This window comes from Cervus elaphus, chromosome 12 (genome assembly GCF_910594005.1).
Source record: "Cervus elaphus chromosome 12, mCerEla1.1, whole genome shotgun sequence".
NCBI lineage: Eukaryota > Metazoa > Chordata > Mammalia > Artiodactyla > Cervidae > Cervus > Cervus elaphus.
Window position 1 is genome coordinate 85,214,714 of NC_057826.1, and position 576,716 is coordinate 85,791,429.

Genomic DNA, 576,716 nt, shown 5'->3' on the forward strand with positions numbered 1-576,716 from the left:
AATATTGTGTGGGTGTTTGTAAAATTAACAGGCTTGAGTCCATGCCATATAGCTCTGCCAGTGTGCCTCAGTGAGCAGTTCCAACCTGCAAAAATACTCTTCCAGGCTGAAGATACTCAGGAAGTATCTGTAATCTACATGACAAGATCTAGTTTGGTTTTTGTTGTTGTTTTTAAATTTTCCAGGAAGTAGACTAAAGCACTCCCTCCCTCTAAAAGCCACAGAGCTTTGAGATGCAACGTTGAGGGTAGAGGCATTTGCTTATTCTTAAGCAGGTCTCAGGTACTTTTAAATTACAAGGGAAGACATTGGAAATTCTCAGGATCAGATCACAATTGCCTTAGGAGAAATGCATACTGTGAATTCCCGCAGAGAAAATATCATCACTGCCATCAGATTCACAACTCTTTAAATCATAACATTTCTCTCCTTTCCACTGTCACCACCCTAAGACAGGTCTCACCATCTCTTGCATGTATCATTGCTTTATATATATAATACATATATATATATATATAATTTATTTTTTATTTATTTTGGGCTGTGCTGGGTCACTGTTGCTGTGTGGACCTTTTCTCCAGTTGCAGCAACTGAGGGCTACTCTTCACTGCCACGCAGGCTTCTTGATGCGGAAGCTTGTTTGGGAGCACATCTTCTAGGGCACTCCCGCTTCAGCAGCTGAGGCATGTGGGCTCAACAGTTACAGTTCCTGGGCTCTAGAGTACAGGCTCAATAGTTGTGGCACACCAGCTTAGTTGCTCCTCAGGATGTGGGATCTTCCTAGACCAGGGATTGAACCCATGTCTCTTCCATTGGCAGGTGGATTCTTTACCACTGAGTCACTAGGGAAATCCCCAGGCTATTTCAAATCCTAAAGGATGATGCTGTTAAAGGGCTGCATTCAATATGCCAGTAAATATGGAAAACGCAGCAGTGGTCACAGAACTGGAAAAGGTCAGTTTTCATTCCAATCCCAAAGAAAGGCAATGTCAAAGAATGCTCAAACTACCGCACAATTGCACTCATCTCACATGCTAGCAAAGTAATGCTCAAAATTCTCCAAGCTAGGCTTCAACAGTATGTAAATCGAGAACTTCCAGATATTCAAGCTGGATTAAGAAAAGGCAGAGGAACCAGAGATCAAATTGTCGCTATATATTGGAACATAGAAAAAGCAAGAAAATTCCAGAAAAACACCTACTTCTGCTTCATTGACTATGGTAAAGCCTTGACTGTGTGGATCACAACAAATTGGGAAATTCTGAAAGAGATGGAAACACCAGACCACCTTACGTGCCCCCTGAGAAACCTGTCTGCAGGTCAAGAAGCAACAATAGAACTGCACATGGAACAACAGACTGGTTCCAAATTGGGAAAGGAGTACATCAAGGCTGTATATTGTCACCCTGCTTATTTAACTTATATGCAGAGTACATCATGAGAAATGCTGGGCTGGATGAAGCACAGGTTGAAATCAAGATTGCTGGGAGAAATATCAATAACCTCAGATATGCAGATGACACTACACTAATGACAGAAAGTGAAGAAGAACTAAAGAGCCTCTTGATGAAAGTGAAAGAGGAGAGTGAAAAAGTTGGCTTAACATTCAACATTCTGAAAAGTAAGATCATGGCATTGGGTCCCATCACTTCATGTCAAATAGATGGGGAAACAATGTAGACAGTGAGAAACTTTATTTTCTTGGGCTCCAAAATCACTGCCGACGGTAGCTGCAGTCATAAAATTAAAAGACGCTTACTCCTTGGAAGAAAAGCTATAACAAACCTAGACAGCCTATTAAAAAACAGAGACATTACTTTGCTGACAAAGGTCCAACTAGTTAAAGCTATGGTTTTTCCACTTATCATGTATGGATGTGAGAGTTGGACCATAAAGAAGGCTGACCGTTGAAGAATTCATGCTTTTGAACTGTGGTGTTGGGGAAGACTCTTGAGAGTCCCTTGGACTGCAAGGAGATCCAATCAGTCCATCCTAAAGGAAATCAATCATAAATATTCATTGGAAGGACTGATGCTGAAGCTCCAATACTTTGGCTACTTGATGCCAAGGGCTGACTCATTTGAAAAGACCCTGATGCTGGGAAAGACTGAAGGTGTGAGGAGAAGGGGATGAGAGAGGATGAGATGGTTGGATGGCATAACTCACTCAATGAACATGAGTTTGAGCAAGCTCCAGGAGATGGTGAAGGACTGGAAAGCCTGGCGTGCTGCAGTCCACGGGGTCGCAAAGAGTCAGACACAGCTGAGCAACTGGACAACCACCATTGCTGTTTCCCTCTGACAAATGTCTCTGTCTTTAGTTTCTACCCGTTGGATCCAGCTTTTGAGCTGCTGCTAGAGAGGAATTTTGCAAATACATTTGTGTCCTTGGGAAGGGGTGGTGACCAAAAGGAGCTTCTGGGATGCTGATGTGGTTCTGTGTCCTGATATGAGTTCTTGGTTACATGGACGTGTTCACTCATTCATGATTTGCATACGTTTCTGTCTTGGTGCATTACTCTTATTGTGGCAGGTTTATTTAAACCGTTAGACTGTGATCCAAGGATACTTCTTTGATTATTTTTGTATCCTGGTATCCAGCACAAGTGGGTTATTCTACACATTATTGTTGAATGTTACAGGCATAAATAATCAAATGAAGAAATAGGATTGAAGAGTCAGATGGCAAGGGCCAGAGAGTCTTTCCTAGGGTTGGATGATTACCTACACTAAAATGGAATTATGAAAACTGGGGGAGTGGCTGGAGTAAAGAGCAGCTCAGAAAGTTGTTTGCAAGTGTCGTGTTGAGATAGGAGGAAGGTCAGAGTGAAGTGAGGCAGTTATAGGACACCAGCCAACACAAGCCAGACTGGGATCCCCATGTCTTGTTCCACTTCAGGGCACAATTCCTTCTTCCTCTTTTTTTAAAAAATATTTATTTATGTGTTTGGCTGTGCCAGGTCTTAGTCGCAGGTTGCAGCATGGGGGACATAGCTGCCTGAGCAAGGATTGAACCTGGGTCTCCTGCATAATGAACATGGAGTCTTAGCCATTGAACCACGAGGGACGTCCCCAACTCTCCTCCTTGACATCCCTCTTCTGAGACTGCCATCCTTCCCAACACAAAACTCTTCCTATGTTCTCTCTTTTTTGTCCCCTCCACCTTCAGTTTGCTGCCAAGATGCATGTTTCTCAAATCAACCCTTCTTCAGTTTTGATCACTGGCCTCCTTATTAAGATCCTCCTGACTCTAATAGTTCCTACCTGGTCCCCCAATTAGGACTTTTTGTGGCATGGAGCTGATATTGGAAATGGACTGATTTTTTTTAAAATAGAAAATTAAAAAGGCTTGGGGGGAAGATTCATCAAAAGATTACAGGGATGACCTCTGGAACCTCAAAAAAGAAACGCTAGAGTTAGGGACAAGAAAAGCACCAAGGTTTGCTGCCTCTTTCGGCGTATTTCTTGGTAATTTTAGTCTATGCCTCTCTTTCCTTTTCCTCAGGCCTCATCATGGAAATCATGGTCAATGGACCCACAACTGAGGTTTTCCACCTGCCTCCAAGAGACCACTTTGGACAGGAATGAGAATGTCTCGGACTCAATACCAAATCTCCATGCAAGTGACTCTGATTAGTCTCCTGGGGCAGGCCTCTGCCTTGGGATCACTTAGCTGTGTTCTGGGGACCTCGTCCAAGTGCGCCATAGACTGTTCATGATCAAGCACCATTGCCATGAAGGAGGGTCATGGCCAGAGAAGAGGACCTGGACAAGCAATCCAACAATGAATTTATACCTTTGTCCCTGACTCTGCCTGGCCATATTGTCACAGGGCTATCCTTCCCAAAGGAGACCGCTGAATAAGTCACTTTGACTTAGCAACTTGATCTCGGCTGGAAGGTTACCTCACCTGTGGTCACAGCCCAGGGTGGCCTATAGCTGCCCGATAGTGAGGCCAAATGCGTATCGTAACTTGACCAGGGACAGCACTGCTAGGCACTATTCCTGGCAGGATTCCCCACCCGAGTGGCTGAGGCTTTGTCAAGCCGGCATTGCAATTCTACTTCTTCCTCCATCCTTCCTGTGTCCTGTTCCAGCCTTCGGTGGGTGTTGATCTCTAGTGCACTGTCTCAGTGTTTGCTTCCAGAGGAACCAAGCTTCAACAGTTCAAGGGTCTTTCTGTCCATCTAGATTTCCCATTTCCTACCATCTCTTCCTGCCTCAATTTGTCCTACTCTTCAGATGTCATCTCTTCTCAGAAGCCTTGCCTAGGTGCCCCAGTCAGACATACTCCCACCATTCAGGAATCTGTCACCACCTTAGATGGTGTACCTCTTTTATTGAAATTGTCTGCTTCTCCCCAGTATTGTAGCTATTTGTGAGCCTTTCCACCACCACCCACCCCCATCCCCACAATACACACTAATCAGTGAGCTCTTGGAATGAGATTCCTAGTTTTGCCCTTTTTTTCTCTCTTTCTCCAAAGCTCTGCTCAGGACATGGTCAATCCTCAGTGAGGGATTGTTATTATTATTAATTTATTTGGCTGTAGCATGTCTTAGTGGCAGGGCGCAGGATCTTCGGTGTGGCTCAGAGGAGTTGTAGTGCACAGGAACCAGAGATAAGGGGCTCAGTAGTTTTGGCCTGTGGGTTTAGTTGCCCTGTGGCAGGTGGGATCTTAGTTTCCCACCCCCCTGCACTGGCAGATGGATTCTTAACCTCTGGACCACCAGGCAAGTCCTCATCAGTGAGGGGTTAATAATGTTCTGAAACACTCGGGAGAATCAGGCAGTAAATGAATATAAACCACCAAAACTCTTTAAAAAATTCTTTTTCTTGAACAAGATAGGATAAATTTTAACATACCAAATGTTTGCAAAATTGTTTAATCTTCACTGCTAGTCTATAAGCTTCTGCACAACAGAGATGATATTTTACCAATGTAGTCATATCCCTCCCAAGCAAATTTTAGTAAGATAAAGGCTAAACTGACCAGGTCTGTAGCTCATTAGACCTGGGGTTACATCTTGACTCTGTCATTTACTTCCTGCACACCCTTGATCAATTCACTTCATTCATGTAACACTTAATTTTTCACCTGTACAATGGGAAATACCTGTAAAGCATAAGGTTGTCAACGGACTAAATGAGATAACCATATGAAGTATAGGGTCTGGGTTGGGTAAGGGTGTGATAACAGCTAATTTTATTTGTTATTAAAGGGTGTTCTATAATGTTTACTAAATGAATGGGTGAATACAAAGCAAGGAGGAGGAAGAAAATAACTTGGAGAAAATCTTTGTAAACATTTGCTGAAAGTAAATACCACGAGTCAAAGGATGAGATGCCAAGTCTTGTGAATTTTTAAAAAATTAATTAATTAATTTTTGGTAATGCTAGGTCCTCGTTGTTCTGTGTGGGCTTTCTCTAGCTGTGGTGGTGAGTGGCGCGGTGGAGGAGGCGGGCGGTTCTTTGTGGTGATGCACGGGCTTCTCACTGCAGTGGCCTCTCTCGTTGCGGAGTACAGGCTCTAGGCTCGAAGGCTCAGTAGTTGCTGCTCGAGGGCTCTGGAGCGTAGGCTTAGTAGCTGTGGCGCACGAGCTTAGAGGCCCCACAGCACGTGGAATCTTCCTGGACCAGGGATTGAACCTGTGTCCCCTTCACTGGCAGGTGGGTTCTTATACACTGTGCCACTAGGGAAGTCTCAAGTCCCGTGAATTTCGTAACTCTTTCATCCTACTTGTAAATAAGTGTTTGCCCATGCCCATAGTAAGCACTCAATAAATGGAACTCTTCCAGAGACCAAAATGGGCAGGAGATCAACGAAACAGGTCTGTCTGTTTTACACTAGAGCAACTGCTCTCAAATCATTTGGTTTTAGGAGTGCTTTACGCTCTTAAAAATTATCAAGGATTCTAAGAACTTTTATATGGGCTACATCTGTCACTATGTACAGTTTTAAAAATGAAAACCAAGAACATTTTAGATATTGTTTTATTCTTTGAAAAATAACAATAACAAGCATGTTATTGTTACATTGTTACATAACATGTTACATGTTAACATGAATAATATCATTTGTGAAAAATAGATGTATTTTCTACACAAAAAAATGGTGAGAAGGGTGGCATTTGCAAATACCTTTGATGTCTGGCTAACAGAAGACAGCTGGGTTCTCATATCTGCTTCAGCATTCAATATGTGATATGTTGTTTTGGTTGAAGTACATGTAGAAAATCTAGTCTCACACAGCTATGCAGATGGAGAAGGGAGGAATACTTTAAAAGCCTTTTCAGATAATTGTGAATATTCCTTTTTGCTACCACTCTAAAACCCATGAAATTTAACTTTATTAAATCAAATAAGTTTCTTAAAGGTTAGCTGCAATGTGGATTATGAAACCACATCACGAACCTTTCCCACTCTGTTATATTAAAATCCATGTACTTTGGATCACTTTACTCATGTGTGATTTTGTAACATTATGTTTTGCTCATTTGGAAAATATTGGCTCACTGAGTTATACAGAACTTCCATATGTTGACATAGTTCAGTATATAATATAAAAAAATCACATTTGTTAATATTGCTACTAATCCCATCAGAAAAGTCTTTAAGTATTGGTAAGCTGTCAAGTTCTCAATGGCAAATATAGGTTTTCCAAACTTATAGTTTTCAGTTCAAAACCTAAATGTTATCATTGGCAACAAATGCTATCAGTTGTTTTCCTTAAAGTGACTGGCTTATTTTGTTTATATTAATATTTAAGAGACTGTCTACCAAATAATCGTCTTAATAAACATCTTTGTCAGTCTTCTTTCAAGTAAAAACACTGTTTCAGGGGAGAAAAAAAGCAGGGGATTCAGTTTTAATTTCAGAACAATCACACTTCTCAAGATGACCATTGTTTTTCAGTATTTAGTAGAAATGCTTTACTTGTACTTTTCCATTTCATAATATGTGCTTGCATGTTCAGTCATGTCCAACTCTTTGCAACCCCATGGGCCCCATGCTCCAGGCCCTTCTGTTTATGGGATTCCCCAGGCAAGAATACTGGAAGGCATTGCCCCTTCCTATTCCAAGGGATCTTCCTGACCCAGGGATCCAACCCACGTCCCCTGTGTCTCCCTCATTGGCAGGCAGATTCTTTACCACTGAGCCAGGATAGTATTAAAATACAGGTACTCAAAGATCAAGATATAATATAAGAAATACTTTCACAGCTTCGTTAAGGACACTGTTAAGTGAATCTGGCTTCTTTCCAAACTGAGAGTGCAGAGTGATTAAAAACGCCACATCTACAAGTACAGTTGGTGCCACTGTCTCAATCCATGCTAAAGTGCCAGCAATTGTGCCCATCACTGCTTTTGCATCATCACATCATTGCTTTTGCACCATTAGTGCAGATGTTAACCTGCGGTAAAAGCCAATAATATCTTGTTATTACCATGAAAGTAGTCTTGACAGAGCTTCTGGAATGGTCTTGAGGATCAACAAGGGTCCACAAACCACACTCTGTAATGGTTGGACTAGAAATTGAGAAAGCAGTAAGTCATAATTCAAAGGTTTATGGCCTAGCAGAGGGATTTGGGAAGCTGCAAGGAATTCTGAAGACAGTGTCTCTGGATAAGAGCCCCAGGATTGGCAGATTTTATAACTAAAGTTTTGGTTATCTTTGTTCTTATAGTCTCTAGGGAGAGCCCACCATTTTGTTGCTTGTACCTGGGGAGGGCTGCTCCCAACACTAGTTCTTGTTACAGTCCCATTGGGGGCAGGGGTAGATTTTTTTGCCATGCATTGCAGGATCTTAGTTTCCTGAACAGGGATTGAACCTGGCCCCTGCAGTGGAAGCACAGAGTCTTAACCACCGGACCATCAGGGAATCCCTACACCCCTATTTTTACAAAACCCTGAAGGCCTGTAACTTGCAATCCTCTGCCCTTTAGTAAAGTAAGTCAGAGAGAGAAAGACAAACACCATATGATATCAGTTATATGTGGAATCTAAAATATGACCCAAATGAACTTATCAATGGAACAAAAACAGACTCACAGATATGGAACAGATAAGTGGTTGCTAAGGGGTCGGAGGAAGGATGGATTGGGAATTTGGGACTAGTAGATGCAAACTATTATATATAGGATTGATAAACAACAAGGTCATACTATGTGGCCCAGGAAGATATTATTTAATATCCTGTGATAAACCATAATGGAAAACAATGTGAAAAAGACTGTATATATGTATATAACTGAATCACTTTGTATATAGTAGAAATAAACACTGTAAAGTAACTATACTTCAGTAAAACAAAATAAAATTAAAAATTTAAGTGATACGAAAGTACTGTGTTACAGTTTATTTGACAGCGTTTTTTTGGTTCATTCTTAGTGATACACAAAATGATGGGTGTAGCTTATAATGAAGGTATATTAGATTTGATGAATTATGATGGTAGTATTTGCATTTAGGTATATCTGAGGTTTTGAAGCAGAGCCCTTGTGAATGAAGAAAGTCTAATGTATTTGTTCCTTGTTTCTTTCCTCATTGTTTTCTTCCCAATATACATTTGCAGCCGCATCACAAAAGATAAAAACAATTTAGAAATGAGTTACCCATAAACTTGGTCACTAGACATACCACTGTAAACAGAATATATTCTTTCAAGAATAAACTAAAATATACTTTTCAAAGAATGTGTATATGTAAGTTATGAAGGATAAAACTAATAACCATGAATCCATCTCCCCTGTTAAGAATTATAATATTCCAATAACATTGCATTTTCTTGTATACACCTTCCCAAGTCCATCCCCCAAATGCTGTTCCCCCACCCCAGGGAAAATTATTTTGTTGTTATTTCTCTGGTTTTCAGTATGATTTTACTGTATATGTGTGAATTCCTATACAGTGCTTTCCGTCTGTTCTCTTGCCTTTGAATTTTAAGAAAAATAGTATTATTCTGTATATATTCTTCTGCAACATGTTTTCGGCACTCAACATTATATCTATGAGATTCATCCATATTAATGCATATAATTCAGTTTCTCCACCTTGACACTGTTGATAGGTTGAACTGGATAATTTTTTGTTGTAGAGGGCTGTCTAGTGCATATCAGAGCCTGACACATAGTAGCTTCTCGATAAATGTCTTTCTCTTGTGGCAAATACAGAAACGTTTACACCAAGGTGCTCACTAATAATATTTGTTGAATGAATGAACTAAGCCTTTACTTTTCTGGGGGATCTTCTTAGGGCTTCTGCTACCCTAGCTTGTCATTCTTGGCTTGGTTCTTTCCCTTAAGTTTTTTTCTTTTGGTGTGCTGGGTTTTAGTTATGGCACAGGAACTCTTGCTTGTGGCCTGTGGTATCTAGTTCCCTGACCAGGGATCGAACCTGGGCCTCCTGCATTGGGAACACAGAGTCTTAGCCACTGGACTTCCCTGTGGGAAGTCACAAGCAACCATGAGAATACGTGACCCATTCAAAGAAGGTGGCTTCTTGTCAGTTCCATCTGAGTGTCAAAGGCCAGAATCTTCTGATTTTCTAGAGACTCCCCAAATTCCAGATTTTTATGGATATCTTCTGATATTTAAGGGCTTCCCTGGTGGCTCAGAGGATAAAGCGTCTGCCTGCAATGCGGGAGACCTGGGTTCGGTCCCTGGGTTGGGAAGATCCCCTAGAGAAGGAAATGGCAACCCACTCCAGTATTCTTGCCTGGAGAATCCCATGGACAGAGGAGCCTGACAGCTTACAGTCCATGGGGTAGCAGAGTTGGACACGACTGAGCGACTTCACACCTCTGATATTTAAAAATTGGCAACAGATTCAAATTTTTTTTTCCTATCACAGAGGACAAATTAGAAATGCCTAAGGTTTGCTTTGGCCTGCAGGCAGCCAGTTTGCAGCCTTTGCTTCAGGCCAGCCACCATAGTCCTGCTTTCAAGTGACCTCGGAGGTAATGGTTCTTGGCCTTGAGAACAGGACCTTCACACAGGGTCCTGGGACCCTTTCTGCTGTATCTTGCCAGACCAAACACTAAGGGAAGGGGAAGGAAGCCAATATCTATAGATGCACCAGATACCCACTCTTTCCCTCAATTGCTACAGCAGTCCTGTGAGATAGGTGTAATTGTTATCCCCATGTTGACAGAAACAGAAGATCAGAATTATTACATAACTTGCTAACAGTCCACTTTGCTACTAAGTTGTAGGCTTTGAACCTGGGACTATCTGACTAGACTATAAATTCATAAAGAGAAGGGAGAAAAAAGTACCCTATTTCTCTGTGTATCCTTCCTAACAGAGGTCTGGGCATGTAGTCAGTGCTCAGTAGGCATGGCTGATTGGTGATCAATTAATTGGTGGGGAAAGACACACTTATGGCCTCATCCTTTTCACACTTACACAAGAAATTTGAGATTCGGTCCTCCACCAAGAAAGAAAAACATCACACATGTACAAATAAACTGAATTATCTGAACTGAGTTCTTATCTGAATTGGCATCATAGAGATGCAGAAGAAATGCAGAGTAAGTATTTAAAAGAATAGAATTGTGATTATTTACCAGCTTTTCATAAGCTCTTGCCAGTCTCCCTGCTTCTCGTCTCCCTCCACCAAAAGAACGATTTTGTGGTTAAAAAAAAGTCCCCAATTATTCTTTCATGAGCATATTCTGAATGGGATTCCATACACTAAATTAGTGCGAGTGGCTGGTGATGATGACAAGGATACCTCAGCTTGGAACACTGATTAATTCTCTATGTCAGTATTTCATGATATGGAGCTCAAGTTGCAAACTTAATCCAGTGAAAAAACATGACAGGCATTTATAGTCAAAATACTTGTTGAAAGACTCCCCACCTATAGAAACATACAGGATCGCTCCAGGGTGTATATTATCATTTTCCTAAAATTTTGGCAAGAAGCTGTTAGGAGCCCTGATAAGGCTGGCAAAATGGAAGAACATTTCCTTCTCTTAATGGCACCCAGCCAGCTTCTGACAGCCCTTGCCAGCTTCCCAGAACTGCAAATGGCTTGGGGTGATTTTATCTTGATTTTATTATCCTAACTCACAACCTATAGAAGTAATAAAAAAGGAAACACAACGGATGAAATGTGTGAAATGTGAAGCAATAGCAATGAGCCATGACCAATATAGGATGAAGTTCAAAATACATAACCAAGCAACAGACTTAATCTAAATTCAAACAGTAGATAGCAAGGTGGACAAGCCCCAAAGAAAGTAGTGGCATTAGAAAACTACAAGGAAAATAACTAAAATATTCCTTTGCCTCCAAGTGGGGCCAGACAGGTAGAGATTCTGTTTCCTCTCTCTCAGGAGGCTTGAAATGGAAGTCAGGGATGAGAAAAGATTATTTTCAATGTAGTTCATGGTGCTCAGATATCATTTGTAGTATTATAAGAGACTGGGCATAATTTATTCATGTATTCATTTTAAAAATGTCTCAAAAGATGCATGCATCCTAATGTTCATAGAGCAATATTATAATAGCTGAGATATGGAAGCCACCTAAGTGCCCATGAACAGATGAATGGGTAAAGAAGATGTGAGATATATATGTGTGTGTGCGTGTGTGTGTGCACATGTGTGCTGTGCTTAGTCGCTCAGTTGTGTCTGACTCTTTGCAACCCCATGGACTGTAGCCTGCCAGGCATATATGTGTATATATATAATTGAAATTATGCCATTTGCAACAATATGAATGGACTTGGAGGGTATTCTGCTTAGGGAAATAAGTCAAAGAAAGCAAATACTGTATGATATCATGGATATGTGGAATCTGAAAAACAAAACAAAGTAGTAAATATAACAAAAAAGAAACAGACTCTCAGATACAGAGAACCAACTAGTGACTACCAGTGGGGAAAGAGAAGGAGGAGGGGCAAGAGAGAGGTAGGAGATTAAGAGGTACAAACTATATATACAAAACAAATAAGCAACCAGGATATATTGTACAGCACAAGGAATATAGCCAATATTTATAATTACTATAAATGGAGTATAACCTTTAAAATTTGTGAATCACTCTGTTGAAACTTGTATAATGTTGTAAATCAACCATGCCTCATTAAAAAAAAAAAAAACAAACTCTGAAGGGAAAAAAAAATATGTTTTGACATCTACCCTATTGTATTTCTGCCTTCAAATCCCTCATAGTCCAGGGAAGGGCTCAGTCATAGTGAAACGAAATGGTACAAGATGAAATGATAAGTTACAGATCAAAAAAAGTGGCATGCACTGAGGAAGGAGCAGTCTGACTCCTCCCTTGGAATGGAAACAGGAGTAGGAGCTGAGAATCTGAGGCTGGGGCAGGGAATTCCCCATCACGGGTTGTTGAGCCACCAAAACCAGATGGCTGAACCAAGTTCAGAGTCCATGCAGCAAGCCAAAGTCCCAAGTCGAAATAAAAGTCCTGGGGTGGACAAGGCAAAGGGCTCAGTGCTGGAGCACAGAGCTCGTGATCCGGAGAAGCAGAGAGGCCAGACTGACCACAACTGGCAGGTATTGGCACCCCCACCCCCTGCTGCTCCTATATTCCCCATCCCTCCCATGGGACCTCCCCAAGGTCCAGAAACCAGCGGGTTCAGATGACTCACCAGAGGCCCCCATATGGAGCTGCATGCTAGGCCTGTTTCTGTTCTGATAGCTTTTACATGCTTGTTAGGGGAATGATACGCTGGCAGATCAGCCAAGTTTGATGGTTTAGGATGCGTTGAAAGGAGTATCTTGCTTTTTGGAGGTGAAAAGGAGAAGTTTTCTCAGACATGTTGAGAAGGCAGGTGTTGAGCTGATGGAAATGGGACGTGAGTGAGTGTGTGTGCAAAGGCAGAAAGCATGTGAGGAGCTGGGTTCTGGGCTCCAGGGGCCATGGGTACCAAGGAGCATGTGCCGGTGGATGCGAGCCATGTTGGGAAGCCTAGGGCACAGGCTTCGGGGCTTAGACTTTATCCTCCAGCCAAAGAGAAGACCTTCTTTTCAAAGGAAAAGAGGTGACTCTGGACCCAGGAGTTCTCACTGCCTTACTAGATGGGTCTGAACACAGGTTGTCACCATGTCTTCTGTGTCCTAGAGAACAAGCCACAGGGACACAGGCGTAAGCTGTCTGCTGCCCTGTCACTGCCTCTGCTGAGCAGGGCTGTCCCGGCCACAGGGAAGTGTGCTTGAGACAGGACAGAGGAGCGCAGACATCAGCTGTACTGGCTGACCACACCCAGGGGGCCTCAGGGGGTGAGCAGTCCCCCTGTCCCAGCTCCTGGGACATAACCATTTCCCTGAACCTCAATCTTTGGCCTCTCAGACTTCCAGGGGCTGGAGAGTCTGTTTTTACAGGCCCGAGAGGTAAGTTTTCACAGGACTTTGGTGGCAAATAATACATATTCTATAATGAAAGAATGTTACCTCACTTGGGACACAGCTTATCTATCCCTGGTCTGTGCCTTTGGGCAATAGCTGAATTGTACAGAAAGCATAAATGTCATCTGAGAATCCAACAGACATTCTTTCCTTCCCACCTATGTAAAAATTTACCTGTAGCCCCACTTCAGGTTGCTCAAAGTTTCAGGGACTCAGACAGACCGTGTCAACCAACTTCGTGGCAGCTTGCTATGGCTGGGGGTGGGCGTGGGGACTGAGGCTCAGAGAGGGTAAGTTTTACAATTTGTGAAATTGAGATTCAAACCCAGACTTGCCAGAAGCCCCAGTCCACACTCTTCCCACTGGCCCACTCTCTGTTTCCTCCCAGGGAAGAGAGGCAAGGCCAAAGTGAGGGCTGCTGTTTCCAAGGACCTGAGATTTGTCAGTTTGGTTGAGTTTAATACTCTTATAACTCAAATCATTTTGACTGGGCCTGAAAGACAACATCTCATGAAGGTGAAAAGTGTGGGAAGGGAGGGTTCAAAATATTATTTTGTATTTCTAGGACTCTATTTTCCCAAGCATTTTACACTTTCCACTGCACTGAGTTACCCAGCCCTCCTGTAAGGGAGCTGGAGAAGTTATTATGGCTGGCTTCTTCTGAGGGTTGGGGCAGAGATCAGGCAGGCTGCTCCAAATTTCAATGGCTCCCCTTTCCTGGGGCTACAAGTCCTCCAGGGTGTATTGGAAAAGAAGGCATTGAGTGGCAGGGACCCTCCAGTGCCAGGCACTCCTCTCTGCTTGTTGAGGCCTCCTCCTGGGAGCTTTTCATGGTCCCCTTGAGAGCAAGCTGCTTGCTCCAAAAGGGAGGGGCAGGCCACTCTGACCCTCCTGCCCCCTCCCTTTATTCTCCAAGGCTTCATCAAGCTAAACTAGTGGGGAGGGGAGGGTAACTAGGGACAATCTCAATGTAGCAATGGAAAAAATTTTAAGCATGCATGCTAAATATGATTTTTTTTCCTCCCCATAGATTGAGAGCGAGTGCCAAGAAGTGAAACCAAGAAGTTTGGGGCCAAGAAGTCATCCCAGGTATGTCTGTGAGAACCACAAGCCCCAGGGCTGCCACACTACACAACTCAGTCCCACCTGGGGCCTTGCCAGTCCCTAATCCTGGGCCCCAGCCTCATGCTTCTCTGAGAAAGCGTCTTCCGTTTTACTTCTGCCTTGCAGATCTGACGTGCAAACCTCTCTACTCTGCCTCACAAATCTGCTCCCACTTTTTAGGAAACCCCAACTTTAAACCCCAGGACTTGGTCTCACTGTAAAGCATTCCCTACCCCAGCAGTATCGTTGCTTAAGTATGAGTTATTCAATCTGGAATGATAGCTAGAAGGACTGCAGGACAGACCGCAGAGAGTAGTGGCACTCTGTTCCATAAAATAGTCAGAGGTTGGGGAGGGCCTCGCGTTTCCTCTAGAATCTGTCCCCCCATATCCTGACTGTCACCACCCTGTGAGAATCAGGTAGCCTTCTTTATTTTTCTGATTAACCAGTTGGTAACTTTAGATCAGATACACACTCATCTCTAATGGACAGAGTTTTCAGTCTAAATCCCTAAAGCTAAATAAAGTCTGCAAATATCTAGTTGGTGAGTGCTATGTTTTCACAAATGTTGGAAAATTTGAACTCCTCAAAGTAGGGCATGCCTTCTCAATCAGCCACAGTCCCCACTGTTCTCCAGTACCCTACACACAGGCTGACTCATTCATATGTATTATCTGTGTTGGCCCTATAGGTGTCTGTATTTGCTACTATTCTTCCAAACCCACAAGGAAGAGAAACATTTTCCTAATTGTCCCTGAGTTTGCAAACCTGCTTCTCCCTCAGTGGAGCTGGTTCTGCATATTATTACCGCATTATGCTTAATCTTTTCCTTAAACTCCCTTCTACCTTTCAAACAAACTTTCTTGGGTGTTGTGAGAGAGGTTCAAGAGGGAGGGGACATAAGTATACCTATGGCTGATTCATGTTGATGTTTGACAGAAACCAATATAATATTGAGAGCAATTAGCCTTCAAAAAACAAACAAAAACAAACTTTCTTGGCTCTGCTGGCATTTTAAAACTCCATTACTGGGGACTTCCCTGGTGGTCCAGTGGTTAAGGCTCTGCCTTCTGATGCAGGAGGCATGGGTTCCATCCACAGTCAGGGAATTAAGATCCCACACGCTGAGCTGCTTGTGCCTTAAAGGTTGTTCTTCTAATTATGCAAACACATGTTCGAAGTTTTGAAACCATCTCTGGCACTGGGGCAAGATGGTGGGGAAGAGTAGGCAACAGTCTAGCCCTATCACAAGCCAAGCAGGAGAGAGGTCCTGACCTGGCTCTCGGACCGGCCTTCAACTGTGGCGCTCTTTTCAGCATGAGCAAAAGGAGTTGCCCGGAATCAACTGACTAAGACTTGGGAGAGGAAAGGAGCAGCTGAGAGCATCAGATTCAGGTCAGGTTAACAGGAGGTCCCAAATGTTGCCACATGAGCTACTCTCCATCCCACACACTCATTCCCACAGTCTGGCAGACATGATTAAACAATCTCAGCACTGTTTTCCACCAGGCAGGCCAGTCCCTCATGAGTCTACTCCATCCCTCACTCTGGGCAGCTGGCACAGCCTGAGCAAAGCCGACAATCGTGATGAAACCTACTTCCTACCCTTTGATTACGCTGGATGGCTAACCAAGAGACCAGGACTCTGGTGTCAACCCTGCCATTGACTCACTGGGATATCTGGGGCTTGGGCAAGGCTGCTTACCTCTGCAGACCTGTTTCTTCATCTGATAAATGAAGTGGTTGGGCAGTTGATTGATTGACTTGCGACCTCATGTCAAGGTTAAGTGAGTGGGATGATGATTTAGGTGAGGAGGGCTGGAAGAGTGCAGAAAAGAAAAGGAACCCTGTGGGAGAGTGACCCTGAGTGGGTCTCTAACTTAGGAGAATTCATGCAAAGCTGATGGCCACATTTACAGAGACAGGAGGGGCTTTCAAGCAGGCATAATCAGCAAGGGCATGGAGGTAAGAATGTACTGAACAAGGAGAAAGTCCATAATTAACAATGATCTCATAAATCCCTGTGCTAGACATATGCACTCACTCACTCAGTAAACCTTTCCTCCATCAAGAAATGTCCGTCTAGTCAGGGCTACAGTTTTTCCAGTGGTCATGTATGGATGTGAGAGTTGGACTGTGAAGAAAGCTGAGCGCCGAAAAAATGCTTTTGAACTATGGTGTTGGAGGAGACTCTTGAGAGTTCCTTGGACTGCAAGGAAATCCAACCAGTCCATCCTAAAGGAGATAAGTCCTGGGTGTTCATTGGAAGGACTGATGCTGAAGCTGAAACTCCAGTACTTTGGCCACCTCATGCGAAGAGTTGACTCATTGGAAAAGACCCTGATGCTGGGAGGGATTGGGGGCAGGAGGAGAAGGGGACGACAGAGGATGAGGTGGCTGGATGGCATCACCAACTCAATGGACTTGAGTTTGAGTAAACTCCGGGAGTTGGTGATGGACAGGGAGGCCTGGTGTGCTGTGATTTATGGGGTCGCAGAGAGTCGGACACGATTGAGCGACTGAACTGAACTGAACTGAACAGTGTGTTGGGTGCTGTGCTAGGAGCTGAGGTCCTGTGGTGAACAGAAGACATATACAGAGTGACTGGTGCTGTAGGCTGCCTCCTCACCCATAGTTCGTGCGTTCAGTCACTCAGTCACATCTGACTCTTTGCAACCCCATGGACTGTAGCCAGCCTGGCTCCTCTGTCCATGGGATTTTTCAAGAAAGAATACTGGAGTGGGTTGCCATTTCCTTCTCCAACCTTACTCATAGTGAAGCATCAATAGGACTGAATCCAGCTTGCCCTCTGGCCCTTCCACACAGGCAAGGAGATACATTTCAATGGCTGAGTGTGTAAACCCAATCTCCTAACTGCTTTCAGCATTTCTGAAGATAAGTGAGGTGCTTCATGTAAAGGGCACTTTGTAAACTGTAAAGTCCTCCATGGAAGTTGTTCCTAAATCTTAACTGGAATAATAACAATTGAACGAGATGCTGATGATAGATGTTAGATAAGGGCCCTCAAGTGGGAGAAGGCCCCTGGAAACCAACTCATCAAGGTGAAGCTGACACTGACCCTTGCTTCCTGACCGTCCCACCTTCCGTGTTTTGACCCAGTTTAGGCTTCCGTTTAAAAGCTCATAGAAATATTTCTTCACTATAATTACGGGCGAGGCTCAGGATCTCTGTCATAAGAAGAGCTGGTAGAAAAGGGACAATTAACCAAGGCACATAATTGAAGGGTAGATAAATATATCCGGTGGCAGATGAGGCCCCTTCCTATTGGACACTATTCCCAGTATCCAAGGGCAGAGATAGGAATGTGCTTCATTTAGACCAGATGATGCTGAGCACTTTATTATTAAAGGCTTCTGTCAAGAAGTGAGGTGCATGTGGGTGTGGGGGATGGAGACTTTCGGGTGCCTCCTGCGTGGACGGTGTCGACACGCTCCCTTTCCTACCCAGGAGGCTTTCCGTGCTGCTGGCAGTGGCTCCTTTTTAAAAGTTTGCTAATCATGAGATTGGAGGGCATGCTTGGAGGAGACAGTGTGACTCCTGTCACTGAGCAGAACAATGCAAAGTTCAAAAATAGTAGTATCTGCTAGTGGAAAACCAATAAACATATAATTTCCAGGTAATTACTATCATATAATTAGCTCTCTGCTTTTATATGCCCCAGCGGAAATTGGGTTGGGGAGCAACTGTAACACAGCTTAATAATCATGGTACATTCCAACAGCAAAATGAAGATTTTTTTTTTTTTCTCCCAAAGAGCACCAACAGGGACTTCCCTGGTGTCCCAGTGGTTAAGGATTCACCTTCCAATACAGGGGACTCAGGTTCGATCCGTGGTCCGGGAAGATCACACATGCCATGGAGCAACTAAGCCCACATACCACGACTACTGAGACTGTAAGCTGCAACTAGAGAAAGGTGCCCATGCCACAAAGAAGAGACCACAATAAAAGATCTTGTATGCCACAGAGAAGATGCTGTGTGCTGCAGCTAAGATCCAACACAGCAGATGAGTAAATACGTAGTTTTTTTTTTAAAAAAAAGAGCACCAAGACTGGCTGATCCTGGGCCCAGTTCACATGGACTAGTGAGCCAGGTTCTTAGGTGACATAAAATGAGCTCTGGGCTCAGAATTGGAAGAGCAGGTTTTCATTCCAGCTCTGATCACCTTGTATGACAACTCCTCCAGAACTTGGTATCCTTCTAATTGGTAAAATGATGGCGTTGGACTAACTCATGCATTCTTATCACACTCGAAGGGGTGAACATTGGTTCTGGAGGTGAAACAGTCTTAGATATTGCAGTGGCTGGTGGCCCTCCAAAGCTCAAGCCTATCTGGCAAAATCTTATTTCTTAGAGCTTACTTGTTTTCTCTCATCAGGTTTTCTTTTGTATTGACATTAAGGTCACAGAAGATACACAAAATGCATGCAGGATCAGTACTACAGGGGATAGATTGAAGACTTTCTCTTCATCCTCACTCAATCACAAAGCCCTGTCATAAGAGAAGGTTCATGTGTGCCTATTGGCTCCTATTCACTGCCTCCTGGAAGTTGTTTATGTTTATTTCTCAGTGACTTTGTGTGTGACTTGGGCTTTGACAATTAAATTAAAAGTTGTATTTTACTATATTTCATCCTACTAAGTTATTCAATCCATCAATAATTATGTCAAGTGCTGAAAAGGAGAAATGTCAACCATATCTGAAAGAATATCTAGCCAAGCACGCATGCATGCACAGTGCATAAATGGATATATAATATATCTGTGGTATTAAAATTTCATGGGAGCAGTGGATAGAGTTAAAAAAAATCTGAAAACACCCTTCGAAAGGTAATAATAGGCTGAGAACACTGCACTAGATATTTCTAAGAGTCCTTCCAGCTATGAGATTCTGTAAGTCCATGATTAAGAAGTGTCCTCTGAATTGGTCCCCACCCAGCACAGCAAAGTCACTTTTTGTCTGGTTAACTGAGAAGGTTTCTTAACCCCTCTGAACCTCGGGATCACAACCCAGGGATCAAACCCATGTCTCCTGCATTGGCATATGGATTCTTTATCACTGAGCCACCAGGCAAGTCCAGAGTCTTCATTTGTGTTCCCCTAAAAGCCAAGCCTGAGACAAGAACTTAAGTACAGGTAGGTTTGGGGAGATGATCTGAGGATGCAAGAGTGATGGAAATGGGAGTAGTGAGACAGAAAGGGTGAAAAATCAGTAAAGTATGTGAGTTGGTTATTGCTGTAGGCAGGTGGGCCTGAATCCTGCTGGTGAATCTCCTAGGAATAATCTAGAACACATCTCACAATTGTTCCTTTGAAGGGTGGGAGGTTGGGACATTTGAGCATTGATTTTAATCCTCCATAGCAGAGGGTTATCCCTGGGGATGTTGACTTCTCTGCACTTTGAGGTTGCCCTGCACAGAGGCTGAGTGAACTTCTGCAGCTTTGGAAAAAGATTTGAGGCAGGACATGAAAAGATGCTTGTTATTGCTAATTGTTAGAGAAATGCAAATCACAGCTACAATGAGATACCACCTCACACCAGTCACAATGGCCATCATCAAAAAGTCTACAAATAACTGAAGGTGGGAAAAAAGGGAACCCTCCCGAACTATTGGGGGGAATATACATTGGTACAGCCAGTGAGGGGAATAGTACCGAGGTTCCTCAAAAAATTAAAAATAGAGTTGCCATATGATTCAGCAATTCCACTCCTGGGTATATATCTAGACAAAACTATAATTCAAAAAGACACATGCACTCTTATGTTCATAGTATCACTATTCAGAACAGGTATGACATGGAAGCGATCCAAATGTCCACTGACAGATAAATGGATAAAGAAGACGTGTGTATTATACACACGTATACAATGGAATACTACTCAACCAGAAAAAGAGCAAAATAATGCCATTTGCAGCAACATGGATGAATCTAGGGATTATCATACTAAGTGAAGTAAGTCAGAAGAAAGAGAAAAAGAATATATATGGAATCTAAAATATGACACAAATGAACTTATTGACAAAACAGAAACAGACTCACAGACACAGAGAACAGACTTGTAGTTGCCAAGGGGGAGGAGGGGCCAAAGAGGAATGGAGTGGGATTTGGGGGTTAGCAGAGGCAAACTCTTATATACAGGGTGGGTAAACGACAAAGTCCTACTGTACAGCACGGGGAATTTTATATATACATATACCCTGTGATAAACCATAATGGAAAAGGATATTAAAAAGACTGTATATATACACATGTATAACTGAATCACTTTCTTGTACAGCAGAAATTAATACAACATTGTAAATCAACTATACTTCAATTTTTTAAAAAAAGAGCTGAGGCAGAAAAGGGGATAAAATACCTGAGGTGGGACGCTGTCAGTGCACTTGGAAATATCTCTCATGGTCTCAGTGGTGGTCCAAAGCCTCTGCCACAACCACAAAACAGGGTGTGTTAAGCAGTACTCATGGCCATAGCACCATCCATCCATCCATGTAGCATTCACGCATCATCCATTCATTCAAGCATCTATCCATTCATCATACTCCTTCTTAGTATGAAAAAGATTTGAAGTGAGCCACCAACATGTGCTAAGACCCTGGAAAAGTCACTCCCTCTTTGTGGGATTTCTTTCTTCTCTGAAAAAAAAGTGGGGAGGGATTGCGATGCTTGGTCTTACACTCCCCTGCCAGCTTTGGGTTAAGTGTCATAAAAACAAGGATTGAAAAGGCAGGTAGAGTCAGTGGCCCATTGCACCTGGAAAAGTGAAGTACAGGTATGTTCTGGTGAGGTTGGCTGGTTGTCCAGAGAGGCAAGGCCTTGCTGCAGGTCCTCTCTTCAGAATCTGGTCTGCACTCCGGAGCTTTGGACACAGTTATCAAATCTGGATGTGACTGGATTTGGGAAATGGAAGTAAAAGGTGGTTGGGCCCTGATTCTGAATTCCCAAGTTCATCAGATACTCCAGAGGCAAATTTATTAGTTTAGCTTGAGATATAACTGTCAAGAGAAGCAGAACCCTTAGTGGGCTGATAAGGACATACAAAAGAAAACCTATATGGGAAAGCAAATGCTAAACACAGGCTGGGTGGGGAGTCTGGTTCAGAGCCATTGGCGGGAGCAGGTGGTTTCAAGGCAGGTGTCACTAAGCTATGACAGTTTGATACAGCCATCACTCTTTGGAGGCAGGCTCACAGAGGGTGCTGATAGAAAACCCACCTTCTCCCCTCATAAAGTGTTGAGACACGTGGCCAAATTCTATTCTCTGAGTCCTCACCCCAACTGTCCATATTCCTACTGAGAGCCTGTACAACTTCAAGACTGGATACAGTGCAATCAATTTTGAGTCAAGTGACTTGGCTGAAATCCCATAGCAGTTCTGCTTCCCAGCAATGTCCTGGGTGCACTCCACGATTTTGGTCGCCTACTAAGGGTTGCTTTAGAGTGGCTAATGGCATCCAACATGTATACGTTTTCTAGTTTGGCTCTCTGAGAGTGTACCAGCTAACCATCCCCTGCTCATTGGCAACATACACACTTTCCCCAGATCTAGTCTCTGTCTATTCTGTGTCCCAAAGTCTGCCTCTGTAGATGCACACCCGGCTCACTTGCCAGTTGACTTCTGGTTGGCAAGAGACGGGGGACAGGAGCAGATTGGGGGTCAGAGCTTTTTCTTTCCCTCCATCTCCATGCTGTCATGGCTTGTCTCTGACTGCTTCCCTCCATGGCTTGAGCTCCTAATGGGCAGTCCCTTGTCCCAGGTTCAGCAGGCCCCAGTAATACTCCTCCTCTTGGTCCTTCAGACCTAAGGCTGGTCTCTGAGTAGCCTCAACATCCCTTATTTGCTTCCCGAATTCTGCTCATGTCTCTGTATCTCCCCCTATCGAGTATCTTCATTTGAACCATCTGGGGGTAAATCCTACTTCTTGCTCTGACCCTGATTATTACAGAGTGTGCCCTTATTCTCCACACCTTGGTATGGGCCCATAATAGTTTCCCATATCTTCACAAAAAAGGCTTGATGTTTTCATGTGACAACATGTGCTAGTAGTATAAAAGCAAAAGCGATTGATATGGACAGATTTAGAAACCCTGGACAAGAATAAAGTGTTTCAAGGGATTCTTCTGGCAGTCCAGTGGTTTGGACTATGTGCTTCCACTGCAGGGGGCATGGTTTCGATCCCTGGTTGAAGAATTGAAATCCTGTAAGCTGTATGATGCAGCAAAAAAAAAGAATAAAGTGTTTTGAGAAATGTCTCAGCTGGACAATGGCACATTAAGGAGAAGACAGTTATGACCATCAGTGACCTTCTCAATGACACACCAAGGAGGGCGTGCCTGTCCTGAAAGGAATCCCATTTCACTTTATGAGAAAACAGAGATATCAGATTTAGAAATTAAATAGCTTATCAAATTTTAACTCTCAATCATAAGATATTAAAGTTATTAATTATTAAAAATCTAATCATTCATTAAAGTACTTTAAACCTTTAAAAATATACTGAGCTGCTAACAAATTAAATTTTACAAAAAGAACATCTGTTGAAATGAACAGAAGTTAATTTCTCTGGACCTTCCTTTCCTCTCTTGTTTGGCAGAATAATTTTTATTATCTTCCTTACCAGTTTAGAAAGTCTAAGATTCCATGATCCCATGGAGATTCCTTCTTCCCATCAATGTATTCATTCTGGTCACCCTTTTTTCAACTTATTTCATCAACTAACACTGCTGCATAAAAAGTATGTGGAGTCCTCTAAGAGCAGGGCTTTATCCTGCACCCGTGTCTGCTCCAAGCTCCTAAACCCTCCTCTGTCACCCTTGGCCATAAAGAGCTCACCCCTCCTTTCCTCATCAACACTCAGAATTGAAACCACACAGTTTGCCATCTGCATATATTTTGTTCTCTACTTGCTTCATGTGTATTCTTTCTCGTATTTTCAGTGAAATTATGAATCATTCTAGACATAAACAACAAACTTATAGTTATCAAAGGGGAAAGGGTGGGGGTAAAGGAGGAGTTTGGGATTAACCTATACCCACCGCTATATATAAAACAGATAAACAATAGGACCTACTGCAGAGCATGAGGAACTAAATGCAATGTTTTATAATAACTGATAAGGGAAAAGAATCTAAAGAAGAATATATGTATAAAACTGCATCACTTTGCTGTACAGCTGAAACCAACACCACACTGTAAATCAACTACATTTCGATTTTTAAAAAATCACTCTGGGATAGGCACACCATCATACACCATTGTATGCCCTTTGCCACCCAGAATAAGGGCGGGCTCACAGATATTACACATCCACTTAGCCAACACTTTTCTTAAAGAGATGGGAATACCAGAGCACCTGACCTGCCTCCTGGGAAACCTGTTTGCAGGTCAAGAAGCAACAGTTAGAACCAGACATGGAACAACAGACTGTTGTTGTTTGTTGTTGGTTTTGTTGTCCAAATTGGGAAAGGACTACATCAAGGCTGTCATCCTGCTTATTTAACTTATATGCAGAGTACATCATGAGAAATGTTGGGCTGGATGAAGCACAAGCTGGAATCAACACTGCCAGGAGAACTATCAATAACCTCAGATATGCAGATGTCACCACCCTTATGGCAGAAAGCAAAGAAGAACTAGAGTCTCTTGATAAAGGTGAAAGAGGAGCATGGAAAAGCTGACTTTAAACTCAGCATTCCAAAAACTAAGATCATGGAATCCAGTCCCATCACAATCACTGGATGGCAAATAGATGAGGAAACAATGGAAACAGGTAAAGACTTTATTTTCTTGGGCTCCAAAATCATTGCAGATGGTGACTGCAGCTATGAAATTAAGACACTTGTTCCTCAGAAGAAAACCTATGACAAACCTAGATAGCATATTAAAAAGCAGAGATATTACTTTGCTAACAAATGTCCATATAGTCAAAGCTATGGTTTTTCCAGTTATCATGTATGGATGTGAGAATTGGATCATAAAGAAGGCTGAGCATCAAAGAACTGATGCTTTTGAACTGTGGTGTTGGAGAAGGCTCTTGAGAGTCCCTTGGACCGCAAGGAGATCAAACCAGTCAATCCTAAAGGAAATCAATCCTGAATATTCATTTGAAGGACTGATGCTGAAGCTGAAGCTCCAATACTTTGGCCACTTGATGCCAAGAGCTGATTCATTAGGAAAGACCCTGATTGGGAGAGGCTGAAAGCAGGAGGAGAAAGGGACGACTGAGGACGAGATGGTTGGATGGCATTATTGACTCAATGAACAAGAATTTGAGCAAGTTCCTGGAGATGGTGAAGGACAGGGAAGCCTGGTATGCTGCAGTCCATGGGGTCACAAAGAGTCAGACATGACTGAGTGACTGAACCAACAGCAACTATGTGCCAGGCTTGGTGTTAGGCTCTGGGCATAAAGATGATTAAGATAAAGTCCAGATTCTCACGAAACTCAAAATCTGGAGAAGACAATAGATTTGTAAATGTAAAGTTATAGTACATCCCGGTAAGTATTCAAAGGAAATCATGATCTCAAATACCAGGGAGAGCAAAGAATGTGAGGATTGATATAGATGGTGAAGAATAAAGAATTTTCCTACAAGGGCAATGGTGGAAGAGATGCCATTAATGGGGAATTAAGTGAAAAGAACTATGTCTGCAGAAGGCGAGCAGTGGGGTATTTAGACACCTCTCGGAGAGGAAGGGATGGTATGATGCTGGGAGATGAGGTGTTTCAGAGGCCCTTGGTGGCCTCCCGGAGCTAGAGTACTAAGACAGGCGTCTGAATTCTAGTTTTGCCTTTTCTTTCACGTCAACCTTTGTGAACCACCATTTCCTTCTCTCTTAAACAGGAATGGTATTACCTATTGTTTACTGTCTTTGTAAGGATTCAACAAGGCAATGCATGGAAGAACGTCAGTTCAATGTCCTGCCATACCACTTACTGGTTATGGGATATTAGCCAAGTTACTAAATCATTCTGAGCCTCAGTTTCCTCATGACAATAATAATGATACCTAGATTAAATTATGTTTAGAATTTGATAGCAAGTCTTTTCTCTGCCTAACTGATATACATCCTTCTTTTGAATAATTATGGAAAGAATTGCAGTTTCCTTTTTTTTCCCTGGCTGCCAGGAAGCTCAGAAGCAAGTTTGATGCCCAGTCCCAGCAAAAATGTGTCTCCTTTTGTGACTGTCTCTGCCATCTCCTCTTCCTGAACTGCATTCTCTGTGTTTTTGCTCTTACTTTAAATCTGTCCTTTGTTGTAAGGCTTTGTTAGTTCCTTTTTTCCCCTCCCACTTAATCTGCTTCTATTCCATGAAAATTTATACTTTTATGAGATAGTAGTTTTAATGCTTGCAGAATATTCTTGAGAATCCAAGCACCGTTGTATAACCAACCCCTTGTTGCTAGAAATTTAATGAACTTCTATCCTCATATTTAGACAGAAGATAGACAGAGATATGGGGAAATAAAAACAAAGAAATATACTCATATAGATATCAAGGCCCCAAATTACGGCAGTACAGCACTCAGTACTACCTGAACATCTTAATTTATTATGATTTAAAATTTATTTCTTTTTGGCTACCCCGGGTCTTCGTTGCTGGGTACGGGCTTTCTCCAGCTATGGCGAGCAGGGGCTCCTCTCCAGTTGCACTGCTTGGCTTTCTCAGCGGCTTGCTGCAGACCCTGGCTCCAGGTTGTGCAGACTTGTTAGGTGTGGTGCCTGGGCTTAATTGCCCCACAGCACATGGAATCTTCTCAGACCAGGCATCGAACCCAGACCAGGCATGTCCCCTGCAGTGGCAGGCAGATGCTTAACCAGTGGACCAGCAGAGAAGTCCAATTTATTATTATTATTTAAGTTTTTACTATATAAATAATACACAGATACATTTTCTTTGTGAAAAATGAAACATCGCTGATGAGGCTGAAGTCTTCTTGGAGCCCCTGACTCCGTTACCCTTTCTGCCTCCCCAGAGGAAACCATCGCTCAGTTTGATGTAAACTTCTCAGCCTGTTCCTACAGGAATATACACACTCATAGAAAATAGACTCTTCTTTGCATTTGGACAGTTAGTTTTCTGGGCTGTGCCTAGGGTTGCACTTCATATTCATGATTACTTTTTAAGACAGCCCATGTGTATGTAAGTGTACATAAGTGAAATAATTTATGAAACCTAAGAGAGAGAAGGTATCACCTGGGAAATATCTCTGGAAACTCCACAGCTTTTAAGAAAATAGAGAGCTCACATTCCTCCAGCAGCGTCCAGGTACTTTCTCTTTCCTGAGTTAACCTCTGAGCACTGAGGGCTTTCATGAGCGCTAAAGCAGTGGACACACTTTGTGCCAAAAGGATGAATGTTTCAGAATGGAAGATCCTTGAAAAATCACTCCCAATGCCCATTCTAGAGATGGGTATATCAAAACCCAGGGAGGAAGAAATCAACTTCCAAGGTCACGCAATTGGGTAGTGGCAGGGCTGGGGTAAAAACCCAGGCTTCCTGATTCCCAGTGCAGTATCCTTTTCATGCTCACACGCCCAGTTGCTGCTTTGCCTTTGGAAACTTGCCCCCAGACCAGCCTGTGTGCAATCACTCAGAGGTGATAACACTCAGTCTACTTGTACACGTGTTGTGCACATTGTAGAGGATGTGGGAAAACTGTGATATTGAAGGATATTGTATGGATGTGCTCACTTATTCTCTTATCCTGATGTTCATGGAGTGTCTTCTCTATGCCAGGACCTGTGACAGGTGACAGAGAGGTCCAGGGAAACATCAGACCAGGTCCTGCCCTTTAGGAGCTCACGGCTTGACGACATATGACAAGTGCACCAACAGCTGAGTGCCAAGTCTAAGGTGCTGAGTGCCACGCAAGAGGTGGAGAGTGCAGACAGAGCCCAGACACCACGGCATCCAAGTCAGACAGCGTTTTGAAGAGGTAGCATCTGAATGAAACTCTGAAGGATGATTAGGTTAGTTGAGGGGGAGTAAGTGAAAGGAACTCCAGATACAGCAAGGTTCCCAGGAAGAAAAGCAAAGAGGGTTTTAGAGAAAAGGCAGAGCACAGGTTGGTGGACAATGAAGAGGCTTGTAAAGGATGTGGGTGCAGGTTAGCCTCCTTGACTTAAAATCCTGAGGCATGTATCTTGTTGCCTTCAGTACGGTGTGTGCCCCCAAAGAGGAGAGAGCTGACCTCACCTCTCTGAGTCTTCTTGACGCCTAGCAACGTCAGGCACACATTACATTATCATGGATTATATTATTATTTGTTGCTGTTGTTGTTCAGTCGCTCAGTTGTGTCCGACTCTTTGCAACCTCATGGACTATAGCATTCCAGGCCTCCCTGTCCTTCACTATCTCCTGGAGTTTGCTCCCATTTCATCCTCTGCCACCCCCTTCTCCTCCTGCCCTCAATCTTTCCCAGCATCAGGGTCTTTTCCAATGAGTTGGCTCTCCGCATGAGGTGGCCAAAATATTGGATTATATTATATCGATAATGATAGTATGTAGCATTATAATGCATACAATATATTTTATATATATGTGGGGCTTCCCAGGTGGTACAATGGCAAAGAATCTGCCTGCCAAGCAGGAGACATGGGTTCAATCCCTGGATCAGGAAGATCCCCTGGAGAAGGAAGTGGCAACCCACTCCAGTATTCTTGCCTGAGAAATCCCATGGACAGAGGGGCCTGGCAGTCTACCATCCATGGGGTTACAAAAGTCGGACTCGACTTAGCAACTAAACAAAAACGTTTTATACACACACACACACACACACACACACTATAGATTATACATGCATACATATATTTAGAATGAACTGGATTACAATGTTGTGGTCAGCCATCCAGAGCCAGACATTCTGAAGAGCGAAGTCAAGTGGGCCTTAGGAAGCACTGCTGTTAATAAAGCTAGGGATGTGATGGAATTCCAGTGGAACTATTCAAAACCCCAAAGAATGGTGCCATCAAGGAGTTTCATTCAATATGACAGCAAATTTGGAAGACCCAACAGTGACCACAGGACTAGAAAAGGTCAATCCTCATCCCAATTCCCAAAAAGGGTAGTACTAAAGAATGTGCTAATCATCAGGCAGTTGCACTCATCACCCATGCTAGTAAGGTCATGCTTAAAATCTTGCATGCTAGGCTTCAGCATTATGCAAACCAAGAACTTCCAGATGTCCAAGCTGGGTTTTGAAAAAGAAAAGGAACCAGAGATCAAATTGCCAACATTCACTGTATCACAGAGAAAGGAAATTCCAGGAAAACACCTACCTCTGTTTCACTAACTATGCCGAAGTCTTTGACTGTGTAGATCATGATAAAATGTGGAAAGCTTACACTCCTCATACTTAGACGCTGATTATGCATTTTTGTCAGAAACATGACCGAGGTGATGGTATGTCCTTATCAATAAAGAGGCACATGGTGCCTACTTGTCACATTAGTAGTGAGAAGGGGGCAACAGAGGATGAGATAGTTGGATGGCATCACCAAGTCAATGGACATGAGTTTGAGCAAACTCTGGGAGATAGTGAAGGACAGGAAAGCCTGGCATGCTGCAGCTCACGGGGTTGCAAAGAGTCAGACACAACTTAGTGACCCAACGACAACAACAATCAGACAGTTGCTTCCCTATGGCTCAGCGGTAAAGAATCCACCTGCCAATGCAGGAGATGCAGGTTTGATCCCTGGGTCAGGAAGATCCTCAGGAAAAGGAAATGGCAACTCACTCCAGTATTCTTGACTGGGAAATCCCATGAACAGAGGAACCTGGTGGGTGAGAGTCCAAGGGTCGCAAGAGTCGGACACAACTTAGAGACTAAACAACAGTCACTCAGTTAAGGTGTTGGCTGTCCAGTTTCTCCACTTTAAACTTACTACTCTTCCCTTTGTAATTAATAAGCCTCTCATGGAAATATACTCTGAGACTATGCAAATATTCTGTTTCCTGTTAAATTTTTACCCACCAATTTTAGCAACTATTGACGCTAAATGTTTTACTATGAAGTGAAAGCATTAGTCTCTCAGTCATGTCCAACTCTTTGCGACCCCATGGACTGTAGCCTGCCAGGCTCCTCTGTCCATGGAATTCTCCAGGCAAGAATACTGGAGCAGGTAGCCTTTCCCTTCTAGAAGGGATCTTCCCAACCCAGGGATTGAACCTGGGTCTCCTGCATTGCAGGAGATTCTTTACAGTCTGAGCCATGAGGGAAGCCAAATTCTTATCATGGTGGTGGCCAAAAGGAGATTTTCTGATTCCATCAAAGTTTCTTTACTAGTTGGAATTCTACCCTAAGGAAAAACTTTCCCTTCTCCCTCATTTATAGATTTATTCATCTTTTTATCAACATGGATTCTTATTTATCTTTATTTTATGGGTTATTATTTATTATTAATTATTCTGAAGCTCGTTACCCCAGATTTGTCCACTGGGGATCCTTTCAACTGACTCCTATGTTCTTCTGACAGAAACTCATCTTTTTTTCTGACACTTCTAAACTATCTGATGCACCAAGATAATCCGGGTTTGTCTTGTACCGTCCATGTCTCAGTCCTAGAATCTGTCATTTCTCCAAAGAAGCCTTGTTTACTTTTAGTGGATAATAGTATTTAGAAACCAAGATTTGGACAATAAGTGTACTCTTTACAACTAAAGTATCATTGCCTCTGGGCCCTGTCAGCAGACACAGCTAGGAAACACACATACACAAACACATACAAGCACATATTTATACTTGTGTATCCGAAAACATGTTTTTAACAAAATATTAAGTGGAAAAATACAGAATTACATGTATATACAGCAAATTGAACCTTACCCAGCCTTAGAAAATATAGGGGGGACAAGATATACATTCAAAAACAAGTAGAGGTTTTCTTCATTGTCCAGTAGTGTGAAGGATTCCATGAGACTGAAAGCAGGCAAGATTGGATTAGAGAGGAAATCGGTAGCAGCAACAGCTGGTGTGAGCCACTCCAAAGGAAGGAAGAACACCAATGTGTTCCATGTCCAGAAGTGATGGGAGAAAAAAATAGTGCCCCTGGGGTAATTGATGGGGGAATTTTGGGGAACTGTAGTAGGAGCAGACAGGCCCATTGACCTTGCATTTCTCCATGTACCTTGTATGTAAGAGCTTGAAGGTAAGTACTTGGATTAATGAGAAAGGACCACGTACTGAGTGGCTGTCAAAGTCTGGAAGGAATGAAAAACATCCATGCCCAGAAGACCAGCTGCTGAGGTTCCATGGGCAGCAGGTCCTGCCCATCAAAGTATCATGGAGTGCAAGTCCTAGCAAATGTTATGCCCCCTCTATAAGCGAACTGCTCAACAAGAGACAGCTGTCAACCTAATCAGACACTGCAACTGCAAAAATGCATAGACAGTCAACAATTGCCAATTGCTTGAGGTGTGCAATATTACAAAAAAAGACATCAAAGCTCTAACAGATAAAGGCACATTTGAGGAAATAAAATTAACCAGAACTAGACTTTAAAATAAATGTAACGATAAATCCTCAGAGCTATAAGGAAGAGTGTTTCATTTAAGAAGCAGGAAGAGCTGGTTGTAAAAAAGTAACAATTAGAGATTTTGTAATAAAAATATAATTATTGAAATTTAAAAATAAATAGGCTAATAGCTGAACGAACACAATTAAAGAGTGAATCAGGGAACTGAATGATAAGATCTAGGAATTTTTTTGGAATGCAGCACAAATAATAGAGATGGATGGTAAAAAGAACACTTAGGGATATAAATGATAGATTCAGATGTATTACTGCTACTGCTACTGCTAAGTCACTTCAGTCGTGTCCGACTCTGTGCGACCCCACAGACGTCAGCCCACCAGGCTCCCCCGTCCCTGGGATGTATTAATACTTATCTAAAAAGAGTTTCAGAGATATAGGGCAAAGACAATAGAAAGGATGCAATATTTAAAGAAATAATATCCAGAGATATTCTTTTAAAAAGTCTTCAGATTTAAAGGGTCCATCATGTGCCAATAAAAATTTTTAAGCCACCTTTGGATTCATCAAAGTGAAATTTCAGAAGATGAAGGCTAAAGAAGAAATTACAAATTAAAAGTTCATTTAAAAAATCAGATTTATCAAAAAAAAAAAAAATCAGATTTATCAACCACAAAAGAATGAAATCACATTTCTTTTTGGCAGCATCAATTCGATGTCTTCAAAATGCCAACCATAGGGGCACTTGAATTCATTATTTAATAGCCAAATTATTACTTAAATATGAGGATAAAAGAGAGGCATTTTCAGATATAAAAGTACTCAGAAAATTTACTCAGCTCTTCTCTCCAGATCCCTTCTGAAAACAAAACAAAATAAAACAATAGCCAATTAGATGTTGTACTCCAGTTAAGGGGAAAAAAAGTAAATTCAAGAGGAAACTGTCATTCAGAGACCAAAGGTGAACAAAGAGTTTAAGAAATCATAGTAAGAATTTCCTGGAAAGGTTATAAAATAACCACCTGGAACTAAAATTTCAGGTATCAACAAAGTTAGCATGTATAGAAATATTGCACAAAAAGTGAAAGAAAATAAAAAAGTTTATTATCAGAATTTTAACCTTGTTTGAGAATATAGATCGTAATGAATTCTTTAAAAATGTATTTGTATATGTGCATTAAAAAATTAATGTTAATATAGAAATGAGTTGTATTTCTTTACACTAACAATGAAATGTCAGAAAGGGAATGTAAATAAATAATCTCTTTTAAAATCATATCCAAAAAAGTCCTTAGGAATAAACCTCACCAAGAAGGTAAAAGATTTATATGTTGAGAATTAAAAATCATTAATAAAAGAAATTGAAGATGATTCAAAGAAATGGAAAGATAGCCCATGACCTTGGATTGGAAGAATTAATATTTTTTAAATGGCTATACTGCCCAAAGCAATCTACAGATGTAATACAATTTCTATCAAATTACCCATGATATTTTTCACAGAACTAGAACAACTAATAATCCTAAAATTCACATGGAACCATAAAAGATCCAGAATTGACAAAGCAATCCTGAGAAGAAAGAACAAAGCAGGAGGTACAACCCTCCAGACTTCAGACAATACTACAAACCTACAGTAATCAAAACAGTGTGGTCCTAGCACAAAATGATATAAGGATCAATGGAACAGAGTAGAAAGCCCAGAAATAAACCCACAAACTTATGGACAATTAGTCTTCATCAAAGGAGGCAAGAACATACAAGTGGTATACTCAGCAAGTGGGCATTGGGAAAGTTGGACAGCTGTATGTAAATCAATGAAGTTAGAACGCACCTTCACACCATACACAAAAATTAACTCAAAATGGCTTAAAGACTTAAACATAAGACAAGATGCCATAAAACTTCTAGAAGAGCACATAGACAAAATATTCTATTATAGATCATACCAATGTTTTATTAGGTCAGTCTCCCAAGGCAATAGAAATAAAAAATAAACAAATGGGACCTGCTCAAATTTATAAGCTTTTGCACAGCAAAGGAAATCATAAACAAAAGAAAAAGATAACCTATAGACTGGGAGAAAATATTTGCAATTGATATGACCAGCAAGGGCTTGATTTCCAAAATCTATAAACAGCTCATACAACTCAATAACAAAGAAACAGTTCAGTTTAAAAAAATGGGCAGAAGACCTAAACAGACATTTCTCCAGAGAAGACATACAGATGACCAATAGGCACATGAAAAAAATGCTCATTATCACTAATTATTAACATTAAAATCAAAACTACAGTGAGGTACCACCTCATACCAGTCAGAATTGCCATCATTAAAAAGTTTACAAATAATAAATGATGGAGAGGGTATAGAAAAAAGGGAAGCTTCTTACAGTGTTGGTGGGAATGTAAGTTGGTATAGCCACCAAAAACAGTGTAAAGGTTCCTCAAAAGGTTAAAAACAGAGTTTCCATATAATCCAGCAATCCCACTTCTGAGCATATATCCTGACAAAACTATAATTCAAAATGATACACGCAACCTTATGTTCATAGCAGCACTATTCACAATAGCCTAGACATGGAGACAACATAAATATCCATTGACAGAGGAATGGATAAAGAAGATGTGGTATGTATATGCAAAAGAATTCTACTCAGTCACATACACAAAAAATGAAATAACGCCATTTGCAGCAACATGGAGGGTCCTAGAGACTATCATAATAAATGAAGTAAGTCAAACAGAGAAAGACAAATGCCCTATGCTTATCACTTATATGTGGAATCTAAAATATGACACAAATGCACTTATCTATGAAACAGAAACAGACTCACAGACATGGAAAACAGACTTGCAGTTGCGAAGGGGGAGGAAAAATGGGGGATGGGAACTTGGGATTAGCATATGCAAATTATTATACATAGGATGGATAAACAGCAAGGTCCTACTGCACGGCACAGGGAGCTATACTCATTATCCTGTGATAAACATAAAGGAAAAGAATATGAAAAAGAATGTATAAATACATGTATAACTGAGACACTGCTACACAGCAGTAATGAATACAACATTGTAAATCAACAATACTTCAATAAAATTTTTTAAAATATATGTTAACAAGCACAGGAAGACGTACTCAGCATTATTAGTCATTAGGGAATTGCAAATCAAAATCACAACGAGATACCATTTCACACTCATTAGGACGACTATAATAAAAAAGATAATAAGTATCAGAGAGGATGAGGTGAAATTGGAACCTTCATATGTTGCTGATGGGACTCTAAAATGGTACAGCCACTTTGGAAAACAGTTTGGCAGTTCTTCAAAATGTTACATAAAAATTTACTATGTTATCCACCAATTCTAATCCTGGTAAATACCCAAGAGAATTAACAACATATGTCCACACAAAAACCTGTAAACAGATGTGTTTCCAACGAACAACCATGTTTAAAAAATAACTGGATTATATGGTCTTTTACTTTTATCTAGTTTGTATCACTTTTTCTATTTCATATTCAGTGCAGGTTTGATTCCTGGGTTGGGAAAATCCCCTGGAGGAGGGCATGGCCCTCCATCCCATGGACAGAGGAGTGTGGTAGGCTACTGTCCATAGGGTCACAAAGAGTCAGACATGACTGAAGTGACTTAGTACATATGCACTCATGCTCCCATTTCAGTTTATGTTTTCCAGTTTCCCTGTCTCTCTCTTTTGTTGTTCTTTCTCAAGCCTTTATCAAGCATAGTATAAAAGCTTTCATATACATATATATAGTATATATAACATATATATCAGAAAATTTATGAATTTTTGCTTAGCTAAAAAATTATGACATTTTGGTTCCACCTGTTTAACTTAGTATGAATAGAATGCTAGGTTTCTAACCTATATTCACTCAAAATTTTGATATAGTTCCATGTATTTTGGCATCCAGTATTACTGCTAAAAGTCTAGAAAATTTACTATCTTAGTGATTAAAAAATATTTTTTTGAATGAGGCTTGAAATTTCTAATCCATTCTGAGAATATAAAGAAATACAATATTGTAAAAAAAAAAAAAAACAGGAAATTAACAAGTAATACAACTTTAAAGTTCAGATTTTGCTCAATTTTCACAAAATTTTATGCCAGTGCCCATTATTTGCTTTCATACGTTATTCAAGACACCACATTGTATTCAGTTGCATTGAGCAAGTTGCATGCAATAAATTCTGGTAAATTCTCTTTTTGTTTTTATTCTATTAAATATTTTCCAATTTTCTGTTATAGCTTCTTAGATACACCCATCATTTAAAAGTGGACAGTTAATTTCCAAATACATGGGATTTTGTTTAGAGTTTCTTTAATATTAATTTCTCATTTTTTTAATGTATAAGATAGATCATATGTTTAATAAATCATTACATGATTTTATTATTACATATTACACAGTATATTTATTATCTCAAGAGCAACAGTTCAGGAAATTATTATGCTGGTCATTTGTCAAAAATACTTTATTGCTATTTCACCTTTTTTTCAGGCCACAATTTCTGATTTTGATACTAATTTCTTGTTTAAATGCTTTCTTCTCTGCAATCACCATCTTGTTTTTTTCACTCTAACTTTATTGATGCTTTCAATGGCTAAGTTGAAGATCTCCTTGGTAAATGTCACACTGCACTTGCACTTGAAATATATGAGTTATTTTCAAATATCTTTTGATATTGATTTCTAACATAATTCCATAATGATAAGAGAACAGATCTTTAGACCATGAAATTTTTGCACCTTGTTTTATGTCCCTGGATATGTTCCAGTGTCTCCTAGTTTACCGTCATAGGAACTTGAATAGAAATTGGATCCTATTGTTGTGTGAAAATTGTATAAATTTTAACTCTGTTGAATTGGTTTGTAATGCTTTTCAGGTCTACTGTATCCTTCTACTTCTCTGTATATTCATTCTATCAACTTTTGAGAGTTTGATATTGAAACTCCATCTAAAAATCTTAATTTATCTACTTAAAAAATAATTGTAATATATAGTGGAACTATATGTAAACTTGTTCTGTATTTTCTAGTTCAGTTCAGTTCAGTTGCTCAGTCTTGTCCGACTCTTTGTGACCCCACGAATCGCAGCACGCCAGGCCTCCCTGTCCATCACCAACTCCTAGAGTTTACTCAAACTCATGTCCATCGAGTCGGTGATGCCATCCAGCCATCTCATCCTCTGTTGTCCCCTCCTCCTCCTGCCCCTAATCCCTCCCAGCATCAGGGTCTTTTCCAATGAGTCAACTCTTCGCATGAGGTGGCCAAAATATTGGAGTTTCAGCTTCAGCATCAGTCCTTCCAATGAACACCCAGGACTGATCTCCTTTAGGATGGACTAGTTGGATCTCCTTGCAGTCCAAGGGTTTCTAAGTCTCCTATAAATGTCTTATCATACTTTCATAATTTAAAAACTAAAAAAAAATTTAAAACCTATAAATAAATGGTCATAGAAGCATTATTCATAATAGCTAGAGTGGAAACAACTCAAATATCCATCAACTGATGAATGAATAAACAAAATGTGGTATACTCACACAGTGGAATATCATTCAACCAAAAAAAGAAATGAAGTACTGAGGAGAAGGGATAAATTGGGATATTGGCACTGACATATACACACCGCTATATATAAAATAGTTAACTAATAAGAACATACTGTATAGCACAGGGAACTCTACTCAATACTGTGTAATGACATATGGGAATAGAATCTAAAAAAGAGTGAATATATGTATAACTGATTCACTTTGCAGGACAGAAGAAACTAGCACAACACTGTAAATCAATTATACTCTAATGAAAATTAATAAAAAATCAAAATATCATGGTTGATACTATCAATGATTAGATTAAAATTATTTTATTATAGGATGTGTCAGAAAAAAAAAAAAGAAATGAAGTACGAACACATGCTACAACGTGAATAAACCCTGAAATCATTATGGTAAATGAAAAAAATCAGGTACAAAAGGATAACTATTGTATGATTCTACTTATAAGAAATGTCCAGAAAAAACAAAACTGTACAGACAGAAAGTAGATTAAAGATTGCTAGGGGCTAATGGGAAGGGAGAATGGGGAGTGATAATTGTTTGGAATGCTTTTTCAGAAGGATGATAAAAATGTTCTGAAATTAGAGAGTGATGATGGTTGGACAACTCTATAAAACTACACACAAAATACTCCGGTGTACATTTGGCAAAGGTAAATGTTACTGTATGTGAGTGAAGTGAAAGTCGCTCAGTGAAAGTCAACTCTTTGCGACCCCATGAACTATACAGTCCATGAAATTTTCCAGGCCAGAATACTGGGAGTGGGTAGCCTTTCCCTTCTCCAGGGGCTCTTCCCAAGCCAGAGGTCAAACCCAGGTCTCCCCATTGCAGGCAGATTCTTTACTAGCTGAGCCACAAGGGAAGCCCAAGAATACTGGAATAGGTAACCTACCCCTTCTCCAGGGGATCTTCCCGACCCAGGAATCAAACTGTGGCTCCTGCATTGCAGACAATTTCTTTACCAACTGAGCTATGAGGGAAGCCCATTATATCTCACTAAAATTGTTTAAAAAATTAGTGTCAGGGAACTTCCCTAGTGGTCCAGTGGCTGAGAGTCTGCACTACCAATGCTCATGGCCCGGGGTTGAATTCCTGGTCAGGAAACTAGATCCCACCTGTTGCAAGTAGGACCCTGTGCTGTCAAATAAATAAATATATATTAAAAATAGATTTATGTCAGAATGTAACATTATTCAGACTAAAAGAAGGAAGAGCATTCTGAAAGATGTTATGGCATGATTGAACTTTGAAGACATTGAGTGAAATCAACCAAGCCATGAAAGAACCTACACTGTATGATTCCACCTACATGTGATATCTAGAGTAGTCAAATTCCTAGACAGAAAGTAGAGTGGTGGGTAGCAGGGACTGAAGCAGGGGTGAATAGGGAGTCAGAGTTTCAGATGAGAAGATGAAAAAGCTTTGGAGGTGAATGGTAGTGATGGTTGCACAACGATGTGAATGGACTTAATATCCCCAAACTGTACATTTAAAAATGTTTAAAATAGTAAACTTCGCTTCATGCACATTCTACCACAATAAAAAATGATTGTTAACCACTGAGAGTCTCAAATAGAATATGCAAGTTTCAAATCAGTAGATGAAAAAACTGAATAAATAAAATTGGATGATTCTATGGTTTCAAGAAAATCTAGGAGAGTGTGTGTGGGTGGTGGGGGGGTGCAGAAAAAGTTTGCAAAAATCTAGAAATGGAAATACAAATAAGATGATCAAGAATAAGTGCAAGAAATGTGATATCCTGGATTCAGTCCTGGAACAGAAGATAGACACTAGTGGAAAAACTGGTGAAACTGAAAAAAAAAAAAAATCTGAGCTTTAGTTAACAGAAACCTACTAATACTGGGTTTTTTAGTTTTGACAAATGTACCACTATACTGTAAGAGGATAACACCACAGGAAATGAACTGGATGTGCAGTATTTAGAAAATTCTGTACTATTTATATTTATTAGTGTATTAGTACTATCTTTGCAACTTTTCTGTAAATATAAAATTATTTCAAAATAAAAAGTTTATTAAAAAATGAGTATAAGAATATAAATAATTATTAAAATATGGTTAATTTAAAAATCCATTAAAAGAATGTGGTTATATTTTATTATATAGAAAATGTACTTTCAAAAATTACAGAGGAAAGCTGAAAAAGAACATTTGGCAAATAATTAGCAAAATACTTTTCATATTGACAAAAGGGATAATTTGCTAAGAACTTAGAATACTTATGAGATTTTGTGCACCTAACAGCATAACTCGGAGAAGGCAATGGCACCCCACTCCAGTACTCTTGCCTGGAAAATTCCATGGACGAAGGAGCCTGGTGGGCTGCAGTCCATGGGGTCGCACAGAGTCGGACACGACTGAGCGACTTCACTTTCACTTTTCACTTTCATGCACTGGAGAAGGAAATGGCAACCCACTCCAGTGTTCTTGCCTGGAGAATCCCAGGGATGGGGGAGCCTGGTGGGCTGCCATCTATGGGGTCGCACAGAGTCGGACACGACTGAAGTGACTTAGCAGCAGCAGCAACAGCATAGCTATGAAATATACAGCAAGATTTTGTAGAATTCTGGGACTTCCCTGATAGTCCAGTGGCTAAGATTCCCCCATCCCAAGGGGGCCCAGTTTGATTCCTGGTTAGAGAACTAGATCCCACATACTACAACTGAGAGCCTGCATGCTGCAACTAAGACATGGTGCAGCCAATAAATTTTTTTTTAAAGATTTTATAGAATTACTAAGAGAAATTTATAAATCAGCGTTTCTATTGAGAGATTCTAACACACACACTTCAGATCTGACTAATAAGTAAGACAAAAAATGTAAAGGCATTGAGTACCTGAGAGCAAAAATGTTTATCAGTTTAGGTCACATTAACATCTTAAAAAAAACCCTCCCTTAAATATCAGGATTTTAAACATTAAACAATATAAGTTTATTTCTCTTTCATGTAAGATCCAATCTTAGATCACTAGGTACTGAGGAAGGGTCTCTGCTCCAGAGAGTCATTCAGGGATTCAAGCTGATACATATTCTGCAAGCTTCAAAATATGGCTTCCGTGATCACCTAAGTGTTGAGACCTAGCAGATAGTTGTGGTAAAAGAGAGACTGTGGGGGCTTCCCCAATGGCTCAGAGGTAAAGAATCTGCCTACCAACACAGGAGACATGGATTCAATCCCTGATCCAGGAGGATCCCACATGCCAAGGAAAAACCAAGCCTGTGTGCCACAACTACTGAGCCTGTGCTCTAGACCCAGGGAGCTGAAACTACTGAAGCCCACACATCATAGAGCCCACACTGCAAATCAAGAAATGCCTCTGCAATGAGAAGCCCACACACCATAGAGTCCACACTCCAAGTCAAGAAAAGTCCTCTGCAATGAGAAGCCAGCACACGGGAACTAGAGAGTAACCCCTGCTTGCCACAACTAGAGAAAAATTCCACACAGCTATGAAGACCCAGCACAACCAAAAATAAATAAAAGTAAAATTATTGAAAAAAAGAGAAAGTGGAGAATCAACTGTGAACCAGTCCTAGAACTGACACATTATACATTTTACTCAAGTTTCAGTGCCCAAAACTCATATGGCCACATCAAATTGCTAGAGAGGCCATGAAATACAGCCTTGTTGTGTGCCCAGGAGGAAGGTGAAAACAGGTTTGTCTGTCAGCTAGCCAGTCTTTAACATGGTAATTAACAACCTATGAATCTAATGGATATGTGCAGAACTCTGAACCCAACAGAAAATGTACATTCTTTTAAAAGACAAATGGAATATTTACAAAAATTATTAGGCTGCCTGGTAAGTCCCCCAAAATGTTTTGATTGATGTAATAATCTATCGACAACACAAATAAAATTAGATGTCAACAGCAGTATAAAGATGACCAGAAAATTATATACACCTGGAAATTTAAAAACAGAGTTCTCAATAATTAATGGGTTGAAGAAAAATCATAAGAAAATTAGAACTGAATGAAGTACTGCTTTGGGATGCAAAGTAGTTTTCAGGGAAATATACAGACTTATAGACACCTATTATAAGGCACTTATAAAATCAGAGAGACCAGTGATGGATGACTTAGCTTTTGTATTAGAGCTGCCATGACAGATTATCACAAATCAAGTGACTTAAAACAACAGAAGTTTATTGTTTCATAGTTCTAGTAGCTATGCTCTCTCTAAATACTCAAGGGGAGGATACTTCCTTGTTTCTTGTTAGCTTTTGGTGACTGCATGCAATCCTTGGCATGTTTTGGCTTTAGACACATCACTCCACTCTCTCCCTCATCATCACATAGTGTTCTCTCTGTGTGCCTGTCTTAGGGCCCAGAGAAATATTTCTTTTCTTATAGGGACACCAGTCATATTGAATTTAGGACTCATCCTAACAGTTAGGATCTAACTCAGTAAGATCTCATCTTAACTTGGGTACATGTGCTAAGACCCTATTTCCAAATAAAATCACATTTATAAGTTCTGGATGGACATCAATTTTGGGAGACACCATTCAACCTAGTAGGGCTTCCAATAAAAAAAAAAATAATACACTGGGAAAAACCTTATGAAATACAAGGAAAGTGGAATAAAGGAAAATAGTAAAGACTATAGGAGTAAGCAATTAATAAGAAAAAGTTAATTAATAGTGATTTTTAAAAAGGACTTGAAGAACTTGGTTGAGTAAACCAAAAGTAGGGCAAGTTAACATTATATGTGCTGTGCGTGCTTAGTTGCTCAGTCATGTCCAACCTCATGGACTGTAGCCCGCCAGGCTCTTCAGTCCATGGGGATTCTCCAGGCAAGAATACTGGAGGGGGTTGCCATGCCCTCCTCCAGGGGATCTTCCCAACCCAGGAATCAAACCCAGGTCTCCTATATTGCAGGCAGATTCTTTACCATCTGGGTCACCAGGGAAGCCCAAGAATACTGGAGTGGGTAGCCTATCCCTTCTCCAGGGGATCTTCCTGATCCAGGAATTGAACTGGGGTCTCCTGCAATGCAGATGGATTTTTTTTTACCAGTTGAGCTACCTAACATTACATGCATTGACAAAATGGTCAAACTACCAACTACTGACTCAGAAGAGATTTTAAAGTTTTAAAAAACTACTAAATGACATTATGCAAAAATGAAACCCAGATGAAATGAAAACAGGAAAACATAAATTATCATCAGCCACAAAAGAAATTGAAACTATGGTTAAAGATCCATCCACTAAAAGACACCAGTCCATGTGGTTCTATGGGAGATTGTTACCAAACAATTGATTGTGCTCAGGCTTATGCTCAGTCACTCATTTGTGTCTGACTCTTTGCGACGCCCTAGACTGTAGCCCACCAGACTCCTACGTCCCTGGGATTTTCCAGGCAAGAATACCTGAGTGGGTGTACCTCCTCCAGGGGATCTTCCCAACCCAGGGATGGAAACTGCATCTTTTGCATCTCCTGCACTGGCAGGTGAATTCTTTTTTTTTTTTTTTTTTAGGTGGATTCTTTATCACTAGCACCACCTGGGAAGCCCCCTTATCAAACCACAAGGGGACCAATAATTCCTATATTATATAAACTCTTTCAGAGAGGAAAAAAAGAGGAAAAGCTACTCATCTTATTTTCTAGGTGAATATTCCATGTGAGCCTGAGAAAAACGTTTATTCTGTTGTTGGATGAAGTAGTCTACAGATGTCAATAACATTAATATCTGGTTGATTGATGGTGTTGTTGAGTTCAACTATGTCCTCACTGATTTTCTGTCCAATGAATCTGTCCATTACTGACAGAGGAGCATTGCAATCTCTAACTATGATAGTGGAGCCATCTATTTCTCCTTTCAGTTCTATCAGTTTTTGTCTCATACAGTTTCTCACTTTGTTGTTAGGTGCATACATGTCAAAAACTATTGTGTCTTCTTGGAGAATTGACCCCTTTGTTATTATGTATTGCTGTTCTTTATCTCTGATAACACTCTTATTTTGAAGCTAATTGTCTGAAATTAATACAGCTATTCTTGCTTTATTTTGGTTGTCTGCATAGTATATTTTTCTCCATTTACTTTTAATCTATATGTCTTTATATTTAATGTGCGTTTCTTACAGACAACACATAGTTGAATCATGTTTCTTGATCTACTTGGACAATATTTCTCTTTTAATTGGTGCATTTAGAACAATGGCATTCAAAGTGATTATTGAAATAGTTGGATTAATATCTACCATATTTATTACTGGTTTTCTACTTGTTGCCTTTGTCCTTTGTTCATCTTTTTTGTCTTTCACTCTTTCTACCTCTTGTGGTTTTAATTAAGCATTTTATATGATTTCATTTTTTTCTCCTTTCTTAACAAATCAGTTATATTTTTTAGTGGTTTCCCTAAAATTTGCAATTATATGTTTGCAACTACTCTAAGTCCACTTTGAAGTAATACTAACCCAGGTAGTGTGAGTACCTTATCATAACAAAATATCCTAATTCCTTTATCCTGTCCCTTGTATCATTGCTGTTATCATTTTACTTATTTTATATATATATATATATATATACACATTCAAAATAATTGAATACATAGTTGCCATTATTATTTTGGGCAAACTATTATCTCTTAAGTCAATTAAGAATAAGAAAAATGAGTTTCATCTTGCCTTTGCTTATTTCTTCTTCGATGCTCTTTTATTTTTTAATGGAGGTCTGAGGTTTTAGCCTATAGTTGGTCCTCCATATCCATGAATTCCATGTCTGTGGAATCAATCGACCTTAAATTTGGGGGGAAAAAAAACCCAGGAAGTTTCAAAAAGCAAAATTTGAATTTGCCATACCTTGGCAACTATTTACATAGCATTTACATTGTATTAGGTATTATAAGTAATCAAGAGATGATTTAAAGCATATGTGAGGATGTGCATAAGTTATCTGCAAATACATTTTATATAAGGGACTTGAGCATCCACAGATTTTTATATCCATGGGAGGTCCTGGAACCAGTCCCCTGCAGATACCAAGGGACAACTATATATTTTTCTTCTCTTTAAAGAACTTTTAAAATTTCTTGCAATGCAGGTCTACCAGCAATAAATTCCCTCAGTTTTTGTTTATCTGAGAAAAAACATTTTAAGTTCTCCTTCACTTTTGAAGGATAATTTTGCAGGGTACAGAATTCTAGGTGGCTGGGTTTTTTTCCTCTCAACACTAAATATTTCACTTTACTCTCTTCTCACATGCATGGTTTCTGAGGAGAAGCTGGATGTAATTCTTAAATTTCTTTTCCCACTATAGATAAGGTGTCTTTCCCCTCTGGTTTCTTTCACTTGTTTCTTTATCTTTAATATTCTGTAATTTGAAAGTAATATGCCAAGACATTGTTTTTTAAATATTTATTTTGCTTGGTGTTCTCTAAGCTTCCTGAATCTGACATTAATGTCAGATTAAGTGACAGAGAAAATTCTGTCATTATTGTTATATTTCTTCTGTCCTTCTTTCTTTCTTGAGGTATTCCCATTACACATACGTCATACTTTATGTTGTTGCTCCACACACCTCAGATATTCTGTCAAATATTTTTTTCAATCTTGTCCTGCTTGCTTTTTAGGGTTAAAAGGATTCTACTGAGATATTCTCAAGCTCAAAAATTCTTTCCTAAGCTGTGTCCAGTCTACTAATGAGCCCATCAAAGGCATTCGTCCTTTCTGTTACAGTGTTTTCATTTTTTTTTAATCTCTAGAATTTCTTTTTGGTTCTTACTTAGGATTTCCATCTCTCTGCTTATATTGCCCATCTGTTCTTACAAGCTATCTACTTTTATCCATTAGAGCCCTTAGCATATTAATCAGAGTTATTTTAAATTCCCAGTCTGATCATTCCAAAATCCCTGCCATGTCTGGTTCTGATGCTTTCTCTGTCTTTTCGAATTGTTTCTTGTTGTTGCTGTTTTTGTTTTTTGCCTTTGGTGTGTCTTATAATTTTTTCTTTATAGTCAGACCAGGTACTATGATGTATCAGGTAAAAGGAACCACTTTGCTAATCATTAAATAAGATTATTTTTTTAAATTACAACATAATACACTCTATATAAGGAGAAAAAATATAGAAAAAAGACTGAAAGGAAATATACAACAATGTTGAACAATGGCTGTGCTGGGTGATATGTTTATGGGTGATTTTGTTTTCTCCTTTTTTTTTTTTCCTGTACTTTACACATTTTCTGGAATAGCCATGTGTTATTTTATAATTAGCCATGAAAAATGTAAAATAAAAATAAAGAGCCTTTAAAAAAAACCCACCACCAAATTCAGTCTTTAAAGAGTAGTGTGTTTACTCCTCTTTCCCCTAAAGGAGGCCCTGACATTTAGAAACAACATAAACCACTCTGAAGCATCATTTAATCCTATTACACTTCTGGACCTCTTATAAACCAGGGGATGATCCTGTTGGCTCTTTAAAATAAATCTCCCAAGGTCACAGGGCTTGTCTGTAACAGAGGGGGTTGAAACTCCCAGGCCAGTACTCCTCCCCCTGCACCATCTGGCATCTCGGAATTTCATCAAAGACTGCTAGAGCTAGCCAGAGCCAAATGTTCAAATTTTTCTTCTTTCTAAGGAAACATTACTCCCTCTTAGGATCACTCTACTAAGAAGCCATTGCCCTGTTGCTGGGCCTTAGTTTCCTCCTCTGTAAAACAAGGGACTTGTGTTGCCCTAGCAGATGCGGAAATCCCAGGCTCCAGGACAACTGTGCTCTTTGTTTTCTCCCGTGTTACCTAAAGCGTTCTGCTTTTCTCTGCTGGCTCTGTCATAGTCCTAGGGATGCGATGTCCCATTCTGGTTCTGTCACAAGCTCTTTTTTTGGGTATCCTTGATCCGGTCAATGACTACGTGGGGACCTCAGTTTTCTCATCCGTATTATGAGGGTTTGGGCCCAGACCAGAGATTTTCACATTCTGGGTGTTGCCACCTGGATTTCTGGGGAGGGTGGGTGGAATGAGCAGTGCCTACTCTGTTTGGTTTGCATACTGGATTCTGGGCAAAATTTCCTTTGAAATAAGGATCTGTAGCTACTAATACAATACTACTTGAAAACTACTGAGCCAGGAGACTCTGCAGAGCTTTTTCTAGGGCTGACATTCTATTTCTACACCAACCACAGAATGCTGGGTATTGGGGTGAAAAGAACACAGTACACTCCAATTCGCCATAGCACTGAGCTATTGGGAGAAGAAGTGGAGATGGGTGCTACTAGATGGTGCTAAGATCTGAGAAGCTCAGACCAACTCACACTCAGCCACCTCTCCTTCATTCTGCTCCCCTTCCTCAGTCACCTAGGCAACCAAGCAGGGCATTGGTTGGTGGGCCTGCAGTCCCCCCAGTCCCCCCTCCGCACTCACTCAAACTCTAGGCTGCGTTCCCACCCCTCTGTCTGTCCACAACTTGTCTGTGTCTGGAGATGTAAGTCTCACATTTAGGGCTGCCTTTTTGTGAGCATGAAACCCAGATTTCAAGCAGGGTGGGGGGTGGAGGCTCACCCCTAAAATAATTCTGGCTTGCATGCTGAATTTGCCTGATTTCCTGGAAGGTGTGTTACAGGCAAGGGGTCTGACCTCAGCAGGGCGGTGAGTGCCGAGCTCTGGGATGCCTGAGACCCCTGTCACCAGGGACTGGAGTGGGGTTTGGGGGTGGGGGACAGAGACAGTGGATGCCCTCAGATGGCCCTCTGTTGCAGGTGGGAGGTTGTGGGTAAAGAGTTCTAGGGTTTCTTTTTTGAGAATTATCTTGGCAACCAGAAGACTGAGCTGAGGGCCAGGGTCTGGGTGGGAGTCCAGCTGGATGATGGTTAAAAGAAGGTAAACAGGAGGTAGAGATTGGGGACTTGGAAGGGATGGATAGGAATTTTGTTGAGGGAACTCACTGGAATTTGTCCCTGCATATTACACTGAAAAGTTCCAGGTTCAATTCAGGGGGCGGTGCGCTGGAGTGCTAAGCTGGGTAAGTGGAGCTCAGCCATAAGAGGCAGTATAAGGTGGGCAAGTCCCAGCTACTGTTTCTTCAAAATTAAATGGAGATGAAAGGTGTGTGGAGGACTTCCCTGGTGGTCCAGTGGCTAAGACTCCCTGCTCCCAATGCAACGGTTTGCATTCCATGCCTGGTCAGGGAACTAGATCCCACATGCCCCAAGTGAAAGATACCACATGCTGCAACTAAAGATCCTGCATATTATAGCAAAGATCAAAGATCCTGTGTGCTGCAACTGAAACCTGCCACTAAGACCTGCTGCAGCCAAATAGATAAATGTTTTTTTAAAAGGGTCGCATATCAATAGCAATTAGAGCTAATAAGGGGGCTTCCCTGCTGGCTCAGTGGTAAAGAATTAATTTGCAATGCAGATGACTCCAGGGAGACCTGGATTCCATCCCTTAGTCGGGAAGATCCCCTGGAGAAGGAAATGGCAACCTGCTCCAGTATTCTTGCCTGGGAAATCCCATGGAGAGGGGAGCCTGGTGGGCTACAGTCTATGGGGTCCGAAAGACTTGGAGATGACTTAGCAGCTAAACAACAAGAGCTAATAAACAGATGTAGCAAAGTTGCAGAGTACAAGATCAATACAGAAACATTATATTTCCATAAATGAGCAGTTAATAGCCAGAAAAGGCAATGGAGAAAACAATTTCATTTATAATAGCATCAAAAAGAATAAGAGAGTCTATCAGAACTCTCCTTACTTTATGCTCATTTTTTCTGTAAACCTAAATGTCCCCCCAAAGTCCATTAATTTTTTTAAGTAATAAAATATTTAGGAATAAATTTAACCAGGACTTACATTGAAAATATCACTGAAAGAAGATAAGATCTAAATAAATGGAAAAACATTCTGGGCTCATGGACTCAAAGATTTAATATTGTTCAAATGGTAATATTGTGCAAGCAATCTATAGATTCATTGTCATCTTTATCAAAATCTGAAAGGCCTTTTTGCATAAATAGACAAAATGATTCTAAAATTCACATGGAATTACAAAGGGCTGCAAACAGCCTAAACAGTCTAGAAAAAGAACTAAGTTGGAGCACTCATTCTTCTTGATTTCAAAACTTACTATGAAGCTACAATAATCAAAACAGTATGGAACTGGCTTAAGAATAGAAATATAGATCAATGAAATAGGATTGAGAGTCCAAGAATAAACCCAGACATCTATGGGCAATGATTTTTGAAGGGTGTGATGACCACTCAATGGGGAAAGAGTCTCTTCAACAAATTGTGGTAGGAAAACTGAGTATCTAATTGCCAAAAATGAAGTTTGAATCCTCATCCCATATTAAAAATTAACTCAAAATGAATCAAATCTTTAAATATAAGATCTAAAACCATGAAACTCTTAGGAGAACATGGGAGAAAACCATGAACTCAGATTTGGTAGTTTTTTTAAAATGACACTGAAAACATAAGGAATAAAAGGGAAAAATTTGATGAATTGAACTTTATCAACATTAAAAACGTCTATGCATCAAAAGACACTGTCAAGATGAATGGATAAAGAAGCTGTGGAACATATATACAATGGAATACTACTTGGTCATAAAATGGAATGCATTTGAGTCAGTTCTAATGAGGTGGATGAACCTAGAGCCTATTATACAGAGAGAAATAAGTCAGAAAGAGAAAAACAAATGTCATATATTAATGCATACATATGGAATCTAGAAGGATGGTACTGTTTGCAGAGCAGCAATGGAGACACAGACATAGAGAACAGGCTTATGGACAAGGGTAGGGGAGAAGAGGGAGAGGGTGAGATAAATGGAGAGAGTAGCATGGATGCATATACACTAACATAGGTAAATACACTGACATATATAAATAGATAGCCAATGGGAATTTGCTGCATGACTCAGGAAACTCAAACTGGGGCTCTGTAATAGCCTAGAGGGGTGGGAATGGGTGGGGGGGGGGGTTGGTAGCAGGGGGAGGAAGATTCAAGAGGGAAGGGATATATGTACACCTATGGTTAACTCATGTTGAGGTATGCCAGAAATCAAACCAATATTGTAAACCAATCACTAAAAATAAACCAATCAATTAAAAATAAATAAATATTTAAGATAAAATACTGTCAAGAGAGTGTAATGACAGCCAACAGAATGAGAAAATATTTGCAAATCACATGTGACAAGGAACTTATTTTATCAGAATATATTACAGCTCATCACAAAAAGACAAAAAACACAATTACAAAATGGGCAAAGGACTTGAATAGATATTTCCATAAAGAAAATAGTCAACGACCAATGAGAATATGGAAAAAATGCTCAATATCATTAGTCACTAGGGAAATGCAAATCAAAACCACAAGATCCCACTTCACACCCACTAGGATAGCTATAACTTTTTAAAGCAGAAAGTAACAAGTATTGGCAAGGATACAGGAAAATCAGAACACTCATACATTGCTAGTGTGAATGCAAAGTGGTACAGGCACTATAGAAAACACTTAGGCAGTTCCTTAGAAACTTAAGCATATGACCCAACTACTCCTGTCCTGGGTTATATACCCCAAAGAATTAAAATAGGTGTTTAAACAAAAACCTATACAAAACTTATCATAGCAGCATTATTCACAGATAAAATGTGGAAACAATTCAAATGTCCCTCAAATGATAAATGGATTTTTAAAATGTGGCATATACATTGTTTTTGTTATTTCGTGAATCAGTTATATCTGTTGTATCCAACTCTGCTACTCACGGACTTAGCCTGCCAGGCTCCTCTGTCCATGGGATTTCCCAGGCTAGACTACTGGAGTGGGTTGCCTTTCCTTCTCTTAGGGGATCTTCCTGACCCAGATATCAAACCCACATCTCCTGCATTGGCAGGCGGGTGCTTTACCACTGAGTCACCAGGGAAGCCCTGTGGTATAAACATACAATGGAATATTATTCAGTACTGATGCATGCTACATCATGGATGAACCTTAAAAATATTGTACTAAGTGAAAAAAGCCAGGCACAAAAGGCACATTGCATGATTTCATTTATATGAAATACCAGGGATAGGCAAATCCCTAGATGCAGAGAGTAGATTAGTGGTTGCCATGGCTGGAGAGAGGTTAACAGAGAGTGATTGCTTAATGGTATTGAGGTCTCTTAACGGGGTGATGAAAATGTTCCAGGATTAGGTAGTGGTGAATACTGTAGAACACTGTGAAGGTTCTAAATGTTGCTAATAGTAAATTTTCAGTTCAGTTCAGTTCAGTCGCTCAGCCGTGTCCGACTCTTTGCGACCCCATGAATTGCAGCACGCCAGGCCTCCCTGTCCAAACCAACTCCAGAGGTTTACTCAAACTCATGTCCATCAAGTCGGTGATGCCACCCAGCCATCTCATCTTCTGTCGTCCCCTTCTCCTCCTGCCCCCAATCCCTCCCAGCATCAGGGTCTTTTCCAATGAGTCAACTCTTCGCAGGAGGTGGCCAAAATATTGGAGTTTCAGCTTCAGCATCAGTCCTTCCAATGAACACCCATACCATTTCTGTCCTTTATCGAACCCATCTTTGCATGAATGTTCCCTTGGTATCTCTAATTTTCTTGAAGAGATCTCTAGTCTTTCCCGTTCTGTTGCTTTCCTCTATTTCTTTGCATTGATCGCTGAGGAAGGCTTTCTTATCTCTCCTTGCTATTCTTTGGAACTCTGCATTCAAATGGGAATATCTTTCCTTTTCTCCTTTGCTTTTGGCTTCTCTTCTTTTTACAGCTATTTGTAAGGCCTCCTCAGACAGCCATTTTGCTTTTTTGCATTTCTTTCCCATGGGGATGGTCTTGATCCCTGTCTCCTGTACAACGTCACGAACAATTATGTATATTTTACCACAATAATAAAATGTTCAATGAATTAGTTTCCAAAAGAAAGTGAATTCCCTAAGCACCTCTCCATAAGCAAACAGACAAACAAGTGTGTTTTAACAGCAAAACTATTATGTTCAAGCACGAGCTTATGCAGAAACTCCAACAGAGACAAGTGGAGGTCCTGGGACAGGGGGTGACTGTGCCCCTTTCACTTCACATGAAAGCCCCTGAGCAACTGAATAGCTTCTGAGATGCCTTCTAGCCCTGATCTCCTGAGTCTGAGGTGCTTATGTGTTGAAGGACAGCTCAGCAGAGGCCACCAGAACTAAAGGGTCTTGGATTGGTGATCAGGCCAGCTCTAGTCTGTGTCCACTGTGGAATTCCAGCCAGAGCCTGCTGAGCCCAGCACTGGATGGCATTCTCTCTCTTAAAAAAAAAAAAAAAAATTATATATATGCTAGGTCTTAGTTGAGGCACATGGGATCTAGTTTCCTGACTAGGGATCAAATCCTGCCCCCCCCCTCAGGATTTGGGAGTGCAGAGGCTTAGCCTCTGGACTACCAGAGAAATCCCTGGATGGCATTCTCTGAAAGATGACAAAATGAACCAGTAACAAAGGGTCCAAGAATGTCTGGGATAGGGAGGAGGCAGGTGTGGCACTCAGGAGCTGGAGGCTCTGGACCCAGTCTACTGATTTTGATTCTCGTATCCATACTTACTAGCTATTTCCTGGAGTTAAGTTTTCAAACCATCTGTCCTCCAGGGATTAATAGTACTATGTATGGCATGGTGGTATCATGAGGATTAAAAGCATTAATTGCAGTAAAGTGTTTAGAACAATACCTGGCATATAGAAAGCCCTCAATAATTAATCTTATTTTTTATTCTAGAATGACAGGGTTCCCTTTCATCATATGACTCAATACAGTTAATCCTATGGTGACTGAGAATCTCTCACTGAGAAGGATCCAAGAGATGACCTTGGGCCACAGCTTGCCCTTCATCCTGGTTTCTCCTATAGCATGTATGGCTATGGCAAACGGAAGTATTCTCTCCAAAACATCTGTGTAATTGAGTTCATTTCCAAACTACTGGTCTTAGCCCATCAGTATTGAAATTAACTGAGTGGTTGTGAGCAGTTACGTTTCAAAATGTGAAAAAAAGACAGAATGGCAAACAAGAGTGCAACATAGGTAATTAGGGTGAATATTTAGTATTGTTTGTGGAAGCTTCTGTTTCAGTTTGTGTGTGTGTGTGCATGCTAGTGAGCACCTATGTAATGAGTTATGATAGAACATGTATGTCTTGGTAAGGGTTGCAGTAAAAGAAGTTTTAAGGCCATGACCTGCTAACACCTAGGAGTTTTCCAAAGGTCCCTGAGCTGAGCTGAGGAGGTCTGCCTACCCTAAGAAAGCAGATCTGATTTGGTAGGCAGGACTGATCTCAGGTCATCTGCCCAGCCCCCAGCAAAGCTGGGACAGTGGCTTGCAAAGAGGAGGGAAGAGTCTCAGTTGGAAGGTGGGGAAATTCAAAACATAAATCAGGTACCCTGATACTTGGGGCTTCCCTGGTAGTTCAATCGGTAAACAATCCTCCTGCCAATGCAGGAGACATGGGTTCAATCCCTGGGTTGGGACGATCCTCCGGAGAAGGAAGTGGCAACCCACTCCAGTATTCTTGCCTGGGAAATCCCATGGACAGAGGAGCCTGGCAGGCTACAGTCCATGGGGTTGCAAAGAGTCATACACAACTTAGTGACTAAGCACCACCACCACCCTGGTATTTGAATCAAGTCAATAGAACTTGGAAGACTCCACTCCACTCCCCTCCCCTCCCCACATAAATGCACACCTCCAGCACAAATGGAGGGCCTGTATCCGATGTTTGCTGTCTCTTTCTTAGTATCTTGTACTTTTCAGGCTACCTTATTCCCCAGAGTGGTGTTACGGCCCCAGAAGCCCCCACCTTCCCCTGCCTTTTAAATGACCCATGCAGGCTCATTTCAGAACTACTAGCTCTGCTGCTCCCCTTACCCCCTGCCTTCTCAGATGTCACTGGCTTCCCTGGCTCCAATTTCTCCTGGTAGCTTTGGCCCTAAATAGACTCCTCCTCCCTCCACCCCAGCATGGAAGACTAGCACCCTCTCTCCTATATACGAACTTAGACTCAACAGAGGTTGGGAGTCATGGCCAAGGTCTGGGCAAGGGCTGTCAGCTTCATGGAAAGGGGCTTCTGGGTATTTCCCAGGTGGGGACTTAAACTGAGAAAGAGATGGCAAGAGCTGGAAGTATTGTTGAAAGTGTAGACAGTGGATAGTCTGGACTACTGATTGGTATTGCTTAATCCAGAATGAAGTGGGTGGGAAGTAAAGTTGCCTTTGAATGCTTGGGGCTTCAAACCCTTACCTTCCCTCACCTTCATGTGGGTCTCCTGGGAGTATGGCAATGCTATGAAGCTGGGACTATCAAAAGCCAAAGGGAGGGGGACTAGACCTCAGCTGGGGAAGTATACACTGAGACCCAGTTTTTAAGGACTATTAATGTGATTTAAAGGGGATTCATCCCATTGAAGGCTTTAAATCCAGTCCTTATGACAACCTGGGTATCACCCGTGTTGATCACACCTTTGCTTTGAATTGCCTATAAGCCATGACCACAGCCAGAGTCTATGGATCAGTCACTTTGGCTCTTTAAGCTCCATCTTCTTCAACCGCAAAATAGTTCTAATAGTATCTTTCATAGGGGGTTGTGAGAATAAAAGAAACTAACATACTAAAATATCCTAGCACAGTGCCTAAAGCAAAGCAGACATGTCACAGATCAATCAGTTATCACAAGCATCCTTGTAGTATCACATTTTTTCATTGACATCACATTTTATAACTTGATTTAAAATTAGTGAAAACACATAAAGTAAAATCCACCTACAGCTCATCTGTATATAAAAAGAAAGAATTGTACAAAGACTTCACAAAACCCTACTTTCTACTTCCTAGGTTAACAGTTTGCTGTGTCTCCTTATTTTTCTTCAAGTTTAATTGGACATCCTATTGATCACTCTCTCTTTCTTCATGGTTTTTTAAAATACAGAAATTAAATCATGTCATCCAGCTAGTCAATGTTTTAACTTGGTACATCATGAACAATATATGAATGCAGTCATTCCTTAGGTACTATCTGTCTTTTTAGTTTTTCCTAATCTGATGGGCAAAAAAGAACATCGCATTGTTTTGGGTTGTCTTTCTCTGATCAAGCATCATTTTGTGTCTTCTGAAAGTTTGCATTTTCTCCTCTATGAATTGCCAGTTCAAACCTTAACAGGGAACTTCCCTGGTGGTCCAGTGGTTACAACTCCCCATTTCCACTTCAAGGGGCATGGGTTCCATCCCTAGTAGGGGAACTAAGATCCTTCATGCTGCAGTGTAGCCAAAAAAAAAAAACAAAGAAACAAAAAGAACTTAAAACTGTAACCCACTTTTCTATCGGGCCTTTTCTATTTTTCCTATTAAATTGTAGAACACTCTTTGTATAGGAAGGACATTTACCTTTTGTCTGCTACTTGGGTTAAAACTATTTCCCCCCATTTTGCCCTTTGCTTTCTGACTTTATGGTATCTTTTGTCATTTAGAAATTTTAAATATTTTTTGTAGTCAAATGTGTCCTTTGTGGCATCTTGGCTTCTTTGGGTGTTGTTTAGCAAGCCTTTGTTTCCTGGCTTTCCTGGCCCATTGCTATGCTCTCCACCCTCTCATGGGTGACAGTTGGCAACGAATGTCCTCACTGAGCCCTGCTCCGTCCCTCATGCCAGCACCTTGGGCTCCTTATCTGTCAGCGCCGTGTAATAATTGTCTGGGCTGGCAAGTGTTACACTGTGTCAGAGGACACAGAGAAAGGCGAGAATGGAGGAGCCAAGACAGCCTGAGAAGGGAGTGAGAGAAGCCGGGCGGGAGCTGGGGTAGCTGAAAGATTGAAAAGCAGAGAGGAGTGGGGAGAGGAACTTCATGACCTTGAATTGAGTGTCTAAAAGTCACGCTAGCTGATACTCCGAGTCGGGTTTTTAAAACTAATGGCATCTTGGAAAGGAATTTCGTTTAACTTTTTTCCAAACTCATTTCATTCTTTACAAGCACTACATAGTGGCTGGTCTCCACACCTGGGAGGCAATATAAAAACCTCCTGCCAGACTCAAAATGAAAGAAAAAGAAACTGGAAAATAGGACCTCAGCTCAAAAGTATGTCTCTTCTTGAGTAAATTTTAATAGATATTCCAGGCTCCATAGATCAAATGCTTAAATTAAGAAAAAAAAAAAATCAAGAAAGTAATGATACTTTGGTTAGAGTGAGTCTGAGTTCCTTACGTCTCCACAGTTTACCTTGCTAAATAAATAGACAAAAACAGTTCAGGTCACCACATTCACGGGAGCACCCACCCTGTACCAACTCTCTCTCCTGAAAACAGCTCTGGAGATAAACAGGACATGGTGTAGGGGTCACCTGGGATCACTGAAGCTCTGATGGCTGGAGCACGGCCTAACAGTCCCTGGCATCCTCTACACCCCTGACTATGGTGCTCCAGCATGAGGCAACAAAGCTACTCTCTGCCTCTACGGTAAGAGCTCCTAGAGGCTTCTGCTCACTCCCTTTCTCTGCTCCTCTGCAGACTTCTGCCTCTTCCCATGCCTCCTCGGTATGCACTGCCTCTTTTTTAAAAATTTTATTTATTTATCGGCTGTGCTGGGTTTTGTTTCTGTGAGTGGACTTTCTTTAGCTGTGTCAAGAGGAGGCTACTCTCTGGTTGCGGGGCACAGGCTTCTCACTGCAGTGGCTTCTCTTGTTGCAGAGTGTGGGCTCCTGGCATGCGGGCTTCAGGAGTTGCAGCACACAGGCTTAGCTGCTCCACTGCCTGTGGGATCTTCAGACCAGGGACTGAACCATGTCTCCTGCATTGGCAGGTAGACCCTTAACCACTGGACCACTAGGGAAGTCATGGATGCCCTCTTGAGACTCACACTCAAACTTTCCAAAAGACCAGGTCTGATTGGTTCTAGTTACTGCTATCCTTTTGGGGTTGTCTCATTGGCTGCTGGTCAATCTATACGGCCAACTCTTCTTGGGTTTGTTGCCCACCACTGCTTCATGGTGGCAAGGTCTCATGGCCAGCTTTCTTCAAAAGGAGCTCCACATGGGCATGAAGGCCCCAAGAATAAAACAAGCTGCTTTCCAATACTCATTCTTTCCAGCATCATGCCCACTGAAACAAAATTTGACATCTGGCTATTTAGTTTGTAGTAGATTAGAATGTGAAAGAGGGGAAATGGGAGATGAGAAAGATTTACAGTCATAGTCAAACATTATTAGTTGACTAACATTTGTTAACGTTTCAATGTTTATTACTTTCTAAGCAATAAGTTATGGTTTTTTAAGGCCTACAATGAGGAAATAGGCCAAAACCTAGAGTACAAAATAGTGTAACTGACATATGAGAACTCAAGAAGCAGGACTTCTCTGGTGGTCCAGTGGTTAAGAATCAGACTTCAATGCAAGGGACGCACGTTTGATCCTTGGACGGGGAACTAAGATCTCATGTGGTACAACCAGAGCAAGCCCTGCATGCCGCAACAAAGACCCGGCACAACCAAAATAAAAATAAAAAAAATAAAAGGAATTCAAGAAGCTACCAAGTGGAGCCATGTATTGTTGCAACAAGTCTTGGCCCCTTCTGTGACACCTATCTACCCCTATTTTACAGCACTGAATAATACTTGAGATTCAGAAAAATACTTGAGCCATAGAATTGTTAAGGTGGGTTCCAAATATTCTACTCAGTGGTTAAGAACTACTTAAGTTTGTGATTATTGATCTGTCATCACTTTTTCATTTTGTTGACAACAGTCATCTGTTAGGCCAACTTTGTGGAATCTTCTTGCAGACATTGGGCGGAATACACAAATTTGCCAGAGGAGTTGACTCAAGATATTCTGAACAACCATTTCCTGAGATGTTTCTCAACTCCGTCTTCTATCTATTTTGATTATAGCAATCTTTCAGATTATACCATGTGTTTTTGTTACCCAAGATTGTTATTAAAAACAATCATAACTAGCACTACTACACCATTTCTAAGCTGTGTGTGTCACTCAGGATCCTTGTGGGGGATCTATGTGATTGGAGGAGAATATTTTTGGCTTCATCATGCAGCTTGCATGATCTTAGTTCCCTGACCAGGGATTGAAATCAGGCCTACAGCAGTGAAAGCGCCCGGTCCAAGCCACCGGACCGCCAGTGGAAGAGGATTTGAAAAGGGACTATTCACAAAAGTATGAGAGCAAAGTTTAGGGAGACTCCCCCGGGACAGGGCAGCACCCTGAGGCTAGCAACCGTGGGGAGCAGTTACCACTCCTAGGCTTACAGGGGAGAAGGGAGGAAGTGGCGTATATGGGCTGTATATAGAGAAGGTCCCTTGACAGAGCTGTGGCCTTAGCTAGAGACACGAAGCCAAACCACGGTGACACGGCAGAGAGGAAACCAAGGGAAATATCTCTCTCCTCACTTTCCTCTGGCCCTCCTAACCCCATTATTTCCCATTTGCAAAACCTTACTGGAAGCCTGAGTGCAAGAGATATAGTCCAAGGAAGTCAGCCTCCTAGGATGCAGAGTAGAGTAAAAAGAGATGAGGGGTGAATATAAAAGGGTAAATAGGCAATGTCCAGGGCTTCTTCAATGTCATATTCACTAATGACGTTAATGACAACAATATTAACAACATGTTCCATTTGAGTCCCTGCTTTGCACCCTTCACACCTGTTTGCCTTCTATGGGTAAGGAAATGATGGTTCACAGGCTACTGTGCTCTTCAGGGTCCTTGGAGAACAGGGAAATTACCTTCTGAGAAGGAAATTCATAAGAAAAGATGGGGTTGTCCTTGGTGGTCCAGTGGTTAAGAATCTGCCTTGCAATGCCAGGGATACCATTCAATCCTTGCTTGGGGAACTAAGATCCCACATGCCATGGGGCAACTAAGCCCACATGCTGCAACTACTAAGCCCACACACCACAAGAAAAGAAAAGATCCCTTGTGCCCCAACTAAGACCCAAGGCAGCCAAATACATAGATAAAGGATGATCTCAGCCATCTAAGGTATATTAGTTATCTGTCACTGCTAGCAAAACGGAGTAGTATAACACAACATTTATTATTTCATGCCGTCTCTGTGGGTCAGGAGCAGCCTGGGTGGGTGGGACTAGCTAAGGTCCTGTCATGTGATTGTCAAGAGTTTGACCAGGGCTGGAGGCCTCTGAAGGTTTGCAATGGGCTGAAGGATTCATTTTCTATGCAGCTCATTCACTAGCCTTGCAAGTAACTGCTGGCTTTCAGCACAAGGCCTCAGTTGCTCACCATGTGGACCGCTCCACAGGACTGGTATAGTGTCCTTGAGACATGGCAGTTGGCTTCTCTTAGGGTGATCCAAGACAGCAAAGCAGGTAATTCCTTGGTGGTCCAATGGCTGAGACTCTGTGCTTCTAATGCAGGGGGCCCAGGCTTGATCCCTGGTCAGGGAACTAGATCCCACATGCCGCAACTAAGAGTCCACATGCCACAACTAAGGCCTGGGGCAGTCAAATAAATAAATAGATATTTTTTGAAAAAGATAATTAGGATAAATCTACTTTAAAAAGGAAAGAACAAAACAGAGAGGAACCACAGTACCTTTTATGACCTAGTCTCCCAAGTTATAACCCATCACTTCCACCATATGCTATTCATTAGAAGCAAGTCACAAAACCCAAACCACACTTGTGGGAGGGAGCAGATACACGGCAGGGATTAAATGCCATCTCTTAATGAGATTGGTAAAGAATCTGTGAACATATTCTAAAACCACTAGATATCACAATAGCATATACCAAAGATATTGTAGTTATTAATACATGATTGAAGAGCTTAGGGAAAACTTTACATTGAAACTTGACCATCACCAAGCAAGGTGAAATCTCCCAAGCATACTGTGCTCTACACAAAGAAAAAGCAGGTTAATAGAAGAGGGCTAGTTCTCAAGGAATCTATGAGAAGATGGCCCAGAGGGGTAATACTATACAGAGAATGGTGAACCCAGTGGACACAGTTATCTGATAAAAGGAGAGGAATACTTGGTTTGGGGCAGGAATATATCAAGTCTACATGAAATATCTGTCAGAATTATCCATTTCCCCTGAGTGGGAGATGCCTTCTAGGAATGTAGAGTCTTAGGCAGCAGGCATGAGGGTTTCAGTAAATCTAAAGAATCAACTCCACTTAAGATCAACTAATTGCTAACGTCTGGGTACCCAGCAGTGCCTGATGAGTGTTGGTAATATGACTTGGGTCTGAGCATTTCCAGACTTGCAGAGCTAAGGACTAGACAGGCTCATGAACATAGAGGTCCCGCCCTACAGAGAAATCACTGCCTTGACTGATGCCCTTATCTCACCATGCCTTTTGTTATTGCAGAGCCCCTTCTATAAAAATTCATGTGTCTTTTCCATGCTGGCACCACTGAAAGCAAGCTGGGTCACTGGCAGGATCGCTGAAGCCACCTGGGAAAACTCAGCCAGGGTTCTCACTCATTCTGTGTCTGCTCAAACCAGCACAATCTGATCTGGAAATATGGCCTCAATATGGGCCATCAGTGTTTCTGTTGGTACAAAGAGGATACAGTCTTCATCAAGTCAGACTGAGTGATTTTCCTTGAATAGATTGTCCAAGACATTTACCCAGTGAATAAATAATTTGGGTTCTTTGTACATAAAAAATTTTTAAAAACAACTTCAAAAGAATTCATGCAATAATAGGACATAGTTTATGACACCAAAAATACTGCAAACAACCCAAATGTTTAGCAGGATGGGACTGATAGCATTAACTATGTTACAGCCACACAGTTGAATACATTAGCTGCATTGAACTTTCCGCCATGATGGAAATATTCTGCTCTGTCCAGTATGGTAGCCTCTAGTCACATGCAGCTACTGAGCACTTGAAATGGTGCTAGTTCAGCCAAGGAGTTAAATTGTAGTTTTATTAATTTTAGTTTAAATAACCATATATGGCTGGTAGGCTATCTTAATGGACTCTGCTCCTCAATACATTGATATTATATGAACTCCAAGATAGACTGTGGAATAAAAAAACAAAACGTCGAAAGTATAGAGTATGTTACCTTTTGTGAATGAAAGGGAGAGAAGTAAAAATAAATATTAATACTTACATTTGCATGAATTTTCACATAATTAGTGAAAGAATAAATGAAAAAGGACAAAGGGAACACGATGGATGTGGATGGAATGAAAGTGAGATTTCTCAGTGTATATGTTTTAATATTATTTAGATTTTAAAACCATACAAATGTATTACCTACTCAATAAAAAGAATAAACCAAAATAAAATAAAAATTTTAAGATAAAAAATCCATGTGAAGACACACTTAGCATATGAGTGTTAGGAATAGCTCTTTCTCTGAGTTCTCATAGACTTCCCTCTATCAGATAAGGCAAGATAAATAAATCATCATGTTTCTTTTTGCCTTAGTTGCCTGGGAAGCAAAGCAAAATGTAATGTTTAGCTATAGTATCTTCCATTTATCTAGATTTCTACTATAACACCTCCCCACAGTCCTACCTTTTTCCTGATTTTTGTTAATTTATCTTTCTTACTGACTTTTACTGTAAGCTTCTCTTCTGAGGCAAAATAGCAAAAATAAATTAAAAAATAAATAGAAAATACCTAATTTAAGAAGATAAGAAAGGCACACTTTTGATAGAAGTTTAAAATGATACAATCTTTTAAGAGTGTAATTTAGAAATGTCTATTAATTTCCTAAACATACATGGTATTTGATTCAACAGTCCTTCTAGGAATTTGTCTTGTGAAGATACTTGCAGAAATGTGTAAGATATAAGTACAAAGGACAATCATTGTTCATTGTAAATGATAATGAAAATTATAACCAACCCTAATGTGCATCAACAGGGAGTGGTGAAGTAAGTTATGAGAAAACATGCGATAGTGAAAAAGAGTGGGATAGACCTGTGCTTACTGACACTTGATGATGATCAAGTATTAAACAATGCGTAGAACAGCAGTTCTCAGACTTTTTGGTCTTAGGACTCCATTTTACTCGTGTCAATTAATTAGGACTCCAAAGAGCTTCTGTTATGTAGGTTATATCTACTGGTATTTACCACATTAGAAATTTAAACTACAACATTTAAATATATACTTCTTAATTTACTTAAGGTGTTGGCTAACCTTCCCAAGTGGCGCTAGTAGTAAAGAACCTGCCTGCCAAGGCAGGAGACGTAAGAGACACAGGTTTGATTCCTGTGTCCAAGGGTTGGGATGATCTGCTGGAGGAGGGCATGGCGACCCCACTCCAGTATTCTTGCCTGAAGAACCCCATGAGCAGCAGAGCCTGGTGGGCTATGGTCCACAGGGTCGCAAAGTGTCAGACACAACAAGCAACTTAGCACACAGCACATTGGCCAACCCAATAACAATAACAAACACATTACATGTTTATGTAAGTCACATCCTTTTTATCAAAATGAACTATGGCAAGACGTAATTTAGTAAGAAGGTTGGCAATGTCTCACATTTCTGCAAATGTATTTAATATCTGGCTTAATAGAAGACAGCTGGATTCTCACAGCTACTTCTGCAATCAATCTGTTGTGATAGGGTGTTTTGGTTGAAGTACAGGAAGAAAAATCCAACCTCATACTCAGATGTAGTTAGAAAAGGGAGGGTGATTTTCATAGCCTTTTCAGATCATTTTGGATATTCTTCTTGGAGAGCACCAAATTTCCACAAGTGGTGGTTTCTCAAGGATTAGTTGCAATGTGGATTCTGAAACCATAGTGATGAACTTTTCTTACTGTTACTTTAAAATCCATCAATCTATCTTCCACTTGGAATGATTCTTTTACCCATGTATGACTTTGTAACATCATAATTGGTCATTTAAAAAATACCGGTTCACTGAGTTATATAGATGTTTTGTATATTGACACATTTTATTAACAATGTCAAAAATCACATTTGTTAATATCACCACCAATCTCATCATTACAGTCTTTAAGTGTTGGCAAGCTGTCAGCTCATAATGACAAATTTAAGTTATACAGCATACTTTGGGAGCTGTTGTGTAGCTTATAATCCCTTTTTTGTTAAAAAAAAAAAAATCCTAATTTTTGCTTAGAAGTTTGAATTTCATCATTAGTAATACACACTTGTCAGTTTTCCTTGAAGTGACAGGCTCATTAGTTGTTGAGAAAATGTCTGAAAAATGCCCAAATCTGACCCAACATAGTTTGCCTGTTAGTCATTGTTTCAAGTAAAAATATTTCTCCATTAAAACACACACACACACACACACACAAACAATTGAATTCAGTTTGCAAGTCAAACAATTGCACAAGTACTACTCCTCCAGGCCATTATTGTAACTTGGAATGCAGCTGAAGTGTTTGATGTGTACTCTTCATCTCATTACACAGGCTCTTAAATATAAAGGGACTCCAGGGTTGAAATTTAATAAAATTAGTCATCTTTACTATTCTATCAAGGGTGTTCTTAAGGAAAATAGAATTTCTGTTATTCTGAGAGTGCGCTGGTGAAGGATACAATGACTCCCCACCCCCACCCCAGGACAGTCTGGTGCCACCACCCTGATCTATGGCACCAGCAGTTTTACCCACTTTCGTATTTTGTAACATCAGTGCAAATATCAACATTGTGAAGAAAGCAAATAATGCTTTAGCACAATCATAAAAACAGCTTTAGCCTTATGGACCCTCTGAAATGGTCTCAGGGATCTTCTGGAATTCATAAAACCACCCTTTGAGAACAGCTGATATAGCCTATGATCCCTTTTTTGTTTAAAAAAAAGGCAAAGACCAAAAGAAAGAAAGAAAGATACTCACTGAAGTGCTAACAGCAGCTCTAGCAGTAGAAAGTGATAAAGTGACATTTTCTTGGTACTGCACATACTTGTCTCATTTTTGAATCCTTTACAATGAGAATGTATTTCTTAAGTAATTAAAAACACTAAAGAAAGGAAAAGATTAAATAAATGATACACACCAATTACAACACACTCAGAGAGTGTAAAATGCTCCTTGGACCTGTTTTTATATTGAAAATATGAAGAGATTAGATACATAAAGCAGGGAGCTTTAATTATTAAAAAACAAAACAAGACACAAGAGGAACCTCACCCTGAGAAGTACCTCATTTCCCACAGGGCTGCAGGAAGGAAGTGCCGCCCTGCCTGAGATGCTGAGGCATCCTCCAGGCCCAGGTAGCTTAAATGAATGACCCTGCTGATACCTTTACATGCAGTCTGAAAATAAATCTAAAACACATTCTCTGTAGAAGGCAACAGGATTAGACTCGAAGAGTGATTTGACACTTTAGAAAGCTCACAGCTCCCTTCCCAGAGGAAAGACAAAATCAGGCACAGGACCCAGGGCTTACAGAGCAGATATCAAGTTTCTCTTTGGTGCCTTAAGCCTCCGAGCTCTGTGCCTTCCTCTAGACTGAACCCGTCACCTCTTGCCTCTGCCGGATCCAGCACTCTTCTGACCTCCTCTCCTTTGCCCCTACCATCTCAACTGCTACCACGGGATCAGTCATCCACGCCTATCAGTCACCTACACCCTAGCATAAATGAGTTTCCATGACAAGGCTCCCTCCCCTGCTGCATTTGCTTTTTAGATGGATCTCTGATGATGGACTAAAAGCCTGGATGCTTAGAGAAGGCAGCTGAGGCATCATCGGTAATTGCTGGGGAAGTTCCTGAAGCAGAAGTCTCTTTCCCGGGCTTCTAAAATCATGCTCTATGGGTGGCTACCGTCAGCAAATTTTCCTTCTGCTGTGTGACATCAAAGATGTTACTGTCCCTTTCTGGGCTCAGTTAACCCAAGGGGGTTGGACTAGTGACCTCCTGGGTTTCTGTGACTGAGCTCCATTAATGTAAGGGAGTACCGGCTCAGGAGGCCTGGGGAATGGCATCTTGTTTTCAGTTCCTGAATTAAAGGAGGATTCGGAGGAAACTCCCCTCAGCTCCCTGCAGTTTGCCCCCCTCCCCCCTTCTCTTCCTCATGACCTGTGTCTCCAGGGGGAGGATCAAACAAAGAGGTTGCCGAGGGTGGTGGAATGCTGTGTTTGGTTAAGTCCCAGGCTGGATGTGATTACAAAGTTCCTGTGACTGGGGAGACGTGGTGGGGAATGTGGTGGGAGGGATTCTGATGTCCAAGAATGTGTTCAGGCACACCCCCCACCCCCTGCACACACGTACACACACAACTCTTAATACAATTGTGAGTTGTTAAACTTTGTGCTCAGACCCTCACGTTATAGGTACCCACCACCTCCTTAGAGATCTTCTTACAGGCATTTGTTTTTTCCATAAAGGCTTTCAGAAGACCAAACAACTTTCATAAATTAAAGGAATAAATAAATGACTTTCTAGTATTTTTGCTTCTCAATCTCCATCATCCTACATGTAGTGAATTCTCAAGGACAAGAGTCACAACTGACCCCTCTCTTTATCCCTTCCCACTCCTTTCATCATGCCCTGCACTCACTCGATGCCTCTCCCAATTTTGTTCCATGTACAGATATGTGAATGAATGAATGAATGGAGAAATGAATGTTTCCACTAGGTTCAAAAAAGTGTTTTTAAAGGTAATGGGTTACTGGGACTTCCTGGTGGTCTGGTGGTAAAAAATCTGCCTTCCAATGCAGGGGATGCAGTTTCAATCCTGTCAGAGAACTAGGATCTCACTTTCCCTGGGGCAATTAAGCCCACATGCAGCAGCTACTGAGCCCATGTGCCACAAACTAGATAGTTCCGCACACACCAGTGAAAGATCCCAAGTGCCACAACTAAGACTTAATGCAGTCAAATAAATAAAGTATTTAAAAATAAATAAATTAACCTCAGATATGCAGATAGCACCACCCTTACAACAGAAAGCGAAAAAGAACTAAAGATCCTCCTGATGAAAGTGAAAGAGGAGAGTGAAAAAGCTGGCTTAAAACTCAACATTCCAAAAACTAAGATCATGGCATCCAGTCCCATCACTTCATGGCAAATAGATGGGGAAACAATGGAAACAGTGAGAGATGTCATCTTCTTGGGCTCCAAAATCACTGCAGATGGTGACTGTAACCATGAAATTAAAAGATACTTGCTCCTTGGAAAAAAAGCTATGACAAACCTAGACAGCATATTAATAAGCAGAGAGACATTACTTTGCTGACAAAGGTCCATATAGTCCAAGCTATGGTTTTTCCAGTTCCAACCTGGTTTTTCCAAAGCTATGGTTTTTTTCATATATGGATGTGAGAGTTGGACCATAAAGAAAGCTGAGCACCAAAGAATTGATGCTTTTGAACTGTGGTGTTGGAAAAGACTCTTGAGAGTCCCTTGGACTGCAAGGAGATCCAACCAGTCAATCCTAAAGGAAATCAATCCTGAGTATTCATTGGAAGGACTGATGCTGAAGCTGAAGCTCCAAAACTTTGGTCACCTGATGCCAAGAGCTGACTCATTGGAAAAGACCCTGATGCTGGGAAAGAAGGTAGGAGGAGAAGGGGATGACAGAGGATGAGATGGTTGGATGGCATCACCAACTCAATGGACATGAGTTTGAGCAAGCTCTGGGAGTTGGTGATGGACAGGGAAGCCTTGCGTGCTGCAATCCATGGGGTTGCCAAGAATGGGACGTGCCTGAGCAACTGAACTGAGCTGAAATAAAGGTAATGGGCTATTCCTCATGGAGTATCACCATGTCACTCAACTTGTCTTCTTGTCTCCATTTCCTTTACCGTAATTCACAAAAGAGTGGCCCTGGGGGAGTGTTCAAGGTAGATAAGGAAGAGCAAACCGAAAAGGATGCTGTGCTGGCACTTCCAGCTTTATGACCTTAAGAAAGTCACTCGCCTTTTCTAGACCTCAGTTTCAACTCAAAGATAGGGTTGAAAATACCTGCCTCGAGCCTAGAGGACCTATAGGAGCCTATGTGAGACTTCAGTTGAGTGAGCAAGATTTGTCAGGGCCACCCTGTGAGTTAGGGACAGGGAGACTCAGGCTAGCTGACCTCCAGCGCATGCTCCCCACTTGATGCCTGGCTTCCTCATCCCCTTGAAGACTCACAGCAACACAAGAAAAGGGAGCGATTTATCTTCTGCTCCCAGCAGCCCTTCAGAGCCACAGGGACCATCAACTCAACGGGACATTCTGGAACAACTGGTGGGGAGATGGTTGTTTGGTTGGGAGGAGGTCAGGGTCATAGGCTTGGGCTGCGCCCATCAGACAGTTCCGCAGAGCATAAAAGTGTTGCAGTGCAGAATGGAATTTCTTCCCTTAAAAGAAACACATAATGGAAATGAAGTTTAAAATTTTATTTTAACTTGACAATAAAGTAGCCAACTCTTGCTCCTCTGTGGAGAGGGTATCACTATCACGGACTCTCAGCTGCCAGAGTCCCATGCTCGGGTCAGAGCGTTCAAGGCCTGGCCGCAAGAGACGGCTGTGCCAGGGTCTGTGTTATCAGCCCTTGCCGCACAGGATGTCCTGGGAAAGTTGGGGGCAGGAGACAACATTTTCACCCCCAAAGGGACCTCGGCAAGGAGGCGTCACCACCTTGGACTCCAGCCCAGGAGTCCAAGAAGGGTGTCCTGTGGTCCTTCCCCGTGCTGGTCCTGGATCCCTGGGCAGCAGTGTCAGGGGACAGGCAGGAGCACCTGCAGGGTGGGCGGTCCGGGTCAGGATGAGGCCACGAGGGCAGGTTTGGCCAAGGCCAGGCTGTTGGGCATAGGCATGGCCACTTTGCCATCAACTTCTCCAAAATTGGTTTAACATTCTGCAGGATACTTAATCAGATGTTGTGGGAGGCGTAGCAGCTGCTGTTCCTCTTTGTAAAGACACTAGGAACAGAGTTGGGTTTGACCCTAACTGTGGCATGTTGGTGGTGGTGGGTTCCTCTGCCTCTCTAACCCCTGCCTTGTCCCTCTCATCTATGGTCAGCAGGAGAGTGGAGTCTCAGATCCAGCCCTGATTGTTCTCAAAGCCCACCATCTGTCTTCTACAGCAGAGGTCCCCAAACTTCAGGATCTAATGCCTGATGATCTGAGATGGAGCTGATGTAATCATAACAGAAATAAAGTGCACAATAAATGTAACGTGCTTTAATCATCCTGAAAACTTCCCCCTCCCCCTTCCATGAAACTGGTCCCAGGTGCCAAAAAAGATTGAGGACCACTGCTCTACAGGACAGAAGCACTGGGGCAAAATTGTCTTCAGGCCCCCTCCTCCTCTCTGGGCCTTTCTCTAGCACCTCCAGCCTCAGATGGCCAGAGTCCCCTGGGTAAAGAGAGCCCGCCCCCTGCCCTTCCCTCCCTACCCCCTGCCCCTGGTTAGGGAGAAAGTAGCAGACAATAAACCCATTCAGGCTGAGGAGTTTTGTGGATTTAATGAGGACAGTTTTAAAAGGGGGAGATGCGAAAAAAAAGAGAAAAAAATAAAAAATAAAAGGGGGAGATGAACAAGAATGATATTTAAGAAAAAAATGGCCTAATTAGCTGTGTGGCTTTGGGCCTTTTACCCAATCTCACTGAACCCCAGTATCTTCATCTATACCGTGGGGACTAATACTATTCTTGCCTTATGGATATAATGATTAAACGTGGGAAATGCCCAGAACATATAGGAATCTATATATTTAGCATCTCTATCATGAGATCCACCACACTGATTTTAAGCTTTCTACATTTACCCATGGAAGAAAGGGCTGTCTCTCCTCTGAAGAGTTTTTTAACAAGTGTGCCCATTTTTAACAAGATAGCAGTAATTAGGGTCTGGGAAAGACATCAGGGACAGCAAAACTCTTATAGGCTCCCACTTCTAGCTCAACCCGTAAAGGAATCTGAGGGTAGATAGAAGAGGCAACCTGGATTAGAACAGCCTGTGTAGTTTAATCAAAGCTCCTGATAGCAGTGTCTCTCTAAATTTCCAAAGAACCATTTATAGCTGCAGAAAAGAATGCATACTGCCAAGAGGTTTAGACATGCATATGGAATTGGCTCTCTGCCGGTAGGACATTTCTTAGAATACACTTGTGTTCACATAAAAATTGCTGCAGATTCTTCTATTCTATGTTCAAATATACACGTATTTAATTTAAAAAAAAATGTGTGTTAAGTTGCTTCAGTCATGTCTGACTCTTTCTGACCCTATGGACTATTGCCCACCAGGCTCCTCAGGGGACTCTCCAGGCAAGAATACTGGAGTGGGTTGGCATGCCCTTCTCCATGGGATCTTCCTGACCCAGGGATCAAACCCACGTCTCTTGCATTGCAGGCTGATTCTTTACCCACTGAGCCACCAGGAAGGCCCAGATATATATGTATTTAATTTAAAATTGAAAAAAAAACCACCCAAACCAAAAAACAACCACCATGTCTCCCTGCCCCCATACAATCTTCAAGCTGGCACTTTGAGAAGATACAGTGTGTTCAGACTATGGCTTTTTGCTCTGCCTGCATCTGCTACAGACCCCCTTCCAGGTCTGTGCAATTCCAATCTGCTGACAGCATGGTTCAGAACAAGGTTGTGAATCTAGGTGACCCCACCGTCTCCCTTAGTTCCTCATGCCTGACCTGACCTGCTCAGCCAGTGCCCACACCCCATCCACAGTATAAGTAAAACACAGCAGAACCACACATGTGTGTGCAAGCTGAGAAGCCTGAACCACTGGTAGGGGAGGAAACGGGGCTTGAAAGACCTAGCGGGCATGGGCACCATATTAGCCTGGGGTCTTACGTGGTAAGCAGTAGAAACTGACTCTGGGTAACTTGCCCAGAAAGCACTTCATTGGAAGATGAGAGGCAACAGAGAACTCAAAGAAAAACTGAAGCCAGAAGGATGGGTAGGACGGCAGTTTCAGGAATCCAGGAAGCAGACGCCAGGGTATAGTCACTGGAACTGAGATAAACAGACCCCAAACATTTTCTGTTTTGGTATCAACTGCTATCTATCGCTAGGAGAGAGTATTTAATCAGCCTAACTTGGGTGACACGGCTCATCCTCTGGCCAGAGATGATGGGGTCCCTTGATGGCCAATCCCATCAAAATGTATCAGATGAAAGACAGGTCAATCACTAAGGCAAAATTGTGGCGCTAGTACCAGAAGAGTGGGCACTGAATGCAATTCCCAGCTATCTGCAACAATGGACCCTAGAGAATATTGTGCTTAGCAAAGTCAGGCAGAGAAAGACAAATATACTCTCTGACGTCACTCATATGTGGAATCTAATAAATAATACAAATGAATCTGTATTCAAAACAGAAACAGACTCACAGACATAGGAAACACACTTATGGTTTCCACAGGGGAGAGGGAAGGGAGGGATCAATTTGGGGTATGGGATTTACAGCAATAAACTACTATATACGAAAGAGCTAAGCAACAAGGATTTACTGCATAGCACAGGGAATTATACCCATTCTCTTGTAATAACCTATCAATATAATGGAATATAACCTGCAAAAAGACGGAATCACTATGCTGTATGCCTGAAACTAACATGATACTGTAAACCAACTACACTTTAGACAAACAAAATTATCCAGGATGGATCCTACAGCTTGTCTCCAAAGCCAGCCTGGTTGTCCCCAAGTGACTCGCAGGTACTCTCTAAGGAGAGTCTGCTGTCACCCGATCACCTGCATCAGCAGCTACCACTGGGTGTTCCCTTCTCATGCCGGAGCCTTTCACCCCGAGCAAGAAGGCCCAGGATGAAGTACCTGGGCAAAAAGGCTCCAGGGGAGAGGAAGCCCATCTGGAGAGAGCTTAGTCCTCACCAAGATGAACTACAGCCACAATCATTCAAGGGAAGGGGTTACAGGGAAACAGGGTAGGGGATGTACCCACAAAGGGAGAACCCAGACAGAGAGGCCTGGGCTCCTCTAGGCAGCCCGACTACCTTCATAATTTGGCCAAAGGTGGGTGCCAGCCAAGAGGTCGTCACCCTGAGGAGTCTGGAGACAGGCCTGGTTTGTCAGCCAGAGTCTTCTTCCTGAAATACCCAAAAAAGAGGTATAAGCTGGGTGGCCCAGTGGCTAAGACTCCAAGCTCCCAATGCAGGAGGCCCAGGTTCCATCCCCAGTCAGGGAACTAGATCCCACGTGCTGCAACTAAGAGTTCGAATGCTGCAACTGAGACCCGGTGCAGCCAAATAAACAAATTTTTTTTAAAAAAAAGAAAGAGAGAAGCAAAGAAACTCACAACAACACCACTGGACATGCAATATACACAGCATGCTTATAAAACTTTCAAGTAGCACAGAACTATATAGAGTGTAAAAGTCTAGAATGACTCTTTTCCCCAAACATGGGCCCCATTTTATGGAATATCCAAGCCCGTGCTTTCCCGTTCTCAGAGGACACCAAGAGGAGTCCCCAGGGTGAAGGAAGAGAGGACTAGTCAGGGAAACGCCAAGTGCCCTTCCAGCTCAAACAGAGCTGAGGGGAAACCAGGGCAGCCGCCCCACACCCCCACCTGCACGGTGGCTGCACCCTGGGTACCCCAGAAATAAGGAGCTGCTGAAGGAACGGGCAAGCCGGGAGAGAGGCTGGGAGAGAGTGAGGGAATTAAAGTCCCCTTTACTCCCCCATTCCACCCATTCTACTCTTTCCCAAAGGTAGCAACTGTTACCCACATTTCCTTACTCACTTATATATGGCAGATAATCACATGAGAAATTGACTGGGTGTCATTTTCCTGCAGACATCTTATGAAAAGACAGGAGACCTATTTCACTCATCCTCTCAAGTAAGCAAGTCCACTTGGAGCCCTGGAGGACCGGGGCTCACTTCCCCGTTATCCTCCTCCGTAGAAAGGAAGTTCTAAAAGGAAGGAGATCTGTTTACGTTCTTCAGCTTCTCCCAAGCAGAGCTTGGAATATAGTAAGCGCTCGATTTTTTTTGAGTAAATGAAATTTCTTCTCTCTTTTCAGATGAAGATAGCATTCCCTCATAACAACACCTCCTCCTTGTCCTGATTGATCAAGTTTGACTGAGTTACTGGTCTTGCCACTCAACGACCTCCAGTTGGAGCCTATGTTCTTGCTCGTGTACCCTGAGATAGGGGAGTACATGATGGAGCTGGAAAAGCAAGGTTAAGCTCATTAGATTTAGAGACAGAGGACCTCCATGTGTGTTCCCGCTCCTCAGCCACTAGCTCACTAGCTGTGGGTGGGAGAGAAATGGTGGATAGTGTGGGGAATCACCCAGAGCCCTCTCCAGGGCTGAAGCCCACCTTTCCTAGCAGCTGGAAGTGCTAAAGGCTGATGGCTCTCAGCTGAGTCGCCTCAAGGACTTGCCCTTGGCTGAGAAGGCCCACCTTTCTCAAGCGCAAGGACCGCCTCCATGAAGGAGTACAAAGGCTCAGCCCCTACTTGCCAGGAGGGACAGCCCTACAGAGCCAGCCGAGATCCAGAACAGCCTACATGATGCCCTCAGCCTCTCTGCCCAGTCCTGCCTTCTTCACTCCCTAGGGATGCCAGTCCTGCAAAGGCTTCCCCTGCAGGCCTCTCTGCTGCACAGCCTGATTCTCAGGGTACCCAAAACACAACAAGAGGCCAAAACACAACACAACACATATTCCCTCTGTTCCCAGGCTCATTAGGTATTAAAGAAGATGGGTTTTGAAGTCAAACAGATGTAGATTTTAATCCAAATCCACCACTTGCCAACTCTGTGTTAATGAGCAATGTATTTAACCTTGCTGAGACTTTGTTGCCTCATCTGTATAATGGGGTAGAGGGGACACCTCTGGTGCCCTGCGTCATGTACCCTCAACTGACCTGTGATGTCAGCTGTAGCTATGGGGGACAGTTTCATGGGAGCTGAGTCTCCCCTGTGCTGCAGTGTACCACCATTTGTTCTTTACATCCTTCACTTTGGAGGGGATGTCCCCAAGCCACTTGACCTCTATATGCTTCACTGATGTGTTCGGCCCCAAATCTAGATAGCATTTATATCCTCCCCTCTAGAGTAAATGCATCAGACTTGTTACTTCTTCCTCACTTGGTCTCATTAACGTGGGGTCACTGGTATGGTGCACTCTGATGTGATGCTCTGTGGAATGTCCAGATGATCCAGGTCCCTCAGACTCCATGATGGTAGAAGGTGGGGGAGTTAACACAGCCCTGATGCAAGACATTAATGTATCCTCTCCTCTGCTCCACGTGAATGTGCACTGCTTTGACTCTCCTTTCTCACAGGGATGGAAAAGAAAACAAGAAACAGATCAATGAAGAAGAAGAAAATAAAAGCTCGATGGGCAGGCACCATGTATTGGAGGCTGTGTTGATCTGCTCCAGCAAAGATATCCTACTTAGCAAAACCACCAGCTGGGGCTCCTGCTCAGTTATCTTTGTGGTACTTTACTCTCATCAGCCACTTTATCCAGTTTCTGTAGAGGCCTGATGGGTGAGTTAAATGGGAATACGACAGAGACCACCATTACTGCATGTTTTTATCACTGAGGGTGGCACTGATTTCAGCCATTCCCCCTGGGATAGATACAATCTTGTATTTGATTTACCATCTTGGCCAGGGAGAGGGAGCATTTTAGAGGCTTCAGTTAGACTTCTTTACTGTATTAGCTCTTATTCCATAGGCCAAGGAACCCATATTGGGGGTTCTACCAGCTACCAAGTATTGCCTCTTCCAATACGCACCCAGGAACTGTAAGTAACCACACTGGATCCATAAACTCCCAGTGAGCTGGAGCAGGGCCAGGGCTCCACTAGTCCCCCTCACTCTAATGGGGAGGGCAGTGGTGATGGCACTTTGGGTCACCAACCCCTGTCAATTCAAACCCTGTGGCCAAGAATTCTCCCAAGTCCTTGGATAAGGACATTCCCCTGTCACATGCTCAGTTACACAAGTAAATGGCCACAGGTTCTTTTTGGAAAGAACTTGGAGGGAGTACTACTGAATACAAATTTGCCATGATGCTCCATGTCCTTTAGTCAATGGCTCAGGTCCGGAAACCCGTTAAGGGATCACGACATTTTACTGGGGGTGGCTGCCTTCAAACCCCTGATCATCCATCCTTGATTTCTTTTGATTGTCTAAATTGAGTAACACACCCATCTATCTTGCCTCTAGGAACACTGTGTTCTATTAACCATCTCCATAGTCCTCGGCAGGTCAGGCACTCCTGACTGCCAATCGGATTGCCACTCAGATTTTGCTGTTCACGGCAATCGTTACACCCACCTGGGTTCTAAAGGCTAAGCACAGCCGCCTGACCACTATTATGTTGGGATCCTCTAATCCCCATGGGTATCAGACAGCCCAGCTCTGTAATAGCATTTCCTACTGTGACCCTCCCTCCCCAGCTTCTTCCCTACTGCCTGCATAAATGATGCTCTCCAGGGCTTCCCACAGCACAGAGCTGGCCGGTGGGTTTTCTGACCTCCAGTACTGCAAACACTCTGACATGCCCACTCCTTTGGGCCTTTTGATTTCTTCCTCCACCCTCTGCCACAGCAGCTCTGACATTTATACTTCACTCGTGTGGACCTTTGCTTTTCCTACACTTCTAAAATCCATCTTTAAAGTGTATTAGCACTACCTCGTAAGCTTCTGGCCAGGATGTTAAATCCACTATCATGGCAGAGTACTTCTGGATCAACACCTGCTCTTATCCAACTTCACCTTCCTCCCCTCTTGATCTTGCCCCCTTGGGATTCAGTTCTGTGCCTACTTCCTACCTGAATGTTATGAGCCAGATTCAGCAGGTAATCTCCCTCCTCCCTTAGCTAGCCCAGCACACCTGGGATATGACTCATTGTCAGTCAGACAGAGAAGAGATAGCAGTGGGTTCCTAGGGAGACAAACTCTATCTTGTAGGGCACCCACCTCATTTCAAACAGAGTGCTATCTTCCTAAATGGGGGAACCATTATTTGCCAACTAGAACTGTATCACTTCTGGGACTTCCCTGATGGTCCAGTTGTTAAGACTTCACTTTCGAATGCAGGGGGTGGAGGTTCTATCCCTTGTTGGGGAGCAAAGATCCCACATGCCTAATGGCCAAAAAAGAAGAACATAAACAACAGAAGCAATATTGTAACAAGTTCAATAAAGACTTTAAAAATGGCCCACATAAAAAAAAATCTTTAAAAATAAACTCTCAGGGACTTCCCTGGGGCCCCAGTGGGGGAAAAAAGAGAAGTAGGTCACTTCTGCAGGTCCGGTGGGTCCAGAAGAATCTGAGAGGTCAAGGCTCTCAATTGCATTTACTCATATATGCCCAGCCCAGGTCTCAGGCTCCCACCGCTTTCCTAACATTGATCTGACCTTGGCACACAAGGCCCTTCAGAACTAAGAATCCCACTTTCTCAGGAGCTCTTTTATTCTTACCATTATGTCTAAAGCCTGATCCTCCCTCTGCAGGTGGGAGCTCCTCAAATGCTGCCCAGGCAGTCCTCTGGCTTTTGCCTTTGGCCTGAGTGATTTTTCACTCTGAGACTGTCATTATCCCTTGTGAGTAAATCAATGGGCCTGGCAAAGTCCTTCATTTCCATGGTCCTTACATTCACTACTTCCTTCAATTGCCAAAGACATTGCACCAGCCAAGTGCAAATATCTCCCACCATATCCCAGCCCAATTCAGCAACACTGAGTGAGTTTTAACCATCACAGGTTATGGCATGCCAGAGACGAAGCTTACTTCTATCCCAGACTAAGCTTACTTCTATCATGTTCACTGACTGGCAAATGGTCCCTCTCCAAATTCCCTTTTCTGCTTCTTAAGACCACTTCTGGGCCAAACTGTCTTGGTTCGGGTTCCCTGAAAGCAGACTCTGAGATGGAGGAGGTTTAGCAGGCAAAACTCTGAGAGATAAGAGCTATAAGAGGACAGGATTGGAAAGAGGGAGCAAATGATTACAATGTGGCTGCAGGCAAGGCCTGAGATGGTCGCACAGGAAGCTCTGAGCTGGGATGGCCCTTCTAGAGGGTTCCAGGATGTCGCAAGGAGGCCCGGGCATGACTTCTCTGCATCAACCAGTCACTGCCTGAAGATGGCCCAAAGGACAGGGCCTTGCCTTGTTGGAGGCAAAGACTTGTAGCCAGGAAAATTCCCAGGGAGGAAGGAGCAGTGAGACACCAGTAGCCAATATTCCCAGCAGCTGGGTTTGTGGCCCTTGAAGGGGGGCCAGTAGGAACACCGTTCAGTTCAGTTCAGTTGCTCAGTCGTGTCTGACTCTTTGCGACCCCATGAACCGCAGCACGCCAGGCCTCCCTGTCCATCACCAACTCCCAGAGTCCACCCAAACCCATGTCCATTGAGTCAGTGATGCTATCCAACCATCTCATCCTCTGTCATCCCCTTCTCCTCCTGCCCTCAATCTTTCCCAGCATCAGGGTCTTTTCAAATGAGTCGGCTCTTCGCATCAGGTGGCCAAAGTACTGGAGTTTCAGCTTCAGCATCAGTCCTTCCAATGAACACCCAGGACTGATATCCTTTAGGATGGACTGGTTGGATCTCCTTGCAGTCCAAGAGTCTTCTCCAACACCAACAGTTCAAATGCATCAATTCTTCGGTGCTCAGCTTTCTTTGTAGTCCAACTCTCACATCCATACATGACCACTGGAAAAACCATAGCCTTGACTAGACAGATCTTTGTTGACAAAGTAATGTCTCTTTTTTTTTTTGCTTAAGAATTGTTTTATTGTCTATTCACAATTCATTATTTGTTTTATGTCTCTGCTTTTTAATACGTGTCTAGGTTGGTCATAATTTTCCTTCCAAGGAGTAAGTGTCTTTTAATTTCATGGCTGCAATCACCATCTGCAGTGATTTTGGAGACCAGAAAAATTAAGTCAGCCACTGTTTCCACTGTTTCCCCATCTATTTGCCATGAAGTGATGGGACCAGATGCCATGATTTTAGTTTTCTGAATGTTGAGCTTTAAGCCAACTTTTTCACTCTCCTCTTTCACTTTCATCAAGAGGCTCTTTATTTAGTTCTTCAATTTCTGCCATAAGGGTGGTGTCATCTGCATATCTGAGGTTATTGATATTTCTCCCAGCAATCTTGATTCCAGCTTGTGCTTCTTCCAGTCCAGCGTTTCTCATGATGTACTCTGCATAGAAGTTAAATAAGCAGGGTGAACATGGTTACAACTTATCAAACTATTTCAGCAAGTTCCCTGAGAATTAAATGAGAGAAATGTGGTGAGAGCTTAGCAATATGCCAGGTTTTCTTTAAAAAGTTACTGGAACTTCCCTGGCAGTCCAGTGGTTAAAGACTCAGTGTTTCCACTGCAGAGGGTGTGAGTTTGATCCCTGGTTGGGGAACAAAAATCCCTTATGCTGCATGGTGTAGCCAAAAAATAACAAAAATTATGAAAACAAAAAGTGCCAGCAGATCTTGTGTCTGGTGAGGTGCTTTTAAAAAAAAAAAAGGTAACTATTACTGTTTTTATTTCCAATAATAATTATAGTTTCTGTTTATATCATAGTATTCAGCTGAACCATGTTAAGTTGTTGACATTTAACCACATTTGGCCTACAGATCTCATATGGCTCATCTGTTAATTAATAAGAATAATTAAATAATACCTGTTCTGCCTATCTTATAGATGTATTTGAAGATCTACTAGCAAGGGGCATATGTAAAATGGTTTGTAAAGTGTTCTATTAAAATATTGACACACTAGATTATTGGTGTTCTATTTTGCTACCACATCTAAGAGAATGGTGTGTTCAGGCTTCCCCAGCCAAGGGTAATAAAGCTATCTTATTCCCTTTAAATACTTAAATTACAACTAACTTTGAACCCTACAGGCCCTTATGGGAACTCAGCCCCAGCAGAGTGTTCCAGCCATCTTGGAGAGCCCCTCAGTGCTGGGTTACACCAGCCCCAGAACTCCCTCTTTCAGTTCTTCCCCTTCAGCTCCCGCAGTGGCCCCACACCCTCTGTGAATTCCCACCTGGCTGGGCGACCACTCTCTGTGGCTGGTTGCACCAAGCAGCCTTCCTCTGGCCTCCTGATAGCCACTCAGCCCCAGGCATGACCAGGGGCCTTTTCCCATGCATCATACTTAACAGAAACCAGGCACAAGCTGACAAAATTTCGGAGACCATGGTAGAAGAGCAAAACAAAGAGAAATACTCAAGACCTTGATTGATATGGTTTTTCTCAGAGCCTACAGATCCCAGGCCGATCCCCAGGTAATCTCACAAGGTCACTGACCTGGCTAGCCCTGGCTAGTTCCATATGGCAGGGCCCGGCCCAGCACCATCTCCAAGGTTTGCTTGGACCATGGCTTCCATCAAAGGACAGATGCAACTTTCTTTTTTTTTAGTTTATTTATTTATTTGGCTGGGCCAGGTCTTACTTGTGGCATGATGGACCTTGATCTTCATTGTTGTTGTTCAGTCACTAAGTCGTGTCTCTTTGTGACCCCGTGGACTGTAGCCCGCCAGGCCCCTCTGTCCATGGGATTTCCTAGGCAAGGATACTGGAGTGGGTTGCCATTTCCTTCTCCAGGGGATCTTCCTGACCCAGGGATCAGACTTAGGTCTCCTGCATTGCAGGTGGATTTTTTACTGCTGAGCCGCTGGGGAAGCCAATCTTCGCTGTGGTGTGCTAACTCTTAGTTGCAGCGTGTGAGATCTAGTTTACTGACCAGGGATCAAACCTTGGTCCCCTACACTGGGAGCATGGAGGGTTAGCCACTCCACCACCAAGGAAGTCCCCAGATGCAACTTTCTTAAAGCAGGGACAGAGGAGGAGAGAGAGAGAGAAACTTCCCTGTCATCCCCAGGGCCCACATCTTGAGTCCTCAATTTCTGCCCCAGGACATTGTCCTCTTAGGATGACTGGCAGTAGGAATTTTTCTTTAATGGTATTTACCCCCCTCCTAAGGTCATGGCCTTGCTCTTTGCTAATTGCAGAATGATTACAGGAATACAGAAGGGCCAAGATCAGTGCAGTCCAGAATATTGTGTATGTATCATGTACATCCAGTCCAGGCTGGTCCAGACCCTTTTCACAGCTTCTGTTCCAGGTGACAATCAGGTTCAAATGTGCTTTCTGCAGTCCTCTGGAACGGAGTTCCTCAAATCTTCTGAAACATCCATTCAAAGCACCCACAGTTCCATAAAGAACAAGCAAGTTTATGGCCCAGTGCATTCTTGATCAAGACAGACAGACCCAAGAAAACTTTCTCCACCCTACACACACCCCAAAGAGCATAGTAATAGCTGAATGCCAACTACTTGCACCACACACACAAGACCCCTACTCTCAGGAACTTCCCCACCAGTAGGGGTAAAAGACATTAACAGGTCAGCCTATCAGCAGAACCCCAGCTGAAGGAACAAGGGCCCATCCATTTGAGGGAAGGCTGGGACAGACTTCACATAAAATGTGCTTTTTATTATGTGCTTTGAGAGAATTGTGGTCAGCAGCTTCTGAAATAGCTGCTGGTGATCCTGCCTCCCAGGATTTACATCCGTGTATAATCCCCTCCTTGTGTATGTGGATGATTGTGGTGGTTGGGGTGGAGATGGGGAACAGCTGGACCTAATAGCTTCTTCCAACAGCTAGAATACAGCAAAGGTCTTGGAGGTCACTCAGAGATTGGGCTTTAAAAAGCTAGGGACTTCCAACTTGCGCACTCTCTTCACAGGGCACTTACCTTGATGATGTAAGCTGCCATGTTCAAGAGGCAGCCAGGTCCTGCCAGGGACGAAGCCAAGGGTCTGGCAACTCCTGAGGGACTAAATCCTACCAACAGTTGCACAAGTGAACTTGGCATCTGATCCCAGCTGACACCTTGATGCCAGCCTGGGAGAGGCCCCAAGCGGAGGACCCAAGTAAGCAGTTCTAACCTACAGAAACTGAGATGTAAATGTTGTCACAAGCCACTGAGTTCAGAGGTAATTTGTTATGTAGCAAGATAATTACGATGGGAATAATCTTCAAGGTGTGTTCTTAAGTAGAAAAATCAAGGTGCAGAAAAATGTCTGTTGTTTTTATTTGTATAAAAGGGGAGAAATATTTCCATTGTGTGTGTGTGTGATCCATATATAGGTATATCCATATATATATATTTGCTTCTATAAGCATAAAATATTCCTGGAATGATATACATTAAATTCAGAATACAAATTGCTTTCTGGGAGAAGGTCTAATGGCTGGTGGAGGGGGAATTTTCCCTGTACACCTTTTAGATCTTGATTTTGTATCAGGTGAAACTGTTGACAAGTCAAAAAGTAAGCACAATTTTTTTTTTTTAAAAGAATCAGTCAATAAACCAACCAGGAAAAAGAAAATGAAGATAAGGTTTTTTAAAAAGCAATTAAACTTTAAACTGAGGAGTTCTTATTGATTTGTACCTACCTCTTGTTCCCCACATCCAAGTGCTGTCAACTCTCAGAATATTTCAAATCTGTCCCACTTCTCTTTTTAAAATTTATTTTGTAAAGTCACACTCCATTTATAGTTATTACAAAATAATGGACATATTCCTCATGTTATACAATACATCCTTTATAGCCTATCTTATACCCAATAGTTTGCACCCCTTAATTCCTCCCCACCTCCCCACTGGTAACCACTAGTTTGTTCTCTATATGTCTGAGTCTGCTTCTTTTTTGTTATATTCATTAGCTTGTTGTTTTTTTAAAGATTCCACATTTGAGATATAATACAGTATTTATCTTTCTCTGTCTGACTTATTTGACCTCCAAGTCCATCCCTGTTGTTGTAAATGGCAAAATTTCATTCTTTTTATGACTGAGTAGTATTCTATCGTGTATGTGTGTGTTCTCTGCTTGAGAAGGGATCGGCTACCCACTCCAGTATTCTTGGGCTTCCCTTGTGGCTCAATTGGTAAAGAATCCACCTGCAATGCGGGAGGCCTGGGTTCGATTCCTGGGTTGGGAAGATTCCCCTGGAGGAGGGAACGGCTACCCACTCCAGTATTCTGGCCTGGAGAATTCCATGGACTGTATAGTCCATGGGGTCTCAAAGAGTCTGACACGACTGAGAGGCTTCCACTTTCACTTTCATGCAGAAGAGGAATTGCTGGATCATATGGTAGTTCTATTTTGAGCTTCCTGAGAAACCTCCATACTGTTTTCCTCAGTGGCTACACTAATTTACATTCCTACCAACAGTGTACAGAGGTTCACCTTTCTCCACATTCTCCTAATATTTGTTATTTGTGTTCTTTTTGATGACAGACATTCTGACAGGTGTGAAGTGATAGCTCATAGTGATTTTAAAACTGTCCCACTTCTCTCCATCTTCTCTCCTACTACCCTGGACCAAGCCACAAGCATCTTTTTCCTGGCCTATTGTAATAGCCTCGTAACCATTCTCTCTGCTTCCTCCCCTACCTCCTTTCCTGATTACATTGCTCCCCTTCTTCATACTGGAGCTTCCTGGTCAAATTTTCACTTTCTCTTTCAAAGTGAATTTCAGTATAGGAGATAGCTTCCAATTACAGAAATACTCTTGAAGAAACAAAGGGAGGGGACTTCACTGGTGGTCTAGTGGTTAAGACGTTGCTCTTCCAATGCAGGTGGTGCAGGTTTGATCCCTGAGCAGGGAACTAAGATCCCACATGCAGCAAAAAAAAGAAAAAGAAAATGCAAAGGGAGAAGGGAACTGCTATGTATTAGGTGCTTATGTAAAGCAGATTTTACATATAATACTGTTTACTCTTCGTAACAGCCCTATGGTGTGGGCATAATTACTGTCCCCATTTTACAGATGAAGACAGTTGAGGTCAAGGCTACAGTATTGTGTCCATGGGTACTATCTGCTCAGCATCCCCTTCTCCCGGGAACGATCTCTTCTTTGCTCCATCCATCTGCTTATTGTAGGAACGACCATCATCTGCAAATATCCTGCCTCCTGGTCACAGCTGATTCATTCAAGTACAGACAGCTGACCCAGTCTGGGCAGCAGAGCACTTCCTATCCTGCAGAGACCCCTTCCCCAGCTGCCAATGGCTGCAGAGAGACTCAGTAAACTGGATCGGAGAGGAGCCTTTGATGCACAGCACCCTCAGCTGAGAAGATGCTGAACTCTTATGATCAAAATTCCATGGATTTGGACCAGAGAAACTGGCTACTACTCCCCCTTCTGCCCTGAAATTGAGTTTGTCACTTTCTCTGCACTTTGTTATTGTGTTTGTGAAATAACAGGGTGGAGGCCAGCAGGGTAGTTTGGATTGGGAGAGTTAATCTCCAAGGACTCTAACTCTTTAGTGCAACCTTGAGAACTCTGTTTCCCTACTCCGAGCCTCCATTTGCTCAACTGAGAGTTGGAGATGGCAGTGGGGGAGGTGGGGAATGGATGAGACAATCTCCTGCAGGACTTTCCAGTTCAGAAAATTAAGGGCCCTTCACATCAGAAGTAAGTAGCTGCCCTCCTTCTCAACAGGAGAGACGTCTCTCCCCCTAACTTCTGACTGAGCCCCTCCAGGCTCTTTAATAAGAGGATGGCGGACCTTCTAATCTGGGAAGGGGCCGATTTCACTCAGAACAAATGAACCACAGAGACAAAAACCATCTGTGGTGTGGTGGAGACCCTGCCAGAGTCCCCTTAGCAGCCTGCCTCTTGCCAAGACCCCAGCCCCCACCCCCAGCCCTCTCAGCAACCCCTCTCCCCATCCCAGATTTGATTAAATGTTACATTTCCCATCATGCAATCAGGCCTTCTGCTGTGAGGTTACTAGCTGCTCTTAAGAGTTCTTTATACAACTCCACTTGGGCTCCCAGCCACCAAATTCTTCCTGCTCATGCATTACTTAAATTAGCTAAGGATGTTGGCATTTAGAGCCAAATGCCAGCATTTATCTCGGAAAGCAGCCTCATGATGGCCACGGCTGTACTTTCAGGGCGGCACCCCTCTGCAGACAGCTCTTTGTAATGTAAGGTGTTACCCAGGCTCTTGCTGTATCTATAATTCTGCATATTTTTATGATTAGCTGACTAGGAGTACATACATTCCACTGCCGGCCTCCAGTATAACAACTGGTCCAGGAGACAAGAAATCACGTTCCAACAACTTTTGTTCCCTAGCTCCTTTTCAGATGACTCCATCCTGACTCTCGGCTGAAACAGAGCAAGTCTAGTGCCCTCCTCTGCCCAGGACGCTGAGAGGCCCTCACACCTGTGTGGCCTTTGACAGTTTATGAAAGTTTCACTTACGCTCCTCATGCTTCTGTGGCTGCTACCTTACAGATGAGGAAACTATGTCTCACAAAGAAAACCTGTCAGTTTCTAATGCAAAGCACAAATCGGTAGTTATCCTCATGATGCAGCCAGATTTCCTGAGTCTAGGGCTTTCCCTGCTATATCACAATTGTTTATATATTGTTTATAATTGCTATATATTGTTTCGGAAACGAAACCAGCTTTCAGAAATGGACTCCTTCTCAAGACGGTCTATAACAGATGTTAGGGCAAGCCTCAGCTGCTCTAATAAAGAGACCTGATAAAACTATGGTTTAGGGAGCAAAAAAGCCTATTCTTCTCTCCTATAACACTCCATGATAGCTGGCAGCTCAGCTGCACTCCGTTTGTTAACACCCAGGTTCCTTCCAGCTTGTTGCTCTACCATCTCCAGAGCCCATTTATAATCTTATTTGCATGACTGATGCTGGTTTTGCAGCCACATCTGGGTTGCAGCTGGTGGGAAGGGAAAAGAGGGGAAGACGTGTCCATCATTTTAAGGCCTGAGTCCCCCAGTGCTATGTATCATTACCACTCACATTCCACTGGAGAGAATTTGGTCACAGGGCTACCCTTAACCGCAAAAGGGGAAGGGAAATATGATCTAGCTTCATGCCCAGGAAAGAAGGGAGATAGATTTGGCAGGGTGACTGGCAGAATCTCCCACACAAAGCATTGAAAGTCTCCAACTATTTTTCATACTCTCCTTGACTTCCTCCCAAGATAATAACTCTCTCTCCCACTTGCTTCCTTGCACCTAAAAATCAACCATTAAGGGCCACCTTTGGGTTTTGAAGGCCCTTTGGTCTTCTAGGAATCTTTTGTGTGTGTGTGTGTGTGCAGTTTTTAAAATACTTATTTATTTATTTTATGATTATTTTTTGGCTGCATCCAGTCTTAGGTGTAGCATGTGGGCTGCTTGTTGTAGCACACGAGCTCAGTAGCTGTGGCGCATGGGCTCTCTAGTTGAGGTCTGGGCACTCAGAAGTTGCAACATGGGCTTAGTTGCCCCACGGAGTGTGGGATCTTTATTTAGTTCCTCAACCAGGGATCAAACCCATGTCCCCTGCATTGGAAGGCAGATGCTTAACCACTGGACCACCAGGAAAGTCCCTATGCCAATTTTAAATATAGTTTTACTTAAGATGTTGCACTTTCCACTTACAATACAGTCCTTATAAAGTGCAATATTATTTCCTTTCTCTGTGTAAATATTCATATCCAAGTGTCAGGAATGCCCAGCTATGTACTATAGCAGCTCAACTTTAAAAGCATCATGAAATTTACTATCAATTTGGGCCCTTCAGTGTTTTGTGTGGAATGATGCTAAATCCATATGCTAGGTTGGCTTAATCAATCTCTTCAATGGTGTGCCCAGAGGAGGCACCCCCAGGTGGAGGAGCTCCGCCACCAGGGAAGCCCTCCAGGCCTGCCTCCTGCACTCTGGTATACCATGGTAACAATGGGGTTGCAGACTTTTTCCAGCTCCTTCTCCTGATGTTCAAATTCTTCCTTCTTGGCAGTCTGATTCTTATTAAGTCAGTTGATTATTTCATTACATATATCAAGAATCTTCTGTTTGTCCTCATCATTGATCTCGCCTTGAAGTTTTTCATCTTCAGCAGTAGCTGTCATGTTGAAAGAACAGGATTCAAGCGAATTCTTAGAAGACAACTTGTCCCACAGAAGCGCATCTTCATCTTTGTACTTCTGGACCACTAGCTACCATTATTTAAATATTTTTTCATTCTTTCAATAACCATCCATCCTCTGTAATGAGCACCTAATAGTACCACCTTTAATCCTCAAAATACTCCATTAAAAGAGTGTCATTATCCTCCTTTTATAAGGGAAGAAACTGAGACTCTGAAAATGGAGTGGCTGATCCAAGACAGTCGGAAATCAAACCTGGTTCTGTCTGACTCCAAAGCCCTGTTTCTGCCACATCGTAATGATTCCAGACTGATACATTTTCTTAGTCACTATAGCTTTTCTTCTTATCCAGAAACACCTTCTGAAGACTGAGTACTGGTCCAAAAACGAGGTCTGAGGGACCACAGGAGACAGGCTGATGAGAGTTTGATGTTTCTTTATAGACCCCCTGTGTCACCACAAGACAGTGTGGGCCCCAGGACAGTAGTATATTGTTTGCATGCTTAATCACTTAGTCGTGTCCTACTCTTCGTGACCCCATGGACTGTAGCCCACCAGGCTCCTCTGTCCACAGGATTCTCCAGGCAAGAATACTGGAGGGGATTGCCACTTCCTTCTCCAGGGAAGAAGGAACCTAGGGATCGAACACGCGTCTCCTGCATCTCCTGCATTGGCAGGCAGATTCTTTACCACTGAGCTACTGGGGAAGTCCCAGTAGGAGCATGTTAGAAGCATCTTTGTCTCAGGCCTGTGCTGTGATTGCCATCCAGAAACTCTCCAGGGCTGTGACCCAGACTCTTCACGTTAAATATAATTCTTAACAAAACCAAAGCACATGTTTTGGTTCCAGATATTGTCTTACAGAAAAGACTAATCAAATAAGAAAAACTTTTTTCACAATCCTTGGAAAAGCCCACTTCTATAATAATCCATAGACCAACACGACTTTCAGCCCATATCCATTGTGGTTTTGAATAATCTTGTAATTAACTTCCAGGATGTTGATACTGGGCCCAGCAGTGAGGAGGAGGGGTTGTGCATTTAAATTCTTCAAGTAACAAACTTACTGTCTGTCTGCATCAATCAGCACAGGCAGAGAATCCAGACTAAATGGAACTCAAGGGTTGTCTACAATGAGACCCGTGCAGGGCTGTTTTTTCCTTACTGTATACATCCCAGCCTTGGATCCATCCACTTCCAAGCTACCGCTGTACCTTTGGGCTACTCCTAAAACCTCAAAATTTTTCTTTCAATTCAACTGACACCTGTTTCTTGAACACCTTCATCTGTTGGCACTGATATTCCCGCTTGCATCATTGAAAGTAAATCTAAGGTTTCATTGATGGTTCAGTGGTAAAGAATCTGCCTGCCAATGCAGGAGACAAGGGTTTGATCTCTGATCCCACATGCCGCGGAACAACTAAGCCCGAGCACCACAGCTATTGAGCCTGTGCTCTAGGGCCGGGGAACCGCAACTGCTGAGCCACAATCACTGGAGCCCGCGTCCCTAGAGCCTGTGCTCCATGACAAGAGAAGCCACTGTAATAAGAAGTTCGAATACCATAATGAAGTAGCCCCTACTCACTGCAACTAGAGAAAAGCCCATGCAGCAACAAAGACCCAGCACAGCAAAAAATAAAAAACAAAAAAAAATTATTAAAAGATAAATAAATAAAAAATAAAGCAAATCTAATTCCCTTCCCATGTGACAGCTCTTTACATATATAAGGATATGCGTATCCCTGTCTCCCAGAAGCTTCTCTTCCTTAGTGAACATCCCAGCTCCTTTGACTTTTTCCTGAATAACTGCCCTGAGTTTCCTAACTCCACAAGCACCTGATCCTCCCTCCACAGAAGGGATTTCCTTACATGTTGCCCAAGAGGCAACCCACTTGACATTTTGTCCAACTCCCTTGTATTGGTCAGGAATAGAAATCCAATTCAAATTAAAGAAAGACTAATAACAAATAAGTGAGGAGGTGTTAAGAATGTATTGGCTCACAAAGCTGACAGTTCCAGGAACTAGACCTTTGCCTTTAGGCATGGCTGGATCTAGGGAAGCAGTGTTACAAGAACTCAAGTGTCCATCTCTTAATTCTGATTTCTTCAGGGTTGTCTTCATTCTCAAATATAAACTTGGAATTAAGTAAGTCATCATAGCTCAAGGTTAACATTATCTCAGTTCTATAGCCTGAGTTGAATAGCTGCATTTACCCCCATGATTGCAACAAAAATTCCTGGGTGTTATTGGTAAGCCTGGGTTGCTTGTGTTTCCTTGAAGTCAGAGAATAAGATGAATCCCTCAGAACCACATAGACTGAGAATGGGGAAGGGAAACTCCCCAAAGGAAAATCTCATTGCTATTATCAGATAAAGGGGGAATATAGAAGAGAGAATAGGTAAAACATTCTCTGACATAAATCATACCAATGTTTTCTTAGGTTAGTCTCCTAAGACAATAGAAATAAAAACAAAAATAAGCAAATGGGACCTGATCAAACTTACAAACTTATGCACAGCAAAGGAAACCATTAAAAAACATCATAAAGACAACCTACAGACTGGGAGAGAATATTTGCAAATGATGTACCCGACTAAGGCTTAGTCTCCTTAGCCAAGACATGGTAACAACCTAAATGTCCACTGATAGATAAATGGATAAAGAAGATGTGGTTCACATATACAATGGAATACTACTTAACCAAAATAAAGAATGAAACAATGCCATTTGCAGCAACACGGATGGGCCTAGAGATTATCATACTAAGTGAAGTTAAGTCAGAAAAAGAAAGACAAATACCACATGATATCACTTATATGTGGAATCTAAAACATTGCACAAATGAGCCTATCTACAAAAGAGAAACAGACTCACAGACATAGAGATCAGACTTGTGGGTGCCAAGTGGGAGACAGAGAGAGCGACGGACTGGGAGTTTGGGGTTAGTAGATGCAAACAATCATGTTTAGAATGCATAAACAAGGTCCTACTGTATAGCACGAGGAACTATATCCGACCTCCTGGGACAAACCATAAAGGAAAAGAATATAAAAAAGGATGTATATATGTATGTAACTGAGTCTTTGCTGCACAGCAGAAATTAGCACAACATGTAAATCAACTATACTTCAAAAGAAAAAAGGAAAAGGGGAGCAAATGATGTGCAGAAAAACACCACTGAAAATAGACATACATTCCATCACTTTTACCCTCTCAGCCACATGTGTTTTACTCTCTTATCTTTCCATCCCCCAGAGTGTTCAGCACAGTGGGAGCTAAAAATTGCTTGCTGAATGTACAAGTCATGCTCAGTGAAAAAGACCAGCTCTATGCAAAAAAAAAAAAAAGGAAATTGCCTCAACAGGAGGCCAGTTACTCAACAAATATTTTTTGAATGCTTACTCTGTGACCAGGCACTGCTCTCGATGAACCAGCAAAACAGAGTTCTTGCCCTCAGGGACCTCACTTTCCAATGGGGGGTGGGAGGGGAGACAGTAATGATCATAAGTAAATGCACAAATAAATAAACAAAATGAACATGATAGGAAATGCTGGCATAGATGAACCTTGAAGATATTATGCCAAGTGAAATAAGCCAGACACAAAGTAACAAAGCCTGTATGATTCCATTTATATAGGGTATATAATAGTCAAATTCATAGGGACAGAAAGTAGAACGGTGGGTACCAGGGGATGGAGAAGCAGTGAACTAGGAGTTAGTGTCTAATGAGTACAGAGTTTCAGATGGGGAAGATGAAAAAGTTCTGCAGATGGATGGTGGTGATGGTTTGACAACAATATGAATGCACTGACTGTCATTTAAAATTGTACATTTTAAAATGGTTAAATTTCATGAGGTACATTTTTTTTAAAAGGTAGATGATAATAAACAAAAAGCAGGAAAAGGAGGAATTCCCTAATAGCTCGAAGAATCCACATGCAATGCAGGAGACCCAGTTTGATTCCTGAGTCAGGAAGATCCACTGGAGAAGGGATAGGCTGCCCACTCCAGTATTCTTGGGCTTCCCTCATGGCTCAGCTGGTAAAGAATACTCCTGCAGTGTGGGAAACCTGGGTTCGATCCCTGGGTTGGGAAGATCCCCTGGAGAAGGGAAAGGCTACCCACTCCAGTATTCTGGCCTGGAGAATTCTGTGGACTGTATAGTCCGTGGGGTCACAAAGAGTTGGACACGACTGAGTGACTTTCTTCTTCTGGAGAAGAAAATATTATATTAGACAAAGGGTCAGGAAGACTCTTTCTTACAGGCTGGATATTGAAGCAGAGTCCTGAATGAGGAAGCAGGTGGTTCACTGACTCTGGGGCATGGGATGGGGGCTGGGGGAGGGGAGAATGTGCCAGGCAGAGCAACAGTAAATGCAATGGCCCTGAGGCAGCAGTGATGAACTTGGTAAGACCAGTGAGGAGGGTAGCACTGCTGGGACTCTACAAACAGGGAAAAACAGCGGGAGTGGAGATCTAGGGACCAGATCTCACAGGGCCTTAAAGGCCACAGGGAAAGCTTTGGGTTTTACTTTAAGGAGCTGGGAAACCATGGAAAGGCTTAACTAGCTTAACATTGTCACCCTCCCTCCCACCCCTTCTATTTATTTGGCTGCAACGGGTCTTAGTTGTGGCATGAGGGATCTTAAATCTTTGCGGCATGCACTATCTTTAGTTGTGGCATGTGAACTCTTAGAAGCGGAATGCAAACTCTTACTTGTGGCATGTGGGATTTAGTTCCCTGACCAAGGATCGAACCCAGGCCCCCTACATTGGGAGCAAGGAGTCTTGGCCACTGGACCACCAGGAAAGTGCCTCCCCAAGTTTTTTTAAAAAATTTAAAAAAATTGGAAAGTAGGAAAATGCATACTAGTGAAACCACACAGGACCCTGTGGGGCTCCTGGGCATGGAAACCTTTCTGGGTCCCCCATTTCTTGTTTGTAGAGAACAGACTCCAGCCTCCATGACCTTCCCTGAGTCCCAAAGGGCCAATTCAAACAGCTGCTAATCAAGGAAGGGAGGGGATGCAGAGACAAGGAAGGAGCAGCCAAGAAATAATAGTACAGCCTTGGGGCAGGGTCCTATTTCTGCCTCAAGGAATACACATAGCAATATATCTGAGCTCTTTGCAGAACTAAGATCCTCAACAAATGGAAGGTGTTAAGGCTCTTCATTCCAGAAGAGACCACCTGAGGCCGGATTAAAGAAGTGCAGGCCCTGCTTGAATCTTGTCAGCAACCCCACCCTTGAACCCTTGCCATGAAACTCCTCACCAAATCCTCCTGGGTTGGGACACACAGTTTTTGAGACATGAGCCCACTGTGTCCGCCTTTGCTTGGCAAAACAATAAAGCTCTTCTTTTCTGCTTCACCCAAAACTCTGTCTCTGAGGTTTGATTCAGTGCCAGTGCACAGAGGCTGAGTTTTCAGCATCGCTGCCACCTGGATTTAATAATTATTAACATCTTACATGTTTGCTTCACCCTTTTAAACTTTGCTGAGTTTTTGAAAACAAATTTGTAGACATTGTGACATTTCATCATAATTAAATATGCATCTCTTGAAAATGAAGGCATTTCCTACATAACCATGATATCACACTTGTTCCTAACAAAATTAATGATTCTTTCATATCTGTATTCAAATTTCAACAATTGTTCATAATTTGATTTAACTCGGGATCAGACATGGCATTGTTTTCTGTGAGGCTGCCAGGGTTAATACCATGACGGGCGGCCTGGACCTAAGTTTTAGCTTCCCCCGAAATGGTAGGATTCCCTACCCCCATCAGGTAACCTGGAGCCAGCCAATCAATATGCGCCCAGTAAGAACAAAGGGAGAGCTGAAAAGCCCGCGAAAGTCTGTACCAATAGAATTGCTTTGCAAACATGTAACCAATCCGCTTAAGCCAGCTACTAACCGCTTTTGCATATCTTATAAATTTGTGTAACAAGCTTGAGCTCGGCGCTTTCTGACCCTGCACCACTGTGATGTTTGTGGCAGAAGGCCCTGGCTCAAGACAGTAATAAACTTCCCTTTTTGCAAGTTGCATTGTCTTGAAAGCCTTCTCTCTCTTCCCGCTCGGGGATTCGGACATCGGGCATAACATTTTCGTGTTTCCTAAATATTTTAAATCTTGGACAGTCTCTCACTTCACTCCCCTTCTTATCATGCTTTGGCTATCAAAGAGGTTAGGGCAGTATCCTACGGAATGTCTACATTCTGCTGTTGTGACTTACGTGTTTAAAGACCACCCCCCCCCCCCCCCACCACCACCACAGACTGTAAAGGGACAAGGATGGAGGCCAGGAGACCAGTTGGGGGAGGGGAGGATGCTCACTGCAGTAACTACAAATTCTAGGTACACAAGGATAACAGAGCAAGAATGGAAACAATTGGGGGAAAGAGTTGTCAATGTGCTAGGAGGGTGAAAAGTTGATAGAGGGATCCAGTCTGTCTTATCAGCGTAGAAAAGCCAGCTCTTTTTGGCTGTACATTCATGATATCATGAGAAGTAAGCCCATTCACCCTGTAGAAACCTAGAAAGTCTCAGTAACGGGGTACCAGGTAATTCAGAATGCTAAAAATAAGAGGCTTTGTTGACAACGACACTTAAGAGTTCCTCCAAAAAATATACTGCCTACTCTGTTCCCTTGAGTGTGGCCCACCATTGACAATCCTCTCTATGAATATAGAAATTCCATAAAACTTCTCAGTGACTCACTCTTTAATAAGAATAAACAAAGGTTTCTAGTAAAGTTGAAGAAAGCCTCCAACATTAAAGACAGAAAAAATCAGAAAATAAGAGCTTAGAGGAAACAAGGACAGTACAGACAGCAGAAGGAAACAAAAGTCACAGCCATACTTAATATCCTCAGAAGAGAATGAGAATACCCTGTGAATGTATAAAGAGAACATGCTACAGTAAAAACAACAAAGAACAAGACAGAGCTTTGAGAAACCAAAAGTATGGTAGCTAGAATAAAAATAACTTAAATAGAAGGACTGGAAGTTAAAGTCTAGGAGATCTCCCCAAAAGTAAATTAAAAAGAAAAAGGCAGAAAATAAAACTAAGGTTTCAATCCAACGATTAAAACCTAATGAATTTTTTTAGAGCTTCAGAAATCTAGAACAGAGAAAATGAAGGTAGGAAATTATAAAAGAAACATCACAAAGAAATTTCTCAGAACTAAGGGATATGAATGTTCAAATTGAAAGGGTCTGCTGAGTGCCTGGCACAATGACTAGAAATCAGGCCTCACCAAGTTACATTACATTGAAATTGAAGAATATTAGGAATAAAGAGAAGAACATAAAAACCTCTAGAGAAGAAAAAACATATTGTAGACAAAGAACTGAGTATCCAAAGGTTATTAGAATTCCAATAACCTGTATGTTTTAAAATAGTGAGAAAAAAATTATTTCCAATCTAGAATTCTACACCCTGAAAGCTATCACTCAAGACTACTGATGGTAGATTAAAAACATTTTCAGATATATCAAATTTCAAAATTTTACCTCCCATATACATTTTCTAAAGTAGTTACTAGAGGATGTGCTCCAGCAAAAGGAGGAAGTAAGTCAGACAAAAAGACATGGGATCTAGGTAAAAGAAATCCAACACAGAAAAGAGATTAAATGGATTTCTCCTTTCTTCCTAGGACAAGAGCTGAATCCAAGCCCAAAGGGATTGGATCCCAGACCACACTGGAGCAGGAGGCTGGAGGGCTCTGGGAGGGGTTTCAGTAAAACAATGGCACTGGGGGGAAAAATGTTTAACCATGTAGAAAATTATCTGAGAGAAGCTGTTAAAAGTCAAGAAACTATACAAATGAAGAAAAGAATGCAATAGTTATCAATTCCACATAAAAACAAAAGTTGTCTGAGAAAGGAAGTAGGAAATATCACTTGGCTCAGCAGAGAATAGTATTTACTCAGTCACAATATTGCAAACATTAATATTGATTTAGCTTATAATTATGCTATAACTTGGGGCTTTCCTGATAGCTCAGATGGTAAAGAATCTGCCTGCAATGCAGGAGGCCCCAGGTTTCATTCCCTGGTCCAGGAGGATCCCCTAGAGAAGGGAATGGCCATCTACTCCAGCATTCTTACAGAGGAGCCTGGCAGGATATAGTCCATGGGGTCAAAAGCGTCAGACATGACTGAGTGACTAATACTACGCTATAACTCTATTAAGATGACTAGGTAGGAGAAATAACTGCAAGAGAGTAAATAACAGAAGTACAGTCTTATCTGCTCTAATAGAAAATTAATGAGCAATGCTTAAAATTATAAATTAAGAAAATTAAAAATTATAAGGTTTAAGAATTAGAACAGGTGTCAACAAACTACAGTGCACAGGTCAAATGTGTTTTTGTAAATATAGTTGTATTGGGAAATATCGATACTGACTCAATTTACCTACACTACTTTCTAGTTAAAAGAAGAGTAGAACCGTTGCAACAAAGAACCGTTGCATATAAAGAACCGTTTATATGATCCACAAAGCTGAAAACATTTACTATGCAGCCCTTTACAGAAAAATTTTGCCCTTGTACAGAAAAAGTAAACCCCTGATTTCAAATAATGGAGATCAATACATAGTGAAGTAACTAAAGGGTTAAGGGGTTGTTCTGAGATACACTATTTTTGCTATAAATCTTCAAATACTAGCTGACTTTTTAAATTATGTACATTACTACCTTTAATAAAAAATAAGAAATTATTTTTAAAGAGTTGTCCTGATGCCCCTGGAGAGACAGAGAGGGAGACCCTGGGCTGATATCAGGGTTTGTGCCTGAGCCTTGCCCTATTGTCTGCAGCTCTTTGCCAGCTGTCCATCTAAATGGCATTGAGTGAGTCAGAGCTGCCTGGCCAGAGTTTCATAGGAACTGGACATAGAACCATAGATACCAGACTTGGGAAGAACCACACTGGGTCAGCCTCCTGCCCATTAATAACAGCCATTATTAATATTGTCAATACCATCAGTGAATGGCAGTGCAGTAGTGAAGTGGTCTAAGAAGCATGAGCTCTACTGCCAGACTGCCTAGCTTCATAGACTCAGGCTCTCCTCTAATTAGCTATGGTATGGGTAAGTCATCTCATTTCTATGTGCCTCAGTTTTCTCATTGCTAATTGAGGCTAATGATGCCTCCTTATAGTGTGGCAAACTTAATTCAACTAATACATGTAATGCTGAAATCCCAGCCTCTGTGCACCAGGGCCAGATCAAATCTAAGAGACAGAGTTTTGGGTGAAGTAGAAAAGAATAGCTTTATTGCTTTGCCAGGCAAAGGGGGACACAATGGGCTTATGCCTCTCAAAAACCATGTGCTCCAATCTGGAAGGATTCAGTGAGGAGTTTTATAGCAAAGAGTTCAAGGGTGGGGTTACTGATAAGATTAGGGTATGTGCAGGGCCCACACTCCTTTAAATAATTTGATGAGTAATCTTCAGGTAATCTGATGAGTTTCTATGGTTCCTTTCATCTAGAATGAAGAACTCTGACATCTCCCATTTGTTGGTGGTTTTAGTTAATGGAGAAGGAAATGGCAACCCACTCCAGTATTCTTGCCTGGAAAATCCCGTGGATGGAGGAGCCTGGTAGGCTACAGTCCATGGGGTCACAAAGACACAACTGAGCGACTTCACTTTCACTTCGCTTAGTTCTATAAAACCTCAAAAGATATCCCTTAAGGGATATCCCTTAAGGTGGAACCAGGACCCTGCCCCAAGGTTGCATTATTGTTTGTTGGGTGTTCTTTCCTTGTCTCTGCATCCCCCTCCCTTCTCTAATCAGCGACTGTTTGAATCTGTCCTTTGGAACTCAGGGAGGTTCATAGAAACTGGAGGCTGTTCCCTACAAACAAGGAACACGGGACATGGAAAGGCTTTGGCTCAAGAGCCCCACAGGGTTTGCTTGGCTTCACATGTAAGTCATATAAGCCTAATGAACATTGACTACTGGTATTCCCACTATCCAAGTGACATAAATGAGGTCCAGAGAAGGAAAGTGGCATATACTATATCACACAGCAGATCAGAGGCAGAGCTAGGCCTAGTGCCCGGGACTCTTGTCTCAGAGCAACACTCTCTCCTGGCATCACTCCAAGTTGCTTACATAAACGTAAGGCACTTCTGGAAAAATACACAAGAAATGAACAGCAGTGGTTACCTATGGGCAGGTGGAGACTGGAGGATAGGAGTCAGAGTGGGAGATTTTATTTTCACTTAAAAAATTTCAAACCATCTATTAGTAACACGAAACTAGGAAACAAATTAAATAAATGAGCTTAATGCCTTTCTCATGGCAGAGATCAAATGAGATAACAAAAGCAGAAGTCTTTTCTACATGAAAGTGATAGCCAGATATAAAGGGTTATTACTAGTAATTACAGTGCTTTTTAGTAAAGGCAAACTTTGCTGTGGATTTGTGGGATGAATTGTAAGAAAGGGCATACATTTCAGGACATGCATTAGCCAGGGCCTCCTCTATAGAGACAGAATAGGTTTCCTTGGCCACAGGGGAAGCCATCTTGGAGTGCAGTGGAAATTTCCACCTTGCAAGTCAAAGGCTTCTCCCCCCACTGGCTCTCCAACACCCAACACTTAGCATCCAGGCCCCCAGTTGGACAACTCTTCTGGAAAACATGATTAAGGCTGAAGAAACTGGGGGTTTTATTGGGGATGACAGTGAGGGCCACAGTTTGTTTTTCAAGGGAGGGAACTAAGTCCCAGAAATAGCTGAGCCCGAGCTGGCAGGCGGCTGGCAAAGAGCAGGAGGCTCCAGGGCAACGCTCCCAGGCCATGTTGACTTTGGACGGGCTGCCTGAGCATTGTAAACAATTGCAGAAATGATTTCCTACCCTGGCAAAAGTCTTGTTTGGACAAGGGGTCTCCCCCCTCTTTCTTTAAAAGGCAGTTTTATCATTTGTTTGCAAAAATGCTCAAACCCCTCTTTCTTTTCTTGTTCCCTCTGTGGCTCTGGTCTCCCCCAGAGCCAGATGAAAAATCTTTGTGTTTCTTTAATGTTAACCAAACCCCCACTCCTCCTTTTTTAAACTGTTCCAGGTCTGTTGGACAAATACTCCCCAGCAACAGGACTTACAAGGGTCTGTTAAAGATTTTGTTAGGCTGGAGTCTTTAGCCAGAGTGACTTAAAAAAAAATTTTTTTTTTCCTCCTTGTTTATTACATTTTAAACTCTTAGCATAATAAAATCTGCACACAAGGATTGGGAAAGCAATAAAAATGCAACTCATAATGTCTTGGCCTGAACCAGCAAATGCTCCATCTAGACACTGATATAAGAGATGTGGTCTTACCCACCCTCCCGAGATGTCAGACTAGGAAATAAACGGGTTGTCTATAGGAAAAAAGCAGAGGACAGGGTTGTGAGCTCTGGGCTGCTGGCAAGGGTGGGGCTTCTGAGAGGTTTGGGCAATGGGCTGCACACTCTGAAAAGCGGCCAGAATACAAAGTAGTGCAGAAAGGAATACTGTGTTCTTGACCACCCAGGGACGAGGGCAACCACAAACCAGATGAAAAGCCTGATACGGTAACCTACATACTTGCCTGTCACATAGCTCTAAAACCAGGAGAAGAAAGGATGAAGAAAAAGAATAGTGAGGGGCAGGCGTGGGGGACGGCAAAAGGGAAGAAGAGAAGAGAAAGAGGACAGAACACGTGGAAGGAAGAGGGGGCACTGGCTCTCGAGAATGGTGGAAACAGAGCCGTCCTCGAGCTGGATGACGGAGGAGAGTTAGTGAGGGATGACGGGCAAAGTGTGAGCAAGAGTTGAGGGAAGCCAAAGGGAAATGCAATTCACTCGGGAGCCTGGAACAATGGGAAAGCTGTTCCCAGGCCCAGGCTGGACAACTCTCCTCCGAAGACAGCACAGTAACATTCTTATCATTCACTCTATTGTCAGGAAATCTCTAAAAACAACCCAAAAGATGAATTCAAATTAAGAACTTACAAACAGAATCACTTTGCTATTTACCTGAAACTAACGCAACATTGTAAATCAACTATACTTCCAAAAAAAAAAAACCAGTGTTTTTCCATGTAAAGAAAAAAAACTTACATAGAGGGAAATGAGGTATAAAAAGACTGGTGGTGGGCATTAAACCTATTTAAAGATATAATTAAGCATATGTAGCTATAATGATTTTATTTACCAAGAAAATAATGCTATGATTGTAGTTATTGTGAACAGCAACCAAAAAAGCCCTACAAAATGTTGTTGCTAATAAGTTATGGGGGGAAAGAACCTCAAATTGTCATTTAAAAAGAAGATGGGAGGGAATCGAAGGAAAACAGATTGGTGTGTGTTTGTTTGTTTATATGTATTTTGGTAAAATATGCATAAATAAAATTTACCATTTTAGCCATTTAATAACGTATACAATTCTGCGGCATTAGGTACATTCACGTAGTTGTATAACCTATCACCATCATCCATCTCAATAACTTTTTCATCTTCTCAACTGAAATTTTGTACCCAATAAACACTAACTCCCCATCCCTCTTCCTCCAGCCCCTGGCAACTACCACCCTACTTTCTGTCTCTCTGTATTGGCTGCTTTAGGAATCTTGTATGAGGAATCCTACAGTGTTTATCCTTTTGTGACTGGCTTCTTAATTCACTAAGCACATCTCCTAGGTTCACCCATGCTGAAATATGTGTCAGAATTCCCTTCGTTTTTAAATTCAAATCCCACATTTTGTATGTCCATTCATCTGTTGTTGGTCACTCAGGCTGCTTCTGCTTTCGGGTTATTGTGAATAATGCTGCTAAGAACATGGTTGTACAAACATATGTCAGAGTTTCTCCTTTCACTTCTGTACTCAGAAGTGAAATTGCTGGGTCATATGGTAATCCTTTGTTTAATTTTTTGAAGAATTACCATACAACTTTCCAAAGCAGCTGCAAGGAATACTATTTAAATCACCAATGTCCTTATTTTTCTTAGGAGAAAGTAGATGATATTGCTTCTCTTCTGAAGATAAAAATTTGAAAAATATTGATTAAACATATTATTTAAAATTATAGAGGTAACCACCAATGGAACTAAAAATGGTCCAAATACCTTCCAAATTGCCAGAAAGCAATAAACAAAAACAGACCACACAGAAGCATTAAAGCAGAGAACACAAAATATAACAGAAGTAGAATAAACCTATCTGTTACAGGGATGAATAAAACTAATAAAAACTCACTGTTTAAAAGAAAACGAAAGATAGTTATACGATATCAATGAGAGATATGCCTAAAACAAAAAAGCCCAGGCAGGCTGATATCAACGGAGGAGCAAACATATTGCATGTGAATACAAACAAAAAGTAGGCAAGAATTCTGTTAATAATAACAGGCTGAATTCACACTAAGGAATGCTATAATAAATAACAACATTGAAAAACAAAGTAAATATATAACAATTAAAAGGACTAATTTACAGATTATGATACTGAAATAAGTACAGAAATAAAAGTATATTAAGGAGCTTTAACTTAACCACTCTCAGATCTTGACAAATCAGACAGACAAAAATAAGTTGTGATTCAGAGATTTTGAATAATATATTTAATAAAATTGATGAGAGATCACTAACTAACAGGTTAAACAGGAAAATAGACCATATATATAGATATGTATATACCCTGAATATTGAGACCATATCTTATTTTCATGCCCTCATGAAACATTTATATAATCTGATGGTACAATAGGCCATAAACAAAATTATTTACAAAAAGCCAGAAATAGAATCAGTCTTATCTTCTGTCTATAGTACATCAAAAGTGACCAATGAATAATAAAAATAGAAGAAAAATTAGGAAACAGTCTCTAAATACCTTCTGAGTAAAAGAGGAAATCAAAACCAGTGACTACAGAAAATTCTGAAAACAAGAAAACACCACATGTAAAAAAAAATCCATGACCTTGAAAACATGCTAAGTGACAGAAGCCAGACACGAAAGGCCTCAATGTTGTATGATTCCATTCATGTGAAGTGTCCAGAATAGGCAAATCCATAGAGACAGAAAGCAGACGAATGGCTGCCAGGAGCTAGGTGGAGAGCAGATGGAGAGTAATGGACATGGGGGTCCTTTCTGAGGTGATAAAAATGTAACTAGGTGGAATTAGGAAGTGGTGATGCTGAAACTAGGTAACTAGCCTGGAACTAGGTAAGTGGTGATGACTGAACAACACTGAAAATGCACTAAAGGCCACTGAATTGTATACTTCAAAAATGTCTTAAATTATAAACTTCATGTTAATATATATTTTTAACCACAATAAAAAAAAATCTGTGAAAAGAGGGATTTATGTTTCCATTAATGGATAAACTGGCTACACAGGCCAAACTGAGAAATTAGAAAATCTGGACAGAATATGAAAAGCGTCTAATTGGAGGGCTGAAGATCTAAACAAGACAATGAAAACACAGTGGGTCAAAATTCAGAAAAACAAAACCTAGAGTGTTAAGCTGAGAGTTTGGCATTACCTTGCCCCAGTGGGTGTCAGATGAGTCCAGAAAAGGAATTTGAGGGGCTGAGAAGCTGAGTAGAGTCTTTGTCAGCCTTTGGGGAATGGGATAAAAATTGGAATCTGTTCTAACACCAACTGGTACCCAGAGATGCAGTTCTGATGGTGACCACCTGGAGTTAGCAGCAAATGCCACAGGTGTCAGAGCAGGGCCAGTTCCAAAAAAAAAAAAAACTGTCCTCACTTCAGACAGCAGCCACACCTGGGGGAGTCCCCAGGCCACCTGCTCTTCTGACCACCTGGCTAGAAAGCCGAGCGTTCCCGTGATCCCCTCGGTTCAACGTTTCACTAGAATGACTCATAGAACTCGGGAAAGCACGATACTTATGATTGCAGTTTTATTGTAAAGGAGGAGCCAGATGAAGAGAGAGACATAGGGCGGGGTTTGGGAAGTCCCCAAACACAATGCTTTGAGCCCTCTGCCCCCGGAATCAGGGGACACCAACCTCCTGGTACACAAATGTGCTCAGCGGCCAGGAAGCTCCTCAGAGCTCAGGGTCTCAGTTTTCACTGGGGTGTCATTACATTTGTTGCTTTGTTGCTTAGTTGCTAAGTCATGTCCTGACTCTTTTACAAACCCATGGACTGTAGCCCGCCAGGCTCCTCTGTCCATGGCATTTCCCAAGCAAGAATAATGGAGTGGGTTGCCATTTCCTCCTCTGGGGGATCTTCCCAACCCAGGGATTGAACCAGCATCTTCTGTATTGGCAGGTGGATTCTTTACCACTCAGCCACCTGGGAAACTGGTCATTACATAGGCAAGCTTGATTAAATCACTGGCCACAGGACTAAACTCAATCTCCAGGCCCCATCCCCTCCCAGGAGGTTGAGAGGTCAGGCTAATATCACAAGTTCAATCAGTCCCTAACCTGAGGCTATCTAAAGGTTCACCCTGAGTCATCTTATTAGCATAAACTCAGAGGTGATCCAACAGCTCATGAATTACAAAGACACTCTGATCTCTAGGGAAATTCCAAGGGTTTTAGAAGCTCTGTGCCAGGAACTGGGAACAAAGACCAGACAAATTCTTTCTTATAAACACAGGCCACCACCCCCCATCCCCTCACCTCCACTCCCACCCGACTCCATCCTTTCTCTGGTCATAGTTCCCACATAACAAAACAATCAATCCTATCTGAGCAGCTACATTTGGTGTAACATTTATACAACATACACAGCAATATTCCAGCATGAATATGCCTAGCCTTTGGAAAAGCCAGTGGGGGGCGGGAGGCTTTTAACTCAATTTCCCAACACATTTGACCATCAATGTCATTATTAAAATCTCACCAACAATGCCAATTTTACATCATTATCACACTGTAGTAGATGTAACCTGAAAAATAAGAGTAAAAAGATTCTGGCACATTACTAGAGTCTCCTAGCATATGACCAAAATGTGTCCCAGGGCAAGATCACTCAGGCTTGCAGATTTCTATGTGATCTTGTCAAAAGCAGGAATGGTCCCAGAAATACATGGTGTCACCTTTTCAGGTATCTGGTATAATTGTACTAAGAAACAATATCATCTCTTGTTATTGAAACCAAGCAAGACCCTGTAAGCCTCTCAGGTACAAACCCTTTCTGAGTCCTCTATTTCTTGTTTGTAGGAAATAGGCTTCATTTAGCCTCCATGACCTTCCCAGAGTTCCTAAGGGCAGGTTCAAATAGCTGCTAATCAGGGAAGGGAGGGAATGAAGAAACAAGGGAGGAGCAGTCAAGAAACAGTAGTGCAGTCTTGGGGCAGGGTCCTGGTTCCTCTTCAAGGAATATACACTAACAATATCTTTGAGTTCTTCTGCAGAACTAAGGCACCCACCCAGACGGAAGGTAGTAACTTCAGGCTGAGCACAAGATTCCTGGAGCATCACCCTGTTACCTCATCACCAACCAATCAGAAGAAAGTCACACACCCTGCAGCCTTCACACCAAGCTTTGCTTATAAAACATCTCCCCCAAAATCATTGGGGAATTCAGGGTTTTTTGAGCAAGAGTCACCCATTCTCCTTGTTTGGCCCTGGAATAAACCTTTCTCTGCTTCAAACTCTAACATTTTGGTTTGTTTGGTCTCACTGGACATTAACAGGCACGTGAACTTGTATTCAATAACAGCATGTCTGTTTCAGTTCTTTTACAGTACTTTGAATATTTGCAACTACAGCTGGGTAATCAAAGCCCAGTCCAGAATAAGTGTTCTTGTTAGGACCCATTTGTAGCCTTCCAGTGCTACCAGTATCAGTCCCATTTGCCATCGTCCCAAGGAATCTTCCCCATATGAAACCGAGCAGGACCCTGTGGGGTTCCTGGGCACAGAATTCTTTCTGTCTCCTGTTTGTAGGGAACAGACTCCAGCCTCCATGATCTTCCCTGGATTCCAAAGGACAGTTTCCAACAGTTGCCAGTAGGGGAAGGGAGGGGATGCAAAGATAAGGAAGGAGCAGCCAAGAAACCACCTGAGCAAGATTAAAGGAGTCAGAGAAGCTCATCAAGATTAGAAGACCACCTGAGATGAGATTCAAGGAATGCAGGCCCTGCGTGCACACCCTAATCTTGTCAGCAAACCCATCCTTGAACTGTTGCTACAAAACTTCTCACCGAAACCTCCTAGGTTAGGACACATCATTTTGAAAGGCAGGGGATCGTTGCCTGGCAAAGCAATAAAGCACTTCGTTTTACTTCACCCAAAGCTCCTCTGAGATTTGATTTGGCACCAGTGCACAGAGATCGGGTGTTTTGGCATCACAAAGCTATCTGCAATCTCTAGTTATCTTGTTGGTAGATAGAACAGTTCTTACTGGCATTTCATGCCTCAGAGGGTGCAAGAAGTATATATCTAAATTCTGCCCATATCTGCCTTCTTGAAGCTCCCATATCCATTTATTTCATGGACCAAGGTGGCCATCTCAAGTGAGCATGCCAGGATACCTACTTACTAGCTCCAATGATGTTCTGATCATGAAATTATGTGTGCTTAGATTCTATATTTGTCTGTTTGGCATCCATTAATGCAGGGCCAAACTAAGTGAAAGTTGTTTATATTTCCCTTGTGATCCAGAGTCTGTACCCTACATCGTCACCTCTTTATCTCACATTCAAAAGAATATTTCCCCTGAAACATCCCAGAATCAGGTGCCAGACTACTAGAGACAGTCCCAATGCTCCAAAACTTATTGGAACTTTTCAAACTAGCCAATCCTAAGCTATTTATGTTGTCATGCCTTTCATTTCCCAAGGGAATAAAGGTTGTGACCTATATATTCCCTTTGCTCTTTCCTATCTCCTGACCAACACTGGCTTCTCCTAGTGGCCCTGTATGGCATAAGAAGCCCCCTCCCGTTAGGAAATGTAAGTGATAAAATCTCCTTTCAACAGTATTCATCTCTAAGTGTCATCACTCGGTCACCTTTATCGAGCACAAATAAGATGGTCATTAGTTCAGTTCAGTTCAGTTGCTCAGTCATGTCTGACTCTTTGCGACCCTATGGACTGCAGCATACAGGCCTCCCTGTCCATCACCAACTCCCAGAGTTTACTCAAACTCATGTCCATTGAGTTGGTGATGCCATCCAACCATCTCATCCTCTGTCGTCCCCTTCTCCTGCCCTCAATCTTTCCCAGCATCAGGGTCTTTTCCAATGAGTCAGTTCTTCACATCAGGTGGCCAAAGTATTGAAGTTTCAGCTCCAGCTTCAGTCCTTCCAATGAATATTCAGGACTGATTTCCTTTAGGATGGACTGATTGGATCTCCTTGCTCTCCAAGGCACTCTCAAGAATCTTCTCCAACACCACAGTTCAAAAGCATCAATTCTTCGGTGCTCAGCTTTCTTTATAGTCCAACTCTCACATTCACACATGACTACTGGAAAAACCATAGCTTTGTCTAGACGGACCTTTTTTGGCAAAGTAATGTCTCTGCTTTTTAATAAGCTGTCTAGGTTGGTCATTCTTCCGAGGAGCAAGTGTCTTTTAATTTCATGGCTGCAGTCACCATCTGCAGTGATTTTGGAACCCCCCAAAATAAAATCTGTCACTGTTTCTATTGTTTCCCCTTCTATTTCCCATGAAGTGATGGGAAAAGTGAATAACTGCAGATGGTCATCAATATGTCCTATTTTAATTGCACCCTTCAAATTCCCAAGATGACTTCCATAAGGCTGTGCCCCATATGGGCATCTCTTTCTTGGACCCATTTTCCATTGTCCTTCTGCCTAACCATAAGGTCGGGCCATTGACAACTGCCTGTAAGTTAGTAAAAACTCAAACATGGGGCCAAACAACATGCAATATAGACCACTGAGCAGATTTATTTTTGCCCTTTTTAATCAGAGTATCTTGAAACTTCCATTCCATTGAGTAAAAACTCAAACATGGGGCCAAACAACATGCAATACAGACCACTGAGCAGATTTATTTTCGGCCTTTTCAATCAGAGTATCTTGAAACTTCCATTCATAAACCAAGACGCTTTTTGCTGGTCCATAGGACACTGTCCATTTTCCAGTTCCTCAAATGATTTCAAAGCCAGTCTTAGGGCAAGAGTCTACCTGCTTGACAATGTACTGAGTAACTCTTTGTATTCCCTCAAAACTTCATCAAAGAACTAGAAACCATGAAAAAGGACAAAGTAGAAATTCTAGATATGAAAAATACCATAATTGACAAATAAAAACTCCATGTATGGGATTAATGGTAGGATTAGACAAACCTAAGGAGAAAATTAATGTACTTAATAAACAGAACTGAAGAAACATCCAGATTGCATGAAGAGTCAAAAGTAAATAAAATGTGGAAGTGAAAGCAACAATACATTAAGAAGGCCTAATATATGTATAATGGAGTTCCATGTGTAAAAGTGTTAGTCACTCATTTGTTTCTGACTCTTTGTGACCCCATATACTGTAGCCTGCTAGGCTCCTCTGTCCATGAAATTCTCCAGGCAAAAATACTGGAGTGGGTTGCCATTTCCTTCTCAGGATATCTTCCCAACCCAGGGAATGAACTCAGGCTCCTGTATGGCAGGCAGATTTTTTACCATCTGAGCCACCAGGGAGAAATGAGGCAGAAACAATACTGGAAGAGATAATGGCTGAGAATTTTCCAAATTGATTAAAGATATCAAGTCACAGATACAAGAATTCCTACCAACTCCCAAACAGGATTCAGAAAAAGAGAACCACATGTAGACAAATCATAAACTCAAGCACAAAGAAAATCTTAAAAGAGAGAATAGACAGATTCCATTCAAAGAAGCAATAATTATGACATATTAAATCTTAACAAAACAATGAAGTCTAAAATGCAATGTGGTAATACCATCAGAGTACTAAGATACTACACCCAGGAGAAACACTCTTCAAGATTGAAGATGAAATAAAAAAGACTTTCAGACAAATAAAAACCAAGAGAATTCACATAGATTTGACTCAAAGTAAACATAAAAGGGTGTTCATTAGGCAGATGGAAAAGGTATCAGATGGAAGTACAGACACAGGAAGAAATAAAGAACAACAAAATAAGCAGGTATATAGATAAATCTAGTTGACTGTTGATTGTCAAAAACAATAATAATGTCTTATTAGGTTTGAAATACATATGGAACTAAAATGCATTTTAAAAAATCATATATACATTGGGAATGATGATAAATGGAGTTACAGTATTTTAAATTCCTTACGATATAGGAAGAAGGTAAAACTACCTAGTAATATTAGATTTTGATAAACCAGAGGTTCCTTTATAATCACTGAAGTAACCACCAATAGAATAATTTAAAAATATTTAATTTTCAAGCTAATAGAAGATGGAAATAGAATGATAAAATATATCAATCCTAAAAAAGACAAATAAACCAATAAACAGAATTCAATTCAAACTTATTAAGTCACCTAATTTATAACAAAAGTAACACTGCAGTACATAAGAGAAAGAAAACATTTTTAATATATGGTCTTGTGCTAACTGGATGCTCAAATGGAAAAAAGAGTGTTGGTCCCCATCTTACATCACACATGAAAAATAACCACAACAGACTCCAGACCTAAATATGAATTTTTAAAAAAACATAAGAGCTTTTAGATGAAAACATAAGAGAACATCTTCACAACCTTGTAGCATACAAAGACTTTTAAAATGGGACCAAAATACTAGGCTAACTATATAAAGAAAATGATAAATTGGACTGTATTCAGAAAAAAGGTATTTGCTAGTAGAAAGAGAGTAAAATGGCAAGCTATAGTGTGTAAGAATATATTTTTCAATAACAGAATATATTTTTCAATAACATTTGGTCAAAATATATTTAAAATCCCTACAAATCAATAAAAATGACAAAACGAACAAGCACTTCACAATAAATTATATTCCAACAGCCAATAAACTCAGAAAAGGTACTCAACTTCATTAGTAATGACAGAAATACAAACTAAATTCATAAGATATTTCACACTACCTCCAGAAGTGACTAAAAAAAAAAAAAAGAAAAGAAAAAAAATCAGACAATACCAACTGTTGACAAAGCTGTAGGTAAAACAAACAGAACTGCTGGTAAGAGTGTAAGTTAATCTATGGGAAAATTGTTTGGCAGTATCTCTAGTAAAGCTGAAAGTAAGAATACTTAGGAACCTAGCAATTCTTAGGTACATCCAACAGAAATGTTAATGTTTACCCAAAAGACATAGAATGCTCATAGCAACACTACTCATAATAACCTCAAGTTAGAAACTAGCCAGAAGTCCATCAACAGTAGTGGAGGTAGATAAAACATAGCAGTACATTCTCACAAAAAAATTCTATATAGCAATTTAGAAACAATTAACAAACATGCAACAACATTATCATGGGCTAAACTGCGTTCTTCCCAAATTCATACATTGACACCATAACCCTCAGAGAAACTTATGTGGACACTGGGCCTTGAAGGAAGGAATTAAGGTTAAACTAGGTCATAAGGGTAGGACCCTAATCCAGTAGGACTGGTGTCCTTATAAGAAAAAGAGACACCAATGATGCACATGAACAGAGAAAAGGCCCTGTGAGGACACAGGCAGAAAGCACCCACTGGGAAGACAAGAGTGAGAGATGGGAGAAATCAAAACTGCCAAACCTCCATCAGGGCCTTCCAGCTTCCAGAAGTGTGAGACAATACATTTCCGTTGCTTCAGCCACCCAGCCTGGCAGCCCTAGCAGACTATACAGTGTGGATGTGCCACATTTTGTTTTTCCATTTATCAGCAGGTAGCATATGGCTTGTTTCCATTTGGGGGCTATTATGACTAATGCTGCTATGAACATTCATGTACAATTTTTTGTGTGAACATATGTTTCCATTTCTCTTGGGTATATTCAGAAGTGGTCTGTGTCACATGGTAACTGTATGTTTCAACAAATATATATATATATATATATATATATATATTGGTTGCAGTGGGTCTTTGTTGCTCTGTGAGGGCTTTCTCTAGTTGCGGTGACCAGGGGCTACTCTTCCTTATGGTGTACAGGCTTCTCAGTGCTGTGGCTTCTTTTATTGCCGAGCGCAGGCTCTGAGCACACAGGGCTTCAGGACTAGTGGCACATGGGCTCAATAATTGTGGCTCAAGGGCTTTAGAGCACAAGCTCTGCAGCATGAGGGATCTTCCCAAACTAGCAATTCATGTCCCCTGCATTGGCAGGTGCATCCTTAACCACTGAACCACCAGGGAAGTGGTTATATAATCTGTCAACAAATTATATTTTTAAAAGTATAAAGGAATCCATAAAGATAAGAGCAGAAATTAATGCAACAGAAGACAAGTTACAACAAAAGACTGATTAAAGTCAAAAGACCATTCTGTGAAAACATTAATAAAGTATAAAAGCCCCTAGGAAAATTGATAAAGGAAAAAAAAAGAAGGCATGAATTACCAATATTAGTCATTTTAAAAAGGGACATTGCTACAGATTCTATAAACATTATAAAGTTACAACTTGATGCCTTCAAATAAATTAAAAAATTTAAGGCAGTTGAGAAAGTTTCTAGAAAATTAAAACTTACAAAAACTAACAAAAGCAGGAATAGAAAATCTGAATATATTATATATATATTAAAGAAATTTAATTTACAATTTAAATCTTCCAACAAAGAAAACTCCAATCCCAGATGGCTTAACTGCCAAATTTTCTAATAAATATTTAAGAAAGAAAAATACAATTATACAAACTCTTCCGAATATATAAAAGAGGAAACATACCCAAACTCAAATTCTGAGATCAGCATAACCTTGTTACTAAAACAAGGATAATAAATGAAAGGAACAGTTTAAGCCAATCTCACTAATGAACACAGGTGCAAAAATCTCTAAACAAAATAACAGAAAAGTAATTCAACAACATATACAAAAGATTATATATCGTGAAAGTTTGTGTTAGTCCAAGAATGCAAGTTTGGTATAAATTTGAAAATTAATGATTAAAAACTTATCATATGGACAGAATAAAGAAGAATCATATAACCATATGATAGATTTTCAATGGAAAAGGCAATAAAATTCAAAATCCATTGATGGATATCCATCCTTGCTCAGACTCTGATGGAAGCCCCTTAATCTAATCCAACTTCCCACTCTTCCTACTTCTCCCATTCTTCCACTCTGACTCTGGAACTCATGGTTCACCCTTATCAAAATGCCCCAAAATCTTCTACTTCTTCTCCAAACATTCATTTCCACTTCTTGCTTGCACTAAAATCTGGTTCTCTCTGAGGACATTGTTTCTTTCTTGTGTAGCAGATGATTTTTCCCTTACATAGGCCCATAGGGAGGGTGGAGGTCCTCTCTGCTCTTCTTTACCTTTTCTAGACTTATTCCTTTCTTTTCCCTACAAATCCCCGTTCCCTTGAAGTTGTGTCCTTAGACTATACCACCACTATTCCTCTTGAAGTCTTTCCCAGCCTCCTGGCTACTCTGCCTCACTCCTTGAAGACTTAAGGCCTGGCTCTCAGCTCTCTCTCCATCATTGATGGTGGTGGCTTAGTCGGTAAGTCATGACTCTTGCGATCCCATGGACTGTAGCCAGCCAGGCTCCTCTGTCCATGGGATTCTCCAGGCAAGAATACTGGAGGGGGTTGCCATTTCCTTCTCCAGGGGATCTTCCTGACCCAGGAATCAAACCTAGGTCTCCTGCATTGCAGGCAGATGATTTGCCAGCTGAGTTATGAGGGAAGCCCCCTCTCCATCATTAGAACCTATTTTTCAACCAGCATCTGTCAAAGACTCATACAACATCCTAGCTTTCTGGGTTCCACGTCACTTACCTATTGTTGTGTAATCAGTCAGTCAGTTCAGTCACTCAGTCATGTCCAACTCTTTGCAACCCCATGGACTGCAGCATACAGGCCTCCCTGTCCATCGCCAACTCCCAGAGTTTACTCAAACTCATGTCCACTGAGTTGGTGATGCCATCCAACCATATCATCCTCTGTAGTCCCCTTCTCCTCCTGCCTTCAATCTTTCTCAGCATCAGGGTTTTTTTTTTTTTTTTCCAATGAGTCAGTTCTTCGCATCAGGTGGCCAAAGTATTGAAGTTTCAGTTTCGGCATCACTCCTTCCAATGAATATTCAGGACTGATCTCCTTTAGGATGGACTGGTTGGATCTCCTTGCAGTCCAAGGGACTCTCAAGAGTCTTCTCCAACACCACAGTTCAAAAGCATCAATTCTTCGGTGCTCAGCTTTCTTTATAGTCCAGCTCTCACATCCATACATGACTACTGGAAAAACCATAGCTTTGACTAGACGGACCTTTGCTGGCAACGTAATGTCTCGGCTTTGTAATGCGTGTCTAGGTTGGTCATAACTTTTCTTCCAAGGAGCAAGCGTCTTTTAATCTCATGGCTTCAGTCACCATCTGCAGTGATTTTGGAACCCCCCAAAATAAAGTCTCTCACTGTTTCCACTGTTTCCCCATCTATTTCCCATGAAGTGATGGGACCAGATGCCATGATCTTAGTTTTCTGAATGTTGTGTTTTAAGCCAACTTTTTCACTCTCCTCTTTCACTTTCATCAAGAGACTCTTTAGTTCTTCTTTGCTTTCTGCCATAAGTGTGGTGTTATCTGCATATCTGAGGTTATTGATACTTCTCCCAGCAATCTTTATTCCAGCTTGTGCTCCATCCAGTCCAGCATTTCTCATGATGTGCTCTGCATATAAGTTAAATAACCAGGGAGACAATATACAGCCTTGACATACTCCTTTCCCGATTTGAAACCAGTCTGTTGTTTCATGTTTGGTTCTAACTGTTGTTTCCTAACCTGCATACAGATTTCTCAGAAGGCAGCTCAGGTGGTCTGGTATTCCCATCTCTTTAGGAATTTTCCACAGTTCTTTGTGATCCACACAGTCAAAGGCTTGGCATAGTCAATAAAGCAGAAGTAGATGTCTTTCTGGAACTCTCTTGTTTTTTTGATGATCCAATGGATGTCGGCAATTTGATTTCTGGTTCCTCAGCCTTTTCTAAATCCAGCTTGAACATCTGGATGTTCACAGTTCATGTACTGTTGAAGCCTGGCTTGGAGAATTTTGAGCATTACTTTGCTAGCGTGTGATAAATTACCACAAAACTTTAAACAAAAGCATTTATTATCTCGTGCAGTTTCTCTGGGTCAAGAACTCAGAAGTACCTTAGACAGTGATTCTGGTTTAGAGTCTCTGAGGACCTGTGGTCTGTCTACTGGAGCTGCCATCCGAAGGCTTCATCAGGACAGAAGGACTGCCTTCCAAGGTGGCTCAGAAACTTGCCTGGCAAGTGAGCATTGGTTGGTTCTTGCCACATTGAGAAAGTTCTTGCTCCTTGAGTAGCAGCTGGCTTCTCCCAAGAGACAGAAGCTGTCTTTCACAACCTAGCCTTGGAAGTCCTACACAGTCATTAGTTACACACATCAGGTCTATTGAATGTGAGAGGGACTACACAAGAGGTGTGACTATCACCAGGTGAGAATACCTAGGGGCCAGGTGAGAGGCTGGCATCTTAGGTTCCTGATTTCTTCACCTCCAACTATTTCGTCCTCCATGCAACCTCCATTCACTGCCATGGTCATACCCTTGACTGTCATCAATAACACTGTTACTACCTTTAAAATGTCTCCAGCATCTTTGGCCATTCCCTCCAATCTTTCCAGCTGTCTTACTCTTCTACCCTGATTCAAATAATTCTTCAACCCCAGGTAGACTCCTCAACACTTTCTCGGCCCATCACTTTGCTCATCTCCTCATTTTCTTCATTATCCTTTTAGATTCCACAGTCCATCACTTTACTCCCTCCTTGCCCTACTCTTCCTCATCTTATTGCCTGAAAAATGGTAAAAGCTAATTCCCTGCACCTCACACCCACGCCTGAGCAGCCAGAAGTGGCTGGAGGAACATACAATTATGCTCACTAATCTCTCTTCAAATTCATGACCACAAACCTCAAGTGGGCCATCAGCATTAATCCTTATAAATTGACATCTTTGCTCTCAGGGATAACTTTTTCATCTCGTCTTGTAAGAAACCTCCCATACCTGTCCCCACTCTGCTCTCAGCTTCTCAGCTGACAACCTCACTCATTACCATCTGAGCCACCAGGGAAGCCCCTCCTTCAGATAAAAGCAGCAACCTAGGGCACTTCCTCATCTTCCCACCACCTGACATCCTACCCGCATCTGTATGTTATGAAGGATGGACCATCTCGTCACTAGTACACTGGATCCCATGTCCTCTTCCAGAAAACGGGATCTCTGGCAGAGTGATGTCAGCTCATCCTTGTTAGGTACTTGATGTGAGGGGAGAGATACAAAGTCAGGGAAAGAACTTATGGCAGTTTATGTGCCTTTTAATCAACCAAAGTGCTGAGAAGACAAGAGCAGACAGGCAGAGTGAAGGAGAGGAAAGAGAGGTGCCTGAATTCCTGACTTTCTACACTCCTTCCAGGTCTCATGAAGCTCACTGACTGCAATTCTGGGAGATACCCCTGACTCCTCACAGCACAATCCTTGTGACATAAGTTAGCTTGAGTGGATCATTGTGTGTTTTTGTTTTTACAACTGAAAGAGCCCATTTATTTATCCTATCTGGATATAGAAAGATGGCCAGAGGATGTTCCAATAAAAGTTAATAGTAGTTCTCTCTGGGAAGTTGGATTTTAGAGACTTTTAAATGGTTTCTTCTTTATACTTTCTTGAATTATTTACAATGAGCATATACCAGCTCCCTTCCTCTCCTTACCAATCCATCAACACCTCCTTTCAACTTCAAATGGCTCAGATAGGTCCAGCTCACTCTGTGTCATCCACAGGCGTCACTCTGGCCAAACTGTCTCTCTCCCTCCCTTTCTCCTCGTCCCTCCTTTGCTCCCCCTCCCCTTCTCTCTTACCTGCTTGACTGCACAGTCCCTTCCCTTGTCCCTCTGTTCCTCCCTTGCAAACCTGCACACCAAGTCCCACAGAGCAACCAGCCAGGTCTTGTTACCGTATCAACCCAGCCACGCTACTTTGCTTAAAATCATTCAATGGGTTCCTGTTGCACCTGGAATAAAACTCAAGCCTAAGTCTCCTCACCTGTAGAGTAGGTTGTTGGAGTGGTCAAATACAGTACTATGTGAGCAGCCCAGTACGGAGCCTGGTCCCTAACAGACACACACAGAATAGGTCCTCTTGTCCCAGGCTGCCCAGCTACTCTCAGGAGTTCTTTTAAGTTGGAAAGTTCTTAGAAACCGGTCCATTTCTACTCTGCAACTTCATCTTTAGTCATTTTTCCCTTGCTCCCTGAGCTTCTCCCATACTAGCTTCTGACAGAACTCAGAACACACCCAACACCCACTTCTATCTCCACACCTTCACTTCTTCTTGCTGCTGTAATATTCCACACAACTCCTCATGTGGCTGATTCCTCACCCCGCAGTTTTCTGAGTTTCAAGGTCACCTCCTTCCAGGCACCTTCCCAGACCACCTTAAGACAAGCCCCTGCTATCCCCTCCTCTATCCAACATAGCAGCGGTACTTCCTTCGTGACTTGTATCACAATCTGTCATTTGACATTTGCATGTTGACTTTGTTCCCTCTCTCACCAGATTATATGCTCCCCACTGGTTTTATTTGCCTCTTTATTCATCTGGTGCTTGGGGCTGGGCCTGGTGTACACAAGCTTTTCTGGTGTTAAGAGAATGGATTTTAACAAAAGTCTTGCCTGGTGTGCCCAGGTAGAAGCTACCACTGGGTCCCTTGTATCCTCACATTTCTTCATCTCCATTTCTTCAGTTCAGTTCAGTTCAGTTCAGTTGTTCAGTCATGTCCGACTCTCTGCGGCCCCATGAATCGCAGCACGCCAGGCCTCCCTGTCCATCACCAACTCCCAGAGTCCACCCAAACCCACGTCCATTGAGTCGGTGATGCCATCCAACCATTTCATCCTCTGTCGTCCCCTTCTCCTCCTGCCCTCAATCTTTCCCAGCATCAGGGTCTTTTCAAATGAGTCAGCTCTTCACATCAGGTGGCCAAATTATTGGAGTTTCAGCTTCAACACCAGTCCTTCCAATGAACACCCAGGACTGATCTCCTTTAGGATGGACTGGTTGGATCTCCTTGCAGTCCAAGGGACTCTCAAGAGTCTTCTCCAACACCACAGTTCAAAAGCATCAATTCTTTGGCACTCAGTTTTCTTTATAGTCCAAGTCTCACATCCATACATGACCACTGGAAAAACCATAGCCTTGACTAGACAGACCTTTGTTGACAAAGTAATGTCTCTGCTTTTCAATATGCTGTCTAGGTTGATCATAACTTTCCGTCCAAGGAGTAAGTGTCTTCTAATTTCATGGCAGCAATCACCATCTGCAGTGATTTTGGAGCCCCCAAAAATAAAGTCAGCCACTGTTTCCACTGTTTCCCCATCTATTTGCCATGAAGTGATGGGACTGGATGCCATGATCCTCCACTTTCTTAGGACCCATCTTGTTTTGTATTGGAATTATATGTACAGAGAGGCAGGGTAGTGTGGTAGTTAGAACCAGGCATCTGTTCAAATGCCAACCCTGCTTTCTCTAGCTCCACAGCAGTGCCTGGCACAGAGAAAACAACATAAAGAATGAGTATTACTCTGCTTTGCATTATGCCCCCCATCAGGAGCTGAGTCAAAGTTCCTTGAGGGTAAGATCACACATATGACTTAGTCTTTGAAAATTTCCACATTGCCTAGCTCAGGACACATAATAAGTGTGCAATAGATAACAAACTATAAGAGCTGTTTCCATTTCACAGATTTCACCAAGTTGTAGAGAATTAAAAACTTGGCCCAGGATCACTCAGTAAGTACGTGGAGTATCCAGGATTTGAACACAGGACTCAGTCAGCCAAGCCTTAACTACAAGATACAGTCAACTGTAGGCCAACTAATTAGAGAAGATTTATGAGGTTAGAGACAACACTCTATATGATCAACAGAAGAGCTGGTTAAATAAACTGTGATAGAACCATGTGTAGCCTTAAAATGATGATAGACAGCTATATTTATAACACCAAAAGCTAGTCGTAAGGTAACTGAAAAAAAGCAAGTTAGAAAACAGTATAATAAACCTACACATGAATGTTTACAGCAGCCTATTTATAACTGCCTAAAACTGGGAGCAACCAAGATGTTCTTCCAGAGGTAAACGGATAAACAAACAGTGGTGCATTCATACCATGGAATATTATTCAGCCATAAAAAGAAATGAACTATTAATCTATGAAAAGACAAGGCAGCCGAAAAGAATATTTTTTAGTGAAAGAAGCCCTCCTGAAAAGGCTACTTATGTGTGACTCCAACGATAAGGCATTCTAGAAAACGACTAGAGAAACAGTAAAAAGATCAATGGCTGCAAGGGGTCTCAGGGGGATAAATAATAAGTAGAGCATGTGGGATTTTTAGGGTAGTAAAATGATTCTATGTGCTACTGTTATGGTGGATGCATAAGAAGTTACGCCTTTATCAAAACTTGGAACTTTGCAGCACAGAGTGAACCTTAATTAAGCTATGGATTTTAGTTCATAATAGTGTATCAACATTGGCCCATCAATTATAACAAAAAGTACCACATCAACAAAAGACGTTACTCATAATGGAAAAGGGTGTGTGGGGGGGCGGGGGGATGGAGGCGAATAGAGAAACCGCACTCTCTTCAATTTGCTCTAAACCTAAAACTGTTCTAAAACCTAAAGGCTGTTACTTTAAAAACAAACAATAACAGCATGAAATCTTTCATGTCAATATACATCTGTGTGTTTTTGTGTACATAACTCTGCAAGGACATAACCAAAATTAATAGCAATTGTCTCAGAGTGGCAGGATGAATGGAAAGCTTTCTCCTAGTTCTACTTGTCCTATTTTTTTCTTTTTTTAACAAAAGCATGTGTTAATTTCTCATAAATAAGTAAAGTGAGGCGGGGGCCCAGTGCGCCCCGGAGCCGGCTCTGCCCAGCGCTGGCGCCGCGTAGAACCTGGCTCCGGCTCTGCGCCCGCGGGGACCCGCGCCCGCCAGGCATCTGCTCCGCCCTCCGCGTCCCACGCCTTTTCAGCGTCGTGTCCCGACGGCGAGGGAAGAGAAGGCAGAATTCCTCCGATGCAAGTGCGTGTGCATACTCGGCTGGCGCGGAGGCCGGCAGGGCGCCGGGCAGGGGCGGGGGCCGCGGCCGCAGACGCCCTGCGCAGCCCCCGGGGTGGGGGGTGGGGGCGGTGGCTGCCCCGCCTGGCCTTGTGGGGGCTGGAATGTTCTCGCGGCCGAGTGTACTTTGTTCTGGGGATGGGGGAGGGTGCAGCGGGGGCAGGGCTCCAGGACTCTAGGGCCCCTGGGACTTGGCAGGCCGCCAGCTTTCCGTTCCCAGGGTGCCTTCCGGGGTGGGGTGGGGAGGGCAGGCAGCGGAGCGGTCTAGTTCCTGGCCGGGCAGCTGCCAGGCACCTTGCGGAACCCCTGGATTCCAGTGTCCGCCCAGCCACGACCAGCTTGCATGCCGCGGGCGTTCTGTCTCTTGACCTCTCTGGGCCTCAATTTTCTCATCTACAAAATGGGGATAAGAGTAACAAAAATGGTAGAGTTATTGCCAGGCACTGCGGAAAAGCCCTCTGCAAGCGCTCACTCCTCCAAAAAGCCCTTTGAGGTAGGCGCTGTTACTATGTATGATAATGTAATTATCCTAGTAGTATTCTAAGGTACCGGTATTCAGGAGTATTATGTTAGCATAAGAATACTCCCTTGCTGCCAGCCCTCTGGACAGCTCAGATGCTCTGGCTTTAGAAAGCCTGGCCCAGCCTCCTTTCCGGTAGCGAATGTGTACTATTATTACTTTGACTTGAAACAGGAGGAAAGAAGAGCTCAGGGAGGTTAAATCACTTGTCTAAGGGCACACAGCTCCTAAGTGGCCATCCTGGATGCAAACCCAGACAGTGAGGCCAAAACCCTCCACTCTTACCCCATACAGATACTGCCTCCATACTGCTAGTCTCCAGGAGCCCTTTAAAAATCTGTTTATTTGAAAAAAAAAATGTTTATTCGGACATACTGGGATCCATTAACAATTTTGAAGAAGTGTTGCTACTAATAATTATTAACAATAAGTAATGATAGCTATCACCAGTTGAGGACTGTGATTCACGGAACACCCTGTGAGGTAGGTGTTATTATTATTATTCCATTGAATTATTATTATTCCATTATTATTCCCATTGAAGAGATGAAAGAATCGAGGCACTGAGAGGGTGGCTGGGTTCTCGGAGGTGGAACTCATTCATTGTGAAGCCAGACCCCAATAACCGCTTAGCTGCAGCCTCCTTTTGTAGTGTTTGACAGGGAGGCAGACTCCTCCAGAGCCTGATTATAGAGGTTAGCCTGGAAGGACAGTCTTTCTGTCCCTAAACTTGCCTGAGGCAACTCTGCCTGGTGATCTCAGGAGCTTTGGAGAGTGTCATGAGTCTCAAGCGGTATCTGACACCTGCTGGGGAACTGCTCCTGGTGTTCAGCTTCCAGGAGCCCAGCTGCCTAGAACCTGTGGAAGCATCTCCACCCAGAATCTCTGCACAGGGCAGATCAGTGGCCCTAAGTCGTGGACGAAGGAGTGCTTGGTAAGAAAATCTCCATGTCCCATTTTCATTATGTTCCCTTCCTCCTGCAGTTCCTCCATCACACTGACTGGAAAGTCATTATTGGATCTACATCATCCCCAGCTGGGTTCTGCTTCCTTGAAAAATGCAAATATTTGGGGGCTTCCTTGGTCGTCCAATGGTTAAGAATCCGCTTTCCAATGCAGGGGACATGGGTTTGATCCCTTGTGGGGGGCCCAAGATCCCACATGCGGCAGAGCAACTAAGTCCGAGTGTCGTGACTAGGGAGCATGCGTGCTGCCACTACTGAGCCTCTGCGCTCTGGAGTCCTCGCGCCACCAGAGAAGCCCGTGCTGCAACCAAGACCCAGTGCAGCCAAATAAATAACTAAAAACCAAACAATGCAAATGTTGCTGTTGCTTCTATGGAATCTTCCCCTTGTGTTCCTTCAACCTACCACCTCCCAGGAAAGGAACACTCTCATTCTTTGTGGTAGGTGTTAAATGTTTGTTGAAGATGGTTTTGCGAATAGCCACATATTGCAGGCTTGTCATGTGGGCACACAGTAGGCACTGAATAACTGCTCCCTCGGCCTGGAAGGCTCTTCTTCCAGTTACCTGCATGGATTCTTCCCTCACCTCCTTCAGCTTTTACTCATGGCACTTTCCTTGTGGGGTTTTCCCTGACCACTACATTTCACTTACACCCTAACCATAATCCTGATTCCTTTCCCCTGTTTCATTCTTTCTGTAGTACTCGTCACTGTCCCATACACTTGGTTATTTTTATTTTATTTTTTTTGTTTATGGTCTGTCTTGTCCTGCTAGAAGGCAATTTCCTTGAGGGTAGATATTTCTGTTTTTTTCCTCCTTGTGTTCCCAGTGTGTGGAACTGGGAGGAAGGAATGGAAGAAGAGGGAAAAGTAGCTTCCTAAGTCCTTCTACTCATTGTGACTGCCAGCCCTTGGAGAGATACACATTTCTCATTCAACTGATTCACTTAACTATTGGTGTACCATATCCTTTGGTGGGTTTCCCTGGTGGCTCAGTGGTAAAGAATCTGTCTGCCAATGCAGGAGACGAGGGTTGGATCCTTCGGTTAGGAAGATCCCCTGGAGAAGGAAATGGCAACCCACTCCAGTATTCTTGCCTGGGAAATCCCATGGACAGAGGAGCCTGGCAGGCTACAGTCCATGGGGTCACAAAAGAGTCAGACATGACTTAGTGACTAAACAACAGTCCGCTTGGTGACATCACTTGTAGCACTGTCTCATTCTGTTATATGACTTCACAGTTGTGTACCTCATGTACCTGAGCAGACAGTAAATTTCCTGCCTGAGGACCAGGGGAAAAAGGGCTCTGAGTCTTTTAGTCCCCCAATACCAAGATCAGGGCAGAATTTCTACATGTTCCAGAGCCTTTTCGATTTCAGAAAGAGAAATGTCACCCTTCCCTCCCTTCTTTGCCCCCACCTTTCACTCCCCCCAACATCCCCAGTTCAGCTCCATTATTATTAAACTTAACTGTTTGTTTGATTTGTTTGAAGTTTGATATTTAATATTTTAATCAAATAAATTTATAGCATTTTTGACAAATAACATTTAATATTTCTTAATAGGGGTCAATATGTGAACTATCTTATTTCTCAGCTCTGTTTTCTCATTAAATGAAGCAAAAAATTTCATACCTTGACTATATTCTTGCTATAATCTGCCTCCTTGGTTTCATCTTTATTGTTAAAAGGAATTTTTTAAAATGTTTAAATGACCTAAATGAGAAAGAGAGAGAATGAGTTGCATTCCTCGGAGGTGAATGAAGCCTGCTGCCTCCCCCAGTCCTGAAGAGCAGGGAATGTGCAGCTAGTGATAGCCCTTAGTCTGAAAGCACCACAAATGGCCACAGCAAACACCGAATTTTTCCTCCTCTTCCCAGGTGGTGCTAGTGGTAAAGAATCCACCTGCCAATGCAGGAGACTCAAGAGACTGGAGTTTGATCCCTGGGTCAGGAAGATCCCCTGGAGAAGGAAATAGGAACCCACTCCAGTGTTCCTCCCTGGGTAATGAACAGAGGAGCCTGGGGGACTGCAGTCCATGGGGTCGCAAAAGAGTCAGACATGACTTAGAGGCTGAACACACACACACACACTCCCTACATTGCCCCAGGGTTGGTTGTGATCTGAGTTGGTGTCATATCCAGCTCAGGGGAAGTGAGAGGTCAGAGGGAGGTGGGAGGGACTGCTTGAAAAAGACTATCTAGTGAATATGTAATTTCTGTTGTCTACAAAAATCTAAAAATGAGCACAAATAAACATTTATCATGTGATTTGAATATGAAGTTTCATCATTCTATTGCATGGGTATGATAATCTTCGTACTTGGCATGTTAAATTTGTGATAAAAGGTGCCACTCAGATTGAGGTGGATCTAAGAAAAATACATCAGAATGGGTTCTGAATAACTCTACAAAAAATAACTACAGAGTCCTCATGAGCTATATGGGAGGAAGTGTTGATTGAGTGGAGAATGCATCAGTGGATGGTAGATGGATAAATAAGTAGGTAAATGAATAAAGGGGTGAATGGCTAGGGGATGGCACAAATGGATAAATGGGATGAGATAGGTAACTGAATTTCTGGACTCCAAAGATCCTTTTGAGCAAGGTAATGCTCAAAATCCTTCATGCTAGGCTTTAGCAGTACATGAACCAAGAACTTCCAGATGAACAAGCTATATTTAGAAAAGGCACAGGAACCAGAGATCAAATTGCCAACATCTGTTGGTCATACAAAAAGCAAAAGAATTCCAGAAAAACATTTACTTCTGCTTCATTGACTACGCTAAAGCCTTTGGCTGTGTGGATAACAACAAACTGGAAAATTCTTAAAGAAATGGGAATACTAGACCACCTTACCTATCTCCTGAGACACCTATATGCAGGTCAAGAAGCAGCAGTTTGAATCAGACATGGAACAATGGATTGGTTCAAAATTGGGAAAGGAGTACGTCAAGGCTGTATATTGTCACCCTGCTTATTTAACGTATATGCAGAGCACATCACGTGAAAGCTGGGCTGGATGAATCATAAGCTGGAGTCAGACTGCCAGGAGAAATAACAACCTCAGATATGCAGGTGACACGACTCTAATGGCAGAAAGTAAAGCGTCTCTTGATGAGGGTGAAAGAAGAGCGTGAAAAAGCTGGCTTAAAACTCAACATTCAAAAAACTAAGATCATAGTATCTCATCCTATCACTTCATGGCCAATAGATGGGAGAAAGTGGAAACAGTGGCAGATTTTATTTTCTTGGGCTCCAAAATCACTGTGGACAGTGTCTGCTGCCATGAAATTAAAAGACACTTGCTCCTTAGAAGAAAAGCTATGACAAACCTAGATAGTATACTAAAAAGCAGAGATATCACTTTGCCAACAAATGTCCATATAGTGAATGCTATGGTTTTTCCAGTAGTCGTGTACAGATGTGAAAGTTGGACCAGAAAGAAGGCTGAGCGGCAAAGAATTGATACTTTCAAATTGTGGTGCTAGAGAAGACTCTTGCAAGTCCCTTGGACAAGGAGATCAAACCAGTCAATCCTAAAGGAAATCAACACTGAATATTCATGGGAAGGAGTGATGCTAAAGCTCCAGTACTTTGGCCACCTGATGTGAAGAGCCGACTCATTGGAAAAGACCCTGATGCTGGGAAAGATTGAGGGCAGGAGGAGAAGGGGTTGACAGAAGATGAGATGGTTGGATGGCATCATTGACTCAATGGACAAGAATTTGAGCAAACTCGGGGAGATAGTGAAGGACAGGGAGGCCTGGCATGCTGCAGTCCTTGGGGCCACAAAGACTCAGACATGACATAGTGGCTGAACAACAACAAAGGTCCTTGGCCTACCCAGCACTGACTAGTGAGTTCAAAGATTCTGGTTTATTCTCGTCTTCTTCCATGAGATATTGAGGTCCTTAAAGGCATGTTGTTGTTCAGTCGCTAAGTTGTGTCCCCTAAGTCATGTCTGACTATTTTAGACCCAGTGGACTGCAGCTTGCCAGGCTTCTCTGTTCATGGGATTTCCCAGGCAAGGATACTGGAATGGGTAGCCATTTTCTTCTCTATAGGATCTTCCCGACCCATGGATTGAGCAGGTGGGTTCTTTTACCACTGAGCCACCAAAGGCATGCAGTTAATTTTATCATTTTTTGTATCCTGGCCCCTAGGCTTGTTCAAGCCAGTGTCTCGCCCCTTCCCAGATGTGTTAGTTAGAATATAGATTTGACTCCTGTTACACACAGGAACTCATTTGCACGATGGAACATCACAAAAACCACAACATAACTAGCATGAAGGGAGACAAAGGAAGGGGTGGGCACACACTGTCCCCTTAAAAAGCAGGACCTAGACATTGCACACATCATTTGGGCTCTCATTCCAAAGGCCAGAACTTAGTCACATGACTGCACCTCACTGCATGGATGCTGGGCAGGCTCATGTCCATCTAAAAATTAGTGGTTCTAGGGGTACTCTTTCTGCCCCCTTCTGATGTCTCTGTCAGAAGCTTTCTCTCTCTCCTTTATACTTTAATAAAACTTTGTTAAAAAAAATTTAATGGTTCTAAAAATAGCAGAAACAGACATTGGAAGAAGTCTCTTACACATAAGTGGCCAACACACTCTCATTTGTTAAATTAATAACTAAATAAATTAATCTGACATTGAATATCTGTATCCTGAAGAGGTAGGGCATGTTGAATCATATGTGTATGTGTGTGCTAAGTCACTTCAGTCATGTCAGACTCCTTGTGACCCCATGGACTGTAGCCCACCAGGCTCCTCTGTCCATGGGATTCTCCAGGCAAGAGTACTGGGGTGGGTTGCCATGTCCTCCTCCAGGGGACCTTCCCGACCCAGGGATGGAAACTGCATCTCCTGTGGCTCCTGCATTGCAGACAGATATCTTACTGCTGAGCCACTGGGGAAGCCCCACTGAATCATATAGTAAAGTGAAAAAAACAAAGTAGAATTCATGGACATATTAATAGTATATAATTATTTGCTTCCTTTCTTTAGTAAGACACTCTTTTTTGAGAGTGACAATGGGCACAGATAAAATATTCCACCTCCCAGACTCCCTCCAAGTGGCTAGTGACATCACTGTGACCATTGGGATATAAACGGAAAGCAGTTGGAGACTTCAGAAAATCTTTCTGTTTTTAATACACCTTCCCCTCTTTCTTCCTACTTCTTGATTAGTGAAATACAGATGTGAGAGTGAAGGTGGAACAATCAACTTGTGACCGTGAGACAATGAGCAAGAGAGGAAAAACCGCACATTAAGTGTGACCAAGCAGAATGATGGAAAATAGTAGGACACTGATGATATCATGAGGATGCTGCCCACCCTTGAATGCCTGCCTGCAGACTTCTCATTAATAAGAAACAGAAGCTCCTCCGTGGTTCAGCTGGAATAGTGGCCTTTCTGTTCTATCCAGCCTAACTGATATATAGAGGTTGAAAATTCTTTGAGTACATAGAACACTTCTGGAATGATACTCAAGAAACTGTAGCCATAGTTACCTCTCTTGGAGGAGAAATCATGAGTGATTAGAGGACAGGGATGGACAAGAGACTTGCTTTTCATTTTAGTCATATTTTTGAATGTTGAATTGTTGGCATTTACATATTCAACAAAAAAGTGTTGCAATAACATCTTACAGTGAAAAAAGTTAAAAGACGGCTTCATCCATGAATTTGATGGCTCAAGAAATACAATGTCTAGCAGTTGTATTATTGTAACACCATATTATGACATCATCAGAGGCAAAGATGTCCCAAGAAATTAATCAAAAGGGGTGGTTCAAGAGCTGAAATGTGTAGAGGCAGACACAGAGAACAGCCTTGTAGACACATCAGGGGAATGAGAGGGTGAGACAAACTGAGAGAGAGCTCTGAAACACATACCCTACCATGTGTAAAACAGATAGCTAATGAGAAGTTGCTGAGTAACAAAGGGAGCTCAACTGGGTACTCTGTGACAACCGAGAGGGTGAAAGGGAGGTTCAAGAGGGAGGGGACATGTGTGTACTTATGGCTGATTCATGCTGTTGTGTGGCAGAAACCAACACAACGTTGTAACGCAATTATCCTCCAATTAAAAATAAATTTAAAAAAATAAATTTTAAAAAAGAGCTGAATTGTGAAAATTATTTATTCAGGAAAATAAGTTAGTAGATGTATAAGTTAGTAGATGTATATGACACTTCATAAAATAGAGGGGTTTGGTTTTGGGTTTTGTCCTGTTTAAATCAGAAGGAGCTTTCATTGTCTAATGTTTTATTACTTAAGCTACTGCTCTTTGTCTTATCATTCACTATATGTCTTTGATTGCTTAGAATATTTCCTAATTTGAAACTAATTAATTAATTAACTGGAAACTTGGACTGCATTTAAGTATAATGACACACCTTGAATTATGATGCACTTTATCCTGGCTGGTCCAGTGAACGCCCTAAACTACACATGACCCACAAGTTCTCTTATCTCGGCCTCAGCTGGTGGCAGCTACCCCCGACCGTGGCACCACAAATAGTAGTGGGGATTACGAATGATCTTGGTACCTGAGTCATGATCCTTATGCTACTTTCACTTTCTTCTTGATTTTACCCATAGATAAATTCTTAATAAGGAAGGAGGCAGGGGAGATGAATCAAACACAAAGGCTACATCCACCTCTAGAAGGCACAGCAGAGTCTGGCAGGAGGATTGTTTCTATTAGGAACCACACAGCAGTCACCAAATCAAACACAAACTGATGGTGCAAGGGCAATTTGTCATAATCATATTCACGTCGATGCATAGATTTGAATTCTGTTATAAATAGTGAAATAAGATGAGCTCATGTTTATTCTGCAACAGCACATTTGTTCCTTTACGTGTATATATATACACATACATATATAGAGAGACACACACGCACACACACATATGGCTTCCCAGGTGGCGCTAGTGGTAAAGAACCTGCCTGCCAATGCAGGAGACATAAGAGATGTGGGTTCGATCCCTGGGTGGGGAAGATCCCCTGGAGGAAGGCATGGCAACCCCCTCCAATATTCTTCCCTAGAGAATCCCATGGACAGAAGAGCCTGGCAGGCTACAGTCCGTGGGGTTGCAAAGAGTCAGACACAACTGAAGGAACTTAGCATGCACGCAGATATATATATATTTTGGCCACACTATGTGTCATGTGGGATCTCAGCTCTCTGACCAGGGGTTGAATACATGTCCCCTACATTGGAAGCACGGAGTCTCAACCACTGGACAGCCAGGGAAGTCCCTTCCCTTCCTAATATTATCTATGGTGTGAAGATGCAGTGAAAATAATTTATTAAAAGGTACATTTTAATTTAAATAAAGCTGCATATTAAAAAAATTAAGTTGGTTATATTTATGCACTTTTCCTTATAAAATGACAAAGTTTTTAAAAATTCCTTAAAGGGTTGATTTTACTACTCATATGTTTATAAATAGCATGCCAAAAAAAGTTTGAGGGTCTGTTTATTTTACTTGTCTATGAAATGTTGGCTATTCCTCAAAAACAGGTTATGTCTATGAAAATGTGTCTTGTTAGTGAATTCATTATGTGTGTCTTGGGGTTAAAAAAGGCTGAGAAACAAGAAAATCACTGTATTGTCAGTAGATTCTAATAAAACTAATAATAAGATCAGCTATGATTCAAAGGAGAAACTAAGACGATCAAAGCTGGACTTCCGGGCATCGGTGTATATGATAAATTACATAATTAGTTTGTACCAAGTCCAAGACTCTTACATGCTAATCCCTAAACCAAAAATAGAGGGAGATGTATGTGGAATCTGTAACATCTCATTTGGATGTGACTTGCTAAGGTACAAAGAAATATATTTCTTAGAGGAACACTGATATTTTTGTTAGGTTATATATGCTGAAAAGGCTTTATAATAAAGATGTTTGGGCCTTTTGAAATAAAAAAAAATATTAAAAAAACTTAAATCCTTGTGCAATTTAAAAATAGTTTATCTTCCAAATCACAGCAAGATAACAGCAAACAGAGCACAGTCAGTGTAACAAAAGAAGGGGAAAAATAAATAGACTCATAAACAAGCATCCATCATAAGCAAGATTACCGAAAACAAAATGTGTAATCAAAACAATTCATGTAAATGAGTTAAAACTCCGTATTAGAAGACAAAGACTCACGGTTTAGATTAAAAAGAAATCAACCATATGCCTCTTATAAGAGACACACTCAAAACAAAATGAGGCAAAAAAGATTCAAAAGAACACAAAATGCAAAAATTTAACCTTAACTTCATGTGAGTTGTAAATGTAATTATTTCCAACGTTGGAGTGGTGGTAGCATATGAGTTCTAGTAGAATTCTAGAATATAATGATTGAGTATAGACCTATCTGTATTGGCAAAATGTTCATGCTTATTCCTTGCTTATTCCATGCTTATTCCTTCAGACTCTCCTGCTTTCTTTAAAATGTGCCCAGGAGTTCAACGTGTGTGCTGGGTGTTCATGTCCTGGTGGAGGGAGGGAGTGGGCAAGTGCTGCTCACTTTCATCTTTTGCACCACAACCAACTAGAAAGTAAGAGTACAGAGCAAACATCTTTAAAAATATGAAAATGGAAGTTGCACCATCACCTCAATTTAAATTTCATCAGTGAGAGCTTAGTCACATGGTCACAGCAAGTAGCAAAGTAGGGCTGGAAAATGTAGTTTCTAGCTGGGTTGCCCTGGGCCCAGGAAGGAGAGAACAATTTAGTGGCAATAATTCATCCACCAAAACGATCATCAGTGGTCCGTGCAAGACCCCTCGTTTGTTCCATCCAATCATTCACTCACCCTTTTTTATGGCCATCCTACACACACCCCCATATACCTGGGCAATCAATCTATTGTATTTACATACTTCTTGTGACTTCCCTGGTGGTCCAGTGGTTAAGAACTCACCTTCCAATGCAGGGGATGTGGGTTCAATCCCTGGTCAGGGAACTAAGATCCCACATGCCAGGGGCAAGTATGCCACATGCCACATGCCTGCAAGCCACAACTAGAGAGTCTGTGAGTCGCAACTACAGAGGCCACACACGCTAGAGCCCACACACCCCAACTAGAGAGAAGCCTGCACATCACAACTAAGACCTAACATAGCCAAAATAAATAAATATTAAAAAAGAATAAATCTTACAAAAGATATTCAAGACTTAAAAAAATAAAGTACATACTCTGTTTATATTTTGGGAAAAAATTCTTTTTTTGTGGGCATGTGATTCTTTCCTTCTGTGGAGTCAATTTTATTGAGGTGGAATTTACTTTCAATAATAGTCAACAGATCTTTGACGAAGGAGCAAACACAAATCAATGGGGGAAATAGTCTTTTCAACAAAAGCTGTTACAACACTGGATGTCCATATACCAAAAAAAAAAAAAAAATCTAGACATAGACTTTACAGCTCTCATTAAAAACTAACTCCAAATGGATCATAGACCTAATGTAAAATGCAAAACCATAAAACATCTAGAGGAAAACAGGAGAAAATCTAGGTAACTGGGTTTAGCAGTGCATTTTTAGATATAACACCAAAAGCATGATTCATAAAAGAAAAATGAACTTTATCAAAATTCAAACCTTCTATTCTGCAAAAGATGCTGTTAAGAGGATGAAAATGTCACAGGCTGAGAGAAAATATTTACAAAACACATATCTGATAAAGGACTTGTATCCAAAACATATAAAAGAACTCTTAAAACTCAACAGTGAAAAACCAAGCAACCCAACTTAAAAATAGTCAAAACTTCTGAACAGATACCGCACTAAAGAAGATAAATAGGTGGCAAATAAGCATATAAAAGATGCTCAACATCATTTGTCATTAAGGAATTGCAATTCAATGAATGAGACATATATGTAAGTGCATATTTGACTTTATAAGAAGTAGTATTCCAAAGTGAGACACCATTCTGTATTCCACAAGCAATGTGTAAGAATTCCAGGTGTTCTGCATCCTTAGCAGTAGTTGATATTGTGAGATTTTTTGATGTGAGCAATTTTGTGATTTAGTAGTATGTCATTGTGATATTAATTTTCAATTACTTGATGACATGTCATATTGAGGATCTTTTTTATGTTTATTTGCCATCTATAACTCTTGTGTGATAAAGTGTCTGTTTAAATCTTTCCTTCATTTTGTAAAGCAGGTTATGTGTTTTACTTTTATTGTGTTCTGAGTTTTCTTTATATGTTCTGTGTATAAGTCAGTGTCTATCAGGGTCCATGCAGGAGAATTATTAACAGGAGAAGGAGTAACGGAGAATTGCCTTGTACAAGTTGGGGAACTCTTGCGAATGGAGAATAGCATGCACAGGGACAGACACTCCTGCAGGGCTGAGATGGAGCGTCCGAGGAGAAGCGCCACACCTCACTGGACAGAGCGCAGTGTGGCTCCAGGGATGGTGGGGGAGAATGGGAGGCATTGTTCACAGGCAGGCACCATACCTTGGAACTTGCCACAAAGTCCCCTGAGAGATGCTGGAAGAAGTCATTCACAGTCAGTGCCTTATCGGTGGCACAAGACTTTGAGAAGCTTCTGAGGGAAGATGCCCTCTGCAGAAGCCAGGCAACAGAGAAAGACAGCCTGTAGGAGCCCAGGGCAGGAGACCCTGCTCCCTGCAGGACTCTGGGAAACCGGAAGAAAAAATCCCTTCCTCCTTCGGGTCCTTCTAGCCTCCTCTACTGGCATAACATCAAGCCAAGTGTCCCAGGTGAAATATTTCCACAGCCCACCTCCATCATCATAGAGCCTGCAAAGAACCTGAGAAGTTCAAAATATTTGGACCTGAGAACAAAAATGTTGATGACCTGCACAATTCTTTATCACATGTGTGTTTTGCAAATATTTCTCCCAGGCTGTGGCTTGCCTTTTCATTTTCTTATCAGTGTCTTTTGAAAAGCCAGTGTTTTTAATTTGATCAGGCTCAATGGATCAATTTTTTCTTTTGCCATTCATGAATTTTTCTATTCTAAAAAATATCTGCCTAACCCCAAATCAAAGATTTTCTCCTGTGTTTTTTTCCATAAGTTGTAGTTTTCGGTTTATGATCCATTTCAAATTTTTTGTATGTTCATTTTTAAAGATTTTATTTTCCTTTGAGCAATGTTAGGTTCACAGCAAAATGAAGAGGAAGGTACAAGATTCTCCATATTCTCCCCTGCTCCCACACATGCATAGCCTTCCCTATTCACAACACCCCCCAGCAGAGGGTACTCCTGTTACAACTGATAAATCAGCATTAACACATCCTGATCACCTAAAGCCCATAGTTTCCATTAGAGTTCACTCTTGGTGTTTACATTTTATGGGTTTGGACAAATGTATAATGATATGTGTCCATCATTATGGTATAATACAGGATATTTTCAGTGTCCTATAAATCCTCTGTGGTCCACTTATTCATCCTTCCCTCTGCCCCTGCTATGCATTTATTAAATTGCATCAATTTTAAGTGACATATACACAGTAAATTACAAAAATACATGCATTTACTTTCTGCTCAGTCACTCAGTCATGTTTGACTCTTTGCAACGCCTTGGACTATAGCCCGCCAGGCTCCTCTGTCCATGGAATTCTCCAGGCAGGAGTACTGGTGTGGGTAGCCATTTCTTTCTCCAGGGAATCTTCCCAACCCAGGGATCGAACCCAAGTCTCCTGCATTGTAGGCAGATTCTTTACCATCTGAGCCACCTTGACAAGAACACTATTGAGTAATTTATCTCACTCTGCTTTTTACTTTTGTCACTCAGCACTGTTTTTAAGGTCCATTGTGTTGGTAGGTATACATCTAATCCCTTGCTTCTCTGACTGCTGCACAAAACATAGATCGTGTGCATCTTCCACATTTTACTCACCTACTCCTCCACAGATGGACAATGGATGTCTATGATTGCCGACTCTCAGAAATGACACAGCAGTGAACATTCTAATCCATGTTCTCTAATGGACCTATACGATCATTTGTTTGGTATATCCACCCAAGAGTTGATTTGCTGGGTCCCAGACTATGCATGTATCCATTGATAATTTGTCTATGTAGTGCCAGACTGCTCTCCAGAAAGGCTGACTGTTCTGCACTGCCACCAGCAGTACGTGAAAGAGCTTACACCTCCACATGCCTGCAACACTTGGCATTTTCCAGCTTTCCAGTGTTTGCCGTCCAACCGTCTCATCCTCTATCACCCTCTTCTTTTGCCTTCCATCTTTCCCAGCATCAGGGTCTTTTCCAATGAGTTGGCTCTTCACATCAGATGGCCCAAGAATTGGAGCCTCAGCCTCAGTCCTTCCAATGAATACTCAGGGTTGATTTCCTTTCAGATTGATTGGTTTGATCTCCTTGCTGTCCAGGGGACTCTCCAGGGTCTTCTCCAGTCTTCGTTGAATCAATGGACATGAGTTTAGGCAAACTCCAGAAGATAGTGAAGGAGAGGGAAGCCTGGAGTGTTGCAGGCCATGGGGTTGCAGAGTCAGCCACAACTTAGCAACTGAATAACAATGTTTGCCAGTCTAAGTGGAAGGTTATATTTCATTGTTGTCCTAATTTAACTTCTCATCACTGATGGTTCTAATTCTTAATAATTCTATTCATTTGCCTGTTTGGGTGACCACTTTTACAAATTGCCTGTTGATAAACTTCACCCATTTTTTTCTATAGGACTTCCTACATTTCACTTACTTGGAATTTAATTTGCTCTTCCTTTTCTAGTTTCCCAAGATGGAAGCTTATATCATGGATTTTAAATCTTTCTTCTTTTCTAACACATACATCAATGCTATAAGCACTGCTCTAAGCACTGCTTTGCTGTATCACACAACTTTTGATTAGTTGTATTTTCATTTTCATTTAGTTCCAAAGAGTTTGAAATTTCTCTTGAGACTTCTTCTTTGACCCATGTGTTGTATAATGTTCAAGTATCTTGGGATTTTCCAGCTATTTTTTTTTTATTGATTTCTAGTTTAATTCCATTGTGATCTGAGGGCAGACATCATATGATCTCTGTTTTAAGTTTGTTAAGGTGTGTTTTATGGCCCAGAATGTGGCCAGTCTTGGTAAATGTTCCATATGAGCTTGAGACGAATGTGTATTCTGAAGTTGTTGGATAGACATCAATTATACCCACTTGATTGATATATTTTGTGTTCAACTGTATCCTTACAGATATTTTGCCTGGTCAGTCTGTCTATTTCTAATAGGGATGATGAAGTCTCCAACTATGATAGTAGATTCATCTATTACTTCTTGCAGTTCTATCAGTTTTACCTCGGATATATTGATGGTTTACCGTTAGGTGCATATTTGTTAAGGATTGCTAGGTCTTTTTGGAAAATCGATCCTTTTATCATATAATGCCTCTCTTTATCCTTGATAACTTTCCTTGCTCTGTAGCCTTCTCTGTCTGAAATTAATATGAAAGTGAAGTGAAAGTGGTGGTCACTCAGTCATGTCCGACTCTTTGCGACCCCATGGACTGGAGTCCGCCAGGCTCCTCTGTCCATGGGATTCTCCAGGCAAGAATACGAGTGGGTTGCCATGCCCTTCTCTGCTTTCTCCTAATTGATGCTATCATGGTATAGCTTTCTCCATTCCTTTACTTTTAAACTGTTTGTGCCTTTATAGTTAAAGTGTGTTTCTTATAAACAATTGGGTCATGTTTTTTAATCCATTCTGACACTTTTTGTCTTTCAGTTAGTATATATAGATCATTGACATTTGAAATGATTATTGATATAGTTGGATTAGTATGTACTATATTTGCTACTGTTTTCTATATGTTACCCTAGTTTTTTGTTCCTATTTTTGTCTGCCTTTTGTGGTTTTAATTGAATATTTTTACATGATTCTATTTTCTCTCTTTTCTTAACATATTAGTTATGCTTCTTTTTAAACTTTTGTTTAGAGTTTATCTAGAGTTTGCAATATACACTTCGACTAACCTAAGTTCATTTTCAAATGTCCCCATACCACTTCATAGGTACTGCAAGTACTTCATAATAGCCAACTATTCTTAATTCCTTCTTCCCGTGCCTTGAATTATTACTGCCATTCATCTCACTTATACATAAGCTATAATCAATGAATACATAGTTGCTGTTACTATTTTGAGCAAACTCATACATGTTAGAGGGGCTTCCCAGGTGGTGCTAGTGGTAAAAACCCACCTGACAATGCAGGAGACATAAGAGGCACAGGTTTGATCCCTGGGCTGGGAAGATCCCCTGGAGGAGGGCATGGCAACCCACTCCAGTATTCTTGCCTGGAGAATCCCAGGTCAGAAGAGCCTGGCAAGGTACAGTCCATAGGGTCACACAGAGTTGGACATGATGGAAGTGACTTAGCATGCATGCACACACATGTTAGCTCAATCAAGAATAAGAAAATTAAAAGTTTTTAATTTTACCGTCACTTATTCCTTCTCTAACACTCTTCCTTTCTTTATGTAGGTCTAAGTTTCTGACCTTTATCATCTCTTTACAGGCTTCCTTAGTGGCTCAGATGGTAAAGGATCTGCCTCAAGGCAGGAGACTCGGGTTTGCCAGGTGGGTAAGATTCCCCTGGAGAAGGGAATGGCTAACGACTCCAGTAGTCTTGCCTGGAAAATTCCATGAACAGAGGAGCCTGGTGGGCTACAGTCCATGGGGTCACAAAGAGTTGGATACAACTAAGCAACTAACAGGTTCACTTTCTCTCTGAAGAACTTTTAACATTTCTTACAGGACCGGTTTACTGGCAACAAATTCCTTTAATTTTCGTTTGGCTGAGAAAGTCTTTATTTTTCTTTCACTTTGGAAGGATAATTTCTCAGGATACAGAATTCTAAGTTGATGAGGTCTTTTTTCTCTCAGGACTGGAAATATTTCACTGCACTCTCTTCTTACTTGCATAATTTCTAAGGAGAAGTCAGATGTAATTCTGATCTTTGTTCCTCTGTAGAGGTTTCTTTCAATATTGTTTAATTTACCTTTGACTTTCTGCAGTTTGAAGATAATATGCTTAGGTATAGGGGGTTTGTTTGTTGTTGTTATCTTACTTAGTGTTCTCTGAGCTTCCTGGATCTGTGTTTTGGTGTCTGACTTTAATTTGAGGAAATTTTCAGCCATTATTGCTTCAAATATTTCTTCTGTTTCTTCCTCTCATTCTTTAGCATTCCTATTATGTGTTTGTTATGCCTTTTGTGGGATTTCCCTGGTGACTCAGTGGTAAAGAATCTATCTGCCAATGCAGGAGACAAGGGTTTGATTCCTGGGTTAGGAATCTTCTTTCCTGGAGAAAGAAATGGCAACTCACTCCAGTATTCTTGCCTAGGAAATCCCATACAGAGAAGCCTGGCAGGCTACTGTCCATGGGGTTGCAAAAGAGTCAGACACAATTAGTGACTAAACAATAACAACACACATCTTGTAGTTGTTCCACAGCCCTTGGATATGCTGTTCTGTTTTATTCCAGTCATGTTTCTCTTTGCTTTTCAGTTGTATAAGTTTCCATAGACATGTCCTCAAGTTCAGAGATTCTCTCCTCAACCATGTCCCGTCTTGACTGTGCTGGGTCTTTGCTGCAGCACTTGGGGACTTCTCTCGTTGCAGAGCATTGTCTCCAGAGCATGTGGGCTCACTGGTGGGAGTGTGTGGGCTCACTATTGTGGCATGTGGGCTTAATTGCCCACAGCATGTGGGATCTTAATTCCCCAACCAGGGATCGAATCCGAGTACCCTGAATTGCAAGGCAAATTCTTAACCTCTGGACCATGAGGGAAGTCCCCAAAGGCATTCTTCATTTCTGTTATAGTGTTTTTGATCTCTAGTACTTCTTTTGGATTCCTTTTTAGAATTTCCATCTCTCTGCTTATATTGCCCATCTGTTCTTGCACGTTGTTTATTTTATCCAAGTGCCCTTAGTATGATAATCATAGTTATTTTAAAACCTAGTCTGATAATTCCAACAGCTCTGCCAGATCTGAGTCTGGTTCTGTACTTGCTCTGTCTCTTCAAATTTTGTTTTTTGCCTCTGAGCATGCATTATAATTTTTTGGAAAGTCACTCATGATGTACTGGATACAAGAAACTGCAATAAATAAGCCTGTAGTTATTTGGTAAAAGGGGGAGTGGGAAGGAGAGTCCTAGAGTCCCATGATAAGGTCTTAGTATTTTGTCTTTGTTTTTTAACTTTTGGCTGCCCTGGGTCTTCACTGCTGCACGTGGGCTTTCTCTAGTTGCAGTGAGTAGGGGTGACTCTAGCTGTGGTGTGCAGGCTTCTCACTGTGGTGGCTTCTCCTGTTGCAGAGCATGGACTCTACAGCATGCAGGCTTCAGTAGTTGTGGTGCATGTACTTAATTGCTCTGTGACATGAAGGATCGTAGTTCTAGCATCAGGGATCAAACCTGTGTCCCCTGCATTGGCAGGCAGATTCTCAACCACTGAACCACCAGAGAAGTCCAGGTCTCACTTTTTTAGTGAGCCTGTAGAGATAAGAAAGCATTCCTCAGTGATCAGTGTAAAGAAATAGAGGAAAACAACAGAATGGGAAAGACTAGAGATTTCTTCAAGAAAATTAGAGATACCAAAGGAACATTTCATGCAAAGATGGGCTCAATAAAGGACAGAAATGGTATGGACCTAACAGAAGCAGAAGATATTAAGAAGAGGTGGCAAGAATACACAGAAGAACTGGACAAAAAAGATCTTCATGACCCAGATAATCACGATGGTGTGATCACTCACCTAGAGCCAGACATCCTGGAATGTGAAGTCAAGTGGGCCTTAGGAAGCATGACTATGAACAAAGCTACTGGACGTGGTGGAATTCCAGTTGAGCTATTTCAAATCCTGAAAGATGATGCTGTGAAAGTGCTGCACTCAATATGCCAGCAAATTTGGAAAACTCAGCAGTGGCCACAGGACTGGAAAAGGTCAGTTTTCATTCTAATCCCAAAGAAAGGCAATCCCAAGGAATGCTCAAACTACCGCACAATTGCACGCATCTCACACGCTAGTAAAGTAATGCTCAAAATTCTCCAAGCCAGGCTTCAGCAATACGTGAACTGTGATCTTCCAGATGTTCAAGCTGGTTTTAGAAAAGGCAGAGGAACCAGAGATCAAATTGCCAACATCCGCTGGATCATTGAAAAAGCAAGAGAGTTCCAGAAAAACATCAATTTCTGCTTTATTGACTATGCCAAAGCCTTTGACTGTGTGGATCACAATAAACTGTGGAAAATTCTGAAAGATGGGAATACCAGACCACCTGACCTACCTCTTGAGAAACCTATATGCAGGTCAGGAAGCAACAGTTAGAACTGGACATGGAACAACACACTGGTTCCAAATAGGAAAAGGAGTATGTCAAGGCTGTATATTGTCACCCTGCTTATTTAACTTATATGCAGAGGACATCATGAGAAACGCTGGGCTGGAAGAAGCACAAGCTGGAATCAAGATTGCTGGGAGAAGTATCAATAACCTCAGATATGCAGATGACACCACCCTTATGGCAGAAAGTGAAGAGGAACTAAAAAGCCTCTTGATGAAAGTGAAAGAGGAGAGTGAAAAAGTTGGCTTACAGCTCAACATTCAGAAAACTAAGATCATGGCATCTGGTCCCATCACTTCATGGGAAATAGATGGGGAGACAGTGGAAACAGTGTCAGACTTTATTTTTGGGGGCTCCAAAATCACTGCAGATGGTGATTGCAGCCATGAAATTAAAAGACGCTTACTCCTTGGAAGGAAAGTTATGACCAACCTAGATAGCATATTAAAAAGCAGAGACATTACTTTGCCAACAAAGGTCTGTCTGGTCAAGGCTATGGTTTTTCCAGTGGTCATGTATGGATGTGAGAGTTGGACTGTGAAGAAAGCTGAGTGCCGAAAAATTGATGCTTTTGAACTGTGGTGTTAGAGAAGACTCTTTCTTGAGAGTCCCTTGGACTGCAAGGAGATCCAACCAGTCCATCCTAAAGGAGATCAGTCCTGGGTGTTCATTGGAAGGACTGATACTGAAGCTGACTCTCCAGTACTTTGGCTACCTCATGAGAAGAGTTGACTCATTGGAAAAGACCCTGATGCTGGGAGGGATTGGGGGCAGGAGGAGAAGGGGACGACAGAGGATGAGATGGCTGGATGGCATCACTGACTCAATGCACATGGGTTTGAGTAAACTCCGGGAGTTGGTGATGGACAGGGAGGCCTGGCGTGCTGCAATTCATGGGGTCGCAAAGAGTCAGACACAACTGAGCAACTGAACTGAACTGAACTGAATCTTTGGATTGTGAACTTTACACGTGCTTCTCAGTTTTTCCCCCTGTTCAATTACACAGGACGGCTAGAGCTGGCTGGAGTTGGGGTTTTCCTTGCTCCACGTTGGCTAGACTCTGCTAAAACCCCAACAGGTTACACTCAGGTAAAATAGCCTCTTCTGGGGTGTTAAGAAGAATGGAACCTTCTGACATATTTCAAAATGGTTACTTTTTGTCTCCCCCTGCTGGATGGAAGTATGACCCAATTTTCCTCTGACATTTGCTGTGAGAGCCTGGTAGAGCTCCTAGAGGTAAAACTCACAGACGTTTAGATGTCCCTATGAGACTGGGTGCCCTCCTGGAGTTTAAATCTCAGACTTGTCCATATGGAACCTCTAGCAGCTCAGCAGGCACAGTTGAGGTTTGCCTCTCCTACAGCTGGTTCTCAGGGAGATTTCTGTCTATGAAGCAGATTTTTGCTCTGGTAAGTTGTGAGTATTCACACGTCTGTGTCTTCCCTTTTTGAAGCAATGGTTTGCCCTGTGTCCTAAATTCCCTGAAAGGTCCAAAGAGAGTTGCTTATTCTCAGCTTGTTCAGTTTTTCCTGAACAAACAGACTTTCAACCTCCTTACTTGCCCAAATGGAAATTGAAGTCTCTTGCTTTTTGGTTTGCATGACTTACTTGTATATTCTGCATAGTAATTCATCATCATTTTTAGATTTTATAAATATCTCCTCCCATTATATCACCTATTGTCCATAGTATCTCTTTTGAACAGAAATCCTTAATTTTGACATCAACAAACTAATCCATTTTTTTCCTTCTGGTTTGTGCTTTTGAGGTTTTGTATAAGGAGTTCCTCTCTCAACCCAAGTTCCAAGATACTCTTTTGTACTTTCTTCTATTAACTTTAGAGTTTTACTTTTCACATTGAAATCTTTTGTACTTTACAGTGTACATTTTTGTTTGGTGTCAGGCAGGAACCCCATTTTCATTTTTCTCCATCAAGTAAGATGGTTAACCTGCCCCTTCTTCATTCATGTGTAATGTCTCACATTATGGTCTGATTTTGAGTTTTCTATTCTATCCTATGCTCTATTGGTCTGTTTTTATGCAAAATATTCTTTGTTTTGCTTTGTCTGTCCGGGTTTTACATGACTTTGTAGTGTGTTGCTGTTCACTCTTGGAAGGCTGACTTAATCCTGCTCATCTGTATAAATTTTAGAATGAGTTTATCAAGTTCCTGGAAAATGTATCTGAAATTTCATTGGGATTTCATTGCATATATAAATTAATTCATAAAGAACTGACTCCTATATAGTATTGTCATTCCATTCAAGAGCATAAAATTTCCCTCAATTTCTTAAGGTTAATTTCTATATCCTTTATTAGAGTTTTAAGGTCTTCTCCATAGGTTTTCTTGTATATTCTTGGTTAAGTTCATTCCCAGGTATTGTACAGGCTTTTTTTGCTGCCATTGTAACTAGAAATTGGTTACTGCTGGTGAAGAGAAATGTTATAGGTTTATATTCTGGGTTAATATATCTAGCGATTTTACTGAATTCTCTTAATAGTTTTAACAGTCATCTGTTGCTTCTCTTTGCTCCTTGTTTTTCAAGGTAATGTGCCTATCTTCTACCCCTTTTCCCCTCTGGTAGCCATAAGCTTGTTTTCCATGTCTGTGAATCTGTTTCTGTTTTGTAAATAAGTTCATTTGCATTATTTGTATCATATTTTAGGTTCCACGTATAAGTGATATCATATGGTATTTGTCTTTCTCTTTCTGACTTATTTTACTTAGTATGATAATCTCTGGGTCCACCCATGTTTCTGCAAATGGCCTTATTTCATTCAGCCTTTTAAAAATTGCTGAATAGTATTCTATTAAAAAGATGTGACATATATCATATATCCCTCTCATATATATATATGAAACATATATATATATCTCCATCCTTCTTTATAAATTCATTATATTGATAGTTTTTAAAAAATATTTATTTTTAATTGATTGATGATTGCCTTACAATATTAGTTTGATTTCTGTCATACATCAACAATGAATTAACCATAGGCGTACACATGTACCCTCCTTCTTGAGTCTCTGTCCCACCGCTCACCCGTTACCGCCCCTCTAGGTTATTACAGAGCCCCAGTTTGAGTTCCCTGAATACAGCCAATCCTCATTGGCTCTCTATTCACCTATGTTAGTGTATATGTATCCATGCTACTCTCTCCATTCATCTCACCCTCTCCCTCTTCTCCCCACTCCCCCATCCACAACTCTGTTCTCTAAGTCTGCATCTCCATTGCTCTGCAAACAGATTTGTCAGTATCATCCTTCTAGATTCCATATATATGCATTTATATACAATATTTGTTTTTCTCTTTCTGATTTACTTCACTTTGTATAATAGACTCTAGGTTCATCCACCTCATTAGAACTGACTCAAATGTATTCCTTCTAATGGCTGAGTCGTATTCCATTGTGTATATGTACCACAGCTTCTTTATCCATTCATCTGTTGATGGACATCGAAGTTGCTTCCATGTCTTGGCTATTGTAAATAATGCTGCAATGAACAATGAGGTACATGTGTCTTTTTCAGTTTTAGTTTCTTCAGGGTATACAACATGATGATTGTTTGCTAATGCTTCTCTTATTTTTTCTTCCCAATAGCTTTTTCTAGAACTTCCATTATTAGATGCTGAATGTTAGCAGTAGAGTTGGATTCCTTATTTTTTTCCAAATCTTAAAGAGAATGCATTTAAAGTCTCTTTATTAAGTATGATGTTTAATAATGTTTGCTTTAAGTTTTTTGATATATCACCCTTACCAAGTTAAAAAAGTCTCTCCTATATCCAGTTTGCTAAGTTATATTGGATCAAAAATAGGTAATGAGCTTTATCAAATGCTTTTTCTTCACCAATTGAGCTAAATGTATGATTTTTTCCCCTTTATTAATGGGGTGATTTCTGATGCTGAACCAAACTGAAATTCCTGGGATAAACCCTACTTGATCAAAATATATTTAAAAAAATATATGACTGGGTTAGTTAGCTGATATATTTTATATACATATATATACACACACACACACACACATATATATCACCCAGTTGGAACAAGCCTATTCTTTTCATTTATTACTCTGTCTTTACTGTACTGATTTTGGAACCAAGATTACACCGGTTTTATAAAATGATCTGGGCAGCTTTTGCTCTTTCTAATTTTTTTTGGAAAAATTTATATAAAATAGGATTTAACCATCCCTTAAAAGTTTGGCACAACTCCAAAAGTACATAAAATTTTTACTACCATGACTCCTCCAGCCTCATTGTCTTCTACTGTTTACCACACATTTTGGAAGATTTGGTTTAAATTAATAAGTGTACAACTTTTTCTTTCCCCAGGTGGCTGTGTGCTATAAAGTACACACAGCCCTTAAGAATGGTGCCACCAGGGGACAACGGTTTGATCCCTGGTCCAGGAAGGTTCCACATGCTGTGGAGCAACTAAAACCATGTGTCACAACTACTGAAGCCCATGCATCTAGAGCTTGTGCTCTGCAATAAGAGAAGTCACCCCAATGAGAAGCCCACGCACCACAATGAAGGGTAGCTCACACTCACTGCAACTAGAAAAAGCCTGCACCAAGCAAAAAAGACACAATGTGGAAAAAAAATTTTTTTAAAGAATGGTGCCCTCACAAACTCAAGGTCATCCATTTCAACCAGACTGTCAACGTGTTTACTCTCTGAAAGCAAAAGGATCAGTTCAGTTCAGTTCAGTCACTCAGTTGTGTCCTACTCTTTGCGACCCCATGAATTGCAGCAGCCAGGCCTCCCTGTCCATCACCAACTCCTGGAATTTACTCAAACTCATGCCCATTGCGTTGGTGATGCCATCCAGCCATCTCATCCTCTGTCATCCCCTTCTCCTCCTGACCCCAGTCTCTCCCAGCATCAGGGTCTTTTCCAATGAGTCAACTCTTCGCACGAGGTGGACAAAATATTGGAGTTTCAGCTTCAGCATCAGTCCTTCCAATGAACACCCAGGACTGATCTCCTTTAGGATGGACTGGTTGGATCTCCTTGCAGTCCAAGGGACTCTCAAGAGTCTTTGCCAACACCACAGTTCAAAAGCATCAATTTTTCGGCGCTCAGCTTTCTTCACAGTCCAACTCATATCCATACATGACCACTGGAAAAACCATAGCCTTGACTAGATGAAACTTTGTTGGCAGAGTAATGTCTCTGCTTTTTAATATGCTATCTAGGTTGGTCATAACTTTCCTTCCAAGGAGTAAGCGTCTTTTAATTTCATGGCTGCAATCATCATCTGCAGTGATTTTGGAGCCCCCAAAAATAAAGTCTGACACTGTTTCCACTGTCTCCCCATCTATTTCCCATGAAGTGATGGGACCAGATGCCATGATCTTAGTTTTCTGAATGTTGAGCTGTAAGCCAACTTTTTCACTCTCCTCTTTCACTTTCATCAAGAGGCTTTTTAGTTCCTCTTCACTTTCTGCCATAAGGGTGGTGTCATCTGCATATCTGAGGTTATTGATACTTCTCCCAGCAATCTTGATTCCAGCTTGTGCTTCTTCCAGCCCAGCGTTTCTCATGATGTCCTCTGCATATAAGTTAAATAAGCAGGGTGACAATATACAGCCTTGACATACTCCTTTTCCTATTTGGAACCAGTGTGTTGTTCCATGTCCAGTTCTAACTGTTGCTTCCTGACCTGCATACAGATTTCTCAGGAGGCAGCTCAGGTGGTCTGGTATTCCCATCTCTTTCAGAATTTTCCACAGTTTATTGTGATCCACACAGTCAAAGGCTTTGGCATAGTCAACAAAGCAGAAGTAGATGTTTTTCTGGAACTCTCTTGGTTTTTCAGTGATCCAGCGGATGTTGACAATTTGATCTCTGGTTCCTCTGCCTTTTCTAAAACCAGCTTGAACATCTGGAAGTTCACGGTTCACGTATTGCTGAAGCCTGGCTTGAAGAATTCTGAGCACTACTTTACTAGCGTGTGAGATGCGTGCAATTGTGCGGTAGTTTGAGCATTCCTTGGGATTGCCTTTCTTTGGGATTGGAATGAAAACTGACCTTTTCCACTCCTGTGGCCACTGCTGAGTTTTCCAACTTTGCTGACATATTGAGTGCAGCACTTTCACAGCATCATCTTTCAGGATTTGAAATAGCTCAGCTGGAAATCCATCACCTCCACTAGCTTTGTTCGCAGTGATGCCCACTTGACTTCACATTCCAGGATGTCTGGCTCTAGGTTAGTGATCACACTATTGTGATTATCTGGGTCGTGAAGATCTTTTTGGTACAGTTCTTCTGTGTATTCTTGCCACCTCTTCTTAATATCTTCTGCTTCTGTTAGGTCCATACCATTTCTGTCCTTTATTGAGCCCATCTTTGCATGAAATGTTCCCTTGGTATCTCTAATTTTCTTGAAGAGATCTCTAGTCTTTCCCGTTCTGTTGCTTTCCTCTATTTCTTTGCATTGATGGCTGAGGAAGGCTTTCTTATCTCTCCTTGCTATTCTTTGGAACTCTGCATTCAAATGGGAATATCTTTCCTTTTCTCCTTTGCTTTTTTGTTTCTCTTCTTTTCATAGCTATTTGTAAGGCCTCCTCAGACAGCCATTTTGCTTTTTTGCATTTCTTTTCCGTGGGGATGGTCTTGATCCCTGTCTCCTGTACCATGTCACGAACCTCCGTCCATAGTTCATCAGGCACTCTGTCTATCAGATCTAGTCCCTTAAATCTATTTCTCACCTCCACTGTATAATCATAAGGGATTCTATTTAGGTCATACTTGAATGGTCTAGTGGTTTTCCCTACTTTCTTCAATTTAAGTCTGAATTTGGCAATAAGGAGTTCATGATCTGAGCCACAGTCAGCTCCCAGTCTTGTTTTTGTTGACTGTATAGAGCTTCTCCATCTTTGGCTGCAAAGAATATAATCAATCTCATTTCAGTGTTGACCATCTGGTGATGTCCATGTGTAATCTTCTCTTGTGTTGTTAGAAGATGGTGTTTGCTATGACCAGTGCATTCTCTTGGCAAAACTCTATTAGCCTTTGCCCTGTTTCATTCCGTACTCCAAGGCCAAATTTGCCTGTTACTCCAGGTGTTTCTTGACTTCCTACTTTTGCATTCCAGTCCCCTATAATGAAAAGGACATCTTTTTTGGGTGTTAGTTCTAAAAGGTCTTGTAGGTCTTCATAGAACTGTTCAACTTCAGCTTCTTCAGCATTACTGGTTGGAGCATAGGCTTGGATTACTGTGATATTGAATGGTTTGCCTTGGACATGAACAGAGATCATTCTGTCATTTTTGAGATTGCATCCAAGTACTGCATTTTGGACTCTTTTGTTGACCATGATGGCTACTCCATTTCTTCTAAGGGATTCCTGCCCACAGTAGTAGATGTAATGGTCATCTGAGTTAAATTCACCCATTCCAGTCCATCTTAGTTCGCTGATTCCTAGAATGTCAATGTTCACTCTTGTCATCTCCTGTTTGTCCACTTCCAATTTGCCTTGATTCATGGACCTAACATTCCAGGTTCCTATGCAGTATTGCTCTTTACAGCATCAGACCTTGCTTCTATCACCAGTCACAGCCACAACTGGGTGTTGTTTTTGCTTTGGCTCCATCCCTTCATTCTTTCTGGAGTTAGTTCTCCACTGATCTCCAGTAGCATATTGGGCACCTATGTGGCGGCTGTGACAGACCGCGCAAAAGCGTGGCAGAGAGGAGCTACCCTACGCCCGAGGTCAGGGGCGGCCGCCGAGAGGAGCAACCCCACGTCCAAGGAGCGGCGGCTGCGGGGCGCAGGAGGGCCGAGAGGAGCTACTCCACGTTCAAGGTCAGGAGGGCGGACCCTGAGGAGATACCCCTCGTCCAAGGTAAGGAGCAGCGGCTGTGCTTTGCTGGAGCAGCCGTGAAGAGATACGTCACGTCCAAGGTAAGAGAAACCCAAGTAAGACGGTAGGTGTTGTGAGAGGGCATCAGAGGGCAGACACCCTGAAACCATAATCACAGAAAACTAGCCAATCTGATCACAGGACCACAGCCTTGTCTAACTCAGTGAAACTAAGCCATGCCGTGTGGGGCCACCCAAGACGGACGGGTCATGGTGGAGAGGGCTGACAGAATGTGGTCCACTGGAGAAGGGAGTGGCAAACCACTTCAGCATTCTTGCCTTGAGAACCCCATGAACAGTATGAAAAGCAAAAGGATAAGGCATCCCTCAGCCCCACCTCAAGTCTCCTCCTTGGCCTTCACCTTTCACATTTGAATAAATGACTCAGCCTCCTACTTTACTGAGCCAAGGGGACTCCTAGAGACTAGCTCTCCTGTGTCTCACTTTACCTACTTACAGTGACTACATATCCAAAGCCAATCACACCTCTTTCTACTTGTCTCAGAGAACGAGATGTCCCTTCTTAAATCCAAGATAATTCTTGTAAATGTGCTTCAAAACCCCATCCCTCTCTCCCAGTGACCTCACTCCTTTAGACATCCTCTCTCTCCTGAAATTGAAACCCTCCCTCACTACAGGGCTCCTTCTCCTCAGACCAGCAACATAATCAAATCTCACCCATCCCCAAAAAATCCCTCCTTTGTGTGCCGTGGGACAGGCATTCTCACACACTGCAGGTGGGAGTGTAAATTGGCAAGATCTTTCTGGGAAGCAATCTGGTAACCTGAATCAAAAGCCTGAAAAATATTTGCACCCTTTGTCCCAGTAATCCTACCTCCAGAAATCCATCTAAGAAAGTAATCAGAAATGCTGACAAGGAGAGATGTTTAAAGATGTTAATCTCACTGTTATTTTAATAGCAAAAATTGGAAACTATCTAAAGGTTCAACAATCTGGGATAGGTTAAATAAACTGTACTTAAATACAATGAAATTTTGTGCAATCACTAAAAATATAATTTTAAAAGAAAAGTTGACATGAGAAACTGTTCATGAAGCAACATTATAAGTGAAAACAGCAGCATATAAAAAATATATACAGTGGTGCTAATTTTGTTATATATATATGGAACGCTTCTGGAACATTAGCTATTATATACATCCTGTCCCTCAATCTTCAGAACATTTCTCTACAGTTAATACTGTTGTTCACATTTTGTAGAGAAAGAAACCAACTAGAAAGAAAGAAATCAGTGTTTCCCTCTTCTAGGGAAGAAGGGGGGTCACTGATTAATTTCTTCATGCTCTTTGTACTAACTCTTTAATAAAGAGGTATCACTTTTTATCAAACAGAAATACTCGGCCATTCTTCTCCTTACTAGTTTATATATGTGAGTAAGGAATAATTTGAGCAATACAGAGAAAATGAAAACCCTCTTCCCACTATTGCTATTCCAATCACCAGAGACAGAGACAGTCCACTGTGGGTAGTAGGGCTGTTTTATATTTGCTTTTAATTTATATTTGGCTTTGGTATTTATATTTGTTTTTCAATTTTGTCTGTAGACATATACAGTTGAAAAAGCAAACGTGATTGTCTTACCAAGTCAGTACTTAAAATTTGACAATTTGAGCCCTTTCAGCCACAGTCTTTTGGTTTCACAGTCTTTTGGACATCTTAGGGGATGTCCAGGGCCCCTTTCTGCTGGTGTGGCCCAGTTTAATGTTGTCAAGTGACGAACCATTTCTAACCGTGCCTGGCCGCCCCATGAGCTTTGGGTTTAAGGCCTGCAGAACTGAGTTCTTGTCCTACTTCTGCCACCCACTAGCTGTACGACCAGGGGCTAAAGGCTTTTTCTCTGCGGGAGCGTTTCCCCGCCCTTCGGATGGGGTAACAGCTCTCGCCTGCCCACGAGAAGGGGACATTGTGATGCTCCAAGTGGCTGACGGCTGTGGCTGGTTAAGTGCAGCCCGCAAAGCAGTGCTCTTCAGGCTCCTCCCTTCTGCCTGTCCTCCCGATTTCCCTGCAGCCTGAGGGATTCTTCAACTCGTCTGGAGTAGAGAAGAGGGCCAGAGCGCCGCAGAAAGGCAAGGGTCACGGTCCCCAGGCAAACGCTGGACGTCCAGAGGCTCGAGATTGGCTTTTGGGCCCCCTCCAGCTCACTCGAGTCTTCCGACTGAGATCGGCGGCGGAGGACTCTCTGGAGGCAGGAGCGAAAAAAGAAGTGCCTGGAGTGCAGCGGCGTGTAGCAGGGAAAAGCACTTACGGGCTGAAGACGCTGCCTGGCGTCCCCCTTCCAAAGCACATTTTCAAGCCTTTGCAGCAGCGAGCGGGTGCAGCGCCCACGGCCTTCTTCCGCGGAGCCGCCGCCCTCTAGTGGCCGCGTGCAAATATTACAGCTGCTCTGTAGGCCCCGCCTCCCCCTACAGGGGCTGGGCTGCCACTCACATCCTCAAAGTAAGGGGCCCTTAGAGAGCCCCCAAAGAAGACTGGAACCTGGCAGAAGGGGAAGCCAGGCCTGGGTGAACCAGGACTGGAACCTGGGACTCCAGATGCCCCACCCAATAGATGCTTACAACAACTTCTCGACATCTTTTAAGCAAAAGGCACCAGGCAGTGATGGAGATTTTATTTAGGCTGTTGCAGTAGGGAAAAGGATCATTCATGAGAACCCTCTCAAAAAAAAAGGAAGGGGCCTGAGGTTTTAGAGAGGCAGGGAAACCAGGAAGTCATCAGCCTGTCTCGTGGGAACAGCAAGAGGTGTAGATGGGTTGTTTTCTTGGAACATGTGAGAGCAAAGTAGCCCTGTTTCCCCAGAACTTAAAGAGGTGGGGGAATTTCTTAACCACAGTTGCCTTTCAGGAGCACAGTACTCAGATAAAGTCCAACGCTGTCCTAATGGAACAGGCTGCAGGAGGGCCACTTAAGAGGTGAGGGTAGTGAGGCCCAGGTCATGCATCTATGGGTTTTAGTGCCTGAGGCAAAATTCCAACCTGCAGATAATTAAGACAGCAAGGTGACCCCAACCTGAAGTTGAAAGCTCCCTCTAAGAGTAAAATCGTCAAGTCGGAGTGCAAGGGAGGAGCCCAGCCTGCCCCAGAAATGGCCTGTGCTCAGGCACGGCTTTCGGTTTGATGGAGCGTATCAGCAATGTGCTGGGACCACCTAGGAAAAATGTTGGGATTTACTGCAGAAAAGGCAGGATGGTGGCTGTGAAGATACTGTGAAGTCCCCTAGTCAAGCTGGGGCCAGGCCAGCAGGGGGACAATTCTGGGATGCAGCTGCTGTGTCACTCTGCTAGCCAGTCTGGGTCTGTCTGTCTCTGTGGCCCCCACTGTTTCTCTTCCTACCCAGCCTCTTTCCTCACTCACAATCTCTGCTCCCCCATAACTTCAGCTGGCACTTGGCCACTTGCAGTTACCCCAGCCCCTGAGTCTACCCAACCTCCAGCTATGGAGCCCACCAGGAGCTGCAGCTTCCTCTGGGTCTTTTAAGACCCCTCCCCAAAGCTAGCCTCTGTTTTCAAGCCAGGCCCCAAGTCACTGACTACCCTGCCATGCCTCTGGCAGGCAGCCCACCCAGGTCCCTCGGTTGTTCAGGGTGGCGTGGATGAATTAAATGACCTGCTTCTCGTAGGGGCTGGGACAGGACAGACACACTGGGAGCAGCTGCGTCCAGGTTCCCCGGGGCTGCAGTCTGGGAAGCCAGGCTGGAGGCGTCATCATCTCCAGGCACTTGAGCCCACCTATGGGTCCTATGCTTTGCCTACAGGAGGGTGCTGACTGAAGAGGATGGTCTGATGACCGGAGAGAAGAGGACTCCAGTGTAACAAGCTTGGGCTGTGGTCCCAGCAGTACTCCTGGCCTAACCCAACTGCCCAGTCTCCTTGACGGACATCTTCTTAGCATGAGGGCTCATGCCCTAGGAGAGTAGTTTGTGAAACCTGGCTCTTTGCTGCCTGTTTTGGCTTGGTCTGAGAGCTAAGAATGGCACTTACATTCTTAAAGGAAAATCATCAAAAGAAGAATGATACAGCAAGACACAGCGTCATTATATAAAATTCAAATTTCGGTGTCCATAAATAAAACTTTTTTGGAACCTGACTGTGCTCATTCATTTATGTGTTGTCTCTGGCTGTTTGGGCTGCAGAGGTGAATAACTGTGACCAAGCCTAAGATGGTTACTATCTAGCATCAACAGCAACTGTTTGCCGACTCCTGCGCAATCCTAGCCTGATGCCACTAGCTGCAAAAATCACCGCTGGCACTGGGGCCTGCTCATCAGGAGGGTTCCAGAAGTCAATCCAGGTGCTTTTTCTCCAGAAGGAGCCAGCAGCAGTAATGACTTGAAAGGCTGATCCAAGGAGCAGTTGAATTTCTCCCAGTAAATGAATCATTGGCTTCCTGATCTATAGGTCAACCTTGCTGGGTCAACTAGAATAACCCTAGCCTCAGTCTGACTTGGAGACTGTCAGGGAAGGATCTTTCATTACAGGTGACAGAGACCCAATGTGGACCATCTAAAAGAAACGAGACCGGGATTAAGATGACCTGGCATGTGGCAGGGAATCCCGTGCTGGCTGGACGGCTGGACTGTAGGGACGCATAGGCCTCGCTCAGACCCGGTAGAGCCTGGTCCCGCTCTCCAAATGCCCTCTGCACTTCACCACCTCAACCTGTTCCAGGCTGCAGCTTACACCCTTAGCCCTCGAGGAGGGGTGAGCTGACCCAAGTCCAAACATCCTGAAGAAAACCGGGCTCTGATTGGCATGTTCAGATGCCCACCTTTCCACTGGACACAATGGCTTTCTGTAACCAGGGAGGGGTGCTGGAGGTAGGGGACAGCAGTGCTAGAATGTGTATCTTTTTTAATATTTATTTTTTATTTATTCGGTTGCACTGGATCTTAGCTGCAGCACATGGGATCTTCTGTCTTCATTGTGGCATGAGGGATCTTTACCTGTGGCATGCAAACTCTTAGTTGCAGCGTGTGGGATCTAGTTCCCTGACTAGGGATCAAACCCAGGCTCCCTGCATTGGGAATGTGGATCACCAGGGAAGTCCCTAGAATGGGTGTCTTTACTGTGCTTCTCTGGTATGTCTTTGTTACCTCTCTGCCCTGGCCATTCTGTCATGAATGCCCCCTTTACCAGGCAGGCTCTGCCCTCCTTCCAGACTCAAGCTGGCTGTCACCTCCTCCTGGAAGCACCCCTGCCCTTGGGGTGCCCTTCCTTGGCGCTCCCACGGGATGCTCCCTTCCTGCTTCCTTTCCGCCCCGCACCCCCCAGCTACCCGAGCTCAGGAGTTACTGGAACTCTCAGCTATGTCTCATGCTCAGGCCCTCGGGCCCAGAGGAGGTTCAGGAAATGTTTCCCAGATGACTGATTTGGAAAGCTTGGATGCAGTAGTGGGGGTGAGTTTTCAAAAGGGGATCCCAGGATTTCCTTTCCAGCTGTTTCTCACAGGATGCAGGGTAGCAAGTTCAACTCTTGAGTTTTAATTCCTGCTTCACCACATACAGTTAGGCAAGTTACCTAAGCTTCTGTTTCCTAACTCGCTCAGTTCCTCATCTGTAAGATGGAAATACTGAGTACCCATCAGCACAGGTACTGTTGATTAAATTAGACACTGCTGTTGTGAGGTTAGATTACATACTGCTTAGCGCAATTCCTGGAACAGTATACATACTCATTACTGTATTATTGTTTTTATCATATGCCCTTCTCACTCCCCAGTAGAACTCAATGCTGACTCAAATAGCTGTGCAGAGAACAGGATACCCTTTCTTCCAGCCCCTGATGATCCAAAAACAATCATTACTCCATCAATAAAACAGAGGATCAAACCGGAGCCTCATTGGACTTCTGTAACAAAGGTAATCATATGTAACGTTTTGTGGAAAATATGATAAAGAAAAATACCAAGCAATCTAATATACTCTGGCATATCTTTTCCAGTCTTCTATTCTTATGAACATTAAATGCAGTTTTAATCATATTGTATATTTGCATTCTATTGTCCATAGTAGCATCGTATCCAACATCAATAACAGAAAAACAATCTAGTCCAAAAATGGGCAGAGGACCAAAACAGACGTTTCTCCAAAGAAAATACACAGGTCAACAGGCCCATGAAAAGAGGCTCAGCATCGCTAAGTATCAGAGAAATGCAAATCAAAACTACAATGGGGTACCACTTCACACTGGCCAGAATAGCCATCATTAAAAAGTCTACAAACAACAAATGCTGGAGAGGATGTGGGAAAAATGGAACTCTCCTACACTGCTGGTCGGAATGTAAATTGGTGCAGCCCCTATGGAAAATAGCACAGAGGATGCTCAGAAAACTAAAACTAGAGCTGCCATATGACCTAGCAATCCCACTTCTGTTTGTAAACCCAGACAAAACTATAATAGAGAAGATACATTCACCCCTAGCAGCACTATTCACAATAGCCAAGACATGGAAACAATCTAAATGTCTGTTGACAGAGAAATGGATAAAGAAGATGTGGTACACACATACAGTGGAATATGACTCAGCCATAAAAAGAATGAAATAATGCCATTTGCAGCAACATGAATGGACCTAGAAGGTACCATTTGAAGCAAGGTGAGGAAGAGAAAGACATAGTGGCATCATAACAACAGCTAAGTTGTTACAGATAATGCTGAACACACCATTTCCCAGCTTTTCAAGAAAGATGACTATTTTTAAGTTACAATCATGACTCATACAGAAACAAACTGAACGCATATAAAGGTATTCTTTAACCCATTATTAACCAGGGGTCAGGAAGATACTATAACCAGTTCAAAGGTGAAAGTACAGAACAAGCACATTTAGAGAAATACTGAGATGAATGTGTAAATGGAATTAAAACTGGCTTCCTAAAAACAGAAACTGGCTTCCTGCACAGTGGGGAAGGGAAGACAATTGAATTACCACTGAACTGAATCTGTGCAGGTCCCCAAACATGTCCGCTGCTGGCTGGACTCATCCATTGTACTGTGAAAGGTTGTGACCCAAGAAAAGCGCACACAGTTGGATTGCTATTGAAGGATGAAGGTATCGTGCACCCTGAGACAGGAATATACCAGATCCAGCTGGCCAGGCTGCCCATGAGGAGACACTCATGGATCACCCAAAAGTGGGAGTAAAAAGGGAATCCTTGCTACCAAGCAAGTTAAAAACCAATCTGGATGGTACAACTGATTTTACAGTAACACATATACAGTAACATAGGCTGCAATGTAGATAGAAATGCCCACAGGAATATATGCCAGACAAGTGTTTATCTCTGGAAGGTAGCGCTATGAAGGATTTTCATTATTTGGGGGCTTTTTTTTAATGGGGTGGAATGTTGCACTGTTTGAATTATTTCTAATGAACCTGTATTACTTTCATAATTTTTAAAATAAGGAAGATGGCAGTTTCCATGATACACATGAAGAGTTTATGGATGCTTTCAGTTACTCATTCATGCAATCTTCCTGAAAGAATTACTCAAATTACTCAACTACATACAGACTCCAACCCACTGATACATAAATTGAAATCAGGAATTTAAGGAAATGCAGTGTAACTGGTCATATTTTTCAAATACAATCACACAAACATATACAAGTATGTAATATGTGTATATATGCGTATGTTCATGTATGTATGTGTTTATGCGAGCATCCCATTTGTTCATCTTATGTGGTGATGTTGATACACTTCCATTTGATCTGGGTGCATCTTTATAACGGCCCCAACCACTGGGATGCAGCAGAAGTGACACTGAGTGATTTCTGAGGTTAGGTCATCAAACAATATGCATCCACCTGACTCTCTCTCTGGGGGCAAGGTGGCAGGGGGATGCTTGCCCTTGGAACTCAGCCTCTACATTTCAAGGAAGTGCAGGCTACACACAGAGAAGGCAATGGCACCCCAAATCCCATGGACGGAGGAGCCTGGTGGGCTGCAGTCCATGGGATCACTAAGAGTCAGACACGACTGAGCAACTTCACTTTCACTTTCATGCATTAGAGAAGGAAATGGCAACCCACTCCAGTGTTCTTGCCTGGAGAATCCCAGGGACGGGGGAGCCTGGTGGGTTGCCATCTATGGGGTCGCACAGAGTCGGACACGACTGAAGTGACTTAGCAGCAGCAGCAGGCCACACAAGAGCTATGTGTGGCATTTTGGCTAACAGCCCCAGCCAGGCCCCCAGCACCAAAGACGAGTGGACAAACATTCAGATGATTAAGGCCAAGCTAGAGACTCAAGCGTTCAAGTCTTCCAGCTGAGGCCTCCAACATTCGTGGAGAGACCAGGCAGCCCTGTCACACCTTGTCTAGCTTCCTGATGAAGGAAACTCCGCTCAGTGTTACAGGGCAGCTGGAGGGGAGGGAATCTGGGGAAGAATGCACACAAACATGTGTATGGCTGGACGGCTCTAATCACAGGATTGTTTAATTGACTACACTCCAATATCCAATAAAGTTTTAAAAAAACTAGCCAATAAATACCTGATGCACAGAAAACACAAGAGATTATAAATGATTATTGCTCTAAGCCACTAAGGTTTTGGGGGGTAATGCATACAGCCATAGTGACTGAACACACAACATACATGGTAACCACCTGAACATAGAGAATTCAATAAAAATAATTGTCACAGACATGGTTAAAATCCGAATGACAAATTCCAATTTTTGAAAAAAGAAGACTCACATAGTTTTGAAAAAGATAAGATAACTAAGCCTTTAATGGAAAGGTGTGGAAGTAGGGAACTGGAAAACTTCTTGCATTGCAAGAGAGACAAAAACTGTAGATTTTTCTTGAATGTGAGAGTTGGAGAAACATGGGTCCTGTAAAATGTTTAACCATCTTCTTTGCAGCCGATTAAGCCAACCATGGAGGCCTGGTGTGCAATGGTTGCAAACAGCAGCCTCCTCCACAGTGTATGCAGCCTGTTGCCTGTGGCCGTTGCCTTAAGGAACCCTGGAGACAGCACTTTCCAGTGGACATTCATGACTGGCATGCTGTCCCCAGCCTAGGCTCCAGGCTTGTAGCCGAGGTGCCTTTGGAAAGCCCAAGGGCACAGTGGTCAGCATCCACATTGGCCAAGTCATAACGTCCACCCACACCACGCTGCAGAACAAGCAGCCTGTGATTGAGGCCCTCCGCAGGGCCAACTTCAGGCTACCTGGCCGCCAGAAGAGCCACATCTTCAAGGAGTGGGGAGTTACTAAGTTTAATGTGGATGAATCTGAAAACATGAGGGCAGAAAAGCAGCTCACCCAGGATGGCTGTGGGGTCAAATACATCCCTAATCGTGGCCCCCGCACAAATGGTGGGCCCTGCATTCATGAGAGCCTTCTCTTCCTTACTCACGCCCACCAATAAATCCTACCTTCCTGTCCAAAAAAAACCTTGCAGGTGTCAGCAGAATTAAAACCATAAGCAGTATTCTGTCCAAATCAGAGAAGATAAAAATAAATAAATCATACCTATCACAGAAGGCAAGAAAAAAGAGAAAGCTTAGATCAAAACATGAAAATAAACCACCCCCCAAAAAAGAAAGAAAATAAAGCCCAAACATGAAAATGAAAGCAAATGCCAGAATAAATATAAATGCATTATCCTCCTCTACTAAAAGCCAAAGAGCCTGCAATTAATACAATTTCATTACTACTATGCATCCATATTACTGTATATAAGATATAGCTAAATAAAGATATTTTATAATACATATTATATATAATACAGCTAAACAAACATACTGTATATAAGATATAGCTAAATAAAGCCAAAAAATATTCCAACTACCACACAATTGCATTCATCTCACATGCTGGCAAAGCAAAGCTCAAAATTCTCCAAGCCAGGCTTCAACAGTACACGAACCAGAACTTCCAGATGTTCAAGCTGGATTTAGAAAAGGCCAAGGAACCAGAGATCAAACTGCCAACATCCGTTGGACCATTGAAAAAGCAAGAGAGTTCCAGAAAAACATCTACTTCTGCTTTGGCTACACCAAAGCCTTTGACTGTATGGATCACAACAAACTGTGGAAAATTCTTAAAGAGATGGGAATACAAGACCACCTTACCTGCCTCCTGAGAAATCTGTATTCAGGTCAAGAAGCAACAGTTAGAACTAGACATGGAACAACAGACTGGTTCCAAATTGGGAAAGGAGTACGTCAAGGCTGAATATTGTCACTCTGCTTATTTAACTTATATGCAGAGTACATCATGAGAAATGCCAGGGTGGATGAAGCAGAGGCTGGAATCAAGACTGTTGGGAGAAATATCAATAACCTCAGATATGCAGATGACACCACCCTTACAGCAGAAAGCAAAGAAGAACTAAAGAGCCTCTTGATGAAAGTGAAAGAGGAGAGTGAAAAAGTTGGCTTAAAACTCAACATTCAGAAAATGAAGATCATGGCATCAGGTCCCATCACTTCATGGGAAATAGATGGGGAAACAATGGAAACAGTGAGAGACTTTTCTTTTCTTGGGCTCCAAAATCACTGCAGATGGTAACTGCAGCCATGAAATTAAAAGACACTTGCTCCTTGGAAGAAAAGCTATGACCAACCCAGACACACATTAAAAAACAGAGACATTACGCTGCTGGCAAAGGTCCGTCTAGTCAAAGCTAAGGTTTTTCCAGTAGTCATGTATGGACATGAGAATTGGACCATAAAGAAAGATGAGTGCTGAAGAATTGATGGTTTTAAACTGTGCTGTTGGAGAAGACTCTTGAGAGTCCCTTGGACTGCAAGGAGATCCATCCAGTCCATCCTAAAGGAAATCAGTCCTGAATATTCATTGGAAGGACTGATGCGGAAGCTGAAGCTCCAATACTTTGGCCACCTGATACAAAGAACTGACTCAGTGGAAAAGACCCTGATGCTGGGAAAGACTGAAGGCAGGAGGAGAAGGGAACAACAGAGGATGAGATGGTTGGATGGCATCTCCAGCTTGATGCACATGAGTTTGAGCAAGCTCCAGGAGTTGGCGATGTACAGGGAAGCCTGCGTGCTGCAGTCCAGGGGGTCCCAAAGAGTCAGACACGACTGAGTGACTGAACTGAACTGAACTAAAATAAAGACTCACCCTTTCCTCCTGTGGTGTTGCACATTAGGTGAACATGCATTCCAGACAGACCCTTTGCCAGTACCGCTCAACTCCCTGCTCTTAGGTTTCCAGATGGACATGGGCTAACAAGAGGGCCCAGGGTGGACAGACATGACCACTTCAGGAAGCCATAACTTCATGAGAGAAGGAGTTACCCAGTTTTCTGGCTGGAACAACTCCAGAGAGGGAGTGAGGGTCAAACATTCCCCCTGCGTGCTTCCTGCCTGAAGGTTCAAGGCCAGTTTAGAGGGCAAAGCATGTATGGGGACTCCCACGGTAGTCTAGTGAATGAGAATCCACCTTCCAATGCAGGGGATGCAGGTTCGATTCCTGGTCCAGGAAGATTCCACATGTCTCAGAGCAACTAAGCCCCTGCAATGCAACCATTGACCCAGTGTGCCTACAGCCCGAACTCGGCAACAAGAGAAGCCACGGCAATGAGAAGCCCATGCACCACAACCAAGAGGAGCCCCCCTCGCTGCAACTAGAGAAAGCCTACATACAGCAACACAGACCCAGCATAGCCAAAAAATAATAAATAAATAATTTTTTGAAAATCATTCACTGGCCACCAACTGTGCCACTGTGCCCAGCCCCACAAGCACATCATTAGGGAAAATTCCTCCCAGGCTCCTGCCAATCATTTGCCACTTTTTCTGAAAGGTTCTGAGTTTTTGTCTTTTCCTATGCCTTAATTAGCTTTTAAATGGGGAAGTTGGGAGATGGTATATCTAGGAAGGGCTTCCCCGGTGGTTTCAGATGGTTAAGTATCTAAGAAGGTTGTTGAATGTCATCTTAAGCCTAAGATCTTATGACCTCTTATTTCAATAGGAGGCCCTTTTTAAAAACTGTCTGTTGAACCTCAGGTGTTGTGCCCTGCACCTAGAGCACAATAATGAACAAAGCCTGGCCCCACGCCCTGGGGAGGTGCTCATGGCCTGGGGAGGGGGACAGGGAGGCAAGCAAGCATACAACTAACTCTAACACAAGGCAGAAGGAAATAAGTGCTAAATATAGATGCCACGTAGCCAGGACAGGGAGGAGGGAGCAATTAATACTGGTGGAGGAAAGAGAGAAGCCTTTATGGGGAGTCTGCAAGGCCTCTCTCTGAGCCCACAATAGTAACTATAGACGGAGGAAAATACCCACACACCGCAAGTGCGATCAGTATTCAGAGCCTGGTCATCCTGGGACAGCTGAGCCCCTTGGAGGGGAAGGTCAGCCCACCGCCCAGGCCCCGCCTCCAGCTGGGACCCGCAGAAGAGGTGTGGGGAGGGGGCAGATGAAATGGACCGCATCGGGCTCAGGGGAAAGCGGTGACCCAGGATGAGGTATCAACGTACAGGAGACCCCTGCCCTGAGCATTCGAGGTTTCTGACGTTACCTAAGATGAAATGTTGCTAACAGTCAGGAGAGGAGTTTTGGGTCTTTTCTCAGTCACTGGTTGGAGAGGAGGCCGGAATGAGACAGGGAGCTGGTTGAGTCCAGCCCCAGGAAACATGGGTGAGAGTCTCAGCTAAAGGAGGAGAAGCAGAGCCCAGCATTTATTGACAGCGTCATGGGGCAGGCACTAAGAGCATTGTCTTAGCTAGTGTTTGTTATTCTGCAAATACTTACTGAGCACCTATTCTGTGCCACACACTGTTTTAGGCACTGGGGATACGGTGATAAACAAGACAAAGATACTCCTGGTGAACAAAGAAACAAATATTTGACATAATTTCAGTGATATATACCTATCATCAGTATTAAGTACTATGAAGAAAAATAAAGGGGAAAAGAATAAAAGGAAGTGTCACTGTCAAGAAGTGGTCAGGAAAGGCCTCCCGGAAGAGGTGGCATCTGAGCAGAGACCCGACTTAGCAAGAGAAGAGCCTTACAGCATTTTAGTGAGGCTTCCGCAGCCTAAAGATGAAGAAACAAACCTCAGATGCCTTCCCTGGTGGTTCAGTGGTTAAGACTCCATGCTTCCCATGTGGGGTGTGGACCCTGTCCCTGCCTGGGAACTAAGATCCCACATGCCAGTGCTGGGAGGCTGAAAAAGAAACAAACCTCAGAGAAGTGCAGTGGCTTTCCCTAGGTTACAAAGCTCCTAAGACTCCTCTTGGGAAGGGTGTGAGATTCTAGACTCTGGTGATGAATTCAGAAGCAGCCCCTGACCCTCAGACTCTCCATTCACAGACAGCTGTGGTGACAGACCCTTAGGCAAATGCACTTGGTGAGATGTCGGCCCATGGGTTCTTCTTGCCCTCTCTTCCCTCCTCCTCCTTCCTACCTCCTTCTCCTTCCTGCTTTTACAACATTTTATTATAAAAAAAAAAAAAAAAACAACACTGGGAAGTCTATTATAAACAAAGTTTCAATTCAGTGAATAATTTTAGAAAGAACACTTTAACCGGTGCCCAAGAGAACAAGATATTTTAGCCACCATCCCAGAAGACTTCATGTGTTCCTTTCCATGTTCTTATCATTCACAGTAACCCCTTCCTTGTCTTATCATTTCGTACAATCTATATTTGTATTCCTAAACAGTACAGTTTTGCCTAATTTTGAACTCCATTGAAATAGTATTAATATAATTTTGTATATATTCTTGTCTTACTTCTTTCACTCAATATCACGTTCACAAGATTCATCCATGTTGCCAAGTATATTTGTTTATTAGGTCTCCCATAACAAAGAACTACAGGCTGGCTGGCTGGCTTAAACAAAAGAAATTTATTTTCTCCTAGTTGAAGAGGCTAGAAGTCTGAGATCAAGTTGTCAGCAAGGTTACTTCCTTCTGAGGGCTGTGAGGGAAGGCTCTGTTCCAGATCTCTTCTTGGCTTATTGATAGCTGGCTGTCTTCTCCCTCTGTCTTCATTTCATCTTCCCTCTGTATGTGTCTATGTCCAGATAGCCTCATTCTATAAGGACATCAGCTGTATTGGATGCACGCTGGCCCATATGACCTCATTTGAACTTAATTGACTACGTAACTAAATATAGTCACACTGAAGTATGGGGGTTAGGGCTTTAACCTATGAATATAGATGGGGGAGATACCACTGAACCTAACACTGGATGTAACTATGGTTCACTCATTTTCATTATGGTGTGGTCATCTGTTGTATGTAAATCATGATGTATTTATCCATTCTGCTGTTGATGGGCACTCGAGTTGTTTCCAGTTTGGAGGCCATTACAAATGACACTGCTTTGAATTTTCTTTTACCTGTAACTTGGTGCAGGTGTGCATGAATTTCTTTAGGGTTTGTAACTAGAAGTGGATCAACTGACTCACGGGATGAGTTTATCTTCAACTTTATTCTTTTATTTTTTAAATTGATTTGGCTGTGCTAGGTCTTAGATGTGGCTCATGGGATCTTTGGTCTTTGTTACGGTATGTGGGATCTAGTTCCCTGACCAGGGATCAAATCTGGGCCCCCTGCATTGGGAGCATGGAGTCTTAGCCACTGGGCTACCAGGAAAGTCCCTATCTTCAATTTTACAAGGGATGTAGAGAGTTTTCCAAAGTGGCTACACCAATTTCTTCTTACCCCAGCCATAGAGTCTCACATCTCCATGGCTCTACTCCTCACCAGCACTTGGTATTAGCAGACCTGCCAGGGTTAATTGTGAGGTAGTTTATTTTGCATTTCCTTAATGGCTGATGGCATTGAGCACATTTTCACACGAACCATCTAGAGCTGCCATTTTGTAAAGTGCCTGTTCAAGACTTTTGCCCACTTTTCTATTAAGTTCTCTTTTTAACCTTTGAATCACTCCACTCTATACACTCAGAGCAATTTTATTATCATTTAAGGGCATAGTGTTAACCTTCCTGCTACTGGACCTTGGCTGGTACCATCAGATCCATCCTGAAACTTTTTTAATAACTTGAATCTCAGAGAAAAAGTATTGGAGGTTTAATCTCTTTCTTCCCAGAAGCCCCTGGGCTTCTTAGGCAAACATGCCAACACTCCCACTTCAACTTCCCACCTCCACATGTGGGTCGAGTCCCACCCCAAGTCACAGCAGCCCCTCCTGTCTGACCTGCTGTATGCCACCTACACAGGACAAGGTCACTGAAGGGCATCAGGTGCAATGCCCAGCATGATCCCAGGAACCCCATATGCTGTTAGTGAATATTACTTCCTTCCCCTTCTTGATGCTCTGCAGAAAGGAAAGTGAAAGTGTTAGTCAATCAGTCGCGTCCAACTCTGAGACCCCAAGGACTGCAGGATGCCAGGCTCCTCTGTCCATGGAATTCTCCAGACAAGAATACTGGAGTGGGTTGCCATTCCCTTCTCCATGGGATCCTCCTACCCAGGGATCAAACCCGGGTCTCCTGCATTGTAGGCAGATTCTTTACTGTCTGAGCCACCAGGGAAACTACTGCAGAAAGGAAAAGTAACAACTACTGACCAGCCTCTGAGTGCCAGGTCATATGCCAGTGCCTGCTATTTGCCCATTCGTTGTCATTCTCTTTCTCTTTCTTAGTTGCAGATTTTATTCAAGGAAGTAAAATGCACTCTTTGACGCCTTCCTGACACCTGGAATTTGGACCACCTACAGCCATCTTAGACCATGAGTTTTTGCCTTAAAGGATAAAAGAACTTACCTGGCTCTGTGACAGAGAGGAGACATCCGATAAGACCTTGAAAGACAACTTGTTTTATGCAACAGAGAAATTAACCTCTGTCACTTTAAAGCCATTGTTATCTGGTTCCCTCTTAGCTGAGGCACAGCTAAATCTTGATACTTAATGGAAAATACATATTTTCAGTTAATTATAAACATCTGTTGGCTGGAGTTAACTTTTCCTGCTTCCATTAAAATCATTTTTCTGGTCAATAAATTTTAACATATTTAGATATCCACAGTCAACTTTACATTTTTCAAATAGCCGATTAGATCAGTATTTTCATGCTGATATGAGTATTGAGATCCACTATCTTAAGTGGTTATAAAATTAGGTACTCCCTGTGATAGGAAGTATTTCTTCCTCTCTAAGAAGCTGTCTTGTTTATGACAGCTACATGTAAGTAAATGTTAGGATACTCAGGAGGTAATGAATTCATTCTCTATTTATTTTTTTGGCTGTATCTCTGGGCATTCAGGATCTTAGTTCCTCAACCAGGGATCGAACCAGCCCCCACCGAAGTGGAAGTGACGTGTTAACCGCTGGACAGCCAGGAAGTCCTGAATTCATTCTTTTTGAATGCAGCTAATATTCACAGAGAACTTCGTGTGTGAGTTAGCCAGGCTGTGTCCTTCCTGTTCAAAGTGAGGCTCTCAAGTCACGGCCCTGGCCCTCCGTGACTGTAATGGGATAAAGCCATGGGTCACTGTTGGATAGCAGGTTAATGCATTTGGTCAGGGAGCCATTACTGAAATGGGAAGTAGTGTGCATACCCACACATACACCCACAAACACACAATCACGAGGAGGTTGCATGGGATGTAGGAGCAAACACTGTGGATTCTGACTGTGAAGCTTCACATGATTCACTGAATCTTTCTGAGCCTCAGTTTCCTCATCCGAAAATGGTGGCTTATCCCGCGGGTGTACTGTGAGGATGAAATGAGAAAACACATAATTGCCAGCATAAAGGAAGCACTCAATCAATGTTCAGTAAAGTGGATTTGTGGCTTTGTTTTGTTTTTTTTTATTTTTTTACCTCTTTACTGAATTTGTTACAATACTGCTTCTGTTTTATGTTTTGGCCAGGAGGCATCTGGGGTCTTGACTCCCTGACCAGAGATCGGACACACACCCTCTGCCATCGGAAGGGGAAGTCTTAACCACTGGACCACTAGGGAAGTCCTGGTTTGTTTTTATTTTTAACTTAACTGGCTAAGGGTCAAAGACCCATCTGCCACTTCAGCAGAAAGCCTTATTCCAGCCATCTGAGTAACCCCCAAGCCAGGCCCCAGGGCAAGAGGCCTGGCATGGGTCCCAGGGTCTCTCATCTCCCAAAGGCAACAATACTTCTCATCACCAAAGCCTGAAAGAGCTGGGTGTAAGTACAGATTAAGTTTCCATTTTTACTTAAAAATCCTAATTTCTGGATGTTCATTTTGGGGATTACAGCAGTGGATTAGCTACTTTAAGATGTTATAAGTTGAAGTCTTTCCTTTACTTGGCTGCTAAAGTTTAATTCAATCTAATTATTTCATATGGCATCAACTATAATAGTTTCATAATTTCTAGTATATTAAGCACTTAATATGTTGTGTCATTTGAAATCACATATTAAATTCAGCAAAGTACATTTTAATGAGAGTTAAGTGGTGTGAAAATATTAATACAATGTGATGGTTCATCTTGGCGCTCATATTTTGTAGGTCTGTTCCTTATGTACAAATGCCTCGCTCACCAGGTAAGGGAAGCATTTAACTGCCTGGAGCTCAAATGGGTGTCTGACCAGAACACACTCCCACCTTTTCCCAAACAGCACTTTACAATGGGATTTCTCACTGAACCTCATAACCCAGCAAAGCAAGCAGGGAAATCATTCCTTCCATTTTAGAGATGAGGGAGCTGAGATTCATTCCTAGGACATCACAATGACCCTTCTTGGCTCACAGCCATTGCCGTTATCCCCCTGCTCCACAGCTGTTGTCAGAATAACCCAGGGGAGAGTAATGTCAGGACTCCGGTGCAGGGCGGATTTGGAGGAAGTATCATTCCTCCCCCCATCTGTATCCACACATAGAGAATCTGACAGAGACACAGAGAAGCTGGCTGACTTTGTACTTGCACTTGGCGATTCTTTTTGAACCTTCTTTCAGAGCCTACAAAAATCACAGTGAAGCCTTAAGCTTAAGCCTTAAGGCTTAGCAACAGCTTGGGCTTCCCTGGTGGTCCAGTGGCTAAGAATCCACTTGCCAAGGCAGAGGACACAGGTTCAGTCCCTGGTGTGGGAAGATCCCACATGCCACGGAGCAACTAAACCCCATGCAGCACAACTACTGAAGCCCACAGGCCTAGAGCAACAAAGCAAGCACCCGTAACAAGAAGCCCACCACCACAATGAAGAGTAGCTCCTGCTCACCGCCACTACAGAAAACCCACACAGCAATGAAGACCCACCACAGCCAAACCAAAATGTGTGTGTGTGTGTATAAATATAGAGCAACAGCTCAAAATAATGATGTGTCAATGGCAGAATTTAAGGCAGCAAAGAAAGAGATTTGAGAGAGAGCTTCCTAGAACCCTTCAAACTGCATTCCCATATTCCTTCTAGGTGCAGTTAGCCCTTGGAGTAAGAGATCTGAGAGCAAATTCCAGTGTCGTGGACTAGTTGCGTCCCTTTACCTCTCCAGACATAGGTTTTTGCCATCAGCAAAACAGGAATATAAACTCCCTGTGCTTATCTCTCAGAGATATTAAAATAAAATAACACATCAGAGGGTCCTATGGTGACCTGAAAGGGCAAGGACTCATGCCAAGCTGAGTGAACAGGAGTTAATGAGTCTATGCAATGCTGTCCTTTCCAAGTAATGTAACTACACTTGAATCAGGGCCTCTGGTAACTCAAAGCCAAAGGATTGAAAGTGAAGTCTCTCAGTCGTGTCCGACTCTTCGGGATCCCATGGACTGTAACCTCCCAGGCTCCTCCGTCCATGGGATTTTCCAGGCAAGAGTACTGGAGTGGGTTGCCATTTCGAAGACCTTTGGTAAAAACAGTGCCCACAGTAACTCAGTAAAGGAGGAAAAAACAAAAACAAAACAAAAAATTCCACTGGTGGCTCAGATGGTAAAGAATCGGCCTACAATTCAGAAGATGTGGGTTTTATCTCTGGGTAATGAATGAAGATCCCCTGGAGAACCGAATGGCAATCCACTCCAGTATTCTTGCCTGGAATGAACAGAGGTAGGGGTGTGGGTGTGTCAGTGTGGGTGTGAATGTGGATGTGAGTTTGTGTGGGTGTGTCTAAGAAACAGTCTCCACAGTTGCTTAAAGAAAAGAGGGGAAACCTCTCATCCTCCCCCACCCTCCCTCTCTTTCCTTGCTGGGCCTTCCTGGCCAGAGCAGGGGCAACTGGTTTCTGGTTCAGCAGGTCCCAGACCCTAGATCCACATGAGCCCCTGTGGACTGTTTCCAGGATCTTCCATGCCCCTAAAACAGAAATCAAAACTAGTGTTGAATTTTAACATCTTGCCAATTAGTCTTGAAAAATTCTTCAATCGCCTGGTTACAAAAACCACAGCAGGTAAAAGCAGACAGAAATGTTAGTCTCTAGAGCACTTTCCTCACTTGGCAGAAGTTAAAACTGAATCAGAGAGGTAGGTCCAGAAAGTTGGCCAAGATCGCCAAGACAGGTTCAGGGAGGAATGGGAACTAAAATTCAGATCTCTGTCCTCTGTACCACAGCTGCTCAACAAGAAAAAACAAACAGAACAAACAAAAACCCACCTCTGGCTCAAAATAACACAAGCTCATAAAGCCAGAAACAGTGAACAACTTGGTCCATCAGCCTGGTCCATCTCCTGCTGGTTTCCGCAATAAGGCAGTTATGAACCCATGAGAGGTACCTGTCACCGTGACACGTGTGTGCATCGACTGTGTCCAAAAGGCTCTCACTTTAAATAAATGAAGAAAAACGTGGCTGCTAATTGAAGATTAGCATCATCTCCCATCAATGCTAACACGCTTTTTGGTTATTTGCAATTCCCATTTGTAAGTCTGAAGGAAACATCATTGCCCAAATTAGCTCTTTTCGCTCAATAAAGGCCATATTAGCATTCTGAGGTTTCTGTTTGCTTACTGCTTATTTAGAGAGAGGTCAGATGAGAAGTTGGGCTGCCTGCACCTGATTCCCATTTCACCGAACACTTGGTGGGGGGGAGGGGCTCCGAAGTCCCCAGAGGCCAGGCCAGGCGCTCCCCCGCTGGAGCTGAGTCAGGCTCACAGTGAGTTGCCAGAGCTCCACGTGGAGCACCGACTATTGACACCTCCACAGTGGCCTCCTCTGGACGACTGGCCCAGATGGGTAAACCGACTCAGGTGACTCGAGTGTTCCTCTGCCTGGACTCTGCGTCCTGTCCGCTCAGGGCTGCATCCCTATCATCAAGTGACTGCTCGACTTGTCACCTCCCTCCTGCCCACCCACGCACGTGGCCTCCATCCCCAGCCACACTGTATCCCCGCATGTTCTTTCCCATCTCTCTCAGCACGAAAAATGCTCTCCCCAGGCTGAAACGGAAGCATCATGCCCCCTGCAGCCCCGGTGCTCACGTCATGGATACTCAATATTTGGTGGAAATGAAGGCAGGGAGGAAAACCTGAGCTGATAAGGCCTTGGGAGCATCGTTTAAGAGGAAAAGGGCAGACTACACTCCTGGTCCCGAATATTTTCTCTTGAGTTACACAGTGAAGAGGAAAAGATCAGTCTTTGAAACCAGATTTGCATCCAAATCCCCAGTTCTCTCACCACTGGCAGGATAATTTTGGCCTTGATAATGTAACCAACTAGAGAATCAGTTTTCTAACCTACAAACTGGCGGGGGGTGGGGGTGGGACTGATCAATCAGATTCAGTGCCGGGCCCCGGACTGGATCAAAGGGTGGTGATATTTCCCAGACCGCCACCACCCTCGAGCCACTCTATGCAAAGTCTGGGCCCCAAAGAGGACCCCTCCCCCCAATCCCTCTTTCCCTCGGCTTCAAGCGCAGCGCGCTGGTCCTGAGAGCACCCAGGCAAGCAGCGGCGCACTCGGATCCTTCCTGAGCTGGCGCCCAGCCCCAGCCGCGCAGCACACAGCTTCCCGCGCCCAGTCCCTGCCGGTTCCCTGTCGGTGGCTCCAGCACTCGCGGGGTCACTAGTCCCAACGCGACCATCGGTTCGCAAACGGTTCGGAGTCCCGGACCGCACTTCTGGGGGGATCTCTTTGGCACCATGACGTCTCGTCCCAATAAAGCATTCTCGCGAGGCACTCGCCGCCACGAGTAGTTGCGGGGATCACTGCGCTGCAGCGTTCCCCTCCGCCAAGCGCTGCGACCTACCCTTGGGCATTCAGTCGGGCTGGAGCGCAAGAGGCGCGTGAGCAACGCGCACCACGTGACCGAGCTTGTCTGCCGGCGCAGTCCGCTAGGCGCGCCGAGGTCGGGCGGGCCGAGGGCCAATTTCCCATGGTTCCCCTCATTTGCATATACGATGCAATAAGGCTATAGAGACTATTAAACTCGGTCATAATCAAACGATATGATGAAAGTATGTGTGGTACGAAAGGACATAATTTATTATGTACTTTGAAGCCTAAAGAAGGATTAAAATTTAGTCACCATAACCATAAAACTTTTTCTATTCTTAGCTTTATATACTTCCTGAGAGAAGCCCTGTATCGTGCTCGCTTCGGCAGCACATATACTAAAATTGGAACGATACAGAGAAGATTAGCATGGCCCCTGCGCAAGGATGACACGCAAATTCGTGAAGCGTTCCATATTTTTGTCCACGAGTGTACCGTCTGCACATCTCGCACCTTGATGCGAACGCTTCTCGCCTAGAGTTTCTGCTTTTTGTTTGACATAAAAGAAGCTATAGTCCCTGGAGATGAAGTAAAAGTAAGTGTGGGCAATCAGACTGATCACTTGCTGTGCTTTTCACACCTGGGCCTTGGGCCCCAGTCTTCAACCTTGCAAATCTTGCCTCCGCTTCCCTCTGCATTATCCTGAGTTCTACTGTACCTTACCCTTAAGGAAATGGCCTTGCCAAAGTTGGTCCTTTTCAGGACCAAAGCATAACAGGGCCTTAGTGCCACCATAAACTTAAGTTGTACTATACCAGGAACTTGGAACAAGACTGACTCATGCTACCTCTGAATCTTAAAATAATAATAATAACAACACTCACTCCTTATTGAGCATCTCCTATGTGCCAAGGCCTTCACCGATCTCTCATTTTAATATTCCTGACAGCCCTGTCTCGTGGGTGTTACTGCCACTATTTCATAGGAGATGCTGAGGTAAAGCCACCTGGGCATGATCATGTTAAGCAGCTGAAACAAAGCTGCGCAAATCCTGAAAAGCCCTGCCCCCAGGTAATTCAATGGCAAAAGGCACAGTCCTAATAATAAGAATGAGAAGGGGAAAAATGCCAACAAAGTTCAGATATATCAATTTCTTTCCAGGAGAAAAATGTGGGTGCATACGCCTTGCTGGTGCCTGAGCACGCGTGTAGTCCGCCTGGCGGTCTCTGCAGCCGCTGCGAGCCAGGCCGGCTTGCGTCCCGCGGCCCCGGGGCTCCCAGGCTCTGCGCTCGCCTCAGTCAAGGCACAGGGATGGTCGCCGGGCCTCAGAGCCGCCCCAATCGGCGGCGGGTGCTCAGAGCTGCAGAGCAGTGTACTATCCAGGATCCATTTCTGTTCTCTTCAGTGGAGGCAAAATGATCCTTTCCAGGAAACAGCCGAGAATAGGCATCCGTGGGACCTCACGGCCTCCAGTGCATGGAGTTAGAGGACAATCTTTGGTTTTCGTTTCTTCCCCCTAAGATACTTGCTTCCTTTGGAGGCCACTTGGGTCACTGGGTGAGTAGTTTAAAGGCCCCTTTCTGGAATATCTAACAAGAAAATGACTACTATTGGTTTGGCTCTCTCTCTTTCTAGAGAAACTGGTCATTCTTTGTCCTTCTTTGTGGCATAACCCTGTTTCAGAGTAAAAATTAGGAAAGACAGGAGCAATTCCTAGTGCTATAAAAGCCAAAGACCTAGCTGACTTCTGCAGCTCTGCAGTTCTATGAAGTAGGTATTCTTTCCCCCATCGTGTTATAGATGAGGAAGCTGAGGAACAGAGATATTCAACTGCTTGCCCTACAAATGTCACACAACCAGTCAGTGGCAGAGAAGGGACCGAGACCCAGGAAATCTGGCTGTAGAGTTTGTGCTCTTAAGCAAACACTATGTTTCCCTCTGGGAGTGTACAGAGGGAGAAAAGGCTGTTTAGAATTAATGCAAAGAGTGTGCAGGTCCACTTCTGCTTTTTTTGGTGTTCTGAACTCAAGGACAGGAGTCACATTTTTTTGCAAAGGATCAAGGCTCAACTTTAGATCAGGGTAGCTGGGAATGCGTGGACAGGTATGTGCCCAGTAACTTTGCAAAATTAGAGGGAGTGAAGGAGCACCCTCTTTGGGATGCAATTGCAAGAGGAAAAAACTTTCCTGTTCTAGGTTGACCATCCCTTACCTGACCCTTGCCCCCTCCCCCCAAACTAATCCTATGGACAAAAGATCTGAGCAGTAAGCCTGTTTAATTAGCTATGCAAACGAGCTTAGCTGCTTCCCACTAGCTGTGGTCCAGAAGCACCTAAGGATTCCTTCCCTCAGACATTTCCAGCATCCAGATGAACCCCAAAGTTGACCCCATTCATCTGGGCATCTGTTGAGTACCTGTGATGCATTGGTCCCTGTTGTAGATCACAAGAAAAGGCAAGATGTGGCTGTGATGGCCAGGGCATTTACAGTTCTATGGGAAACACAAACACACAAGGATAACTCAGGGAGGCAAGCACCCTATTAGCTTCCTTAACCAAGTGCCACAGGAACACAGAGATTACTCCCGGGAATCCAGAAATCTTCCAGGTGTGTTTTGCTGAGGGGTTACCTCAAATTTCAGAGGATTAAGGTGGGGGGGCTACCTACTGGTTTCTCCCAGGGGAGTGAAAAACCAAGTAGCTTGATGCTGTCTCCACCTGCTCCTCCAGCTTCCCTCAGTTTATCACCCTGGATTTGCTGGGACAGACGAATACAGACACTACTTGTCTGGAGGCGCATCCCTAGAGCCTTCCTCGGCTGAAAAAGGAGTGGGAGCTCCAAGAGGCATGTTTGCCTGGTTCCCCACCCCCAAACCTCAGACTCTAAAGCCCGACCTTCTTGGGTACTGCCGGAGGCCGAGGTGAGGAACAAACAATACGAAAGCTCCCCATTCCCCAAGCCCCACTTTTTCTCCCTAAGACACGGCTCCCTAGTCTGGGGCCTCCGGACGCTGGCTGTAATGCCTAAAGTGTGTCGCAAGGTGGCAACGTTGTGGCGAGAAAAAGACATTAAAAATCGGGATTTTTTTTTTTTTTTAAAGCATATTTTCCCTATTAATGTTTCATTTAACTTAATTAGAATCTGGTAAACTAATTAAAGTAGCTACGAGCCCCGCAATCAGCAATAATTCGTATAATTATTGATAATTACATCCATACCAATCGCTTGGTTATTAACATGTGGGGGGAACAAACCACTTCTGAAGGGAATCGGAGCCCAGGAGGGTTTTTGTGAGCTCTTTCTAGGTCGTATCCGCCTACACCTCCAATCCACAGAGAATCCGGTCCAGATGCTGCGCCCTTTCCGGCTGGCCTCAACTGCCTGCGGCTCTTTCCCCCACTTTGGGAAATTCGAAAAGGAAAGGTGGAATATTTACCAGGTTCCTCTGTGTGGGGCACAGCCAAAGAATAACTTCCTACGTAGGTAGTAAGTGTTGACCCCATTTCACAGAGAAGGAAAGTGCTGTTTCCTAAGAAGCTGTTCCGTCCAGAGGGAAAGGCGCGCGAACTCTTCCAACCCGCGCTCCTCGCCGGGTCCTAGCTCCGCTCGCCCCTAGAACGCGCTAGGGACCCACGTCTCTTCCTCTCTTGGACCTCGGTTTCTGACCCGGTTGGTTCCACGCATAAAAACGTTCCCGCTCCCTGGAGGGTCCCTATGGGGGAGATCGCGCGTCTCGAGGCGAGCTCGTCCCTTAGCGACACCTCATAATTTACCCAGCCATTCTCTCAGTCCCCTCTGGGTCTAGCCCTCGAATGTCCTGGGACGGGAGGGCTCCGAGCCGCAGCACCGGGTGTTCCAGGGCCTGGCCTCCTGCCAAGATCGCGCGGCGGTTCTCCCCTCCTGGGCCCCTTCTCCGAGACCGTCGGCGCGCCCTTGCTCGCCAGCTCCGCCCCGGGCCCTTTGGACGACCAGCCAAGAAACTTCCCCACCAACGCAGCCGAAGGCTCCCGGGTCCCAGCTGCTGGCTTGCTGGGAGCACAGGACGCCCGCCTCCAGGGTCTCCACCCTGGGCGTCCAGGGCCCCCAGGGACGCGCAGTGAGAGTCCTGCGGTGTCTGAGAGCAGGTCGTCGGGGCGCGCGGGTCCCGGCCGCGCAGCGCGGCTCTGCGCTCGCTTCCTCGCAGAATGCGTTCAAGCGCCGCCAGGGGCGGAGGCCTAAATATTATTTTAGAAAGAATGAGGGGCAAGACTCGGCACCACTGCTAGTCAAGTAAGGAGCGGAAATTGGAAGTCAGGTCAGAATGATTCCCAGAACCGTGTATTTTCCCACTCGAACCACACTCTCCTCCCTCTTCAAAAATCGCGCTGCCGTTTCCATCTTTTATCCGAGCCCAAGCAACGAGTGCGCTGTGGAAACTGAGGCCGAAGGGAGGCCGGTGGCTAGGTAAGGCCTCGAAAACCGCGGCCGTCCCCCGGAACTCAAAGGGCCGGCGTATCTCACCTTCCTCCGTGGGCTCCTCGACGTCCGCAAACCCGCTGGGACTAAAATGGCCGGAACGTCCAACACCGCCAGGACTCCCTGCCTCCCGCTAGCGGCGAGGCAGCGGACATCTGTACCCGCCTGCGAGGCCCAGGCCCACCCCACGTGTTTCGCCCCCGCCCCGCCTCAGAGCTCTAGGCCCCGGCCGACGTTGCCCGGGCCTCCTGGCAGTTCTAGTTGAACCAGGGGTTCCCGGCAGGGCGCGAATTCCGTCTCTGAGCGCCCCGGAGGAGGCTTCTGCGGTGCAGCAGGCATTGGACATGGGCAAGAGTCAATTCTAAGCCCCTGCGAACGCTAGAGGGAAGACTCAGAGACCTCACAGGAGTTCTCGTTCCTCGCCGATGCCCAGTGGAGGGTCCTAAACACGGGGCGGGGACGGCCTGTGGCCTATGGGGCAAGCTGGGTGTGCCCGAAGAGCCAGTGGAGAGGTCGCGGTGCTCGCTGCAGCCCACCTGGTCAAACACAGGTCTCAGCGCGGGCGCCTCAGAACCCGCGCTGCGGTCCCCACGCCCCACCTGTTGCGCCCGCCTCCTCCCCGCCCCTCCCCTCGCCACACTCCCACCTCCACAGCCCCAGGAAGTGTCGGGTGTTTTTTTTTTTTTTTCTTTTTTATTAAAAACAAAACAAAACTCAGGGATCCAGGGTGATCTCCCCAATCAGGCTCAAGGTGGTCTCCATCTCGTGAGTCAGTTGTCGCCCTTTTTAAAGTGCTGTTACATCAAGAGGTTACAACAACAACAAAAAATAGACAAAGCAAAAACCCAAGAGGGAATGCAAAATGGGACTGGAAGTAGGTCCAGGAGAAGGAAGCAAAATAACTTACAACATAAATAAATAAAAAATGAACCCATTATTACTGAACCAAGAGACTCACAATACATTTATATCCATTGCACATAGCCACTTTGTCATTAGGAACAAGTTTCAGAAGTGGACGGGGAGGGAAGCGCGGGGCCAGCGAAATTGCTACATTGTATCCACAATTGGGGTTCAGAGACTGTACAGGGCGGAGAAGCCCCCTCTCCCTTTTTTTACCCCCTTTGGTCCGTTAAGCCCATGAGACCCGATGCCCGGAGTTGAACCATGAGGCAAGGTGGTATTTACAATTGGAAACGGAGACTGGGTCCTGGTCTCAGGCTCCCAGGAGGGAGCGGGCAAGGCCGAGGCGCCCGGGAGAAGGGCAGGCGGGCGGGAGGCTGTATTTACATCGGTCCGGTCCGAATGGCTTGTATCTCGCTCTCGGCCGCCGCGGCCGCGGGTATTTACAAGAAGAGAGCAGCATGGCTTGAGGGCGCGTGGGCGCGGCTGGGCCGGCCCTAGGGCAACAGTGGGGGCTTGAAGGAGCAGTTGCCAGTGCAGTGCCGGGGCGTCAGCATCTTGCAGGAGAAATGGTGCAGGGCGTCGTGGGCTTCTGGAGAGACAGTCGATTGGGCCATGTTGGGCTCCTCGCCTGTCTCGCCCACGCGGTCCACGGGCTCCCTCGCTCCCCTGTCCACCCACGTCTAACCCACCCCCTTCAGATTCAGGAGTTCTCAAGCGAGACGATCAAAAGGTGGGAAGGTAGTAGAGACCCCGGTCATTCAGAACCACTGCTCTAGTTCAGTAGCCCCATTTTACAGAAGAGGAAACTGAGGCACAGTAAGAGGGAGATCGCTCAGCTCAAAACCAGATTTGGACCTAGTGACAGATTTCCCAATGCCCAGAGCTCAAGGGGCCCTTTCTCCCTGCCCACCGTTCTAGAATGATTTCTCCATTAAAATGAATTCCCACTTCCCTCCTCTCAGTTACTTATCTCTGCAGACCTGGCCTTCCCCCTCATCATCACTCACGCAGTCATTCATTCATTCATTCGCCCGCACAGCCAGTGCCTGGCACCTCTCCTTTGTTCCCCCGCTTCCGCACCTTTTAATTTCTGCTGGATGGCATAGCGTGCCTTCCGCTCCTGGTCAAGTTCGTTACAAAGAGTATCTGGAAGACACAGGAAGTAGCCGGTGAGGAAATGACACCACCCTAGGGCCCGTTGGGGTCACAGCCCGGGCCTCACCCTCTTTTCAGCGCTCAGCCCCTGGCAGAAACAAGTCCCGGCGACCGAGGGAGGGGGCGTCAAACCTACAAACTGCAGCTTGGCTGAGGGAGGAAATGGCCTGGGATGGCGCTTAAAGGCAGACGGATCTAACCAAAATTAAAGCAAACTTAGGCATTACTTCCCAGGTAATTTTACGCCTCGATTTTTAATTTAGAAACCATGGAAATTGCCGCGATAAGAAGTTCAATCACTCCATGTAATGATGCCTGCAAGCCGTTTGCTGGGCTCGCTTGCCATTCTGAGGCTAATCAGAGTATACAAAGGATATTAAATAAAAAAAATAATTGTTAAATTACCTTCAATTTAAATCCAAATGACTGAGCCAACATTGCGGCTCCTGCCAGACGAGAGGCAGTTACGGCCCGTGCACGCGCTCACCTGACTCCCATCTTACCTCTGACAATTTGCAGCTGTTGCACCATTTCTTCTCGATAAGCCAATTCCCTCTTCATTTGATCCTGAAAATTATCTGTGCAAATTGATTAAGTGAGAGCTGTTATGCACAACCCCCTCCCTCGGCCCCCTTTCCCCACTCCCCAGCCCCAGCCCACCCCCTCTGTCTTTGGCCTAGCAGGAAACCCGGCTAGGAAAAGAAGGGTTCGGTGGCTCTGGCTGAATGCGAAGCAGCAGCAGCTGCCTGCACTGGGCCCCCGGTCCAGGCCAGGCGGGGCATGCGGGAAGAAGGCCCTGGCGATCAGGTGGGGTGGGTCTGAATGGGGGTACCTTTGAGACTCTGAAATTCTCGTTCCAGCTTCTTGCGGAGCTCCATTTGTTCCAGGAGCAGTTTTTGCAATTCGTCTGTGAAGGGGCGATAGTGGGATGTAAAGGAGGAGGGTGGTGGGACGCAGGTGGCCTCTAAGGCACCCAGGTCCCACTCTGGCCAGTAGCCATGAGATAGGAGTAGTGGAGGGTGAGACCAAATGGTAGGCCCTCAACACTCAGTTTTTCCATGTGCATCCAAAGGATCTGGGCAGAAAATGGGGTTAGGGGTTTAGGTTGCCCAGGAGAATGAAATTCAGAATAGCAGAATGCTTGTTGGACTTCTAGGTCCTGGGCCCAGGTACTAACCAGCATGGTATCTGCTTTAAGTTGTTCTTAACTCCATAAGTTTAGAGGTAGGCCTAGGAAGACTCAGTTTACCCCTTCAATCCACGGACCTAACCTCTCCCTTCAATGATACAGACAAGGAAGAATCTGGTCAAAGCCTTGGACCGCCACCCTAGAAAAATACACATATTCATAACAGTTTATTTACAATTTTAAGAGGTCCCAGGACCCCAAATCCAGGACCCCAAATATAAGAACACTCATATAAAGCAGAAGGATTTTGAAGGTAATTACATCACCCGTAAAATCTGTAACTGGGAACAGTGGAAGACAACCAATGCTTCCCCCCTCCCCCAACACACACCAGTTTCCAAGCCCAACCCTGGGCTGGGGTGGGGTAAGGGGGCAATTGGGTGTAGAAAGCCCCATAGGTGCTCTCAAAGGTTGCTTTAGAGGAGTGACAGGGGGCTGCCCATGGAGCTATTGGTATCTGGTCCTCCCCTCGCAGGTGCTCAGAAAACACAAAAATGAGAGACAGAGGAGCAAAGTGGGGTTAGAAGTTCCTTTCTCTGCTTCAAGCCATACTCTGCCCCTGCAGTTGAGCAGGGACCCCATTCCACAAACAAGGTCCATCCTCACCCCATTTAGGGTGAGGTGGAGTCAGTTATGCATTGATTCCAGGAAAAGAAAATAACCTCTGAGACACTCCTGAAGTAAATGCCTCCTCAAAATCTTGCTATTCAGATGAGGCTGAGAGACCTAGATTGTCCTTCTAAGGATCATTACTCATTTTTCTTTCTCACTGGACTATTCAGACAGGCCTGGCCTTGGGACTTCTGGGGATGGCTGGTTCCCTCCGCCTACTCCCTTCACCTTTCCACCCTCCCACCCCCCACCTCTGTGCCCGGGTAATGTGTCCAGGGGATTATCTTTTCTGGTCAGTGAAGACTGGTTCCTCAAGAGCCTTGTCTTCTTACACTCACTCCTGCAGGAATACCACCCCTCTACAAGAAGGGACAATTTCCCCAAGCACAGTGTACCCCTGTTTCATAGATTTAACCTCACCTCTGGCCAGGTTCTCGATATCTTTCTCCACTAGTTGAGTTCCTGTGACATCTAGGGTGAGCCCATCTTCGCCTGGGATACAAGGGCAGGTAAGAGGGGTTTTGTTCTGGGAGAGGCCTTGGGAGGGGAGGGGTGAGCTTCCTGGTAACTGAGCTAAGTTGAGTACCTATTTCAGACCCTCTGCCTTTAGAGGAGACAGTTGCAGGCATCCAGTTCTACCCACCTTCCAAACCATTATTTTAGGTCACTCAGAGAGTGACACACACCACACCCCCCCTCACGGAGGAGAGTGGAACCAGGGATAACAGGCTATCTTAGGGCAGGAAATGCTCTTTGATTGTTTTACGTGGGTGATGGTGTTCCTGATATCCTTCTGGTAAGTCTCCTTCCCTTACCCGGGAGAACCCCAAAACCCACCAAGGAGGTAAGGAATTCAGGAAACCTGGCTTGACCCTTGCCCATTCTGTTTAAATGTTTATCTGCCAGCCGCGAGAGGAGAGCAAATGTTTATCCGGCAGCCCCTTAGGCTTGTCAGAGAGCCTCCCTCGCAAACTAGAGTCGGTGGAAACCTGGGCGACCTGGGGTCCAGCTCCCGCGCTGGGGTGCAGAGCGAGGGTCCCAGGGCTCACCTCGGTCTGTATTTGCCGGACTTGGCTGGGAGATACTCCTTTGGTCTGGATAGCATTTCCTCGTTTCCAAATCGTCGGCGGTCGAGTGATTGTCTTCCTTATCTGGCTCTTAAAGGCAATAAACCGAGTTTCAAGGAGAGGCAAAGAAACCGTGACCCGGATACGGCCAGAGCTACCGCGGTCGGGGCGCCCGAGCCCTAATTAAAAGCGTCGTGGCCGCCGCTGGTTCCCGGCTGTGCGCCTGGGCTCGCACCCTCAGGCTTTGGGCCGGGCACCACCTCCCCCGCGCGCGATCTGCTCATCTCCGGCTCCACGCCCCCTCCCCAGCCCCTTGGAAAAGAGCAAATCGAGCAGCCGAGCCCACCAGGGACAAGCGACCTACATCGCGCGCAGATACTGGGGCACCGCGAGCGCGCGTGGCCGCCGGGTCTACCTGCTCCGAGAACGCGGCCCAGGCGGCGACCCGCGGGGTGGCGACAGCGGGGGAGACATCGTACCGGGCTCAGGCTGCCCGGATTTCCGAGGCCCTCAGTTCATTCTCTGAGAGTCAATGGGTCCCGCGTGCACCTCCGCGTTGGGCTGCTGCTACCGCGCACTTCAGGGGTCCCTAAGCGCGTGGCCAAGCGCCCCCACCCTCCGCCCGGACCCGGCCTGACCACAGACAACCTCTCGGCCCAAACCCTTGCTGAATAAATGAGAGAATTTGAAAGACGTGCCAGGCGTGGTTTTTAAAAGGTTTAACCCAGTGCATGAGGTATAAGTGAGCGGTATCTTTGCGATGGAGAGGGCGGTTTGTTGTTAAGTAACCAAAAGATGCAAGTTGTTGGGAGTCCTCGCTTAGATTCTTCTTTCAGTGTTTTGCTTCCCCTCTCCCTTTTTCTCTGCTTCTGTCTTTCCTGCTCTAGTCTTCCCTCGCAGGCCTCCTCTGGCCGCGGTCCCCCCCACCCCCATTCCATTGGCCAGCGACCTCGGCAGGGGGCGTTACCGTGGGCCTCTGGGGCGCAGAGGTAGGACGCCGCGGGCCCCAGCGCCGCCGCCGCGCTCTTCACGTGCTCGTCCCTCTCGGGCGCGTACACCTGCGGCGGCCGAGAAATGACAGGCGGTTAAGGGGGCGCTTGACCGCGGCTTGGAGCTGCCCAGCCCTCCACCGCAGCCAGGAGAAAACCTGAAGGGGTGGCGGAGGTCCGCTTGCCCGCGAGACCCCAGCGCCCCGAGAGGCCGTGACGCACGCGGCGCAGCCTGGAGCCCTCGGAGGTCGCATCGCCGTTTGTAGTTTCCCGGTAATTGCGAGCGCCCTTGAGAAAATTACCCGAGACACAAAGCGGTTCCCCAGCCAAGGGCCGCTCAAAGCCCACCCCGCCCTCCTCGCCCGCCTCTTTTTCAGCATCTTCTCTCCCGCCCGCGCCCAGTCCCCGACATAAATGACGCCTTTCGCATCCGGCTAGTAATTCGTGTTTTAATGGACCGAATGGAACTGTACAGGTGTGCCCACCCACTGCCAAATGGCGAACGATTCAGGCTTAGCTGCATACCCCCCACCCGGACCCGCGGCCGCGGCAACCTGAGAGCCCCTCTCCCGCCCCGCACACCGTCTCGACAACTTCCTGCCAAAGAACCCTGAGGTTCCCAGGGCAGGAATTCTGAGACTCGGAAAACTACGAGCTGGGGTGTTGAAAGATTCCGAGGACCCCGTACTGCAGCTTGAGGGAGAGGCCTCCGTCTCCTCGGCTTACTGGCCCATCTTCCCCGGGGCTCTGATCCCCATCCCGGAGGGCGTGCTACCCGCCCGGCCTCGTGAGCGCTTTTCTCTGGCTTTTGGTCTCTTTCATCCAGACCCTTTGACTTCTATCTCTGTATGCCTGTCTCTTCCCTACTCCCGTCAACAAAAACACAGCACACGCAGTTTTCAGGCCTGCTCCTCCCACCCCTACCGCCGCCCCCGATCTTCCGAAACCCTCAGCCAGGGGTCCCAGCGAGTCCAGCTCCACAGGCTCCCGAAGCTGGGCCTACCCAGAGCAGCCGGGGCCTACTGCTTGAACGCCCGCTCAGAACAAAATTTCCGTCCCCCACCCGGCCAGGGCCTGCCCCACAACCCAGAGCTGCCGAGGGGTAAACAAGGAGGCGCCACCAGCGGGGCGGGCTTGGGGCTCACCTTGGCCGGCGCGGGGCCCCCCAGCGGTCCGCAAGCCTCTCGCAGCTCATAGCCGCCGCTTGGCGGTCTCTTCTCCGGTCTCCGCACTATGTCGTCGGCCACCAGGTCCCCAAATGCGGCCCGACTGGCTGGGGGTAGCCCCGGGCGGCGCCGGGGACGAGGGCTGCCGCCTTCTGGAGAGTCTGTGGGACCGTCGGCGCCGGACGAGGTGATAGACGGGGGTCCTGCGGTCTGGTCTCCATTCGGGCTGCCTCCGGTGCTGGGCGCGCCGGGCTCGGCCTCATCCGGGGCGCCCTCGTCGTCGGGGAAGCGGTTGGACTCCACGTCCACCTCGGGCTCGTCTGCAGTGTCCACGTCGGGGGAGGCGGAGTGGTAGCTGGAGCTGCCCTCGCTCAGAAAGTCCGGGCTCACGTAGCCGCCGCCGGTCCCTGCGCCCGGCCCCGGCCCACGGGCTGGCCCACCGCCGTAAGCTTCGCGGGTGCTACCGTAGAGCTTGGCGATGCTTTCGGCGTCCTTGACCACAGGCCGGAAGGCCGACACGTAGGAGCCTTTGCGAGCGGGCGGCGGGGGCGGCGGGGCCAGCGGGGCCAGCGGGGGCGGCAGCGCCTCGTCCGCACCGTCCTCGTCCAGTGGCCCGCGGGACAGCGCGCTGGGGCAGCGCTCCTCTGCGACCAGGCCGCCCTCCTTGGTCGGCTCGGTACCGTCCAGGGGCTCGGGGCCGCCACCTCCCGCAGCAGCCGCGGCCGCCGCCGCTGCAGCCGCTACGGCCGCCGCCACGGCTTTGGCTTGGCTCTGGGCGGCCGGATAGGGCGGCACCGGGAGGCTGCCTGCCGCCGGCCAGAACATGGGAAACGTCGGGTACACAGTGGCGGCGGCGGCGGCCGCAGCCACGGCCGCCGCGTCCTTGGCTGCGCCGGAGGGCTGGTGACCCCAGAACATGGCGCCGCCCCCCGGGCCAGTCCCCGCCCCGGGGGGCAAATGGCCGGTTCCTGGGCCGCCCGCTCCTGCCCCAGTGCCCGCGCCCCCGCCACTCCCGGGGCCTGGGCCGCCCTTGGGTTCGCCTGCGCCTAACACAGGGTCATCCTTTTTGGGGCAGAGACCAAAGGCCGTGGGGAAGCCGTAGGGATGAGGGAAAAGCGGTGGGGGCAGCTTCTGCAAGAGGCCAAAGCCCTTGCTGGGCACTGGGATCACAGGGTAGCTGCGGACCCCGGCGCCGCCACCAGGCCCTCCAGGGCCCGCGGGGCCGCCAGCTCCCGCCGCCAGACCAAGTCCCCGCTGCGCGTGAGGAGGCGGCGGCCCGGGAGGCCCGGCGGCCTCTTCCTCGCCACAGCGCAGGCTTTTGTGCGGCGGCGGACCTGGGGCCATGTCTGCGCCGCACCCCGGGCCGCCCCCGCCGCCGCCGCCGCCAGCACCACCCTTCCCCTGTCCACCCGACCCTCCGTTAGCGCCGCCGCCGCCGCCTCCTTGCAGCGAGAAGGTCCGCTTGCGGGTGCCACCATTGAACATGGCCTTGACGTCCTCCCAAGCGTGGCTCAGTTCGTCTGTGGCCGACTTGTCACTGAGTTTGAGGTGTCGGCGCCACGAGTTAAAGTTGGCTGCGTCGGGCTGCGTGTACTTGGCGTCGGGGGTGCGGTGCGAGTGGAAGATGAACTTGTTCGGCGAGAAGTACATGCTGCAGTAGCCGCACTTGATGCACTTGGCACGCGAGCTGTTGTAACGCGCGGGGATGAAGCTGCCACGCGAACCCCAGGCACACTCGTGCACCACATCGAAGGCAAAGTTCTCGGGCAGCTTGGGCGGCTTGTGCTCGCCGAGGAACGACTTGCACAGGCGTTCGGCCTCACGCTTGGTGATCATGCCGCAGCGGCGCGACGAGATGGGCATGGCCCCTGCCCGACGCAGAATTTCCAGCTGCACCGGTGTGCACTGCACGCACGTGATGCCCAGGGCCACGCGGCGGTTGTGGATCTCATTGTAGCTGTAGTTCTTGAGGAGGGTGTTGGAGATTTGCGCCAGGCATAGGCGCTCCTGGCCGTCGATGACCAGGGACACGATAGGCACCCCGTACAACGACGTCTCGCCCACCTGGTTGGGTTTGAGAGCGCTGGAACCCGAATAGGGCTGCAGCTCCTGCTTGGAGTTGGGAGAAGAGTTTCCCTCGCGCCCCGGCCCCAGCTGAGTGGTGAGAGCCTCCATGCCGCCGCTCCTGCGAAACAGAGAAAGCAGAGAGCCGATGAGCCATTTTCAGCGCCAACGCCGCTCGGGCCCGCCCAGCAGGGCGCGCAGAGTCCGGCGCGCGGGGAAACTTGGCAACAGGGAGTCCTAGCTCATTCGCCCCCTGGACGGGCCTTTTGTTATTCAGACGCATGCTGGCGCTGGAACAAAAGCCCCCGGGGTTTGGAGGAGGAGTAGGGGTAATTGAGATCTCAGGAATGCCCGGGTAGCTGGGAACCCGATCCTGTTTTCGGGCTGGGGAGAAAGTGGGGCCCAGAGACGGAGAGTGACTTGCCCAAGGCCACACAGCAAAGCCATTGCCAAACCCAGGCTTCCTGGTGCCCAGATCCGTAAGACTTCGGCCACCCTCGCAGCCTGCCCTATCCGTCCGGGTCCCGAAGCTCGGACTTCGGGGACAGGCCGCCCCTCTGCTCAGCCGCGCATGCACGCGGGCGGGGGCAGCGCGGGGAGGAATAGGGAGGGGGAGGGGCGGTCACTGCCCGTCTCCAGACAGCAGGGGGCGGGGCGGGGGGGTTGGTAAGGAGAAGGAGGAGGGTCTAGAGGCCGTGAGGGAGGCGGAGAGAGACGGAGACGACCGCTGTTCGCGGTGCTGAACCCGACTCTCTCCTAAGCTCGCCGTGAGCGCCCAGCCCTGGAGTTGCTCTCACTGCACCCAGCTTCGTGCAGTTGGCTCCCCGGGATAACAGCACCGCTTTCCCCAAACACAAGCTTTTCCTCTTACACCCGGAACCCCGCGTTCGTTGAGCAGAAAGATTCCGGCTGGAAATATAAACCATTTTCTTTCCAGCCATCGGTGGGATCCGGGTCAAGCAATTCCTAACCACATTTCCTGCATTTTTAAGCTGCGGTCCAGACCCAAGCTGGTTCCCCTCCGGGTCAGCACACGGGACGAAGAGGTTCTCAAGGAAGTTTCTCAGAAGCCACTTCTTTGCTTGTAGCCGCCCGCTGCCTGAGTTTTCCTCCTTCAGATATACCTTGCCCACTAAGGCCAAACGCAGTCTCTAGGTTCTGAGCTTCCTCTTTGGGGGACATCTTTTTTTTTTTTTTTTTGGAGTATCCTTCATGCGGAGTTGTCCTGACCCATACGGCTTGGGAGGAATCCTGACCCGTCTCTGAAGCCACCCTAAGGCTCCAGGTCAAAAGTTACTTCTGGTCCCAAGCTTTACTCTCTGGCCGAGGCAGGGAGGCAATCGCTCTGTGGACAGCGGCAGCAGGAAGGACCCGGGGACTGATGCCTGGGGCCCCCTAGATGGCTCAGCCCAACCACGTGTCCTCAGACACGGAAGGCTCGCACTCGGCCCACGGCTGCAGGCAGTCCTGCGGCCCAGACAGCCCAGTCCTGAGGGTTCCTCCTCTAAACTCAGCAGAAACAGACAAATCCATTTTCAAAGGGCAGCTCCAGCCAGACAGGGCATCCGAGCTCAAAAGCATGGGATCTTCTCTCCCTCTGTCTCTCTCCCTCCTTGATCTGTCGATCTTATCTGTCCCTGAGCTGTCTGTCTCTCCCTGCTCTCTCCTCTTTCTCCCATCTGTCTTTATACCTTCTTCAAGTATCAAGCTATTTATCTGTTATTTATTTCATCTTTATCTCCGTGGATCAAACTGAAACTAGTTGACCCTTCTTTTGCGTCGAAGTCCCTTGCAACATTTTAGGAGGCAAAAGCACTGTCCTAACTCCTCGGCTGAGGGATCAGCAAGAAAAGCCCTGCACCCTCCTCCCAAAGGGTCTTCAGGCTGGCTAGGGAGGTGGAAGAGGGGGTGCCGCGGCTCTGGGAAATGAAGATGTCTTCTCGGTTTCCCGAAATCGGCAAGTGTGCCCTGCCCGCATGCAGTGAAGGGAGAGCCCTGAGCGGAGCGGGTCTTCTCCAAGCGGAGGGTCTGGAGTCCCCTCGGGGTCTTTTCGAGTGGGAGGAGGGGACTCCGGACCCCGGAACCAGGAGAAGGAAGACCCTAGGAACGGAACCGAATTTCAAAAGCCAGGGCAAAGGGCTGTGCGCAGCGCCAAGGAGCAGCGGCCAGGGCGGCTCTGGGAGCCCTCGCTGGCTCCTGGGGCTTGAGGGGTGAGATTGGAGAGGGCGATGAGGCGGGAGTCAGGCAGCGCAGAGTGAGGCGATGGAGTCTTGAGGTATAATAATAAAACAACCACAAGAACCCAAATCGGCACTAAACGAAAAAAGCTGTAGAGACACGGCGCGGGGTCAGCCAGCTCCCGGGCGCGGGTACTCACCGTGCGGCGGCGGCTGGAGCCGGGCGAGCGGTGAACGGAGGTGCGCGGCGGGCGGAGCGGCGGGCGGGAGTCGGGGATCCGCCGGGCTCTCCGGGTGACGGCGCGGCCCCTCCCCGCGCGCGCGCACAGCCGCGCTCCCGGGCTCCCCGCTCTCACACCCGCGGCCCCACTGGCCCCTCCCGCGCGGCGCAGGCTCTCAGCAGGCGCAGGGCTCCAGGGTCCCGGGCAGAGAGATATGTGCCCTGTGAGGTTGCCCCTGAGGCCCAGGACGGGCCCGGCGCGGAGGCCGAAGCCTGGAGAGCATAGCGCGGCGACTGGCAAGGCGCGGGGACAGCCCGAGTGGCGAGGCCAGCGCGGGGCGGGCGCGCCTAACATCTGCGAGCCGGGGCGCCACACCCACCGCCCGTGCAGTCACTCGCGCCCTCCCGGGGTCCGATAGCTAGCCCGCGGGCCACGCGCCTGGCCCCGCCGCCTTCCCGCAGCTCCCGGGTCTGGGCGCCCCAGGTAAGCGGCCACACACCTGTTCCCTGAGCCCCGCACCTGCAGCCCAAGCTCGCTAAGGGGGCCGGGAGGAAGGAAGGGCCCGGGGCCACAAAGTTTGCCCCCTAGAGTAAAGTGGGGGAGGGCCCAGTTCTCCAGGCTAAGGGGCAAGGAGCTAGACCAAAGGCCAAGTCAGACTTAAGGAAAGGGCTCGAGAATGCGTACCGCACTCTCGGGCCAGGAAGGTGACCCTGGGACGCCGGAGCAGAGATGGGGTGTGAGGTGCCAGGGGATAGTAAGCCGGAAAGGGGCAGAACCAACTCGCCCACGCTTCTGACTTGGATGCACTGGTGTCAGGACAGCCTCCTCTCTCCTTCACTGAGCTGTGGACTCGGGAACTGGGTTTAGGGGGGTCCTGGGCCTTTAACCACCACCACGCCCCCCAACTAACACCAACCAGCCCAGGGCAGGAGCCAAGTCATCGCTGGGCGATATCTGGGGTCAACTATTAGTTGAAAGCTAGACCCCTCCCTAGCTCTCCTGTTAACTCAGTTTCCCGGTGGTGGGGGTCTAGCCCCTGATGCTGCAGACCCTCCCTGGCATCGTCTCTCTTGGAAGAGCTCCATTTCTTTCCACCCCCTCACTTTTCTGTCGATGTCTGTCTGCACCGTTCTTTCCCTCCACTAACTCAGGAAGTCCGGTTTTCTCCCTCTCTCTCAATCTCCGTCTTTCCTTATTTGAGTTACCAGTCGTACTCCCTCCCTTTTTGCCCGCACCCGGACACCCCCTTGCCCCCCACCCCTCTGTGGCATTAAGTGTCCTTAATGGACACGTTAATTAAACTGTAATTAATCATACTGTCCAGTCCAAGTTTGAACAATTACCCTAATCAAACAGAAGTTAATAATGGCAGGCATGGCCCGGGGCGCGGCAGGCTGCCCGCGCAGGGGGGCGCAGCGGCCGCGGCAGCTCCTGACGCGGGCAGCAGCGGCGATCGCAGCCAGTCCTTGGAACCCGGGCGGTGCCATAAATCTTCCGCGGCCAGCGGCGCCGGGCCGCCCTCGCCCCCGCCCTCTCGTCTTCCCTCTCGCCCTGGGTTCCAGGCCCTCTCCCCTCCTACACTCTGGCTCCTCTAGGGTTCATCTCCTCTTCTCCTGCACTTCTTCCCAGTGCTTTTCTCTTCTCCGCGGGCTCGCAGGGGTCTTGGGAAATGCCTCTGGGGGTGGGAGCGGATCGCCCAGGCCTACCCTCGGAGAGAGGGGGCCACCAGGCCCTGTGACTGGCTTGCCACCCGCTTCTCGCGTGTTTTCCGGGGCTACGAAACTACCCCACCCCAAGCTTGAGGGCTTAGTCTCTGCTGCGGGGTCTCTTCTAGAGGGGTTCTTGCTCTTTCACCTTTATCAGCTCCCGCCTTTCTCTCTCTCTCTCCGGCATTTCCTTGCCTTTCTCTCTTTCCTCCCGGAGCCTGCTCAGCCCCCTTTCTCTCTCTCAATCTTGTCCCTCCACTAGCGCGTCTTTCCCAGCCTCTACCTCTGTCCCGCTCTAACTCTGCGGATCTCTACCCCCGCCCCCCCACGCCACTTCCCTCCAAGGAAAACAGGAACCTATTTTATGTCCCAGTCCAAGAGCCGCCCCCCAGACTCCACCTCTCATCCCCCTCCCTAGGCCGGCCTCCTCACCCCATAATTACAATCCCGTTCGGTAATTATTCTTAGCCTCCTAATGATTTTTTAAAAGGCATCTCAGTTTTCGGTGTGATGGTGACAACGATCCTGGAGCCCGGACGCCCTCAGGGTGGTGGGGGTTGGAGTGGAAAGAGGATGGGGAGGATCCCCTTGATCTGGGCCTGTCTCTCCTACCTCTATTGTACTGCGATGCCCTGGGGACGGCCTCCAGGGCACTCCTGGCAGCCGGGCCGCGCGGTCCCGGGGGACTTCTTAGACAAAAGTTCCCTTTGCGGATGCAGCACCGTGGGGTGCGGGGGAAGGGGATGCAGGTTGACCCTTGCGTCTCCGTTCAGCACCAACCTGCGGACAGCTCCCTGCGCCCTCTCTGACTTCGAAGACCCACCCTGCCCTTCCACCGGGTCTGAAGCAGAGAAAGACTTAAACGCGTGTGGGCAGAGGTTGGGGAAGCGGCGCCGTTCGCTTGAGAGATGGTAGTCTCCGAGGAGGGGTCTTGGGGTCGGGCCTGGACTCTGCGCTGGACCAGCGTCCAGTTGGTTAGTTAGTATCACCGCAAAGAGCATCTCAGTTGGCAGAGCCCTTTCTCCCAACGACCCTGGGAATAGGTAAAGATCATTTATTCCCATTTTACAGGTAGGATATCGAGGGTCAGGCAGTGGAAGCCAACTCACCCAGGCTCCTCAGTCAATAAGGGATGCAGACTGATCTCCCAGACCCCAAATACCGTGCTTTGCACGCTGCCTGGAGGGCCTCGTTTAATGAACGGAAGACAAGTACTGCGCAGCTCACAAGGAGCTTTTAGGGTCGCCCTCACAACTCTCCGCGAGGAGGAAAACAGGCCTAGCTAAGCCAGATGACTTGCTCAGACGCAGGCAGCCAGCGTGGGGCAGCGCTGGGACTTGAACTCAGGCTCAGACGGGGGAGGGCGGCCTCCCTCTTGCTCAGAGGGGGCTCTGGGTCCTGCAGCTCAGACCAGCGCCTGGGGAATGCGCTGGAGTCAGTGCCCTTGGCGTTTCTGACCCCCACTGGCGCGGATTCTATTTTACCCACTGCTGGGTGCACCGGGGTCGGAAGGCCGGGATCAGGGACGCGCCTGGCGCGCACCCCACCAGCCCCCGCCGGGTCCTTGCTGCCTCTGAGTCCCTGGCGTCGCGTCCACGCAGCCGGGCGTCCCGCGCCCCTTCCAGCTCTATCTTGGGCTGGGCGGCCGCGCCTCCTCCGCAAGCACATATCTTTTACCAGTTGAATTAACGGCAGTTTTCGTCAGTTAATTAGGTTTAATTTACATAATTAGTACAGTATAAAGAGGATTGGGGATAATCATGGGGTACGTAGCGCTTACTGTGTAAACACGTATTCTGAATTAAAAATCAGATGTAATTAAGGCGCGCAGGCCCTGTTTAGGCAGGGTTTTAATTGTAATGAATTTCTAATTAACACTCAATGATTGCCAAATGCAAAGGGCTGTAAAATTTTCTTGTAGTTTTGCTAATTTATTGTTTACTTAATATCTGGATATTAATCCGACGGCCAGATAGACCCTAGCCCCGCCCGGCGGCCAGCTCGAGCCAATGAAGGTGGCTGGGCGGGTGGGGCCTGCTGGCCGCATCAGCGAACAGAGGTGAGGTCGTGGGGGAGGCCAGGGGGCCGCAGAGCCTGCGCCAAGGTGCTCAGACGTGTCCATCTGGCTCCGTGTGAGGACAGGAAGACTGACGCTCCCGAGCTGTGGGGGCGGGACAGGCCGGAAGCCCCACACTCTGGGTTCCTGCGGCCCACACCGGGTTCTTGGGGATCAGAGGCCAGGCCAGCACTCCTCCCAACGAAGGACTCCTGGGGACATCAAAAGGAGGGAGGAAGGTCTCCATCTAGATCCAATTCTACTGACCACTTGAGTAACCATGGACCCTGACTTGGCCTCAATATGTGCATCTGTAGGATGGGCACACTGGCGCTGAAGGTTTGACTCAGAGGCCCAAGAGCACAGAAGAGGAACATCTTTTTTCCTGGAGCCCTGAGGGGATGGGACCCTGCTTGAGTGTAGGTGGTTTAAGCTTGGGGAAGGGGCAGAGCCAGGAGAACTTAAATGGTATGAAGGTTGCAGGGTCCCGCTCTGCCCACTCTGGGGCTCTCTCTACACTTGGGGAGGAAAATTAGGCTGGGAGGGACTGAGGAGGGAGCCCAGGACAGACTTATTTCCCCAACTAGACATAGAGATGCCCAAGGCCTGGACAGAGGTATTCTGAAAGAGGAAGGGTGAGTAGTTCAGCTGGCTGCAGGACTCTCCCTCAGCCCCAGATCTCTAGTTCGGTTCCCAGCTGCCTCCCCTATGTCAGTCCCAGCTTGGCCCCAAGTCTCTTTCCAAAGTTCTTAGCACAGGGGAGACTCTGTAGACACTTCAAAATTTCCTATCAACCCAAGGAATACATAGGAAGAAAATTCAATGGCCCCTGGAGGTTTCTGCCCCATAAAACAGCTTACCTTGTTTTCCCTCCCCTGTGCCTGTCTTTCTGAAGCCTCAGAGACCTCTCCTGGACACTACACTGAGCCTCCTCTAAGCCTGTCTGCTTGCTTGGATCCCTCACTCCTGTCTGTCTGATGCTATTTTGTTTTCACCCTTGGATTATTCACTGGTTAACAGTTCCTGATTTCTTTGTGGGTGTCTTCTGTCTCTCCCACTGGAATGTTTTGTTTGCTGTCGTATTGCCAGGGCTTAGAACAAGGCACATAGTTGGTGCTCACCATGTTTGCTAAATGAATGAGTGAACAGCATTTGAGTGGGAAGGCTGTGAGCTGACTTGTTGGCCACTGTGATGGAAGGGTGCCCTTGGTGTCTAGTGGCCAGTCTGGTTCTTCAGGGAAGAGTTGAAGGTTCTGTGCTCTCTGGTGATGTCTAGGAGGATATTGGGACTCTCACCTCCCACACAGATTCAGGCAAGGCTTTTCGCAGAGCCTGTGAAGGCTGAAGGCTGCTTCTTGTAGAAGGAGGAAATGGGCTCTGGGAGGCAGGTGGGAGCCACTGGCAGGTTTTCTGAGTACTCGCTGATAACAAGGGTTTCCCTCCCAGGGCCTCCTCCACACAGGATCCGGGGAGGGCTGGGAAGAGAACAGACTCTGGATTCAGCAAGGCTCGGGTTCAAATCCTAGGTCTGCTCTGGTTGAGTCTCTGAACTTGCATCTGTGAAACAGCTCCTGGCCTTACCGGGTCAGGGCTATTCAGGGTCTCATGAATATGTCATAAGAATTAAATAAGGTGCTGAGTGTGTGGCACATAGCACAGTCTTGGACCAGACTGAGTGCCTTGGGTGCACCATGTGAGCAGGGATTCACTCTTGGGCTCCTGAAAATCCTTCTCACAGTCCCAGCCCTGCACAAAGCAGATGGCACAGAGTAGGTGCTCAACATCTGTGAGTTCCCTTCCCTGACAGCCTCAGATCAGTTCTGGACAATCGCCTGCACCTTGGTGGAGTTCAGTCTGCTTGCTGGGACAGGTTGAGCTTTATTGAGATGTCATTCACATAGCATACAATTCACTTATTTAAAGTGTACAATTCAGTGCTTTTTCATATCTTCAGAGAGTTGTGCACTACCACCACCATCAAGTTTTAAAAATAGTTATTTAACTTATTTGCCTGTGCCAGGCCTCATTTGCAGCATGTGGGATCTAGTTCCCTGGTCAGGGATCGAACCTGGCCCTCCTGCATTGTTAGCACAGATTCTTAGCCACTGGACCAACAGGGATGTCCCACCACTATGAATTTAAGAATATTTTCATCACCCCAAAGAGTAATCCTGTACCCATTAGCTATCTTCTCACCTTCCCCCAGACCCTGGCAACTACTACTTTCTGTTTGCCTGTTCTGGACTTTTCATGTAATTGGAAATGTACAAAATGTGATCTTTTGTGTCTGACTTCTTCTACTGAGTATATTTTTAAGGTTCATCTATGCAGCAGCATCTATCATTACTTCATTCCTTTTTATTGCCAAATAATATTCCATTGTATGGATATCCTACATTTTGTTTATTCATCCACTGATGAATATTTTCATTGTGTCTACTTTTTGACTATTATGAATGAAGTTGTACTAATGTACAAGTTTTTGTGTGACTATATGTTTTAATATATCTCTTGGGTACATACTAAGCATAGAATTGTCAGGTTATATGGTGAGTGAGTGAGTGAAGTCACTCAGTGGGGTCCGACTCTTTGTGACCCCATAGACTGTAGCCTACCAGACTCCTCTGTCCATGGGATTTTCCAGGCAAGAATACTGGAGTGGGTTGCCATTTCCTTCTCCAGGAGATCTTCCTGACCCAGAGATTGAACCTGGGTCTCCTGCATTGTAGGCAGACGCTTTACCCTCTGAGCCACCAGGGAAGTCCTGGTTATCTGGTAATTTTATGTTAATCTTTTTTAAGGAATCACCAGACTGGTTTTGCAAAGCACTGCACCATTTTCTTTCCTGCCAGTGATATATGAGGGTTCTGGTCCCTCCACATCTTTGACAGTACTTTTTATTATCTATCTTTTTTATTATCCATTCTAGTGGGTGTGAAATGGTATCCCGTTGTGGTTTTGGTTTGTATTTATCTGCTGAGTCATGGTTTTGAACATCCTTTTCATGTGCTTATTAGCTATTTGTACATCTTTTGAGACATGTTTATTCAGATCCTTTGCCCATTTTTCAACTGGATTATTTGTACTTTTATTATTGAGAACATTCTTTATATATTCTAGAAACAAGTCCCTTATCAGATACATGATTTGCAAATAACTTCTTCCACCCTGTGAGCTGTCTTTTCACTTTCTAATGGTTTCTTTTGAAGCACAAAAGTTTTTAATTTTGATGATGTCCAATGTATCTATTTTATTTTTTGCTACTTGTGCTTTTGGTGTGAGAACTGAGGAGGCTTTGCTGAACCCAAGATCATAAGATTTACTTTTATATTTTCTTCTAGGAACCTTATAGTTTTAGCTCCTACATTTTGGTCTCTGATTCACTTACAGTTAATTTTTTGTGTACAGTTAATTTTTTTGTGTATGATATGAGGTAGGAATCCAAATTTATTCTTTTGCATATGGATATTCAGTTTTCAGAGCACCACTTGTTGAAAATATTATCCTCTCCCCATTAACTTGTCTTGGCACCCCACTGGATTTTCTGACCTGGAGAATGCTATCTTCCCTTCCCCAGGAGAGATGGGGCCTCCCCAGAGAGGGGGCCCAGCCAGTCTATTTCTAATCTTCACAATAACAGTAGATATTATCATCCTGCACAGTAGATATTATCATCTGTTTTGCAGTTGAGGAAACTGAGGCCCCAGAGTACCGGGACTAGCATGTCTTGATTCCTACCGTTTCCCCAGCTCCTGGAACACAGGAAGTGCTGAGTAGGATCTGATGAATAAACAGTGTCTCCAGAGTCTGAGCTGGGCAAGCTGGAGCATTCACAGAGGTCCCAGGGGAGTCCCCAGCCCCTGACACTGAGATAACTGAGGCGCTATAAGGGTCACCCTCCAGGGGTCAAGGAGACCAGAGCACTGAGCTCTGTTGGGGGAGGAGAGTGGAGCTGGAGAAGGGAATAAGACTCCTGGAAAATGGGAGTTATTGGCGCTGGATACACGGTGCTGGGGGAGGGGAGAGGGAGGGAGGGAGAGGAGAAGAGCAGGCATAGGCTAGTGAGTGGGGAGGACAGCTGAGGATGGAGGTCTGGAAATATGGGCTTTGTAAAACAATGTATGCACTTCTCAGGTGGCTCAGGGGTAAAGAACCTGCCTGCCCATGTAGGAGTCGTGAGTTCAATCCCTGGTCCTGGAAGATCCCCTCAAGAGGGAAATGGCAACCCACTCCAGTATTCTTGCCTGAAGAACCCCATGGACAGAGGAGCCTGGCGGCCTACAGTCCATAGGGACGCAAAGTGTTGGACATGACTTAGCAACTCAACGTCAACAAAAAGGATGTGCAAATGGAAGGATGTGTTCTAAAGGTATCTGAGACAGCTTGGGCTGGAAAATGAAGAAGAGAAATTTAGTTTCTGATTTCTACCATATCACCACAGTGTTTTAAAACAACACAAATGTATTATTTTATAATACTGGAGGTCAGAAATTGGAAATGGGCTTCTCTGGGTTAAATTCAATGCCTTGGCAAGGTGCTGCATTCCCCCTGGAGGCTCTAGGGAGAATCGGCTTCCTCATCCTTGCCAGCTTCTAGAGGCTGCCTGCATCCCTTGGCTCTTGGCTCCTTCCTGCATCTTCAAAGGCAGCAGTGTAGCGTATTCAGAGCTCTCTCCGCCTCCGCCTGGTCCCTCCTGCCTACCTCTTCCACTTTCTCTAAAGTGGTCCTCTGCCCTTGTGATTACACTGGGCTGACCTGGATAATTCAGGATAATCTTTTATCTTTTCAGGATAATCTTTAAAGCCACGTGAGTATATTCATGGATTCTTGGGGTCAGGATGTGAATGAAGATCTTTGTAGTGGGGGGCTGTCCCCATAGTGTGCCTACTACAGATGTCTCTCAAAAAGAGGCTCTGCAAAGCTGGGGTGTGTGCGGGACCTTGATTACAGCACATGGATGAGAGCAGGGGTGCATTGGGTGAGGGTGCTTCTGCCCCCCTCCTTGGCCTCCTCAGCCTGGAATCCAGAGCCTGGGTGTGGCCAAGGCTGAGCTTGGAGCTACTGCCCCGAGCCGCACAGACCTTCTGGAAAAGCTGAGGCAGGCCTGGGTGTGGGCTGAGGATCACCCTGGTGCGGGGCAGTGTGGTCACCCACAGGCACTGCCATTGAGTCCAGCAAGCCCAGGCCAGGCTCTCACACCAGATGTACATGGCCCTCGCTGGCGGTGATGTATCTTATGTTCCCACCCTTTGTCCTTCTCCAGACTTGGAGGGGGGGCGGGCGGCAGATGAAAAGGTGGGGAGTCATGGGGACTGAGGAGTGGCTGTGTGGGTCTGTGTGAAAGTGTGGCAGGGGTGTCTGGAGGAGATGGGGGAGGAAGCCAGCGCTTTGGGGAAGTGTTCTGTGTGTGTCCCAGTCAGCCTGGAGAATGACTTGATAATGACACCAACAACCCCTTAGAAGGACATTGTCATGACCCCATTTTACCAATGAGGAAACTGAGGTCCTTCCAGAGAGATTAGGCATCCTGCCCAGCGTCACACAGAGAGTCAGTGGAGGAGTGAGGATTCCAACCCAGGTCGTGTGGCTGCAAGCCCAAGCCCATGTTGCTCATTGTTACACTCCACTGCCTCCCTGGCACAGGACTGGCAAAAAGGGATCTAGGAGGCATGGGTGGAGAAGTGCTTGATTTGGGTGTCAGAAAACTCACATTGAATGCTGCCTCTCCCACTGCCTTGCTGATCACGAGATTTAAACTACCTTTAAACAAATTATTTTTATTATACAAATAATACATGATTGTTGCATTATATCAGGAAAAGGCAGAACAGAAGAGAGATTAAAGAGCATCTGCACTCCACTGCTGCCCAGTATTAACCAGGGTCTTGTTTCCACATGGTGGGGTGGTAGAGGCCAGGTCAGTGATTTCTCTGAAGCTCCCTGGCCCCACCAGTCTCCCCTTCACTTAGTTAACCACTATTTCTTGAGCATCTCTTGAATGTCAGGCAGGGCCCCGGCTCCTGCCTTCCTGGGGCTCTTCCTGGAACAAGGTAGACAGGCGGTGCGGGAAAACCGACGAGGACAAGACAGCGAGGCTGGGTGGTGACGGGGAGCTGGGGGAGTGTTGGAAAACGCCTCCCCAGAGCATTTCATCTGAGTCTCGGAAGATGAGTAGGAGTTGGGCAGGAGAAAAGGGGAGGTGGGCAAAGGTGTCCAGGGCTGAGGGAACAGCCTGTGCCAAGGCTCAGAGGAAATGCTCAGCTCATTTAAGACTAGAGGGACTTTCCTGGTGGTCCAGTGGCTAAGACTCTGAGCTCCTGGAAGGGACCTGAGTTTGATCCCTGGTTGGGGAACTAGACCCCACATGATGCAATTAAGACCTGGTGCACCTGAATAAAAGAACGATTTTCTTTTTTTTAGAAAAAGGGCTAGGGCATCACCCCTTGTGATGGGAACATGGAGTGGGGGACAGAGGTGGGGCAATCATGTCCCTACCCTTGCAGGGGTGCTGGGAGGACCAAACAAGGTGAGTGTGAAGGCGGTGTGCCATGCCCAGCTGATACGGCAAGCCAGCACTATTTCTCCTCTTTCTAAGAGCTGAAGTGACCTGGACACTGAAACTCAGGGGTCCTCCACACTCCCCCCTCCTCCACCCTGCCTGCTTTTCTCAGTGCACCCCACTGCTCTCCCTACTCCCCACTTCCTCCAGAGGGGGAAAAGATAAAGGGCAAACTCTTAGGAAGAACCAGCAGTAGAGCCCGACTGGATGTTTTTAACTAAGTCTGCGGGCAGGAGAGACTTTTTATCCCTTGCAAGTTAATGCAAACTGTTAGGGAGATAAATAAATGACAGAGCTGCCGATGGACTGTTGGGCTCAAAGAAGGGAAATTTGTCTCACTTTAGAAGAAGGACCTGGAGGGCTCAGCCCCATCGACTCGTTCATTGTGCTGTTATCTGCCAGAGAGGTGGTGACACCACAGCAATTAAGACAAACTTTAGTCTATAAGTTCGTGCCTGCAATCTCAGGGCTTCAAAACAAGACAAATGATACTGCCAAGGGAGGAAACAGTCTTTTTCTGACTCGGTCCAGAGTCACTGCGAATATTTGTAGTTGTTCAGCAGAAAATTTGTCATTACGAGGCCAGGCTCTACTCGCTCCCCCCGCCCAACTTCATCATCCATCTTGGTGGCTTGTGCCAGCCTGGGCTGTCTCTGGGATTCTCCCTGGCTGCCCTCTGCGGGGCCCCACCCATTGCCAGGCACACCCGCCTGCCTCTTAGGTTTTATGGGCATCTCGGGTGGAGCAGGAGATGGCTTCTGCCACCCGGAAAGGACTCATGACAACGCCAGGAAGTGCATCAAAACCCAGCCCTACCTCGAGGGCTGCGGACCCTGCCCATCCCCGTCTGCTCTGGCCCGGGGAGTGGGGAGTGCGTCCTGCGCCATTTACTGCCTCCACCTGTGCAGGCTCCCACCCCCCACCACCCCGCCTCCCCCGACCCCGTCCCACATCACCGAGCTGTTGGCCTTCTCCACGTGCCCCTCAGAGCTGCTCCCCTTCTCAGCCTCCCACCTGTGGGTGGACTCAGCTGTGTCCGGCTGCTTGAAGGGAAAGCAACCCCTCAATGTGGAAGTTGGAACCTGGTCCCTGGGAGGCAGCCTTGGGAGAGCACCTGGCCTCACGGGTGGAGTCAGGCCCCAGCTGGCTGCCCGGGTCTATGTGGCCGTGGGGCTGGCTCCTCTCTTGTTCTCCAGCTCCCGTTGTTTCCTGCTCTTCCCTCCCCTGTGCCAGGACTCGAGTCGCCCCCTCCCTCCCCTCCCTCTACTCTGACTGTGAACACAGGCTCCCATTCTAATAGGGCCCAGATTTAGCTAAAGGATGAAGCTCCCATGGGGAACGTGGGCAGCGGTCAGTGGGGATGGAAGACATCTTTGACGCAGTATCTGGGCCCTCTCTGGGTTCCCCAGCCCATGTGGAAGCAGCCGTCCATCCCCTTCTAACCCACCTGTGCAGTAGAGGGGTCTGGAGAGCTGCCGGCTTGCCTGCCTGGCACTATTCCAGGGCCTCGCTTTGAGATAATATTCTGGCCTTCAGTCCCAAGTGTGCAGAGATCAGGAAGCATATTCCTGCCCCCAAAGCTTCAGGTCTGTTCAGCTCAAGCACAAGGCCCCTGGTTCTTGGCCTGCAGGCAGGGCACCCACGGCTTTCTCAGCCAGGCTACAGCATCCAGCCCACCTTGCACTGGCCTGACTTGCCCCAACTAGGCTGGGCTCTGGATCACACTGCTTTGGGGCTGCAGGACCTTTGTCTGACCACACCTGGGGAACAAGGGTCCCACCCTTCCTCCCTGTTCCCATTTCCTTCTTGGAAGATCTCCAAAGCCCTGGGGTCCTGTAACCCCGTATTTCCCAGATGGGAAAGCCTGAAGGGCAGGACAAGGGAGGTCCAGGGGGCTGAGTGCTGAGGGGACTTGGCTCCAAGCCCCGGGTGGGACCCACCTCCCAGTGTGACCTGGGGTATCCATGAGGACCAACCTGTCCCAGAAAACACCACCTTCCAGGCTTCCCTGAAAGTCTGAGAGACTCGAGGCGGCGTCCCACAGGGCTCTGGTCTCCAGGAGGCTCTGGTTAGAAGGCAAATGGGTGTCACTGAGCCTGGGGAGGGGTGTGTGGGCCTGACCCTTTCTACCCCAGCCTCCCCCACCTCAGAGCACCCGCCATGTGCCACGTGTCAGGCTGATGAATTGGACCTTCGGCGGGCTCACAGTCTGTACCTGAGAAAGGCAAGGAAGCGTCCAAGAGGAAGGGGGCTTTTAAGAGGGGCTTGGACAGAGGGGTGGGGTTGGCTGCGGGGGCAGGGTGAGGGTGGGTGAGGTGGCAGCTGGGCAGAGTCAGGAGCTCACTCCTGTCCCTCTGTGTCCCCGGCCTCAGTCCTCCATGACCCTCAGGGCAAGGGCAGCTTGGCCTTGGGGCTGCTAAGGGTGACTGGGGGGATGACCAAACCTAAATGGGTTGAAGGTGGCCCTGCCCGCCAGCCAGAGGGGTCTTTGGAGAAGAACCCCTTGGGGTTACCCAGCCCCCATCTTCCCAACACTGAACTGAGAGAAACTTAGACCTGGGGGGCTGTCCCAAAGCTGAGGGTCTAGACCTGAAGCCCTTGAGTGAGTGGGTTCCATGACTCCATGAACTCTAAGGTGTGGACAAACTTTGTGGGTGTGTGCGTGTAGGGGCACATTATTCTGGGGGCAAGGGTCTGTCACTTCGACGATATGCACATGGCAATTCATGACCCCCAAAAGTGAGAAGCCTTGTTCTGGAACATTAGGGCTGGGAGGAACTCCAGGACTTGGTGGGATCAACTCCTGCATTTACTGAAGAGGAAACCGAGGCTCAGAATGAGACGTGCTTTGTCCCAGGCCATCCTGAAAGCCGGTTTCCTGGTCCAGGGCCTCCAAGAGCCCTCTGAAAAAGTGGAAGTGAAAGCGTTAGTCACTCAGTTGTGTCGGACTCTTTGCAATCCCGTCAGGCTCCCCTGTCCATGACTGCTGAGGGGACTTGACTCCAAGCCCTGGGCGGGGCCCACTTCCCAGTGTGACCTGGGGTCTCCACGAGGACCACCCTGTTCCAGAAAACACCACCTTTGCCAGGCTCCACTGTCCATGGGGATTCTCCAGGCAAGAATACTGGAGTAGGTTGCCATGCCCTCTTCCAGGGGATCTTCCCGACCCAGGGATTGAACCTGCATCTCTTACCTCTGCATTGCAGGCAGGTTCTCTACCACTAGCGCCCCCTGGGAAGTCTCTGATGAGCCTCTGGAGGACGTGTTTCTCAGTGCTGCTGGAGGGCGTTGTGTTGGGGTGGAGGGGGGTGATCACCGAGCAGATCCCCGGGCCCCATTCCAAAGGTACCGATACAGTATCCTCGCACACCAGAGTTCGTGTGCAAACTATTGTAGAGGACAGGGTATGTGTGCACCTGCTCACGTTACGTAGGCAGTGCTTGCAGAACTGACTTCTGGAGCCACGGTTAAGTGTGTGGTTGAGAGTATGGCTCTGAATCCAAATGATACCTTGCTACTCACTTGCTGGGTGTCCTTGGGCAAGTCTCTGGACCTCTCTGCTTTGGTTTCTCCATCTGTAAAATGGGGGCATTCACAATAGCTCCTACCTCGTGTGAATGGTACAGCTGATAATGGAAGCCCTCAGTAGAGTGCTGACATGGATTCCCGCTCATCTTCCCTCTCTCCCTGGGCTTGGGATCTGAGGATGACAGGCTGCCTGGGTGCATCGTCTCAAAGTAAGGATGACCTTTGTGTCTGGGTGGCGGCTGGTTCATGTCCTGGGCTGGGCAGGTCCCTCTGGGGAGCATCCTTCCACAGCATGTACTCTGTGCAGCTCTCCCCGCCCTGAGCACTGACCCGGGGAGCAGCAGTCTCGATGGCCCGGGCCTCATCTCATCCTGTGACCTCCCAGCCTCAGGGATGCGGCAGGTGCTCGGTAAGTGGATGAATGCTCTGCCCGAGGCCCAGGGGCAGCTGGAGGCCTGCACCACCTTGAAAAGTGTTACCAAGAACATGACGACTCTGCCCCAGGAAACAAAAGGATGTCACACATAGGCTGAGCCTTCATGGACAAAGAACTGAGCAGCGCTGGAACCACAGCCCCACCACCGTCCACTCAGCCCACATTTACTGGGCACTTGCAAGACCAGGTTCTTGGCACTGGGTGGGGTGGAGTGGATACCATGTGAAGAAAACAGTATCTCTGCCCTTGTGCACCATACATTCTACTGGGGACAGGGTGGTGGGGGGAGGAGGTGGAAGATAAAACAAGTGAGAACAATTAGTGTTTGCAACAATGCGATGGAGGGCGGTGGTGCAGGCAAGGAGAACACTAGTCCCAGGCAGCAGCTGTGGGCAGGCTGCAATTTTAAATAGAGTGGTCAGGCCAGGCCTCACTGAGATGCCATGTGAGCAAAGACCTGAATGGGACAGAAGGGAACCACGTGGATATACTTGAGGGGAAGACATCCTGCACTTGGTACGAAGGCCTGTATGAGGTGGTGTAATACTAGCTGCCAGGAACATAGAGGCAAAACAGTTTAGTCCAAGCTCATTGAAGAGTCATCAATGCAAGGGTTCCTGGGGGTGACACATTCCTCCATGTAGTGATTCAAGGATTCAGGCTCCTTCCGCTTGTATCTCAGCCCTTCCCCGCCTCCCACCACAGTCACTTGTCCATTTAGAAGGGGATGGAAAACCGTGGAGCCCAGAAGGCACACCTGCATCTTAAGCTCCTTGGCCAGGAAGCAACCTGCCATCAGCTTCAACTGCTGAGCACTAGCCCCAGGGCCCCTGATTAACGAAAGGGGGACTGGGAGACGGGGTCCCGGGCTGGGCAGCAGCTTGCCCACAGCCCTGCACTACACAGGGAGCATGAACTTTTGGGGGTCAGCTTGGTGTCTCTGTGGTGGCCCTCAGTGGGGAGTGGGCCTGGATGTTCAAGGGCTAGTAAGGAGTCCAGGTGGCTGGAGTGGAGTGAGTGGGGGGTGATGGGAGCTGAGGTCAGAGATAACGGGCTTGGGGGGTGCGACAGACCGTATAGGGTCACACAGGCCACTGTTGGGTCTTCTGAGCAAACAGGAGCTTCTGGAGGGTCTGGGTGGGGAGGGCCATGATGCCAGTGTTCTAACTAGCTCCCTCTAGCAGCCGTGTGGAGAACAGACTGCCGGGGAGGTGGGAGCAGGGGGCCTGGGAGGGGGCTGTGTGCTGGTCCAGGCGTGGTGCCTTGGATGGAGATGGGAAGCAGTGGAGCCAATATACTCTGAAAGCAAAGACAACAGGACTTCCAGGTGGGCGAGTGGTGGGGTGTGAGAGAGAAAGGCAGCAAGGCCATGGCCTGGTACGCCAGAGGGCGCTGGGAGGATGGAGAGTGACGGAGGGGGCTCTTACAACTCTGAGACCTCCGAGCGGACCCCCAGCCTCTCTGAGCCTCGGTTCCTCACCTGTAAAATGGGAGGAGAGGCCTCCTGTAAAGACACACTTACCTGGCGGGTGGCTGAGAGGATTACTTGACAGGATGGCTCTGAACAGCTGAGGTGAGTGAGGTGTGCTGAGGGTGGGGTCAAGGGCAGTGAGGGCAACTTGCTGTGAGAGGAGCTGGTGGCGGGGGTGGGGTGGGAGGGAAGCGGGGGCCTCTGAGAACCACCCCAGTCCGTTCCCAGCTCTGGGCCTCCTTCACCCACGGCTCCAGCTCAGATCACCGTGTTGGAGCCGGAGTTGGAGCTGGGACTGCCTGGCCCTTGGGTGCAGCCCAGCAATGGCGCAGGACGGGTGCTGGCTTGGCCCCTCCGTGCCAGATGACTTGGTTCAGGGACCGCCACACCTCAGTTTTTACCTGTCAGATGGGTTGGTCTGCGAGCCTCCTCAGAACTGGAGGAGCACGCTGGGGGAGGGGCTGGCACTGCCCCCCTACCCCCCAGCCGTCCCTGCCCCGCTCCCAGCCCTGGGGGGGCAACAGATACTTCACAGCACAGCCCTCACAGGGGGAGGCAGTTACAAAGAAGTAATACTTTTATTCCCATCAGGGATGCTGACGGGGCCCGACCCTTTACAAAGAAGACGGTTAAGAAGAAGGAAGGGGGCCAGGGTGTAGGGGTCACCGTTTTCTGATGCCCCAAGCCCTCCACCCACCCTGCCAGTCAGGCTTCCAGACCCGAGGCGGGCGAGGGCTGGCTCTGCAGGGCGGGCCACCCTTGAGGGCTCCCTAGGCAAGGCCATCTGCCAGCAGTGTCGAAGGTGAGTCCAGCAAAGCTCTTTTGGTGCGGACAGCAAACGGAGAAGGCGCAACAGGTGGGTCTTCCCCTTGGTGACCAGTCCTGAGCTCTCAGCGTCCACCCAGCCTCAGGGGGGGCCCTGCTGGCTCCGCCTCTCCTCCAGCGCCCTGCACACCCACATGGACACCACGGTGGCATTTCCATCGTTGAACTGCACGATGAACGGGTGGCCCTGTGGGGAAGAGGAGGAAGCTGTGACAGGCATTCCCCGGACTTTGCACGTCGCCTGTTTACCGCCTTCCTCAACAGCCCTGTGAGGTGAGGGCAGCTTCAGTCCCATTTCATAGCCTTGATCACTGAGGCCCAAGGCAGAGCAGTCTGGAGCCTGTCTGGAGCACTCGCAACCCTCACATTCTACCTTCTCCTTGAACTCCAACCAGCCTGGGAGGTCCCCCAGGGTCTGAGCCTGTCCCAATTCCACACAGCCTGGCCGTTCCTCGCCCAGCGTCACTCCCAACAGCTGGCAGGCAAGCGTTCCAGTCCAGTTGCTGCCCAGAAACCGGAGAATCATCTCGCCAGGGGCTATGTCAAGCCCAGCTTTCTTTTGTTTCAAGCTCTCCTATGAACAAGCCGCAGTCTCCAAGTGGAGGGAAGGCACAGTGTCGGGGTGCGGGGGCAGGAGGGGTGCGCTGGCTCCTGTTGAGCAGCTGGGGGCTGGGGAGCGGACTCAGCACAGCCGCCTCGGGCTCTAACTACTCAGCCACAGTCAGTCCCTTCCCTGCTGTCCAGGAGACAAGATCCCTCCTCACGATCTTAGGGCCTCCTTGGGAGTCCCAGGAATGGTCAGAAAAAAGCAAGGGCAGCCACGGGTGAAAGGAAGACTGCAAAGCCTTCTCCTCTCCCCCAAGCGCTTGTCTGTTAAGCAGTGCTCACACGGCAGTGTCCTCCCCTACCAAACTCTGCAGCTCGAGACTCAGGGAGCCACTGGGTGAGCAGAGAGAATGGGGGGCTCCCACTCCCCCCAGCTCCTTTCCTCCCTCTGGCTTCAGCTCTCCAGCTCCAGCTGCCCCGCTCCCTCTTGTTCTGCACCCTTCTTAGGCGCCCTCCCCACCCCCCACCAGGCTGGGCTTTCCAGGCAGCTTTCCCTGTGAGCTCATCAGGAGGCACTGGGTCGGGGCTTGCCCGGATCCCTTGTCTGTAGGAGCAGTCAAAGACCAGGCTGGGGGAGGGAAGGCGGCTGCTTGGTCAGCCCTGGGACCAAGGGACAGTAAGAAGAACATGCAGGCTTCCTCACCCTGGGCTGACACCATGTCCCTTACCCAGTTTTCCCAGTTTGGGCAGGAAAACCCATCCGTGGAGCACCCCGTGTGGGGCCAGCTCAGAGGCCCAGGGAACAGTGTCTAAGGTGCAGGCGGGGAGGGAGCTCGGCTTAGAGGGTGCCAAGGGCACCCCACCCAGGGTAGAGGCTCACCAAGACCACAGTGGAGCTGGGCCTGCAGCCCTGCCTGGCACCTCCTGGGAGCTGCCTGTGGCTCCCAACACACCTGCAGGGCCCCCCAAGGGAGCAGATGCCCCTGCAGACTGCAGCTGGGGAAGGGGGTGGAAGGTCAGGCTGGGTGAGCATCCCCCCAGGCTGCACAAACCTGAGCGGGGGCTGAGGCAGGAGAGCTCAGGGGGGACTCCCTCGTCGCTCTCATATGTCCCCTTGCCCATATATATAATCCCACCTCATATGTGCCCTTGCCCATATATATAATCCCCCTTGCCCATATATATAATCCCACGTCATATGTCCCCTTGCCCATATATATAGTCCCACCTCATATGTGCCCCTGCCCATATATATAATCCCCCTTGCCCATATATATAATCCCACCTCATGTGTCCCCTTGCCCATATATATAATCCTACCTCATATGTCCCCTTGCCCATATATATAATCCCACCTCATATGTCCCCCTGCCCATATATATAGTCCCACCTCATATGTCCCCTTGCCCATATATATAATCCCACTTCATATGTCCCCTTGCCCATATATATAATCCCACCTCATATGTGCCCCTGCCCATATATATAATCCCCCTTGCCCATATATATAATCCCACCTCATATGTCCCCCTGCCCATATATATAGTCCCACCTCATATGTCCCCTTGCCCATATATATAATCCCACCTCATATGTGCCCCTGCCCATATATATAATCCCACCTCACGTATGCCTGCCTAAATCAGCGCCCAGATAGAAGGAATTCTTCCTGAGGTCAGCGAGCCTTTTCAGGAGGCTCGGAGGAGGTGACCTTGTGCCCTTCTGAAGAACAAAGGGGGACGCTGTGCTCAAGAGCCCATGGGCCCCTCCCCTGCAGCCCGGGGTGGCACAGTGTCACTTTCCCAGAATGCCGGGTGACTTTGGGGGCCATATGCTGCATCTCTGCGATCATCTGTTCAGGAGCAAGCAGAGCGGAACCGTAGGAGGGGAGAGGGGAGCGTTCTTCCAGTTACAGCAAGGCTGAGGGCTGCGCTGCAGGAAGCATTCCGCCAGGTGTCCCGAGAGGGGGACCTAGGAGAGGGTGGGCACCCACCGCTTTGGTGGAGATTCTGCCCCCTTCCTCCCCTCCCCCACCCCCTGGCTGGGACGGGACTCCTATCTCCTGGGTACCCCTGGGGCTTTACACCACCCTGCACGGGTGACTGGGGCAAGCGGTTTTGTCCCCAGCTACTGCTGATGGGTTTGGGGTATGGATAAGAAGGGGAATCACAGAGGGAGGAAGAAAGGAGAGACACAGAGACGGAGGGGAGACCCAAGCCTCTCCAGGGAGCCTGGGCTGTGGCTTGGGAACTGGAGACTGCCTGGCCCACCACGTGACTGGACGCGCCGAGAAAGCCAGTACGTGGGGAGTGAGAGGATGGAGAGTCGGACAGAAGGAAACCGGAGCTGGGAAGGCACTGGGAACGCTAGAGATCATGACAGTCTGGGGGCCTTTCTGCCTACAGGGTCCGTGGGTACCTCAAGGTCAGGGGTGGAGGCGCTAAATCACACAGGTGGGCATGATAACCTCCACTTTGCAGATGAGGAAACAGGCCACAGGCTCACGGTTGACCTGCCTCGGCTCCCAGAGCTGTGACTGGATCACAAGTCTCTGAAACCCAAACCAACTGTCTGGGGCTCCTCCTGGGCTGACTTGGGGTAGGCAGACGTCGAGAGTCAGCTCCCCCTTGCCTGATTTCTGCCACGGGATTCAGGCCTGTCTGAGCAGAGGGGACTGAGACTGCAGGTCCTGACCCCTGGGAGAGGGGTGTCAGGGTGGTAGGTCACTCTTACTTGACTCCCCCTCCCATCAGCCCTGGGCGGGAAGCAGGGTAAGTATACCATAAGCCATTTTACAGAGGAGGACACAGCCCTGGGGAGGGAACACGACTCGTTAAGTGCTAGGGCTTCTGGTCGCTCCTCTGGTACATTCTCAGGGCTGGAACCCAGCCCCTGTGACCCTCCTCCCTACCATGTAGCAGACGCCCCTCCACTCCCAGACATGCACAAAGCAGGTATTCCTCACGAGTTTAATGAACAAACAAAAGCTGATGGACGATGCTGGGAAAAAGCATGATCACTCTGCCACCCTGAGGGGCCTCAGTTCCTAGGTAGCTCCTGACAGGTTCGAGCAGGTGCCTGCAACCACCAGAAGCCTGGAGACGGGATGGAAACTGCACACTGGTTAATACCGAGTCCAGCACTCTGGACTGAGTGCTGTGTGCCAGGCCTTGCCAAGAGCTTAGTCCCGATTCTCCCACCGGATCCCCATGCTCACTGCGGAGGTGCACATGGCCACCTGGCAGATGAGGAAACAGACACTCAGGGACCGGTGTGAAGTCATGGAAGTGAGGGCTGGGCTGGAAGCACCGCCTGGGTCTCTGAACACCAAATGCCATGCTCAGGACCGCATGCTCTCCGACACCGACAACAGCTGCCCTCACAGGCCCCTCCTGGGGTTTCTGTGTGGCCCCCTGCAGCTGCAGCCACACCCTCTTCAGTACCTGGGTAAATGCACACACCGACCCCCTCTCCCAGGCAGAGTAACGCAGATGTGGACAAGCTCTCCAGCTCCCTCAGGCTACCAGGATCAACAGGAGCATGGCGTGGCCCACCCCCCTGCTGCCAGAACACCCACATGCCGCTTGTCAAGAGCATCTTCCACCCACGGTGACCGCTCCAGACACCCAGGCTTCTGCTGCCCACACGTGTGTGTGTGTGAGCGGTCACTCTGCAGGCTGGAGCCCCGGACAAGCTCACTGGCCTCCGTACCAGGCAGTGGGAGCCACTCTCATTTCCCGGATTCTCTCAGGGCCAACTGCAACCATTAAACCGGTGAGGGCTGAGGTAAAACGGACCACAAACTCCGCCACAGAAGATGGAGGCATAATGAAGGGGAGAGGATGGGACCGCGAGAGGTAGGGTGGATCCCAAGGTGGGGCACAGTGGAGGGTGAACGACGGGTCAACGACAAACAAAGCCAGCGGGTCGCCGGGTGCAGACCTCCCACCACCAGGCAGATGGTGCTCTGGCAGTAACTTGCGAAGAGGAACCAGAGCACAAAGCGTGTCCAGCACACCCTCCTCCACCTGGGCACTAGCGTCCAGGGCTTCGCTAGAGTTTGGGCCTTGACTTTTGTAATGACGTCCTAAATTTTTGCCCACTTGTGTCATTGTGATGAGACGCTTTCCTGACGACTAACAGCATGACCCTCCCCCTATGGACAGCACTCCATGCTTCTGCCAGAGGGGACAGGGAGAGGAGGGGTCTGGGTGCCCACCACATGGGCACAAGGTGGATGTTTCAAACGTGCTGCGGTGAAGGGCGGCCTGAGGCTGACATGTCTGGACTCCCAGGCCAGTGCTCATTCACTGACACTTTGCTCTCTGACATCAGTTGGGCTTCGAATTTCTTCCCAAATAGGAATTTACCCCACTGGGGTCTCCACACTTTCTTCTCTTGCATAACTTCCTAGAGAACTCTGTGCATGTGAATCACGTAATGACTTGCTGGTGCGGCTGCCGCTCTGCCGCAGTGCTGGCAGGCAGCAGGTCCTCCATTAGCCATGGGACTGTGGCAGGTAGAGAATCTGCCTGCAATATGGGAGGCCCGGGTTCCATACCTGGGTCAGGAAGATCCCCTGGAGAAGGGAATGGCAACCCACTCCAGCATTCTTGCCTGGGGAATCCCATGGACAGAGGAGCCTGGCGGGTTACAGTTCATGGGGCCGCAAGAGTCAGCCACGACTGAAGGGACTAACGTCCTGTGGCGGGAAACAGTGACCTGCCTGTCCTCTCTGCCCACATCTCGTCACCGAGCCCCTGCTGGGGGCCAGGCCTCGGTTGCCTAAAATGGCCCTGAAACCACCCAGCACACTGTTTACAAAGGAGACCGAGATGCCAATAGATGTGAGCTGAGCTAAGGTCACAGAGCTAGAAAGTGGCAGAGCTAAAGGCTGAACCCAGGACGGTGTTCCACCACAAGGACACCACACTCCTCTGCTCACTGAGGTTGGGCACAGTGAGTTTTAAATTCCTACCCTTTTAAAGAATATATGGTACAAAATTATTTTTTATCATTATGTATCTTATTAACCCCTTGAATAAGTTATCAAAGGAGGTACTGTGTTCCCTCCACCTCCTATAACAACCCAGGCTTTATGTGTAGGAATGGGATAATAAATTCTGTGCCTGTTCATTTTTATGGTATATTATTTTTAACTGGGGCTTCCCTGATAGCTCAGTTGGTAAAGAATCTGCCTGCAGTGCAGGAGACCTGGGTTTGATCCCTGGGTTGGGAAGATCCCCTGGAGAAGGGAAAGGTACCTACTCCGGTATTCTGGCCTGGAGAATTCCATGGACTTAACTGGTAGTTTTTAACTGACAAACTAAAAAGACGGTGGCAAAAAAGGCAAACAGTGTCCTCCCCAATTGAAGTTGTATCAGGCACTTCTCATCAAGTAATTTCTTTATTACTCAGCAAGTCTACTGAGTATTACATTAAGCCCGTTCTATAGACGGGTAAGCTAAGGCACAGAAAGACTAAGGACTCTGTCCAGGACCAGGGTGCTTGAATGTGGCCCTGTCTCTGGAGCCCGTGTCCTCAGCCATCACACTGTCCTTCCTCATCAGTACCAGGGCTGGGGGATGGTGGCACCCACTCTGCAGGACAGCCAGCCCTCAGAGCAGGCACCGGGGTCTATGTGACAACCCCAGCCTACCCAGTTTTCTGTTTCTTCTCTTTGGGTCTAGATTCTAGGGAAGCAGGAAAATGAAGACCTGGGATCTGGAAGAAATTTTCCAGAGCTACAGAGACCACACGCTAGAGATAAAGTGAAAAGTGAAAGTTAAAGTCACTCAGTCATGTCCGACTCTTTGTGACCTCACAGACTATACAGTCCATGGCATTCTCCAGGCCAGAATACTGGAGTGGGTAGCCTTTCCCTTCTCTAGGGGATCATCCTAACCCAGGGATCAAACCCAGGTCTCCCTCATTGCAGGCAGATTGTTTACCAGCTGAGCCACAAGGGAAGCCCAAGAATACCAGAGTGGGTAGCCTGTCCCTTCTCCAGCGGATCTTCCCAATCTAGGAATTGAACTGGGATCTCCTGCATTGCAGGTGGATTCTTCACCAACTGAGCTATCAGGGAAGTGCCCCCCTAGAGATAAGGGCGGAGATAATAAACAGGATGCCTGGCAGCAGATTGCACCCCACACCTAAGATCTACTCTTTGAGGTCTTTATTCGTCTCCTCTCGAGGGGCGCCATCTCTTCCGGAACAAGTGCACACACTTGTTCTGCTGTGTGTTATCAACATTTGAGCCCACCTTATCCTAGCACGAGACTGGAAGCCTCAAGAACATGCAGTGCTGATCACTGAGGAACCACCAGGAGAAGTTAGCTGGGCTGACGGGTCCATTACACTGCCTCCCAGGACCCTGGTGCTACGTTGGGAAGTGCAGCAGGTTGGGTGGGCAGGCCTGGGGAGAAGGCTCCACAAGCTGAGGCTGCTCTGGACTCCCTGGATCATAGGGCTTTTCTCTCTCTGGAGGAGCCCCAGGCCACCAGGCACCTCCTGGCCCAGTAATGCTGCATGGGGCAGAACGCCAAAAATCCATGAGTCAGTTCAAGCAAGTAAACCACCCCCTCTCCTCCCACCAAAAGCCAGCCCAGCCCAGGTACACTCCAGTTAAGTCCAAAATAAAGAGAGTCCAACATGAGCCACAGGACCAGTCCAGGCATTAGGCAGGCCCTCTAAGAGGTGATCTGAGAGGCCAGAGGGGCGCTATGGTCAATGCACTGCCCATCACTTCACCTTTCTGCACTGAGCTTGCCGGCCTTACGTGAAGGCTCTCTGCATGTTCCTTCAGGATCCAGCCCTCATGGCAGGGGTAACACTTCAGTCCCTTCAAGTATGGAGAAGTGGTGGGAGGGGATGGGACCTCAGGGACCAGCAGGGCCATAGGCGGTGAGCTGTGTTGGGGTTTCCACAGTTTGATTCAAATCATTAAGATATTTTAAGCTATATTTGTTTTTAAAAAACTAATTAAAAATAACATATACACTCAACTATCTTCAACTCTTAAATGCTACCTGGAATACTGGCAGTGTGTTACCCAACACTGTGATGGTAACTGATCTTCTACAGCTCTTCGGACAGGTGGTCTTGTTAGATCTTGTTAGATCGGTGCATATTACTGACTGCTAAGATATGCGCTGATGCCTAGGAAGGCCGGGGTGGTGCACTGGGCACCTAAAAGAACTCAGGGCTGTGATGCTTACTTACTGGAGCCAGGACCTACAGAGCACGTCAGCCCAGGGGCCAGGGGCACGATGCCCAGCCGGGGTGTGGGCCAAGCCTTCCAGTGGTGTCAGCTCCTATAGGCCTGTAGGCTTGCTGCAAGCAATTCATATGAATAGCAGCTAGCTACTGTCAGCAACTAAAGTCTAAAACTTTTCTGCTATTCCTTTTTCAAGCTTCTACATGGGTTTAAAGGATGTCTAAGCTGAGAGGACAGTCGGGGGGAGTCTGGATTTCCTTGATAGGAGGCTCCTGAGACAGTGTCAGAGATAAGTGGGATGCTGATGCAGATACTAGACTGCAACCATCACCTATGACCCAAGCTCTCAGATTTTTGTGTCCTTCAAGAGAGGTCTCATGCCTTTATGAGGTGCCTTTAATGAATACTAACACACTCATGCTAAAAAAAAAAAAAAAAGCTACCTTCCCCCTATATTAATAATGAGATCCTGCATTAATTTTACACAATAAAAGCAGTGCACTGCTAAAGATTCAAAACTAGCAATCTAATCCTTCCTTATCCTGGAGACAACTGCAGATTAGAGAAGTTAAACAATTTTTGGAAAAAGGCAGAGACTGTCCAATGTCTGCTAAACTGCTGACAAGGGCAGGGCAGTGGGCAAGCCTATATAATATTAATTTTTTTTAAAGAATTTTTTTTTATGTGGACCATTTTTAAAGTCATTACTTAATTTGTTACAGTATTACTTCTGTTTCATGTTCTGGTGTTTCAGCCATGAGGCATGCAGGATCTTAGCTCCCTGACCAGGGGCTGAACCTGCACCCCCGCACTGGGAGGTGATGTCTTAACCACTGGACCCCCGGGGAAGTCCCTAATATTAATTACTGTACATGAGATAATAAGTCACGCTCATCCTGAGGGTCCGCTTCCTTCCAGGGTGGGTGTGCCTGGGCTAATCAACAGGGGGTGTCTGGGAGGAAGGTGGCCAGGACTGAGGCTGCAGTAGGGGGTGTGGGGAGGCGCCCCAGGACTGACTCAGCAGGAGAAGCTGAGGCACCACCAGAGCAACTCTTGCATCTGCCCCCATGTTGGGTAAGGCAAGGGGCCCTGGCCTGAGAGTCAGTGGGCCTCCTCTCGCCAGCGCAGGAGTCATGGAGGCTTGGGAAGGGCCACGATGGCCTCACTTATAGAAGAGAAAATACTCCAGGGCACCTCCATCCCCTTCCCTTTATCATCCCACATGGAGGGACTTGTGTTGTCATTACACTTCTCTGCCCTGTCCCCAGGGAGGAGGAGGAAGAGTCAGGCTGGCAGGAAGTATGCAGCAGGCCCAGCCCGGGGGGCTCTCCTGCCCACAGGGGGGCTGGGTTCTGGCCTGCCCTCTTCTGGTGAGCTCCCAGGCAGGCTCTGGACTGCCGTTCACCTCTGACGGGGCTCCGTGGGAAATTCCCAGCAAGGCCCTGCACACCAGCACAGCCTGTGACTCAGACTGCATACAAGGAGAGTATTCCTGAGTCTTATTTCTCAGCTGGGTTTGAACACGGGGAGGCTGCTGGTTGGTCTTGTCACCCTACGGAATATCTCTGCTCCCTCTGCCTCCGGGCTGGGGTAGGAAACTGCCTGTCTGCAGACAGGGCTTCCCAGACACACACAGAGTAGCTTGATGGGAGACTGCCAGGCTTCCATGTAGATACACCTGGGGGAGCGGTAGTGCGATGAAGGTGTGAGCCCTGTGTCAGCTCGTGCGGAATCTGTCTGCCTAGCCTGGCTTACCTGGGCCAACGCCCTGCTGCAGAGCTCCCAGAGGCAAGGCGTTGGTCCTGAGACTGCTTTTCTCAGCCTCTGATTCCTAAAGTTGGGGTGCGGGTTCCCTTCTAGCCTTTAATTTTCTTTGAAACGAAGAAATGGTCCTCAGCTGTGACATGCCATTTCAATCACCCTTCCTAAGTTTATTCTTTACAAATACCACGGAAATAGATGTTTCTTCCCAAATATTCAATTATTAGCAACAAATTGCTTACCTCTAGCCACCCTAGACTGTACATGAGGCACCTAAGGGGGTCAAAGTGAGATCTGCTCTCACCTGAGCAGATCCATGTGTTCCTACACAGAGTAATTGGCCAGGAAATGGCCCATCGAGAGGGCAAGGTGTTTCCAGAGGCTCTGCCAGTCATTCTAGAGGGCCTATGCTGACAGGGGAGCCCCGGGACCAGAGCAGTGTGGTACAGGAGAGGGCACAAGGAAATTGCAGTGGGCCACTGTGAAGGGAGAGGTGGGGGGTGCCAGCACCCAGGAGTTTATGTTGGAGGAAGTGGATCCATGTGGGTGGCAGAAGGGTGCCCCCTGCCCATCTAGAGGGGCTGTGGTGGCTGCCCTGCAGAGAACTCAGACAAGATGGGTGGGCGGGAAGAGTAGAGAGCACGCTGGCTATTCCAGTCAGTCTCGGGCTGAGCAGACACCCAGAGAAGTCAGGACGTGAGGATGCCAGAGGGAGAGTGGGGTTCTTGCTCCAATAATGCTGAGGCCTCCCATCTGAGAGGCTGAGTCTGCAGCAGGTCTAAGCAGTGAACAGGGGGGCCAATTACAGGCATCTGGATGTTCAGGGTTTGTCTTTTGGTGTGATGGGCTGTGTGGTGGTGGAGGTTTACAGACACAACGCTCAGAAGGATGGTTCCCTCCTGTCCTCTTTGTTCTTACCTTTTGAGATTTGATGTTTAAACTCTGAGACCTTGGCTCTCAGTGTGTGTGTGTGCATATGTGGGTGTGTGTGTGTGCATATGCGGGTATGTGAGCATGCAGAGAGGAGGGAAGAGACAGTAAGTTCCATCACAATTTCTGGCACAGACTGGGGCGCTCAGTAAGCTTGTTGAACAAAACAGAATGGGCTGATTCTGACAGTGAGAGAATGAAAGAGATGGGGAGAGACTGAGCCTAAAAGTCCTCCCTCTACAAACTCCCAGGCAAGGAACATTTTACCAAAACTGTAACAGATGAATTTGTAGGAAAGGAAATCTGCAAGTGCCAAAAACGAAGAGGAAACGGAAAACCTCTTCAGTAAGGGTGCGAGTCTCGACTCTTGTGGCCCTAAGGGAAGCTATGGGTTCAAGGAATGCAGTACCTGGAAAGTGTGAAATGCTAAGTGGAAACAGGAGACAAGGTCCAGCTGGGGAGCTGGCCTGGGACCCTGAGTGAAGCTGGGACTGCAGAAAGGGTAAGCCAGAAAGTCTGCCCATCAGCAAAGGGGATGCTATGTAAGGTGACTCTGAGCCTTGTGCACTTTGGGGTCCTATGTACCGCTGCTCTGGTCTGAGAACACAAGGCTGATTAACCTAACATAACATTGATACTGATCCAGCAGTACTCTGGAGTATCTCTCAGGAGCAAATGAAAAAACATTCTGAGGCAGTACTTGTGGAATGCAATCATTTCCACAGCAATAAGCCCCATTCAGTATGAGCTTACAATAAAAATTCCAAAACACGTGAGGAAACAATTACCCATGGACAAGAGTGAGCAGACACAACACACAGGAAGATTAGAACCAAGGTGATAGAAAAATAATTGGAAAGAAAATGCAAAACAATGTACAATTGAAAGGACTAAAGACATAAAAGAAGTTGAAACACTAAGAACAAGATATTATGAAAAAGAGGAGAGATTTGAAAAAGAATCAAATATAACTTATAGAAATAACACATTTCTATGTGAAAAAAAAAAAAGAGAAACTCTCCATAGATGAGCCAGACAGCAGGCTGAATATAGCTGAGGAGAGACTTAGCAAGCTGGAAGAATGGTCTGAGAAAATTATCCAAAGCACTACTCAGTACTGAGAGATAAAAAAAAAAATAATTTTTTAACGTGAAAGAGAAAGACCCTGAGGAAAGAATGAGAAGAGACGAGACACAGTGGCAGATGGGAAATATTCAAAGAGACAACATCTGAAAATTTTGAGAACTGATGAAAGATATGAATTTTCAGATTCAAAAATCAAAATGATCTCCAGGTAGAATAACTATAAAGAAATCCATACCTAGACAAATTGTAGGGAAACTGGAGAATACCAGGAACAGAGATTTTAAAAGCTCCCAGAGAGAAAGACCATGGCAACTGGGCAGCCAGCAGATTCTCACCAGCTAGTGGAGAAACCTGGAGAAGGAAAAGGCAGTGGAGTCTCCACTCCAGCGGAGAATTTTTGGAGAACTGCCTGGAGAATTCTGTGGACAGAGGAGCCTGGTGGGCTGCTGTCCATGGGGTCGCACAAGAGTCAGACATGACTAAAGCGACTTAGCAGTAGCAGCAGCATAAAGAAGCCAGATGACAACAGACTATCTTCAAGGCTCTGGGGAAACTGTCAATCTAAATTCTTAAATCCAATTGAACTAACAATCAAGAGTTAGGGCAGAAGTTCCCTGGAAGTCCAGTGGTTAGAATTTTGAGCTTTCACTGCTGAGGACTGGGTTTAATCCCTGGTTCAGGAACTAAGATCCTACAAGCTGTGAAGTGCAGCCCCCACCCTCCCCCCCATAAAAAAGGGCAAAGTGAAGACAATCCTAGAATAAATGACAGAACTCTTAATATACTTCCAAAAGGAAAAGAAACTTCAGGAGGAGGAAGTAGGGTGCAACAGGAATAGGAACACATAACTGGTAAACACATGGATAAATATCAACAGGTATTGATTATGCAAAATGAGAGCGAGAGTAATGACTAACTGTGAAGACCTAAAAACAAGATGCCAATGAAATCCTGGACATGAAAGAAGAAGGGACTGATTAGAAATTCTTAAGGTCCTTATATTCGGTGGAGTGAAGTTGTGGTTGAGGCTGCTAGCTGCCTGTCAATATCCATTCCCCCTTCTTCCTTAGTGATATGAATCCTGATTTTAATAAGGAACAGAGTTGATGTCTGGCAGAAACCAACAAAATTCTATAAAGCAATTATCCTTCAATTAAAAAATAAATAAATTAAAAAAAAACACAATGGGAAAGCACACACAAATACACACATACACACACACAAAGGAACAGTGTCATCCAGCAAAGCAACTGCATGCCCAGCCTCCCTTGCAGCTAGTTGTTGGCCAATGCCATGTAAGCCTGTAAACTGTGTGCTGATCCACAGATCTGTCCTTAAACAGAGGAGTGTTTTGACCACTCTTCCTCATTCCTGTTGGCTAGAGCTCAAATGCCCCTTGACTAGAAAGGAACTGCCAGCTAATCTGGGATATATCCTGCCTGTCTTTGTATGTGTGGGGAGTGTCCTGCTGTCATATTTAAGCTGTTGCTTATTTTAATCACGTGCAGTTAAAGCCAACTCTACCTAATACAAAGGTTAAGAGACTGAACCTAAAGCTGAGTATTGTCAGGAAGTGGGTATATTTAGTGATTGACCTTAGGCTTTGCGAAATTAAGTTAAAACTTGGGGATAACCATCACAAGCCTAGAAATAGAATACAGTATCTAAACCAATGGGAAGACTAAAAAGAGAAAAAAAATCAATCTAATAGAGTAAAGAAAGGAGAAAAAAGACGTCAGAAAAGCATTGTAGAGAGAAAAGTACAAAACAGAAGAGTAGAAAAAAAATTTAGGTGTATCAATAAGCAATAAATATAAATGATTAAACTAATGAATTAAAAGAGAGTCAGATAAAATTAAAGACATCAAAAGCAAAATGCAGAGATTCATTTAAAACAAGAACACAGAAATAATGAAAACAAAGGGGCAGGAAAACATATGGCAGACAAATACTAACCAAAGAAATATCGCATAGGTATATCAATATCAGACAAAAATAAAATTTAAAACAAAATATATTAGAGGTAAAGAGAGTCACTACATAAAGATAAAAAAGAAACCTTTTAAAATGAAGATATAGCATTTTGACATAAGCACCTAACATCACCACTTTAAATAGTGGCAAAATCACAAGGAGATGCAAAACCACACTAATAGTGGGAGACTTTAACACAGCTCTCTCAGTAACTGATAAAGTTGCTAGAAAATTAGTAAGGACACAAAATATTTAAGTAATGAAATTAACAAATTTGACCTAAAGGATGTAAAAAGGACACTTCATTCAACAATTAGAGAATCACATTCCTTTTAAGCAAAGAGAGTATACTGAAAAAAAACCCACAGAGTAGTAATGGCATTTCAACAAATAACAAAGGTGTTTGTTATTTTGGTTGATATTATATCAACCATGCCCTCTGGCCATGGTGCACAAAAAGAAGACAACAATCACAAGATAACACACCACCACTGAGTATATGCAAACAAAAACACTTCTAAATGATTCATGGGTCAAAAAAGAAATCCCAATTGAAACTGAAGATTACTTAGAAATGAATGACAATGAAAACACTATATATAAATATTTGTGGGATGTGGGTAAAGTAATACTTAAAAGGCAATGTATAGCTTTACATGGATATATTAAGGGAAAAAAGATTGGAAATTTATGAGTTAAGTCAATAAATTATAAATGGAACAAAAAGTAAACCCAAAGAAAACATAAAACAGCAAATAATAAAGAACACAAAAGAATTAGACATTAAAGAGATGATCAAATCAATAAAATACTGGTTCTTTAAAAAGATGAGTAAAATAGACTAACCTCTGACAAAACTGGTAAAGAGGGAACTGAAGCAAAGATCACTGGGGATGAAAAAGTGGTACATGCCCATAAATGTAGGGAAAAATTTAAACTAGTAAGGGTGTACCGTATGAATGATATGAGACCAACATAGCAACATGACTCACCAGGAGGGAGAGGAGAGAGGGGAGAGGGGGAGGAGGTGTGTGTGGGTGGTGTTGGGGCAGTCGGGAGGGTGGTGATGGTAGTGACCTGGAGGTGTCAACGAGTATTGACAAATAATCACCCTGGTAGGGGAGTCACAGGTTTTGAGCCCTGATATCACACTTTAAACTTTTTAAATGACTCTTATCTATTGCTTCATCTGATTTCAAGAAGCATCCAATTAAGTAAAGGTGCTACCAAAATCCATCTCAGTAGCCGCTTTTCTAGTTTCTCAGTAAGGAAAAACAACCATTCACACAAAGACTGAACCTAAAGTGGAGATTTTTTGAAGTTATCAAATCAACAAAAAAACCTTAAGGAAAAACTGCTAACGACACCAGATGTTGAACTTTGGGGTAGATAACTATAACTGAAGGGCCATCTTTTTTTTTTCTTTTTTTTCCTTTTAAGGTTTCCAGCTATGACACCCCAGTTATCTGAGCTTCATTTAATTCAGTAGACAGGGTTGCTGCTGAGGTGAGTGTGGGGGAACCAGGGGGCTGCCTGGGGCAGCCCTTTTGGAAAATCTGAAATAAAAGCTTAACAAAGGGCAAAGTTACCAGGCCTAGCCTATAAAATACAGGATCAAAAATTACTAGTTACTCCAGAGTTTCTGCTATCATCAACCATTTTCTGAAACTGCCCCCTCCTTTTTTTTTTCCTAAAGAAAATCCACGAAAAGGAAACAAGCCATTTGAAAATTCTGATCATTTTGTGTCCTGGCAGCAAATAAAAATCATCAATAGAACTCGCTTTTAGCCTTGAGCAATATTTTTTAAAACAAAAAACAAAGAACCTGTGGTACTTAACTATTCTGTTATTGATTTACTGTGGTTTGCAAGGTAATGTTGAAGAAAATTAAATGTGCGGAAGGCTGAAATGCGTTTTCTGAGGTGGTGAGCAGGGTAGCCTGTGTTTTCTGAGGCGGTGTCGCTGGTCATGCGCAGAATGAACGACTAAGGGAGCGCACTTCATCTGATTACAAATAAGCTGGAGAAGCTCGTTGCTGCAGAGCTTTATGAAACCGAAGTCTGTTTTCACTGTTGAGAAGGACAAAGTTATTTAGTTGCAAGCTTGCTTCTGCTAGTTATGTGCCAGTGTACAGGGAGACTTCAATTAAATCCAATATGGATGTACTGGGTGGCTTCTGTGTGTCTGACGCTAAATCTGGTTTTTAAAGTCTAAGGACTCCCCTTTTGCACATTCATGGCTTATTAGGTCCCTAGGGCTTCCCTTGTGGCTCAGCTGGTAAAGAATCCGCCTACAATGTGGGAGACATGGGTTTGGTCCCTGGGTTGGGAAGATCCCCTAGAGAAGGGAAAGGCTACCCACTCCAGTATTCTGGCCTGAAGAATTCCATGGGCTGTATAGTCCATGGGGTTGCAAAAGAGTCGGACACAACTGAACGACTTTCCCTTTCATTTCACTTTCAAAAAAACAAAAAAAAAAAACTTCTACAAATAATAATTCAAAACAATTTTGTGCTAATTACCGATTCAAGAGCAAAGTGGTCATATTGTTTCAAACTTTAGCATTCACATGCAATCTTACAGAGCAGTGTATTTCCTGTTTAGCGAAATGGCCTGTTTTCAAATCTAGAGGCACTTTACAAACCTACAGGGCATAAATTTGACTCCCTTACTTAAGACTAAGAATCTGAAAGTTGCATTAAAACTTGAACACTTTACTTTCAGTTAGCCCCTCAAGCCTTTATTTAGTCCATTTTCTTGTAGTTTAGACTACTAATGCTAACACACTTAGTATCTTGTTTCTCAATCTAAAGCACAAAATAAACAGACAAATAGAAGAGGAAGAGCGGAGGGCTGTTAGAAAGGGAACAAGGGCAGGAGTACCAAGTGACATCTATTAGCAACGCTACACAACAAAAACCAAGGAACCAACTTGGGACCAGCCAGTGCAAAGACAATGGCCCTCCACGTGTTAGTATCAGGAGACCTGCTGCTGCTGCTGCTAAGTCGCTTCAGTCGTGTCCGACGCTGTGCGACCCCACAGACGGCAGCCCACCAGGCTCCTCCGTCCACGGGGTTTTCCAGGCGAGAGTACTGGAGTGGGGTGCCATTGCCTTCTCCTGTCAGGAGACACTAGGACAGCAGAATATAGCAAATGACTGTTTATGAAGATGGTCTAAGAACATTTTCTAAAAGGCCAAACCCTGATGCACATAATCCGTTTAAGAGGATAGTGAAGTGTATAATACCTTTAAAACCTCTTGCCTGTAATCTTTTTGAAAACCTTTGCTTTTATAAGGAGTAAGTTTCAGTTATCTGAATAATTCCCTTTATTTGGAGGTGCTCGTTTATGGAAAGTGGTGACTAGGGGACTTGCTGCCCTTTGCATTTTGGAAGGTCAGTATTAAACAGGGAAAAGCTCACACTCTGGCTGCCTTTCAGTAGCACCGTGTGATGTCACCAGGCAGACAAGCCTTCAGAACCTCTGAACTCAGTAAAGACATATGGGGCCACTTAGGGCCCAAGTTTATCTTGGCTTCCTTTGGAGCGAGTTTGATTACTTCTAAGATTTATGGTCAAAGCGGAAGGGGAAGAAAAATACCTCACAGAGCAGATTTATAACCTCATCTTGTTTTTATAATAACATTAGGGATGACATCCTATGACAGAATCTTGGAATGACTGCAGGGCAACTTAGAAACTCAGTGGGAAGTTTTATATTTTTGGGGTTTAGAGCATTTTGTACTTCCAGAGGTCAGGGAGGAAAGGACCAAGGAAATGAGCCAGGGAGACGGTCAGAGAGTGAGTGTCAGCTGGTCTAATTTTCTGTGTCAACTCTGAAAATTAGATAAACAATGACAAACCAGGCTTTTTAAATGAACTTGTCACTTCTGGTTTTCTTGATACAAGGTAACATTTTTCAAGTCCTGGTAGTCCTAAAGACAGATTTAACCCCTGAGAGGTTTCTGTAAGTATTCTAAAGCACCCACATCTAAACCAAAGGTTGAGTCCAACCCTATCACCCTTAAAAGAAAAACTAATTATCCTTGAAAGTTAAATACTCTTCTTCTAACAATTAAGGGGATTATGCCTAGAGCCAAAGGTCCAGGCTTCTATAGGACAGCCTTAGCAACTTGATTTGTTTTTCTTCTGGTCATCTTCTGGGCTCTCCAGGCCAGCTCCAACCTTCAACATGGTCCTTTGATCTTTCAACCAGTGTTCTAAGCAGGGACTGGTTCCTCGCACCAACTCAGGGGAGCACAGACTGTTCTGGGTCCCCATCTCCTCTGTCATGAAGACATGGGTCAGGAGAACCGCTCTAGCCTACAATTTGGCTGTGACAAGCTCCCTGGTGGGGAGAGGAAAGATCAGTAAATCTTTAACAGCTGCCCTGAGTGGCTTTTCTCTAAGGATATTTATTCAGTTGGAACATGTTGATTTGGAGAAAAAAATAAGGATAAATATAATTAGCAGCATCTGAGTAGAGTTTTTCATTCCACAAAGTGCTTTCAACCTCATCATCTAATTCAAATGTCACAGTAATGCCATGAAGTCTCAGGATGGCATTAGTGTCATTATCTATTTGTGGATTTGAAAACTAGGTTCATAGAAGTTAAGTGATCTGGCTAAGGTAGGGTTGGGATCTGAACTGGACATCAGCTCCAAAGTCTGTGCTTTTTGTTAGGTTTGTTAGTGTGTTATGTTTTGTTACATTATAATATATGATAACAGCAATATAACAGCCAATAGGCAGATACCTATTCCATGGCAGATACTAGTTAGGTGTTTTCATTTACAGTATTTCCTATGATCCCCAGTCACCTGTCAGAAGAGATGTGGGCCTACTTTACAGCAAAGATACTGATGCTCCCAGGTGGAAAGCCCTGCGCTTCAGGCTGAAGTCTCAACACTGGCTGGCACCCAGGTTCTACGACTTCACATACCACTCCTTCCCCACACTCTACAGCTTGCAGCAACAACCCCCGACCCCCCCGACCCCCGACCTCCTGCATTCCATACAAAGCACATGTGCCATGATCTGCCCTGGATCAAAGTACAGAACAGGTCTTTTAAGGTTCTCTGACCCCAGCCTTTGCCTCATCCCTGAATTCCACTGTCTTTTTCCTTTCTGATGTAGTAGAGTCTCCTTTTCTAAAGTGTCCCAAGCTTCAAAACTACCTCTGCCGCGAGCTTACTGTTGAGAAGAAAACTATCTGATTACACCAACTCACAGGATGGTATGAATAACTAATAAGAGCACTGGGACTATATGCATTTGAAAAGAGGACACCCGCCCCAGTCCAGCTGCATCTCTGATCTCTCAGGTGATAAGAGTTCTGGGGGTGAGGGGCTCTGTCTGTGTGGGCAGGTAATTCCCCTGTGGTTTCCAGGGGCCTGTGAATTTCACTCTCCATCATGCAGCTTTCCCCCCTCGCTCTGGGAACTCTGTGCTCCGGACAACCAGGAGAACATCACCAACTGCACAGGAAGGCCATGGTCTGCCCCGGACATCAGGAAGGCTGTGTGTAGGAAATGCCCAGCACAGAGGCTATGCTGGAAACAGCTCTATAGTCATAATTATCAGTGGCCTGGACTTGTTTTTTCTAAGGACATTTTTGCAATACCTAACACGTACTCAGTGCTAAGTCTGGAAGACCGAGACCGGCTCTCCTGACAGCTGCACACGGTGTGGGTGGACAGGCAGAGGAAAATGAGGGGTCTGGCTCTCCATGTAGGAAGGACTCTCCTCACTCACTGAGCTGCCCCTCTCCTGAGCCTCAGGCCTAAAGATACAACTTGCTCCCTCATTTAAAACGGGGATGAGCTGACTTCCCTGAGTTCAGAATTGCGTGTAACTAAAACACAAAACAGAAAAAAAGGAAACCCAACTGTTGCACTCGTGCACAGCTTATAGACAAGACGGCAGTGCCCTCAGACAGCATTTCAAATACAGTTTATTAGTGTGTGATATGAAAAGGGTATTTTTATTGCATGATATAATGCAATGGGACCTTGGGCGCTCTGTGGAAAGACCTCACACTCAGAAGTGTAATGAACCCGTAGTCCCCAAAACATTATACTGTACATTAACCTATCATTAATGGCACGTTAGGGCTAGGGGCATTGCACGCTTGCTGGTCAGGGCTCCATCAGGACAGTGTGGAGAAAACCACACAGTCTTCCCAGGCTTAAAGCAAATATAGAAAATAAATATTCCCGATGTCTACAGGCAGCTTTAACGGAAGTTCAATCCCAGCTCTGCCTTGCAATTTCCAAGACTGCTTTTTTAAGAGAGGAAGACGCACAACTGAACAAAAGAAGGAAATGAGCCTTCTGCAGTTCACCCGCAGCTATATGCCCCACAACCCCAATGCAGGCTCGACAAGGTCACAGGCAGAGGGCGCCTCTGGTAGCAGTGCAGAAGCTGCCCGCAGGACACTCAGGCTGGGACCTCAGTCTCCAGAGGCAGAACGTATCTTGGAGACTGTGCACCTACCTCCCTCACTCTCTAGATGGGGAAATCAAAGCTCAAAAAGATAAAGGAAGAGACAACCTATCCAAAAGAAAAATGCGCACAGTATGTGAAAAAAATAGTGATGGCCAATAAACATGAAAAAAAAACTTCATGCTTAATAAAAAGAATGCAAATGAAAACAATTGGATACCATTTATCACTGATCAGATAGGTGAAGATTAACGTCTAATACTTTAGTAGCAAAAGAGGTGAGTGCTCAGTTGTGTCCAACTCTTTGGGATCCCATGGACTGTAGCCTGCCAGGTTCCTCTGTCCATGGAAATCTCGAGGCAAGAGTATTGGAGTAGCCATTCCCTTCTCCAGGGGATCTTCCTGACCCAGGACTGGGACCCACATCTCCTGCATCACAGGTGGATTCTTTACTGCTGGGCCACCTGGGAAGCTCCAAAAGCAGTGAGGGGGAACTGCAATTCTCATATCCATTTTGTAAAGGTGTATGTATATATATAGAAAGATGGTCACCAGCTTAATAGCAAAGGTCTGGAAATCACCAAAATGTTTTACAGCAGGGTCCTGGTTAAATATATATGAAACATCTATATAATGGGACACCATGCAGCATTAAATAGAATGAGACAGACTTTCATGTGATATGGAAAGATCTCAGACCTCAAAGATATAAGCAAAAAAGTAAGGTACAGAAAATAAAATTAACAATTTTTGAAGGACACACAAGTTACTATTAACAGTTCTTAATTCTGGAGAGTGGGGCTGAGGGTATATTTTGTGTCCTTCTGTATTCCTTGAATTTTTAAGCATAATTTTAACACTAGTTTTAGAAAGTCAATTTTGAGAGTAGGAGCAAACATTTTGGGGGAACATTTCCTAACTTCTACGCTAAGTGATTTATCTTGTCTGGATTTTCACACACACAAAAGCAGTAATTTGGTCACTATTATCCCTTTCTGTAAGGGCTTCCCTGGTGGCTCAGATAGTTAAGAATCTGCCTGCAATGAAGGAGACCTGGGTTTCCTCCCTTGTTTGGGAAGATCCCCTGGAGAAGGGAATGGCAACCTACTCCAGTATTCTTGCCTAGAGATTTCCATGGACAGAGGAGCCTGGCAGGCTACAACAGTCCTTGGGGTCACAAAGAGTCAGACATGACTGAGCAACTAACACACACACATCCCTTTCTGTAATATGGGAACTGAAGTTTCGAGGGGTAAAATAATTTGTTCAAGGTGACCTTATTGTCCATCTACTTTCAATAATGAAACAGTATTTTGTAAAATAGAGAAAAATCTCTCCAGATTCTGATGCAGCCCATGACCACCTTCCTGGGGAAAGCTGGGAAAGCTTGCCTTATCCTAGCTGTGGTCAGGGAGGAAGGCAAGACAAGACTGCTGACTGAGGTAGAATTGAATTTCTGGAGGTATCTAGTCTCCACATCACAAAAGGAGATGGGCCGAGGGACCCCAGGCTACCCACACTGTTCAAGAAAACAATGCTTGGCAACCAGGGCTTGAACACATGAAGGGAAGCATTTCCCCAATTAAACATGAAACGACTTCAAAGGAAACCCAGCAGGCACTTCATGAATGAAGAGGCAGCTGTCTGAGACCAGCAGAATCACAAGTGAGAGTCGGGGCCAGGAAGGACAGGGCAACCCCACGCCTTAGGACTATCTGTGCGGAATCTTGACACTGCTTCAGGAAGCTTGCTCTGTTTTCTCATTCCTCCATTCTCCCCAATAAAAGAGTCTTGTTATTTTTGGATTACAGACTTTGCAGCAACATTTTAAAATGCTAGATTTTATTTGTCCTAGGGTCTGCCAATACACGCTGTAATTAAAATGTTGATTAGTAAACAGTTTAAATATATGACAGACAATGCAGTTAAAGCCTACAGTTAGGTCAATATGTGATTTAGATTTGCCATTTAAAAAATCTCATTTAAATTTTGCATACATTAATCACTACCATACTTCAAGGTTCTGATATCCACCTGACTACAATATTAAAATAAAACTTGCTGCCCCAGGGAAATCCTACTTATTCTTAATTGTTTCGAGGCTTTGATGGGCTTTTAATCTAAGATTAATTTATGCAATTTTAAATAACTCTTCTTATGATTAATAAGCTTGAAAATTAAAAGGAGTCTAAAGCAATTATAATGAGCATTTGGTCATAACCTCATTAGAAGAAGGAGTGAAGGATACAGCTCTGGAATTCTTACAAGACTACAATTTAAGGTTACTTTTAGAGAAGTCAAACGTAGTTCCTGAAATTGCAAAGGCAGGTTAGCAAAGGTCAGTGTTAAAATGACGGCTAGCTAGATTAGCATACTAATGATTTTCCCTGATAGTGACAGAAAGGACACTGAAAAGAAGATGCAGAAAGAGAGACAAATGACATGCTGCCGAGAAGCTACAGGCTCTCAACTGGGTTTCCTGTTATTCTGGCTGGAGAACTTCATGGAATTTCAGAAAGAGTCAGGGGATTAGAACATCCCTATTTATAAATCAATTTCAGCAAGAGAGTCTGGTCCACATGGAGCAAGCAGAGATCAGTCCTCTGCAGCCTGTTTGCCTGTTGTGATGGGATCACTGCCTTGCTATGGATAGCAAGGAGATCAAACCAGTCAATCCTAAAGGAAACCAACCCTGAATACTCATTGGAAGGACTGATACTGAAGCTCCAATACTCTGACCACTTGATGTGAAGAGTCAACTCACTGGAAAAGACCCTGATGCTGGGAAAGATTGAGGGTAGGAGGAGAAAGGGACAACAGAGGATGAGATGGTTGGATGGCATCACTGATTCAATGGACACGAACTTGGGCAAACCCTGGGAGATAGTGAGGGACAGGGAGTCCTGGTGTGCTGCAGTCCACGGGGTCATAAAGAGTTGGACATGACTTGGCGACTGAACAACACAACACTGCCTTGCCGAAGAACCAACAGTGGCTTCCTGCAGCTGCAACTCCTCACTGGCGTGCAAAGCCCTTCGGAGCTGGCTCTCTGCTGAGCCACCCCTTCCTTTAAAAAAGGAAGTTTTTTTTTATGTGACCCATTTTTAAAGTCTTTATTGAATTTGTTATAATATTGTTTCTGTTTGGGATTATTTTTTGGCTGCAAGGCATATGTGATCTTAGCTCCCCGACTAGGGATCCTGCATGCTCTGCATTGGAAGGTAACATCTTAACCGCTGGACCGCCAGGGAAGTCCAGAATCACCACTTTTTAATTTCTATTTTCAGACAAATCCTACAGGTCTGGCTGGAGCTGGGACGCGTCCCCTGACCGCCCTCACCACGCACCACGCACATCAGCAGCCCACAGCCCACCCTGCATTTTCTGTATGTCTCCTCTGGGTGTGTCCAGTCTGCTCCTTGAAGATCTGGATATTTCTTACATTTCTTTTGAGCCCATCACAGCACCTCACAGACAGCCCATTCTGGTTATTTAATTGTTTCATAATAATCCCTCCAACAAGATGCTCACAATACTGATACTCGAGGACTGACACAAAAGTTAAGGCTTTATAATGACTGGGGCAGAACAACTCACAGAGATCTGTCTATCCCTAAGAAACTACCAGTTCATTAGACACTACTACAAATGTCTAACTTATGTTTATTTGTTCTAGATGGCATTAAGCTCCAATAAACATATTTGTCTTTCAAGAAGCTACTGATCAGACATGTCCAGGAACATTAGATGAGACAAATCATGACCCAAAGAGGCTAAAGGATTCAGTGTCCCTACATATTTAGCACTTAACAGTTTACACACTTTCACAAACTATTTTAACAGGGAAAATACCCACCCTTCAAGATTGGTATTACTACTGTCATTTATAGATGAAGAAGCTGAGGCTCAGTTAAGCTAAGTAACTGTTGATTACCCAGGAGAGGCAGAGGCTGTATCTGAAATTGCGTCTTCTGGTAACCCAGATCAATGCTCTTTCCAATCTGCCAAGCTGCTTCTCATCTCATGTTCACAACAGACTCACTTTCGAGATCGAGAGCCCATCTGTGGCCTCTGCAGACTTCACACACAGAGGACAGAGTAGGTCCTGCTGGTTGTCAGCCACACACCTTTCCACTTCTACAACCATGGTTATAGAAACGAGTGGCGTCATGGGATCATCGACACAACGGACATGAGTTTGAGCAAACTCTGGGAGACAGGGAAGGACAGGAGAGCCTGGTGTGTTGCGGTCCTTGTGGTCACAAAGCGGAACACGACTGAGCGACTGAACGACAAAACCTATGAACAAGTCACAATCGAGAGTGGAGGGAAAGCAAAGTGTCGGGAGGTGGGGGTGATGCGCTGGTTTCTGCTGAGCAGCCGGGGGCTGGGGACGGGACTCTGCAGGGGCGGTGCAGCCACCTCAGGCTTTAACTACTTGCCCACGGTCAGCCCCTCCCCTGCTGTCCAGGAGACAAGATTCTTCCTCATGATCTTAGAAGGATCAGAAAAAAGACTCTAGGGGATGCAGGCTTCAGTCGTTGTGGCTCATGGGCTCAGCAGCTGTGGCTCCTGGGCTCCAAAGCACAGGCTCACCAGTTGAGGCGCATGGGCTTAGCTGTTCTGCGGCATGTAGGATCTTCTGGGACCAGGGATCGAACCCGTGTCTCCTGCACTGGCATGTGGGTTCTTTACCACTGGGCCACCAGGCAAGCCCAATGCTTTTTCCCTTGTGATGAGAACATGTAGGCTTTACTCTCTTAACAGCTTTCAAATATATCATGTTAACTATAGTCATTATTTTGTGCATCACATCCCCAGTACTTACTTATCTTAGAACTAGAAGTTTGTACCTTTTGACCATCTTTATCCAATTTACCCTTCCTCTGCCTCTAATTACCGACAAACTTTTTCCAATGAATTTTTTTTTAAGATTCCACATATGAGATTTTGTCTTCGTCATTATCTAATTTACCTCAAACACTGTAATGCCCTAAAGATGCACCCATATTGTTATTAATGGCAGAATTTCCTTTTTTATGGTTGGATAATATTCCACTGTATATATGTGTGTATCTATCTCACAACTTTTTTACTTATTCATCTGTTGATGGACACCTGGGGTGTTCCCATGTGTTGGCTATTGTAAGTAATGCTGCTATGAACATGAGGGTACAGGTATTTCTTTGACTTAAGTGTTTTTGTTTCCTTCAGATACAGTCCCAGAAATGGAAATGCCGGATCACATGACAGCCCTATTTCCATTGTTTAACGAAGCTCCACATTGTTTTCCAGAGCAGCCTTACCAGTTTGCAATCCTACCAACAGTACACAGGGTTCCCTTTTCTCCACATCCTTGCCAACACTTATATCTTGTCTTTTTGATGACAGCCATTCTAACAGGCATGGGGTGATATGTTCACTGTGGTTGTGATTTATATTTCCTTCCATAATTAGTGATGTACTTAATGGCCATCCGTATAGCTTCTTTGGAAAAGCGTCTATTCAGGTGCTTTGCCTATTTAACTTTTTTATTTTAAATTTTTATTATTTATTTATGGCTGCACGGGGTCTTCACTGTGGTGCACAGCCTGTCTCCAGTTGCAGTGAGCAGGGGCTGACACACGGCTTAGTTGCTCTGCAGCATGTGGAATCTTCCTGGACCAGGGATTGAACCCATTTCCCCTGCATTGGCAGGCAAGTTCTTAACCACCGGACCACCAGGGAAGTCCTCCTTTGCCTAGTTTTAAATTGGTTTGTTTTTCTTGCTTTTGAGTTGTATGAGTTCTTTATATATTTTGGATATTAATCCCTTACCAGATATATTGTTTGCAAATATTTTTTTCTCCTTCTGAAGAGTGTCTTTTATTTAGTTCTTTTGATCTTTGGACAGCTACTGTGTGCCTTGTATGTGCCAGCTGGCTCAGTGGTAAAGAGCTCGTCTGCCAATGCAGGAGGCACGGGTTTGATCCCTGGGTCAGAAAGATCCCCTGGAGAAGGAAATGGCAATCCACTCTGGCATTCTTGCCTGGGAAAGCCCATGGACAGAGGAGCCTGGAGGGCTACAGTCTATGGGGTTGCAGAGAGTCAGACGAGACTGAGTGACTAAACAACTGTGCCGGCTGCAGGGGGTGCAGGGCCTTCCTCACCACGCTGTTAGGCTCCTGGAGGGCAAGACTGGTGTTTCATCAGTCTCTGTGTTCCTCCCACTGTGCAACTGTAGTAACTGGCCCGGGAGCCACTTGCTACTAGTTTGCAAGAAGATAAGAAGCTATGCCAGGAAGTAAATCAGCACACAGCTTCTTCACAGAGGGAATTCTGCTATAAAAAACTGTCAGGTGAACTAAATAGAAAACTTCCATACGTGCTTGATTTATATTCTAGCACAAACTCCTCATCTTGTGTTCAAGAAACTGTTCAGATATTATCATTAGTCCACAGTCTGTATCTGAGTTGCACTAAACTGTAGCACCTAGCAAGCTATTCCGCATATAGAACGTGCTCAGCAAGGTTTGCTGAGTTAAAAGAAATTTCTCCCAAACTCAAAGAGTAACATTGCTTAGAAGCTAATCATTTCTATAGTTGTGATAGTAAACTAAAAAGGTGAGAAGGTTTTGTGGCCAGATACACTGCAGAACATACTCTGCCTTCAGTTTTTACCATAGATTAATGAAGCCAAGAAGCAGGAAGAGCTCACAAATTTTCACAGCTTCCCTTCAGAGAAACAACAGACAGGTGCAAACTGCTGGTGATTACTTCCTCTCTTCCTACTTGGTTTATCTGCACTGAGGTTTAGGCCCCAGTCAGGCCCCAGCCTCTGCGTCCAGACACCAGCTCTCTGCTCCAACCACAGCCCTCCAGATGTAGGACGAGGCCAACGTGGAGGGGAATAGAAGAGGTGAGCTGAGTAAGCATCCTGGAAGGATGAACAAACACAAACTGTTGACATTCTACGTTTCTTTGTGGGGTGTCTGTTTTAGTTTTGTTTCGGATTGGCTTAGCTGCAATTGTCACAACCATAATAACAACCCTCTGCCTACTATGCACCAATACATATTAGCTTTGATGTAGTGCTGAACAGTGCTATATTCTTCCTGGCTGTGTGACTCTAGGCAAGTCAATTATCCTCTCTGAGCCCTAGTTCAGTGTATCAGTAAAACGGGAATAAGAATAATCTTCATAGTGTTTGTGTGAATGTCAAATGAGATAAGATATACAAAAGATCTCTGTAAATACATGTGTACTTAAAAATGTGATCTGTTAAGCTTACTATTCTCTCTAAAGTAAAGCTTTTCTTTCTTTAAAGATTAGAAGACTTTCTGAATTTATCTGCAGCCACAAGTTGCATGCAAGAGTTGCTCCAATTTCAAGTAATTTCAGAGAAAATAGGTATAGTATGGATTTTGACTAGTGTGGATATTAGATATAAGCTGTGTCTCACGTATGTGCAGAGAGTAATACACTCAGAAAAATACTACAATGTCCTGCAAAGCGTGGCTCAGCTGTGACCCCATGCATAAAGCCTCCCCAGGCAACCCTGGCTGGAAGAAATCTTGCCTTTCTCAGAGCTCATGTACCTGTTAAATTCATATCACTTCGGTTCAATAATTATCTATTGAGCATTCACCGTGGGGCTAGGGATTGGGCTAAATGCTGAGGTACAAAGATAAAGATGACCTGATCTTTTCCTCTAGGAGCCCGTGGTCTTGCTCATGGCCTGTTACGTGACTGCCACAAGGTGTGAAAACAACACTGACAGAGGTCCTTGGCCAGAAAGAAGGGTGACACACGGCAGGAAGGCAGCAGCCCTACTGAAGGAGGCCTGGGAAAGCGCTGCAGAGGCTGAGCCAGTCGGGCTCTGCAGGCTGCACAGGAGTTCACCACGTGGGTATAAGGAAAGCGCATTCTCGATGGAAGAAACAGCACATGCAAAGATATGACCATGTGAGGACGCCTCATGCACTAATGGACTGTCAGACTGTTAGGACCTAGGCTGAGTGTACAGGAGCGCAGAGAGGTGGAGGGCCAGGTGAAGGTGGGCGGAGGAGGCGCAGGAGGGCCTCTGGTGAGTCTATCTATCCTGCACTTGGCTGTTCATGTCCTCATATTCCTTGCTAGACTGGAAGCTAGTTGAAGGCAGGACGCAAGATTGACAAACTGTTTCCTCGGCATCAGGCAGGATGCTCTGCCCAGGGTAGACGCTCAACAAAGAAGGCTGGGTGTGTGCTCAGACGCACAGGTGTGACATTCTCTCCCTGTCTCATAAGAGCAGAAAAGGCTGCTGAAATACAAACCTGCACCAGACGTGCAGTGTGTTACAATTCAGCCAGGCCCCGGAAAGCTAGCCTCATGCCTGCCTTTGGTACTTAACCCACTTTCCAGATGACACGCGCTGCTGCCTGCACAGGTGAGCGGGAAAGGGGGCCACGTCCAAAGGCAGGAAGCCGAGCTGTCAGCCAGGGCTCTGCTGACCTCCCTGACAGGGGAAGGAGAAAGAACTTTCCAGTCCTGGAGCTGGCGCCTCAAGCCCTGCCAACGCCAGCATTCCAGGGCTGCTGATTTGCCTTCCCGAGAGCGAGAGTATTCCAGAGGCAAGCCTGTGGCTTAAAAAAAAAAATCATGTTTAATTTAAAAATTAGAAACTGGAGCAGGCTGTGAGCACAGGGGTTGATTGAAACAAAATTTAAATTCCTGTCAAGCCCATTTAAACACGGGGGCCCTTCATAGACAATTAGCTGCTCCCTGTGAATGCTGAATAAACTCAGGCCTGGTCACTGCGAGCAGAGAGGCGCCTACTGTGAGGCGCTGAAAAAAAAATTAACTAAAATCAGGCTGTATGAAATATTCAGCCTTCCAGTATATCACAGGGGTTTGAAAGTGTAAACAAGACAAAAATCGATTCCTTAGTGCCCTCAAATCAAGCCCCCAAAATGGTTAGGGCATCTGTTTCTGCTAAATTTTGTTTACATCGGCAGATTTGCCTTAATTGCAGTTGTTTATTTCTCATTGTCCCTGGGGCCCTAATCTCCCGATTACTAATACTTAACACTCATTTCACATCTAAAGCTACTTCTAATCCTCAACAGGTTTTGGGGGCTCTTAAAATTATTGAAACCGCAGAGGCGGGAGAGACAGCCTCTTTGTGAAAGGAACATTTTCTTATCTACTACCAGCTGGGCCCAATCATCACCAGGGATGGCTACAACAAAGGTGCTAAAAGGCTCTTCCACAATGACTGCTGCTCCACTGGGGATTCAGAGGATAAAAAGGAGCTTTGATGGAAAAATCTGAACAAGAGGCTAAAGCAGTCCAGCCAAATAAAGTTACTGTCATAATCAAATGCTGTCAATCACCATGAAAATCCAATTAAAAATGTCTCAGCAGAGCCCTCTTAAGTGGAAAAATGTACCCTATGTATACAAATTTTTGTCAACTCCACACCAGTCCCACAATGAGAAAGTCCTCCTATTAACTGAACCCCCCTACCCCACCCCCAAAAGATGCTGGTCATTCAGAAGCAGTCTGAGGGAGCTGCGACACACACCGGCTATTGGTATACAATTAAAAGAGTTAATCGGGTTACATTTGAAAATTCCATTTTTATTTGTGTCGAGGGAACCTTTGCACGAATAAACGAATGGTAACTTATTTTCCTACTTCAGAATCAGTGACCATTTATATTAAGAGAGCGGAGAAACAGTAAACCAGGATACTGGAAAGAAAGTAGTCCATGCTCCGGCAAATGTCTCTCGGTAGACCATGGCCTAATGTTTAATTCTAATCTTGAAAATTAAATAGAGGACAGAAGGCCCAAATGTTTCTGCTGCCTTTCTGCAGTCTCTTAAACGGCCAAGTGAACCTCAAGTTATCTGCAGGCAGATCTGACCCCCCAAATAGCTGTCTACAGAAGGCCTCACTGAAACCACACAGCTCCTGGTCCCCCAAGGTCTCTCTCGAAACCGCTACAAACTAAAAAGCAGACAACCCATTAAACAAATCCAGCTGGTTACAACTGTAAATAGGGGGCTTCTAATAATTTTCCAGCCCTTGAAATTCCTGGCTAGACTCATTCACTATTGATAAGTATTGCATCGATTTATTGGAGTGCTGTTGATGTTATTGTTCGGTTGCTAAGTCGTGTCCGACTCTTTGCAACCCCACAGACTATAGTCCACCAGCTTCTCTGTCCGTGGGATTTCCCAGGCAGGAATACTGGAGTGGGTTGCAAATTCCTCCTCCAGGGGATCTCCTCGACCCAGGGATCAAACCTGTGTCTCCTGCATTGGCTGGTGGGTTCTTTACCATTGAGCCCCCAGGGAAGCCCTTATTGGAGTGTACTTACAGGAAAACAAGTTTGCTGCTTTCAATAGCAATTCCCAAATCACAGAGACTGGGCTTCAGGGTTGTTTTATATTCCCTCCCACAAGTGGCTGAATAACTCTGGATTTTTCAGCCTGATCTATTATTCCCAAGGACTGGGGGGCAGGGTGGCCCACATCTGATATGGTGATGGATAGAAGACCTTGGGGTCCCCTGCCGTCAGTCTAACCTGAAAAAACATGGTGCTGGCCAGGTGGTCTCTAAGTCTTGACTTTCTAATGACCTCTTGACTTGGAATGAACTGTCAAAGGTGAATTCTCCAGTGGTTAGAACACACGCCAAAGATCACAGGTGGGCTCTGAACAAGGCTTGCTTCACACTTTTGCTCTTCCTGTCCTTCCAGGGTGGAGAGCAGAGCCCTGGGGCCTGTTCTGATTGGTCTGGCTGCACTGGTCGTTAAAAGCTGTGAATGGTATCCAAGCAAACCATGTGATGTCCCAGAAATTCTATTATTTTGGCACCAAATGATTTTCCCACATGACCTCTCATAGCAGAAAGTCAAACAAGAATCTCTGATCAGACCATGTAGTTCTAGTGTGGCCATCCTAACTCATACTGAATATCAGAGCGCAGGATGGCATGTTCTTGGGTGAGTTTCCCCAACTTTACTCTGAGTTCCGAGAGAACAGGGACACATGATGTCATGTTTGTCTTTATGTCTGATTCAGTGTTTTACTACAATGAATTAGAGTGAGTGGCACGTGCAAAGAATAATTGATAGTGCTTTCTCTTCTTTTACTCAGAACAGAGAACATGCCTGAAAGAAAGCCAAATACGACTAAGCTAGGAACTGAATAAAAGATCAGGCTCTCCTTTCAAGGAACTCAATCTAGTGGTAAGGAGAAAAAACGGTGTCAAACCAGTGAGTTTCACTTGGACAGTTTTTAAAAGCAGCAGCAACAAAAAGAGTCCTCAGTATCTGCTCCCTGGTCAAGTGCCAGAGATTCTCTGACTTGGGGTGGGATCTGGGCAGTTTTCTTTTAAAATCCACTCAGATGATTCTGATGAGTTAGGAACCCCTGGACCACATGGGCCAAGCTGTGAATCTACCATGAACATATATTTTATGTGATAAAGTGCTGTTTCAAGTTAGAGACAATAAATGGTGGAGGGATTCCGAGAAGGGAAACAGAGGAGTGGGGAAAGCTGCAGGGAGGACGAAGGAGAAGTCTGAGGACAGTGGAGAGGAGGGCATTCTAGGCTGAGGCCACCACCCAAATAACAGAAACTCCCTGCGAACTGAGCAACGTCAAAGGAGGAACAAATGCATAATACACTCAGAAGACCCAGCTCCGCCTGGGTGAGTGGACAGGACACTGAAAAGCGGCTCCACTGTTGCACTTCACGGCATCCAAGGGAATCAAACTGTTCCTGTGGCCAAGGCCGTGCAGCCCCCATGCCCTGAAATGATGCTGGGAAGATGGCAGTCAGTTCAGTAAACTGAGAAAGAAGACTTGCAGGTAGGAGTTCAAAAATCGCAATCTTAAACAGGCAAATCATCACCATTTTGAGAGATCGGACTTGACTGATGGAGGAAAAAAGTTATCCTTAACTGGGAAATTAAAACTGTCAGATCACTATGATCAAGGAATGACAGATTTTTATCTGTCTGTATCTCTCTGGTTATGTGCATATATACAAATACATTCACACGTATACACATGCATTTATCTGATAAAGTCTGGTGAAAAGATTAAGCAGTCACATCCTTGAAAAAACAAAGCTTACTTTCTGGGGTTATAATCTCTCTGTTCTCGCTGAAGTGCTAACATGTCATCAAAAATTCAAATTAAAGCTGTCTGATTCAGTGTGATCTCAAGCATCCAGACAGTGATTCTGCCGTTGTAATTATGTGCAATTAAAAACTAAAATCAACTTCTTACTAGTGCCTTCCTATTTATAAGCAGACACAAAACAGATGCTTTTAATGGCCTTTAAAACTTGAAAATAATAATAATAAAAAATTCATTACGTGGTTGTCCACTGGACCCTACGTGGAGCCCCCAGGCTTCTGTGACGTCTTTTGTGCTTGGAGAAAATAGTTAGTTGAAGTTTCAATGTTATCCAGTTTCCCTCTGCAAATCTGGGGTGTCTTGGCCAATGAGCTGATGTGCACTTCCCAATGGTGTCTGCAAGAACTGGTGGCTAGACACACATGTAAGTCTGGCCCTAATGGTCTGTTTTCAATACATGGTCCATGTGATGCAGCAAACTAGCTAAAGGTAGTGAACTACCACCAAGTTCAGAATTGCTTATTAAACCATCACTAGTAGCTTAAAAAGCTTAGATTACAAGCACATGGTCCATGAGTACTGGGCAAGGGGTGTGTGTGTGGAAATGTGCTTTTCCTCTGTGCTTAGGGACTCAGTAAGCATTGGACCAAAATAAAGTGGAACTTCATCTTTGGTCCAGTTAGTAGAATATAGTGATAATGCTGAATTTTATTTGAGTCCTAGGCTCCCAGAAAGCAGTAACACGTGAGGAATCTCCCTACTCCCGTGTTAGCTCCAAAGACCAGTTGCTCTCACAGAGATCAGACCCCCATCCATCCCTCCGTAAGGCTGGCGGCTAACTCCCTGGTTCACCTGACTCCACAACCTTGGCTCCCTCCCTTTGCTTCAAGACATTCCTCACTAAGAAACATTCTCCCTATTGCAACAGCCTGACTACAATCATCTTCTGTGGGTTTGAGTCCCATAATAAAGCCATTTGGTCTGAATCCAGAAGTCACACTGGAATCTGAGTGCTGGAGACAAAAATCCTAACATGATGGTTTTTCCAATTTTTAAAAGGGACCCTGTCCAATTTATCACATACCTGGATTCGATTAGAGAACAACGCACCAGCCTATCTGAAAATGTAATTATAATCGGGTTTTGGATAAGCAGAAAAGCTACCAGTGACAATGTAATTTAGAGGAGTTAAACAAGTTAACATCTCTTTGTAAGTAATTAAATGTTTAAACAGATTTTTCTGGAATAGTTTGGTGTTTATTAGCCCCCAAACAATACCACCTCCAGTACATAAAGCCTTTTCTGAGAAATGAGATGCCTTCAAGTTTGCAGCTGCTAGAATTCAGATGAAGGGGAAAAAAAAAAAAAACCTTTCTAAAAGCACTATTTTGATTATAACTGACACTCCTCCCGCAAGACCCCTATTTGCTTCTCTGGGGTTTCCAGCCCTGCTATTTACTTGCTTTCTAAGCAAAATGTCAAATTTCAATCACAAACTGCACTGTGTGCTTCTTCTCAGGTGCCTGAGTGGAAAACCAAACCTGAGGAAATGCTAAACGAGGATGCCCTGCTCTGGAATGTACCAGGAAATGCACAAAGTAACAGGCATGATTATGAGAACCTGAGGAGAAAACCCATGTTTTTAAACAATTACTAAAGCAGTATAGTGATGGCATAAAGACAATTTCCGCGCCAGCTTGTTTCTCTGAAATTCTCTCTGCCACTGAACAGCTAGAACAGATAATAACTATTAGTAAATCAAACTCCTCTGCAATATCCAGCTGTGCCTCACACATTTACATACAGATAGAATGGGTATATGTTTTTAATATGTATGTGATACGTACTTGTAACACAGCCGAAGAGCATGGTACAAAGGAGGAGGAGAATGGCAATCGGATCAGCATGAGATAATAAAGTGGCCTAGATAAAGTATTAGCCAGCGATTGATCTCAAACCGGGAGGCGGCTTCTTCTGACCTGATTACTTACTATGCATAGATTCCATTAAATAGAGCTTAGACATGGAAAGCTTCTGGAAACACTCTAAATGCATAGAAGGATCTACAGCGCTCTGAACTGCATAGGTGCCCATGGCCCACACCGTCCTGGCTTGAGTTAAAGCCCACATTCAGGATAGGCTGAGAGGTTAAGGGGCTGCCTGACAGCTGGTGGGAAGCTCGCTGGCTGAGTCCCACAGGGAGCGCCCATCCCCTTCCTTCCCTCCCCCATGCCAGCGAGCATTTCACCCCCCAAATGCAGGCCCCCCTCCCGAGCAGCTCGCCTGGTCCTGGCCACAGGGCTCCTGTGATCAAAGTGGGAAGGAAGTGAGGAGCTGAACAATCATTTAGGGTCACGGTCCCCCTTTGAAAAACTGGTGACAGCCATGAGTTTCTCTTAAAAAAAAAAAAAAAAAAAACAACACACATCCCCACAAGCATATGCAATTCGGAGTAATTTCAGGGGCTCTAACAGACTTCCGGAAGTCACTGACCCTAGGTCAAGCACTGCTTATCCAGTCCATCCCTTTCATTCTCAGATGAGGACACAGAAAGGGGAGAGGCAGGGGGAGCTGCAGACCAGGGCAGAGGCTTCTCTGCTAAGTCAGCCTGATCTTTACTATAAAGGAACCGGGAAGGAAGATTAATTCCTCAGAAGGAATTCTCTGTGGTTCATACAAATGGTCTATACAGAAAGGTTGCTCACCAGGTGCCTTTTACTTGAAAATATGTAAACGTATAATCTGAATAGCCAAGCCAGACACACACCTCTCCAGCTCCATGCCTTCATCTCAGGTCGTCTCTCTCCCTGAACGCAGGGGTAGGATCCTTACTGTTTTGCTTTGGGAAACCTCCCCCACCGCCTGCACATCACCATCCTCTCCCCTCGTGTTGCAATGCCATCAATGCTTTCCGCCTGGCAGAGGCTGCCCTTTCCCCACAGAAGCTGGAACAGGCTTGCTTGGTTGCCTGAAGCCTCTGAATACTGTCTGCCACTCCCTCAGAGTTTCTGCAGTGTGGAAACTTAGTTTTCTAAGTTTGCTGGTCTTCAGTCACACAGCCAAGGGCAGCACTGACGTAGGTCTTTTTTGTGCTTTGTATCAGGGTGACTTGAAATTGGGTTAATTATGGAATCATCATCAGAGGAGCAGAAAGAGTATATGTGTGGGGGTTCCTAACTGTCTGAATGTTCCTCGCTGTCTGCATGGCTGGTTTTCCTTTGCTTAAAGTCAGCAATAACTAGCTTTAAACGATAACTTGAAGAGTTACTCATGACATAACTCGAGGAGAGGGAGGATCTTCCCCAAGGATGAAGGACTTCCCTGTAAGTGAGTAGGAGTCCACTCAGGAGAATGACTCAAGAAAAAAGGTACTGATGGGTGGCTGTGCCGCTTCTATGTCAAGTCAGAGTTTTCAGACCTGGATCCTAGGGTTCCTTCTACTGGAAGTGGGATTTCTTAACGGATCACCCAGCATGTGGTGAATACATTGCCTATCTGAACCGAACCCTTGTGGCTTTGTGACTCCAACAGGCCAGTGTCAGTGGGATTTCTGTTCCGGCAGCACTGGAGGTTTCACATTGCTCGGAGAAGGTCTGGGGACTCAACACACTCATGCTTTGCCCATCCTTTCCTTTGCCCGGAATGACTCCATGCAAACTCTCTATTAAAATTCAATCCAACCTCCAAAGGCCCTTTTCAAATGCTACCTTCTCCATATAGCTTTTCCCCATTTCTGAGGATCCCCACAGACCTCTGCAATTCTTTTCTAGTAGTTGGTTTATTCTAGTTACTTGCACAGGTGCCTTACCCTCTGCAACACTGTATGTGGAGGCACACTCTGTTATCTTCCGAGTCTAGCACAGGACTCTGCACATGATAGTCTGTATGCATCTATTGAATTCAGTTGTCTGCCTGCTTCTGAGATCTCTCAATATGATGTGGATGCCAATGATGAGAATTCTGAGTTAATTCTTTATGTAGCTTAAGGGCTATGTGCCAGAAAACAGTACCAGTTCCTGTGGATCCTGGCTGGCCTCCCCCAAATGTGAACATCAGGGGAATTTCTTAGTCCAATTTTAAGACATTTCCACTTAGAAGAGAAAAATTGTAGCCATCTTAGGAATAACCATGCAAAGCAGAGAGAATTAAATAGCTAAATGGCTAAATGAGTTCTAACACTCTAGAGCCTAAACTTGAGTTTTACATTTCATCTTTTAAGAATGACATGGTCAAAAACTGCAAAGATGATGATTTTTAAGACTCAAGTATTCTCGTATGTAAGGCGACTCCACCAAATAAAACAACAAAAACCACTTGAGCACTTGCCACATGCACGGCCCAGGCCCAGAGGTGTGGGTGATTTGGCACACCTCTCCCTATATTCTCATTTACTAAGGCTGAGACTTGTCAGGGACACACTCAAGTTCATGTAAGAGTTTCTTGATGAGTCTGTAACTTTCGATATTTCTATCCAACTTCACCTCTGATGTTCTCCCTCTGATCGAGAAAATGCAGGCCCATTGGGAAATCTCAACAATCCTGCAGTCTTCACAGCCGATGTGGCCCAAGCTGTGCAGACCATGTTGGTATCCTGCTGGCTGGAGTCACCGGGCTTGGGAGATAAACTGCTCTTTCTGTGAAAGGCAGGCCCCCACCCACAGTGACAAATGGCCTCTACAGTTCATGCATTCCAGAGAATGCTCTCAGCTTCCAGATGGGAGCACCGTCAAATAGGTTGTAGACGGAGAGAGAAAAGGAAAAATTAAAGCCATTAATATGCTGGAAGGAAGAGAGAGACTGGTTCCTTTAAGGGGATCCCGAGGATGTGACTCAGGTTCCTCAAGTCAGGGACAGCCCTCTTTCTTTCTTATCCCCTAGGGGGTCCAATATTTGGGCTCAACCCCCTTGACCACAGAAGTGTCACACACACTTCTTTGTTTCCTGTCCCCTCCCTGAGGCTGTACTAAGGCAGGGTGCCTCACTATTGCTATACCTAGGGGAATAAGCTCACTCAAATCAAACTGTGAGCAGTGCTAGAAATAATGTTAAATTAAGTATAGGATGGTGCTTCCTGTGACTAAATTTTTCATTGTATCTTATTGATTTATTGATATTTATTAATTAAAAATGTGGGACAGCACACATCAGGGTGTATAGTTGTAAAGAGATATATCGGAATATGTCTCCCTTGTCTCTCTGCACACACACAGCCAGCCACGTATGCTTGCTTCCAAGGCACTGACAGGACGTGCCCTTCAGCCTTGTCTTTACGACCTGCCACCCTGGAGTGGTGTTCCCCACCAACACAGGCATCCGGATGCATTTATGAGTGTATGTACAATCTGTAGATGTTTTATTTATAAGTGGCCAACTCACTGCAGCACTGAAACGTGCATTTACAAATATATATCTGTTTTGTGAAACCCTATTCCTTTGTTTTAATAGCTGAGCTATCCAGCCATAGCATGATAATGTACAAGGTAAATGGGTCTCCATCTCTAGAACCTGTTCCAAGTTTCCTCAAATGTGACTAACTGCATGAATTTCCCAAACATCAGAGACCTCCCCATCAAAAAAAAAAAAAAAAAAGAAAAAAAAATATGAGTTTATTCTAGACATGCAACCTGCACAGTTATAAATTGCAGGGGTTTTAGGGGTGAACTTTAACTTGAAATTACCCTGAAAACTGAGATTTTGCTCCAGGAGTAACATGAAGAAGAAAACTACCTTCCTGGAAAGCACATATGATGTAAAAGGGAAACACACTGCTATATTATATTTGGGGATGAAAACTGTATTACACAGAAGTTTGAGTGTTTAGAGTATTTACAAGGATGAAACACAAAGGCTAAAAACCTTTGAATTGATATCATAAAATACTTATTATTTAAAGTGGTGAAAGAAAACTGATCAGAATTCGTCCTGATTGCAATAATCTAGAGACAAGGAATGGTATGCAAAACGTCAGAAAGAGTAGACTATAATTATTATTTACCAATGCTAGATGCTAATGTTGTTCTAACAGCTTGTGCATTGTCAAATCAACAATCTGCACTAAATAAATGACCATTTGGGACTTTGTTAGGGAACGACTCTGCTCCTCTCTGCTTGACGAAAAACTGTCATTTGTAATCAAAGAAAGTGGCCTTGGAGCTGAGAACACAGCACTTGCAGCCTTACAGTTGCCTCTTTCTAAGGAAAGACTAAAGATTCACATTAACTTGATCTTTTACAGCCAATCTAATTTCATTCTACATGAATCCAAGAGGACGCCACGGCACACTCAGAATTTCCTCTAGGATTGCACTAAAAACTTAATATGCTGACTATCTTTTCTGTTACCAAGCCTCTGAATTCTGAGAGGCTGTAATAGCAAATAAGGACAAGGAATAACCTAGATTAACTTGTGACCCTTGAGTGTGAGGCAAAGGCAAAGGATTCTGCATGAAGCTTCAAAATGGTGATGGGTTTTTAAGAAGTGGAAACTGCTATCTGAGGATGTGAGCTTCAAGAGCACCCACCCAAAAGAAGTAGATCATACTGGCTTTCTGGAGCCTGTGGATACTTGAAATCTGTAACTAAAAACATCTACTTACCATCAGTTCCTCAGGGGCTGGCCTTTCTTTTGGCTGTTTTCGCATGCTGTAAGAGAAGAACTTGCATTATCTGTGTCGCTCGTAAATCTGTGCAATAATTCCCACCACTGGCTACTTGCTCTGGAATTTGAATGTTTTCAAAATTCATCACGTTCAATTCTTGGCCAAAGCATTAGCATGTGTTCTCTTTCGTTTATTTTGGCCTTCAAATAATCAGGTTTGGGGGGAAGCTCATGAATCAAAAATACAAAGTTTTTTTTGTTTGTTTTGTTTTGTTTTGGAGTTACTTTTGTAATACAGATAAATAATCAATTTAAATTTATCCTAATTCTACTTTTGAATGAATTATGAAAAAAAGCAGCAATGTTCTCTTCCTGACTTGGTTATCAATTCATTTCAAATAAATTTAGGGAATCATATACTTCTTTTTTGGTAACTGGGATAAGACAATAAGAAAAGAAATGTGACAATCAGGTTAAATGAGAAAACATCTCATTCCTTCATTACTACTCGGAATAACAAGTCATACATAAAAGAGGTCAGACATCTAGATAATGCTACAAAATTATAAATGGGTTATTACATTGTCTTGTCTTTCATTTATTTTGGCTGCTCTGCAAGTTGATAATTCATTAAACAGCTGTGGGGAAGTTAAGTTTGCTTAAAGAATCACATTCCTCTTGCAAAATATTTCGTCTGACATACAACAGGTATAATTAGTAGCTGCAGCATGTACTTAGTTAGGTGACGAAGCACCCACGCATGGGACTGAAGTAACCATGGGTAAGCTACCTACTGATGGCCAATTTATACTAAACTCAGAGTATCCGTGGGATGAAGTCATGAAAAGAGATTGCTGCTTCTGCTGCTACCTGGAAAATCATAGATACTCTTTCTTCATATGCGGCAACCTCAAACAAGCAAGAAAAAACAAAAACAAAAACATACAATCTCTGCATTTGCTGACAGCATTTTTTTTTTTTTTAAAGTAGAGATCTAATGATCATTTGGTAAATAAGAACCGTAGTTACAAACTGTTAATGACATCGAGGACATTTGCCTTCCCAATAAATAACCATATGCACCACTCAAATACTGCATCTATTAGCAAGTAATTCAAGCTGTCTCACCAGTGGATTTGGTAACACTCCTAATCTGACATTCCAAAGTAGCTGTATCTCTTGGGAAAACAAGGCTATTACCCACTATCATTTCTGTTTTGGCTTGACATCTGTGGAAATTTCAACACAGGTTATCCCTCCCTCTGTCTCCACAAAACTTTAATATAACAGCTGATCAATTTTCTTTGGACAGAAGGCAGGCAAGGCCCTATCTGCTCAGAATGGGCTCCACCCCCAGGTTGGTCCCAGACCACACAGCGAGATAAGCAGGGTGGTCAGGGCACAAACCCAACATCGGTGAGCAGGTAGGTGATGCCCAAACCCAGTGCTCCAGGCAGCTCAGGAATTGCACAGTTTATTTTCCAAAGTGTACATTTCAAAATGGGACATTCCCATCGTGTGCTTCCGTTACTAGGAATTCCGCATAAAGGATATAAAGAGAGACTAATACGTATTTCTAGATAATAGTTCTAGTATTAATGAGCTTAGGATTCCAGTGTTTAACCAATATGCATGCTTTTTAACAACATGGCACATTTTGGAAATAAAATGTTTGCAGAATGAAAGTAGTTTTTACAAGCTATGGAATATTATATAAGTATTTTAAATAAACAGAAATAGTGCTAATAAAAATTTTAGAAGTTGGGGGTTAAAAATCTCTTCCCCACATATTTTTCCTGTGGAATATAAACTACATAAGACATTTTTATTAAGAGGTAACATATTACACTTAGTCAAAAAGGTGATAAAGCTTGACATTTATATTAAGGAATATTTCTTTTTTCACTTGAGCATCATCATCAGATGGCTCATGGGGTGGGGGGAGGGGAGAGCGTACAGCCTTTCCGGGTTAGCAAGGACTCCTGAGTGCACTGTTTGTGCCCCCACAGGAACCAAGGGCTCATCTTCCACTAGTGGACATGATTCTGAAGGGGTGATGAAATGAGGGCTTTGGGAAGGAGGGAAAGAGGAGCAAAGGCAGTTGGGAAGGAGTTCCAGAATGTGCAGAACAGCTTCTGATCAGTTGTGTCTCCTGCTTTGGGGGCGGTCATTTCTATGCTCCCAATTTCCTTCTCCCTCTCCCTCTCTCCATGTCGGGGTGAGGGAGCAGGCAGGAGGATGGCAGTGAGGGAACTGGGGCTTCCAGGGCCACACGGGTGTGTCCCAGTAGAGGAGAGGTGGATGATGTGAAAGGGGTGATAAAAGAAAACTTCATTCTACGGGGAAGAAAAAGGCAGACGGCTGGAAAAGAACCCTTATACCTGTTTCCTCAGATGTAAAATGACAAGGGGTTGCCTAGAGACTCTGAGAGATTCTGTGGCCCCTTTGATCTAAATCCTGTGGCTTTCAGTTCTTACAAAGGTTAAAGTGGGCCTAATGGAACCACGTTTTCATACCCTCTCTAACATCAAAATTCATTGAAATGGGACACCAGTATTTTGTCTAAAATATAACCAAAGATAAAAGTTATTTACCGGAAATCTCATGAATTAATAAACTATTCTGCTTCCACTAAGTGACAGGCATTTTTATGGGTAGCTTGAGGTCCCATTAATAAAAATAAGCTTCACATGTCTGTGCAACAAGGGCTACAAAATTGTGTATTTCTTAAAAAAAAAACAAAACAACTGGATAGCAACAGTATCTGTGCTCAAAGAAGTAGTCTGATTCTCAGAAGTTTATTAAAACAGGAAAAAGCCTCTAAAGTACATTTATGACCCTGTGTGTAAATAACGTTTACATAATTTAAACAATTCCTTCAGCTTGCTGCCCCATCTGCCCAAGGCCCCGAAGTCCCTCCCGTCTCCGAAAGGAAGCAGGGAGAGCCATAAGGTCTCACGGAGCCGCCGAGTTAATGGCATGTATCATTTACATTGAGGGCATGGCATGTTTGCAAACAGGCTCACCACTGAGTGATGAAGTGTACAAACGGCTCGGAGAACTCTCCAACCGGAAGGACGGGCGAATCCTGGGACGGAGGAAAAACAGGTCATCAAAAGTCACAGCAATTCCTTCTCTTTCTTTATACCCTCCACCCCCCATCCCAAAGAAGCAGATAAAGATGACCACATAACAAGGATTCACCAGCATGTGGGAAGGAAAATAAGGCATCATCCAATTAAAAAAAAAACAACTGTCTATACTCTCTTTCACATTTATGTAAAAATGCCAAATTTAAAGCCACACACATTGTATAATGGTGAGAAACAGGAGAGCAAAGAGGGAAGGGAGGTGAAAAAAGGACAATGATAGCCACGGGGTAGGAAAGAAGGTACGAATGTGTAAATGAGAAATTAATGATTATTTAAGTAACACACAAATGGTCGTGTAATTAACAAAGAGCTGTGAAATTATTCTTCTGTTGACCTTTGTTTCTTTTACTGGATTTGCTATTTATTTACACTTTCCTTTTTACTTACATTTATTAGTATATTCAGTTGCTCTTAACTGCTTGCCTTTAACTGAATCATGTGGGTCAGAGTTGGGGTTTTTTTTCTTTTTTCTTTCATTTTAACAGAAAAGCTTTGAAAGGGGAAGAGCTGTTTACTAAAAAAGAATTTCAGCCTATTTGCCAGTCTAGGCAAACTCATCACAGGAGAAAGCCAGTGAATTAAGGACGCCCACCTTGACCACTGGCAGAACTAGTGTGGGGATGGGAGCCACTCAAAGAAGCAGGAAACTACCACAGCAACAAACCACAATCGCCATGTAACACAGGGAGCAAACCCCATTACCATTCGCAAAGGAAGGCTTTAAGAATTTAGGAGTTTTTCCAAGAATGACAGAGCGCGCCACTGTGTTTATAGTGTAACAGCTCAGGATGTAATGAAATTACACTGCAGAGTACTTTAACAGTCATCTCATTAGACCTACAGTTGGAACAAGAGAGCCACATAAAGTAGGCAGCTGCAAATGACTCCATTCTCATCCATTCTCATTTGCTATTAAAAATACCTTTCGGCGGCTTTTTTCCTCCCTGACATCCCCACACAAAGTGCCCTGCAAAGTATGATACATGCACCTATTTAAATTAACAAAGGAATGACTTATTTTAATCTCACTGTGCTTTGGAGTGCTTTGGCCATTTGGATGAGCAATATATCATTACATACAACCTTCTAGCGCTGCAGGCAAGAAGCTCAAAGCATGCAGCATTTGGTGGGAGCCAAACAATTTCTCTAGCACACAACTGTGTCAAATGCATGCATGTATTCATTATTGAGAACGAGAGGAAATAGCTTTGATGTAGTGGAAAAAAGAAGATGATAAAAGCACCTCTGCAATATGCGTGTCATTATCAATGGTGGCAGATAGATACAATTGCACAGCCTCCTCTGTGATTAGTAAATATACATATAATTGCTGTGGCCAATTATCAGAAAAATGAGATCGGTAATTACAAGACAGAAAATTAACTAGAACTCTTATTAAGGCTTTGTTTCCAATTCAAACAATTGGGAACTGGTGGAAAATACAATTAAATCAAAAGAAACTGAGGGGGTCAAAGCAGCCCAAAAAAAAAAAAAAAAAAAAATCCCAAAGAGGTTTAAAAAAAAAAAAAGGAATGTGAACCAAATGTTTCTTAGTTTTTGCATATCTGTCCTCTTTGAATTGATTCTGTTCATCCAGAGGAGAGGCAGGTCAGTAATCATAAAGTTAAAATTCTCATCAGTAGAGACAGGCTTCCAAGAGGAAAAGAAAAAACAAAGGAAAATGGGAGCGAAATAAAATCTTGCCAAGTTCACGGGATTACATGCAGGCATTACATAGAGAGGACATGAAAAATGGGGGGCTGAAGAAACAGTCTGCTCAAAAGAAACAAGGCACATAGTAACATGACAAGTCCTCGATAAAGGAACTATAAAATGGTCACGGAAGTCCTATCAGTTTGAAGAGCAAAAATAAAACATGATATCAATTTCAGCCCAGTCTGTTTTAGGAAAGCGATATATATCACCAACCTGCGAGATTCTACAAGGCCCAGTTCAAGAAATGACATTTTACTGCCTCAAACACTATTAGTAAAAAGATATTTCAAAGTCTGAGGTACAAAAATTATGGACTCTGACCAGGTAGTTAATTTTTTCTAAGTCATTCCTTTCTGAAATTTTTTGGGACGTGGTAGTACTGGAAGTATCTGAGTAGCAGTTGCTTTAAGATGAATGTTTAGGAAAGTAAAAGCCTAGTGTCTTAACGCGGCTGAATATTTACTGAGATGGTTAAAATTCTAGACTGGTTTTCTACAAAGACCCTGGTGCAAAACGTGATGCTGATGTGGGCCTCATTTCAAAGTACGATACCAAGAGTAAATTGATGAACTATAGGCAACTTGATGAAGATGTCATTTTAACATGGATGAGAAACAAAATGAGGGAACTGTGACATCTGTGCATGGGTAGTTAATTTTATTTAAGACCTGATATTGTAGCCTGTTAAGTTCCTCATAATATAAAACTAAGGAACACTGGGTGGTGCCCATGAATAATTTATTTCACTTGTGAAAATGCCAGCACAAGTCGACTTTGCAGAACCACCGAGTGGATTTTCATGGCAGTGGTGCCTGGAAAGAATCCGTCATCAAAGATGCAGGGGAAATTCTAATCTCACATGCATAATGCCAGATACTTCTTTTCATTTTAAAATCCATGTCTCTTGTGTATCTCAGAGGAGAATTTTCTGAGATACGGAAGACTGACTAGTGCATGGGTGGGTGGGTGTCAAGAATGCTACATGAAAACATGGAGGCAGGGAGTCCTCGGAAAGCCTCCTCCAAATCCACAAAAGCATGCAGGCTGTGAACATCTCAAAGGAACAAACACACTTGATAGCGGTCACCACGCTGAAGAATTTTTCAGGTATATTTTTCTTGTTTAAAAACAAGCTTAAAACAAGTAAAATTAGAAGTTAGTTTACATCAGGATGTAAAAAACAATCTCCAAGAACCTGTCTATTTTGTTATCTAATTCCAATCTGTGCAAAGGGGACGGGGAGGCTCACAAGAAAGCTGCTCTGGCGTCTCCGTGGCCCCCAGGGAGGGAAAGCAGTCATTCACCTTGGAGTCAGAGCAAGAGAGAACCATGCCCAAGGGATCAGAGGAGCTCTGAAGTCCTGCTACTTTTGCTGCTACTTATCAAAAATCTTCTCTGTGAAACATGGGTTCAGGCAAAAGGAAGAAAAAAATACATTTTAAAAATGTAAACACAAATTAGAGAAGCAGTTACACCAACAGCTCAGCACTGGCGGAAAGACTCTAAATTGTTAACAGAAGTCACTGTCTTTAGGAGCTTAGGCGCCACACCTCACCGGGCGGGCTTCTGCGGGACACTTCTCTGTTGAACTTCTAAGCACGGAGGTATGGAACAAGAACAGTGGACACAACCTTAACACAAGTCGTGACCTGAGATTCTGGTCCCCAGCCAACTTTCGTGTTCTGCTTAAAGGGACACAAGCCGGATCTTGTTACAGAACAGGCAACTGTTGTATAAAAACCGCCAGGGCCATTTCACTGAGCAATTCTGGTCATCACAGAGGACAGCCTTCAAGTCTCAGAGGTTTCATGAACTACCTGGTCAGCCCCTCGTGCTGAACAACTGGAGCACAAGCAGGCGGCAAGCTAGGGAACAGTGAAGGACAACGGGAAGAAAGTTTGAGTGATGCCTTTGCCTTGTGAATAATGAACGGTTCAGGAAGGTCAACCCATTACAACAGAAACTGTTTAATTATTAATTATGCACAATCTATGAGCAAAAGGACAAGTTCAGAATGTTTAATGTATGCTAACTTCAGCTGGACTCTCTCTGGGTATTTTGTTATTAGCACTTGTCAGCAAGGTACTCAGGCATAAAGAAAGGTAAGCAGCAGAAAGTCAGAGTGTGTGTGTGTGTATGTGTGTGGACCTGCGATGAGGAGGGGGCGGGGAGGAGGTCCAACTCCAACCACAGCTGCTGCCAGTTCAGCTGCAGAGTAAGTATGCCAAAAAACTACACTTTGTTACCTCAAGAACGGGCAGGTAAGTTGGACACTCCAAACAGAGACAATACAAATGAGAAAAACACTTTTGAAATGACTTACTTAAAAAGGAAATCATTATTTCAAAGGCACAGTTTTTTTTTAAACCATGATGTTTCTTGGCTTTAAAGGATCTGTGTCATTTATGTTTACACACATGCTAGTGCACACACACACACTAGTGCATGTAAAACTGGCAGAATCTGAACAGACTCAGTGGATTATATCAGTGTCAATTTCCTGGTTGTGATACTGTACTGTACTTACAAACTGTTGCCACTGGGGGAAACTGGGTTAAGGATACACAGGGTGTCTTTAAAGTATTTCTTATAACTGCATGTGACTCTAAAATAATGTCAAAATAGAAAGTTTAAAAGTTAAAAGGTAAGGAGTTTTTGTTTTTTTTTAACTCATTGAGGTCCAGGTTTTTAGTAGAGTTCTGTTTTGAATAATGGAGAAGCCTGGTGTAACTATTCAACTGGAAAAAAGGTTGAGGAATCTTTGCTTTAAAAATGTACCTGAGGATTTAATTTTTGCCTTTAATTCATAATAAAAGATGACAATGGAATCTGACAATGATGTGGTGGTAAATTCAGATACTGATAGGCAGAGACACAAAATATTGTGTAAAAATGATACAACCATTCATTATTTATTTATTGCTTCACTCATTCAACAATTTTCTTGACCCTCTACCATATCAAGGTGCTTGGGTGGACAATGCAAGATGACTGATACTTAATCCACATCCTGGAAGAATTCACGTTGTTCAGAGGGATAAGATGTGCACTGCTAAGAATGATGGGGAAGAAACTAGGAGAGTCTGGAGGGCTGGAATATTCCATCTTTGGTCTCCTACTTTCTTCCATCCTCACTGCCAGAGAAGCACCTAGGGGTGAAGGGACCTTGAACATCTTAATCTCTGTTATGTTCCCTTCCTGTGTGCAAAAGAGACATTCCTTCAAGCTAAGATTATACACTTACTGGGAGTAAAGCGTAAAGAAGACAGAAGGACAAATTCTCAAGAATCTCAAGGTGTTGGCCACACTGGTGAATTCTGAGGTCAGCTGTGCTGTGATTAGATTAAACCAGACAAGTTAAGCGAAATATGGCCATCCTTTTTAACAGCCTATTTATAGACTTCTTGGTGTCAAGCCATCAAGCCAACAGGTAATTAACATCAGACAGTCACCTGTGGTCTGACCAGAACTGAGAGCTATGCTCTGACATTTTAAAACTATATTTTTAAACTCAAGCCTCATGTGCCTTTGGCCTGGCTCAACAATCTTTGGCCCTGCACACTAATGTGTGCATTCATACTAATTGGCACAGCTCTCCTAGCTGCTCCATGTCTGTCCACAATGCCGGGGTGGAAGGTTGCCTGTGATTCCAATGGCTTCATGTCAGACTGTGTACAACATTTTGCTTTATCAGATCTCAAGTTGTTTTTTGATCCTCCCCTGTTCACTGCCTTAAAGTGGTATCTTTGTGAGACAACTGGCAGAATCCACAGGGCAAATCTGCTCTTGAATGGGGAGGAAACCTTGTTTGCCTGGGCGGGGGTGGGGTGTGGGGAAGATACACACACAAAAACAAAAGAATCAGATCCTGGCCTTTAAAGATCTCCACAGGGGACTTCCCTGGTAGTCCAGTGGCCAAGATTCTGCATTCCCAATGCAAGGGGTCCAGGTTCCATCCCTGGTCAGGGAACTAGATCCCACATGCTAAGGCTCAGCACAGCCAAATACATAAATATATTTTTAAAAATCTCCACAGAAGTCATCTCCAAACCAAAAATCTACCCATCTGAAGTGTAATCCAATGGTAGATTCTGGGAAATTAGCTCAGTTTTAAATATTTTGAAGGTTCTCAATGTTCACATCTGCAAGTTTCTGCTATAACAGACTGTAGCCACGGGGGAAAAGGCAGTCACATCTCATCAGAGAGAGAGAGGCGGAAAATGGATAGACAAGTGTTCAGTCAGAGAGTAATTCAGCCTGGTTAATATATTAGTAAATCAGAATTCCACACCAGGCTTGTACAAATTCAATCAATGCTTGTTCAGAACACTTAGTTTACTTAAAAATGTGGCCACTTTGTCAGGGAACAATAAGTGTTTTGACCCTAAAGTCTATTTTTGATTTCACAATCAGATAGAACTGATCTCATCTGCAGGATGCGATGAGGGATAGCGCTGGGGTGAGAAAGAGGTTTTGCGTTTAGGAAGGCTTGCAGATGGACGTCCTCAGAAAAGGAAGCCTCTGACCCTCTTCAGCTGGAGACCACGGAGCTCTTGTCTTACTCATCTCACTCCACATCAAGACTTGAGCAGAGAAAGTGAAAGATGATTCAATTTCCACGCCGGGTCACCCCATGCTCTGGGTTGCCAGAAGTGACGAATTATACGTGTGGGCATTTGGGTGTGAAGTTCTATCCACTGGGTCCTGGCTGACAGCATCAGCTCATTTAACTGGTCTCAGGTGGACCTGGAACCAGGGGCAAAAGGCTAGACTCTTCACCACTGAAACATCCACCTTACCCGCAAACTGTTAAATCATAGGAGAACCAGCTACTAGCCAAGAGAACATCACGACCAGACAGCTTATAAAAAACACAAAATATAAATGAACAGTTCTAAAGGAATCTCTGAAATTTGAGATTATGCAGTCCCCACTCTCCTCCCCATTTTCTCCTAAATGTTTTGGCAGTTCTTCAGTACTGGGATAAAACAGAAGATAAACTTTGTCATTTATGTCAAAACTAACCCCCCCCCCCTTTTTTTTGTCATTTAAAAGACTTACATTTACTCAGATATTTTCTAAACATATGGCAAAGATCTTGGTGTTTCATAAAATTCCTTGAAAATAGGTAGGTGGAAAACTTGAAGTGGATTAATCTCTTAAAACCATATTTGCAATTGCTTCATTTCCAAAGTCAATGAACATCTTTTTTTCTCTTTTTATTTTAGGTCTCTTGTTGGTCATAAACTCTAGTTCACAGTATTATTTAGAGGAGCCTATCTGAATGGTAAACACACACATATACACACAGACACACCGACATTCACGTTATGTCTTCCTTTTCAATGGCTTAGGCAGAGCAGAAAAAAAATGCTTGTCTCATACCAAAGGGATTTCATTTACAAAAGTAAAACCCATTATTGTTCCCTACCACTCTCTCTGTAGTCTCCCAATGCATTTCTATTGCTTTTTCATAAAACACTGGTGCAAATAATCAAGCATGACCATTGACATCCACGAGATTGAGTTTTAGGAACCATTAAATGAGCTCACCCTCGTGGGAAGCCTCCTGCTCAGGCTGGTCTAAAGGTAATTATTCAGCAATTCCTACCTGTGGTTTTACCTAGTCCCTATATAGTGTTTGAATTTTATACACTGGTAAGGTTAGTTTTTTTTTCCTCAGGAAAAGTCCAGCTTACACATGTTTGATCCAGGACCTAAATTATAATGTTAATATACACACTACCATTTCACCAGGTTCTCTGTGTAGAAGTGCTGATTAAAAGCAATCTTAAAGGTACATCACAAACTATATTAAACAAAAATGCAAGAGGAAAATCCAGGAGTGAAAAAGAGCCCTTAACATGTTCCTAAATGAAAGGAATTATTCCTTTTTTCATTGGTAAAGGGTTAACATTGAAACAGCTGAACTACATCCACATACTGTTCAAGGGCAAGAACCTGGCAGGTCCGTGTCCTGAAAAATCAACAAGCCATAACGCTATCCAGATAGACTCAGGGAACTGAGTCTGAAAATCCAAAGTCTCCATCGCCACACTGAGTGTCCTCCTGAATGTTCACTCAACTGTTAGTTAAAATAATTACTGCTGTTTGCCACCTACACTGCCAGCTACAGATACAGGAGAGAACAGAACTTCCAGTGGCTTCACGGTGTAGGAGTGTCAGTCGTATTTGCTTACACATTTTTATAAACCAATTCAAAGGTGATGTCAGCTGCGAGTTGCAGGTTGGGAATTATATATCAAATTGTGCCATACCTGGTTCCATACAATAAACACAGACACAAGGGGACTGAAAGCTGGCTAAAGGAGATACTGAATCAGTTTAAAATTAGCCAGTATGAGAGGAACAAAGAGAGGAACAGGGAGGGAGGAAGGGAGAGGAAGTGAAAAAAACAGAACTACATACTGTGAAATGAACAAGTTCAGTTAGAACGTTCATCAGGATTTGGAAAATCATAATGCCATCTGCTACTCTGGACCTCAGAACATCAGGGATCTCATGGGCCCAGACGCTTCCATTTCCAGGAGGAAGGAAGGAGCTTAACACTCCCTGGAATGCTGCCTCCGTTCTGGAATGGAGGCAACACCCCAGCCGACCAGTTTGGACTCTCTTTTGAGAACATTTGTACAGCTCACAGACATGTTTTCTCTGGTTTAGGGAAAATTAACGGCAGGCAAAATGATTACAGCGACCCGGCAGTGAGGCAGCGCAGGGCCCCAGCCCGAGCTGCTGCATAACTGACCCTGGCATCCAACGTGGGCTCAGGGTGTATAGGTCCCATCACGGCGGATTAAACGAGCACTGTCCTACGGCTGGGTAAGACTTCACAATAGAGCAACACATGGTAAATGACAGCAGCCAAAACTGGCCCCACCAGGCAACTGCCCATTCACAGAAGCTATTCACGAGCCTTCACCACCAAGAAATTAATTCATTAATAATACATCAGGCTTCGTGGACAATTCAAAGAAAACAACACAAAGCTACTTGTTCAATGACTGTCTGAAGATGCAGAATTTTCCCTGTTTCAAAAAAACACACTAATCTAACTGACTTATTACCAAGATCAAGATCATAAGGATGTTTATGCTAATATTTTGATTAGTAAAAAAGAAGAAACGGAAAAAATCTATCCACTGAATTCATTCAGTGCCACTAAGAAATAATAAAAATATATATTTTTTTCAGCAGTAGCTAATAAAATCTGATTTTATATAGCTGTATTTAAAAAATTATTTTTTCCCACTTTAAACAACTATATATTCTTCAGACTATCAGGAAAATTTCTGTTTTTAATTTGCTTCTTCTGTTACATTTAAAAAATTTCCTTCCTTCTTTCTCCTTCCTCCCAACAACTCATAAATATGAATTAAATATAATTATAAATGAACAGAACATTAACTTTTGGATTACTGCTGTGTTTTGGTAGAATGTTAATGTCATTTCTAAAGAAACAGTTATTACCAAAAGAAAAAGTAATTACTAAAGGAATCATGGCCTTAATGCTAACCTATTTTCAATCTTCAAACCACTCAAACTACATTAATTTAAACATACTGGACTTTTCAAAAGAAGTATTAGATTTCAAAAGATTGCCTTACATAAAAGAGGAATATCGGTTTTCAGGATCCCAATTATACATTCCCGACATTCTGAGACAGAGATCTAGTTAACAATACTGCAGGACGACACAACTATTATGTATCTACTTGTATCAACTTACCAAGTTTCTAATGCCTCCCAGTCATTAAGTTGTACAAGTTACAAATAACATGAAATCCCACATTATCAATACCCATTTAAGCCAGTGGTTAGAGTGTCAGCCACTGTGGTGGGAAGCTCCAGGCAGGCATGGGTCGTCAGACAGCCCAGGCCATCGAATCTTGTCTCACTTTAAACTACCTGCAATTTACGTGCTATGAAAGCAACAGGCCATCCTAGGATGCTGGAAGCAGGAGGGGTGGGGATATTCCTTTTACTCTTGGCTAACTTCAGAAATCAGAATTATGGTGAAGGCCCTCGGGCAAAAAAATGAATGGATATTATTCCCTCTGGAGCTGGTTAATACCACTTTTTGAACTCCAAGGGGGTATTATTAGACAGCCTTGTTCACACATCCACACCCCTACCTGGACTCCCAGAAAGCACCTGCTACGTGCATACCCCAGCAACTTCTCAGTTAACCAGCCCTCAGTCAACCTGAGGAGAAGGGATTCTCCGTGAAGGAATTTTTAAAAGGCAATAGTGGTTTTAATAGTCAATCCTTTTGTATACATAAATCTTTCTAAAAGGAGTCTATCTCCTCCCTGCCAACTTAAACAGAATATGCAGAAGAGAATTCAATTCTTTTTTACAGGCATGGAGTCATTCTTATAGACAGTGAAACTGAACTGTGTTGTAATATACTTCTGCCCTGGGGGCATGTCTGCAATGCTTTCTAACTTGTCTTCTTTTACAGTTTTGAAAAATAATCTCTCCCTTTGATGCCAGAATGTTCAGCTGTTGCTTTTTGCTTCTATCAAGGGCAGTCACAGTGTAGTAAAGAGAGCTGTGTCCTTTGGCCCTCAGTTTCCTCATCTGTAAAACTGAGTGTAGCTGGAAAGCAATGTGACACTGGGGAACACGGTGGAACGGCTGGTAAATCAAAAAGGTCAAGGCCAGACTTGTGAGTTTTGATAAAGGACTGTATTTATTAGCTAAGTATCTCCTCATCATACACTATTACTTTTTGGATTTGGTTTTCTTAAGTCTTAAAAAACAGTAGTAACTTTTTATAGTTATGCATAAATTTCATTCAACAAATAGTTATGAATAGATACAGTACTAGGAAGACAGGGGAAAAAAAAAAACCCTGGGAACTTAAAACTTTAGCTGATGTATTTATTATAATTGAGTCTGAAACAGGAATTGATATAGTTTTTCAAAACATAATTTTATTTATTTTTGACTGTGTTGGGTCTTCGATGCTGTGTGGGTTTTTCTCCAGTTGCAGAGAGCGGGGACTACTCTCTAAGTGTGGTGCGTGGACCTCTCATTGCAGTGGCCTCTCGCGGTAGAGCATGGGCTCCCGGCCATGTGGGTTTCAGGAGCTGTGGCTCGTGGGCTCTAGGGCACAGGCTCAGTAGCTGTGGCATGTGGGATCTTCCTGGATCAGGACTGAACCCGTGTCTCCTGCATTGGCAGGTGGATTCTCTACTACTGAGCCTCCAGGTAAGCCTGGAATTGAGTCTTGAACGAGGTGCGTGGTGCTGTCCTATGAACAGAATGCTAATTATCTCCTCCTTATGTGTGTGTGTGTGTGTGCCCCATCTCAGTGAGGGCTTGACTGCCCATGCCAAATGCTTCTTCTCTGATTCCATCTTCCCACTCTCCCCTACGTGCAATTACTCACCAAATTCAGTTTATTCTATTTCCTAAACACCCTTCAAACATGCTAAGGCTGTCCCAATGAAAAGTCTGCATATTTTCTGATCAAGACTATAAGCACAGTAAATTCCTGTTGTTCCCAATTCACTTTCCGCAAGCCTGTCAGAGTGACTTTTCTAAAACACAAATCTGGTTCTGTTGATTCTCTGCTTAAAACCCTTTCACCCCCTCCTCTTTCATTTCAGCAAATGCTTTTGGGTACAATGTTTAAAGATTTTTCTAAACCTGGCTGTTGCTTCATCTGTTTTAATACTTTGCCAAGCAGTGCAGCCATATTGAACTCCGTATGGGCCTCAAGCATCTCTGAGGCCAACTCCTACTGGCCCTTGGGCTTCCCTTCTCTGTAGAGCCCTCTGGTATATTATCACCTGCTTCATTACGAGCTCTCTTCTCTGTGTATCCCCTGTGCCTTGTCTACACTTTGGGTATATGTGGAATTTATGAGGGGCTTCCCAGGTGGCTCAGTGATAAAGAATCTGCCTGGCGGTGCAGGAGACGCTGGAGACTTGGGTTCGATCCCTGGTCAGGAGGATCCCCTGGAAGAGGAAATGGCAACCCACTCCAGGATTCTTGCCAGGAAAATCCCATGGACAGAAGAGTCTAGAATTTATAGGCTGCAAACATCATTTAATGCCTTATCATACATGCTCATTTATGTCAGTAGGTAAAACAGCAGTCACTGTGCTCCTCTGAGAGCTCATCAAGTCATACCACTTATACCACCTGCAGTTTAAAGTTGGTGATGGCAGGAAAGCCTGGCGGGCCGCAGCCCATGGGATCGCAAAGAGCCGGACGTGACTGAGAGACTGAACTCAATTGAACTCATATATGATTGTTTACGAGCCTGTCCCCCTAACTAAAGCAGAACCTACTGGCAATTGTATCTTAACTAATTCCCTATCCACTGTACCTAACTCTGGGATTAATACAGGTTTATAGAATGATTGTTTGGGCTATAATTAGTGGTTTTCAAACTGTCATCTAAGGAACTCTAAGGACTTTCATGTGGTTGCCAGAGGTGGGATGGGGACAGTGTGGAGACCTAAGCTTCCTAACCTGTGATCAAACCAGAAAGGCTTCAAAGTTTAAGAAAAAAAAAAAATTTTATATATATATATATATATGTATATATATATTTTAACTTTCATGTGTCAAAGGACACCATCAAGAAAGTGAAAAAACAATCCATAGAATGGGATAAAAAATTTAGAATCTAGTATCCAGAATACAAAAAGAACTCTAACAACTCAAAACTAGTAATTTAAAAATAAAAAACAATTTAAGAAGAGAAAATGCACTTGAATAGAAGTGAAGAGAAGATATTCAAACAACTAATAAGCACATGAAAATATGCTCAATATCATTAATTCATAAGGGAAATGCAAATCAAAACCACAATGAGAGACTACTTCATATCCACCAGAATGACTACAAAAAAAAAACAACAAAAAACTGAAAATAACAAGTGTTGACAAGAACATGGAGAAATCTGAACCCTTATAAACTGCTGATGAGAATGTAATATGGTACAGTTGCTATAAAATGCAGTTTGGAAGTTCATCAAAAAGTTAAATACAATGTTAATACATATATAAGACAAAACAAAGGTATAAAGGATGTACAAAAAGAGTGTAATTGGGCCCATCACTGGATAGGTAACTATGGGTGATGCTGGCATTTTCCTGTACTTTACTTGCCTATGGTTTTCTAAACATGTACTACTTGGATAATATTAAACAATAAGCGTTGTTAAAATGAAAAAAAAAAAAAGCTAAACACAGAATTTTCATGTGACCCAGAAATTCCACTACTGGGTATATATAACCAAGAGATTTAAAAACATACATCCACATATAAACTTGTTCACAAATGTTCACAGCAACATTATTCCTAATAGTCAAAAAGTGGAAACAGTCCAAATGTTAATCAACTGATGAAAGATAGACAAAAATGTGGTACATCCATACAATGGAATATTATCTGACCATAAATACTGATAAATACCTCAACATGGATGTACCTTGGAAATATTATGCTAAATGAAAGAAACCAAACACAAAATGCCAGATATTACATGTCCAATTTATATGAAATGTCCACAGTAGGGAGATCCACAGAGAAGGAAAGTACATTAGTTAGTGGTTGCCAGGAACTGGAGGAGAGAGAGGAACTAGGTTACTATTAACAGGTTCTGGGCTTCTTTATGAAGTGATGAAAATGTTCTGGAACTGAGCTGTATACTTTATAAGAACGGATTTTATGTTATATAAATTATATCTCAATACAAATGTCAAACAAAACAGAAAAACAGAAATAAGTTTCTCTATGATGATCTGTACTTAGCAGTCCTTTTCAGCTGGACAGGATATTCCACACATTGATTCTTATGCCAGAACCACCCTTATCTTGACTACTGTATCTTGTAATATGTTTCAAAGTCAGGAAGTTTGAATTCTCTTTGTTTTTTCTCCCCCTAAGATTGCTTTGGATACTCTGACTCCTCTGCATTTCCATATAAATTCTGGAATACATGTAAATCCATGGCTGATTCATATCAATGTATGACAAACCCACTGGAAAAAAAAAATAATAAAAAAAAAAAATTCTGGGATCAACTCATTCATTTCCACAAGAATCCGCTGGGATTGTACTGAATCTGTAGACCAGCTGGGAGGTACTGCCATCTTAACAGTGCTAAGTCTCCCATTCCATGAATCTGGGATGTTTTTCTGTTTAAGTCTTTTAACTTCTTTCAAAGATGTTTTGTAATTTTCAATGTAGAAGTTTTCTACTTCTGTTAAATTTATTCATAACTATTTGATTATTTTTGATGCTAACTAACTTGAATTGTTTTCTTAATTTCACTTTTGAGTCATTCATTTCCGGTTACTAATATGAAGAATCACAACTGATTTTTCTGGTGGCGGCGAGCGGGGGCTGCCCTCTAGGCTTCTCATTGTGGCAGTCTCTCCTGTTGCAGAGCATGTGCTCTACGTGTCATGAGGCTCTGTAGTTGTGGCTCGTGAGCTTAGATGTCCTGTGGCATGTGGAATCTTACTGGACCAGGGATTGAACCCATGTCCCCTGCACTGGCAGGCGGATTCTTAACCATTGGACCAGCAGAGAAGTCTTACAACTGATTTTTGTGTGTTGCTTTTATAACCTATCATGTAGAAGATACTTCTGATCAGGTATAAAACATGACTTACAGCAATTCACTTTTTCCTTTTTCCTTGTAAAAGGAATAAGTAAACAGAAGTATATATCAGAAATTTGTTAACTGTCCTGCTGAGCACCTACAGATGTTAGAGAGAAATTTATTTTTAGCTATAATATGCTTGAAACATATATATACACTCAGAGTAATAATCCATTTTTTTCTGGCTATCATATTTTAGATACCCTGAACATTCTGAAATACATCTGGGAACTCAAAAATGATTTGCAAGACAGTTTCAAGCCTTTCTGTCTGACATTTAGTTTTCTCCTTTTCTGACCTTGTGAACTTCTATTCATGCTGTAAGACCTAGCTTAAATGCCACATCTCCTCAAGGCCCTCTCCTAACCTACCCCCAGAACACATACTCTTCTGGTAAAACAAACTCTCCTATTTCTGGGTTGTGTAGTATGCACCCTATAATGAAGCATAATTATTCATTTCTGTACCATTATTTTTTCCAACTCCGTGGCTGGGTAGGCTCAAGGGGGAAGTCCCCACTTCAGTCTTTGTAGTTTCCAGCACCTCAATTCATTGATTTCCTGGCTGGCTCCAGCCAGCCCTGGGTTTCAGTGACTCAGCTATCACCTCTCTGTTCCCATCTACCATCACCAGTGTGGCCAGTCCTTTGTTGCCAGTCAAACTGGGAGCCCACGCACTACGGAGAGCTCTGGATAGCCACATAGCCTCCTGGGTCCCAGTACACTGCATTGGCCCAGGATCTGCAACTGTGCCTCTGCCTTTCTACCCTGACTCACCTAATTTGCAGTTGACCTGGGAGCCTTGCCCAGAAGCCCAATTCTCTCTGGTCGTGGAGGCTGTCCTGAGCATGGCTTGGTCAACTTGGGCTAGTATACAATGGGCACTTTTGAGAACTATCTGCTGAAATGAATGAACACAAGTCCACTCATTTTACTTCATCAGTCTTATTTGCTCTTCTCAGATGAGTGTGTTTGACCTTACACATAGCACTTGGGTATTCAATTTCATTTGATATCTTTCAGTTTTGCTATCAGTCACTGTGAGGAGTGTAAAGACTGAAGACAAGATGATCAGATCACTGGGCTAACAAGTAGTCACTGACAAGAATGAAGAGTGACCACAGAAAACAGAGGTGATCACAAGAGAGAACACAAGAAAAGCATGAAGCAGATCAGCACACCCTTGTAGGGCCATTTAGTCTGGGAACAAATGGTTCTATACACCTCAAAAAGCCCAAGTATATTGCTGAGTGCCAAAGCAAAATAACACAGGCAAAATGGCTCAGAAATTCACTAAAAGAGAAAGGCAAGATCCCCATAATTCTGTAACCCTATAGGACATCAATACATCAAAGTTTAGTTCAGTGCTGTGTTCAAAACATGGACTTCAGTCATCAAAAAAAGGTTATGATACAATGAAACCTTTACATCAGTGAAAAATGATATTCACCACACTTTATCAATAGGGTGCCAAAAGCAAATACATTTTAGAAACATTCTTTCTAAAAATGCAAATTTTCTCATTGATGTCAGAGCTCAAAGCAGTTATCAGTTATCTTGACAGTAAGGGCCACCTTATTTCCCAAAGACATCAGATGGCCAAGGCATCATGGCACACATAGACATACATGACTGACAACAAACCGAAGGACTTTACAATTCAGGCATTCAAGGACTTGGAGTGGACCCGGTTACGAGTTTTACAGTAAGAAGTTCTCTTGAGAGAAGCAACTCTGAGGCAAATACGGTGACTCTAAGACAGCACTCACATGCTGAGTCAGCCAGGTCCAAGCTGGATAAACTCCACCCCCACCCCCCTGCCCGGTTCTTTGGCTACGCTTCCAGTTTCTATTCTGTGGTTCAGATTTCATGTTCACGGCTCTTACTCCTCTGGTTTAACTTTTGGTGTCTTCTATCTGGATCTAAAATGGCTAACTCTGGCTTTGTCCCACAATTCCACCTCCTGACTCCCAACTCCTGAGGTTCACCCCTGGCCACTCTAGCACCACCTCCTATCCACATGATGTTGTTTTACTACTTCTTCATTCTTTGCAAGGCCATGCTAGGAGGTCAAGGTATATCCACATAATAATAAATAAAGTATGTTACACTGGGCTTTGCTTATTAGCTATTTTGTATGTGACTCCAAATATATCCATCTTATCTGAATTAGATTCCTTTGAGGGTGGTCCTTTTTGATTGTTAACTTTTTCCTAAGAGAAACAGTATAGGCTCATTGGAGAGCCATTTCATAATGGGGTGTATCCCATGCCCAAGGAGTAAGATGGTTCAAATCCTGGCTGGTTATACTGACTCAGAAATAGAAGCCCTAAATGTCAGATGTAAATGAAGATAGATAGGTAATTGTCCTCTGGGATCTACAAGGGCAGACTTAGCCATTATATCAATAGAAGAGGTTCTCAAACTTGATTGTGCAAAATTACTTGGGAAGCTAGGAAAATGTAGATTCCTGGACTCCATTCCTAGAAAGTACAATTCAGTGATCTAGGTCCAAGAGTCTCCATTTTAAACAACTGTCTTAGATAATCCTGATGTAGTTAGTCCTTGAACTACCCATACCCTTTGAGAGACACTGTTTTACAGCAATGAGAAATCTGACAAACATGGGACAAGCACAGTTATCAAAGGATCCCACCAACCCTTCCTTTCTTAGAAGCTATGATGCACCTGGCCTAAGGAGGTCATCTGGCCAACTCATTCCTAATACTCTTATTACCAACCATCAGCTGGTTCCAAGATCAACTTATGTTTGTTTTAAAGATATATGTGAATTTCCCAAGTCTCCATAAAAAAGATACCGATGTTTTTAGATGAAATGGGAATAGATATCTAAGTTACAGTTTTCTCTCAACTGAGGAAGAAGCGCTATAAAGAAAAACATACTATTTAAGTTATAAGCTATTGTCCTTCATCACATAGACCTTCTCTTCTTAGAAAATCTCCCTATGATGATTTCAAAAGTCTCAAGATTTTACCCAACTCAAACAAGTAAAATATTTTACATTTAATAGCAATCACGGCTACTTTAAATAAGGAATACAAATATCCATTTGATCCAGAAAATCTTCAAGTGAGTTCTCTAGCAATACCCGTATTATTGGAGAAGATATCTGTACCTGAATATACTGCTGCCCAAGAGTCTGGCAGACCAAGAACAGTAGAGCCCAGGAAATGTGGCAGGCTGTGCACTTGACTGGGTAGGCCATTTCCCGGGACACTTTCCTAAGCAATCCTGAAGGGGGAGCTCACGAAAATCAGTTTAATTAGGAGGATTCTGGTGGGGATGGGATGCCTTCAGAATCTAAGATGACAGAAGACATTGATGAGCTATTAGATCCAGGAGGTCTGTCTGATATTTGAGATAATGGGGCCTCCATTTGTTTCAGGATGATGCCTTCATTTTTGCACTAACATGGTTTATGGCTTGCATGGGATATATGGACTGACTGATGCAGTCATTAAGGATGCTGGAGCCCCATTCTTACTATTATTGTGATATGTGTATGTGTTTGTTTTTTTCCTAGGAGGATCTTTATTTTTCCTCCCAAATCTCATAACTGGTTATACAGATGTTTAATTGAGAGGAATAATTATGAATTACGATTTTTTTCTTTCAAACTTTCCTATCTGAAACATTTATCGCCTTCACTACAAGCATTTCAAATATTGTAAAATTAAAGTTTAAAAAATAAACACTGCTAGCAGGCAAGCCCAAGCCCAGAAAAACTGTTTCTACAAAACATTAATGTTTCTTAATTGGAATCTTGTATACCGTAAGACTGCTAATTTACAGAAAAAAAGGAATTTAAAGGCAGAGTTTAAAGTAGAAAAGCTGACTGAGAATGAACTTCAGGTAGCTTAACTCCATGAAGGCAAAAGGGACAGTGAAACTTGATGAATAAGGATGATCAGAGGTAGGGTGACTTAACATGTGAAAATACCAGTTAAAAGCACAAAAAGTCAGGAGTATGTTCGGTGGGGCGGGGTGGGGGGCGGGCGGGGTGGGGGGGGGAATGCCTAATTAGGAATTAAAGCTGAATTGTTAACCTAGAGCTTTTCAACACTTTTGTCACTCTGCTATACTTTGGGTAAGTAAAGCAAGGAGGACAAATTTTATCCAGCTTATTTCTGCTGTTCAACTCTGACCCTTGTCTACTGAACGACTTTAAATATCTGTTACAGAAAAAAATGGTACCACTTTAATTTCCGGCTCCATCCCCATCTGGCCAGAGAAAGGATAAATTAATATTATCGTGTTTTGTCTTTAGGGCTTCTGATACCCCCAAGGACCAGCCTGTAGGATAGTCTGTTTTGGCAGAGATCCTCAGCCGGCATCAGAAGAGCGGGATTCAGGACAAGGCCAGTTCACGTAACACAGCTCAGAGCCACACAACACAACTTGCTCTGAGGATGTCGGGCACTGTGCTTCATTAGGAAACAAAATATAAGCTTTCCACACCATTAGGAATGACTTTAGGAGTGAAAGCACATAAGACGATGCCTCACCTCATCAACAATGCACTGCAGAAGCTGGAGAGGCTGCAATGGGAAAGAAGAGAGGAAAAAGTATTAGCCTCTATGCAATATCTTTACAGTGGAGTGGAAAGAAAAAATCATTAATGCAATAAAATATAGCAAGATTAATCAACAACAGCAAACTCTTATAAAAACATTGATGCTCAGGATGTTCTATTATTTCTAATGGTACCTAATCTAATACAGGCAGTTAAAGGTTTGCATTTTCTTCAAAATGCAATTTGCTAAGTTTAAAACAAGGCATTCAAGCATGCAAAGGAAGCAGCCATCAGGAAAAAGAAAAGTGAATTTTTTTCTGAACTCATAAAGCTTACCATTAAAGATCCCTGGTTTTTCTGAATCTGAAAAAAGGCAATATGTAATTAGCATGTCATAATCAAAATGACTCACTTGGACACATTATGATCACTGAGAGAAAATTATTGCATTGCTGGTGGCAATTTGTGGGCATGTGTTAACACAATTTACATAATGAAAATACACAAATGTTAATAGCTCGCTTCTCATTTATAGGCGAAAGTCAGCAGAATGTTAATTTCACACAACACTTTTTAGTACCCTCCAGGTTGTATTAGAATAGGGAGAAAAACCATAATCCATTTCAAAAGGCTGTTTACGATTCAGATATAAATAATGTTTTATATTGCTAGATTGTGAACACTGGGCTTAATGTTGCAATCATTGCTAATGTTATGAAGCTCACTCTTTTTAAATTAAAAACCGATTTATTTAAAATTGAAATTAAATCATAGTCAGAAATTAGAATTTTGGATTCCTGCCAGTGTCTGCTCACAATCCCCTATTTTGTGAAGAAAACTTTAATTATGTGGTTGAAGTATTTGCCTCTGACTCAAGAGTGGGTGAGGACTCCACCTTTTCCAAAGTTCCTCCAGCCTGTTTGCAGGGCAGCAATGCTTTCTGGGAAAATCAAATGCATGCAAGTTTTAACACTCCTTTTTAGGGGATGAGAGCTGAGTTAAAGAGGAATGCCTGTTCTGGAGGCAGGACGCTCACATAGCTAACATCGACAAACCATGTCTCTTAGAAAGTCACTAAATTAATAAAACATCCACTTAGTAGTTAAAGTATTAAACACTTAAGTGTCCCTCCCTCTCCAACCACCCCCCTAGGAAAAACTGCCTTGCAGTTACTACAAACTCAATGAAAATGGAGTCCCAGGTATTAAATTTCCTGAGGAGGAAAATTTCAGGGCTTATATACAATTACTGAGGGGTCAGTTGCTTGCTGGGATAGACTGCTTCAACAAGCTGGTAAAATATAAACTAGTTAATAGTTTCTTATATGCTTTTAATGGTGCTTTTAGAAGTTCTTTCACATACACATTATCATTAGATTGCACAACCACCCTGAGTCTGGCAAGGATGGACATCCCCAGTCTATGATGGGAAAAACTGGGCCTCCCAGAGGTGGGGGCAGGCCCAAGGCCTCCAGGATCTGGCTGTGGTTCTTCTGGGGCCTCTCCCATGCTCCCCTCTCTCTAGCATCATATCCGTCTACATCACAGCATTCCTTAAAAACAACTGGATTCATATGTGTTTATATTTGGCATGGTAAAGTTGATAAATTACCAGTTTTGGCACGCGGGTTCTTCTGAACTGGACTGTTACGCTTCTCCAGGGCAGAAGCCCTGTTTCTCCATTTCTTTTGCATACCTATGGCTGACCAGCAGACCCTCCCACCCAGTGCCTGAGTGTTTTAAAAAGTGTTTCCCCATGTGTTGTCTTAACTGAACATGGTATCCTCTCTTTCCTGCTCTTAGCTCTGCATCATGCCCTCCCCAGGCACGACTCCCTGAAACTTCCATCCGAGCTGGACTGGGTCTTAGTCTACTTTGGTAGTTCCTACTGAATACTGCCGCTTCTTATTCCCCTAGTCAGCGTGTACTTCTGTATAAGGATCTGCAGGGAAATGTTTACATTAAAAAGGAAGACGGCTCTTAACTACCACCTTGGAGTGGTTAGGATTTTAGTAAAAAGCCACGGCTCCTTTAAAAAATCATGAAAACCCCAGGCAAATTCTCCTATCAGATATCTTTGGTGCTTGCTTTTACAGCTGGTCCTTGAACAACACGCATTTGAAATGTGCAGCCCACTTACACGAGGCTAGTTTTCATTAGTAAATACTAGAGTACTCGATGGTTCGTGGTTGGTTGAATCCATGGATGTGAAGGAACCTCAGATATTCAGACATGGGGGGCCAACTAAATTAAACCCAGATTAACCCCTTTGTTGTTCAAGGGCCAACTGTATTTTTTTTTAAGTATACATAGATTACCCATGCCCCCAACATTCTTAGTGAGATAAATCTACTTCAACAGGAGAGTTATTTGCAATGAACACAGAATTAGAAAACCATTTTTGACATCAAAGAGAATGTTTTTCCACAAATTTCCAGCAGTCAGAGGGATTACAAATTCTCCAAGGAAAACATGTAGCCAACATTTTAAGTGATAGGTTTCAAAATGAATTCAGGGATGGATTGTGAGACATTGTTTCCAGTAACAGCCATTGCCTGAAGTAAATGAAATTTTCCTCACAGACTGAGACCTAGGAAAAAGTCTCCACCTTGCCCCATTCTTTGGGTTAAAAGCACGGTTTAAGACCACTTAAAACTGTACTCTTTACTACAAGAAAAGGAGAAATAGCAACATCAAAGTCTGTTTTCTGATTTTATAACCATACTGTTTTGCCCAGGTTTTTAAAGAGAGACATTGTTACCAGGTTTTATTGTACGGTTTTGATAGCAACATATTACATGAAATCATCTTCATAAATTTTGTATTAAGGTAGCAGTGCCAGTACCTGAAATTGATTCAAAATGCTTAAGATACTCAATTACTTTTTAACACTGTTACACAATGCAGTGACTTATATCTTCTATTTCACAAGAATCTGATGATGCAACATCATTGTAATTGATTCATTTTCTCAATTAAATAAAGCTACTGTGCTTTTCTTTATATGAATGCCACACAGACTATAGAGTTAGATGTATTATCTCCTTTCTCTGTCTCAGATATATGGCCTTAAATGCTATATTCTGTTCCTCTGTTAATTCCACCAGAAAATTTAATGCCATGGTCATATTTTTCAAATTCTGAAGTGCCATGTACTCGACTGTATTTATATTAGGCGTATTTTTCACTGCTAAACTCTTTGTTGTTTACCTTTTTCAAGATCACATTACTGTACAGGCGCATCAACCATAAAACAGACCCGAACAAAGTCAGCCTCCAGTCACTGCCTCTGCGTTTACACACAGTTCATGAAAAAGTGAAGCCCCTGGTTTTATAGCGCATTAAAAGGGGTACTAAGGGTTCTCAATATAAAATGTTAGCTTCGTGAATGCCTCTCTTTATTCTGGGTCTGCCTTCCAAATGCTTAGATCTGAGAGCAGAGTTCAGAGGGACACAATAACATTGTTAGGGCTGATGTACTGCCTGTAGCTCCCAACATATGAGATGCTGTTTATAACTAACTTGTCCAAGTCCACCTTCCTGCCTACACATTTTGCTCATACCGAGTTTTCTATGTCTAACTAATAACTGGGGACAAAGAACAGAACGATAATTGCTCCAGTCATAGACTTGGCTGATCAGTCTCTAGAACCAGCAGCATTTTGAAACACTAGTTAGATAAACCTCTTCTCTCTTCTGGGCATAGCTTTTTTTTTTTTTTCCTGTTCATCAGCTGTTAGATCTAAGATTTTAAGCCACACTAACAGGGGATGCCTCATTCTAACATAAGACAGGCCCGTATGTGTCTAAATGGGGAAGAATGACTTCACAACAGGCAGGCCTAAATCTCAGTTGGGTCTTCTATTTCCTTAAGAGGACCATAGAGCTGGCGATTTAAAAAGCTCCTGTAATGTGGCCTGTGACTCTGGAAGATGAACCTGGAAAGGAAATTACTGATGCAAAAGTTTGCTTATGGGGCCTCAATTATTTAGTCAATGACTCTGGTGATAAAAGGCAACTTTGGAAGGCTCCCATTATGCTTCTATCTCTGGAGAGGTACTTTTTCACACACGATGGTAGACAGACCTTGCTACCAGCCCTTTTATATTCAGAAGCACAATCAGAAAACTAAAATGAATCCACCTATGGAACTTAGAGAAGATATACAAGCTTGAGCTTTCATTTTCTCTTTTACTCTCTGAAATTATGGCTTGCCCTGCAGCTCTTGTCGGAGAGATTTATGTGTGACCTGGGTCAGATCTTCCAATACCAGTTGACAAATTTTCTCTTTACATATTTACTGCTTTTCAAGCTTGTGTTATTTTCTCTTAAATAGAGAGAGAGAGAAAAAAAAAAAAGAAATATAAAATTAAATCATATGACTGGAATTTTAAAAGAATACTGTTTTTATCTGTTGTGCTCCTGGTATCACATTCTAGCTTTTGATGCTGAACTCTATTCTCTTTTTAAATGTCAAATTTTAAGAACTGTAGCTATTTTGCAAGGACTCTCTTTTAAAATCAGATGCATTAAGCTAGAATTCTGGCTAAATATTAACATAAACAAGTATTATAGCAAACTGAGATTTTATATTCTACATGAAGAATGATGACCCAATTTTTTTTTTTTAATAGATGGAAGGGACCTCTGAGATCTAGTTTAATCTACTCATTTTGCTGTTAGGGAAACTGAGGCTCAGAGGGGAAAAGTGCCCAAGGTCACAGAACCTGGCTTAGAATTGACTGCTGACTCATGAGGCAACTAGTAAGGGAGGGGGAATGCATCAGCTTTGGAATCAGAAAGATTCCTGGAATTCCTGTCTGATTCTCATGGCTTCAGAAGCTCCCTCCTTTCACTAGGCTTAGGGCTCTAGTCTAGAAAAGATAAGCTAGAGGGGCCCAAATATCCATCCCACCCCTCGAGTCTCCCACTCAGGCACAGAGTTTCTTTCCTGACACAGACATTCAATCCGACTATATCTGGTATTGGGCTGGGTGCGAAAACTGAGTCGCATCACCTCCAATCCATCAGAACTTGTAAAAAAAAAAAAAGTGCCCAAATCTCAAAAAGCCCTCAGAGGGAGAAAAAAAATCACCTTCACGTGACCACAAACTGAATTGTTATTGTTGTTGCTGAGTTGCTGACTCTTTGTGACCCCATGGACTGTAGCCCATCAGGCTCCTCTGTCCATAGGATTTTCCAGGCAAGCATACTGGAATGGGTTGCCCATTTCCTTTTCCAGAGGATCTTCTTGACCTAGGGATCTGACCCTAGATTCTTTACCTCCGAGCCACCAGGGAAATCCCTTACAAACTGAATACACAATGCTTGGTAACTTAAAATAATAATGCTTAAACAAAGGACTGTTTTTTTGAGAAGGAACAGGACAAAACTTACCCTGGTTAACTATAAATGGGAATTTTGGCAAACTGATATTTTTAGATTAACTGAATGTATTATGAGATAAAATGAATAAAATATATTATTTCTAACAATGTAAAGTGAACAAATATAGTTCACTTGTGCTCTATCTCCCCTATTCATCAATCTCTGTTCTTGTTCAAGTTCTTATCATGCCTGTGAATCTATCAGCATAGCTTGTATAGGACAAAACAAAAACAAAAAATAAGTTATATCACTCATTTAAACACAAATAAATGACCTAAAAATGAGTGATAAGAGGATTTAGTAAGAGGTTACTCAATAAGGTATAAGAGGTCACTGTGATCCCCATGTTCTAAGATCCACTCACTGGCATGTTCTCCCTGCCTCATACCCCAAACTTGGGCCAGGGTGCTGCATTCCAGAGTGACCAGTTTTGAAAAGTTAAAAATAGATATCCCTGAATTTGACAAACAGTTGGGGCAGCCAGAAAGGCTCTAAGGTGCCCAGAGGAGGGCACAGCTCAGATGGGACCAGGCAGAAAATCATCACAGCCATAAATTAGATCACTTGGCTCTTACTGCTTCCCGAGCATCAAGGACAATGCATGCCCACCACACACAACAGCTGCAGCACCAAGGTGCGGAGCAGCTATTACTCATGTGCTGGCTCTGCCGGCCAGAGAGCAGGGGAAAGGGCAGGATGGCCGGCCTCCACTCCTTCATCCCTTGTGTATTTAAAACTGACGCGGCTCGTGTCCTCCCCTACCCAGGGGTACAGGAGCTAGCGTGAATCATTTCCTGGGCAAATAAATGAGAATTTCAATAGTCAGACCTAAATCCTGTGAGAAAAGCAGGAGCTGAGAATCACAATTCAACATGACCAATGTGAGTTACAAAACTAACTTTTTCCCTCACAGTACAAGGTCTGGCCGAGGAGTCCATTAAGTAGTTGTGTTTCAAAGAAGATCTGAGATGTTTGCTGCATCAAACTTTTTTCTTTGCTACAAAAAAAAGGTGTGGTCTTATTTCAGAATCTAGTTTAAGAATATCTGTTCCCTGGGTGTGGGAGAGGGGTAGGGGAAGAAGGAGGTGTTGCTTTTTCTGAGAAAGGCCTGTTGACCATTCTACTTTTTATGGTCAAATAAATCTGCTATAGCAAAAGCTATTTTAGCATGGCAAAATATCTGAAAGGGTTTTTCTAGAGTCGCCATTTAGGTTGCATCTCTATTAGCCTAAATCCTCCACATGCGACAGAATCCAGAACAATGTTAGAGGTCACCTAGTCCAATTCCTTGTTTCTTGTAGAAATTAGCTTTGTAATATTCCTGACAGACAGCCATTCTGTCTTTGCTTGAAGACCTCCCAGTGCCAGGATTCCAATGATTCTATCTTGGGTAGCTTGAATTGTTGGGAAATGTGTTCTTATTTTGAGTCCAAATATGTCTTCCTATAAGATACGATCATGGTCTGGAGCTGCAGTGATTAAGTCTAAAGACAGCTCTTCACATATTTCAAAATGGCTGTCATGTCTTAACAATGTTTTCTTTCCTCAACAAACATCCTATTTTCTTCCTAGGATCATTTGCTATGTTTGGCTGCCCTCTATCCTTCTCCCTTCCATTAGTAATGGCATACTAACAAACATCCCCTTGCCCCTAAGTAACCCATGAGCTTCATGGGAAGATGACGTCAACCCCAGCTTTAGAGGTGGGGCATGTAGCTCAGTCTTAAATTAGTCGCATTGCCTACATGCCCTGGGTGCAGGGAGTTAAACTGGTCCAATCAGACTGAAATCTACTGCCTCTGGCTGCTTGAGGGGAAAAAGAGACCTGCTCTTCCCTTCTAACCTGAGAAGCAGGTCACCCCAGGAGCTCTATAGTCATTCTTGGTCTGTGAAGGGAAAAGCCTACTAAGATCAGAGCCCAAAGTGAACTACTGGATAAGGTTCTACCTAAAACCAGCAATACTTAGCTTTTCGGTCATGTATTTCAATAAATTTCCCCTGTGATGGAGGCAACTTTGAGTTGGGTTTTCTGTGACCTGAACCAGAAACTTCTGGAAGAATCACCCAGGCATGATTTCACATTCTCCTTTGAAGCTACCTTTCTCTGAATGTGGTGCCATTTAGGTACATTCCTCATAAAGTGCAATGCCTATGCCTGAACACATACCTTGCACTCGCTTACATCACCTTATTCTGGACACTGTACTTGGTAGAATCTCAGAGGCCACAAGGGTATTCACATTTTTGATAGCCATATCACATAGTCAGCTCAATGGAGAGAAACAGAGAAGTGCATAAGTTTTGGGCTGGAAAAAAATCACTTCTTTCTTGTACTCTTCTATTTCTTATCTGTTTCATACTGACAGAGTATTTGAGAGTCAAAATGAATGGATGATTAAACCAATTACAGCATCTAGACAAGTCTGATGAAGTTTCTGCCTGGGGTCTTTCCCTTGTAACTGATAGAAAATGCATCAGTCTTTCATTTGGCTGAAGGAGACTCATAGACTTGGTGTCTGAAAGCACCCGAAAGGTTCTTTAATCTGACCCAGCTCCATCCCATCTGACTCTTGAATCCCTCCATCATTACACCCCTGCTGATGTGGTTTCTGTTTGAATACGTACAGTAATGGGGAGCCCGCGCATTTTCTGACTGCCCATCCTACCTCCTGTTCCAGTTCTATCCTCCTAATATTGCAAATCCACATCCTTTCTTACAGAGAATCCTCAAATATCTGAAGACAACTATCAAATCTCCTTGGAAGGCTTTATTCTTCAGGTATTGATGCTGGCAGGATAGAGTGGAAGTACAGACAATGGAAGGGGATGAAATTATTAATTTAAAGCCTAAGTATGTGAATCGATTCTTAGTTTCTTCTGATTCTAAAACATGCTATGCCAACATGCAAAAAAGTAAAATTAGACTAAATTATCAATTCATCAATTCATATATGTTTATGAAGATCTTGCTCTATGCCAGTCACTCTATGAGACTCTAGGACCCAAATGATGGATAAGATATATACTTGCTGGTTCACAAAAACAAAGTGACTTTTTAAGTTCCCTGAAATTTAGTGGCAGAGATGAGACTTAAGCACAGGGCATGCACTCACCTCTATGTCACTGAATATTTGTATGAAATATAGTTCGATGGATTCAGGATGCTGTAAATTTCTAAGACAGCTTCCCCATGAGGCCCACAACAAGTCATGTTTTCAGGCATTGCAAGGAAGGTTTTCTTTGTGAGCTAAGACTCCACATATTGTTCCTTAAACAAATAAACAAAAACCCAAACAAACATGATATATCTGACAACGTGGTCTGGCCTGCTGAGATTCTGAGATAAGCCGCAATTGCAGCCAATATGTGGTTCTTACAGGATCAGGAAAGAACAGAAAATCTTGAAATACAGTCACACGTAACCATGTTAATTAACAAATGTCTTATTGGCTTGACTGTGAATTCAAAATAGATTTGAAGAGAAGAAGTCATAGATTTAGAATGAACTAAAGAAACTTGACTTCTGTTTCAGAGTTTTGGTTCACACCTCTCATATTTTGATATAGGCAAAATAAAGTTTCAATAAATTCTAGGAGAGGATTTAGGAGATGGGGATGAGAAAGGGGGCTGAAGATGTGGAAAAGAGGAGGAAACTGCTCACACAAGATGAAAGCAGGGACCTTCCTGGTGGTCCAGTGGTTAAGGTAAGACTGTGCTTATAATGCAGGGGACATCGGTTCGATCCCTGGCCGGGGAACTAAGGTCCCACATGTCATGTAGTGTGGTAAAAAAAAAATAAAAATAAAAAAATGAAAGGAGACCACAGATGTATCTAGCCCAGCATTTTTCAGTCCTTGTTTGCCAAATAACTCTTAGTTCGTTTCGATGTATTTGTGTGTGCATGCACATGTGTCAGGGAGTAGATGTCCACCCACACTATGTCCTGTCTTCCCATGATTTCCCAAGTCACTGACCTAGGCCACCTCTGTCATTTTTCCAGATGAGGAAACTGAGGTCTGAAAAAAAAAAAAAAGGTCAAACGACTGATAGGAACAGCCAGGACCAGAACTCAGGTTAGCTCTGCATGAGCCACTGGGCAGAAACCATATACTGACAATGCTTTAATCTATTATTTGCTGGGTGTGCTGCTCACTGCACCCCGGTCACCTCTGCTCTGAGTCACTGAACATTTCCAGTTGCCTGGCTACCGAGGAGGTATAGGGCTGTTCAAAGAGCAGGGGCTGTAGGGAGACCTTTAGCTGGGAACATTCTTTTGTTTACTGCATTTTACCAAACTAGTCAAGGTCTCCTCAAGCCCAGAATGATGCTCTCTGAAGCTGGTTTCTAAACAGGAAATAAAACAAGCTCCATGGCCATCTTTGGTCTTTCTCTCCTCCGAGCTTCCTTCCTCCTAAGACTGTCACGTTCCCCAGCCTTCCTTACCTTCTCTCCGTGGTGGTCACCACCTATAGACCCTGACACTGTGTAGCATAACAGAGTCCACACTTGGTTCTAACTGGTTGCCTTAGGTTCCCTCGATACTTTGGCTCCATGCATAAACAGACAACTGCCTCCTTTCTTAGCTTCTAGCAGTCGCTGGGACCCTTCTTTCCACCTGGTGTGTCCTGGGCAATCTCCAGGCTTAAATCGAATCAGCTCTTTGCTCCTTTTAGGCAACTCATTGGTTTTTCAATGAACTTAGCTTATCTGTTTCATTGGCAGTAAAGAGGGTTGGGTTCTGAGCATCATTAACATTTTAGTTGAGGAAGAATTCCCAAGACCCCAGGCATTAATCCAGAACTGTTAAACATCTGAAAAGTAATCTGTACTCAAACAAAGCTTGGCCAGGTCTGCCCCCTTTTTAACTTGGATGCCAATGAGCCCCTAGCCCCAAATATACCTAAGTTTTCTATACTGAATGTTGTTAAATAAAACACTGGAGTACAATAAAAGTTGATGTCTTTGCCTGTTGTTGCTGCTGCTACTACTGCTGCTGAGGACCACTTTCCCTCCAGGGATCCATATCCATCAGCAATTACCTAGCAGGTATGGAGCATCCTAGGACAGTAATTTCCATCTCTGAAGACACGCCGGTTGGAGGCAGTACCTGAGTGGATGGGCGTGTAAAATAAGGGTAGCCATTTGGGCTCAATGCCCCTGAGTGCCTTTTCTCACTTTCTCCCTGCACCCCAGCCCTCCAGAGCAGGAGATAGTCTGGTTCTATTGCCAAATACCTGGTAATCATCAGTGACTCATTTAACAGCTATGGACCCCCATGTCCTCCTCTATAAAGTAAATGAGTTGGACTGGACCATTGTAAGATCGCCTCACATCCTGCAATTCTATGCTGCCATTAAGGAGCACCAATGAAACCAAAGGGGGAAAAATGGCCAGCCTTCCAGACCACAAGTCTCAGAGGGAAAGAAGGCAGTGACGCCACTCGTAAAAGCCAGACTGGGCACCAAATTCTCTACTTCAAGCTTTAATTCTATTTCTGGGCTAAACTGCTTATTTAAAAATTGTAGAAGAATAATGGTCTCCAGTTATTAAATTAAAAATTACTATATCCTGCATATAATTCTATATATTAATGACTGATTGTTAATGATAGATTATAACTGAAAAAAGAAAGACTGTAAAGGAAGGCTCTTATGGGATCAGAAGAGTAATTCATTTTAGTCCTACCTGGAGTGAGACATGGTCATATATTTTCAGAGCTACATGGGTAAATCCCTAAAGTACTTTCTGAAAATATAAATAATACTAATATTACCTTACTCTTGTTTACCAACTTATATTTTTCAAAGGGCTCTCTTAGGTATTAGGTCGTTTGATCATGACAACCCCCCAGTTCCCCAGCAGTCTAGCCAAGTCAAATTCATAAAGGGTGGCAGAGAACCCCTCAGAGGCATGTGCCAACTGACTTTAGGCGAAGTGCTCAGTCATGTCTGACTCTTTGTGACTCCAGGGACTATAGCCCGCCAGGCTTCTCTGTCTATGGGATTTCCCAGGCAAGAATACTGGAGTGGGTTGCCATGCCCTCTTCCAGGGGATCTTCCCAACCCAGGGACTGAACCTGCATCTCTTGTGTCTCCTGCATTGGCAGGCGGACTCTTTACCACTAGCACCATCTGGGAAGTCCAGACCTTAGGGGTAGAAATCTTAAGATGCAATGACTTCCAGATTTCCCTGGAGTCCAGTGGTTAAGAACCCGCCTGCTAATGCAGGGGACATGGGTTCGATTCCTCATTCAGGAAGATTCCACATGCCTCAGAGAAATGAAAGCCCGTGTGCCCTAACTACTGAGCCCACACTCTAGAGCCCTTGAGCCATAACTACTGAACCTGCATGCTGCAACTACTGAAGCCTATGCTCTGTAGTAAGAGAAGCCACTGCAATAAGAAGCCCATGTACCACAGCAAAGAGTAGCCCCTACTCCCTGCAACTAGAGAAAGCCCTCACCCAGCAATGAAGACCCAGCACAACCAAAACATTTAAAATAAATCAATAAAAATTTTAAAAATGTAATGATTTCTGACCTCAGGTTGGTTCTCAGTCATCGAAAAGGGAGTCATGAAATTCTCAAGCCCAATTTCATGATCTGGGCTCTGCTACATGTGCTGGCTCCATCCTGATACAGTACCTTTCTCCTCTATAATTCCTCCCTCCCCTTCTTACTTTCCCTCCTTGTGTTGCATTAAAAGTCATCTAAGGAAACTCCTAAACTATGAGGGAGATAAAAGTTAACAGCAGCAGTAGTTAACTTACTGAGTTGAAGTACTGCAAGGAAACCAAGTTCAACATGATGCTTCAGACCTTTGTCTTAAGGAAAGAGAAAATGACTCTCTTGACTAGAACGCCTGGAGCTCTTTTCCATCCTTCTAGCCTTAGAGCCTCAGCTCAAGCATCATCCACCCTGTGAAACCATAGCTTCCTCAAGTGAGCTGACCTCTGACTCGTTAGGCCAGAGCATACCATCTCCTGTAGGGTTCCTTTTATATCAACTGCTATTTATTCATGTTTTTCTGCCCACTGCATTAGATGCTTTGATAGCAGGGACAACACACTTCATTTCTGTACTCCCAGGGCTTAGCACAGTGCCTGGACTGAGTAGATGCTCAGTGACAAATACGTGTTCAACTAAACTGAAATGTATGTCATAAAATAGTTTAGAAGGTGCTATAGAAACAAACCAACATTGGGTTAGTGCTTTAAAAAGCAAAGACAGGAACCACTAACCTAGCTGAGGTATTAACAAGTAATTTATCTTGAAAGTCTCACATTTCTAAGCTACCCATATTTGGGGGATGATTTCTCTTCCATTTCTGCTCTATCTTAAAGATATACTGGGAACCCATCTCCCATCTTCAGCATAGGCCAAGCAAATAAAATTATGAAACATCTTTATAAGTATGAAATAGGCATTGGGAGAAAAATTTGACAGAGGCAATTTAAAAATTCCTGGGAAGAAGCAAATGTGTATCAGCAAACATCTTCATATCACTTAAATTTCACCTCTGCATTTTATGGAACATAAAATCTGATTTTATGGCTTCAAATGTCAGTATATTTTAAATGTCTATATCCCAAATAGTGAGAGTGAAAATAAACAATGAATTAAAACATGTAAGCTAGAAATCTGTTTGAAAAAATAAAACCGCACACATATCACTCTTTTGGACTCTTGCCAATTAAAGATTATAATTTGAAGTTGGGGTAATTACCCACTGCTACTTTTCTCTTTGACTAGAGATCTCACAGAAAAAACTGGATACTTACAATTTACTAAAATCCTTTATGTTCAAATTCAAAAAGTTCATGTAACAAAGGATAGATTCTGAACACCTCTTTTCAAAAAAGGCAGCTTTTTAGGTTTAATTTTGCAATACTAGGTTGGTCTAGATGTAATCAGTACGTTAATACATATATAAGATAGTGATAGCTATAGTGTGAATATAACAATAAATATAAAACAACATTAAATTATCAAAGTTAGGATCAGTAGCAGTATACTCAAAGAAATTTAAAACATGAATAAAATTAGGAGTAAAAACTCTTGTATTTTGACATCAACTTTTGAAAAACATTTACTATTTTAAAATAGTTTTAAGAACATATACTTTTTACTTTATTATGAGAAAAATACTCTATTCAGAACACTATTACTACAAAATAAACATATGTTTAAAAGACAGTGTGTCAATTGAAAAAAAAACTTACACATATTAAAATAGCAGGTTTCCAAGCCAAGTTAAACAAAATATTTTCCACTTGACAAGCTGCTTACATTTAAATGAAAACAGGGCAACTGTGGTCAATAATATGGATTGCATATAATAAAAAGGACCTTAGATCATGTTAATACAAGGATCAGAAAGCAGTAACTTCCATTAAAACCACCCAATTACTTAGGAAACTTTCAGATACAGCAAATAAATTAATCTGTTTTAAGTGAAAGTGCTCAGATAAGTAGCTTTTTGACCTATGAGTAAGTCTCACTAGCAGCAGTCACAGCAAAACCAGAACCTGCTGAAGCAAGGCAGAGTCCCCCAATCAAACAAATGGTATTAGTAATCAAAAAGCATTTGCAAAACATATTTCCTTGGTTAGCAGCAGGGGGTTCTGAGCACATGCCACCTACAGCTTCCTTCATACTTTGATATACAGTGTACAAGGGGTGAACACACCTTCCTCTAACCCATGAACAAGTGGGGTATTTTTGCTTTTTAAGAACAGGATATTTTCATTTCTGTACTATCTTGTGAAAAAGGCCAGTCATTATACTATTAAGAATATATATATCTTTCACTTAAAATCCTCTTATCCACTTACATTTAACTTGTGTTGGGATTTAAGAATGCCTCTTTATTGAGACAAGTAATATGTCATCATTTTGTTCAGCTAACAGGCCTGACAGACCCCGTCTCCCTGAGTTAAGAACAGCAGATCTCTATTTTGTACATTGGTGGCAAAAGGTGGCAGAATAAATGAGAATCGCCACTTGGTAGTAAAGATTTTTAATCCCAAAGATGCAGACATTCCTTCTACCTTGGCCTTAATTATTCTCTTTGGCCAGAGGATGGTACTTTTTTTTTCAATAAAAGTGATCTCTACATATTGCAATATTTTATTTGAATGCCATTCTTATGTATTTTAACAAATAACATCACCATGTACTATATCTCATGTTTTTGATCCTTTTTTTACTACTTATCATCTTCTTTATTTGAAACAGATTTTTAACAGATAATCTTGATCGTTACAACAATATCTTGCTTGAATTTTATTCAAATAATTCTTAAAAACAGCTTAAAAAGCCGTTTGGAATAACATCAAGCTTGCCATCAATCAAACGAAAAAATTCCGCTGGCGGTTGTATAAACATCAGATCAAGTCTGATGTCTTCAAGGATTTCAGAGTGAACCATAAAAAACTCCATTAACTTCTGACAAAGAATGCAAATTAATCACAACATGGGGTGAAATGAAATTAAAGGCTCTTTTCTAATCAATGACAAGGCAGGATGAAATATTTGTTACTCTCTCTGCACTCAGGCTGCCTATGATGTTTGCACTTCCCTTGAAAAGCCCCAAATGTAAGGTGTGAGTACAGATTCACCCACAGTCGATGTTCAGCCCTCCCCGCCACCCCCAGAGCTATCTGCTTACAAGTCGTAGAGATTCACAAAACACACTAATCATCTGAATCTCAGGTGCATCCAATTTGTTATTCACACTCTCCCATGCCAGTGAAAAGCCTGGCGCAGACAGATGCACCAGGAACCCTAAATGACAGTTTTGGCCTCCGGAAGTACGATCACTACAGCAAAATCTAGTACAGCCTCCAGGTGAAATGTCTGGAGCTCCATATGGAGCAGGGAAAATTAACAACAAGATGAAAATCACTGCAGCAGCGGGGAGTCGGAATTTTTGAAAAAAAAAAAAATGAAATTTAAAGATGAAGAAAGAGAAGTAATAAATTAATGGGGTGTGAAAACATTCAAAGCTTTACAATACCAGGGGCACTATTTGCTCAGATTTTTTTTCCTTTTTTTAACTTCAGGTCATTTTGATGTAATTTATTAACCAAGATCAGGAAATGTAGCCAAAAGAAGAACATTTTTATACATGCAAAAGTACCTTAAATACATGTGTATCCATATTATCTTCACTTTCCTGTAGCATCTTGCTTACCAAATTTTCAAATGTCAGAGCCGACAGAACCCTTGAGAAGTCTCCTTAATGGATTTACTATTGCCCTGATGCAGGGCACTGTTGTAAAGCTTGAACGAAGGACAACAATTTTTAGCAGGCAATCTCTTTCATTTCTCCTAAATTACGGTGTCATTAAACCAACCATTGCCCACCATCATGTTTTTTAAATCAACTGGATTTGGATGTACATGATTAACTACACACAGCTACCACCCGTGTCTGGACATGGACATTGTTTCCAAAGAGTATTACAGCTAAACTGTTCAAGAAATTGAGATACTATCTCTTTACCAAATGTTTAAAAACATGATTTTTCATTATGCTATTGCAGAATATGCTTCACAGGCACCCAGAGTTTAATGGCACTGGGGTCAGTGAGAGCTCCAAGGCCTCCAGATCCCCCATAACTCTGCTAAACACATGGTGAGAAAAGCAAGGGGGCTCCAGGGGAATGGCTTTGTCATCATCTTTCACGGGACAACCCTTCTCATCTACACAGAAGGCCTGCCAAGGGCAGAGAAGGTGAGCGAGGAGAAGGGCTTGGGGCTGAGAGGGAAGAAGGGCAGTGGTTTGAACAGTCAACCAAAATCAGAATTCATAGAGCCAGTCATTTAGTTTAGTCACCAGCAAGTCTCAGCTTTCACTGTACCGATTCATCCCCGAGGCAAGGTGCCTTGGAGCCTTGGAGACTCAATCTGGTCACCTCGAGGCTGGAAATAATAGTTCCTGCAGGTGGGATGTATAGCCTGAGTCACATAACAGCGAGCACTCTGGAGCTCAATGTTGGAAAGGCGCTAGGTGGCTCCGACATCATTGGTCCTCCTACGATGAACTGTGGTAACAAGACTGGGTAATTATAATGACTTCTAGCCTTTTTTGCCATAGAGCCCTAAACTGCATGCCAATGAGGCTACATACACAACTTTAAGGCCTAAAGGAAACTAAAATAGATAGTGCTTTCAAATAACAAATAAAAACCAAGCCCCCCAACAATGAAATTCCTGGAGAATGATTCTTTCAACGACAATCCAGCCCTTTAACCTTTATGTGGTTCCCAGGCCACTGACTCTTCCGGCTATCTTCCCAGCACCCCTCCCGCATCTGCATCCCCAGCGGGTACACTCCGCGTCACCAGCAGGAAGAGACGCTGCTAACGACGCTGTCAGCGGCGCTGACGCTGGACTGGGGGAGGATGAGTCTGGAAGCTGGCCTCTCCCCCCTCCTTCCCTTCTGCTCACTTTACGCTCTGCTCCAGCTGCAGCTGGCAGGTTGCGCACACATCTTCTTGCAACCTTTGGTTGACGATTAGAAGTTCTCTTTTGTGCTACAGTCCCACGTCAGGGCCAGTAGGGTGGCCCTTTGTACTTTCCCAAGTGGTTTCACCATAATCTCATCTGATCTGCATGCTTCTAATCAGACAGGCTCATTTTAGAGATGAGGAAACAGGCCTCAAAGAGTTACAAAGCAAGAATTGAGGCCTGCGGTGACTGGAGCTTATGGTAGAGCTGGGTTCATTTTTTTTTTTTTTTTAAGATTTATTTCTTTTACTTTTATTTTTTGGCTGCTCTGGGTCTTTGTTGCTGTGAGTGGGCTTTCTCTAGTTGTGGAGAGTGGGGGCTACTCTTTGTTGTGGTGAACAGGCTTCTCGCTGCGGTGGCTTCTTTGGTTTCGGAGCACGGGCTCGAGGCACATGGGCTTCAGCAGCCACACACAAGGACTCAGTGGTTGAGGCTCTCAGACGCTGGCTCAGTAGAGGCTAAGGGGCTAAGCTGCTTTGGCGCAGGGGCTAAGTTGCTCTACGGTATGTTCAGTCTTCCCAGGGCAGGGGTTAACCTGTGTCCTCTGCATTGGCAGATGGATTCTTAATGACTATACCACAAGGGAAGCCCCAGAGCTGGGTTCTAACCCTAATCTCTGGCTACTGGTCTAGAGCTCTTTCAAAGAGGCCAGTCTCCTCAGCTTCCCACTAGTGAAGAGAGCTGAGATCTGGTGCCCTGATTTGACTCGGCACCAGCCCTAGGGACAGAAAGGATGCAAAACTTTGAGATCTTAAGGATATATGAAAATCTTTCCTGTGTTCAAGGAGCCGACTAGTGGGTAACAACTGAGATGAGGCAGTCCTTAAGCGTGGTAAATCAAGATTTGACTCTAGGGCTGCTTTGTAAACTAGTGAATCTCCTATTACTAGATGTGTTCAACGGTTTGCTTTTCAGGGATATTACAGAGAGGTTTGATTCGATGTTGTCTGAGATCCCTTTCCAATCTTGAGAGTTTGTGATTCACTCCTGCCCATTATACTCGGGATTCAATGGCCCCAAACTAGCTACAGTACAACAGTGAGCAAATCAGCTATCCTGTCTGCCCAATTTGTTAGGGGAAGCTACCTCACAGGGTGGTTGGGGGTTCAAATGAGATAATACGGGCCAAACAGAAGGTATTATTTCATAATCAAGTTCTTGCGATACTATAAAAATGTTTATTTTTCTTCATGTGTTTTATCTGAAGGCAAAAGGTAAGGGTGGAAAAGGAATTTATAAAGTATCCTTTCTCAATCCTCAGTATATAGTACAAAGCCTGAAATAAATGGCAAGTCCATCAAAAGTCATTACTGATGCCAACAATGAAGTGCACAAACTTCTGCTGAAAGACCTCAGAAACAGACCTGATGGCATCAAAAGCTACTTCTATTATTTCAAAGCCCCAGTTTGGTGACAATACTCTATCATGATCCAAGAATTATAGTTTTCCCCTCACTCTGGTGTAACAGTGATTGCTAACTAGGGAGTGCAGCACATTTGAGTTTTCCATTTCCACTTGACTGATCCAGTAAACATACACTTAACACAATTCCCGAAAACATTCAATACTGGGGAGGTAGACAGCCTCTGCCCAAATTCGACCAGTCTTTCAAAGCTTCATTTGTCAAATGCAAAGGCAATCGTTTCTTAGACTTCTCACTTAACCAAATTTCACTGATTAAATACTCTAAGCATTAGGAATCTCAAGAATACAGCTATATTCTCAAACTTTGGTATTTTTTTCTAGATGGCTTACAAGCTTTCTACCAAGACTTGTTTGAGATGTTAAGTTGTATAGTGCCTCTTCATTTACAAAATGAGGGGATTGCATAAATTGGCCAAACAGTGAATTGTTTAAAAATTACTGACAGAATAAGAGGCTTACCAAGATAAATATTCTAATGAGCTATAAATCCTGAAAATGTGATTTTAATTTGATGGGCTACCTAGAGCTAAGCAGCAAGGCTGTATACACTAAAATGTCACTAAATTCGAGCATGCATGCCAAGTGATTACATTTCAGATCTCTTTAAGGAAAAGATTATGTTTAAACAAACAATCCTACACATTTGAAAGGTGAGACCGACACTCCTGAACCTAACAACTTGGACAGCTTCTCCTCCATTTATCTGATGGCTTTAACTGTAAAAGAAAAAGGATACAGAAAAGACATTTCAGCGTGTGAAGGGGCTTTAAATGTTCACATGGGTATCAGGAGAATTTGTTTAAAACTGCTTATAAAGATGGGAGAGAGAATGAGCCCCATCCTATTATTCAATAACCATGTTTGTGATGCATCTGCATAATCTAACCATGCATAAATTAGTATGTGTAATACAACACTTATTTGCATAATAATAGCAAGTTAATAGATGCTTAAAGAGCAGAGACCAACACCACCTTTAAATCAGACATGCCTCCAGGCACTTTGGCCTGTACAGACCAAGATGCCAGAAAAACAGTGAGCATCAACCAGAGGAAAACAGTCAAACCATTCATTTTTCATCCCTCTAGACATTTCACTTCTTTCTCCCCACACATTGGGGAACCATTTTCAAGCCACAGAATAGCTTAACATTTTAAGTGCTAACACCCTTCTACAATAAAAATCTTAAAGAAATTACCACAGAGATTATCATCAGCAATGGCAACATAACGGACAGTTTATTTTCTTAGAAATGTAAATAGAAAGGAAAAAAAAAAAAAAGCTCAAAATCATATCCATGTAAAAGTGGGGGTCCACCTATTTGCTTAGCAAAAATAATGACCTAGATCAGATACTTTCACCCTTCACCTCCATCCTTTAATTCAAATAACTAATTGAATCCAAAAACTCAAACATTGTATCAAGAAAAGGCTTTGCCTCTCTTCCAACCTCTGTATGAGCACATGGTGCTGGGCTGGGATGAGGAAAACATCACCAATGTCACACAAAGGAAGAGCACGGTGATGGCTTCCCACCTTTAACAAAGAGGAAAAAAAATCTGGAGTTTAAAAAAAATAAAAAATCAATAGAGACTTCTAAATGACTCCTTTAAGATATCACTTTTCAATTTAACAGGACAGATTTATTTGTATGTGGCTCAAATGTTCACAATTGCTCCCTGTACCTTCATACATAGGAATGAATGTCACAGTGGCAAACGGCAGTAATGAACAATCTTACCTGAGGATATGGAAACCTCCCAAGAGCAAGCTGGGAAAGGAAATAATATTTGTCTAGTTATAGATTTGCATGCAGGGCAGATCTCCTTAAGACAGACAAGTACTAAATTTCAGAATTGTATCCAGCAAAAATAAAAATCTCACAACCTCAAACACACAAACTAAATTATTGTTGTAATTACACTGAAGAGTTGTATTTAGAATGAACATTTACATTGGACAACATTGTATTCCCTGATAAAATATTCTAATTTTAACAACTAAACACTATCCTTATGTCATTTCTCTTAGGAATATTCTCAGCTGTACAGGCATTATTCACATTTACAAGTGTACAACAGCTTCTTCTAGACAGAGACACAAAATCATAGGAGACTGTTTCTTTTCTCTTGTAAAAATGGGAACATTTAATTGATCCTAGCCGACTGTTCTGTAGAATTGTCAGTTATAAGAATTATTAAGAAGAGTTGTAGGAAATGGGCCATATGAAACAGGAAATTTTGCCACTATTTTCATTTTTTTCCCCATCCATTCATAGTTAAAAGGAAAGAGCTATTACTAGTGGGAAAATGGCATTTCGAAATGGTGGAGCTGGAACAATAGGTCTGAAATTTGGAAAATGAATCCTTAGAGCTTCCAATTTTGCTTGATTTGTAAACTGCTATGTGTTTCTACACCACTCACTTAACTTTGGTCTTTGAATTCTCACCTGCGGAAACAAAATGACTCAACCAGGAACAGGATTAATACACAGTGATACGATCAAATTTACCAAACATACTATAAGACTATAGTATAAGACTATACTATTTTATTTAAAGAAAATAGTGGCTAAATTTTGCAACTTCATAATGTGGCCCATCTTCAAGCTCGAAATCCTTTATATGTATTTGTAACTATTTAAAAGTAGAATTGCTACAACAGGGAACTTTGAAGCTGGAATGGATCCAAGAAACATCAATCCATTTTCCAGACTAGAACTCCAGAGTCCCACTGAAGACATTTCCACGTGGTTAATAAGTGTGGGGATTGACCCCAAGACTTGCAACCTGATCCAGGATTCTTTCCAATGTAATTATACTACCTTTCTATAACTTGAGAAGTTGTGTATTTATTTCAAAGACACTGACACTGCTCAAACGTTTTTGAACTCCTCTTTAGAAACTATGTTTAGAATCATTTCAAGTAACAGAAGAATGACTTCATTTTATTAGAACTGCATCTTATCCTGAACTTAAAATTATACCCCTCTGCTTTTTGATCATGTAAATTATTTGTTGGCTAAGGTTTGAATGGCCTTAGTCAACAAAACCCAAAGCCAACTTCAAAAAATAAATATTTTGTTCCTTAGTAAGGATAGACGGGAAGGTGCTGAGGTTAATTTTTAAAGTTCTAAAACCAGTGCGTGCTTCAGCAACGTAACAGGAATAAACCTATTGACCTATATGACCAATAAAACCAATAAACCTATATGACCACAAAAGGTGACTACTTGGAAAGGGTCAACACTCATTTGGATGTATCTATATATATATATATATGTTTTGGAATACTTGGTAAGTTTTGTTACCTTGCATTCATTTCTTATATATTCAAAGTTCTCGGATTTTCAAGATATAAAGTTACAAGATCATTGTTTCATCTGGTGGACATTGTTAATCCATTCAAGTATAAAGTGAAGGAAAAAGAGTGTGAATGTTAAACTCCCTTTTCACAGTTTTGCACGATTATGTCTGTCTATATACTGCTAATAGTTAGGAAGGGAAGTGACTCAGCTCTCCACTGCCTCCACTGTACCCTCCACCCAACACTGACCATTGATTTGACTTACATTTTGTAAATACAGTGTGTTTCTGGCCAATGAGAATGTGTACATTGTTTCAGGAGGAGCCACTCTGGTCTTCTGTGGCAGAAATGGGTGGGCTAGGCATTTGCCCCATCTGTTCTGAACTGACACGCAGTGACTGCTCACCAAAGGCTGTCACCTATCACCACACCCATCTGCAGATTATGAGCTTTGCACACTCTTTCATTTGGATTTTAAAAAGTAGCAAGAGGAGGGTCTCTCATCTGAAAAAGCTGACAGCTTAACAACTACTAGAAAACATTTAGAACATTCTATCTGAAGTCCTCCACAGGTGCTGCACCACCCCTGGTATATGCTGAACATGTTAATAGGGCCTACGGAAAACTTCTGTCCACCCGGCTTACAGCAGAAGCAGCTTGCCCACCATACATACAGCTAAGGTCTCGACTAGCTGGCCAGTGTCAACATTGGCCAATGGTTCTTGCAGATAAAAGAACTAAGCAATGATAAATGGAAGGCTTAAAAAAAATGGGATAAGATGAAAAATGTGAACTTTTCCCACTTCCACACAAAACCTCAAATTCTCAAGACATCACTGTCCTATGGAGAGGTGAGACTATAGCTGACTTAGGCACGTGCACGCATCAACTTGGCTCCCTTCTCATGAGTGATAAAAGGTAATGAGGCTGGCTGATGTCATTGATTTACTCTGTCAGAGACCTCCATGCAAGAGAACAGAGAGAAAATTCAGCTGGGAGCCTCTGTACCAGCCTGCTTGGGAACAGGTGGCAGTGCTTGAACAAGCAAACTCATCATCCTTGGGACTGGCTCTACTTGTGTGTACTTTCCTGATATCCTGTGGAAACTCAGTTTTACTTGTCAACTACATTCCTGGAAAGACTGTTTCTAAGGCTTCTTGCAGATCTGACCTCTTCTGAATCAGAGGGCAGAGAATGGTTCCTACTTCTTGACCAGAGATGCACAACAATCATTTCCTCCTTCACAGTGTTGCCACTGGGTTGTTCCAGTGGCAAGCCAAGGATTCCAATTCCACGTCAGTGACAACTGGCCGCGGCACTGTAAGGGTGGCACCAAAAGCAGTCATTCTAAGACTCTGGGAGAAGGAGCTGCCTTCCACATAAGTCTCTGTCCGTTTAGGTTTAATGCAGCTGCAGTGTTTATGTTCTGTACTATTTGTCTTGTGACAAAACAGAAGGAAATATACAGCCAGGCCCTAGAACCTTTTTATCAAGTTCAATTAGGAGAAGGTAAAAAAGGAAAAGGACTCTTAGCAGATAGGTTGAGGCTGTCAAAACTCAAAATAAACACTGAAACGTTATGGGGAAGAGGGAGCACATATGCTATGAGTGACTATTTCAGAGACAGACAGACCTGGGGCCATTCTGTATCTTTTACCCCTACTGGTCTATTAATCTACTTGCATTTCCCCAGTTTTTATTGTCAAGGTATTATTATAAATTAGGAAACTTACAAAAGAGAGGATGTAATCTTCTCTGAAATGGCCTGCAGATATGTCACTGTACTAAATGTGTTTCAGATTTAATGAAGCTTTAATGTCCTTTTTAATTTTGCCTGTTTCTGTATCACCAGGGGTCGGGCAAGGCAATCAGCACTCAAGAGGGTGGTTTGGTTTAAAACTAGGAAAAAACTCATTTGCTTATGAGTTGCACTGTATTTTCTTAATTAAATTTACTGAGTAAAATGGTTTAAGTTCAGCCAACCAATGACCTTTGTATGTAGATTTAGATTTATAAGTAGGTTAACAGTTAAAGAAGAAAAAAAAAAACAGAATCACAACAAAGCAAACAGATTAGGGCTAAGCCAATAGCAGTCACTGCTCTCTTTATCATCTTTACAAAAGAAGCATTTAAATTTAGGCAGCTTAAGTCCAGTTAAAAAAAAGTATATTGAAAAATGTGGATCTACGTACGTGCCAGCAAGGCATCAGATGACTCGAACATCCTTCTCATTCCCAGGAGGGGAACAGCTCATATTATAAAAGATTTGGAAAAGCTTTATTTATTTTGGAGGAGTGGAGGCAGAGATGGGGGAGCGACAGGATTCTATTTAACATTAAATTTAAAAAGTGCATTTTAATTCTAAATACTTAAGATTCAGTAAACTGCTAAACACTCTGAAAACATTTACCAGTTAGGAATACACTTAAATAACAGTAAACTACTAACATTTCACTGTAAAACTAGTACTGTTCCTTAACGTCATCTTACTGACCTTTTAATCTGTCCATAATCTATGAAAATACTACTGAGTTAGCATTATTTGAATAAGTTGGATTTTATGATTTAAATAATCAATATATGTGTGGGTGTGATTATAACAATTGCCAGATACATAACAACTGCATGATAGAAACTTTTGCATTTCAACAAAAAATCAGGGCAGAAGATATTTATTTACAAAGCAACAACAATGGCTTCTGTTAACAGTAAAGATCATTACTGTCATGAAGTCATAAAGGATAAAGAGAAAACATACACTGTAGCCAGAAAGCCAGTGTAGGACATAAACTCAGGATATGTTTTTGGTGACCAACTTTCCAACTTAGAATATCAACAGTGGGGGAGTTGTTTTAAATTTACAGTTATGTTAAAGAGCACTGGAGTTTTACAAATTGCTAATTTAGACATATTCTATGTTTCTCAATAAAACAGCAAATTGAAAATAAGTGTTTTCAACACAGCCAGTGATGTAGCTGAAGGAGGACTTTATAGTCTGAAATATTCTAAAATCTGTGAATTACCTATGCACATCTTACATAGTTAAATTTCCACATAAGGATTTTGCCTTTAGTTGCCTTTAGACCGTACACTGCAGTTAAACCCTCATTTTACAGGATCACAGCAGCCAGTTTGCAACATTCAGACACAGGGAAACTTAAAAAAAATCAGACTTAACTATTGGATTACATAAAATTCCCTAGGTGAGATTTCATCCCAAGACCAATTTACACAGTCCTAGAGAGAGAGCTTAAATCATCTGAAACTATGCTGGCAAAGGACCATAATAAATATTAAATACCTCAAAACCTACCCTAAGATTTTACTTTTCCTCCCATGTATCAATTTCACTGTCCTCCTACTGAATGGTTTAAAAACAATCCGAAGGATATAACAGCAATTTACCAGTGCTAAAGTGCTTGGGAGGTTAAAGTGACAACAAAGAACGCAGAAACACAAAGCATCTTGAAGCAGGGTTTCAATTAAATGTGGAGGATTTACTAATACAGTATACCAAAAAAAAAAAAAAAAAGAGTTACAAATTAATTTAATCTTCTGCCTATAGTTTGCAGCTGCACTCCAAAGTGTCTAGGGCTTAAGAACAAAGCCTTGAAGGGCCTCAGAGTGAGGAAAGCTTCAATTTTTAATGTATAACGCCATTAGCTGATAACTTGTGGAATCTGCAACCCCTGCGGAGGGGCATAAGTGCGAGTAACAGAGACTGATGAAGTGACATATTTGTTCATGTCTAGAACTATGAGGAAGAGGGTTATTACTAACACTATCAGGCCCAACAGAAATATGCCCTAATAACCTTTGGGACCCTCCACGTTATCAGTTCTCACTACATCAAATATATTAAAATCAAAACCTAATTCCCTTTAATTAAAGACAATTAGTTTGTTTTACTATTATTGTTTTAACTTGTATGACATTATAATACATTGCAAATTAAAGATGGAATAACAAATGGAATGAAAGCATCAAACTGTGAACACTTCTCCACCCATGTTTGGTGAAATGGACTTATGACTGGCGTCTATTTCAGGAAATTCAAGAACAATCATCACTAAACATTGAAAAGTGGTGTAGAAACAATTCACCCTAAAAAGAACACAGTGGGACCATGCATATGCTTTCCCTATTCAATTTATACTTTTCACATAATGCTTTCCTATCATTCCAAGGATTTCTTTAACACAAGCAGAATTATGGCTCAATGGAGGCATAAGAAGCTTAATTAATTTGCCCAAGGTCATACTGGAGGTTGGTGGCAAAGCTTGTTAAATTACTGGGAATTCTGGACTCTACAGATGTTTTGGCAATGGCAAAGGTCCCTGGTCGGCAAAGGCCCCATGAGACTCCCAGTGCAGTAGGTGAACCACAGCAAATAGCTCCTGACGCCTGTTCAAAAAGTGCCAAGTGCTCTGGAGGGCTCACAAATAATGTTTCCTTTGTGTAGAAAGAGTCTAACTGTGAGGTTCCCATCAGGAGTGCTTCTTAACATGTCCCAATATTTTAAAAGGAATGACTCATCCTCACCAGAGCCCACTGATAGAAAGTAAATTTGTTTTAACTTAAGGATCCCAAACACAGCAGCACAAAGAAATAAATCAAACGTTTATCCATCATTCAGAAGGTCCTGCATTCTATTCCACTGATTACCAGTAATAATGGAGAAAAGACAGCATTACAAATAAATGTTTCTAATTCAGTAGATTTTTTTTTCTTTTTAAATTAGAAATGGGTTTATAACAGTGGACACTTAAATGGGGCCAGGGCAACAGTAATTCACAAGTACAATATCTTAATGCTGTTCCTTTAATTGCTATATTTGTTTTACTGTAAAAAATGATTGCTTGCTGTAGTCTAACCATGAATGCTGAAAAGCATGATACATTGAGGTCTCAACCTGGGCAAACTGTACCTAAACTTACACTTTATTGCAGCTTAGTTCACAATCTTCACCTAATATAGGGTTATATCCCAGTGCAGCAGGAGGATAAATCATCCTGGAATATTACTCTGGCAAAGTTTAGCTGTGACTGGAGCATATGTGCTTTCGAGCCACTGAAGCAGAGGCCCATAAAATACACTAATTACTGGAAGTTATGGTCACTGAGTGATTGATAGCGCTCTGCAAGGCAACTTCCTCATTTTCAGCTCTTCTGACGGGGCTCATCCGCCACATAGCAATTATTAATTCATGACCCACCCCTCAGGCACTAGTACCTTTACTTCTTATTCTCCTGCTACCAAACTACTGCTGCAGCTGGACACTGTCTTTCTTCATTCTGATGGCTGGGTAAGGATGATAAAAAGTAGATTTCATGCTAAATGCTATTGTTTTGAATCTTTAAATGTTCCTTGGTCTTTCTAACCTTGCTGTCCTAAAACACATAATTCTCCTCCTCCCATAATACTATTTTACTTGTGTCATTTTCTTCCCTTTTCCCTTATAAAAAGTTTGTGTGTGTCTATGCATATATATGTATATATGAATATGTGTGTGTGATATATACACACATATATAAACACACATACAATCCATCTGTCTACACTATACTATAGTAGACCAAAAACTCTGCCTGACTAATTTTTTAGTTGAACACTGTGGTTTAAATGCAATATATAACTTCAACTAGGCCATAGTAAATATGAGCCAGCAAATTGATTTAAAATAAAAGGCACCCCCCCAAACCTTCCATTTAAATAGACCCACTTTGAAGCTCTGAAGACATTCTAATTGTTTCAAGTTGATTTCCATCAGTAGCTTCACTCAGAGCAATGCAAATTAAGATATCTGAGTATATAACTGAATCTCTAAAAGTCTCTTAAAAACAACTGCAAAGGTTTTTTTTGATGATGTTCTGTGCATTGAGAAAAAATTCAGTGAGAGACTCTGAATTAAAGAGAGAGAAAGTTCAGTCATGATGGATGAAAGCAAACATTTTACTTTTCTAATAGTAAAACATGTTCTTCAAAATCTTGAGCAATTAAAAATGCAATAGTGAGGGTGGTTTTCCTGTGTGGAATCTGAGACAGGGTAACAGATGAATAGATGACTCTAAGCTACCTACCCTTTCAGAACTTGTTTCAAATTATTCCTCCTCTTCCACTGGGAGTTAGTCCCAGAAAATAATTTGGAGGACAAAATCCATACCCTCTCTGTCCATAGTATTCACTGGGCAGTGCATCACATCCCATCTGGTAACATCTTCCTATATATCTAGTGCCTGGTAAGTTTCACTTGTTTAAGGGCAAACTCTAAGTCACAAACTTTCATACATCCTCCATGACACTAGAAATAGTATTTTGCATTAGGCTAACCATGAGCATTTCGGAGAAGGCAATGGCAACCCACTCTGGAACTCTTGCCTGGAAAATCCCATGGACGGAGGAGCCTGGTAGGCTGCAGTCCATGAGGTCGCGAAGAGTCGGACACGACTGAGCGACTTCCCTTTCACTTTTCACTTTCATGCACTGGAGAGGAAGAGGCAACCCACTCCAGTATTCTTGCCTGGAGAATCCCAGGGACAGCAGAGCCTGGTGGGCTGCCGTCTGTGGGGTCACACAGAGTCGGACACGACTGAAGCGACTTAGTAGTAGTAGTAGTGACCATGAGCATTTGCTGATTATGATAAGCCCCCTGATGGTGATGTCTCCTAGAGCTTAATCAGCTTGGTGGTACATGGATGTTTCTACCATTAACACTACAATACTTTAATAAACATAGTATACAAACTTCTCAGTATTAGTGGTCGATAGTTTTAACTGGGGCTTCCTCTAATACTGAGAAATTTGTATGCTATGTTTATTAAAGTATTGTAGCATTAATGGTAAAAACAACCATGTTTTAACTAGCAAGACACTCTTACATGTACATCACTGGTTAGAATAATCATTTTCACATATTTTAGCATTATGATGAATTTAGCTGACTTATTTCTTATTAAAGACTAAAGGGTTACAAGAAGGAAAAAAGATTAGAGTTAACTGCCTCCCAAAACATTTCATGTGCTTATGAATTCAACAACCATTCTCATCTTTACAGTAAGAATTAAGAAATGACACTTTTTCAGGCTGTTCATCTAATGTGACCTGTGTCCTCTAACAGTAGCTAGCTTTAATCCTGATAACAGTCCCTAAGACCTCGCTTGGGTTGGGGTGTCCTCCACCTCTAAACTGCTCACTGGAGTCAGGTAGCTATGGGTACCCTGAGAAAACATCAGTGCTGGGGTACAGTCTATGAAACTCAATCTAAGTCACATTTGTATTTCTAGGCATTTCAAAGAGTCAAAATCAGAAGATACACTCACACTTGTGGCCTCTCTCTGTGTTGCTGCTCCTTGAGAAAGGGAGACAGGAGGCATGGAGGGGAGAGAGAAAGATGGAGTGGCCATCCCCACACCAAGAGTCCATGCATGCAAGTGAAGGCATCCTGAATTTTCCATTCTTAAGCACCACTGGACTGCACCCTCGTGAGAGGATGCTACATGGGATGCTGAGCCCTACTAGGATTCCTGACTCACAGAATCCTGAGAAAAAAATTAATGACGGTTATTTTAAGCTACTAATGTCGGGCAGTTTATTAAGAGTAACAGATAACTGAAATGCCATCCTTGACATTGATGTCAGCTCTCCTGCTCGTCTGCGCGGTCATGCGGACTTTGCTTTTTACAAAGACTTTTATTTATCTATCCATCTTCGGCTGTGCTAGCCCTTTGTTGCTACACATGCTTTTCTGCAGTTGAGCCAAGCGGAGGCTACTCTCTAGCTGCAGTGGCTTCTCTTGTTGGAAAGAGCGGGCTCTAGGGTACTCGGCTTTCCAAACTTAAGACTCGCAAGCTCTAGAGCACAGGCTCAATAGTTGCTGCTCACAGGCCTAACTGCTCTGCTGCATATGGGACCCTCCCAGCTCAGGAATCGAACCCATGTCTCCTGCACCAGCAGGCAGACTCTCCACCACTGAGTCACCAGGGAAGCCCCCTATGCATTTTTCCATCGCACTTTTACTGATCTTTTCCCCTCTGAGTCAAGGAGCTCCTAAGGACAAAGTTTTTCTATCCCTACTGCTAACACAGGGCAGCACTACATGAATTTACTGATTAGATGGAACTCTTACCTACCCACTTCTACTTTATTTCAGCAGACATACTGGAGATTAGGTTAATTTTTGTGTTTCTTTAAGAAAAATAAACTAGGCCTTGGTTTCTGAAAAACAACAGCAATCGTATTAATACATTTCAAAATACAATAAAGCTGAACCAACTATAGGGATAGTGTAGGTAGCAATCCTGTGAAAAGCAGTTGAGTCACAGTAAACCAGTCTTTCCCTTTGTCTAATTTCCTGCTCATTTACATTTACCATTTCTCACTCCTTTCTTCAAAACTACTGATCCACTTCTTTTCTACAGCTTAGTGAAGAAGCAGACTTTCATCCAGAGTCAGGATGTTTAACTGCCGCTGCCTTGTCCAGTCACCTAGCCTCTCTGGAAAAGTCCTTTAATTTCTCTAGATCTCAGTTTCCTTATTTGTCAAGTAGGAACTTTGACGCTTACAGATCAAAGTTGGTGGAATGATCTTGGATACCTTAAATTGCTGATTTTTTTGGTCACTTCCCACCACAGTGGGAAGAAGCTTAAATGAGATAATAAATATCAAATGGCTTTGTTAAGTGTTGCATACACATAAAGTGTTGATATCCTTCCAGAAGGACACTGAGCAAGAAGATGGCAACAGAGAGCAGCAGAGGAAAGCGCACTTCCCTTCACCTCAGAGGTCCCAGCCGCAGGGCCTCTTCTGCACAGCCCTAGCTTTCACTACACCTGCAGGCGCAGTCCCTCCCTGGGATCCAGCGAGGAACCAAGCTTCCTCACTGACAGGAGGAGGGATCTGGTTTAACAAGTTCTAATGTCTCTTCTAAATAGTTAAAAGACACTTTGGTCTCTAAATACAAGATAAGGTGTGTAAAAGATTTTTCTAAATAAATGCTAAAAAAAATTATTACTACTCAGGTCAGAGTCAAAGCATGTAAAGCAGACTGGAGGATCTTTGAGAGGATTTTTAAGTCAATTCCAGGTCACTGGATTTGAGTATTGATAGAACTCAATGAGCAGTGATATCTCAAAGGTAACAGCAGCAGTGTCTCAAATTATCACACTCTGAGAATTTCAGACTTGACACGTGTCACTAGAACCCCGCCCGCTTCTTATCTTTTAGATCTCAACTCTAAAGTAACCCCACACTACTCAGTTACCCCTATTGTACGATGTATTTCTGTCTAAAAAGTTACTACTGTCAAGCATAGTATATATTTCTAATGTAGGCTCCGTGAAAGCAGGGATTTGTCCCTTTCACTCTCAGCAATGTCCCCAGTGACCATCACACTGCCTGCCACATAATGGCATTCAACAAAAATTTGCTAAGTGACTAAATGAATAAATGACTGCATCTTGTCTAACTTTATCCTTGGCTCTTTTACAGAATACTTCTTAAAAAAAAAAACAACCCAAACCTCAGACAAGTCTTCAGTCACTACTTAAATGTTTCTAGGGATGGGTCATTTTTCACTTCTAAAGGGATGGCAGCACTGTTGAATAGCAAGGGTGTAGGGATCTATTCATCAGAAATTTTTTTTTGAAGATTTTTTTTTTTGATGTGGACTATTTTTAAAGTCTTTACTGAATGTATTACAATATTGCTCCTGTTTTTTTGCTTGTTTTGGTTTCATTTTCTGACCACAAGGCATGTGGAATCTCAGCTTGTGGGAGTTCAATATGTAGGATTGTAATCATACCCTCTGCACTGGGAGGTGAAGTTAACCCCTGGACCGTCAGGGAAGTCCCAGGGAATTCTTCTTTAGACTGAATAGAAAACCATGGACTTTTTTTTTGTTGTTAGCTTCAGAAAGTTCGGCCTGCCAGTCATAAAGTAGCAGATTGCCTATCCTCTACTGACAATTCTTCAAACACTGGAATATGAGTTGTTAAACAACTGCTTTGTCTTCTCTTTATTTCTTTATTTTTCATATCAAGACTTGATTCAAATGTTTTAAAAGTCCAAATTGTGTGTGCTTGTGTTTATACACGATTTGGACATGTGTGTTGAAAAAACTTTAAAAACAGTCTGAAACCCATCAAAATAACAAAATGCTTAGCTGGGATTGCGAGCACCTGTTCCATCTTGTTCTGTCAATCTCATGGTTGTTCACGACAGCTCTGAGCACAAAGCAAGCTCAACAATGCCTCATTCAGTGGGAAACACTTCACTTTGTCTGCCAGTTTCCCATGCACTGGCATCACTGACAACCCTGGAAAATGCACATTTAGGCATGGTAATCTGAGACAGCTGGATCCCTTCACAGACCCCGCAAAGGACTGAACCAGTCAATCCATCATCTGCCAAAGGTCATTTTAACAGCTTCTTTTTGCAATAAGTTATATAAAATTTCAGACCAAAAAAATGACAATAGAAAAAAATCAAGTTAAGACAGAATTACAGAAAGGGGAGTGCGAGCAGGGGCATGAGTGACAGAAACTGTTACATGCTCTTTTCCTCAATATTCTTCAATGGAAGGGAAAGAGGCCCATGACAAGAATTCCAGAACCACACTTCTACCCACTTTCCTATACAATCTCCACTGAAATTTCCTTTGTCCTAGGACCCTTCAGCTTTAACCCTTCTGCTTTCTGATGGTTTTCAGCAGAAACTTCGATCAACAGGTAAGATACTTCACTTGATGGAGCAGCAGGCAACATATTATAGTAAGAGTCAATGTCCACTCACGTTCTTGACAATGATTATAAAAAGGAAGAGGAGGAAAACCTGGTTATCTGTGGAGCACACCAAAGGCTAAGCTGCCATGGTTGAGAGAAGCTGACAGCAGCTGCTCAGAGGGCGTCCAGAGCCATCCGTCACCCCTCAGACCAGGTTCACAGTCACCGCGGGCTAGGAGAGCAAACGACGCTGCAGCTGCAGGCTGACCAGCAAAGTGACACTTCTGTTTTTGGTTTGTTTGCTTGTTTCAAAAGCTGGGAAGAGGTAGGTTCTTCAGTATATTTAGAGGCAGGAGCTGAGTCTAGAGAATGCTCCGTAATTCTTTTCACCTGGTAAACATTCACTGCCTAGATGTTATTTCAAAAAGAAGCTTACTTCTCAAAGTGACTTCTTAAAATATATATATATGTTTATTATTATTGTTTATCACCTGTCTCCTAATTACACTGTAGGTTCAACAAGGAAAGGGAACATGCCTGTTTTATTTATCAATGTATCCCCAGCACCCAGTAAAGTATTTGGCACATAAGAAGTTTTCAATAAAATTTATTAATGTTATATTAATATATATAAGTGTAAATTAATTAATGTTATATTAACACAACATTAACACATTAATGTTATATTATTAATTTATTAATGAATATTCATTAATGTTTATTAATACTAATGTTATCTTTGGTCCACAGATAAGAAGAGACTGATACTTGGAGTAACAAAATGACTTGGCCAAGATAACACTGATTATAAGCAGTGATGCCAGCATTTCTGGTTAATGCAAAATGAGAACTCTTAACAGTTCAAGAGTGAGGATGACAGCCTTAATATCTGAAAATGTATCAGAGAAAGAAAACGACATACTCTTCACCACACTTTTCCAGAAACTTCTGTCAATGGTACTGGGTGGAGTGATCTGTGTCACTTTTTCAATACTTTTTATTTTCACTTCACATAGCTCAATATGCTTCATGTGTTTGTTCATAAACACAGAAAATCACAGTTCCTTTTCTTGATATCTAATGAGACTTATCTGATATCCATTCAACAGTATGGATAAAGGCAAAATTTAAAAAATTAGATGTGTTAACAGCTTCTCAGAACTCCACAAGACAAGGTAGTTACAATCAACTATTTGTACATTTTATGCTAAATTTCCCTTGGGAAAATTCTATTATAGATGTCTACAGAGAATTCAATAATTTACGATTCTCTGACAAAAATTCACTTTCTCTGGGTGAAAGCACTGATATATGTCATTTTTTAAAAAGTTAGGGCTTTTTTTTCCTCCTGTAGGAATATTAAGAAGAAGTCCATCTCAAATGACATATAAATATTTCTTTCACGTTATAAAATTAAAATCAAAACATTTATTTTGATGATTTTCTCTCCTTTGTTTTCTCTGTTCCTTCTTCCTGAAACTTCTGTTTTTCACGTTAGATTGCCTAACCTGGTTCTCTAATTTTCAATTCTCTCTTATTTGTTGTTGTCATCTGAAAATTCCTTTGTTACTGCAGCCTGTTCTTTTTTCCCGGATGCCATAATTTCTCCTATCCCTCTGAGAGTATTATATAGTTCATTTAAATGTCTCTCCTCTGCAGTTTTTGAGTTCTCCAAATTTTTTTCTTTTTTAGTTATTTTAGGTCTCTGTTCTTACCTTAAAATCCTTCCTCAAATGTTTTGCTAAGAGTAAAATTTTGCTAAGAGTAAATTCTGAGTGAAACTCTGCACTTATGTGTGGAGACTGTAGGCTTAGTTAATGCCATTTAGCTGGACTGTTTCTACAGGAAACTCCCAGTGCCTGGATCTTTAAGACCTCTTGGTCACATTTTCCTTGAGAAGGTCTCTTCCAATATTCTACCTGAAAGGTAATCTTGGCTGCCAGTGTCCCAGAAACAGGGTGTGGTAGGACAGCTGCGAGTCTCCACATTTAGAATCTGAACTTTCATTTAATGCCTCTGTATCAAGAATGAGACTCAGCCTCCTACAGTACGAGGTATCACTTATTTTATTCTCAGGGAAATTCCTCTACTTACTCCTCCCCTAACATACAAACTCCTCTTGTGCATTCAGGTTTAGGAGGGTGACCGAGTTAAGGAAAGAATCGCTGAGTCAGACAGAGTAACTATTTGTCAAACAGCTTAACTGTTTCTCAGATGAAATTCTCTTCTCTGGCCTCACCTCCACTCTTAGTTTCAGACACCTGGTGCCACCGATTTCTGAGGCTTCTGGGGGTTTAAAGTAAATCAGGGGCTTCTTTTTTCTTCACTGCTGGCTTCAGATTCCAGTACTCTCCGTTCTGTTGTTTACTGTTGGCCATCTGCTTTCCCACACCCAAAATTTGGTTGCTGTTGTCTCCTTTCCCTTTCTTCATGGTAATAAAGCTTTAAAAAATCTCTTTATGACCATTTTCAGTGGAGTTTGAGGTGAGAGTGGAAGATAATGCATGTGCCTCAATGCCAGGCTCCTCTGTCTATGGAATTTTCCAGGCAAGAATACTGGAGTGGGTAGCCATTCTCTTCTCCAGGGGATCTTTCCGACCCAGGGATCGAACCTGGGTATCCCACATTGCAGGCAGATTCTTTACCATCTGAACCACCAGGAAAGCCCTTAACTGTAATTTGTAGGCTTTCTGAACCATATGTGAACATTTCAAAAGGTAATTCCTCTTAAAGAGAAGGGATAATGGCTTAATTTTCTCATTGTGACCTTTCCACAAGCTCTGAAATGGAGTGTCCATCTAAAGGCCCCAAGAGATTAAGTGATTTACCCTAGGATCTATAGTTTATACTGGCTGAAGTGGAATTTGAATCCAGGTCTGATTCAAAACTCTTCTTCACACTCCAAACACTTGTGATCCATTCAGCAAATGTTTATGAGTGCTTACGTTAAAGACTTCATCAAACTTTAACTCTGATCTTTATTTTCAGAAACTACTTTAAAACCATTACAAAAGTAAGAAAAAAATTGAGCCCCAAAGATTTCCTGAGTAATCACTAGGGCAGTGAAATTGTGCTAGAGAGGGCAGGAGATTATGAGAGAATCGGATTTAAATTCTGCCATAAGGATCTATGACATAGCAATAAATTAATATAATACAAAGTGAAAAACGCACATGCCACAAGGAAGATGTAGATGAAGGTCAGAAGAAGAAATTACTTTTAGCTGGAGAGATGAGTTGGTGTCATAAAGGATGGGTATTTAAATTGTATCTTGGGGAGAAGAAGAAAATGATACTCCACATAGAGTGAATGGCATAGTGCTCCCTGAATATTTTTAACATGGTTAAAGAGAGTTTGAAGCTCATAAGAAAAATTCTAACTCTGTCAGAACAATACAACCCATCAAATCTTCAGAAGACGGTGCTACTTTGATGACAATGACCTCGTGTGACTCTCTGAATGTGCTCTTCACCTATCTAGAGACATTTTTCATCGGACGGACCTTGCTTTCATCATTTAACACATCATTCAGACCACTTCAGTAAAACAGTGATCATGCTGAAGAGGGGTCTCAGAGGACGGGATGACACTCCAATTAACCAAGCACATTGAGCCAGACTGTTCTGTGCTTTGGACTCAAGAGACTGCTGGAGAGAGGAAGTGAACAAAGGCAGAAAGAGCGAGGAGGACCCAAGTGAAAAGAGCAAGATGCAGGCGCTAAAGATGGGGCTTTCAGTTTGACTCCTACGGAAAAGCCTGCCAGATTATTCACAACTGACCTTAATAAGTTTATAATAGCCCGCCAAAGAGAATCACAAACCAGAACATGCACTTGGATAGCATACTCAGTGAGAGAAAGAACCCTGACGACTGACCTGGTGCCTTTTTAGATGTGTGTGCATCGTCCTGGGCGCTAAAAATGAGAGGATAGAGGAGGGCGTGTGCTGACTCATTTTTTTGACCCAATTAGGACCAGCTGATAAATCCAGCTTTTCCAAATATGACTGCTTACTTCCCTCCTACAGATTTGTGTTGTGATTTGAGTGACACAAGAGTATGAATGGGGGGAGGGGGGTTCAGGGCCGGGAACGCATATACACCCATGGCTGATTCATGTCAATGTACGGCAAAAGCCACTACAATATTGTAAAGTAATCAGCCTCCAGTTAAAATAAATAAAGAAAGAAAAAAGAGTATGAATGGGGTAACTAATTAGTGAGAAACAACCGTGGGACTCTCAAGCCATTCGTTCCGTGGGAGGAGAGAGAAGCACCGCACAGCCTATGAAACTAAGAAACCCTGCCCTAAAACATCTTAGGTGCTCCCTACCCCCAGGAATGAAAACTACCAGTTTTTACTATGTACACACTCTTTTTCATTTTAAAGTGTAGCCCTAAAGTCTTTAAAGAGCAGCAAGAAGGGTAAACAGTCCTAAAAACCACCCAGGCAAGTGAGTCGGTGGGATTTCTCTACGAGAGTCAAACAAGTATTCTAGATAGAGCAGGATTAATCTTCCTAGCTTGTCCTAGTTTAGACATTTTGTATACCTGTTAGTGGTTTCACTTCTTTTTTTTTTTCATTTTCACACTGATTGTTGTCATAAAGGCTCAAGGAAGAAGTGCAATTAATTCCACGTGGGTTCTTTTCCCCATTATAAACCCCTTACATGGCAATGACCTTTATTTTGTTCTATAATTCACATGAAGAGAAATAAAACACATTTCAAGGTCTGAGTTGAAAACCATAAACAAAAAACACGGAAAGGGGCTGAAATCTTCATAGCTTAGTAAAACCACCATGCTTAGTCAAGCTGAATAATCTCAATTTTTCCCTCCTTAAGGATAATTTCCATCCTTTATCTTACTTCAGCCAACTCCAAATACTATATATGACTAACAAAATCCTGGAGAAGACCCATTTTAGCTCACAGAAAGAGGGATACTGAACTGAGACAAGATGGGGGCAGTGTTGCTGCTGGATAAAAGATAGTCTGATATTAAAGATTCTGTGCTTAAGGCACAAATGTACCTGCGACTTTTTAAATGGCACATTTTAGCGGCATGTAGCATCATCTTTTATGGAAGAGTGTGGCAAGAGGCCTTGTTATGACTCCCCATGGGGACTGGGACAGCACATTAACACGGGAAGGGCAGGATGAAGAAGGCAGGCAAGGGTGCACCTGTATTTTAGGAGTTTAAAGCAGTGAAGGCAGCCTTTTGACTCTTGAATCACCAAAAACCTCAGGGATTTTATGGAATTTAAGGGCGGATGCTAGGTAGAAGCAGAAGGGAAAGAAAACTTTAGTCCCCATTTTGTCTCTGATTCTTGTGTAATTTCAGGAAAATTTCTTGGCTCAGTGTCCCACATTTTTACCCCACTGCTTCTTTTAAAATTTTTACTGATTTATTTTTGGCTGTGCTGGGTCTCTGTTGCTTTGCACGGGCTTTCTCTAGCTGTGGTGAGCAGGGGCCACTCTTCGCAGCTTTCTCATTGTCCTGGCTTCTCTCGGGGCGGAGCACAGGCTCCAGGCGCACAGGCTTTAGGAGTCCCAGCCACAAGTCCCAGTGGTTGTGGCATCTGGGCTCTAGGGTGCACGGGCTCAGTAGTTGTGGCACCTGGGCTTAGTTGCTCTGTGGTGTGTGGAATCTTTCCAAACCCAGGGATCCTGCATTGGCAGGTGGATTCTTATCCACTGCGCCACCAGGGGAGTCCTCCCCCATTGTTTCTTTACCACCTGGTACTCTAGGGGAATAAACTGATTGATTCAAAACATTTTGAGGAAGGTATCCACACAAGTAGGTAGACCTTGCATACTTGGACATCTGCTCTCTCCTGAAAGGTTTACAAAGATCCACCCTAGAGTGTGCTGGGGGATGGGGAAGGGCTCCTCCATCTCTTCCTTCTTTCTCCAAGGGGCAACTCGCTTTAAGACAACCAAGCTCAACTGTCAGCTCCTTTGAGAAACCTGTCTTGCTCTCCCCGCCTGAACCTTTGTGGCTCAGAGTACTTCCTTTTTACTAATGACTGTCACACTGCCCTGGGCTTTAAGCGTCTGTCTTCTCTATCACAGGCAGGCCTTCCTCATCTTCGTGTGCTCCACTCTTCAAGGGTCACTACATGGTAAGCACTTAAACAATGATTACTGAATGAATGAAAGTGCCTACTCTCCGCAGTGCATGTCTAGGAAGGGAATCTTATTTTTAAAGGTGAGGATAAACAGAGGAGAAGCAATTAGTCTTTGAAGATGTTAACTATGTTTCAGGACACAATTTTCTACTCAGAATTTAAAAATGCTGCTGAGATGCACACTTCTCTCCATCTGCAGTGATTCTGAACAGGATTTACCACATCTATTCCTAGCACACCATGATGAAAGCAGAGAAATTGGTCCTTACGTGCCTTTTGTGGGCTGACTTCCCAACCCCTTCAGGTAATGTTCTTATCACATCTGCTCCTTAAAAAAAAGAACCTCGGTGTTCTCTGATTGACTCACACACAGTTTCTCATCTATGGACTCAAAGCCTCTGACTCCTATTTCACATTACATATTTTTGTACCCCAAACGAATCTGGTATAAAACACATTGTTGTTTGGTCGCTAAGTCATGGCCCACCTGTTTTGTGACCCCATGGACTGTAGCCTGCCAGGTTCCTCTGTCCATGGGATTTCCCAGGCAAGAATACTGGAGTGGGTGGTCATTTCTGTCTCCAGGGGATCTCCCCAACCCAGGGATTGAACCTGCATCTTCTGCATTGGCAGGCGATTCTTTATCACTGAGCCACCAGGGAAACCCAGAAAACACATGCCAGGGCCTTACTCTTCTCTCTCAAAACTTAATTCACCACCTGTGTTTGGTCATTTGTTCTCACTTGCCTATCTGCTGGGTCATAAGCTCCCAGAATACAGAGACTGTGATCACACAGTTCCTTTCAAAAGCATTTAGTTAAGTATCTCACATAGAGGTGCTCAACAGCTCTTCGTGATGATCATAAGCACACTGCACTTTACACCCTCTAAGGCCATCTCTTCCTCCTCCTAACATCTGGCTCCTCAGCATCTATTTTAAAATGCAGGGAGCGGCAAAACACTCTTTTCAGCCCTCACTCTTGACCAGTGGTCCTTTTCTACTCCCCACTTCATCACATGAGCCAAGGCACTCCTTCAGGCCTCCAGGTGTCTCACACTCATTGTTGACACTTTTTCACACAGTTCCTTACACCTTAATCTTATAAATTCAACGAGTCCGTTTTCTTCAGTCTTCTAGAGACTATTTAATAGTTTACCTCCAGGATAAATGAACATGATCAACAAAATCCCAAATACATCAATGGCAATCTCCCTTCCTATACAACAGAGTCTCTTTTTATTAATCTTTGTATCCTGAGCACTCAGCAAAATGCTGGCAGACATATATTTCAATATGCAACATAAATATGTTCTATTTATTAAGTATCTGTCTATCTACCTACCTATCTTAACTAGTCTCCCTGTTTCCATGACTGTCCCTCTATATTCTGTGCTCCATAGAGCATGCAGCTATCCTGTGAAAACATATTTCAGATAATTTACTCTCAGAGTAACATCTAAAATCCTGACCATGGCTTACAAGGCTGTATATGATGTGGCCCCTGGCTACCACTCTGAATGTGTTTTTTCCCATTTTTCCTTGCTAACTCCACTCAAGTAACTCAGGTCTCTCGTATTATTTGCTGTTGCCTGATGACCCCTTCTTTTCACACCATTCCAGTCTCAGCTCAAAGGCTGTTTTATCGGAAAGGAGGACTCCACTTCATTTTTTCCCACAGGACTTACCACCACCTGACAGATTACATACTCAGTTATCCTTCTGTTTCCTGTCCCAAATACTCCACCCCTCTCACCAAATGCAACTTCACGAGAATCAAGAATGGAGTGTCCTTCATTACTATATCCCCATTGCCTACCTACTGGACATAGCAGGAGCTCAATACATGGAATGAAGAAATGAATATGAAAGGAAGGAATGGTGTGCTCTAAATCTTAAATCTGTTAGTTACCCTGTTTGACAGTATCACTATGCCTCTGCATGTTTTTAAGTCACACAATTCCAGAGTTGTTGCAGAAAGTTAGAGACAAGAGCAGACTGCTTAGAGTCATAAAACGTTAGTTTGGAAAGGGGCTTAGAGATCATTATTTAACAGAAGAAGAAACTGAGGCCCAAAGTTAAGCACAGGGCCGCCTAGAAAACCAGTAGCAGAGCTAGAACTGCAACCTAGGTCTTTCATTCCCACCCTAGGACTCTTAGCTTTATACCATGCAACTTCTCAAATGCTCCACACTATATCTGGTCTTTTATCAAATATACTCAATGACAACTCATTTAAAATACACAAAGGGTAATTATATAACAGCGAGAGCTGAGCTCCACAAATCAAAGGTACTAGTTTCCCCTGAAACAGGCTAACTGGACACGCCCTTTGGGATTCTGTTGGGAGACTCAGTTCTGAGCATCTGTCCACCAGCATTGCCAATCTCTCAGCTGTTGCATATACACTGTATTTCCTCTTAGAGCCCCTTTCATGAAGAAGCAGAAAAATATGGTTCAAGAAGCACTGAATATTTTTGCTTTCTTTCTATAGTGCAGGTGAATTGACTCTGAAGATATCTCCTTAGAAATTCAACTGCATTCATGCATTGCAAAAATCACAGAAAAAGTGTTTGACCAAAAAAAAAAAAAGTGATGGAATTGTGACTGCAACTCTATCCATGATCTTATTTAAGGAGTTCTTTTTATTTTTTTAAAGAGTTCTCTTTTATCTGAATCAATGCGTGTAAGATATATCACTTGAAACACTGGTGGATATCTAGGCTCTATACTGCAGTAATTCATGCTGAGCCAGGTCTCCATCTAATACAAATTCTTTGCATTTCCTTATAGATCAACAATCACTGTACAGAAACCCTAGCACAAAACTCTAGTGGGGGTACATGTAGCATACTAAAATAAAGTCCATTCTAAATACAGCTGTAAAGAGTAAATACATTAAAACTGTGCTACATACATATACCTACCCTCCTTCAAATCATTTCATACCCTGTCCCGCAACATGTGATATGAGTCTAACTGGAATAAGGTGGTTTTCTTCTTTCTAAGCAAACATATAGAAATTATACATCCAAATGAGTAGGGCTGTACTGTTTAATAAGGTAATCACCTCTAGAAGTCATATATGCCTTCCAAGAAGGCTGCTATCACACATACTTTTTCTGGAATTTCTCTTTTCAAAACACAGGTTCTCCACATTTAGTGTGCATATGGATCACACTAGGAACGTGTTAATAAGGCTAATTCTTACAGATTTGAATTTAACTGGTCTTTTGATGGGAGTCCGGGAACCTGTGTTCTTAAGAAGCACTCCAGGTAAGTTTTACACAGGTGATCTGTGAGAAAAAGCACTTTAGAATAGCCATGTAAGGGGATCAAAATAAGGACTACTGAGTTAACCTCTGTTACATATACACATAACACACTGGAAGCTTAATTTTTTTTTCAAATAGAAATGTTTCTCCTAATAGAATATATCGGTACAGATACACATAAGAGCATCTATTTGCAATCAACATACCTCCATGAAAGAGATTCCTAAGCTCCAGACATCAGAATGAATTCCATACTGCTCCCCTGAAATTCTTTCAGGCTGAAAGAAAACAGAAGGGAGCTTGTGAGTTGACGTAAGCTACTCCAGGAAACACATATGCTCAAGTGAGCTCAGCTAAGGCACAGTCACCAATATCTGCATAGCACATTATCAACAGAAAAACAATCTTATATGTATGTGTATTATATAGATAATCCACAGAAACTGTATAGGTAATACAGATATATTAGATATAATTGTATTGAATCCTCACAAAGATCCTGTGAGGGAAACTTTGTTATCTTTATTTTAAGATAAAGAAAATGAAGGCTCACATTTGTGAGATATTAGGCAAAGTCCTAAACTAGTAAATGAGCTGAGACTTGAACTCAAACCAAATCCAGTGGTCTTAGTTGTCAAGTGACAAATTACAGGACATTATATAATAGTATCACTTATTTGCATTTTGAGAGATGGGTCTGAATCACTAGGAATTCTGCTATTTAAAAATTTTTATTGTATAATATTAAACTTGTAGGAAATTTTTAAGATTAAGACTAGTACAAAGAAAACCCGTATTTCCTTTGCCCAGATTCACTTACTGCTCAACATTTTATCCCATTTATTTGGCTTCTTTTTTGATATAAACCAAGGAACAGTTTGAAAGGTCCTTTTGGGACTCTCGGTCCCAAAAGATATGTAGAAAATACTTGTTCTAACAATTACTCTCCAGTTCAACATTTATTCTCTAGTTCTCAACAATTACTCTCTAGTTCAAGAGGACTAATTCCATACTCAAGTGGCCGCTGCCTAGTTTCTCTATCCCTCCAGGATTTGGCATTCAGTAAGGTACTTCACAGAAGTCTTTTGAACGAACACAGGAACAAATGAATAAAAGAAACTGAGGTCTCACTGAGATGGAATGGTTGCTTAAGGTTACAGGGCTAGTAATGGCAGGGCTAGGATCATGACCCATACCTCTTGGCCCCCAGTACCATACTCTATTCTTGGTACCATCCCTGGAATTCTTGGAAGCCACCATAGCCATCATCCTTCAAAAGCTAGCATGAGCCACCCCTAGTAGTAACTGGAGTTAGGGTGAGTCTGGTCCACTGCAGATGGAAGAAACAGGCATTCACCACTCACCAGCAGGGGATGCACCAGGGGTATGGAAGACGTGGGCCAGATACTCTCAGGTGAGTTGGCGCACTTGGGACCCGAACTTTGTAACCTACTTCCCACACCCACCTACCAGGCTATCTCAATATATTTACTGTCTTCTCCTGGGACCATTTTTCATAAAATTACGTAAAGCCCTACCCTGGGGTAGCAGGATGGATTGTCTTACTTCCCTTCCTTTATTTATTTAATTCGTAAAATACCTTTCCTACCAAGAATAATTCTTCCCAAGGGCTAAGAGTCATGTGACCATTTCTCCTAGCCGCAAACAGACATGGTCATTCCAATCCCCTCATACTTTTTCTTTTATGTTCTAATCCCCGCTACCATCACTTTTTAAGTTTCAAGGTCATATCTGAACAAACCCATTATCCAATTCTAGCGAGATCAATCCATAATAGGAAGCATCCACATGGAACCAGCCAGCCAGTTATAGGAGTAATGCCATCATCATCACCATCAACGACAACGTCATTACTCTGTGCATTTATTGAAGAATTTCCATGTGCCAGGCATTGTTCTAAGTGCTTTTCATGCATATTTCAGTTCAGATTCATAAATACCCATACTTGCTAAGTCACTTCAGACATGTGCGACCCTGTGCAACCCCACAGACGGCAGCCCACCAAGCTCCCCCGTCCCTGGGATACTCCAGGCAAGAACACTGGAGTGGGTTGCCATTTCCTTCTCCAATGTGTGAAAGTGAAAAGTGAAAGTGAAGTTGCTCAGTCGTGTCTGACTCTGTAGCGACCAGATGGACTGCAGCCTACCAGGCTCCTCCCTCCATGGGATTCTCCAGGCAACAGTGTTGGAGTGGGGTGCGATTGCCTTCTCTGAAATACCCATACTATACTGGTACTATTCATCATCCCCATTTAATAGATAAGGCAAATGAGGCACAGAGAGGTTTAATTTGTACCCACTGGGAAAGGATGATAATAGCTACCACTGAATGACCACCTAGTTTGTCCCAGACACTGGGCTAGATACTCTGTATCCTCTACATTTCATACAACCTGACAAACATTATTGCCTTCATTTTACAGATGTAAAAACTGAGGTTTAGTAAGATTAAATGACTTGCTAAAGTCTAGAGTTACGGATTAAGTATTAAATGTATTATTTAAGTACACAGCCAGGATTCAAACTAGGTATGTCTGACTGCAAAACCGAGGTTCTTTTCTGTGTGTCAAATGGCCCCTCCGAACTATAAGTCAGAAGAGCCACACACTAGTCTTGATCTGGTCAGTATTTCTCAAAATACAGCCTTGGACTCATCCTCATAGAACTGCCCGAGGTGCCTATTACAAATGAACTTCCAGAATCAGAATCTCTGGAGGTGGCTCTGGGAGACCTTCATTTTAGAAAGTTATTTCTCTGGGTGAATCTTCAGTAAACTCGGCCCCAGTCACCAAACATGTCTTTGTTTCCTACAGAGGGGACGACCTGCCTTTCTCATCTCCGCTTAGTACCCAGAAAGGGCCCTTCTGAGGCCCTCCTGTTCAAGGGCCACGCTTTTCAGGTGAAAACTTCCTCCACTCCTCAGGTCAAATTATGAATTCCTGCCTCTGTACTTCTTTAAAATGCTGTTCATATCTTTCACATTAATTTATTGCACTGAGTTGTAACCATCCAGTTGACAGTCTGCTTCTGAGAGGCAAGGAGAGTTCTTATCTCATATCCAGCACCATGCCTGGCACCTAGCAGGCAGCCGGTTCCACAGGTCTGTCCTCAAGAATTCGTGCTGTAGTAGGGACTGGAAAAATGTGTCCAGGCTGCTGAAACTAACTTGGATACAAGATGAGTCCCAGTACATCCTGAATTTATGGAGCCAGGGCTTGATGGCCTAAGACTGCACAACTCAAATCTGTTCTCACACTTGAAGCCAAGATGGCCCACTCTGTCCTCTTCCCTCCAAAACAAAACAAGACAAAGCCAACAGCCAGGTACCACACTACTGAGAGAAGAGCTGTGATGAGTATTTTTCACTTAAAAACCAAAAGCTGGGTTACTTATGGACATGACATCTGTCACCAGTGTGGAAAGCTTAATAGAATGAAAAATATGACTCTTGTCTGAAGCACTTCTGCACTGAAGTTTAAGTGTGGAGGGAAAACTCTGGTCTGTTCTTAACGAGAACACTAAGGAGTGGTGATGATTTAAAAACCAGAGGGTCTTAGAAGAGCACTGCTCCAAGATGGCATGCACACTCCACCCCTCCACTTACTGCTGTGACTGGGCATGAACCTAGGACCCAGATTTAGTTAACTCAGTCCAGAACTGTCTCACTAATTCTCTCTTGTCTTCAACATCCTACCAAACAGTGAGTTTTCACTTTTATCTAGTAGTTTTGTTTGGGGCTTTCTCAAATCAACTATGTCACTTTTAAAATCTGTGATCTGAAGTCTGTTTGCAACCTTTTTTCCTAGACAGGCTTCCCTGGTGGCTCAGATAGTAAAGAATCTGCCTGTAATGCAGGAGACCCAGATTCAATCCCCGGGTTGGGAAGATCCCCTGGAGAAGGGAATGACTACCCACTCCAGTATTCTTGCCTGGAGAATTCCATGGAGGGAGGAGCCTGGCGTGCTACAGCCCATGGGGTCACAAAGAGTCAGACACCACTGAGTGACTTACATTCTCTCATAACACAAGACCCTAGCGTTTACTTGTCAAAAGCAGGACGATACCTGGTACATCACATCCCTTACTTCTTCCCATGAAGGAATTTCTGCTCAGGGTTAGGCTACTCAGAAAATTAACAAAGTATGCACAAAACTTTAGGTTAGTATGTAATAACTGCAAGGAGATCAAACCAGTCAATCCTAAAGGAAATCAATCCTGAATACTCATTGGAAGGAGTGAGGCTGAAGCTGAAGCTCTAATACTTTGGCCACCTGATGCCAAAAGCTGACTCATTAGAAAAGACCCTGAAGTTGGGAAAGATTGAAGGCAGGAGGAGGAGGAGACAACAGAGGATGGTTGGATGGCATCACGGACTCAATGGACACAAATTTAAGCAAGCTCTAGGAGATGGTGAAGAACAGGGAAGCCTGGTGTCCTGCAGTCCATGGGGTCGCAAAAAGTTGGACATGACTGAGTGACTGAACAACAACAGTATGTTAAAAAATATATATATGTATCAATCATAAACAATGGGGATTCTTTTTTTTTTTTTTTTTTAAAGCTGGCAAGATCACCGTGTGGGTAGTAGAACATTCAGGTCAGACAGGGTTCTGTAGTCACACTACTCTAACTCAATCTATCTTCCAGTTCACTAACTCTCTCTTGTCTTCAACGTGCTACCAAACAGTGAGTTCTCATTTTTATCTAGTAGTTTTGTTTTGGACTTTCTCAAATCAACTATGTCATTTTTAAAATTTGTGATCTGAAGTCTGTTTGCAACCTTTTTTCCTACTGGTTCTTTGGGTTGCTCTGTTTCTTTGTGGGCCTGGTTTTCTTTGCTTTACAGTTTTTGTTCATGAAAAAAAAATTTCGCAGAGGTTTTCTGGGGCCTCACGTTGACGTGTCTACTTCAAACAATATTCTCAACATGAAGATCCTTTTCTAACTCGGGTCACATATACAAACATCCAGGGTACAAATTTATGCCAGTTAGTCTGTGGCCACAACTTTTCCCCTTTTTCTTTTTCTTCCTGTTGTTCTTCTGTTCCCTGGGATGGGGAAGAGTAGCTTTAGATCTAGTTTGTTTGTTTGTTTTGTCCTTGGTAGGGTGGGGGGCTCTTCAAGCTTCCAGCATAGTATGGGGAAGATCTCCTCTGAGATCCTCTGCCTTAAGGAAGCCCCCTTATCATTCACAGCTGCAATACAGGCAAATATCCTCAGGAATAAGTAGCTTTGGCACTCTAACATTCTATTTTCCCCTCTGTTTTAGGTTTCCTTCTGAAAATCATCCTGGGAGTCCCCAGTTGTCTTCTTAGCTCTTCAGTGCATTTGAGATGGTTTTTGAAACTATTTTAATTAGCATTTTTCAGCAGAAGAGTTGGTCCAAATAACCTAATGTGCTACTATCAGAAACTAGAAGCTGGGGTCCTAGTTAAATCTTGACCATCATCCTTGGCCAGCTCTGAGATTCTGGGCTAAAGTTACTTCACCTTTGGTTTCCTTACCTGTAAAATAAAGACATGTTTACCTAATGGAGCTGTCTGAAGACTAAATAAATCCATGTAATGTGCTCAATTCAGTACATGCCACATGGGGATACTTAGTAAATGCTGGCCTCCTTCCAATCATCACCACTATCACTACGATCACTGCATGAACATGGCCAACTGAGCCAGATCATGGAATCTGCACAGGTTATAATCTGGGTAAATATACTTTCCAAGAATAGGAAGAGTGCAGGTGGAAAAAATGTCCAGAAGATAGGAATAGTTATTTAGACTGACTTTCTGATTCCAAAGGACAAGTATTTGCATAAGATTTCTTAATTTCGAAACTTCAGGAATTCATAGTAATAATGTTAAAATTTTATATCTGATTTTAGGAAATTATAATAAATTACAATGACTCAATAGTGGGTTAAAGTTTCAGAGGCTTCTATCTTTAAAACAAGAGTAAAAGTTCTAGTAATTAGAATTTTCAAGAAATGATTTAATATAAATCCCCAAAACCTTTTGGATCCCGTTTGTAATCCTTCTGGAAGAAATCCTGTTAAAATATACCTGAAAATGTTTCTTGCTTTGGATTAAAATGTCCTTTAAACCTAATTACCTGCCTGCCCCTAAAATGTAATGTGTACTTGAACATGCCACTTCATTTTCTGGGTCATCGAGGAGGTGGGACCAGATGACTTTCCAAGTCTCCCACAAGGACCACTGTTTAACACGCTCATAAATTGTTATTGTTTGCTTGCTTGTTTATTCTAATGACTTTATAATCTTAGAAAAGCTTCCCTATCTTTGTCCTAATTACCATTTTCTTATACCTAACATTTCAGATTATAGGAGAATAAAGTGAGACTGTTCATACATGCAAGGCTATTTCTTTGATTTATTTTCAATATTTGAGCAGTCTAGTGGGTTGTATCTGAGTCATCCGAGGGTCTTTATACTTTATCACACAAGCAGATAAAATACAGTACAAAAACTTAAATCGTCTGCTTATAATTAGTGAACAAATCATTTTTGGAATGCAGGTTTCATGAACTGATTCATTCATTTAGCACCATGTGAAGGACTGGATACAGAGAAAAAGCCAGAATAAACCCTGAACATACTAATCCAGATTTGAAGAGACACATAAATAATTTGGATAGAGTGAGAGGCACAGCAGTTAAGAGTTCAGTCCCTGGAAGCTGATTACATAAGTCTGACTCCTAACTCTGCTACTTATTAGCTGTATGAAATTGGTGAAGTCACTCAGGTTTACTATCCCTCGTTGTCTTCATCTGTAAAAAAACAATATTTATCTACCTCATAGGGTGGTTGTGAGGATTTAAAGAGTTCAGTCATCTCACACGCTGGCAAAGTAATGCTCAAAATTCTCCGAGCTTGGCTTCAACAGTACGTGAACCAGGAACTTCCAGATGTTCAAGCTGGATTTAGAAAAGGCCGAGGAACCAGAGATCAACTTGTCAACATCCACTGGATCATAGAAAAAGCAAGGGAATTCCAAAAAAATACCTACTTCTGCTTCATTGACTATGCTAAAGCCTTTGACTGTGTGGACCACAACAAACTGTGGAAAATTCTTCAAGATATGGGATACCAGACCACCTTACCTACCTCCTGAGAAATGTGTATGCAGGTCAAGAAGCAACAATTAGAACTGGACATGGAACAACAGACTGGTTCAAAATTGGGAAAGGAATGCATCAAGGCTGTATATTGTCACCCTGTTTGTTTAACATATGTAGAGTACATCATGCAAAATGCTGGGCTGAATGAAGCACAAGCTGGAATCAAGATTGCTGGGAGAAATATCAATAACCTCAGATATGCAGATGACACCACACTTATGGGAGAAAGCGAAGAGGAACTAAAGAGCCTCTTGATGAAGGTGAAAGAGGAGAATGAAAAAGCTGGCTTAAAACTCAACAATCAAAAAACTAAGATCATGGCATCTGGCCCCATCACTTCATGGCAAATAGATGGGGAAACAATGCAAACAGTGATAGACTTTCTTTTCTTGGGCTCCAAAATTACTGCAGATGGTCACTGCAGCCATGAAAGTGAAAGACCTTTGCTCTTTGGAAGAAAAGCTATGACCAATCTAGACAGCATATTAAAAAGCAGAGACATTACTTTGCTGATAAAGGTCCACAGAGTCAAACCTATGGATTTTCTAGTGGTCATGTGTGGATGTCAGAGTTGGACCATAAAGAAAGCTGTGCGAAGAAGAATTGATACTTTTGAACTGTGGTGTTGGAGAAGACTCTTGAGAGTCCCTTGGACTGCAAGGAGATCCAACCAGTCCATTCTAAAGGAAATCAGTCCTGAATATTCATTGGAAGGACTGATGCTGAAGCTGAAGCTCCAATACTTTGGCCACCAGATGCAAAGAACTGACTCATTGGAAAAGACTCTGATGGCAAAGATTGAAGGCAGGAGGAGAAGGGGATGCCAGAGGATGAGACGGTTGGATGGCATCACCAACTCGAAGGACACGAGCTTGAGCAAGCTCCGGGAGTTGGTGATGGACAGGGAGGCCTGGCGCACTGTGGTCCATGGGGTCGCAGAGAGTCGGACTGAGCGACTAAACTGAACTGGTACGTAAAGCTTTAAAAGGGTGATTAGTGCGTGGTTCTAATTAAGTGTCCACTATTACTATCATTGTTATTATCCTTGTACTGAAACAGCTATGAATATAAAGTGAGAGAAATGGATGTGAAGTGAGTGCATTATATTAGATGACCTCTAATTGTAGGTACTTAAAATTTATTATTTGTCCTCTAGCCTATACCTCCCAGCCCCCACTCATGTCACCCCACACTCTAATTCTGTCTTTGTTCATCTTCCCAAAGTGATCTCTCTCTTTTATAAGTGCCCTTTTCACATACTATTTGAATCATCAGATTCAAATATTATATGCCTTCTTATTCTCTAAAGGTATGCATGGTAAAACTGAAGCCTTTATTATGTCACACATGACATGGCCACATATAACGCCATGTTTCCTATTTTGCCCAACTCTTATGTGGATTACAGAGTGGTGCCACCATACCTGGCTAACTGCATGGAAGGCGCTCAGTAATTACAGGTTGATTAATTAAAGGTACTCAGTTTCAGAAATAGCTTTTACTGGCATAGACCAGAGGTTGGCAAACTTTTCCTGCAAAGGGCCAGACAGTTATTTTTCACTTTGCGGGCCATATGGTCTCTGCTGCAACTGTCAAAACTATCCCACTCTGCCACTGTGGTGCTACAGCAGCCATAGACAACACATAAATAAATGGGAGTGGCCATCTTCCAATGAAACTTCTTAAAATTTTTTACTTTGAAATACTTATTAATAAGAAGTGGAAAAACATATTCTGGGAGGTTTTGTACACTCTTCACTCAGTCCCTCAGTTGCTAGCACTCTAATACAGCATCACAACACCTCAGGCAGGGGTTAACATCTGTATCAGAATAAATGGTACTTCCACCTTCGCCCACTCCTAACCTCTGATCTCACAGCAGTTAGGCAAGTCATGTTCAACAAGAGCGTGTTGATTTGAGCCAAGCTCATGATCTGTGTATCACACTCTTTGCTTTCCAGGTATCTTACCTTTTTACAGCTTAAACTAGAAAGTGGATAACTAGAATTCCCTTGCCCAAGAAGCAAAGCAATTTAACTTTGCCAATATGAGCTAATGTTTCATAATTTTAATCTTTACATTTTCAATTAAGAGATGGATGCATCACATATATCCATACACAAAAAGGAAAAAAAAAAGTCATTTCTTTACTGTGTACCTGGAAAATTACAACTGTAACCTAATTTGTACATTCAAACGTATCACAATTTAATTATTAGAGCTAACACTACTAAGAACATGATGGAGAGTGGAAAAGTTATTTGCTTTAAACCATAGTGTTCCATATTTTTTCAAAGACTGACATGGCATTTGGCATGGCTTTGTTAATTATAAAGGTGGCTCACCAATCTCAGCTAAGCTGGTAGAGCCAAGAGGGTGATTAAGTTTTATAAAAAACAGGTATGGGGAGTTCTCTGGTGGTCCAGTGGTTAAGAATCTGCCTTCTAATGCAGGGGGACGAAGGTTTGATCCCTGGTTGGGGAACTAAGATCCCACATGCCATGGGGAAAACCCATGATTCGCAACTAAGACCTAATGCAGCTAAATAAATAAATATTAAAAACTAGGTATGATGACTTCAGAGATTAATTTTTTGTCACATTACCCAGAGAAATGAGATATAATGAATTTTCTTTAAAAACAATGCAAGGCAAAAATTAACTGTTTTGGTATCTCAATTTAAAAAATGCTTTGCATTGTTCTGAGAATAAGATCCAGGGTTCTATCCTTATTAGCATCCTTTTAACAAAATAATACATGAATAAAGAACACTGAGAATAAGATCCAAGGTTCCATACATAATTCATTTAACTATAAAGACTACTTGGAGTGCAACTGACTACCTGAATAAATCTAGAACCCTCATCAAAAAACTAAACCTAAGTTATTAAAACATTGCTCCAAAATACTAAATAAGTTTCCTGCTTGTCATTTCCTAGCACCCTACTCTTGAAGTGAAAGTGGAAACCAATAAATAAAAGCAATTTTATGAATAAAGATAACTTCCCTTACTTAAAAGGCAGGCAAAAGAAAAATGTCAAACCCACATTGGTATTTGAAATAGTTCTATGCTTCTTATTCCTGGTAAATTTATTTCAGAGGGACTAATAAGTTATCTTTTAATAGACATGAACTCAAATAAACAGAAGACAGACATACAAGTTTGACAGTAAAATGTCTGCTAAATCCTTACATTCAGAGACCCATAAGTAATAATTTAATTTTTAATTAATAATTTCATTTTCATCTGGTGTGGAAGCATGCTTATTCCTGGAAAAAACAGCTGATCTTATTGACTGACATTTTGATATACGTTAAGGTTAATTAAATAAGCAATGAGGCAAAGTAGCCAGCGTGCTGTAAGATGCAATTTTTCTGTAGGATTACACTTCAAAACAATTTTATACTCGAACCAACCAGTTAAGTCAACAAAGTGAGATAAGTTGGTAGCTCCTGTATAAACCCTAACATCTTTTAGGAAGACTTAAAAATCAAATCATGACTGGATTGACTTTGTAATTTATGATCTGTTAGGCTAAAGCTGTGGATTTAATTCAAGAATTGTACTTTACGAAGTACATAAAGATGTTGCTTTTAAATGTTATTTTTGCATAAGTTTACTTACCGCCATATAAGCATTTGTTCCAACATACGTCTTGGCTATAGAATTCACCAGCTATGAGACAAAACAGTCTGTTAGAACAATATAAAGATAATGTGGAAATAAAATGGGCAATTATTCCTCATTTAACCTACAATCATCATTTCTATAAATCAACTAAAAATTATGTAAAAGGGAACAAATTTATCTACAAAGGCATTAAAAATGATTAAATCTCTTTTCTTTTGAATGTGATTTCCAATTTAAACAAGCACGGCTTTACAGTTTATAGCAGATAACCTTCAACAATTCACTTAAGCAGGATGCTTATCGCTTTAGTACCCCAAACCCGCCTGATATAAAAAGTCAATTTGAAGTAGAATTTGAACACTCATTTTTTAGTCAGATGGCTCCAGATGTGAATGAAGCCCCATGCCTTACCAGAATGAAGCGAACACTAAATACGCTGGAGGGATAACAGACTTTGACAACTCATAATACAACCATGACCTTCGCTTTGGTCTTCGTGTTTGGCTGGGAGTAAAGGTGGCTGCAATTCAAATCAACATCACAGCACGCTCATGGGTCACTATCACTGGGGTTCTCAGGGGAGGCCCAAAATGGAAATTAATTAAAATTTGTGCTGCACATTGTAATGGCCCTCCACCATTGTTGCTCCCAATATTAATTTTTATTGTGGGCCAGTTGGGCTCCCCAGGCACAGCTCCCACTCTGCCCTCCCTTTTGTCTGGCCAAAACGCTTTCATATCAAAGCTGCATATCAATGAAGTTTGCTATTCGTAAGTAGTAATTACAATATCAGCAGTTTTTACTGTCATTAAACAATGAACAATCATATTCTGATGAAGGCAACTCGCTCAGAGATTAAAAATGAATAACACAATCCCAGCCGACGAGAAGATGCAGAGTTCTGTTTGTCTGGCAGCTAGGTGATTTTTCAATCCAGAGAGAGAATGAAAATAGGAAGTAGATGTTACAGAGATGAGAACAGATCAGGAGGAAAAAGACCTACCTGAGTGCTAACTCCAAAATCACACAGCTTGACTTGTCCTCTTGTGTTTACTAGCATATTGGAGGGCTTCACATCTAAAAAGGGACCAGAAAAACCCATGTAACTAATTCCATATCTACTGAGCTTGTTCTAAAAAAAGCACACGCACACCAAACCATATTGCAGAAATGACATCATCTGTTCAACCTAGAATTCTAATCACAAATTTAATGCAAAGCATTTTATCTGGAGGCAAAATGTAAGGTCCTAACTCCCTCACTTCCAACCATTTTTGGTTTCTGTAGAAGCAAGAGTTTATTTATCTCATGTGAAAGTCAAATAAAATCTTTGCTTCCAACAACAGTAAACACACCTAACATCCTACTCCAGCTTTCAGAAAAAGTAGATAAGAATATGTAGCCTTCTTGCATAAAATTTGTACAAAAAGGCTTAGGTTTGCTCTTAATGTGAAACTGCTTCTCCCACCAAAAAAGTAAGGCCTAAGGGAAGCCAATAAAGAAAAAATCATTCAAAATGTTTGCTAGTAACAGGTTTATCTGACTGAAACAATGAAAGCGTGTGTGAATGCAGTACTGCTTTTTCCTAGTTTTACATGCAAACCATACTTCAGATAATCCTCAGAAATTGACCTAAAAGATGTATGTATGTGTGTGCATGCGTGCACTTATCAAGTCTTTTATTTATCCCTCTCGTCCCTTATATCATTTTGACTGTTTTTAAAGTTAACAAAAGAACTGACATAGCTTTTGCCAAGGCAGTCTGCTAAATAGACACAAAGGGTTTCTGTGAAGCATCGTCAGTGACAACAATAAGCCTTTTCAGGAATTCAAGGAGCCAACAAAAACCATCCAAGCGGGATGACACCACAGCACTTTTGTTGGTACAGGACAGCACCTGCTTCAGTATTTCATCTTCAGCAGCAAAAGTGGTTTGGAACAGACAGCTTGCTGTATTCAATAGAATATATGACCATAACTACTCCGAGGCTGAGCAAAAGACTCAGAATTTATATGTAACATCTTAAAAAAACTGTGAGTTAATCTCACTCTGCCCCTCCAATCTGCAAAAGGGTACCCCCCAAAAAGTATCTTGCCAAGAGTAGGTACTTAACTCAAACCTTGGGTTCAAACTCAGTAACCAACGATTACTGAACTCTACCTTCCATGTGACAGGCATCTTCTCACACGCGTGCTCGTTTGGTGTTGCCTGACTGACACTAGAATATAAACTCCATGAAGGCAGGGACTTTGACTCTTTTACTGACTTCTAGATACCAGTTCCTGAAGAGGGCCAGTCATACAGGAAATGCTTAATAAATATTTGTTGAATAGATGAAAATAAATTAACGGAAACCATGAACACATAGCATTATTTTGTTAATGATTATGTTTCAGTGATCAGGGGTTAGCTATAGACTATGCCTCTGTAGCATGCCCTTTCAGATAAGACACACTTCTTGTAGAGGGCCTTTCTCTCTGAAAACAGGTCAGTATGCTTAGGCATGTGTAAGCTTTTTTACCAACTTGCCTCTCTGCTTCTAGTTTTCCCCAATTTCAACATAAACCTCATACCACAATCATATTAAATACACTTTCACTGTATAACTTCTCTCCTAAGGAGGAAGTAAAATATTCCCTGACTTCCCCCGCCAACCCCAACGTGAATTCCCTAAGAAGAGGGTTGTGCTTTCAAATGTGCCTCAGTTCAGTTCAGTTCAGTCGCTCAGTCATGTCCAACTCTTTGCGACCCCATGGACCACAGCACGCCAGGCCTCCCTGTCCATCACCAACTGCTGGAGTCTACCCAAACCCATGTCCACTGAGTGAGTGATGCCATCCAACCATCTCATCCTCTGTCGTCCCCTTCTCCTCCTGCCCTCAATCTTTCCCAGCATCAGGGTCTTTTCAAGTGAGTCAGCTCTTCGCGTCATGTGGCTAAATTATTGCAGTTTCAGCTTAAACATCAGTCTAAAGGACTGATCTCCTTTAGGATGGACTGGGTGGATCTCCTTGCAGTCCAAGGGACTCTCAAGAGTCTTCTCCAACACCACACTTCAAAAGCATCAATTCTTCAGCACTCAGCTTTCTTCACAGTCCAACTCTCACATCCATACTTGACCACTGGAAAAACCATAGCCTTGACTAGATGGACCTTTGTTGACAGAGTAATGTCTCTGCTTTTTAATATGCTGTCTAGGTGGGTCATAACTTTCCTTCCAAGGAGTAAGCGTCTTTTAATTTCATGACTGCAGTCACCATCTGCAGCGATTCTGGAGCCCAAAAAATAATCTGCCACTGTTTCTGCTGTTTCTCCATCTATTTGCCATGAAGTGATGGGACCAGATGCCACAATCTTTGTTTTCTGAATGTTGGTTGATCTTTAAGACAACTTTTTCACTCTCCTCTTTCACTTTCATCAAGAGGCTCTTTAGTCCTTCTTCACTTTCTGCTATAAGGGTGGTGTTGTCTGCACATCTGAGGTTATTGATACTTCTCCCGGCAATCTTGATTCCAGCTTGTGCTTCCTCCAGTCCGGCATTTCTCATGATGTACTCTGCATATAAGTAGTCTTATATGTGCAGCTTCAGTAGTCTGCACAAAAAATACACATCATAGACAGCCACAGTAGACATTCAATAAACATTTGCTGAACTGGAAGAAATGTTAGGCTCTACAAAGCCTGGTCTTATTTTCCAAATTTAATTCTCACTACATGCCCTCAACTTCAAATATTTTTCTTTTGGACAATCTGCTCTTTTATATACTGATACCCTTAAACTGGGCTTCTCTGGTAGCTCAGTTGGTAAAGAATTTGCCTGCAATGCAGGAGACCCTGGTTCCTTTCCTGGGTCGGGAAGATCCCCTGGAGAAGGGATAGGTTACCCATTTCAGTATTCTTTGGCTTCCTTGGTGGCTCAGATGGTAAAGAATCTGCCTGCAATGCAGGAGACCTGGGTTCGATCCTTGGGTTGGGAAGATCCCTTGGAGGAGGGCACAGCAACCCACTCCAGTATTCTTGCCCAGAGAATCCCATGGACAGAAGAACCTGGCAGGCTGCAGTCCACGGGGCTGCAAAGAGTCAGACATGACTGAGCAACTACGCACAACACAGCACCCTTAAACCTCTCTTAAGCCACACATCTGATGGAGACAGTTAATGAACAAATATTCTGAGCTCCTGGAAGAAGGGGCTGCCTGAAAATCACAAGGTAATCCTTAGCTTTAATCAGACACACATTTGACTTAAGTGGACCAACAGAGAGAAAAGAATAAAACAGCAAAATTTCTAGATTATGTTCTGAAAAGCAAGGTGTAAGTAAGAACTGGACAGCATTTTCAGCTCTCCAATATCTTTTTTTTTAACTTACATATATACCTACTGCCTGATTTTGCACATTTATTTTTCAGTTCAGTTTTCAGAAATAGTTTGTGTATGAAAGCAGTAGGCATACAGCCATCCTCTAAACAACTTCTGTATTCCAACTAGACTGGTCTAGCCATTGTCTCAAAAGAAACAAATCTCTAAAACACCACTACCATGCCATCATTCATGCCGTGTCCCAGGCCTCAACCTTCTTGGGTTTAGAAATCCTTATTTGATATTTTTTTGACAGAATCCTGTCCATCCTTCAACTCAAGTATCCCATCTCCCTGTTAACGAATCTACTTGGCCACCAAAATCACTGCTTCCTTTGAATTGCTAAGGCATTTACTGTCTGTACCATTTAGAACTGAGCATGTGACACCTTTTTTTTTTAAAACCAGTAATTACTTACCATATTCACTGTTAAAGGTATCAAGAAGTAACAAGTTCACAGGGGAGGAATGTCTTTACACATTTTTGTATTTATCCTGTGTGAGGATACAGGATATATCCAAGATGTATAACACTTTGCTCACTGGTTGATGGCCTCCTAAACAATACACTAAATTTGCTAGTATAAGTGTTCCCCTCCCCAGCAACATTGGACCATAACAGATCCCTTTAAACAAAATCAATGGATTCAGGTGAGGAGATAGAAGCCTGACTCAATGGAGACATAAGACTTGGATTTTAGTCTTCTGGGCCCTGTCAAATGTAACTTTGGACTAGGCATGTGATGTTTTAGTTTTCACCTCTGTAGGGAGATAATAAAAGTTACTGTATCTTAAAAAATTGTGGGGATTAGATGAAATAATGAATGTAAAATAGCTTTTAAACTGTCAAACACTCTATAAAGTATTATTATTATCTACTGGCAATCAACCAAGTCATAAAAAGTGTTATATTTCTTTATGTTCAGGAATAATTTCTGTTGCTACTGCAGTAAATTCAAGCTGTATTTAGGTAAAATACTAGCTGAAAGAAAGCAATTCCAAAGTCCAGTAAGTAGACTGATAAAAACCTATTCAATGTTTATGAAGAGGCATATTTGCCAGACTATATGTACTCATTCCCCAATAAGGCCAGTTGGTCTTCTTACTTTCACACTTGCTCTACAGCCTGTCATGAACAGCGCTGCTAAAGTGACTTTTTAAAACCTAAATCAGGGACTTCCCTGGTGGTCCAGTGGTTAAGATGCTGTGCTTCCACTGCAGGGGGTGCAGGTTCAATCCCTGGTCGGGGAGCTAAGATCCTGCATGCCACATGGCATGGCAGAAATATAGAAAAAATTAAAAAAAAAAAAAACAAACCTGAAATCCAAATAAGACCATGTCAGTCAGTTCAGTCGCTCAGTCGTGTCCGACTCTTTGCGATCCCATGAATTGCAGCACTCCAGGCCTCCCCGTCCATCACCAACTCCTGGAGTTTTCTCAAACTTATGTCCATCGAGTCGGTGATGCCATCCAGCCATCTCATCCTCTGTCGTCCCCTCCTCCTCCTGCCCCCAATCCCTCCCAGCATCAGGGTCTTCTCCAATGAGTCAACTCTTCACATGAGGTGGCCAAAGTATTGGAGTTTCAGCTTCAGCATCAGTCCTTCCAATGAACACCCAGGACTGATCTCCTTTAGGATGGACTGGTTGGATCTCCTTGCAGTCCAAGGGACTCTCAAGAGTCTTCTCCAACACCATAGTTCAAAAGCATCAATTTTTCAGCACTCAGCTTTCTTCACAGTCCAACTCTCACATCCATACATGACCACTGGAAAAACCATAGCCTTGACCAGACGGACCTTTGTTGGCAGAGTAATGTCTCTGCTTTTTAATATGCTGTCTAGGTGGGTCATAACTTTCCTTCCAAGGAGTAAGTGTCTTTTAATTTCATGGCTGCAATCACCATCTGCAGTGATTTTGGAGCCCCCCAAAAATAAAGTCTGACACTGTTTCCACTGTCTCCCCATCTGTTTCCCATGAGGTGATGGGACCAGATGCCATGATCTTAGTTTTCTGAATATTAAGCTTTAAGTCAACTTTTTCACTCTCCTCTTTCACTTTCATCAAGAAGCTTTTTAGTTCCTCTTCACTCTCTGCCATAAGGGTAGTGTCATCTGCATATCTGAGGTTACTGATATTTCTCCCGGCAATCTTGATTCCAGCTTGTGCTTCTTCCAGCCCAGCGTTTCTCATGATGTACTCCGCATAAAAGTTAAATAAGCAGGGTGACAACATACAGCCTTGACATACTCCTTTTCCTATTTGGAACCAGTCTGTTGTTCCATGTCCAGTTCTAACTGTTGCTTCCTGACCTGCATACAGGTTTCTCAAGAGGCAGGTCAGGTGGTCTGGTATTCCCATCTCTTTCAGAATTTTCCACAGTTTACTGTGATCCACATAGTCGAAGGCTTTGGCATAGTCAATAAAGCAGAAGTAGATGTTTTTCTGGAACTCTCTTGTTTTTTCGATGATCCAGCGGATATTGGCAATTTGATCTCTGGTTCCTCTGCCTTTTCTAAAACCAGCTTGAATATCTGGAAGTTCATGTCACTCCTTTGCCTAAAACCTCCAGGGGTCTCCCAACTCAAGGCAAAATGCAGCCCTCATGGTTTCTGAAGCCTTCTCTGAGCTGCCCCCATTACCTCTGTACTCTCATCCTTCCTACTGCTCTCCCTGCCTGCTCTGCTTTATCTCACTGGCCGCCTTTTCAGGCGTGCTCCTGCTTTGTGGTTCCGTACCACTGGAATAGTTTGCTCCCATATATATAAGCAGGCATGGCCTGAGCCTTTGCTTTTTTTCTTCTTCCAGGTTTCTGCTCAAATGTTACCCTTTTAAGAGAAGCCTTCCTCAACCATCCACTATGAAGAGCAATACGTCCAACCTCAGAGATTCATTCTCCCTCTTCCCTATTTCAATGCTCCTCTTAACACTTAGCATCATCTATATCCTATATAAGTACATGTAAATCTGTTCTCAGTCTTCCCTTTTTGAAGGAAAGCTCCATGAATGCAGAGACGTGATCTGTTATGTTCAATTCTATGTTTAGAATGGTGCCTGATACAGATAAGAAATGGTATCTATTGAATAAATTGTGAGTGAATATTCCCACTAAATAAATGGGCAAATATGTGTACCTGGAGAAGCATGAATTTGCACTGAGATGGAGCTCCATGTTTTCCCATCCAATTGCATATATTTCAGAATAAATATATTTCAGTATTAATGAATACATTTGTGAATGATATTGTTCATTCTGAGAGAACCTACAGGCGTTCAAAAATACTCATTCAACAAATATTTACTAATGCCTTAGCATGTGCCAGATATGATAGTAGGCACTGTGGAGAGAAGCCTGAGTAAGACCTGCCTCTACTCTTCAGAAGAGTCATATTAAGGAACTGTTGGTATATATTTTGACCAAAAATAGTGTATATGAGATTTCAGGATAATACCACTGCTTATGTATACTCTAAATGGTATTTGCTTTCTATAGTAAAAACAATGAGAATTATGTAACTAGAGAGTTTCCAAGCGTGGCTGTGCATTCAAAAAAAAAAAAACAAAAACACTTTTGGTTCCACCTCAGATCTATGTATGTATGCTATGTCACTTCAGTTGTGTTTGACTCTCTGTGACCCCACGAACTGTAGCCCACCAGGCTCCTCTGTCCATGGGATTTTCCAGGCAAGGATATTGGAGTGGGTTGCCATTTCCTTCTCCAATCTGTGTGTATATGTATGTGTATATACATATGTGTGTTGTCTGTGTGTATATACATATATGCATACACACATATATGTGTGTTGTCTGTGTGTATATACCTCAGATCTACTGATTCAGAAATCAATTTAAAACAGTCTGGTCTTCATGGCAGCATTCAGAAAAGATCAACAGATCCTGCTATATTTCCTTCTGATTTAACTGCTGGCAAGTTCAGAATATCTGAAAAGAAATCTTATTGTTTAACTTTGCTTTTTAAATCAATTTTATTCATTAAAAATCAATTTTACTGCAGTCATTTTGAATATATAGTTTAATGAGTTTGACAAATGTATACATCCATATAACTATTCCACAATCAAGATATGAAACATTTATATCACCCCCCAAAATTCCCCATGTCCTTTATAGTCAATTCCATCCTGACCTCTGGCAACTGCTGATTTCTTTGTTATTTTTAGGTGATTTTTTTCCTTTTCAACATATATCATAAACCCTGTAATAATTTTGATTTAAAAAGTCGATGATTAGTGTTTGGATAATACCTCTCTGTCACTAATATCTAAGGAAGTTATGTTGCAGACAGTATCAACTGGGTCTTAGTTTTTTGACCAATCTGACATTTTTGCTATAAATTGTAGTATTTAGACCATTCAAATTTAATGTAATTGGTGATATGGTTGAGTTCAACTCTACCAGCTTACTAATTGTCTCATCTGTTCTTTGTTCCTTTCTTCTTCTTTTATTGACTTCCCCTGGATTAGTTTGGCTCTTTTTAGCATTCCACTGATCTCTACTCTTGGCTTCTGAGCGAGAAGTTGGTAAGCTTTTTCTGTAGAGGACTACATTTCAGGTATTGAGGCCAATACTCAGTTTTGCCACTGTAGGGCAGAAGCAATCACAGGCAGTATGTAAATAAGTGAACATGGCTGTGCTCCAATAACCTTTGTTTACCAAAACAGGTAGTGAGTCAAATTTGACCCATGGGCTAAAGTTTGCCAGCCCATTGGAAGGTTTGTTTTTGTTTTAACGGCTGTTCTAGGGATTACAACGTTTCTTTAACATTTCAGAGTCTACTTTCAAATAATATTAGGGTATTTAATTGATAATGTAAGAATATTAGAACAGTATGTTTCCATTTTTTCCCTCCCATCCTTTGTGAAACTATTACCTATCTTTCCTCTACATGACAATATAGTCTTTATTTTTGCCTTAAATAATCATCTTTTTAAAAAATTTAAAAGAAAAGGCCTTTTATATATCCACAGGTATATCATTCCTGGTACTATTTATTTCTTTATGTAGACCTAACTATCAATGTGGTATCATTTTTCTTCGGCCTAAATAACTTCCTCTAACATTTTTTTATAATGATCATCTATTGGCAATGGATTCTCTCTTCTTTGTTTGCCTTAAAAAGTATTTATTTAACTGTTATTTAGGAGAATATATTTACTGGACTTAGAATTCTGGATTTAAAGGATTTTTATTTCTTCAGTATGTTGATGTGTTTCCATTGTCTTCTGGCTTGCATAGCTTCTGAAAAGAAGTCTGCTGTCATTCCCATTTTCTGTTCCACTTTTTAATGTATTACTTTTACTCTGAATATTTTAAAGATTTTAAAAAATTACTGGCTTTAAAGTTTTTATTTGTACTTTGGTATGGTCCTGTATATGTCCTGGTGAAGTTTGTTAGGCTTCTCAGATCTCTGGGTTTATGGGTTTCATCAAATTTGGAAAGTTTGGGAAGCATTATTTCTTCAAATTATTTTTTGCTCCCTTTTCTTTTTCCTTTTCTTCTGAGGCTTTACTCACGCATATATCCTAGACTTGGGTGGTACTGTCTCAAAGGTCACTGAGTTGGTGCTCTTTTTTTTTTTAAGTCTTTTTCTTCTTTGCAGTAATATTAGATAATTTCTATGTTTCTAACATCGAGATTGCAAATTGTTTCTTCTGCAATTTCTATCCTATTGTTAATTACATCAAGTGAAATTTTTTACTTCAGGTGTTTTATTTTTCATATCTGGAAGTTCCCTTCGATTTTGTCTCCCATTTCTCTCCTCATAATGCTCATGTTTTCCTTGAAATCCTTAAGTATATTTATTAATATAATAACTGTTCTAAAGTCCTTGTCTGCTAATGGGAGAGTCCCATTTCCTTTTTAACAGAAAGAATTTAATATAGGAAATTTGCTACATAGGAATTCGAGGGCTAGAAAAATGAAACTAGGGTAATAATTTTAGGAAGCAGCTATTTTGTCCTCAGAGAGATTTCTGCTTCTATGTCAAAGGGATTTCCTAGGCAAGAATACTGGAGTGGGTTGCCATTTTCTTCTCCAGGGGATCTTCCTGACCCAGGGATTGAACCCATGTCTCCTGCATTGTGGGTGGATATTTTACCATTTTGCCACCAGGGAAGTCCCAAGAACTCAGAAGAGAAGCTCCCAAGAGTCAGTGTTCAGACCTCCAAGAAGAGGTCACTGCCCAGTTGCAGGTCATATCTGTGAGGGAGCATTTGGGGCTGGTTCTCCATGTGCTACCAGAAGCTGGGTGTTTGGGTCAGGACCCAGTGCTGAGGTGGTGCTGCAGGAGGCGCAGAAACCAGGAAGACCACTGGCTCTGATTCCCACCTCAGTCTCCCTCTACTGCCCGCTACTGGCAGAACCTAACAAAGAGCCACCAGTCCAAGGGTCCTCTGAAATGTTATTTGCAGAGACCCAGCCTCTGCATCACAGAGGAGTATGTGGAAAGAAAAGTTGATGGGGGTTGAATTACTGCAGATAAACAACTAGCAAGTCTCTTACACAGAAGATCTGGACTCTGCACACAAAGCAGGCTCCAAGCTTTGATATTTGGATGTCTGTCTAGTATCTTCCTTCTAGATTTGATTGGCTTTTTCTTCCTAAGTAATTTGTTGTTTTGCCTATTTTTTAAATTTAAGTTTAAAAAGTTTTTTTTTTTTTTTTACAATGTTGTGTTGATTTCTGCCATACAACATCGCAAATCAGTCATAATTAATTATACATACATTCCTCCCTCCATAGCCTCCCTCCCCTCTCCCTCATTCCACCCCTCCAGGTCATCACAGAGCACCAGACTGGGTTCCCTGTGCTACACAGCAGCTTCGCACCAGCTATCCATCTTACACATGATAAGGTATACACGTTGACACTACTTTCTCCATTTATCCCACTCTCTCCTTCCCCCACTGTGTCCACAAGTCCATTCTCTATATCCACATCTCCATTCCTTCCCTGCAAAAAGGCTCATCAATACCATTTTTCTAGATTCCATATACTGATATATGTATTAATATACTATATTTGTTTTTCTCTTTCTGACTTGTTTCACTCTGTATAACTCTGGCTCTAGGTTCATCCATCTCATGAGAGTCCCATTTCTATTGACTGATTATTTCTCTGGTTATGGTCTTTAATTCACTATCAGAAGAAAAATATTTTTTTTTCATGTGCTGATTTTTATTTAGATGGCAGATATTTGGATTATGTTGTTGAGTGGCTTTATTGTAATCCTTTAAAGAGTGTGAAACTTGATACTGCCAGGTAGTTAACTTACTTGCAGAGAATCAATGTAGGAGACCTGAGTTTGATCTCTGGATCGAGAAGATCCCCTGGAGAAGGAAATGGCAGCCCACTCTAGTATTCTTGCCTAGAGAATTCCATGGACAGAGAAGCTTGGTGGGCTACAGTCCATGGGGTTGCAAAGAGTCAGACATGATTGAGTGACTTTCACTTTTCACTCCAAATTGTTAAACAGAACTGCATCATAACTACTGATAATCTACACAGGCTGACACTGCTGCAACTCCACTGTTTGTCACATCATCATTAAAAAGCCCACCTTACTGTGAAATCTCATTAAAGGAGTAGGAAAATATTGTGACAGGAGACGCATGTGATTGGATCATTGTTGGTTCTTCTGTGAACAGCACTTGTCTTTCTGGAAGAAGCCTGCCTTCAGGTAGAACTCATATAATGAAATTTGAGTCTGATGTAATGTATCAGATGATTTATTCACATCTTGACTTTCTAGGATAAGAGTCATTGTCATTACTGATTCTACAGAGCAGTAGCTTCCAGTATATACAGTGTATGTTTCTCCCATTTATTGTATTTATTCGATGATTCATTGAGCACCATTTCTTTGACAGGCACTGCTATGTGGGCAAATACACGCACTTTCTGTATCACCTCTGCATTTTCTGAGAGGATCTGGCCAGCAGGAATCTACACTGACTCCTATACAGCCTTATCTGTATAAAATGACTAAGATTTTTCTAAAATGAAAGAGGATAGGAAATACCTGATATCACAAATGGATAACTTCACATTGAACCTTCATTTCACTTTATCTGACATAATGTTGACTTCGAGGCCAACACAAAGCAAATCTCAAATTAGGAAACACTAAAACGAATTATTTTATGTATAATGCAAAGGAATTAGGGTTAATTTGGTTTTTCACTAAAGGTTTATGGTTTACATTAAATGCAGCTTGTTTCTTTTTAGCGGTATGAAAAGGACTTGTATATAATTTCAGATTCTACACATCTCATTTGTATTTTCTTTTAGAAAATGTCTCAGTTAAATCAATGCTCTACTATTCATTTTAGCTCCTTTGCCTTCAACAAAACTAATTGATAAACCCTAATAATTAATGGCCTGATTAAACCAAAATGACTTACATCTGTCCTGATGATTGCCATTTATATTCAGTCACTTTAAGGACTCATCTTTTTTGTGCTTTGCTTACAGAAGAAAGACTGTGATGTTTTTAAGTGAGCTGAATGAAAAGCTGTATGCTCTCAGTTGTTTGTTTTCCATAACTTGAAACTGCATTAAAATAAGCATAGTTACAACTGTCTTCTTAAAAGTAATGTTTCTTGCCTAATCTGTTGTGCTCTTGTTTATGGCTTGGAATGAAGTTGAAAACAAGCCAAAACAACAACAAAAATTATTTTAGTATTCCTGGAACTATTCTTGAGAATTATAGAAATTGTATGTTTTAAGTGAAAACATGGAAGAGACAAATTCATTGATTATATACTAGGTTTGTTGATGACTCAGATATAAGGTGGATTATTTTACTCAGATAAAGTGAAACTTAAATCAGAGGATTTAGTTAGCCTAAATCTGAATTCATGTGATGGAATTTGAAGCAAATTCCAACATAAAAAGATTCCATTTGCTTCAAATTCCATCACATGAATTCAGACTTAGGCTAATTAAATAAATTCTTAATTATCATAGCTTATTTATTTCAAAAAAGGACTTGAGGGCACATGTGTATGAGACAGTGAATATGTATGTGTGAGTGTATGATATATAAGATTAAAGGTGATATCTGATCTTCCTACATTGACAAAAGTTGTCATAAAAATTAACTGAGACTGTGTGCTTAGCAGTGCCTGTCAAAGAAATGGTGCTCAATGAATCATCGAATAAACACAATAAATGGGAGAAACATACACTGTATATACTGGAAGCTACTGCTCTGTAGAATCAGTAATGACAATGACTCTTACCCTAGAAAGTCAAGATGTGAATCATCTGATATATTAGATCAGACCCAAATTTCATTATATGAGTTCTACTAGCTTTGTAAGATTTCACCCAAGATTTTGGCTGATACTTGGCCAAAAATTCCAGGCAACTTCCACATAACTTCCTGGGCTCTTTCTCTGCACATTCCTTCCTCTCCAGGACTCTGCTCCATAAATTTTAGCCATTTCAGTCTTCTTGATAACCTCCAAGGCAGGCTCATCTGAAGTGCTTAGAGGATTACTAGGGGCTTCTCAGGTGCCACTAGTGGAAGAGAATCCACTTGCCAATCTAGCAGTCTAGAGACTCAGGTTTGATCTCTGAGTCGGGAAGATTCCCTGGAGGGCATGGCAACCCATTCCAGTATTCTTGCCTGGAGAACCCCATGGACAGAGCAGCCTGGCGGGCTACACCACACAGGGTCGCCAAGAGGCAGACATGACTAAAGCGACTGAGCATACACCCATGGAGAAACTATTAGGAGAAACTATTAGAAAACCATTAGGAAGCTGGACAAATGGCAGAACTTAAAAATAGGACATCAGTGTCACGCCGCAGGTGGTTTTCTAGAGGAGCCTGTAACTAAATAAAAACCAGCCTCAAAGTGTCTTTTAAAATTAAATGTAAACTTACCATATAATCTTTGTGGTTGCATTCCTATTTTAACTTTAATAAAGTATGAAATATCAGTTAATTATTGACACTGATCATACAGTATCAATGGAAAATGGCTATTTTTTTTTCAAAACTGATGTGCATTAGGTGATCTGATTCAATGTGATTACAAATATTTAAAGAAAGATACATACCACCCCAGGTAGCAACTCAAGAGAAATGAAAACACAGAACCAAATAAAGACTTGTGTACAAACAGTATCATTATTCGTAATAGTCCCAAACTGGATACAATCCAAATATCCCTCTACTAGTAAATGGATAAATTCCTAGGAACATACAAACTCCCAAGATTGAATCATGAAGAAATAGAAAATTGAAAGAGACCAATTACTAGTAAGGAGATTGAATCAGTAATGTTAAAACTTCCTACAAACAAAAGACCAGGACCAGATGGCTTCACTAGTGAATTCTATACCAAACATTCAAAGAAAAAACAATACCAATTCTTCTCAAACTCTTCAGAAAAATAGCATAAGAGGGAACACTTCCAAACTCATTTTGCGAGGCCAGCATTACCCTGATGCCAAAACCAGACAAAAATATCTGACTATTCAAAGGAGAAATAAAAGACAGTCTCTTAAATAAATGGCGTTTGAAAGCAATGCACAACCACATTTTAAAAAATGAAACTGGACCACTATCTTACAACATACACAAAATTTCACTCAAAATGGATTAAAGACTTGCATATAGGACCTGAAGGCATAAAAGCCCTTGAAGAAAACAGAAAGGGTTAGTTCCTAGACATCAGTCTTGACAATGATTTTTTTGGATTTGACATCAAAAGCAAAGGCAACAGTGACTTCCCTGGTAGTCTCAAGGTAAACAACATGCCTTGGAATGCAGGGGACATGGTTTCAACCCTTGGTCTGGGATGATTCCACATGCTGTGGGGCAACTAAACCTGTGTCCACAACTGCTGAAGCCTGCATGCCCTAGAGCCTGTGCTCCAGAACAAGAGAAGCCACCACAAGGAGAAGCCTGTGCACCGCAAACAGAGAGTAGTCCTGTCCCACTGCAACCAGAGGAAAAGCCATGTGCTGCAACGAAGACCCGTATCAGCCAACAAAATTAAGTAAAAATAAGAAAGCAAAGGCAACAAAAGCAAAAAACAAACAAACAAAACACACAAGTGGGACTACATCAACTAAAAAGCTTCGCAGAGCAAGGGAAACCATCAGCAAACTGGAAAAGCAACCAAATGAATAAGAGAAAATATTTGCAAATGATGTGTCTGATTAAAGTCTGTCTGTCTGCATGTGTGCTCAGTCATGTCCAACTGTTTGTGATTCTTTGGACCGTGGAGTCTGCCCGACTCCTCTGTCCATGGGATTTTTCAGACAAGAACACCGGAATGGGTTGCCAATTCCTCCTCCAGACGATCTTTCTGATCCAGGGATCGAACTCCCGTCTCCTGTCTCTTGTATTGCAGGTGGATTCTTTACCCTCTGAGCCATTGGGGAAGCCCCATTTGATCAAGGGTTAACATCTAAAATATATAAAAAGTTCAGACAACCTAACAGAAAAAAAAAAAAGTCAACGTGATTGAAAAGCGAACAGAGGGTCTGAACAGACATTTTTCCAAACAAGACATACAGATGACCAACAGGTACATGAAAAGGTGCTCCACACCTCTAATCATCAGAGAAAAGCACATCTAAACCACAGTAAGATACCACCTCACATCTGTTCGGACAGCTACTATAAAAAACACAAGAAATAACAATTGCTGGCAAGGATGTGGAGAAAAGGGAACCCTGGTCACAGCTGATGGAAATGTAAATTGGTACATCCACTAAGGAAAATGGGCTTCCCCGGTGGCTCAGACGGTAGAGTCTGCCTGAAGTGCAGAAGATGTGGGTTGGATCCCTGGGTCAGGAAGATCCCCTGCAGAAAGGAATGGCTACCCGCTCCAGTATTCTTTCTGGGAAATCCTATGGACAGAGGAACCTGGCGGGCTACAGTCCATGGGGTCGCAAAGTGTCGGACAAAACTGAATGACTAACACTTTCACTTTTACTATGGGAAACAGTATGGAGATTCCTCAAAGTATTACAAACAGAACCACCATAAGATCCACCAATTCTACCTCTGGGTATTTATTCAAAGGAAATAAAACACTCACTCCAAAAGGTATCTACAACCCCGTGTTCACTGCACCATTATTTACAATAACTGAACAGGAAAACAACCTAAATGTTCATCAATAAAGAAAATGTGGTACATACAGTGTGGTGTATATATGTACTATATAAATGTATATATAATGAGATACTTTTGGCCATAAAAAAATGATATCTTGTCATTTGAGACATGAATGGACCTCAAGGGCACTATGCTAACTGAAATAATCAAAAAGACAAATACCATGTGGTCTCACTTATAAACAGAATCTAAAAACAACAACAACAAAACAAACTCAAAGATACAGAGAACAGACTGGTATTTGCTGGTGGGGGGGGACTGCAAGGGGGGCAAAATGAGTGAAGGGAGTCTAAAGTACAAACATCTATTTTTCAAATAAGTATGTCACAGGGATGTAATTTAATATACAGTGATTACATTTAATAATACTGTATTACACATTTTAAACTTGCTAAGAGAATAAACCATAAAAGTTCTCATCACAAGAAAAAAATTCCCTATGTATGGTAACAGATGTTAACTAGGATTATTTTGGTGATCATTTCATAATATATACAAATATTAAATCATTATGTTGTACACCTGAAACTAATATAATGTTGTATGTCAATTATATCTCAATTTTAAAAAGACATTTTTAAAAAAGGAATGAACTGCTGACATATCATGCTACTAAATGGATAAACCGTAAAACGATTATGCTAAATCAAAGAAGTGAGATAGAAAAGACTTCATGTTATATAAATCTGTTTATATAAAATGTCTAAAAAAGACAAATCTATAAATTCAGAAAACAGATTAGTGGTTTCTGGAGGCTGGGGCTAGGAATAGGAACTGAACGCAAGTGGGCATGTGGATTCTTCTTTGGGATGATGGGAAATGTTCTCAAATGGGTTACAGTGATGTTAACACAATTCTCTAACTTATTAAAAACCCCTCACACCTAAAATGGGTGAGTTTTATGATATATAAGTTACATAACAGTAAAGTGGTTTTAAAAATCAGCCCCAAACATAACTAACTTCTCCACAGTTTTTCAGGTGCTTTGTGATCCCTGTGGTCACCTTCTTACTCTATTTATAACAAATTATAAAACATGAGTTATTTACGCTAATCATATACTACATATCAATGGTAAAATGGTTGTTCCCTCTCAAAACCGACACGTTCTAGAAGACCTGATTGTCATTATAAACATTTTAAATGTTACTTCTGTGTATTTAAGATTATTTCCCAAAATGACTAAGGCTATGTATACAAAATGTGAAAACAAATGGTCCAAACATGAAAATTTTGATCAACCAACCATAGTTGCCTCAATAACCTCTAGTACTCCTTTGACTGATTTTCAGGCTGGACTGACTCTTTTTTCTTTCCCCTTCACTGAATTGACCAAATTGACTGTGGAAATTGGTATCATGTTGAGACAAACCCATGTTGCCACCCATAACTGCCTCATGCAGGAAACTATATCCTATCCATGCTGCATCAATTAGCCATTAAACAACCCACATAAACAGCATCAAGCTGAAGCTCGATAATAAAGGCCCACAGGAGCATGTGCTTTCTGCAGCTCTTCACAAAAGGCTCCTCCGCCCACTGCCCAGCCCCCACCCCCAGCACAATCAGGGGTCAGAGTGGGAGGCAACCCTCAGTAGGAAACGACTGGGTACCGAGGGGGCTGTTCAAAACAGATAAATAAAATCCCTTTCACAGAACTACGACTGGAGTAATCCAATGCACTTTATATAGGGCTCTATACATCAGTTTTAAGTTTAGTTCCAAAGAAAATCACTTTGTACATGTGACTCTACGCTTTCTCTTTTCAGAAAAGGAAATTCATGCAAACTGAGGATTCTATTTTTGCTGTGATCTATTCATATCAGGTTCTGGCGATGCATCTGACTTCTGCTCCCTCCTGACTTCTGGTCTCCATTTTGTCTTAGAGTGTTTAGGGTGCTCTGTGCTTTCATATGGAAGTCTCACTGGACGCCTTTAGAAACGGGCACCAGGCAATCCTTAAGGAAACACGAACTCAGTTTTGAAATACAGCATGTGGTTCTCTTGTGGGATGATAATGGAAGCAGAAATAAACTTCTCTTTAATTTTTTCCCTCTATAAAGCAATTACAATATTTTGCTTGAACACCACGAAACCACTGTTTACCAGGCGCTGGAGGACACATTACAGGTCTCACTCCTAGTAAGCTCTCAGAACACGATGCCAGTGTGCTTCAGCAACCTTCTTTCATTATGTTATTGCGTTTAATTGTCTTATGAAAAGAAAACTAATATATCTATCTAGTTATTTCTTGGGGACTGCATTCTAATGAATGAGAACAGCAGGTACAATTAAATATAGACTATGATGACACTCTGTGTTACAGATGCATCTGTGCACAACAGGAACACACTTAAGAGAAAACCACAATGCAATATAAAAGATACTCTAATCATTCCATCACACAGTAAAGGGTAGGCCATCCAAATATTCTTGGAAAAGCCTTAAATAAAATTAAGCAGCATAATTAGCCATCCTAAATGGAAGCTATTATCTAGAGTCTCATGATTCACTTCTGAATGGAAGCAACAAACATTGGTTTTCTCTCTTTATATATGATAAAGGCAGGAGACACACGGCATCTATAAGACTAATATCAGAGGCAAAAAGGCTTAGGCCTCTCAATGCTGCCTTCCTTTTAGTAGTAAGTAAAACAGGCTCCCTTCTAACAAGGTGGATCTTAGATCCTACCCAGCAACATTCTCTGGTTGATGCATGGGAAATACCAGGTATGGAGGAACAGGTTCCTGGGAGTCAGAAGGGAACTATATTCTGCCCCTAGCTCTTAACTACCTACTTCCCACGAACCTAAGATACTCCTATGTATCTTATGAGTAAGATTCCTATGATTACAAAATCTTTTCTGCAAAGAAGGAAAGGAAGCAACAGAATACCACATAAATAAATTATAAGATACATTTTGATTATAGACTTGACTTGGAGTAGCATGTCCAGAAGACCAACTGTGGTAAATTACTCTAAAGCATAACAAAAATTAGGGCAGATTATACTTCTCTGGCATTTGCTATACGCCAAGCACTGGGCTAAATGCATTTATCATCGTATGTATTCTGCAGCTTGTTTAATTCTCATCATAACCCTTGAGATAGGTCTATTATTAACCCCATTTTATAGGTGAGTAAATTGAGACTCCAGTTAGTGAAATTACTTGCTCAAAGCCACACAACTAGAGTTTATAATCCTAACTCTTAAACACAAGCAAAGAACATTATGTTTATGAGATAAATATCATCTGAATTTGTGGGCTAGGTTACTATCCCAGTTTTGGCCTTGAATAGCTGTGTTGATCTTTATCATATGCTTATTTTAGATTTTTTCCACTTGTCACATAAAGTAGATATAGGAGAGAAGATTGAGGAAGGTTCTAACTATTCTCTCACTTAACCTCTTGCTGCTTGTCTTGATAAGCAGTAATTTGAACTATAACATAGCTATTATGTGCCAGACAGAGTGCTATGATCTCAAAGAGGTTAAAACTGATCCAAGGTCACATAGTTGAGTTATATTAAGAAGCTAAAGCAGAACTTAAATCTTGATCTGACCCTAAATCTAGAGCTACCAACCAGTTATCACTTTTCTCCTGATTCAGTTATGTATCCTTTTTAAGGTTCAGTTTCTTCATCTGATAATGGGAAGACAATGACCCCTTCCTTGCAAGGTTATAAAGAAGCTTAAATAAAATGATACACACAAAAGATCTAATATAACAGTACAAATAAGGCACTCAAAGAATAATATCACTAACAATAATAATTACTGCATCCAAAGCAGAAGAAATTTAATTCCCCAACAGCAAAAGAATGGATTTAATTTCCATGGTGCTGATCACCTTAAATCATGCCTTTGGAGAAAGGGACAGCCATGGAGGTTTAACTGCTAAACATTCTTGGCAGAATATTCTATCTGAAGATAAATATCTTGCTTTAGTAACACAGAGAGGAACAAACGATGACTTCCAAATAAGCTACACTACAAAAAATTCCAGGAGAAAAAAATTATTCTCAGAAAACTGTGATTCAATTTATTCACCTAACAAATATACACTGGCACACAATCAGTGTTACAAACTAACTGGCCTCCAACCCTCTACCAATAGGAACTACCTAGCATACAGCTGTTCTCCCCCTCTGAAGAAATCCTGAAAGTTCATAGATTAAAAGACAAAGCTGTGATCAGGGCTTGGTCACTCAAACATGCAACAGACCACCGAGGGCCTCATGTTGGCTTGTTGGACAGCAGCTCACCACTACAGTGAGGGGCATATATTTGGATGCCATAAAGAACTATGAGTGAAACACACAATGACAACATAATCTACTTTAAATCCCAATCCCCAGCCAGGCAAAAGGATCTTAGAGTAGGTATTTACAGGGGACTAAATACCCTCTCAGACTATTTGTAATCCCTTCCTGCATTGAACATGACTTCTCTTCCCTAAGGCTTTCACTGATACTCATTTTCAGAATGAAGGCAAAGCGGTTTGCATGGCAATCTCCCTGGGTCCTCACCTTCTTAGAAATGTCCTAAAAGCGATGGCTCTGCCTATGACAAATGCCATCACAGATGCATGGGTGAAAGAAAAACTAAGTCCACAATATCAGTCCTCTCTGATTAACCATACCACCCCAGCACAGACAATCACAGAACAACCACATATTCATTCTTATTATTAAGCTTTTTAATTTGAGATAATTGTAGACTCACACGCAGTTAAAAGAATACAGACGTTCTGTATACCCTTTACCCATTTCCTCCCAATGGTGACATCTTGAAAATCTATAGTACAATATAACAAATAGGATATTGACACTGATACCGTCAGGACAGAGAATGTGCCCATCACCACATCTTTTATAGCCACACCACCTCCCTCTTACCCCTGCATCCTCTCATTAGCCTCTGGAAACCACTAACCTACTCTCCATTTATGAAATTTTTTCATTTCAAGAATTTTATAAAAATGGAGTCATACAGCATCTTTTGTGGACTAGGTTTGTTTTTACTCATCATAATTCTCTGGAGATTCATCCAGGTTGTGTATATCCAAATCTCACTCCTTTTTACTGCTGACTAGTAGTACATGGTGTGAAGGGAGCACAGCTTGTTTAACCATTCATTCATAAATGATGTCAGGGCTGTTTCCAGTTTGTGGCTGTTATGAACAAAGCTACTGTAAATATTTGTGTACAGCTTTTTGTGTGAACGTAAGTCTTCATTTCTCTGGGATAAGTGCCCAGGAGTGCAAGCGCTGGGTCATGTGGTAGTTGCATGTTTAGATTTTTTAAAAATGTTAAATTGTTTTCCAGCAGGGCTGCATCATTATACATTCCTATCAGCAATGTATTAGTGATCTAATTTCTCTGCATCCTTGCCAGCATTTGATGTTATCGTTATTTTTTAAAAATTTAGCCATTCTGGCAGGTGTGTAGTAATACCTTGCTGTGGCTTTAATTTGCTTTGTCTTAACAGCTAATGATGCTGAAATCCTCTCCTGTGCTTTTTTCCATTTGTATATCCTCTTCAGTATAATGTTTCTTCAAATATTTTGTTTATTTTTTATTGGGATTGTTTGGGGGGGTACTGTTGAGTTTTGATAGCTTTTTATATACCCTAGACATACAATCTTTAAAAAAACACTTTTAAGTAATGTTACATGGGGTTTCCTGTCTTGAAAATCATTACCAGAAATACAGAAATTTCTAGTGATTACCCGGGGGAAAGAGAATGAATGACCAAAGTGGGTAAGGAGGCTTAATTTTTAGAGACGCTCATTTGTGTGGCAAGTAAGAGATACTTGCCAGGTTATGTATATCCAATATAAAACCAACAACCCAGAGTCACTGAACTAGTTTGTTTACCTCAGCTAATGGGCTAAACCTTCTTTTCCCCCTCCAAACCCACAAATGCTCATAAGTTACTATCTACTACATCACTGGCATATGATTAATGTATACATTTAAAGGATAATATTTAAAGGATTTGAACAGGAGCCTAGATGCAACTGTGCTCCCACCATGAGCACTTGCTTAACATAAACGCCTCCTTCCAGACACATTTGATTAAGCAGTCACAAAGCCCAAGGAAGGAGCCCGTGCATGCCAGTCCTCTCATCATCACATACTACAACATAAAACAACTGGGGACGGTTTCTTTTAAAATGCCTCGGGTTGCTCAAACCAGTCTTTTTAAAACCTGTGTTTGGTCCTCTAGATAGCAAAAATAAAACTCACCTATGGGTAAGCACCAACTGTGTAAAACTCTGCAAAAAAGGTTATGAAAATCTGTGTATGTTACATTTCTTCATACAATACTTAACCAGGTGAGTTTCCTATTGATAGTAATGTCTTCCAACAATCCTTTCCCTAAAGAATCCAGCAAACGATCATTCCTAACTTTTTCCCATCACAATTCGCAACTTTTATATACACTAAAGTATTCTTTTAAAACTACCACCTTGACATCAAAGTTCATTTTCTAAGGAATTCAGAGGTTTTACTTCTACCAGTTCATTCCTTTTCTTTCATTTAATAAAATAATAAAACAATAAAACATAACTTGAAATATAACAAATGTTCTTATAACACTCTCTAAGTTTTAAAATTTACACTGATCTCACTTAACAGGTATTAGCAAATATACATAACATTCAGCTGCCTAGACTCTTCTGAGTTATCAGCCTCCAATTCTCCTACACATTCCTTCCTTAAAAAGGGTGCCCTTGAGGGCATTCTGGTGGCAACTTCCTGTGGATCTACAATTATTTCAAAATAAAAAGATTTTTAAAAAAGAATTCCTTTGTTTTCCATCTAAGTTGTGACCCTATATATCGTCTCTGTAACTTTTTGTTCATAATATTTTATTTTCCATATACTTTACAGTTTAAAAACTTTTTCCCCGTGAAGTGTTTATCTTTTGATTTGATTTCATCAGTTTGATTTAGAAAGCAACCATATTCTTAGATAAGCCACACTGCTTTAATTCTTAACTATTTTTTTGCATTTAAGCCTCTTTAGTTCTAAAATATTTATTTCCTAGAGTTCCCCATTTTGAAGGAACACAAAATAGTTTGTACACATTAAGTACTTAAAACAGGGCCTGGTACAGAGTAAGTGCCTAATTAATATTCATGATTGTTATTATTACCATTATTACAATTTCATAGAAAAATCTACTCTCAGGGATTTTCATTTGTTTTCTTTCTTCTCCATACCTCACTTGCTTTGTACCTTGTTAAGATATCATATTGCCTTCTGTCACAAAGCAAAGAATCCAGAATCCTGGTGCTTGTCGGAACCTGAATGATCATCCAGACACCCTTTCATCATATGTATGAGGAAACTGACTGACGCCTAGAGAGCAGGAGTCACCTGCTGTTCCAGGGTCACACAATGAGGCAGTCGGTCAGCAGGACTGGATTGGGAATTTACATAAAGCCTATTCCCTCTTAGAAATTGAACTTTTAAAATTGCCCGAGTCAGGCCAATTCAGTGCTGCACATTTGCAGTTCTTAAATAATATCTGAGGGGAAAAATGGGTTAACTAAGGAAAGAAAAATCTGTCCAATTTCCAGATGCTCTAAATTGCTGACCAAGGACAACAGCAACTTTCTTCTCTTTTCCTTCCTTTCCCCCTCTGCTCCCTTTCTTTTGCCACCCCCTTTCTTTCTGACATTGCAAATGTCCTTTAAACCGTGAGGGTTTCTTTCTTTTTTTTTTTCCCCCAAGCTAGTGAGTTGCTAGACCAAACCTAGGTAGGACTTTTCAGGCATCACAAGATATGGTAATAAAGACAGAATCAACCAGACCCCTTGAAAGAATGGTCTGTCTCTTTAGGCAGGGAAACCTCTTTCTAAAGTAGAAATTCCACTGTACTGCCAAGAACTAAGAGAGTGCCTTTTTCCTCTTCCTTTTTTAAAAAAAGTTTGATTTACTGATTTGATTTGATATATTGGGTTGGTCCAATATAATTTACAGTAAAATCCACCCTCTCTAGATGTGTAAGTTTAAGTGTTCTAATAAACGTGTACAGTCATATAACCATCACCAAAATCAAGATACAGAACATTTGCAACATCTCTCCAAACTCCCTCACAGCTCTACAGTCAACTCTTCCTCTGACCTTGGGCCACCACCAATGTGTTTCCATCCTTACAGTTTAGCCTTTTCCAGAATGTTATGTAGTGGAGTGACACAATAGGTAGCCCTTTGAGTCGGGCTTCTTTCACTTAGCATAAGGAAGTCAGGATGCATGTGTCACTGCATGAATCAGCAGTTTCTTCCCTATTATTGTTGAGTAGCATTCCATGTAGGGATGTACTACAGTCTATTATTCACCAGCTGAAAGACACGTAAGTCATTTCCAGTTTGAAGCTATTATACATAAAGCCATGTGGCGTGGGACTGCCAAATCACTTTGGAGGACAGTATCAAACTGCTTTCCAAAGTGGCTGGACCATTTCATATTACCACCAGCAATGTATGAGAGTCCAGTTGCTCTGTATTCTTTGTCAGCACTTGATATTACCAGTTTTTTCCTTAATTTTAAAGAAAGTCTCTCTTTTAGCAGGAAAAAAATGCGGCAGGAAACATTTTTATCACATTGAGCTATTGTTGAAAGTTGAAGCAACTTTAGCTCCTCTCTTCCTCTTAAAATCCCTAAGTAACCCTCCAGGAAATTCTAACTCTACATTTACATATATATTCAGAATCTGACCACTTTTCCACATCTTCACGACGGAGCCTCTACAACTCACCTGGTCACTGTGACACTGCCTAACATCTCATGTCCTCAGTGAGACATGCTGACCTCCTTGCTGTTCCATGCACATATTACGCACATCCTGCTGGTATCTTCTGCTCTGTTCTCCCATACACCTTCCCGGCTAGTAACTCTCCTCCTTTAAACCTTGGCTTCAGCCTCATCTCTGTGAGACCTACCTGATGAACACTGCAACCCGTCCTTTGCTTCTGCTAAGTTTGATCTACTTTTTCTTTTCTTTATATTAATAACTGCCCTCTAACATACTATGTATTTATTATTTTTTATTATGTTCATTATTTATGGATGGCTTCCCAACCTAGATGTAAGTTCCATGAGTGTCAGAATATTTTGTTTTATGTAAATCAATATATTCCAACTACACAGACAAGTGCCTAGAACATAGTTGAGATAAAAAGTTGCTCAATGAACAAACTAAAAACATTGGCTTTGGAGAAACAAGATATAGAGAACAGACTTATGGACATGGGGAAAGGGGAGGAGAGGGTGAGATGTATGGAGAAAGGAACATGGAAACATATATTACCACATGTAAAATAGATAGCCGATGGGAATTTGCTGTGTGTCTCAGAAAACTCAAACGGGTTTTGCATCAACTTAGAGGGGTGGGATGGGGAGGGAGATGGGGGGGTGGTTCAAGAGGGAGGGGATGTATGTACACCTGTGGCTGATTCATGTTGAAGTCTGACAGAAAACAACAAAATTCTATAAAGCAATTATCCTTCAATTAAAAAATAATTTTAAAAAATTGGCTTTGGTGTCTATGACAACACCAATTGGAAGATAAGTATTGAGGCCAGATTTATAAAAAAAAAAAAAATAAGAGGGGTAGAAAATAAAATTTCTAACATGTATATTGAAACCATGAGACTTAGTTTCTCCAAACATAAATCTGTTTGGGCAGCATTCACCTTCAGAGTAATACAACTATATACATACATATATATACATATATATGTGTGTGTATATATATACACATGTATGTATATATATAAAATATGAAAAAGCTCTCCTATTAGATAAAATTAATGAAACTAACCAGGATCGTATATACAAAAAATATCCTGGGACACCAACTATCTAGGCTTTTTTCTTTCTATAAACTCCTCCATCTGTGTAAGACTGCCCCAGCCTGACTGCCAATTTTATTTTCTTAATCCAAGTTCTATTCTCATTACCGTTCCATTTCTATTTTTTATCCTCAGGGAAAGAGAAAGCAGTTACTGCCAGGGCATTCTCACATCTTCCAAAGAAATGGCATAGGTGTTAATCTTGTATTTATGTTTGATGTGGGTAATGATGGCTGTGACTGGAGCTGTAGGTTTATTAATATGCAGGGCTCTCACCTCATTAGTGGCGATGTATGTTTTGAAGTTAAGCTGCAATATTTGCTGTGATGTTGGATCTGGCCTAACAGACTTTCTCACTGTTCATTTTCTTTGTTTTTACTCAGTCAGTACATGCTATGCTTACAGGGCTCACACAAATGCTTTTTAATAAAGACAATTTTTTCCACAGTAGTTAATCTTGGTGGAAGTTTCAAACAGTTTTAATAATTATGTCTTCATGTGATATCACATGCTTTTCTTGGAGAAAAGATTTTCATAATTTTTGACCTAGTAATACAAAGTAGAATAAACTCTCTCCCTGGATTGATTTGGAAATGAGATAAGCTTATTAACAGGATAAAGTGGCTAATTCTAATAATGTTTTTTATATAATTAAAACATACCTGCACTATCTCATAGTTTATAAAAACTTTCATATATATCACATTAACTAGATTGTGAAAAGAACAAAATAAACATCAGTAAAACCTGACTGAATATAATATATGATGATCCCCTATGGGTGGGTGGGATCTTATACACTTCAATTCCTAAAAAAATTTCCAGTTTACACAATACACAAATAACCTGACCTGCCAGACCAACAAGGCTCACAGGACGGATGGGTGGCCTGTCCCTGCTGTTGCTCAGGCTTCATTCTGCTCTACAGTCCTCATGAGGTTTTGCTCTGTAGGAAAGGCTCAATTTTCTTGTCTGGAAGCCATTAGCTATCTTTTATAATATAAATTCCACAATATATTACATACTTATATACGCATAATTTTTTTTTTAACAGTCACAAATCCAGGACCATTATACTTCAAGGAAGCTACTGAAATGTGAGAAACAGTTTGTCCTCTTACTGAATACATATCCATTTCTTAATCTTTCGACATTTGTGTTCCTAAGTATAAGGATCCTGGCTTTTAGGGACAGCGGCTGGTAGGGAAGAAAGCAACTATCAGAGGAGAACACAGGTACTCAGACAAGACAAAGGAAAGGAGGCTTAGCTCACTTCTTAGTGTCTGTCTTTCACTGTCTTCATTTCGCTCTGTCTTCTCACAGCACTTGTCCCGGGCTCCCCCGCAACCCCCGCCAGAGAAGGACCACTGTCTTTGATTTGACAACATGACACACATTCAGCTAGAACTCCCCTCCCCATTCATTTCGAGAAAGCAAAAACAAGGATATGTGCTTTTAAGAAGGTACAGCAATAGCCTATACAGCATAAGTGTATAAAAAAAGTATATTACCTACTTAATTGCCTTAGCCGAACTTAAAAGCTCTGATCTTTAATTGCCTGATTGAACTGATCTAGAAAGCTACAATTTTTTAATCAAGGAGAAAATTAAATAGCTTTTGGTAAATATAAAGGCATCTTTAATCTTATTTTTATGAAATCCAAGTTATTAAATATGGACAAAACCTCTAAAATATTAAGTCAACAACTACTCAATCTAGAGTAAATTTCTCATTACAAAGCTTTACAAAAGTCTCCAGGGACACTTGGCTTCTTCCACTCTCCGATAAAAAACATGTACTTTTAAATCCAGAAGGTAAAAATTTCCACAAATAACAAGGAAACTCAAAAGCTAAACATACATATTTAATAAGGTAAACTACGACAGAACACTGTTTCTATAGCTGAGTACCCACAGTTACTGGGGAATAACTGTCCATCTGCACTGTAATTCATCAGTCTTTGCATCGAGAGAGACACAGAGTCACATTCACTTACTGGTACTTATTTAACACTGAATATATACACATTCGGAGAAGGCAACGGCACCCCACTCCCATACTCTTGCCTGGAAAATCCCATGGATGGAGGAGCCTGGTGGGCTGCAGTCCATGGGGTCGCGAAGAGTCAGACATGACTGAGCAACTTCACTTTCACTTTTCACTTTCATGCACTGGAGAAGGAAATGGCAACCCACTCCGGTGTTCTTGTCTAGAGAATCCCAGGGACGGCAGAGCCTGGTGGGCTGCTGTCTATGGGGTCGCAAAGAGTCGGACACGACTGAAACGACTTAGCAGCAGCAGCAGTAGCAGCATATACACATTACTATATATAAAATAGATAACGAACAAGGAACTACTCTATAGCACAGGGAACTATACTCAATATTTTGTAATAACCTATGTGGGAAAAGAATCTGTATATCTTTGTACAAATCTGTGTATATTTGTGTAAAATCTGTGTATGAATGAATCATCTTGCTGTATCCTATACAACATCGTATACCTGAACATTGAACACAACACACTGGATACCTGAACACAACGTCGTAAATCAACTGTACTTCAGTTAAACAAGTAAATTTTAAAAATGGAAATTCCTTGAGAGGGTTAGTTGGCCCACTACCAAAATCCCCACTCAGCCTCTCACCGATAACCTTAACCCATAACCAGTGGCATCTTATCGGGGTTACTCTCTGTGGGAACTGGACTGGCCAGCACAAACTGAAAAGAGAACCACAGGCGTAGGATTCCTTTTGAAACCTCTATGACCTTAATCAGTCAAACCACTAACGCCCTCATATACCACAGCTCAAAGAGCCCTTCTCAACCCACACTGCATCCAGAGCTGGGGAGAAGGACCTCCCTGCCTGAGAGGCTCCGGTCAACTACACTTGCTCACAGAGACTACAGCGTGGTGGTATAAGACTCTAGCCAACACTTCAGTCATTATTTTCACATCCAGACGTAAATCCATTAGAAATGTCTATCAAGACAACATTGCAAATGAAAAATGCCACTACTCCTCCAGACAAAAAGTGAAGCTAAAACTGAACAGCATTTCCCTACCTACTATAGTTCTTAGTGCTATTAAGAGTCCTCGTAGAAAGTTATTGTTAGTGAGAATTCCCTATAAGGCAGAATTATGCTGTATGCCCAGAGTACAGGATGAGCCTAAGGGTCACTTTAATAATAACATTTGCATTTCCATGGCAAAGGCCTTTAAACAAAGGTTCTGCTGCAGAGCACTGATGACTTCCTTGAGTTCCTTTGTCAAAAGGATAGCAGATGTTAATAAAAATCAATAAAATGACAAGAAGTGACCACTGTGTTAACTCCTATTAAAATGGTTATAACCACTTTATGGGTTGGCAAGTGTGGGCAGTAGGAGTACAGGGGAGGAATATAAGTCATATTACATTAAAGACTGTTCTCTTTTAATCCCAGGGGAGACAATGCTCCACTTTTTCTCACCCACCAGATGTATTTACATGTTTATTTATTCCCAGGAAGAATAATTCTGACACACTTAGTTCACTCTCTCTACATATAACTTTTGTACCAACTATATACTCAGAAATAGAGTGGACTGGCTTTAAAGAAAAACTTGATTTATGACTCCATTTAATCAGCATAAACACCTTCAAGAATTGAACTGAAAGTTTTACATGTCAATATCTACATACCCTCTTCAAAAGAGGAAGGAGAATTTAAACAAAAATTTGGAATCACTAGGATATTAAAACCACCACCACAATCACAACAAAAACCCTTAGTGACAGATGCGATGCTACAACTGAAGGCATCAGTTGTCTTCTCTTTCACAGCTTATACCTTAAAAACAAACAAAACTTCCCCTTAATCACATCTAATGTGCATGTTGTTGCATTCTCCAAATGCGCATAAAGCTAGGCTGAACAGATGTGTAAACTTAAACAGTAGTTACTAACATTAGGCCAACTGAAGTTGCTTTTTTATAGTCTGTTTCTCACTTAATAATTTGCTCCAAATGAATTCAGACATTTTGGGAATATTAAAAAGTGCAAAAGGAGGTTCCTTTTGCAACATTCAACAGTTACCTGGTATTCTTTTCATGTATTCTGTTAATAGACTTAGGAGACTAATTGCTGATGTATTCACCAATTCCTTAGAGTTTCACTTTCAAGGTCTGTGAAGCTGCCTCTTAAGAAACGATGCATGAGGGTATTTGAAATGTTAACAAAAGGAAGGGATGCAACTGCTAGAAAGTGAAGGTTTTTCATTAACTAAAGAAAAATAAGATCTTGTCATTTCCAAATACTGTGAAATAACCTTTTATGTGTTTCATAAACATTATTCACATAAATATAATACCAAGTATATAATCTATATCAGAGCTGTTAAGGAATAAAATTTTTAAAAAATAACATTTATGAATGAGCCATCTTATTGACTATCAAATATATCACCTGGCTTACATACGAGATCATCTAATTCACTTTAAAAATCAAGGTATCCAGAGAGCTCCCCACCCCCACCCCCAAATAAGTCAGAGCTTGTAAGCTCAGTACATACCTCTATGTAAAATCTTTAAACTCCACAAATAAGTAAGGCCTTTAACAACCTAAATTTAAGAAAGAGAAAACATGTCAATGATGGTTTTTATAAGGAATTTTCCACATTTAAACACACAATCATATCAACCATAATTTCTTCCTTCAAAAGTCTGTTAACCAACAAGCATTTATTGAATACCTTCTATGCTGGGCACTGTGGGGATACTGAATGTACAAGCTACAGGTTCCTTCATTTAATAAGCTCACCATGTTCTGAGGATACAGTATGAAAGAAATGAGTATGTGTGCACATAAAGTGACTTCTAAGTCCAGTTACACCAAAGTTCTCAGTGGTAGTGTGCGGCGGGGGGGCAAGGACAGGGACAGGAAAAAGGGACAAAGATTCTCACTTCTTTTCTATACTTCCGCATATGAAAAAACAAATTAAGTCATGACATTTATGACCAAGGAGAGACATTCCTTTTCAAATTTACTTTTAATTGAAGGATAATTGCTTTTACAGTATTGTGTTGGTTTCTGCCAAACATCAACATGAATCAGCCATAGGTATACCTATGTCCCCTCCCTCTTGAATCTCCCTCCCACCAAGAAAAGACATTTTAAAAAACTTAACTAATGAAGGCAATGGATGGAGTAAAGGCTGCTTCCCCTGACAATAGTCAAGAGGGCTTTATTGAAGTGCCAGGCTCTGAGCAACAGATTCCACTAATGTGAGGAAAAGTGGAAAAAGCATTCAGGCCAAGGTAAAAATATATGATCAGAGTGTTGGGGCAGAGTGTTTTTCAAAAACATTGAGGTCATGAACGACAAAGAAACACTGAGACACTCTTCTAGATTAACAGAGACTAAAGAGACATGACAACTATTATAATGTATAATCCTAGAGTGGATGCTGGACCAGAAAACTTTTTCTTTTGGTCTATAAAGGGTATTATTAGACAACTGGCAAAACCTGAATAAGGACTGTTGATTAGATAATAACGATGTACCAGTGCTAATTTTCTGATTTTGATCAGTATATAGAAGTGACATAAGAGAATATACTTGTTCTTAAGGAAAATACACCTGGAGTATTTAGGAGTAAAAGGTCATGATACTTACAACTTATTCTCAAATGTTTCAGGAAAATAATCTATATAGGGACTTCCCTGGTGGTCCAGTGGTTAAAAATTCACCTATCAATGCAGGGGACACAGATTCAATGCCTGGTCTCAGAAGATCCCACGTGCTGCAAGACAACTAAGCCTGTGCGCCAAGCTTCTGAGCCCATGTGTCACAACTACTGAAGCCCATGCACCCTAGAGCCTGCGCTCCACGAAAAGAAAAGCCTCCGCAATGAGAAGCCTGTGCACCACAACTAGAGAGTGGCCCCCACGCGATGAAACCAGAGAAAGTCTGAGCACAGCAACAAAGACCTAGCATAGCCAAAAATAAAAATAAAGAATAAAACAGAAAAAGTTTTCAGTGTCTGTGTGTGCGCACGTGCGTGCATGCATGCGTGTGCACGCGTGCGTGTGTGTGCGTGCGTGCATGCGTGCAGTAATTGTGCACAGGCCTAGTGCGTGCTCAGTCACTTCAGTCGTGTCCGACTCTTTGTGACCGCATGGACTGTAGCCTGCCAGGCTTCTCTGTCAAGGGATTCTCCAGGCGAGAACACTACAGTGGGCTGCCATGCTCCTCTCCAGCGGCTCTTTCCAACCTGGGGATTGAACTTGCGTCCACCTGCATCTCCTGTCTCGTAGGCAGAAACTTTACCCAATGAGCCACCTGGGAAACCCATGCTGTGGCTCAGGCAGTAAAAGGTCCACCTGCAAGGCAGGAGACCTGGGTTCGATCCCTGGGTCGGGAAGATACCCTGGAGGAGGGCATAGCAATCCACTCCAGTATTCTTGCCTGGAGAATCACATGGGCAGAGAAGTCTGGTGGGCTATAGTCCATGGGGGTGCACTGAGTTGGACACGACTGAGCGACAAACACACTCACAAACATACCACATTTGCAAATGTGGTTAATTGTTAACAACTGGGGGGTCTGGGTGAAGCATCTTTGGGAATTCTTAGTATTTCCAAATACTAGTTTTCTGGAAGTTTAAAATTATTCCAAATAAAAACTTTCCCCTAAAACATTTAAAATGACATTAGGGTAGGAAACAACAAACTATATCAAGATGATGATCCTCACAAGCCATTCTGACTGGCTGGTGCAAGTATATGTGTGGAATCACGTAGACAATATTAAAAGGGCATGTAAAAGAAATAAAGAGAGAAAATACAAACATCTGAGTTAGAGTTTGGATTTTTAAAATTTAATAGCCTGAATTAAGAATAATTAGTCGAGTAAGATACTGAAAAGATGTTTCTGAGACCTTAAGTATATGGGTGACAGTGCTACCTTCTGTGTGGGAAATTTGATCAATAAAAGTCTCAAAAGTCTTTATATAGAAATTTCATATTATAAAAGGACATACATATGTTTTTGTTCATACCCACTGATCCTGTATGCACATGAGTGTGAACTTAACAATCTGAAGGCTGACTATTCATAACTAGGTATCAGATACAAAGGACACACCACTATTATTAAAAATTTACTGCAAGAATTTTTATTTTTTTTATTATTTTTTTTCCATTTATTTTTATTAGTTGGAGGCTAATTACTTTACAATATTGTAGTGGGTTTTGCCATACATTGACATGAATCAGCCATGGAGTTACATGTATTCCCCATCCCGATCCCCCCTCCCACCTCCCTCTCTATCCGATCCCTCTGGGTCTTCCCAGTGCACCAGGCACGAGCACCTGTCTCATGCATCCAACCTGGGCTGGTGACCTGTTTCACCCTAGATAATATACATGTTTCGATGCTGTTCTCTCGAAACATCCCACCCTCGCCTTCTTACACAGAGTCCAAAATTCTGTTCTGTACATCTGTGTCTCTTTTTCTGTTTTGCATATAGGGTTATCGTTACCATCTTTCTAAATTCCATATATATGTGTTAGTATGCTGTAATGTTCTTTATCTTTCTGGCTTACTTCACTCTGTATAATGGGCTCCAGTTTCATCCGTCTCATTAGAACTGATTCCAATGAATTCTTTCTAACGGCTGAGTAATATTCCATTGTATATATGTACCATAGCTTCCTTATCCATTCATCTGCTGATGGGCATCTAGGTTGCTTCCATGTCCTGGCTATTATAAACAGTGCTGCGATGAACATTGGGGTGCACGTGTCTCTTTCAGATCTGGCTTCCTCAGTGTGTATGCCCAGAAGTGAGATTGCTGGGTCATATGGCAGTTCTATTTCCAGTTTTTTTAAAAATCTCCACACTGTTTTCCATAGTGGCTGTACTAGTTTGCATTCCCACCAACAGTGTAAGAGGGTTCCCTTTTCTCCACACCCTCTCCAGCATTTATTGCTTGTAGACTTTTGGATAGCAGCCATCCTGACTGGCGTGTAATGGTACCTCATTGTGGTTTTGATTTGCATTTCTTTGATAATGAGTGATGTTGAGCATCTTTTCATGTGTTTGTTAGCCATCTGTATGTCTTCTTTGGAGAAATGTCTGTTTAGTTCTTTGGCCCATTTTTTGACTGGGTCATTTATTTTTCTGGAATTGAGCTGCAGGAGTTGCTTGTATATATTTGAGATTAATCCTTTGTCTGTTTCTTCATTTGCTGTTATTTTCTCCCAATCTGAGGGCTGTCTTTTCACCTTGCTTATAGTTTCCTTTGTTGTGCAAAAGCTTTTAAGTTTCAATAGGTCCCATTTGCTTATTTTTGCTTTTATTTCCAATATTCTGGGAGGTGGGTCATAGAGGATCCACTGCAAGAATTTTTAAATGTCCATCACTATAGACATTTTTAGGTGAGTTAGGAATATAAGAAAAACTACCATTATGAGACGTAACTGGCAATTTACATATCTTGAGAATGATGGAAAGAGGGTTGGCGCTAAATATGCAAGGATTTTAGTTGATCAAAAAAGATTAACAGCAATATTAAAAATTGAAATATAAAGGGAAAAACTCAATTTCTAAATACAAAAAATGTAGAAGATAAAATCTATATCAATTAATGCTGAGCAGAAGTTAACATATTTAATTATTCTCAGAGTGGAATGTACTCCTGAAAAATTTGCTAATGCATTATAATCAATTCTATGATATATTTGTCTATTTTAAGAGAACAGAATACATATTTATAGTAAATGATTTCTTCCAGAATTCAGACTAATTCAGAATTACTATTGTAATTAGGCATTACTATAAAACACATGTACTCTGAACAGCAAGATAATAAAAAAAAGAAAATATTAAAATAGCAATAATTAACACAGAAGGAAGAAACAGGACAAAAATATTTCCTTAAATGCTTATAAAAAATAACATTAACAATAAAAACAATATCTTCCTTGAGCAAAGGACAAGGTCATCTTATTTAGTAATCACCCTCTGAGTTCTGAAAACAAGGTTAAATTTCTCAACCTAAGCTTAGTTGAATATTATAAAGCTTTCCCATTAAAGATAGCTCACCACTAAAAATTAGTCCCACAGAAAATGAACAATCAGGAAACATACAAGGCAAAGTCAATCCACCATATTCAGATTACTGGGCAGAAAAAAAGTAAAAACAAATACTGATTTTATGATACTTGCTAAAATTAAAAGTTTTATTGGAGATTCAAAAAGAAAATACTATTCTTCCAACTTTGTCAAAATAGACTACATTTTCCTTTAGAAGAAAAATAAGTGTACAGGGAGCTAGCAATCTGTTCATTGAAAATCTAGAGGGTATTATTGGTATTCAGTAAGCTAGGTTTCACAACAATGGCTTGACAAAGCCTTGACACTAGAAGTACTTATATCTGCTGTCAATCACTCACTCCTTGACATGTCAAGAGCACATCGTTTCAGGGACAACTTCAATCAACATTAGCACTCACAGTACACAGTGTCACTGCTTCAGGAATAAGAGGAAAAATAAAATGTGTTAGATGGCAGGGAGAGGCAGAAAAGCATTCTTTTTTATAGGAAGGCCAGATTCAAACAAAGTGAAAAAAAATCACTGAGCAAGTTGGAAGGCTGAAATCAACCAGTTTATATGGACTTCTTTGTCTGGGAAAATACTCTCTTGCCATACATCCATCAACAGAAAATGTGAACGACATATTATAAAGGCTGACAGGGGTCTATTCTGTAATGAACCTTGGATCTGTGGACCTGTACAACATGCCAGACTATTAGAATTCAGAAAATAAAGTTACTGTGGGAAGGGAGAGATGCCAAGATGAGGTTCTAAGACATGAGAAGAATCTGAAGCAGTGTGTGTTGTTACTCTCATGTTCTCTCATTTATACTTCTCTCTCTTAATTTTAAATGTTGTTCTTCCTTTCGTTTCCTCCTCTTTTTTTCTCATTCTCTTAGGAAAGCAGAGGGAAAGAATATGGGGCCCAGAGTTAAAATGCCCTGGGTTCTGATTATTACTGATTAATTACAGAACTCTAGGCAAGCTATTTAACTTTGCTGTACCTCATCTCGCACATGTTTAAAATATGTACAATAATCTATAGTTACCGTGAAGGTTAACTGGCATTTATTTTAAATGCTTTTCACTAAAACCACTGTCATATTTTCGATTACCCAATAGGTAAGCCCTGTATTGGAGCTGGATTTTTTTTTTTCTGACTCCATTCACTTCACAGGCTTCCCACTTCAGGAGAATTGAAAATACCAATGGCCTTGTGCGGCTGCCCTACACAAGAGGGAGGCAAGATTTATGAACTCCAGGAAGAACAAGCTTCTCTTCTGAAGAAGGCAGATTCCTATTTTAGCCAAGTTTGATAGATAATTGAGTATAGAGAACTCATATACTTTTTTCTTTTCCAATTGGTATCCCTCTTTTTTTTTTTTTGCCCTTTATTATACGTGTTATTAAACTTTAGAGCCAAGAACTGCCAAAAGCCACAAAGCATTCATTCCCCCTGAGATTAAAAGAGGAAATGAAACATTTTTATTTTCATCTAAAATGGTGATTTAAGTACTCGAATTTCATACTCATCTACCTAAACATGTAGATTAGAAGCTACTTAGCAGAAATAGCATCAGAAAAGAAAGTTCTCATCACCCTGGGCAGTTCACACTAATAATTGGAAAGAAAAAAGGAAAGCTGTGAATTACAATGAACTAAGACTAAATAAGGGTCCATGTTGGATTAAAGGATTTGAGTTGTCAGTTTGATGTATAATGAATGCGAAAATCAGCCATTTAATTAAATGGTACATGGTATAATCACTTTGTTCTGCATTAAACTGCTTAAGTTATCAGAGTGCCTTTAGGTTAGCAACTGTTTACTATTACACCACCCATGACTTCTCTTAGACAGTGTTTAGCCTATGTTATTCCAAATTTGAAATCTGGAGTTTAAATAATAATGTTAATTTAGTTGATATACTTCATCAGTTTATTAGTGAATACAGAAAAATGGAAAACTTCTTTTAATTACAAAAGGAATAAATTCCTAGATACAGATGGTGAAAAAATTAAAAACCAAGTCCATAAAAAGTATACAAAAATCTTTAAGACTAAAGTAGTATTTCCTCGCAGATGGTTTTACTTTAATAATTTAGGCTTTACACGTATTTTCTAACTGTATGCCTGTAACTACAAAATGTCAATGAAACAGCTTTCTTTTTGAAGATGTGGAAATTTTACTGATTAATAAGAGCAGTAAGATCCCTGCAAACACATGAATTAGCACAAATCAGAATATGCAGGAAATTCCCGAGCGGTCCAGTGGTAAGGAGTCAGCCCTTTCACTGATGGGGCCCAGGTTCAATCCCTGGTTCAGAAACTAAAATCTTGCAAGCTGCATGGTGTGGCCAAAAAAAAAAAAAAATCCATAAGCCTGAAAACCGTCATGTTTCTATGTCATTATTACAGGTTGGTCTACAAAAAGAAGAAAGGACAAAAACGATGAGAGAGTTAAGAAGACCCTGACAGTCAGTAGGGATTGAGGAAAAAGAAAAACAAAAAATCCTAAGGCTATAAGGAGAATAATGCCTGACTAACACAAATAAATTATCCAAATGTCATAGAGTGGAAGCCATATACTCACCGCCACTGCAATTCTTCCAAGGACATGCTCTGGAATTTTTCTATATACGTCCAAAGATCCTCCTGTGGAGACAAACATGTTGTATTACAACAAATGAAGCTACCAGAACAGTGCACTGGGCCCCTCCTCTGACATTCACTGTGAGACTTTTTTTCCCTCTATTTACAACATGAATTGGATGTCTAGGGTAAAATTAGCTTTCCAGTCCAATTTTATTTATGATACAATTGTAATTCCAGATGAAGCATAACTAGACACTTTCATTTTATTCCCAAGTGTATAATCATACACATGCAAAAACTGAAGGAAAGTAGTGAAGGACCAGCTAAGTATCTGTACTTTATGTAAACTTAAATACCTACACAAAACTAAAGATCAATAGGACGATCATATCTAGGTATCTCACTTGTTTAACAGTTTTCTCAAAGGCAAACCAGGACCTTATCTGAGAATTTTCATATTAACCAAACAGAAGCTGATGAGTATAATGTTCAAAATACACATAAAAATTAATAAAGTAAAATGGCAATGTTAACATCTATCTGAATGTATGTTAACCTTCAAATTAGGTACCATGACAAGCAATCAACATATTCCAAAGAAGCTATCTTAGAACAAAATAGTTTTTTTGTTTTTTTGAAATTCTCTGATACTATTTTGAAAACTACTTTATGGGGTTAAAAAAAAAATCTCCTTAGTCATAATATTTTTCACTAAAATGGTATTCACTAATATCCTTCACCTTTACCAAACGGAGCTTTTGGTGGTTCCCAAAAAATAAAATCACTATATTATAAACATAATAAAGACAGGAGTCATGTTGTTTTGATTTTTCATCAATCTATAAATTAGCACAACTAGCAGAGAGTACATATTCTGTATCTGTCAGATGCATAAATAAGTGAATTTAAATTACCATGAATTTTACCAGATAGGTTAAGTTGCTCTGCAAACAGTTTCAAAAGAAGGGACCACAAACCATTTGCAGCAACAATAACGTCATTAAAATTACTGCATAACTTTCCCAGGAAACTATTTCAAAGGAACCAATATTCATTTGGAAGTATAAATTTGAATATGCTTATTAAACATTTAATCTTACACAAGTAGTATAAGAATTTCAGGAAGTTATGCAAAGAAACATTACTTTACTCCTGCTAATGATATGATTATATGAGAACTATTTTAACCACATGCAATAACATTTCTTTGAGTCAAGGGTGAGACTTACAGTCTTTCAGCTCCATGAAGGAATTACCCAAGATATCTGAGAAACAATTTTTGTTTCTATTATAGGCTAAAAATTCATATTTAACAATTTACCACTAGATGATTTGTAAGTATGCCTCATAAGATAATAACACGGAGCATATTATCCTTTTCAAATGCAGTTAAGTCTATTTGGCAAATACAAAAATTTTTATGTGACACGTTTTCCTAAAGCTGAATATCAGAGAAAAAGTTATTTTTCCCTGTAAAAATTATTACATATATTCAATATATAAAGAAACCGGCTTTGTATTTATCCTGTTTAAAGAAGGAAAATGATCACTGCTTTCAGCAGCTTTGGCTTGTGTTTTCCAGATTCTGATGTGAAGCTGGAAAGCCACAGCGACTAAACCTTATGCTTTGTCTCTGGGTGTTACCGGGAAGGGAATGAAAGGGACTCCTCCAACGAGGGGAACATACTGATTTACTAAAATGGCATGTTTATTATATATGCAAAGAAGTGAAAACATGGTAGAGAAAACATTTCATGTTCTCACTCATCTTTCAGATGAACTGGCAGTTGCAAGGATAAAAAATCTCAAGAATACCAAGCTTTACATGTTGGTATTTGGAATGCTCAGAAATAAGAGTTTAGCAGGCCAATCCCCTATGAGGTGAACAGCTCAAGTGGCTCAAAACTAGGAGGTGCAAATCTATTCACATATATTACTAAGAAGTCCTAAGAGGAGATTTACTTTTACATAGGCTATAAATCAGGGCCTAATTAGCTAACAGGACAATAGTCAAGAAGCTAAATTAAAAAAAGCAAAAGATTAGGCTATTACTATTATTAGTGGAACAAGCCAAAAAGGAATCTCATTTTGAGGTAATTCACTGGTTTTTGTAAATATCTTTTTAATCTCAATTATATCCCACTCTCTTTAGCCATCCATATGGGGAAATCTTTACATAGCTGGCTTTGTTGTCATCACAGATTCATCTTGTCTTTGACATAATCATTAGATCCACTTAGAATCAAGAGTTCTGGGACTTCTCTTGTGGTCCAGTGGCTAAGACTTCACACTCCCAGTGCAGGGGGCCCCGAGTTTGAGGTCAGGAAATTAGATCCCACATGCTGCAACTAAGAGTTTGAATGCTTCAGCAAACACTGGAGATCTCATATGCCATAACTAAGACCTGGCACAGCCAAATGCATACATACAAATATATATATTTTAAAAAAGACTCAAGAGCTCCTACTAAGCCAGATGAGTTCTCATGATATTAAATAATTCTTATCAGGCTACAAATGGCAGAGGATTTTCAGTTGAATTTTTACTGAGTTTTACTATCATTTCTATTGCATAGGCCTATCCCCAAAAGGCAATCCTTAGACTCACTAAATCATCAAACATTAGTGCTGGAGAGACATTAAAGATCAGTCCAATAACTTTATTTGACAGAGGAGAGAAACTGAGTCCTGGAGAGGGACGTGTTCTAGTCACAGCCACGAGTCAGTTCAGGCCAGAACCCAGGAGAGACTGGAGTCTCTGACTTCTTAGAACTCCAAAGATCTAAATGGTTTCCCCACAACAACACACAGCTTGAGAATCATATGTGAACTTTTTAGTCTCACTGAAATGGGACTATATAACACACACTCAGAGAGACAGTTTAATCTTAGCTGTGACATTGGTATGCGAGGCATGTAGAGACTCACTCATCTGTTGCATGTTTGGTTTGATCCTTTTCCTCACGATTCCAAGATCACTGGTCCAGGTCACTGTGCCTGTCCCTTTCTTGCATTCCCTAGCCTTAGTCAGTCATTTCCTCGCATGCTACTATCCACCATGAGAACTAGGAGGAGGAGTGCTAATAGAATAGAAAAAACTCATCTCAACTGTCAAAAAACTACATAGATCTGTTGACGAAGTGGAGCTATCATCTTCATGAAATTCAGTCAAAAGAACTCATGGGGTAAGGTCTCTGCTTATCCTAATACAGGGCTACAATACAAAGTAGTATCTTGCATGTGGAATAAACACAGATATGTAGCAAATGAACAAAGCAACATTACTGTGATATTCATCCCAACATTTTCCTTAAAATGATCATGATTATTATTAATTATTAATCTGGAAATATTAAAATGGAATTACTGTAGAACTATTCAAAATCCTAAAGGATGACGCCATCAAGGTGTTGTATTCAATATGTCAGCAAATCTGGAAGACCCAGCAGTGGCCACAGGATTGGAAAAGATCAATCCTCATCCCAATTCCCAAGAAGGGTAGTACCAAAGCATGTGCCAGCCATCGAACAATTGCACTCATCTCCCATGCTAGTAAGGTCATGCTTAAAATCTTGCAAGAATTTCCAGATGTCCAAGTTGGGTTTAGAAAAGGAAAAGGAACCAGAGATCAAATTGCCAACATTCACTGGATCATAGAGAAAGCATGGGAATTTCAGAAAAACATCTACCTCTGTTTCATTGACTACACTAAACCCTTTGACTGTGTGGATCATAACAAACTGTGGAAAGTTCTTAAAAAGATGGGAATACCAGACCATCTTACCTGTCTCCTGAGAAACCTGTATGTGGGTCAAGAAGCAACAGTTAGAACAACTGACTGGTTCAAGATTGAGAAAGGAGTATGACAGGGCTGCCTACTGTCACCATGTTTGTTTAACCTATATGCATTTCTCATATCATGAGAAATGCTGGGCTGGATGAGTTATAAGCTGGAATTAAGACAGGTGGGAGAAACAACAACCATCTCAGATGTGCAGATAATACCACTCTAATGGCAGGAAGCAAACAGGAGCTAAAGAGGATCTTGATGAGGGTGAAGGAGGAGAGTGAAAGAGCTGGTTTAAAACTAAATATTAAAAAACTAACATCAAGGCATCCGGCCCCATTACTTCATGGCAAATAGAAGGGGAAAAGGTGGAAGTGGTGACAGATTTCCTCTTCTTGGGCTCTAAGATCACAGTGGATGGTAACCACAGCCATGAAATCAGAAGAGGATTGCTTCTTGGCAGGCAAGCTGTGACAAACCTAGACAGTGTGTTGAAAACATTACTCTGCTGACAAAGGACCTTATAATCAAGGCTATGATCTTCCCAGTGGTCACGTATGGTTGTGAGAGCTGGACCATAAAGAAGGCAGAACACCAAAGAATTGATGCCTTCGAACTGTGGTGCTGGAGAAGAGTCCTAAAGTCCTTTGGACAGTAAGGAGATTAAATCCAGTCAATCTTAAGGGAAATCAATTCTGAAAGCTCATCGGAAGGGCTGATGGTGAAGCTGAAGCTCCAATATTTTGGTCATCTGAACAGTGACTCACTGGAGAAGTCCCTGATGCTGGGAAGATCGAGGGCAGAAGGAGAAGGGGGCATCAGAGGATGAGATGGCTGGATGGCATCACTGATGCAAAGGACATGAACTTGGGCTAACTTCAGGAGATGGTGAGAGACAGTGAGGCCTGACCCGCTGCAGTCCATGGCGCTGCAAAGAGGCGGACATGACAGGGTGACTGAACAACAATTATCAATACTAAAAAAATTGAAATCTGAAGCCACAAGCAAGAATCTCAGAAGCTCTTAGCCTCTTCCTGTTGAAAAAAATTAATAGTCCTTTCTTTCTTTGCAACATGGGTTGTGGGGGAAACAATTTACTCCCATGATGGTAATTCAAATACATGTACATAAAGTCTCACATGCTATATTTGGGTATTTCTGAGTGAATTTAATTTTGACTTAATGAGAAGGCATATCATATCACTTCCCTACTTGAAACCTTTTAATACATCCTAACAAATTCAGGCTAAAACATAAATTCCTCACCAGGACCTATAAGGCCTACACAATTTAGCTTCTGCCTACTTCTCCGTCCTCCTGTCTTGCCCCAGGTTCTCCCAAATCACCAAGACTTTCTTGTGGGGCCCAATTACACCTTGCTTCCCATCTTAGAGCATTTATACTTGCTACTCCCTCTGCCTTGAAGATCCTCCCTAAGCTGGCTCACTGACTAAGTCTCTGTGAAAATGCCACTCCCATAAAGAAGCCATCCCTGACTGTCAAAGGTAGCGCTTCCTCTCCTTATTAGTTATCATCTACCCTGCTTTAGGTTCTAACTACACTTATTCCTCTCTGAGAACACATTGTATGTTTCTTGTCTGTCTCCCCTTCTAGAATTTAAGTCCTGTACCAACAGGGATTAAGTCTTGTTCACTGTTGTACCCCACGTTTAGAATAGTGTCTGAAAGAAAATGCTCAATTAATATCTGGAAATAAGCAATATATGATTAAAATAAACAATGAAACTCTACACTGAAATGAGAGATCTAGCGTTGAGAGAAAGTTGTTGTGAAGTTTTACTGCAATAGGAAGAGAAGGATTGACAGAGGATGGTACACAGTTTTTGGTCCACGTATTTTTCAGGGCTGTTTTGTTGTGCTACAGAGAGAATGAAAGTTCAAAAAAGAGAGGGTGGTTAATGGAGAAACTCTACCAAGGGGATGCACATGTAAAGAGATTTACCTTAAGCAGCTCTTCATGTGAGAGGTGAGTCAGGCGTGTGCGGTTGTGGCAAAGTTACAGGTGGAACAGTGAGGACCTGTAAGAGCTCACTATTGTCTCTGAATGAGAAAGAGGCAGGTAAAATCGGGGGGAGGGGAATCAAGTTTTAGAAGAGTTGATGAGGATATGGGAAAAACTTAAGTGAGAGATTTAATTGTTCAGGGACCAGTTAGTGTGGAGTAAAGGGAGTTGCCAAAAGCAGCAGGAGAAGGGTTTTAGAGCCTAGAGAGTGATGAGTCTCAGAAACAGTATGAAATATAGGCTACAAAGTGAATATTTTACGCTAAGGATTTAAAGCATTAAAATGTATTAAAAGGTGATATCACTGAAAATGGCAGGGTATAATAATGTCCTCTGAAAATTCCCTTCTCTGCAAAAGCAATGAAAGAACAGACAAAATTTGTCAGAATCAACCTTTTCAGAACTCTGGAAATTAGCCAAAGGACTGTGGCAACCCCAAAATTATCTGTTCAGGACTATGCTTGAATCTTGGTAAGAACAGCAAGCTTTGCGGCATTTTAGCTTGCCCTATTCCCACTGCGTGCTCTCCACCTTCAGTGCAGCCTTGAAAATCAGCAGCCTGCCGTGACAGTAAACACCCGCTGCCTGATAGTCACTGCGCAGGCAGAGTTCAGCTGGCGCTCCTTCAAGATGATGTAACAGTTAAAACATATATGCATCTAACAACAGAATGCCAAAATATTTCATGCATAAACTGACAAAAGTGAAGGGAGAAACAGGCAACAAAATACCCCACCTCAATACCCCGCACTTTCAACAACAGGCAGAACAACGGCACTAAAGATTAACAAGGAAATAAAATACTTAACACCATAAAATAACTAGTCCTGACAGACATCTGAAAAACACTCTACCCAACAACAGCAGAATATATTTTTCAGGTGCACACTGAACATTCTCCAGGACAATATTTTAGAGCATAAAACAAATCTCAGTATGTTTCAAAGGACTGAAATCACACAAAGTATGTTCTCTGACCTCAATGGAATATTGGAAATCAACAACAGAAGGACAAATTCAATGTGGAAAATGACACACCCCTAAGAAAGAAATCACAAGGGATTATGTTTGTGGGGAATCAGAAAACACTTTGAGGTAAATGAAAATGAAAAAAACAAAACCAACATATCAAAACTTCTAGAGTGCAGCTAAAGCAGTGCTTAGAGGGAAATGTATAGCTGTAAACACCTACATTAAATAAGAAAGATTTCAAATCAACATCCTAACCTCACAGCTTAAAAATACAGAAAAAGAAGAGCAAACTAAAAACAGTGCTAGCATAAAAAAAATGAGTAAATATTTTAGACCAGAGGTAAATGACAATAGAGAAACAATAGAGAAAATCAAAGAAATCAAAAATCAAGAGTTTGTTCTTTGAAAAAGACAAAGAAACTGACCAACTTTTAGCTACCCTGAAGAAAAAAGGAATATGATTCAAATTACTAAAATCTGGAATGAAAGAGAGAACATTAATATTGACTTTACAGATATAAAAATGATTATAAAGGAATACTGTTTACCAACAAATTGGATAATCTAGATAAAATAAACAAACTTTCAGAAAGCCACAAACTACCAAAACTGCCTCAGGAAGAAATAGAAATGCTGAATAAACCTGTAACTAGTAAAGATATTGGTTGGTAATTTTAAAAACTACATCACAATACTATTCAGTATTACCAGAAGCAAATTTTGACATATGTCCCAACTTGGGTGAATCTTGAGGACATCATGAAAAGTGAAATAAGCCAGTCCCCAAAAGACAAATGCTGTGAGATTCCACTTAGATGAGGTATCCAGAGCAGCCCAATTCATAGAGACAGATGTAGAATGTTTGCTGCCAGGGGCTGGGAACAGGACGCAGAGCGTCGTGCTTTCATGGGTATAGCGCTTCAATTCTGCAAAAGGAAAGGAGCTCTAGAGATGTATAGCGGCAGTGGTTTGCACAGTAATGTGGATATACTTAATGCTGTTGAACTACACACTTTAAAATGGCTAATATGGTAAATTATACTGGAGAAGGCAACCCACTCCAGTATTCCTGCCTGAAGAATCCCGTGGACAGAGGAGCCTGGTGGGCTGCTGTCCATGGGGTCACACAGAGTCAGACACAACTGAAGCGACTTAGCATGCATGCATGCAATGGAGAAGGAAATGGCAACCCACTCCAGTATTCTTGCCTGGAGTCACAGGGACAGAGGAGCCTGGTGGGCTGCCATCTATGGGGTCGCACAGAGTCAGACACGACTAAAGCGACTTAGCAGCAGCAGCAATATGGTAAATTATATACGTATTATACCACAATTAAAAAAAAAAAAAAACACAAACCTTTTGGAAAAGACAGCCTTATGCCCACAGTCTTGCAAACCCTACTTGGCCACAGAACAATGGGCCATGGGGCTAGAACAGTTGCTTACTAAGAGATAAAGAGGCCATACAGCTTGTGCTGGGTTTATCTCCTTGTTTTGGACCCTTTCCCTGTTTTAGGCTCAATATGTACTTCTTTGTCCTGTTTAAGCATGTGCCTCAATGGACCTTAGGCATACCTTCAGTTTTTAGCATTTCTGACTCCAAGGGAGTGAGGTGGAGTGGGGGCTATTTCTGCTGCAACACAGATGGGTATGTGCAGGCCAACTGCCCTCCACAGACTGCCAGGAGGGACCTGCGGCTGGCCATGGGGAACTGACACCCACTATTGAAGCTGATCTTGCTGTCTCTCATTTTATTGTGTGACTGAAGAATTGTTCAGTCCAGTGCTTGCCTGGTTGTGTTTTCCTTGGCAACTCCAGTACCAAGATGCAATGGGCAGAAGTACTGGACTTCTCCTAATAACAGACAACAGATGCCACCTGACCATAAGAACTACTCACAAACAAAACTGCAGGACCAGATGGCTTCACCAGTGGATTACACCAAATGTTTTAAGAAAAATTAACATCAATCTTTCTAGCAAACTCTTCCAAAAAATGGAAGAGGACAGAACACTGTACACTCATTTTTTGAGGACAGAAATATCTGGGTATCAAACTCACACAGTGACATTATAAGAAAAACTACAAATCAATATCACTTAAAAACATGAATGTAAAAATTCTCAGCAAAATACTAGTAAACTAATCCAGCAACATATAAAATGGACTATGCAAGATTGGTTCAATATGCAAAAATCTATTAATACACTACAACTATAGAATAAAGGACAAAAACACATGATCACTTCAATAGAAAAAGCACTTGGCAAAATCTAACACCGATTTATGATTAAAAATATCCAACAAACTTGGAAGAGAAGGGGACTTCCATAACTTGATAAACGACACCTACCAAAATCCCACAGCTAAATCATACTTGATGATGAAAGACTGAAAGCCTCCCCTCTATGGAGCATCAGTGCCCATCATGGATGAAAGAGTAAACAAAATATGGTACATCCACACAATGGACTAGTATGCAGTTGTAAAAAAGGAATGAAGTACTGATAAATGCTAAAACATGGGTGAACCTTGAGAACATTATGCTAAGTGAAAGCAGCCAGACACAAAGGCCACATACTGTATGATTTCACTTATCTGAAATGTCCAAGATAGGGAAGTTCATAGAGATAGAAAGTAGATTAATGGTTGCTAGGGACTAGAGGGAAGAGAATATAGGAAGTGACTACTAATGGGTAAGGAGTTTATCTCTGGGGTGATAAAAACGTTTTGGAATTAATGGTAATGGTTATACAATCCTGTGAATATACTAAAAACCACTGAACTGCACAAATGCATATCCTCCATTTAGAAGGATGAATTTTATGGTATTTAAACATACCATCTTAATAAATAATTTTTTTAATGTAACACAAATTGAAGATTCAAAAAAGGATGACAAAAAGCCATAAAACATGACATGTACTGGCTCTATGAAGGGCTCCCCAGGGGGTTCAGTGGTAAAGAACCCACGTGCCAATGCAAGCAGATGCAGGAGATGCGGGTTTGATCCCTGGGTCAGGAAGAGCCCCTGAAAGAGGAAATGGCAATCTGCTCCAGTGTTCTTGCCTGGAAAATTCCATGGACAGAGGAGCCTGGCAGGCTACATATAGTCCATGGGGTTGCAATGGTCAGAATCAACAGAGTAACTGAGCACGCACACACTCACTGGCTCTGTGAATTCCCTTTTTCTAGTTGGTCTCCTTAAAGAGTAACTGTCATACTAATATGTTTGTAAGACTTTTAATTCTTGACATCTACTGTAACAAATTTAGAACACATTCTTCTAGTATCAAGGTATCAAAGTGGGCTCATTAAAAAGTCTTATATGGAATGAACTAATTGTATTATTAATATACTGAGAATGCCCCAAATGAACTATATATACACACACTTGGCTGCATCCCTTGGCCTGAGGGACCTGAGTTCCCCGACCAGGGACTGAACCCAGGTCACAGCAGTGAAAGCTCTGAGTCCTAATCACCGGACCACCAGGGAACTCCAAGTGTTGAGTTTTAATGAGCTGGACATTAAAAAATTGAATATGTGAAACGTAAAGACTGCTCTGATTTCAAATGGATAAACAATAACAATGGCGACATCATTTCACTGACAGGGAACCAAGAAATCTGCATTTTTGCCATAATATTCAGATCAAAAAGATTTACCAAAGTAGAAATGAATAAAAAATAAAGGAAGGAAGGAAAGGGCTAGAGTCCAAAGAAAACAAAACACATCTTGGCTAAACAGCTGTGCTAGAAAACGATTTCTAATCTTGCAATTAAGAACTGATTTCTTTCTAAAAGACATAGGACATTGGGTTAATAGATTTCTCTAAAAGAAAATCTGTTTTGGCTATTGAAACATTAAAAGAACAGAACATCTGTTTCACAAGTGAAGACAGATTGTATAGAAGAATCAAATATCAAACCACCGATTAGACTAGCATTTAATCTGTTCTATTTAAATTTTCAATAAAAGTAAATGAAATGACATTCTTGAAATTATAGCTCAACTATAAATATTTAACACTAGGAACCCTTAATATTAAGATGTTTTAGAGCATAAAGGAGGTACTTATTAGTATATTTTAATTATTTTTAATTCTACTTGATACCTGTATCAACATCAGGTTTTAAAGTATTCTACTCTCAAAATCACTTTTAAAGTATTATAAAAGGGAAAACTCACCATCCATAAATTCAGTACATATTGAAATCCTGTTCTCCACGAAAAATGCACCATAAAACCCTATGATATATGATGAATCACACTGTAACAAAAATAAGACAAAAGCAGTTAAAAGCCTGCAAGCCAATACCATAGGCATACTTTATAAGGAAAAATAACCAAGAAAAAAATTACCTTATAAAGAATTTCCAATTCAGACATAATTTGCTTCTGAAGTTCCAGTGTAATATCTAGTAGTATGACCTGAACATATAAAGGAATCAACATTTACACATTTATTCACCTTTAAATTAAATCTAGCCATATTCACTATGAAATATAAAAACTAAAAAATATGGTGTTTCCTCTATTCATTCCACCTTTCTCCTCTCCACCACCATAACCTCTGGTAATACAAACTGTGTCCACATCTGTCTAACACTTTGTATTGGGGGAGGTGGTACAGAAGTGATTGATGGGATCAAGGAAAACGCCAGGTCTCAAAGGTCAGTATTAATGGCTTCAAAAGTCAGTTACGTTATAACACCCTTAATTTACACACCCTATTTTGGCCACATTGGTTATTTTGAAACAAGGAAGACCGGAGTGACCCTGAAACCATTAAAAATTAATTGTCTTGTAATTCAGGCACTGGGCAAAGCAGAAGAGAATGATAAGTAAAAATAACATTTAAAGTAGATTTTTAGTTATGAGAGAAATAAAGAGTTTTTAAAATATATCAGGTTTTTATACTCTTCCAATTGGGTAATCTTTCTTTGCCACAACTGTTATTAAATTGAGCTTGAAGTAACCTCAGAAATTATTTCACCTAATTCCTTTCTTTCTAAAGAGGAAGAAACCAAAGCTCTGAGGAGTCACAAGGCCCGGCAACATCAGGGCCTCTCCCTGATTCCAAGAACCACACACTTCCCAGTATGTTCCAAAGCTTTACGGTCTCCCTTAAAATATCAACCACTGAGTCAAATTCATAACACAGAAAGGTACAATAATTTATAAACATACCTAGAACAAATTCTAGTTTATTTTGAACACTTACTTTAAGAAAGAAGCCCATTAACCATTCAAATTTTACTTAGCATTTACTGTGAAGTCAATTCAAAGGGAATTGTTTTTTACTTAAAAAGAACAGTGATGATAATAAAATAACTAGAGAATAGTTTTAAAGATTTGCAGCAGAGTTTTTGATTCCAGACATTTCTAGATAAAACTTATTCAGGATTACCAAGGACAGTAATTATACACCAGCCAACATTGATCTACATTTTGTATTACAATTGCAGAATATATATAAACACACACAGACACATATATGTAATCATACTGGAGGAAAAAACATAAATTTTCAATTGTAAACTGATGACAGAGCAAGGAAAGAAAAGGATAATCTCTAAATACACAAATTTTCTAGTACTGACATTCATTGGGGAGGGTAGAATGAGTACAAGAAGGCACAGCAGTTTCTATCAAGAGTTTGCTCTAGGGTTATTTATAAAAGCTCTCACTAAACTAGATTGTAAATGTAAGGCAAAACTGCCAAGAAAACATTTAAACATTTCTCCCAATCAACAGTCATTTGTTACAACATTCACTTACATTTTTGCTCCCGTATAAAATTTAGCAACAAAATTAATTCATCTAGTATTGTTTCAATTCTATACCATATAATATTAGAGCTAATGTTGACCCTCTATGTCAAGTACAGGGAATCTTCCAGCCTGAAAAATTCTACTAAAAGGAATAAAGCATCATTTACCTTAAAGCAATGGTGCTCAACCCTGGCCTCACATTATAATTACCTTTATATCAAGGTATTTATACAATAAGGACACTTTAAGCAAAGCCTGATGATGCACAGGCTTTACCCAGAATAAGGGAATCAGAATCTCTGGGGTTGGGCCCATATCTTTGCATTTTTAAAAACTTGCCAGCTGATTTGTAGCCCACAGTAAGGTTGAGAATCCCTTATTTAAAGTTTCAAAAAAATGCTGTTTATTCAGTGTGCAGTATCACTACTAAAGATATACTGCATCTCCAGGCCCCCAATCAAGAAACAACATGATTCCACACGGCTAACCAAAATCTTGGAATTAACCTAAAACTACCAGCCAAGAACATATTCTTTTCACAGACAATCTTAATTGGGCTTCCATAGTCTGGAATAAAGTTGACATTCTAGCATGATATTCAAGGAATTTTTCCACAATCTACCTCCAATTTGTTATTCCAGTTCCTTCTCCCACTACTCCGTACCACAAATCCAATCTACATGTAAAACCAGATGACTGCTACAAGCCCACATGTCCTGTGCTTTCCCTCACCTTCAGTCTTTGGTCCAGGTGTTCCCTCCACTTGAGGTATGCTTTCTTGCTCCATTCCATAGTCACTGGCCATGATACCTTTTCTATGCTTTAAGCATAGCTTGAATGCCACCACCATCTCCATCAGGCCAGCCCTAAAGCCTTCCATCAGACCCTCTATCTTTCTCCCATCACATGCTGCCTTTTGCATTAATGCCTTGGCTCCTAAAAACTGAAGCCTAGAGAGCACATTGGTTGTAAGCCTGTGAAGGGCAACAACTAAGCCTTGGGCATTTTTCTCCAGTTCCCTCCCTCCAAACCCAGCACCCAGCACATGGTCTTAAACAAGCGGTGCCCACTGAGTGATGTGGTACTTAATTTTATCACACCTTACAACCGTAATTCTCTAAATAAGACGCTACTTCTAGACAGGAAGAAAATGAATTGTTTGATTTCTATAATTGAACTTAAAATCAAAGACATAAATACCAAAATAAATAAAATTGCCACACTGGCCTAAACTGTAGCAAGTAATAGTATATTTTGGGGACCAATCCATTGCACTCTAAAAGATCTTGATCATTCTTGAAATTCGCTTTAGTCCAGAATAGTGGTGATTCCATATTGGTAAAAAAGTGAATAAAGTAATTTCTGGGAACTTGAGAGGGAAAGTAAAATCTACCATAAAATGGGAAAACTGGGGAGAAAAGCATGACAAATACTAAATCTTTTTTGGAAGAACAAGGAAAGTATGAACTTCCTGAGTCCTCATGATTATTTCCTCTTCTCTTTAGGAAGAGCTCAATTTTTCAAACTGGAGAGAATTTGAACACGAAGCACTTCCTGGAGAAAGGGTTAAGTGAGAAACTGAAATACCTGAGTGCATTTCCGCTGCTCTCCACTACACCTCCAGGACAAATAAGGATGAGTTGTCAAGTTAAATACAAGCAGTCAAGTGACTGAATTATAATTTACTCCGTGCTCAATTTAAATTAGTGTGAGGCTATTAAAATATACAGTATAAATACGGCAATTCATCACAAGCTGTCATGGATGGCTTCATTTACTTGCTGGAGTGGCACACGCTCCACTAAAGGGAAGGGGAGCAGAGTCACAGGTCACATTCAGCCGCTTTCTGTTTCAATTCGCTTATTTAATCTGTGGCGACGTAATTGTCTTTTACAGTATGTACAACTCAGAAAGGAAATTTGGGAGGATTACAGTCAGTATACAAATGATTAATCAAATGGTCCATTTAAATGCTACTTTAAAAGCAGCAGAAACCCAAAGCAGTCAAAGAATGATAATCAGCATGTGCTACATACAAGGCTAAATTTCCTGTACGGTGGGTTTTTCCCAATTAGAAAATATATAGTACAAGGGAGACTTTCAAGCTCCACTCTTTCAAAGATTTTACAGACTACATTAACAGTATAAAAAGGTTCTATTTGCAAAATGGCTAAGAGTATTTTTATTTGTTTTCTGCTCTACTTGTTTGCAATCGTCTTGCTTAACTACATTTCTCCCACCACTGTCAACCCCCAAAAGCTAGTTAGAAACATGTATTTAGATACAGTCATCAAATAGTTATCTTTAAAATAGCACTAGTAACATTTTCAAAGTACTCTCTTTGAGGCATTTTTTTTTTCTAAATTCAGTGATATAAATTAAAAATTCAGGGTACTTGTATTCTCCCCAAAATTCAACTTGCTTTTTATAATATCTGAAGTGGTATTTTCCACCTTTGAAGTCTGAAGTGGTAAACACTAATATGCTTAGACACTGCAATAACTTTTGGGCAAAAAAAGTCTAAAAAATAAGAACATTTACAAGCACAAAAATTAGAAATATTTTGAGTAGGAAGAGGAAAGTAACACATTTTCAAGGACTCTCATCTAATTGATCCCACATGACATTAAAAGTATGGGTGAAAATGATTATTTGACTTGGGAAATTACATTTCCCTCATCGTTCTATGCAGGCATCAGAGCCCTGCAGGTGATTCCATTTAGACAAGGACTGTGATTTGCTGCTCTTCGCAATCCCTCTATGACACTAGACAGCCTGGTTTCACAGCTGAGGTCACTAAGAGGTTCAAGTGACATGCTTGAAGTCACACAAAAGTCAGGAGGGGTTCAGGAAAAGATCAAATGTGCTTCTAACTCTTAACCTTTCATTTCTGCCCTTAATATAAAAAATGCTAAGAAATACTCTGGGTGAGAGCAATGAACACAATGAATACAAAGAACACTATGGGATATTTTGTTTGTGAACCAAGCTTGCTTTCAGGATATTACTTTAAAACATGAATGAATGAACTAAAGAATAAATGAAATACTAAAGTTTATGTATTCAGTTAGTTGTTCAACAAATTACGTGTTGAACACCAAGTCATGACATGTAGTGCTCTATATTACACTCTATATGCAAGGTTCTACATAAATCAATGACTAAGACAAGAAAATAACAAGACCTGTTCCCCACTTTCAAAGACATTTCAGTGTACTAGGGGAAATGTACACGTATACTATTAGAACACTAGAAGTCACCATGTGATGACACCCATAAGCGACACATTCAGAGAATACTAGATAGGTCCGAAGGAGAAGGTGGTAAGTGATAGATCTACCAGATGTAACAGGATCTATTCAAGCCAGCTCAAGGAGGAGCAAGCTTCGGAGCTGACCCATGACGGGTGCTGAGGATTCGGATAGGTTGGAAAATTGGTGAAGGCATTCTAATTAGAAAGAAATACATGAATAAAAGTGTTGAAGTAAGAAAGTACTTGGGTTCAGATAAGGCAACGAGTTCAACTTAAAAGCAGCACAGAATTCAGACACATAAGATAATGCTTTAGAAGTAGGCTGAATACGTATTGTGCAAAATCTTGAGTTCCATCCCATAGAGCTTTTAGTTTACTTGGAAGTAATGCAGAGCCTTTGAAGACTTTTGAGAAGGGAAGAAATGTGACCAGAGCTATGCTTTAAGAAGCCAAATCCCAAAGTACTGAACAGAAATACAGAACAGAAGTTAACAGCATGGACTTGATTGAGGCAAGACTTCCCTGGGTACAAAGCTAGTTCCCATTACTTATTAGGTGTGGGACTAAACTATTTAAATATTCTGTACCTCAGCTTCTGCATCTGTAAAATGAGGATCCATAATAGTAGTAAATGCAAAAGGTCATGGTGAGATTTAAACATGGAAAATGTACATAGAGTGCTTAGCAGAGTTTTTTGTTGTTTAGTTCCTAAGTCTTGTCTGACTCTTTTGTGACTCCATGGACTGTAGTCGACCAGGCTCCTCTGTCCACAGGATTCTCCGGACAAGCACACTAGAGTGGGTGGCCATTTCCTTCCCCGGGGGGGTGTTCCTGACCCAGGGACTGAACCTGGGTCTCCTGCATTGGCAACTGGATTCTTTATCAGTGAGACACCAGCGTAGACACCTGCTTGTGTGTGAGTGTGTGCTCAGATGCTTATTTGTGTCCAACTCTTTGCAACTCCATGGACTGTATCCTGCCGGGTTCCTCTGTCCATGGAATTCTCCAGGCAAGAATACTGGAGCAGGTTTCCATTTCATACTCCATGGGATCTTAACTACCCAATGCATCTCCTGCATCAGCAGGTGGATTATTGACCACTATACCACCTGGGAAGCCCAGACACCTGCTTAGCATAATACACATGATCTATTGGACTTCTGTAGCTTCTATTCTTGAGAGAACAATTTAAAAGCTGGTCAAGAGACATGTCTGCCAAGACACAAAAATAAGTGCATGGATTAGCACAGTGATAAGAACGGAAAAGATACTAAAAAATAAATAAATAAATAATAACAAAACAGAAAAAATCAACAAGCTTCCAGAAATTAGACCTCAACTAAAATAGGACAGTGATCTCTGAGAGATGGAAAACCAATGAGATGAGTCCTATGACAGCTTAGTGACTAGACAAGAGTTTTTAGGACCCAGGCAGGGAGGGGAATCTAGGGGAGCTCAACCACCTCCCCAAGCTGAGAGAACTGGGAGTTCTGAGGAGGCCAAGGCAGCTAGAATTCACTGGCAGAAGAGCAAAAGGAGACAGCTACAGAAAGCTGCAGAGGGCACCTGGAGTCTTTAGCTGAATAATGATTAGCACACGGATGTCAGGAAACTACGTGAGGCAAGGGAAAGAACCTCAAGAAAGAACCAGAAGAAATAATCTCCAGACCTCACACTAGGCAGAGTTTGTGTTCCCACAAGGCAGGATGAAAAACCTATGTTTGCCAAGGCATTGGGATAGAGTATTCAGAAGACTACTGCTTCAGTTGACTGGGGAAAGTTAGCTCTAGACTAACCACTGGAAAATTCTGAAAGAGATGGGAACACCAGACCACCTGACCTGCCTCTTGAGAAACCTGTATGCAGGTCAGGAAGCAACAGTTAGAACTGGACATGGAACAACAGACTGGTTCCAAATAGGGAAAGGATTACATCAAGGCTATATACTGCCACCCTGCTTATTTAACTTCTATGCAGAGTATATCATGAGAAACGCTGGGCTGGATGAAGCACAAGCTGGAATCAAGATTGCTGGGAGAAATACCAATAACCTCAGATACGCAGATGACACCAACCTTATGGCAGAAAATGAAGAACTAAAGGGCCTCCTGATGAAAGTGGAAGAGGACAGTGAAAAAGTTGGCTTAAAGCTCAACATTCAGAAAACTAAGATCATGGCATCCAGTCATAGATGGGGAAACAGTAGAAACAGTGGCTGACTTTATTTTTGGGGGCTCCAAAATCACTGCAGATGATGACTGCAGCCATGAAATTAAAAGATGCTTATTCCTTGGAAGCAAAGTTATGACCAACCTAGACAGTATATTAAAAAGCAGAGACATTACTTTGTCAACAAAGGTTCGTCTAGTCAAGGCTATGGTTTTTCCAGTAGTCATATACGGATGTGAGAGTTGGACTATAAAGAAAGCTGAGTGCCAAAGAATTGATGCTTTTTAACTGTGGTGTTGGAGAAGACTCTTGAGAGTTCCTTGGACTGCAAGGAGATCCAACCAGTCCATCCTAAAGGAGATCAGTCCTGAATGTTCATTAGAAGGACTGATGTTGAAAGCTCAAACTCCAATACTCTGGCGAAGAGCTGACTCATTTGAAAAGACCCTGATGCTGGGAAAGATTGAAGACAGGAGAAGAAGGGGATGACAGAAGATGAGATGTCTGGACGGCATCACTAACTCAATGGACATGAGTTTGGGTAAACTCTAGGAAATGGTGATGGACAGGGAGGCCTGGTTTGTTGCGGTCTATGGTGTCGCGAAGAGTCAGACACGACAGAGTGACTGAACTGAACTGAACTTAACCACTAGGCTACTACTATCTAATAAAGCATAAAAGCAAGTCTTGAAAGGACCAAAGTGTTTCAGATTCACTAGACAGCTCCTCAGAATAAAGCTCAAGGATATTTACAGGAATGTACCTATGCTATATGACTGGTATGCAATAAAAAATTAAAAGGTATTAAAACAAATAAAAAATACAACCCAAAACAGAGAGAAAAAGCAACCAGTCAAAACTGACCCCAGGATGATAGTTATGGTCGAATTAAGAGACAAGACCATTAATTGAATTATCATAACTATATTCCACATAGGCAAGAAGGCAGAAGAAAGACAGAGCATGTTAAGTAGAAACATGGAGGATGTAAAAAAGACCCATATAAACTTCTAGGGATAAAAAGTACATCTGAAATGAAAAAATATACTGAGCAAAATTAATAACAGGTTAGACAATGCATATGAAAGAGTACAAACCTGAACATTTGACAACAGAAACTATCCCAAACTGAAACACCAGAGAGAAAAAAGGCTAGAACAAACAAACAACAGAGCATCATTTTGCTGTGGGAAACCTTCAACTGAGATAACCTCATGTCAGAGCTGGACCATAAAGAAGGCTGAGCACCAAAGAATTGATGCTTTTGAACTGTGGTGCTGAGAAGACTCTTGAGAGTCCCTGGGACTGCAAGGAGATCCAACCAGTCCATCCTGAAGGAGATCAACCCTGAACATTCACTGGAAGGACTAATGCTTCCAATACTCTGGCTACCTGATGCGAAGAGCTGATTGTTTGGAAAAGACCTTGATGCTGGGAAAGATTGAAGGCAGGAGGAGAAGGGGATGACAGAGGATGAGACGGTTGAATGACACCACCAACTCAATGGACACATTTGAGCAGACTCTGGGAGATGGTGAAGGACAAGGAAGCCTGGCTGTAGTCCATGGGGTTGGCAAAGAGTTGGACACAACTGAGTGACTGAACAACAACTTCAAGTGACCTAATATATATGCAATTTAAGTTCCCAAAGGTGAGGGAATACGTGAAGAAAATAATGCCTAAAACTTTTCCAAGTTTAATTAAAGTTAAAAATCTACAAATCCAAAAATCTCAACAAATCCTAAGTACAGGAATCATGAAGAAAATGACACAAAAACTCACCATAACAAAACTACATAAGAGGGACTTCCCTGTGGCACTAGTGGTATGAACCCGCCTGCCAATGCAGGAGATGTAAGAGATATTGGTTAGATCCCTGAGTAGGGATGATCCCCTGGAGGAGGACGAGGCAATCGACTACAGTATTCTTCCCTAGAGAATCCCATGGACAGAGGAGCTTGGAGAGCTACTGTCCATGGGGTTGCAAAGAGTTGGACACGTCTTAAGTGACTGAGTATGCACAGTGATTTAAAAAAACCTTAAAAGCAGTCAGAGAAGATGTCAATTCTAATGTACAGAGGAATAAAGATTTCTAAATGACAGTACAGTAAGCTTTTCACTGGAACCAACATGAGCCAGAAAACAGTAAAGCAAAATCTCTAAAATACTGAAAGTAAAGCACAATTAAACTAGAATTCTCTATCTGGTGAAATTGTTTTCCAAAAATTAAAGTCAAATATACACTTCTCAGACATGCAACAGCTGAAAAAATTCATTGCCAGGAGACTCATGCACTGTAAGAAATGTAAAAAAAGGGAGTCATTCGGACAGAAGCAAAATGATACCAGACGGAAATCTGGATTTGTACAAGGGAATACGGAACACCGGAAATGGTAAAAAGGTGAGTAATTATAAAATAAATCTCTTCTTACATTTAAAATGCCTTTAAAAAATACTATCTAAAGCAAAATCAGTAACAATGTATTTTGGGGTTTATAACATGAGTAAGTAAAACGTACAGTAACATCAACAAAAGCCAGGATGAGGGAAATCAAAGTACACCACTGTAGAGTTCTCACACTATAGGTCAAGTGGCACAATATTACTTGAAGGTGGACCTCGGTAAGTTAATGATGTATCCTATAAACTTTAAAGCAACTGTTTATTTTTTTAAAGGACATAGACACAGAATAAATAGAAAACAAAGAGCAAATTGATATACTCGAATCCAACCATATCGATAATCACATGAAATGTAAATGATCTAAATACCTCAATTAAAAAGCAAAGATAATCCGACTGGATTAAAATACAAGACCCAGCTATATGCTGCCTACAAGAAATCCATCCCAAATATAAAGATACAACAGGTTAAAAGTAAAAGACTGTATCATGTGAACACTAGTCAAAATAAAGCTGATGTAGCTATATTAGTATCAGACAATATACATTTCAGAGTAAAGAATACTACCATGGATAAAGAAGATCACTTTGTAATGATAAAGGGGCCATAAAATCCTAAATAGCCTAACAGATCTACAAAAAAATATGAAGTAAAAAAAAGGATAGAACTGCAAGGAAAAAATAGACAAGTATACAATTATTGTTATAGATTTCAACACCCTATTTTCTTATTGATAGGACAAATAGATAAAAAGTCAGTAAAGATACAGAAATTTGGAAAAACATTATCAGACAACTTAACCTAATTGATATTTATCCCACATCCTATACATCAGACTACACATTGTTTTCATGTGCACAGGGAACCCTTATGAATAAAATTCACATGCTGGGCCAAAAGATAAATATCAATAAACTTAAAATAATTCCAATTATATGAAGTATGTTACCTGACCATATGGATTTAAGTTAGAAATCAGTAACAGAAAGATATCTGGAAAATCCCCAAATATCTGGAAACTAAATAACACTCCTAAGATTTAATGAAAAAACTCAGCCTGTTTTAAAGCAAATAATGACACTTTTTTTTTTCTCTTAGATTATGACTAGTCCTTTAGGATTGTCTGGAGATCAACCCAGTCAGTCCTAAAGGAAATCAACCCTGAATATTCACTGGAAGGACTGACGCTAAAGCTGAAGCTCCAATACTTTGGCCACCTGATGTGAAGAGTCAACGCCCTGGAAAAGACTCTGATGTTAGGAAAGATTGAAGGCAGGAGAAGAAGTGGGAGACAGAGGATGAGATGGTTGGATGGCATCACTGACTCAGTGGACATGAGTTCGAGCAAACTCTGGGAGAAGGTGAAGGACAGGGAAGCCTGGCATGCTGCCATTCATGGGGCTGCAGAGTCAGATATGACTGAGTGACTGAACGACGACTAATATACAGACAAAATGCTTTTTGCCTTCACTGCCAAGAAGCTCAGGGCTAAACAAAAGTTTAAACACAATAATTATACCTACTCAAATCATTCATTCATTCAACTTGAGCTTCTAACATTTGATTTTATAAAATCAAGGGATACAAAGTGAATATGATACAGTCCCTGTCCTGTAGCTCAGTTTTACGGTTAGCTGTAGCAAACAGTATATTTGTAAAGCCCTGTTTTCCTTTATTGAAGGTCTCTATTTTAACAGCCTTTTAAAAATGTGTCTTTTCTTTTAAATTGCTTTTAATCGTTTCCAGAGATAACTGTTGGCCCCTTGCCACATGCAACTAAATAATCATGCAGAAGAATTTTAGTATCAGCCTAGGTTAAACATAATTGAAAATGTATGAAATTATGAAAAATTATAATACAGTTGCAAGGCCAAATAGTGATGCTTTGGGGGTGATTTGTAGCAGTGCTCCACTCTCCTGGAATAAACAAACTGAAGTTGATTATCTTTAAAACATCATTGGCAACAGTCTAGAAGTTTTGACATCAAAAGAATAAACAAATAACTAGACAAAAAGGAAAACAGTGCTGAGTTGGTGGAGGTGACTTTGAGTGAAGATGGAGCCAGAAGGCACAGAAAGGACAACTAACGCTAAGTTGGTACCATAGAGCTGTGCTCAAGTGAACTCACGGAGGCTGAGGTGGAGCCTGAGCTCTAGAGTACTTACCCTGGGAACTGGCTCGACTCAAGGCTCCTCCTTTTTAAAAGGTGGGGCCACGACAGATGATCTCTAAGGTCTCTTTCAGTTCTACAACTCTGTGAACCTAGTTTGGCTGGAATATCAAAGTAAACGTCCCAAGAAGGAGCTCTGTTGGAGCGACCCACCAAAAGCTATTTAAATTATTAAAACTAGACTTGATAATACACATAACACATCCTCAGTGCTGGATTAAGGGTGGCATGGGAGAACAATTCTGGATTGCACAGCAATCAGGAGACTCGAGTCCATTTTGGTCTGACTTTACTAAAAGATACAACACACTGCAGTTTAATCACTCTTATTCTTAGTTTCCTAGGTTAGATAAAAGATGCAGAAATATATCTATATGCTCACTGTGGACAGTTAAGAAGGCATCTTGGAGGAGATGGACCTTGAAAGGATAGATAAAAGTCAAAAGGATGGGCAGTGCTAGTAACATGTATCCAGGCTGCATGGTGTAGGAGAAGACATGTGCTTTGAGTTGATGCATTTTGTTTTAAATCTTGGTCTTGGCTCTTCCATCTGGGTGACCTTGGACAGTTCAGCTTTCTCAGTGTCCTCAAATCTAAAATAACAGGCTTACTTTATAGATTTAAAAATTAAAGATAAGAGGTACATAGAATCAAGCATTATACCGGGCATATAGTAGTCATTCAAAAAATAAAAAGCTCTCATTACTAAGAGACTGAGGATAACGGGCATTCCAGAGAGCAACAGGCAGGTAAAGCAGAGGATGTAGCTGGAAGGTGTGTTAGGGGTCTGTCTGTAGAGTGCCTAACTAATCAGGGGAGTGAGGGATGAAGCTGGCCTCACCAGTCTGTTAGCTAAAAGCCCAGTTTGCAAGTGGAGTTCTATGGACTTGAATTTGAGGTAGTACAGGGTTCAGTCAGAGGTGCAATTCAGAGATTCCACAGGGAAATCTGAGATAAAATGAGGGAAAATCAGGCACCAACAGCCAAGGCCAGAAATTAAACGCAAAGTAGCACGGGCAGAACTGGGATCTTGGAGTACGGCAGGGATGGAGTGTGGATTATGGACACAAGGGCAACAAGGGCAACAAGCGAGGAGCATCTAAGGTAACGGCCTAGAACGTCCCTGAGTTACGTGCGCTTGACTCTATTCGATGGTGTGGTGTTAGGGTCTCTCAGAATGCCGTAAAGAAAGGCCTTATGTTGTACACTACTGGGGCTGAGGGAAGAGGCATGCCAAGATAGTGATGCATCAGGTCTGGGGTTCAACTTCTCAACTCCAGTGGCCAGGTGAAAGGTACAGTGAAGAAGTTCCTATAAACGTCTAAGTACGACGTATGTGAGCCTGATACAAGGCAAAGGTAATGAGGATGAGAACAGAAAGAAAGTGACACACGGACCCATTTCAGGGGAAATTTCTGACAGGACATGGTGACTTACGGGATGTGGCAGATGAAAGAAAGAAAGAAGTGAACAACTACGAAGTTTTTGAACTGTAAGATGAGGAAGACAGTGGTGCAGTGAGCAGAGAACATGGAAAGAACTATGGGCGATGAGGAGTCAAATCACAGTGTGGGGATCCTGAAGGTCACAGCAGGGCCAGAGCTTCCACCAGCCACCACCCAAACCTTAAACCACTTCATTTCCTCTTTGACAATACCTATGATTCAAGCTAACAGGGGTCATGATGGGAGAGAAGGCAGTAAGCATCAAAAAACTCATGAAATTCATAAAACTTATCTAGCACTTACCTTTACAGCTAGTATTTTCCCACTTGGGACATGATATGCTCTGTGGAAAGAAAAAAGAAATCACTTGGGATTACTAAACAACCTCCAAAATGGCTAAGGACATAAAATAAATATGAATACATCCTCAGTAAGAGAAATATGATACTTTTAGAGAACACTAATAACAGTGGTAATTTCCATTTCTATTGAGGACCATGGTTTACACAGTGATTCATTATGTACTACCTTAAAATAACTCTGAGTTAATTCTGGTATTATTATCCACTTTTTAGAGCCCAGAACTCTGAAGCATAGAGAAGATAAGCAGTTTATCAATGGCACAAGTTAATAAAAGGCAGAACTAGACATCAAACCCAAGTCTTCTGGCTCCAGATCCCTTACAACATACTGTCACGGTATGTGGCAGTGTGTTCTCTGCTAAGCACGGTACAGAGCCAAATAAAATGGGAGGTTTCCCTTTCGTTTATCTCAATTATATACACAGATAAACTGCATCCCTACATTCCATTAAAATAATCTCAAAACACATGACTGAAGATATAAATTCATGTAAGAAGTCATAGAGTTACAAGGACCAAGTATGACAGTTATCTTTTTCTAAAAGCTAGCATCTCTCAGTATTTTTCAGAAAACTACAGAACAAGGCTTCCCTGGTGGCTCAGTGGTAAAGAATCTGCCTGCCAATGCAGGAGACATGGGTTCGATCCCTGATCTAAGAAGATCTCACATGCCATGAAGCAACTAAACCCTTGCGCCCCAACTATTGAGCCTGTGCCCCAGAGCCAGGGAGCCGCGACTACTGAGCCAGCTGCTGCAACTACGGAAGGCTGCACGCTCTAGAGCCCATGCTCTGCAACAAGAGAAGCCACTGCAAAGAGAAGCCCACACTCTCAAACCAGAGAGTAGCCCCTGCCTGCCACAACGAGAGAAGAGCCGACTCAGCAAGGAGACCCAGTGCAACCAGAAATAAATAAAATTACATTCTTAAAAAAAAAAAAAAAAAATTACATTCTTAAAAAACTTCAGAGACCAGTTCAAATGATCAGATACAGTGAAATAATTACAATTTAAATCAAGCAATATGAATACATTCATTTGTGAAAAATACTAAGGGAATAATGTTTGCAGAAATAAAATACCATTACATCTCATCAAGACTTTTTATGTGAAATGAAATGTGTGCCCATGTACTGCACTGACTGCACATTCTGACCACTATCCAGAAACAGTACGCTTTAAATAAAAATTTCAAAACAAACCACATAACACAAACAAGCACTTTTTATGGCAAGTTCATATAAGTATAAAGAAACAAATTAATTTGGAAGAAGTAAAATCTTGCTCCACGAAAGATTTTACATATCACCCAAGATCAAATTGGTCTTCTCTTAATCCAAACTAATGTTAAGGTGTAACTGGGGTAGGAAAGATGTGGGTGAAAGAAATTTAGCTTCTCAGGAATTTCTCATCCTTACATGCTAAGCTGCAAACTACATTTTCCAGGCTCCCAAATTTTACTGGGTAATGACCTAGCAGTAAACACTTGTCATTTCTTTTATTGTTTTAATTGAGATATAATCGACATACAGTATTAGTTTCAGGTGTACAACATAATGATTCAATATTTGTATATACTGTGAAATGATCATCACAGTAAATCTAGTTTACATCTATTACCACATAGAATTACTACAAAAATTGCTTATTTCATAAAATAAAAACAAAACATATATCCCATCATTATTAAAAATGATTACTAAATTTGGGATTTAGTAGCACCATTTTCTGTTGTTTTGTTAGAAATAATCATGTGGTTGCTCTGAAATTTTTTAACAGCTTTATTGAGGTATAATTATATATGATAAAACTCACTTGTTTTAAACATACAATTCAAGATTTTTAGTATGTTTACAGAGTTGTGCAGTCATTGACAAGTGTTTTTAAAGTTACTGACTTATAGAAATGGTTCAAGTATTTGTAATTTTTCACACATAAAATGTTACAAATTCAGGTATGACTAAGAAAAAACATATATCAATATGTATATAAATCCATATATAGGACTGTTATAAAAAATTCATTCTGCTTCTCCTGAGTAGACAAAGGTCAAGACAATTATGGAAGGTAAACCTAGCCTTTATCAATTAATTATACAGAAATTCAGATCTATCTCACTATAGGAAAGGCAAGCTTATAAAAATCATCAATTGTTCACTTTACCAGAGAATACTTTAATCTATACAAATGTCTAAAGACTTTTTCTAAACACCAACCTCCCTATTATATATAAATACTATTCAACTGTAAAACTTAAATAATTAAAAAAAATTGTATACTTTGTATAAAGTGATATACATTTTCAAAAGTGGAACCCCTGTGTTATACTGGTTTTACAACAAATTACCACTTACTTTACTACGTTAACATAGGACTTTTACAATGTATGAAACTACATGTCATGATTTAATTCATGATATGTCTGAACTCATGCCATAAATTAATATATAAAAGCTTACACTGTATTTATTCAGTGCATGACAGAGAAGTTGCTGGCCTAAGCCAATTTGAAGTGTGATTTGAAGGAATTTAGCAGCTTTATTCCAGGTAATATAACACGTAACATTTAATAATGATATACTCTTTTTCCTCTCGAATTATCATGGTGTCTTCCAATGTCAACATTTAAAACACTCTATATTACAAAAAATGAAATGTAAAGATAAATAATTGAATGCATACACAAGGACTCAAAACAGTGTTGTTACACAGGACAATGAGCAACACCTGGCTATATTAGACTAATAGCAGTGATAGGGAAATGATTAGCAAATAATCGAGTACATACTATATACCATACTGGACAGTTTAGCAACTTAACTAGCTTATCAAGAAAGCCGATCTATTCCAAAAGAAGGGTCTCCTATTTCCAAGTGAATTAAAACGGGAGACTTGATGATTTAATTATGATGCAGGTTTATTCATCTGTGGAAGTTTGGGTTCAGTTTCGAGCAATAAAAACGCTGTGTGGCTTGGTTTACAGTGCAATGACAGTACCAAATTAACATTTAATTTTCAAGAAGAAGTGGAAGACAAAGGCTATGCCAGGTAAGAGTCAAGTGTGTCCCTTAACTTTGCAAATGGCATTCTACCCAGAGACAAGGAATTTGTTTACTTTCAGTGGATACTGCATCTCAATTGTCTTGACCTTCCTCAACACATTAACTGTAAAGTGATTAATGAAGTTTGAATGGAGGCTCTGGTTACACCAAAAGACAACTATACACCTCTGCATTGTTTTAATTAACAGCTAACACTTCAAATTAGCTTGCTGTTGCCACAGTAATTACCTGTTCCAATGAGTGCATGAAGGAAGCACTTTTATAAGTTATTTTTAGTGCTGAGTCCTTGAGCATTCCACTTTGTGACCAGCACAGAACTTCTGGGAATAGTACCAGCCCTTAAAATTGAGCACACAATCTATACACACTTTAGGACTGTAAAAGCTAAGTAGCCTGGTATAAATTTTTTGAGTATTTAAAATAACAAGCAGACCAGCAAAAGAGAACATCTATACTTTTCATACTTTCTTTACTTTCTCTTTTCATTTGGAACAATAGGTTCCATATGAATAAACAAAAAAAGTTGGTACCAACCCTTAATTTTGGTAGTACAAATTCAGACAATGCATTGAGCAAGTCAGTAATATTGAACACTGTCTTATCTAATCCCTCCCTTTTAAGGCAGAAATATCTAAAAGGTTAAAAAACTGGTCCAAGCATACACAGTCAATGGCAAAGACAAGACTGGAACTGAGGCAGAACATGTGTATTCTAGGAACTAAAAAAATATGTGGTAACGTTTAAGTTTTCTTAACTGCATTCTAGAGCAGGGAAACTCAAAATTCAAAACTTACAAAGGCGCCGCCCTATTTCAATCAGGCTAAGGACTGTCACACTAAATCTTTCCCAGCAAGGAAGCATTCTGCAAGCACTGCCAACCTGTCAGGGGAGGGGGAGGAGGGAAGGCTGTATGCTCTAAGACACTGCCTGGGTTCTGACGCTAGCTCTGACACTTAATGTGAACATGGACTGTTATCAAACCTCACCTTGTCTCTCATGCCTTAAGCCTGAAAAGGGGAAATTGGTCCCTATGTTATAGACTTGTGAGGTTTAGTGAGAATAAGTAAAGCATAGAGGACAACGCCTGGCACAGAGTAAGTGGGTGTTACACGTTAGGAAGCTAGAAAGTTTCCAGGGTAGTTGGGTGTTTTAAGAGTAAAACCATTAAAACAGACTGAAAAAGCTCCGTTTTCTGCTTCTGCAAATCTCCCTTATCCACAATACTTACTCTGCTCCACAAAACATCTTTCTGCCTCAGGCCCTTTCTACCTACATCTCAGCCTGCACCACTCTTCCTTCAATATCCACTTGACTTGTTCCATCACTTCCTTCAGGTTCAGTGTTACTTCTCTGACTATCCTACGTAGAACAGCTCATTCTCTCTTTCTTTATTCTTCATAGAATTCATGAACACTCTACTCAATTTATTATTTGTCTCCAGTCACTAGAAAGCAAGCTCTGTGAAAACAGGGACATTTTGTTGTTGTTGCTCTATATGGCATCTCCAGTGCCTAACACTGTACTGGGCAAATTTTATAAATATTTGCTGAAAAAATTAATAAATTGCCCTTTTAAAAAAATTATTGGTTTAGATTCTAAACCTATTAATATCCAATTTTTCTTTTCTTTTCTAAACTCATGAGCCCTTTAAGTATGACTGGGCTCATGAGTTTTTACATATGGTATTTTTTCACTGTTCAGTTGCAAATATTTTTGTCCCATTATAATGTGCTACACGACCCATAAATTATTCAGATGAGTGCATTTTAATTCTCAAATGAATGAGAGGTTTAACATTATTATTATTAATTTCTAAACTAATTATATTATCGTCAGAAAAAGTGATCTGTAAGTTACAAACTTAAGTGAGACTTGCTTTGTGCCCTAGTATATAATCAGTTCTTAAGTTTTCTATACCTGTATATTCTCTCAATATGATTGATAAAGAGTTACATGATCATGTGATCAACTTGTTAATGATGATGTTAAAGTCTTCTATATCTTTAATTTTTATCTGTTTCATCTATTGATTATTGAAAGACAATTCTCCTACCATGATTGTGGATTTATTAAATTTTCCTTGTCAAGCTTTTTTTTTGCTTTATGTATTTTAAGGTTATGTTATTAGCTATATACAAGCTTAAGACTATTATATATATTTTTTCTTCTATCATTATATAGTAGTCCTTTCCATCTTCATCCCTAAAATTACAAAAAAAACCCCACAAAACTTTTTGCCTTAAAGTCTGCTTTGCCTTATGTTAATATAACCACACTAGCTTTCTACTGATTAATTTTTGCCTAATATCTTTTCCCCGACCTTTTCCTTTCAACCTTTCTCTGTCTTCATGTTTTAGGTATATATTCTAAAATGGTCGAAAACAGCAGATAGCTGTATTTTTTTAAGTTCCACTTGACCAATCTACTAACTGGCAATATCAGTCAACATATATCTATAATTATTGATACATATAGATTTATTTCTACCACCTTATTCATTTACTTTTCACCTCTCTCCCTCTACTATACTGGATTGTTATTGCTGTTTAACTGCTAAGTTGTCCAACCTCTTAGCAACCCTGCAAACTGTAGCCTGCCAGGCTCCTCTGTCCATGGAATTATCCTGGCAAGAATACTGGAGTGGGTTGCTATTTCCTCCTCCAGGGGATCTTCCTGACTTAATTATCGAACCCGTATCTCTGAAGTCTCCTACACTGGCAGGTGGATTATTTAACACTGCGCCACCTTGGAAGACCTGATACACAGGTGGATTATTTAACACTGCGCCACCTTGGAAGACCTGATACATGTACACAATCCCCTTTTTTGGATTTCCTTCCCATTTAGGTCATCACAAAGCATTTAAAAAACTATTTATTTGGCTGTGCCAAGTCTTAGTTGAGGCATGCAGGATCTTTTGAATTGCGGCATGTGAGATCTAGTTCCCTGACCAGAGACTGAACTCGAACACCCCAAAATTGACACTAGAGAGTTTAGCCACTGGACTACCAGGTTAGTCCCCTGCCCTCACTCTTGAATGACAGTTTAACTGAGGCAGTTATTTCCTTTTCATCTCGTGAGGATACCACTGTCTTTCAGCTTTCAGTACTATTGGTGCAAGATTGCTATCCACAAATTGCTGGCCGATAAATGCCACTGAAGGTTCTTGGACAGAAGAGTGGTATGATCAGGCTTTAAAATTCTTACCCTGGCTGCAGATTACCACAATACTACTTGAAAGAGCAAGGAGCACTTAGAATGGTGTTACTATAGGCTACATAAGAGGGCATAATATGAATCTAGGTAGTATTATCAGATGTGGAAAAGGGGACATAGATAGAAGACTTTGGCCAGATATAATTTATGACACATGGGGATGAGGAGGCTAAACCTAAAACTGCAAGCAAAGATCATAGAATTATGGTGTTTATTAACAGAAATAGAAGACTCTTATCTAGTCATCCTTAAATATATAATCCTGCACTTTTAGCTTCATGAGGGCAGAGACCACATCAACTTCATTCAACAATGTATATACAGCATCTAGCAAAATACTTAGCACATCATAGATACTCAAATATTTATGAGTTAATAAGTAAATGGTGTAGTCAGGAAAGGGGAGAAAGAAAAAGGAAACGGGGAACTAACAATTTCTAAGAGTCCACAGAATTATTCTGATTTTCATATGCTGTATGTAAGATAAGCCACATTTCACAGATAATGACAGAAACAGACTTGGGGATGTTAAGGTGATAAGAATTTATGAATGGCAGGTATAAGATTCAAATTCAGGTCTATTTCAATTTAATGCTTGTGTTCTTTCCAGTACAGACAGAGTATGCACAGGGAATGATTTGAAATAAGTTTACTTCAGGATAATGTGAGTGTTGAACATGGAATTCAGAAGAAGAATGTACTAAAACTCCACATATCATATTCCCTATTCTATGGCTTATATTTCCCTATCCTGTGGTTGATGCCAATTCATCCACTGGCATCAACTACTCTGATGTTTTATGATATGTCACATGTTGCTGTTAATATTATTTTTCTTCAAAAGTGTTATGTAACTTCAGTAGTATAAGCTTCATTTAACGATACTGTAAACTCTAATTACCAAACAATACTATAAATTCTTAATATAGGGTCTGTATCTTATCCTATTTTATTGTAAGTTTCAAGTCAGGGTCAAGGTCCATTCTCTTAACTGCTGTATCCCCAAATTCTACCACAGTATATGACACACTCTCCTCTTAGATACCTAGTTTTCGTATTTAATAAATAATGCACATCTCCAACTGCCAAACACAACGGTGGGCACTGTGGCTGGGGTAGAGAACAAACCAGACAAGGTTCCTGCTTTCCTGGAGCTTACTTTCTAGTGGGGCAAGACTGACAATAATCAAATAAATACACAATATGTCACGTATCAGGAGTGCAACAAAAAAGACTAAAGGTAGGGATATAGACAGTGATCAGGATTAGGGGCATTTTTAAAAAAATATTATAGGTAGGAGGAAATTAAGGAATGCACTGCTCATTCAGTTATATGTGAGCAGTAAAGGAGTATACCACTTAGATAGTCAGAAAAAGAGGACTGTGGGCAGAGGAAGTGTTGAGTTCAAGGCCTTAAGGTGGAAGTGTGTATTTGACATGTGTGTGGAAGTAGAAGAAGCAAGAAGACTAGGTGTGGGAGACAAAGTTAGAAAGGTAATGGAAAGACAGATTGTTTAGTACCATTTAGACCATGGAGGTCTTTGGCTATCATTCTGAATGATACAAAAAGTCACAGAGTCATGTGGAGAGTTTATATTCAGAAAGATCATTTTGTCTGTCACGTAAAGAGAATGCTTTGTAGGAAATTAAGGACACAAACCAGAATAGTAGCTGGGAGACAAGAGATAATAGAGGCTTAGAATATGGTGGTAGGTCAGAGGTGGTCCGCTTGCTGAAACAGCTTTGAGGAAACGCCAACAAGATTTGTGGGTTAATATAATGGATGGTCTGGGAGAAAAGGAAGAAAGAAGAATGACTGGAAAGTCACTGTCATGAGCAGCTTGTAGAATGAAGTTTCCATTTACAAAGATTAGAAAAACTAAGAAGGAACAGATTTTAGAAGAAACCAAGAACTCCACTTTGGGTAACTTTCAAATGCCTAAGACATTCAACTGGTAATTAGATATGAGTCTTAAGTTCAGGGCAGAGGACAGGACTGGAGATATACATTTGGGCTTCATCAACATATAGATGATATGTAAAGCCATGAAAGTACAAAATCTCACTTGGGAATTTTTTAATAAAAATATTTTTATTTATTTATCTGGCTGCATGGTTCTTGGTTAAAGCACACGGGGATCTTCAATCTTTGTTGTGACATGTGAAATCTTCAGTTGAGGCACATAGGATTCTTAGTTGTGCACGCAAACTCTCAGTTGCAGCATGTGGGATCTAGTTCCCTAACCAGGGATCAAATCCAGGTCCCTGGCACTGGGAGCACAGAGTCACAGCCAGTAGACCACCAGGGAAGTCCCTCAATTAGGAATTAAATTAAATCGAGATGAGGTATCAGGAGTGGACCCGAACAACTCCAAATCCAGCAATCAGGGAGCTGAGACGAAATCAGTGAAGGCGATGAGCAGGTACAGAATGTATGCCAGCAACGGAACCCACAGGACAGTGCTCCCAAGGCCTGAATGTTGGCGCTGCATCTCTGACACTGCCAAGAGCAGTACCTTGCTCAGGGCAGGTACCCAAAAGCACATGTGACTGACTTCAAAAGCAATATTTGGGGACAAATGCAACGAATCTTATTATTTTCTATATGAAGACGGGTCTAGTACAATACACACAAGGTTAGAGGTGTGTTAACTTTCATCTAATTCCTAATGAGACTTTATTAAAAGATACATCAATCCAAAAAACTAAACAGAATTTCTATAAGAATCTTTAAAAGTGTGTAAGGAAAAGGAGAAACTTGAAAATGAAATGTTAAAAAGTCCTACATTCACACAGGACATAAGGGAGAAGCAACCTGTGTTCACATTTCAACATCTGGACTCCCACACAAATTTATGTCATGCGTAAGATCAATTGCGTCTGTACTTTACAATGTTTACTGAAATTATTTATGCTTAGAATTTCAAATTCTAGGAGAACCGAAAAAATATGAATCGGCCCAGATGACTCCTGTTCACAAAATAAATAACCTAGAGCTGATCATATATTTTCTGATAAAGCTTGTACAATCTCATACAATTAGAGCAGGCATCTAATTTCTACGACACAATTCTGCATATTAATTTCTAAATACTTACTAATCAAATTATTTTCAATTATGAGAAGAAAGAATTTATAATAGGGAATACTTATGCTTCTCTAATTGTGAGGTAAGATATAATTTAAGAATGGGGGACTGACCTATGATCTGACTGCAAATACTTCATATTTCAGCATAAATTATAATATGACATGGGATAAATGTCACTCTTAGTGAAACAGTCATCAAAATGACTATAGAAACACGACTCCTCCCTTTTTTTTGCCTCGTAGAGCCAGGATTTCAAGAGTAATTGCACGTATGATGACTTTTAATCATGATAGCAAGACAAGAACACTAAAATGACACACTGCCACTGCCCTGTGAAGGGGGCAGGGCAGTTCTCTCACACACCATGTGGAATAAACGCCACTGACTCAAGTTCCACTCTCACAGAGCATACCGCATAAAAGGTTAGTGAAAAGCGGGACGCAATTACTCTGTGAATTATTTATAGAGTGCTATCAATTGTTGGAAATTCTCCAAATGAATGGGAAACTTAAGAAAAAAAGCCAGTCACTAAAATGGTGAAACCACTAGTTAAGGTCTGGCTTAAGAATTACATACATACAGAAACAAAACAAAAATATTTTGCTATTTTGTGAGATTAATTTTTTTTTAAAAAAACCCTAGATGTTGTCTTTTAATGCAATGACATGCTTTCAGGAACCAAATGTAAACTAGCTATGGTTCAGTTAACGAAAATTTTGTTTTATTGTTTGATCATTTTAGAGATTTATTCTCTTGGTAGGTTTCTTTGGGGGTGGATTTTACCAATATGTCACATAACAAAATAGCCATCCACAGGGAAAAAAAAAATTCAAATAGTTTCAGGGAAATCAACACTGACAGTTGTTGTCTCCCAGAATAGATAAACACATTAGCTGGGCTCTAGCTGTTAAAATAGGAAATCCAAAGTAAACAGCAGTTGTAAAAAGCTTTCATATAAACTGTACTAGTTCAAATAGCAGTCTATGCCAACGTTCCTTCTGCCTAAAAACCCATTACAAATGCTGACTACTGATTGTAAAATGATTTATGGTTAAGCAACAGGGCCCCCCAGACTGTCTAAGTATCAAATCAAACATGTTATTAGGTCACACATAGTAACAGCTCTTTCAAGATGCTGATCATACACAGGGCTCACAAACCAACCTAATGTTTCTGGTAGGGTTAGAAAGAGTTCCAACCAGAGAAGAGCTATTTCAACTCTACATTTTATGATTTCTTCTTTCTATTTCCTTTGGTTCTCTTTTTTACTCCCACATCTGTCTCAAAGTTAATGTGGTCATCACTTCCTCCATATTTCTTTCGTAAGTTGATATAGCCTGATTCAAGCCTTTAACATCAACTAGAATAATGTCTTTTAATACACGGCCCAAGTGCATTTGAGATTAAAGAAGCTATAGTCATAGTGATCTCTTGATCAAAGCTTCTGAAAGAATGTTAATGGGCAAAACAGAGGCAAGAGAAAGCCCAATGATGAGGATGGGAAAAAAATGAGGCAACACATGTGGGATGGAAACAAGAGTATCTCGAGGATTAACTAGCTAGGAAACTTCTTTCCTGAAATGGCTCGATTACAATATCATCTCTGCTCATAGTGGAAAGCTAACAATAAGTCACTTTCCAAAATGAGATAGAAAAATCGCTATTTCAGAAAACCTCCTTCTACTAATAAGTAACATTCAATTGTGCTTTGTGGTTTATAAAAAGTTTTTTATATAAGGAAGCTATTTAAGTTGCACAAAAATGTGTAAGGCAGATATTCTTATTAGCCTCACTTTACATATAAGGAAACCAAGGCTTAGTGAGGTTAACGACTGCTTCAAGATTCTTATCTCCTAAGCTTTGGAGAACTTTTTTTGGAAAAAGTTGGCTTAAAACTCAACATTCAAAAAATGAAGATCATGATATCCAGTCCCATCAATTCATGGCAAATAGATGGGGAAACAATGGAAACAGTGAGAAACTTTATTTTGGGGGGCTGCAAAATTACTGCAGATGGTGACTGCAGTCATGAAATTAAAAGATGCTTGTTTCTTGGAAGAAAAGTTATGACCAACCTAGACAACATATTAAAAAGCAGAGACATTAGTTTGCCAACAAAGGTCCATCTAGTCAAAGCTATGGTTTTTCCAGTAGTCAGGTATGGATGTGAGAGTTGGACTATAAAGAAAGCTAAGCGCCGAAGAATTGATGCTTTTGAACTGTGGTGCTGGAGAAGACTCTTGAGAGTCCCCTGGACAGCAAGGAGATCCAACCAGTCCATCCTAAAGGAGTTCAGTCTTGGGTATTCATTGGAAGGACTGATGTTGGAGCTGAAGCTCCAATACTTTGGCCACCTGATGCGAAGAACTGACTCATTGGAAAAGGCCCTGAGGCTGGGAAAGATTGAAGGCGGGAAGAGAAGGGAACGACAAAGGATGAGATGGTTGAATGGCATCACCGACTTGATGGATATGAGTCTGAGTAAGTTCCAGGAGTTGGTGATGGACAGGGAAGCCTGCAGTGCTGCAGCCCATGGGGTCACAAAGAGTCAGACACGACTGAGTGACTGAACTGAACTGAACTGACTGAAGCTTTGGACCGGGCTGTGGGTTCAAATTCCTCTGGAGCCAAAGCCAATGCTTGTCCCAAACAAGCCTGTGTGAACATAATCAGGCTGCTTCTAGATCCTCTAATTTCAGTTGTCTTCAAGGTTCTCTGGATATGGTCAGTGCTGGTTTTTAAAAAGCAATAGGGAAAATCGATTGAATGACTCACTTTTCAGAGTTGCATTAACTTTTTCAGGCCACTGGGGTACAATTTACTAAATTACCTCTCCTAGAACACTAAATAGTACCCTAGTGGGTCAAAGAGTAAATGCACCTCTGAAAAGTGAGCCATTTATCCCCTTCTTCCCTGTAGTACCAGATGCAATCTGTCCCCTATGACAGAAATATTAACCCATTTCCATTAAAAACTCAAGAAATTGTCCCACACTAGAGAAAATGAGTATGGGGAAGCTTCCCTGGGAGAGGAAAACAAAACAAACAAACAAAAATCTCTCTTCTATAACCTTGCCCACAATACTGGTGAAAAGTCAACATGTATTTATATGAAAATACTGGGGTTTCATTCACTGAAGATTGATTTTAATCAAGGCCTCAAAACACAACAAAAAACTAGAAATTCAAAGCTGATGGTTTTCAGCAGGGAGATGCACAGGACATCATGATAACTAGTTTCATCCTGTACTGCAGTATTTAAAAAGTAAAGCTCAAACATATATCTTGCATGTGTAATATGATACATATCACAAATGGTGGTTCTTACACATATATCACTATCCTAGAGGTTATCCCTTTGACATAAAAAAATCTTCCTGGCTAGCAAATAAGCACATTATTGCTTTCAACCTTTATAAAGGCAAAAGCCTCTGAATACATTTCTGAGTTGCCTCAGGAATAGCTATTGAGTGATTTAACAGTTGCTAGATATCTTAATAAAGCTAAACTTTAAGTTTTCAGCACTGTTAGTCTCTTACTCTTCTGGAAGATGGCTATGCAATGAAAATAAGACAACTTTAATTTAAGAATCATCCAGCTTCTAATTAAACTGCCATAGGCAGCTGGTTGGATAAGTTTTAATCAGTTTCAATCACCTATTGATTGGTATACTGAAGCCTAAAAAATTAAAAGTAAAAGATGATTGGGGAATTGTCCCATCTCAGAACAACAGTACAGGCCTCTGTAAATAACTCCTCTTTTAACCATCAGCTAAATGAACACTTCAATACTGCAGTACAAAGTCTTCTGCAAAATTACTTTAACTAACAAGCAGAAATTTATCAGCTTCAGCCAAAATCAATGCTGAAATCAATTTGAACACTGGTTGTGTCTAAAGGGGCTCATTGGCAATTTAGGGAAATTACACCATGTAAATGCCTGTGCTTTAATTGAACAGTTTCATCAACTAGGCTGTGATTGCTGTCCATTCACTTATTTACTTTCGCTGCAGCTACCATTCTGCAAAGGAATGGCTTTTGTCAGGCTGAAGAGAGGCACTTTATCTTCATTTTGTGCACTTTTGTGCATAACAGACTTCATGAAACTGGCATATCATGACTAGGGTCAAAACAAACCAGGAGGGACTTTTTCCTTTAACCTAAAAAATGAACAACACTCAAACTACCATCATACTTTATACCATCCAGGGAGAGTCATCTTTAAGCAAAGAAAAATCTTTGCCTCTATGTTTTGGACAACAGAAGAAAGTATTTGGATTCTAAACCAAATTCCACCATGCTCTTCTTTTTGAGATATCTATAGCGACTTCCAAAAATATATAAACTGCATTAAAACATTCTCTCCAAAAATTAAGTAACATTTTGTTTTACAAAGTCCTTTGTGATTAGTCAAGAGGAGCTGATTCTCCAATATATTCAGGAGATTAAGGCTTAAAGACATCACATATATTTTTGAAGTAAGACTAATGAGAGGAGAAAGGGAGAGGGGTCTGCATGGGAGGAAGAAATCAGACTTGTTTGTAAAGATCAGAGGCCAAAAACATCTATAAGACTCCAACAATGACAGATACACAAAAATACATACACAAAAGCACTCACAAAATCATGAGCAATGAAAAAAACCCAAAGATGCAATTTCTGCAGAACTATATGTGGAACTGACTGAAGTGTGGAGACAGGAATTAATGTTTTAAATACTGGGTTAATCACTTAGTTCAAAGATTACAAATTTCAGGGAAGGTGAGAAGAAAGAAGACGGCTGTTTGTTCACATGAGTCATCTGTAAGGTTCACGTGCCTGATGCAGAAAATAAGAATACAAAATACAGCTGCAGTATCCATGCTAGACAACGCCATCAGAGTGTTTCAGGCTTTCACACAGTTTGCTTACCTTAGCTCCTCAGAGAATCAAAACGTAATTGTTTACTAAAAAGGGCACTGGGAAAGCATCAAGAAATAAGCAAGCGTGACTTTCAGCGGTGGTTCTAGCCCTTGTCTTGCTTTAACTCCTCAGAGAAATCCCCTGATTTCAGGATTTCATCACAGGTTACAAGATGTTGGTGACACCTACTCTACCCAGCTCATTCCAGCGTTGCTGGCGTTAACCCTTGGCATGCGATGGTGGCCCAGGGTGGAAACAGAGACACAGCCATACGATTCTGAGCATCCACTGCATCCTGGTACCCGAAGGCAGGGCCCTAAAACATTTTACTAGGCTTCCAGGGAAACAAGAGAAACTCCTCATTTGCCTTTCCAGTCAGTTGCCCGAGGCTTACACTCTGCAACACTAAAAGATTAACTTTCAAGAAAAGTTAAAAGGAAGAAAAAACAAATGGTGTACAGAAACTAAACTAGGTACATGTGTTGTAGTAAAAATTCACCCTGTAATTTTATCCCACCTATCATTTTCTCTACAACTATAAAATTTCATTGGCTATATATTTTGTTGCTCAATGTAAAAATATATTTTATTCATAGTTCTTAGACAACTTTTCAGAAAACTTAATTATGGTTTAATCAGAGCTTTGTTTATTGACTATAGTATATTGTTACATTTTGTTTCTATAGTTAGTAGTCATAATAGAATCAGTATGCTTGAAAATCTTATACAATGTATATTTTCCAAGTACACTAAGCTTGTTAAAATACTATATTGATTGTGCCCTAAAGCAAGTTCTAATTTTGTCTGAACTATTCTTCATTCCATTATTTGAATTCACAAAACAAAAACCACAGTTCTGCTTTGAGCAATAATACTGTACATTCTTTTTCTTTCCTTCTTCTGTAGTACTGACTAGGAAAAATATGGAAAGTTTAGGATCAGATACATAATACAAAGTTGGAGCCCATTATACAGAGTGAAGTAAGCCAGAAAGATAAACACCAATACAATATACTAACGCATATATATGGAACTTAGAAAGATGGTAACGATAACCCTATATGCAAGACAGAAAAAGAGACACAGATGTATAGAACAGACTTTTGGACTCTATGGGAGAAGGCGAGGGTGGAATGACCTGAGAGAACAGCATTGAAACATGTATATTATCAAGTGTGAAACAGATCGCCAGCCCAGGTCGGATGCATGAGACAAGTGCTCGGGGCTGGTGCACTGGGATGACCCTGAGGGATGGGATGGGGAGGGAGGTGGGAGGGGGGTTCAGGATGGGGAACACATGTAAATCCATGGCTGATTCATGTCAATGTATGGCAAAAACCACTACAATATTGTAAAGTAATTAGCCTCCAACTAATAAAAATAAATGGAAAAAAAAAATCACAGTAATGTTTAAAAAAACTTGATGCTTAATACCCAGAGCTTAAGTCTCTATTGTTGTTTCCCCCTCTCATTTAGTAACCTGCTCCTCCAATTCAGTTTTAGTGCACAAATCAGAACCTAAGTGTATTCGACTCCAGTAAGTCAGCAATTTAACAGGAACATGGTCTCTTATAGCAAGGTAACCAAAGACAGAGCAATGGAAAAAAAGAAAAACAAAACTGTGGCAGAAAGTTATACACAATAAATGCGGTTTGTATTTCCCAGTGAATTATTTTCCAAAAAAGCAATTTAAGTAAATACCCTAGATGCTATGGTATACAAATATCTGCCTGTGCTATATGCCAACCAAGAGCCTTTAATTTTCTAACACATCAGATACTGTAAAACAGTTTAGAAAAATTTAATGTGTCTTATAAATCAAGAAATGCTCCAACTCCTCTAGTACAACCATAGAATTAATCTCAGGATCCAATTATTAAATTCAAAGCTTTTGATACATAAAGAGACCCAAAGGATAGACCAAATAACATGTTGCCATAATTCCGTCAGTGAAGTAATGGTTGTTTTAACATCTACTAAAAAGCCTCTAAAATTAACAACTAGAGATGGTGCATCACTGACTTTCAAGATCATATATTAATTTAGATCTCACATTGAAAAATAATTTGGGTTAAAAATTGAGAAACGTAAAAGAGTGTAGATGACAAAAAGGAAAACCGTGGCTTGAGAAGTAAGCCCAAGTACTGATGTAGTGTCAGAAGAAATTTGAGGTGGACAACTCGATGTTCTGATACTGAGTTCTAATCTTGATTTGACCATGGGCATGCCACTTAACCCTTCCAAGCTTTATCCTTCTCACTAGTAAAAAGGGGCTAAGTATACAGACCATGCTTCTTGGCAAGGATTTAGTGAGATCTCAAAGATCCCACATGATCAGGCTCCTTCCCATTTCTCCACCATCCCCCGAGCTTGCTCTACTCCAATTCCAACCACACGCCTAAACACAACACCTTCACACCCATCTCAGGGCATTCTCCACAGCAGTTCCTTCTGCCTGGGTTCTAGATTCCCAGATTCTCCCATGACTGGCTCCTTCCTGTCCTTCAGGTCTCAGCTCCAATATCCCCTCCTCAGATAAGCCTTGCTGAACATTCTTTACAGCACTTGTAAGGTCTGGTATCATCTCACTTCGGTATTCATTTTCTTGATTGCTGTCTGTCTGCCCACCCCCGCCCCAGAACAAGCTTCAGGAGCACTGGCCACTTGTGTTATTCACTACTGGATGGCTTTGGCACAGAGTGACTCTTGGTGAGTATATGTTCAATGAATATCCAATAAGCAAAATCTAAAAGAACAAAACCAAATGATACTTGACATTAAGATTCTTATGGTAGCTGAACGCTAAATTTCATTCTGGAACTTTAGACCTTTGCAGTCATTTCATGTCCAGTCTAGGTAGGAATTCTTTTCTCAGCAGTCCTGAACACTAAGCCATATCATTCTGCTTAAGGAAGACGCCAGAGCCACCCAGCGATGCACAATACTTTGCGTCTATCCTGAGACTGTGAAGACTGCCTCTGCAGGTTAATTCCTAAAACACCAAGTGTCTACAGTAGGTAGGGAGTGGTACTGGGCTCTGGAAAGACATCCATCCAAATGACCTCTAGGGAGGACAGGACAGTGGGAAGAAGAGCAGAAAGAGTACGTGGCTCACTCTAACCAAAGGCACTGTCACACAGACGTTCAAGACCAGCAATCTGAGGGGGCCTTCAGAAAAACCTGCTCCTCTGTCTACAGGAATGCCCTTCAGACTTTATGTCAGTTGTCATGGGACCTCTTGATTTTCTCTCACGCAGATAAAAGGCAGCCAACTCCTCTGATCACTTATCAACTCAAATATCAGTTCCTCCATGAGGCCCTTTCTGATTCCTCCTGAGCAAAGAGCTAAAAGTCATCACTCCCTCCTCACCTGCAAGGGCCTGTGTGCCACAGAGACACATGGCCTAGACTGCGAAGCCCTGCACTTACCTATCGACAAGACGTCTCCCTCCATCTGGACACAGGCCGATGAGAGCCTGCTCTCCCCAACAGCTGACACAGTGCCCTCCACACGGCACATGCTCAGAAGGCACCCACTAATGAACGAAGGAAGACTGGACATGCACAATGTCCCAGGCCCCTGTTTATTCTCCCCACGCTCCTCTGAGTGGTCTCTGAACTGTCCATCTCTCTCTGGAGTCAGTACCCAGAACTAGACACGAAAATCCAAAAGTTACACCCTGCGAGACAAAGTCAAACCCGGATGCTCTACGCTCTTAATGCACCCAGAAGATAGATTTTAATGGAAACTAGACCTCTTCCACCCTATAAAAACAGAAGTGTGCTAATGCTTATCTGTTCTTAACCACTTCTGCTGAGGACTTTGTATTTCTTTATCAAGAAAGCACTTTTATTAAAATAAAATATTAGAAAGAAGTCTTGCTACTTCAAAACTATTCTTCCCTGAAAGGAGATAGGGTTGAAATACTTCGATTCAGCAAATTCTTACTTGAAATATTACCATAATGTATTGATTTTTACCAGACTCAATTGACTGAAAAGTTGTTTGTATAGCAATATTGGCCAACCCAATATACTAGAACAATTTTGTTACCCATAGTAATCAAGTGTATTTCTGAAGTATAATTATACTGTCATAAAAATAAAGCCAAGATACCCTTTTCCAAGCAATAAAACAATAAGGGCTATAAAACAGGAAGAAGAAAAGGCTAAATAAATGAGATTTTTTAAAATGAAATTTAGTGTCTTTCAGAAATACCCCCGCCTCTTCTTCCTTCCCTTAAGCCAAGGTTAGCAGAAAATGATCAATACTTCAATCTCAATAAACTATTTCAATAATAGTTAATTCGGGTGGAAACAGAGTCTGAAAACCTCTGCTCAGCGACCCGTGGCATCCTGTCGTGTTGGCTGGATGCCGACAGTCCATCACTGCTGTAATGGATGTGAGCACGTGTGCAGTTACGGGACGTGGAGATGGGGCAGCAAAGGCGGAAGAGGCGCAGAGTCAGGAGCTCGGTCCACTCTTCAGGTTCTGATCAAGACAACGCACACCACTGTACCAAACAAACCTGTGACAGTGAACGCTGAGAGAGGGGAGTGTGCATAACTAATTTTATTTGACAAATGCTTATTGATTTTCTGAAAATATTTAATATCCTTGCTTGTCACATGATACTATAATACAATTCAGCCATATACAAGTATTTAATTTTACATTAAGATGATGTCGTATTTGCTAGTTTAAAATACAATCCTGGCTGCAAGGAAAAGGCACTTCATTTGATTGGAAATTTAAAGTTAAAATAAATCAAACAATCACCCTAGCTCTTGGGTCAGTATCAAAACCATTTAAAAACTACTCTTAATTTACAAGATGCACTTCAGGGAAAAAACAAAAAGAAGTGGGGTCACTGATGCAGTTGTTACAGAAACTGGGGTCAGGCCTGTGACTGTTTCTGGTTTGGCACCTTTGGGTTGTTTGGTGAAAAGGGAAATCAGAGTTTTTCTCGGTATTATGTGGTTCCCAATATTTACATCAAGGACTCTCTTGGTTGTGCTTTCCCTTCAGGAATCCTGTTTTAAAATATTTTGTTTACTAAATAGCATTTAATTAGGCATCAATTCATATATTTTTTCATTTTCTATAACTGATCACCACAGCTTCTAATTTTCATGAAATAAATCATGTTTATCAGCAATGGGCTGATACAATTCCAGTCCTGAAACAAAAATGTAATGTTTTAGTTGGCCTGTAAGCCATATCACAAGGGCAGAATACAATTTAATAGTACACATGATCTGAGTTACCATCTCCAAGAACCATCCCCACCCTACTGCCCAACGAATATTTCATAATATAGGTAAGACAACAGAAAGAAGGCAAGACCAACACCTTTGAGAATTATTAACCCTTCTCTCTTCTCTTATCTCTAGACATGGCCAAATTAGTTGCTAAATAATGGTATATATCCAATCTTTGAAACACCATGTAGTTAGCATATATGCCACTGATTATACCACTGAGAAAATTCTACCTCAAACCCAGGTTACACTCTTAACTTTACCGTAAGAAGCAGCTGGATTTAGAAAGTTCACTAGTGTTTTCCAATACCTTGAGATTAGAATACATGTCCAGAAAGCTGACAGCAAGAGTCTTAACCTGAATAATTGCATTAAGGAAAAAGAGAACATACGATCCATAAGTGTGTGTTGGCTAACTGACTTAGCATGGCCTAAGTCCTAAGAGGTAGATACTACTTCATTTTTGAACCCAAAGCTTACACGACTCCTTCAAACAATGCACTGAAGGAGCAAAAAACCTGAGTGCCTGACTCATTATCATAGAACGTTTTCAAAGTAACTGGGCCTATTAATTACTTTGACTTCCACGTGACTTACTCTCCAAGAAAAAAGGACAGTAACTAGAATGTTGAGTTAGTGGATACCAAATACTCAGTTTTAAATATGTGAAAGAAAATTAACCATTCAAACATATGTTTTTAGTTTAGAAATCCCTATGTTTCTTGGTGAATGTTCTAAAACAATTATGCAGGCTCAAAATTATGCAGCATCTAAAACTAGCTAGATATGGGGAGGATCCAATTAAAGAACTCGGCTAAAACCTGCTTGGAAAAAACCTCCACTTGCCTCATTCTCATTCCAGCCAACATGTATAGAGCATCTCTTCTATCCTTAGGACTGTGCTGGGTACACTAGAAAATACAAGTAAATGCAATGGACTCTGCTTGACCTTGACAAAACGCTGCCTCAGGGAAAAAGAGAGTGAAAGGAAGAGATGCCGCGTACGTGCTGGCTCTGCCGCGTGAATGTGAGCCCTAGCTTCCACCAGTGGTAAAAGAGGCTTGCCATCACACCAGCTGTCTTACAGCAATTTGAAAGTAAACTATGATAAAAGAGAATATACCTTGAAGCTTTGAAAAATCATAATATATGATATAATAATAAACCATATTCATAAGGCAACTAAAGAACAAAAGGAAACACAGAAATACATTATGTATCATACTGTACAATTTCTCAAAGTTAATTCAATACAACTTTAATTCTGTGAGATATTTACAGACCTTTCTCAAAAATAGAATCGCATGGCCAAGTAAGCATAGGAAGCCCAGGGATTAATGCTCTATCATTGTTCATTTCTATCATGAACAGTAGTAAGTTCATGTAAGTACAATGAGCATTCAGTGTGAGTCACAGTACTAAGCCTTTTTTATGGAACATCTAATTTAACCTCACAGTAATTTTGTAAGATGTGTACTCAGTCGCTAAGTCCTGTCCAACTCCTTGTGACCCCATGGACTACAGCCCACCAGACTCCTCCTTCCATGGGATTCTCCAGGCAAGAGCACTGGAGTGGGGTGCCATTTCCTCCCCCAGGGACTCTTCCCAACCCAAGGACTGAATCCATGTCTCCTGCGTCTCTTGCACTGGCAGGCAGAATCTTCACCACTGAGCCACCTGGGAAGCCCACTTTTATAAGATCGGTATTAGTATTATCCCCATTTTATGCATAGGGAAACTGAGATAGAAGACGCTATGTAGCTTTCCCAACGTCACACAAGCTGGTTAGTGGCAGATGCAGAATTCAAACTCAGAGTCCCTATACTTAACCACAAGACATACTGTTTTCTACTTCCTCTAAGTCTTCAGAACTTATTGTGAATCTATCAGAAGGGAATACTACATGTGCGCTTCCTGATTTAGTTTTTGGATCAACGTGTACCACTTTAGAAAATGAAGCAGTTAAAGTACATTCATTTACTTTTCCTAAATTATTCCTTCTCCTAGAACTGATCCATTTCATTCAAACTAATAATCCAAGAGATACCACAATTTAAAATTACCTGGCTGGATCGCTATCATAATAAGAGTTCACCAGAGGGCTATACACAGGATCCACATTTGGTTCAAATATATAGGCCCAGAATTTCATATTGTATAACTGAGGAGAATATCCAAACTTAAAGGATGAAAATGTGATCAACTATTAAATAATATATATTGCAGTTACACAATAGCATATGCTTTGAAATTTACAACATCTCCTCAAGTGGAGCAAATAAGACTGAAATATCAACTTTTGCTTCACATTTATTAGCTTTATTATTCTTTATAAGAAAAAAAATAAATAGGCCCATTAGGCAGTTTTGTTATCAATGAGTGGATTTTCCAATATTTTCTTCATCTAGTTTATGTAGCATAGCCTGTAATGTAATCATTTTTGTTTGAAAAATCACAGTTTTTATAGTCAGCACCATTAAGGTAAACTTACTATAGAAGAGAGTCAATCATAACACATCAAACACTCAGTTTTATAGAGACTTTAGTAAAGTGGCTTTTCATTTCTTGATGATTATACCATTTCTTTGTGCTGAACTAAAAGGCAGAAATACGAGAACACCACAAATTGAAGCCCAGACAGAAATGAAGACCAATGATCAATGACAATGATCAATGATCAATGACTTGATGGATATGAGCTTGAGTAGGCTCTGGGAGTTGGTGACGGACAGGGAAGCCTGGCATGCTGCAGTCCATGGGGTCGCAAAAAGTTGGATATGACTGAGCGACTGAACTGAACTGAACTGATCAACGACAAGTAGTTATGTAATTTTATATCTTCATGTTCTCTCTCCTTAAGAATCACCTAGGCAATAAGTGAAATGTCTTCTTTTCATAAGAAATCTATGACATAAAATAAAATACTGAAATGATCATGATCCCGCTACTCACCCTCCATAAACAACCACTGTCAAAAACATACGGAATCTTACAACGTGTTCTGAGCATTAGCAATGGAAGCCAACTAAATAAACCCAGGAGAAGTTGCTAATGTCACTGCGGCGTCCTAGCAAATTAAAAAACTCGCACTAAGAACCCTCTCTTGGATACTGTGACTCTAATAAAAAGAAAACATCTAGCTACGCTTCTTAGCTAAAAGCATTAGCCAGGTGAATGGGAAATTATTTGCAAGACAAAAAAAGTTCTGCAGATGGCCAGTGTTGATGGTTACACAACAATGTGAATGTACTCAATTTGTAGACTTACAAATGGTTGAGATGGCAATTTTTATGTTTTTACTACAATTAAGGGTAACAGTTAAAGAAAAACAACACTGACATAATTTTATGTTGTAATTTTCCCTTGCGGGATGGGCATACCTATTTTAAGATAAAAGATTAAAATTTTAACACCTAGAATATTATTTCCAATAAAAATTATCTGCTGGGGTTTGGTCTTATGATTTCTCCTCTCTAGAATAAACCAGGACGGTAAATTCACAACAGGCCTTCAATTTAAAAATATAAACATGCTCGAGAGTCAAACATTTGGTGAAACAGCACAAATAAGTAGGTTAGACGTCTAAACAAATATGTTTGGATTCTATTCGAAGCCAATAAAAGAAGTTCAAAGAGTTGCTAGAAAACTTTTCTGTTTTATTATACCTGAACATTAGCATAAAAGCATTAAGAAGAAGAAAGGCTGAGACTTTGAAAACTGCTCCCTCTAGGGAACTCAAGAGAAGCAATTCGAGTATACATGTTCCTTCTTATTTCTAATGGTACCTGAACCCAAGAACCTTCAGGACAGGGTAAAAGGTCAAGTCAGATAAGAGTGAGGAGGAGAAGACCAGGACAAAGAAATGCTATTTATGTAGTACTAGGTGTTGCATCAGAGAAGGCAATGGCACCCCACTCCAGTACTCTTGCGTGGAAAATCCCATGGACGGAGGAGCCTGGTAGGCGGCAGTTCATGGGGTCACGAAGAGTCGGACACAGACTGAGCGTCACTTTCACTTTTCATTTTCGTGCACTGGAGAAGGAAATGGCAACCCTCTCCAGCGTTCTTGCCTGGAGAATCCCAGGGACGGGGGAGCCTGGTGGGCTGCCATCTATGGGGTCGCACAGAGTCAGACACGACTGAAGTGACGCAGCAGCAGCAGCAGCAGCAGCAGCAGCAGGGGTTGCATGGGAAGGACTGATAGTACAGATCCAGGAAAGGACAATGGTAGCCTCAAATTCTTTAGACAAATTAAGCATCACACATTTTAAGGGCAAGAGGGTAAGACCCAAGGATTGTGAAAGAAATGTGTTATTATTTAATTATGTGAATTAGCACAGTGGAAGCAATTAGCATTCAGACCAACTACTCACCATACTCAGTCATCTATAGGAAAACCACCCAAATATGTAAACATATCTTCTTAAAGGACTATGCTCCTTTAGGAGAAAGGACATTTCCTGGCTCTACCTACAGAGAGAATCGAAGCCCTAGGGAGGGAACTCTGAAGGAGCTTCTGACCTGAGAAATCTAGTTCTATGCCACGGCTGCATCTGAGCTGAGGATATTCTGGAATTTTAGGATATGACCTTTCATGTTCAAGGGCAACAGGGCAATTTTTAGCTATATTCACATGGTTAGTAAGAACTCAAAATTCTAAGAAAATCAGTAACCAATAAGAATATAAATTAATTATTTTACAACTTTGAAAATATATATTAATATCAATAGTAAAATATCTAAGGTAAAAACACAATTATAATGTGATGCAGGGGTAGTGTATATATGGAAAACAGCTCTCTGGAGGAAAGCTTTATTACTCCCTCAGGGCTTTCTTACAGAATATGGATTTTTTAATTCCTAGTGGAATATTTTTCATACATCATTGCAGACTATTAAGTACCAGATATTACATTATGTAGTTTAAACTTTGCACTACTGCATGAGAAAGATTTCCCTGTCGAGAGAAGTATCTTTTACGGTTAGCATTTTTTAATATGAAAATGAATACTCCTTTAGGCTAAGATCACTACAACCAGAATTTGGGAGAATTTTATAACTTAACATATTCATCAGTGTGTCGAAATTCTCTCAGGGGTGTAGGGTGAGGAGAGGAGGAAACACAACAGGAAGAGGCTTTTTAATAACTAAGTGTCGACACAGGGCAAAGCCACGGTATTTATAAGGTTTGTCTTCCACTGGGCATAGGTGTAAACAGGCAGGGGGGCTAGCATAGGGTGCTAGCAAGTTAAAAAAAAAAATAATGGTGTTAAAGAGTGAAAAAAAAATGCATTAAACTTCAGGCCAGTTAAAGGTATACCTGCTAATGGTGGACTACTAAATGCTCACCCAGGAGAGATGCAGACTCAGAAATATTAAAAAGGCAATATAAATGCACTTTTCCAAGCAATTCCTGAGAAAATAGATGCCTTGCAGAATTTTGGAATCACATGTGGAAATAAAATCTAAGTGCTGGTGGTCATTTAAAAATCTCTGCCGTGGAGAACTTGGATACCCACATTTGGCAAAAGTGGATAGAAAGTTTAAACAAAATTGACTACTCACTTGTAGACTGTGCCGCCGTTGCCATGACCAAGAGTGTCTCGATACCGTATGTCTTGTTCATTCATCTCCACAAGAAAGAAAGAAAAACAAAAAGGGTGTCATGCTGGGGATGGAAATGTCAAGGAAAAGCAACTCTGGGCCATAAACAACAAGCAGTCTGGGTCATTTCAAGTTCAGCTGCAAGAATGAGAAGATCAATACAACATTTGCTGTCCAATTTATAAAAGACGATACCAAGGGACAAAGTGATGGAAAGTTTAATGACAATTTGTTTGCCTGGGTCATTTCATTAAAGTTTGATAAAAGGTGTCAAAATGGAATGATATAACATAGCTCAAAAGGGTCAGGTCAGAGATACCGATAAGAACAGTCTCCAGCACTACAATAACAGCCGCCAAACAGCACGGCACAGAACCAAAGTCAGACTCGGCAAGACACACACCCTCCCACCCAGGAATCCAATGCACAATCTGTAAATACATCAGCCCCTGAAAACTCCTCAAGTGACCCTCTAATTAACATTAAACAAACTAACTGAATAATGTTAATGATTTTCCTAGATTTGACACTGCTTTTTGGGGGGGAAAATGATAAATTAGTACCCAGCAATAGTTGGGTAGAAATCTTATGGAAAAGTGCCAAATCAGTGCACTTTAAAAGGCACATATAGTAAAATGTTATAATGCATAAAAGGAAAACAAGTAAGCATGTGATTCATATAAACTAAAGTCATTTTTCTAATCTGTTATATACATTTTCTATTCCTATTTCTATTGTGCACATTTTCCCAGGTTCTGTAAAACTGTTATATCACAAATACTACTCTCATTTGTATAGTGAATAGAACTGAAATTATTTTAGTACTCACAAAATAATGTTTTAGAGTTTGAAACAACTCCCTAAGTAATTATTTATCAAATGGCTTTAAGACTAGTCAGATTCTATTTAAGGTATTCAGTAATTTTCTACACACTGGTCCAGTTGCTTAAAAATTAACTGCCAACTTTATTCACTAAGTGGATTCAATAAAGTGTTATTTTCCATATAGCTAAAGCTTGCGAAAAGCCACAGTAAGCCCTGAAAAAAAAAATCAATTTCCAGGGAACTGCACTGCCTTGCATGGGCAAAAAATGGATGGAGTTTTTAATTTAGTATCACCTGGAAAAAAAAATAGTTTGCTTTCAGACCATTATAGTAAAGCTTTAAATATTTTGCTCTACTCTAAACTTTCACCAATGGAATAAAACAAGGTTCCATTTATCAAGGGAAATATTTTTCTTCTATACATTTCTGAGGTTGAAGCTTCAGAGAGCTGTGATAATTAGGAATACAGTGGAAGTAACAGAAATAGCTTCCTTTCCAAGCCATTCTGCCAAACTGTAAAAGAATATTGACAGATTAATGTATAAAGGTCAATCTCAGCACCTAACTTAATTGTAGTTCAACCTAACTGATGTAATTTGCAATCAGCTAATTACTACATTTAGGGTCAGAGGCAAAATGACAGATGAGTCATAAAAATTGGAAAAAATTTTTCTTTTTGAAGGAAATTATTTTCCTCATTTCCTTTAAATCACTAATACAGAAAATAAAACATATTTCAACTTATATAAAATATGTGGCATGAAGAAAAGAAAATCTCATTATTCTGGACCAAATGATACATTTTAAAGCAGCATGAAATTGCACATAAAGTAACTTGAGATGCTAAACAAACTAGCAGAGTTGCTACTGGGTTTACCTTGATCAAACAGTATAAAATATACATATGTAAATATCAGTATATACTGGCGGGTACAAATAGGCTACTTCCTTGAAAACATTCCTCAAGGTAGCCTAAACATGACTGCAACAACCTAATTTGTACTAGTAACTTGCTGAACAATCTGTATCCTCATCACGGCCTGAAGTAAATTTCTAGGAGAAAGTTCATTCAACGTCCACAAATTCTGAACTGGTAGCAATGAGGTTTCGGAGAAGGCAATGGCACCCCACTCCAGTACTCTTGCCTGGAAAATCCCATGGACGGAGGAGCCTGGTAGGCTGCAGTCCATGGGGTCGTGAAGAGTTGGACACGACTGAGCAACTTCACTTTCACTTTTCACTTTCATGCATTGGAGAAGGAAATGGCAACCCACTCCAGTGTTCTTGCCTGGAGAATCCCAGGGACGGCGGAGCCTGGTGGGCTGCCATCTATGGGGTCGCACAGAGTCGGACACGACTAAAGCGACTTAGCAGCAGCAATGAGGTTTAAGGGTAAGCTGGATGCAGCTATAAGATCTGGGCCCTTAGAGAGGTCACAGTCCGATTACATCCCCTCCATCTACACCACACCATCAGAACTTTCCAGGTAAAAGGAACAGTAGTTTCCTCTTAGAAAAATATAAACATGAAGACTCAGTGATACTACACATTCAAATAAAATACTGTGAGAGACCTAGGACTTTTGAGGGGGCTTGATTTTGTGATATTCTGCTGGAGGCAGAAAAGGCAAAGGGGTAGGTCTCTAAGTAGCTTCAATGATTATAATCCCAACATCAGTCTTTTTTTACCTTTAAAACCCCTAGGCTGAAAAGAAAAGTGGAGCAGCCACTCACCTAGCATGCCAACTTAACCAGGAGTGGTAGACAGGAAAAAGGCAGGGGCTGAGCGGAAAGCTTCAGCGATATGGGGATGTTACGGATGCTGTATGAGGCATAGGGGTGTGTGTGTACAGACAAGTGTTATGCGCATGCCAATACAATGTTTAGGCAATTCAAGGGTGGAAATTTGGAATCCCTCAGATAATAAGAAAGATTGTAAGAGTATCATTAAGATAAAAATGGTTTTAAAGAGTAAGTTCTAGAATTATGTCACTCAAAAAACAGTCTCCATAAAAAATTAAGTGTTTCTACAGTGTTTTAAAGTTTTATATAGAAATCTGCCTATACTGTAAATAGACTGGTAGATTTTTCTATTTAAAAATATCAGATCTTTTTGCCTATGGGAACCTTCTAATTTTTATAGAGAATATAAGTATTAATCATGTCAGAAAAGTTTTAAAAAGGAAAACTATTAGGGTCAAGCTTATGAACTGATTACAACAAATTTTAAGAATTGTATATCTGAAAAAAAAAAAGAATTGTATATCTCTGATCAAAATGGGTTACTTTCATTGATCTTAAATATGAAACAATCATTAAAGGGATAAACAAATAGCTAACAACATATCTGCTTTTTTAGTTTAGAAAAGCATATTAATTCAACTTTTCTAAAATGAAACATAGGAACAGTGCTCGTTATGATACAAAAGTGGGATTTATAAGCCTACAAAGTACAGTATTTAAATATTACAGTTGAGATAGGGTAACATAAAAGTCATATTTTTACAGCATTTTAAGCTTATAACCCAATTCATTTGTGTCACGTAACTAGTCAAGGTGAGAATTCAGTCTTTGAGGATACTCAGCTCTGCGATCTCAGTTGATCCCATGGGTAAGTATGGAGGGACAGCCTCTCCATCAATGGTCACTGGCCCATAGGAAGGAAAATAATCAACTGAAGGGCACTCAAAAGTTAAAAGCAATTTCATCAACTACAATGTTTGTTTTTAAGAAGAGAAATCACATAGCTCTTTAAATAAGAAGTAAAAGGAAGTTTTTATACAATTAAAGATACCAAATAACTTTTCAGTATTAGTCAGTTTCCTTGTTTCAACTAAAAAAAAACAAAAGCAAATAAAAGGCAGAATAACAGATGTGAGGGAGGAAGAAGAAAAAAACCCTGAGAGTTACAATTACGTGTCAACTGCCATGTTGGCAAATGACCTGAGAGCCATGAGCGGCACTGGGCTCTGATGCTGCTGGGGGGCGGGGGGCACCAGGAAGGGCGGGAAGGTTTTGTTGGTGTGGGGAGCTGAGCTGTCACGTAGTCTGGACACACACACTCTCGTCCATATTTAGGTCAGACCTAAGATGAACTGTAAGAAGCTACGTGTTTTATATATTGGTAATAGGACAGTTTTTAAAGCTAATTTTACGTTGAATACTATTTTTCTTCCTCCTTTTTTTTTTCCTCCTAAACACAGGAAGTTTTTTTTAAGGTATCTGAAGTTCACAAAACAACAGTTTTGTAACAGGATTAGAATTATTTCTAGATTTCTGACTTCACAGTACATTTATACTTATTAGGAATAGAAAAACACTGTCACCCTCTCCTACAAATTCTAAAAACAGAGGAAAGACAACTTTAGAGATGCAAAGGTCAAAGTCATACATCCCTGGAGTAACTGCACTTTTTTTAATCCTTTAAATTGACCCACTGGGCCATTTCTAATCAGTTTCAAATCAAGGGCCAATGTTAAACAGATGATACTGCACTACAAATGAAGTGGGAAAAACACATTCAGAAAACACATCAGTGGTACTGACTTATAGTGCTCAATAAAACATGCCAAAAATACCTTATGTTTTTTTTCAAGCAGGATAAAAAAGGAATCCTCCATCAAAAAGTGATTACAGAAAAACAATGCCTTCATTCCAATGACTAAATGTTAAACTTTCTAAAAAACGTTTGATTTAATATAATATTAATGAAATTAATGAGGAAAATGAAATGGAATTCAATTATGGATCAACAAAGAAAATATTCTTTGTTTACTGTCTGCCTGTATTAAGAAGAATCAGTACCTATCGCTTATAAATCATTAAAACAAAAATGCTCAATTAATCTTACTTTTATATGTAAAGGTCTGACAGAAACCAGTCCTATCACCAGACCTTTGCTTCACAAATTGAAGCAATAATGGTTTCAGAAAGCAGTCACACTCTATGAGCAGACAATTGGAGAGATTTAGTAAATCCCACTTTATAGAGCAGAGACTAATCGGAAAACACAAGCCAGTCAAATGTTTCTTATGAACTGTTGACACTATATCAATGCTGAATCAATTGGTGGCATTTACTCTGAGTGACAGAAAAGAAATAAATATTTATATCACATAACCTATATCAATGAACCCAGGCAGAAAGCTATTTCTAACCTGTCAATATTTGATTATCTTGAAGAATCATGTCCCTTTCTTTTAATGATTAATATGAATTCCTTATTAAATCTAAGTGGAGGCTAGTGGAAAGGCAAATCATTATTAATGCTTGAGAGCATAAACCACTAAAATAAAAAACTATGCTTAAGTGTTAAAGTATCGTTAAATGTGACTTACATCTTCCATAGCAAGTGGTGTCAGTGTTCAGCCCAGAAATTTATTGACGCCACAATGGAGCATGTTACCTCACTGCAATGCAATCTCGCTCACTCTTTACTTACCTGATAGCACCAAGGACTGAGGAATTAAAAGGAGGAGGAGGTATTCTGCAGACTTCCAAAGGTGGGAATTCTTTGTTTTGTTTTGTGAATAAAAGTAAACATTAAATGGCTAATCCTTAAAAATAACGAAATGCCAGGCTGTTTAACGTGGGGCTTCACATTCCCCACGGAAAGCAATAAACAATCTTTAAGTGTCAAAAATCATTGCCATGACAATTCTCCACCAAAGAGAATCTCCTAACTGAGAGCACTAAGATATTTATGGTATTAGATTCAGAATACTAGGAACATTTCAGAATGTTTATTTTTTTTGCCCTGAAAATAAAATGTTTTTCATTTTTGAAAGAATTTATGACAGGTTATTTTCCGTTGCCTGGGTTGAACAAATGTAGTTAAAGCTTCTTAATTTATGTCAATTTTGAAATATATTTTCCAGCTGAAGAACACAAGTAACTCATAAGTTACAGTTAGTAACTAGAATGCAAACACGTTGGGAGATACATAAATATCCTAGGCTCAATATTTCAGCTTTTAGTCAGGTTTTGTTTCATATGTTTGAAAACATGCAGGGCACTAGGGGGATATATACACAGACCTCAACCGAAACAAAAACTTTGGCTGCTTAAAGTTAAAAGTCCTATTAGATAAACATGATCTAAAATTTGGGGACCAATAAGATTATACATACAACATCAGCTTCTCCTTAGCTGTACACTGCATAGTTAAGGACTAGAATTCACACACTCTGGATGACAATCAGATGTCAAATACAAATCAGTTTACTTTTTCTAACTATATTCAAGAGATTACATGCTAAATAAATAAGGTTTCCAGAAGTACCACCATACAGTCATCATTTTAAGGCACACACATCTACTAGGCCACCAAGTTACAGGTGATATTAAAGGACAAGCATGGGGACCCAGCTTTGTCTTCTTGACATGCTCCACTACAAGCACTTGATTCATGAAATGCCAATGAGGCTTGGAGAGGTCAGCATGTGAAGGCACTGAATAAGCATCTGAGATAATTAAGATTTCAGCCTTCGAAACATGGACGGGAAGTGAACAGCAGTTAAGAAAATCAATAAGAGTCTTTTATTTGCGGTGACACAGATGTCTCAGTCAATAGAGCCTAATAGGTAGGCTTGATCGCAATAGACAGGCGCCTGCCTCCAAGGCTATCAAAGGGCTTCCTCTATAACAAACATTAAAGCGCATTTATGTTGCTATTGAAGAATCATGGACCCTGTAGGTAGCTTAATTTACCAGTGTATGTTTAAAAGCACTATACTATTTCAGATGTGTCCATTTACCTGAATCAAAATTAGTGAGAAATAACTGGCCTGCAGGCCCGTTTGTCCCTCACTGACTGGAGTAGGTCATTCTGCTTTCGATGACCAGTCAGCTGGACAAACGGAGGGTTCCTGAAGGCCAAGAATTTTAAATGGCAAAGGTCTGCTGTGACTCTGTTCCTCTAAAAAGCCAGTGTTAGTTTCAGGACAAAAGAAGGAACTAAGGTGAGAAAGTTAACAGTTTTCCTTTTTCTCCCTAAAGATAATGAAAGAAGCAGCCACCTCGGGACGCAGAGCCATTCCAACAACCCACGGTTGACACACTTGTTCAGAACTGATTAACTTTTCCACCCTGAGCTGGCAGCAGGATGTGTGCGCGGTACTTCAATCTGCCGGGAGTGAAACCCATTAGCACAGTTTGAAAAACGTGCTGCAAATTGTTCTGCCAATCAAATTAAGCCATGTAATTCATTTATGACAAGAAGAAATTTATAGACCCTTTATCTGTTTATTAAGTTTACGGATTAAAAAAAAAAAACTAGACAGCACTAAGTTACTATCAGAAAATCTTAATCTGTAATGACACCTACCTGGCCATTGGCTAATATTTTTTTCAGTTCGGCAGAAGACTTCTTTAAGCTGAAAAGAAAAGGCATAGTTTTTAATAGCAAATTCATTAACACCTCTGAACAACACTGAACATTCTAGACTAAAATACACTTTTGCTTTAGGTATAGACATAGACTACACTTTTTACATCCTTATCCCTATCTATTTTCTAAAGAAACTAGCCAAATGGCAAAGGCATCAGTAAGAGACTGAAGCCCATTAGTAATCTAAAGCAATAAAGAAGCCTACTGTAATAATGAAGTTAGACTGTTGCACAGGCTACTTCAGACACTTCTCCTTGCTATTAGTTCTGCTATTTTGGGGTAGCCTTTCAGTGGCTATTTTATGTTGAGCACTACCAAGCACTTAGGAATGCCCTCTTAGAATGTTCACAGCAAAGATTAAAGAACTTCAAAAGATAAAATACTTTAAGTTTTGATTTTTTTTTATTATAGTTAAGAGTTACAATTCAGCTTCCTGAGAAGCAAATGTGTAGCAGAAATAATCGCAGTATTTACTCACTGTGTGCTCTGGAAGGAGATACTGAGCCTCTCTAAATCTCAATTTCCTCTTTTTATAAAGTGGGGGAAATATCAATGTTATAGTGCAACCAAGAAAATTAAATATGACAAAAAGCCTAGCACTGGGTTCTGTAGACAGTATGCATTAAATCAATTTTAGCTGCCTTCTCTGTCTTTTCTTCTCCTACAGGTATGACAGCCAGTTTCCAGAATTATGTAAGAAACATGGAAATGTTCTTCTCTGGTCATATATGACTATGTAAAAATTTATATGGATGAGCTTAGGGAAAGTGGTCAAAGGATGCTATGAAGTCCTTCTAGCTTCATACTGAGTTATACCTGTACACATTCACTCAATTAGTAGAGTGGTGTATAAAACAGTACCCTTTCCCATCAATGTTTTAATTGAAATTTAAAGCTTGTTAACTCTATCCTTAATCTATCTACTCTAACCCTCTCCCCATCTGCCAAATTAACTCTTCCCTTTGGTAGTTATCTGCAGATGTCTTTCTTTCCACCACAGCCTTTCCGAAGACTGGAAGCTCCCTGAGAACCAAGACCACATCTTACTCACGTCTCTATATATTCCATTTCCTTCCCACCCTTGAGCCTAGCCCAATGACTTGACACATATCAAGTGTTTGATAAATGGGGGTCATTATTCTGGTTGTTATTATATAATAGTACACACATACACACACACACACACACACACTCTCACTCACACACATTCATTTGTTACCTTTAATAAGTTATATTTGAGAAAACCTCAGACTTCAAGTTTGACCACACTCACCATTCCAAGTTATAATTATTTTTCTTAATAAATACTTCTTAAATTTCTTAAATCAAAACTATGGGCCTCTAGTCTCTATATTCCCCAGACTTTAGAAAATGTGTCTTCAACCAATGATTCTAAACTTTAATAACATCCTCCCAAGTCTAAGAATTCATGCACTAAGCAGCAGTTAAGAATTCTGCAGAATAGGACTAAATCTGAAATATATTAAAAAAATAAAATAACTGCCTAAAATGAGACCAGCTGAAAATAAAATAATAGACTCTACTATTTCCCGAGTGATGAGCATGTGCCACACATTGTGCTAAATGCTATTACTTAGTATCCTGATCTAATGCTCACAATAACTATACCCCTGTGGGAGTTAGTTATGGGGGGGGCGGTGGTTACCTCTTATGTATAAAGAAACCCAAGGTACAGACCTTGTTCAAGATCACTCTAGTCTATCTCTCTAACATAAATACACTTTTTCCCCCCCTGGAAAACATTTGAATCCTTTTATTCCCAGAAATAGTCCCAATTTAATATTTGCAATTATTATAAAAACAGAAATAACCAAACAATGCCCAGGCAATGTTTCTCCACAGATATTCCATTATGTCATGCAACTTGAAATAATAACATTTTGATTCATTGCATTTACACAACACCTTTCATCCAAGAAACAAAACGTGATTCCTTAATACAACTTCATCAATCTTCTAAACACCAGCGGTAGATGATGGAAAATTTAACCATCCTAATTTTACAGGAGAAAGCCAAGATGTTCAGGAAAGGCCGTGCCTTGGCAGTGGGACTTGATCTCAGTAATTATGGCCTAGGAACACCATGTGAATGAGTAAGCTCAATTTAAAAAAAAAAAAATTTATTTATTTGGCTATGCCAGGTATTCCTTGCAGCATGTGGGATCTTTCAGTTGCAACATGCAAACTCTTAGTTGTAGCATATGGGATCGAGTTCCCTGACCAGAGATTGAACCTAGGCCCCCTGCACTGGGAGCTCAGAGTCTTAGCCACTGGACCACCAAGGAAGTCTCGTAAGTTCAATTTAATGAATAGTCATCCACCTAAGGCAAAGACCAATTCATGCTTTAAGAGTGACAGAGGAAAAAACTGATTTCATTCATTATGCCAATATCTGGCTACCAACTTGATCTGGTAAAAAATTACATTTATATATCCTGGCAATTTCTTTGTGCCCCAGTTGACTATCTGGTATCTGTGACTTGAGCTATCTAAAAATCACTTTAAAAGATCCTTTAAAATTTAAGTGTGATACAACTGTCACCTGGGTATGACACTTTAAGGGGACACTGAGATATTCAAAGAAGAGTGAAAGGGTGAGGGGACTAGAAATAATGTTGCAGCAGCAAAGCTGAATGAGCTGGGAGAATTTAACTCAGAGACAAAACCTAGAGGGAGTATAAATGAATCTGCCTACTCATTTCTTCAAGCAGTACTGACTACCTATCACCACCCGTGTGTGAAGCATCATGCTGGGAACTAGGGCTCGACAACGGCTGAGTAGTAGTAGTAGTAGTCGAGTATATACAACGGTATATACGTACCACATGTTCTTTATCTACTGAAAACCATAATGGAAAAGAATATGAAAGAGTATCTATATGTGTGTATATATATGTACCTTAACACTTTACTATACAGAAATTAATACAACACTGTATATCAATGTCAATAAAATAATCTTTTTAAAAAAAATAATGAATATGCTACCATCACTGCCCTCAAAGAGTACAGAATTTATTGGGGGACAGAAGTGATTACAATAAAATGTGCTAACCACTATAGTAAAAGCAAGCACAGGGAGATAATGGGAATTCATAGAAGGGATACCTGGCATAGACTAGGAGGTGGGCAATAATGAGGGACAGTTTTCAGAAGACAACAGCTTTGCTCCTCAAAGATAACCAAGGTTAGCCAGGATGAAGGCAAAGGAGGGAGTGGATTAAAAGAAGAAGAAAGCAGGAAAGAGACAGCAGCGGATGTGAAGGCCCAGTAGCAAGAGGGAATGTGATCCATCAAGAGTACCATGTATTCATCAGCAAAGCTGGAGCATCAGCTGGAAGGGGTATGGGGAGTGGCAGGCCTAGAGCGGGCAGAGGACCCAAACGTGGGAGTCCAGGGCTTACCTGCTGTGGAAGCTACAGCTGGTACTAAAGGCTAGATGGATCAGTACAGTGGGGAATGAAGGGCTCAAAACACCCATCGGCAAGATCATGCTGGCTGCAATGTGGAGGAGGTACCGCAGTGGGGAGCTATTATGAGGCTGTAGCAACGATCAAGGGAGCCTGATCTACCTTTGTAGAAACAGAGATGCTGGCAGACAGACTTCACAGTGATTCAGAAGGCAGAACCTACACATGTACGGACTGATTGGATGTGGGGCTAAGGGAGACCCAGGAAGCAGCGAAGGATGCCTGGCAGGCCATCTGGAGTTTGCATCCAGGCAGATGTGGGAGAATTTACTGAGACAGGAAATCTAGGAGAAGTCTGTCTGGCGGGAAGATGACTGGTAGATGCATCACTTAGAAGAGGTAATAGCCCTGGCCTGGGAGCTAAACTCAGTCTTTACAAGTGGGTGCTAAAAGGACACAAAGCTCCGCTCATGGAAAAGAATGTTCTGAGACAAGGCGACAAGAACGTAAAATAGGTACTTCAGCCAGTAAAGGGCGTTATTGCCACAGGGATGTTTAGGAAGCACCTGGACGGCCATTTGGCAAGGGGAAGGGAGTCAGGAACCCAAGGAGGGCTGGATTAGATGGGGGCGTCTCCTGCTCCACACCACAGGCAAGCATCTTCTGTAAACACAGAGCTGGCCATGACACTCTTCTGCTGAAAGTCATCTAACGGCTTGCCAATACACTGAGAGGAAAACTCAAACACCAGGCACCCCCAATCTGGCTCCTGTCACCTCCTTTTTTCCTATCACTCCTACTGCTCTCCCCACCTCTTCATGCCCTCCCCCAGCCCAGCAGTGCTCCCTGTGTTCCAGCCTAAGTGGCCTCCTTCCAAACACATGAAGCTCCTTTACCACCCCTGGGCCTTCACTGATGCTCTCCCGCCCCTCTGAAATGCCCTTCTCTGGCTCTGGATAGGGCTAGGGCCTCCTTATCCTTCAAGCCAAGATGGAATGTCACCACCCCCTTCCACTCCTGACACCCAGTTCAAATCTAAACACGTGCCTGCCCAGAGTTCTTTCACTTTAAAATCTGCTTGTTTTCTTCCTAACAATGATTGTAAAGTATAATTATTTGCGTACTGTAGGGTGGTCTCATATGCCTATTAGCATACTTCAGAGGATAAGGAACACAATGTATTCCTAGTGAGTAGGACAACACCAAATAACTAGGAGGCACTCAATAAATACTTTTGATTAGTTATCAATACGGCACAGAAAACGGCCAACCTAGGGTGGTACATTAAAATCACCTGTAGGACTTCTCCAACTTCACTCCTCCCATAACAAAAATCTCTCTTGGAGCAAACTACCATTACTATCCGGGAAGTTGTCACATCCCTAAAGGAAGATGCTGCAACAAAGGGCTGAGAACCACTAGATCAGACAGTCTCTTTCCAACTCAAAGATTATATAATACTTTGTGAACATAAATGATAGTCTTTTAAAAGCCAAGCTAATTCACTTCAGTTTTGGTTAAAACCAAATCTGAGAGAACTGAAAATTTATCCTACTGCTTTTCTGTCTTACCATCTTTCTCAGCTTCATCCAGCTTTTTATACCATGATGAAGTTTGACCTAAAACACCAGAAAAAATCCTTGTTTTCACTCAAGGCTCACAGTCTGTCTGAACATCATTTTTTCTGGAAGCGGTGGTAGTGATTAAAGGCCCTGCCCTCTTCGCACGGACTGTAACAGGGAGGCTCAGTCCCCAGGCCTCCACTTGGCGGGCACGGCCCACGTGCCCAACAAGCATGAAAAGAGAGGCGGCAGACCACTGCTGAGCAGGGCCACACACTTGGACGAGGACTACAAGACCTACCCCTCAGGACCAGGGGACAGGTGACCCACTGGCGAAAAACCAGTGGATGTATTTTAACACAGATAAATTGTTTAAAGAGGAAACACACTTTAAGAGTAGTGTGTTCACGGCAGGAAAGCTGTGGGTAAGATCTACTGATGCTATAAAAAAACAACCAAGGAAGTGACTTTTGGGGAGGGGACAGGAGAGCAAAGAAAGAGTCAAGAGGAGAGACTTTATCTGCAGTAAAGCCCAGCTGCGAAAGGACCAAGATCTGAATGGAGGGGGTAGGGAGGGGCATGGAAGGGAAAGTAGAAGCCTAAGCTACATCTCAGCAGATGAGGGCTTTGTCAACACGGAGTACAGCCTAAACCCAGGAAGACCAGGGCATACAATGGAAGGGTGATCTGGCTCTGTGATGGCTTTTCAGTCACCTGTGTGAATAAAAACACACAGAAGAACCACCTTCAAGTGTCCTCTTCAAGCACAGTAATAAGACGTCTACCAGAGGAATAAAAATAAGATGTCTACCAGCAAAATAACTCAGTGTATAACAAACAAGACCTAGATTTCTTTCAGCTTAAGCAGGTCAGTCTACTTGAGGACCTTCATCTTCTAGAAGTTAAGTTCTCAGGCCTGTCAGAACACTTTGAAGAGGCTCAGGTCTTGAGTATCCATCCCAGTCTGGGACAACATCAGAATGAATTAATGAAAACTTGTCTTCCTTCTAAAATACCTCAATTTCTTATATAACCAAAGGTACAAAAGTGAACAACATGGCAGGTCAATTTAAATTTCACTACCTTACTCTTTCCTTGTCTCTTTCTGGGGAAGCTGTCAGTGGAACATCATACTGCCAAAAGATGGACAACCAAGACAAAAATAGTAAGTATTATACAACCTACAAACCAGATCATCAGAGCAGGAAATGGTCAAAGACACTGAATTTTCTGGTTCTGTATAATCTGGAGACTGAAGGAAAACCACTCCACAGACCAAAATTAACAGTTCAACTTGTTTAATTTTATCTTTCTCTATGAGGTCCTTTCTTTTCAGTCAATATCAAAGCTAGGGTTACTTAACTGGCCAGATTTCCTCTTAGCCACATACACACTTTTGTGGTCTTATGGAAAAGAGGTGTCATCCCACAAGCCTCTTCCCCACCCTCAGCTCTGTAGATAATCATGCTTACGGGCACATTTGACTTGCGTGCTCTCACCTATTGCTTGGAAGTGAATCTGAGACTGCTGGGCTGCTGTGTTGAGAGGGTCCAGCCCGGGTATTCACCTACAAGTAAAGAAAGGATCTTGATCAGTCTGTGTTCTGAGGACACAGTTCTAATTAACCTATAATTTGCCACAAATTTCTCATTTCACTATGAAGGTTAATTAGCTTGTTGCTAGACCGACCCATAGTCTATTCAGTATATAGGTTACAAAAAATGTACAACCTGTATATTATATAATACTTCGCTTCTGCCATTATTCAAATATTTAAATAGTGCTGGAAAAAAAGGAGAGATAAATGGGAAATTTTCAATTCACTGTCTAGAACTGAATTCAATTCTAGCGAAGAAATTCAGTTTACTGTTTCTTTTTGTTTTATATAAAAAACAATGTGTTCAAAAAAGTATATTAAGAACACATCCAAGGGCCAATAGCGAATCTCACATTATCATATCCCTCCAGCTCTAAAACCAGACAGAATGTTGCAGAATGTCTCTTATTCACTGAAAAATGAGGTCCAAGTAATTAATTACAAAACGCTTGAGTCTAATACAATAGCCAGTTTTTCTTTTAAATGTAAAGCCTTAAGCAGAAATCTAGAATTTAAAATACACAGAACAATGAAAGGACATTAAATAGATATATGTTTCCAGCATAAACATGTCAAAAGAAGAGGGGGGTATTCTGTGTGCAATATGCTTATGTGCTTAATTAATCACCGAAATGAAGTCTATATTTTCACTCAAATAAATCTTTGTGGAGATCAGTAGCCAGGATCATCCTGAAAAAACAGACCAACGAAACAATTCCAAAAATAAAAAGGTTTTTAAAAATTTGGGATCAAATCCCATATATATATATAAACACACACACACACACACACATACACACACACGTATATTGAACAAATACTACAGATGACTCCCCCTCCACATCCCATTTAAAAAAAAAAAAAAAAGGATCGCTTGTCAGAGCTTGAGAAAGTGCAGTTTTATTTGACATTTCAATAAGTGGAACACAGCATTACAAATCCATCTAACTTTACTGAAACAATTATTGAAATTCGTACCTTCAGGCCATGTATGTTCCGTTCCCCAGGAGGCTTGCAGGCTGAAACAGTAATTGACTAAATTGTAGAACACATCAGGGCCATTTACAAATTTGCTCAAAATGAATCGTTTAAAAAGAAATGAGGGTGACACCAAAATTAGCAGAGAGAAATGATTGAAAAGTGGCTCCCAAGACCCAAAGTGGGAATTATGAACCAGGGTTTTTAACTTGCAGGAGTGAGCATTTATAAATGCAAAGAGCTTTCTGACACCGCCTCATATAAATTCCAATTTCTGCTTAAAACATATAAAAATCAAGTTAACTGAGCTAAAATGATTAGGTTCCTTTCATAATTCAAATTTCTGCAATCTTTCCTCACTCTATTACATTGTATATTTGCTATCACTTATTCTACAATGAAAATAGCTACGGTTTTTGAAGGGGAGAGGCAGGAGGGTCTTTTAACGCCAAAAAGATTGCTAGAGATTCTATGAAATATTCAAGTTTGAATACTAGTTTGCAAAGCAGTAAGTAGTCAAATTTGCTAAAATACAGAGATATCATTAACTTTTGTCACGTTTCTTGCAAATCTTGACATTTATTAATATTTAAAAGTCTAAAGATAAAGTAGTACCAGGAAAAGTAACATTAATTTCTCTACATCATCTTGAGTTACAGATTAGTACAACACTTGTCCAATTCAGTAAATGCTTCTTCATCAAATGTTAAAAAAATAAAGAGCTTTGTGCCCAAGTTATAGGCTGCTTCCATCTGAAAACCACAGTGTCCTACATATTATATGTTAAGGGGCCATCAATTTTGATTGATTGTTTGAGGAAGGATGAATCTGATTTTTTTTTTTTTGCTCCTTTCTCAGATGTACATGTATTTTCCTCTGTTTCTGACAAGAAATAGAGCTGGTAAATAAGAAGATGATGTAGGTAATAACTACAAAGTACATCAGTTGCTTTAGTTTTGTGTATTTCAAGCATCTTCAAATTTATTGTTATTTTCCTTAAAAAAATCTAAACCTCAATAAAGCATTTTTATCTGTTTTTCTAAAATACATTAAAATTAAGACTCCAAATCCTCTTTCCTTAAAATGGAAATTAACTTTTTGAACAAAACAACAGTCACATACACTTGAGGCCTGGTCCTTCAGGGACCATTAATACTTCCTAAGAAAACACTTCAGAGCATTTCCTCTGAAGTACCAGTGCATTTATAAACTTCACTGAGTAAGGAAGTGACTAACTAAGGAATTAGAGACAGGCATCAATTCTTATCTGGTACCTTAACATCTGCCTCACTCCTCAATTGGCTTCTTAAATCTTTGTAACTGGAAATCTAAACTGTATTCAAAAAATACAGTAACCTTAATGTTCTGAAATTGTAGAGTGAGAAGTTACTGTAAAGTCAGTGAATTTTCATGCTTATCATATCTTTTAACTACAAAGAGCACTCAGTCCTGAGCAGGGAAGTTACTATCCAACACAACTGTGCCACTCAGAATGAGAAGACCTGTTGTTAGAACAGAATCGTTTTCTCCTGTCCCTCTGATTTGCTCAGTCTAGAGATTCTTTATAACATGGGGCCTGAGAACCTCTCATCAACTCAGTAGACCCAGGTAACATACCCAATGTCTACACTCTTAACTGTAAAAATTTCCATAAACTCCAAATAAGTGTAAATCTATGGCTGATTCATATCAATGTATGAAAAAACCCACTGAAATGTTGTCAAGTAATTAGCCTCCAACTAATAAAAAAATTAAAAAAAAAAATAAAATAAATAAATAAATAAATTACTATAAGTCAGGCTAAATACTATTACTAAAAAAAAAAATAAATAAATCTAATATAAAATTATATATATATATTTAATTTATATAAAATGATATAAAAATAAAACTGTATAAAATCTATATGTAGATAAGTATGCAAAAAAAGTAGAAAACTAAAAAGAGTTATACAACAGTATATACAAAACCACAGAGAAAGGGAGACTGAGTCTCATACTTTAAAAAACTTAAATGTGATGTGGAACTATATTTAATAATACATTGGAGGCTAATAGAATCTGCTCATTGAAGGCTAATTCTGTTAATTGGAGACTAATAGACTAAGATAGACAACAACAACAGCAGATTCTGTGCTAGGACTACATGTAACACTCATATCTAACATATTTTCTTTTAAGAATCTCCTCCCTACAACATACTTTTCTCCACACTCCTATCAAATCCTCCAAACTACCACCATACACACTCTACTAATAGTTTAACCTGTATAAGAGCAAATAGCCCTCCTACTTTAAGCAAATTACAACTTAAACAAAATTTTTATTCAAAGTGTACAATAACCGCTTAAAAACTGTGTGTCTCTAGAGTTACTTCATGGGCTTCCCTGGTGGCTCAGATGGTAAACAATCTGCCTGCAATGCAAGAGACCAGGGTTCAATCCCTGGTTTGGGAAGATCCCCTGGAGAAGGCAATGGCAACCCGCTCCAGTATTCTTGCCTGGAGAATTCCACGGACTTGAGCCTGGCAGGCTACAGTCCATCGTATCAGAAAGAGTTGGACACGATTGGGCAACTAACACTAGAGTTAATTAATGTCTCTGTACCTAAATATTCTCAACTATAACATGAAAGCAATAAGAGGCAGGACTTTTTAGAGAACTAGAAATGGTAACACACAAAGCAATGTTAGTGCTTGAACAGAGAAGATATCTAAAAATGGCTGTTATTATCATGGGAGGGGCACAATGGATGGACAGGGAGACTGACAGGGACTGTTCACAAGATAAAAGAAAACAAAGAGAATCTGGAAAAATTCTGGACGAAGAGAAGTAAATATTATCTGGGAAAGAAATGAAGACCCAAGGCATTAGAATTATAATAATCCAGGATACTGTACTAGGGTTTGCTACAAGAGAGCTATAAAGTTATAAAGCAGGAAAGCAATTAATGGAAATGATTTCAGCCAGTAAAAAAAAAAAAAATTCCTCATGGAAAAACAATTCTGAAATTTCCCCAAATTCTCTTATCCTGTTAAGAAATAATTTGCATCCTGTTATTGGCCTAATACATAGAAATGGCAACTTTTTTTTTCTCATTTTTTTTTCAAGTTTTAGTCTTCAGGTACAACAGAACTAAATTAATCATAATTGTTTCAGACACGTTATCAATGGCCAAGTTTTATTTACTTACTTAGCTCTTTAATAAGTTATTATCAATATTTTACTAAATACTCCTAAGCCAGCTGCCCACCTTAATGGTAGAAGAATATCATTACTCTTGAACCCAGACCTTCTCACGGGCTGGCCGAGCCAGCTGCCTTTGGAGACTTCGTCAGCGCAAATAGCAGTCTACTGATTAACTGAGCCATTTAAACGTCAGAGTTACAGGTAATGAAAGTCTAGAATGCCTAATTGGAAAACTCATACCATGATTATTGGCACAGTATCAGTTAATGAAGGTAAGTTTAACTTTTAATTATTTCAATTAAGTTATTTCTAGAAGACTCAGAGAAATTTTCTTATCTGTTTCGTCCTTAGAAAACAGATTTCCAAGTAGGGCAATGTATAATGGGTGAAAGACTTAATGGTTTATATAATTAAACTGTTCTTTTTCACCATTATTCAAACTTTGAGGAAACATTTATATACAGTTGAGCAATCATATCTGTTACAAGGCTAGTACTATCAAACCTAAAGGGAAAAACAAATTATTTGACTCACCAAGACTCATTCTCATCAGCTCATATTTTTTGAGACTTAACAACCAAATTCCTATTTAGGAGGATTTTCAATTATTTAGAAGATGTATCCCCCAAAAAATCCAGCACCAAACATTCCACCAAAATATCTCTCCTAAAACCCCCTAGTAAATCATGGCTTCTACACTAGCTGAAAGCTTTCTCCTTAATAGCAGCTCTGGCTACCATCACGAGCCACAATTTATAAATATCCAAAATTAAAGTCATTCATTTTCCTTGGTTTAGAAACCATGTGGACCCCCAAAGAGTTCTTTAAGCGAACGTAAGTATGCACTTCAAAAACAAAAAACAATCTAGTTAGTTTAATTTACTCTAGTAAATTAGATATTTTATCTGCCATAACTATAATATAGCCTGCAATCCCCATGGTAATGAATACTTCTTTTGTTTTTTCAAATTAAGAGCTAAACATCATGTTATGTGCATTTAAACCTTTGGAAAACATAACTGTTGATGAAACAGTTTGCTGAAATAATCATTGTTGATTAGAATTTGTTCAACATTACCTCTTGGAAATATCTGCAGAGGCTCTATTAACTGTCCATTTACTTGCTGTTCCATTATTGTAGAATAATACTGCAAAGAGATTATAGAAAGAGATTACTCAGTAATGTATGAACACTGGAACAGACACTTATGGGTTGTTTAATTCACAGTACTTTTGTAAATTGCTGGTATATACATATCAGCCTAGAGAATTATTTTTCTCTATTTGCACATCAAACTGACTATAGCGGATACTCAGGACTGAAAGTCCAGTATAGTGTTATCCTTCATGTTGTCTTTAAGAGTAAAACTGGCTGATTAAGACTTTAGGCTAGTATCTGATCTCTAAAAATGTTCTGAAAATGATATATATTAAAAATGACAACAAGTATTTTAGTAGAAATTTCTCAAATTGCCTTTTGTTCTTTTACCCTGGACTTTACAAAGAAAAATGGAGATGCCTCATATTCAGTTTGGACCTATATGCCAGTTAGTTAATCAAACATTATTCATATTTGTATATGAAATGTACAGACAATGGAAATCAAAATCACAGAGACTGTGTAACAAGCAAACAAGATATGACCCATCCAAAGATAACAGGATTAACATGATAAAAAGATAGCCCAATTTCAAGTAAGCATAACTTTCAAGCTTTAATCTTCTAAATACTTTAGTATAGATCAAATTTAACTTTAAAAATTTGAGCATGAAAAATAAAGTTCCAAATTCAAAAAGCTTTCATATAGCATCATAAACAAGTTCATCCAGTAGGCTGTATTATGGTCTGCTCCTATTTTCCTTAATATGCTAATTGGTGAGCATGTTTCCACCTAACTTGGAAATGGCTTCTGTGCCCTGACTTCTTTTAACACTTGACAAACAACAAAATGATGTTCTTGGTGGAAAATATCAACAATGAAAACCACTGATTTTGTGTTTCAAGGGACTGTCCAAGAGCAGAACTCCCCTTTTGTACTTGTTTCTATATTAAAAACAAATGTAGGGACTTCCCTGGTGGTCCATCTGCCTTCCAGTGCAAAGGACGCAGGTTCAGTCCCAGGTCGGGGAACTAAGACCCCACAAGCTGTGGGGCAACTAAGCCCACACCCCAACTCCTGAATCTGAGTACCCCAACTAGAGAGAAGCCCGACTGTTGTCATGGGAGGCCGCATGCTGCAACTAAGACTTGATGCAGCCAAAATAAGTAAATAATAGTTTTTAAAAAACACATGCATATTTTCTTTTTAACTATCCCATTTCCAGAAAATTCCTCTTTGATAATCATTATTTGTTGACATTCTTAAAAGTTTCTTTTTAAAAAACATGTACATATATCTTCTTATTGTTTTTATGTACATTAAAATTATCACAAGATTGAGCTTATTTATCCCTTAGAAATAAAAGGGAGTTACAAAATTCCATATCATCTTTAGAATTTCAAGTTAACAAGTCTAAGAATCTTCACCCTAAAAACAAAGTGAAAGTGGATTTTTGATGGCCATGGACTAATAGAAGGATACCCTGCCTTCTGAGAGCTTTCAAACCATAAAGGAAACTGATTCTTTCCCTCTATGATGTAAAAGTGTATGTACATACAGCATAAACATGTGACACACACTCTGGAATACTACTAAGGCAAATGTCTCTCAGGAAACTATATTCTTTAAAATCACAGAAATATAGTGCTCGCCATTACTCAAACAGTGATGACAAGTAAATGAAATATCAATCATGTAGGCTGTCAACCTTATGGGACAGCAATAACTGTTAACAAGTAGTCTGGAAAAATTGTCCGAAAATGACTTGTCCTCAGCACACAAGTATTTGAGGTTTCCATGGAAAATTAAGATGCCAGTGGCTATTTGGAACATTGCTCAGGTATTCTTTTTAATGGGAAATTTGCTGGTTATTGATCCACGGCATGTACCTCTTGCTTCTGGAAGGCTGCAAGCAACTTTCCAATCAGTAGCTGTCAAAAAAATTACTGCCTTTTTATACTGATACAAGACAACAGCAGTGGTGGTGTTCTCCTATACTTAATGCTTTTCTTTAATTAACTGCTATGTACAATAGGTTAGTAATTTCAGTTACTACTTGACCACAGTCCTAGAAATCAAAATAAATAAAATATCCTTATGCTTTATCTAACAAATTAATTATAGAGTTGTCTGAAACTGGTGCTTGGGGTCAAGTTTGAAAACAAATAACCTCACATGTAAAGGGTCAGAACAGGTGCAAGGTATTTTTTTCCTACTATAAAACCTTGCATGCATGAAATTGACCTGTTTTCCAACTTTATTTATTTACCTCACAAAATATATAAATAAAAATGGTTTCCCTTTCATTTCTGAGCTGTGCCAATTCAACTGGCAAAGCCATACATACTTTTATAACCGTTGTAGGAATTTTTTTAGCAATCTATAAACATCTCTTTGTACACTGATTAACACAGTCACAGTAATGATATTAAGCATTCCACTTGACAGTTTCTTCAAAGCAAGTGGTTAAGATTTGTTTTTTGTTTTCTACAGTTCTTCCAAATCCAAGGAACGTTTTCTCCTGCTAAAATACAGGGTTTGATCTGTGTTCACATTAACACAGAATCTTGTGTTCCACACACCAAAGTAATTCACCCTCAAGGACAAACTATAAAGGGCAGTAAGCGAACCCATGGCATGGGCCCACTCTCGGCAACTGACCCCTCAGGAGCAGGCCTGGGGATGGCTGAGAGGCTGCCAGGGGGGCTCAGAGCTTAGGCCACTGCTCACACGGCATTCCTTAATGGACAGGACCTCCCGGCACGGAGCAGTCCTGACGAGCCGCAAGGCCTGTGCTGCCCAGAGAGATGAGCAAGGCACTGAGACAAGTTAGAGACTCAAGCCCTGGGATTTCAGTACTGGCCACTTTCAACTGATGAGCTCAGTGAGGAAATGCTCACGGCGTCTCAGTTTACTCAGCTGTAAAATGAAGGTGGTATGTACCCACAGGATTACTGTGAGACTCACATGAGAAAATATGAGAGCACTTAACAAGTTATAAAGTAAGTTCCTTTTAGAGCTTCATCCTCTCTCAGGGTTTTATATATTTTCCCTTTAGAGGGATTCTTTCCAATTTTGTTCTAAATAGTGATAAAATAAGCAACAATAACAAAGACTAGGTTTGTACTGCTGCTGCTAAGTCACTTCAGTCGTGTCCGACTCTGTGCGACCCCATAGACAGCAGCCCACCAGGCTCCCCTGTCCCTGGGTTTCTCCAGGCAAGAACACTGGAGTGGGTTGTCATTTCCTTCTCCAATGTGTAAAAGTGAAGTCGCCCAGTCCTGTCTGACTCTTAGCAACCCCACAGACCGCAGCCTACCAGGCTCCTCCATCCATGGGATTTTCCAGGCAAGAGTACTTGAGTGGGGTGCCATTGCCTTCTCCGAGGTTTGTACTAGATAAAAACAAAATGAAAAGACAACCAACCAAACCAAACAAAAGTCTAAATCTTTTACACCAAGGTATTTATTAATGATATGGTTTAGACAGAAAAGTAACAAAGTGTTCATGATAACATTAATAGACCTATAATTTGAAGTTATCCAAAAAGCTTTCTTAGCTCAACCTCTATTATCCTATCCAGCTTTCATTACCTCTAACACAAAGCCTGGCACATAGTAGGTGTCTAATACCTACTGACTGAAATGGAGTCTGATACCAATTCTGCCATTTATTAATCTGCACAGCCTTTAGGAGGTTATTTAACCTCATTGAACCTTAGTTTCCTCTGAATGAGAGTAAAGATAGCTTCTCTATTATATAGGGTTACTGTGAAGCTCAAAATTAAACTGTAGCAATAGAATTAGTGAAGGTATTTGTAAATGGTAATGACAAGTAGTTGAGAGATTTAAAAAAGTGAACCTCCTTAACAGTGAAACAATATTAAGCACAGCGCTTTCTAAGTAGAAGTGTTCCAGGATTTAAAGACACAAAAACGGTATGTATGAAAAGTACAAAAGACTGCATTCATTCTGAACACGTCAGCAGCAGTTATAAAACGTTGTTTTCTCTGGTATCCCCTGTAGAATCTGTTACATGCAGTAATTGCAGCAATAATCAATAAGCTAACTGAGTAAAAGATTAATCAGTTTTGTGATTGCTAATGGAATCTCCAGTACCAGACTCAGATTAGTTTCAAAGTCCCTCTGAGATGTTCTTCAAAATCCTTAAACAATTTTAATAAGGATGTGACAAAGTTTAGCATAGTTATCCAAAAATCTAATTAATTTGAAACAGAGGGCCAGATTCAACAAGGGGATAACAAGTACAATTTTTGGCTTTGTTCTGTTTGCAAGTTTATCATACCATATTCCTATTTGTTATGAACCTAATTCTAATTCTAACAGCACAATCCAATCAATAATTACAACACTTTTTTCTTCATGGAAATCTGCCACATAAAAACTTGAGTTCCAAAACAGCACAGTTTAATTTTACAAGGCACAAGTCCTCTGTTGAAAGGAGAGAAAACAAAGAAACAGCAAGACAGATACACCCAGAAATAACTCCCTGAATACCCTACTGTCTGTCAGGCTCAATACTGATACAGAGCTCCTCAACCCCCTGCCAAGTCTATGATTAATTTCTCCACCCAAAACTTTATTCCCTTTCTTGTCCCACCTCTGTTCCCCTCAGTATTAAGGAGTATCAAAAAAAAAAAACAGGTGGGATTGAACCTTAAGTACCCTGCAGGGCCATCCTGGGTTCAAAAGCCCCTCCGCGTCCTCTGTTTCTTGTTGTAGAAAAAGGCTTTGGTCTCCTAGGCTTCCTTGAGTTCCAAAGAGCAGATTCAAGGAGTAAACTATTAGGACAACAGAATCACAGACCTGCTAGTTCCTCCTGAAGGGATATTATTAACAATCTGATGCATATGTGTTCTATAGAAACTGTTATATAGGGTTACTGTGAAGCTCAAAATTAAACTGCAGCAATAGATTAGTGAAGGTGTTGGTAAACTGTAATGATTAGTTGTTGAGAGATTTAAAAGTGAGGTGGAGGATGGTAACTACTTGCTGACCACAAGCACTGGACCCCAGGCTGCTTGGAACCAGAAGGCTGAGATTCCTGAAACCTCACCCTGTAACCTCACCTCCAAGCAATCAGAAGAAGGTCCATGAGCTGATCAACTTCCTATGACCCCCACCCTTCACACTGTCTTTAAAAACCCCAACCTGAAAGCCATGGAGGAGTTCAGGTCTTTGGACCATGAGCTCCCCATTCTCCTGGCTTGGTGCCTGGCAAATAAACCTTCACTTCACTACAAATGGCCACTGTCAAGAGCATTCTGTACCTCATGCACATGAGTCCTTGCTTAGTAACAATACTAGATATTTACATTTATTCATCCAGTTTCTCACAACCCTACCCTATTCTAGGAATATCATTACACCGATTTGACAAAAGTAGCAAACGATTTATCAGTCAACCAAGAAAGATACTCCTTTCATTATAGTCCATGCACTCAGAACATAAAATGTTTGTTTGCTAGTTGAGAGTCAAAAGGTAAGTTATTCTCATTTATGACTAAAGATGCTAACTGTCTGTCATGCAATGCAAATGAAATACCATATTTTATTGCCATCAATTTACTATGGTGTTTTGTATTTTGGTTGTGTATTAAGATATAATCGTGTTTTTTCTTTTTTTTTTAAGATGAGCTACCTCCTATTGCTCATACCTCAAAAGATTTAACTAAAGCAGGCTACTGGGTGGACTGCTGAGCTGGTGAAGAGCCTGGCTTCTTCACTGTCACCTATGTGAGGGAAGCCATGTCACCTGACCTCTCAGAGACTGGGGATGGTGGGAAGATTTTAATATATTGCAGATCCCTGTGCTGGCTGGTGACTTCTCCTCTTTCTTCAGGGACTCCGCCACTCCTCCACATTTTCCTTCTACCTCTCTTACCACACTGCTCAGTTTCCCGTAAGTGATTCTCTCCCCATTCCTCCTTTAAATGCTGAAGTTTCCCGTGACTTTTCATCAACCTTCGTTTTTTTTATTTTATCCTCTCCTTGAGTTAACTTCAGCCACTTCGAAGGTTTCAATTACCAGAGGAGTCACTGAGACTAATTAGGAGCTGATGAATCACAAACCTTTATTTCCAGCCCAGATTTCTCTCCTAAGATTTGGAACATACCCAATTGGTTGTCCAGAGGCCCCTCAAATTCAACAGGTCCCCACCTCCCCCACCCTCCCTCATACCCTAGGCCTGTCTTCCAACATATGGGTTCACCATCTGGATGAATGAAATCGCCATGACCTAGCTTCCCAAACCAGCTATCTGGGAGTCCTCCAGACCATCCCTTTCCTTCTTCCCCACATCTAGTCAACCACCATTCTTACTAACTCTACATTTCCCCCCCTGCTCATATCCTCAAGCTAGGGCCCTCCATGATCGAGCCTACCTGCCTTCGCAACCTCATCTCAACCCTCCCTGCACTGTCCATACCACACTGATCACAGGCAGTGCCTCCTGAGGGCACAGGCATCCTTTCACCTGGGCCTTTAAACACCCTTCCAAGTCCCCTTGTCCTTGCTACTCCACCTAGACACCACTCTCTTCAGGAAGCCTTAACTGTCTCCAAAGCTAGATCAGGTGCTCCTTCTCTGAGCTCACAGAACACCAAATGCTTAGGCATATGAGAGCACTGATCATTCTGCCTGGTAATTCTGAGTCTTTCCTGTCCTCCCACACGAAACACTCCTCCCTTTTTTGTTAACTTCCCTGACTGAACCATGAGCTCCCTGAAGGAGTGAACTGTATGTTCACTGTACCTCTACCACCTAGCATAGGGCTTGGCTAGACACTTGCCATCCCATAAATATTGACTGTATGAAAAGCTGCTGGAGGCTTCCCCGGTGGCTCCGTGGTAGAGAGTCTGCCTGCCAATGCAGGAGACAGTTTCGATCCCTGATCTGAGAGGATCCCACATGCCACAGAGCAGCTAAGCCCATACGCCACACCACTGAGCCCGTGCTGTGGAGCCAGCAGCCACAGCTACTGAAGCCCATGCGCCCTAGAGCCTGCGCTCTGCAACAAGAGAAGCCACCACAGTAAGCCTCACACTGCAGCGAAGAGCAGCCCCACTCTCTGCAGCTGGATAAAGTCCACGTGTAGCAACAAAGACCCAGAACAGCCAAGACAAAAAACAAACAAAAAACTGGCTCTATGAATAAACGGGCAAATCAGTGAGTGAGCTCAGGTCCCACCTCTACACTGACCAGCCATGCGACCTTGAGAGAGGCAACCTGTTTGTGCCTCAGTATTCGCAGCTGTAAATATGAAAGAAATACCTGCCTTGCTCACCTCATAAAAGTGTCAGGAACATCACAATCATAGAAGCTGGTATATAAGAAACAGTTTTATAAAGTACTTGAAAAACATCTTAAAATAGGGCACCATGTTACTATGAATCTCCCACTCCCAAGCCAACAACACATACAAGAAAAATGGCCATAACAATAGGGTGACATAGAAACCACTAAACATACTGCCAAAATCTTCAGACCAAGTACAGAGGTAGCATTTAACTAACGTTTATCAAGGCTGAGTCAGTATGCCCTCAACCCCCATCAATTAGTACAGCACTATAAATAATAATATAAGTGGAAGGGTACTATAAGGAACATTGTTTCTCCATTTGGAAGTTCATCAAGGGCATGGACCATGTCTCATGTATTTTATTAGGTCTTATGCCAGAGGTGTTAATCTGGTGTCTATATGGGCCTTGGGAGATCCTTGAAATTCCTGAACTTCTAGGTGAAATGCTGCACTGTGTGAATTTTCTGGGAAAAGAATAAACAACTTTCCTCACATTTTCAAAAAGACCTGTCTCCAAAAAATCTAAGAAGCTAGTAGAGTATCAAGTCATAGAGTGTATAGCACTGTACCATATGCATAATGGCCACTCTGCATATGTTCAAGAGGAGAAGGCCAATAGGAAATAATACAGACATTCTCATTGGTTAGATCTTCTAACTTAGTGGCAAGTCTTACATATCAACTCAAATCAAATTCATTTATCATTCTTCTATACATTTATAACAGAAAGCTTTCTAATCTCTCCTTAGCATGCCTCCTAACAGACAATATAAACAGTACAGTATGAGGAAATACTTATAAAAAACTAAGCATGCTGGCTTTTCCCTATTAATGATAAAATTTTTAAATTCCTATTTTGTCAGTACTGCAAGCATACCCCATTATATGTAGCTGAGCCAGTAATTACAGCAATAATCAATAAACTAACAAACTATTTGCAGTTCATAGTTATATAATTTAGTTTTCCTAGTGAAGAACTCAACAATCTTAACTCTGTCAAATGGCTACAAATTCAATTACAATACTACTCAGCTATGTCATCAATTATACTTTCTTTCAATTATTTCTTATACTTTGCATTTAAGAGGTATCCCTTCTGTGATGCTCACCTCTTAAGAAGCATACAGCAGCTCCTTAGTCAAAAATAACATACAAAGCTAATCTATTTTGAATACCAAATTAATAACTATCTTTATTACCTGGCTTCAATCCCTGAAAACTCATTTTCCCTGCCTTGAGGTGACTACAAGGCACACATGTTCTTTCTTAAATGACTCTAGACCAAGGGTCCACACATGGTCATGGATTGATTAGATGAAGAGAAAAAATCACAATGAAAAGTCTTCCAATGAAAGGTCAACAGGGAACAACTCTGGGGCCTCTTTATAAGTCAACGTTACCAGACAAATGTATTTATTAGTGATTTGAAAATGAAACAGACAGTAAGTTGGCCAAGTTTAATGATAACACTATTTGTTTTGGACAGTAAAACTGTAAAGGATGTTAGGGAACTCCAGATGGTCTTAATAGGAATTGAGGTTTGGATAGCCAACAGCAGATGAAATTCAACTTGGCCAAGTTTCAGCTAATGTGTGTTGGCAGAAGTTTAAACTTGTGTTCAGCGATGAGTCCAAAACTTGTGGGATCCCCTCAGCTGAGGCTTTATTAGTCACCACCATGGTTGGCTTGAGGCACTGTCTACACTGGCCTTTCACCTGATCTCCAAGTTGCAGCAATTCTGCCATACTTCCAAAGTAGGAAAAGTTTAAATAGCTTCAGGGAACCTACCACTTAAATAAAACGGGAGCATCAGGTCATACAGATAGCAGGCCAAATAGGACATTCCCTTACAAGTAGACTATTTAGCCAGTTCCAATTGTGTTCAACAAAGATTCAGCCTACTGCTCAAATGCTGTTAAAAAAAAATAAATGAAAAGGAAGTGAGAAATGAGTAAATAACATATAACAGGGAGACCTATATAAACAGAGACAACTTGTTTTAATTTCCAATTACAATTTACACCTTTTTGGACATATTATAGTCATGAGTTGAAAATTTACTGAATTCCTCTAACTTTACTGTATTATAGCAAATTTATGTTCACCTTTCAGATATATATAGAAAACATCCCTCAGTATACTGTCAAGGGTGAAACAGATCACCAGCCCAGGTTGGATGCACGAGACAAGTGTTCAGGGCTGGTGCACTGGGAAGACCCAGAGGGATCGGGTTGGGAGGGAGGCAGGAGAGGGGATCGGGATGGGGAACACATGTAAATCCATGGCTGATTCATGTCAATGTATGGCAAAAACCACTACAATATTGTAAAGTAATTAGCCTCCAACTAATAAAAATAAATGAAAAAAAAAAAAGAAAACACCCCTCTTGTTTCCAGTAAAACTGGCCCTAAGAGAATGGGTTCATTAGGAGCTGCTAACACGAGCCTAACGCCTTGGTTATGCCCCACAGCAACCTGACTGCTAGAAGTCCATCATCTCCTTCCAGTCCACATCTCCCTGGAAGAGAAGCTCCTACTATAGCCCCTAAGAGCCTAATTGATGTCCTGCATTTTTCGGTCCCCTCATGTCAGCTGCCTCAACATAGGACTCCAGAGGACACAAACCGTAGGTCATTCTGAGTCCTCCATAGAGAGGGAGCTGAACCAGGAGCGCAGCCATATTAATGACAAAATATTGGTGGTTTAAAGCCCCAGAATACTCTGGTGCCACGCTGACTGAGGCCTGCTCATGCTGTCTCTTCCTTTGCTTCCACGAGCTACCTAATAATCTGATGCAAACTTCCATCTGCTTTTGCTTCTTGTTAGCAAAAATGTCCTGAGGTATTTCAAAGAGGGGCTAAATAAGGGGCCATTACATTCTTATCACTATTTCAAGGACATCCATATGTCCCAGATAACATAGAGAAAAGAGTTAAAATAATCTGCCTCTGAAAAAAGGTTTCATTCTTTGACAAGGATGAGAAAAAAATACAAAAATTTTACTTATAGCTTGGAGCATGACACCATTCCAATTAAAAAAAAAAAAAAACAAAGCTAAATAATTTCCAACACCATTTATTTATTGCATTCAGTTTTCCTGTCTTGTTCTTTTCAGCGTTTCTCCACCCTGCCAGGAGAGTATCGAGTATTACCAATTGTTTGGATGGATCATGACAAACGAGGGGACTGAAGACCAAGCTATTTTGCTGCATACAAAGTAAGCTGGACCGACTTAATGTGGAGCATGTTTAAAAGTACCATTTGGAGAACAGCTTCCAATCTCTGCTCTACATAGAAAACTTCCTAATCATAAAGGCCCTAAGTCTATTAAATGTTTAACAACTAACTGGGCAACACATCCTAAGGCAAAATTCAGCCCTGTAGGAAGGAAACTTCAAAAGCCCAGAGTATTTCTTTACAGTCCTTTTCAAACTCAGGTACACTGACATTCTACTAAATAGCATTATTTTTTTGTTATTAGGAAAACAGTGGTATTTGCAAAGCTTCTTCTGTAGGATCTCAATAAATGCCAAAACAAAAACAACACTTAACCAGGAGTGAGGACTGGGAGTCCAGGACCTAGGTCTGTGTCCAGGCCTTCCCATTTATTAGCAATATAACCTCAAACTGAATCTGATCTTGCTGGGCCTCAGTCTCCTCATCTGTAATATGAGACAGTTGGACAAGACCACTAAGGGTTTCTTCCAACTCCACTTGAGCAACTATGATTTTTCCTTTTTTTAAAAAATTTATTTTTTAATTGAAGGATATTGCTTTACAGAATTGTGTTGGTTTCTGCCATACATCAACATGAATCAGCCATAGGTATACAAATGTCCCCTCCCTCTTAAATCTCCCTCCCACCTCCCTCTCCATCCCACCCGTCTAGACTACTATGGAGTCCCGGTTTGAGGTCCCTGAGTCATGTGGCAAATTTCCATTGGCTATCTATTGAGCAACTACGATTTCTGAAGCAATCTCCAAGTTATGCACACTAGGATAAAGCGAATCATATCCCAGTTTACAAGGTGCTACAGAAACAGAGGTCAAAGAGTATTCTCCCTCATGGTACCCAGCATCTAACAAGGTACACTACGGTCAAGTATATCAAAGGGAATACTTACACTCCAATAATACACAATGTCTGCCATAATGGGAGGTGTTACAGTTAAACCCATCCCATATTCTTCTGGCAATGTGGAGAAATGGTGTAAAGAGAGAGATTAGGCAAAACGAAGAACATAATTCTTACTAATACTGTTTTCCACTCACACAAGCCTCTCAGTATCAAGAGAACTAGGTGTAATAAACTCTTTACTAGCCACAGGATTTAGCAGAAACAAATATGAGTCCATTTACTAAAGTAAGATGTACTGCTGAGCTCCTTGAAGAAAGGTCACCTAAAAGTAGAGGTTAACATTAAAATAACCCCCTCAATGATAAATAAAGCTTATGATGAATCAAAAATAAGGCCCAGCACTGATGTTTCATGCTGTAAGGAAATGAGGTCAGCACTACCAGATAACAAATACAAAAAGATGGAAGGAGAAAAGCAGTAGATTATTGTCTATCCTAGAAAATGAGAGAGGAAAACAAGAACAAAAAAAAAAAATTAAAACTACTTTAAGGGAGTATTTAACAGGGTCCTTTAAATAGTTAGCAGTGATCAGGTATTTAGTTTTCAGGATATGTAGGTTGGGTGTATTTTTTTTTCTAATAAAGCATTTCAAATTCTAATTAAAAAAATACTTTATGGAGAAATTAAAAAGATACAATAGTGTCAGAGGAAAAGCCATGATCCCAGAAGTGGAATATTCTAACAACATAACTTACAAGAAACAACGCTATAAAAACAGATTGTTGATTAACACAAACTCATAACAAAACGCAGAGAGCGATCACAACGGTGCTGTAATAACACTTGGCTGCTGAATTCTCTCAATACATTAAATATCTCCTTGGAGACCAAATTACTTTACATTTTCTTAAAAGACAATTTATTATAGCTTTGTTTTCTTCTCATTATCTCTTAAAAATATATCTAATGAAGAAAAGAATACAACTTCTAAATAACACATAAAATGGTACTAATGTGTGACAACAGACTTTGGTTTAATGTGCTAGTTATTATTTAACAGCATACAACCTACTGTCATGACAAATCCTTACCACAATGCGACATTCTGTGTCACATGCATCAAAAACCACTGCATGCCATTATTACGGCACACATAAAATTAACAGCCTCGGGCTGCTAGCAATTTAAATAATTGATAAGTTTTCAATTAAAAAGGCAACATTTTCAGGTCTAATACAAAAATCTATTTAAATTACTGATAAAAACTTATGTTTCTGTTGGCCCAAAGCCAGAAAATGCTTACATCCAATGGGGGAAAAAATTCTGCAAGTTTCAACTCAGACACTGTAGCTTTTTTTAAAAATAATGATTAAAGGATTTATGGCAAAAATATGTCTAGTTTTGCTTTCCCCATATGGTTTTTAAAGAAATACTAAAGTGACTGCAAATTTATTGAATTCCACATGAAAAGCACAGCTTTTTTTTTTTTTTTTAAACAGTAAATATGTGGTCCCAAGTCCTGGAATCAAATTTTTTCAGAGCCAAACTGAACTTAAAAAATAAAAGGCCAATACAGGTTTTTAACACCAGGTTGGCAACTGAAGACTATCAACCAAAATCTATTGTGAGGTTAAGTCCAAATTGTTCTCTTTATGGCAAAACTGTAACCCAAAGGAATTTCAACCATAAAAACCAAGACAGATCAAAATGGCAGCCAACCAACCTTGTTTGTGCTTTTCTGAGACAGGGTGTCCTCTCGTCCTCTACTCTTTACTATTTGGTTATTTATTCAGAGCCTGACTCTACATAAACAAAGAGTATTTGATGGTAAAGGCTGCCTCGAGAGATAAGAGCAAAAGGAAATCCAGTTAGGTTTTAAATAACTTAAAACCTGTTATCTCTCTCAGGGATATTTTCATTTTCATTTTAAAATAATCTGCTCCAACATTCACAATCTGGGGAGTGGAGCTCTACCTTGGGGCCTCAGGTTCTTATCTATAAATATCAAGTGAATTAATGAGAAAACTCAGACCTGATCATCTAGACCCCATTCTATGAACCACTGCCAGTTTACAGAAAAAAGTTCTCACCATCCACTGCAAATGAACAAACATAAGAAAAATGTAGTGAGTTTTACATAAAACTCTCTGAGGAATATAACCTTAACCAGTCAGTCTGGAATTTCCTGGTCATTGCTAGTGAGGTAATCCACATGACAGACCCCTGCTGTCCCCGAGGAAGGTGACCTAGCCTGAAACCATCAGCTCTTGGCTAAACTGACTTCCTTGTCCTGTCTCCTGCCTATACACGTCTTTAGAGTGTCTTTCTATCTGCTGGATGGGATGTTGCCCAATTCATGAGTCATTATATAAAGCCAATAAGATCTTACAAAATGTACTCAGTTTTTACAATTTTTAAAACTTTTTTTTTTAATTAAAAAAAAATTTTTTTTTTTTTAAAGCTCATTTTTTAACACACAGGAAGCTCCCAGTACTAGTGAGCAAGTGGGTGGGTGGGAGAGCAGCCGAATGAAACAGTGAAGGCGCGTGGGCCTTGGCACCAGGAGAAGCCGAACTTACAGTCCATATGCATACTCACACAGCTCTAAGACCTTGGGCATGACTCCTAGCCAGAGCTTCCTCATCTGAAAGGTAGGGGTGATAATATCTACTTTACAGAGTGATTATTAAAATCAAAGGAAACTAAATACCTTAAGCATCTAGTGTAAAATGGGCACTTAGAAATGGAAATAATTATGACTATCACCATGATCACACGTAGTAACACTTCTCAAAGAGCACAGTTTGTTAGATATTCCCAAAAGTACATTTTTGAAAGCACAGTTTTGTGTGAGGTCATGTCAGAGACATAATGAAAGTACATGGATGTCAGCAATGCTCTCTCTGCAGTGGCTGCTGCTGCTGCTGCTAAGTCACTTCAGTCGTGTCCGACTCTGTGCGACCCCATAGATGGCAGCCCACCAGGCTCCCCCGTCCCTGGGATTCTCCAGGCAAGAACACTGGAGTGGGTTGCCGTTTCCTTCTCCAATGCAGGAAAGTGAAAAGTGAAAGTGAAGTCGCTCAGTCATGTCCGACTCTTAGCGACCCCATGGACTGCAGCCTACCAGGCTCCTCCGTCCATGGGATTTTCCAGGCAAGAGTCCTGGAGTGGGCTGCCACTGCCTTCTCCGCTCTGCAATGGATACATGTGAAAAAACTAGAACCCATCTGTGTGTGTGTGTTTTCTAAAAATAAGCATGTCACATTCTCAGGAAAGGTAGTCAATCTATCAATACTAGTGCTAGACCTTTCAGCAGACAATCCTACTCTGCCTTTCAAGGTACTGATGAGCCCTGCTCTAAATTCGCAGAGCACAAAGACTCGCAAGTAAGTTAATGTGAAGTCAATGGGAAATTGACTTTTCCTCCTCTGCGCTGGTCTGAATGCAACGCTCTGTTAATCGTGCCATCCTTCTTGTTCTCTGTCCTCCTACCCTAAATTAAAACTATCAGTGGAAACCCACACAGATACGTTACAGTTTTCATTACAATGAAACAACATTCTGGTTAAAAACCTACAACCTCATCATCTGCTAAGATTAGAGACTCACTGAAAAGCCGGGGCGCCAGCTCCATCGTTCCCACCATAATACCATTTTGCATTTGTATAGAATTTTTAACTTTTCAAAGGGTTTCACAGCTATTATCCCATTTGACCATTACAACGACCCTGTGCAGTAGAAAGGACAAGTATTATTATCCACAATTGACAGATGAGGCAACTACTGCCCAGAAAGGTTAAGCGTTTTGCCTAAAGCCAGGAAGCCAGAGAAGGGCAGTGGTCTCCTGACTTCCAGTCCAATGCTCTCTTCATCAGACCACTAGAGAAGGTTTTGTACACAGACTGCAAGCTCAGAAAAAATAAAATGAATTAAGAAAAAATAAAGTGAAATAAGAGAAAAGAACAAACCAGGGCTCAGGGAAGCTATTTCTTTCCATAGTAGCTAAATTATTCAAGCTTAGTATTAAAGTTTTAGAAATGTATCCTTTTTTCTTGTTTATCTACTTTGGCCCTGAGACAAATGTTAATGCAAATTTTCACTGAAATTTGAAACACAAAAGAAAAGTCATTTCGGGATATATTCAAATCACTTAGATTCAGTAAGTAACCTTGTAGTTCGTTTTAGGGTGGGGTTGTTAGTGCATAACATCACTGACAGTACATCTGTAAGTCATGTATACACATTAAGCCAGCAGCTACATTATAACTACAGTCTGTTTGGAAGGGGTGAAAGAGATCTCCAGTTGAAAGTAGATTTTGAAAAATTTTTTAGAGCCCAGGGGTTCATTTTTAATGAGCCGTTACTTTAAGTACTGCATAAAAAATACAGGAAATTGATAGTCCATTTAGTCTGCACCATACCTAATGCAAAAGTCATTAAGATGCATTATTCTTAATGTTCATGATATGATCAGTGTCTTTTGAAAAGAATGCCCTTAACTTTCACGTAAGGAAATCCTTAAAAATTTTACATATTGTATAGAAAAATGTTAAGAGCAGCTGTGATTTACTTTCATGTCTTCACTACATCAAGAAACTGCATCCTCAATTACACTAAGATTTTTTAAAAAGTCCTCATTAGTAGTATACTTACATATGACAGCATTGCTTTCATTTCTTCATCACTTCTCACTGTAATTCGGTCACCATCTTCATCTTCATCTGTTTAAAAAGCAACATAATGTAAGGGATAAGATTTTTTAATATACAAAAACCATGTCAGCTGGAAACATAATACAATCGGTTTGTACAACTTGATGTCCACATCCTCAACACTGTATTTCGCAGATGCTGACGTTATTAGTTTGTCGTTTTGGCTTTTTGTTCAGAATACAACAGAATCTCAATAAAGAACTATAAATTTTAGGGACAGCTGAAAATTAAAACATTGCTCATGTCATTTATGACATAAACCTAAGTTAAAGTAAATATAGGGATTTTCCTGGCAGTCTAGTGGTTAAGACTCCAAGCTTCCTCTGCAGGGAGCATGGGTTCAATCCCTGGTCGGGGAACTAAAAATCACATGTTGCATGGCACAACCAAATAAATAAATAAATATTTTAAAAATAAAGTAAATACAACTGGAGTATGAACAGGTTTGGCTTGAAGAACTTTAAAAACTGAAGAAAGGCCAGTCTTATTCAACTGTTAGTACTTTTTGCTTTCCCACACGGCACCCTATCCCTCTATTTCTCCATTCTTCCTCTCTCCCGGCAATCTGTCATAATAGCATAATAAAAATGGCTATCATTTACTGAACACTACTATAACACAAAGCACTGTGATTTATGCTCCATACACCCTTAAAAGCCTCATAACGATTCTATGATGTGGACAATATGACTTGATTATTATCATTCCCTTTTTACAGAACTGAGAGTGGAAGGTTAACTTAGAAAACAATTCTAATACAGTTCTCATAACCCACTTGATCTCTCATTTTCTGAACTGTTTCACTTATACCGAGTACTTGATGACCACAGAAAGCTTCAAATGGTGATTTGCACTACTGTGAAATCATTTAAATGGTCTTAAAACTAGAGGATAATAAGACTTCACAAAATACTGAACAAGAATGAGTAAATCTGAGTAAGCGGATCATCAAAGGAGCCACATCCAAAACAATGTACTGATTTCACTGATTCTTCCCTTAATTAAAATAGTTGTGAAATATGACTTCAAAACTGCTTTCAGAACCTGAAGATAAATCAAGCAAAAATATCAGATCTCGTTTTCAGTCCCAAATGAAACTGTCCACATCTGGTCACTCACTCATCTGTACTACCTGCCAGGCAGAATAACTTCTGTTTTTTTTCTAAATATTTAGTTAGTTACTTCATCCTTCTAAGGATAAAGATCTGTCAACAGGAAAACAGCATACCTGGTAGACTCTAAATGTACAGTTGAGAGAAAAATGCCAAAAACATTTTGAGCACGGGCAACATTGATGGAAGATGTTAACAGCCTCCCAAGGGGACGACGTGGAAGGGACAGGCTCTCTCTCAAAGGGATGCCTCAGCTGTTGTGCACTTGCTAAACTGAGCTAGTATTTTATTTATTTATTTATTTTGGTCACTCTTGGGCATCTAATTGCTGATTCGATCAGAGGCAGAGAACCTGATCCCAGGCCTGGAGAAAAAGACAAATCTTTCATCATAAAGAGAATAAGCTAGCACGACATGCTCTGAGAACTCTTACTGAAAATACAGGGGGAGTTCAGTTTAGCACCTGGATCTTAGCCCACCACACCTCAGGTCCTCCCTCCGGTCCAGCTGCAGTTTTTAAGATAGCCCACTGTTTGGTGACCAGGCCACGGGAACCCTAAGAGGGAGACTGTTTTCTCTCCTAATTAGTCTATTTCAGAGCACACTGCTACCTTCTTTTTCTCCCTCACAGCCAACAGCACTCTGACAGCATGACGGAAAGCAGCACCTGAATTCGTCCTGTTCAGTGACCAAGACAACAGCTCTCACTGGGGTTTTCCCTCCAAAGTAACTGTTCTGGATCCTAGGTACAGGTTCACTCCTGCAGAGTTCCCCAACTGGATGTAAATCAGTATCATCAAGTCACACTGAATATTTACATAGCTAGGAGCTGCAACAATCACCACCGGTATTACCTACCAAGAGCTGCCTATCTTAAGTATAAATGGCACCCAGGGGTCACCTTCAGTAACAAAGAAGGCATATACCTACAGAGGTTACATATGTAAAGAACTACACAGAAATCCAGCATTTTCCTTCCCTCTCTTTCCTTCTTTAAGCCATAGGCTAGAGTCAAACTGGGAGAAAAATGCTGTTCTAATTTTGGAAACAGAGATAGTTTCTACATAGGTTCCAGAAACTAATATTTTCAAGGTTAAGTCAAAAAGCTGTCACATAAATGCAGGAAACAAAAAAGAAAAAAACAGGTATTGTATAAAGGAAAATAATGTTACACATCACCACATATGAAAGCATTTTACATTTTTTGTTTTAAAAGCAAGTTAAATTCTCAGTTTGGGTGTAGACTAAAATGATTTGTTCTTGATAAAGTCCTGAACTTGGTAAAATTTTCAGCCTGAACAAAGTAGCTTTATGTAAACCTCATCTCTACACCAGAGCTAGCTGTAGAGATGGTGGCTACAGAGCGACAGATTATTTTTGAATCTCAGTACACACTAGACCTCAATAAGGGATTGTCCACACGGAATGAAGAGGTACTTGGAGTTTAATAAAACAGGTGAAGAATCTTTTTAGAAGGCACAGATTTCAGAAAAAATTGTTTAAATCACAGTCTCTCTAAATCAGTAACAATAACAACAAAAATAATTATCTAACCTCTCAAAGCCTGGGCTTGAACCTTTAAGGCTACTTAAAACCAAAGATCCTATAATTCTAAAATTCTATGAAATCATTGAAGGATGATTTCAGTTACCATAAATAATCTGGTAACTGTGAGGGCAGTCAGTTATCAAAATCATCTCTTACTTAGCAGCTCCATGGAAAGCAGCTATGAAACACTAAAGGGCCCTCTGCTGCAAGTGGTGGAGAAGGAAATGGCAACCCACTCCAGTATTCTTGCCTGGAAAATCCCAGGGAAAGAGGAGCCTGTTGGGCTGCTGTCTATGGAGTCACACAGAGTCGGACACAACTGACGTGACTTAGCAGCAGCAGCAGCAGCAGCTATAAGTGGACAGAAAAAACTTAGGCCAAGACACCAGAACAGCTTTGAGGCAAAGCTAAAGCGCTGTCTCATAAGGAGACACGGTAACTTGAAAGAGGCATTCTAATAAAGCCTGAGGATAAAATCAGGTTTATATGACACAGTGATTAGTAGTTCTCATGGTTTAATGAGAGGCTCCATTTTATGTAGGTACTACTTTCTCCTACAGATTGCTCTTTGAAGGACTGTCTGCTTCATTCTTTAATAAATGCAATTAGTAGTTTTAATGAAGACTCCTTGTTCTTGTCAGAAAGGAGATTGAGTTGAAAAAGGAATTACACTGAGAAGACAAATGATTCTGGCCCAAAGGCAAAATCCAAGCCATCACGGCAACCCAAGAGCAAATCATCGGCCTTGAAATATAAAATGAGAATACACTTCTCTCTAAAAACAAGGAATTCTGGAAAAGACATACAAATGGCCAATGGGTATACAGAAAGGTGCTCCACATCTCTAATCATCAGGGATATGCAAATCAAAACTGAGATGAGGTATCCCCTCACACTTGTTACACTATCATTAAAAAGACAAGAGAGAACAAGTGTTGGTGAGAATGCAGAGAAAAGAGAACTCTCGTGTACTGTAAGTAGGAATGTAAACTGAAACAACCACTGTGGAAAATGGTACGCAGTTCCCCAAAAAATTAAAATTACAACTAATATATGATCCAACAATTGTACTGCTGGGTCTGTATCCAAAGGAACTGAAATCGGAAGCTTACGGAAGTATCTATACTCCAGTATTCATTGTATTTCAGCATTCTTTGGCATTGCCTTTCTTTGGGATTGGAATGAAAACTGACCTTTTCCACTCCTGTAGCCACTGCTGAGTTTTCCAAATTTGCTGGCATATTGAGTGCAGCACTTTCACAGCATTATCTTTCAGGATTTGAAACAGCTCAACTGGAATTCCATCACCTCCACTAGCTTTGTTCGTAGTGATGCTTCCTAAGGCCCACTTGACTTCACATTCCAGGATGTCTGGCTCTAGGTGAGTGATCATACCATCGTGATTATCTGGGTCATGAAGATCTTTTTTGGACAGTTCTTCTGTGTATTCTTGCCACCTCTCCTTAATATCTTCTGCTTCTGTTAGGTCCATACCATTTCTGTCCTTTATTGAGCCCATCTTTGCATGAAATGTTCCCTTGGTATCTCTAATTTTCTTGAAGAGATCTCTAGTCTTTCCCATTCTATTGTTTTCCTCTATTTCTTTGTATTGATCACTGAGGAAGGCTTTCTTCTCTCTCCTTGCTAATTCTTTGGAATTCTGCATTCAAATGGGTATATCTTTCCTTTTCTCCTTTGCTTTTGGCTTCTCTTCTTTTCACAACAATTTGCAAGGCCTCCTCAGACAGCCATTTTGCCTTTTTGCATTTCTTTTTCTTGGGTTTTAGAAAAGGAGGAGGAACCAGAGATCAAATTGCCAACATCTGCTGGATCATCAAAAAAGCAAGAGAGTTCCAGAAAAACATCTATTTCTGCTTTATTGACTATGCCAAGGCCTTTGACTGTGTAGATCACAATAAACTGTGGAAAATTCTGAAGGAGATGGAAATACCAGACCACCTGACCTGCCTCTTGAGAAACCTGTATGCAGGTCAGGAAGCAAGTTAGAACTGGACGTGGAACAACAGACTGGTTCCAAATAGGGAAAGGAGTACGTCAAGGCTGTATATTGTCACCCTGCTTATTTAAGTTATATGCAGAGGACATCATGAGAAATGCTGGGCTGGATGAAGCACAAGCTGGAATCAAGATTGCCGGGAGAAATACCAATGACCTCAGATATGCAGATGACACCACCCTTATGGCAGAAAGTGAAAAGCTAAAGAGCCTCTTGATGAAAGTGAAAGAGGAGAGTGAAAAAGTTGGCTTAAAGCTCAACATTTAGAAAACTAAGATCATGGCATCCGGTCCCATCACTTCATGGCAAACAGATGAGGAAACAGTGGAAATAGTGGCTGCCTTAATTTTTCTGGGCTCCAAAATCACTGCCGATGGTGACTGCAGCCATGAAATTAAAAGACTCTTACTCCTTGGAAGGAAAGTTATGCTCAACCTAGACAGCATATTAAAAAGCAGAGACATTACTTTGCCGACAAAGTTCCATCTAGTCAAGGCTATGGTTTTTCCAGTAGTCATGTACGGATGTGAGAGCTGGACTATAAAGTTGAGCGCTAAAGAATTGATACTTTAGAACTGTGGTGTTGGAGAAGACTCTTGCGAGTCCGTTGGACTGCAAGGAGATCCAACCAGTCCATCCTAAAGGAGAACAATCCTGAGTGTTCATTGGAAAGACTGATATTGAAGCTGAAACTCCAATACTTTGGCCACTGGCTACGAAGAGGTGACTCATTTGAAAAGACCTTGATGCTGGGAAAGATTGAAGGCAGTAAGAGAAGGGGACGACAGAGGATGGATGGCATCACCGACTTGATGGACATGAGTTTGGGTGAACTCCGGGAGTTGGTGATGGACAGGGAGGTCTGGCGTGCTGCAGTTCATGGTTTCGCAAAGAGTCAGATACGACTGAGCAACTGAATTGAACTAAACTGAACTCATTGTACTATTACTCACAATAGCCAAGATATGTAAACAACTCAAGTATCCATCAATGGATGGATGGATAAAGAAGATGTGTACACACACACACATACACAAATACAAACACATGAATATTACTCAGCCATGAAAAAGATGGGCGTCCTTCCATTTCTGACCACATGGATGAACCCTGAGGGTATTATGCTAAGTGAAATAAGTTAGAGAAAGACAAATACTGTATGATATCACTTATACGTGGAATCTAAACAACTGAAATTCAGGGTTACCAGGGCTTGTAGAGTAGGGAAACAGGGAGATACTTGTCAAAGGGTAAATACTTATTATAATATTAACAGAGTGTGAGGATCCAATGTACAGTATGGTGATTATTGCTAACAATACTGTACTACATATTTGAACACTGCTAACTGATCTTAAATGTTCTTACCACAAAAAAGAAACACTAATTATGTATCAGGATGAACATGTCAGCTAACACTACAGTGGTAATCACTTTGCACTATATAAGATCAAATCAACATGTTATACACCCTAAACTTTCACAATGGTATGTGTCAATTACATCTCAATAAAGCTGGAAAAAAAATTTTTTTTTTTTTTTTTTTGGAAAAAAATTTTTTAAGTAGACAATGAATTGAGAGAAATGAGAAGTTAATAAAGGATAAGAAAGCAGAACTACATACCAAGCAATTTAGTATGAGAATAACTTAAAATTCTTTTCTGAATAAAAAGTAGGATATACATAGTCAGCCCATCTATCAAAGAATCTGGCTGGGCCTATCAAACTGGATTAGCTATAGAAAGTACACTAGCTGGAACCATAAATCATAAAAAACTTACTAAAATGGCAGAAAGAGTTTCAAAGGTACAAATACATTGAAGAACACCAGGAAGCCAATGCACTATGTAAAGAGAAGTAAAAAAAATAATTTGAACTCTTTTTGTCTTACACATGGAGGTTCTTTGCCATCTAACCAAAAAAGCATTACTAGATATGACCAAGAAGCGGGGAGGGGAAGTGCTCTGATACACTGGTTCACAATGAGAATTCCAGCCTTCTCTAGTTGCCTGGAGCATAGTAATATGATTTTCCAGCACATTAGGGAAGCAAAAGTAGAACCAGAAAGTCTATGTTCTGGCTGGATTCTGTTAATGTCACTTAAAATGGAGGAAAAAAATCCTAGCAAGATACCAAATAGAGTGCAGCAGATGGTAAACAAATATTATGAAGCAATCTTCACAAAATCTGCAGTATGTCACAAATACACAAAATGGCAGAGTTTGGGAAAAGAGAATCATAACAGGCCATATGTTGGCAGCGATTTCCTTCGAAGCAACATGCAATCCAAGAGAGAAACCAAGAGGAGGAACATAAAGGCCCAATAGAGGAGAGGCAGCCTCAGGTGAGGGGTGGTCAGAATGGCAAGCAGAGTTCCCACTGAGCAAACAGCAGACAAACAGCAGACTCTGGGGAGTTCTCAGGCACACTACACCCACTGCAGTGGCAGGGCTCAAGTCAGCTTTCGAGAGAAATAATTTAGCTCCTGCCAAGAGCCACTGAAAGTTAAGACAACACTGTAGTTTATTTGTCATGTGTCATAGTGCTTCAGTGCCAGGTAAGAAGGATCAATTAGAACTACAGCAAAGGCAGTTTTCTAAGGCAAGAGAAAAGAAATGAAAACAGAGTTGCAGAGGTTAAAAAAGACATCAACAGGAAATTATCAGAAGACCTGTCAAGTTTAGAACCCTTCACAGGGTCTAAGATCTGGTCAGGACTGGAGGCCATAGTCTCTAAGGCTAAATCTTCATATACATGAGTTTTAGTTTAGCTCCATGCCTCCCACCTCCTGAATCCTTCTTCTTTGCTTCCTGTTTCTTTCCAAAAAAATATCTAAGTGCCCACTATGTCAAAGGTAATGTTCTGGACATTGGGGATAACAACAGTGGAAAAAGGAAAACCCCTGCCCTCACAAAGGTTACACCCTACTTGAGAAAGACTTGAAAGGGATGAGGGGATGAATCACACAGGTATCTGGGAAAAGAATGTTTGAGGCAGAGAGGCAGAAGAATACCTGACATGCCTGAGAGACTGAAAAAAAGCCAGAGTAGCTGGAACAGACTGAGAATAAGATGAAGGAGAGAGAGACCAGTTCACAGGAGTAATGGTGGAGTAGAGCTGCGGACAGATGAGAAAGGGCAGGGCCTTGCAGGACTTGGCTTTCACTCCTGAGTGAGACAGAAACCCTGGAGGGTCTTGAGTGCAGTGATCTCACTTAACTTCTAGAAGGATCACTTTGGCTGGAGTCTGAGAAGAGGCTACGCGGAGGCAAAGCAGAAACAGGAGACAAGTCAGGGGACCAACGGTCCTAATCCACGTAAGAGGTGATGGTGGCCTAAACCAAGTTGATATTTTGAGCAGTCATTACATGCTGGATATATTTTAAAGGTAGAGTCAACACGATTTGCTGATGGATGAGAGACAGAAGGCATGTCCTTACTACTTCATTCCTTCAACCATTCACACATTCCAAAAGCACAAACTGAGTTTACCACGTGCCAGGTGCTACGCTGGGTTTCTAGTGATTCAAAAGCGAGTGGTACTGGGACTCCCCCGCTGGTCCAATGATTAATACTCTGTGCTTCCACTGCAGGGGACAAGAGTTCAATTCCTGGATGGGGAACTAAGGTCCTGGCAAGCCATAGGGTGCAGCCAAAAAAAAAAAAAAACCCTCAAACACGAGCATCACTATCTACTGCCCTTAAGGAACTAGCCTGGTGGTGCTTGGGTAAAGGACTTAGACTTCTAAATTCTCATGTAAAACAGCCAGACTACAAATACTTACTACTACTAATAACTAATAAGACTACCAATACCTACTACTACTACTAACAACTACTCTCATAAGACTAAAAATGTTTTGGACTTTTTGCATCAGTGATATTTCAAAATAAAATTTCAGTAAATTAAAGCTCCCTTTATACCATCTCAAATTCTAAGAATACACAATTAGCTCTTACATGTTAATATTTTTTTCCACCAGCAATGGCGACCATTTAAAAAATTTATTAGATATTTTGACGGGTCATTAAAAGGTATCTCCAGGCTACAACCAGGATGGCCTTTTCCCCTGTGTTTCTTTTTCTTTTTTTAATTGGAGTGTAGTCGATTTACAATGTTGTGTTAGTTATAGGTATACAACAAAGTGATCAGTTACACATATATACATATCAACCCTTTTTTAGATTCTTTTCCCATACAGGCCACTGCAGAGTATTGAGTAGAGTGCTCTGTGCTGGACAGCAGGTTCTTATTAGCTAGTTACCTATTCTATAGATAGTAGTGTGTATATGTCAACCTCGGTCTTCCAGTTTATCCCTCTCGCCACCCGCCTTTGCCCCTGATAACCACAAATTGGTTTTCTACATCTGTGACTCTACTTCTGTTTTGTAAATAAGCTCATTTGTATCCCCCTTTTTTAGATGCCACATGTAAGTGATATTTATATATTTGTCTTTCTGCGTCTGACTTACTTCATTCAGTATGACAATCTCTACGTCCATCCATGTTGCTACAAATGGCACAATTTTGCTCCTTTTTATGGCTAAGTAATATTCCACTTTGGGCTTCCCTGGTTGCTCAGTGGTAAACAATCTGCCTGCCAATGCAAGAGAAGTGAGTTTGATCCAAGGGTCAGGAAGAATCCCCTGGAGAAGGAAAGGGCAACCCACTCCAGTATTCTTGCCTGGGAAATCCAGAATAGAGGAGTCTGGCAGGCTATAGTCCATTGGGTTGCGAAAGAGTTGGACACAACTGAGTGACTCAAAAAAGACAACAAATATTCCATTGTATATAACTTACATGTTAATTTTTAGACTCAGTGTATGTCTAATGTGAATTACAATTTTTCATTAACCTACCCACTTTTACTTACAGGCAAACAGTTAGCTTTTAGATACGATACAGTGTAAGAAAATAATGCTTCATTTTCCCCAGAAATTCATAAAACATCTGAAAAGGATTCTATTCAATGAAGAGTGAGTATAAAATGGTCACAGTTAAAGAAAAACAAAATAAAGATTTATCCTAAAGTCATATTTTCCAAACCAAAACTCAGACACATGGCTTAACCAGTGTGAAGATACCGATATGAGGGCTATAGATCAGAATATATGACGTCCGAGTATCCCAGAAAAGTGGTACCTTATGGTATTTATAGGTATAAGTCAGCATTTGTCTACATAGACTTAAAATGCGTCTATCAAGTCAACAGTAAGATTTTTACTGTCCAGCAACACCAGCCCAACCATAATTTTATACTAGTAACTTGTTTAGAGAAAATCCAGGGAGAGGAACACATGTAACTAATATGCACAGGAAACTCATTAGCGGGCACAATTGACTTTTCTCACCTCATGTGTTGGTGTACTCATTAATCTGTTAACGAAAATGTGAAAATCAGCAGGGATCTTTGGACCTATATAAATGTCAAGCTCCTATAGCATACATAGCCCCACACATGCAAACATACAAGATGTTTGATGGTTATGGAATTTAGCTTCATCTCAGAAGTGTTCTCATCCCTGGGGAAAGACAAATTATTCAATAACCAGCATGGAATCAACTATCTGTCTTCTTGAAAAACAAAGTTGGATCACCGCCTGACTCCTCCTTGGACCAAAATAAACTGGAGATGGTACAAAAATTTTTTTAAAAATCCTCTGCCTTTGTAATAAAATACATGTTGTTTTATTAAAGAAAAAGAATCCACATGAATACACATACAAACATACGTATTTACATACATACCTAAAAGTGTGTATTTAACCCCATTAAAGTAGAAAGAAAAAAGAATCTGAATTAATGTTTCTCCAATATCTTGGAATGTGGAAGACCTTTCGAAATATGACATAAATCCAAAGGTCACAAAATATAACAAACCAGACCATGCAAAAATTTTAAACTTCTCCATGGGAAAAAAAAAGAGAGAGAAAAAAAAGACCAAAACAAGCTGAAATGAAAGCAATAAACTAACAAAAATATAACATCTAAGACAAAGGACCGATTTTCTTAATATTGGAAAGCGCTTCAGTCAACTAGAAAAACACAAATAACCTAAATAGAAAAATGGGCAAAGGTGATAAATAGTTCACAGAAATTAAATACAAATGATCAAAATATAAATGAAAATATGCTCAAGCTCACTTATAATTGAAGAAATACAAAATAAAATTATAATATAATAATCTTTTTCACATATCAAATTGACATCAACTAAAAAGTTGACTTGGTGAGGATAGAGAGAAATGGGCATTCTTGAACACTGCTGGTGGGAGTGCAAATTGGCTCCACCTTCTAAAGAACATCATGGAAATAGCTATTAAAACATACAATATGGTACTCTTTGTTTCAGTAGTTCCAAATCCATTTCTACATTGTGGAAAGTCATAAGAGACAATGCTGTTGTTGACTGCAGCATTTTTTTTTCTAATGCTACTAAAAAAACTGATAACGTCTTAAACTTAAAACTGGTCCACCAACAGGTTAAATAAATTAAGTCATAGCCATAAAAGTATCCAAAAGAATGAAGTTGATTTGTATATACTTACATTAGAAACAGACCCAATATATACTATTAAGTAATGGCAGGGGCAACTAGCTGCAATATTGTATATATTGTATATGAGGAAATATCTGGATGGATACAGAAGAAACTGTTAACTAGGGAATTGGGGATGTGGACTTTTCGCTTTATTTTGATACTGACTGAAATTTTTTTAAGATCATCTTCTTAACTTAAAAAAACAAAAAACTAGACACTATATACTGAAAAGTAGTACTCTCACCTAAAAGTGGTAAAAAGAAAAAGAGGTTTGAGGCCATGAGTCCAAAGGTAAGTCTGGCATGAATGGGACTCCTTCCCCTAAGTCACCCCTAAATCCCCTTGGAAACACTATCCCCAGGAATAGAAACCAGAAAGAATATAGCCACTTACAGACCCTCTGCCCTCTCAGGACAAGTGTGGGAATTTGATTTTGGATCCTGAATTGTCCACCACCAACCAGTTATATCCCATGGCTGAATAACTGCACAAATAATCCAAAAAAAAAAAAAAAAGCAAATTTTTTTACTTAACTTTAGGTTACATGCATTTTACAATTCTCTTTTGAACATGGACATATATAACATTCCACCTTATTTAACAAGGGTGTTTCTGCAACGTACAAAGTATACTTGTTCTCTCAGTATGCACACGGCATTAGTTCCGGAACCACATCCCTCCCGCTCCACCACGAACAGGATACCAAAATCCGTGGACCATCAAGTCTCTTATATAAAATGGTGTCACACAATTGGCAGATGCGGAACCTGTGGATATACAGGGCCCACTGTACTAAGAAGAGAGCCAGAGTGAAATCAAACGTGGCCTCTGTCACCAAGCCATCAAAATCCAGGGGGTATGGGACACAGGCACACAGCCAACTGGAGGGCAGGCCCGAGAGGTCACCTGCTCCAGGGAAGTGCCCAGAGAGATGCTCCACACCTGTGGGGCTGGGGGTTCCACCAGCAAGATGGCACTTCTCAGAACTGAACTTCCAGTAAGAGAACCTTAACCCCTCTCCTCTTTCCACTTACTCTTTTTCTCTACATTTACGTAGAACCAGTAAATTTGACACTGTCCTTTCTCTCGTCACTTAATTGTATCACTAAATATAATACCACCTCTTCTGTATAGGTTACTGTTGGGTATACCTTGCAGGACTTCCCTGGTGGCTCAGTTGGTAAAGAATCCACCTGCAGTGTAGGAGACCTACGTTTGATCCCTGTGTCAGGAAGATCCCCTGGAGAAGGAACTGGCAACCCATTCCAGTATTCTTGCCTGGGAAATACCATGGACAAAGGAGCCTGACAGGCCACAGCCCATGGGATCCCAAAGAGTTGGACATGACTTAGTAACTAAACCACCGCACTTAGCAGCCTTAACTATATTACCATAAATATCTTAAAGTTTTATTTATTCAAGATTTGTTCCATCATACTATAAACTACTGAAAGAGCTCAAATATTTCAGCAAATTAGCATATAAACTACATCCTTCCAAATATCAATATTTTTTGCACATAGATTTCATTCATTAGTATGGATCTTTGGTACAGAAAATAAGGTCACCCTATAACACTCACAAAAGAAGCCCGCGTAGGATTTTAAGTCTATAATGGAAAGTCCACAACAATCTGAACACAATAAAACAAAGAACTATCATTACTTTATCTCTCTGTACTTTTGTTCTTATTCTTGCCACCTAAAACTGGTCCAGAAGCTGATGGGTATAGAGCCACTGCCCTTGTTGTTGGGGGTAAAAAGTAAAGATCTCTAAGAAGTTAAACCTAGAAGTTTAAACATTTCTTCCGTTAGTGTTAAGTATACTTTTCAGTGTTAAATATATTACCATAAATATTTCTTTGATCAAAGTTTCATTTATTCAAGAGTTGTTCCATCACACCCATAAACCACATCTAACACCCTTCACAGGCTTTCAACGTACTTGGTTACAAAGGCTGCAAGTTGCATGCTCAAACAGAACTGTATTTGCATATGGACTCTACCACTTCCTAGCTGATCACTTTCAACAAGCTCTTTATGTCTCTGAGTTTCAGTTTCCTCACAAGTGTAATTTTCCTACCTTACACAATTATTGCAAAGATTAGCAACAATCGGGGTACCTCATTTAGAACACTGTCTGGCACACAGCAGCCCATCAGCTAGTTCAGTTCAATTCAGTCCCTCAGTTGTGTCTGACTCTTTGCGACCCCATGGACTGCAGCACTCCAGGCCTCCCTGTCCATCACCAACTCCCGAAGTTTACCCAAACTCATGTCCATTGAGTCGGTGATGCCATCCAACCATCTCATTCTCTGTCGTCCCCTTCTCCTCCCACCTTCAATCTTTCCCAGCATCAGGGTCTTTCCCAATGAGTCAGTTCTTCACATCAGGTGGCCAAAGTACTGGAATTTCAGCTTCAACACAGCCCTTCCAATGAATACCCAGGACTGATCTCCTTTAGGATGTACCGGTTGGATCTCCTTGCAGTCCAAGGACTCGCAAGAGTCTTCTCCAACATCACAGGGCAAAAGCATCAATTCTTCCATGCTCAGCTTTCTTTATAGTCCAACTCTCATATCCATACATGACTACTGGAAAAACCATAGCCTTGACTAGAGGGAACTTTGTCGGCAAAGTAATATCTCTGCTTTTTAATATGCTGTCTAGGTTGATCATAATTTTCCTTCCAAGGAGTAAGCATCTTAATTTCAAGGCTGAATTCACCATCAGCAGTGATTCTGGAGCCCCAAAAATAAAGTCTGCCACTATTTCCACTGTTTCCCCATCTGTTTGCCATGAAGTGATGGGACTGGATGCCATGATCTTAGTTTTCTAAATGTTGAACTTTAAGTCAACGTTTTCACTCTCCTCTTTCACTTTCATCAAGAGGCTCTTTAGTTCTTCACTTTCTGCCGTAAGGGTGGTGTCATTTGCACATCTGGAGCAGACAATGGCAACCCACTCCAGAATTCTTGCCTGGAAAATCCCATGGACAGAGGAGCCTGGTAGGCTGCAGTCCATGGGATCACTAAGAGTCAGACACGACTGAGTGGTTTCACTTTCACTTTTCACTTTCATGCACTGGAGAAGGAAATGGCAACCCACTCCAGTGTTCTTGCCTGGAGAATCCCAGGGACGGGGGAGCCTGGTGGGCTGCCGTCTATGGGGTCGCACAGAGTCGGACACGACTGAAGTGACTTAGCAGCAGCAGCAGCATCTGCACGTCTGAGGTTATTGCTATTTCTCCCAGCAATCTTGATTCCAGCTTGTGCTTCATCCAGCCCAACGTTCCTCATGATGTCCTCTGCATATAAGTTAAATAAGCAGGGTGACAATATACAGCCTTGATGTACTCCTTTTCCTATTTGGAACCAGTCTGTTGTTCCATGTCCAGTTTTAACTGTTGCTTCCTGACCTGCATCAATAAATGATACCTAAAATAATCAGCATTACTACCATGAACCCTGACCCTGAAAGCCAGAAAGGCATAGGTACATCAAGCCACTTGGAGGGATACAGAAAGGGAGAAGTAGAAAAAGCAAGGTAAGATTCTTTTTTGCTTTACCTAAAAACAATCAGAATGCACAACATCAAGAATTATGACAACTCTTAGAACAAGTCTCAACAGTGGCTGAGAATATACACATGAGAAATTCCACTTTATCACTTACTAGCTGTGAGACTTAAACAAGTTACTTAGAGGAGATGTCCTCAAGTAGCACAGAGCAAATAACAGTCCTTCAAAGTACTTCATGGGGATCTTGTGAAAGTTAAATTAAATGAGATAACCCATGGAACACTCTTTTTTTTTTTCATTTATTTTTATTAGTTGGAGGCTAATTACTTTACAATATTGTAGTGGTTTTTGCCATACATTGACATGAATCAGCCATGGATTTACATGACTTCCCCATTCTGATCCCCCCTCCCGCCTCCCTCTCCATCCCATCCCTCTGGGTCTTCCCAGTGCACCAGCCCTGAGCACTTGTCTCATGCATCCAAACTGGGCTGGTGATCTGTTTCACACTTGATAGTATACTTGTTTCAATGCTATTCTCTCAGAACATCCCACCCTCGCCTTCTCCCACAGAGTTCAAAAGTCTGTTCTGTACATCTGTGTCTCTTTTTCTGTTTTGCATATAGGGTTATCGTTACCATCTTTTTAAATTCCATATATATGCGTTAGTATACTGTATTGGTCTTTATCTTTCTGGCTTACTTCACTCTGTATAATGGGCTCCAGTTTCATCCATCTCATTAGAGCTGATTCAAATGAATTCTTTTTAATGGCTGAGTAATATTCATGGAACACTCTTAACACAGCATCTGGCAACAGTTAAGTACCCCAAATGTTAACTACCAGACTATCCATGAAATCCTTGGCATCCCCAAGAAGTTACCTCAAGGTGTCTGAAGAGCCTGTAACACTAACATGTATTTCAGATATACATACTATTTTTCAGTAGTATATGGAGTTCAGTGTGGTTAATACAACACTCTTCTTTATTAATTAAGAGTTCTACTCAAGTAGCTTTTAAAACCATGTAGTGACTGTTGAAAAACATTCAACAGAGAATACTGAAATAGCAATAGAGAGACAGAGATAAAGCAGGAAGTGTGTTCATTCAGTCAATTCTTCCCTCACGACAGCCCCAAGTCTGCTTTCCAGGAGAAACCGCTGGAAAGCACTGTGGAAGGCACCCCTTCAGATCTTTGTCTCAGTATGTACATGAAGTTGGGAGGTGGAAGTAGGGAATAAACATGGGATCATACTATATTTAATCAAAATGGGATCATACCATACATATTTTGTTTATTAATAGTATATCCCAAATATATTTCCATGTCAATGTTCAAAATTCTCATTCTTTTTAGCCGCCACTTAATGCTTCAGACCATAGTTAATTAATTAACTAATTGTAGGCATTTAGCTTACCTCTAAATTTCTTGCTTTTAAAAATAATTCCAGGGAATTCCCTGTGGCCTAGTGGTTAGGGTTTGATGCTTTCACTGCTGTGGCCCAGGTTCAATCCCTGGTCAGGGAACTGAGATCTCACAAGCCTTACAGAGAAGCCAAAATTAAAGAAAAAAAAAACAAATTCCACGATGTACGCTTTGTTTGAAGAGCATTCAACACATGTGTATGTATTTCTGTTGGACGGTTTCCTAAAAGTGGATCTGTCCAGTCAAAGGTTTTGAACATTCTATATTTTGGTAAGTATTGTCAAATTGTCTCCAAGAGAACATAAATAAAAGAAAGGATCTTGTACTCTCTGTCATTAACCATCTACTTAAAAAACAAGAACAAAAAGATACAATCATGTGGAGAAACTGTACATTTTTCCACAAAGAAAAGCAGACCACCACATCATCAATAAAAGATGAGGCCAGTTACAAACCTTTCTTTATCCTTCCCAACACCAGAGGCCCTGGGCTACTGACTAAACTCTCATCCTACTCGGCCCTTCACATCCCCCCGCTAATGTCAAAACCAGTTTTCTAGTACACCTTGCCCTCACCCTAGGCCCCAAGCAAACTGGTTTCGGGGGGTGGGGTGGGGAATGACTCAAGACCTGAAGTGTTGCTGTCCCCATCCAAAAGCCTTGCCAAGCCCCACTAAAGCAGAATTATTCCCGCAGCATTCACTTAATCGCTCTACTCTGTTGCTTTAAGGGAGCAAAGGATTAAAATCTTTTCATCAATAATCACTGGCCTACAGGTAGTTTACACGTTTCATTTTGTCCTACAATATTATTACAGTGAGGAGCAAGAGCAGATAAAGGTCATGTTGGTAATTAAAGCTATATTATAGAAATATGTACACCCAAGATATGATTAAATAAGAAAATATTACTTGGCTCAGTATCATCATTAAACTTGCATTAATTTATAAATATTTAAATGTACCATATGATGATCATAAATAATCTGTTTTTGTCAGTTTCTAAAGTAACGCAACCCATAAACCCTTTGAAAAATTACTGCAGAGAGAAATAGTCAAAGTATATAACCCAGACTTACATTCAAATGCTGTGGTTGTTGCTTCAGGCAGAACCTGGCCTATCACATCCTAAAGAAAGAAAGAATAAAGAAACACAATTAGCCATCTTCTTTACTGCTAACATGTGGCAAATCCTAGAGGAAATACGAGAACCTGGAAAAGATTTTTGAAATGTTGGCATAAACTATAAAAACATTAGCACATAATCACATTTAGCCCAGCAATCTAAGTCCAGAGTTTAAATCTCTATTCTAGAGTTTAAATCTTTTCTAGGGGAGGGGATCATTAAAAAGTCCTTTCTACTCTGCATGAATAATGTAACTTTTTACCCTGGATTCAATAGCATAGACAAGTACACTGTTGCACATTTACAAAAAAAAAAAAAATAGGTTTCTTCTAGGGGAAGCTATAGAAGGAATGTACTGTTAGTAGAAAAAGAGGTTTCAGGAGTCAGACTGGCCTGGATCTGAATCTCAGCTCTGCCTAAACAAGCTGTGTGACTGGGAACAAATCACTCATCCTCTCTGAGCCTGAATTTGATTATCCTCCAATATGGGTTTATGATGCTTACGGTACTTGTGTTCACGCTCAGTCACTAAGTCGTGTCCTTCTCTTTGCAACCCCATGAACTACAGCCCCATCAGGCTCTTCTGTCCACGGGATTTTCTAGGCAAGAACACTGGAGGGGGTTGCCGTCTCTTCCTCCAGGGGATCTACCTGACCCACAGATAGAACCAATGTCTCCTGCGCCTCCCGCACTGGCAGGCAGATTCTTTACCACTGAACCACTCGGGAAGCCCAGTGCTCACGGAGGTAATGTAAGAAGTATTAAATAATGTAATAAACATGAACTAACCTAATATACCATAGATCTTCAACAAATGTAGTTCTTGATATGTAACTAACAATGCCACGCCTTGCACTCGTAACGGGAAGAGTTCAAAAAACGAGTTTCCATGATGATGATGTCAATCTATAATACTACATTTAATACACAGAATTATCAACCTCAACTCTGTGCAACTGAGAAACATATTTAATGACATCAAAACAGAGTTAATCGAGCCTACAAAAGAAGTGCATATAACTTGGTATCAGTGTTTAAATGAACCTGTAAAGTTGAAAACACTTGAAAAATAGTCTACAGAGACAGTTTATTTAAAGGGGTACAGAACACCTTCGAGAAACAGCTCTGGGAAAAGTGACCCTCCATGATGTCCAGTCCAACCCAAATGGTCTACACGCTCCATCGCTCTCGGGGAGCTCTGCCACAACATCCCTCCTGGGATGCCACAGCTGGTACCAGGCGCCGGCTGACAAAGCTGCTGGCAGCATTTCTCAGCAGGGCACCCACAGCCCTTCCAAGCAGGGCACTTAGCGGTGTGGTGGCTGCAACTTCCTTCTAAAGGCAGTGCTTTAGAAGCTTTTGCTGCAGTGGCAATTTGCATAATAGCCTCGCCTCCACTGTGTGTGTACATGTGTTTTAAGTAAATCTGTGCATATAAAATTGATCAGAAGGAACCATCATAGGCAGCCCTCACTCATTACAGCCAAAAGAGATTTTTTTTTCCTTTAGTCTTAGCAAATGAAACAACTCTTTGAGGAAGTATCTGTGAAAGATGTTAATATTGAAAAAAAAATTCTTTCTAGATATTTGTAGGTAGAAAGTATCTCCTGACAGGTAAATGAAAACTGCTGACTTCATATGGAACACACAGGCAACCGGTGCAAATCCTGAGACTGTGGAGGAGAGCCCAACTGCGAGGCTTGGACCTTGGCTCTGCTGTTCCATTTCCTTCTGTGCAAGATGAGATCATAACTGTACCTACCTTGTAGGACTAATATGTTAATATTTACAAAGTGCTTACAACAGTGTCTAGCACGTGGTAAGTGCAGTATTAGCGTCTGTTAAATAAATAAAACAGTCACTGGTGACTGGAACGTTACAAATCTTAGCTCATAACAAAACCCTAAATTTCAGCACCTAACAATTCATGGAGGATGATCTCTGGTTCACTTAACCCTGCTATGCATTTACCGAGGACTAGCCAGTATTGGTTTAAAAAGGGGGAGAGAAGGGCGAACACCCTCCACCTTCCCAACTCTCCAAGTCTAGGTTATGACTGCTTACTTTCAGATAACCAATCTCGAGGTGTGAACCCTACAGAATTAGCAAACTAACTTAGGATCCTTCCTACTTATGAAGAGCAGATCCCCATAAAATATTAATTTCTAACAACTATTTGAATACACTGCTGGGCAGCAATGGCCTCCTTAGCCCATCAACATAAATAAGGAGCCACACAAACTTTACATCTAACATGGAGAAACAGAGAAAGAAAAAGCAAGAATCATGAGAGAATCATGAGAGTCACATGAACATAACCAGCCACTTGTTCTGTTAAGGCAAATAAAGTGGAGCTATTGTGATTACAAAGCTGTAAAAAGTTGGAAAATAAAACACAATCTACACAATCTCCTGGTCTTTTCTAAGCAGGCACATCCAACTTTATGCATATTTCCCAGTTGTATTTTAAATGATTAATTTCAAAATGACCCTATTTTACTCTCAACATTTTACCCGACCTAAAGAAGGTTTCAAAAGAGCACATGGGTTTACACAACTGGATGGCGATCGTTTCTTGATCCTTTTCTTCTCCTTCCCTTCAGTCAAACAAATGGCAAACCAAAAATATAAGGGAGCATCCACAACATGCCAGGAGCACAAAGATAACAAAAGTGTAGGTAACAGAAGAATAAGACGTACTCCTTGATGTCAGGAAGATTATAATCTGTCATAAAAATAGAGACAAACTTAAAAGACTAACAATTCAGAACACTCAACATTTCCCCGACGGCCCAGCTGGTGAAGAATCTGCCCACAGTGCAGGCGATGCGGGTTCAATCTCTGGGTCAGGAAAAAGCCCCTGGAGAAGGAGATGGCAACCCACTTCACTCTTGCCTGGGAAATCCCATGGACAGAGGAGCTCAGCAGCAGACTACAGTCCACAGGGTCGCAAAGAGTAGGGTACGACTGAGCAACCAAGCAAGCACAGTATGATAAAAGGGCCAAACAAAAGACATCAACTAGCAAATAGCAGTGGTTAAGTCAGAAGGCAGGAAAAATCACAGACTCAGTTAAGACAGACACTTCACAGATAAGAGGAAATGTGGGCTGGAACTTGGGAGAGAGGATTCAGAGGACAGGGGGAACGTTCTCTACTACCACTCACCAATCCACACCTCCTACACAATTTTCCCCAAATTGGGGAATGTGTTGCCTAAACGAGGTGAAACACAGAAAGCTGAAAAACAGATAACCCAAATGCCTCTGCCCGAGAGGACCAGCTGGGCCTCCTTCACATGGCAGCCAGTCCCTAACTCCTTCAGACGAAGGACACAGCCACCAGAGAGGCCCCGTGACTTGCCCAGGGAGTCCCAGCCATTTGGGAGAGCTATGAGTAGCACCCTCAACTACTGACTCCGAGTCCAAAACACCCTCAGCTCCAGCTGACTCAGTGACTACAAACTGCTTCTGGCTTTGTGTCTGGTTCTGCCACAAACCAGCCGTATGGCTTTATCATTTTCCTCATCTGGGTTTCATGAGTGCTCATTTGAAAAATGACGTGAGGACAGTTACATGAGACGAAGGGGAACAGTGCAGGTTTCATTTGGCTTAAAATTTTAAGGTTCCCAGCCAAAAATGCTGGTGTGACTATTGGTTTCTTGCTGAAGGTGAACCTGGAAAAGAGAGCTCAGAGGTCCTGCAAGATTTGAGCTCACAGTTCAAATAACTTGATTTGCCCCCACTGTCACAAGTGGCCTTCCCAACATAATACGCTCCACCTGAGCTTATCTGAGTAAGCACGTGTAAAGGCACCTTGCACTCTGAGCTCTCAATCATGGAACTGTTTGTGCAAGGTTTACTTTTAGGCCAGTCATCCTTGAGCCAATGTACAACTAAGAGATGCCCAGGCCCAATCGCTTCTGTTGCTGTAACAAAAACACTTAGAACTTAGTAAGCTCTAGGTTGTTGTAAGGCCTTTACAGGTATTGACTGCCCTAGAACTCAGAACTCTATGAGGTTGGCACTACTTTTATCCCCCAACCCTATTTTTTCTTTTTTACCAAAGAAGAAACTGAGATACAGAAAACACTTGCTCAAGTGAGTACAGTAAGGTTTGCAATTTAAACCCAGTCAGCCTGGCTCAAGAGTCTGTTTCAAACACTGTACCATTCCACTCGGGCTCATTCTACTGTTGGCTCAGTGGTAAAGAATCCGCCTGCCAATAAGGGAGAAATGTGGGTTAAATCCCTGGGTCAGGATGATCCCTTGCAGAAGGATAGGCCAACCCACTCCAGTATTCTTGCCTGGGAAATCATACGGACAGAGGAGCCTGGTGGGCTACAGTTCATTGATTTGCAAAGAGTCGGACACCACTGAGTAACTAAACAACAACAACCATTCTACTTAAAAGAATACCTTCTGTTGTCTCAAATGAGTAAAGTCAAAGAAATCTCATGTCTTTCTCATCAAAAATACAATCTCAGTTAATCTTTACAAGTCTTTGAGGCAGGTATCATTACTCCTAATTTACAAGCAAGAAAATTTAGGCTCGGAGAACAGTGACTTGCCTGCTGCTGCTGCTGCTAAGTCGCTTCAGTTGTGTCCGACTCTGTGCGACCCCATAGACAGCAGCCCACCAGGCTCCCCCGTCCCTGGGATTCTCCAGGCAAGAACACTGGAGTGGGTTGCCATTTCCTTCTCCAATGCAGGAGAGTGAAAAGTGAAAGTGAAGTCGCTCAGTCGTGTCCGACTCTTAGCGACCCCATGGAGTGCAGCCCACCAGGCTCCTCTGTCCATGGGATGTTCCAGGCAAGAGTACTGGAGTGGGGTGCCATTGCCTTCTCCAGTGACTTGCCTAGTTACAATTAAATCCAAAGTTCTTGATTCAAAACTTAGTGTGCTATCCACAAAACCATAATGGTGTGGTTTGAACTTTGAAGCTCCCTCATAAACAAATCTTTCAGGGGCCCAGGTAGCACCAGAAACAGAGATGTCTGTCTCCTCTAGAATTTTATCATCTAGTGGAGGGGACCAACAAAATTAGCACAAATCCCATGTACTTTGCCAGAACAAAGTTGTGGGCACACAGAGGAGGGGCATGTGACCAAAACCAACGCAGAGAAGTGAAGCTCGACTCTGAAGGACAGGTAGGAACAGGCTAGATAAAGAAAGAGGCCAAGTGGACATGGCCTGGGCACCTTGGAGAACTCAAGGTTAATTCTATATATCTGGAGGACAGGATGCTCATGTGGGTGTAGTGAGAGATGAAGCTGGTGCCAGGCAGGCATGAGCCAATCAAGAACGATCCAGAGGACCATGCCAAGGAGCTTGGGCCTTACCATGAAGGAAGAGGTCAAGAAGCAACAGTCAGAACTGGACATGGAATAACAGACAGGTTCCAAATTGGGAAAGGAGTACATCAAAGCTGTATATTGTCACCCTGCTAATTTAACTTATATGCAAAGCACATCATATGAAATGCTAGGCTGGATGAAGCACAAGCTAGAATCAAGATTGCCAGGAGAAATACACAGATGACACCACCCTTATGGCAGAAAGCAAAGAGCACTAAAGAGCCTCTTGATGAAAGTGAAAGAGGAGAGTGAAAAAGCTGGCTTAAAACTAAACATTCAAAAAACGAAGATCATGGCATCCGGTCCCATCACTTCATGGCAATTAGATGAGAAAACAATAGAAACAGTGACAGACTTTATTTTTCTGGGCTCCAAAATCACTGCAGATGGTGATTGCAGCCATGAAATTAAAAGACGCTTGCTCCTTGGAAGGAAAGCTATGACCAACCCAGACAGAATATTAAAAAGCAGAGACATTACTTTGCCTACAAAGGTCCATCTAGTCAAAGCTATGGTTTTTCCAGTAGTCATGTATGAATGTTAAGAGTTGGACTATAAAGAAAGCTGAGTGCCAAGTCTAACATTCCATTTTATTTGAAATACATTTTGAATATTTATTATGAAAGTAAGGCTTCACTGAGTCTTAAAAGTACATTTTAACATCTGTGAAATAACACCTCTATTGTAACATCTCTGAAATTGGGTTTTGTACAATGCATGGCATGTCATAGTTTAATGAGCTGCATTTTTTCTTCGTTTTACTTCTCTTTGTCTCTTTAGATAAAACACTATCTTAAAACTTAGGACACTTTAGGTTTGCTAAAACGTGATTGGTTAGACTTGTCTACTTTCTCTTTTTCACTAGTTACCAAGTTTAGAGAACTCAGTAGAAAGGCCTGGAATCCGGCCAGGGACATTCCACAAAACTCTCTTCTAGATTCAGCTTTTTGTAACTCAGTTGGTTGCTTCTGTGTAAAAAATTTTATCCCAGTCCAGGCTGAGTTCCTTGAGGGCAGGGGTCCAGTCTGATTCATCTCTACTTCCCCAGGGACCTCAACACTTGACAGATTTCAGCCCATGCAATTAATCAATGCTTGTGGAAGCAATAAAACTGCCCCCACATGGAGGCCAGCAATGGCCACTAGCTCAGGCCACCAGGGTAAGATTCGGCGATCACAGTGCTGACTGCCCCACAAATGCCGGCCCCCACTCCCTATGACACTGTGATGAGCACTCACCAGCACATCCCTGAAGAGGAGCTGCGGCCCCGAGTGCACCGTCCAGTCCACCGCTCCACTGTTGGGAATCTTTATGCGAATCACCAGCACTTGGTTCTCCATGGCATGGAAGGGCCAAGGACCAGCCACGCATTACAGGTGAAAGGGGCTCACATCCTGGTAGGGGCCCCCCGCCCTCCTGGTTAGACGAGGGGGGCGCCAAGAGGACCGAGGGTCAGAGCACGGAGGGGCAGGAGGAGTGAAGAGAGGAGGTGGTCCGGAAGCAGCCCGCAGGCTGGGAGCCAGGCCCAGGCCCAGGGGGCTGAGGGACGTCTCCTGATGAGCGTGGACGGGGTAAGGGGCAGAAGCCAGGAGGAACTAGCGGAGGTCAGAAGGTTCTGGAGTTGGAGAAGATGGCAAACGGGATCGTGAAGCTCTCTGCCGTCTGTGTGGGTGTGAGGGGACGGCAAAGAGAGGACCCCGTTTTAGGGAGATACAGGTGCAGGTGTCCACTCCTCTTTAAGAGGAGCGGAGGGTCCCCGACTTGGGGGGACTCGGTTCGGGGCTGTTAGGGAGGAGTCCCAGGGCCGCCGGACCAAAAGAAAGTCGAGCGGACCGTCCCCCTGCCCCACCTCAGCCAAAGTGCGCGGGGCGCGCGACTCAGCTACGGCCATCCGAGGCCAACATCTCGGCGGCGGCGGCGGCGGCAGCGGCAGGAGGGGGAAGACGGCGGCAGGAGGGGGAAGGCAGCGGCGAGGGCACCGTTACTCCGGAACCAAAACGCGCAGCGCCGGAACCCCGGGAGCCGGAGAGCGGACCCGCCTCCCGCGACGCCATGTTGGAAGAGGGCAGCTCCCGGCCGGCCCCGCCCCCGCGCGTCGCGGGGCGGGACCAGAGGAGCAAGTGCTTGGTGCTGGGGCTGGAGTGAGGATATCAAGTGGAATGCTCTGTTGGCTAGACCCGAGAGGTCGCGAAGTGACCATCCACGGAGACGGCCCTTTCCTTTCCCGATCCTCATTAAAGTCGTCAAGGTAAAAGCACCTAACAAAAGAAGGAGGAAAGTGAATTAGGGCAGGGGTCCGCCAAAAGCCGATTGATGACTTCAAATGCGTACTGTTTGTCTGTACAGAAGGCTAGAAAAATAGAACTGCAGCTCTCGTTAATTCCTGCTTTATCAGCCCGTGTACTTAAATATTCGCGGAGTTTGTGCATCAAATGATCAAGAACAAGGTTTCCTTGTTTCCTTCTTCCAAGATACAGATCTAGAGATCATCTGTCTCCCAAATGAGTAATATGACTGTGTATTTTTCAGTGAGGTTCTTTACCCCACGGTTGCCCTAAAATAGCAAACAGCCCCCTACTGAAAAGCAACAGGAAAGAAATTCAGTGAAGAGGTTAAACTGCCTAGGGACATTTGGAGTTGTGGCATCCTTTTCCTATTAAACCGTTGCAAAAAATATCCTAGACAGCCCATAAATTTTCACCTAGACAGCAATGTTTACACAATCGGTGATGTCACAGGTAGTAGCAATAACCCTTGATTATTTTTAAATGCCTTGTTAACCTCAGATTTTTAAATGCACAATTTTGTTGATCTATGACGCCTATATGGAAATTCGTTTACAAATTGTTTCGTCCTTTATCTCTAAGAAAAATCTACATATCGCTTTACATTGGGGGACTGAAATTTGTATAAATTCGGGCGAGCAGTGTTATTTCCCTCTAACAGTCAGTTGATGAATGCAACCAAAAAAAAAAAAAATCATTTAAATATTTGTCGGTCTTGATATAATACGAATTTTTCTGCACATTTTCTCTACCTACGTTCCTTTTATATTTAATTTGAAAGTCCATTGTAGGAGATAAATTATCTCTTTTCAGTTATTGTAAATTAATAGCTTAGGTAGAAATTCATTTAGTCAGATCCTCCAGATAGTCAAAGAATTGCCCCTTTCCACCTGCACATCAGTCTGTGAAAAATAAATCGTTTGTTCAAGGTCCCCATACACTTTTTATTGAAAGTTCATTTCCTATTATTTGAAAAAATAGACCACAAAACCAGAGATTTTCTATGAACTCATAATTTGTTAAAATGGCTTTTTTATTCATAGTACTATGGGGAAAACCAACTCAATTTGTACTTTCAATTCTTTTGGATATATACCCACAAGTAGAATTGCTGGATCATATTCTATTTTTAATTTTTTTGTGCAGCTGCCATATTCCACAATGGCTGCACTATTTTACATTCCCACCAGTAGCCCAAGGGTTGTAATTTCTTCACATCTTCACCAACACTTGTTATTTTCTGTATTTTTGTTAGAAGCCATGTTCCCATGCGTATGAGGTGATATCTCACTGGGGTGGTTTGCATTTCCCTAGTGACTAGCAATGTTCATGTTTTCATAAACTTGTTGGCCATTTGTATATCTTCTTTGGAGAAGTGTCTATTCAAGTCCTTTGCCCACTTTTTAATTGGGTTATTTATCTTTTTTGTTATGAAGTATTTTTTAAATGAAGAAAATTAACATTTTACTGCTACATTGATTCATAGAGGTTTTCTTTCATCACTTTTTACTTTGCTACCCATCACAAATCCTTAACCCAGAATCCTTGATCCCTTCTGAATGCTTCACAGGTATTATCCCAGTATTATATTCATACTATATTTCTCTCTTAAACTTCTGTTTCCATTCTTGCCACTGCTAACAACAGTCTATTCTCATCGCAATTACCAAGGTTACATCAAGTCACTCCTTTGGTTAAAACTCTCCTGATCACCTCCTAACTTGCACAGAATAAAAACTAAAGTCCTTTCCTCGGACTGGAAAACTCTATACATTCTGCCCTCCACACCTCCTGGCTTTAAGAGCTCTCAAACTTCATTCACACCAGCCTCTTTCTTAGTGTTCCTTGAATGCATCAGGCATCCCACCTCAGGGCCTTTGCATTTGCCCTTTTCTCTCCCTGGATTGCTTTTATCCAGATATCCACATGGTTCACTCCCTCATCTTTTGCAGATCTTAACTTAAAAATAACCTTCTTGGAGACTTCCGTGGTGGTCCAATGACTGGGACTCTGTGCTCCCAGTGTGGGGGGGGGGGGGGAGGGGTAGTCAGAGAATTGGATCCCACATGCTGCAACTAGGGGTTCCTCAAGCCACAACTTAAAGATCCCACATGTCACAACTGAAAAAAAAAAAAAAAAGATTCTGCATGCCTCAGCTAAAGATCCTGCATGTCACAGCTAAAGGAACCCACATGCCACAGCAAGGATCAAAGATCTTGTGTGCTGCAACTGAGACCAGGTGCAGCCAAATAAATAAATAATCTTTTAAAAAATCAACTTCTTGTTGAGGTATTCCTTTAGCTCACTATTAAAAATCCACCCCAAGCCCACCCCACCCACGGATGCAGTCATGCAGGTGTGCATGATGCCTGGTCCCCTTCCCTAATTTACTTTTCTTCTAACACTCATCACAATCTACCATGCCACAGGTTTCACTCCTGTGTTTGTCTCCACACTAATCTATGACGTGTTTTATTCACTGCTGTATCCCTAGTACCTAAAATAGTACCTGGCACACAGTGTGCACTTTAATATTTGTTGAATGGATGAATGAATAAGTGGGTTTTGGAGGCAAAGTAGATTGACTAATACAAATACAACTTCTGTGTGTATCTCCTGCCTCTCTTGAGCCTCAGTTGTTCCTCTGCCTTCCCACTGCCTTCACCCCCACCATCGCTGAGGCTGCGACAACAAACATTAGAGACTCCCATTGAACCACAAACTTCATAACATGTCGATTGCCTCCTTTGTTCAAGAATTCCAGTTGCCTCCTTCAGCGCCTAGTGTCCCTGCATTGTTCAGTCACTCTGTCATGTCCGACTCTTTGTTGACCCCATTGACTGCAGCACACCAGGCTTCCCTGTCCTTCACCATCTCCCAGAGTTTGCTCAAACTCATGTCCAGTGAGTTGGTGATGCCATCCAACCATCTCATTCTCTGTTGTCCCCTTCTCCTCCTGCCTTCAGTCTTTCCCAGCATCAGGGTCTTTTCCAATGAGTCGGCTCTTCGCATCTGCTGACCAGAGTATTGGAGCTTCAGCTTCAACATCAGTCCTGCCAATGAATATTCAGGGTTGATTTCCTTTAGGACGGACCAGGCCTTTAGGACTGACTGTTCCTTGCTGTCCAAGGCATACAACATTCAAATACTTGATTTGGGGATTCTTTTTTCTTTTTCTTTTCTCCTCCCCTGCCCCACCCTCAGCCACACCGCTGAGCTGGCAGGATCTCAGTTCCCCGATCAGAGATCAAACCCAGCCCCAGCAGTGACGGCACCAAGTGCTAACTAGTGGACCACCAGGGAATTCCCAATACTTGTTGATTTTCATTTAAAGGAATATGATGAGAATAGAGGATGGAAAGAGTAACTTTCTAGTGGAAAAACCTGGCAGACACCATCCAAACCAACTGATCAAGGTTAACATCTTCTTTGATGTCATGTACTCTCTGATATGATGCAATAAATAGGGCATTTGACCTGTGGGGTCTTCTTCCCAAAACTCATTACATCAATCTAATCATGAGAAAACCATCAGACAAATCCAAACTGAGGGACATTACACAAAATATCTGACAGTTCAGTTCAGTTCAGTCACTCAGTCGTGTCCGACTCTTTGCGACCCCATGAACCGCAGCACACCAGGCCTCCCTGTCCATCACCAACTCTTGGAGTTTACTCAAACTCATGTCCATTGAGTTGGTGATGCCATCCAGCCATCTCATCCTCTGTCGTCCCCTTCTCCTCCTGCCCCTGAATCCCTCCCAGCATCAGGGTCTTTTCAAATGAGTCAACGCTTCACATGAGGTGGCCAAAGTACTGGAGTTTGAGCTTCAGCATCAGTCCTTCCAATGAACACCCAGGACTGATCTCCTTTAGGATGGACTGGTTGGATCTCCTTGCAGTCCAAAGGACTCTCAAGAGTCTGTTCCAACATCACAGTTCAAAAGCATCAATTTTTCCGTGCCCAGCTTTCTTCACAGTCCAACTCTCATATCCATACCTGACCACTGGAAAAACCATAGCCTTGACTAGACGGACCTTTGCTGGCAAAGTAATTTCCCTGCTTTTTAATGTGCTGTCTAGGTTGGTCATAACTTTCCTTCCAAGGAGTAAGCATCTTTTAATTTCATGGCTGCAATCACTATCTGCAGTGATTTTGGAGCCCTAGAAAATAAAGTCTGACACTGTTTCCACTGTCTCCCCATCTATTTCCCATGAAGTGATGGGACCAGATGCCATGATCTTAGTTTTCTGAATGTTGAGCTTTAAGCCAGCATTTTCACTCTCCTCTTTCACTTTCATCAAAAGGCTTTTTAGTTCCTCTTCAGTTTCTGCCATAAGGGTGGTGTCATCTGCATATCTGAGGTTATTGATACTTCTCCCGGCAATCTTGATTCCACCTTGTGCTTCTTCCAGCCCAGCGTTTCTCATGATGTACTCTGCATATAAGTTAAATAAGCAGGGTGACAATATACAGCCTTGACGTACTCCTTTTCCTATTTGGAACCAGTGTGTTGTTCCATGTCCAGTTCTAACTGTTGCTTCCTGACCTGCATACAGGTTTCTCAAGAAGCAGGTCAGGTGGTCTGGTATTCCCATCTCTTTCAGAATTTTCTACAGTTTATTGTGATCCACACAGTCAAAGGCTTCGGCATAGTCAATAAAGCAGAAATAGATGTTTTTCTGGAACTCTCTTGCTTTTTCGATGATCCAGCAGATGTTGGCAATTTGATCTCTGGTTCCTCTGCCTTTCCTAAAACCAGCTCAAACATGTGAAGTTCACGGTTCTTATATTGCTGAAGCCTGGCTTGGAGAATTTTGAGCATTACTTTACTAGCGTGTGAGATGAGTGCAATTGTGCGGTAGTTTGAGCATTCTTTGGGATTGCCTTTCTTTGGGATTGGAATGAAAACTGACCTTTTCCACTCCTGTGGCCACTGCTGAGTTTTCCAAATTTGCTGGCATTTTGAGTGCAGCACTTTCACAGCATCATCTTTCAGGATTTGAAACAGCTCAACTGGAATTCCATCACCTCCACTAGCTTTGTTTGCAGTGGTGCTTCCTAAGGCCCACTTGACTTCACTTTCCAGGATGTCTGGCTCTAGGTGAGTGATCACACCATCGTGATTATCTGGGTCATGAAGATCTTTTTTGTACAGTTTTTCTGTGTATTCTTGCCACCTCTTCTTAATATCTTCTGCTTCTGTTAGGTCCATACCATTTCTGCCCTTTATCGAACCTGTCTTTGCATGAAATGTTCCCTTGGTATCTCTAATTTTCTTGAAGAGATCTCTAGTCTTTCCCATTCTGTTGTTTTCCTCTATTTCTTTGCATTGATCGCTGAGGAAGGCTTTCTTATCTCTCCTTGCTATTCTTTGGAACTCTGCATTAATACTCCTCAAAACTGTCAAGGTCATAAAAAACTAAGGAAGTGTCACAGACCTGAGGAGACAAAGGAGATATGATGATTAAATGTATTATGGGATCCTCAATGTAATCCTAGAACAGAAAAAGGAAGAGTAATAAAAAAGCAGTGATATGGAATCAAGTTTGGAGTTTAGTTAATAATACAGTAATATACCAATGTTGACCTTTCAGTACTGTACAATGATTATGTAAAATGCTTACATCAGGGGTATAGACCTATCAGAAATCGTATGGACCTGAGGGAAGCAGAAGATATTAAGAAGAGGTAGCAAGAATACATACAAGAATTTTACAAAAAAGTTTTAATGTCTTAATGACAGATTTTAATGTCTTAATGACCCATTAAAACCCATATTAATGTCTTAATAACCACAATGCTGTGATCACTCACCTAGAGCCAGACATCCTGGAGTGTGAAGTCAAGTGGGCCTTAGGAAGCATCACTACGAGCAAAGCTAGTGGAGGTGATGGAATTCCAGCTGAGCTATTTCAAATCCTAAAAGATGATGCTGTTAAAGTGCTGCATTCAATATGCCAGCAAATTTGGAACTCAGCAGAGGTCACAGGACTGGAAAAGGTGAGTTTTCATTCCAATTCCAAAGAAGGGCAATGCCAAAGAATGTTCAAACTACTGCGCAATTGCACTCATTTCACATGCCAGCAAGGTAATGCTCAAAATCCTTCAAACTAGGCTTCAACAGTATGTGAACTGAGAACTTCCAGATGTACAAGCTGGATTTAGAAAAGGCAAAGAAACCAGAGATCAAATTGCCACCATCTGTTGGATCATAGAAAAAGCTAGAGAATTTCAGAAAAATATCTACTTCTGCTTCATTGACTACACTAAAGCCTTTGTGTAGATCACAACAAACTAAAAATTGCTTAAAAAGATAGAAATACCAGACCACCTTACTTGCCTCAGAAGCAACATTTAGAATGGGACATGGAACAATGGACTGGTTCCAAATAGGGAAAGGAGTACATCAAGGCTGTATATTGTCACCTTGCTTATTTAACTTATATACAGAGTACTTCATATGAAATACTGGGCTGGATGAAGCACAAGCTGGAATCAAGATTGCTGGGAGAAATATCAATAACGTTAGATATGCAGATGACACCTCACTTATGGCAGAAAGGGAATAGGAATTAAAGACCCTCTTGTTGAAGATGAAAGAGGAGAGTGAAAAAGCTGGCTTAAAACTCAACATTCAAAAAAGTAAGATCATGGCATCTGGTCCCATCACTTCATGGCAAATAGATAGGAAAACAATGACAACAGTGACAGACTTTATTTTCCTGGGCTCCAAAATCACTGCAGATGGTGAAGTTAAAAGATGCTTTTGAAATTAAAAGATGCTTGATCCTTGGCAGAAAAACAATGGCAAACTTGGACAGTATATTAAAAAGCAGAGACATTACTTTGGCTAGAAAGGTCCATGTAGTCAAAGCTATGGTTTTTTCAGTAGTCACATATGGATCTGAGAACTGGACAATAAAAAACGCTGAGCACTGAAGAACTGATGCCTTCAAACTGTGGTGCTGGAGAAAACTCTTGAGAGTCCCTTGGACTGCAAGGTGATCAAACCCATCAATCCTAAAGGAAATCAACCCTGAATGTTCATTGGCAGGACTGATCCTAAAGCTTAAGCTCCAATACTTTGGCCACCTGATGCGAAGAACTGACTAATTGGAACAGACCCTAATAATGGGAAAGGTTGAAGGCAGGAGGAGAAAGAGATGACAGAGGATGAGATGGTTGGATGGCATCACCAACTCAATGGACATGAGTTTGAGCAAACTCCGGGGAATAGTGAAGGACGGGGAAGCATGGTATGCTGCAGTCCATGGGGTTGCAAAGAGTCAGACGCAACTGAGCAACTGAACAGCAATATTACGGTGATCTGGGTGAAGGTATATGGGAACTCTCTGTACTATAGTGCAACTTTTCAATAAACCTAAAGTTTTTCCAAAATAAAGTGTTTTTTAAAAGTAAGTTGTGTTGCTATACACCTCCAATAATGTCTCAGAAATTTTAATTTTTAAAAGATATCATTTAGAATAACAATAACAACTAAAAAATAACATTTTCCTCATAGGGCTAATATCCATTAATTTAGAAAAGAATATGGAGAAGCATGGACAAAAGTGATAAGAGACCAACCCCTGAAAGTGTGATGGGAAAGTCTACACTTTTGTGTTGTGGCAGGAGTGGAAAAAGGACAGTGAGAGCAATTTCAGCAGCATGCAGAAGCAGAAACAACAGTTCAACAGATACACGTAGAACACCAAGTATGTGCTATGGATTTTGTATTTTTTAATCATTTATTTTATTTTTGGCTGCACTGGGTCTCCATTACTGCACGCGGGCTTTCTTTAGTTAGAGCAAGCTGGGCTACTCTCTTGCTGTGGAGCACAAGCCCCAGGTGTGCAGGCTCAGTAGTTGTGATGCAAGGGCTTAGTTGCTCAGCTGCCACGTGGAATCTTCCTGACCAGAGATCAAACTCATGTCCCCTGCATCGGTAAACGCGATGTAAACGTGACGTAAACGTGAAGTCGCTCAGTCGTGTCTGACTCTTCAAGGCCCCATGGGCTGTAGCCCGCCAGGCTTCTCTGTCCATGGGGATGTTCCAGGCAAGAATACTGGAGTGGGTTGCCATTTCCTTCTGCAGCGGATCGTCCCTATCTAGGGACCGAACTTGGGTCTCCTGCATGGCAGGCAGACTCTTTACCCTCTGCGCCCCAGGGACGATACTGCTCTGGTGGGTGGATTCTTAACCATTGGACCACCAAGGAGGTCCCTATGCTATGGATTTTAGATGCTCTAACATGAATTAAATTTACTAATTTGTGATGTCATTGGATTGAATTTCTACCTAATACATTTTCCCTAAGGTAGAGTAGGCTGGTGTTACTGAAAATCATGTAAGTTTTATTATTTCCTTCTTTTGATCGTTTAAAGGCATCTATATTATTTTCTTTGTGTTAACGAATAAAATATATCTCACATTTTTGTGAGGCTTTAGAGCTTGCAAAGCTCTAAAACATCTCCCTTTGTTACCCTGTGCATCATAGGAAAGTATAGAGTAATGCTTAAGAACTTGGATTCTGTAGACAGATTACAGAAACCAGAATAACACTCATCATGTGTGTTGATATAAGTCTTGAGTAAGACTTCTTGGTTTCCACAGCTTTAAAAATGGGGTAAAAATAGTGTCTAATTCATAGAATTGTTAGGAGAGGATTCCGTTCAGTTCAGTTCAGTTCAGTCACTCAGTCGTGTCCAACTCTTCATGACCGCATGAACTGTAGCACGCCAGGCCTCCCTGTCCATCACCAACTCCCGGAGTCGACCCAAACCCATGTCCATCGAGTCGGTGATGCCATCCAACCATCTCATCCTCTGTCGTTCCCTTCTCCTCCTGCCCCCAATCCCTCCCAGCATCAGGGTCTTTTCAGATGAGTCAGCTCTTTGCATCAGGTGGCCAAAATATTGGAGTTTCAGCTTCAACATCAAGTGCTTGATCTGGGACCCAGCACAAATGAACAATATGTAAGTGTTAGATAAACTCCATATTGTGTATTATATATACTAAGAAGGCTCTAATTTTTCTCAGTATTGTTGTTCAGTCGCTCAGTCGTGTCTGAGTCTTTGGGACCCCATGGACTGCAGCACACCAGGCTTCCCTGTCTTTCACCATCACCCGTAGGTGACTTAAACTCTTGTCCATTGAGTCAGTGATGCCATCCAACCATCTCATCCTCTGTCATCCCCTTCTCCTCCTGCCTTCAATCTCTCCCAGCATCAGGGTCTTTTTCAATGAATTGGCTCTTCACATCAGGTGGGTGAAGTATTGGAGCTTCAGCTTTAGCATCAGTCCTTCCAATGAATATTCAGGGTTGATTTCCTTTCAGACTGACTGGTTTGATCTCTTTGCAGTCCAGGGGACTCTCGAGAGTCTTCTCCAACACCACAGTTCAAAAACATCAGTTCTTTGGCTCTTAGCCTTTTTATGGTCCAACTCTCATATCCATACATAAGTACTGAAAAAACCATAGCTTTGACAGTACGGAACTTTGTAGACAAAGTAATGTCTCTGCTTTTTAATATGCTGTCTAGGTTGGTCATAGCTTTTCTTCCAAGGAGTTAAAAGATGCTTCCAAGGAGCAAGTCACTGTCCACAGTGATTTTGGAGCCCAAGAAAATAAGGTCTGTTACTGTTTCCATTGTTTCCCCATCTATTTGCCATGAAGTGATGGGACCAGATATCATGATCTTCGTTTATTGAATGTTGAGTTTTAAGCCTTTTTCACTCTCCTCTTTCTCAGTGTTACGCAACCAGTAATGGTACAGCAGGAACTTAAACCATATTTATCATCTTCAAGACAAGGTTCTTTGTATTATACACATAGTGGAAAAGCAATAAAACCAAGCTAAATCAGGCCCAGGCCTGAAAAAATGATAATAAAATCTGAGATAAAGGAAACTTACAAAATCACCAATCTAATCTTCTGCACAATTCAAGAATTCTCTCTACATTCACCTAATGAATTATCATACAGCCTCTCTGAACATCCACAATAACAGGACTCACCACCTCAAGAGGTAACCGTTCCTTTTTTTTTTTTTTGCCAAATCAATCAAAATATTCTTCTTGTCTCCTCATTACTAACACTACTTCTAGTTCTGTTTAAAAAGAGTAAGTCTAACTCATCCTAGTAGTTTCTGCTTTCATTGACTTTCAAATAGCAAAATTCCTGCACAAGGAAACAATGAGGCCTTTTGAGATGCCTCAAAAGGATAACGCGAGTCCAATCTTTTATTTTTCAGAAGGCATAGAACAGTGTATGTTCATTACACCTGAGATAATATTTCAGACTTGTTGACTATTCTTGTAAAAAAACTCCATATGATTTCCAATTGAAGTATCCTTTTCTTAAAGCTCTTAAAAAAGTAGACAAGCTTTCTTTTTGATTTTGAATCATCACATGTTCATTTGACATAGAGCCTTCATTATATGAAAAATACTGGAAACACAAAACTTAGTAACACATTGTTGTCATCCAGCTGTGTACAGAAGTCATCTTTTTCACTATGGCTTGAATGAACCTGTGTGTAGATTCAGAACTACTAGATTTTGTTGATAGGTAAAATTAGTAAAGATTGCCTTCAACGTGGTCAATGCAAAGGACTTGTAGGATGAATGGATGAGTGTTGATGTTTAATGTAATCTAAAAATGAGTGACACTATTTAAACTTTAATTCAAACTTTGAAATTCTTGGTCCCTTCATTTCTTGAATTTGGATATTTGAAAGCATAAGAAACCAAAATTTTGCCTTTATCTCATAGTTAGAGCCTTGGTACTATGTGTAAAGAAAGGTTGCAAGATAATCTCCTACATTTATGAGTTATTTTAATCCAATTCATAAACACATACATTTTTTAAATAAAAATATCTATTTTCACTCAATGGAGTTTTAAATTCACATGTATTTATTAGAATACTGATTTTTATTTTGTACATTTTGGGTAGACAACATTTTGGATCTGACTTTAAATTATACACTTACATGAAAATAGAATTAAATGAATCACTCTGTGGTTAATAAATTCAATGTTCTGCTTACAGACAGATTGTTGTAAAATTACTGATATATTCTAGTGAAAGCAGTAAAGGTTATGTCAAATAACTACTAAAAAAAATCATATGTAGCGTTAATGATGTTACCTTAACATACCAGCTTCAGGGGCTGCATAATTGTTTCTGCCAACCTATAAATTTTTGAGTAACAACAAAATTATTGTGATTTTTCTTGCTAAATAATTCATACATTACAAAGCATGTATGTAACAAGGTCCATGAATCACTAAAGCATATAATGATCATATATCTAATGACATATCTCTTTTCATAAGATGAATTCAAATAGATTTATGTATTTAGGTTAACTAAAAAATACTGAGTTTATAAGGTTCATAATTCTATCATCATCAACATCAAAAATCTTCAAATCTTAAGAAGTACATGATTTGCTTCTAAATCTGAAAGCTTTGGTTTATCAAAATCCTTGTTTAGGCTACTTTTCATGAAGTTTTACAGCTTTTAAATTGATACTATAAATATCACTGAAGATAAATTAATAATATAATGGAGTAGTACAATGTTCATAAACTGTATTTAAAATGATATAAGTGCAACTAAAATAGCTATAAGCAATACTATATAAAACCTCATTCTGGTAGTAGCTGATATTCTTTACCCAGCAACTAGGATCTAAAAGATCATTTACCAACATTTTATGTACTTTTCTTTGGTCTTATCTTTTTTAAAAAAAATTTTGGCCATGTCATGAGGCATGCAGAATCTTGATTCCCAGACCAGAGATGGAACCCATGCCCCCTGCAGTGGAAGCATGGAGTCTTAACCACTGGACAACCAGGGAACTCCCTGGTTTTTTCTTAAATTAACTCAAACCAAGTCTACCCTTTTCTTAATGCTACTAAAAATGATCCCAAATGAAATTTCATCTATTTAATTCAAACTAGGTTTCATACTAAAATTTTTAAAATTCCAAGAATACAACATATAAAATGTTATTTTAAATTTTTCTTTTAATTTCTAACATTTTTCTAAATAGTTATTTTCTATAGAAATTATGCAGTCATAGTTTATCATAGTAATATTGAATCCTTTACTAATCTTTTTTTAAATTTAATTGAATCCTTTACTAATTTATTTTCTTGGGCTCCAAAGTCACTGCAGATGGTGACTGCAGCCATGAAATTAAAAGATGCTTGCTCCTTGGAAGGAAAACTATGACCAACCTAGACAGCATATTAAAAAGCAGAGACATTACTTTGCCTACAAAGGTCTGTCTAGTCAAAGCTATGGTTTTTCCAGTAGTCATGTATGGATGTGAGAGTTGGACTGTAAAGAAAGATGAGCGCCAAAGAATTAACTGTGGTGTTGGAGAAGACTCTTGAAGAGTCCCTGGGACTGCAAGGAGATCAAACCAGTCCATCCTAAAGAAAATCAGTCCTGAATATTCATTGGAAGGACTGATGCTGAAGATGAAATTCCAATATTTTGGCCACCTGATGTGAAGAACTGACTCCTTAGAAAAGACCCGGACCTGGTGCTGGGAAAGTCTGAAGGCAGGAGGAGAAGGGGACAACAAAGGATAAGATGGCTGGATGGCATCACCAACTCAATGGACATGAGTTTGAGCAAGCTTCAGGATGGACAGGGAAGCCTGGCATGCTGCAATCCATGAGGTCACAAAGAGTCTGACATGACTGAACTACTGAACTATGAATTTTTAAAAATTATTTTTATTATGGTGAAATACACATCATGGAATTTATCACGCTAGCCATTTTTAAGCATACAGTGTTAAGTACATTCACATCACTGTGCAACCATCATTACCATCTATGTCTAGAACTTTTTATCTTACACAATTAAAACTCTATACCTAATAAACAGTAACTACCCATCCCCTCCCCGCTTTACTAGTTTCTAATGGCTTTATTGAAAGCTAATTCAGATGCTGTACAGTTCTTCCTTTGAACATGTACAATTCAATGTTTTGAGTATGGTCACAGAATTGTGGGGCCATTAGAACAGTTTCATCATCCCCCAAAGAATCCCCATGCCCACTATCACTTACTCTCCATTTCCTGCCAATCTCCCCAGTCCTAGGCAATCACTAGTCCAATTTCTGTCTCTACAGATTTGCCTATTCTGGACATTTCCTATAAATGGAGTCACACAATATATGGTCTTTCATGATTGGTTTCTTTCACTTAGTGTAATGTTTTCAAGAAAGCTTTGTTGGTGCTATAGCATGAATCAGAACTTCTTTCCTTTTTTTGGTTGAATATGTAATATTCTATTGTGTGAATATGCCACATTTTATTTATCCATTTATCAATTGATATTTTAATTGTTTCCAGTTCTTTGCTAGTGAATAGTGCTATGAACACTGTGTACAAGTTTTTCTGTGAACATATTTTCAACTCTCTCGAGTATATATCCTAGGAACAGAATTACTGGGTAATATGATAACTTCATACTTGATATTTTTAGGAATGGCTGAATTTTTCCAAAGTGACTGCACTATTTTACCTTCCCACTAACAAGTTATGAGGGTTCCATATTCTCCACATTTCTTGCCAACACTTACTATTATAGCCATCCCAGTGGGTATGAAGTTGTATCTCGCTGTGGTTTTGACTCCCATTTCCCTAATGGTTAATGTTAAATGTTTTTCACATGCTTAGTAACTATTTGTATAATTTCTTTGGAGGAATGTCTGTCCAAATTTATTTTTCAACTGGGTTGTTGAGTTAGAAGAGTTTTTTATATATTCTGGCTACAAGTCCTTTTATCATATATATGATTTGCAAACATTTTCTACCATGTCAGCTGTTCATTTTCTTGATAGTCCTTTAAAACACAAAAGATTTTAATTTTGATGATCCTCAATTTATTTAGTCATTTGCCTTTTCTAACATTTATCCTTCCCCCAAATAGATTTTTAGAGTAGGCTGTTTATGAAATCAGTTTCCTTACTAGAAAGCTAACGGAACTTAGAAATACACTTAGTAAAAACAATCTAGATTTATTTCATCCCAGTTGTGTTAAGAGTACTTTCAATTTGCAAGACAGTTTTCAGAAGTCACTGGATGACTAAGCTTGCATCATTGGGAACTATTGTATCCACATCTTCGTTTAAAGCAGAATTTTTCCCTTAGTATCTGATCTCTAATTTTTGTTAGAAAAAGACTCTATGGCCTGTGCTCACTACTAATAACACTGCTTATTGTTGGGAAAACTCTTGTGAAACATTTGTCAAGCACATAAAATAGTATAAAAGTGAAATATAGTAATTAAGATGTGTGTTCTATCGATTGGGTAAGCTAAAGTAATTTTTCATTACTAACATAAGATTTAATAAGTATAAGTAGTTAAAGATTCTGACTTGGCACTAGTCATTAGCATGTAATTGAACTAGTAAAAAAGATCAGTTAAAGCTGTGCTGATTACCACCTTATCTTTGAAAGGCAATTAAAGACCTCAATCATTACAACAAGATTTGATTGTGCAGCCTTTATTGGACATTGATCTTTCAGCAATGTGCAGTTACATTTTCCATTAATTTACAGTAACAGTTTAACTCTGATACCCTAGACTGTTGACCCAGGTGAGATGTAATGCTAAGTACTGGTTTAGGTTAAGATGCCCCAAACATCATTACTGTCTGAATGCTAAGTGCTGAAGAAAAGAAGATACCCAATCCACTAGCTTTAGGATAAGGTTTCTGTTATCTGTATTAGCTTTTAAATGAAATGAAATCCAGATCCTTGTCTTTAGGTCCTCCACTCATTCAAATGATGTTCATTCTTTAATGGAATTAAAAGACATTACTGCATGAAGAATTATAGATGTTTTGTGATTATAGTTTTGTGTGAATATAAATATAAATGACACAAAATGTATATTTTAAAAGAAATATATATGGCTTTTAATAATTAAAAATGTTTCCATTTCTCCTGAAGCCAACAATAAGCAAAATATTAGTGACCAAATGTGTGATGAATATGGACTTCCCTGGTAGCTCAGATGGTAAAGAATCCGCCTGCAATGCAGGAGACCTGGATTCGATCCCTGGGTTGGGAAGATCCCCTGGAGAAGGAAATGGCAACACACTCCAGTATTCTTGCCTAGAGAATCCTATGGACAGAGGAGCCTGGTGGGCTACAGTCCGTGGGATCACAGTCAGACACGACTGAGCGACTAAACACAACACATGTATATGATGAAAGAATTTATAACCATTTGTACAATTTGGTGTGTTAAGACATTAGCACTGAGAAACTAGGGATTTTATTATTAGCAACCTCTTTCTTGCCCCCAACTCCGTTGTTCTTTTTTTTTTCTGTTATGGAATCTTTATGGTGGTTCACCACTTACACAGGAAGCACGAATTTTGACTAGAAATTTCTTCAAACATTTGATCAATGACTTGTACAGAAGTAGCAATGGAAGAGATGCAAGATTTTAAACTGAAATAAATCTTCATCTTCATTTTTAAAAGTTTTGCCTGGATTAAAGACTAAAATCCCATTAAAGAAGTAGATGCAGAAAAGCTGTCTGTTTCCACAACTCCTCCTCGTTAGAAAACTGCTATCCAGAAGGGCAGAGTCCACTTGAACCCTGCTTGCCATCTCAGGCATAGCCAGCATGTGCAGACAGGCTCACACAAACTGCCTTAAGTGTGCCTCCTCCTCCCTTCCCCTCACCCTATTTTAAAAATCCTTTTCCTGATGAGGCCCTTTAAACATAAATGGAAAACAAGAATGAGGATTACAAAACCAGCATTTCTGAAATACGACTGACATTTGCTTACAAGCACATTCAAGATACACTTTTAAGGTAGAAAGGTTTCTTACTTTGCCCTTCTCAGATTACAGGTAGAAAAAACTAAGACACAAAGGAGGAGTTATTAGCCTGAAGTCAAAAAGTAAGACAGCACTGTTACTAAAAATAGAATCAGTCTCCTGACTTCCAACATTTATATTTTATCCCTTTTACGCCACAATACTTTGATGTAATATCCAACTTCAAATAAAAAACTTAAACCATTGCTGTTCAATGAGAAGCATTTTTCAGACTAAATGGTTCACTACAAGACTTCATAAATCCAAGGAGTGATATTTTAAATATTTGAACCATGCCCTTAGCCATTGTTGAGTTCATCCTTCACCATGATCAACTCCATGAGAGCAAGAGGTCTATTGATTTTCATGTAATACAAGAAAATATTACATTTGCTTAATTGTTACACAGTGAGCACATCAGGCAAGAAATCAAGGCTCTATTTAATGCTGCAAACAGCAGAGAATTACAGAGATCAATAGGGTAGTTTGTCAAAGATGTTCTCCAAGGGGACTTACCTATCACCATATGGACAAGAAGTCACTGTGATTGTAGCTATTGAAAAACAGGTAAGCAGAGTCAGCAGTACAAATTATCAGAAATCAAACAGGCCAGTGTGAAAAGAAGTGCAACTTTACTGAAAAGCTGTATTTATAGTCTAGTAATTAAGAACCATTTTATCAGCCTTGTGTGGGGACCAAACCTTTACAGCAAGTATTGACAAGACCAGCAGCAATGAATGACCAGTATTTGACTTAAAACTTATGAGCTATAGTTATTTAACTTTGCCCATTACAGAGGAAATCAGTTCTAGCCTTCCTTGCAAAATGCTAATAGTCAGTTTTATTATTAATGAAGCTTAATGTAACACTATCTCCTTTGTGTAAGCCGTTCATTTAACTAGTGTCAAGTATATTCTTCTAGACTATAAGTACTTCTTTGATTAAGGCGTTATTTAGAATTGCTTTTAGACAAGTGAACACTACATATATTTGAAGAACAGTTCACTCGCTGTAGCTTATTTAAAATGACTACCTTTAACGAAGCCAGTTTGTGTTACTTCCATTATTCTGGTACCTTCACCTCAATTACTTCCACTAGCTTTCCCTGATTTGTTAGAAGCACGCACCCAAATGTTGGCTAGATTGAATTTTATAAAATATTTTGCTATAAAAATGTGTAAACGTTGCAGAGCATCAGCAACACATTAACATAAAATGATATATAATGCATGTTTGTAATTATGGGAGAGATCATAAATCTTAAACACCCATTGGTTTAGAAATTAAACAGTTCTACTTAGTTCTCCCTAAATTACTCCAAATTTCTGAAATTTACCATTCGTCTGGGTATTTTGTAACTACCCCCAAGGATAAATTTTTTTTAATGACTTTGCTTTCAAAAATGCAATTAGCTTAATAAAATTCTAACGCAAAACTGCCATCAGGTCTTTAAAATTTCAGCCCACTTCCCATGGCCAATAAGTCTATGGATACGTACCATTTCAGCTAATTGCTTTTTTAAACAGTTACCAAATTTATTTTTTCTGGGTCTTTCTAGATCTTAATTGTTCTTACAGCTTTATCAGCATGCTATTTTAACTTTTAATAAGTCTTAATTTATTTTGCTGCATTTGCATTAAATGGAGTTGTTATCATATTTAAAAAATTAGTGTGGTATTGGATTCTTTAGGTAATAGGAAGGTCCAACATTCCACCCACACCTCTAGTACAGGAAAATGGCACAAGGGCTTTTAACACATTTCCATTTAAAATCCTGGCAGTTGAATGGTTTAAACTTCAGGTTGCAGTTAGAATTCTTACCAATTTTAGATTTGCTACTGATGTTATCTCTATCATATATTCTAAAATTCTCTACTTTTTCCAATGTTAAAGACTTTTTCTCCTTCCTTCTTTGTGTGCATATCTATATTTTCAAAGAGTTGATATATAACTACAGAATCTATAAATTACAATCATTTTTTATCTCTAGTTCAACCTAGTTATAGGAAAAAATTGGTATAATGTTATGTGTTTGTGGTTCCCATTGGCTAAACAGAGTACGCAATATATTACAATGTATGAAAAGTTTTGCCTCTTGAGGGCAATGATTCATCTTAAAGAACCAGACACTGCAGGAAGAAAAAAGTATTTGCAAAGTTTTATTTTAAAGGATCAAAAATAAATATTGCACATACACATGAGAAAAAATCTATTGATATTTATGTCCTTCAATGCACACTTTCAGTACATGGCACCTTCATCTTCTTTATTTAGAAAATAAACTGTTATTGGTCCATAACTGGTGTGCACAGTCTCTGTGACTCTAGCAAATAACCAGGAGCCAAGTCCATATAATAAAGTTGGAATACCTAGAAAACAAATGAATATGTTATTTGTGAAATAAACATTTATTAATCATGTACTCATATTTGTCATGGTATAAATCACATAGCACTCTTTAGCAACATCAAGAAATTATAAAGTTATAAAAATATGAGTAAACATTGACTCTACCTAAGAGGTCAATTTCATCTGTGATTGTGAAACACAGTAACAATTGTGAGAGCCTAGAGATTTTTAAAACTATAGATAAGGCTGGTGAAAACTACTTCAAGTACTTTACAAACATTAATTCATTACCTCTGAGTAATTATGAAGTAATTCTATAGTCTTTTCACAAATAAGCAAATGGAGAATATTCATTTATTCAGTTGTAGAGGCTCTTCATTATAGGCCTTGAGCTTAAATTACTAGGTCATATTTATTGTGCTATAAGTTGGACAGTAATACTGATGGCTAAAATAATTTTTGTACAATTTAAAAGAAACTAGGTCAAAAAGCTGTCTTCAAAATCAAAGGCAAAACCTAATTCTAAGGAAGATTTTGGTATAATAACAAGCATGAGAAAGAAATAATCCCATTCATAGTTTTACAACTGATTTGAAAATCTTGTTTCAATATACTTGAAATAGGTTAATAGTAGACTCCAAGAATATATTTCTTCTTTGAAATATTTCCATTTGTGATAGGCTGCCATTTGTGATACATGCAACTAAACATACACTAGTCAGAGACTGCATTAAGCCCCCTCATGGGCACATGAGAGTAAGCTGGACCAAAAAAAAAACAACCAACTTTCTCAATTCCTATTTTTTGCAAGACACTTATTTAAAATCAGTGACTATTAATAACATTAAAAACATATGTATAAAACCACAGGCACATAAAATCAATAAAAATATTGTATACTTTGCACAAATAATTTTACTGTTCCTGTGTATGAGCGGAACATACATAGGACAGAAATGGACAGAAAATGTCAATTTAAAAGAAGAGCTGTAATTTGGAAAATCATTTTCTTTTTAGTTACTAGGGAAATCAACACATACTTAGGACTAATCACATTGCTAAATTTTTTTCTTATTTTTTCTGTAAGAGTATCTTTGCTGTGTTACGCTCTTTTTTGATTGTGTAAGTTCAGTGGACTACTTTGTGCTTATTCCCTGAAGCTGCATTCCAGCCACTGTGATGCCAAAGATTAATCAGGGGAAGCATCACTAGTTGGCAATGAGATAAGGCAAAAAAACCCATTCAGACTGGCACCTCTCTATTTTTAGGAGTATACTGGGTCACAGCTTTTTATAATCATAGGGTTTCCTGGAACTCCTGTGAAACCTTTTCACAGTATATTGCCTTCTTTGCCTTGTGAATACCTCCCTGCAAATCTCTGAAAGCCTCAAAGGAATGTCACAAAAAAGGCACAAAAACTATCATCATAAAGCTATTTATTAATCATTCAACCAAAAAGAAAAAAAAAAGGGCAAGTGGGGGTGTAGAATGGGGAAGTGGACAAGAGAACAAGAGTAAGACAGGCAGAAGTGACTGAAGAGGGAGCAGTTGAAATAAAAAATAAACTTTAATATATGTTATCACAACTTCAAAAGGTGAAAATCAATGGAGAGAAAAACAGGTTCTAGAAATAATTACTAATTTTCCAAATATATTAATAGTAAAATAAATAAAATATGACTTTTAAACCAATGATAAGGACATTCAGTTCAGAAATAGCTGGCGACACTGAAAATTGTTTGTTTTTATAGTATTTATCAGTTTCCTGTAAAATATTGATATTAAAAAAAAAATCACACAAATGGTCAATATTTTTTCAGCTAAAATGGAGGACTGACCAAGGATTACTAATAACTACATTAGCTCTTACTAAGAAACAACTAGGAATTGTTAATGCTGTTTGATAGGGGGTTGAGATGTGACATGGAGTCAGAAATTCTCTATTTTTTTTTTAATCCTGCAGTCTACTTATTTAATGCAGTCAGACTAATACACTAAATGTGAAGATTAGCCACATACATAATTAACACAGTTAAAAAATCCCATAATTTTCTTTATAGCTTTATATTTCTTTATATTCTTATATGCTATAAAATCTATAAGGTTTGATGAAAAATTAAATTTTTTCTAGACTGTCTGAAACATATCATAACATCAAAATGAATGTGAAACTCAATTCCTTGCATAATAATTCATTTTGAGTCAGCTGAACAGTAGGTAAACCAATGTCAAATTAAGCACTTAAAAAAAATTAGAACTTTGTAGCAAGTCTCCAATTACCCATTCATTCCAATGGTAAGTTGATTTTCTTAAATCTCAATCTACTTCCCAGCAGGATACCCAGACTGATAAACCATCAGTAAAATGTCGCTTCCATTGAAAGGAAGGCAGGCGAGAAAGGGAACAAATGGGTAAAAGAGAAATCTTTATTATTTACAAAATTGAAAAATGAATTACTTTGATAATTACTAATTTGAAAGGGAAGAGAAGGAATAAAATCCTAAGTATTTTTTAAAAGAATATATACTTCATGGTCCAGAGGCGCAATAGCACAACACAGAATAAGAAAGAATCCTATTATCTAATTCCCTCCTCTGAGACAATAATACAAAAGAAACATTACCAAATTGGTGAATAAAAAGTCCAGGGGAAAAAAAAAACACCTCCTTTTATCAGTATAAGCCAATTTGTATTAAAGCAAATACCTGAGCAGAAAGTTTTCCTTTCAGTTTAATTTAAAACTCTTATTCTCTTTTAAACAGAATTTTTAGAATTTTAAAGAGGTCATAAAGACCATTAAATCACTATTCAGCTTTCTCTTGCACACACATTAAAAAAACTACAGCTGTTTCTTTTTTAAGATTTTACTACTTTCACTACTTTTCTATGTGAGAATGTTCTGGGCCTCCTATTTTCTTTGGATTTCTTTCTACCTAAAAAGATTAGGCCCTAATCAGTAAGGTGCTCTTAAATGGTGGAAACTTTTTTTAAAAAAGGCATTGGGTACATAGTTTACCAACAACTCTTCAGTTATGCTCTTCCTAACCTATTAAAGTGTATTAACTGTACGTTTGGGAAGAATGACTTTTTTCTGTTTCTGAAGATGCTATTCAATAAAACAAATGTATTCTTCCTGAATCTAGTCATCACTCTAGTCTCTCCAAATAATTCTAGATTGAATTTTCTAAATCACTACACTCTTCAACTTCTTTACATCAACCTCAAAATTAGTGGGCATGCTCTATATAGTTCATCAGCCAAATAATAAGGCATACTTTTAAAAGATTACACATCGCTAAATAATCTTCTCCTTAATGGGATGAACTCAGGACAGTACTAGTGGAGCAATGGCTCCAGAACCCCATGATTTACATATGTGAGTAATTATAAGCAAAAAATACACGTGATGTATTTAAGTTTAAGAAACTGTCAAGACTACATAGTAAAAGTGTGGCTGCGTAGGGGTTGAGCTTTAATTCTGGTTCAAAAAACTGGTTGGGTAATGTGAGTTAGCTTGCACATCTAGATTCTGAATTACTGAAATATGGATTAACTTGATTATCAGTTATTAATAGGTTCAAACATCCTAAGGCCTATTTTTCATTTACCTATAAAACATGAAAGATGCACCCATGTCAATGTTCACGCCTCTTCTGTCATTAAAAGATAAACATTCAGCAAGAGTAAATACTCTGACTTAGAATATTCCCATGAAAACATACCAGTATTAAAGAGGCAATCTTTTAAATATCTTTTAAGCCTAGTATCTGAAGAAGCCAGTGAAAACCTTCAGTGGTTTTAGTAAAACTAACTTGCTGGGACTTCATATAAAGAGAACAAAGAAACTTAAAAAAGTAGTTCGCACCCACAAAGTGATGTTCATGAGAATGAAGCCTGCCATATAATCAGGCATTTTATAAAAACTTCAGAGCCATTTCCAGCGGCCTACACCCTCCTTCTTACTGCCCAATGGAAGGCTCCTTCTAGTTAACGAGGGGCTGGAAATAAGAATAAAATGCCCTCTCACCGGGAGCGGATGCAGAGAGGTCCCACTGTACAGGCCTGTCAATAAGCCCCACTTTCCGGGGGACCATTCAGGAGCAATAACTTAGCTCTGACAAGCACCTGCTGGGCGGGGAATACAGAAGCCTAGGACCAGGGTCGGTCCTGCACGGCTGCAGAGGGGGTGGGACACGCCCCAGCACTGGGCGAAGCGTGGCGAGCGCGTGCGCCCGGGCGAGCCTGCGCGGGGCCGGGGCAGGGCATCCTCGCGCCAGCGCTGTCCGATCTCGGGACCGGGTGGCGGCCTCGGAGGCAGAACGTGTGTCAGCGTGCTTTGCAAACAGAGGAGCCGTCGGCGGCGGGACGTGCTTCACCGGCCCGGGGCCACTCACCGAGGTTGACGACCTTGAGCGCCGTGAAGAACCGGTCCTGCCCGGCCAAGTCTTGCCAGGGAGCCTTGGAGCAGTGGTACTTGATGAAGGGGAAGCAGCCGGTGCGCAGGACGTGGTAGTTGGCGCCCTGCACGGGCCAGTTGAAGTGCGAGAGGCCGAACTGGTCGTTCCGGACTGCACTGTAGGGCACGCAGAAGGAGGTCCAGTGAGGCAGGCGCCGCTGCAGCAGGTGCCGCGTCAGCACCTCAGAGGCTCGGGGCTTCGGGCTGGAGGCGGCGCCCGCGGCCCAGGGCCGCCACAGCAGCAGACGAAGCACAGCCTCGTGGGCCCTCCGTAGGGCCTCCATGACCGGCCTCGCCCGCGCCCCCCGCCCCTCGGTCGCCTTACGGGCGCGCGCCCCTGGGGGCGGGGCCAAAGGGCGCGCGCGCGCCCGCTCCCCGAGGCTAGTAGCGGGACGCCCAATGGGCGCCGCGCGAGTGCGCGAGCGCCCCCGGGGTGCGGCGGCGCGTGCGCACTAAGGTCCCGCGGCTTCCTGCGGAGACAGTGGATCGGGGAGGAGGGCTCGGCGGCGTGAACTAGCTGAGGTAGTTAAATCGTCACCAAAGACCTCATAAAGTCGTTAATAATCCTAGGGAGGGAGTGGGGGGTGGGATTCGTGAGTTTTATTCGTTCAGCTATGAGGAAAATTAAGCTTTAAAACAATTAAATAATTTTACCCAGTGGAGTGGCAGAACTCAAGCCCGCATCTCTTCCAAGTCGTGGACTGAAGAAATCCTTCATTGGTGGTGTTGAGGAAACACTTGAAGAAGTTGTCCTCAGGGAAGTGAGTTAAAAGCCAAGTCCCGAGATTTGCATTGACTAGTAAAGTCGGGGAGCACTTTTCAATTTAGGTTCCCTCTTTCGTGTTTTTAAGAATAAGTCCCAGATATTTCAACAGAAAAAAAAAATTGTTTTTTAGAAAGCCTTATATCTCTCCATGCAGTGTGCACCACCATCTCCCTCAGAGCCTGGAAAACGGCCAGACCGGGAGTCTTTTAATTTTAAGCCCTAATAATCCTGTCACCCATTATCAAACCTCTTTAGGAATACTTTTTCTCAAGTTTTGCAGCTTCTTGGGGTAAGAACTTGTATACATCTGTTTTCTAGAGAGGCATTTCCTTTTACATGTCATAAATTCATGTTTGGAAAAAAACCATACATAAATGTGTCTGGAAAGTGCTGGATGCAAATGAGATCATTATGTGTAAGCGCCATATAACCACTGCTGTTAATATTGTTGCTGAAAACTCAAGGGGAATGGAGGATAGTGTGGCGACTCTTATATTCTCCAGTTTTTATTGATTCCTTCAACAAACCGTAATTGAGCACCCACAACCATGTGCCAAATCTTGTAGGATAAGTAATTTCAGGGGCCTTGTAGTCACGCAGATAAATTTAAACCTTACCTTTATAGGATTCCCTGTTAGATAAAAGTTTTTAAAAGATTTTATGGGGAGGCACGATATAGTCAGATTTGCACAGAAATGGTTGGAAGGAGGCTAAGACAAGAATCTGGGAGGAGATTCAATACTATGATTTCAAATTAAACGTTTTTAACTTTTTTTATAATGGGTTTATATTTAACATTTTAAAATTCAGTACCATTATTTTTAACACTACATAATGGGTTTATATTTAATATAGTAATTCTCACCATGGAGATGTTGCTCAGTTAATATAGAGATATTTTTGTCTTTGTTAAACATTAAATCTCTTGTCCATTTCAATGTTAAATACATTAAATACGTTCTCTAAACTTTTTCCCCCAGAAAAGATAAGTTTTAATCTTTAACCAACTGTATTTAATATCTAGGTACAATATTAACTTGGGAGGTAACAAAAATCCAGTAAAAATAATGGAGAAAAGACTCCTTAGTGATACAGGAGGTACTGGTTATAACTGAGCAGTAACAGTTTCCTAGGATTTTGAGCAAGAGTCTCCTTCTTCCTACTGAGAATTCTGAAACTATGAAATATTACTTATGCAAATTTCAGCTATCTCACTTGTTTGACCTTCTTTCTAACTAGCAAGTGCAAACTATAGATGATGTTTTTCAGTGCATTATTTGTTGTGAAGAAAACATTTTGTTTTCCATTTAGCACAATATTATCAATTTGTTCAATACACCAATTGTTCAAACATATCAATTTTTCCATCATATTGGTTTGTGCAGTCAATAACCAAGAATATGAAACTACCCAGTTTACTCTTTCTTGCGAACTTGCCGACACCAAAGCTCAGTTCTGAACCTCAATAGGACAAAGATTTTCAGGGCAAGGCTTGATTCAGGAGGGCTCTTTAAAGTCACGTCTGTCCATTTCTTCTTCGTGCATATACACACCCTCCAAACAAGCATGGATCCCTGTAATGCTGAGAACCACACCTGACAAGAGAGCCGTTGTATCTTTAGTTTCTACTGCTTCAACAATAGGCAGCACCAAAAGCAATAAAAAGATGATTAGGAAAGGGTGTGTTGAAACTGATATCAGACGTTGAGATCTTGAGGTGACTGGTTCTTGAAGGCCAAAGCTTACAAAGAAAGGAGTATTTGTTTAATTCTAACTTCCAGGAACTCCGGATGCTGAGGCTAAGCGGCTCTGCATGGCAGTGCCTTCAAGGCAGTAACCATTACAGGAATTCAAATTAAATTTTAAAAAGATGGAGTTCTTTTTGAAACAAAATCTGTCATAGAACCCCAACCTATAAAGTAGATGAAAGCTTGTGTTTTATTACTAAACATTTATTAAGTGCAAAATTTTAATATTAAAGGTAAATTTTTAAAATGAGACTAGTTTGTTGTTGTCTTGGGTTTTTACTTTGTTTTGTTTTGCTTTTAGCAGAAAAGGAATTTATTGGAAGGCAGTTGAATAGCTAAAATAATAAATAGGAAGTCTGCAGAACCAAGCTTAGAAATGGGAAAGAATCAAGGGAGACTGGCTGGCAGAGACACAGGTAAGACCCAACAGGAGTTAGTACGGTTGGGATGCCATAGACTCTTGACCCTGCTGTTTTATGCTCAAAATTTTTCAAAGTTGGGGGCTATGGACAACAATTGCAGTTATAGTAGCCTGAGTATAGTTTCTTTTTTTCTTCCTTTTTTAAAAATAACAGTATATTTCTTACTCCTTTGTTTTAGTAGTTTGCTATCAATAAAATCCTGATCTCTTGGGAGAAATAGACATAAGTAAGAGTCGCTTTTAAGTGATTCACCTTAAAGTCTTGGGCATGTGCTTCATCTAAAGATGACAAGTGGAGATGAATTTTGAGATCTATACTGAAATGACTTAACCTCAAATTAATGCATGGAGAGTTTGTAACATATTAAAAAAAATTGACATCTCCCTTTTGACAATATAAAAATTATTAAAAAAATAAAATTTGAATCAAACATTTGGGGAACCTTTGAATTCAGTGTGAGAAATTCTACATTCTGTAGTATATAAGGTAAAAACCACTGATAAAGAGACAGTACATATACACAATGGAATATTGCTCAGCCATTAAAAAGAATACATTTGAATCAGTTCTAATGAGATGGATAAAACTGGAGCCCATTATACAGAGTGAAGTAAGCCAGAAAGATAAACACCAATACAGTATACTAACGCATATATATGGAATTTAGAAAAATGGTAACAATAACCCTATATGCAAGACAGAAAAAGAGACACAGATGTATAGAACAGACTTTGGGACTCTATGGGAGAAGGCGAGGGTGGGATGATCTGAGAGAACAGCATCGAAACATGTATATTATCAAGTGTGAAACAGATTGCCAGTCCAAGTTGGATGCATGAGACAAGTGCTCGGGGCTGGTGCACTGGGAAGACCCAGAGGGATGGGATGGGGAGGGAGGTGGGAGGGGGGTTCAGGATGGGGAACACATGTAAATCCATGGCTGATTCATGTCAATGTATGGCAAAAACCACTACAATATTGTAAAGTAATTAGCCTCCAACTAATAAAAATAAATGGAAAAAAAAAAAAAAGAACTGGAAATTTACATAGGTAGCACAGCATTGTCTCATTGAGGCTTGTAAAACAGCTAGGGAACTGAAGGATTTCTGTTGGAAGGTGCTCTCCTGGAAAAACCTCATCAGTGGTAAAGGTTTCTCTAATCCAAGGCTCTTTGATTATCTCTCTTTTCTGTTCTAAGATAGGAAGTTCGTCCAAAGATTTCTGATAGATGGTGTACCACACCTAGGTTTTCAAGAATGTTTTAATGAAATATTACCCCAACCTAAAGATAACAGAGCTGAAGAACATGACATCTAGATATCTTTTCTAACTTTATATAGTACTCCTTCCATAATTGAAATAAGATAATCTCTGAGTAAACTACAATTCAGATCAGATGCTTGATTTTCTTTTCTGTTCTAATTCTTCATAGCAATGAATTTTCAGTTCCAATTCTTCAAGTGCCCCCAAAGGGACTTAGAAGTTGTTATTCAAAAGCCTAAATTGGTGTTTAAAAACATTGCTTAGTGTATAGTAATTAAATGCATTAAATGCACAAATACTTAGTTTTCCACAAAGTATGGAGAGATGATCTATCCCTAGACAGAACCCCTTAAAAATAATCTATAAATAGTGCTGCCTTGTACAGATTTTAGCATGTGCATGGGTGGTGTATCATGCCGCTCCTAGAAAGAAGCAATTTTGTTTTGGTTTTGTTTTAAAGGCACTTATGACATAACAAATGTTCAGAACATGTTAAAAAATAAGTTCTACAAAGTTGATAGTTTGAAATATATTAAAATTAAGAATTTCTGTTCATTAAAAGGCATTATTGAGAGAGTAAAAAGGTAATCAAAAGAGTGAGAGAAGAATTTGCATTACATATATCTGACAAAGCATTTGGTATCTAGAACAAATCATTTTAAAAAGACACTCTAATAGAAAGCTGGCCAAAGTATTTAATGGACCCTTCCCAAAGGGGAACATCTAGATGTTTAGTAATGTGAAAAAGTGCTTAGTTTCTCTAATCATATGAGAAATGGGAACTATTAATAAAATATATATTACCTTAAATATTACACACCCATTGGAGTGGGCTAAGATAGAAAAGATAGAAAGTACTAAGGATATGCAGCAGTTAGAACTTTTATACATGGTTGGCAACCAGTTTGGAAATTTTTTTTGGCAGTTTATTAATTAAAGCTAAATTAATACATACCTTATGACCCAGCCATGCCACTCCTAGGTAGTGTGCTCAGGCTACTATCACAAAATACCACAGACCAGATTTAGCCAAGAACAAATTTATTTCTCACAGTTCTGGGGACTGGGAAGTCCAGGATCAGGTGCCAGCCAGTTGGGTTCCCTGTGAGAGTTCTCCTCGGCATATGTTTCCCTCTTGCTGTAAATCCTCCCATGGTAGGCAGAGCTAACTCTGTGTCAAACTGTTTTCCAGTTAGGATACCAGGCCTATTATAGGGTCACACCTTTATGACCTCACCTAACCTTTATCCCTTCCTCACACATGGCGACTTATCTCCAAATACCATCACATTGGGTATTAGGGCTTCAATGTTTTCAACATAAACAGTTGAAAAACTGTTTATGGGGTCACAAACAGTACATGGCAATTCCCAACAGAAATTGTGTGCATATGTTCTTCAAAAGACATATACTAGAATATTCATAGCAGCACTATTTATATTTGTAGTACTCAACCAGGAAAGTACTCAAATTCGTATCAGTAGTAGAGCAGATAACAAATTATGGCACATTCATACGATAGACTACTACACAGCAACAAGAATGATCTACAGTCACACACAGCATGCATGGATCTCACAAACATAGGGAATAGTGCAAGAAGTCAGGTGTGAAAGTATTTACTGTTTGATTTCATTTACATGAAGTATAAAAACTGGCCTAAACTCTTCTGTTAGAAGACAGAGTAGTGATCACTACTGGTGGGCAGAGACAGTTACTAGAAGGAGTATGAGGTGACTTCTGGGGGACTGGAATTATTCTGTCTTTTAAAAAATATTCTTTGATTTTTATAGTTTTTTTTTTTTATAGTTCTTTTTTTTTAAGACAATTTTTTAAGAGTGGTTTTAGACTCACTACGAAATTAAGAGGAAGGTACAGATCTTTCTCATAAATTCTCTGTGCCTCACATTCGTAGCCTACCACATTATTAGCATCCCCCACCAGAGTAAATGGGCTTCCCTGTTAGCTCAGTTGGTAAAGAATCTGCCTGCAATGTAGGATACCTGGGTTTGATCCCTGGGTTGGGAAGATCCCCTAGAGAAGGAAACGGCAACCCACTCCAGTATTCTTGCCTGGAGAATCCCATGGACAGAGGAGCCTGGCGGGCTACAGCCCACGGATTGCAAGAGTTGGACACGAATTAGTGACTAAACTACCACCAGCAGCAGCGGAGTAATACATTTGTTATAGTTCATGAACCTATGGATTATTCTCTTTCTTGATCTGATTCTTGTTAATTGGGTATATTCAGTTTGTGAACTACTAAACACATATGATGTGTGCCCTTTTCTGCATGTATGTTATACTTCAATAAAAAGCTTGAAAACAATGAGTTCTGTAATACATAATATTACCTATTAACACGTCCGATTAGTATTTATTAACAAATATGTACAGAAACCATACATAGTGAACATGAGCCAAGCATGACCTCGTACATATATAGAATCTTTATCCTTGTATTGTTTTTACCACCATACTGTGAGATCCTGATCACTATATTTCTGTGTGTGTGTCTGTGCTCATAATGTGATTTAAAAGAAAGTAGGGTAGGCATGTAGATTTTAATTCACTGCTATTCTCAGAAGGAGAATTAAAAGCAAGGTACTAAGTGCATATGTTAACGTGTTGGTAAAAGATAAAGGAATTATTTTAAAGGGATAGAAATATTTCCAATTAGAATTTCATTTACAGTTTCCAGCTGGAAGCTTTAGGACTTTTGATTTAAGAAAAGGAGGACCATGGAATTGCTGCTGCCCCAGTTCATATTCCAGCATGTGGTGGAATTTAAAAACATACTGCAAAGAGCCACTGTCCTGAGTCTCCTAGGAACCAAATTTGCCTAACAGTTCAGTGCCCTCTATGCCAAGCTCAGCACCAGAGGAAGTGGATGAGTTATCTCTACAACAGGAAGGATGCTCATTCATTCTTCCCATTTCTATCAGTGGCAAGCAGTGCTTGCTGCTCCATTCCTGTATGGTTGTGTCTTCCCTGGGAAGGACAATATACATTGGTTTTATGCAAAATCATTCTCTTGGAGGTACTGAGTTATGGCAGGAGTCATTAGGAAAGGAAAGAACTGCTGTATTCTTATCTAGATCTTTTTGAGTCCTTCTGTGGAATTGATTGATGTTCTGAAAGCCTCCAAGGAGTCGGCTGGCAGCTGGGGCTGCTGTTAAAAAGAGTGACAAGAAGAATTACTCTGGTCAGACATTTTATTGTGAACAAAGTGGGTACAGGGATCTCTTCCAAAAGTATCTATGTCTAAGCTACTTTCAAGTTCTCCCTGCCTCCCCCACCCCACTGGAATGTAAACTTTATAAGGCCAGACGGTTTTGTGTGTTTTCTTAACCTTTGTGACCCCAGAACCTAGTAACTTGGCCTATGGTAGGCACTCTTTCTTTGTTGAATAAGTGGGGCGGGGTGTGGAAAGTGGGTAAAGTGAATACAGTTAGTATGTTTGAAGGATGTTGGAGAAAGGAAATCATAGTATTCAGTGTCAGTGGTTTTAATTTTAATTTTGGTAGTTGGAGAAATTAAGCTGCAGACTAGGAAACAAACTTATCTAAGATCATACACGAGAAACATGAATCAAAATTCTGGTCTCTCAGCTTTCAGTAAGCTTCTCATTAGGAAACATTTCTATGCTATTCTCCTGTCCTATGGATGCTAGAATCCAGTAGCAAGGAGACATATTTGTGACTTTTTGAAACCAAGTATGATTTATGCTGGTAGATAACACAGTCCACTTCATGGGCATGTTTTCAGTGTTATGATCTTTATAACATGTAGTCGGTGTTTGGGGAAGCATTTGAAAACATGACCAAGTAAATTCACTTTGTCGTAAAACCCATATTAGTCTCAGCTTCGTAATGTGAGCCTCGTCCTACTAACAGATTTATTCACGAATAGCATAGAGCATTTTTGTAGTAGAAATCAGATTTTCATATCAAATTCCTAAGATATTTTGGCTTTATTGCTGATCTTCAACCGACAGTGACTCTTAGCACTTTAGCTGTGAGTCTTTATGCCCCCTCTCCAGACTCACTGTCAAGTAGTTAATGATCTATAAACAAATACTGAGATGCCCTGAGGGGGCTCTCTATTTAAAGGGGCCTTGAATCATTTTATCATAGAAATACAGTAGTCTACCCACTGATTTATGATTTGTCAGTTTAGGTTTTGGAAGTGGCATTCCACTGGTATTTTCAGATGGGACAGGGTTTTAATTTACTGTTGTTGTTTAGTCACTAAGTCGTGTCTGACTCTTTTGTGACCCCATGGAATGTAGCCCTTCAGGCTCCTCTCTCTCTGATTTTCCAGGCAAGAATACTGTGGTGGGTTGCCAATTCCCTCTCCAGGGAATCTGCCCAACCCAGGTATTGATCCCAGGTCTCCGGCATTAGCCAGAGGATTCTTTACCACTGAGCCACCTGGTAAGTCCTTTAATTTACTGTGTGCATGTGCTTAGTTGCTCTGTCATGTGCAACTCTTTGCAGCCCCATGGATTGTAGCCACCAGGCTCCCCTGTTCATGAATTTTCCAGGCAAGAATACTGGAGTTCCACAGCATTAAATTTTATCAGTTTTTCCCTTCAGGAAGACTTCAAAAAATGTGAATATACATTTTTCAGTTTCCATTATATGAAATAACTTTTGATTTGTGTATGTATACTTGTGCATATTTCATTTTTTTAAGCTAAAAGTGGCTGCAGAGGGCCATAATGTCAGTGTAATAATACTTAGCCAGTTACTGAGTATTTATTTCATGCTAAGTAGTTTCCATCTGGGCTTCTCAGGTAGCGCAGTGGTAAGGAATCCACCTGTCAACGCAGGGGATAAAAGAGATTCGGGTTCGACCCCCTGGGTCAGGAAGATTCCTCTGGAGAAGAGAATGGCAACCCACTCCAGAAGTTCTTGCCTGGAGAATTCCAAGGACAGAGGAGCCTGCTAGGCTACAGTCCATGGGGTTGCAAAAAGTCAGACATTACTGAGCAACTGAGCATGCATTCAAGTTTCTACTTACTGTTTCATTGAAACAACATTCCAGATCAGGGTTTCACTTTCCTCAAATTCAAACTGAAGAAACCAAGTGTCCAAAGTTAGAGGTTACAATAAGCTGCTCCAGTCACCGGGCAGGCAGGCAGTAGAGCTGGGACTCGAACCTTACATTGATAGGATTCAAAACCTCATGTTTGACTTCAATTAAAAAGAATCATCTGATGCTAGACTCAGATGTAAAAGTTACTAACACCCTTTAAACGTTATACAATTAGTAAGTAAACAGGAAATAGCATTATAGATCCAAAATATGGCCTATCTATGCCCAAGAGTCTATCTGACTCAAAAGGAAATTTGAGAGCACACATTATGATCCTTAGAGAAAAAAAAAAGAATTATTTTTCATAATGGAATCACTTGCAAAATTTGTTAAACAACTATTTCTATGCATATCACAGTACTTTTGAAATATCTTTAAAATTGAAAGGCATGCAATAAGGCGTTTGCCTACCATACGCAAAGATCCCAACTCTAAGCAAGTTATCAAGCTCTAACACTTGGATTTTATTAGAGGAACCCAGGTAGAGATTTGTAGGAATTCTTTGGACTGCTTTTACAACTTTTCTGTAAATCTAAAATTTTACTCACATTAAAAAAGTTTGGTTTTTAAAAACTTAGTTTTTAATGGAGAGAGCATCTGGCCATAGTTTGGACAGGTATGAATAATGCTGCTGCTGTGAGTCATAGGCACATTTAGCAAGCTAGCACTTCAGTGAACCACAACTGTAGTTCAGCTCTTTCTTTTTATTCCTTCTTGCTTTTTCTAATAAAGCAAGATGTTAAAACAAACTACATGCTCTATTAATTATATGAAGGTGAACTTGAGTCATATTTGTTACTGAAGATGATTAATAATTACCAGTTCTGCACACATTTCTGGTGCATTTCAGTAAATAAACGGGGTACATTGTTGGGTAGTAATTGATTAATTAGCACATTCATCCTACACAGCTCAATGGTCTAAGGATGCTGAGTTTGAGATATTGCTCATAATTATTATAGGAAACAGATCTGTTCCATTTCTCAGTTTATTCTTCTGTATGCTGAGATTTTTTTTCTAATTCGAATGTTTAATGGTTCAAAACCTTATAGGTTTTATTCAGATAAATCAATTCATGAAAAATTGCTAGTCATAATCTCAGAATCTTGTTTTTGTGTGAACTAGGGTGAAAACTTTTACAAGGCTAATTTTAACATTAGATCTTGCTGTTAAACTGGATCAAATACTGTAAATATAGGGCACTTTCCCACTATGCAGGAAATGCTCATTGAGCACCTATGCGCAACAGGGGCACTGGAATCTCATTTGCTTCCCAACCACATCAAATAAGCTCAGGATTGCAAGTGTCATCGGGTTGGCACTTCGCAGCACTGAGCAAATATACAGAGTAATCTTCAGAGAAGTGTAACAGCATGTGTTGGTCACCGTTGTAGCTATAGAGCAATTTGGGTTTTTTTTTTCCTAATTTGTTGACCCAGCATGTAGTTGAGAGAGCTTTGGACAGGGAGTCAGGAGACCTGGGTTCTACTTTACCTGTATTCTTTCTTAAAGAAGCTTTGTGACTCTGGGCACATCATTACTCCCTTCTCTAAGCATGGAGCACTCATCTGTAAAATGAAGGCTTCAACCAGGGGTGATGACGTAAAGTGAGGAGCCCAGGCTGCAGAGATAGATAGACCTAGGTTTGAATCTGGACTCCCTATTACTGTTCTTTTTTATGATTTTAGGGAAATTATGTAACTTTTCTGAGTTTCTGCTCTGTTTGCTTGAGTTTATTGTAAGGACCAAATGGTGTATGAAAATAGATTGTGAACTATATGTGTGAATATAAGGCATTGTTAATATTACTTATAACTATCTTAACTGGTTGAGAGTAACATGATGTGTGTTGGAAGGATGTGCTGAAATGCCCATGTGCTTGATGGTCTAACAATAGAGAATTAGTAACATCCTTAAGCCATTATTAGAATGGCATTGGGTAAGAATTTTTGGTGACTCAGATGAATCTGCTTGCAATGTGGGAGACCTAGGTTCGATCCCTGGGTTGGGAAGATCCCCTGGAGAAGCGAATGGCAACCCACTCCAGTATTCTTGCTTGGAGAATCCCATGGGCAGGGGTGCCTGGTGGGCTACAGTCCATGCACTCACAAAGAGTTGGACATGACTGAGCGACTAACACTAAGAATTTCTGATGTGCCATCATAATTTATTGCTAAGTGAAAAACACAGTCTGCAGTATAGTATGTCTGAAATAACCTATTTTAAAAATTATATGCAAAGATAAAAGACTGTATAATAGGAACTTGATGCTGTGCAGTGCTCAGTCGTGTCTGAGTCTTTGCGACCGCATGGACTGTAACCCACCAGGCTCCTCTGTCTGTGGAGATTCTCCAGGCAAGAATACCGGAGTGGGTTGCCATGCCCTCCTCCAGGGGATCTTCCTAACCCAGGGATGGAACCCAGGTCTCCCGCATTGCAGGCGGATTCTTTACCAACTGGAGCCGCCAGGGAAGCCCAGGAATACTGGAGTGGTGGCCTGTCCCTTCTCCAGGGGATCTTCCTGACCCACGAATCGAACCAAGGTCTCCTACATTGCAGGCAGGTTCTGTACCAGCTGAGCTACCAGGGAAGCCCTAGGAGCTCAATATGTACATGAGAAAAGACTAAGTTATGTGTGTACATATCAATGGGCTTCCCATACAATACATACAATAAAAGAGTGCCTGCCATGCAGGAGATCCGAGTTCAGTCCCTGGGTTGGGAAAACCCCCTGGAGAAGGGATTGGCCACCCATTCCAGCATTCTTGCCTGGATAATTCCATGGACAGAGAAGCCTGGTGGGCAGCAGCACGTGAGGTTGCAGAGAGTTGGACACAACCAAGCGAACGAACACTTTCACTTTTCATGTATATATCAATATATATAAATTGAACAACTCTTTCTACTGATAGCTACTGTTCTAGGAGCTGGGCTGTATCTTTATACTTATAGTCCTTTGGGTGAGACAAATAATGTAAAAGTAGGCAAATCTTTTATTAAATACCATGTATTGTTCTTTGAAAAAAATAAGGGAGAGTAAGGTGATAGAGAGTATGGGAGTGCTAATTAGGAAGGGTGGTCAGGGAGGTCTCCTCTGGTCTAGGGACAGATAAACAGAGACTGAATGCAGTGAGTGAGACCCCAGAAATTTCTGGGAGAGGAGAGTGTCAGGCAGACGAAATGGGAAAAACAGCAGCCCAGGCAGGAAAAACAGCACATGCACACCAAATCTTTAACAGTCACTAATCTCCAGGTGGTGAAATAATTGTTGATTTTTAAATTTCTTCCCTGTTCTTTTCTGTTTTTAAAAAGGTGTCCTGTGTTTGTGTTTTTTCCTTGTTTTTTGAAGAAGCTATGTGATCTTATTTGACTGTTTTATCCTGAGTATATGTTTCTGTAATTAGAAAAATTAAAATATAGGTATATTGAAAGACAAACCTTACAAAAAATGCTCATAGGTAGTTTTAAAAGCTTACATCATCTATAAATTTTGGTTTTCATGGTTTTAATGCCAAGAATCTATGATTTGGTAGTGAGAATGAAGGAAGCAAAGGGATTTCTGTCCTAGTAATGAAGTTTAAGGAAGTGTTTTAGCCATAACAATTAGTGTGGGCTTTATAGAGGGATAAAGAATCATCCTACTTTCAGCTCCCTATTGAGGCCTCCCTACCGGGATGTCAGAAAACTTCTGAAAAAGGCAGTGCATGCCTGCTTATGGATGTGGCCCAGGAAATAGTGCATTTTAGGAAATCTTTTAAAATATGGTATCAAAGCTGCCCGTTTATGCAGCCTAGGGAGGACATCTGCTTTGTAGCAAAATGGTACAAAATACATCTTCCACCTCTTTTCAAGTCAAGATACAAGTTAAAGAAAAGTTCAGAGATAGAACTCTAGTTATTTGTCTCGCTGTTGCAAAAATGAAAGTGAAAGTGTTAGTTGCTCAGTCGTGTCTGACTCTTTGCAACTCCTTGGACTGTAGCATGCTAGGCTCCTCTGTTCATGGGATTTCCCAGGCCAGAATACTGGAGGGGGCTGCCATTCCTTTCTCTAGGGGATCGTCCTGATTCAGGAGTTGACCCTGGGTCTCCTGCGTTGCGGGCAGATTCTTTACCATCTGAGCCATCAGTGATGCAAAGTAGATATGTAAAGAAGATATGCTCTGGTTTATACCATTTAAAGCTTTTACTCACATTTCTATCCCACCTATCTGTACCAAGATCTGACACAGGAGGTACTCATTCCATCAGTTTAGATAAAAATGTTTTCAGAATAAAATGTTTTCATTACTTTAGGTAATTTGCAGTATCTAAGAGCTTAGTGCAAGAAGGTGGTGTTGTTGTTCAGTCAATCAGTCGTGTCCGACTCTTTGAGACCCTATGGGCTGCAGCATGCCAGGTTTCCCTGTCCTTCACCAGCTCCCGGAGCTTGCTCAAACTCATGTCCATTGAATCAGTGATGCCATCCAACCATTTTGTCCTCTGTTGTCCCCTTTTCCTCCTTTCTTCAGTCTTTCCCAGCATCAGGGTCTTTTCCAGTGAGTTGGCTCTTCACATCAAATGGCCAAAGTATTGGAGCTTCAGCTTCAGCTTCAGTCCTTCCAATGAATATTCAGGGTTGATTTCCTTTAGGATTGACTGGTTTGATCTCCTGCAGTCCCAGGGACTCTCAAGAGTCTTCTTCAACACCACGGTTTGAAAAGCATCAATTCTTTGGCACTCACCTTTCTTTATGGTCCAACTCTCACTCATCTCTCTCTCATTCATACATGACTACTGGAAAAACCATAGCTTTAACTTTGTAGGCAAAGTAATGTCTCTGCTTCTTAATACACTGTCTAGCTTCATCATGGCTTTTCTTCCGGAGCAGGCATCTTTTAATTTCATGCCTGCAGTCACCATCCACATCCTAAGAAAATAAAGTCTGTCAGTGTTTCCATTGTTTCCCCATCTATTTGCCATGAAGTGATAGGACCGAATGCCATCATCTTCATTTTTTGAATGTTGAGTTTTAAGCCAGCTTTTTCACTCTCCTTTTTCACCTTCATCAAGAGGCTCTTTAGTTCCTCTTCGCTTTCTGCTATAAGGGTGGTATCATCTGCATATCTGAGGTTATTGATACTTCTCCCGGCAATTCCAGCTTGAGCTTCATCCAGCCCAGCATTTCGTATGATGTACTCTGCATATAAGTTAAATAAGCAGGGTGAAAATATACAGCCTTGATGTACTCCTTTCCCAATTTGGAACCAGTCTGTTGTTCCATGTCCTGTTCTAACTGTTGTTTTTTGACCTGAATACAGGTTTCTAGGAGGCAGGTAAGGTGGTCTGGTATTCCCATCTCTTGAAGAATTTTCCAGTCTGTTGTGATCCACACAGTCAAAGGCCTTAGTACAGTCAATGAAGCAGAAGTAGATGTTTCTCTGGAATTCTCTAGCTTTTTCTATGATCCAGTGAATGTTGGCAATTTGATCTCTGGTTCCTCTGCCTTTTCTTTTTTTTTAATTTTTATTTTTTATTTATTTTTCATTTATTTTTATTAGTTGGAGGCTAATTACTTTACAATATTGTAGTGGGTTTTGTCATACATTGACATGAATCAGCCATGGAGTTACATGTATTCCCCATCCCGATCCCCTCTCCCACCTCCCTCTGCCTTTTCTAAATCCAGCTTGTAATCTAGAAGTTCTTGGTTCACGTACTGTTGATGTCTAGCTTGAAGGATTTTGAGCATTACCTTGCTAGCATGTGAAAAGAGTGCAATTGTGTGGTAGTTTGAACATTCTTTGGCATTGCCCTTTTTGGGGATTGCAATGAAAACTCACCTTTTCCATTCCTGTGGCCTCTGCAAGTTTTCCAAATTTGCTGGCATACTGAGTGCAGCACTTTAATAGCATCATCTTTTAGGATTTGAAATAGCTCAGCTGGAATTCCATCACCTCCACTAGTTTTGTTTATAGTGATGCTTCCTAAGGCCCACTTAACTTCACACACCAAGAAGTCTGACTCTAGGTAAGTGATCACACCGTCATAGTTATTTGGTTCATTAAGATCTCTTTTTGTATAGTTCTTCTGTGTATTCTTGCCATCTTTCTTAACATCTTCTGCTTCTGTTAAGTCCATACCGTTTCTGTCCTTGATTATGCTCATCTTTCCATGAAACATTCCCTTGGTATCTCTAACTTTCTTGAAGAGATCTCTGGTCTTTCCCATTCTATTGTTTTTCTCTATTTCTTGCATTGATCACTAAGGAAGGCTTTCTTATATCTCCTTGCTATTCTTTGGAACTCTGCATTCAGATAGGTGTATCTTTCCCTTTTTCCTTTGCCTTTCACTTCTCTTATTTTCTCAGCTATTTAATGTAAGGCCTCCTCAGACAACCATTTTGACTTTTTGCATTTTTTTTCCTTGGGGATGGTTTTCCCCCCAAATGAAAGACATTATCCTGGTCTAAAGCACATATTTGGCTTGCTACAATTTTTAGTCAAAAAATTCCTTCCAAGAGAAAATCATTAGCATTTCAGTGAACCATTTTAAATTATAAAATATTTTGTAATCATTTAATGTCACATCACTTGGAATTCTCTGGTAGTCTGGTGGTTAAGAATTCACCTACCAATGCAGGAGGCACAGGTCTGATCCTTGGCCTGGGAAGATTCTACATGCTGCTGAGCAACTAAGCAACCAAGCCACTTCAGCTGAGCCTGTGCTCCGAAGCTTGTGGCCAAAACAAGAGAAGCCACTGCAATGAGAAGCCTGTGCACTGTAAGGAAGACCCAGTGCAGCCTAAAATAAATAAATAAAAATTAAAATAAAATCACATCTCTTTTGAATAGTTGATGAGGGAATTAAGAGGCTGTACTAAGTCACAAAATATTTTTCATCCATTATTTCCAGTAGATGGAAGAGAAAGTTGGAAGAAAAAATCACCTCCTTGTGTGATACATAAAATGTAGTCCTCTTGATAGGTTAGTGATGGTGGCATAGAATCATAGAACATTGGAACTAGGAGGAAGTTTAGATATCAATTCTACTTTCTTATTTTACATGCCAGAAACCAAGAACTAGACAGGAGAAATTACTTGTCCATTAAAGAAAGAATCGGAACTAATATCCATTAAGACATTTACATCTACAGCAGATGTTATTTATATATACATATACATATACATATATATATATATATATATATATATATATATATAATCTCCCATGTTCTGTGTTGTGCTAAGTCACTTCAATTGTGTCTGACTCTTTGTGACCCTATGGACCGTGCCTTCCAGGCTTCTTTGTCCATGGGATTCTCTAGGAAAGAATACTGGAGTTGGTTGCTGTGTCCTCCTCCAGGAAATCTTCCTGACCCAGGGATCAAACCCGAGTCTCCTATGTTTCCTGCATTGGCAGGTGGGATCTTTACCACTGGCATCACCTGGGAAGCCCATATATATTCCATACCCATTTAGAATAACTACAAATGCCTCCTAATCACTATCTGTTCCTCCAAACATTTGCAGGCGCAGGTGCCAGAAGAATTTGTCCTTTTATGCATCTCTGTTTACATGAGTAGGTATCACAGAAAAGTCATGGCTTGGATTTTTGAATACTCAGACTAAGGGTATTGAGCTTAGAATACCCTACCATGGTGCTAGGGAACAAAGCTATCTGGTGACAGCTTTGTGAACTTGGAGCTGTGAGCTGGTTATGGTATCCCCAGGTCATGTCCCTAAGTTCATTATCACTTTGGATAGTAGAACTTATGGTGAAGAAACTCATATTTTGCTTTCCCAACCTCCCCCAAATTAGATTGTGTCATTTGTTCCATTAATTAAAAACAGGTTCATTATAAGCAAATACAGAAAAAAAAACCCCCTCCATTAAGAAGTAAGCACTGTTAACATTTGGGGGGTTATCCTTACAGTATTTTTGTGTGTGTGTGTGTGTGTATACAAATATGCACACATTTTTTAAAAGTCATAATTCGGAGTCACAGTTTTCAGGCTGTATTAAAATATGCATTTTTACTTTGTAATAAATATTTCATTTTCTTCTAATGTAGTGTATTCTCCTAGTACATGATTTTTTAAAAACAGCTTTTTGAGGTATAACTGACATTCAAACACTGCATGTACTAAAGGAATACAACTTGATAAGTTTCGACATCTAGGAAGTGATTTTCACAATCAATATAGTGAAGCCCCAGAAGTTTCCTTCTGCCCCTTAGTAATCCTCCCTTCCCCTACTATCCCACTTACCACCCCAAGCACTATTATTGATCTGCTTTTTGACACTGTAGCTTGTATTTTCTAGAATACTTTGTAAATGGATATGTACTTTTTTAATTAAATTTTTTCATTCAGCAAAATTATATTGAGATTCATCCATGTCTTTAAGTTTCTCCACAGTTCACTCCTTCTCATTGCTAAGTAGTATTTTACTGTAGGATATTGCACAATTTGTTTGTCTGTCCACTTGTTGATAGATGTTTGGGTTGTTTCCAGTTTGGGGCTATTACAAATAAAGCTGCTGTGAACATTCATGTATAAGTCTTTGTATATGCTTCCTTTTCTCTTGGGTAAATAATTAGGAGTGGAATGGCTGGATCATATTTTAAGTGTAGGAACACGATTTTTTAAATGACTGAACAGAGGTCCTTTATTTAACCATAATTTTTAAGAATATTGTTGAACATTTAGAACTTTATGATTTTTCACTGCTGTTGCAAATGACATATAACTTTTTGACTTAGGAATATGGATATAGATATTCAACTTGAGAACAAAAAACACCCAAGATAATGAGTAGAAAGGCATTGTGAAGAAAACCTGGAGATAAAGAATATGTTGTTAGAAAATTCTGAGTTTTTTAATGACTGCAAAAGAAGTATTTTGTGTCCTCTGCTGGGAAGTAAGGGCTTCCCAGGTGGCGCCAGTGGTAGAGAATCTGCCTGCCAATGCAGGAGACAGAAGATACTTGGGTTCAGTCCCTGGGTTGGGAAGACCCCCTGCAAGAGGGCATAGCCACCCACTCCAGTATTCTTGCCTGGAGAAGCCCATGGACAGAAGAGCCTGATGGGCTAGAGTCCATGGGTCCCAAAGAGTTGGACACGACTGAGGCAGTTTAACACACAGGCACATTGGGAAGCAAAGTGGCATGAATTTTTAAAAGAATCAAAATTTGAATTTAAATTTGAAGTTTATTTTGCTGTTTTGTTGTCAAGTTTATGGAACCATGATTTTATCATAAGATTCCTTATGAGGCAACTGCAATAAACTTAGGTGTGGCCTTTTGTTTCTGGGAGCTATAATTAGCCATCTGGTATACTTTTTAACATTTTGTTAAATAAAAAAAATCTTAAAATGTAGCATTTTACTCACTTCTCTTTCTCTCCATATATGTATAATCACACATACATGATATGTATGATGATAAATGTGGAAAATGTGGAAGTGAGACAAAATATTTACAGAATGGAAAAGGAATGCTTAGGGGAAAACCACCATCATAAAACCCCCAAACCAAAACACACTTATGCATAGATGCCAAAGCTCTATTTTTCTGTGTTATGTTTTAGGGTTTTCGTGTAACAAAACAAAAGTTGTTTTTACCAACACATTTTTAAGCAGCAGTGACATGCTTATTATTTACTGTTTTGGTATCTTTCCCTCATTTACATAAATACCCCAGAAACCAGCAGTTTAAAACTAATAAATGCAAGGGCCCTCCATCAAGTGCAATAAAGTTTCATAACCATGAGTTAGACTGTTAGAGTGAAAAATAAACCTATATATGTGGTTATGAAAGGGCTTTCTTGGGAAGTGCATAATCACATTTCAAAGTTAGAACTTCAATTTGGAGTTGCAATGTAATAATGATACTTAAACATTTATGCAGGATGCTTCATCTTTACAACACTTTCCCAACATTGGTCAATTAATCTCTACTGCTTCCCTAAGGAGCAGGTCATTTCTCTAGTTAGAAAGCTGAGAAAAGTATGGCCAGTCCAGAGAAAGGCAGGGCTGGGGAGACGGGTTTCTAGTCCTTATTGTTCTGTGACTCTTTGGGATGTGACTCTTAGTAGAATGCATCAGTATTCTGTTCCACGGAATTAGCAGAAAACAAAGACGGAAATAGTAGCTCAGTCTGTCTCAGGCTTTCAGACACAGCCCTTACCCTTGTGAGGCACACTTTTTGGAAAGAATGGGATACAGAAGAGCCACAGCACATTCATTTCCTCTGCATTTGCCACCAATTGGACCAAACTTCTTTCAGTGAGAAAGGTGAAGTTAAATGCTTCCTCCCTCCCTGCAATTTCTACCCTCACATTATCTTGGCAACTTAATTTCTAGTTTTCCAAACAAGATTTACTATGATTAACACATTTAAAGAGTTGAACAAATGTGTTATGCACATTAAAGCCAGAGGAACAGTAAAACAAAACTAATGAACATTTACATTTTTGGAAGTATAATTAATGTATGCTTGAGAAATTCTTAAAGACAAACATTTAAATGTTAAAATACTTATTACCTTCCCCACAGGGACAGTCTTAGGAATTAATGAGATAACAAATGTAAAGTGCTTTGAGCTCTTTAGAAGAAAGGTGGCAGATGCATAAAAATGATTATTAATTGTTAAAAGCTAGAAGATGATAACTAACATATTACTTAGGATAAAATACATCTTTTTATACTTGAAAAATAGGATGCTTGTGATTCTTGGAATGATACAGCTGAAGTAATGCTTCCCAGACTCCTCCCAGGTTACTCTATATCCTCTTGGAAGTCTTTTCCCATTTCTTAACACCCATCTTTCCAGTGAAACTCTGGGGCATGATTTCCTATATTCCAGATTCTCCCACACACCTATCATCAGTCCTCCACCTTACAGATCCATCCCCATAGAATTCTACTGACTGATGCTACTTTCTCTTCTGATTTATTTGTGTGTAGTTGTGATGCTTCACAATGCTGTCAGTTGCCCAGGTTTATGTTATGAGCAAGAAACGTGTAAGTTAAACTATCTTTCTATGCTTTAAGCAACACATTAGAATTTGTTATAAAAGAGTAAGTCCCTTACACAATCTGGGACAAGTGAAACTGAACTTTCTACTTTATTTCAGTTCAGTTCAGTTGCTCAGTTGTGTCCGACTGTCTGCAACCCCATGGACTGCAGCATGCCAGGCTTCCCTGTCCTTCACCAACTCCCAGAGCTTGCTCAAACTCATGTCCATCGAGTTGGTGATGCCATTCAACCATCTCATCTTCTGTCTTCCCCTTCTCCTCCAGCCTTCAATCTTTTCTACCATCAGGGGCTTTTCCAAGAGTCAGTTCTTCACATCAGGTGGCCAAAGTATTGAAGCTTCAGCTTCAGCATCAGTCCTTCCAATGAATATTCAGGACTGATTTCTACTTTATAAAACATGCTATTAATAGAATTTGTGTTGCATGTGTGCTAAGTCTCTTCAGTCTTGTCTGACTCTTTGCGACCCTATGAACTGTAACCCTCCAGGCTCCTCTGTCCATGGGATTCTCCAGACAAGAATACTGGAGTGAGTTGCCATGCTCTTCTCTAGGGTATCGTCCCAACCGGCATCTCTTGTGTCTCCTGCATTGGCAGACAGTTCTTTACCACTAGCTCCAAATGGGAAGCCCAGAATTTGTGGTAAATGAGTTTAAATTTCAAATTTCATTCAGCCTGAGACACGGGGTGAGATACCTTCACTAAATCTCTGTTTTCTCATATGTAAAATGAAGACAGTAGTATTATTTCTCCACATGGTGTTGTTGGAAAGATATAATTAAAAAATTTATATGAAACTTCTAGTACAGTACCTATCTAGCCAACAATGTGTTCAATAGAAGGTAAATGTAAGTGGATAGTGAAAAGTAGTTAAGCAGAAAGCACAATTTGCCACTGAACATCATTTATTTAGTTTCTTGAAAATCAGTATAAAATAGGTACTATATAAAAGGAGATAATTATCATCATCCAGTAATGTGCTCCTAAATGTTTAGTTGAGTTTGCTTCTCAAACCACCACAAACATTCAATATTAAACGATGGGTCATTTCTCTCACAAAGATAGCTCTATGGTTAAATGTATGCTTTTCCCCAAAACTTCCTGAAAATGGCAGTCATTTTCAAAAAATCCTCTTATTGACAAAGATTTCAGTTTCTCATTTAGAGTAGTAAAAACTCAGTAATTTATATTGATTAATTTTATGTTTAGGACACATTGTACACATATACATGATTTTTTTTTTCAAACTTAGTTTACCAATAGCACAGTATCTTTGCTATTCATATATGCTAAAAGATAATGGACTATGCTTCTTTTCAAATGTTCTGTAATTAAAACATTTCACTAATTTAATCTGGTCCTCTGGCTTCTTTCAGGTAATTACTTGAAGTGATTGTTTTATTATACCAATTTTTCTCCTTTGATTTTGAAGCCGTAGCTTTTTAGGTAGAGACCCTGACTCTCAAATCACTTTCCAGTGAGACCTTAATCTGAATATAAGGCCTGAATTTGGAAACAGGCATTCTGTGGTGTCTGTTAATGATAGAGGCAAGAAGGAAAGTGCATTGTTTGAGAAACTGATTATGTGGGTTAAAAAAAAAAAGGTACGGGAGAGTGAACTCATTTTACTCTTGCCAGCAGCTTGAGGCTCAAGAGTGCTAATCAAAATTCACATATAAAAACTTCCCTGATAGATTTTAACAGTTTTGTACTGTTAAGAAGGGGATCTCACTATGTGAAAGATCCACTGCTGTGCTGAACAAAACAGAGACAGTTTTCTTTTAAAGTCCAGAGCAGATGAGAGCCATAAGGAGACAGAGGGTTTCATTTACTCTCAGGACACGATTGTGCCAGTGAACTAATGAGTCTCTTGGACCTTATGTTGCTCTGGCTTCAATCGAGGCGAGACTCTAATGGGCATGTAGTACTTCCTATCCGTCAAGTGTCTGGACAATGGGCCCCTCATATGGATTAGAGCGATCTGGCAAGAAAAAGAGGTCATCGTTGTACCTAGCACAAGCAGGAAACCTGGCTAATTAGTCTGCTTCCAACTATAGCAAAACAAAAGCTGACACATACACACACAAATGTTAATTGTTTTGCAGAAATTTAGCCTATAGCTGAGGCAGAGTTAACACATTATTGAAATTCCATAGGTAATAAATACCCCTCTTTTCCTCAACATACTCAAATAGTTTTAAAGATATAAAGGTCATTCTTTAAAACAACTCTGTGATTTTTGTGACTTGCATATTTCACCCTTCAGTTAAGCTGGATGATGTAGAAATACTTTCAACAGTTACAAAGCAAGAGGGTCAACACTGCATAATTTTAACACTTTGCCTTTTAAAAGGTACTGTTGAATTAAGCTTGTAAAAATCCTACTGCTGTATTAATGGAGAGCTAGAGAATACAAATGTTTATTCAAGAGAGAGGGCTGAGTTACATTGTTAAACTAAGAGCAGATGCTGCCACCTAGATACGTTCTGATTCTTTATTTAACTAGATGTTGGCTTATTTTACCTTTTGAAAAATGGCAACAACAGACAGTAGTGGCTTGGCACAATAAAAATACAATGAGTGACAAAAGATCACTTTACAAATCCATAGAAATGTAATTTTCTTGGGGAAAAAGAGACATTTCCATTTTGCCAAATAGAGAGGATTAAGCCTTTATTCAATTTTTTACATGCAGAAGACAAATTATTATTAGGAATAGGAGGAGAAAACTTTATAGAATTTGTGTTTTTTTTTTTAAAGCTTCATAATCCTGAAGTTTATTTATAAAGAGAGAGATGCAGAAGTAATATTAGTAAGACTTGTAACTTTCTTGATAGCTTATATCTTCTTGTGTTTGGGAAGAGGAAGAGATTGAAATGATAACACAAATAGGTTTTGGTTTGATAAGTAAAATAAGATTACTTAATAAACAATTTTTAAAGAAAGCATTACATTATAATCTATTCTGTTACCCTTCCTAGCAGAGAAAGCAAACTAACTTTCCCTTCCTTTTATTCCTAACAGAAAAATGAATGTTGCCCATTTTTTGGCTTCAGATTGGAATCCAAAATCAGTAAAGTGTTCCAGGATCATTCATTTATCAGGTGTAGAGAGGGTTTTTAATGTTTGGACTGTAGGTTTTCTTCAAATCTCAACTTGTTTTCCTCTGTTACTCCTAGAATGGCTTCAAGGTCATCAATGGCAGTCTGTAAATGAACAGTGAAAATAATATTAGTTACTTAAAGACCTCTCACAAGTCTCCCATCCAGTCCCTCAAGCATTTGCTCCTTTTTGAAGTTAGCTATGGTTTAGATCAGTTCTGCTCGAAGTGTGTTCCATTAACCAGCAGCCATCTACTAATTGTTGGTTATCAGTCTTAACGAAATGGGTTAAAAACTGAGAGGAAGAACTTGGAAACTTTTACAGAGATTTTTGTGTCTATTAAATATAATAAAAAATGGACTTCTGTTTAATATGTCTTTGATTTTTTCATTTTATTTTTCTAGTAATTCATTTTTGTTGTATTTCACATATGTATTGATGCATAATAGATCAGAAAAAATACAACAAACAGGTCCTTCATTGCAGTTAATTTGAGATGCCCTGGTCTAGTCACCCTTTTTAAAAGGAGGACTAGTAGACTGATGGGAGCATTTATTTCCATTGGTTTGGCGGAGGAAAAGTGGCACATTTCCATGCATTTTAGTTTTTTTTTTTTTTAATTGAGGTAAAATTCACATATCATAAAATCCACCCTTTTAAAGTGTATAATTCAGTGGGTTTTAGTATATTCATAAGAAACCATTATTCTATGTTATTCCAGAACATTTTCATCACCTGAGTAGAAATTCAATACCCATTATCTGCCACTCCTCATTTTCTACCTCTCCTACCTGCTGGTAACCTCTAATCTATTTTCTATCTCTATAGAATTGCCTACTCTGGATATTTCATGTAAATGAATCATAAAATATGTGGCCTTTGTGTCTTAGCATAATGTTTTCAAGGTTCATCCATTTTGTAGCATGGACCAGAACTTAATTTCTTTTTTATGGCTGAATAATATTTCATTGTATCTGTTATCTATTTCTACTTTGGTTGTTTGCACTTTAGGTATTATATCTAAGAAACCATTGCTAACCATGAGATCATGAAGATTTATACTTAGTATTCCAAGATATGAAATATTATTCATTTAATATGATATAATGGAATTCACCTATTTATCTGTTGATGGGTATTTGGACTGTTTCTACCTTTTGGCTCTTATGAATAATGTTTCTATGAACACTAATGTATGTTTTCATATGAGCATATATTTTCAGTACTCTTGGGTATAAAACTAGGTGTGGAATTGCTGAATCATATGGTAATTTTGTTTAACATTTTGAGGAAATATGAAACTATACATGGCAATGACACCATTTTATATTTCTGTCAGCAGCATATGAGGGTTCCAGTTTCTCCGTATCCTTGTCAATGTTTGTTATTATGTCTTTTGGATTGTAGCCATCTTAAGTGTGTAATGGAATCTTGTGGTTTTGATTTGCATTTCTCTAATAAACTAATGATGTTGAGTGTTTCTTCATGTTTTTATTGTGTATTTGTATATCTTCTTTGACAACAATCTATTCAAGTCCTTTGCTCACTTTTTAATTGGGTTTTTTGTTTTTCTGTTGTTGAATTATAAGAGTGCTTTATATACTGTAGACACTAGAGACATCATATGCATGATTTGGAAATAACTTCTCCAATTCTGTAAGTTGTCTTTTCACTTTTGTAAGTATCCTTTGGTATACACAGAAGTTGTCAATGTTGATGGAATCCAATTTAGTGTTTTTATGTCGCTTGATTGCACTTAACGTATCATATCTAAGAAGCCATTGCTAACCACAAGGTCTTGAAGATTTCTACCTGTTTTCTTCTAAGAATTTAATACTTTTAACTCTCATATGTATGTCTTGAATCCAATTTTACTTAACTTTTGTATTTGCTGTGGAGTTGAGAGGTACAACTTCATTCATTTGCATGTGGATATCCATTTGTCCCAGCACCATTTATCAAAAAGACTATTCTTTTTTCATTGAATGGGCTTGGCACTTGTTGAAAGTCAATTGACTGTAAAAGTGAAGGTTTGTTTTTGGACTCTCAATTCTATTCTATTCATCTGTATGTATATTCTTATGACAGTACCACATATTCTTTATTACTGTAGCTTTGTAGTAAGTTTTTAAAATTGAGAGACCCTCTAACTTTGTTCTTTTTTCCCAAGATTATTTTGACTATTTTGGATCTCTCAAATTTCCAAATGAATTTTAGGATTATGTCGTCAATTTCTGCAATAAAGCCAGCTAGGATTTTGATAGGAATTGCAATGAACCTGTGAATCAATTTGGAGAGTACTGCCATTTTAGCAATGTTAAGTTTTCTGTTCCATAAACATAGAATGTCTTTCTACTTATTTAGGTCTCCTTTCTTTTATGCTGTTTTGTAGTTTTCAGCAGACAGGTCTTGTACTCATTCTGCTAAACTTATTTGTAAATATTTTATTCTTTTTTATTTAAAAGTTAATTTTAAATTGTTCATTGCTGACGTATGGAGATACAATTGGTATTTATATTAATATATTGATATTGGGTCTTACAAACTTGCTGAATTTATTAGTTCCAATAGGTTGTTTCTGAATTCTTTAGGATTTCTATATACAAGATCATGTCATCTGTGAATAAAGATAGTTTATTTCTTTCCAATCTTGGTGCCTTTTATTTCTTTTTCTTGCCTAACTGTCCAGGCTAGAACCTCCAATGTAATGATGAATAGAAGTGGTGAGAGCAGACATCCTTGTCTTGTTCCTGATCTTGGGGGGAAAGCTTTCAGTCTTGCACCATTAACTATGATGTTAGCTGTGGGTTTTTCCCAGATGCCCTTATCAGGTTGAAGAAGTCACTTTTTAGTCCTAGTTTGTTTGAGTGTTTTGTTTAATCAAGAAAGGGTGTTAGATTTTGTTAAATGCTTTTTCTGCATTACCTTTTTTATTTGGCCTTTACTTTGCTGGTAAATGTTTGTTTACAAACTGAAAATACTTATTAGGCTGTCATTAGGATAGTAGACAAAAATACTACCAAAAACGAATCTATTACACTTTTTAAGTTTTTAAAAGTTATTCCTATTTTATTGAGATTTAAAGTTTTTACCTTTGGATCTTCTACCAAGGGTTTAAAAAAAAAGTCAAGATAACAGTGATTCACATGAGATGCAGAAACCATGAGATATTTAAAAGCTACTTAAGAATATCTGACTTTTGATGATTTTTAAAGTCAGACAAAGGGCAGAGAGAAAAGGCCTTATTTTGTCAATAGCAGTTGGCTCTGCCAACCTCAAGTCCAAGGTTGGAGTCTACTAGGTCTGCATGGTTTGGGGGATAAACTGTGCCTTAGTCTGCCCAGGCTGCTATAACAAAACACTGTAGATGGGGTGGCTTAAACAACAAAAATTTATTTCTCACATTTCTGGAGGCTGGGAAGTTTGAGGGCAAGGTGCTGGCTCTTTCTGTTCCTGGTGAGAGCTCTCTTTCTGGTTTGCAGACAGCCATCTTTTTGCTGTGTTCCCATTTAGTGGGGAGACAGAGACAGAGAAAGACAGAGAGAAAGAAAGAGTGCAAGGTCTCTGGTTTCTTATAAGGGCACTAATCCCATCATGAGGATCCCACCATTATGATTTCATTTAAACATAATTACTTCCCAAGGTCACCTTCTTCATATATTATCATACTGGGGATGAAGAGTTCAACACGTGAACTTGGGAGAACATAGTTCAGTCCACAGCACCATTTGATCCTGACTATTAGCTGTATTTGGACAGACTAAACTGATCACGTGCATATAGGCTCAGAATTTTGCACATCATGGTAATGGATGAAATGATGCTAGCTGGCAGGAACTTAGAATATAAATGATGAGCACAGATCCTTTAGAAAGACCAGTGGAAGTTGATGCAACACATAAAGTCACTCTGAAGAGCTAAGCATTACTATCATTATTACTGTTACAGAGGGACTCTTGAGAGTCCCCTGGACTGCAGAGATCCAGCCAGTCCATCCTAAAGGAGGTCAGTCCCGAGCAGTCATTGGAAGGACTGGTGCTGAAACTGAAGCTCCAGCACTTTGGCCACCTGATGCAAAGAACTGACTCAGTGGAAAAGACCCTGATGCTGGGAAAGACTGAAGGCAGGAGGAGAAGGGGACGACAGAGGATGAGATGGTTGGATGGCATTACTGACTTGATGGACGTGAGTTTGAGCAAACTCTAGGAGTTGGTGAAGGACAGGGAAGCCTGGTGTGCTGCAGTCCGTGGGGTCGCAGAGTCAGACATGACTGAGTGACTCAACTGGCTGAGCTGGGACTGGGCCCTAGCTCAAGGAAAAAAATATTCAAAATTTTTATTTTTATCATGCTTTTGTTGGTCTTTCCATTTAAGAGAAAAATCACATGTGGTTTCTGATTGAATCCCTTGAGTTACTTGACCCATTCAAACAAGATGAAGGCTAACTGGGAACCAGATGCACACTCCAGTGAATAATATCAAGTGTTCGTCTCTGTTTAGCTGATATTTTAAAAATTTTGGTGTATCTTGCTCTCATTTTCTAGAGTTTAGAGACTTCTAGTCAATTACACATGACTGGATTTCCTGAAGCAACATCATTAGGTGATGTTTGGAAGCTTCAAAATGTTATGATGATATACCTGTCCCACTTCAGCGAAATGGGGTGGAGCAGATGGCTTACAAATATACTGAGGTTTTCTTCTGTTTCTCCCTATACACGTTGTCCTTCCTGGAATCTCAGAACTTTTCTGGCTCTAGAAACTTAGACTTCCCAGGAATCCTTAGCCAGATATCATATTATCTGAAATATAGGTAGATTATAGTTAGGATTTTTGGTTGTGACAGTCTCTGTTTTGGCTCCATTGTGGCACTTCAGCGTCACCTTCAACATCAGAAAGCCCTGTTGTCTTGTAAGTTTAGATTTGGAAATGGCAGCAAGTTAAAATAAGTCTACTATATTTAAAGAAAAAGTTTCAAACTATTAAATTTAACTAACAGGTTCAATGGGAACCTTACAATATTGACCCTACATGCTGTAAAATATGTACCGCTTACAATGAAAAAAAAATGGCTTAGCACTTGTTTACAATACAGCATGAGGTATTTTCAGCCCTTGTATAGAAATTAACCAGGATCGTTAGTTAATTAACACCTCACCTTAAAATTGGTCTCGCCTTGCATATTAGGTGCTGATATTTCTTGATGGATGATGAAGAGATTGCGAGCAAAGGTCATGAGGACCCCCTGGAGATCCTCACCGATTGTTCTGTTAATGATATCCAAACAAATGAGTTTACCAACGATTCCCCTCACATGCCTAGAAACAATCACCCTCTCTTTTGTGCCTGTCTGGTGATGGAATTTAATGAGTATTTTCAATCTCACAAGGTGGCAATCTTCAGGGAGATATGAAAGATGAGGCTCCATTTTAACTTGTCAACAAAAAGGATTTGTGTAATAAATATTTTTTATTAATCAACATAGCAGAATGTAGGAATAGGTTCAGTCATTCCTAGCAAAAGGCTACCACTGAGCTAGAACACTAGTATTAGCTCATTTTAAAAACTGTTAGTTTAAGAGAATTGTTTCTGAGTGTAATTCATGCTAAACAATTTACTTGCCTACAGAGACAATGGCACCTCAGTATTCTGGAGATTTTCATCTAGGGTTTATTTTCTATTTCATGTGTACAAGTGATTCCTGCTACTTATGAATGCATCCCATCTATTTGCAGAGGAGAATGTGCCCCATTCATGAATACCTGTCTTTATAAAGCTGAACACACATTTAAAGACGATTTCAGAGAACTTGGAAACCATCCTGTAGAACTAAATTATGGTCAGTGAACATTCCCAAACCACTAGATCATTGTAAATTTTAACTTGGAAACAAAACTCCAGGGTATTTTTCTAGCAATTATTCAAACTTTTTTTTTATCAAAGGAAAAAATAGATTAAATGAATGGATTAATTTTTAAAAATTGTTCTGTCCTGACGGGGTGAACCTAAAGAGCTAATGCCTCTTAAGGAAACTGCAAATAACTTTGGGATTACTTCTTTGCCAGTTGTTATCTGTAAACTAAGTCACCTTAGAGTCAGGCTTAGACCCTTTCAGAATGGCTTCCTTACAGCCTGATTGGGCTTTCCTTGGATCAGGTTGGGAGTAGAAATCTTCCCAGTTCCAAGACAGGAGACCAGAGCTCTATGCCCTGCTACTGACTTTGTGACTTTGGGGAAGTTACTTGAGCTATCTGAGTCTTCATTTCTTTTCTCTGAAATGAAGGAAGTGGACTAGACAAGTGCTTCCAAACTTCTTGAGTTACATTCCCCAAATCCAAGGACCACGTACTCCTACCCCTTATAGCTACTGAACATTGGTATCTTTTCTTTAAATAGAAAAAAACAATAGCCAAAGGCAAATTTTTGTTGTTGTAGTTCACTCATTAAGTTGTGTTGGATTCTTTGCTACTCCATGGACTGCAGCACGCCAGGCTTCTCTGTCGTCCACTATATCCCAGAGTTTGCTCAAATTCATGTCCAGAGAGTCGGTAATGCCATCTAACCATCTCACCCTCTTCTGCCCCCTTCTCCTTTTGCCTTCAGTCTTTCCCAGCATCAGGGTCTTTTCCAACGAGTCAGATCTTTTTCAGTGAGTTGGCTCTTCGCATTAGGTGGCCAAAGTATTGGAGCTTCAGCTTCAGCTTCAGCCCTTCCAATGAATATTCAGAGTTGATTTCCTTTGTGATTGACTGGTTTGATCTCCTTGCTGTCCAAGGGACTCTCAAGAGTTTTCTCCAGAGCACAGTTCGAAAGCATCAATTCTTCTGTGCTCAGCCTTCTTAATGGTCCAACTCTCACATCCATACATGAGTACTGGGAAAACCATAGCTTTGATTATATGACCTTTGTCGGCAAAGCAATGTCTCTGCTTTTTAATATGCTATCTAGCTTTGTCATAACATTCCTTCCAAGGAGCAAGGAGATGGTTTATGTATCTTTTAATTTCATGGCTGCGGTCACTGTCCACAGTGATTTTGGAGCCCAAGAAAATAAAATCTGCCTCGCCCACAGTAGTAGATATAATGGTCATCTGAATGAATTTCATCCATTCTCATCCATTTTATGTATTTTCCATTTTTTTAGAACCTTTTAAAATTTTTAATTGTAGGATAATTACTTCACAAAATTGTGATGATTTTTGTCATACGTCAACATGAATTGGCCATAGGTAGACATATGTCCCCTCCCTCTTATACCCCTCTCCTGCCTCTCTCCCCCTCCCGCCTTTTAGGTTGTCACATAGCACTGGCTTTGGGTTCCCTGAGTCATAACATCAAACTCCCACTGGCTGCATATTTTACATATGGTAATGTGTATGTTTCAATGCTATTCTCTCAAATCATCCCACCCTCTCCTTCCCCCACTGTCCAAAAGTCTGTTCTTTATGTCTGTGTCTCCTCTGCTGCCCTGCACATAGGATCGTCAGTACTATCTTTCTAGATTCCATATATATGCATTAATGTACAATATTTGTCTTTCTCTTTCTGACTTATTTCGCTCTGTATAACAGGCTCTAGGTTCATCCACCTCATTAGAACAGACTCAAACGCATTCCTTTTTATAGCTGAGAATATTCCATTGTGTATATGTACCACAACTTCCTTAGCCATTCATCTGTCTATCCCATCCATTTTAATTCACTGACTCCTGAGATGTTGGTGTTCAATCTTGCCATCTCCTGTTTGACCACATCCAAATTACCTTGATTCATGGACCTCACATTCCAGGTTCCTATGCAGTATTGTTCTTTAACAGCATCGATTTTACTTTCACCACTAGACACATCCACAACTGAGTGTTGTTTCTGGTTTGACCCTCTTGCTTCATTCTTTCTGGAGCTATTCGTAATTGCTCTCTGCTCTTTCCCAGTAGTATATTGGACACTTTCTGACCTGGGGGCTCATCTTCAGGTGTCAAATCTTTTTGCCTTTTCATACTGTTTATGTGGTTTTCCAGGCAAGAATACTGGAGTGGGTTGCCATTTCCTCCTCCAGTGGACCATGTTTTGTCAGAACTCTTCACTATGATCTGTCCATCTTGGATGGCCCTTCACCACGACAAGGCTGTGATCCATGAAGGGGAAAGGCAACTTTAGAGTCATTAATTTTTCTTCATTTTTTTCTGTTTTTAAATTATGAAAGTATGATAACACATTTACAGGAGACTTGGAAAACACAGAACAAAGTTACATACAGTTCTATTATATTTTACAAGTTTTTAAGTAAATGAATTAAGATTTTTAATTGGAGTTTCAATATCAAACTCTCAAAAATTAATAGAATGAACAGACAGGAAAGTAGAAGGATATAGTAGACCTGAATAGCACTATAAACCAATTCAACATAATTAAGATATATACAATTTTCATATAATAGCAGGATACAAATTCTATTCAAGTTCCCATAGACTACAAATCAGGAGACACTGAACATATCCAGGGACATAAAAAAAGGTGCAAAAATTTCATGGTCTAAAGGTATTGAAATGGTACAGAGTCTATTCTCTTATCACTGTGGAATGATGTTAGAAATCATTATCAAAAGATATTTGAAAATAGTCCACATATTTTCAAGTGCAATGTGACACTTACCAAGAGAAGTCTTGAGAGTAATTAATTTTTTAACAGTGATTTGTATTTTATTGCCACAAGGTCAGTATGTATTGGACCCAGGTGCTTCTCCATATTCCTGGGTCCCATCCAGATGGACGAAATCAGAATCTTTGATTGTGTAGTTTCACAAAGTCCCTCAAGGTGATTCTTACATATCCGGAAGATTGTGACTCATACTTTAAAAAAAATTGTGTGTGTGTGTGTTGTATGATGCTGAGTCCACACATGGATTCAAGCTCCTCTAGCCACCCCCTCAGCCTCCTCAGGTCCACAGTTACCAGCTTGGGATCCAAGAAACTAGATGGACTGTATGTCCCCTTTCCTATTAATAATTCATCTCTAGAATTTCCTTCATTTTTCCCTTCCTTGAACTTTCTACTTAAATTCCACTATTTCCAGAAATATCCTAGTATAAGTGAAATCAGATGAAGTTATCCCAGTGAAGCCAAGCCACACAAATCTGATGTGTAAGGTTCCCCCTTAAAGCTCTCACCTGATACGGCCTGATTGTAATAAACCCAAACAAAACCCAGTCAACTCATGAAAAAGCCTCTCATTCCTCCAGAGAAAAGCAACACTAAGAAAAGTTTATATTTGTTCATCTTATCTTTTTCAATGTGCTCTAAGTATTAAAAGGATGAAAAATATAAGATAGAAAGTTTCCCAACAAATCAGAATGACTTAAAGGTACCAAATAACCATATTTCAAGATATGAATAAGATACAGTTCAAGGCTATGGCTTGAGAGTTCTGAGTCCTAGATGAGGTAACAACTTCTACTAGCTCTCCAGAATAACCTGGAGAGAAACTTGCAGGAAACAGGAAAACACAGAGAAACCTCCTGAATGGTGCAAAGGACTCTTAGCATAAAATGTATCTCAAGGATTTCTTAAAAAACTGGAAATAGAACTGCCATATGACCCAGCAATCCCACTTCTGGGCATACACACTGAGGAAACCAGATCTGAAAGAGACACGTGCACCCCAATGTTCATCGCAGCACTGTTTATAATAGCCAGGACATGGAAGCAACCTAGATGCCCATCAGCAGATGAATGGATAAGGAAGCTATGGTACATATACACCATGGAATATTACTCAGCTGTTAAAAAGAATTCATTTGAACCAGTCCTAATGAGATGGATGAAACTGGAGCCCCTTATACAGAGTGAAGTAAGCCAGAAAGATAAAGAACATTACAGCATACTAACACATATATATGGAATTTAGAAAGATGGTAACGATAACCCTATGTGCAAAACAGAAAAAGAGACACAGAAATACAAAACAGACTTTTGAACTCTGTGGGAGAATGTGAGGGTGGGATATTTCAAAAGAACAGCATGTATACTATCTATGGTGAAACAGATCACCAGCCCAGGTGGGATGCATGAGACAAGTGCTCGGGTCTGGTGCACTGGGAAGACCCAGAGGAATCGGGTGGAGAGGGAGGTGGGAGGGGGGATCGGGATGGGGAATACATGTAAATCCATGGCTGATTCATATCAATGTATGACAAAACCCACTGAAATGTTGTGAAGTAATTAGCCTCCAATTAATAAAAAAAAAAAAAAAATGTATCTCAAGGAGACTGCATCAGGGCTGGAACTAGATCTGAGGAGAGGCTACAGACCCTGCCTTTTGGGGAGCATCTTGCCAAGTCACCAGAGCATTTTTCTAAGCTTGTCAGAATGACAACTGCCCTGCTGCAATCAGGACATCTGAGCTGGTTCCTCATTAGTAAGATTTGCTGTGGCTTGTAGATATATGTGTTTGAATATAATATGTTGTTAAAACTAGACTCTCACCCATTGATTCTGGATAATTAATCAGTTATACTAATGAACTTCCACTGACACATCTCAAGTCAATTTATGAAATACTTAAAGATCTAAATAAAACAAGATAGACTTTCAGTAAATCAGCATACTGGTTAAAATGCAAAAGAAGCTTCATTCTTGTTGATTGTTATAGTCTATTTTCTTAGTTTATTACATCTCTTAGACATACTTCATACTTACAACATTCCCAACCTGTCTCTCTTCAAGTTTTCAAATAATATAAAGATAGTTCCTTGTCTGTCCTATAAAATTTGAATGGGAAGAAAAGAAATAGCATATTATGTTGGAAACAAAGTAAAGAAAATGTACTACACTAAAACCACTAAGGCTGATTTGAATTGAAGTCTACAACTAATTGCAAATATTGTGAGAAGCACATTTGGAAAGGCTGTCTCCAGAATATGGAATAGATAGATTCCTGGTCAGTGTTTTCTTTTAACTGAGATTATAATTTACATTGAACACTGTATAAGTTTAAAGTGTACAACATGTTGATTTGATTATCACAATAGCTTTAGCTAAGACTTCTATCTCATCACATAATTATGATTTCATTTTTGTGGTGAGAATATTAAAGATCTAGTCTCATGGCAATTTTGAAGTATATAATATAGTATTGTTGACTATAATCACTATGCTCTTCATTAGATTTCCCTAAAACCTACTCTAATTTTCAAACTGCAAATTTGTCCCTTTGACCAATATCCTCCCAATCCCCCACCCACCCCAGGCCCTGGTAACCACCACTCTACTCTGTTTCATTGAGTTTGACTTTTTTTTTTAGATTCTACATGTAAGAGATACCGTATAATCTTTGTCTGACTTTTCTCACTTAGCATAATGCAGTCAAGTTTCATCTGTGTTCTCACACATAACAGGATTTCCTTCTTTCTCATGGTTGAGTAATATTCCATTCTACATATACTGCACCTTTTCAAAATTGATATATAGTTGATATACAATATTATATAAGTATCAGGTGTACAACATAATGATTGACAATTTTTAAAGGTTATACCCCATTTATAGTTATTTTAATATATTGGCTGTATTCCTTGTGTTGTGGCTTATTTATTCTACACATAGTAGTTTGTACTTCTTAATCTGTCCCTGTCTTATCCCTCCCACCTTCCCTCTTCCCACTGATAACCACTAGTTTGTTCTCTGTAAGTCTGTTTCTTTTTTTGTTATATTCACTAGCTTATTGTATTTCTTAGATTCCACATTAAGTTATAACAAATAGTATTTGTCTTTCTCTCTCTGATTTATTTCAAACATAATACCTCTAAGTTGCTCCATGTTGTTGCAAATGGCAAATTTGCATTCTTTTTTATGGCTGAGTAATGTTCCATTGTACATATATACCACATCTTCCTTATTCATTTACCTGTTGGTGAATACTTAGGTTGCTTCTTTATCTTGGCAATTGTAAATAGTGGTGCTATGAACATTTGGGGTGCATGTATCTTTTCAAGTTAGTGTTTTCTACCCAGGAGTGAAATTGGTGGATCATATGGTAATTATACTTTTAGTTTTCTGAGAAACCTCCATACTGTTTTCCACAGTGGCTGCACCAATTTGTATTTGCACCAACAGTGTATGAGGGTTCTCTTTTCTCCACATCCTCACCAACATTTGTTATTTGTGCTCTTTTTGATGATAGATGGGCATGAGGTGATATCTCATTATGATTTTGATTTGTATTTCTCTGATTACAAATGATATTGAGCATCTCTTCATGTGCTTGTTGGCCATCGGTGTGTCTTCTTTTGAAAAATGTCTGTTCAGGTCTTCTGCCCAATTTTTAATCAAATTTCTTTATTTTTTTAAGGTTGAGCTGTTTGAGCTGTTTATATATTTTGGATATTAACCCCTTACTTGTCATATCATTTGCAAATATTTTCTCCCATTTAGCAGGTGGTTTTTTGTTTTGTCAATGGTTTACTTTGCTGTGTAAAAGCTTTTAATTAGGTCCCATTTATTTGTTTGTGCTTTCATTTTCTTTTCCAATCTACAATTTAGCTCACTTTCTGGGTGATTCTCATGCACATCAAAATTTAAAAACAACTGTTCTAAGAGAAATTGATAGAAAATATAGGGAAGCAGTTTGTTGTGTGAAAAATAATTTGTACTTCAAAGGAAAGCTATATACTGTCTATATCACACCTTGATTCTATGGAAGATATTTTACAAGTGACTGAGAAATTCTGTCCAATCTGGTAGAAGTTCAGTTGATTTTCCTCTCCTGCTTCCCATGTGGAAAAATCAACTTTGCCTCCATTTACATTTTCATTTCAATAGTCATGATCTATAAAGATGTCTGGTTTCTTAAAATTCTTTCTTGTCCTGATTATAAAATCTGCCTAATTCTTCTCTCTTAAATAAAATCTTTATCATGTATGTATTTTTGTATCTGTATGAAAGGCATGATTTTATCCTTTTTGGAACACTATCTTTTAACATTTTTGTCTCAAATAAACAAAAGCTAATGCTGGAGTTGTCCAATAGTGGAAATGGCTGCCCCATGAAGCTGTGGACTCATCACTGGTAGTGCAGGAAAAAAAAAAAAAAAACTACATTTGGGGGATTTGGTAAAAGATCCCACATACCAGAATTACAACTCCCTATTGACTCTCCATTTTATCAGGAAACCTAGGCATTAGAATAGACAATGGACTAGAATGGTGGTCAATGCTGGCTGCATATTAGAATCATCTGAGTGCTTTAAAAATTTAATGCCTGAAAAAAAAACAACAACAAACAAACAAACAAAATTTAATGCCTGGACCCTACCTCCAAAAATACTGATTTAATTGGTCTGGAGTGGGTCCTGGGTACAGTGCCAGACTAAGCCATACTAGAGCGCAAGGGAAAGGAAAAACATCAGTATATTTTTATTTGAAATATTGATATTTTGTTCATCATGGATTTCTTGAATTAATTTTGGTTTTAACATTTTGCATTACATTATTAAATTTATCTTTATTACTGAGGAGCTTTGGGTAAGTGCCTCACTTGCCTCTCCCTATTCCCAAACTTGCCTGAACATCTGTACTTTTAAAATCTCACTCAGGCCATTCTAATGGGCAGTCATGGCTAAGAACTATTGACTAGATGATCTTGTCTTGCATCCTTTACTGTGCTGTCCAGCATGGTAGCCACTAGACACGTGGGGCTACTGAGAACTTGAAATATTAGTCATCAAAATTGAGTTTACTTCAGCTTTCAAGCTGTCCTCTTTAGAATAGTGGGGAGTATCCCCGCCTGTCAAATGGGAGATGGGGTTTGTTTCCCCGAGGCAATGTGCCTTTTTTTGGGCTTCCCTGGGGGCTCAGACAGTACAGAATATGCCTGCAATGTAGGAGACCCAGGTTCAATCCCTAACTTGGTACACAAATGTAAAATATCATTACTTTTTGTACTGACTACATGGTGAAGTAATAATACTTCTTTTCTTTTTGGGGTGCATCCTTTTCTTGCTACTAATTTTTGAACCAATCAAGTAGGCTAAGTTACGCTTCAGTAGTTTAAAAAAAAATCAATTACTAGTTTGTGTAACAAAAAAGTTGGTTCTTGCTCATACTTCATTTCCCACATGCATCAGCATGGGTCTCTGGTCCCCGTTGGTACATCAGAGCTGAAGGAGGCTCCATTTCAGTGTGCTTCCAGGATTTCCAAGGCCGGAAAAAGGACATGGTGACTCATGGAGTGGCTCTTAAAGGCACAGAAGACACACGTCACTTCTGTTCATATTTCGCTGGCCAAAACAAGTTACATGGCCATGTCTAACTTCAGGCAGAGGGTGGAGGAAGTATAATTCTGTTATGTGTGTGAAAGGAGGAGAATCAGAACATTTTGATCAGCCACCACGACAATCTGTTGTCCTGAGGAAGTGATTGCTAGGGGCTGTGGGGCCATTTAGGACCATGGCACACTGCCTGTATATGTGTGAGACCAGCCCACCACACTGTCGCAGGCAGTAAACGTGACACTTTTCTCCATATGACTTTCATTACAAGTTCATTTCATTAGGAAATCAGTGGGGGTATTTTGTAGCATTACAGAAATACCAGGAATGAGACCTACCGAGTTGGTTACAAACTCAGCAATGCTTCCTTCCAATATTCAGCAAGGAAAAATAGACTCATAGGGTGATCTCATTTCCCTTTTTCACCCCTGAGATTTTGGACGAAAAACAACATGTGAAATTCGATGATGATAATGGGAAGAAAAACATAATGTTGAGAATAAGGACTTTTGAGGATTCTTCTTTTGGTAGCGATGACATTGATGTGTTATTAATATTGCTTCTTGCCACATTAAGTTTGATCAAGAGTGGAAATGGGTAGGGCTTCCCAGGTGGCTCAATGGTAAAGAATCTGCCTGACAATGCAGGAGATGTGGGTTCAATCCCTGGGTTGGGAAGATACCCTGGAGTAGGAAATGGCAACCCACTCCAGCATTCTTGCCTGGAAAATTCCATGGACAAAGGAGCCTGGCAGGTTACAGTCCATGGGGACACAAAGAGTTGGACACAACTGAGCAACTGAGCCCACACGCATGGGAAGCAGGTAGCATATGTGACACTGGAATTAGGGTAAGTGATCTTCTTTATAGACTCAGAATAACCCAAGGAGGCAATAAAATTTTAGGGAAGTTATTGCTATACATATCTTTTTTTTTCCTTTGTCAAATGGAGACAGTTGAGGGGGTTATCGAGAAGTTTGTGCTTCTTCAACTGAAAAATATATACCTAGGTGGAATATTTTATTTGAAATGGATCTCAGATTTCTTGGAATAGATTAGAAATAATATTTTAGAAACATACATAGTTAGTGAGAAACAGTCTTTAGAGAGAAAAAGGTGCATGGGAGGTATTCTGATGTAAGAAAAAGAATCATATTTGACTTTATGGACACTTGTGGATTAAGGCATTCCATAAAATGTTTGGCTGTGTGGCCTGGGGAAAGTGCTTAAACTCTTTGAGCACAAATTCCTCACTGTAATATGGTAGAAATAGCAACTTCTTACAGAAGATTAAAGAGATAATAATGTGATAGTGCTTAGCTCAGTGCCAGAACATAGTAGGTGCTTGTTTAAATGCCTCTCCAAGAAAATGCAATAGAGAGAACGAGTGGAGAGTTCTGACCAGGGATGGACCCCAGGGTCTGAAAAGATGTGAATCCTTCTTAGGAAAAATAGAGTAAGGTCATTGTTAGAGAATTTGCAAATTTTCCAAGTAGTCACATGTCTCCTTCTTACCTCAGAGTTTTATGACTCAATTTCTCATCTCTTCTTGTAGTTTTATTTATTATTTGTTCTTTTTCTTTCTGTTTATCTCCTCCTATCTTATTTTTATGAAGCTTCCCTGGTCGCTCAGATGGTAAAGAGTCTGCCTGCAATGTGGGAGACCCAGGTTTGATCCCTGGGTTGGGAAGATCTCCTGGAGAAGGAAATGGCAACCCACTCCAGTATTCTTGCCTGGAAAATTTCAAGAATGGAAGAGCCTGGCTACAGTCCATGGGGTCACAAAGGGTCGGACACGACTGAGCAACTAACACACACACCTTATTTTTATAGAATGTTCCAGTCTCTGGATTTTATCCTCCAGATTTTCTCCTGTTATCTTTTTCTTCTTCATATTGTTCCATCACTCCATTACCTTCAGTCTATATTTCTCTCTCTCTTCCATTTCATCTTTCATCCTTTGTAAATTGTTTAGCACCAGAGACCTGGAGGCTATGCCCACTGTGTCTTCTGTGGTTCTGCCCTTTCTTCATTCTTCTCGCCCTCAGCGGAACCCCTTCCTCTGCACCATCCACTGTTCTCCTGGGCCATAGCAGCCTATTTCCTGTACTGAAATTTGTTCTTAGAAATGAGTCTGATCAACTCAGAGCCAAAGGTGTAAATAACTTAAAAAATTTGGTGCTTTACTTTTCCCAGGGGTACTAGAACTTCAATCAAGTACAAAGCCTTCAGCCAAAGAAATAAATCTCTCGTAATAATTTTGGGCATTATAAAGTTATGGAGTATGTTTTCTTTTCAACAGGAGAACTTCTCTGCCAAATATGCCCACTCACAGAGCTTGTTCTGCTTTGATATTTTAGAAGTAAATAAAATAAGTTAACTCAGATAAAGCTAGAGTTAGATTTAGCCACCTTCTGGCATATGGAAGTCTGATAAAATTTGAGGCTGAAAACTACAGTTGACTCTTCAGTTGGCCATCAATAAAACTGGAAATAAACTAAAAACGGGGGAAACTGTTTTCTATCAGAACTCCTCCTGTAAAGAAACTACGATATGTATGTAGAAGGATGCTCTGAATTGAATTGTGTACCACTCCCCTGCACCCCAACTCATATGTTTAAGCCTTAATCCCCTATGTGAATGTATCGGAAACAGGGACTTTAAGGAAATGGTAAAGGTTACTGAGGCCATAAGGGTGATGCCCCGTTTGTATAGAACATGTGTCCTTCTAGGAGCGGTTACAGAGACACCAGCGATTGCTCTCTCTTCACCATGTTAGGACACAGCAAAGAGGCAATTGCTCTGTTAAGTCAGGAAGGGTCCTCACTGGGAACTGCATTAACTGGCAACTTCACCTTGGATTACTCAGCCCCCAGAACTGTGATAAATAAATTTACATTATTTAAGTGAAGTGAAAGTTACTCAGTCGTGTCCAACTCTTTGAGAGCCCATGGACAATACAGTCCCTGGAACTCTGCAGGCCAGAATACTGGAGTGGGTACCCTTTCCCTTCTCCAGGGGATTGAACCCAGGTCTCCCACATTGCAGGCAGATTCTTTAACAGCTGAGCCACAAGGGAAGCCCTTTAAACCACCTTGTATATGGTTGTTTTGTTATGGCAGCCCAACCAGACTAGGAGGATGTTCATAGGTAAGCAGCTTTGGGTGGGGTTAGAAAGTTAAGACATGCTTCAAAATGAAGAGAGGATCCCCCTAATGACTCCCAAGTCTGGTGAGCTACAGGGCTTCTACTTTACTAAGGTGGGGTGTATGAGTCTGGGGACAGATATCAGCTTCCCAGGACCAAGTGCGACCCTCTGTGGGGTTGCCTTTCTGCTTGTCCCCAAGCCTTCCACTAAATACATGTAAAACCGATGTTTAAAGAACATCGGTTTGAAGGGGTACCAAAGTATTAGCTGCCTAAATCACCCACAGGCCTATATTTGGTCCAATCTTGGCCAGCTGTCATCCTTCATACCTCAACATTATAGCCGATGCCATGGGCCTTACACATTTGGAGAAAAACGTAGTGGAAAACCAGAGAGAGAGTGTCATGCCTCAGCTGGGTGCTCATCACCGCATAGCGACTGGTTGCCTGTGACTGGAAAAAAAAACAACAAACCACAGCTGAATGTCAGACTTTTTACAAAATATATAAACTTAAAAAATTTTTTATTTCTTTATTTTTTTTTTGGCTGCGCTGGGTTTTGTTGCTCTGCGCAGGCTTTCTCTAGTTGCAGTGGGCAGGGGCTACTCTGCATTGCAGTGTGTGGGCTTCTTACTGCAGTGGCCTCTCTTGCTGCGGAGCACGGGCTCTAGGGCTTGTGGGCTTCAGTAGTTGTGGCCCGTGGGCTTAGTTGCTCCGTGGCACATGGGATGTTCCCAGACCAGGGATTGAACCTGTGTCCCCTATATTGGCAGGTGAATTCCTAACCACTGGACCACCAGGGAAACCCTAAATAAAATTTTAATCTCAGAATAATTGTGGATTAAGAGAAAAATTGCAAAGATTATACAGAGAATTCCTGTATAGCCCACACCCAGTTCCCCTACTTTTGACATTGTACATAGATGTGGTACATGTACGTGATGTTTGTCATGACTAAGGAACCAAACTGCCACATTACTGTTAAGTCCATACTTTATTTGGATATAACTAGTTTTCCCCTACTTTTCTGTTCCAGGATCCCCTCCACCTTATATTTGTCATATCTTCTGTGACAGTTTCTCTGTCTCACCTGACAGTTTTGAGGAGTACTGATCAGGTATTTTGTAGAATATCCCTCAAGTGAGGTGTGTCTGATGTTTTTTTCATGATTAGATGAGGGTTGTTGGTTTTGGAGAGAAAGGTAAACTGCTACCTTCATCACCTCATATCAACGTGACTTATCATTATGACACCAACCACAGTCCCCTGGCTAAAATAGCTTTCATTAGATTTCTTGCTGTAAAGATTCCTTCCGCCTTTCCATACTGTGCTCTTCGGCAACAAATAATTAAGTGTACTTCACCTCCTTGAAGGGACCAATGCTAGAGCTTTAATTCCAACTGCTTTCTTTGTTTGGGAAATTGCTATTCTTTATCTTGCTTGCCTATCAATGAGAGCTATCCCAAAAAGGCTGGTTAGAGTAGGTCCAAAGTATTTCAACTATAGTATCTCCTAAAATATTCAAAATTTAATATGCACAAAAGAAAATATTGAATCCTGATAGTTTCATAGCATGTCCTTCATGAAATGTGATATTTGCCTTTGACAATTATCTCTGTTTGTCTTTGGGCAAATGGAAATTTGGAAAACTGCTCATAGAGCCGTGGCCAACCTTACAGCATAAAAGTGGCTACACATGGCCCAGATTTTGAACTTTGGGGACCTCAGGTGCTGGGCAACCCGGTGCCTGATCGCGTGCAGTGACTTGAAATAGGAGAAGGAAAAGGGGTGCTGCCGGTTCGCTGCTGGTTCACAGCTGGTTGCAAGGATCCTAATGACGGACACACTATCCTTTGTGAAACCCCAGGCCCCCTGTCTGCCTCTGAGCTAATGCAGGGAACTGCGGCTGACTGAGTGAGTACCCAGCAGAAAATAAACATCCTTTCCCCCACATCTCACACACAGACACACACAGATTTCATGTTCATCTTTTGTGACATACGTCCCCCACATAATGTGTCTTTTCCTTCAATATTTACATAGCATATGTGATGGTCATGTTATCAGTAGTAGTAATTAAGCCCACACATAAGCAGGGTCCACATCTACAAAAAGGTTAGGCCCCCACAGGCTAATGCATCGAGCTGTGCACCTCCACACTGGGAATTCTACTTTTACAAAAGAAAATCTATTTGACCATCTATGTCTCACAACTGTACTTTGTTGTCTCCCTAACCTATTATGAGTTGTTCTCCCAGCTGGCTCCCTTTCATGACTGGGAGTTTTCTGAGGGCAGGCACTGTTTGGCTTCTGAATCCCCAGGCTGGACATGATGCTAGTGTTCAGTGTTTCTTGAAAGAATGGATACATGAAATAAAGTAAATGGGCTGCACTTCTCTCAGACGGAAGAGGCACTTCAAAGAATGTAATTCAGGGGACTTAGTCACTGAGAGCTTTGGGGCAGAAACAGAGACTGATTCACAAAACAGGGGATGGTCACACCTGCTCTAGAAAATGACAGCTCAGGACAGTCATCCCAGGCCTTGCCCCTAGAGGACACCTTTTGGAGGACAATGTAGCTCTGGCAGAGGTAATTGGAGGGTAACGAGAACTGGCTAAGAGAAGGTCTGGCTCAGCTATGCAATCAGTGGGGGAGCATGACCACCAGGCCTGCTCACCCTGCCACGCCAGGCTGCACCATGCTCCTGCCTTCACAGTAAAGGCCCAGAAGCCTGAGCTTTTGTGTATGGAAGTGAGCTGTAAATACTCTGAAATTCCATTGTGGTTACTGAGCATGTAATTGCGTGGTAATTACCATGAATTCACAAGATAATTCCAAGGTTATTTTTGTCTTCTAAACTTGTCTTATGCTGCTATAGTATATAAACTAGCAAACCCAAGATCAGGCACCAGGCAGTGAGGGGGAGAGATGGGCAGGCATCTGATACCAGGAGCCAGCTCAGCACGTGTCTTGGCTCCAGAGCGAGGCAGAAGAGCTCACTGTTCAGTATTACTGGACAGCAACTATCCTGAGGTTTCTTCCACTCTGTGGAGACAGACTGCAGTTCCCCTCCTCCCAGACCTGGGCTTGTGATTCATAAGGAATTGGAAAGAAAAAGTAGGATATTTGCTATATGTCTCCAAGTAATGTCTTCTTTTCCATGACCCTCCCCATCCTAGTCCAGACCATTATAACCTACTAGAGAGGTGCAGGTACAAGCAGAATTGGGTAGTGGAGAGGTTATACAGAGTCAGAATGACCAAAGCTCAAAACCTGACTAGGCCACTTACAGAATGTGTGATCTTGAATATGTCATTTAACTTCTCTGACTTCTGATGACTAAACAAATACCTAGTACTTGATACACAGAGGCTGCTATTATTGTTGCTCTTTCTTTGAGGGCTTCCACAGGGCCTGGAGCATTGTAGACCTATACCAAATGTAATTTTCCAGGCTGTTCCTTCCTCCACTGGCACCTGGGATGTTGAGCATTACGACCATAATTTAATGTTTTCCAAACTCAGGTTGGTCACTGCTCTGAACTCTTCAGTGTCTCCTTCGTGCCTTCAAGACTCCCCAACTTTCTCAATCACTTTTCCCACTGTCCGCCTCCCATAATCTCTGTCCCAGTCCAGCTGGTTCGTAATAGACCACAGTCTCTCTTCAGCTACTGTCCTTTCTGCTGGAGAGCGTCTTCCTCTCCTTGTCACGTGGTGACTGCCTTAGTCTGTAAGGTCAGACCAAGTTCTATGTTCTGAGCAAAGAGTTCTCTGTCCACACCTGTCCACAATGTTTCTCCTAAGAACCCCAGCAGCAGGTTAAGGGACTGTCACTCAAAAGGCACTTCAATGAGACCTCATGGTTTTCCTTTGTGTGTGTGCTACCTATTTTATATTTCTTTTCAACTCTTCGAGGACAGGGACTTTGCCAAATGTCCCTGTATCCTGGATGCTTGATGAAATTCCCAGCTTAAGTGCTTAATAAATGTGTTATAATAATGCAAATAAAGATGAATAGACATGATACACCTATATTTTTAAAAGATTTAACCAAGTCTTTATAGGCAAAAACAGTCAATGATCTAGGGTTGTCTTTTATCCAGACTGACAGCATAGATGATAGTATTGTCTCGAAAATTAGATGAGTTCATAAAGACCTTGGAACAGTGTCTGGCACAGAGTAAGCACTCAAAAACAAGCTAGCTCTTATTAACATTTGTTAAGTTAAATTATTTCACAAATAAGATAAAATATTTGAAATTAAACAACCAACCAGAAAATCTTTTCATCAGAAAGGGACTTCAATCAGAAAACCTGGGGTTTTGTACTTACTTAACTTTATGATCTTGGGCAGCTCACTTACCTTTACCTTTAGCCTTACTTTCCTTTAATCTGTAAAATGAGTATGATAGCCCATGTCTTAATTATTCTTGGGGTTATCATGGGGATCAAATAAGCTCAGTTCAGTTGCTCAGTTGCATCAGATTCTTTGTGACCCCATGGACTGCAGCAGGCCAGGCATCCCTGTCCATCACCACCTCCTGGAGTTCACTTAAACTCATGTCCATCAAGTCGGTGATGCCATTCAAACATCCCATTCTGTCGTCCCCTTCTCCTCCTTCCTTCAATCTTTCCCAACATCAGGGTCTTTTCCAATGAGTCAGTTCTTCGCATCAGGTGGCCAAAGTAGTGGACTTTCAACTTCTGCCTCAGTCCTTCCAATAAATATTCAGGACTGATTTTCTTTAGGATTGACTGGTTGGATCTCCTTGCAGTCCAAGGGACTCTCAAGAGTCTGCTCCAACACCACAGTTCAAAAGCATCAATTCTTCAGTGCTCAGCTTTCTTTATGGCCCAACTCTCACATCTATACATGACTACTGGAAAAACCATAGCTTTGACCAGATGGACCTTTGTCAGCAAAGTAATGTCTCTGCTTTTTAATATGCTGTCTAGGTTAGTCATAGCTTTTCATTCAAGGAGCAAGTGTCTTTTAATTTCATGGCTGCAGTTGCCATCTGCAGTGATTTTGGAGCCCAGAAGAATAAAGTCTGTCACTCTTTCCATTGTTTCCCTATTTGCCATGAAGTGATGGGACCAGATGCCATGATCTTCATTTTTTGATTGTTGTTTTAAGCCAGCTTTTTCACTTTCCTCTTTCATTTTCATTAAGAGGCTCTTCAGTTCCTCTATGCTTTCTGCCATTAGGGTGATGTCATCTGCATATCTGAGGTTATTGATATTTCTCCCGGCAATCTTGATTCCAGCTTGTGCTTCATCCATCCTGGCATTTCGTATGATGTACTCTACATATAAGTTAAATAAACAGGGTGACAAAATACAGCCTTGATGTAGTCCTTTCCCAATTTGGAACCAGTCCGTTGTTCCATATCCCATCCTAACTGCTGCTTCTTGACCTGCATACAGATTTCTCAGGAGGCAGGTAAGGTGGTCTGGTATTCCCATCTGTTTAAGAATTTTCCACAGTTTTTTGTGATCCACACAGTCAAAAGTTTTGGCATAGTCAATAAAGCAGAAGTAGATGTTTTTCTGGAACTCTCTTGTTTTTTCTATGATCCAACAGATGCTGGCAATTTGATCTCTGATTCCTCTGCCTTTTCTAAATCCAGCTTGAACATCTGGAAGTTCAGGTTCATGTACTGTTGAAGCCTCACTTGAAAAATTTGAGCATTACTTTGATAGTGTGTGAGATGAGTGCAATTGTGCAGTAGTTGGAACATTCTTTGGCATTGCCTTTCTTTGGGATTGGAATAAAAACTGACCTTTTCCAGGCCTGTGGCCACGGCTGAGTTTTCCAAATTTCCTAGCATATTTAGTGTAGCACTTTCACAGCATCATCTTTTAGGATTTGAAATAGCTCAGCTGGAATTCCATCATCTCCTCTAGCTTTGTTTGTAGTGATGCTTCCTAAGGCCCACTTGACTTCAGACTCCAGTATGTCTAGCTCTAGGTGAGTGATCACACCATCATAGTTATTTAGGTCATTAAGATCTTTTTTGTATAGTTCTTCTGTGTATTCTTGCTACCTTTTCTTAACATCTTCTGCTTCTGTTAGGTCAATACTGTTTCTGTCCTTTATTATGCTCATCTTTGCACAAAATGTTCCCTTGGTATCTCTAATTTTTTTTTAAGAAATCTCTAGTCTTTCCCATTCTATTGTTTCCTCTATTTCTTTGCACTGATCACTGAGGAAGGCTTTCTTATCTCTCCTTGCTATTCTTTGGAACTCTGCATTCAGATGGGTATATCTTTCCTTTTCTCCTTTGCCTTTAGCTTCTCTTCTTTTCTCAGCTATTTGTAAGACCTCCTCAGATAACCATTGTGCCTGTTTGCATTTCTTCTGCTTGGGGATGATTTTTATCACTGCCTCCTATATAATGTCACGAACCTCTGTCCATAGTTCTTCAGGTGCTCTGTCTATCGGATCTAATCCTTTGAATCTATTTGTCACTTCTACTGTATAATAGTAAGGGATTTGATTTAGGTCATACCTTAATGGTCTAGTGGTTAAATAAGCTCACATCTATTTAAAGTGTAAAGCATTATACAAATTATAACAAATAGAAAGTGCCATTTTTAACCAACTTGCTTCTGATGCTGTAAAATCCATTTAGGTTTACCAAGGGAGTCATAATCTAAATGGGTTTTATTGCATCAGAAGACTCCTCCACAACCATCTGGACCATTCAGGGCTCACTAAGTCCTGGCCTAGCTCAGAGCAGATTAGGAGCCTATGGATAATGGTAGTATGTCTGCAAATAACCTCATCACACAGGGAGATGAAGCCTCCTTTGGAAGAAGAGCTTTTTCCACGGCTTCACCCAGAGATTTCTTCAGGAATGAGCTGAAGCTGTACTGTGGGGTTGAATCATTGACTCTCAGCCAACACAAGGCAGGTTGGGTAGTACAATGGTCAGGCACACAGGCCTGGGCATAATCCTGGCTTCCACACTTGCTTGTTGAGTGACTTTCCACAAGTTGCTTAACATTTCTTAATCTTAGTCTTCCTATCTAAATATGAGCATAATAGCACCTACCTCATATATTAAGTTGTACAAAGATTCATGTAAAGCACTTGGTTAAAATACCTGGTGAGGAGTAAAGGCTCAGTATATTTTGGATATTATTATCATGTTATTATATGCATTATAGTTATATGCTATATATCTCGGTCCTTTGGAAAACTTAGAGCTCTTTACTACTTATCCTTATATCCCCTGTGCTTAGCAGAATGCTTGGCACAAAGTAGGTGAACTTACTTCCAATTGATTCTGGCTGAAAGTTTTAACTGATAGCTAAGGTGTGGCTGGTGAGAACTTACAATGTGACCTGTCACAACAGTGTTACGCCTTCCCAAAAGATTCTTCAAGAAAAAGACCTTTCAATGGAAGGCTGTGGTACAGAGGGATGGGCCCTTCCTGTGTCTCCTTACAGGACAAATCCCCCATCCCCAGGTCTCACTGTACATGAGGGTGCCTAGGTCAGGCTTGAAACAGAGTCCTACTCTACATACAAACCCCTTAAAAAGTAAATGCCTTAGGAGACTCTAGGGATCATTTAGGCCTCCCCTATTTTGCAAAACAGGAAACTGAGGCCCAAGAAAGTATCAGAATTCATGACCCCTGACTTCCAGTGCAGTCATGCTCTCTCCAGATTCCCACTGGCCACGTTTGGAGTGTGTGGGAATTTCAGAGATTAGCCTTTTCTAGGAAAACAAGGGGGAAAAAAATAGAAGGCAAAATATTACTGGTAGAAGTCTAGTTTTATTAAACTACCTTTCTAAATCACAATCTAACAAGAACGCTTCAAGCTAAATAAAGGAAGCTTGAAATACTCCTTTTCACTGGAGAATATAATTTTGCTTCAACCACAATTTAAATTGATTTAGTTCTGAGCACCAGCACTTGAAGTGTGGAGCATATTCTATTTTCGCCATGATACTTGTTTTGACAGTGATGCATTTCCGTTGACATAGTTGAAATCCTTATGTAATAAATCTCTGCCTGAAAATTAATCATGTTTATAATATTCTGAGAATTAATAACACCCATTGCTCAAATCATTAACTTAAAAAAGGAGCTTCCAAAAATCTGTTCTCGGCAGTAAGGGACCACAAATAAATGAATGTTTGATAAAATAATCCAAGTAGCAGTTTAACAAGCGTAAACTTGAATGTGGTGGCAATAACACAGAACTATTGTTTAAGGGTTGGCAGAGGCTGATGAGGTTCTTATTTCAGTTACGAAGCAGGCATCCACATGCATAATGAACTGCTCTCTGAATTATTAATGTGTTGCTTATTTAGCCTCATCTGTCTAGAAGATAATGTATCCTCACTCTAATGAGCGATTGGTTTTGTACATAATTACAGTAGCAGCAGTAGTGGGGGAATGTGTGCCTTCAAAGAAGGAGTTCTAAAAATAAAGTCATCACATAAACTCTGTTGTTGTTGTTGCATTCTATCAAAATCAAACCCGAAGCGTTGGAGAATTCATAATAAATCACAGGAGACAGAATCATTATTAACATCATAATTTAACACAAAAGGTTTTACTTAATCATTCATTACAGATCATGTGCTGTTAAAATGCTTATAAATGACTGGGGTTGTTTTAAGATGTTTGCAGAGGTGATCCCTTTTGGCCACCTCACCAACTGTGCTGTTGGAGGGTCCGCCGAGAGAGAAGAACAGTAAAAACAGGTAGCAAAGGATAACAATTTATGTCCACTCTGGCAGGATGTTAATTTAAAAGTTAAAAAACCGTTGGGTGACTCCTTTTCATTTTCAAAACACACACGTCTGGGACTCATCTGATCTTGTTTCCACCTTCAAGTGGTTATTTGTGGAGGACACTGGACCAGAAGTCCATGCACGTGGTCTAAACGGGTCTAAATGAGAGTAATTTGCCACCTGTTTCTACTAAGGGGACAATAGCTCTTCTTAGAGTTCAGAAAAGTTTTTACTTTCCCCCTGCACAGCATATTATTTAAAGGAATAGGCCCAAACTGGAAATCTTTTATAGGCACTCATTCTGAATGTGCCCTCATTATTGCTAGGTTCTATCTGTGCATTTCCTTTTTCTTGTCTTCAAAGGGGTTTGTCAGCTGACTGATTGTAAACTTGATGGCATCACAGTCTGTTCACACTTGTTCAGGAGCTTCACTTTGGTTGTAAATTGTACCATGTGCATGTGTGCATGCTTCCTTTAAAACTTTCCCATCACATGTACACATGCACGTAGGAGCACGTGTACGTGCACAGTGGCACAGGGTGAGAACCTCCATTTATCTTTCTACAAGCAAAAGTACTTTCACTTTGTCCCTCCATCAGTAAACCTGCGTAGCTCTTCTTCAGTGATTATAGAGACATTTGATTTACTGAAGATCATGATGCTTCCCTCTTGAGTTCCTAAAGTGTTCCTAAAAGTGTTTAAGACTCTTGATCATGGGAGAATTCCTGTATGTTGCCTTTAGCTAGGATTGAAATCTATAGGCAAGACGGGGAAGATGGGAGAGTGCTTCTAATTCCAAGTGAAGCTTCTGCTTGCAGGTTTCTGAAGCAACATATTTAAATGCAGCGAACTGTCTTTGAAAGTCTTGTGTTGAATACTAACTCAGCGTCCAGCTTCCTCTGGGAAATGGCATGGAGTTAGGTTTGCTCAGCCAGAAGGTATCAAACTGTACTGCTGTCTCTCCCTCTGGCACTGAACTTAGAGTCTGGTAAAGGTCCCTTTGGTGAGGACAGAGGGAACAGGTGGGACCAAACCTGGGATATCCCTAGTAAGGTCCTAGATCTGTTTCTCATCCCTAGTCCAGTGCTGCTTCTCGTCTTAATAAGCAAAGAGAGCTAAGGGATTTGCATGAACAAGAGTATCTCACAGGACAAGTGAACTGAGGAGGAGAAGGCGGCTGCTTCAGCCCCGCCAAGACATCTGGCACGCTGTTCAGGCTACCCTTCCAAGTGTACACTGAGTTCCTGCCAAGGAAGTTGACATAGGGATCCTTGGCAGAGTCAAAAAAGGGTTCTATAAACCCAGAGGTGTCTCTTGGATCCAAAGAGACTCAAGAGAGAGGCAGCAGACCCTGCTCTGAAGTGATCTCTCTAGGGAACTGGTGTGGGGGTTCTATTAACCACTGGCATTCCTCTTTTATCTGCTTGACATATCAGATCTCAAAGAAAGCTTCATTTGCAGGAAGAGCACAAAGCCCCCTATTGGGAGAGGAGGCAGAAGAAACCCTCTGGCATTGTCAGAGCAGCTGTGGCTTGAGCCCCAATCTGCTCGCACATCCCACCTAGAGGAAGGGCCATCTGGTCCTCTTGACCTTTGCTCTCCTTCCCCAGGACCAGTCTAGCCCACTGTCCCCATAGAGGTTTACCCTTTGTTACCCAGAGTCCTGAGGTTAGTAAACCTTAACCAGTCCCATTACTACTGCCTCCAGCCCCCTAGAGTTAGGCTAGTGACGAGATGGGAGACTGGGCCATGGATCATCAGGGGCCTCATCAACCAAGCTGAGAAGTTGGGATTTTCCCAAAAATGACAGGAGTCATTTCAGAATTATAAGTAGCGGAGTAACATGCTCAGATTCGCCTTGACTGCCTTGCCTTCCTTGAGAGGAGGCAGGGAATCTTAGTGAGAAGCTATTATAACACTAGTGTGAGACCCTGAAAGCTGAAATGAAGTCTGTATCTTTGATGGGGAGAGGAGGGGTCAGAGTTGAGGCATTTTAGCAGCAGGCATCAACTTGAGTTGCTTGCCAACTGGATGTTGGGACATAGGGTGACTGATCCGCTTCTGGCCCAACTCACCAAGAGGAAGGAAGGAGAGACCATGAGTGCAACTGTGGGTAGTTTGAGCCTGAAGACTCTAACATTCTGTTGAATATAGAATTTAGGAATCGGAGGCTCAAAAAAGAGATTTGGGCTAGAAAAATACAGGTTTGGTTGGAAGCTTCTGGTAACTGCAGCAGTGGATATAGATGTATTTGTCCTGGGAAGTGAGCTGAGAAGAGAACAGAGAGGAACACCCAGACATCCAGCCCTGGAAAGCCCTTTCTCCTTCCATCCTTCCACGTGGTGCTTCTCCCCATTCCTATATTCCCCGTTCCTACAGAATGCTGTCTCCCCTCTGCCAGATGCCCATTTTGGGAGATTCAAAGATTTGCCTGAAATTCTTTTTTCCCTCTGGACCCATAGAGCTTGGCACACAACCAGAGCTCAGTAAATGGCACTGAGGAGAATCAGGATGCATCATTGGTCACTTACCGGCACTTTCTGAACATTTAGGTTGTTCATTTTCTTGTCTTTCTTGGGAGCAAAGCGGGGCACTTCAAGGGTGCTCAAACTGCAATCCAGGTGGCCGTTGGTCAAGTATAAGGTGAGCTGAGTCAGGGCCAGCTGGTCGCTGTACGAGAGGTTGAGGCCTGTTGCCCACACCTGAGTAGAACAGGAACCACAGATGTGAGGGTACAAAACGCCAGCAGGGGAGAAGGTCCCTGCACCCACGACTGCCCTGAGCCACCCTGAGCCACACCAGGCCCGACTGCACCAGCGAATACATGACTTAAGATGCTGTTGCTCATGTTTCTCCTTTGTTCAACAGAAGGATAGAGCCTTCAGTCTGATCCTTGTCAGAAGATTCTAGGTTCTTGTGGGGCATTTACACAACTGGAAATACCTGGCCAAGATAATCTGATGGAGAGGCCCGGTTCCGAAAGTCTCCCTTATCCTTTGATTTTTCTGCCTGTGGTTGGCCATTTCTAAAGTGGCCAGTGCAAGGCTTTCAACTGAGAAATGAAGTTGGACAGGAACTCCAGAGGATGGGCAATTAAAGGGGAGCAGATGGAGAAGGCAAAGGGCGAGTAAATATTAGAAAAGGGCAGTTTGCCCTGGCTTCAGAAAAAGCAGTGCTGGCTTCTCTGGGAATTGCAATATGATTCTTCTTTTTTATGGAGGGAAAATCACTTTTTTATTGTGGAAAGTTTAAATTTAGTTTTTGGGTTTTTTTTTTTTGTTAAATTGGAGGATAATTGCTTTACAATGTTGTGTTGGTGTTTCTGCAGTACAACAACGCAGATCAGCTATAATTACATATATATGTCCCCTCCTCCTTGCGCCTCCCTTCTCGCTCCCATCCCAGCTCTCTAGGCTGTCACAGAGCACCAGGCTGGCTTCTCTATAATGCAGCAGCTTCCCACTAGCTATCTATTTTACACATGATACTGTACATACGTCAGTGCTGCTTTCTTAAATCATCCTTCCCTCTCCTACCCTGCTGTGTCCACAAGTCCGTTCTCTATGTCTGCATCTCCATTCCTTCCCTGCAGATAGTTTCATCAGTACTATTTTCCTAGATTCCATATGTTGCAATATGATTCTTAAGGGAAGCTTAGGGTTGGCCGACAAGCCTTAGCTCTACCACTATTTTAACCTTAAGAGTACAAGAAAGTCATTTTGCGCACCTTACGCCAGGAAACCGTGATAGCAGTCACCATAGCTGAATGCCAGGGTCATTAGAAGGGTGTGGGCGTGCATGCATGCTCAGTTGTTCAGTTGTGTCCAACTCTTTGTGACCGCATGGACTGCAGCCCACCAGGTTCCTCTGTCCATGGAATTTCCCAGGCAAGAATACTGGAGTAGGTTGCCATTTCTTACTCCTGGGGATCTTCCTGACCCAGGGATCAAACCCCTGTCTCCAGTGTTTCCTGCATTAGCAGGTGGATTCTTTACCACTGTGCCACCTGGGAGGTCCTAGAAGGATACTTTGATGCAATAGAAATTAAAATGCTTTGAGAGACAGATACATGTAAACAATAAGTTACTCTTAAGTTATTAGATGCTTGATTAATGTCCAGTAACTCCCTTGACAGATACTTACTGAGCATCTACTATGTGCTAAACTGCTGTTGGCAAAGTGGGTCATGTGCCACCCTCTCCTGTGGCAGACCATCCTTAATTTCTCTTGTCACTCCCCCCACCCTACACTGAATCCAGAATCCTCCTCAGTTCAATGCTCAAGGCATATTACTGTGCTAGTCATCTACGTGTAAAAGGCAGAGACATAGCTCCGACCACCAAGAGGGGGAAGACAGAATCATATTCAATTAATTATAACACAGTGAATACTTGAGGGATGGAACAAACTACCACCAAAGCAGAAGGAGTGGACAGATCGAGTCTGGCTAGTGATGTCAGGGCTGTATCATGGAGAAAGTAGCATCTGAGCTTTGGCAAGTCACACACACATGGCCAGTCTCTGTGTATCAAGTACCTCCAGTGTGCCAGGGGCTTCATAGACACCTCAGATCTTTATAATAACCTTAAATATAACAGCTCTATGTCACTGATAAAGAAACAGAGGTTCAGAGCGGTAACCGTGTCTAGGAAGTGGTGGTACTGGGGTTCGAATCCAGTTTGAATCCAGTTCTGCCCCTTCCCTGCTGGAGGAGATGGCATCGATCCTGACCCAGTCCATCCTTACCCTGGACCAGCTTCCCAGTCACGCTAAAAGCCGAAGCACAGAGGATCAAACATGTTTTTGTTTAATATATCCATGCCATGGAAATGTCTTGTGGAGAAAACATGAAGTATTGTGTTTCTGGAGTATGCTGTAATTAGCAGTAATGCATTTTCACTGTAGGAAGTTGGAAACTAACACATTTTCATGAAGACTTGATTAAATAGTTTTTCCCCTTAGAAGGCCTACATGTGCCTCACACACCAACTTGGTATGTTAAAATACATAATACATCTGCCCTAGAGTAGACGCCTCTCAAACAAATCTAGCAGTGAGTGACTTGAGTAAGCATTGAATGTAAATGGCATCATTATAAGGATATTAAGAGGTCAGGCTGTCAAGGCCCCTTGCTAAACTGAAGCTAATTTCAGGAGTCATATTCGCACAGTAATGCCCTTTTATAATAGCAAATAAATCACATTTGCAACAATTGTTAAAAACTAACTGCCAAGTATCTGTTGTGGTTGTAAATATCCTATTTGTCAACTTAAATATTTCCTGCTGTATGACATAAAATGCAAATCAGATGGGGACAGCTACTTTTCCTTAATATGAGAAAGTGAACTTGCTCTTCTTACATGTTGGGCAATTTTTTCCCAGAGCTCTATTGATGTTGCAGAGTCCTTGATCAAAGGGATTACATATAACAAACATTACTAATATTGTGCTAATAATATTCATGTTTTGGTGATAAGGATTTTAGTGGAAAGCCGAACGGAGTAGTGGAACAAGAATCAAAGAGTTGGAGAGCCCGAATCTGGCCCTTGCAAATAGTGCAAACTTGAACAGTTATTTAAACTCTGTCTCAGTATCTTTACGTGTAAAAGGCACAAATGATGATACGTACCACAGGAGATTTTTGAAAGCAAAATAGAATAAATGCATATAAAATTCCCTTACATATTATAAAGTCCAATACAGATGTTATTGATGAATACTAAACGTTTCCTTTAAGAGGAGTAGAATTTTAGGAGACACAATTTCCGTTTTCTATGCAGCTATTAGATTGCCTCATTTAATAGCTATTTTCCCCATTCATAAACATTGGGTTCAACCTCACAACTCAATCCAGTCAGTGGTTAGGTGTGAACAAGGTTGGTATTACCCTAACTCTATTTGACCCATGGAAATGCTAAGATCAAAAAGCGGCTTCATAGTTTGCCTAAGAGCATAGAGCATAGGCCAGAACTCTGAACTTTTTGTAGACCCAAAATAATTTTGCTACCCCAGGCTTCCCTAACCCCTTGGTTCACAAAGGAAACAGAACAAATTTCTTCATGCATTTTCCTCAACAGCAGGCTTGCCTGAATTGCTCAGATAATTGTTCTGTTCTCCATCTGGTTTTTCTATTGAAGACACCGCCTGAGGCATCTTTGTTTTGCGGACAGGGGTTCCTATTTCCCCCTCTAGACTGTGAGCCCTTTGGGGAAGCCGCTGAGTCTTTGTCTTCTGAGAGTGCCCAGCGTCTGGGGCAGGCTGGCTCCCAGCAGGGCGCAGCCGCACCTCTGAGGTTTCACGTGAGCTCCTCCACAGCCTGTCAGGGACTGGGTCTAAGTGGGGCCCTAGAAGCTGGTTTCAGATTTAAAAGCAGCAAATATTCATTGAGCATCAACTCTGTGCCAGCCCCAGGCTTTCACACATATCTCGTTTGGTCCTATTTTGATCTTGGATTTTGCTGTTACCTTTAGAACTCAATCTCTCTCGACACTGGATACTCCCAACACGCTTTAGATGTGAGATGATGTACACAGCACTGTAGAAAGGCACTGTGACTGGGATGGAGAGAAGTAGATATATTTTTAAATGTTTACGAGGTGGCTTTGACGCTACTTTAGGACTTGAGATTACTAGCTTGATAGATTAATTGGTTAGATGTGAGGGTGAGGGAAAAATACCATTGAAGGTTAGTGCTTGGAAAGACTCTCAGAAATCATCTAATACAGTCAGTTTATTTTATAAATAGAGTAACTCAAGTGTAAGAAGCAAAGTGATTTGCCCTGGGTTTCAGAGCCAGGTATCAAAGGGGTGGGACAAGAAGCCAAGGTGGATCAGCTGTCCACTATAAAGCACTTGTTGATGGTTGTTTGACTGATTAATGGTATTCAAAACCCATTTTGTTAAAAATGGCTAGAGAGGTTTACAATACTAGAGAGGTTTACATCAAGGCATTAAGAAGCATGAACAACACAAAAAATCTTCATCTCAGCATTACTTGTAAAATTGAAAAATTGCAGCTGTCCAACATCTGGTCATTGGCTAAGGAGATTCTGACACATCCACATGACGGGAGAGTCTATGACATGATCATTAAAGACAGTGATTGCGAATAACTTTTGATGATGTAGGAAGATACATAAAACAGTAAGAGAAGGATATAAAGTCATATAGACAATATGACTTCAACTTTGTAAAAATTATATCTAGAGAGGACTAGATGACAATATAATAAAATGTTAACGTTAGCAGATTTATGGTAAGTAAAATTATATACAAACTCACATATATTCTAGATTTGTACTGTCCATTATGGTAGCCACTGGACATGTGTACCTGTCAAGCACTTGAGATGCGGTTGGTTCAAATTCAGATATGCTTTAAATGTAAAGGGCTTGCCTTGCGGCTCAGCTGGTAAAGAATCCGCCTGCAATGCGGGAGACCTGGGTTTGATCCCTGGGTTGGGAAGATCCCCTGGAGAAGGGAAAGGCTACCCACTCCAGTATTCTGGCCTGGAGAATTCCATGGACTATATAGTCCATGGGGTCGCAAAGAGTCAGACACAACGGAGTGACTTTCACTTTCACCTTCATAAATGTAAAATACACACCAGACCTTGAAGAATCAGGAGTAAAAAAAGAATGTGAAATATCTCAATATATTTATATGCAGACTACAAATTAAAATGATACTCTGTATGGATTACATGTCAAATGATACTATCCTGCTTATGTTAAATAAAGCACATTATATATTAAAATTATTTTAATTGATTTTTCAGTTACATTTTAAAATGAGACTACTTCCCTGGTGGCTCAGATGATAAAGAATCTGCCCGCAATGCAGGAGACCTGGGTTTGATCCCTGGGTTGGGAAGATCCCCCTGGAGACGGAAATGGCTGCCCACTCTAGGAAGTCCCAAGGACAGACATGCCTGGCAGGCTACAGTTCATGGGGCCGCAGAGAGTTGGACACTGCTGAGCAACTAAGCATGACTAGAAAATTAAAATTACACATGCGGCTTACATTTGTGGTTTACATTCTATGTCTAATTTGATTGGTTGCAAAACAAAGTCCATTGCAGCTTCCGCCAGGGGCGGGACCAGTGGGGAGAGGGGATGTGGGAGAGGTGCTGCGGAATCCCAGCTCTACACTCCCTGACTGGGTTGGGCTAGACGCAGTCCACACTGTAGCTGCAGTGGCAGAGCTGGGGCAAGGTGGGCAGAACGCGGGGCAAGGCAAACCAAGAAGCTACAACAACCTCAGTGCTTCTAAACAAGCATGTGAGAACTGAAGACAGGATCAGGCAGAGGTGAGCTTGTCCAGAACTGTTCAGTTCCGAGGTTCTGGGTCCCGCTTGGGCTGCAAGCTTTGGGATGAAATGGTAATAACATGCTTCTGTGTGGGGAGGTGTGGGAGACAGGGTCCCGGGATTGAGCCCTTTTTGCCTTAGGTGTTCCAGGCAGATGGAGGCCGCCTGCTCACCCCTGCTGTTCCTGCCTCTTTCCTGTGACAGGCAGGATGGATGGGTGGCAGAGGGTATAGATGTGGGCAGATGTGCTCAGGCCCTACATCCTGCGACTATCTCCAAGGGCAAATAAAACAGCAAAGACTTTGGTCTTGCCAACCTTCTCTTTCGGGCATTGGGGTGGGTATGGGATTGACAGACTAATTTACAGATCAAATAACATTGTTGAAGAATCAGAGAACTTCAGAACTGTCAGAGCCTGGATGTTTTGCAAACCCATCTTTAGGTTTTCTTTCTTCCTTCTTCTTTATTTGTGAGGAGAAGAATCTGATGCTCCAGACAGGGTAAGTGACTTGCTAAAAGCCCTACTCTCAGTACCAGAGTCTAAGACAAATATTTGTGACTCTTGGCAAGTTACCTCTCTGGGCCACTTTCCTCCACTAATCAGGGGATAACAGTCCTGGTGAACCCTCCCTCAGCTGCATCTGTGAGGCTCATTAGGAAAATTTCTAAGCTTGTATAGAATTTCTTTCTATTTTAAAATTTTTATTTACTACAGAACCTTTTATTCTGATAATAAATTTGGAAAAATAATCAGTAGGTTTTTAAGAATATTCAGTCTTTTTTCATTTGAATTTTTAAATTGAAACATAGTTGATTTACAATACTATGTTAAAGTGCACAGCTTAGTGATTCAGTATTTTTATAGATCATACTCCACTTAAAGTTATTATAAAATATTGACTATATTCCCCATGCTTTAAATATATTCTTGTAGTTTATTTTATGCATAATAGTTTGTATCTCTTAATCCCTTATTCCTATCTTGCCCCTCTCCTTGTCTCTCTTCCCACAGGTAACCATTAGTTTGTTCTCTGTATCTGTGAGTCTGTTTCCTTTTTTTTTTTTTAATATTCACTAGTTGACTTTTTAGATTTCACATATAAGTGATAACAAACAGTATCTAGCTTCCTCTGACTTATTTCTCTAAGCATAATAACCCCCAGGTCCATCCATATTGTTGCTCATGTGGAATTTTTTAAAAAGGTAGATCCTCCAACTAAGGCTTCCAAGAGATGCAGCATTGGGAATTCATTCACCACAGAGATAACATCAGGCCTTTAGAACAAAGCATGATACAAGACCCACCTTCCTCAGCAGCCTGTCGGGGCTAGAGGCTGTGTGCACCACCCACTGCCCACATTCATGTCTTTATTCACAGACCCAACATAATAGGAAACCCACTGTTCGACCAGTGGATTCTTTCTAGAGCAAAACCAAACTCTCAGTCAGACCCACGGCTATGCCTAAGCTGTGGAAGTCAGGCCACCTCTCTGCTGGTTGGGCTATACAGTCATGGGTAGCCAAGGTTCCCCCTGTCCTTACTGAATCGTCTGAAAACAGAGCCAGCGGCTTATTTCTCACTTATAACTGTGGAGGCTGGGAATCTACTTGAGGGTGCTGAGCAGAGGAGTGCCATGATATAACATATTTTTAACTGCCCTAGTTGCGGTGGGGAGAAGAGACCGTGAGATGGCAAGGATGGAAACAGGGAGGTCAGCGAGGAGGCTGTTGCAGTCGTCTGGGTGAGAGACGATGGTAGGTGGTTCAGTATCATAATAGTAGAGGGTGGAGAAGTGGTCTTATTATAGATACACTTCAAAACTAGAACCTAAAGGGCTTTTTGATGGGTTGAATGCAGGTGTGAGAGAAACAGAGGAATCAAAGATGTCTCTAAGAACTTTGCCTTGAAAAAATGAAAGGGTGGGACTTCACTGGTGATCCATGGTTAAGAATCTGCCTGCCAATGTGGGGGACACGGGTTCGCTCCCTGGCGCAGGAAGACCCCACATGCTGCAGGGCAACTAAGCCCCTGCCCCACAACTACCGAGCCCACGTGTCTTAGAGCCTGTGCTCCGCAATAAGAGAAGCCAATACAATGAGAAGCCCACTCACTGCAACCAGAGAAAGCCCATGCGCAGCAATGAAGACCCAGTACAGTCAAAAATAAATAAATATTAAAACAACAACAAAAAAAAGGAAGGGTGGAATTACCATGTAATGCATGGGACAGATTGCTTAGTTTAGAAATTTAAACTAGGAATAGTTTAAAGGATAAAATTAAGATTTCAGGCTTGGGAGTGTTAAGTGTGAGATACCTTTCTTGAATTATGTTCTGGAGGATGGGAGAGGATTTCAGGCACCTTTTCTCCTCTCTCAGCTACAAAATCAGAAGGATGTGCTTGGTTGGGGGGATAAAGCAGAATCAGTCCCTGTAGGGAGGTGTTTTTTTCTCTGTTGTTACTTTTGGGCTTTATCTCTCCCTGGTTGAAGAGAGGCAAGGTCTGCAGGACATGATGTCTTCCCTAGGGGACAAGCTTCTCACTAGGTTTAGGTCAAGATGAAATAAGGCTGAGAACGGCAGGGGCAGCTTGGTAAGGACAAGAAGTGATGGCAGCTTGAGGGCGATGGAGACCTTGAGGGAGGCAGAAATCTTTACTGGATGGATGGAGCGCTGGACCAGAGTTTCAGGACCTCAGCAGGAGGGAGTGTTGACCTTGCCACTTGCTATCTGCATGATCTTAACTTTCTTCGCTCTCTGGGCCATAGATTCCTTGTCTGTTAACACAGACTAATGTTCATTATCCCTGAGGGTTATTGTGAAGATCCAGTGACTACATGATATGAGACTATTATCGTAGGGTCTGGCAGAAACAAATCTGGATTTGTTCCCTGTGTGACTGCCAGGAACAGAGTCTGGGGCAGAAGTAAGAACTTACTTCCCTGGCTCTTAACTCTGGTATTCTTGCCTGATTCTCAGATATAGGGTGCACATTTAACTCTTCTCAGATGCTGTTTAAAAATAGGTTCCAGAATCCCATCTATTATACAGAGAACACACTTTCTTAAGTGTTAGTTGCTCAGTCGTGACTGACTCTGTGCGACCCCGTGGACTGTAGCCTACCAGGCTCCTCTGTCCATGGGGATTCTTCAGGCAAGAATACTGGAGTGGGTAGCCATTCCCTTCTCCAGGGGATCTTCCTGACCCAGGGAAGCAGCTACTAAGTGAGATCTCTTTCCATCTTGATCACTGAATTGCTAGACAGCATCAAACTCTCCATTGTGGTAAACAACACACCTGATACTTAATTTTAAGGAAGGTGGTACACTGCACTGTAAGAATTTTTACTTAGTAAAATATTGATGTGATTATGATTCTTGGTAAGAATTGTTTGTATCACATAAAAATATCAATAGACAGGCAGAGGGGACTTCAGCCTCTTGGCATGTTGCCACCTAGTGGCAGCTTCTGGGATGGCCCAGTCTCTCAGAGAGGGGAAGAACTGCAGTTTCTGCTGGTTGGGGCAGTCACCCTGGGCCCTGATCAACAGTTGAGACTCCCAGGATTCATCCTGGAAGTCTTCCCCTCTGTCTCTATTAGTTTTATATATCGTTCTCGGCACAGTTTAAATCACAGCTCCATAAGACTTTCTCAGAGCAACCAGAGTTCTCTCTCCCACCCATCTGGCCACTACCTGATGTTGGGCCTTTGGAGTTCTTGGGGCTAAAGGCAGCAACAAATCTGGGCCCTGCTACTTAGCACTCAGGGCCATGTAGTCCATCATGCCTAGGGCCTCCGTGATTTTCAAGGGCCTTAAAAATACGTGGATTTTGAAAAAAAGAAAAAGTTACTGGCCCCCAATATGAAAACTATCAAATAACAATGTATCAACAAAATGGACATGTCAGTTAAATGGAACGCAACTCTTACACACTTACATCGGTGTCACATTCCATGGGGGTGCATTTATACATTTGATGTGATGTAGGGTAACAGAATCTCTAAAACTGAAAATATTCAGGGCCCAAAGAGGTCTGTTTAAACAGCCCTGTCCTGGCAGACCTAAAATGACATTCATCATTCCCACCTCCTAATTTTATGGCTGAAGACTCTGAGAGGTGAACTGACACACTCAGGTACCACAATTAGGGGAAGAGCTGGAATCAAGTTTCTAGACTCCTGCTCCAGCTCTTTTCATGAGACCTAATTACCAGCATTCATGATCCAATTTCTTTATAGCACCAGAAGCTTCTCTATGATTTTGAAAATTCTTTCAGGATGTTAGGGACAGTATTCAAAATTAATATGGGGATCCCAAATGGAAAACACTGAAACCTGTGCTGTGAGCAGCTATATTTATGTTTTCCATTTTTGTAAAAAAAAACCTTTTTAATACACTCTTGCCTTCTCTGCTTCCTTTCCCAAGCTTCTTCCACTGCCTCTGTAAATTTATGATTCTCTATTACTTTCAAGATTGATGGCCTACCTGATATTATTTGTATTCTTAAGGTACAGAATTACATACTCATTTCTTTTTTCCTTTAAGTATTTCCTCGCTTTTTTTATTATGAATTTTTGGAAAGCCATTTTCTTATTTTGCCATTGACCATTAAGGTATAATAAACACGAAAACCCAATTTTCATAACCTGTTATAGGTTTCTAGGACTAGTAATTATATGTGCTTCTTCCATGCCAATTCAACATAATAATCCTATGCTGTAGATAGTTGTTATTCTTAAATTTTCCCACTATAAATGTCAGGACTGGTGAATGATTTGCTTAGTTGAGAAGTGCTCTTTTAAAGTTATTAAAATGATCTCCAAAAGGCTTTTGTGTGGATTTTCAAGGCAGGAAGCTCTTATTCCGGAGCTCCCATGCTCCCGTCGGGAGCATTCCTGTGCCCAGTCCTTGTGGACATGGAAGGCTGTCTTGCAAAGTGAAGTGAGGATGTGCCTGCGGCAATGGCCCCATCAGTGCAGTGAGTTAGCGGTAGAGTTCGCCTTCCCCTCCTCATTTGCTTGGGGGCTTCAGTAAACCAGAATGTCTTATAAAGAACAATCTTGGTTGCAGACTATGTGGGCAAGAAACATGGGCTGTGGCCTCTGAGGAGATCTTGTCCAGCCTCCTCAAATCCCAGGCACAAGACTCCAAGAGGGGAAGAGACCAGAGTTCAGAGCCCTTGATTTAAAGTTGTTTACATTTGGGAAATTCCTAGAGAGGAGAATCAGACCAACAGCAGGGCCCTCTGATTCATAGCTGAATCACGCATAATACCTAGCACAGCACGCCTGATATGTGGGCACAATAAATCTGTGTTGGACAATTCCATTAAATAACACAAGGAAATAGATCTTCTCTTTAAAACACAGACAGGAAAGATACCACTTCAAACCTACAAGGATGGCTGAAATAAAAATGACAATAAAAAGTGTGGGCCAAAATATAGAGAAATAGGAACCTTCATGTATTGCTTAAGATGGTAAAATGGTGCAGTCACTTTAGAAAAGAGTTTGGCAGTTTCTCAAAGAGTTGAGGAACCTGGGAAGAGGGGCTTCCCAGGTGGTGCAGTGGTAACAAATCGCCTGCCAATGCAGGAGACATGAGAGACGTGGGTTCAATCACTGGATTGGGAAGATCCCCTGCAGTAGGAAATGGCAACCCACTCCAGTATTCTTGCCTAGAAAATTGTGGGCTACAGTCCATGCGGTCTCAAAGAGTTGGACATGACTGAGCACGCATGTTTGCACACACAAAGATTTGACATACAGTTAACCATATGACCAATATTTCTACTCCTAGGTAGGCAAGCAAGAGAAATGAAAATGTGTTTACACAAAAACATGTGCATGAACGTTCATAGCAATATGGTTCATAATCATCAAAGAGGGGAAACAACCCAAAGGTCCATCAACCGATGAATGGATAAACAAAATGTGGTGTATGAATGCAATGGAATATTATTCCTCCATTAAAAAGAATGAAGCACTGATAAACACTTAAACATGGATGAAGCTTGAAAATATTCTGTTAAGTCAAAGAAGCCAGTCACAAAAGATCACCTAGTGTATGATCCCATTTATATGAAGCAAGAGTAGGGAAGTCCATAGAGGGAGAAAATGGTTTTCAGTGACTGGAAGGAGGAAGGTGTGGGAAGTGATTTCTAATGGGTACAGTTTCTTCTTGAAGGAAATGGCCTAAAATTAGATAATTGTGATGACTGTTTAACTCTGTGAATATACTAAAAGCCACTGAACCATACACTTTAAAACAGTGAATTTTATGTGTATGATATCTCAATAAAGCTGTTACACACACACACACACACACACACACACACACACCAGTCTCCAGGAGACCCTTGCTATGGAAAACACCTCCACAATTTGTATGACCACTAGTTTAAATCTAGTTGCATGTGTAAATCATGACTGAATGAGGGATCCCGTGATTAAACCACCTGCCAGACTGCCCTCTGAATATATTCCAGGTATTCTTCAAGTTTTCCTTTTAAAAAGCTTTTCCATATGTGGGTAGCAAAATAGCTGCTTTATAAAGCAAACTAGCATTCAGCAAGGGTTAATACCTGGAGCTCAATAAGAAGTCATGGGCTGGAAGAGATAATATATTAGCACCTGTCAAAAAGACTCAGGCCTGGGAATACAGCGTCACTTTTCTGGGACACTTAGCTGACTGCCCACTGCAGGCTTTCATTTTTTTTTTTAATTGAGTATAATTACTTTACAATTTTGTGTTAGTTTCTGCTGTTCAGCAAAGTGAATCAGCTATATGTTTACATATTAATACATCCCCTCCCTCTTGAACCTCCCAGGCTTTCATTTTGTATCAGCTCTTGTACTGAGTGGGGCTGGGTGTGGTCAAATCCAGAAGAGCGGCAGGGCTGGTCAGGCAACTGGGCACGTGACTAAAGGAAAGTTTTGTCTTAAACACAGCTGCTTCCCTTTTCCCATCTCATTGCTCATTCCCCGGGCCCGCCCCCCCCACCCCCACCCCCACCCCCACCCCCACCAACGCCTCCGCCTGCTTTCTATGGTTGGGAGTGACTCCCAAGCTATATGCCTTCCATAGTGACATCAAGTTAAACTAATAATACAATAAGTCATGACTAATTTGGTGACAGTAGAGGGTTGTTTACCATAAAAGAACCTTTTGGATTTGGTTATCTGAGAGATGAATCTGGATTCCACAACTTTGCCTCTGTTGTCTACAGATTCTGGTGTTTGAAAGATTTGGCACCCTATCAAGCCAATATGCTATCTTTGTTGATGGCAGCAGGATTTAGAAAGCTGCCTATTTGACCACATAGAGGACAGACTCTAGGAGGGAGACTTGGGGAGGGAAAGAGGAAGGAGAATTAATGTACATCAAGGGTTTATTCTGTACAAGACACTCTGGTATTTTCTCATGTCATCCTCACAACAACCTTATGAAATGGATATTAACACCCACATTTTATAGAAGTGGAAGTGGAGGCTCAAAGGACCCCCAAAGCTGCCCAAGTTCCACAGCTAAGTGGCAGGGCTAGGATTAACGCCCCAGTTTGCCTGACTCCGAAGTCCAGGTCTTCCCCGTACTTGATCTTGGCAATTACTCCCCAGCTGGCCAGGGGAACAAACGCTTGGGGAAAGTGAGAGAGCGCCATGCTGCTGGCAGTCACCTCCAGAAGCTCCACCAATTCCTTGGTTGTTCTGAAGCCAAAAAAAGGCCTGTGACTTATCGTGGAACTTTGGGTGACCCACTTAACACCTTTCTGCCTCGCCTTCCCCATTACTTGTCTGTGAAGCACTTTGACAGCCTATAATGAAAGAGCTATATGAAGACAAAGAAATACTGTCCTTCAGTGCAGGCAAAAAGCCAAGGTTCCTACCATGATCAACAGAAGTCCTGTGTCACTTCCCAGAAACGTATGGGTAGAGCTTTAGGGCCCTGGGAAAAAAATCCCAATCGAGTGACTGCTGACAGAAAATCCCTCTGTAGTTTCATCTGCGTAAGTGGTTTTCAGTCCTGGCTTACCCGTCTGGGCTCTGCTGCTTACTTAGGGCTCTGCTCCCTCTGAGCTTCACCCCAGAGGCTGCTTTGACTGACATACCATTTGTCCCTAAGTTCAATTTCTAGCAAATGAAAGAAACTCATTATGGGAAGTATTTCCTTTTTTCCTTCCTCCTTTCCTCCCCCTGTCTGTCCATCTTTTCTTCTAAAAATTCAATGCACTTTCTTAACATATAGCTTACTCTCAGGAGAATGTACTTAGAGGGCTTGCAAATCATGGCAGATGTGTGAATTCTTAGTTTTAGCTCTATTTATATTTGATAATTATTTTATACAATCTTTAAGTCAGTTTGTAGGAAAAATTGTGAAATCACTTTCTTCATATTTCCCTCATCAACAAGTGAATAAAAAAACTTTTTCTCTGTATATATTTAAATCTGACATAGCATATTCTTTAGTATACCATATGTCTTTAACGTGAATAGAAGTCTTACAGTTATGTCTTTGAAACATGTCTTTTTTATATTGAGCCTCTTTAGAGCTGTCCTCTCATCCACACTTATACGCATGAGGGTAGGATTCCTGGTAGCTGACACAAGGGGTTCAAAGCCTGCTCCTTTCAGTGCTGAAAGACCTGCCGAAGAACCCAGTTGTCCTGCTTCCTGGTAACTGCCAATCCCATGTTCTTTTGGAGCTATATGTGACTCTTTCCTCTATAACTCCTCTGTATTTTCTGACAGTGTTCTCTCCATGGGAGGGGAATTCTGCTATTTGGACTTTTATTTTTTATTGGATCCTGACTGATTCTGGTCAAGTTTCAGTGGGTTGGCTTGATATTATTTACATAATTAAGACGTTTGTGAAGAAATTGGATAAGATTTAAAAAAACAGACATAAATAAGTAGAACTCTAGAGTGGGCTAGGAATGTGGTCTGTAGGGGAAGAATGAGTCCCTCAAAAAGTGAAGCCATTTCATTTATTTTAAGGGCTCGGAACGCTAAGCAACACAATGAGTCTTATGTATAAGAAAGCAAAATATATGTTTAAAGGAATATACATACTGTTAAAACAGCTCTATTTATGCAAAAGATTCATGTAACTTTATAAAGGTTTTCAGGGATTTTAAAGGATTTTAAGTGCTGTGTTAGACTGTACTAGTAACAGATGTTCAACGGCATGTTTAAGGTTTTGTTTTACTGAAAAAGCAATGGATTGCTTGATATTTTCTTTTAAAAAAACCATACCAAAGTCACCACATTTTAAGTATAGCTCAAATTCATTATTTCTAAAAAGCATAAATGATTGAAAATAACAGAAGGGCTCCTAAAAATAAATATTACTGTAGTGGAGCTAGAAGATTTTGTTTGCTAAATATTCCCTTCAGAGTCCCAGTCTCTTGTGTCACTTCTTGTTCTTTTTCTATGAAGACAGATGGTGTCAGTAATTGCCTATATATTTAATTAAGTTAAAAAGCTACAAAGTAAGGTTTTGGCAAAAAGAAAGATTTCATGATATGAGCAAAGAAAGCAAAAGGAAGCAAAAATTGGTAACATTAAGACACTATTCCTCGCCAGATACACATTTTGATATCATACGTGTTAGAATGTAAGATTGGATTTTGTAAACCTAATGATTAAAAAGAGGGCATTTATTCTGAAAGATAAAGCCCATAATAGAAATCTAGATGGCAGTTCTCTTACATTTCTGACCAGCTAGATGGGAACGTGTCTACTGTCAACATCGCCTCCAACCTTAGCCCAATATTCAGTGGTTATTCTAAATTCTTCTAACACTCATGTTTTTGCCTGGGATTTTTCATCCAGCAGGCTAATCATTGTGAAATTATTATGGAGGGAAAATCAGTAGCTACTTGTAGAAAGTGGTTTGGAAAGCTGACTTAACCATTCTTGTGGTGTCTGTTTTCAATGTTCCCATCCCGTGAATCCACCTTCTGGCTTAATGGCAATATGGCGCTCCCAGCTGTGGTGCTGTGTACAGGCTTGCTCATTTAAACTCTTAAAGCTTAAAAATGGCTACCACAACACTGATTTTATTCCATTTCCCTTAGTCATTAACATTTAATGATTACCTTATGTGCTGAGCACAAGGATGGAATATATTAAAAAAAATAGGAGATGTGTTTTCTGGCTTTAAACTGTTCAGCTCAATTCAACGAGCATATTGAGGATCTACAAGGGGAACATACATTTTCCTTGGTGATGGTGGCTGAGGAGCGGGGAGAGACTGACAAAGGAAGTCACCATCATCAATTCAGTGCAGCACCATGGGAAATAAACGCTGTGAGAAAAGGAATGTGCGCTCAGCAGGCGGCTAAATCATGGTTTGAACCCTGGAATTGCCACTCAGTTGCTGAGTGACCTTGAACATGTCATTCTAGCCTCAGTTTCCTCATTTGTAAATTAGGGATGAGAGTATTCTTTTCTACACATAAACTATATAATGTCAGAAGTGAAAGTGAAAGTTGCTCAGTTGTGACCGACTGTTTGCGACCCCATGAACTATACAGTCCATGGAATTCTCCAGGCCAGAATACTGGAGTGGGTAGCCTTTCCCTTCTCCAGGGGATCTTCCCAACCCAGGGATCCAACCCAGATCTCCTACATATAGGCAGATTCTTTACCAGCTGAGCCACCAAGGAAGCCCAAGAATACTGGAGTGGGTAGCCTATTCCTTCTCCAGTGGATCTTCCTGACCCAGGAATCAAACCAGGGTCTCCTGCATTGCAGGTGGATTCTTTACCAGCTGAGCTACCAGGGAAGCCCATATAATGTCTGGCACATGACAAAAATTCAATAGACAGTTGATATTACCATTCGTAATTATTCTAGCTGTCAGTACTGTACCTCAGCTCTGAGAAGCTAGAGAGTGAAGTGGCAATGAAGGGGGATTATTAAGGTGGGTTTTCATGAAGAGTTGGATTTTGAAACATGTTTTAAAAGAAAGGAAGCTGCATATTGAAAGAAAATAAGGAAAGGCCAATTGTAGGAATGAAGGTGGCATGTGGGAGGCAGGATGTTGCTGTTGTTGTCCAATCTCTAAGTCATGTCCGACTCTGCGAGCCCATGAACTGCAGCACGCCAGGCTCCTTTGTCCTCCACCATCTCCCAGAGCTTGCTCAAACTCCTGTCCATTGGGTTGGCGATACTATCCAACCAGCTCATCAACTGTAGCCCCCTTCTCCCTTTGTCTTCAATTTTTCCCAGCATCAGGGTCTTTTCCAATGAGTCGGATCATTGGAAGGCAGGATGAGAATGCATTTATTAAATATGGGAGCTACCAAGCAGGTCTAGTATATCTTGTCCTAGAGATACTCTGGACATGAGCAATGAGAAAAACACTTGGTACCACATTGTGGGAGAGGGATGGTTCAGGGCTGTGGTAAGAAATAGGTAAGGCTTAGAGCAAACTTCCCTGTACTTTGTCATCCCAACGACATGGTTCAGGTATAATAAAATGAAAATAAATGCTCTGGACTCTTTCAAAGGGGAAATTTTATCACGCAAAAAGTCATGACCACACAGCCCCTTCTCCCTTCCCTGCAGCCCCTCCCCTTTCTCATTCTGTCTTGAGATTCTGGGAATCTCTCCTTTCCCCAAGGGCGTCAGACAGAATGTGGACAAGCTGTGGGTAGGGTGATTCCCTGTCCCCTCCATGGTGGGTGGGTCGGCGTAGGTGAGTGTTGGGGCCGTGGGACGGTGATCACTGGTTTCTTTAGGGGATCTTCCCTGGTGGTTCAGTCGTTAAGACTCTGCACTTCCAATGTTGGGACTACAGGTTTAATCCCTGGTCAGGGAACCAAGATTCCACATGTGGCTGGCCACGGCCAAAAAAAAAAAAAAGCTGGTTTCTTTGGCTTCCCATGAGAGCCAGCTTCCAGAGGTCAGAGTGGTGGGTGGGAGGACTTTGCTTCTAATGTGGCTCTTTGCTTCCTCAGCCCACCTCACTCCTTCCTGCCAAAGCATCCTCCCACAGGTCAGGGGAGTATTTCATGCCCTCATAATGGGGGGCAGGGAAAGTCTTGACCACGCGTGACAGCTGGAAATAGGATAGGCCACTCAGCTACTATGATGCTGGTAGACAAACTGTACCTACATGTTTGTGGAGAATGTTTTGGTCTTTCTTAGCATCAGCAGGAAGACTTTTCGTTTCTCCCCACCTGCTGCCCTCCTGAGTCCTAAAGAACTGTAGCACCTCCTGAAAATTGCGGAATGCAGTGTGAGTGCCCACATTTGCCCTTCACTGGCAATGTTTTTGGTATTTAAAGTTAGTTAAAGACCTCCAAGTTCAGGGAGAAGTGTCTGGGTTTCATTCAAAAGGAAGCAAGAATCTCCATGATGAGAGTAGTCATCTAAAGAAGTCCCGGGTGGGACAACCAGATATAAACAGAAGACCTGGGTCTATTCTTTGTTGACCAACAAAAGTTCTATGCAGGAGCTGATGTTTAGGCTTGGGCTCAGTCTTCCTAAAGGTTAAGGCTTACAATGTAAGGAGGTTGAAAAAGTGAAAGTGAAAGTGAATTTGCTCAGTCCTGTCCGACTCTTTGCAACCCCATGGACTATAGCCTACCAGGCTCCTCCCTCCATGGGATTCTCCAGGCAAGAATACTGGAGTGGGTTGCCATTTCCTTCTCCAGAAGGTTAAGCCAACATTTAAGGACAATTACATATGGTAAGATTATATATAGCAAAGTTGGTCACTAGCTTACCTGCACTATCAGTGTTAAGAAACATAATTGTAATTTTCACTGTAAAAATTATTGTCATCATTGCTTTTGTGCTTACTGCAGAAGTCATGGTCATCACCATCATCATTACTATTACTTGTACATTACAGGTCTCTTTCAATGGTACAAAGATGTAGACCTTTCAAAGGGACAGGTCTTTTACTTTAATGCTTCAGAGCCCTTGGGATCTATTTTCCCTTCACTAGGTATTAACTTGTGATTTACAATGTGCCTATTATAGCATTTAAAAAACACTGAATAACAGGCACTTCTGTTTATACTAAAGGCCTATTAAATTTTAATTTGGATATACACTGTTAACCTTCTTACATATAAATAAAATACCTTCCCTAAAGAGGAAAAGTAAATCTCATTGAAGTCCCTTGGTGAATACCTTGTATATCTTGAAGAGAGAGATAGGGAGATCTTGCAAATGAGAGTACTAGGGGGGGACTCAGAGAGAAGTATTCATTCATTCATTTAATAAATATTTATTGTGGATCCATTATATGCTAGACATGGCGCTAGGTGCTGGGTATAGCAATGAAGAAGGAATTATGATATTTCTGTAGACCTTGGTTTTTCCACTCTCTGAAATAAATATATTCACTTTTGATGCTTATATATCACTTTGAGATGATAATGTTCACTGACTTTTAAAAATAATGCTAATTCAATTCAGATTCCATTCACAGTTTGAGAACCTGCTGAGGGCTCGGCTGACAGTTTTACATGTGATTATGCTGTTTGATTTAATAAGAACGGCACCTTGTATCTGCTCAGCCTCTCAGAACATCCTGTGGGAAGGAGGGCAGGCACTCACTATTTGTCAATGGAAACGTGAGGCTCAGAGAGGTCCAGTGAGTTGTCTCAACTATCACAACTGCTAAGTGTAAAGACTGGGGCCAGAACCCATCTATCATAATGAAAATATTTTCAGCTGTCTCTTTTTTTCTGTTCTAGGCTGATTCATTTGTATTTAGAAACTCAGAAACAGTTTTCAGAATACATGAGATACAATATGATGTATAATCTGACATACATCAGGCTCTCCATTTTTGTCTTTCCTCATAATTTGTAACAAAATTCTTTTCCTTCTGTAACTACCTTATGTATCTAGGAAGAGCCATTGTTAGGAGTCTGTAAATGTTTTCATCAAAGCTCTTTTTCAAAATTAGATGTCCTTTCTTTAAAAAGTTAATAACTATCAATGCTCATAACAGTGATAGCTATTTCAAAATTTGTGTGTTAGTTGCTCAGTCTTGTCTGACTCTTTGTGACACCATGGACTGTAACTTACCAGGCTCCTCTGTCCATAGAATTCTCCAGTCAAGAATACTGGAGTGGGTTGCCATTTCCTTCTCTAGGGTTCAAAAGTTTATAATAACCTAAAAACAAAGACGTTTTTAACCTAGGGATTTCAACAGAAAGCATCTTTGTCAATCTATTTGTTAGCAAGTTCATATAAAAGGAACTTGAGAGTGATATTTAGAGGAGTTCCCTTGCGGTCCATGGAGAGTGATGACATAAATGCATACTGCGCTGGTGGTAAAGAATCTGCCTGCCATCGCAGGAGACACAGGAAATGTGGGTTTGGTCCTTGTGCTGGAAGGATCCCCACTCCAGTATTCTGGCCTGGAGAAGTCCATGGACTATTCCAAGGAGTTGCAAAGAGTCGGACATAACTCAGTGACTTTCACTTTTCTCTTTTCACCTGGAGTAGGAAATGGCAACCACTTCAGTATTCTTTTTTTTTCTTTTTTATTTATTTTTATTAGTTGGAGGCTAATTACTTTACAATATTGTAGTGGTTTTTGCCATACATTGATATGAATCAGCCATGGATTTACATGCATTTTCCATCCCGATCCCCTCTCCTGCCTTCCTCCCCATCCGATCCCTCTGGGTCTTCCCAGTGCACCAGCCCTGAGCACTTGTCTCATGCATCCAACCTGGGCTGGTGATCTGTTTCACCCTTGATAGTATACTTGTTTATATGCTGTTCTCTCAGAACATCCCACCGTCGCCTTCTCCCACAGAGTCCAAAATTCTGTTCTGTACATCTGTGTCTCTTTTTCTGTTTTGCATATAGGGTTATCATTACCATCTTTTTAAATTCCATATATACGCATTAGTATACTGTATTGGTCTTTATCTTTCTGGCTTACTTCACTCTGTATGATGGGCTCCAGTTTCATCACAGCACTGTTTATAATAGCCAGGACATGGAAGCAACCTAGATGCCCATCAGCAGACGAATGGATAAGAAAGCTGTAGTACATATACACTATGGAATATTACTCAGCCATTAAAAAGAATTCCAGTATTCTTAGCTGGAAGATTCCATGGATAGATAAGCCTGGTGGGCTGCAGTCCATGGAAGTGCAAAGATTCGGACATGACTGAGCAACTGAGCACACACACGCAAGTCAGTAGTGATGTTTGTAAGACTTAGACCATCTTTTTTCCTATATGTGTTTTCTGCCTTCCTACCACCACCTTTCAGAGCATCTTTCCCACTTGGAATATACTCTTTCTAACCCTCCTTCAAGTTCTAACTGTCTTTCAGCTCAAACCCCACCTACTCTGTAAAAACATTTTTTGATTGCTCCAAACAGAAGGCAATTAAACTGGCATTGCCTTTTTTATGTCTCTTTTATTGTTCTATGTAGTTGTCACCTAAGATTTTTCTTGTAATCCATTTTTCAAGCCTTTCTCCCCAGTTAGATTGCCCTTACTCCCCAAGGGCAGGCACTTTTACTTCTTTTGCATCTTTGCAGCCTCTCTTGCTCCTACCATAATATCTTGGACATACTAGATGCTCAATAAACAACTTGTTCTTTCCTTAGAATTTCCCAAAAGTGGAATATAAGTAAGTTCAGCAGATCTGAGTGTTCAAGAAGTTCCCAAAGTCCATTAATCAAGTGGCTATCATGTAACTGTCATTGTGTAAGACATCAAGAAGAGTGCACTTTCTAGAGGATTTACAAATCTCATGGAGGTAATGTTTATGGCTAAGAACCAGTAAGAGGATAAATCATTTGTGGGCTTGTGTATCAGATGGAATTGGCTGATGGATGCATGTTCCTTCAGCATCCAGCATAGGGACTGAGTAGACCCTGGGAAGGCATTTGTTCAATGAACATGTTAGTGTCTTTTCAATTTGAAGTCTTTGGCAGGAGCTTCATGTCCCTCCTGGAAACCAGTAGACATTGCCTATCAAGGACTCTGGGTCCAGGGCCCATTGGGATATGGAAATAGCTTTCACTGCTCTCCATTTAAGGGTTGGATTCCTCTTCTCATCTGCATGTGGGAAGTCCAGATCTCCAAAATGGCTACCTTATAACTCCATGTATTCTGCACAGAGTCTCCTGGACTCTCCCCATTCCTAGGGTACTGGAATCTTGGACATAGTCTACTAAGTGGACATAGGTAGTTTTGCACTATCCTCTCACCAGCTCCATTTCCCAGGGATTGGCTCTTTTCCTTTTATTCCCAATGACCCTGTGTCCTGTATGATGTTAACAATATTTAAACATTACATTTCCCAAATTCTTCTTCCATTCTGCTACCCTAGATTGGGACATTCTCATCTCAAGTCTGGGTAGGATTTTCCACTCTCTTCTGGATTGATTCACAACTGTGGGCCTGTCCTTGGTGCACCATTGTGATTTTATCTATTCTTCCTTGACTCCCAGTCCCCTCTGCTCTTATTAGGACAGCATGGTATGTTATATTATGGAGGCCTGGCTGGAGCCAAAGAGCAAGAGTTTGAGATGGATTCAGTCATTTCAGCTTTCTGTCTCCCACCTTGATTGCAAGACATATGTGGATGTAAGATCATGTATGTGCTTTATAATTATCATTGTTTATGATTATCATTACATATATTTTTTTTCTGACTACAAATACATGCTTACTTTTGAGAATGCAAAGGCAGAAGCATAAGGAGCAAAACAGAAAAAGTTCTTTGTATCAGTTTCCTATTGCTGCTGTAACAAACTGCTGGACGTTTAGTAACTTAAAGGGTCAAAAATGAGAAGTCCCACTGAGCTTAAGTCATGGTGTCAGGGGGGCTTCATTCCCTCTGGAGGATCTAAAGGAGTATTTGTTTTCTTGCTTTTTCTAGCTTCTAGAGGCCACCGGCATTCCTTGGCTCATGGTCACTTCCTCCATTTTCAAAGTCAGCAAAACCCTTGTGATTACACTGTCCCCTGCATAATCCAAGATAATCTTTCTATCTCAAGATTATTAAATTAATTACTAATACATGTCCATGTTACCATGTGTGGTAATCTTCACCAGTTTCAGGGATTAGGACATGAGCATCTTTGCCAGGTCATTACTTTGCCTATCATACCCTCAATTCTTTGATCCAGAAATAATGACTTGTAACATCTTGGCGTATTTCTTTAGGTTCTTTTTGTTTTGCATATATTAATGTATGTTTTTTATTTTAATAAAATTGTTATCATATTACATATGTTGTTTGTTTTTCTATTTTTAAAAAATTTACTTATTTTTGGCTGTATCAGGTCTTCACTGCTGCATGGGCTTTTCTCTAGTTGGAGCGAGTGGGGGCTACTCTTCAATGCATTGCACAGGCTTCTTACCGCAGTGGCGTCTTTTGTTGTGGGGCACAGGCTCAAGGGCACCACGCCTCAGGAGTTGCGGCACGTGGGCTCGTGATGCGGTTCCTGGGCTCTAGAGCACAGGCTCAGTAGTTGTGTCACATGGGCTTGGTTGCTCTAAGGCATGTGCGATCTTCCGGGACCAGGGACCAAACTCGAATCTCCTGCATTGGTGGGTGGATTCTTTACCACAGAGCCACCAGGGAAGCCCCTATTTTTCTTTTTTTTTTTTTTAATTTTTTTTGTCTGTGCCAGGTCTTTCGTTGCAGCATATGGGATCTAGCTCCCTGACCAGTGATCAAACCTGGCAGTCCTGGGTGTTCATTGGAAGGACTGATGTTGAAGCTGAAACTCCAGTACTTTTGCCACCTGATGCAGAGAGCTGACTCATTGGCAAAGACCCTGATGCTGGGAAAGATTGAGGGCAGGAGGAGAAGGGGATGACAGAGGATGAGACAGATGGATGGTGACTCAATGGACATGAGTCTTGGTGAACTCTGGGAGTTGGTGATGGACAGGGAGGCCTGGCATGCTGCAGTTCATGGGGTCATAAAGAGTCAGACATGACTGAGCGACTGAACTGAACTGAACTGAACCCTGCATTGGAAGTGCAGAATCTTAGCCACTGGACCACCTGGGAAGCCCCACATATATTCTTATATAATCTGTATTTTACCATTCCACTGTTTATGAATAGTCTCCTGTAAATATTTTTCAAAACTTTGAATTTTATTGTCTTCCTAGCACTTGATTCTTTTCATCTATCATAATTTCTTTAACAAATTCTCTATTATTAGAATTTAATCTATTTGAAGTTTTTTTACTTCCCTTAACAATGTGATTAATACATATGATGTAAGTTTTTTTCTTATTTCCTTATGATGTTTCTAAAAAGTGGATCCTTACTATTATTACTAGAACTTTAATACAAAGGCACTATGAAAATACTATTGAAATAAATAATCTTTGAACTCAGAAGTCAAGCTAACCAACTCATTTTATAGCTGATAAAACTGAAGATGATAGAAAATGATAAGCTCAAGGTAACACAGTAATTTAGAAAAGGAGTTAGATTTGACTATTTGAAGTTTTAGTTTGATGAAGAGCATTACAAATAAACTTAAAGCACAAATGACAAGGTTCATTATCCAATTACAGATGTGGTAGGTGAAGAAGGTAACAGAATTAGTTGGGAGACTGGTTAGATTGAAGCAATAAATAAATTGACTGAGGAAATAAGTAAATACATTGAAGATAAAAGACTCAGGTTTCTTACTGTTGGAGAAGATATTTGTTTGTAAGTGTGGAAAAACAGAAGTCTAGAATAATCTTGAAGTGTCAGATTAGAATTAGAGATATTGGCAGGAATGCATGGTTTTAAAATATATATCCTGAGAGATACAGAAATGGTCATAGATGCATGTATATATATATATGTATATATATATGTATGTATATATACATACAATACACACACATACACATATGTGTATGTGTGTGTATTGTATGTATATATAATACATATATGTCTTAGCTCTGTCCACTGAGAGAGGCCAGAAGCAATGACACTCCAGTAGCAATGATGGCACTAACATCCCAGACCTTAATTTAATATCATCCTCCTCTAAAGTGACTCAAAGCTGTTGGGTTGATTCTAAGTCTAGGTCAGAAAAAATGTAAAATGAATCTGGACCATCTCATTGTGCAAGAAAGTAAGACAACACTCAAAGAATGATGAGGACACATCAAAAGAACCACTCTAAAGACTCTCCTACTAGACAAATCTGGGACAACTTGAGCATCAAAATGATGAAAGTAAAAAAAAAAAAAAAATGATGAAAGTGTCAAAATATAACTAACTGAAGAGACTAGAAAATTACAAGTTCAAACTGGTATAAAAATTAATACATACACGCTTACATATATAAATAAAAGATGGAAAAGGAAAAATTCTTCTTTGCAGTAGATTTCCAACTAATCTATATAGAAAGAATGATTGAAACAGAAAATTACCAGTGTCATCATGGTGGCTGAACCAGGAGAAAGTTGGCAATGGATACTAAGTTTTGTCGGAAATTTGATGAGGAATAAGATATTATTCCTTGAAACACCTTTTCACAAAATATTACTAATCAATTACAAAGAAAAAACAGTGATTTTATGGTGGAGAAACATGACTGGAAAAAAGCCACAAGTGACAGGTGGAGAAGGTATCTGTAACCTGTATAAAAGTCAAAGAGTAACAGTTTCTTATGTGCTGTGTGCTGTGCTTAGTCACTCAGTCCTGTCCTACTCTTTGCAGCCCCATGGACTGTAGCCTGCCGGGCTCCTCTGTCCATGGGGATTCTCCAGGCAAGAATTCTGAAGTGGGTTGCCATGTCCTTCTCCAGGGGATCTTCTCAACCCAGGGATTGAACCCAAGTCCTGCATTGTAGGCAGATTCTTTACCATCTTAGCCACCAGGGAAGCAATTTCTCATATACAAAGAATTTCTACAAATCAGCATTTGTATTATAGTTCAATGTAAAAGGGGCAAAAGATATGATAAGGCAATTAAGACAAGATATATAAATACCCAACAGACATAGTAAAGATGTTCATCCTCACTAATAATGAAAGAAATACTGAAGAAAACAAGATGTCATTTTTTTCCCCTGTTAGACTGGCAAAAAAATGACAAATTGCTAATATGCCAATCTCTTCACTAGCACCACAATGCAGCTGAGTTAGAAGAGAAAATAAAATGCTTTCCAAACTGATGTCACTTGCAAAATGGCAAGAGTAGATACCAGTGATTTTTCAAATAATCTGTTACATACAGAGAGTTAGCATACATCCCTTGCTAGTGTAGAAACTCCTTTCTGTGGGCTCACTGAGAGCTTCTTCCAGTGTTCTAGTGAAAATTGTTACACAAATGACTGTACACCAAAGTATTAACAGGAAGAGACAAGGTAAAGTATTAGTATGATAAGATCAGACAATCTTGGATAAATATTTCTTTATCCCACCCATCAATTAATTTTTGAGCTCTTCTCTAAAAGCCTCAACAACATCATGCAACATCTGCTAGAACACCTCTATCGTTCATTCATTCAACAAATAATTTACTGAACACCTACTTTGTGCCAGGTCAGAGGTAGGCTGAGAACTAAGCAGCAAGCAAAAAGAGATAAAATATATCTCCTCAGGGAGCTTATACTATACAGGGGGAGACAGCATTAATCAGATAATCATGTAAATAACTGTAAGTTGTAACAAAAGCACGTGGTATAAAGGAGAGATGCACGATGATATGAGAATCTAAAACAGGGGAGTTTGACTTTGTCAGGAAGTCTGGGGGAGGCTTCCCTAAGAAAGCGTGGTTGAGTTGCACTATGATGGATGAGAAGGTTACCTAGAAGAGGCAAGAGCATTTCAGGCGAGGGGTGGCATGTGTAAAGAGAAGCTCTGTGGCAGGAGGTAGTATGATGAGTAACGGGTTGGAAAAGAGAAATAGAGGGGAAGCTGGCATGAGCAAAGGATGTTAAGGCACATGGGGCCAGCCCTGTGAAGGGTGGGACCTCTGTCCCCGAAGCTGGGAAGGGCTGTAAGCCCTGGAACAGGACTAGCTCAGTGTTTGAAGACGATACCCCTCACTGCCATGGGTGCAATTCTCTCTACATCAAACTTAAATGAATAAAAACCATGGTCAACTGTCCGCACAGTTCCATCCTCCCTACTGCTCCAGGGATCATAGATTTGATCTTTGTTTCTCATGACAGACATTTGGAGGGGAAATCCTCTCCTGCTTTTCCCCTTGATTCCTTGTCACCTAGCTCTTTTCCAGAGGGTATTGTTCCTGTCCTCCCTCCATCCCATGCTGATTCCCGAATGCCTTTCCATTTGTCCTTTTCTCTCTCCATGTGTGGGCCTGAGAAAGGAATGCAAAACCAGTGGAGGGTTCAGGAAGGCAAATGGAAAATGATTATTAAACAAGCTGAAAACTACTGCTCAAAACATAAACACAAAATGCTTTGGAACTATCATCTGACTGAAATGGAGAACTGTAAAACTGAGAGTAATAAAACAACTGAAGTTTATTTACAATGTTGGCTGGGCAGAGGGTATCAGGAGAGGGAAAGCAGGAGGTCATTCCATCCTTTAGACTGAGTTGTGGTCACTGACACTAATGCAAGAGGAACTGAACATTTTGCAAAATGAGTCTTGTGAAGTAGTAGTGAATTTAAACATTATAATTTCTGGGGCAGGGGGAGAAGGGGGCAAAACAAAACAGGTTAAAAGTTATCTAGAATTACTGTACATCAGAGGCACACCTGGACAGATGCAGAATCTCATGGATGAAATATTGAATAAGTAAAAGCATGTTATAGTAGAATACATAGGACGTTATGATCTAAAAAATTTTAAAACAAGCAAAATTAAGCTATATATTAAATATGTAAATCCATTACACTTGCAAACTGCCTTCACTGATCAAGGTCATTTTAGTTGTTGCTATATAAAGAAAAGTGTGTGTCCTCCAAGCGTACTTAGCCTAAACAATATGTTTGCCTGAGCTGTTTCTCAGAGACTTGGAGTCAGCTGTGTCTAATTCAAGCTGAGCTTGTTAACACTGGGTAGGACCACTGACCCTCCAGCTGGGCAGCCCGAGTGTCAGCTTGGTGATCTTTTGACATCAGAGGCCAAAAATTTACCCTTGGATAATGACAAGTGCTCCATTTTAACACGCCCCCTCTACGTCTACCTGCCAATGCAGGAGACGCAAGAGATACGAGTTCAATTCCTGGGTCTGGAAGATTCCCTGGAGTAGGAGATGGCAACTCACTCTACTATTCTTGCCTGAAAAATTCCAAGGATGGAGGAGCCAGGAGGGCTATAGCCCATGGGGTCACAAAGAGTCAGGCATGACTGAGCACGTTCCCATGAAGAAGCCTGTTGCTTAGTAGTTACTCCTGTGCAGAATGACTCCCTCACCTTTTTCTCATTTCCAATCACCTGTTCCCATCCTTCCCAAGCCTAAGACCACCCTGTTCCTTTATCCCATAAATATCTCAAGCCCTTTGAGGCAGGTTTGAGACTTGTTCTCTGTTCTCCTTGCTTGGCTGCCTTGTGAATAGACCCTTTTTTTTGCTGACATCAGTATTTCAGCATTTTGGCTTGATGCATGTCAGGCAAATGAACCTGGATGAATAACATTCATGTGCACTAGAAAGCATAAAGATATAGAAAAGAATATAAGTCCCAATTACAAGATGATGGATACCTCTGGGAGGAGGAAGGGCCATGTGAGGGGGACTGGCAAGGAGTACACAGAACTGGAGGTGGTCTTGGTTCATTATATCAGTATTTAAGCCTTCTTATATTTATGCATATTTTCCAGTAATTTTTAATAAGAAAAAATTGACCACCTAAGTTGCTAGTGGACTACTGATAAGAAAAAGGAACAGAAATAAGAACTCTTTCCTCTTTTCTAGTGATTGACTCTCTATTTAAGAACAGATTCTAGAAAGGTTCCCCCCCTGGATGGCATGGAATAGTCTCATGATAAGATACAGACAGAGCATTAGTGGGCAGCACTCAGACCCCATCAGCATAAGTTGCAGTGATTTAAACTCCAGCTGTACTGAATGAGGAGACCCTGGGGTATTGGCAGAACTAGCCTGAAACTGGACCTATACTGCTTCTAACAAGAAACCGAGTTGTTTTTCAGAGACAAGAGAACAAAACCACAAGTCATACAGCCAAAATATGCACAGAGGAGAAAATTTTGACCTCAGACAATACCCAAAAGCAAAGTTTCTCCTTCCACAGAATCAAAGGACTGGGACAAGACTGGAGCCTGATTGCCGGAGCCCTTTCTGAAGCAATGGGTCTGCCGTCCCAGAGGAGCTGCTGCTCAAGTCCCCTTCACCACACCTCATTATAAATGGCTGAGTCCCAAAGCCTTTCAGTGAAAACCTGCCCTGTACCAACGCTCTTACCCTAAAAGCCTGACCAAACCCCAGATCAGGGAAGATGCAGATGTGAACCATACCTCCTGTCTCCTTGCCAGCTGACCTCGAAATAAAATCTTTTCTCAAAAGCTGTGCCATAGTATTGGCTGCTGTGCCCATTGGGCAATGAACCCTTTGCTTGGTAACACTGGTCCCATCTTTACAGCCATAAAGTACGATCTCACCCAAACTAGCATGGACCATATACAATCAGCTCATCAGAAGAAGCGAATCTTGGAGGCTCCCTCACAGTCCCTGTGGGATGAGCATGGATGGTACTGGAGTCTGTACATATTTCAGTATTTCACATGGCATCAAGTCGACTCACCTGCTGCTCCATGGTGCTCGGATCAATAAAAGTCACCAGGTCTACGGAAAAGTGACCAATCACGTTTTCCATTTTACAAGCCTTCCCAATTTGAAGGCACAAAGAACTGAGCACTTGGGGATCCACGGAGGTCTGAGGCATGGTGGTCCCAGAGGAGATGAACGGGCCTTCAGCATGAAACTGGTCGCCTGTTGACAGCAGCCTGATTTCTCCATTGGGTTCTATCAGCATGTCCACCGTCACGTTGGTAACACTCTCTGAAGGTGGGTACGCTTCAATCACGCCTCCTGGGGGGAAACGCATGGAGTGGGTAAAAGGACACACCCACGTGGACTGTGCCCATTAATACAGCAAGAGGAAAAAACCCAGGCTTTGGCAGAGGGACTCAGGCTCAGAGCCTGCATCTGCCATGTCTTGTGAGACTTTGGGCAAGTAGCTTCAATTCTATAAATTTATTTTCCGTCATTTCTAAAATCGGCATAATAAGACCTATCTCACCAGACTGTTGTGAATTTTCGTGATCTATAGTATTTAGTCCAATGCTTGGTGTGTAGTTGGACTCAATGAGTGGTGGTTTTGATCCTAACTAGGAAGACACTGTAAAGATCATCAAGCCTATGCCCATTCATTATAAAGGATGAACCTGAGGTCTATAGCAAATCCCTCAGGGGGAATTAACTGCCCACAGGCCACAGTTTGCACCTTGAGGACCACAGCGCTTCCTGTTCCATAAGAGGATACTGACATAAGTGTCCACTTCCACAAGAGGACACTGACCATTATGTCAGCCAAAGGACTTCTATATATAGCTGGTCTGTTTTAAAATATGGAGCCAGAAAATGCTGCCATTCTTGAGAAACAGGTAAGCTTGCTCCATGCTGATATGGGAGCTTTATAATTTATCTTATTTCACCTTCTACTCTGAATAACCAAAATCACAGAGGCAAATTTGATGTTCATTGCAACAAATTTGTTGTTTAGATGCTAAACTAAATCGACTCTGCAGTCACATGGACTGGAGCCCGCCAGGCTCCTCTGTCCATGGGATTCTCCAGGTAAGAATACTGGAGTGGGGCTGCTATTTCCTATTCCAGGGGATCTTCCCAACCCAGTGGTCAAACCTGCATCCCCTGTATTGGCAGGCAGATTCTTTACCACTGCACCACCTGGGAACCCTGCCCACAAAATTTACATGGCCCTATTTTCTGTCTTTAGGCCTAACCTGTAAATCTTACTGTATATATCCCTTTTATAGAAAAAAACTGAATATTATTTGTGAAGAATTATATAACATAATTTAAAAGTATTCCTAGACAAGGCAGCCTCTGGAGCCCAACAGTATTAAGATAAATTTGACGTGTATTTTGGGAATTTGCTGGGAGGTGACCTATGCTCACAGGCTTTGAACAGCATATATGGTTAAATCCTGAGATTTAAAAATGTCTCAAATGCAGCTATCTGTTACTTTATACAAAAGGTTCTTTCCTTAAATGTCTATAAATGTGGTTGAAGCTTGTCCTAAAGAAAACTGAGTTTCAGAAGGAAAGCTAATTCATCTTCTTGGTTGGTTTGAGATATGCTTTTTTTCAAATGAAGTTTTCGAGTGTGTGCTGTACCTAAATACTTGCTGGAGATTTAGCAAGGTAAAAGTAACAAAACAATAATAACACAATGCACAAAAGCAAGCAAAAACCTATTGAGTCTCTCTGATTCAGAAAACTTTGTGGCTTTCACTATCACCTACATTTTGAAAGATGATGCTCCAGTGAAAACAGGTTGTCCTTTATAGGTACAAGGTTATTTTACTTCGAAGTAGCTTATTTGTACTGTCGTCTCAGTATTAGGACCACAGTCTTTTCAGTGTTTATTTTTTTCCTTTCAAAGTAATTAATCCCCCCCTTTTTATTTAATTTTTTTCATTTATTTTTATTAGTTGGAGGCTAATTACTTTACAATATTACAGTGGTTTTTGTCATACATTGACATGAATCAGCCATGGATTTACATGTATTCCCCATCCTGATCCCCCCTCCCACCTCCCTCTCTACCGGATCACTCTGGGTCTTCCCAGTGCACCAGGCCCGAGCACTTGTCTCATACATCCCACCTGGGCTGGCGATCTGTTTCACCATAGATAATATACATGCTGTTCTCTCGAAACATCCCACCCTCGCCTTCTCCCACAGAGTCCAAAAGTCTGTTCTGTATATCTGTGTCTCTTTTTCTGTTTTGCATATAGGGTTATCATTATCATCTTTCTAAATTCCATATATATGTGTTAGTATGCTGTAATGTTCTTTATCTTTCTGGCTTACTTCACTCTGTATAACGGGCTCCAGTTTCATCATCTCATTAGAACTGATTCAAATGAATTCTTTTTAATGGCTGTGTAATATTCCATGGTGTATATGTACCACAGCTTCCTTATCCATTCGTCTGCTGATGGGCATCTAGGTTGCTTCCATGTCCTGGCTATTATAAACAGTGCTGCGATGAACACTGGGGTGCATGTGTCTCTTTCAGATCTGGTTTCCTCAGTGTGTATGCCCAGAAGTGGGATTGCTGAATCCCCCCCTTTTTAAAAACGTATTGCCTTTGATATAATGCTTTGACAATGTAGAAATCAAATCTGTAGCACATTTTGTGACTATAAGCACACTTCAGAGAGTAGAAATGAAATGAAACAGGCAACAGGGAAGATGGCAGGAGATGGCGGCCTTAGGGTCAGGAAACCTGGGTGGGCAGCCTCGCTCAGCCAGTAATCATTTTATGCAGGGCCTGCTGTAGGCTCTGGGCTCAGAGCTGGGAATAGGTTTGAACACACGTGACTCCCCAGAACCAGATTTCTGAGACGTGCTAGAATTGTGGGCTCTAACTGCATTCCCACTCACCATGCACTTGTTGTGTGATTTTGTCCTAGTCACTTCCTAGCGTTAAGCCTGTTTCTTTGACTACCAAAGTGTCTCAATAAAACTTGTTCTTCCTCCTATAAATAAGTATTGTGCTTACAACATGGCTGAACTAGAGGAAGAAAGCAAAGAAATGACAGAGGCTGAGGCAAAGCCTAAGCTTGTGGTTGTACAGCTCATATGAGACAGCGGCTGGGAAAACCCTTTCTAATCTACAAAGCTCACACAAAAATAAATAGGCTAGAGGAAGGTTTGCAGGCTGACCTTGGAAGATCTGGAAACTTTCTAACATCCTATCATGGATGGATCTGAGATCTTCAGAGTCTTCCCCTCATAACTTGAAAAACATCCTTTATTCTTAACCATTTTTTGTTGTGAAAGTGTTCATCGCTCAGAGAGTGTTAGGTCTCACTCTTTGAGACCCCTATGGACTGTAGCCTGTCAAGTTCCTCTGTCCATGGGATTCTCCAGGCAAGAATACTGGAGTGGATTGCCATTCCCTTCTCCAGGGGATCTTCTCAACCCAGGGATCGAACTGCGGTCTCCGTCATTGCAGGCAGATTTTTCACTGTCTGAGCCACCAGGGAAGCCAGCTGGTGTACCTACCTACTTTATTTTCTCCCATTTATGCACAGGGTTGACCCTCTTATTTATTTATTTTTTGGGGTTGACTCTTTTAGTTTTACTTTTCTGGTAGTGGGTTTATGTGGAAATTTGTAGAATCACAGAAATTTATATTTGAGAGGACACTAGAGATTGTACAGTATAACTGCCCTCTGCTTCTCCCTGCGCCAGTGAAGAACCCTTTCTCAGCATTCTTGTTAGATTGTGGGCCATCCGATCTAAATAATTCATTAACAATGTGTTTACTATGCCCTTCCACCCCACTCTGAGTGTATTCCAATAGATCTTTCTTTTTCTATACGATCTCATATCCTAAGCTAAGAGGCATTCCTTGGTAAATATACCTCTTGTCTCTGGCCAAGACTCCTGGAGTAGCACAGGGGTAGCCTTTTATTGGCTCTGTTAAGTATTCACAGAGTGATTCGAGGAGAGTTACTTAATCTTTTGTGCCTCAGTTTCCTTCTCTGTGGAGGGAGGGTGATAATGGTCCCCACCTCATAGGGCTGTGAGGAGGATTAAAGAAATTAATATTGGTGAGCTTAGAATAGAGTCTAAGGACTTCCCTGGTGATCTAGTGGTTAAGACTCCATGCTTCCATTGCAAGGGGCATGGGTTCGATCCCTAGTCAGGGAACTAAGAACTCACTCGCCTCACATGCCACAAGGCGAGTCTAGCTCATGGTAAGCACAGACTGTGCTTATTATGTTGTTTTCACCGTGCTGTTCTCGCCATTGGGTGGTTGCCACTGCTGCTGTTATTACCTGATATTATTATGATGTGCGTGCATGCATGCTACGTTGCCTCAGTCGTGTCCTGCTCTGTGCGACTCTATGGACTGTCGCCCGCCAGGCTTCCCTGTCCATGGGATTCTCCAGACAAGAATACTGGAGTGGGTAGCTGTGCCCTCTTCCAGGGGATCTTCCCAACCCAGGGATCGAACCTGTGTCTCTCAGATCTCCTGCACTGGCAGGCAAGTTCTTTACCACTGGTGTCACCTGGGAAGCCCTATTATTATGATATTATGATATATTTATGTTAAATGTTATCATTTGACAGTGGTAAATAGAGTGGAAAGATAACTTCTGTGGTCTGTATCCTAGCCTTCTCTTATCATGCATGTGGGTAAGCATATAAGAATACCCACCTTATACTGTTACCTCCTAAAGAGTGAGGGCCTGTGTGTTGCAGCACTCCCACAGGACCTCCACAACTGTTCCATTAATTCCCTCATCCACTGACCTCCTAACATCGTCGGAAAACTGAGAAGCCAGGGGGCTCTGCTCCAGGACCATCAGTCAGTTCAGTCACTCACTTGTATCCGACTCTGTGACCCCATGGACTATAGCACGCCAAGCATCCCTGTTCATCACCAACTCCTGGAGACTACGTAAATTCATGTCCATCGCATCAGTGATGCCATCCAACTGTCTCGTCCTCTGTCGACCCCTTCTCTTCGCGCCTTCAATCTTTCCCAGCATCAGGGTCTTTTCCAGTGAGTTGGTTTTTCACATCACATGGCCAAAGTATTGGAGTTTCAGCTTCAGCATCAGTCCTTCTAAGGAATATTCAGGACTGATTTCCTTTAGGATGGACTGGTTGGATCTCCTTGCAGTCCAAGGGACTTTCAAGAGTCTTCTCCAACACCACAGTTCAAAAGCATCAATTCTTTGGTGCTCAGCTTTCTTTATAGTCCAACTCTCACATCCATACATGACTATTGGAAAAACCATAGCTTTGTCTAGATGGACCTTTGTTGGTAAAGTAATGTCTCTGCTTTTTAAATATGCTGTCTAGGTTGGTCATAGCTTTTCTTCCAAGGAGTAAGTGTCTTTTAATTTCATGGCAGTGGTCACCATCTGCAGTGATTTTAGAGCCCCAAAGTCACCCTGGGCTCCAAGACTATAGTGAGTTCTTATTTACAAGGTCTAACTTCAGAACTGGAAGTGAGACCATTTCTTCTTTCCTAGAAAATGGAAGGAGAAACTAACATTTCTTGAAGACTTATTTTGAGTCAGGCTCCCTGGTAGAAACCTTCATATATGTATTTCATTGAATCCTGCCAACAACCCTGTAAGTAGGTGAGGAAACTGGGCCTCCGAGGGTTTAAGAACCTTGCTCAAGGTCAAGGATGAGATCCAAACTCAGGTTGTCTGATTCCAAAGCCTACTTCTCAGGAGAAGTCTGTGGTGCAAAAATACAGTCAGAATCTCGAGCTATGCACGGCATGCCTGGCATACTCAGTTCCTGTTTACTTAAGAGGCTGAGTGCAAGATAAATAGTTAGGCAAAGTTTCAAAAAAAAAAAATCTGCTTGGAAGAGCACTTTTCTAAACCAATGCAAGAGTTTCTAGGTATTCACACTGGCCCCAGGTTGACCCAAAACTAGAATTCAAGGTTGTGCAACCAAACCTCAATAGAAGCTTTACAGTCTTATTTACCTTGACTGAGAAATGTTTGCAGGAATTTCCTCCATGTTGGGAACCGTTTCCCATTGACTGGCTGTGCGTGCTGTGCTAAAATGCCCGCCAGCTCCTCGGAGATCTTCACCAAAGCTGGCTCCTGCAGAAACAAATTAAATAGAACCACAAGCAATTTTACTACAGAAATGAAAACTGCTTGTGGAGTGATTAAAAACCAGGCCTCCAACAGGCAAAAAAAATGTGGTTACTGTTTACCCAGAGTCAGAAAGCCATTTTGAAAATTTCTCTTATTTTTCCCAGCCATTTCAGTTTTCATACCTCAAAGTGATTTGGCCCCAAAATATTGCCACTAATCGTGCCTGTTGTCTCCAAAAGGCAGCCTTCTGCCTGGGTGTCAGATAAACCCAGTTTCAGACCCACAGCAGCCTGACGAATGGCATGCCCTCGGACACTGCGCCTCCTCACTCTGGGCCTCAGTTTCTCATTGTGTAAAAGGGAGGGTTCACTACCTTCTCCCTCAGGTTCTTCAGACTGGATTTTTTTTTATTAAAAATTTTTTATTGAAGTATAGTTGATTTACAATGTGTTAATTTCTTCTGTGCAGCAAAGTGACTTGGTTTTATATCTTTTTATATTTGTTTCCATTATGATTTATCACAGGATATTGAATATAGTTCCCTGTGCTATATAGTAGGACCCGACCTCCCTCCCCACCTTGCTCAGTCATGTCCAACTCTTTGTGACCTCATGGACTGTAGTCTGCCAAGCTCCTCTGTCTGTGGGGATTCTCCAGGCAAGAATACTGGAGTGGGTTGCCATGCCCTCCTCCAGGGGATCTTCCCAACCCAGGGATCTAACCCAGCTCTCCCACATTGCAGGTGGATTCTTTACCATCTGAGTCACCAGGAAAGCCCATAGATACTAAAAGAGTAACCCATATATATGCTGCTTTCTAGAGACTCACTTCAAAACTAAAGACACACACAGTCTGAAAGTAAGAGAATGGAAAACAGTATTTTACACAAAAGGAAATGTTTTTTTATCTTGTAATGCTAACAGAGCTGACCCTGAGAGAGATCATGGAGTTGGCAGGGTCTTTCTCGGTCACCTTTATCTCTTTAAGCCGTGCCCTTTCCCCCTGGTTGGGGGACCTCCATGTAACTGTGGGATCAAAGCCTGAAACCACAGCTGACGCTGTAGAGGTGGGATTTCAGGAGGTCGGGTCAGAAGAGAGAGGTGGGGAGGGAGGTCAGGTTGGGAGAGTGAGGTGGGGAGGGGTGTGGTTCTCAATCACCTGATGTTCCGCATTAGGTCATAGCCTCATCTGACTAGAGGTGAGGTGAGGTTGGCCCCCACCCCAAGGTGAAAACAGTAGGAAACCCTCTAATGAATAAAAAACCGGGGTTTCTGACATAAAGAGACTTGGTTTGTGACATAAAGAGACTTGGTTTGTGAGGACAGTTTTTTTGTTTTTTTGCAAAGTCTTAGACTAACTAAAATTTTTTAGATAAAAGCCTCCTCTTCAGATTTCATTTCTGCCAGAAGAGCAGCTTTAGGCACCAAACATCTGATAGGCAGAATTCATATTCAAAATGGGAGACATTGGCAAGAAAAACTCAGGCTTCTTCTGGGTTGCTGGGGAAATTTCTAATCTGTGAGGGAACATCAGTTATTTGGAAGAATCAGAAAAGAATCAGCTTTGGTGAGTGGGGTTGGACGGAATCTTAGAAATAATCTGTATAGCCATTTATTTTCAATTTCTGCGCCATTAAAAAGTGATTGTCCTTCCCCCTCCCCTCAGCTCCTTGGAACATCTGGCTCATTCTGGGTTGAGTGCCCTCTGAAAATCTACAATGGAAGACAAATATCTGAGCGTACACTCTGGGCAGGTCCCAGTAACCTAAATAATGTCTGAAATATCTAGAAAATCCTGGTGGGAGACTCTCGTCAGTCAGTTTAGTAAGTGCTTGACATACAAAACCAAAGCGCCACGAGGAAGGGAGAGTGCCGCTGCTCACCCTCATTCAGGATGGCTCTCTGCACAGTCAGGACGTTAAGAGGAGCTGGGGAAGCTCGAGGCTCTGCCTCAGGAGGCAGAGGCAGGGAAACTGCTGTCAAAGCCGAGCACTTCGTATCCTGCACAACCGATGTTTTCTCTGCCCTCTACTATACATTAATAACCTCGTCTCCCCCAGGCCCTGCATTTAAATCATAAGCAAGCACGCAAGACGTGCAGTTCCAACAACCTGGACCGCCTCTCGTTTCTTTCTTTGAGCACTGTCCTCCAAACCCATCTTTCTTCTTACTCTATAATTGTCTCTGTTAAAACTACTCTACGCGATCGAAAAAGACCAAGCCATCTGTGATGCATGCAGTGCCCCAAAGGTGGGACAATGAAACACGGCTGTGGGTTCCCACTCTGCTTATGAAACTGAGTGTCGAGGAAGGAACCCATGCAGGGCAGACCCTCTACCAGGACAGTGGAGACTTACTTTTTGTCCTTCCCTGATTAAGGTGTTGAATCATCTACCCAGTGATCTGCTCTCTGCTATCACATCAAGTCAACCCAAGAGAAATAATTCACTTCTTCATTCATTCATGCAAGAAATGGCAGGTACTTAGAGTTGCTGAAATCACTGAGACTGTCAGTGGGATGGTGGTTGTCAGGGGGACAGGGAGTGGGGAGTTAGTGTTTAATGGGCATGGAGGTTTGGTTTTTTTTTTTTTTTTTTTTTTTTAATTTTTTTATTAGTTGGAGGCTAATTGCTTCACAACATTTCAGTGGGTTTTGTCATACATTGATATGAATCAGCCATAGATTTACACTTATTCCCCATCCCGATCCCCCCTCCCATCTCCCTCTCCACCCGATTCCTCTGGGTCTTCCCAGTGCACCAGGCTGGAGCACTTGTCTCGTGCATCCCACCTGGGCTGGTGATCTGTTTCACCATAGATAGTATACATGCTGTTCTTTTGAAACATCCCACCCTCACCTTCTCCCACAGAGTTCAAAAGTCTGTTCTGTATTTCTGTGTCTCTTTTTCTGTTTTGCATATAGGGTTATCGTTACCATCTTTCTAAATTCCATATATATGTGTTAGTATGCTGTAATGTTCTTTATCTTTCTGGCTTACTTCACTCTGTATAAGGGGCTCCAGTTTCATCCATCTCATTAGGACTGGTTCAAATGAATTCTTTTTGACGGCTGAGTAAAATTCCATGGTGTATATGTACCACAGCTTCCTTATCCATTCATCTGCTGATGGGCATCTAGGTTGCTTCCATGTCCTGGCTATTATAAACAGTGCTGCGATGAACATTGGGGTGCATGTGTCTCTTTCAGATCTGGTTTCCTCAGTGTGTATGCCCAGAAGTGGTATTCCTGGGTCATATGGCAGTTCTATTTCCAGTTTTTTAAGGAATCTCCACACTGTTTTCCATAGTGGCTGTACTAGTTTGCATTCCCACCAACAGTGTAAGAGGGTTCCCTTCTCTCCACAGCCTCTCCAGCATTTATTGCTTGTAGACTTTTGGATAGCAGCCATCCTGACTGGTGTGTAATGGTACCTCATTGTGGTTTTGATTTGCATTTCTCTAATAATGAGTGATGTTGAGCACCTTTTCATGTGTTTGTTAGCCATCTGTATGTCTTCTTTGGAGAAATGTCTGTTTAGTTCTCTGGCCCATTTTTTGATTGGGTCATTTATTTTTCTGGAATTGAGCTGCAGGAGTTGCTTGTATATTTTTGAGATTAATCCTTTGTCTGAGGTTTGGTTTTTTAAGACAAAAAGAGCTCTGGAGCTGGGTGGTGGTGATGGTTACACAACACTGTGAATGTATTTAATACCACTGAACTGCAGACTTAAAAATGCTTAAGATGGTAAATTTTATGCTATGGGTATTTTATCACAATAAAAAAAATTGAGGAAAAAAACTAGAGGATGTCAGATCTAACTTAACTAAGGAAAAAAGTGTTTATGTGCTGTGGTGGGGGGAGCCTAGAGATGGAGGGGAGACAATGAAGGAAGAGATGAAAGCTTTCCTACCTGTCTCAAAAGTGAAAGTGAAAGTCGCTCAGCCGTGTCTGACTCTTTGTGACCCCATGGGGCTATACAGTCTATGGAATTCTCCAGGACAGGATACTGACTTGGGTAGCCTTTCTTTCCCTTCTCCCGGGGATCTTCCCAACCCAGGGATCCAACCCAGGTCTCCCGCATTGCGGGTGGATTCTTTACCAGCTGAGCCACAAGGGAAGCCCAAGAATACTGGAGTGGGTAGCCTATCCCTTCTCCAGGGGATCTTCCTGACCCAGGAATCGAACCGGGGTCTCCTGCACTGCAGGTGGATTCTTTACCAACTGAGCTATGAGGGGAGCCTAAGTCTCAAAACTAGATCCCTATCCACTTAAGTCAAAACTCCTCAGTACCACACACAAAGGCCCTCTGTGACCTGACCTCTGATTCCTAAAGCAGCCTTTCTTCTCCTTGTCTTCTAGCCTTGCCCCAAACTGCCCTGGCTGAGTCTCTTTCCTCTGCCTTCCTTCTTCCACTCCCTCCTCTAGGTGATTCCTTGACACCCTCTCTGAGGTAGTTCCGGTCACTCCTCCTCCAGGAATCCTTCTCCTCTGTCAAGTGGGACTGTCCTTTCTTCATGTTCTCCAGCTTCTGGGGGCTCCTTAGTGGCGTGGTCAGTGGCTTTGTGGTCAGGCTCCCAATGCTGAGCACAGGGAACACCCAATATGTGTGGCTGCAATAAACACAGGGACCTGGCCCCAAACAGCTGAAGTTATAGGATAAGGGAAAATGGGAAACCTTGCAACAGGCTCCCACCTTGCTGCCCAGGAACCACCTGGCAGGGATGACTACTTAAGAACCAATTCTTCCTGGGTGGATTTATGAGATTCCCGGCCTCTGAGGGACAATGGGAAGATAAATGAGGTGACATTTATAAAGTATCACTTCAGATGCAACATGCTATGTGAGGGCCAACAATTAACTCATAAAGCTGTGGCTTGTGAGAGGCATCTGGACACAGTGTCAGGCTGCCTTCACTGCCTCTGCTTACAAAGCCAGCCATTCCACCTTGATCCACAGTGTTTGTACTGTGTATAGCAAAGGGGTAAATTTCCTAGAGGAAAGTCTGCTGTGGGAATCATGTCTCATTGTGAGAAGTACACGGCTGAAGGTGCTGGCAGGGTGACACTCGGTAGGGGATGCTGGGGCACATGGAGGCTGCTTGGGGCCACAAGGAACTCCCTAAAAGATATTCAGGGGAATAATGGGGTGGGGGGTGTTAACTGTTAAATTTATTTCTGTATTTTGAAAGCATCTGATAGGAAATAGAAAGATTATACTAAGAATGGCCTTAGCTCCATTGAAGAGATGTCAGATGTAAGTTCTCAGCTTGGGGAGAGTTTCTGTTCTGATCAAAGATAATTATCACAATTTTAAGGGCAGATGCTGATGAGGGAAGATGTGTAGCTACTTGGGTTTATTCTGTTCAGAATAAACTTAAGTACACACTGATGCCCACAGCCACAGACATATAAAACCATGCTACACAACCCCCAAATTCATGTGAATCCTCAGAACAGTATTCATAAAATACTTTCTCCTGTTACAGCAGGCTCACATCCATTATCTCCTTTGGTCCTGACACCAACACTCTGAGGTGGGCCAGCACCGGATTATTCCCCCAGAGGCCCCTAGAGTGAAGAGGCTTGTGTAAGGTCACTTGCTGAGTTATCAGATTCTGTTATGGGGTGATTTTCAACACGTGACTGAAGACAGAAAACAATGGAGTTGGGGGAACCATTGTTAGTTAGCCTTGATCCCCCCATATTTTACCCTTGCAGTGTGTGTATGTGTGTGTGTGAGTATGTAGAATATCTGTTACAAGACAGCAACCAGGGCACAAGATTCTCTAACATATTTGTGAAATGAGTAGTTCAATGCATCACATCAAGGCGATAGACTACTGGTTAGTGTTTCAGAGAGTTTATCAGCCACGTGGAACAGATCTTTCAGAGCTAACAACTCTGGGGGTGTGAAAAGGAAAGCACAGACCTCATGGATGATAAGCAAATGTTAGAAAAATTCCCTTTAGTGTTTGAAACAATTCCAGATATTCATTCCATTTTAACTGCACTTCTTCTGGCAATGCACATTAGCTGCCGGCCTTTGTGGAGCTAATGGCTCTAGAGCAATTCCCATCCAGGAGGAACCGGAGCCACACCCGTGCCAGCACACAGCTTTGTCACTCTTTGTCCAGTATCCATACTCACCCCTCAGAGTGCATCAGCGATAGTCATGACCTTGGCAGGTTCCATGATAACTGTAGGGCCTTCATCAGTCTGACCAGTGCATCCTAAAGATTCTTGTCTATCAAGCATGGACCTTGCCTCTCAGCTCTCTCTCTCTCTTCTATCAAGAAAGTGTAAATTTGAAAGAAGAGGTATTTGACTGAAAGAAATTCAGGATATCTCAGGGGAAGCTGCTAGCATATCCAATTTAATATTGCCCTCAATGACTAAAGCTACTTCAAGCTCCAGAGAGTTAACTTTCCCAAGTAAATTCTAAAAGTGTGTATGTGTGTGTGCATGTGTGTTGGGAGGATGAGCAAGGAGGAAGAAAGAATACAAATCAGAATGCCCTAAATATCAATCACCAATACTTCTTTTCTTTGCTAGATCTGCAGTGATGAATTAAGTAAAATGACTTGTCAGATAATCACTTTCCATCTTTCACATTAGACATTATTTGGTGTTGTTCAAAAGAGAAACCAACGGGCCTACCTAGATGATTCTGCTTTTACAGAGCCTTCTGATATCCCCAAATGGAGGAATGGAAGGTGACATAGGGCCAGAAGGGCAAGATAATCACTTGAAACTAAGCAGGGATGTCAGTATTGAAAGAGGCCATCTGGACCATCTAAGACAAGTGCCTCATGTAGCAGAAGAGGGGATGGGGCTTCTACACTCATACAGCAAGGCCACAGGAGCTCTCAGCCACCTCTGGCTCCGGGGTGAGTGTTCTCTGTCGCCCCCGCTGCCCTCTTTCAGAGGGAAAGTACGGGTCCCATGAAAGGTGCTCAGGATTTGAAAAGGCTAGCAGCACAGAGATGGAGAGAAGGGAAGGAGTCCTAATTTGAATGTGAATTTGAGAAGGGTACTTGCTTGCACAGGACACTTTTTATACTATTATTATTATTATTATATTTTAAATTTTATTTATATATTTTTGACTGCACTGGGTCTTCATTGCTGTGTAGGCTTTCTCTAGTTGCGGCAAGTGGGGCCTACTCTCTAGTTGCGCTGCACAGGCTTCTCACTGCAGTGGCTTCTCTTGTTGCAGAGCATGGGCTCCGGGTGTGTGGGCTTCAGTAAGTTGCAGTTCATGGACTCTAGAGCTCAGGCTTAGTAGTTGTGGTGTGCAAGCTTAGTTGCTCCATGGCATGTGGGATCTTCCTGGACCAGAGGTCAAATCTGTGTCCCATGCACTGGCAGGCAGATTCTAACCACTGGACCACCAGCAGAGTCCCGACGACAGCTCCTTTTTAGGTAAAACAATAGCTCTCTCTTACAGAAAGCTTACCATGTGATAGGTCTGTGCCAGAGGTTTTTGTAGTTATTATCTCAAAGCCACTCTCTGAAGCAGTTATTATCATCTCTATTTCATATCACAGCCCCGAAGTAGCAAACTGGGATTCCAATCTAGTTGCTACCAGTATGCCATAGTGCAATGAGCTCTGTGTCTGTAACTGACATGGGCGGGCACTGATGGTCCATCTGGGTCAGATTAGATCATCCACATGTGATGCTAAGTCTGTGCTGTCAAATTTATGAAAAATGGCAGAAATTACACCTGCTGTTGGCTGCCCAGCATCTTTGTCTTCTTGTGCCAGATAATGATGTCCCCAACTTCCTTTCAGGAACTGTCCCTACCCCATTCTTAGCTATGGAAGAATTGAGAGTAACCTCACGCTCATCTCCAAGGAGGGGCCCCTGGTTAGCAAAGCCATATCTTGGCCAAGTGATTGGTTCAGGAGGGGCACATGACCCAGTCAGGCCAATCAAGTGTTAGGAAGCACTTGCTGGGGCCTTCTGAGAAGAAGCTTTTATGCTTTTCTGAGAATGCTGCCTAGTGAGATTTTCTCTCTTCCTATTACCTTGACCAAGGACAAGCTTCAGGAGCCACTGGCAGCCCCCCAGCAACCCTGGGGACCACCAGTGTTAGGATGGAGCAGATATTATGCACAGTATGGGGGAGGGATGGAAAGTAACTGGGTCCTTGTTGATACTGTGCCACTGGATTAAGCCTTCTCTCATGATTCTTTACCATCTGAGCCATCAGGGAAGCCTGGATTAAGCCTTCTCTGATGTCAGAGACAATCTCTGGATTTTCATTTAGCTGAGATAATAAATTCTCTTTATTTTTTATTTTTACCTTAAAAAATTCTCTTTATTGTTAAAGTCACTTTGAGTTGGGTTTCCTGTTATTGAATAGTAAACATTTTAAGCTTATATGAATGGGTGGACCAAACCATGTACCCACAATCCATGCTGGACACGTAAGCCAACAAATGCTCTGATCATTCCAGGCATTGGTTACTCTCATTCGGCAATCAGTAGTGAAGTTTCCACTCATCCCTTTCCATTAAGATCATTAGCAATCGTCCCTCTTTAGAGTGTAAAAATATGCTGAGAAGATGAAGAAAAAAGGAAAATGTCTTCAGCAAGTCATAAACTACTTCCCACACCTACTTAAAGTTTAAGGACTGCCTTAATACTCCATGTTTAATTGTTAATTGAGAGTTTAAAAATCAAAAATGCCAACTTTGCCTTCGATGAGATGGAAAATTATGCTGCTGTAGAAGGTAACATAATGTAAAACAGCCAACATTACCAAGGCACACAAATGTTTTTGGTATGTAAAATTGCTTTGTAAAATATTTGCTCCATCTGCTGAAAGCGGCAAAGACAATTTTCCCTTGATAGCTAATGGCCCATTTCGGCTGTGTGGCAAGTGATTCGCTGTGGTGGCGGCTCTCATTAAACAGAATGGTGAAAGTGCGGTATATAATTCCATACTTATGTAGCATTATCCACTCGCTGCTTCTCGAGGAGTCTGTCCCTCATTATCCAGGCCTCCACCTTGCACCAACACGCAGGCCTAGCAGTTGATTTGACTCGAGAAGTGTTTTGTCCAACTGAGGCACATATGTTGCTTCCCCATTCCAAAACTCAGCACAACTGCTTTGCCCCGACCAGAAACACTGGAGAGGTTCATTCCCTTTCAACTTTCCAGCTCTTCAACGGCTGTTTCTTTTTCCCCCTCTCCACAGGGGGCCCTGATTTTCTTTCTAGGCTCACCCTGTCGCGCTGCATGCTGGGGGTTTCAATAGATAAAGATTAAGCATTTCTTGAAATTCTTAATTGAACTTTGCACATAAACAAAAGCAGGAAAATTTTTTCCTGTGGGCTAAAGCTGCCCATAAAAGCCCGACAGACACAGCTCTTGGCTCATGGTAAAATGTGATGGTCTGTGATCTCTCTCTTTAAAGGAGTTGTTTACACTATACCCTGGATTACTTCAACATCTGCTAAAGGAACAGTTAAAAATAAATAATCCAGGGTGGTTTAAAAAAAGAAGAATACGTTCATGTTTGGGGAATGATATTAAAAAGTAGTTACAGCAGCAAGTGGCAGATTTTTAAAAGGTATTTTTAATGTTGGAAAATGGGTTTAAAGGCAATTATATTAAATAATAGTGACGCCAAGTAAAAATATATGACTGTTTTAAAGCTTATGCAATATTTTAAAACAGAAACCACACAGTTTAAAAATCAGCTATAAGTCGAAGTGGCCACCACACTTATGGCTAATAGGTTTCTTTCCAATTAGAGAAATACCACTGACTGAGAAAACGGCATCTGCTGAAAAAGCTCTTTAGCTGAAAATTAAAAACAAAAGAAAACACACGTGCCCTTTGGACTTGATTTTTCATTCAAGTAGTGGGGGAAAGGGGTGAATTTATCGAATGAAGTGAGAGGCTTACAGGAGAATTTATATTTTAATTTTATGCCAAAGGAATGGGCAAAGAATCTGCTTTCCTTAATCAGATTCTGTACCTTCCTTGATATTTCCACAGGTACAGAGATATATAGTTGAGGTGGATATGACAGCATTATAAATTTATTATTTTTTTTTTCCTACAAACCATGTTTATGAAGATACCAGAGTAATAAAGCAGTGAATCCAAAAATGAGGATTTGTTTGCTCTGGCACAATTACACAAGAGTCCGGGTCTTCTCAAGGCCATCCCTCTCCCGCCGAGGGGCACGGAGGACAGACGGCCAGAAGCAAATGGTGCAGTGGCGGGCAGAGGGGAGTAAAACCCACTCTGAATCTGTTCCAAATATCCGTGCCTGCTCTGTGGCTTTCAGCAAAGCAGATATTTCCAAAAGAACTCCAACGGGGACTTCCTGTGTGTGAAAACACTAACCAATTCTTGTTCCTCTCATCTTTTGCTTTATTCCTTCCTTCCACGCTGTTATTGCGAAAAACTGGCAGTTAAATTCAATTGATTCAAAATATTCCGGATCCATATGGCCGCCAACCCTGGAGCTGAGGCGGCGATAGCGCCTCACTGCTGTTCTCAAGCATTTGCCTCTCCCCTAGTCCCCAGATGGTGGGAGTAACATTTAAACCTCCTTTTCTCTGCCTTGTACAATAGACCTTGGCACCATTTCAACTGTTTACTCCGGTAATTAACAGCTCTGATACCACAACAATTACAACTCCTACACTCTCACCACAATAATGCTATGAATTAGTGAGAGCTAATGGCTGGAAGGTAGAGCGTTTCCAGACTGTGAGATCTGTGCATTTTTAGAATAAAATAAAAGGTACAAACAGCACGCTTGCAGTAGACAATGATTATCTTGTAATTAGTTTACACAAAGCTTCCTATTTAATGGCAAAATGCTGTAATTAACGTGTGACAGAAAATCAAAGGGTACTTTGTAAGCATATGAAAAATTAACACTGCAGGCCCATAGCTTTATGTACTGATTAGAAGCATATTAAATCAATAGGACACACAAACCAACAGCTTGTATAGCTGATTATTATAGGTCCTCGGAAGGGGGACCCAGCTTTCATTTAACTTGGGGAGGCAATTTTCTTTCTCTTGTCATCTTCCTCAGGCACTGAGAAGCACCTCCAACCCAACCCTGGCAGCTTCATGAAAATAACCACTGAACTGGAAGAAAACATTCTAAGTCATTTTCAGAGATAAGGAAAAATATGTAAATGATTAAGACTTTCCAATGATTGCGGTGACGTGCTGCTACACTAATTAGAAAAGACACCAACTGGAACCAGAAAAATGAAGCAACTGGGTCTCAATCTTGTGGTCAGAAAAATGTCTAGTTTATCAGGTCAATGCCTCTTTAGTCAACATGTAGTATGTTAAAATAACTGGAATTATTTTCTATTTTCAAATTATAAGAAACCAGGCTGCTATCAAGGCTTATTCTTTTAAAGGCATTATCTGGGTAAACCATTGGGTAGGCACGCTTTGGTCAACAATCTTGTATCTTCAACAGTTACAATCCTATATGATAACTGATGCATAGAA

At 41.6% G+C, this 576,716-nt stretch overlaps 4 protein-coding genes, 1 non-coding gene and 2 pseudogenes across 10 annotated transcripts in view; 2 read left to right on the forward strand and 5 right to left on the reverse strand.

Annotated features, from left to right (window-relative positions):
• The first annotated feature begins 149,162 nt into the window (after positions 1-149,162).
• Positions 149,163-149,283, forward strand: LOC122706028 (annotated as a pseudogene).
• Positions 149,284-161,752: 12,469 nt separating this feature from the next.
• Positions 161,753-161,859, forward strand: LOC122706088. Its single transcript, XR_006344328.1, has one exon. It is a non-coding gene; the product is annotated as a U6 spliceosomal RNA (small nuclear RNA).
• Positions 161,860-166,511: 4,652 nt separating this feature from the next.
• On the reverse strand, positions 166,512-177,483 carry SKOR1 (SKI family transcriptional corepressor 1). Its single transcript, XM_043920315.1, has 9 exons — positions 177,358-177,483; positions 172,896-175,101; positions 171,729-171,819; positions 170,744-170,851; positions 170,115-170,186; positions 168,726-168,800; positions 168,397-168,471; positions 167,819-167,884; positions 166,512-167,327 (listed from the first exon to the last, which is right to left on the reverse strand). Exons 2-9 carry the CDS (start codon positions 175,089-175,091, stop codon positions 167,233-167,235), a joined length of 2,778 nt encoding a protein of 925 aa, XP_043776250.1. The 5' UTR covers positions 175,092-175,101; positions 177,358-177,483; the 3' UTR covers positions 166,512-167,232.
• A 16,210-nt stretch (positions 177,484-193,693) lies between these two features.
• On the reverse strand, positions 193,694-454,572 carry MAP2K5 (mitogen-activated protein kinase kinase 5). Of its 6 annotated transcripts, XM_043919829.1 has the most exons (23): positions 453,822-454,564; positions 447,183-447,231; positions 429,883-429,950; positions 417,151-417,225; positions 413,811-413,880; positions 409,546-409,586; positions 408,470-408,537; positions 401,915-401,963; positions 394,727-394,791; positions 369,574-369,613; positions 356,417-356,485; positions 356,243-356,324; positions 345,271-345,332; positions 338,155-338,203; positions 308,218-308,291; positions 307,209-307,259; positions 296,635-296,706; positions 274,747-274,776; positions 255,018-255,044; positions 254,674-254,706; positions 235,657-235,718; positions 232,629-232,674; positions 193,694-194,146 (listed from the first exon to the last, which is right to left on the reverse strand). In XM_043919829.1, exons 1-23 carry the CDS (start codon positions 453,921-453,923, stop codon positions 194,042-194,044), a joined length of 1,389 nt encoding a protein of 462 aa, XP_043775764.1. In that variant the 5' UTR covers positions 453,924-454,564; the 3' UTR covers positions 193,694-194,041. The 6 variants fall into 6 exon arrangements, with proteins under 6 accessions (XP_043775764.1, XP_043775766.1, XP_043775767.1 ...); XM_043919831.1 differs by lacking the exon at positions 274,747-274,776 and having other exon boundaries at positions 453,822-454,566; XM_043919832.1 differs by lacking the exon at positions 417,151-417,225 and having other exon boundaries at positions 453,822-454,559.
• Positions 454,573-472,882: 18,310 nt separating this feature from the next.
• Positions 472,883-477,986, reverse strand: C12H15orf61 (chromosome 12 C15orf61 homolog). The gene is made up of 2 exons (XM_043919840.1): positions 477,484-477,986; positions 472,883-473,109 (listed from the first exon to the last, which is right to left on the reverse strand). Exons 1-2 carry the CDS (start codon positions 477,827-477,829, stop codon positions 472,982-472,984), a joined length of 474 nt encoding a protein of 157 aa, XP_043775775.1. The 5' UTR covers positions 477,830-477,986; the 3' UTR covers positions 472,883-472,981.
• A 1,621-nt stretch (positions 477,987-479,607) lies between these two features.
• On the reverse strand, positions 479,608-480,072 carry LOC122704815 (annotated as a pseudogene).
• A 20,518-nt stretch (positions 480,073-500,590) lies between these two features.
• The window catches only part of IQCH (IQ motif containing H), a 225,111-nt gene continuing 148,985 nt past the window's right edge, over positions 500,591-576,716 (reverse strand). The window contains exons 15-21 of the mRNA XM_043919837.1: positions 565,096-565,216; positions 559,126-559,412; positions 529,647-529,817; positions 518,693-518,815; positions 511,649-511,710; positions 506,115-506,223; positions 500,591-501,062 (exon numbers count right to left, since the gene is read on the reverse strand). Of these exons, the coding sequence (XP_043775772.1) occupies positions 500,976-501,062; positions 506,115-506,223; positions 511,649-511,710; positions 518,693-518,815; positions 529,647-529,817; positions 559,126-559,412; positions 565,096-565,216 (960 nt within the window). The 3' untranslated portion in view covers positions 500,591-500,975. The remainder of the gene's footprint in view (positions 501,063-506,114; positions 506,224-511,648; positions 511,711-518,692; positions 518,816-529,646; positions 529,818-559,125; positions 559,413-565,095; positions 565,217-576,716) is intronic.

Bases quoted from the DNA above. Each gene is read 5' to 3' on its own strand.
- C12H15orf61 (XM_043919840.1), bottom strand. From the start codon at position 477,829: ATGGAGGCCCTACGGAGGGCCCACGAGGCTGTGCTTCGTCTGCTGCTG. The intron at 473,110-477,483 runs GTGAGTGGCCCC...TTTGTTTTCTAG, and splicing joins GCTCAAGGTCGTCAACCTCG to GTATTCCAACTTTATTATAT.
- SKOR1 (XM_043920315.1), bottom strand. From the start codon at position 175,091: ATGGAGGCTCTCACCACTCAGCTGGGGCCGGGGCGCGAGGGAAACTCT. The intron at 171,820-172,895 runs GTGAGCCCCAAG...CGGCCGCCGCAG, and splicing joins GGGGCCCCGCGCCGGCCAAG to GTGTACGCGCCCGAGAGGGA. The intron at 170,187-170,743 runs GTGAGCCCTGGG...CTTGTATCCCAG, and splicing joins TCCGGCAAATACAGACCGAG to GCGAAGATGGGCTCACCCTA.
- MAP2K5 (XM_043919829.1), bottom strand. From the start codon at position 453,923: ATGGAGAACCAAGTGCTGGTGATTCGCATAAAGATTCCCAACAGTGGA. The intron at 401,964-408,469 runs GTGAGAGCACGC...TTTTCTTTTCAG, and splicing joins GATTCACTTCCAAGCAATAG to CTTAAAGAAGTCTTCTGCCG. The intron at 274,777-296,634 runs GTATGTTGATTG...TTCCTTTCCCAG, and splicing joins TAGGAATCTCTTTCATGGAG to CTTGCTCTTGGGAGGTTTCC.